This window comes from Centropristis striata, chromosome 11, assembly GCF_030273125.1.
Source record: "Centropristis striata isolate RG_2023a ecotype Rhode Island chromosome 11, C.striata_1.0, whole genome shotgun sequence".
Classification (NCBI taxonomy): domain Eukaryota; kingdom Metazoa; phylum Chordata; class Actinopteri; order Perciformes; family Serranidae; genus Centropristis; species Centropristis striata.
The window spans coordinates 11210219-11785540 of NC_081527.1; the positions used below are offsets into that span (position 1 = coordinate 11210219).

The 575322-nt window shown below is 38.3% G+C and overlaps 34 protein-coding genes and 1 non-coding gene across 55 annotated transcripts; 19 read left to right on the forward strand and 16 right to left on the reverse strand.

Moving 5' to 3' along the window:
* Positions 1-41733: 41733 nt before the first annotated feature.
* cldn1 (claudin 1) lies at positions 41734-46358 on the reverse strand. Of its 2 annotated transcripts, XM_059345009.1 has the most exons (5): positions 45979-46358; positions 45623-45857; positions 43568-43732; positions 43305-43389; positions 41734-41981 (listed from the first exon to the last, which is right to left on the reverse strand). In XM_059345009.1, exons 2-5 carry the CDS (start codon positions 45843-45845, stop codon positions 41819-41821), a joined length of 636 nt encoding a protein of 211 aa, XP_059200992.1. In that variant the 5' UTR covers positions 45846-45857; positions 45979-46358; the 3' UTR covers positions 41734-41818. The 2 variants fall into 2 exon arrangements, with proteins under 2 accessions (XP_059200992.1, XP_059200993.1); XM_059345010.1 differs by lacking the exon at positions 45979-46358 and having other exon boundaries at positions 45623-45880.
* A 2109-nt stretch (positions 46359-48467) lies between these two features.
* zgc:153913 (carboxypeptidase N subunit 2) lies at positions 48468-50751 on the forward strand. The gene is made up of 2 exons (XM_059344867.1): positions 48468-48591; positions 48717-50751. The coding sequence occupies exon 2, from the start codon at positions 48722-48724 to the stop codon at positions 50285-50287; it is 1566 nt and encodes a 521-aa protein (XP_059200850.1). The 5' UTR covers positions 48468-48591; positions 48717-48721; the 3' UTR covers positions 50288-50751.
* An 11711-nt stretch (positions 50752-62462) lies between these two features.
* Positions 62463-64877, reverse strand: LOC131980629 (transcription factor HES-1-like). The gene is made up of 4 exons (XM_059344884.1): positions 64484-64877; positions 64155-64250; positions 63979-64066; positions 62463-63178 (listed from the first exon to the last, which is right to left on the reverse strand). Exons 1-4 carry the CDS (start codon positions 64592-64594, stop codon positions 62724-62726), a joined length of 750 nt encoding a protein of 249 aa, XP_059200867.1. The 5' UTR covers positions 64595-64877; the 3' UTR covers positions 62463-62723.
* An 11857-nt stretch (positions 64878-76734) lies between these two features.
* Positions 76735-112865, reverse strand: LOC131980300 (polyamine-transporting ATPase 13A3-like). 3 transcript variants are annotated; one of them, XM_059344509.1, is made up of 33 exons: positions 112512-112864; positions 109043-109112; positions 106891-107064; positions 105392-105553; positions 104796-104866; positions 104592-104675; positions 104420-104489; positions 103302-103436; positions 103152-103224; positions 102252-102383; positions 100106-100273; positions 99867-100024; positions 97389-97577; positions 97241-97302; positions 95696-95846; positions 95296-95418; positions 95167-95184; positions 94163-94313; positions 93005-93125; positions 91417-91541; positions 91122-91285; positions 89129-89260; positions 87667-87746; positions 87513-87555; positions 85589-85698; positions 85330-85426; positions 84432-84504; positions 83194-83371; positions 82042-82223; positions 81575-81663; positions 80988-81068; positions 80656-80751; positions 76735-79655 (listed from the first exon to the last, which is right to left on the reverse strand). In XM_059344509.1, the coding sequence occupies exons 2-33, from the start codon at positions 109091-109093 to the stop codon at positions 79473-79475; spliced, it is 3726 nt and encodes a 1241-aa protein (XP_059200492.1). In that variant the 5' UTR covers positions 109094-109112; positions 112512-112864; the 3' UTR covers positions 76735-79472. The 3 variants fall into 3 exon arrangements, with proteins under 3 accessions (XP_059200492.1, XP_059200493.1, XP_059200494.1); XM_059344510.1 differs by lacking the exon at positions 80656-80751 and having other exon boundaries at positions 112512-112865; XM_059344511.1 differs by lacking the exons at positions 106891-107064; positions 109043-109112; positions 112512-112864 and having other exon boundaries at positions 104796-104886; positions 105392-105498.
* Positions 112866-113081: 216 nt separating this feature from the next.
* On the reverse strand, positions 113082-125282 carry LOC131979934 (nucleolin-like). Of its 2 annotated transcripts, XM_059344015.1 has the most exons (15): positions 125142-125282; positions 123985-124054; positions 122900-123010; positions 122695-122826; positions 121857-121922; positions 118852-118923; positions 118645-118768; positions 118243-118394; positions 117929-118058; positions 116074-116231; positions 115858-115990; positions 115642-115769; positions 115004-115130; positions 114667-114893; positions 113082-113428 (listed from the first exon to the last, which is right to left on the reverse strand). In XM_059344015.1, the coding sequence occupies exons 1-15, from the start codon at positions 125154-125156 to the stop codon at positions 113364-113366; spliced, it is 1710 nt and encodes a 569-aa protein (XP_059199998.1). In that variant the 5' UTR covers positions 125157-125282; the 3' UTR covers positions 113082-113363. The 2 variants fall into 2 exon arrangements, with proteins under 2 accessions (XP_059199998.1, XP_059199999.1); XM_059344016.1 differs by lacking the exon at positions 123985-124054 and having other exon boundaries at positions 125142-125164.
* On the forward strand, positions 125178-142482 carry gk5 (glycerol kinase 5). 2 transcript variants are annotated; one of them, XM_059344019.1, is made up of 17 exons: positions 125282-125414; positions 125839-126159; positions 126256-126349; positions 126695-126770; positions 126919-127012; positions 127502-127633; positions 127757-127832; positions 128076-128137; positions 128233-128306; positions 130010-130070; positions 131322-131448; positions 131531-131635; positions 133431-133525; positions 135005-135108; positions 135188-135247; positions 137834-137967; positions 139265-142482. In XM_059344019.1, the coding sequence occupies exons 2-17, from the start codon at positions 126034-126036 to the stop codon at positions 139429-139431; spliced, it is 1587 nt and encodes a 528-aa protein (XP_059200002.1). In that variant the 5' UTR covers positions 125282-125414; positions 125839-126033; the 3' UTR covers positions 139432-142482. The 2 variants fall into 2 exon arrangements, with proteins under 2 accessions (XP_059200001.1, XP_059200002.1); XM_059344018.1 differs by having other exon boundaries at positions 125178-126159.
* A 1929-nt stretch (positions 142483-144411) lies between these two features.
* atp1b3a (ATPase Na+/K+ transporting subunit beta 3a) lies at positions 144412-149183 on the forward strand. Its single transcript, XM_059344034.1, has 7 exons — positions 144412-144637; positions 145800-145928; positions 146219-146317; positions 146446-146639; positions 146837-146887; positions 147426-147512; positions 147601-149183. The coding sequence occupies exons 1-7, from the start codon at positions 144526-144528 to the stop codon at positions 147766-147768; spliced, it is 840 nt and encodes a 279-aa protein (XP_059200017.1). The 5' UTR covers positions 144412-144525; the 3' UTR covers positions 147769-149183.
* Positions 149184-154376: 5193 nt separating this feature from the next.
* On the reverse strand, positions 154377-160042 carry grk7a (G protein-coupled receptor kinase 7a). Its single transcript, XM_059344017.1, has 4 exons — positions 159446-160042; positions 157839-158294; positions 155299-155579; positions 154377-154797 (listed from the first exon to the last, which is right to left on the reverse strand). Exons 1-4 carry the CDS (start codon positions 160040-160042, stop codon positions 154455-154457), a joined length of 1677 nt encoding a protein of 558 aa, XP_059200000.1. The 3' UTR covers positions 154377-154454.
* Positions 160043-167050: 7008 nt separating this feature from the next.
* On the reverse strand, positions 167051-171165 carry fbxo36b (F-box protein 36b). Its single transcript, XM_059344031.1, has 4 exons — positions 170910-171165; positions 169090-169198; positions 168023-168195; positions 167051-167871 (listed from the first exon to the last, which is right to left on the reverse strand). Exons 1-4 carry the CDS (start codon positions 171006-171008, stop codon positions 167356-167358), a joined length of 897 nt encoding a protein of 298 aa, XP_059200014.1. The 5' UTR covers positions 171009-171165; the 3' UTR covers positions 167051-167355.
* Positions 171166-171582: 417 nt separating this feature from the next.
* Positions 171583-183071, reverse strand: agfg1b (ArfGAP with FG repeats 1b). 2 transcript variants are annotated; one of them, XM_059344021.1, is made up of 12 exons: positions 182715-183071; positions 178569-178662; positions 178171-178286; positions 177523-177661; positions 176807-176963; positions 176522-176629; positions 175949-176090; positions 175476-175555; positions 174701-174793; positions 174330-174488; positions 173679-173773; positions 171583-173489 (listed from the first exon to the last, which is right to left on the reverse strand). In XM_059344021.1, the coding sequence occupies exons 1-12, from the start codon at positions 182879-182881 to the stop codon at positions 173433-173435; spliced, it is 1407 nt and encodes a 468-aa protein (XP_059200004.1). In that variant the 5' UTR covers positions 182882-183071; the 3' UTR covers positions 171583-173432. The 2 variants fall into 2 exon arrangements, with proteins under 2 accessions (XP_059200004.1, XP_059200005.1); XM_059344022.1 differs by lacking the exon at positions 176522-176629.
* Positions 183072-184087: 1016 nt separating this feature from the next.
* zgc:110269 (probable flap endonuclease 1 homolog) lies at positions 184088-191241 on the reverse strand. Its single transcript, XM_059344029.1, has 11 exons — positions 190954-191241; positions 190092-190158; positions 189011-189113; positions 188698-188752; positions 187521-187582; positions 187245-187381; positions 186385-186445; positions 186144-186275; positions 185909-186054; positions 185684-185828; positions 184088-184993 (listed from the first exon to the last, which is right to left on the reverse strand). Exons 1-11 carry the CDS (start codon positions 191033-191035, stop codon positions 184937-184939), a joined length of 1047 nt encoding a protein of 348 aa, XP_059200012.1. The 5' UTR covers positions 191036-191241; the 3' UTR covers positions 184088-184936.
* A 46-nt stretch (positions 191242-191287) lies between these two features.
* LOC131979946 (mitochondrial fission factor homolog A-like) lies at positions 191288-196854 on the reverse strand. The gene is made up of 7 exons (XM_059344033.1): positions 196652-196854; positions 195278-195496; positions 194989-195167; positions 194750-194841; positions 194421-194591; positions 193817-193892; positions 191288-193097 (listed from the first exon to the last, which is right to left on the reverse strand). The coding sequence occupies exons 2-7, from the start codon at positions 195489-195491 to the stop codon at positions 192966-192968; spliced, it is 864 nt and encodes a 287-aa protein (XP_059200016.1). The 5' UTR covers positions 195492-195496; positions 196652-196854; the 3' UTR covers positions 191288-192965.
* Positions 196855-200741: 3887 nt separating this feature from the next.
* On the forward strand, positions 200742-207820 carry stk25b (serine/threonine kinase 25b). Its single transcript, XM_059344023.1, has 11 exons — positions 200742-201152; positions 201953-202183; positions 202330-202386; positions 202529-202637; positions 204154-204311; positions 204882-205067; positions 205473-205618; positions 206329-206434; positions 206515-206586; positions 207243-207379; positions 207473-207820. Exons 1-11 carry the CDS (start codon positions 201123-201125, stop codon positions 207510-207512), a joined length of 1272 nt encoding a protein of 423 aa, XP_059200006.1. The 5' UTR covers positions 200742-201122; the 3' UTR covers positions 207513-207820.
* Positions 207821-209814: 1994 nt separating this feature from the next.
* Positions 209815-222431, reverse strand: septin2 (septin 2). Of its 4 annotated transcripts, none has more exons than XM_059344027.1 (13): positions 222316-222431; positions 221246-221287; positions 220159-220273; positions 218220-218306; positions 216931-217054; positions 216526-216660; positions 216256-216373; positions 215725-215826; positions 215312-215457; positions 214811-214894; positions 212636-212696; positions 211354-211447; positions 209815-211030 (listed from the first exon to the last, which is right to left on the reverse strand). In XM_059344027.1, exons 2-12 carry the CDS (start codon positions 221267-221269, stop codon positions 211364-211366), a joined length of 1080 nt encoding a protein of 359 aa, XP_059200010.1. In that variant the 5' UTR covers positions 221270-221287; positions 222316-222431; the 3' UTR covers positions 209815-211030; positions 211354-211363. The 4 variants fall into 4 exon arrangements, with proteins under 4 accessions (XP_059200010.1, XP_059200009.1, XP_059200007.1 ...); XM_059344026.1 differs by having other exon boundaries at positions 209815-211027; positions 214772-214894; XM_059344024.1 differs by having other exon boundaries at positions 214772-214894.
* Positions 222432-225878: 3447 nt separating this feature from the next.
* cldn18 (claudin 18) lies at positions 225879-243942 on the forward strand. The gene is made up of 7 exons (XM_059344035.1): positions 225879-225990; positions 226726-226833; positions 238761-238993; positions 240314-240478; positions 242180-242339; positions 242419-242532; positions 243532-243942. Exons 3-7 carry the CDS (start codon positions 238774-238776, stop codon positions 243626-243628), a joined length of 756 nt encoding a protein of 251 aa, XP_059200018.1. The 5' UTR covers positions 225879-225990; positions 226726-226833; positions 238761-238773; the 3' UTR covers positions 243629-243942.
* Positions 226100-226171, forward strand: trnap-ugg (transfer RNA proline (anticodon UGG)). Its single transcript has one exon. It is a non-coding gene; the product is annotated as a tRNA-Pro (tRNA).
* Positions 234772-235677, forward strand: LOC131979949 (transcription factor Sox-14). Its single transcript, XM_059344036.1, has one exon. It carries the CDS (start codon positions 234772-234774, stop codon positions 235495-235497), a length of 726 nt encoding a protein of 241 aa, XP_059200019.1. The 3' UTR covers positions 235498-235677.
* Positions 243943-244916: 974 nt separating the features above from the next.
* Positions 244917-253817, reverse strand: selenof (selenoprotein F). The gene is made up of 5 exons (XM_059344037.1): positions 253733-253817; positions 251628-251795; positions 247870-247933; positions 246641-246690; positions 244917-246444 (listed from the first exon to the last, which is right to left on the reverse strand). The coding sequence occupies exons 1-5, from the start codon at positions 253778-253780 to the stop codon at positions 246313-246315; spliced, it is 462 nt and encodes a 153-aa protein (XP_059200020.1). The 5' UTR covers positions 253781-253817; the 3' UTR covers positions 244917-246312.
* A 528-nt stretch (positions 253818-254345) lies between these two features.
* Positions 254346-288164, forward strand: hs2st1a (heparan sulfate 2-O-sulfotransferase 1a). Its single transcript, XM_059344028.1, has 8 exons — positions 254346-254826; positions 254974-255147; positions 278990-279243; positions 279348-279433; positions 280182-280320; positions 281305-281402; positions 283605-283762; positions 285687-288164. The coding sequence occupies exons 2-8, from the start codon at positions 255024-255026 to the stop codon at positions 285908-285910; spliced, it is 1083 nt and encodes a 360-aa protein (XP_059200011.1). The 5' UTR covers positions 254346-254826; positions 254974-255023; the 3' UTR covers positions 285911-288164.
* A 6819-nt stretch (positions 288165-294983) lies between these two features.
* Positions 294984-327264, forward strand: pkn2a (protein kinase N2a). The gene is made up of 23 exons (XM_059344014.1): positions 294984-295399; positions 304196-304360; positions 304545-304680; positions 309031-309185; positions 312541-312670; positions 312787-312932; positions 313619-313832; positions 314069-314254; positions 314743-314852; positions 315053-315196; positions 315681-315756; positions 316175-316331; positions 317748-317874; positions 318482-318618; positions 319542-319617; positions 320430-320521; positions 320667-320843; positions 322311-322373; positions 322468-322544; positions 323301-323443; positions 323628-323735; positions 324703-324783; positions 325535-327264. Exons 1-23 carry the CDS (start codon positions 295379-295381, stop codon positions 325736-325738), a joined length of 2925 nt encoding a protein of 974 aa, XP_059199997.1. The 5' UTR covers positions 294984-295378; the 3' UTR covers positions 325739-327264.
* Positions 327265-328111: 847 nt separating this feature from the next.
* Positions 328112-337477, reverse strand: gtf2b (general transcription factor IIB). Its single transcript, XM_059344030.1, has 7 exons — positions 337416-337477; positions 335076-335188; positions 333273-333406; positions 331820-331966; positions 330812-330941; positions 329983-330264; positions 328112-328630 (listed from the first exon to the last, which is right to left on the reverse strand). The coding sequence occupies exons 1-7, from the start codon at positions 337430-337432 to the stop codon at positions 328497-328499; spliced, it is 957 nt and encodes a 318-aa protein (XP_059200013.1). The 5' UTR covers positions 337433-337477; the 3' UTR covers positions 328112-328496.
* A 5484-nt stretch (positions 337478-342961) lies between these two features.
* On the forward strand, positions 342962-350561 carry lrrc8da (leucine rich repeat containing 8 VRAC subunit Da). The gene is made up of 2 exons (XM_059344959.1): positions 342962-343274; positions 347001-350561. Coding segments are annotated over exons 1-2 (2568 nt in total). The 5' UTR covers positions 342962-343273; the 3' UTR covers positions 349568-350561.
* Positions 350562-354918: 4357 nt separating this feature from the next.
* Positions 354919-364298, forward strand: LOC131979829 (uncharacterized). The gene is made up of 11 exons (XM_059343879.1): positions 354919-355123; positions 356031-356137; positions 358489-358579; positions 358995-359448; positions 360181-360256; positions 360420-360486; positions 361612-361759; positions 361852-361912; positions 362017-362147; positions 362247-362336; positions 363253-364298. The coding sequence occupies exons 1-11, from the start codon at positions 355032-355034 to the stop codon at positions 363271-363273; spliced, it is 1338 nt and encodes a 445-aa protein (XP_059199862.1). The 5' UTR covers positions 354919-355031; the 3' UTR covers positions 363274-364298.
* Positions 364299-364388: 90 nt separating this feature from the next.
* Positions 364389-382618, reverse strand: znf644a (zinc finger protein 644a). 4 transcript variants are annotated; one of them, XM_059343876.1, is made up of 6 exons: positions 382495-382618; positions 376095-378561; positions 373278-373868; positions 372298-372423; positions 367014-367116; positions 364389-364667 (listed from the first exon to the last, which is right to left on the reverse strand). In XM_059343876.1, exons 2-6 carry the CDS (start codon positions 378556-378558, stop codon positions 364472-364474), a joined length of 3480 nt encoding a protein of 1159 aa, XP_059199859.1. In that variant the 5' UTR covers positions 378559-378561; positions 382495-382618; the 3' UTR covers positions 364389-364471. The 4 variants fall into 4 exon arrangements, with proteins under 4 accessions (XP_059199859.1, XP_059199861.1, XP_059199858.1 ...); XM_059343878.1 differs by lacking the exon at positions 382495-382618 and adding an exon at positions 382046-382266 and having other exon boundaries at positions 373278-373436; XM_059343875.1 differs by lacking the exon at positions 382495-382618 and adding an exon at positions 382046-382260.
* Positions 365315-407402, forward strand: hfm1 (helicase for meiosis 1). Of its 3 annotated transcripts, none has more exons than XM_059343874.1 (40): positions 365315-365334; positions 385486-385645; positions 385737-385852; positions 386200-386515; positions 387043-387374; positions 387813-387854; positions 387966-388036; positions 388800-388932; positions 390028-390179; positions 390282-390359; positions 391533-391688; positions 392442-392642; positions 392758-392846; positions 392949-392992; positions 393120-393221; positions 393977-394122; positions 394325-394419; positions 394530-394663; positions 394764-394811; positions 395035-395115; positions 395788-395879; positions 396029-396135; positions 396252-396299; positions 397016-397113; positions 397200-397334; positions 397483-397568; positions 397647-397730; positions 397953-398110; positions 398806-398909; positions 399951-400136; positions 400272-400337; positions 400652-400776; positions 401802-401884; positions 402889-402992; positions 403075-403152; positions 404243-404542; positions 405206-405287; positions 405460-405559; positions 406240-406391; positions 407128-407402. In XM_059343874.1, exons 2-40 carry the CDS (start codon positions 385575-385577, stop codon positions 407180-407182), a joined length of 4650 nt encoding a protein of 1549 aa, XP_059199857.1. In that variant the 5' UTR covers positions 365315-365334; positions 385486-385574; the 3' UTR covers positions 407183-407402. The 3 variants fall into 3 exon arrangements, with proteins under 3 accessions (XP_059199857.1, XP_059199856.1, XP_059199855.1); XM_059343873.1 differs by lacking the exon at positions 365315-365334 and adding an exon at positions 366962-367019; XM_059343872.1 differs by lacking the exon at positions 365315-365334 and adding an exon at positions 384496-384633.
* Positions 407403-407849: 447 nt separating this feature from the next.
* cdc7 (cell division cycle 7 homolog (S. cerevisiae)) lies at positions 407850-418663 on the forward strand. Its single transcript, XM_059343880.1, has 12 exons — positions 407850-408046; positions 409457-409547; positions 410200-410286; positions 410791-410926; positions 412093-412186; positions 412366-412508; positions 413901-414246; positions 414457-414560; positions 415631-415810; positions 416483-416565; positions 416719-416868; positions 418120-418663. The coding sequence occupies exons 2-12, from the start codon at positions 409457-409459 to the stop codon at positions 418572-418574; spliced, it is 1869 nt and encodes a 622-aa protein (XP_059199863.1). The 5' UTR covers positions 407850-408046; the 3' UTR covers positions 418575-418663.
* Positions 418664-420471: 1808 nt separating this feature from the next.
* Positions 420472-430034, reverse strand: glmna (glomulin, FKBP associated protein a). 4 transcript variants are annotated; one of them, XM_059344963.1, is made up of 19 exons: positions 429928-430034; positions 429486-429563; positions 428458-428583; positions 428259-428372; positions 427989-428097; positions 426950-427238; positions 426761-426860; positions 425914-426095; positions 425684-425737; positions 424874-424904; positions 424631-424720; positions 424497-424538; positions 423889-423962; positions 423716-423800; positions 423491-423600; positions 421954-422017; positions 421659-421797; positions 420905-420975; positions 420472-420806 (listed from the first exon to the last, which is right to left on the reverse strand). In XM_059344963.1, the coding sequence occupies exons 2-19, from the start codon at positions 429522-429524 to the stop codon at positions 420717-420719; spliced, it is 1809 nt and encodes a 602-aa protein (XP_059200946.1). In that variant the 5' UTR covers positions 429525-429563; positions 429928-430034; the 3' UTR covers positions 420472-420716. The 4 variants fall into 4 exon arrangements, with proteins under 4 accessions (XP_059200946.1, XP_059200945.1, XP_059200947.1 ...); XM_059344962.1 differs by having other exon boundaries at positions 429822-429988; XM_059344964.1 differs by lacking the exon at positions 429928-430034 and having other exon boundaries at positions 429486-429788.
* An 11-nt stretch (positions 430035-430045) lies between these two features.
* Positions 430046-444810, forward strand: rpap2 (RNA polymerase II associated protein 2). Of its 2 annotated transcripts, none has more exons than XM_059344966.1 (12): positions 430046-430116; positions 431633-431678; positions 432524-432638; positions 433334-433432; positions 433544-433609; positions 434067-434155; positions 434251-434286; positions 435306-436431; positions 436744-436853; positions 437998-438078; positions 440282-440350; positions 444510-444810. In XM_059344966.1, exons 1-12 carry the CDS (start codon positions 430074-430076, stop codon positions 444652-444654), a joined length of 2025 nt encoding a protein of 674 aa, XP_059200949.1. In that variant the 5' UTR covers positions 430046-430073; the 3' UTR covers positions 444655-444810. The 2 variants fall into 2 exon arrangements, with proteins under 2 accessions (XP_059200949.1, XP_059200950.1); XM_059344967.1 differs by having other exon boundaries at positions 436747-436853.
* Positions 444811-446094: 1284 nt separating this feature from the next.
* Positions 446095-448858, reverse strand: gfi1aa (growth factor independent 1A transcription repressor a). Its single transcript, XM_059345049.1, has 6 exons — positions 448590-448858; positions 448235-448432; positions 447355-447758; positions 447018-447155; positions 446692-446857; positions 446095-446579 (listed from the first exon to the last, which is right to left on the reverse strand). Exons 1-6 carry the CDS (start codon positions 448699-448701, stop codon positions 446401-446403), a joined length of 1197 nt encoding a protein of 398 aa, XP_059201032.1. The 5' UTR covers positions 448702-448858; the 3' UTR covers positions 446095-446400.
* A 12653-nt stretch (positions 448859-461511) lies between these two features.
* Positions 461512-464924, forward strand: rpl5a (ribosomal protein L5a). Its single transcript, XM_059344524.1, has 8 exons — positions 461512-461599; positions 461949-462018; positions 462125-462240; positions 462324-462458; positions 462635-462837; positions 463473-463650; positions 464398-464486; positions 464763-464924. Exons 1-8 carry the CDS (start codon positions 461597-461599, stop codon positions 464863-464865), a joined length of 897 nt encoding a protein of 298 aa, XP_059200507.1. The 5' UTR covers positions 461512-461596; the 3' UTR covers positions 464866-464924.
* A 1605-nt stretch (positions 464925-466529) lies between these two features.
* On the reverse strand, positions 466530-481805 carry dipk1aa (divergent protein kinase domain 1Aa). Its single transcript, XM_059345070.1, has 6 exons — positions 481285-481805; positions 474719-474853; positions 472415-472522; positions 472145-472321; positions 470217-470348; positions 466530-470090 (listed from the first exon to the last, which is right to left on the reverse strand). The coding sequence occupies exons 1-6, from the start codon at positions 481336-481338 to the stop codon at positions 469410-469412; spliced, it is 1287 nt and encodes a 428-aa protein (XP_059201053.1). The 5' UTR covers positions 481339-481805; the 3' UTR covers positions 466530-469409.
* Positions 481806-483200: 1395 nt separating this feature from the next.
* mtf2 (metal response element binding transcription factor 2) lies at positions 483201-495960 on the forward strand. Its single transcript, XM_059344674.1, has 15 exons — positions 483201-483421; positions 485469-485670; positions 485945-486026; positions 488340-488450; positions 488664-488764; positions 489003-489178; positions 489298-489393; positions 489861-489929; positions 490215-490338; positions 491322-491389; positions 491482-491652; positions 491857-491968; positions 492181-492239; positions 492394-492486; positions 493546-495960. The coding sequence occupies exons 1-15, from the start codon at positions 483417-483419 to the stop codon at positions 493919-493921; spliced, it is 1845 nt and encodes a 614-aa protein (XP_059200657.1). The 5' UTR covers positions 483201-483416; the 3' UTR covers positions 493922-495960.
* Positions 495961-496554: 594 nt separating this feature from the next.
* Positions 496555-520714, forward strand: ccdc18 (coiled-coil domain containing 18). Its single transcript, XM_059345429.1, has 26 exons — positions 496555-497128; positions 497306-497498; positions 498122-498283; positions 498741-498847; positions 499146-499274; positions 499559-499655; positions 500075-500196; positions 500359-500638; positions 500857-500944; positions 501879-502096; positions 502832-502942; positions 503113-503244; positions 503937-504071; positions 504219-504296; positions 504409-504525; positions 504653-504820; positions 509836-509978; positions 511900-512063; positions 512565-512778; positions 514161-514260; positions 514388-514525; positions 515583-515699; positions 515828-515965; positions 517729-518130; positions 518729-519517; positions 520270-520714. The coding sequence occupies exons 1-26, from the start codon at positions 497028-497030 to the stop codon at positions 520288-520290; spliced, it is 4464 nt and encodes a 1487-aa protein (XP_059201412.1). The 5' UTR covers positions 496555-497027; the 3' UTR covers positions 520291-520714.
* Positions 520715-532254: 11540 nt separating this feature from the next.
* scinlb (scinderin like b) lies at positions 532255-553673 on the forward strand. Of its 2 annotated transcripts, none has more exons than XM_059344086.1 (17): positions 532255-532361; positions 534940-535127; positions 536669-536823; positions 539029-539190; positions 540864-541013; positions 541490-541579; positions 543235-543367; positions 543598-543686; positions 544764-544979; positions 545460-545590; positions 545752-545842; positions 548104-548274; positions 549497-549671; positions 550012-550127; positions 550267-550344; positions 550471-550531; positions 551520-553673. In XM_059344086.1, exons 2-17 carry the CDS (start codon positions 534947-534949, stop codon positions 551684-551686), a joined length of 2166 nt encoding a protein of 721 aa, XP_059200069.1. In that variant the 5' UTR covers positions 532255-532361; positions 534940-534946; the 3' UTR covers positions 551687-553673. The 2 variants fall into 2 exon arrangements, with proteins under 2 accessions (XP_059200069.1, XP_059200068.1); XM_059344085.1 differs by having other exon boundaries at positions 541490-541588; positions 551520-553672.
* A 1639-nt stretch (positions 553674-555312) lies between these two features.
* On the forward strand, positions 555313-574488 carry wls (Wnt ligand secretion mediator). 2 transcript variants are annotated; one of them, XM_059344088.1, is made up of 12 exons: positions 555313-555602; positions 560247-560519; positions 565530-565654; positions 566158-566319; positions 566464-566600; positions 568988-569156; positions 569686-569783; positions 569979-570042; positions 570647-570790; positions 570884-570967; positions 571282-571435; positions 572896-574488. In XM_059344088.1, the coding sequence occupies exons 1-12, from the start codon at positions 555497-555499 to the stop codon at positions 573003-573005; spliced, it is 1626 nt and encodes a 541-aa protein (XP_059200071.1). In that variant the 5' UTR covers positions 555313-555496; the 3' UTR covers positions 573006-574488. The 2 variants fall into 2 exon arrangements, with proteins under 2 accessions (XP_059200071.1, XP_059200070.1); XM_059344087.1 differs by having other exon boundaries at positions 555314-555602; positions 571282-571450; positions 572896-574487.
* Positions 574489-575322: the final 834 nt, after the last annotated feature.

The following is a 575322-nucleotide window of genomic DNA, read 5'->3' on the forward strand; positions in this document are numbered from 1 at the left end:
TAATAATTTGAAATGTAATACCTCCGTTTTATTTTTCCCTTCTTTAACATCTCCCCACCACATACTTTAGCCATGTGTTTTTATATGTTGCTCACTCTGACTAGCTGCATTTTAGCTGCCAGATATAGTTGCAGTGCAGTGCTTTTACTGTTTCTTCTTTTAAGTATATGACACAATATTTAATGTATCTGTAAATATTAAATCATATATATTATTATACATTTATAATATATATTTATAAAAAAATATTTATTTATTAAAAATAAAAAATTTCCAGCCAGGGAGTTATTTATAACATTTAAAATATATATATATATATATATATATATATATATATATATATATACAGTCGCCCCATAAAGTTGGAATAATTTTGTTTTCAGACACAATTGTTGTTTCATTTTTATTGTGATATATTTGGAAGAGATTCATTAATAAAGTTTTTATAAGATATACACTTTATCTGTCAAGAATAAATCACATTGTCACAATCTTTTCATGTAAAAAGGCAACTGTGTATATATATATATATATATATATATATATATATATATATATATATATATATATATATAATTAAGCTTGTTTTATTAAACAAATTTATTAGATCAATTGTCATAAAAATGAGAAATCATAAATATGTCTTTCAAAAGCGTGTTTAAAACTAAAATGCTATTGGTAATTATTTGGCAAATAATAAACTGAATTCATCCCAAATTTTTGCCTGCTCACTGGGCTTCAGAAATTGATCAAGCATAACTTTCAACCACTAAAACTAATTTTTCTGTTCAGGGATGCAAGTAAATAACTATATTTTGACATCTTAATCAGGAAAAAAATAACGTGCTTTACTATTTCTACAGTTTTTTGTAAAACAGTAAATGTGAAAATTCATGGATAACAATAATAATTATATTTTAGCATTAAAAATATAATTTTGGTTAAAGAGCTTCTACATACAGAAGCTCTTTAACGAAGCTCGTGTGTGTGAATAATTTCTCTTGGTTGGTTATGTATACATTTGCTGTGATCATTTCATTGGCCTTCTGGGAACTAACTGTTTGTCAAAATTGATCTCATCTCTAGTCCGTGCTTCCTTTCATGCCACCACTGTGACGTCCTGTTTTAATGCCACACAGGTTATAGAAAGCAGTTTGTGTGTGTGTGTGTGTGTGTGTGTGTGCGTGCATGCGTGTGTCTGTAAAGTCCTCAACTCCCCAGAAGGCACACTTGCACTCGTCTGTGTTCCCACCACTTCCTGTCTCACCATCACAGCTGTATATTCATGAGTAACACAGAACTCTGAGTACTTACCGATGAATGAGTCAACAAATAAGGAACTAACCTTTTTATTGAATAACTAACAAGAAGTTTCTGAATAACCCAGAATGAAGAACTGATGTATATAAGATGTATGTAAGACATTGCTTCATAGTATTCTTGTTAATGAAGAAGTGTGTAATATGTTGCTATAGCTGACCTCTTTCTTAAAGGGATAGTTTGGATTTATTGAAGTGGTGTTGTATGTGTTATATGAGGTATTTATCGATGGCAGTTGATGTCAGTTGGAACGCCACACTTGACTACAGGCAAGAGTGCCGTCATAGAAGCTAAGCAATGTACAGCTGGGGCCAAATATATTTTAGCCATCTAGAAAAGTCCCACCTAAATTAAAATCTATGTACACTATATTCAGAATATTTTACCTTACCAATATTTACCATACCATCAGACAACCCTGTTTAAGTTTATTTGGGGGGGATGTTCAGCTGTTCCAGCTGTCTTCAAAGTCACCAGACTCAACTGAGAAAAACAGTAATTATTCCTCAGAGAACATCGGAGTTGCCGGTCGACCACTGCCTTCATCGGTTAGTGTGTTTGTTTTATTGTGCGACTTTGGTTTTTTAAAGGGTTGCTTTGGATTCACGAAAGTCACAATAGCACAAACAAACTAAATGATTGAGGCAGCGCTAGACAAGCAACTCCCGTGTCCTGAGAGGTAAAATGACATGACTACATGTTTTCGTCATTGTAGTCTGGTGGCTTTGACAAGAGCATGAAACAGCTTCATTTCAGCCCATTTAAACTTATACACGGCTGTCTGACAGCAAGGTAAAGCAGTGAAAATGTTCTAAATATAGCGCACACTTAAAGTGATACTGATTCTTTATAAGTGGATTATTTTTAGGTGGGTAAAAAAGTTGGGATACTATGTAAATTTAACAGCAGAATGCATCATATTCAGTGTTTAATTGCAAAAAAAAAAAGTTTGAATATAAACTATACTGTCTTTGTGCAGTTTTGAGATGAATGTATGACACAAATGGATTTGCAAATTTCTGATTTATGTTTACATTTTATGCCACATCACAACTTTTTTGGAATAGGGTTCAATGTTTTGCTTCTGTCCCCGTCCACAGCACAATGGTGGAAAAAGATATCAGATCATTTACTTAAGTACTAGAAGTACTAATACCACACTGTGAAATTATTCCACCACAAGTAAAAGTCCTGCATTCAAAACTTACTTCAGTAAAAGTACAAAAGTATCAGCATCAAAATGTACTTAAAGTATCAAAAGTAAAAGTATCGTTATGCAGAATGGATCCACTCAGATTGTTAAATATATTTAAATCTATTATTGGATTATTAGTTTTTATGTTTTTATGTAAACAGTGTTTTAATTTTTCTCAAGGTAGGGCTCTTTTTAACTACTTAATATACTGTTATGAGGTTTAATTAAAACATGTCTAATCACTTTAGATTGATCATGATTTTCACGTTAAATCTTAAAAAGTAACTAAAGCTGGCAGCTAAATGTAGTGGAGTAAAAAGTACAATATTTCCCTCTAAATGTAGAGTGAATGAGTAGAAGTATAAAGTTACATCAAATGGAAATACTTAAGTAGTAGCACAAGTACCTCAACATTTTACCTAAGTACTTGAGTAAATGTACTTAGTTACATTCCACCACTGCCACAGCAGTGTATTACTTATCTTAATCCTAACTACCCCTTTAATATCTACTTCTAAATAACATAGAGACAGTACACATTTTTTTTTTATTATTATTTTTGTTTTAAGAATAGTGTTGTGTTCCTTACTCGTTCCTTGGTAACTACACCAGATTTTGTGTGCCTTATGCAAAGTGTTACTTTAATCTATTCTGCAACCTGCTCATATGTACATATTCTCAGCTTCCCTGCACAGTATGCTAAACTGGAATACAGCTGGCTGGCACATGTGGTCTTACAGTATATGAAGTATCAGTCATTACGTTTAAATGAACTTATCTTAATGAAATACTGCAATGTTGAATTATGGCAAGTTATCTCAAACACATAACATGATCATTTTTCCCTATTTCACTTCTTTTTTTCATGAATCAGTCAAATCTAATGGTGAAAAAACAAAACAGGGTTTTCTGTGTTTTCTGGCTGTTTCTGAATATATAGAATTACCATCTGTTGGCATCACCTTTCACTCTCACAGTAAGCTGCAGTGAGGCTTTGCTAAACAAACACTCGGAGAGGTTAGATGATTCAGTGGGAGGAAAAAACAAAACCACAGTCACTTAGAGCCACAGAGCTGGGAGCTGTGACTTTTCTGAGGACCGCATGTTCGTTACTGAAAGAAAATATTTAGACATTTTTGCATATATTTAGTAAATATTACCTTATGCCTATTGTTAACAGTGGTCTTGAGCATGCAAGGGTTTTTGCAGGGAACGTCATTTCAAAACTGGGTAGAGACACATGACATGTGTGGGTCATATTTAGTGACATTTAACACAAATGACAGTTAAAATAACATTTATTTATTGATTACAGAAGTCTGATACACACAATATATTGCTGCTAGAATTATCACCAGCACATAAACAGTGTAAAATGAGAAGAAAAACATCAAAGTCATCTACCATTATGATATGTTTCAGAAAATATTTTTCCCCCTCTGCAATGGATGTGCAGTGCAACTCAACAGGTCTAAATTACAGCTGTTCAGGTGGCTATGGCAACAAAGAGGTCTATTTCTAGTTAATGTTTTCGCTCGAGATGTTTTTCCCCTGCGGTTGTGTTTAGTGGCCCAAGTTTCTGTGGGTTCATCTTCACATCCTTTCAAAAGAACGAGACTTTCTGGTCTGAATGAGAAGAAAGAACGTTTTCAGTCAGTTGGAGACCGTGGCAGAAAATTAAGGTCTGATTTCCTGGTTTGGTTGTTTATTTGCAGGCAAGAGGATGCATAGATTTGATCAGTCAGCCTTTCCCTTGCTCATATCGCCGCAGCATCTTAAATGTCATATTAAAGGGTTGTCTGCAGTGCAATGGCAGATAAGCAAGAGCAAATGTGAAACACACAAACTGCTCCGTGATAAATATCTATACATTCAGAGTCTAATCTACACAAACATGCTGCTTCTGCTTGGACTTCAGAATACATACCTGCTAGTTTTTCTCCCTGAAAAGGAATATTTTTTCTTATTCTTTCTACAAGACAAAATGTATATATATATATATATATATGGAATCCATATGGGTTGTAATAAACTGCACCACTTGGTTTAAGATTACATAGTTATATAATTTTAAGTGCATTGCTTTTGAGAATGACAACAACCTGTTATATAACTTTTAGTATGTATGTATATATATATTTACTTAGTATATATGTGGCTATCAACTCAATCTGCTGTAAGTAGAAGGAAATAAGTTTGTCATATGTTCACAGACATTGTTCAAAGAGTTCATTTAAAGGCAATTTAATGCAAATACACTCCAGTTCATTATTGCACCTCAAACTGTTGTGGTGCTTCAGGTTGCTCTCATTCTCAAAAGCAATGCACTAAAAATTATATAACTATGTAATCTTAAGCCAAGAGGTGCAGTTTATTACAACCAATATAGATTTCTTTAAATATATATATATATATATATATATATATATATATATATATAGCATATTAGAGGTGGGGGAAAAAATAGATACAGCATAGTATTGCGATATTTTGCGTCACAATATTATATTGAATCAAGTATCGATATTTAGTGTTCCGACAGACCGCCGTTTTCAGCGTTATAGAGGCCGTATTGGTCTCACTTTTAGGAATATTCTAGAGACACTGGTATCATATGAAACTAGAAAATCTAAGGAATCTCTAGGCACCATGTGTCAGGATATCGTGTTGGGAAGTTAACGAAATAGCGCTGCAAAGTTAGGCTATTTTTTAATGTGTCATGGTGATTTTCAAAGCGGCCATGTGACCTCTGATGTCATACTACCTCAATGACCTCTCACAAGTCTCCTCTTTACAAACATTGCTTGCCTCCCAACTCAGAACTGAGAATTTTCTTATTTGACAAAACAATTCTTGATTGAATTTAATTTTGGGGACGCAAAATGCAGTTAAACAGTTAAATATATTGTATCAAAATACTCACCATATCGCAAAATGCTTAAAATCGCAATAATAACGTATCGTGACTCAAGTATCGGGATAAAATCGTGTCGTGGGGCCTCTGGGGATTCACACACCTCTCTCTCTCTCTCTCTCTCTCTCTCTCTCTCTCTCTATATATATATATATATATATATATATATATAACCACCAGTCTCCTGGTGTTCACATTCTCATCCTACACGTCAGATATAAGTCTTCGTCATGACGCAAACATCACACCTTAATAAATTGCAATAACTTACAACAACTTACCATACCTACAAATTCCAGCGTATCACTTTTTTTAGGACACCTGTTCGTCTCACCTGTGAAACTAAAAGCCAAACATTGTTGGTTTCAAGAGACTGTAAAAATGAAAGCAAAAGAGGCTGAGATAGCCAGACTTTTAGTCCTTAGTAAGGCTCAGGTTACAAAAATGAAACATTTCCCCCAATGCAACTTGATCGTGCCTGTCCTTAAACCCTGCTTGGCAGGTAAAATCTCACTTCTTTCAAAGTCAACTATTAGTTTATTTTAAATATATAGTCTCCAAGCCAACTCAGAAATAAAACTGATGACATCACTATGACATCATCAGTGTTATTTTATTCAAAAGCTCCTCCAAAGAGACAGAAGATACTAAAAATAACAGGTAAACTAATATCAGTCAATTTGGTGGAGTGCCCCTTTAAAAATTGTTTTTAAAAATCACAAAAGTAGCAGAAAGATCAAGTTTCTGATAAGGTGTGTCTGTGCTCTGAGAGCCAAACACACATCCTTTTTTTTGTTTTTTCGAGGGCACATCTGAAGAATGCGTCCAGCCAACCCTGGAACAGATTTGAGCTGTTCCCCACTCCTTCTTGGTCGTGAAAGAGGCCGTGCTATGTGTTAACAAGCACTCCCCCACCCCCTCTCATGAACTCTGCTGACCCGGGACCCAGACGCAGACAGATATCAACGTGCCTGTCCCAAAACATGGCCCAGGCACATGGTTACCTGACAGGGATCAAAGGTCACGTCAGTAAAATATGACTCTAAAACTAGTTCAGTCTTTGCAGACACGCAGCCTGAGGGGGGGGACTGGGGAAGTATTCATTTCAGTTGAACCAGAAGTGTGCACTTGAATTTGGAGAGCAGTGTGCATGCTTTTTTTTTTCTTTTTTTTGCAAGGTTATGTTATGTTATATTACATACATATCACAAAAGCCCCAGAAAGGTAATAAATAATATTAAGAACCCTGCTTGTGATCAAAATGTACAAGGGTTTACGAAGAAGCATGAAAAAATACCTGACTCATTTATTTATAGCTCAGAGTTTAGTGTCATTTTTCAGCAGCTGCATGAAGTATACACGAAACATGAAACACTCAATACGGAACATGTGAGCTCAACAAAGTGAACTTTGAACCGCTTTCTGCATTGGACTTAGTGAGAAGTATATGTTTAAACTGCTGCTGTTATGTGGTTTTTACATAATAACCTGTGAACTTCAGTTGAACCAGATGTGTCAAACACACTGTGGTGTCAAACTGCCAATAAAGTGTTGACCTGCACAGATAAGAAGGTCAACTCTTTTAGCACATACCATCGTTTACAATAAGTGTCAATAACCTAAAGTGTTATTGTTGTCAGGTCTAATCTAAATCTCAGTGAGACTAGCTGATTAAATAAATTGTGAATCACCTGATGTGAAGCACAATATGAGACACCGGAGAGCTGAAAGAGTCTGTTTACAGATACTTCATTTGCAAAAATTGTAATTATATTCATGCATTTTTATTGGACAAAATAAGCTCTTTTTTATAACATCACTGTTGGAAATTGTAACTGTCATTTTATTTCATTTTATTGTATCCAGTGAAACAAGACACCTGAGGATAAACCAAAAAACTCAATTTAAAAAAAAACAAAGTTTTCCTGGCAGCGGTGGTTAGTAATATCCCATATCCAGGTATTTTTTGGTCTTTATTTTTACTTTTTTAAATGCAGTATTGTTTATTATTATTATTATTATTATTATTATTATTATAAATAATAATTCATTCATTCATTTGTTAAATTATTTTTTATTTTTTATTAGGACATCAGCCAAGAAATAGATAAAAGAGGAAAAAATAATCATGATAATAACAACAATAACAATAAAAATGTAATAAATATATTTAAGTTATACCTATGGTTATATATGCATGTGTATGTAATGAAAATGAAAATTATTTGAAAAATTGATTTAAAAAAATAAATAAAAAGAGAACTGTCAATTTCAACACTCCCTGACATTTTATGATTAAAAAAAAAGAAAAAAAACATTGATTAATCATTAAAAATAATTGGCGAACGAAAATGTAGGCCTTATTAAAATAGTTTTTAGTTCCAGTCTTAGACACTGTATCATGTCAGTCCCAAAACCTGAAGATATCTGGCTCTGAAAAGGTGCCGTTTTTAAGGGTCACCTGTTTAATGTGAATATGAGCAGAGACCATTCTGACATGTACATCTTTTTGAACATTAACATCATTTAAATGACTCTATCTCTATTTGTATTATTTCATATTTCACCTGTTATCTGCATTTCTTCTGATATTGGGGCTGAAGAGAAGTTTGTCGAGAAGTACAGTTTTCTCCTTCAACATCAAACAGGAACCCTGCTTTTCATTACTCTCATATCTGTGGTTTTCACAGCCTGGCTCGACACCAGAGACAGGAACGTGTTTCTGCTAAGATTCATATTAGACCATTGAGTTTCCTCTTGGCTCTTGAGATGCAAACCCTGTGTTACTTTATATTGGTATGTTTTTTTATTGCTTAGAGAGTCCATCACATTTTACTTTTGTCAAAGCTGCAGATTCTGTTGTTGTGACAGGTGCACAGAGAATTCCAGCAAAGGAATTCAGTGCATCTCCGTTGCACTGAGATCATATCAGCAATGAATTACCAAGAGCAAAAGTTAGTGGATGTTCTTACATTAACCGTGCTTATTTACAGTGGCCACACATTAACATTTAAAGCATTCGTTTAAACTTTCCTCTATGCAGTGATTTCCTGAGAGCGTCTGCTGAAGCGAAAACAAGGCCAGTTTGTAGGGTTCCTCAACTCTGCCCAAAAGATAAATCACAATATTTGGATCAACTCATCGGTGTCAGGTCACATGAGGACAAGAACTTGTGTCCTCGTGGTCTAACCTCAAATAAAACGCTCAGAGGGGAGACATGAATGGTGACTTTGTTGCACCTCAAAGAATGCATCCACAGTTACATAAATGGCTAAATGGATTGTACATGTGGGGAAAAGGTCACGTCTGTACGTTATGACATATAGAAAGTGATGCGTCACACACACACTTCTCAGTAAAATATATTAATGGGCAGACAGAGATTTATCACCCTATGGCTCGTCTCTTACAAGTTCTGTTTTAATTTTTAATTTCTCTCATTTCCCCAGTTTATCCTGAAGAGAGAATAGCACATACTTTATCTTGAATACATGGAATGTGAGGCAATAAGTGTGCAAAGTCAATATAACACATATTGCAACACCTCTCACTACATGTTGTCTGTGGAAAAGTACCAGGGGACGCCGTGTCACCATGGTGGATTCCCCTGTTGTTTTACAGCTAAGCCTCAGGGAGGAGGATGAGGAGGGGGCAGGGCCGCACAGAAACAAGAGGTGTGGTGTGTGTGAGGGTATGTTTCTGTGTGTATGGCTGTGAGAGAATGAGCAAAGTTATTGATGCGATTGTATTTGCCCCTCCGGTGGTTTTAGCTTTGGAAATTTACCTTCAGGATGGACGTGCTGGGAAAGTTTGGATGAGGAAAATGAACGAGGAACGACATCTTTCACCTCAACAACTACCTTTACACTGTTGACCCAGACATGTTGACTTTGCAGAAATTGAATGGTGAAACTAAATCAGCAATTCAGTTCATTCACTTAAATGTCAGAATTGACTGGAAGCAATAAATTCAGCAGTAGACATATTGAGCGATGTTGGATTAAAATCACAGATTCTACCTTTAAGTCTGTTCAACTCAATTTATTCAAAGATATTAGTGAAAACAATTATCCATTCACAGTGTAATCTGCCATAATTGGTATAATTTTTTTTTCAAGGAACAGTAATTGTATCCATAGAAATTCAGGTCAACTGTGCAGAGATCCTGACAGGGCAACAGGAGAAGACTTTTGCAGCTCTATGGTCAATAATAGGCTGCGTAAAACATGAACTTTTTCTCCATGATGTCACCAACAGGGTTTCTAAGAGCGTTTGTGAAGCTCAGTGAGATCAATCAAATTTCAAGGGGGCGTTGACCCTGGGGTGGGAGGAGCTGAGGCGGGACGAATGAAGCCCGGATGCTGAAATAAATAATATGTGACCCAAAACGGCCACAGCCAAGACTTATTATAATTTAGAGCTGAATGACTAACCATAAAATGGTTGTATAAGAATGTAAAAATCCCCCTTAGCCCGGCTGTATACTTGTCATGGACAGGGAATTTAGCGACAAAAAAATACCAGACTGTTAATTTCTGGTGTAAATTTGGACATTTTGACATAGGGGTGGATGGAGATTGACTCGCTTTTTGAGCAAGCTTCAAGTGGTCGATCGAGGAACTGCAGGTTTTTTGGCATTGGCTTCACTTTCAAGGTTGCCGCTTGGCTTTCTGCAGTGGTGGAAGAAGTATTCAGCTCATTTAACTAAGTAAAAGGACTATACCACACTGTGAAATTACTCCACTACAAGTAAAAGTCCTGCATTCAAAACTTACTTAAGTAAAAGTACAAAAGTATCAGCATCAAAATGTACTTAAACTTATCAAAAATAAAAGTACTCGTTAGGCAGAATGGACCCACTTAGATTGTTTTATATATTCCAAGTATATTATTAGATTAGTTGTACTGATGCATTTATGTAAGCAGTGTTTTCATTTCCACAAGATAGGGCTCATTTTAACTACTTAATATACTGATATGATGTTTAATCTAAAAAAAAGAAATCATCTTATCACTTTAAATTTATCTTTATTTTTCATGTCAAAAGTAACTAAAGTTGTTGGTTAAATATAGTGGAGTAAAAAGTACAATATTTGCCTCTAAATGTAGTGAAGTAGAAGTATAAAGTTACATAAAATTATTATATTCAAGTAAATATACTCAAGTAAAGTACAAGTACCTCAAAATCATACATAAGTACAGTACTTGTAAGTACTAAATGTACTTAGTTAGTTAGTTACTTAGTTACATTCCACCACTGGCTGGATCCCACTTAATGATTATAATTTCTAATTAGAAACGTGTGTCTTGCCTCATTGCAGTGAGTTGTTTTTATCAACAGTGTGCTGTTTTGTCAATTGACGTGGCAAAAACCTGTTTGGTTTGTCCCCTTCTCCCCAGAGATACTGGGGACTAAAAACACAACACAAACCGAAGTGGGCAGTCATATGAACGTCATTGAACTACAAACAGTGACTCTGGATGATGTTGGAAGGCAGCCTGCTGGGTTTTGTGCACAACATTTTGTAAACAATGTTGGAGACAGACTAATGTGGGACTGCAGGGGCAAACAAACTAAGTTAAGAGAGCGAAAATTCAAGTTTCACTTTGAATTTGAGGGCAGGAGGTCATTAGTTAATGTGCAACCTTACGGTCAAAATTTATATGAATTTCTGATTGAATTAATCATTTTTCATTATAACTGATCGAATAATGAAAAGGACACAGGAACACATAATATGAGATAACGTTACTGATGACAAAACAGGTCAAAAAGCAGAGCTTAAACATGTTTCGGTGTATAGGAGCTGCATAATATGAGGCTATAGTTTGTGATGCTATATTGGATTTTATTATATTCTAGTGCAAACAAGATGCAATTTCATTACATGATATGATCTTGAATGAGCAATAACTCAACAATGGCATTAAAAACTCCCGTAGCGTTGAATCACTTGCACTCTGACAGAACACAAAGTGGATGTTAGAAGCTTCACAAACGAGGGATTGTACTGTGTTCTCTGCATCATATTGTTGAAATGTGTTGTGCACACTCTCTAACAGTTCACCACATGCAAATGAGCACGCCCTGTTATGTGTGTAACTGTAGTCAAGTGTCCTCCTTTGAGACTTGTGAGACAGTGATTCATTCCTATAAAATATTTACACCCATTAAGATTTTAAATTCACCATAAATATTTTGATTTAATGGACTAACTGCATGGAATAGTTACATTACTTTGACATCATATTCACATTGTATAAATATGTCACCCTTTTTTTTTTACCCAGAGAATCCAGTGTATCCACAGCGAGCACACTCAAACCTGCAGAAGCCAGAGAAAAGTTGCTGGTTGTACCTTTGAGGTTAGTTGTTAACGCTCATAGTGAGCAGGCAGCTAATGATATTAGCTGTAGTCTAGGCTACTAGATGCAGACAGCAAGGGAACTGTCACAAGACCAAAACAATGATTAGCGGCTAATTCCGGATGTGATGGGTGAATTAGATAATTCGGTGACCTCTGAAGGTTCATCTCGTCCCATGGCCAGAAGTCTGCTGACTTAAGAAGAGGGAAAGTGGGAACATGCAGCTGTAAGGACAAACAAACATTGTGGAAGGTTATACAACAGATATTTGAACATCTATTTTTGATTTTATTATGTTACTGCAGGCAATTTCAGCAAAGGGACTGTATGAAAATTACTGTGGTTAATAAGAGAAACAGTGCAACAATACCCACAATATCTCAAAGTAATACAGGAGATATTCCAGCCGTTACATGTTTATGGTAATAATTTTCACATAGCTATAAAACATATGAAGCCAGGGCAGTGACTTTAAATTTAGGCATTGAAAATACAGTACTTAAAAACAAAACCTAGAGTGAAAGAGAATACATTTGCATTGAAACTTGTAATAGAAACAAAAACGTTCCACTGAAAAATAAAACAGGCATAAAAAGAATCCAAGCTTTCAATAAATAAATAACATCACACTTTCACTTTCTTACCATGCAATTACAGTCTATAAATGGTATTTATCATATTTATATTTTTTGGATTGTGATGTGTTTTTTGGCGACAATCAGATATTTTCTCTTCACACTACATACTTAATTTTTACTAATATGGTCATTTCTGGCTCCAAAGATGCCCTCAAAATGGTCCACGGACCGATAAGTAACACATGAACGTATTTTAGGAATCATGAATGTGATAACTGTAAGAACTAAGTATTGATCAGCTTCTTCTCTGAAATGCTGAGCAGTGAAAAAACTAACAATTAAATAACACTGCAGCCATAGTAACCAGTGCCTCCTCTGCTTGATGTCACATTTCCACTTTCAATCTTTTATCCCAGTGACAACATGTCTCTTGTTCTTGTCTATGGAAATCACTGCCGGGTTCAGCTGCCCGCCAGCAGGAAAAGCATTCCATGCATGTTCATGCCACAGATCCACCCTCGACCTTAAGCGGGGCTTTGCATTTGAAGCATGAAGCACACAACATCACTGCATGCTGTTAATATGCAAGCTATCCAGTGACCGTCATTGCATGTCTCCAGGAGATCAGCCAGCGGCATGCTAATGGTGGACAAGTGCATCATAAAGGCGGTCTCTTAGTTACCCCTGTTGAGATCTATTACTGTGTAACCTGAGTGTTGGGTACAGATGTGATTCACTAAGCCCCAGCTGGTGCAAAATGACCCATTTATGTTTATACAGTCATGGAAAAAAATATTAGATCATTGTTTTCTTCAATTTCTTGTTCATTTTAATGCCTGGTACAACTAAAGGTACATTTTTTTGTAAACAAATATAATGATAGCAACATAAATAGCTCATAAGAGTTTAACTTAAGAGATGATATCTAGCCAATTTCCAAGGTCTTCTTGATAACGAGGTTGGTTATTTTCAAGAAAAACATGGATGGAAATGGCAAGATATCAGCTCTTAAATGAAACTCTTATGAGCTATTTTTGTTGGTATTATTATATTTGTCCAAACAAATGTACCTTTAGTTGTACCAGACATTAAAATGAACAAGACATCAGAGAAAACAAGGGTGGTCTGATCATTTTTTACATGACTGTATATGCTTTTGAGTCTAAAACATCTATTATTTTCTTTACTGCAGCTTAATACAAGCAAAGATGTTGTTGAATTCTTGTTTCCCCCCTTTCAGTTTGCAGTGCCAGCACCTGAGAGAAGAGCTGGATAGTCAATAAACAAGACAGAGCCTTATCCTCTCACTAAAGCACGCTTGGATTATGAGTGCTGAACATTTTTGGTCTCTCCAGCAACTTATGATTTACAACAAGTTCTAAAAGTGAAACATCTGCACTGGATAAACAGGTGAGGGAACAAACACAGCACTATGTTGGTTCTGCAGTGGAGGTATTTAAAATCACAGGTTAATGTATAACTGTGTAAATGTCAGGCAGATGGGTATTTTAAACTTTTCAACTGCAGCTCAGAATATATGTCTGCCCTTCTCTGCAGGGTTGTGTGGGAGATACACGTGTCTTGTTTCTTTGTCTGACAGTTAAAATATATGTGCTGTTAGTTTCAGGAATGCTGCTGGAACATGGAAAGAGGGAGTGTCACTCACAGAGCAGATGGTATGCTTTTAATCATCCATATTGCACTGCAGCTTTTGATGTTTTAGTACTTGGATTCTTCCTCACACACACCAAATGCCATTGTATTCTCAACGTCCAACATGTTTTAAAGAAACGGACTACAGAGGAAACTGAGTGCAGTTCAAATAGATACACTTCATTTATCAATGACATTTTAAGTTACTATGGTTGTGAAGGTAAATCCACTCTGTTGTGTTATAATGAAGGCTTTGTAGGATGTAGGCTTCTTCTTTTTTTTTACCACAGGCATTTTCTTTTTTTGTACAAGCCTTTTAATGTACTGTGTTCGTATTACTAAAATACTAGTATAAAAATAAAATACTGAAATAGTCCAGAAGTCCATCTACTCTTTTTTTCCTCATTGCAAAATTCTGGTTTCGTGACCTCCACCCTACCCACCACACTGCTCGAGCTAGGTCTACCAATGAAAGAGTTGTGGCACCAAGAGTGTTAGCTTGTTAGCATGTTAGCTTGTTAGCTTGTTAGCATGTTAGCTTGTTAGCGTTGGCTTGTAACTGGCAATGGCTGAAGCAGCGTAGTGGTTGTGAACACTGTTGGGGAAAGTTACTTTTAAGGCCAACTAGTTACTTTAAAAAGTTACTCCCTGAAATAGTAACTACTTACTTTACTAAGTTATTTTTAATTGAAAGTAACTTTCAAAGTTACCCACACTACCAACTCACATGGAAAATCCATAACATCTTCATTTAATTAATTTAAATGAATGGGTGATTGGGCGCTTTATTTACACCTTTGCAAGTTTTCCTTAAGCACTCCTCTCTCCTTCTTGTAGCGACTTTATCGCTAATCCCATCTGTTTATATGTCATTCGGTTCTGTTAGCTACTAGCTTAGCAGCTAGCGATAGCTTCTCTCTCTCCTGCTTTGTGTGTCAAATGTAACAAGCTCTCCAGCCTAAACGGCAGAAGTGGTCGAGTGTCGGCTCGCGGTACAGCAGCATGTTCAGAAAATCACGCACAAGTACAGTGCATAGTTGTAAAAAGGCTGCAGTTTCTGTCGTATTATGTTGTAGAACCAGTGACCTAGGTTAAGGGCAAAAAAGTTCATGGTAAGGTGTTTTAAAAGACAGATTAAAAAGTAAATAAATGTATGCAAATGCAAGAAGCGAAGTAGTTACAAGGGTCGTGTGACTACCGTAAGTTACGTAAAAAACATATGTTTACTGTGGCTGCTCCTCAGCCTCTTTTACTGATAATGTTGTATGTAATAAGTGCAGCATATAAGTTGTGCTGGAGGCGAAGCTTACTGAATTGGAACATGCAGGCTGTCCGAAGCTAGTTGCGTTGGTGAAGTAGAGCTCAATGTAAAAATAAGATCACTGGCTTTGGGTTTCACTGGGACTCAAACAGCATCTTCTGGGTGAATCCTGTGGTCGTTTGGCCCATTTGCCTGCCCCCCTAAAACGAGCCTTGTTGTTCTTTATACTCCTTAACCTCCCTTCCAGCTTGACTTTCATCATAATTACTACGTCCACGAGAGAACACTGCCTAACAATAAACTTAATATGGGTCATAATAAGCTGCTGCACAACTGATGGGGTCGTTTTCTGAGGGAAGGACAGTCCTGACAATCAATATACTATAATATATATATATAACTATATAATATAATATCAATATACTCACCCTAAAATTGGTCAACAAGCAATTTCTATATTCACTATTCCATTCATCAGCATTGTGGATCCATTAACTTTCAGCAAACTATCATCAGGCTTGCAGTTTGCAGTTCCCAGTGTGCTGAGTCTGCTGTTTCTGAAAACCAAAATAACAATCATGTCAGCATGAAGTTAGTGAGGTTCATAAGATTCATGGAAATCTGAAAAAGAATGAAGCCATGGAAAACAACTAGCACTTTGAGGAATTGGATCCCAGCGACTGAAAACCTCAACCAACCAAAAACCAAAAAAATGCAACTTGTGCAGCTTGCAGGCTGCGGTCCGGTGTTGTGGATTGGGAGGCACAGCCCATTAACTTATTGTTTAGTGTGACGTGACATTTACTTGAAGCTGAACTCAAATCTTTAACAGGCTGTTGTTAATAATCAAATATTTATTGTTGCATCAATGCTGTCTGGCAGTGAGGAAGCTTGACCTAGTGTCCTTAACCGTTTTGCTCAGCTCGCTCTGTCCTGAATGGCTTCTGCACACACTGATATCAACAAAACGACAGGCCTAATTTTATTCCTCTGTGAAGTAACTGCAAGGTGCTATGGTCATCACTCTTCATGTTGTACTCATAATGATTAAAAAAATGTTGTCTTGTGTTGCTCAGTTATCTGCAGCTGCTGTGCACTCTCTTAATGCAGCAGGTTGTTTATGGGGCTGTAAACAGGCTTTTTACGTAACCGAAATAACCCTTTGCTCCGAGGCCACCATGTTTTTGAACGACGTGCGCTCTGTGTTTGCCTGGTGTGAACTACAGCTCACATTTCCACCATTCAAGGTCGGGCTATACACTGAGATGGGAAATCCAGTTTGAGGAGTATAGCCTGAAATATGATATAGCTGTGTTTTCCCCCAAAGAGTTAAATGGAGGATTTCTGTATTAGAAATGTTATGAATATTCTAGGTGTGGTTTTATTTTGTAGATGTTGCATGCATGTCTTTCTTTCCAATAAATGGTTTGAGGGATTTTTAAAAAGAAAGAAAGAAAGAACGCAATCATGTGAGTGCAGCCTCGTCACACTTTACACACAGGGGTCAAAGGATAGAATTCCAGGTCATCGCTTTGGTTTCACAAGACTCGCCAAGGCACAACCACAAGTGTAACCCGAGCTGGAGGTAAACAACTGCTCCACACGGGAGTGACAGGAAGGTGTGAAAGAGGGCAGCAGCGTACATGAGACAAATCATCAGGGGTTATTTGGGTACCGGCTATGTCGTAGGGAGGGCCCTGCTGTCTGGGCCCTTGCATTTGACACCTGCAGGTGACAGATTTCCAGGACTAGGCAGTGTTCGCTGTCTCGGATCAGTTTGCTCCGAGGTGCGGTAACAAGGACGAGAGACAAGAGGGAGGAAACATAATAACATCTGTACTCTGTAAATTGTAATCAACTTTGTTCACTACTATATCCACGTGTACTGATTAATCCATTTATTCAAATATGAATCTGCAAAAACACCTACAGGTGCATCTCAATAAATTAGATTATGATGGAAAAGTCCATTTCCAGTAGTTGAAGTCAAATAGCTCCAACCAAGTATTGAGTCATATAGATGGACATACTTTTCAGAGGGCAACATTTCTATATTAAACATACTTTTTAAAATTGGTCTTTTGTAATATTAAATTTTTTTAAGACACTGAATTTTAGGTCATCATCAAATGTAAGCCATAATCATTTTAATTAGAAAAAATTAAATATATTAAGACATGAAATGTTTCATTCTGTGTGTAATGGATCTATATAATGTGTTATTTTTTAATTGAATTACTGACATAAATAAACTTTATATGAAATTCTAATTTATTGAGATGTACCTGTATAAGGCATTCTTAAAATGAATTAACATACAACATTTTGATGAGTGCACAATAAAATGCATGATCTTCAAAATAAATACATTCTGAGGTATCTCATTGAAAGCTTGAAAGCAGTTTTGATAGATATTACCTTAACTGCAAAACTATTCCCTAATGTTGGGGTGACATAACTAATTTTATCTTTACAACAGGTATGGTTTACAACACATGCTTTGAGTCTGTTGTGTACATGTAATCTCCAACTTTTGCTTGGATTTAGGAACTTTACTTGAAGGTTCATACTTGATCCGTGTCCTACGAGACCTGTGAGAGCAGATGATACTCGTCCAGGTCAAACAGTTCGCACACAGTTCACAGTCTGCCACAGGAGATTCGGGTGGATTGAGAGATCACATTCTTCCGCCAGGACACAGGAGAGGATGGAAACACATCACATATAGCCCAGCTGCTGAAAAAACACCTTAATTATACTGGCATTTATTCTGGTTGTATGTAATCTATATCTCAGGGCTATGTTACAACAAGAAAGGTATTGCAATATTGCTTCAATGTGGAGAATGTGGAGTAGAGAGAGAAAGTATGAGGCAAGAAAGAGCAAAAAAAAAAAGGCATGAGGGAAAAATAAACTTTTACAAGCCCACCCTAAAGGCTGGAGCCTTAATACACTAAATGTGCAGGTTTTCTATCTGAGAAAAGATCTCATTAATCAGTTTGGGTTCACGCTGCCATTAAAAACATGACTTGGGTGTGAGATTTAAAGAAAACATCCCTGGCTGCATGTATATAATTCTGTACAGGTTCCGTGTATTTACAGCTCAGAAAGTAATAAGAAAAGGTGATTGAACCAGAGTAATGTGGAGTATGGGAACTACAGTGACCTGTTTATTTGCTTTGATGTTACAGTCAGTGGTCACCACTGGCGCAAACTGTGATGTGAAGATAAGGTGCGAACTGCAGGAACCTGGCAGACATCATGAAAGGATCACAGCAGCATGTCAGATAGGTACATAGAGTTCAGTGTACGACTAAAAACACATACTGCAGAAACCCTGAAATCAATTCATTTCCACTTTTCCCAAAACATGATACTATAAACCCACTTGAACATCACAACTAGAGACAGAGAAAATGCAGTTTACATTAAAATCACTGATGCAACATTCATTAAAGGTAACACTTTCTGGTGAAATGTATCCATCTCACGACTACCCTATTATTAGAGAAAATATATTTTAGTTTACCTGACTGCTAAATCTGGCTTGAGACAGGTGTACAAACACAATGTGTATTACTCAGTGGTTGAAAGTCAATAAGTACATTTACTTGAGTACTGCACTTAAGTATAATTTTGAGGTACATATACATTACTTGAGTATTTCTATTTTATGTAACTTGTTACTTCTACTCCACTACATTTTGAGGCAAATATTGTACTTTTTACTCCACTAGTTACTTTTCAAGTTGAGATTTAGCATGAATTTATATTTTAAAATGATTACACAGGTTTATACATTAAACCACATAACAGTGTATTAAGTAGTTAAATGAGCCCTAAAGGAAAGTACAAGTACCTCCAAATTATACTTACCGGTAAGTACAGTACTTGAGTAAATGTACTTAGTTACATTCCACCACTGACAACAGTCAGATCACCCCTTTAATGTCTTTATTTAATCCATTCAGATGTAAAATTATTAATTATAGCAGCTTTAAGAGGCAGCAGATGAGAAAATTCAACTTTTATTGACGTATTTTGGAAAATCGTTTTTGTCAAATAAGAATACGGACATGTGTCCAATTAAAATAACTGTAAACAGCATAATAGTTTACATAAACAGTATGCTGTTGACCTTTTCTTTCTGTCTTCAGGATAAAACTACGAATAAATGTAGTGTCTCCCTTTTTAAAAAATATTAATAGGCATGACACATCCAATCTGTATTTTTTTTCACTAAAAAACAAAAATAAAAGGTTTCTGGGAACATTCACCACAGAGGAACAGCCTCAAGAAGAGTTATTGAACTGAAATAGACTCAACAAACTGTGAGCATTTATCAAAGAAGCCTTTATCCATGTGTGTTTCCACAGAGATAGCCAGACAGCGTTTCGATGTTGGAATAACTTTATTTAGAGTGTGTGAGTCGAGTCTCACTGACACCATCACATCTCAACAGGAGCACAGATTTTCATTAATCTCCCCTCGCAGTGATGCGTTTGGCTTCGTGTCCTCAAATGGCTGCTGGTGTTGCTTTACACAAGTTCCATCCCCGACTAGTCAGTGTGTCATGCTGCATGTGTGTGGTCTCCTAATGCGATATCTCCACTGGCTCTGCAGAACGAAAGCCTGTCAGCACAGCAGCATCCACTCTGATTTTTCCACAGAAGGCTGAATCGCTTGTGAATGAACACTTAGTGACCCGTGGCTTAAAGGCCAAGATTAGCCTTAGCAACCGGTGCTCTCTGGGGTCTATAATCGATGCTGGGGACTGAACACCCTGCTGTTACCCTGAGCTCTCTCTCCCCTCTGGTCGTCTCAGACGCAGCATGGAAGAAGCAGCCAGTAGCTTTGGAGAGCTCACAAAGAAGACAACTCCACATTAAAGGAATAATGAGACACTTTGGGAAATAAGGAAATACACTTATTACACTTTCTTGCTGAGAGTTTAATGAGAAGATCAGGATACACTCTTATCTCTGCATGCTAAGCTTGAAGCCAACACCGGTTAACACAGTTGCTTGTTAGCTTAGCTTAGCATTAAAAAACAGGGGAGGAATAAAAGTGTATATTAGAATGCAAGTGTAAAAAGGTCTTTCTGCACCTGGCAAATAGTTATGCAAGCACATTAAACCTTTTTCTCCTATTTCAGGGTTTATGCTAAGCTAAGTTAAGCTAACCAGCTGCTGAAGGTCCTTCTAACCTCTCACAAAACCAATGCCACCACACGAAGAGGCACAAATTTACGATGTGTGATGCGAAATACGGAAATACATTCACATAGTCGCATGACATCAAACTTTTGCAACTCAAACAAGAAATGTGTGCTATATCGTGCCGTAAAAGCCAGTGGTGGAAAAAGTATTCAGAAGTTGTCTTATTTAAGGATTTTCAGTCATTAAGGAGCCTTTTTATAAAGTTTTCACACATATTAATGGAGTACCAAAAACAGTGCCTGCAGTATGTGTGGGTGCATGTGTAAATATCTGTTTTTCCTCAAACCACACTCTTCAACGAAGAATTGAACTGTTCAATGCGTAACATCTTGCTTGATTTGACTACAATTTTACAAAGCTGGATCCAGTGGTGGAAAAAGTATTTAGATCCCTTAAGTAAAAGTACTAATAGGCCTACCGCACTGTGAAATTACTCCACTACAAGTAAAAGTCCTGCATTCAAAACTTACTGAAGTAAAAGTACAAAAGTATCAGCATCAAAAAGTACCTAAGGTATCAAAAGTAAAAGTACTTGTTATGCAGAATGAACCCACTCAGATAGTTTTATATATTTTAAATAGATTATTCGATTATTTGTATAGATGCATTTATGTAAGCAGTGTTTTAATAGTTAAAATGGCTCATTTGACTACCATATATACTGTTATGAGGTAACATTCAAAAACAAATGTCTAATCACTTTAAACGTATCATGTTTTTTATGTTAAATCTTGACCCAAAACGTAAAGCTGTTAGCTAAATGTAGTGGAGTAAAAAGTACAATATTTGCTTCAAAATGTATGAATCAAAATCATCAAAATGTGTAGAAGTATAAAGTTACAGAAAATGGAAATACTCAATAGAAGTGCAAGTACCTCAAAATGATAATTGAGTACAGTGCTTGAGTAAATGTACTTAGTTACATTCGACCACTGCCTCTAAGTGGCACAAATTCACACTGTGTAATGCGAATTACGGAATACGCAACATTTGCATCATTCATGTGTTTGTAGGACATGAAACTTTTGCAACCCGAACAGAAATGTGTGCGATACTGTGCTTTAAAAGCCTCTCAGCATTGAGAGGCTCCTGCTTAGCGTAGCCCTGATAAATCAAACTACATTACAAATTGATGTCATGTTGTTGTTTTTTCAGCAGTTTTTGTATATTTTATATTCTGTAAGAGCAGTTATCCAGACGCAGATCCTGGAGCTGTGTGCACCTCTGGATGATGTTATGAACACACAGGCGTGATAACGACGGTCCTTCCTTCCTGCTGCAGTCAGACTTTACAATCACTAGCCAGTAGATCACACAATCCAGACACTGACACTGCACTATGAACACTACTTTTAAATCTAATTTAATGTACAATATTCTCAGTGCAATGGTCTGTATCCAACTGCTGACTTTGTCTACATTGATATAATGTTCCTAAAGTCTTTATTTTGTTTTGTTTTAATTGTTAATACGTTTTATATTTCTACTTGTTTAAATTATAAATTGTTAATATTTTTAAAAATAGTTTTTACTTGTTTATTTGCACATACCTTTGTTATATTTCTAGTTTATACTGCTTTTTACTATTTATTGGGTTTTTTTTTGCTATCCACTTTCCTGCTGTAACTCTGGAAATTTCCCCATTGTGGGACTAATAAAGGAAATCTTAATCTTAAGACTTTTAGATACGTATCTCAGACTAACACAACAGTTACAAAGCAGCAGCAGAGTGGCTGTATCAGCCACAGCTGAAACATTGGTTTTGTTAGATATTATTCTGTATTCTGCATTGAAGAGACATGCAGTTTAAAGTGACTCTCTCCCCGAGGTACACTGGAGTTGGGTCGAGTCCAATCAAAGCATCAGGTACAGACAGAGCATTTTGGCCATTTTCAGACTGAAATAACTGCAGCGGAGCACTCACAGCTTCCTGTTATCATCTTCCTGTATTTTTCTGTTTGTCCTCTGAGTGACACTCACATGTTCCCTGGTAAATTGAATCAGACGGGGAACAGCATGTACACACTGTGCTGTTTGCTTCCCGTGACTCGTTCAGAACTAATTGCAATTGATGGTTTTGTGTGTAGAGTTCTTTTCATTAGCAGCTTTGTTGAAGCCGGTGTGTCCACAGACCACTGTCAATTCCTTTTTTTAATGCATTACTTCATAAACAGGATTGATTTTGACATTTGCTTATGCAACATTATACATTTATGTAAGCTTTACCGAGTAATTTTCTTCAATTTTCCATGGAATGCAAGCTGAATCTCATTATCTGTGTTATGTAACATTCTTCTAATCTCTCAGCAGCCTCAACATGACTATTTCAACATGCAGCTCTCTGGTGTGGCTGCAGAAATCTCACCATTGTGATTTTTATGACTGACAAGATATGAAAATTTCACACTCAATGTGCTTAAACAACAGAAACTGCATTTTTTTTAAATGTATTAAACATGGGAAAGGTCACTGAACTGCTTTCTGGCTCTTTCCCTTCAACAAATTATCACACATTTTAAACAGTATTAAAACAAGTAGTAGAACTTTTTTTTTTTTAAATGCTGAATGTGTAATTTTCTGCAGAAGAGGATTAGGAGAAGAAATAATGACAGGAGGGAAAACTGTTCGTTATGCACTTTGATTAAAAAAAAAAGCTGAAATGTCGAGAATAAAGTTAAAATTCAATGCCAAAAAACTCTTTTTGAGTTTGGTAAAGTAGACTGAAAGCTATGACCTCATTTTCCACAATACATCTAATATATCAAATCAATCAATCAAATCAAAATTACTTTATTCATCCTCGAGGGGAAATTCAGTTAGTCTGGTAGAATCTCTTGAATATATATATATATATATATAAATATGTGTGTGTGTGTGTGTGTGTGTGTGCCGGTATGTGTTTTTAAAAAATCACATTCATTACATAAAAGCAGATTTTCCCAAAACAATAGTTGTATAAAACAGTTGAAATGTTGAAAATAAAATTCATAAATAACTTTGCTGCTACTTCTTAGGTTTACACTGTGAACTGTTATTCTCTTATTGTTTATTTTAGTATCAGTAAATGTCTTCATCTACTGTGCACTTTATTTATTGTCCACTTTAATGTTAGAATAGTTTGTCTCTATTTGTTGAGCCTGTGCACTTTACAGTTTACTTTAGTGTTAGAAATGTCTTGTCTTCACTGTGGGAAAGTTACGAAATGTCATTTCAGTTCCTGTGTATGTCTGCTACATTTGAAGAATTGACAGTAAAGCTGACTTTCACTTTGAATTTGACTGTTTAGATAGACGTGACGTTCCTGATGACTTCTTGATACAGGAACAACCAATCTGTGAATATCTTTCCAACTTCACCGAACTCTTACATTTTTTTCTGGAACTGCATAATGAAAAAAAAAGCACTCTTCTCATTATTTTTTTCTAATTCTCTTCCGCAATTTTCTGCAACTAGGGGTCTCTTGATCCAACCTGTTCTCCATTCAAAAACATTAATTATAGGTCGTGTGCACAGGCAGCATAAATAATCTATTTCTCCGTATTTCACCGTCCGCTGTAATGCATCCGCCGCAATGCGTCCGCCGCCATCTTGCTGACGTAGTAGTTGAAAAGGGCGGATTCCCTCGTTCGGTTGGAGGTTGGTGTGGTGGATGGGTCCAACAAGTCGTGGACTTTCACCCAGTAGCAGGGTTGGACTGGGACAAAAAAATCAGCCCTGGCATTTTTGCCCCGACCGGTCCACCACAACTGATAACTCACCAAGTATCTTAGTGCTCTCCTAACCATGTAGATATCTGAACTATATCACTCCACACTACACTACATTTAGGCTACACAAGATGGCCCTCATCCTAGAGTGTCAAAACACAGAAAGTCAGAATGGATCATTTTCATTTTTTAATATAAATGCAATAACATGCAGCACAACAAAGCAAGATAATAGGCCTGCAGGGAAAAAATGAAAGAACACACAGTACTGTATGAGTACAGTGGAAACTCCATGCTCACTTTAAAATGGTGTTCTACTAATGCTCAAGAAACAAATGTTTATATATCTAAAAAGATCCCTTTGGGTCTACCTGATTTTTATTGCCCATTGGGCCATTTTTAGAACCATTGTTGTACCGCGGGCCGCGATACGTACCTACGTGTCGTAATTCGTGGTACTGATAGACAACCTCTTCTGCCGTTTATGTTAGAGAACTTGTTGCAGCATCAAAATAATTTCAAAAGATGGAGTTCCTAGATGTCATGAATTAGTGTGAGATCATGGGAGTTGTTCTCCTCACCATCATTTCTATCCATGTGTTCTGCTTCTCTCATTAGGATTCTGTCAGTGTTCATCGTTCACGAGGTTTTCATAGGGAGCTGAATTATTTTCCTATTCTCTAAAACGAATCAACCAGGCGATTAGAAAATCCTAAAAACAGTGAATAAAGCAGTTGTTATGTGAAACTTTAATGTGTTTCTCCAATGCTCTTAGGCATCCACAATCAATGTCCAAAAAGTGTATTGTAAAAATGTGTCTTAAAACTGGATTTAAAAAAAAATCTATTGGTGACAGCGTCTGGCAGAAAACTACAACACTGATCCTGTCAGTCGTGAAAATTAAAAACTTTCTTCTAATAAGGACTTGGTATTGCAAAATAAAGAATTTCTTATAATATGTAGTTTATATCTCAATATAACGAGAAACTTTCTTATAATATGTAGTTTATATCTCAAAATAATGAAAAACTCTCATATAATAAGTAGTTTATGTCTCAAAATAATGAGACACTTTCTTATAATAATGACTTACTTATCTTAAAATAATGATTAAGTTGGATGTTTTCTGGTAATGTAATAAACAAACGGCCTATATTGAATAACCACAGGGTAAAGCTTATTTTTGTAAGCAAAATGAGCACCTCTCCGGTTCATTAGTAACACAAGTAATATTATAATGCCATTTTGGTTTTTATATATTATCATATCGCCCACCTGGAAAGAATGAAATTCTCGTTATCTTTCCAATGCTAATTTAATATTCTCTCATTATAATGACATACAGGATGTTTGTTTTTTTCATAATCTTGGTAGAATTGGGTTTCTGTAGAATTGTACTCAGTGCAGTACTAATAGTAATAGTACTACTAGTATTAATAAATGCAAAATAGCAGAAATGTAAGTATATAATGTGTATAGATTGTATGTATATGTCTTATTTTTTATATTCTTATTGTGTCTTCTATATCTATGTGTCTGTATTTTAAGCTGCTGTGATCGTATATTATCTTATCTTTACTTTCTACCAGTGATACTAAGGAGATTCTCAGGATATGACCCAAACAGCACAACAGCTGATACACTGGAGGTTTATTACCTTTTTTAAATGCCTCAGACTCCAAGGTGCAGCTCTCATCACACAGAGCAAACCTGGTGAAGGTCAGTTACCACTAATGATGAACTCAGCAGCCCTCAGCAGCACCTTTATCATATTTTAGTGCAGAAAGATAATGGAACTTGCCCAAGGCAGAGCAAAAGCACTTCATACACTGAAGATGAAAATTCCTTTTTATCTCTGAATGCAACTAATGTGATTTTTGACTTGTTAAACAAAGAAATCCTTTATTTGAGCGTTATTTGATCGTTATGTAACACACTAATGTAGTATCGTTTCATCTATTCAGCTCATGAGAGTTTGCCTCCGAGTGTCTTCACACTGTCCAGGGGGAGGACACTGGATCTGTACACAGATAGCAGAAGGCGATGCTATTGGTCAGGCCCAGGATGACATCACTGTTTGGTAAACAGTTTGCAAGAAGCAAATTACAAGTTTCTTTTAAAGAATATATATTTGAGACAACTAAGTGAATATGGTCACGATTTTTGTTTTATTATTTAAACTTTTTTATATTTTATTGTTAATTTTGTGTGTGTGTGTGTGTGTGTGTGTGTGTGTTTGTGAGTGAGTGAGTGAATAATTTCTGTTGTTTGGTTATGTATACATTTACTGTGATCATTTCATTGGCCTTCTGGGAAATTCTGCCATACCTATAACTAACTGTTTGTCAAAATTGACCTGTGTAGCTATATGTAAAAATTAAAAAAATGTAATATATATAATTTAATATTTTCCATATTTTATAACAATACAATATAAAAAAATAAAAATATATGTATATATATTTCACTTTTTATATTTTATAGTTAATTATAGTTAATTTATAGTTTTTTTTTTTTTTTTTTTTTCAAAACCAGTATCTAGGAGGACTGTCATCATACTTGCATATTTGCATCCTGTTTTAGTGCTTATTTATTGACACAAACTGTGCTTACACATGTCAAATTGCATGTAAAATACCATGCTTATATGATGTCATCATATCTGTCATAATTTGAGCTATAGGCTTTGCCTTTGTCAGATGAAATGCATACTTATTTTGTGGTTTAAAAAAAAGAGTTGGATTTCATAACATTTCAGAGACAAGAGAACAAATGCCTAAAACTAAAAGTAGGTCTTCAGTAATTGAGAGACTTACTGAATAAATTCCCATCGTTGCTGGTGCCAGGTCTAGTAGACCAAATTAATCATTGGGATGAATGAATGAAATTCATATGACTGTACAGAAAAATAAATCTGATTATGAGCCTGTTTTGGAGGACTGCACTTTTCTTGAGAAATGGATGATTCCCCACTGCTACCATCCATGTAACTCGTCACTCCCTCTGTTGGCCTGCTCACACACTCTGCTTCCTCTCATACACACTATTGTTTTTTCAGTTTCCTTTCATGGTGAGCTCTCCAATGTCTCAAGTTGAGCGTCTTGTTTTCAGTTTACCCAGTCTTGTTAAAATTTCTCGACCTTAATGTGGCGTAAAAGCAGCAGTTTAATGTACCTAAGTACTCAAGTTCTGTACTTAAGTACAAATTTGAGGTACTTGTACTTTATTATTTATACAATCCTACAATTCTACAATGTCATTTAGCAGACGCTTTTATCCAAAGCGACATACAAATGAGAGTAATACAACACAAGCAAGGATGAAGTCAAGAAACATAGCAAGAGTAAGAGCCATGGGTAAAGTTTGAGTCCATTAGGACACAAGTGCTTTATAGGTCCCAAGAGCGGTCGGTGCGATACTTGTTGTAGTCGTCAGTGTAGATCGAGAGTGAAGGTGTTCAGTAAAGAGTTGGTCTTCAGTCTCTTCTTAAAGATTGATAAGCACTCAGCAGAACGGTTGGATTTGGAAGTTCGTTCCACCACCGGGGCTCTACAGAGGAGAAGAGTCTGGTTTGAGATGCAGAGACCTTTAGCATCGGAGGAGCCAGACGTCTTTCAATCGAGGAGCCTACTGGACAAGAATCTGAACAACGGAGTTCAGATAAGAAGAGGCTGTGCCTGTTGCTATTTAGCAGGCAAGAGACAAGGCTTTGAATTTGATGCTGCTGTGACCAGGAGCCAGTGCAGAGAGATGAGTAGTGGAGTGACATGTTGCTCTCCTGGGCTGGTTGAAGACGTGCAGCCACATTCTGGATCATCTGCAGATGCTTGGTGGTGCATATTTCCATTTTATGTAACTTTATACTTCTACTCCACTACGTTTAGAGGCAAATATTGTACTTTTTACTCCACTACCTTTATCTGATAGCTTTAGTTACTTTACAGGTTGAGATTTAATATGAAAACATGATAAACTAAAAGTGATTAGACTTTTTTTTATTTTTATAAATTAAACCATTTCACAATATATTAAGTAGTTAAAATGAGCCATACCTTGAGAAAATTAAAACACTGCTTACATAAAAGCATCAATAACAGTTTACTTGTCATACTTTAAGTACATTTTGATGCTGATACTTTTGTACTTTTTTACTTCAGTAAGTTTTGAATGCAGGACTTTTACTTGTAGTGGAGTAATTTCACTTTTTTTTTTAAAATAAACCTCATACCTCATAAGTAGTTAAAATGAGCCCTTTTTAACTTTTATTAACTTTAATTAACTTTTATTATATTCTTTTCTATTCTATTGGTGTTGTTGTGCTCCCGCTGGAAGTGCAATTTCCTGAGGGATTAATAAAGTTCCTATCTATCTATCTATCTATCTATCTATCTATCTATCTATCTATCTATCTATCTATCTATCTATCTATCTATCTATCTATCTATCTATCTATCTATCTATCTGTCTATCTGTCTGTCTATTTGTCTGTCTGTCTGTCTATCTATCTGGATCAGCGGTGAAAAGTTGAAAAGTTTCCATCCACACAGTAACATTTTTCATAATGATCTAAAGTGACATTGCAGTTCCAGAGTGTACCTCACTGTTTGTTATTTTTATTATTTTCCCTATTAATTTGCTCCATAATTTATGATTTATTTTTTTGAAACCTAAAACTATTTGAGAAACCATTATCGCTCACTGAGGAGAAAACACCAATAAAAAGGAGGAGGGGGAAAAAGTTTTTTTTTAAATCGAGCAGCTCACAAAAGCGAGAGTGGTAAAGTCAGCGTGTGTTTGGAACAGAGATATCATTTCTGGCTTTCCATGTCTTATGATTAAAACCATGTGTCCGCCACGTGGAGGGTTTGCTGTATTTGTTTAAGGCTCAAAGAGAAACATCTCAAAGGCTGTCTGAGGACAAAAGACGAAGGGACGAGCTTATTCTGACTTAAACTCCATATCAAATTAGTTAAGAAATGCCGGATTTTAAATACATTTTAATGCTAAAACTTTTGTAATTTTACTTCAGTTAGTTTTGAATGCAGGACTTTTACTTGAAGTGGAGTAATTTCACAGTGTGTTATAAGTACTTCTAATTAAGTAAGGGATCTGAATACTTCTTCCAACATTGATTTTTGATACCGATACAACCGTACTATTCAGCATGCCAAAATAACATTTAATATGTGCCAAAACATAGTAGGCCAAATTCAGTATGCCAAAAAAACAGGATGTCCTTTTGCATCAGATCATATTGCAGTATGCAAGCCAGCCTGCACTGACTATTATGACCCACAATGCAAGTTAATGGTGCAATTTCAAAAAAGTATGTCCTAATTGTTTGTATACAGCATGCAACAGTTTTAACTTCGTCAGAGCAACGTCAGTACTTAATGAAAGTATAAAAAATAAATTTAAAAAAGGCATTTGTAATGCAGCCCATGAGATAGGCGGAAGCAGGAAGCTGGAGCAGCGATGATGCCTGGGAGTGTCTCAGTTTACATCACTTTCACTTGCCACTGTGGAGATTTTGGGGACTCCTGCCCGGGCTTCAGAATTTGCATCTGCAATAGTTAGGAAGAATGTGGAAACACCAGTTGTGGAATGTAACTAAGTACATTTACTCAAGTACTGTACTTATGTCAAATTTTGAGGTATTTCCATTTTATGTAACTTTATTCTTCTTACTGTTCTTTTTACTCCATTTTAAAGTGATTAGACAGTTCAAATCAGCCCTGTCTTTAAAACACTGCTTACATGAATGCATCAGTACAAATAATCTAATAATATATTTGGAATATATATAGGAATTGAAGTTGGTCCTTAACAAGTTATTTTACTTTTCATACTTAAAGTACATTTTGATGCTGATACTTTTGTACTTTTACTATAGTATGGTTTTGTATTCAGGACTTTTACTTGTAGTGGAGTATTAGTACTTTTCAGTAGTGGAAAGTACATTTACTCAATTACTGTACTTCATCATTTTTAGGTACTTTTTACTTTTTACTACTACTTTTATTTTACTTGAGTATTTCCATTTTATATAATTGTACTCCAAACGCTTCTACTTCACTACATTTTGAGGTCAATATTGTACTTTTTACTCCACTATATTTAGCTGACAGCTTTAGTTACTTTTCAGGTCGAGATTTGAAATAAAAAAACACAATAAATTTAAAGTGTTTTTTGGGGGGGGAGTTTAAAATAAACCTCATAACAGTATATTACGTAAGTAGTATTTAGAATATATTTAACAATCAGAGTGGGGCTATTCTGCATATTTGAGTAGTTTTCCTTCAGTAAGTTTTGAATGCAGGACTTTTACTTGTAGTGGAGTAATTTCACAGTGTGGTATTAGTACTTTTACTTAAGTAAGGGATCTGAATACTTTTTCCCCCACTGAAAAATACTCACAAGATGTGAAGAAAAGGGGGAGCTGGGAAAATGTTCTTTTTGTCTTGCAGATTCGAAAATAATTCAGTAAATGTTGGACTTTTACAGGGGAATGTCAACTAGAGAGGCCTTTAGTTTGTTGCTGCTGAGACAAAAGAAGTTAATGTGAAAACTGCACATGAATCTGTGTATCTCTTTTGAGCTTTGTTATATCTAATTGTACTGTATTATATCATATTAGGGTTAGGGGCAGTTAGCTAATTCCTGTCATTATGTATTAATTCCATCACAACATAAAACATGTGACATTAAATAAGTTTCTCTTCAAAAAGCTCAATTTTAATCACATACGTGCATCACATACATGTGTATCCATCTTCTTGTACTTTATGTGGAGCAGCGGATGGAGACATTAACAGCACTGTTTGCTCCTGACAAATATGGAGGAGGGGACACTGGTTCCCATGGACACGCTCATCTGTTTTGTGCAGACAGCGGTCCAGGTGTTGGAGGAGGTCAGCGGACTCTGAATGAAAGTGTTAATGAACTGCGAGCCACACTGCTATGAGTTGCAGTGAGAGTTGATTACGTTGATATGACACACATGCATGCATAATAATCAGCTCTCTCACACACACACACACACGCACGAAAGACTCGGACTTCCTGCTAAGTTTAATGAAAAATCTTGAGTTGAGCTGATTTGGTTAGTTAAGCTTCAAGTATCATCTGTGTGTGTGTGTGTGTGTGTGTGTGTGTGTGTATGTGTGTGTGTGTTTGTGTGTGTGTGTGCGTGTGTGTGTGTGTGTGTGTGCGTGCGTGCGTGCGTGTGTGTGTGTGTGTGTGTGTGTGTGTGTGTGTGTGTGTGTTCTTGTACTTCATACATAGTGAGGACCGGAACACGTTTTTAACCAACAGAGTGAGGACATTTTCGTGAAATGAGGACATTTTGGCCGGTCCTCACTTCTTTCAAGGATTGTTTAAGAGTTCAGACTTTGTTTTAGGATTAACGTTACAATTAGTTTCATGTTAGGGTTAGGGATGGTGAAGGTTAGGTTAAGGGTTAGGGTAAGGGGCTAGGAAATTCACTATTCCAATGAGGGTCCTCGCAAAGATAGAAGTACAAGGATGTGTGTGTGTGTGTGTGTGTGTGTGTGTGTGTGTGTGTGTACCTTTATGTTAATGTTCTCTATCAAATTTCACTGCACATCGTGCTTTTTATTCTTATAAAGTGCCTAATTTCACCAATAAGACTTGGACACTGAGAGGAGAAGGAGTCTGATCAGGACAATTCATGCACACACCAAACCGCAGCAGCAGGTCAGACTCATATGTAACAAAGTGCAATAATAATCCTAACAGATGAGCCAGCAGGTGGGTTGTTTTTCTGTACGTCTACTGCATCCAGCAGGGAGACCCCTGAGGTGAACCCCCATAAATTACATCAGTGTGAGAGAGGCCGTTTTTATAGTATATTTAATATGTCAGAGACAGGTGGAAAGTCTGGGAAATACTGTACAGCTTAAGTCAATATCATGATATGGATTTTTTTTTAACAATATATATCATAATAAAGCAAATGTACACATATGGTCGATCACACTGGTGGCCACTGCAATAACCTGTGCTCCACATTCCACCCTGTATAAACACACACAGGTCGTCTCTGTGTGACAGGCAGCTCTTCTGCTGCAGAGAGGATCAATCGATCAGGTTATTTTGATCGGGGAGGTGCAGCTGTGCAGCCTCCACTGGAGGATTTCTGCCCAGACTGAGGCTCAGGATGTTTTGAGTTTAAAACCAGGTTAGTGGGGACCTCTGCTGGTTGGCCCCAAGAAACCTTTGATGTATGAAAAGGAAATAGTTCTGATTTTTTGACGTGGGGTTGTATGAGGTACTTACCAGAGCTCTCAGATCAGCTGGGACAGGTCTGCTCTGTGTTCCCAGAGTCAGAACTAAATATGCAGAGGCAGCGTTCAGTTCATATGCACCACACATCTGGAACAAACTCTTAGAAAACTGCAGGTCTGCTGCAACTCTCAAGTCTTTTAAATCAAGACTAAAGACTTTTGCCACTGCCTTTCAGTTATTGATAACCTTTCAGTTATTTACAGCACTGTAAATTCTATTCCTTTGATATTTGATTTTATTTATATCCTTGTTTTAATTTTTATTAAAAAATTTTAAAAATTGAAAAATTAAAAAAAGAATTTATTGTTTAATTTATATCCAATTTTAAAAATGTATACTTGAATATCATTTTATATACAGCCATGGAAAAAAATTATTAGACCACCCTTGTTTTCTTCAATTTGTTTTGTTCATTTTAATGCCTGGTACAAGTAAAGTTACATTTGTTTGGACAAATATAATGATAACAACAAAAAATAGCTCATAAGAGTTTCATTAAAGAGTTGATATCTATACATTTTCCATGGTTTTCTTGATATTGATTTTGGTTATTATCAAGAAAACATTTCAGACGGCTGTGGCTCAGTCGGTAGACTGGTCCTTCGCTGATCGGAAGGATGGCGGTTCAATCCCTGACCATGGCATCTCCTGATACTGCGTTCGTCGATACTGAACCATGGCAGCCTACATCCGCTCAAAAAGAAGTCAACCTATGTATGTTGATGTATGTCAGAATAGGTCAAATTTAAAAAGGCTAATAATGGGTGTATTATAGTCTTTTGATACATGTTAGAGCATAATATGGCCAGAAATTACAGAAAAACACCATATTGTGGGATGTCAAAAAAAGACCCTCTCAAAAAAAGTAATACTATAGTAGTCGATTTTTGTCAAAAATGGTAAAATTTTAAAATGCCTAAAAATGCTAGAAATGGGTCTATGATAGTCTGTTGATACATGTAGTAGTAAAGTTTGTCCAAAAATAGCAAAGAAAAACACCATATTACGGGATGTCCAAAGATAACCCCCTCACAAAAAAATCATATAGTTTGTCAGGCAACTGTGACTCAGTCGGTAGATCGGTTACCCACTGGTCGGAAAGTCTGTGGTAAATTGATTAAAACTATCCAAGTGTTTAGAGTTTCAAATAATGTTCTCACTACAATTAAATGGTTACAATGGGGACAAACATGATTACACATGAATACAGTTGGGCTCATTGAATCTACAAGAGTGGCAGTTTTCCAGTCATACCCGATCTATGCAATTCCCAAACTCCAGTTTAGGGACTCCAGTATGCATGCAGAAATATTCAAAGACAATAGGTGAAAATGAAGTGGGTATGTCTGTGAAGAGGAGACTCGTGGCTACCCATAGAACGAATTATCATTCAGATATCTTGATGTCAGCGGTCAAGGGAACCCTATTGAAAACGGACATGTCTGTTTTTCCCTTGCAAACATTTTGCGTCACTTTGGAGCACTATTTTCACCTCCTTCCCACCAAGATACTTGGTACATTATATAACATGGTACATTATATACTGCCGTTGTTTTCATTTGAAACAATATATCATACATGTGTCATCTGTAGTAATTGTAATTTGAGCTGTCAAATAAACGGAGTGGAGTGCTGTGCAGTATTTCACTCTGAAATGAAGTGGCAAGTAGGAAAGTAGCAGAAAATTGATGTCCTCAAAGTTCAGTTAATGTAGCTCAAGGTTTTACTTAAGTACTTAAGTGTGAGTGAATGTACTAATAACATACATTCTATTAATAATGCTCTCCAAAAAATCACAACAATGGAGCAAAACACATGTGGTTTATACATTAAAGAACCCGAAAGTAGATGAATTGTAGTGTTTATCCTCAAGCCTCCACTATTATATAAACGTATAGCAAAGACACAAGAAAACAACAAGGAACTTCACCTGTTGTTTGAATATCTACATACTAATCTACAATATTTAGAATGTGTTTCAAAGTAAGGTAGTAGTAATTACATTTCAGGGACATTTCTTCCATCGTCAGCATGTCTGTGTAATCCTGCTGATGCTGCCAAATCTTCAAGAAGTCATTATATCCCTTTCTAAGATGATTATTTTAACAAGGACACAGTGTTACTTAAGTTCTAGTCAGTCATTAGTCAGTCATTGTTTTCAGAACTATTTCTACTGTCATGGAAAAAATGATTAGACCACCCTTGTTTTCTTCAATTTATTGTTCATTTTAATGCCTGGTACAACTAAAGGTATGTTTGTTTGGACAAATATGATAACAACAAAAATAGCTAATAAGAGTTTCATTTAAGAGGTGATATCTAGTCATTTTCCATGGTTTTCAGGATAATTATTTTGGTTATTATCAAGAAAACCATGGGAAAATGGCTAGAAATTAAACTCTTATGAGCTATTTTTTGTTGTTATCATCATATTTGTCCAAACAAATGTACCTTGTACCTTAATTGTACCAGGCATGAAAATGAACAATAAATTGAAGAAAAAGGGTGGTCTAATATTTTTTTCCATGACTGTATACCCTTTATAGTATATTTATAATGATATGATTCTTGATATAAAGAGAAGCTGATCTGTAGCTGTACCACACTTTATTCTGCACTATATTCTTTACACATAGGATACTGGAAGACAAAAATCATTTTAGCAGCTGCAGTTTAGTTTTCTGTTTGATTCTGTTCCCGCTCATTGGTCGCTCTGTGATGTCTGGCAGTTCCACTCTGCTGATTACAGCACTTTGAGTTAGACTTTGGTCCAGATCCAGATCCGATACTGGGCTGAGGAGGGAGGAAGCCCTCCAGTTAAGTGCTGCTCTGTTGATGCACTTCATCAGTCTGAGCGTCCACTTGTTTTACATAGATCATAAAAATGTCTCGCTGAATGGATTTTTATTGCAGCATATCCTCATATTTCACGGCTCATTTGCTGGAATGCAAATAAAGCATAAAAGCATTTGTGTTGAGGATTACCACACACACATGCCTTCAGTGGGATTTTCTGCATGGAGCAGTTGTGCATATAGTCATTTTGGGGAAATAGGATTTGCCTAATAAGATTATATTCATTTAAGACTGTAAAAGACCTGATAATCTGTGGAGATGAGCTGAGTTCAAATCTGAGTCCATGTTGTAGGTCACTGTGTTTGTTTACTTTGAACCGTTTGACCTCTAGCCTCCTACTACAAGATTCTCAAATATTTATTTTTAAGCTTTTAAACAACAGAAAAGACCAGCAAATCTTAAAGATATGAAGTATGAGTTGAGTACAGCAAGAACCTTATAAAAAGTGTAAATAATGCATCAAATTCAAATCTCTAATGCTGGCCTACAAAGTTGTCTCCGGTACTGCTCCTACCTACCTGAACGCCCTAATTCAGACATATGCTACCTCACGACCGTTGCGCTCTTCCAATGAACGGCGCCTGGCTCTGCCCCCAATCCAGACTCTTTGCACTTCTTGTTCCCCGCTGGTGGAACACACTACCAGTTCCTACCAGAGCAGCTCTCTACCTTTAAAAAACTCCTGAAGACCCAGCTCTTCAGAGAGCATCTTCTCTCCTAGACCACATGATAGCTCTACTCCTCAAAGAATTGTCACTAGCACTAATAGCTCTTACTGCACTATACCTTGATTGTTTGCTTTTACTCTTCCTGTAAGTCGCTTTGGATAAAAGCGTCTGCTAAATGACTAAATGTAAATGTAAATGTAATGTCATGAAGTGTAAGTTCAGAATAATATAAATCAAAGAAAATTGTTTCTTTTCTTTCTTTCTTTTTGTTGCAAATTTTACATTTTTACATTAGAAATGCTTTATGGTTGTAGAAAAGTGAAGTTCATAAAAGTCACCGTCATAGAAGTATATATATATATATATATATATATATATATATATATATATATATATATATATATATATATATATATATAATATTTTATATTATTATATTATTTTCCACTTTCACTAAAATATTTAAATGCAGTCAGTCAACATGAGTCTTGATTATCAACACCAAATATAAAAAAATAATAATAAAAATTCAAACATTCATAAAGAACCTGGATTTGAATTCAATTTTTAAGAAATAAATAAATAAACAGTCAAAGACTCAGGCTGGTTTTATGTCAGGTGTTGGGAATCTGATCCGAAACATGTCCTCTGTTGTCCTCTAGTGGACAAACGTCATCACTTTAATTTGTCTAAAACGGTTTAAGCCATAACACTGTTTGACTTTGCACTTTGATTCCTGTCTATACATTATAGCATGTTCAAATATTGTGAAATGCAAATCATTTGAACAGTTAAGAATGGAATTCACACTCCCCATCACCGACTTTTTCAGGTATTTACAAATAAGGGACTTTGTAACAAAACATAGAGAATCGGTTAAAATCTTAGAGTCCACCCCAATTGAAGAATTCTTGATAAAATTACAAATTGGTAATGGAAATAAGAAACGTATTGGCCATTTTTATAAAACATTTTTAGATATGAATTCCAGTGAAAGTCTTCAGATTAAATAAAAATGGGGAAATGAAATGAACATAGGTATACAGCAAGATGGATGGGAGGAAATATGTACAGAAGCACACAAAGGAACACATGGCAGGAATTCAGGTGGAAGGTAATAGTCAGATTCTTTAGGACACCAGCAATCATATTTAAAATGGGGCTCACACGCTCAGATAAATGCTGGAGAAGTTGTGGGACACACATTGGTAACCATATTCATATATTTTGGATATGCCCTAAACTGAAGAAAAAAAATCTGGGGTGAGGTTTTTGATGTACTTGGAAAAGTTTTCCAGAAAAATTTTAATAAAGATCCCAAGATGGTAATATTTGGACAAATACCAAATTACATAACTGGAAGGGGGAAAAATATATTTTACAGATATTACTGATTTCAGCTCTTAAATGTATTACTATTAAATGGTTAAAACCGGACCCCCCAACATACAATATGTGGATTGAGAAGGTCTGAGAAATCTATCACATGGAACAAATAACTTCAAAAATAATTATTTGTTAACAGATGGAGACCTGCCATGACCATACTAATGCAATAAGACATGTTATCTTTATTTTATTTTACTTAATTTCACTACATATAATTTTATTTCCATTTACACAGTTTATTATTTTATTACTTATTGTTTGTTGTGTTACTTTTGTTTAACCATGTAATTTATACACATTTGACCTGATGCATATACTTTAATGCTGTGTTAAGCAGATCACAAATGAAAAACAGCAGACTAAATGTGAATTTGTGTATGTATATATATATATATATATATATATATATATATATATATATATATGTATATATATATATGTATATATATATACATATATATATATATATATATATATATATATATATATATATATATATATATATATATATATGTATATATATATATGTCTGTATAAGCTGCAAAAATTGAAATAAAATTTAAGTTAAAAAAATATACTGTGAAATGTGTTTATATTTTGCTCTTTATGAATAACTTGTATACATCTGTCCCGTCATCATTAACTGTAACTGTGGACGTCAAAAAGACAAAGCCGTGTCACTGACAGTAATATGAGCCCACGTTAGTTCCCGGAGTTAAAGTGGGAAAGAATGAATGATCATCTTCCCACCACTGCACCACAACCACATGATCTGAACTTTAAATGCACTTTCTCTTCTCAGATTTGATTTCCTCATTTAAGGAAGTTGGACAGTAAACGGCTGCTGCAACACTGTGTGTACGTCAGCAGAAAAACGGTCTTTATGATTCATTCATACTTGTATTTTTGTGACTCTCGGGAAGTGAACTGAGCATTCATTCATGTGTTACCATAGACTGTATAAGTGTGTTACACAGTGAACAAGAGACTTGTTTGTTGTTAACTTCTTTTAAATCACTTTTTAAATTTATTTTTTTTTTACTCCTTTTACCTTTTATTTTCTGTGTATCTGAGAATGTCTTGTAATTATTCCTGCTCTGTCTTTTATTGTTGTTTTTTTAAAATATATGAATTGTTTTTAGCCTTATGGCATCATTCTTTTTGTAATTAATGGCTCTCTGTCGAAGCACTTTGTAAGCTGCTGTTTTTAAAAGGTGTTGTATAGATGAAGTTATTATTATTATTATTATTATTATTATTATTATTATTAAGTCAATGGGATCAACTCTTGGAATCACACTGAAGTGCATTTAGAAAAAAGCCTCTTGAATTATAATTGTGTTTTGTATTGTCTTGTGGTTTTTGATTTTTGTATGAACAATTTGAACATAAACCTTTTTTTTCATTGTCAGACATCCAGGGTTTCACACATTACTTGTTGTGAGTACAGCTCGCTGATGTTTAGCAGCAGACTTGTGGACAGTGGTGGAAGAAGTATTCAGGTCCCTTACTTAAATAATATTACTAATACTACACTGTGAAATTACTCCACTACAAGTAAAAGTCCTGTATTCAAAACTTACTGAAGTAAAAGTACAAAAGTATCAGCATCAAAATGTACTTAAAGTATCAAAAGTAAAAGTCCTTGTTAAGCAGAATGGACCCACTCAGATTGTGAAATTGTTAAATATTCCAAATGTATAATTGTATTATTATCATTGACGCATTATGTAAGCAGCATTTTACATTTTACTTTAATTTTAACATCTCAATATACTTTTATGCAGTGGTGGAAAAAGTATTCAGATCCCTTACTTAAATAAAAGTACTAATACTACACTGCAGAATTACTCCACTACAAGTTAAAGTCCCGCATTCAAAATTTACTGAAGTAAAAGTACAAAAGTATCAATATCAAAATATACTTAAAGTATCAAAAGTAAAAGAACTCGTTATGTAAAAAGAACCCACTCAGATATATATTCTAAATATAATATTAGATTATTCAATTATTAAATTATATAACAAAATAAGAATTCAGTGCTAAAACGTGTCCTCAGTTTTGTATGTAAATTTAAATTTAATTTAATTTAATCCAAGTAATATTTACTAAACCAGTTAATTGTCTTAATTAGTTGATATTTCCAAGTAAAATGTAAATGAGGGACATCAGTGAGTCTGCATTTTTCTTGTGTATTTTCATTTTTTTTAAAAGTGGTTCTATTAAATAAATATTACTTAGAAACAGCCTGAGTAAAGATGACAAACGCTTTCTGTGTAGAAAAACTTGCCTAACTTTTTTAAAGTAAATGTCACTCCAATTTTTTTCAGTGTAGAAGTAAAAAGTTACATAAAATGGAAATACTCAAGTAAAGTACAAGCATCTCAAAATTGCACTTAAGTACAGTACTTGAGTAAATGTACTTAGTAACATTGCACCACTGCTCCTGGATGACCAGATGGTGGCGCTCTCTGCTGCAGAATTTCTGCAAAGTGTGTGTTCAAAGAGACACAATGGAGATAAACTGTGTTCATACAGAAGATTAAACAGAAGATAAAATCATGTTGTTAGTAAGCGAACTGGTGGCAAAAAATTCTTCCATACAGAGAAAACCACACAGTGTGAGTTAATGTGCTAAATGTATGTAGGTGGGTGTAAATGAACTGGAATCTGGCTTTCAGAAACTCTGATGCCTGCAGAGGCATGTTGAGACAGGAGTCAGTGGTTTGAGGTATTCCTGTCAGGAGCCGCTCCCCGGCCTCCTTTATCCCTGTTTGCTTTAGTTTTACCTTCCCCGAGGCAACACATTTCTGCAGCACTCACTGCTATGAAATCTCTGTGTATAAACATGTTGAACAGATTATTTTAGGTTTAATGCTGCATTCTCTTTTCTCTATATTTTCCTTCCTAAAATGCTAATTCTAAAGTCCTTTTTCACCTTTTTTAAGTAATATTGAATGGTTAAATTGAAGCTTTAAACAGCCACACTACATAATGGATACAGAAGTAGTCATTTTTGTGTTTCTTCATGCTCACACAAGTGCTAAAGAAACATTTTAGAAACCGTTCATTTGTCTCCGCCTTCCTTGTAAGATGCTGTCACACTGTTTCTTGGCCCTTGCGGTGGGGGCTGTGCTGTAATCTGCATCACTTCTGAGGGCATGGGGGGAAGTGGTTCTACACACATGTACACACAGGTCTCACATAAGCCCTGACTCCTTTGTTATTTGTTATCATGTCCCTATTTCCAGTAGACCGTCATACTTCTGCTAACTTACTGTCCAGATATCGTATGCATAAGTGTAAAGCAAAAGATAATTCTAAATTTCTCTTGCTGTTCCATGAAAAAAAACAAAAAAAACATCGAACAGTTTTTTGCCCTGTTGCCAAATCTTTATGAAGTTTATTCTTCAACATTTTCTGCTACAGTGCACAGCCAATTCAATGAGCTGTTTGTTAAATTAGTCTATATATTTGTGTTCGGTTTAACCCTCCTCTTATGTTGCGGGTCAGCCTGACCCATTCAAAGTTTAAAAATCTAAAAAAAATTTTTTTTTTTTAAAGTTTTTTTTTTTTAAATCAATGCCATGTAAAATCATGTAAAACTATTGTGTAGGTATTTCCAATGTACATAGAAAAAAGTTAGAACAGTCATTTTTTATGTAAAACGAGTGAATTATTCCCACTGAACCATGATATGTGAGAGGTAAAGAACACCACTGCACTAAATATAGATTGAAATGGTTAGTAATGGAGTTATTAATGAAATATAATCAATGTTTATTGGGATTTTTTTGTTTCTGAATCTTTTGGATAATTAAACATGCCCCGGGTTATTGCTGTTCCTGAGAAACAAACATAACAGGAGGGTTAAAAGCTTGGTAGGAATGAGTTGGCTTGTGGTTCAGAGATACTAACTGCTTGTTGGTTTTGGGCTTACGAGGGATTTAACCAGACTTGTGTTACACATCAACAAAACCAACCCCGAGTACTATAAACACATACCAAACTAGGGAAGTAATGAGGATTTTATTTGACATGATATGAAAGATTAATGGCAAGATTCCAAACAAAGCAAATAACAAAAATAAAGCTGTTACACCCTCAGCAGGTTTATATTAAATGGGTAAAAGTTGTTGATATCTTCAATATTAATGCCCATTGCTAATCTGTGGAACTGAGGGAGCCCAAACAGTTTTATTTGGGGCTCTATGGATTACCAAAGATTGTATAAAGAGTGTATTTTCCAACAACTATATATATAAAAAACACCAAATATAAGACATTGCGTATGCACATTGCAAAACATTTAAAAAAATCACAAACAGAAGACAATTCTCTGCAATAATAGCATGGTTCTCTGATGAAGGCTGGACAGGCTGTCTCAGACGTAGTCCCTGCCCGGCTGGCCTGCAGAGCGGGACGGAGGGTAGCGTGGAGATTTCCCTGAGTCCTGGCTGGAGCAGTTACAGCACAGGAAGCCTCCTCCTATGATGGTGAGACAGGCAGCTCCCCATCCAACATACAGGGCATTCCCAAACTCATACCTGTCAATAATTCACACAGCACATTGATATTTAAATGGATGTTCAGACAAGATGCATATTGTTCAAGTCAAGTCAAGTCAACTTTATTATCAATGCTGCCATATGTACAGGATATACAGAGACTTGAAATTGCATTTCCCTCTTATCCCCGGTGCAAACAGCAATAAACATGAAATATAAAAAATAAGCAAAAGATATAAAATATAAATGTAAAAAAATATACATTGAAGAAGAGACAGAGGCAAATCTGGAAGATATAAATAGTATAACTATGGCGGTATGAACAGATTAACATATAAATAGTTCTTCACAAATAGTTATATAGTTTTAATTACATTTAATAACATTAAGGTAATTTGTAGGAGCACTTACTTAGGAGATACTCTTGTGTAAAGTGAATTATAGTCATTAGTAAAGACGTGATGTCATTGACCAAATGAAACAGACTGTTAGCTTGATTAAAAAGACAGATTTCTCAAATTGTTGGAAACATTTGGGATAATGTAAGTACACAACTCTGTTTGTTCTCTATAAGGTCTATTTGTTTTAAGATATTTTAATACAAACCTTTACGCAAAACCTTTGGTTCTTCCCGTCCAGATGGATTCTAAATTGTGTATATGTATGTATGTATGTATGTATGTGTATATACATATATAGACCTATATGTATATACACATACATATATAGACATATGTATGTGTATATATATATACAGTCATGGAAAAAATGATAAGACCATCCTTGTTTTCTTAAATTTTATTGTTCAATTAATGCCTGGTTTTCTATGTAATGATTTTGGTTATTATCAAGAAAACCATAGAAAATGGCTTAATATCAGCTCTTAAATTAAACTCTTGTGAGCTATTTTTGTTGTTATCATTATGTTTGTCCAAACAATGTACCTTTAGTTGTACCAGGCATTAAAAGAACATGAAAGCAAGGAGAAAACAAGGGTGGTCTCATATTTATTTATCATGACTGTATATACATGTATGTATTCTTTTTCTTCTGTTTTTAGCTGTTTTTATCCTTTGTATAATTAGAATGTTACGTTTTTAACCTGTAGAACTTTAAGATTTCCTTTAATTTAAAGTGCATTATAAATAAAATGTATTATTATTATTAAACACATTCCACCCCTGAAAATATCAAACTATAATTTAAATATGTAAAACTAAATGATAACTTGGACTGGAAAGAGAACAACAGTGTAATAAAAGACAGTTTGATTGGCGTGTCTGTGTCATGACACTCAGCCACAGTGATACCTGATATTTAGTGTGAATTCCAGGCTGAAGTCACAGAGAATGACGAGCTCACCTTGAGTTAGTGGGAGTGAATGGGTTGTAGAAGTCCCTGGCTATTCTGTTGCCATACCAAGATGTTCCAGCCAGAGCAACCACACCTGAAAAAACACAAGCAGAAAAACATTATTATACAGGTTAAAACATGCAGGACTGTATCATCTGTCATGTATGAATTCATTAACCAACAAACACTACAAGTCAAAAGAGAAATATCCCATCAAACAAGTCTGGTGATGTTCTATCGGTGTGTGTCCGTTGCACGTGTGTGACTCTGACCAGCGATAATGAAGATAACTCCTCCGGCTAGAGCCACTTTGTCCTTCTGCTCTGGTTGCTCTGCCATACAGGTGGTGCACCTCATGCCCACCATGCACACCATCATTGCAATAAAGCTCAGAAGGATGGAGGCCAGCATCAGCCCTCGTGTGCCCGTCACAATCCCTGGAGACAAAGAAGTGGCCACAGGAGCGCTTGATTTAAACAGGTTTCATTCAATTTTACGGCTTTCCAAATCTATTTTTTTTGGCTTCGACCTCTGACCTTTAAGTATACTTCCTGTAGTGTTTATTGCAAACATGGATGGATTACTGAATGGGCCTATTTGGTCCAGGGTCCCTCCCAACCCGCCCCACCAACCCTTTACCTACTTGTACAAAGTGTCACACATCACAAACCAATCAGAAAAAGACTCCAAATCACCAGTAAGCAGCGGTGGAATGAAACTAAGTATATTTACTCAAGTACGGTACTTAAGTACAATTTTGAGGTACTTGAACTTTACGTGAGAATTTCCATTTTATGTAACTTTATACTTCTACTTCACTACATTTAGGGGCAAATCTTGTACTTTTTACTCCATTACATTTAGCTGACAGCTTTAGTTACTTTTAGGTTGAGATTTTTACATGGAAAACATGATAAAAATATATTTTTTAAATTAAACCTCATTACAGTATTTTAAGTAGTTAAAATGAGCCCTCTGGACAAAATAAAAATGCTGCTTTCATAAATGCATCAGTAGAAATAATCCAATAATATATTTGGAATATATAAAACAATCTGAGTGGGGTTGCTGTTCTGCATAACGAGTACTTTTACTTTTGATATTTTTAGTACATTTTGATGCTGAAACTTTGGTACTTTTACTTCAGTAAGTTTTGAATGCAGGACTTTTACTTGTAGTGGAGTAATTTCACAGTGTGGTATTACTAATTTTACTTAAGTAAGGGATCTGAATACTTTTTAAGAAACATAAGATTACTTCAAAGAGACAAAAAGAGACCAAAACCATTTCAAAGAGATACAAAAAAAAGCTGCAAAGACACAAACCAACTACAAAGAGACACTAAATGACTACAAAGACACAAACAATGACCAAAAAGAGACACAAAACAACTACAAAGAGACATAAAAGACTACAAATAAGGGGCTGAATGACCGACAAAAATTACTAAATAAAGTAGCATTATTACAAAAGACCTAAAACAATCACATAGACACAAAACCAAGAAGAGATGCAGAACAACTACAAAGAAACACATAACAATAATAACAACAAAAAGAGGCTAAACAATAGTAAAGTCTGTGTCTAATGATGGGGCCTTCTGCTTGTCTGTGCCCGGGGGCCTGCTGTCCTATAATCAGCCCCTGAGTACATGTAAATACTTGCTTCTGTTTGCAATGTATCAGGGGGAAAAATAGCTTAAACAAATCCTAAAGTTAAAAAATGTCTTTGCCAAATCTCTGTGTTCTTGTTAACAACGGGCACAAAAGGCGGGAGTGCCGGCGACATGAGTCACCTCCAAACATTCCTATCTGATGAAGCTCAGATTGACCTTTAAAAATTGTTTTTTTTTCACAGGTACATTCATGTTTAAAATTGAATCCTATTCATAAATTCTCATTCTTCTTAATTGATTTGATTTGATTCTATGTGAAGAGCCAGCTGTTGGTATTTGGCTGACATGTCTCCGCACGTTAAAGCGGCCTTGCAGGGATAGAGGAGGGTTTCTTTAGAGGAGGACACTTTCTTTAACCTCCAGGAAGGTTTGAATGACCAAAGAGACTTAAACATTCCTGTTTAACAGCATACAGACCTGTGCATCTAAAACATATGAAACTAAATAAATGAATACATTCATAACAATTTTTTTACATTGTATGAGATTGTTCCATGAGCCATTTTCTTCCCACACCCACATTGTTTTTTAGCAGAAGTAGAAATTGATTTTTTTTAAAACACAGCAAGCTGTAATGACTTAATGGTCACTATGCTGGGTTTAACAATCTAATCAGTGGTATACTGAAACCCTGATGTGTAAACAACATTACCTGGCAGCTGGAGAAGTGAGTCGTACACTTTACACTGAACCTGACCGGTGCTCTGTGATACACAGCTCTTCCACAGGCCCTCAAACATCGCCTGAGCTGTGATGATGTTGTCTCCTGCGTACGATGAAGCTTTCCATTCCACCATGGCCGTGGATGCTATGGAGCCAATGAAGCCCAGGAAGGCCAGCACAAAGCCGAGAAGCTGTATTCCTGCGTTGGCCATCGCTTACAGAGCCTAAAAAAAATTGGGGAGAAAGTGTAAAAAGTTCCAAAATATTGACAAGTTCCAAAAACTTTCTTGATGTAGTTCCTGGAGGTTTGGGCTGGTGGAGTGGTGGATCTGATCTGTTGTCTACCTGTGCATCCTCAGGGAACACCTCAGAGGAGAGGGAGGGTCCAGGCATGCCATCAACCCTGACTGAGGTTCAGAGGAACAGGGGGACACCTGGTGGAGGGGACGGGCTCCTGCAAAGACTGAAACTGCTCCTAAATCTCTTACAGGTGCATCTCAATCCATTAGAATATGATGGAAAAGTCCATTTCCAGTAGTTCAAGTCAAATAGTCAAAACCAAGTATTGAGTCATATAGATGGACATACTTTTCAGAGGCCAACATTTCCATATTAAACATACTTTTTTTAAAATTGGTCTTTTGTCAAACGTACAGGAAAGACCAACGGCTATGGTTTCGTCATCTTCAAAGATCCAAATGACTACGTTAGAGCCATGAGGGAGATAAACGGGAAATATGTTGGCAGTCGTCCTATCAAACTGAGGAAGAGCATGTGGAAGGACCGCAACATGGAAGTGGTACGCAAGAAACAGAAGGAGAAGAAGAAACTGGGCCTCAGATAATTGGACTGTGTGTGTTTTTAGCTCCCCAGTGGATAGACAACAAAATGATGTGTCTGATTTTGGTTTGTCCAATCAGGAGTTGTACTGATATTCTACAGGTGTTAATATTTTTTTTTCTTTCTTAAATAAAACCACGACTTCCTCTCAGTGTCAAAAAAATAAATTAATAAAATTTAAAAAGAAAATTGGTCTTTTGCAGTATTACTTTTTTTTGAGACACTGAATTTTAGGTCTTCATTAAATGTAAGCCATAATCATTATAATTAGAAGAAATTAAACAAATTGAGACATGAAATGTTTCATGCTTACATGTTAACACTTTATTATTGTTTTAGTTATTTATTTGCTTATATTCCTAGTTTATACTGCTGTTTACTATTCTAAATCTTAATCTCTTAATCTTAACACAAAATATGTGATTTTATAAATTATATTAAAACATGTCTTGGTTTATCTAATATGAAATAAGATGCATGCAGCTTAGGCATGGAGAGTTTCATAAGACAGACTTTGTAATCGTGTAATTTTTCCTGCAAATTGTAAATGCAGAAAAGAAAATGACTTCCTTTTGTTTATTACAAGCAAAACATTTGCCTCCACAGTTTTGGATCTTAATAATAAAAAGGAAAAAAACTAATTTACCTTTGAGAAGATATGATTTTTTTTTACAGAGTTACAGAGGGTGAGAAATCTGCACACGCCTGCGTACCTGATGTTATTATTTATGTGTATTATATATTAATTTTATTATTATATATGTAGTATTTCCTTTTTTTCTTCTTTGTACTTAGAAATGTTTTTGCTCCATCATAGCACCGTATAGTAAGATGGTGCCTTGTTATTAATGTATAAAGACTTTTTTTAAAATCACTACTCTGACACGAGGCTTCAAACGCCACACAAAAACATATATTTATGTATATTTATTTATGTATGTTTTATTACCCTGTACAGTAGTCGTAGTGAATATGACATTTTTTAATGTTTTTTTAATGCATGTTTACTTGCCTGCTGTTTTTGCCAGGTCTCTATTTTATTTATTTTACCTGAAAGTCTTTTGAAACACATTACCTTGTGAGAAATGTAATTACATATAGTGGTAGCCAGTGGGGGGGAAAGTATTCAGATGCTTTACTTGAGTAAAAGTACTAATACCACACTATGAAATTACTCCACTACAAGTAAAAGTCCTGCATTCAAAACTTACTGAAGTAAAACTGCAAAAGTATCAGCATCAAAAAGTACTTAAAGTATCAAAAGTAAAAGTAGTCGTTATGCAGAATGAACCCACTCAGATTGTTTTAAATATTCTAAATATATTATTATTCATGCACTTATATAAGCAGCCTTTATATTTTCTCAAGGTAAGGCTGATTTTAACTACTTAATATACTGCTATGTGCTTAAATAAAAATAAAAAAAAGTTGAAAAGTAACTAAAGCTGTCAGCTAAATGTAGTGGAGTAAAAAGTACAATATTTGCCTCAAAAGTATAAAGTTACATAAAATAGAAATACTCAAGTAAAGTACAAGTAGCTCAAAATTGTACTTAAGTAGAGTATTTTTTTTTAAATACACCCTTTTCTTAATGTATAAAATACGTTGTGTTCTGATTTCAGTTTGTCTCTGTGCAGTTTTTTTTTTACAGGATTAGCAAATGATCACATTCTGTTTTATTTATGTTTTAGACAATGTCCCAGCCAACATCCAATGTTTTCTTGGAAGTAAGAGTAGTAGTCACAGAAAAAAAAACAAATAACTGAAAAGAGTGATGAAAGCAAACTTCCTGTCGGATCTATTTGTTTAGTTTTGGTAAAGAGTGACTCATCTCTAATAGAGTTTTACTGAAACTAACATTTAAAAAAGACAAACATTCTTTATAGGATTAATTGTAGCAACATATAAAACTCAATTATTTTCTTCTCTCTGAGCTGATTTGCTGAATTATTGGACCAGGATTGTCCACTTTTTTTTTCCGTGAACAAATGAAAGCTGCTGACCAAAGGTTTTCGTATTACCTAATTCAGACTTGTTGTCATTTGCACTTTGTGTCGGCTGGCTTGTAGATCCACAGGGAAATTTGCTTCAATGCTACGGGATCTCTGTAACACAGAGGTATGTTGGATTTGATTTATTTAAACAGAAAAACACACATTTTTCTCTCAGTGGACCAACCAAGCTATATATATACATTCTGCAACATTGACTGTGTGTTAATTCACATCTTCATGTTTTGACAGTGAAAATGGACAAAGAGTCAGGCCTGTTTCTGTTCCTGGTGCTGCTTCTCTCTCACAAAGGCAGCACACAGTTACAAACCTCTTGTCCGTACACCTGCCAGTGTTTCACTTCAGTCCAAATACTGTGTGCTGACGAACGGATGACATCTTTACCCAAGAACACGTCCAAGCAGGTCAAAGACTTTATTGTAATCAGAACATCTGTATCGTACCTCTTCACTCACACTTTAGGGGAAAGCCCCCAACTCACCAAGCTCGTCTTCCTGAGTAACGCCCTGCGGAGCGTTCACTCTCAGGCTTTTGAGCATCTGACTGAGCTGCAGGAGCTGGAAATCAGTGGGAACCCATGGCTGGAGTATTTGTATCTGGGGACTTTTTCGAAGCAGGGAAACTTAACCAAACTGCTGCTTAACTTCAACAGATTTAAGACGGTGCTTCCTGGCATGTTTGACTCTCTCGTGCAGCTTGAATCTCTGCAGATGAAAGGAAACATGATATCAGATCTGCCTGCATCTCTTCTCCTGAACCTCCACAACCTGCGTGTCCTGGATTTGTCTCAGAATAAGCTCGAAGACATAAGAAACGGAACTTTCTCTAGCCTGGCAAAACTCGAGATCCTGAAATTGAACAACAACCTCATGAGTAATGTCACATCTGACATGTTCCACAACATTTATCAGCTGGTAGAGCTTCACTTGGAGGGGAATAAGATATCAGAGCTTTCGGATGATATTTTCTTTGTGTTAACCGAACTGAAAGCGCTGAACCTCCGTGGAAACCTTCTAACAACCTTCAGCGACAAAGTGTTTGGATTCGAGACCTCAAATTTAAAAGAGCTGAATCTAAAAGGCAACAGATTGACTCAGCTGTCCTCTATAAGCACTTTGACATCTCTTACAGACCTTATCTTGTCCTCTAACCAGCTTTCTGTCCTTCCTGAGGACATTTTTATTAATGTTACTGCCCTGGAGAATCTGGACCTGTCTGAAAATCAGCTTACCCTGCTGCCAGAGATGATCTTCAGTGATCTATTTAGCATCAAATCGATCCACCTGCACCAGAACAACCTGAGCACGTTGGACGCCAAACTGTTTAAGGACCAGTTGCTTATTCAGCAGCTCTATCTGTCTGACAACCAGCTGGAAACTCTCCCACTGGGCCTTTTAGACCCTTTGGTCCACCAGCACACAGTGAGACTGCACGGGAACCCCTGGAAATGTGACTGCCGCATGTGGTATCTGCATGATTGGTTGCAGATACACTACCAAGACGTAGAGATGCTTGACAGGATGCTCTGCGCAAGCCCACAGTTATTGAGCAGACGGGCAGTCTTCTCCATCGACAAGGACCAGCTGGTGTGTCCCGTGTCTAGAGATGATAGTCTCAATCTGAGAGGTTGCAGGCTCCAATCTTCAGGAGACACAGTGATCATCAGTTGTAAAGTGGATAAATGCTCTCCACTGACAGTGAAGGTGCAGTTTCAAGAGGATGATGGCAGCGTTAAGGAGCATATTTTGAAAAATGAGCTTCAATGTAGCAACGAAACAGTGATTGAGATCCCCGTCGAGTAGTATTTTTCCTTTTATCAGACTTTGTTCTCTGTGCAAATACATCTCAACGCCTCTTTCTTTAGGCACATTATATGTTCTAAATGTTACAGTCAATACTGTAAACAAACATCTGACTCAGCAGCAGATAACCAGCAAACATGCTGCTGAATGATAAGAGGGGTGGATGAACCCTTTTCTTGTAAAGTTCAAAATACAACCCATTTACTTTCTAAGATCACTGTGAGCAACGTGTTAATGTTAATCATCTGCTATAACATCTCCAGTTGATGCTTCTGTCTCACTGGTTTATTAACACTGATACTTTCAAACTGTATAGTCATCAGGGTGTGCAGAATACTTGTTTGAATATGTCCTGTTATGATCACATCATGTATTTTGCTGTTTTCACAATGTTTTGGAACAGTTGCCAGTGCAAACTATAAATAAAAAATAATATTTGCCCCAACAACAAATGATTTTATTCTTCAGTGAAAGAATTAAAATGCTCAATCTACAGAGAAATACACACATCCTGTATTCAGACGATGTGCCTTTAAATGAGCCGTCAGGACTTCTGTAACATTGTGATGTCACAGATATACTAAATATAAGTAGAAAGTGCCACAACAGTGCAGTTACAGTCATTCCCTGGCTGCAATGATGGCGCAGAGACACAGAGAGTGTAGATGCCAAACACCTAGGAAACTGAACAATCACAGCATACTGTTTTGTTTTTTTTGGGGTTTTTTTGTTTTTTTGAGTAGGGGGTTTTAAGAGACAGGCGCAACAAAATGGAGCAAATATCTTCAGAGGGACAGTATGGGAAAAATAATGTGTATTTTGAATATTAAAGCATGTAAACATGTTCTAGTAGAAACCCAAAATACAATTATGCACCTGAAAATGAGGAAAATATGTCTCCTTTAAGTAAAAGTAGTAATGTAACTGTAAAAATTCTCAAATTCAATTCAAAATGTAATTTGAGTTGAAAATGTGGAATCACTATCAGCAAAATATACTTAAAGTAAGAATTTGAACAACACATCCTGCATTCAGACACTGTGCCTTTAAATGAGCCGTCAGGACTTCTGTAACATTGTGATGTCACAGATATACTTTATATAGACTATATATAGGTAGAAAGTGCCACAACAGTGCAGTAACTGTGTAATCCCCGGCTGCAATGATGGCGCAGAGACACAGAGAGTGTAGATGCCAAACACCCAGAAAACTGAACAATCACACCATACTGGGTTTTTTTCTTTTTTGGGTGGGGGGATTTAAAGACACAGGTGCAACAAAATGGAGCATTTCAGACAAAGTGAACACAAGTATATTCAGAAGGACAGTAGGAGAAAAATAATGTCTATTTTGAATATCAAAGCATGTAAACATGTTCTAGTAGAAACCCAAAATACAAATGAACCTGAAAATGAGCAAAAATGTCTCCTTTAAGTAAATGTAATTTGAGTTAAGAATGTGGAATCACTATCAGCAAAATGTGCCTAAAGTAAGAAGTAGAACAGCTTTTGTCCTTGTTGTATTATCATAAATTATGTATGTGTATTATTATTACAAATGGATTAATGTGTCAAGTCAAGTTTATTTATATAGCACATTTCACACAAACAAGCGTAGACTCAATGTGCTGCAATAAATGGAAAACAAAGCAAACAAAAGAAAAAAGGCAAATATCATATATGTCAAAGGAAACAAAAATGCAAATATAAAAGCATACAGTAAAGTTAGATAAGATGAAGTAGGTTATTACAGATATAAAAAATTAAAATGAACAAACATTTATGATGCAAATGTATTAACATTAAAAAAAGATATACAATTTATATAAAAGGGAAATTAAAAACCTGTTTAAAAGCTGAAATGAAAACATATTTTTTTAGTCTGCTTTTAAAAGAAGACACAAATAAAGAGAGTCGGGCCATAATGACTGAAAGCACCATGAGCTGATTTTGAATTGATTTTTGGTATAGTGAAGAGACCTTTACTTTATGATCTAAGGGTGTATGTAGGATATTCGTTTCGTTTCGTATCTGTTTATCTCGGTCAATACATGACATCAAAACAGAAGCAGCAAACCAGAAAAAAAAAAGTAATCAACATGTAAACAGAGAGAAAAAAAATGATAATAGACATCTGGACCGAAAAGGCGAAGCATAGCTTATTACGCCTAACCTGCTACAACTCAAGTAAATTTAATAATTAGAAATGTACAATCTGTTATTTATCAACAAAATAAATAAGCAGTCACAAAAAAGAGAAAAGAAAGAAGCTTATTACTCATTACTCTGACTTATATAAATTAATCATCCTATTTTTGAGTAATTTTTTGAATAAGTTAATGGTATTGCAAGTTTTCAAGTCTTTCTCCAATTTGTTCCATAAATTAACAGCTGTTACCGTGGTGCAACGTGATTTGGTGTTGGTTCTGGTTTTTAACTTTATAAATATACACACCCCTCTGAATTATAATGGCTTCGTCTTAGATTGAACATTTTCTGAATACAGTCAGGCAGCATGTTGTTGTTAATTTTGAACATAAACTTTGCTGTTTTGAAATCCACCAGTTCTTTGAATTTGAGTTCATTTAAATTAATAAATAATTGATTTGTTGTAGTTGGAAAGTGAAGCTAATTTTGTCTATTTTTTATACTGTTGGGCAGTTTAACTTATAGCAATACATCATATGAGCTCAACATTGCTTTAGTACCTAATATTTTTACTTTTTAGTCACATTTCACCACTGCTTTTGTAAACGTAAAATATATATTTAAAAAATGTATACAGCTTTGCAGAAGTGACCCATCCTGTCATGTCGTTGTTTGGAGACCCTGTGATCAGTCCACTGCTCCTGAACACTGGGAGGGATGATAAAGAGGGAGGGAGGAGGGCAGCCTGGACACAACAAGGCACACAGATGGCTACACCTTGAATACAGCACTCTAGCTCAGGGTTAATAAGGGTCAAAGGCCAGGGGGTCGATTGGGTCCTCTGTCCGAGTTGAATGACATCACAATTCACCGGACAAAAAGTGGTGGCTCTCCTACTGCTAAAGTTTGGAGGGATGGCATTAAGGTGGGGGGTAATCCTCACTTGGGCAAAACTATGGTTTAAACAGGACATTTAACATTTAGAGTACAGGGTCGTTAGCTAATGAGAGACGAGACAAGTGGAAGTCGTTAAATGCATATCTTTATTCAGTGAGGGTGCCGAGGTTCATATGGATCATTCAGAACAGCTAGTAGAGGAAAATAATAGTCACAAAATAGACAAAATATGGTGAAATTATACAGGACGATTAGTGACATTAGTCTGTTTCTGTACTAAATATATTGTGTCGTGATTTTTAATAGTAGCTCTAAATCACTTGATAGTTTTTTGTAGACCAGAGCAACTCTAATCAATACAAATAAAGATTTGCAGTGTAATTGCTCTTGGAGATTTCTAAGTTTGCATTTAAGCCTCAAAACAATCTTAATCTCGAGGTCATTTGTTACATCAGGGTTAACTTTTTCAAACCTACTTGATGGTTAATTACTTTATGAATTACTGAAAAAAAATGTAATGTGAAAATTGTAAGTCGTAACCACAAAGAATTATGACCTCAGCTCTCTAAAATGTCTAACTCTTTGGTTTTTATGGATCACAATTTAACTATATTAGCTCACAAAGTTAGCGACTAGCTTGTAAACCGAGTAAAAACTTTAGTAGCTACAGACAGATATTTTTCTGTGTTGGTGAAAGCAAAACAGAGCTTAAAGAAAAGTGACAACTGGATCTATATTCATGAGGTTAAGTAAAATTTGACTCCAAATCAATGCTAATGTTTAGTGACTGTTTACTAAATGTCATGCTGCCCCCTAGTGGCCAAAAAATCAACTGATGCAGGTTTAACTTTTTTAGATTTTAGATACAAGAAAACTCTTTGAAATTTTTTATGATAATATTGCATACAGGACAGTACTGTATACTATCTTAAAGGGAAAGTTAAAACAAACAGTGCTGTTCATCAATGCAGATTGATATACAGCACTGCAGGTAAGAGAAGAAAAAAAACATGTATTTTTGATTTGGGGTTGAACTGTCCTTACTTACTAATAATAAGCATTAATTTTGAGGTTACAGAGGGAAAACTCTTATTTTATGGCTTACTGATTGTAGAATAAGGCCATGCAGAATAAGGCATTAATAAGTACTTAAAAATGACTAATTGAGAGCCAATAATGTACTAATTTGCATACTGAAAAGCAACTAATTAATGTTGAATACATGTAGCCTAATATAAAGTGTTACCCTTTATTTTGTTGTGAAATTACATTAGGTCTTCCGGGTGAGAGGTGATGTTCTTCTTCTTGGGCATGTGTCTTGTAGTTGTTCTTGCCTGCACACCAGAGAGTAAACGGTGGAATAATTAACTGATCCTCGTGTTTTACTGTTTTCCCACCACGCAATACATTTGTTAACATACTGAAAGGCATGCGTTACAGTAATTTAGCCAGAATTGTGATCGATATATTTGGCGTCTTTGGAAATTTTACATCACTGGTAGAACTGAAGTTCTGTTGAGCAACACGCGTCACACAACATGCATCTTCAATACCACGACACCTGCCAGCATCCATCACTGCCTGGCAAACTTACAGCAGCAGAGTGTGAGTGGCGTCCTGAGGCACGCTGAAAAGCAGCTCTGAACCCCCGCGGTCAGATCCCAGCTCTCTGCCCTGCTTAGTGGGCAGTTAGTGCCGGACACCACGCTCCACACAGCAGCACTTCAGACAGGAGAGGAAAGAACCAGAGGGGTGGAGACATTATCTGGTGAGACACACAATGACCAAAACAACACAAAGCACTGGGGGGTTTCCCACAGAGTTTAGAGCGGCCTGTGAGGAGGGAGGTGGTGAGTTCAGGGCACAGTCCTTGGGACAAAGAGTAGAGGTCATCTCAGACTCAGGGCCCGGGGCGAGAATTCAAGAGCAGAGGTTTTGATGTGAAAATGTACACTGATATCAGATCAGATTAGTGTGTATATTTGTCTGTATCATCAGTTTTATCAGTAATAATACCCTAGCATTGACAACACAGATCAGAGGGTGAACATGATGTAACATTAATGGCACATTTATCACTACTTTGATTATCATGTTCATTGTTTTGTTCAGTTTTCAGCTTCACCTAAATGAGCTCGGTCAATCGTGAAATAATAACCATCACCAGTTGCTATTATGAGGGCAGGTGTCTATTAGATCAGCTCTCTCAGCCTATGAGATTGTGATACACATCCTCCATGACACCATGACCTAAACATCTCAAGGACACAAATAGTCCATTTTGCACACTCAAAATGTGAGCCTTGCTTACAAACAAGGGTCAATATTTACCCCTCAGTGCACCCAGACCCCCGGGCGGAGGCCAAATTGGTGTTGCTGACCAAATTAAGAACAGCTGACCTGACGTGGGTGTTAAGTGGACGCAAAGATGTCTCCAGAATGGTGATCTTTTTACGCATACTAGTACACTGTCTTTTGTCTTGACTGGTCCCTATAGGAGGATAACAAGAGGCTATAAGCTCCTTATCATCACATTACACTTATGGAGGAAGAATCAGGAACTATGGCCCTGCGGACCTGCTCTTATACGCCTATATGTTGTTTTGTTTCCAGCTGCCCAGATAGAGAGGTTTTTATTATGCATGCATGCAGCCAGTCTTTGTATATTGAAGAGTTACCCCAAAACCGTGCATTTTGTTGCTGCAAAACAATTGGAAAATATACCTCCCACACTTCAACTTCCAGCTGCTGGAGTAATTTTTTGGAGAGGCCATTGTTTGAAGATAGAAAGACATGCTAAAATCATTGTTGGAAAAAGTATTCAGATCTCTTACTTAAGTAAAAGTACTGACACCTCACTGTAGAATTACTCAAATACAAGTAAAGGTCCTGCATTCAAAAAAGTAAAAGTACAAAAGTATCAGCATGTCAAAATGTACTTAAAGTATAAAAAGTAAAAGTGCTCATTATGCAGAATGAACCCACTCAGATTGTTTTATATATTCCAAATATTATTTGATTAAATGCATGAAAAGCAGCGTTTTACTGTTGTTAAGTTAGGGCTCATTTTAACTACTTAATATAGCCTACTGTTATGTGGTTTAATTCATTAACTTGTGTAATAATTTTAAATTGAATAAATCTTGACCTGAAAAGTAACTAGTAAGCTGTCAGCTAATGTAAGAAGAAGTACAAAGTTTGTCCCTAAAATGTAGTGAAATAGAAATATAAAGTTACATGAGTGGAAATACTTAAGTAAAGGACAAGTACCTCAAAATTATACTTAAGTACAGTACTTGAGTAAATGTACTTAGTTACATTCCATCACTGGCTAAAATGTTGCTTGACTGCACTTCAGTTCATGGTCCAATAAAAGCAGCTGATAAGCAGCATCAATTGTGTCACATTTTATGAGTGCAGTACGATCAGGTCCAAAGCTAGTCACGTCCTGGTTATACGTTTGAAGAGAACAGCCTTAACTTTCAATGAAGTTTAAAACTGAGAGGCATCCTCTCCCAGCAGTGCTGCACAAAACCATCATCTGCAGTAGGAACAGTTGACCAAGCCCAGAGTTTGGCCCACAGGTTTTTAAAGACATTCTCAAACAGCAGAGCCTTCCTGCCAAATCTAACTTCATACACACTATATACACTATCAACCATCAATCCTCTGTGTCATTGTGTCATTTGGGCTTGTTATTGTTTGTTGTTTGTTTGACATCTGGTAATCTGAACTGTAAAGGTTCCAGGTTTGTTTATTGGAAGCCCAAGAGTAAACACAACCGGAGAAAAAAGTCTGGTCTCAATGGAGACTTTAGTTATGCAGCGCTGGACTCAGACTGACATCACTCTCACAGGATCCTAGTCAGAATGAGCCCCGATTTCTGTAATAATTCACATTTCATCATCTTTGGGCTGGACCCGCCCCGTACAGAAACTGGACTTACTGGACCGAGTTCTATTGGCCAGTTACCTAGGACAACAGCTGTTCATGCCATACGAAGTTTGATTTACACAATGTGTGTGTGTGTGTGTGTGTGTGTGTGTGTGTGTGTGTGTGTGTGTGTGTGTGTGTGTGTGTGTGTTGTTCTTACAGGCACGTATCTATGCGTTACAAAGCCTAAACATGATAAAATACAGTTTGTAGTCACATCTTACTTCTGCTAGAACACAAACTGTGCTGTCTCAAGCCTGTGGGAAAGAGGAAAGCTACAGTTGAGCCAATTCTCTGAGCTATCAGCCTTCATATAATTATCCAAATATAACAGTTGTAACTCTTAAGAACACCAAAGTCCCACAATAACACAAACAAATGAACCAAAGGAGGAAGTGGCAGATCAGCAACAAACAATGTTCTGCAAGGTAAAATATCTGTTTTTGTCCAGGGAGTCAGGTCAAAGAAGAGAACATACAGTCATGGAAAAAATTATTAGACCAGCCTTGTTTTCTTCAATTTCTTGTTCATTTAATGCCAACAAAAATAGCTCATAAGAGTTTCATTTAAGAGCTGATATCTAGCCATTTTCCATGGTTTTATTGATAATGATTTTGGTTAAAAAGAAATTTTAAGAAAACAAGGCTGGTCTAAAAAAATTTGTCCATGACTGTAGATGGTGTTCAAGGTAAAGCAGTGAATATTTTTTAGATCTAGCATACATTTAAACTGGTATAGATTATTTTTAGGCGGCTAAAATACATCTTGCTACTGCTCCTATCCACAGTAGCACACTGATCAGCTTTTGTGCTGGTACTCCTGTCTGCTTCTCCAAACTGCCGGTGTGCTGAACTCCCTCAGCTGCAGGTGATTCACTGACTATGGATAAGTACCTTACACAAACCCACGTCAAAAAAATCCAAACTATAGCTTTAAGGCTGTAATTGGAGCATCTATATCATGTGATGTCTCACTCTGAAGGGACACCTGCTGTGTAAGTGTATCTTATGTTCTTCTTCATGGAAAGAAAAAACAAGCCCTCCTCTCCCCCTCCCCGACGTCCAACACAACATCTTCTTTGAAGATGCAGTGACTTGTGATGCAAAACCAGAGTTACTCGGTTTTAATAGTCACACTACTTTCACTCTGTGTGGTGATAAATTTCACACTTCCAGTGTTATCGTGTCACGCTGATACTAAATCCCCCTCCCGGAAGCTGCACTTCCACCAGTATGTTGTTGAGTTTTTCAAAAACAAGCAGCTAAATCAAAAAGGGATGAATTGGAGTGAAGGGACAAAGAGCATTGTTCATTCACCATTTATATCGAGTGCATAATCTATTCATTAGCCCTGATGTGAACCACCGCTGACTACTTCGACCCCCATCAAGCACCATAACAACCTTAAGAACAATACTACGCCAATTCACCCACAGAGGCGGAGGCAGTGAGGGGTTTCCGGTGAGTGTCAGGAGGAGACGGTCTGTACGAGCAGGGAACCAGCCACTGCTGTCACTGTGTTTGTGAGGGGAGGCCATCAATCAGGGCCGACCCTGCTGCATGTTTACCATTCTCTGGTTCGCATGGTTTGGGAAAATACTGCACCAAACTGGGGTTTTGATCAGGGAGGGCTTGGACTATTTGACAAAGAAAGAAGGAGGAGACAAACACCGGTTAACCCTTAATAGGGCACTCATTAAAATACTTCAACCCTAGAGAATATTGTAGGATATTACATACAGCCAGAATGTGTAAAAAAACAACAACATACGGACCCAGGGGGAGGGGGGTAATATTTTGAGAAAAAAGTTTACAAGATTAAAGTCGCAAATCTACGAGAAAAAATGCGCAGATTTATGAGATTTAAAGTGGTGAATCTGAAAAAAGTTGTTTTTTTCCCCACTTTTTTGTTTTAAATCTGTGACTTTTTCCGCACAGATTTGCCACTTTAAATCTAGTAAATTTGCAACTTTTTTCTTGAAATATTCTCAAATGTCATGGTGTCATCGTCTGTGACGTAGTCTGATCTTTGCTGATTAGCTGGAAGAAATCCATGTGGTTCTACTACCAAACAGAGAGACATGGGGACCCCATTTTGATATCCACTGAAGTTACCAAATACGGTTCTTCGCCCGATAAAGGGTTAGCAGCGCATATTTTCTCAACAGTGGCTGTCGTCCATTGGAGCTCTTTCATTAAAACCACTCCTGGTTCTCCATCACATGTAGGTACGGATCGAAGCGACCTGTCAGCACTTCACTGCTCCTCCTATCTGAACAGCCTGGCCTGAGGAGTTCTCAAAAAGCATTTAAGAGCAGGACCTTTGGGAGCGGGCAACAATAAGCCTTCTTTAGCACGGTGAAAGTGACAGCATGGTCCTCTCCCCCCCTCCCAGCCATTAAACCTCTTCCTGGATAAACAAGGGGAAGGCCCTTTATGAAGATGGAGAGGGTCACAAAGAGAGGAGCCATTGAGCCACTGAGGGGCCCGTCTTTGTTTTTGTGTTCGGGGTCTTCTCAAAGGATACTCTGATAGGAGGGGGAGCTCTTATTTTTGTCTTTTAGTCCTTCTTAATGCCAGCCTTCTCTCAGCTGTGCCAAAACAGAGATGTAAACTTAATTGACTGTATCATTTGCACAAAGTGAGGAGTTTTAATAACTTTTAAAGTGACCCAGAGATTATTTGAATCACATTTACATGTTTTATCAGAGGTGGAAGAAGTACTCAAAGCTTTTACTTAAGCAGAAGTAGTAAGAAATACTCTGTTACAATTAACACTTACTTAAAGGGACAGTTCACCCCAAAGGAAAAAAAAAAAACAAACAAAAAAACTGTAGTTCTATTTATCAATCTAGATTGTTTTGATATGAGTTTTCAAGTGTTGGATGTCTTCTTTCTCTCAAATATAATGGAACACTGGTTCTCAAAGGGCCAAAAAATGCATTTGAAAAAGTTAAAAGCACTGTGTCTTTGCAGAAATCATGACCCAGGGGACTATTTTCTTTGTACCAAACTACACGTTATTTCCTCCCTAGTATAGTTTCTACAAACAAAAAAATTGCTCACAACAAGGTCTGTGGATTCTCTCGAGGAACCGGGTCATGATTGTTAAAAAGAGACACGAGTTGCCATTTAGTTCCATTAAAAGAAGCTAGATATTTCTAAAGCCAATATCTCCAACACTCAACAACTCACTCCAAAACAAGCTATACTGATAAATAGCACTACAGGTAGGAGGTAAAATATGTATTTTTGATTTTGGTGTGAACTGTCCTTTTAAGTAAAAGTATATAAGCATTAAAAGTACCAAAAGTGCAAGTACTCATAATGCACAAGGGCATATTTGAGAATAATAAATTGCTGTATATTATTAAATTCTAATTATTGATGTATTCATGTGTAGCCATCACTGTGTTGCAGCTGGCAAAGAGTAAAATGATTAGTTTATATACTGCCAGCAATGGTGGAATGTAACAAAGTACATTTAATAGTACTGTACTTAAGTACAATTTGGAGGTATTTTACTTGAGTATTTCCATTTTATGTAACTTTACACTTCTACTCCACTACATTTTAGAGCCAAATATGGTACTTTTTACTCCACTACATTTAGCTGACAGCTTTAGTTACTTTTCAGGTCAAGATTTAACATAAAAAAACATGATGAATTCAAAGTGATTTTAAACTTTTTTTTTTTATTTCAACCTCATAACAGTATATTAAGTAGTTAAAATGAGCCCTACCTTGAGGGCCTTGCTTACATACATGTATCGATAAGGATAATCCTATAATACATTTGGAATATATATAACAATCTGAGTGGGTTTTGATACTTTAAGTACATTTTGATGCTAATATTTTTGTAGTTATACTTAAGTAAGTTTTGAATGCAGGACTTTTAGTTGTCGTGGAGTAATTTCACAGTGTGGTATTAGTACTTTTACTTGAGTAAGAGATCTGAATATTTTTTCCACCACTGACTGCCGGGTAGCTTAATCAGTTAACGATTTCAACATTAAAAAAGTAGACCAAACTAATTAAAGCTATCAGATAAACGTAGCAGTAAATGTTCAATATGTTCCTCCAAGATGCAGTGGAGTATACAGAAGAATAAAATAGCTTATGCACTTTCCACCACTTATTCCATATGTTAAAATGCACAATTTAAAACATCTTTTATTTTTGCTCTTTAATATGTTGCCACGTATAAACATTATTTACCCATGAGTGCAGAATATTTTGCAACTGCTATTCAGATCTTTGCGAAACAAAGTCATTCTCGTTATGACCTAATCCTTAAAATTCCATGAATATCAAATCAGGAACGACCAAACGGTCAGGGATTGTGTGAGTGTCTTTGCCTCTGGAGGTGCCACCGTTTGATGCTGTCAAAGGGAGGCCCTGTCCCTCTGGTGATGGGCTGCCAGGTCTGTTGATGGGTTGCCAGATTTAGGGCAACATGCTGACGGAGCTGCGTTGTCTTTGGAGTGTGAATGAGGGGCACCTGTGACCTCTGGTCACGCTCTGCTTGTGGCCCGCTGTGTGAGCACCACGCTCTGGACACACGCTGGGACATGTCATCTCTTCAACTGTCCGCTAAAGGGACAACGATTGGACTGGCTCTGCAGGGAAGATGCTGATAAACTATTGTGCAAACACACACACACATAAAGCCACTTATACAATGGAATCAAATCAGATTTTTTATACAAATATCAGTTATTGCAGAATCAAAAAGTAACATAATCCTTGATTAAAACCAGTGTTTTTAGTCTTGTCTTCATTTAGCCACATCTCTAGCTTCACAGTCAAACCCTATGATTGCTTCTGCATGATTTCCCATCTAGCAGGAGCAGAGACGGGCCTGCATGTGCCAACAGACCCGGCCCCACCCTCCTCCCTGCACTGACAGCACGCCACTTGGGCTCAACACGACCTCTCAGGTTCCTTACGTCATTAGAGAGGTATTTACTTCCAGCCAGAAAGCAGCTTTCCGTGGCACTGCAAAAGGGATGATCAGGTGCGGACAAGAAGGGGGGCTATATTTAAACGGCTGCTGTATGTGGTGGGGTGTTAATTGAAAAGACTTTCTGCACGTCTGACATGAAGTCAAAGTGTTACCTATGTAGCATTGTTCAGAGGCAGCGACCTGGGGAAGTTTTTTTGAGGAAGGAGAAATGACAAGTATTGCAGTAAACATCATAGAAACATTTTATTAATCTCAAAAAATACAGTGCTTTTCAAGAATCTTCTTGACCTCTTGAGGCAAATATGCCGTATCAAAAACAGAGAAAATCACAGCAAGCATAGAGGCCAAGAATATCTCCTAATGTCCTTATAAAAAACACAAATGTGCGTAAACATCCCTCTCATGTAGGTTTTGAAAACATTTACAAAATGTACAAAAATATGTTTTTATATCGTTTGATAGTCCCCCGAAGAACCAGCCGAGCTGATTTCCTACCACGGCCTCCACACAGAGTCTGAGGTGAGCGGAGCTGCGACAGGTGACATGTGGTGACTGTTTTGTGCACCAAGAGGCACAAGAGCCGCGTTGGGGACGAGAAAAGCGAATTGTCCATCCGGTGTCGGCACAACCTGGAAGCCACCGTACAGCTTCATCGCTTCTGGTGAGGCGTGCATCGCGGAGACACTTTTACAAGGCATCTGTGGAGTGGAGGCAGTAGGAGGAATCTGTGTACCGGTCTGCCCGAGTCCCAGCGCACCTGGGTGAGGTGTGTAGAAGTTCACAGCGTTGATTTGGGTCACGCAGGCTGCCAGGTGGCTGAGGAGACGAGTCCTCGCCTCTGTGTTCACCCCTTCACACGTGGACAGGAAACGGGTGACCTCTCCGACACACTCGCTGAACCCGGCTCGGTATTTACCCAGGACAGACGGGTCTGTGTTCACAGCAGCTGGAGAGGAAAATACAAATACATGGGTTAATATTAATGCACAGACATGCAGATGTGCAAAAAAAGAGGAGACACTCAAAATGACAAAGAGATGGCAAACAACTACAAAGAGACTAAAAATGACTACAAAGAGACACAAGTAGACGAAAAAGCTACAGAGAAAAACAATTACAGACAAAAATAACAACAAAACAGCCACAACAAATACAAAGAGACTCAAGATGACTACAGAGACCAAAGAAATACTACAAAGAGACGCACAACTACAGACAAAAATAATAAAAAGACCAAAACAATTATAAAGCGACATGAAACAACTACAAAGAGACACAAAGCAACTTCAAAGAGTTGCAAGAAAAGCTACATAGACAAAAAATGACAACAAAAAGACCAAAACAATTACCAAGAGACATGGAAAAATAACTACATAAGGACCAAAATAATTACAAAGAGATACAAAATAACCACAAAGAGATATAAAACCAAAGAAAGAGCTAGATAGATAGATAGATAGATAGATAGATAGATAGATAGATAGATAGATAGATAGATATAGATAGATAAGCTACACTGATAAGGGTATATTAAGAGATATCAATAATATTATCTGTTAATTAATTAAGTGGTTTACTTAAAAAACAGATTTCATTCAGTTGAGGCTTGTGAAATCAAATCTTAAGGGCAAGAGCCTCAGCTGTGGCTGGGCAATAAATCTTGTGCACCGTGAGAACATGTTGACTATCTAAAGTTAGACATCCAACAACATCAACATGGTCAATCCAGAAAGGGCAGCAACATACCAGTCATCTGAAGTCTCTGCAGGTTCCTGAGGTGCTTCACAGTCATCTCAAGGATGTCCGCCTTCTCCAGTTTGGAGTGTCTGGAGCTCTAAATTAACACACAAAAAGAGTTATTTAGTGCTGAATTTTTCACGTTTTTTAAACCTGAAAGAGGGATGTGGTGCTCAGCTCCTTACATCTTTCTTGAGAGCGTCCAGGATGAGGGTCTTCAGCTGGCCAAGGCTCTCATTGATGCGCGCACGTCTCCGCTTTTCCATGATTGGTTTGGAGGACTTTGGAGGAAATAGAAAAAATAACGTTTCAAAATAAAATAGCAGATGGCAAACAGGTGCTTAAAAAACAACAACAACAACAACTTCATTGCAGGAGTTAAAAACAACTTTGCATTTGATTACATATCATGTTCTTCATACTTGTAGCATTCCTGCAGGTTTATATATAGTTTATATATTTTTTATAGTGAGTAACAGTTGAATATTTGCAGCAAAACAAACAGTTGTGATACCTTTCTGCTCTCGGTCAGACTCCGGGGTTTCTCGGGTGTGGAGTCCCCACTTGTTGTCGGTGTGGCAGCCACACTGGACGGAGATGTCCGCTCGAAATTACCGGCTGGCATCTTCAGGTTAAAACAATGTCCAAATTAAAAAACTTTATGAATAAACGATTAAAAAAGTGAGTCCCGTGCAGTGAGTCCCGCCTTCCCCTGGCACACCGCGGAGCAGTTTACTGATGACAAATGTCACAAGTGACTTCTGTCTCCTCGCCAAGCTGACACCAGTCCGCTCCTGTTTCCAGCGCCTCCGGGTTTATTTATAGAGCCCGAGCCTGCACGCGAGCGGCTCGTGTGCGAGTTGCCCGGGTTTCATCAGTCCGACCAATGGGCGGAGGGACACGGTGCCGGGAGGCGGCGGGCTCCCATTGGCTACCTGTCAGGATGCTCAGGGACTACTTTACTCTGCTGCTATCAGAGGAGGAAAGTAGCTAAGTCCGTTTACTCAAGTACTGTACTTTAGTATAATTTTGAGCTACTTATACGTTACTTGAGTATTACAAAAAAGATCATAGTTCATTGGTATACTTCGCAACAGAATAAACATGATTTTTTATATTTTCACACTGTTTAAATAACTTATCAGAACACATTTAAACTATAATTTAAACTATAATATTCAGGTTTTGGGGTTTTTCTTGCTTTTGCTTTCTTCAAAATAACCTCATCTGGCTTTAACAACAGCATGACATATAGGAGGCATTCGTTTATATTTATAGGCAAACTCTCAAAAGCCAAAGAGCTAAAGTAAATAATGCAAACTGTTTGTTTGTTTGTTTGTTTTTCTTCCACTTTTGCACTGAAGTTGTGACTCTTGCAAATCTGCTTAACCCTAAAACTAAGCCCTTCTTCTCTTTTGTTTACATGTATTCAATAATGGTCTGGTAACATCATTGTATACCTAAAGGTAAATTGAGGAAAATGTCTGATTGATCTGATACTGATCTGATCATGCAGTAAATACATCCAAAAATCCATAGAATTCATACTGTTTTAAAAAAAAAAAAAGTCATTGTGAAAAGAAAATTGAAGATTTTTGGCCTGTAGTGTACATTTCGAGGCAAATATTTTACTTTTTACTTTTCCAAAAACATGACACTTTAAACCACTGGAACATTAAAACTAGAGAGAGAGAGAAAATGCAGTTTACATTAAAATTGATGAAACATTTATTTAGGTAACACTTTCTGGTGAAATGTATCCATCTCACGACTTCCCTATTAATAGAGAATTATTTTTTTAGTTTACCTGACTGCTAAATCTGCCTTTAGAGAGCAGTATTGCCATTTTATGTAACTTTATACTTCTACTCCACTAAATTTTAGGGACAAATATTGTACTTTATACTCCTCTACATTCAGCTGACAGCTTTAGGTCCTTTAATTTTGAGATTTAACATGAAAAACATAATACATTGAAAGTGATTAGACTTTTTTTTTTTTTTCAATAAACCTCTACCAATTGATAAATCTTCTGACAGTAAACTGGCAAATGAAATATTCCCTATAAATAACTACCTTCTTGCAAAACTTTCCCCAAACTTTCCCTCAAAAAATGTAACATAAAACAAAAAAATCTATTTTGTTTTTTTGTCAAATGAACCTAAAGTGATCTACCCAATTGTACCCAGTTGTACAGGTTCTTTATCTGTCAACGTGTCTCTCTTTTGAACACACACACACACAGTTTTTCGGGGGTCACTGAGTGCTTCAGACTTTGAGGTGAAGACCTGATCCTCTGACACACTCCAGGCCTGATGTCCAGTGAAGAAGAAAATCTCTGACACACTCAGGCGTCCTCTCACCGCCGTGAACTCTGACACCTCCGGTCTGTTATCACAGGTCAGCCAGGAAACAAAGCTGGAGAGTTACTTCAAACCCTCTGAAGAACTTAGTGAAAGGATATGAGAAGAGTCTTTAAGGCCACTGCGTTTGTTTTTAGAATATCAGAATCAGTTTGTTGTTAAAGTTGTATTTTTTTTCTTTTGTCCATAAAGGACTGAATGTATTTCTTGACTTTTATGAAATCGGTTACATTTCTATAACAGTAAATTTCATTTAAACTTTTAAGGACATGCCATTAATAAAGATATCTATAGTGCATATTCTCTGGGATAGAGTCTAATATTAAACCAAAATTATTCTTTTTTATTTTTGTCTTAGGGTAACAATGGCACCGTTTCGACTCAACTCAACTTTGTACTTTAATAGATTTTTTTCCACTATTTACTGTCCAAAAACAGCCTCCAGATTTGTATTAATGCGCTGCTTTTTATTGTATAGTATTGCTTGGAAAGGGAAAAATAGTTGAAAAATCGTATGCCAATATTACAAAGAGTCTAAAATTTTGCACATTGCAGTGATTTAAATTATTTTTAATTATCATATAGATTCCTTTGCCAGACTAAATTTACAGATAAAATAAAATTTTTGTTACATGCAAGAATTTGTTTTAAGACACACACACACAGAACCCGAGGAAAATTTTGTGTTTTTTTAGGATGCTCATTTGCACTAAGATTTTGGGATTTTTATTTATTTATTTTATTATCTTTTTTTAGTGTTTTTTATATTTTCTCCTATCCTTTCTGATCTTAAAGCTTTTTATTCTGTGGTGAGACTCATTGTAAGTAATCAAATTAATTATTATTATTAGATGTGATTGTGTGACAATTTAATGTTAAAAAAACCTCCTCTGGTCTAATAGTATCTCCATCATTTATATAAATATATATATTTAAATACACCCTTCCCACTGTTATCATGTTCAACATCATAATAATCCAGTCAAATGGGATATGTGCTTCATGCTGATATATGTACTGACATTGGTTGAATGCAACTAAGTACATTTACTCAAGTACTCTACTTAAGTGCAATTATGAAATATTTGTAATTTGTTTGAGTATTTCCATCTTATGTAACTTTATACTTCTACTTCACTACATTTTGAGGCAAATATTGTATGTTTTACTCCACTACATTTTGCTGACAGCTTTAATTACTTTTCAGGTCAAGATTTAACATGAAAAACATGATTAATTAATAGTGATTGGACATTTTTTTTAATTAAACCTCATAACAGTATATTAAGTAGATAAAATTAGTCCCATCTTTACAAAATGAAACACCTTACATAAATGCATCAATACAAATAATCTAATAATATATTGGAATATATATAACAATCAGAGTGGAGTGGATCTGCATAACGAGTACTTTCACTTTTGATACTTTAAGTACATCTTGATGCTGATACTTTTGTACTTTTACTTCAGTAAGTTTCTAATGCAGGACTTTTACTTGTGGAGTAATTTCACAGTGTGGTATTAGTATTTCTACTGAAGTAAGGGATCTGGATACTTTTTCTACCACTGGTACTGACAGACATGTCGGTGTGCAGGTTTATCATGAGACGTCTCCATCCTCTCTGATAGACTTCAAACGCTCTCTGTGAAGCTCCTAAATCCTCAGAGGTGAAATGACCCTAAAAGCCAGGTCAGTGTCTGCACCCACCACTTCCTCTCTGAGAGCGAGACGACTTCAGGCACCACTGGCTTCCTGACCTGAGGCAATATAAAAATTAAATCAAGTTAGACTTCAAGCTTTAATAGGTTCTACCTGTTACATAACTAATGATAACATTGGTCAAAAATCAACAGTTTGTATATTTTCTTTACTAAAGAACAAGAACAAGGCGTGCCAGGGCTTTTTTTTTATCCCTGTGGTCAGTGAGAAGCTTAATTTACTTCACTAACTTGCTTGCTTTTATGTGTATCCTTCTTAGATATCTTGGATTAGCCTGTAATGAATATTAATTTTGTTTCCATTTAATTTCTTATAACTCTGTACAGCACTGAACTTAACATGTATTATGTCATTTGATGTTTATAAGGTTTGTAGCTTGTTTTTTAGCTACAGGTTTAGTGTGGCAGGTGTACCTTCACTGCAAAACTGACCAAAAATGAAACTAGAATTAAGCCAATACATGCTTGAAACAAGTACAATTATCTGCCAGTGCAGTAAGTACATTTTTCTTTGTAAGAATTCTTTAAGTAAGTAAAAAATATCTAGGCACTGAAAAACAATCACTTAAAATAAGTCCAAAAATACTTATTTTGAGCAATTGTGGCTTGAAAAGCCCAACTGTAGTAACATTAAAATAAGCCAGCAATACTTGAAACTAGCGTGTTTTTTTCTCAATTCAGTAGCTGTGGGTAAATGCTTTAGAAATAGCATTCAAACTCCATGCAGCTAAAACTGTCAATTGAAACCAATATTTTAGGTAACAACTATTCAACAGTTGAATAGATTGAAAAGCATGAAAAAGCTAACAATGTCAATCCCAAAAAGAAGTCTTTACACTAGACTGAAATCCCTGTGAAGAGGGGTTATTCACTCATTTTTGTTACAAAAAGACATGTTCTTAAATTATACTCAAAACAAGATAATCAAGATACTATTGCTAAATGTAAGAAGAAAATAATTGGTAAGCTTAATGTTTTTTGCAGTGTTGCTCTCATTTGTGGTGTGGAAATTTGTTTTTTTGTTTACTGTTGTCAATATTTCATGTTTGTCATGGTCCTTGATGTCAAATTTGCTTTGGGATAAAAAAGTGAAAAGTTGAAGTTAAACTCAAAATATCTTATTGGACTTTCCAAAGTTTCAGTAGCAGAGGAGGAGACATGCAGTGGGAAAGTGATGTACCTCCGGCCCTCCGCTCTCCTGGGACCACATAAAGTTAATCTTCTGACTGGATGTTTTAACAAGATGCTCCTTTGAAACAGCCCCGAGGTTCTGCTCGCAGCAGATGAGAGGGTTTGTGGAGAAGAGGCCACGCAACAATAAATTACATCCTATCAGTGGTGTTTTCAGCGAGCCTGCTGCTCTGCCACAAACAGCCCTTTATTGTGCCGATGGTGATGTGGACATGAGGTTTATAGTGCAGCTCTGATCTGTATCAGTGTGGGAACCACAGCGATGGGAGGCTCCAGAGAGAGCAGGACGGGTTAGAGAGCTATCAGGGTCCAGCATGGGACTGATAAGCACAAGCTGACATCAATTATTCTGGGTTTGGATATAAACATCCTAAACTTTGATCCAAATAAGTTGGACTCCGTTTTATAAGTGTAAAAGAAGCCAAGCTCCTTATTCTTTTTTTTTTTCTTTTAATATTTTTTAATATTATTATAATTTTATTTTATTTATTTTTTTTTTGTTTTGCTCCTTATTCTATTTATTATTACTATTCTATTTTCTATTTAACTTTTATCAACTTCTAACTCCAGGATCATCTGCATTTTTTTAATTTAACTTTTATTTTTGAACATTTTTATAAATATATTTATTTATTTAACTTTTATTTTGAACTTTTATTTATTTTTTATTATTATTTTGAACGTTTATTTTGAACATTTATTTTCTTTTATTTTTAACTTTCATTTTATTTTTTATTATTATTTTGAACATATTTATAAATATTTTTCCATTATTTTATTTCTTTTTTACATTGTGCTGGTTTAATTCTATTGTTTGTTTGTTTTTTTAATTCCAAACATGTGTTTAAATAAAAATTCAATAAACTACTAATTACAAAAACAGAGAGAGATAGAGAGAACTTGAGCCAGATTCTTCATGTTATTAGTATAAAGTAATTTTTGGGTGTGGATAAATTGAGCCCTTATACCTGCCAAGGACTTGAGTTTATGTAGCAGGTTGCGAAGAGGAAAATAAAGTTGTTGTTTTCACTCATCAGACTAAGTGGCCGTCTCAGAGAGGCATTCTAACGAGGTGTTTAATTTATATGTTTCATATCATCATCATAATTTCCTGATTATATGAGTTTATACAGCCATTAAAAATATTCAAATATAATAATGTTTTTTTTAAAGATGTATGTAATGTTTGGTTGAAAATGTAGTGCTCTTTATATAAGGTTTTATTTGATTGTGCAGTGTAGTGGGTCATATGACCAGTAAAGACATAATTCAAGCATTATGAGAACACGGAGGAAAGATATGCGGCGCCGAAATAATGTTATTCTGCACATGATTGATTATTTGTGTAAAATATTTGTTGATGTGCATTTCATATGGACAGTGGTCCTCATGCAAGAACTTCTCATACACAGAGATTCCAATTCACAAAGTGTCTCATATTTTGAATTTTCCATAGGCACAAACACAATTTATGAGTGGTCCAAACCTGCTGTAGGAGTCATGTGCACTTATTCACAAATGTATTTTATATTTCATGACATGGAAGTGATTTTGAGTTCAAATATTCTATATCCATTATAATGTAAGAGAAAGTTAAGGTAAGAATAATGAAAATGTCCTTGCACGAGGCCCAGTGTTATTTGTTGTCAGTAATTTAATTTGATCACATTGCTGTTGTGTTTGAGAGACTTTTTAATGTCTCAGGGAACTTTTTTCTGCAGTTTTTCAGAAGAGATGGTATAAATCATCAAGACATCTGTCTGATGTGGAACCATTATGTTATTGGATCACTTGCCACACTCTTTTCCATCTTCACCTGGTCTGAGAGCTGTGGCCCTGCTTTCTCCTCCAGCCAGCATCAGGCACGGCAGCGGCAGTGAAATGACCATCCTCATCATCAAATACAGCGAAGGTTCTCCTTTCAACTGCTGGTATGAAAACATCTCAGGCCAGGAGGGGAGGGCACAGACAGAGGGGATCACTTAAACATCTCATCCAGCGCTCCGCTCGCTCTCCGTCCCTCCTTCTCCCTTTGAATTCCCCCTTAAAGAGAGAAGGGGGGCCCTCCCTTAGCAACTCCCAGCCCCCGGCTCTGCCCGCCTTTTGTCCCCCTCCCCAACAGCAGTTTCTGCTCCAGAAGCCTTAGACAAGGCCTCCATTAATTGCGGGCCTGTGTGGAATACACGTGGGACAATGGACCCAACAGAGTGTCCGGCCCCCAGACAAGGCTGGAAACAAGTGGTACAGGAATCCGGCAGAATAGACTCGTCCTGGCTGATGTCACTGAATACATTTACCTACCTCAGAGCGCATTCACTCTGTGCTTTGTTTTATTTGGACAAAAAAAAGAAGGGGAAAGGGGGAGGCAGCGGTATCAATGGAGAAGAGGAGCTGGAGGGGGGGCTCGAGGATGGGAAATAACTGGTTGTCATGGTGACGTGCTGAATCAAAAATATGGTCGAATTTAGCGGAGGCAGAGATGTAAAAAGGGTAGAGGGCGTTAGATTAAACCCTGCGTGAGATAAGAGAAGGCTGAAAACAGAGGTTTAGTTTTTTTAGCGTATTCAGGCCTGTTTATACGGCAATAAAGAGCGGATAAAGGAGCGGGAGATTAGGAGACTCATCTAGGCTCATGTTTGTCAACAACAACCTCAAGTCAGCTTATTCCAAGTCAGTACACCAGCAGAGAGGATGCTTAGCTGTTGCAAGTGAAGCTGCGGAGGAGAAGGGGACCATAGCAACTGGTATTTCAGCATAACAACCTGCCATCTGTCACCTAACGTGGTGGGTTCTTAAAAAAAAAGCCAGCATTTAGATCTTCAACTTGGAGGCAAAGGCAATGAGACTGAAGTCTTATTGAACTCTGGGTCTCCCCCTTTGAAAAGGGAGCCCAGTCATCGCCTTATCCCTCATCAAATTGAAAAACGCTTTTAGAGATTCTAAGAGAGGCCTCACATTTAATTTTTAAAACCCAGACATGAAAGTGTTCCCAAACCACATTCAGCAGTGGAAAGTCTTTAAAGGACTAGTTAGCATGTAGATTATATGCATTTCAGTGCATTGTCAAAGTATCTAAGTGTATTTACATGTTAATATGTTCAGGGATACTATCGTCTTGAAAAGGTGTTGGGGGGAGGTTGGTTAACCGTGTATTTTCTCTCTGTGGACCATGGGAATGTGATTCCTTTGTGCCATCAAGGTTCAAACACATTCCTGTAAGGCCATGGATATTATGAGGGTTGATTCCCTGCAGCAAAACAACCTCTGAACCTGTTGATCCTGGGTATAAAACCAGGCCGTGAATATACTGTAAAGTTAACTTAGCGAGTGCTTAAAGGGACACCCAAAATTTAAAGAAAAAGCAAACATTTTTTCAGAAATCATGACCAGGTTACTCAAGATGATCCAAAAACCTTGATGTAAGCAGAACTACACTAGAAAGAAAATAGTTCCTACATGAAACTGCTGACATCAAAGTCTGAGGATTATCTTGAGTAACAGGGTCATGATTTTCTATAAGGAAACATGTTTTTTAAGTTATTTTGGCGCTTTGAGCATCTCAAGCAAAATGCCATATGGTCCCATTATATCTGAGAGAATGTGGATGTCTCAGACCCTCTGCAAGTCACACTAAAACAATCCAGATTGATAAATAGCCCTACAGAGAAAAAAAAAGTAATTTAAGGATGAACTGTGTCTTTAAATTTTGTTTCTGATGGATAAAAGATCGTAAAATGGGCCGTTTTATATCAGCGCCAAGTCTAAAAGCTTCAACAAGAGCCCTGCTGATGCACTGCCATGTGGTGCTTATCCTCATCCAAGATTAGTCCATATCCATGAGTGTGTTTGCATTGGGATTTATGAATGTGAAGATGGCCCATTCTTGCCACTCAAGATGACTCACAAGACCAGCGTTTTGGCCACTTACGCTGTGAAAGCAGCCTGGGGGATGCCCTTTCAGCACTCGAGGACCTCTGGCTGAGTCCCCTTCACACGGGAGATCAGCCTCACTTGGGAAAAAAAAAAGTTCCTGCTCCTTACAGGGGGAGCTGTCCTGAGGGATGGCGCGCTCCTTGTCCCAGGGCCTCCCTTCTTCACCTGCCGGCTTAGTGCTCATCACTTATGCACATAATCCCTGGTTAGTGCATGTGATCCACCAGCCTGGGCCCAGACCCCCGAGCCCCCCGTGCCTCCCCTGCTCACATGCTTGCTGGGTGGCTCCTGGGTGGCCATGGCAACTCTCATCTTCTCATGACAGTTAGGCTTCAGTCATGGCTCTAAGTCCCTCTTCAGTCTCTGTGCGTCTTTTTCTGTCCGCTGCTTTCTGTCTCCTAAAGCCCTCCTCTGTTTGTGTGTTGCTCTATCTATGGCTCTCTGTCTCTTTTCTCCCAGTGTGGCTGTTCCCATGCTTCGGCCCAGCTGAGCCTGAGAAAACGGCCATAACTCAGCAACACTGTGGCACCTTCGGGGGCCACAAAGTGCATTAATGCTATTCTGGTATATATTTAAACTACAGATTGTGCACCAAATGAAGGCTTGACCTCGTTTTTATTGTGAGTCTGATCTGTAAACTGAGATGGTAAGATACACTTGTGTACTTCTTTTCAGCGCGGTCACTCCAGGACTCTGAGTGCAGATCGTCTTACCCCGACGCAACTCTGCAGCCTCACCCATTAGCTTGTTTAAAGCGCTGGATATCGCACGGGCCCTCGAGGGACAGCGAGAGAGGCGACCCGGGGAATGTTGTGTGGCCCCACGCTAACAAGTGTCACAGTGATCCGGGCCGGTCCTCCCCCTGTGTGAACGCCATGTGAGAGGCGGCTCCATCCATGCCCCTGCCACCTCCGCACAAGGCCCTCCATTGACTTCTAACCTGTTGAGGGACCACGGGAGACAAAGAGCCGCGGGGCGGGGCCCGTCCCTCCGACAAGCCTGTGAACAAACGTTAACACGGCTGCAACTGTCCACCCCCTGAATCACTGAATTTATTGACCAACCACAGAGCCCATTCAGGCCTGGGAGGACTGATAAAGGAAGGGGGACAGGGACGCCATGAAGGGCCCGGGGAAGGAGCCCATGCCTAGGGGACAGGAGGGAGGAGAAGGGCTTTGTGACCGTCTGGTGGGTCACAGACCTTTTAGCAGACGTGGGTGCCTTTGTGTCATCTGTAAAATGAGGCGAACCGTAAGTGAGCATCAGGTCGGCCTTGTGTCCCGACTATAAATCAAGACCAGCGGCCGGTCGCATAAAACAACTTAAGCTTTTTCCTTTAGTATGACACAGGCTTCAGTGGTCCGAGCTGAGGGACAGACCGGCAAAGAATCCCTGAAGAGGTTTCTCTTGGTAAGGAAAAACGTTAAAGGGATAATTCCTATTTTTTGTGGTGAGGTTGTATGAGGTACCTACCTACAGTTAGTGTATTACTGCAGTAGATGTGAAAACCAGATGTGTGAACCAGCCAGCAAACAGACTGCTGATGGGGCCTTTCTCAAAACGTATTCAACCACCTAAACAAAGGCCCACCCAAAAAATGTTACACCCATTGATGTGTACGCTATATTAACAGTATGTCCACTGATTTTATTTGCTATCCACAGAAGTTTCTTTTGGCACTACTTTTTGTCATCCATAGAATTTCCATGTTCCTACGCAAGTGAAACGGCTGACTGTGGGTAAGTACCTCATACAACCCCACTTCAAAAAGTCAGAACTATCCCTTTAAGGCATTTAGTGCATTGAAAGAGATTTTACAGCTGTAAAAGTTAGTTTCCATGTGATACTGTGATCACTCCACAAATTGGCTTATAGACAGTAAAAAGATGGCGAAAGAAAGAAGTCAAGAAAATCAAATTGTTCTGAGGAGAAAAAGCTTTTACTCCTTTAGGAATACAATACAAGAAAGCAGGCTCCCACTACCAACCCGACAGGAAGTTGCAACATTAAAGAATAGCGCCACTTACTCATCCTTCTCTTGTTTAACTTCAGCAGCAGACAGTTACGGTTGTTTAAAACTCAGTTAATGACAAGGTACACCGAATATTCTGTGGACATTAAATACCTCAACTATTACTATTATTACTATTTCTGACTGGAAAGATCCTGCAGCATAAAACCATAAAGCAATCATTAAGTGCAAAGTGGCTGGAAGTGCACAGCTGTAAAACAAAGTGATCCAACTCTAGACAGTCGGACAGATCATGAATTTATTCCCGCTCAAATCTATAGTGTAAAATGAATTGCTCAGCGTTAAGGACATATATTCAGTTTTCCCAGTTGTGCACCACTGTCCTCGAGATGCCTTTATTTTCTTCATTTATCACTATAAACTTGGCCATCTTGAGGTCAAGATAGAGTCAGAAGAACCTCGAGTTGTTATCTTTACTTTGGCACCTAAGGTCTTTTGTGCAACAGTTTAACTAACTGTAAGGGATATTGTTAAATCTTAAATATTTATGTGGACATTTTTAGGAAACCTTAAGGAGGAGACTTCTGGGTAGTTAGTGCAACCCATTTTATTTTAACAATACCTTAACACCGACTTTAAGTAAAGTTTTAACCAGAGTCTTATTAGCTCCCACAAGATCAAGAGAAGCAGCAGCAGATTGTAGTATTTTGCAGACTTTATGAAGAATAAGTGAAAGCATGCGAGGCGCGCTGAGAAAGCACCTGAAATGATAACTGTCGGTGCACAAAAGTGTGCAACAGTGGCCGTTACTCGACAATTTATTCTGAGCAGGTCTGATCACTCTGTGGGTTCTGCTGTGAGGAAAGAAACAGTAAACAAAGACTGTGTGCTCAGGCCCAAATCTTGAAAGTACACGACTCAGACAAAAAAACGTATGGGGTAAAAGAGAAAGGAGATGAAGTCCGAAAAGTTTGAAATAGCACACGTCTGAGCACAAGCTTGAGAAAATCTTTCAGAGCGAGTAGCTGGCTGTGAGGAAGAAAGGCTGTGTGTTTTAGCTTCTTTATGTGTCTCCACCACTCTCCATCTGTTGCTCTACTGATACAAAAGGAATACAGCAGAGAGTACACAAAAACCCATATTGCTTTGTGGAGAGGCAACACTATCCACCAAACTGCATCGCAAACATCGAAAGCAAGACGTCCGAAGCGGCTCTGCACACATCGGTGTTTACTGAAAAGATGATCCGTGCAAGTCAGGGAGACACACATGAATTCATGATGCCTCCTCATCCTCATCATGAATATTCCCAAAAAGGCTCTTCCCTGATCTGTGGGAGATTCTTTTCTTTTTGGTACAAGCGAGGACCCCCTTCCCTTATTCACAGTCCCCCCTAAATCCACCCATTCACTGCCTATAGGCCCTGATCTCCACATGAAATGATACCCCTCTTTCTCCTCCACTCTCGCGCCTTTAAGCGCCCATATGCCAGGCAGCGAGGAGGCTGGGAAAGCCCATAATTGATCAGTAAGTCTTGGCTGAAAAAGTGTGACCAAGGTCAGCCCCCCACGAAGCACGCAAGAGTGGCTTAATATACAGATTTATTGGGAAATGTAATGGGACTTCTGCTGAGCAAACACAGGGATATTTGTTGACAGACACTGAAACATTTTACTGAAATAAGAAAACAAGTACAAATACTGGATTACAGTTTGTTTGTTTTTAATTATCTTTAAAAAATGCTATTTCTGTGGCAATAAAGGAGAAATTTAGGTGACTAATTCTAATCTTTTTTCCCATTTATTTCATTTTTAACTAGAAAAATACATCAGCTGTAAACAGTTACATAAAAATATATAAAAATCAAAAGTTAAAATCAACTGTTACACAATTGTCACAGCAGCAAGTGTCTCTGATTCATTTTGATTAATTCATTAATCATTTAAAACATTATCAGTAATGTACAGTACCTTAGTGATGTTAAACGGTGTCATTATTTTTACTTGCAAACGTTTCATTGACATAGAAAGTTTGAGAAGCAGAACGTAAAGATTTTAGAACGCAATCAATGGAAATTATTTAGTTCTCTTGTTAACTAACAAATTTCTTGCTCTCTCTCTCACACACACACACACACACACACACACACACACACACACACACACACACACCGGCAATAAACATTTTTAAAAAGGGACATAGAAATTTCTGCTTCTCTCTTCCACAGGAAGAATTTCAACCGAAAGCAACTCTGAGACTGAAATGCAGCAAAGGAATGTTTTTTGTACCAGATGTGTTCATAAAATTGCAAAAAAAAAAAAGCCCTTAAGTGTGTCCTGTGTTTCTTTGAATCCATATGACCTAACACTGTTTTACAACTTTTAGGTTTTAGCAGCTAGTGGAAGGCTCTATTATTTTATTCACAGTGAAGCAGAAAGATTCATGGACAGCAGCTGAACAAAATGGATCTGGATGATGCCAGAATGGGGAAAATACAACTTTTTCAAATATTGGCTCAGATAATAAAAGAAAAAAAAAAAGACTTGTCTGACACACATGTCAAGTGTTGTAGTTAGGTTGCCATCGGTAGTGAAGAACAATGTAGCGAGTTAAGACCTCCACTCATCTTAAAAGAATAGTTTGACATTTTAGGAAATATGCTCATTTGTTAGATGAGAAGATTGATACCGTAGATATGAGAGTGGAATCAATCATCTTATCTAATGTTGCAAGGGAGCGAACATTTCCCAAAAAGTTGAACTACTCCTTAAAGTCTGGGTAAAGCAAAAATATGTACAGTACTGTGCAAAAGTCTGAGGCAAGTGTGGAAAAAATGCCTTGAAGAATTGATGCTGGTTTGGGCAAAGGGTGGTCACACCAAATATTAATTTGATTTAAATCGATCGTCTGTTCAATCACTTTGCATAATATTAGTTGATAAAAATAAATGATTAACATTTCTATTTTTAAAAGCATTCTTATTTTGCACAGTACTGTTTGTGATCTGAGTTTTTCAAACCATAGAAAAATGTGTTATTAAACATCCAGCCAAATTTGATTCAGAAAAAAAAACGCAATGGGTAAAAAATTTGGTTATAAAATAGTGAAAACATAAGCCGTATTCTCTGCACTGAAACGCTGGGGGCGTGTCTGCTGAAGGCGCTGAAACCTGATATTTGATATCTGACTTCTCCGGTGACTCTCTGCTGCTTTCAAACTGGCTCTCTGCATCTCTCAAAATGTTCGTGCCAAACAAACCACAGAGAGTAAATCTTGTGTTTCTGTTCGGGTGAGCTGCAGTGCAGAGATCTGAGGTCCTCGCGACCACCCGTAGACAATAACGGTTCATAAAATGCTCCAGTATTAGTGCGTACACTACAGGCCAAAAGTTTGCAAGCAAGATTAAATTTGTACAACAATTTTGGGGTTTTTCTTGCTTAGACTTTGCTTTCAAAGTAACCTCCTCTGGCTTTAACAACAGCATGGCATATACGAGGCATTCGTTTATATTCATAGGCAAACTCTCAAAAGCCAAAGAGCTAAAGTGAATAATGCATACAGTTCGTTAATTGAATTTGTTTTTTCACTTTTGCACTGAAGTTGTGACTCTTGCAAATCTTCTTAACCTTAAAACTAAGCCCTTCTTCTCTTTTGTTTACATTTATTCAGTAATAGTCTGGTAACATCAATGTATACCTAAAGGTAAATTGGGGAAATGGTTCAATTGAATTAAACTAGTCTGATCGTGCTGTAAATACATCCAAAAATCCACAGAATTCATACTGTTTCTTAAAAAAGATTTTTGGCCTGTATTGTCCTTCATTCCAAACTTTTGGCCTGTAGTGTATGTAGGATATTAATTCAACATTGTAACCTCTGTTGCTATGACCGCTGATACAAATTAAATGTAGCAACGTTAGCCACCATTGATACTTATATAGTGTTGGGGGCGGAGTTATGATAAGGAAGCTCCAGTGTGTCATCGTGCCGTGATTTTAGACACGCCCAACAGTTTTATGGTCTAACTCCAAAATTCAGTCATGTATGGTTTTAAGTCTTTTTTACATGTTTTCAGCTATGATTCTGTACCTGTACAAATTGATTTTATTTTACCCAGACTTTAAACAGAGGCCTGTGGCTCAGCGGTATGACACAACAGTACAGCTAAAATCCAAGTGCAGAGTGTTTGTCTATTGGGACGAGGTGTGAGCAGCTCACAGTAAGAGGAGCTGCAAACACCATCCATCACATCTCTGAGCTCAGCTCCAGCTCAGGTTTAAGGTTCAGTCTGTGCAGTAGTTTACTTGTCAGCCGTGTTGGTGTCAGAGAGGGGCAGATAGTGGGGATTGTGGATCGCTGGCGTAGGTGACGGCGGAGGGTCTGGGGGGCCACTCGGCATCATCCTGCAGCTCCAGAGCCAGGTGCATGTAGCGAACCCTTGGTGGCTTGTTTTTCCGACAGAACAACCAGGAGAGAAAGGCTGGGCTCCAGCGGTCGTTAGTCATCTGGGAACACGTTAATTATGAACATTAGAAACTTGAAATCATCTCTGCTAAATGCATGAATGAGCCTCTTCAGGAGGTTTTGTCACCAAAACATCTTATTCATTTAGATTTAATCAGTGGTGGAAAAAAAAAGTACTCAGATTTCTTACTTCAGTAAAAGTACCAATACTACACTGCAGAATTACTCCACTACAAGTAAAAGTCCTGCATTCAAAACTTACTGAAGTAAAAGTTTCAGCATCAAAATGTACTTAAAGTATCAAAAGTAAAAGTACTCGTTATGCAGAATGAACCCATTCAGATTGCTTTATATATTCCAAATATAATATAGGATTATCCATATTGATACATTTATGTAAGCAACATTTTAATTTTAATTATTTTCTCAAGGTAAGGCTCATTTTAACTACTTAATATACTGTTATGAGGTTTAAATAGAATAAAACAGTTTCATCAAAGTTTCAGCATCAAAATGTACTTAAAGTATCAAAAGTAAAAGTATTCGCTATGCAGAATGGACCCACTCAGATTGTCCAAATATATAATTGTTCTATTATTTTTGATGCATTTATGTAAACTTTAATTTACTTTCATCAGGGGTGGGGCTAATTTTAACTACTTAATATACTTTTATGTGGTTTAAATGCATAATCATTTTAAATTTCTTATGTCAATATGGTAAATCTCAACCTAAAAAGTAACTGTTAGCTGTCGGCTAAATTCAGTGGAGTAAAAAGTACAATATTTGCCTCAAAATGAAGTAGAGTAGAAGTATACAAGAAGATACATAAAATGAAAATTTTCAAGTAAAGTACAAGTATCTCAAAATTGTACATTATTTGAGTTAATGTACTTGGTTAGATTCCACCACTGGATTTAATTCATATTGCAAGATGATGCACATAATTTTCTTTTTATTAGCAGGAAAGAGTACATAAGCATAATTTTTTCTATAAAGTGAAACCACACAAAGCAAAAGAAAAGTCAAAAGCTTCCCAACCTGAGGTGTGTCAGCAGAGGGCGGCTCTGTGGGGCGATTTACCCCCTGATTGCATCTGAAAACTAGCCTCCGCAAGATGATGTCAAGGATCAAAATCTACAGGAGATTTCAGCGGAAACTTGAGAATAAGCTGGTGATGAAGATTGGGTTACAGCCACAAGAGAAATAACTCAAAAGGAAACTTTGAAAAAACACGATTCACTTGATTTAATTCATTCGGCAGTGATGCATTCAGCAGGAAAAATCAATGCATGCAAATCACAGCTTTCTAATTTAAAAAAAAGGAGATCAGTCACAGAGAGCTTGTAGGGTGTGATGTCTCTAAAGCGTACCTCCAGCATGAAAGACACAGCCGCATTCACTATGACAATGATGACCAGTGTAACGCGCCAGTCATGGGGAACACACACGATCTGAACAGAGGCAGAGCAGCACACCACACACACACAACATCAACTTCATGCAGCTTCCATCTCACCGTTACTCTCTTCTTTCAAATGTAACAACTCTTGTGTTCTATAATTTAAAATAGGGATGGGTGTTTAGAAGAAACCTGCCAACTCGAGCATCTATAACGTTAACGATCAATTAATGCATTAATCGCAATGTTTTACACATACTCCAGTAATCACTGAACTGGAACGTGGCCGCGAATAAGCCAATGAGCTGAGAATTAAGTTGGATAAAGCTACAGTTTGCAAACTGAAAGTTGCAATAACAATTATAAAACACACAGAAATGCAAGAGTTTTTTATATATACTCCAGTATGTATAAAAACATGCATACATGGGCAAAATAAAAGATCGGTTAAAAATTCCACGTGATCGACCAATATTTAACGACCATTAATCGATAATGAATTAATCCCTAGTTTAAAATCTACAGCCAGGACCTTTATTAAAGCTTAGAAAAGTTTACCTCCAGGAAGCTGTCGATGGCAGGGACAGGATACAGCATGATGAGGAGGAGGAAAGTATAGAGGCCGATACAGGACAGCATGAAGGGCCCTGATGAAACAAAAACACAGAAGAAAGTTATTTTCAACTTGCAAGTAACATTATGATTAGAGTTTGTTTGTTTCCTGAAAGTACTTCACATTTTTACAGATATTCAACATTGGAGAAAATATATTTTAGCATGGTAAGTAGGTTAAATAGGTTGTTGCATGGAGTAGCATGAACATCAAAGAAGAAATATATTTAAAAGTGGTAAATGTACATATATAATGTATAAAATAATATAGAAGGCCTAATAAAGGCCTAATGTGGTCGGATGTAAACAGAGAGTGCAAACAAACCAGTAAAGTGACCTGGTGAAAATTGTTCTGTGTTGAAAATAATCCACACAATAATTCATCACTTCAACAGGGACTGAATGACTCTCACAGTTTTTGTAGCTCGGCTGTCTGAAGGGCTTCCCCTTGGAGAAAATAATGGCCACAGCCAAATACTGGAAGGAGGAAACGTAGAAGAGGGTGGTGTTCTCGTAGTTCCTGATGTTTTTGTGGTCGTGAGGGCTCGTTACATTCGGATTGTGAACGACGCTGGAGCCAGAGACGTTACAGGCACTGCAGGAGGAGACAATACAAACCTCTGAAAACATTTTAAATTTGTTAATCTTCTCAGTCTTTTTTTGCACTCTAGTGTATAAAATATGTTACTGTATATATCAATTTGCCAGGCAGATAATATGTGAATAAAAACAAGTGTACAACTAATTTGATGGAGGCAAACTACAAACACAGTTTCATTTTCACATCAATTATTTGGGGAAAACGTACATGTTACAATTAAAGGCATTCCGTCATGTGCAAAGATATATACCTTGGAAATATAAATGATTGTGTCATTGATAATGATAGATATTTGACAAGCTTAAAATGAGAAAAATTGTTTTTTGTTAATTAAAGAATTGGATGATTTATGGCACATTGGAAAATGCTTATGGACTAACTGATATGCAAATTTTATGCATAGACTGGATTTGTATAAATTCTTCTTAGATATTGAACTCTTGAAACTCTAACTCTAACTGAGAGCTGTTTTGCTTGAAGTTTTTTTTCTTCTTTTTTTTTTGTAGAAAAAAAAAGTCATAAATGAATAATATAAACAATACTTTTGGATTTATGTACAAACAAAAACAAAAATGATCGGATGGACAAACAAGAAATATTTTTTCCTTTATCTGTTTTTTTTCTTTGGCCAAATTAACCACCCAAAGCAAAAAAATAACCACAATGTGAACAAAGCCTGACCATCCACCTGAAATGTCAGTTTGTTTCACATTAGATTCATTTTTGTTCAGTTGGAGATGTGGGCAGCACTGCAAAGATTTGAAACCAGGGAGAAGTGTACAGAGAGCATAATGTGTAGCCGTTGTTTTATTCAGATGTTCTCCCTGTGAGAGTGAACAGAGGTCAGCAGAGCTGGACAGCAGGCCGAGACAAAAGACTGTATATATTAACATTTACATGTATTTACCAACCAGTGATTTACTGATTGGTCGTGTGGTAGGAGCTGATTTCAGACGTTACTCACTCTGACTGAGGCGTCCACGTCTCATACCAGCTCTGCTGTCGCACTAAGAGGAAGGCCAGGACCTGGAAGGTGAGGCAGGTGAGGATCTGGGTCAGAACTGAGAAGAGCAGCGGGCCGGAGATCAGACTGGACGGCGGGCGGCGCCACACCAGCTCCTTCCACGCCGGGTTCAGACTCACTGAAGACAGAAGTTACTGTGTGTCAGTAGAAGTTATCATTAGAGGTGGGACTCACCAGAGGCCCCACGATACGATTTTATCCTGATACTTGAGTCACGATACGATATTATTGAGATTTCAAGCATTTTGCGATATGGTGAGTATTGCGATACAATATATTGCAATTTTAACTGCGCTTGTGTCCACAAAATTAAATTCAATCAAGGATTGTTTTGTCAAATAAGAGATAATTCTCAGTCTATTCATCTCACTTCAGTCTTTTTATTTCTCAACAATGAGAGTCAAACCCACAGACTGACCAACAAAGTATTCAGTCAAACTGAACTTAACTGATATCAAACATGTATGGACGACAACAACTGCAGCATTTTATCAAACTTTCCTCAACTTTAAGCTTCACTGCTCTGAATTTTTTTGAATGAAACATTAAAAAAGCCTAAATTTACAGCAATATTTCAACAACTTTGAAGTACGACATCCTGACGCACATGGTGCCTTTAGATTCCGCAGATATTCTAGCTTCATATTATACCAGAATCTCCAGTATATACCTAAAAATGAGCCTCGCAAAATATTGCAATACTATGCTGTATCGACTTTTTCCCCAACCTGTATGGACAACAACAACTGCAGCATTTTCTCAAACTTTAAGCTTCACTGCTCTGAATAGCTTTGATACGACTGTGTCTGTGAAATAACGTCATGACGGAGACACATACCTGGTTCCAGTGGCTCAAGCACGTAGCTAAAACCATCATTACTTTGCAGTGTTATTTCGACAACAATTCCTTAGATCTTCTAGTTTCACGTGATACCAGTGTCTCCAGTATATTCCTAAAAGTGAGCCCCAACCTAAATGGCGAAAATACTGTCGGAACGCTAAATATGGATACTTGGCGGCCATGAATCGATACAATATTGCCACGCAAAATATAGCAATACTATACTGTATGGACTTTTACCCCACCTCTAGTTATCATATGTGATTGCTTTCATCCAACACCTCTTGAACTCAATCATTGATTAAAAGTATTCATTGGTGTTGTTCGTGCTGCTCACTTGTGAAGGCGATGATGAGAATGATGGCGATGTCGATGAAAAGGAACTGGAAGTCTCCCAAGTTGCTGAGAATCTACAATATCCGAAAGAGAAATAAACATAATTACAGAGCAGCAGAATTAATTGACATGAATTTCATTCGTGACACTGAACCACAGAAATTGAACAGACTTGAAGTTCCAGTTTCACTCCACATCGTACGGTAGAGAAGCGTGAGGATTAAACATTATTTCACCATTTCAATACAATTCTCCAGTCATGTATTTTGTATACATGTAATCAGTGGTGGAAGAAGTAGAGATCAGTAGAGTATAGATCCATTTCTTCAGTAAAAGTACTAATACCACACTGTGAAATTACTCCACTACACATAAAAGTCCAGCATTTAAAACATACTGAAGTAAAAGAACAAAAGTATCAGGATCAAAAGTATCAAAAATAATGTTGTATGGTATGGCTATTGTTGACGACTTAATTTACTGTTTTGTGGTTTCATTTATGAAAGTTTGTAATCACTTTAAATGCATCATGTTTTTTATGTTAAATCTCGACCTGAAAAGTAACTAAAGCTGTCAGCTAAATGTAGCTGAGCAGAAGTATAAAGTTGCATACTCAAGTAAAGTACAAGTAGCTCAAAATTGTACTTAAGTAAAGTACATGAGTAAATGTTCTTAGTTACATTCCACCACTGTATGTAATTATAGATGTGTAAACTTGTTATGTTACACAGGTCCAAACTAAAAAAAATGTAACTACATAGATAAAAGTAGAACTAAACTTAGACTAAACTCTGAAAACCAACTTAAAGTAACTCAAATTAAACTCAAATACTAAAATAAAAAGTAGTTCAAACTCAAGACTGTTATAACCTTGATTATAAAGTCAGCAGTGTGTTTACCGAGTAGAGCAGAGTGACGCTGAGGTACTGGATGATGCTGTAGAGAGCCATGAACTTGAAAACACAGAATGACGTGATGAGGGCGGCTCGACCCTCCCTGATCGATTCCAGCAAGAAAATTAAAGATTATCAGAGTCAGAACTGATGTGGAAAAGTCTGAAAACATGCAAAACAATTTGTAATTTTTTTTATTTTAGCACATTTCTGAAGTGTCAAACTCTCTATTCTGAATGATTTTCCACCAGTAGTGAGTTTGTACCTGATGAGGTTGGGGACGCAGGAGATGTTGGAGGTGGAGGAGGTGAAGGGTGAAGCAACAGAAGCCTCCAGCTCCGACAGAGAGATCCCACTGTGAGCTCTCTTCAAAGCCTGACGAAGTGAGATGCTGAATTAATATGAATCATGTTGCATTCCTATATTATCAATAAGAAGACCCGGTAACTCTTTATATTAAGGCCCTTGTAATAACCATTAATTAACAAGTAATAAGGCCCTTGTAAGTCCTTACAAGATGCTTATTAACATTATTGTGTGTTTATAAGCTCATATAAGTGTTAATAATGGCATTACAAACACCCATGACCCACCCATTATGTCTTTGCCATGCCTTTATTAATCTTATTTTGTTTGCTTATTGATATTAAAATATACTTTATTACTCATCTATTATAAGTTAACTATAAGTTCACTATGCATTTTGCAACTACCGGATCTAAAGCGAGAACAATGCCTTATTACTTGTTAATTAATGGTTTGGCTTTATATTATAAAGCGTTACCGAAGACCCTTACTTACTGCATAATTTGCTAATGTCATATGCACAAGGAAATTCGGATGATAAACGGATGGGATGGAGAGAGGATTTGGGAATAGAGATCTCCCCAGGAGACTGGAAATATATTTCTAGTAAAGCTCACACTCAGACAATCAACTCAAGATTAAGATTATTACAATGTAAATGGACAATGCAAACTTAAATCACACCAGTGAACATAAATAAATATGATAGTAGTGTCCCAGACTGGTGCACAAAATGTAGGGGAGAAAAGGAGACATTATTTCATTGCATGTGGCAATGTCGGAAAATCAATTTTTTTTGGGAGGAAAAGGCAATTGAAAAAGGTTATCTCAAAAGATTGCTTGATGAACCCTGCCCTTTCTATGTTAGGATCCTATCCCACAGGTCACACATATACACTGAATGGACAGATATTGATAGATTTGTGCCTTTTACATGCTAAAAAAATCAATTGCCTTATTTTTGGAAGAAGATGAGTAGACCAAATGTGACTTTTTGGATTAGGTAGATGTTGACACCTTTGGAAAAAATCACATACATACAGACAGGGAAACCTTGATTTAGTAGAAGAAGAAGAAGCCTGCACTAACTGTTTTAATCCTCTCATGGTGGCTAACATTTTTGGATGTGTTTACTGCATGATCATACTTTACCTTTATTGAATTTAACCATTTTCCTCAATTTACCTTTAGGTATACATTGATGTTACCAGACCATTGCTGAATAAATGTTACCAAAAGAAAAGAAGGGCTTAGTTTTAGGGTTGAGAAGATTTGGAAGAGTCACAACTTCAGTGCAAAAGTAAAAAACAAATCACAGTTTGCATTATTCGCATTAGCTCTTTGGCTGTTGAGAGATTGGATACAAAAATCCCAATAAATCTCAACTGTGTTCGTATCTATGACAAACTACCACAGAAATGGCTAAATATGAAGTAGATGAGTAAAGAAACAAGAGTTCAGATATATACATTAAGGACAGAAGGATACACAAAGTCTAAGCAATAAAAACCCAAAGACCTGATAACCATAGTAAAAATGTGTTCTAATAAATGACTCTTTATATAATAATCACGTTTATTTTGTTGCAAAGTATAGCAATGAAACTATGATTTTTTTTTTGTACAAATTTGATCTTGCTTCCAAACTTTTGGCCTGTAGTGTATATATATTACAGTACAGTTACAGTTCTATTTAATCTGATATTCTGTTTATTGATCCATCTACCAGATATTCCTCTAACCGCTGCCTTAGGGTGGAACTGGACTGTTGCACTGCTGTAATCGTTTTCTATTTATGAAAACATGCTGAATTGTAATGGTGGTGCATATGAGTATAATCTGAACAGTGTTAAAAAAAAAAAAAAAAAGACGGCCCTTACTTACTCCACAGTCATTGGCACCATCACCACACATCCCAACAGTGTAGCTGGAAAAACAACAGTGAGTGAACGCATCACATCTGTCTCTGATGAATCTTTATAATCACATGATCTCAAACAGATTTCAAACTGAAGCCACAAACAAATGAGAGACTCACTCGATGCTCTGCAGGACTTCCACCAGCTGAGTCTTCTGGTCTGGAGCCATGCGGGCAAACACGGAGGCTCTCAGCGCGATCTGCAGCGCCCCCAAGTGGACACACAAAGATTTACAGCAACATCCAAAACAGCATGATGCCAGTGAGGTAATACTGAAACCTAAAGGACAACTACTAATCTGTGTAACTGCCAGCAGAAGCAGTTTTATAAATAATAAATAATTTTAGTTCATTTAATAGCTTCATAATAATAAATAAGTTAATACAGGCACATGTCAGTTTTTTCAGAAGGTGAAACTTGTATATTATATAGATTCATTACACATAAAGTGAAATAGGATGGATGTATTTCTTGTAATTTTGATGATTCTGGTTTACAGAAAATGAAAACACAAAACTCAGTGTGTCAGAAAATTAGAATATTATATAATATCACTAAAGAAAAAGGATATTTTAAACACAAATGTCAGGTTTCTGAAAAGTATCTTCATTTCTATACACTCAATACTTGGTTGGGCTCCTTTTGCATGAATTACTGTATTAATACTTGGTGGCATGGAGGAGATCAGCCTACAGCGCCATGTTGCTTTTATAGCATCCTTCAGGTCATCTGGTGTCTCTCACCTTCCTCTTGACAACAGCCCATAGACTCCTATGGGGTGCAGGTCAGCTGAGTAGGTCAGCATCTCCAAAGAGCTTGTGGAAGCATGAAGACTCTAAAATGTCCTGCTAGATGGCTGCTATGTTGACTGTGGACTTCAGAAAACACAGTGGACCAACACCAGCAGAGGACATGGCCCCAAGTCACCACTGACTGTGGACTCCAGTATTGAACTCTTTCACAATATTCTAATTTTCTGAGACACTGAGTTTTGGGTTTTCATTATCTCTAAGTCAGAATCATCAAAATTACAAGAAAAACAGGTTTGAAATATTTCACTCTGTGTAATGTGTAAATGATTGACAAAAAATATTGAATTTTTTCATAATATTCTAATTTTTTGAGATGTACCTGTACATTTAAGGAAATAAATAAATAGTTAAGTTCATATTTGTAGAATTAATTAATTAATTAGTTATGGCAATAGCTGAACTGTTGTTCGCCGCTTCTAGGAGGGTTGTTTTTGTTGACGTACGCACATGAAGAAGAGCCAGAGTGACAGAGAAATAAGGAGTATTTCTATGTTTTGCAAGTTATTTTTGTTGTTTGTTTCCTAATGGTGCAGAGTTTTTGTTTGTCTTTGTTGTATAATGTCGTTATTATTGTTTTATTTATGCTCACGTGATAAGGACATGCTTGCCATTGTCGGCCATATTTCCTTAAGCTGCAAGCATTTGTATCATCTACGTTTTATTGTAATTGTTATGAGAATGTTTTGTATTTATTTGTGCTTTTTGTGCTTTAATGTAGTTTATTCTGTAAAATAATGAGCCGAACATGTGTCTAAAGATGAGCTTGTACCTTTGGGACGAGTTCAGGGAAGTGCTCGGTGATAACAGCGAAGGCTCTGCCCGTCACAGCAAAGTGATAGCTCTGTTCCTGCTGAGTTACTTGCTTGTCATAAATCCCGTCCTCCAGGTTTATCTCCACAGTCTGAAAGAGAGAAGAAGATGAGCCAGTATCACTACAGGCTAGAAAACTACCGCACTGTATTATCTTGCATGAATTTTAGAAGATTTAATCATAAGATAAGACAAGATAAGATAGAACTTTATTATAAATTCTGGTTCCAGATTGCTCCAAAGCCTCCAAAACATATATAGGATACATAATATAGGATAATATAAGAAAAGCAAAGAACAAAATAGGTAACAATAACAATATATAATATAAATAAACCAATATAACAATATAAAAATTAAAAATAAAGTGTCTAAGGAGTAAAGTGAGTGAAGTTGAAATGACATGGCAGGATGTAATATAAAGTTATATTAAAATATTATATAATATATTAAAAATTATATTGCACATAATGTTAATATTAATCAGTGTGATATCTCTGTGATCTTATTAGATTAGATTCGATTATTGTCCCAAGGGAGAAATTCATCTTCACAGCACTGTAAATGTGAACATCAACAAATAACACAGACGATCAGCAGCAACATCACACAACTCATGACAAATAAACATTACATTAAAATCAACTTTACACTCTGTGCTCATGGCGCCCTTTTGTTTAGAGCAGCAATGGCTGCAGGGATCAGGCTTTTTCCAAGGCGATCCTTTTACAGCTTATAGTTCGGTACCTCCGACCGAAGGCAGTGGGGTGAGGTCCTGGTTGAAGTGGGTGTGTAAAGTCCTCTTCTATTGTGGTTCCAATGCGTGAGATGGTCCTGTTGTTCAGTTCTGTGAGACTGGGTGTTGGGAGTCGGATTATTTTGTCAGCAGTGTCGGTGATGCATATGAGAAACAAAAAGGGGCAGAGCCGCCTCTTTTTCTTCTTGAAGCTCAGATCTCTGGACATGTGTAGTAAGATGCTGCAGATGTTTTATCAGTCTGTGGTGGTAGTGTGTTGTTTTATGCTGCAGTCTGCTGGGGAGGCAGCATCAGACACAGAGATGAAGGCGGTTGGACAGACTGGTCTAAAGAGCTGGTTCTGTGGTCGGAACCAGGTTGGACACACTGGAGGAGGTGGTGGAGAGATGACCTGTCAACATGTTCAAGGCCATCTTGAAATACCCAGATCATCCGCTACACAAAACCTTTATGGACCAAAAAAACAGCAGTGGACGGCTCCTCTCTCTCTGTTGCAGGACGGAGAGATTCAAAAGATCCTTCGCTCCTTCAGCCATCAGGCTGTCTCATTCTTCAAGAGATTCTACCAGACTAACTGAATTTCCTCTCAGGGATAAATAAAGTCATTTAGATTTTTTTCTGGGTTGGTGACAGTAGCGGTTGGGGAAAAAGTCAATACAGCATAGTATTGCGATATTTTGTGTGGCAATATTATATCGATACGTGGCCGCCAAGTATCAATATTTAGCATTTATTTAGTGTCAGTATTTTCACTGTTTTTTTGTTGTTTTTTTAGGCCGTAGCGGCCTCACTTTTAGGAATATACTGGAGATAATATGAAACTAGAAGATCTAAGGAATCTATAGGCACCATATGCGTTAGGATGTCGTATTTTGAAGTTGTCGACATAACGCTGCAAAGTTAGGCTTTTTATAATGTTTCATTAAAAAAAATCAGAGCAGTGAAGCTTAAAGTTGAGGAAAGTTTGAGAAAATGCTGCATTTGTTGTCGTCCATACATGTTTGATATCAGTTCAGTTCAGTTTGACTGAATACTTTGTTGGTCAGTTTGTGGGTTTGACTCTCATTGTTGAGAAATAAAAAGACTGAAGTGAGATGAATAGACTGAGAATTTTCTCTTATTTGACAAAGTAAATATATTTAGTTACATTCCACCACTGGTGTATAGTATTTTATTCCATTACTCTGTGTCTCACCTCATTGTCCTTGTTGGTCTGAGCAGGGTTTTCAGTGTAATGCCATGTGATGGTAGCAGGGTGGAAATCCTTGGGAGGCGCAGCATCAGCAATAATGACCCTCTCATGTGCACGCACCATCCCACAGTCCCGAGCCACGGATATCGCCGTCAACATGTTGTCACCTAACGGAAGATACAAGAGAGAACGTGCTGATGTGGAATGTCCCGATTGTATTCGGTACACAGCAAATTAGCCATCACTGTAATGGTAACAACATCAAAACAAGTGGAATAAAGTCACTAAACTGATTTACCCGTGACCATCAAAGTGCGGATGTTAGCTTGTCGTAATTCACATAAAACTCCAGCCGTCTCCTCTTTTATTTTGTTCTGCATGATGATCAAACCAAGAAAATCCATGTTGGTTTCAATCAGGTCCCTAAAAGCAACAAATCACACATTTTACCATCATTAAAATAATTTTATTGTCGCTAATATCGTTCCTACCTTATCTGCTTCTGCTCTATTTAACTATTTTCTACATTTATCATGATGACAGCAAACATCCACAAACAGGAAGGAATTTGTGGCTTTCAATAAAGGGGTCATGAGGGCTTGTAAATCCAGCAAGATTACCAAATAGTTCATTAATATCGAGGCCCTGAACACAGTTACACCCTTTAACTTAACATTTTTGCACTATGTTTTGGTCATCTTTGCAAATGTATAATTTATCTGCACATTATTTAATTGAATTTCCTGCAAATGATTAATTTCACAGTAATGTCCAATTTCTCTGCAAATGTTTAAATATTGTAGCAAAGGTTTTCATGTAAATTCTGATTTATCAGAGGTTAATTATTTATAGGTTTAGTTTATTTTTAATGTATGTACAGTGTCTGTTCAATGTATATTTGAATGCTGCTGGACGCTTGAATTTCAGTCCAGCCAACAGTTTGCAGTGTGATTCTGAGGAAGCTAAACTGACGTTTACTCGTGTCCTCAAAAACTGGAACATTTTCTGCTCTGCTGTAGCAGCAATGTAAATATTTGGATGTTACGTAATTTGATCTATGTGTGTCCAGTTATCAGTAGAGCAAGTCCTCCAGACATTGCAATGGAAAGAAAAATCTGCATCAGCAAAAAACAGATTAATCTGTTGATTATTTTCTTTATTAATCATTTGGTCTATAAACGGGATGTGGTAAAAACTGGAATTAAACTTAGTACATTTACTTAATACTGTACTTAAGTATGATTTTGAGCTACTTGTACATTACTTATTTCCATTCCATGTAACTTTATACTTCTCGTCTGCTACATTTAGCTGCCAGCTTTAGTTACTCTTCAGGTTGAGATTTAACATGAAAAACATGATCCATTTAAAGCAATTACACTTTTTATTTTTTTTATTAAACCTCATAACAGTATATTAAGTAGTTAAAATGAGCCCTACCTTGAGAAAGTAAAATGCTGCTTACATAAATGCATCAATACAAACAATGTAATATATTTAGAAAATATATAACAATCTGAGTGAGACCATTCTGCATAACAAGTACTTTTACTTTTGATGCTTTAAGTACATTTTGATGCTGATACTTTTGTACTTTTACTTCAGTAAGTTTTGAAAGCAGGACTTTTTACTTAATTAAGGGATCTGAATACTTCTTCCACCACTGCTCAAAGTCCAAAGAGAGGACTTCAAGGGTTTCATTTTGTCTGTTTTTATGGTATAAAAAAGAGAAAAGTACGATATCTTCTTATTTAAGAGGCTGAAAATACAAATTTACTTCAACAACTATTCACTTATCAGAATCTGTTTTAAAATGAATTAGTCAACTGCTCTATCTGTCAGTAGCTACATTTACTCTAGAGTGTTATCTGTGTAGGGAGAGGTACCTGCTGAGGCTCTGGACTTTGTGCCAGGAGAGTTTGGACTCCAGCTGTCGATGTGCCAGAGCAATAACCCTGAAGCCCTGCCTGGTGTACGTCTCCAGAGTCTCTGTGAAGCTCTCTGGGACTGAAGAGAAACACAGAGCTGTCAGTCTGGTCTGTAGTAGATGAGTGTATTTGTTTCATAGTCAGGGAAGAAACACAGAAAAAACTTTTCTTCATCTATTTGCATAATACAGCACTGTTTGTTCCACCAGGTCACTTTACTGGTTTATTTATTTGCAATATCTCTGTTTACATCCGACCACATTAGGCCTTCTGTATTTTTTCGATATTATCTATGACATACCACTTACTCTATACTGTATATGTTTCTGCATATATTTAAATATAATTATTCATTGATGTCCCTACCATTACATGCAACAACCTATTTAACATGCTAAAATATTTTTCTCTGTAAATGCAAAGTACTTTCAAGGAACCAAACAAACACAAAAACTATATATTAACCCATTTAAGCTGGGAAAGCATTATCACATTTCTACCATTAAAACCGAGGGCGCTGTTGCATTATTCTACCATTAAAGTTGGGAAAGCGAATAAGTCGTTTTGTAGTATTTGTAGTTTTTTCCACCTATTTTCGGTCTCTTGGCCAATGAAATGCATCAGAATACATGTGGTTGCAATGCAACATGGAACTTTTCCAGAACTTTGAAATCGTGGCGGAAGACGACTATAGCGGAGGGAGCTCAAATATAACAGAGGCTAATGAGTGCTACAGAGGCTGAAATGTGCTACAGAGGCTGAAAAATCGATTATTTAGTAGCCGTTGACACTTCTGTTAAATTTCCAGAAAAACTTCAGGTTTTAGGGGGTTATTTTAAAATCGCCCAGAGGTTTTACAGGTATTTTTTCCAGGCATTTAGGCCTAAATTGGTTAATAATGCCAAATACCAGAAATGTATGTATATAATGTGTATAGAATGTATATATATGTCTTATTCTTTTGTTCTTTATTCTGTCTTCTCTATCTTGAGCTGCTGTGACAACTAAATTTCCCCACTGCGAGTTAAGTCATATCTTATTTTATCTTATCTTACTTGGCGATTAAAGGAGGAAATCTCCCCCTCAAACCGTCAGCATACAGGAGAGGTGTCAGACCTGTGTGCTGTTTGCAGAGACTGGCCACAACCTCCGGAGCTCCTTTCATGTAGGCGTTCATGTGTCTCTCCCCCAGCCTCCTGACCACCACACTCATCCTCTGCAAGGCCGAGGAGAAAGGGAACTGACGCACAATACCGATCTCACAGGCCTGAGAAGCAAAAGACACATTAAGAGTTGAAAAACTAATTCCAAAGCAACAGTCAGGAGATGGCTTAAGTTGTTAAATAGAAAAGTGACAGTTGGCATCTATAAGTGTTGCATTACCGCCCTGGGCTGGGCTCCATCTATTCCAGCATTGCCACGGCACGTGTGAAAAGGTAAAAGATGGAAATGTTCCTGAATGTAATGCATGTTCCTGAATGGTTATCCCAGTATTTTACCTAGAACTTAAAAGGACTTAACTCTCGGCAACTCTCGTATTTGTGTCAAAGCATTTACTGAGCCCGACAGATATATCTGTTGACAGATATTCTCGGCCGATAATGGTAAAGGACGGTCAGTATCGGTGTATGTGCCGTTATGGAATATATAATGCAGGAAATGTCGCTTGACATTATTTATAAATCCTATCAGCTATTCATCTTTTTCTTCTTCTTCTTTTTTTAAGTAGTCGTCAATTACCTGAAACTGAACAGTAATGATGTTTACTGAGGTATTCATTTTATTCCTATGTATTCTCTTTTTTTGAGTCATAATTTATAGAATTGGCATACATTGTTTGTATAATATATAATAATGTATAACAATGTTAAATATGATTTAATAAAGTTTTATGTTTGCCATTGTACCAAGAGAGCTATTATTACTCCAAGTGGTGAGGAATTGGTGCACAATCCACATAGAAAAGGTTTATTTTCATTCCAGCTCAAAAAATTACTTTATCAGCCACCATATCAGTTAATGATGAATTTCTCGCTCTAAAATCAGTATCTGCATCAGTCTCAAAAATCCCATATCGTTCGGGCTCTAGTTTTAATGGAAAAAAAAAAAAGACAACTTACTGATATTTCAGACAGCTCCTGGTGAAAAAAATCAAATTAAATGATGGTGAGAATCTGAGATCAAGCAAGAACTTCCAAATATATTTATTTACAGACATAAACAAAAGCACTGATCTGGAGTCACTGTACCATGTTCTGAGTTAGTGGATTGTTCTGATTGGCTTCAGGGACAGAGTGCTTTGGAGGTCGTACCACTGTGGGCATTATGGGATTGTGAAGCGCGGTCTCTTCCTCTGTGGGCTCCTCCAGGATCTAAACAAAAACAAGATCATATAATATCTTAATTAAGTTTATACACCCCATTACACTAAGTCTAACCTTAGTCCCAGCCTGCTCATAAAAGATCGTGGCATTGTCTACTGTTTGTGCAGGAGTTTCCACGGCACCAGACTTTAACATTTTAGCCAAGAAGAGCTCGCTCTGCCAAGGAGACGAGCGTGGTGCTGCATAATTCATGCACAGATCGGTATCCAGGCTAGCCGCGGTGCCAGTGACTAAGCACGTTGGGTGTAAACATTATCAGTCTCACCCAGCCTGTAGCGTTGAACATCTTGAGGTCTAAAGGGTCTCCGGAGAGCTCGCCCTCTATTTTAGTCAGAGAGTGGCAGGTCGCCATGCAGGCCACAAACGTAGAGTTAACCAGACTTTCTTTAGCTGCATCAGACTCCGGGGGAGAGAAGCTGAACACAGAAGAAGGAGAAAAACACAAACCGACATACAATTATGATACTACACAAATAAGTTACACAGTGAATACCTGTGGGGTGAACACTGAGGTGGTGCCAAGTTATAAGTATCTAGGTGTATACCTGGATAATAAGTTGGACTGGTCCCTAAACACAGACTCTCTCTACAAAAAGGGGAAGAGCCCCCTCTTTTTCTTAAGGAAGCTCAGATCTCTGGACATCTGTAGTAAGATGCTGCAGATGTTTTATCAGTCTGTGGTGGTAGTGTGTTGACACAGAGATGAAGGCGGTTGGACAGACTGGTCTAAAGAGCTGGTTCTGTGGTTGGAGCCAGGTTGGACACACTGTGGAGGTCATCTTGAAATACCCAGATCATCCGCTACACAAAACCTTTATGCACCAAAAATAACAGCAGTGGACAGCTCCTCTCTCTCCGTTGCAGGATGGAGAGATACAAAAGATCCTCCTCTCCTACAGCCATCAGACTGTCTCATTCTTCCAGAGCTAACAGACTAACTGATTTTCCCCTCGGGGATAAACAAAGTAATTTTGAATTGAATTTTGAATTTGAATATTGTGCAGCTCAATTTTAAGATCATTTCCTGATTAGGTTTCACAAGCAGTTGATTGATTTATTATAGCTTGTGATTTATTGCACTTTCATATCTGCTATCTTAAAATCATGTGGATGGCTCACCTCAAGCACAGAGAGTCCACCAGAAAGCAGACTGAGACTGACCATTTCAAGTGGTCTCAGTTCAGTTGTTTGGTCTGCGATCAGGGTTTGATTGACAGTTTTCACAGCAGGCCAAATTAACCGCAGGAACAGGTCAAACTGACCTTAGCTCATTTTAACTGAACCAAGCAGGTTAGTTGTGAAAGCACCCTAAGTAAACAAAGTCCTTGGGTTTTAGTTCAGGCCTCAGTGAAAATGTTTCTTCCTCCAGTGTATATAAGAGCTGATATCTAGACATTTTCCATGGTTTTCTTGATAATAACCAAAATCATTATCAAGAAAACCATGAAAAATGTCTAGATATCAGCTATTAAATTAAACTCTTATCAGCTATTTTTGTTGTTGTCATTATATTTGTCCAAACAAATGTACCTTTAGTTGTACCAGGCATTAAAATGAACAAGGAATTGAAGAAAATAATGCACTACTATTTTTTCCATGACTGTAGAAACACAATATTGCCATACAGCAGTTCTGCTTTGTGATTTTAAAAATGGTCAAACTAAACCAGAGACCTGGAAGGGATATGGAAATGCCAGTGAGATAATTACCATTATCAGTAAAAGAGCTTTACAACAATATTTGCTACAGTCACATTTATCTGGACTTTTGATTCTCGTCTGTTTTGAGGTTACTCTCAGGAAACTGTTACCTGCCATCTTCAGCGGTCTGAACACCCCACAGGTCCAAACCATCTTCAGTCAGAGTTCCAGTCTGAAGGAAATCAAAATACAGACTGTTAATGATAAAAAATGACACTCAGAAAGAAATACCGGAAACACCAGAATGGTTTAGACTACCTTGTCAAAGCAGACCAGGTTCAGCTGGCCACACATGTTGATCCTCTGAGGACTGATGCAGAAGATGCCGACGCGCTTCAGACGGCGCTGCGCGTACACGATACCGGCTGTCATGGCTGCCGGTAAGGCCGGGGGCACAGTGATGGTGATGATGTCCAGAGATTCAATGATGATGGTTTTAGCTGGAACCTGGATGAGATCGGAGCAGAACCCATCAATGACAAACAAAGAATGATTTCTATAGGACGATAGAATCCTAAAATCTCTGTGTGAAACTGTCTTTTCTACTCCTTTTCTATGTAATGGTGTGAATCCAGTTGGAAGAATATTGTCCGTTTTAGTATCACTCCTAAAATGAAGACATATCTATCTTCATCAGACCACACGTGTTGGAGGGATTGTGGAGATGGGGAGGCGATTCACCACCACTGCCAGCTGCCCAAAGTTACATCAGTTTTGTGATAGTATTTGGAAAATTATGCAGCAGATTTTTGAACAGCAAAATCCATTTACATGTACAGCTCTACAGTCATGGAAAAAAATATTAGACAACCCTTGTTTTCTTTAATTTCTTGTTCATTTTAATGCCTGATACAACTAAAGGTACATTTGTTTGGACAAATATAATGATAATAAAAAAAATAGCTCATAATTTTAATAGCTTTTTTATTGCTACAGTCGGTGTTTTTTAATTTCAGAGCTGATATCTAGCCATTTTCAATGGTTTTCTTGATGGTGATTTTGGTTATTATCAAGAAAACCATGGGAAATGGCTGGATATCAGCTCTTAAATTAAAAAATACTGACTGTAGCAATAAAAAAAAGCAATCACTCATAAGTGGTTACAAACCGATCCACCCACAGTGGACAATTGGCTAGAAATCGTCATGGAGATTCATAAGTTAGAGAGACTGACTTTCCTTCTGAGACGGAAAAAAGATTTACGTATATATCACCAGATGGGCCAAATGGACATCATACTGGAAGGAATAAAGGACATGGCTGGTGATTTCACCTCCTCATTTTACCTTTTTTTTTTTTTTTTTTTTTAAAGCAACTTATGTTTTATAATTGTAAGAAAACATGCTCTGTATTTCCTGACTTGAGAACTCTGGATGTCAGGCAGAGGTGCTTGTTGGACTGTGTGTTTGTATTATATTTCTTGCTGTTGTCAAAATGAAAATAGAATGTAAGTGATAAAAAGAGAATCCTAAGATACATTTAGCAGAAATAAAACATTTAAATCTGAGCTTCTCCTTTAATGTCTGATGGGAAAATATGTATGCACGCCACTCTGGAGTCCAATCAGAACACCCTCAGCCACAGACTGAGGCGACCAAAGATCACCACAGAACACAACAGGAGGTCTTTCCTACCTGAGGCCATCAAACTGTATAACTCCTCCTCTTTCTGCAGGGAGGAACGCTAATACATCAGACTGACTATTGAACATCATATGCAATACCATTTTCAACACCACGGACATAATATGGTCAATCATGTACAAAATATATCTGTATTTATTACATGCCATGTCATCTGCACCTTACTCCTCTGACACTTTATTTTTAATTTTTGTATTGTTATATTAATAGTCATATTTATATTATATATTGTTATTGTTGCCTATTTGTGTTCATAGTTTTTCTTATATTATCCTATATTGTGGTTGTTTTTGTAATTGTTTTTTGTAACTTTGGAGGAATCTGGAACCAGAATTTCCTTCGGGATTAATAAAGTTCTGTCTTATCTTATCTTTTTTTTTTTTCATTTTTTATTTTTATTTTGTGATAGCATTATCATACAGTGCTTACTTTCAGACAATATACAATAGTATTTCTGCCACTCACAATCAAGGTTTTTTCTTTACAAAACAAAAACAAGATACAGAAAGTTAAACGTATTACATTTGAGAAATTTGAACAAACTGGGAAAGGTAGACATATGTAAAAGAGCAAATAGAAAAAAGAAAAAGAAATTATCCACCATGGAGTTTCAAAATGAAATATAAGTAATACAAACTAATCATTAGACCCAATAAAACATAGTACGTTACAGTACAAAACAGCATTACAGGGTCATCCTTACAGTACTTCTGTCTGTTCCACATTAACATATTCAACCCACTTCGACCACAGTTTAACACATTTATCTTTCTGAAGGCGAAGGGAGAAGGTAATCCTCTCCATAAGATAAATGTCATTTACTATACCGATCCACTCCTGCACCGTAGGTGGCTCAGGGAGCAACCAACGCCTTGTGAGTGCTTTTTTACCAGCAGTTATCAAAATACCAAATAAATATTCATCAGCTTGCCTGACCTGTAAATCTAAATTTCCTAAAAATAATATAGAAAACTGCATGGGTAGGTTAGTGTTAAATATGCCACTTAATACTTTATGAAGCTCTATCCAGAAGGATTTAACCATTGGGCACTCCCAAAAGACCGTCTTATCTTATCTTATCTTAAAATGTTACCTTGTTCATGATACTGAGGACGATGGTGTAGATGAAGCCGATCCCCGCCACCCCGACTAGACACAACAAGAAAAGGTAGGCGTCGCGGTACAGCTTGAAGTCTGTTGGTTTGGGGTAGAGGATGGAGCGCACCAGTTGGCCTTTCTCTGTACTGAAGCCTGCAGGGACGCAGAGGTAATGATTACTTTCATATTTATCAGTCTGTATGGAATTTTGAATCTGTTTTTCCTCCCTCTCACCTGTTCTGACCACAACAGCCTTGACCAGTTCTCCAGCGTAGAAGCGGGTCTGGATAACGTGGGTCCCACAGAACAGGGTGTGTCTCTTGTGCTCCTCCATATCGTAGCTCCAGGCCGCGTCCTCGCCTGAACTTGGCAGACTCGTCTTGGTAACTGGTACGCTCTCTCCTGAAGACGAACGGAGAGTTAACATGTAATAAAAATCACACATCAAGCAGAAAAATAGTGGGTTTTTTTTACTGATTTAAGTGAAAAAAAGTCCTTCGATTTTAGGCCTCTGCGAATACTTTTTGCATTGCTCAAGGAAGGTAGGTTTACTGTAGGTCGAAGAAGGCACAGTTAATTTATTCATATCACACAGGTGCAGTGGTGGAAAAAGTATTCAGATCCCCTCCTTAAGTAAAAGTACTAAAACCATGCTACTACTCTGACACCAGGCTTCAAACGCCACAAAAAAACATATATTATTATTATTATTATTATTATTATTATTATTATTATTATTATTAACAGTAGCAGCAGTAGAACTGGATATGTCAGTGATGGGTATGTCTATAGTAAAATCTGATAATCATATAATATTTCAAGAATAGTGGTAAATAATTATAATAATTTTGCAATTATGTGTTCTGTGTACATGATAATAAAAAAGAGCAATGTGAAGGATCGAGTTAGACATAATATTCTGAATTATGTTTTCATTTGTGCAAAATAATGTGAAACAAAGAATCATGTTTTCACTTTGAATGAGAGCTTCATACAGCGAGCAGCGTCAGTGCCTGATCCGTCTGCACATGTGCAACTCTCAACAGAGATCAGAGACAATAAATGATATGTTTATTTATTTGATTAAGTCGAAGATTAAAGTTCGCAACATCTTCTGGCTACAGTCTGATTAGCTAAGGAATCTTTAATGACTTACTAAAACTTTGGCAGCACTTTAGTTAATGTTATCTGAGTCATGACACACCACTTTACCGTAACAAGTTCAGCTCGATGCCAGAAAGTGGCGTGATGACTGATGATAATGTGTGATTGTCAGTACAGGGCTAATGTCTGGGTGAATTACATTCCCAAAAACATTAACTCAAACTCTCATAAAAGGCATCATGATGCCAAAAAGCGTATAAAGTGTCTCTTGAGCTTTACCAAACCAATCCAATGTTGGCTACTTAACGCCAAATAGACGTTAAAACATTCTGAATATACCCTTAAAAATGTTAAGACCATTTCAGGGGTGCCTGACTGTCCTGTATTTATCTAGTAATTCCGACTTTATAGCATTCAGTGTCTAGTGCAATACATCATTTTAATCAGGAGAATCTTAAATTTTACTCTGGCTCGTTTAAAATCCCAATTTTACATTTGCTTTGTCTGATATTAGATGAATATACAAGATATTTTTAAAACAAGTTTTTTACTGTGAACTCAAACATACGACGGCGTATTAGGGCCAAGTATAAATTAAAAATTAAAAAAATACGGACCTGGGGGAGGAAGGTTATATTTTGAGAAAAAAGTTGCAAATTTACAAGAGTAAAAGTCTGTGAGAAAAAAGTTGCAGATTAATGAGAAAAGTGGCAAATCTGCGTAGATTATAGATATTTTACACCGTTTCAGAATTCTTGTTACAGCCAAATTTTATATTATAAACCAACTCCGTTTTTTCACTAAAATCAGGTGCATTTCTTTATTTTATTTACTAACCAAGTAGATGTGTGAAAACTAACCTCATGCCTCTTCGGGGGCTAAAACATGAAACACTGAACTCCTTGACGTTATCTTTACAGTTTAATCTCACTTAAATTAGTTTTACAATCCACAGGAAGTCTCTTTTCATCCTTTCAAAATGAAAACAGGCTTTTATTTATCTTTTATTTTGCCCATGTATGCATACAGCAATTAATCAATTAATTCATTGTTAACATTACAGATGCTCAAGTTCACAGGTTTCTTCCAATCTCCCTATTCTTGAGGTGTTTTTTTTTTCTTTTTACATTTCCTGAAAGCCACTATAGGTTCTCTGACATGCTTGAAAAAGGGAGGGGTATTCAGTTGGCTGCGTTCTACAACCTCACCACTGGATGACACTAAATGCTACACACTGCTACTTCTAGATGAAGCTCGGAGTGTCGGGATACACCACCTGTCAGCATGCTCTCATTTACGATGCAGGTCCCATGGGTGAGGGCAGCGTCACAGGGCATGATCATCCCATTCGCTGGAATAATGATGACATCACCGGGTACAAGATCTGTTGACATGGCCTGATCGATATCTGGGAACATTAAGAAAGAGAACATTTTAAATGAGATCATAAAGTCTCTAGCTGCAGGCCTCATGAGGAGGCTATCAGACATTAATACTGAGATTGACGTAAAACTCCAATTCCGAACAAGTTTACTGATCCTTATTTGATATGTATAGAATTAAAAACTGTATAATGACCATATATTTGATGTTCAAACTGCTAGACTTAGAATTTGAAGCATTCTGTTTTTATTTATGTTTTACGAAGCATACAAACTATTTTGGAATTGGGTTTGTATTACAGAATAACAGAAAAAATTATGGGTAACGCTTTATAATAAGGTCCTTAATAACCATTAATTAACAAGTAATAAGGCATTGTTCTCGCTTTAGATCCGGTAGTTTCAAAAAGCATAGTTAACTTATAGTTAACTTATAATAGATGAGCAATAAAGTATATTTTAATATCAATAAGCAAACAAAATAAGATTAATAAAGGCATGGCAAAGACATAATGGGTGGGTTATGGGTGTTTGTAATGCCATTATTAACACTTATATAAGCTTATAAACACACAATAATGTTAATAAGCATCTTGTAAGGACTTACAAGGGCCTTATTACTTGTTAATTAATGGTTATTACAAGGACCTTAATATAAAGGGTTACCAAATTATGGGGCTTATCCATAATGTAAACACTATAACACCATCAACACATGATGGCATCAACATCAGACATTCCTAAATGACGACTGACAGCCTTGTTTGCACTAATACTCTAATATTAAAACATGCCTTTATCTCCTCGGCACACTGAAACACGGACCACGCTGTGTGTTGCCACCATGTCATGCAGCATCACATATTGCTGCAATAAGAGAGACACTGTATCAATAAAAGTCTGGAAGGATTATTGTGGAATAGAGTTGTTACTGTGTGACTCACCTTTTTAATGGTATACAGTGAGGTAGCTATTGAGATCACAGACATGAAAACTATGGCTGTAGCATAATAGTAGTAGTCCTCAGCACTCCACAGAATAACACTGAAGAGCTGGAAGATGTAGAAAGGATTCAACACCTGAGGGAGGAACAGAAAGTATTGACATCAGCATCTTAAATAAGCAATAATAATAATGTTGCTATACAAATAAAGACATTACAGACACTAAGTGCTTCACACTGAAGCACTTAAAATCAAAAATTAGAAGATATTAAAAATTAACATATTAAAACACATTAAAAGCTTTAAATTCATAAAAGGAAGGAAAAATATAGATAATAAAAAGTGCAGCAAAGCAACTTAATAAGTACTTTACAGTCGTGTGTTTTAGGTCTGAACCATCTGACTAGAAGAGTATTACTGCCCCGACAAACACAAATTCACAAAATGGTCTTGCCTGATCGAAATTAATTAAAAAAATAGACTAAATATATAATATTAGCTCGAACCCTAACAGCCCAACAGTGGTGGAAGTATTAAAATCCCTTACTTAAGTAAAAGTACTAATACCACACTGCAGAATTACTCCACTACAAGTAAAAGTCCTGCATTCAAATCTGCATCAAAATGTATTTAAAGTATCAAAAGTAAAAGTACTTGTTATGCAGAATGAACCCACTCCCATACACACCATATTATTAGATATTTTTTTTATGATGCATTTATTTAAGCAGCATTTTAATGTTGTCAAGGTAGGGCTAATTTTAACTACCTGTTATTTAATTTAAAGTCTAATCACTTTAAATTACTCATTTCATGTTTTTCATATTAAATCTTGACCTGAAAAGTAACTAAAGCTGTCAGCTAAATGTAGTGGAGTAAAAAGTACAATATCTGCCTTAAAATGTAGTGAAGTAGAAGTATAAAGTTACACAAAATGGAAATACTCAAGTAAAGTACAAGTACCTCAAAACTGTACTGAAGTACAGTGTTTAAGTAAATGTACGTTGCAGCCCAACCCCACCAACTGCAAGTTGGTGCAATAATTATGCAATCAGTATCACATAAAAGTGTAAAACGATTACATTAAATGCATATTATGCAAAGAGCTGTAAACTCACCTCTTTTATGAGGAGCTTGAATAAAGACGGCACTCTTACAGCAATCTCATTCTCCCCGAAGAACAACCTCCTGCAAAGCAGTTTGTAATTTTAATGTAATCACAGGCCTGCTACAAAATGCAATTATAATGCTTTAAATACTAAATAACATTAGAGAACAATCCGTGTGTACCTGTAGTCCTGCAGTGTTTTTGACAGTCCAGAGCCGTGGTCAGAGTGGATGTTTGCACAGCTCACCTTCACATCCTCCAAGCCTCTAGAAAAGTCACACACATTCATTTCTACTGTGCAGAGCAACACACATTTAGTGTATCTAGCTAAGAAATAATAACATTTCCAAATAAAAACACAAATTTTTCTTTAGTGGGACTCTTACTTATAGAATTCAAAGTTCTGTATCATGTCGTTCCAGTAGTATTTGGTGCTGTGGTGGGTGAAGAAGTGGATCTAGGAGGGTTGGAAAGAGACTAACAAACATCAAAACCAATCAGATCAAGACTCTAATCCTACATTCATGTATTTAAAACCAATCAATAACTTACAGTCATGGAAACAAATATTAGACCACCCTTGTTTTCTTCAATTTCTTGTTCATTTTAATGCCTGGTACAACTAAAGATACATTTGTTTGGACAAATATAATGATAACAACAAAAATAGCTGATAAGAGTTTAATTTAAGTGCTGATATCTAGACATTTTCCATGGTTTTCTTGATAATGATTTTGGTTATTTATCAAGAAAACCATGGAAAATGTCTAGATATCAGCTATTGTTGTTATCATCATATTTGTCCAAACAAATGTACCTTTAGTTGTACCAGGCATTAAAATTAACAAAAAATTGAAGAAAACAATGGTCTAATATTTTTTCCATGACTGTAGATCAGTGTTAATATAAACCCAAAATGAGCTTCAGGTGAACAACAAATGATTTTTTCAAAAAAAGCAGAAATCGTTTCCCGCTGAGGCACCTGACAAGATTTCCCATGATGCTCCTCGTGCACAGCACTGATGCCGTCTCCGTCTCCGTTCGGCAGCTGAGCCGTGGACTGCAGATCCAAGCTGTCGAATGGTTTCCTCCCTGGAGCCGACATCACGTGTACTTTGGCTCGAAACCACTGCCTGAACTCGTCCTGTTGGAGAGCAGAAGGAATTCCCCTCAGCTGTGGGACGACACTGAATTCATCACATGCAGCGTAATAAAGTGTTTGTGCCAGAGAATGTGACACATGTCGGGATGATTTATGAGCTGCAGCACAAGAATGAACTTATTACTCTGTGGAAGAAGAAATATTTCCTCAGACACATAAATCTGTAATAATCGACAATAAGGATAATCTTCGTTTTAGAAAAAAGCAATCCGTTTTTTTTTTATTATTTTACTAGTATGAAAACAACCAGTGGTCGAAAAAGTATTCAGATCTAAAAGTAAAAGTACTAATACCACAATGTGAAATTACTCCACTACGAGTAAAAGCCCTGCATTCAAAACTTCCTGAAGTAAAAGTACAGAAGTACCAGCATCAAAATATACTTAATCGTACTCGTTATGCAGAATGGACCCACTCTGACTGTTTTGTATATTCAAAATATATTATTACATTATTTGTGTTGATGCATTTATGTAAGCAGCATTTTAATTTCCTCAAGATAGGGCTCATTTTAACGACTTAATATACTGTTGATGTTTAATTTAAAAAAAAAAAACATCTTATCACTTTAAATTTATCATGAATTTCATGTCAAAGGTAACTAAAGCTGTCAGCTAAATGTAGTGGAGTAAAAAGTACAATACTCACCTCAAAATGTAGTGGAGTAGAATATATAAAGTCACATAAAATGGAAATACTCAAGAAAAATACAAGGGTAACGCTTTATATTAAGGTCCTTGTAATAACCATTAATTAACAAGTAATAAGGCATTGTTCTCGCTTTAGATCCCTTTAGCTGCAAAAGCATAGTTAACTGTTAACAAGTGCATAGTTAACTTATAATAGATGAGCAATAAAGTATATTTTCATATCACTAAGCAAACAAAAGATTAATAAAGGCATGGCAAAGACATAATGGGTGGGTTATGGGTGTTTGTAATGCTATTATGAAGAATTATAAGATACTCATGAGGCTTTTATTAATGTTCTTATTATACATCTCTTATAGCTTGTTATTTGCTGTATTATAATGCCATTATTAACACTTATATAGGCTTATAAACACACAGTAATGTTAATAAGCATCTTGTAAGGACTTACAAGGGCCTTATTACTTGTTAATTAATGGTTATTACAAGGACCTTAATATAAAGCGTTACCAGTACAAGTACATCAAAGCTTTACTTAAGTACAGTACTTACTAGTAGAGTAAATGTACTTAGTTACATTCCACCACTGAAAACAACGTACATAGAATAAATAAAACTTTATAAAGTCAATTGTGTAAAAAAAGAAAGAAACTTCTGCTGTTGTCCTACCGTGGTCCTGAGCAGCAGTGTGTGTGCGTCCCTCAGCGAGGTGTGTGTGCAGGTTCCCTTGACGCCCCACTCAGGCAGCCAGTAGAGCAGCAGCAGCAGGAGACCGCCGGAGCACACAGCACCCACACCCACCAGGATCCTCTTCCACAGACAGGGCTGGTAACCCCACACCTCCTGCACCAGCATAAAACCATATTAAACACACTGATGAGTTTGTCTTTTTAACAGAATAGTAGAAAAAAAGCACAGGTGTTACTAAAAACAAAAGCACACACCAGAAACTGCAGCAGCTGAATTTCAGCCAGAAATCATTCATTTCATTATTAACACATTTGCTTTTCCTATTATGTCAAAATGTCTTCTGTGAACAAGTGTTCACAAAACATTACTCGAACAGGAGTAACTACTTCATTTGTTGGGGACTATTTTAAGCAGCGGATTAATACACAAGTAAAACTACTCGTTATTCAGAATGACTCCACTCAAGACTGTTTTATATATTCCAAATATATTATAACATTATTTGTATTGATGCATTTATGTAAGCATAATTATAATTTTCTCAAGATATGGCTCATTTTAACGACTTAATATACTGTTGATGTTTAATTTACAAAAAAACATCTTATCACTTTAAATTTATCAGGAATTTCATGTCAAAAGTAACTGAAGCTGTCAGCTAAATGTAGTGGAGTAAAAAGTACAATATTTACCTCAAAATGTCGTGGAGTAGAAGTATAAAGTCACATTTAGTCATTGGACTAAATTAATGAAAAAATATTATTTTTTTGCATGTATTTATATGTGTATATATATATATATATATATATATATATATTTTTTTTTTTTATTATTATTATTATTATTATTATTATTATTTATTTATTTTATTATTATTATTTTTGTTTTTGTTTTTATTCATTCATTCATTTCTACTTATGTCATTTTCCATCCTCCATAGATAGAGGCTCCTGTGTTCTGTAAGATAAAAATGGTGTTTTTGTGACTGGAGTCTGGTAGCTAACGGATATTAAAACATGCTTATCTTCTGCGTGGGACCTCCAACACGTCACACTGTAATTTATGAGAACAGAAAATATTCCACGAGGAACTCATCTTACTTAGCATGTAAACCCAAGCGGCCAATAATCCAATGATGTCATTAACGTTTTCAAGGGCTACCTTTGTTGGATGCAGACAGTGTGAAGGTGTGGCTAGCTGTGCTACAAATAGATCCTAACTCATTGGACACTTTCAGACCATCAGCTCTGCAGTGACTATTTGGACCAGGATGTGAACAACCAGCCAAAGAGGAGAAGAAATCCTCTACTAAAGCACTTTTTCCTACAAAAAAAAATGCTGTTCCAAGAGCAGAGAGAACCTCTGCAGACTAGGGTTGTCAAAAGTATCGATACTCAAAAAAGTATCAATATTAAAACGTTGTATCCAGATACGATACTCATTTTCAAAAGTATCAATACCTAGCCAAGGAATGAACACTTCATCAAGCTTGCCAGATATTGTGCACAGCAAACAACCTCAAAATATTGTTCTAATTGTTATTGTTTATTGTATTTATTTTTTGCACTACCTCAGACCTGAGGTATTTTAACCCTGTTTTTAACCTTGTGGTATCGAAAATGGTATTGAGTATTGAATATTTCAGTATCGTGACAACCCTACTGCAGACACAGCAAATGTAAAGTCATTGTGTTAACCTGGCAGACCAACCAGCAGTTTTTTATTGAAAAGTCATAAAGTGATATCAGTCTTCTTATGTAACCCTTGGCATGAAAGCGAAAAAGCTTATTTCTCAAAATGTCAAATTATTGCTATAAGCACTGTAGCATCCTGTCACTATGTTACATATTTTAACTCTCCAAATTACTTCTGTATGTGATTTCAGTGGCCTACAATGAAAATCGAATAAAAATCCAATCTGATGCAAGTTATTTTCTTTAAACTTAAGATACTACAAATCTCGAGTTGTGTAATATTTGTGATTGACGCCCTCCATTTCCCTGCAAACATGTCATTATGTTTACTATACACCAGACTCATGATCACTTTATAAAAAGTAAGCGTTTTATGGCACATTGCTCAATAGAAGAGACAATTTTATGGCTACATTAAAATAGGAAGTGATATTTACCATTTCATCCTCCAGACCCTGGTTTAGAATCTTCCCCTCTCTCGTCTTCATCCTGTCAGAAGTGCAGCAGCTGCAAAGAAAAAGCCATTAAAAAAAACACTTTATTTACTTTATTTCCAACAGGCGCTTTACTCGCCGAAGCTTCCCTGTCATAGAAGTCTTCGACTCTGTCTGGTCGGCAAAGGTGTCGCAACTTTAAACTCGGTCAAGGGCAGGAGAAGATTGAGTTTTATTACTTCTAAAGGAAGTGAGTAAATCATTAATTTATATTAGATCAATTGGTATTCCTGCAGTGGAGACAGAGGAAGGGGAATGTGTTTGTATGGGGTTAAATATAGAAACATAAATTAGGGAAAATCCTTATCTACTTTTGTAGATAATGACACAGTTTCTGCAAGTTCTAACCTGACTGAACTGCAACACCGGTGAGAATAAGAACAGTTACTATGGTTTTCTGTTTTTGAGATTTAAATTCTGCTTCATTGACAAAAGGATGATTAGATGTGATTTATTGTTACGATGTTAAACAATGATGTACAGAATAGATTGTAATGAAACCTTTGAACCACACATGTTTGTGTTCAGTCACACCTACAGTAATGTTTGACTCAGAGTCTATAGGATCTGACCTCTCAATAAGCACTATCATGAGTAAGGTTATTTTGTTGGAAAGATTAATATTTTTGACATTAACATCAGCGGCCGATATTAGCCTATCACATACATGTTTTCTAGAGGTGTGAATCAGCAGAGGCCCCACAATACGATTTTATCCTGATACTTGAGTCACAATACCATATTATTGTGATTTTAAGCATCTTGCGATATGGTGAGGATTGTGAAACAATATATTGCGATTTAACTGTTTAACTACATTTTGTGGCCATAAAATTAAATTTAATTAATTAAAGTTTTGTCAAATTAGAGAAAATTCTGTTTATCTCACTTCAGTCTTTTTATTTCTCCAGGATGAGAGTCAAACCCACAGACTGACCAACAAAGTATTCAGTCAAAATGAACTGAACTGATATCAAACATGTATGGACGAACTGTATGAACAACTGCAGCATTTTATCAAACTTTCCTCAACTTTAATTTTTTTGAACATAAAAAAAGCCTAACTAATCTTCTAGTATCATATGATACCAGTATCTCCAGTATATTCCTAAAAGTGAGCTCGCTACAGCCCCCGGCTAAATATCCATACTTGGCGGCCATGAATCAACATAATATTGCCACGCAAATCAATCAATTTTTTCCCCACCTCTAATGTTTTGAATATGAAAACCTTTTTCACAGACCAATGCGATGCAAAAAACAATGCTCGGGGTGATTTAGAAATAGTTTTCTCCATCATGCTAAAACTATGGAGCCTGGTCGTGGCAGCAGCATCATACAGTGGTGATGCTTCTCTGCAGAAGGTCCTGGAAGGTTCGAGGTCCTGGAGGCACCAAAAATAAAAGAGAAATCCTGTTCGAAACACTGCTGCTGTCTGCAAGCCAACCAGGACTTTGGATAAGATTTATTTTCCAGGCAGACAAAGACCCCAAACATAAAGCCAAAGCTACACAGGGCTGGCTTCAAAACAACTATGTTGCAGTCCTAGAGCAGCCAAAGGGGAGTCAAGATTTCAGTCAAAAAAAAAACAGAAATTGTGACAGGGTACCCAATGCAATTTGACTAGACTTTACACATAAATATATTTAACAAAACGCTGATTCCGAATGTATCCATGTAACGGATTTGCTGTTTACCTCAAAATCTAAAATGCATAATTTTCCTCTTACCTGTAGTGTTTTTTAAACTATGTCGCTTCGATTGTGGTGCTCAAAGTGCAAAAAAATACAACCAACAACAACCAATTCCAATAGCAGCAAAAAGTAAAAATAATAACTAATAATAAGCTGACAGCTTTAGTTACTTGCCAGGTGGAGATTTAACATGAAAAACATGAAAAATTTAAAATAATTACACATTTATATGAATTAAACCAAATAAAAGTATATTAAGTAGTTAAAATTAGCCCTACATTGACAACAGTAAAGTAAAGCTTACATAAATGCATCACAAATAATAATACTATATTTAATAATTTAATAATATATTTAACAATCTGAGTGGGGCCATTCTGCATAGCGAATATTTTTAATTTTGATACTTTAAGTTAATTCTTATGTTGATACTTTTGTACTTTTGATTAAGTACGTTTTGAACGCAGGACTTTAACTTGTAGTGGAGTAATTCTGCAGTTTGGTATTAGTACTTTTACTTAAGTAAGGGATCTGAATATTTCTTCCACCACTGGTAATCACAAGGAGTGCATATCTCTATGGTCAGTATCTCCAACACTCTGCAACGCAAAGACAATCTAGATTGATTAATAGAACTACAGGTAAGAGGAAATAACTGTTTTTTTATTAGGGGCTGAACTGTCCCTTTAAGGTTCAAGGGTCTTTTCTTATCTTACAACACAGGAAAGCACAACAACATGCAGCCGTTGTCCATTTTTAACCACACAAAACTGTAGTTTAGTTTCTGTTCCTGTAGTGCCTTTTTCCCCAGGAGGTTCGTACAATTACACATTTCAGACTGACATGATATTTGAAATTGTCCACAAATCCCAATCAGCCCAGCACATTAAGTTGTAAGCAGAGGTGCTACAATTAGTCGATCAACATGAAAATAACTGCTTAATATTTTATTTTTTATTTTAATATTAAAGTAATTTTTTATGCCAAAAAAATGCAGAAAATGCTGCTGTACGCTTCTCAGATAAATAGATTTCTTCCTTAATGCTTATGATTTTGCATGTTATATTAAGCTGAACAAGCTATCGTTAGGCTTTGGCCCTAAATAAAAATAAAATAAATAAATATTATCGGCAGTCTCCGTTATCCAGACACCTATGTCTATTTTCTGTTTACTACTTTATGGGCGTAATAACATGCATGAAATCTGAATCTGACTTTTCAGACCTATCTTCTTTCTAATTTCATTCTACTAATTGTATTATATTTTTATTGTGATTGTTGACTACTATTATTACTTAACATGTATTTATTTTTAATATAATTTTTCTATTTTTTAGTTATTTATTTTTCTATTTTCTTTGAGACACTTTTTGACAGTTTTTTTTTTAAAAGAATAAAATATATATTTAAAAAGATATATTATCGGCAGTTTAGTACCACGTCCGGTAATGTGGACATGGACAAGCTCTCGTGCTATTTCCATGGTAGCAACACGTTTTAAATGATCAAACTCAAGTTGAAGAGTCAAAACCATTACAACACTGGACCTTACAGCACCAAACAGTGCCTGAGGAGCCATTTTCAGTCGCTGTTTTAACCAGTTGTTACAGTCTTATAGCTGTTTTATAAGTAGCTGTGAAGTAACTTTACCTTCACACAACACAACTCGGAGTATAAAACGGTGCAAAAGCATTTCTCATTGCGCATTAAAAACTTACCTCTCCTCTTCTCTATCAATGCACGAGACGATGCATCAACAGGTGACTAAATCGTTGCATTAAAAGTTTGCCCGCGTGCCCCGTGCAGCCTCGCGACACTGCGGATCTAACATGTGTGTGGATCTTATTGATACAGTCTACGGTGTGGAGACGACACGCGCCGACACCACACTGACCCACGCTGCGCTGGGACCGGACCGTCCCAAACCGGTCCATTCAGAAGGAAGTGGGCAAAACAGGATGTGAGGTCACTGAAGGACAGCGTGTTTTGGGGCAGAATTTCTGCAAGTTGCAACAAATCGGTGAAGTGCAGCGACGTGTGCAGTGCCGAGCGGTGAGCAGAGCGGGACGCATCCTGCAGTCTCCTCCTCTATCTCTGCACTAATGCAACTTTTAGCAATGCTCGGCCCACTGGGTGGAGAATATGGCATGCTTAGCTGTGACACTGGTGTTATTTCAGGTCAGTGGTAAAGAAGAAATAGGCTGTGACTTGGCTGAGATCTCGCCAAGTCCTTGGATAACCTTTCTCCATCACAGATGTTAGAACAAAAAACTCAAAGACACAGCTGCTGTGGTTTTAAAATATATTTATCCTCACATTAGGATTAGGTCCTTAATCATTTTCACTTTTCATCATATGTTTTCCATAACAATTATGGAATCAATGGTTTAAAGTACAAAACATGACAGCTAAAATCACAGTGTCACATCCTGCAAGCAGACAGTAATGAACACATGTTCACACCCTTGCACAGTCATCCAAACCCAACTTGTTAAGCTCATACATTTCAGCTCATTTTTGTTTTGTTTTTTTTTAAAAAGTGAGAAAAATCTCTATAACTTTTTCGCAGCTCAGTCTTTATTTTCCACTTCTTTAACAGCCTCCTGTGGTGTTGCTGCAGGGCCTTTACCTTTACCTAAAAAATAATAATAAAAGGAGAGGGAAAAAAGAAAGAAAATTAATAACAGTACAGTCAAAAGAAAATAGTATCTTAGAAATGGAGAGAATAACCTATAGAATCAGAATTTGAAAAATAATATTTGAAGCCATGGAATAAACGGATTTCATACGAGAATCACAATTAAATAATATTACACTATTTAGCCCTGAAATGTTTGTTTTTTTAGATGCAGTGTGCAGATATAGAAGTAGATTTATGTAGGTATGTATATATGGGATAGTCCTGTCTATGTACAATAAGTGCATATATTTACATGCGCCATCATATTAGTCTTTTTTTCTCCACCTTACCATTATTTTCTTTATTCATTTATCTACTTATGTACATTATTGTTTACTTTAATTTTACATGTGTAATTACTCACTATAAAAATATATAAACTTCCAAATGCTATGAGTATGAAGAACATGATATGTAAACAAATGCGTACATATTTGGTTTGCATTCGGTTCCACGTTTCTTTGTTTACATTTTTCACCGGCAACTTTTCAACCAATAATAAATAATAGAGTCAGTGGCGGTTCTACACAGGGGCCTCTAGGGGCCACTGCCCCTGTGAAGAGGCCCTTGGCCCCTGCTGTGGCACCTGCGTCAAATTAATAAAAAATAAAAAATCAATATATAACGATGAATGATGGTACAATTCTTACCTATTTCTTGTTCAAACAATATCTCATTGTACACAAATGAATGTGTATATAAATGTATAATAGTTTATTTATGCAATAAAAGCGTGTGTAAATAAAAAAAGATCATTCTCACTGTACAGCACTTTCAAATAAAAATAAAAAGTAATTGTGCACAAAAATGAGAAATGTCATTGTCGTACAAAAATAATTGTTATTGTTGGTAAGTCTCATTGTTTCATTCAATGTATTTGTATCTTTCAAATATACTTAAATGAGAATTGGAAATAAGCTAAAATAAAGGTTTTCATCTTTGTCGTTTTTTAATGTGCCCCTCTGATTAAACACTGGCCCCTCCTCGGCCCCCACAGTGAAACTGGTCTAGAACCGCCACTCGTGTGAGTAAATTTCCAGCCCTCCGCCTTTGTACACGCCCCTCTTCAAATCTTCAAACCAGACTAAATACAAATCGAACAAAATGTATCAAATTCACACAGATTCGGACTAACCAAACGGACTTGGGTTGTGAAAGCGCCCTTTAACATGCCAGTTAAACTCGAATGTTACCTTTCCTGTTGCGTTTCCTTCCTTTCCGTTTGCCTCCTCCGGCCGCCTCACCTGCCGGCTGTGCAGCAACAGGTGCCGGAGGTGTCTTGGTCGGACTTCCTGGACTTTTTTCGCTCTTGGCTTTTGCAAAAGCCACGGTCACCTGGCTGCCATCGATCTCACTGTCCTCCATGGCTTCTTTAGCAGCTTTGCAGTCGTCTTCACTCTCAAAGTCAACAAAACCATACCTGCGAACAATGTTAGACAAGTCAGTGTAAATCAGACCTCCAGAAAAACATCAAACACTTATATTAATTTTATAATTATGACGAGAAAAAGCAAGTTTTAGGCTAGCCACCCTTTTGAAACGCCGGTCTCTTTATTCACAATGACTCTGGCACTGGAAGCCCCCTCAAAAGCACTTTGGAGAGTTTCCACCGTCGTCTTCTCCGCGAGGCCCATCACGATCAGTGAGTTTGATAGGACTGAAGAAGGAAAAAGCAACCGAGTTATCACCATTTTTATTACTCATGACAAACCAACGTTAGAAAACACTTCAAATTTATGTTTTATCTACCAAATATCATGTTATACAGGTGCATTTCAAATTAGAATATCCTAGAAAAGTTTATTTATGTCAGTAACTAATTCAAAAAGTGGAAATAACACATTACATAGATCCATTACACACGGAATGAAACATGTCATGTATTAATTAATTTCATTTCTTCTACTTATGATTATGGCTTACATTTAATGAAGACCTAAAATTCAGTGTCTCAAAAAATTTTTATATTACAAAAGAACATTTTTAAAAATATGGAAATGTTGGCCTCTGGAAGTATGTCCATCTATATGACTCAATACTTGGTTGGGGCTATTTGACTTGAACTACTGGAAATGGACTTTTCCATCATATTCTGATGTATTGAGATGCACCTGTACATCATGACACCTAGATAACATAAACAATAGGACATAAACTATCTCACGTACATGTTGCAGACTCTGATTTTGCTTCACAGAATTGCACTCTGACCGGTTTGCTGCAGATTTTGATGTTTTTCGATGACTGCAGGGCCTTTTCAGCCTCTGCCACGGTTGCAAACTCGACAAAAGCAAACCTGCAGAGGATTAAAAATGTTTTCTCTGAGCATATTAAAATACTTTATTCTTCAGAAAAACAGATGAGGCCAGTGAAGATGTACGTACCCTCTTGATTTGCCTTGACTCTGAGGCACAGTGACACTAACAGCTTTCTGAAAGGCTTTCTTGATGTTTTCTTCTTTCACGCTGAAAGGTAATTTGCTCACAAATAAGATGTTATTTGGAGGCAACACCGCATCTGTGAGACAGAAGAGAGACCATCTGTCAACACACTAAGTCCACATTTAATGACAGTACATTTCTAATTGTGCAGTAATTTACCTTTTTTGTTATCCTTGTCCTCGTTTTTTTTGGTGACTATGGGCACATGTTTTGCTCCGACGTGGTCCACAATCAGAACACGGCCTTGGATTTTCACTTCTTGACGCTTCCTTACTTTTTCGGCAGCCTCTTTAGATTTAAACTCCACAAAGGCAATGCTGATAAAAAAATAAGGACATTTTATTCAGTATATATTAGATCCAAAAAAAAAAAAAATGCAATTTCTACTTTAATCAGAATGAGAGAAACTTTATTTCTCCCTGGGGGGAAATTCACGTAAGCCAGAGCAGCAGTTTACATGAAAGAACAGAACAGTAGAGGTGGGGGAAAAAATCGATACAGCATAATATCACGATATCTTGCGTGGCAATATTTTATCGATTCATGGCCGCCAAGTATCGTTATTTAGCGTTCCAGCAATATTTTCACTGTTTTTTTTTCGGAGGCCGTAGCTGGCTCACCTTTAGGAATATACTGGAGACACTGGTATCATATGAAACTAGAAGATCTAAGGAATCTATAGGCACCATGTCAGGATATCGTGTCAGGAAGCTGTCGAAGTAATGCTACAAAGCTTGGCTTTTTTTATGTTTCATTCAAAAAAATTCACAGCAGTGAAGCTTAAAGTTGAGGAAAGTATGAGAAAATGCTGCCGTTGTTGTCGTCCATACTTGTGCATCTCAATAAATTAGAATATCATAGAGAGTTTATTTATGTCAGTAATTCAATTCAAAATTATCTGTTATATAGATCCATTACACACAGAATGAAACATTTCATGTCTTAATTTATTTAATTTCTTGTAATTATAATGATTATGGCTTTCATTTAATGGAGACCTAAAATTCAATGTCTCAAAAAAAATAATAATATTACAAAAGACCAATTTTAAAAAGTATGTTTAATATGGAAATGTTGGCCCCTGAAAAGTATGTCCATCTATATGACTCAATACTTGGTTGGGGCTATTTGACGAACTACTGGAAATACACTTTTCCATCATATTCTAATGTACTGAGATGCACCCATACATGTTTGATATCAGTTCAGTTCAGTTTGACTGAATACTTTGTTGGTCAGTCTGTGGGTTTGACTCTCATTGTGGAGAAATAAAAAGAATGAAGTGAGATGAATAGACTGAGTTTTCACATATTTGACAAAACAATTCTTGATTGAATTTAATTCTGGGGACAGAAAATGCAATTAAACAGTTAAATCGCAATATATTGTATCCCAATACTCACCATATCGCAAAATGCTTAAAAATCACAATAATATCGTATCGTGACTCAAGTATCCTCAGTCCTTTTTTTTGAGAATTGGTGGTTGTGGGCAGTGGATGTTTAGGGGGAGATAGCAGGTCAACAATAAATGCTACATGGTGAACATCATCTGAAAGCTGTGAACCTGAAGATTAATTTGAGATGCAGCTCAGCACTGTGTGTCAAGTTGTTCTGGTCAAAAATATCTAATAAAAAATGACTTAATTAATTAATTAATTATTTACCCAGTTTATGTCATTTAAAGCCTGTTTAGGGACCCCAGTATGCAAAAATAATGAAAGTTGGTACATGAGAAAAACGATGTGATTTTCGCCTTAAACTGCATGTTATCAGCATAAAAGTAGGAATGTGTGTGAAGAGGAGATTTGTGGGAACACAGAGCCTGTTTTACTTCAGATAGCATGATGCTTTGGGTCCATAGAATCCTTAGATCGCATAGTTTCATATAATATCAGTACCTTCAGTATACTCCTAAAATTGAGCCCACTGCGCCCTCCAGAAGTATAAAAGACGGGTTCACCAGCGGGACCTCTGACATTAAGTAGTTAATGCAGGGTTTTTTAAACTCTCACCCTTTCTCCGGGCCTTCAGTTCCTCCAGGGAACCGAACGTTGACGGCCTTGGCGAAGATTTTCAAAATGTCTTGTTTAGTTGCGTTGTACGGGACGTTCTTCAGGAACAAGCATTTTTCATCTTTGGCAGCTAAACACAGGACAGTACTCACATCAGACACTCAATTTATATCAACCTCCTTGGACTTTATGTTTCACATCCCCAGATCATCACATCATAAATCCATTATTTTAGCAGGTAATGAAGAACAACCAAACTTCACTCCACTATCTCAAATGGCAAGTAAAGTGTGATAAAGCTTATATTTAGTTACCTTTTTTGTTCTTTGCTGAAACTTTCACCGTTTCCTCGCTTTTGACCTTTGCCTTGGCGATCTTCATCGGCTTATCATGGATCATTCCTCCATTTAACGTCAAGCCTTTGGTCAGGTCCATCTCTGAGGCCAAATCTATAAAGGCGTGTTTTCTACAGCAGCAAAACATTTCTTTTGAGTTAATTTACCACCAATACTAATCCCGTGGATGAAACAAACAATATCTAATGTTCCTACTAAAGCAACCCGACAGTGAGAGATGAGATATAACTTTATTTATCCCGAAGGAAATTCTAGTTCCAGATTGCTTCAAAGCCTCCAAAACAATTACAAAAACAATCACAATATAGGATATTATAAGAAAAACAATGAACAAAAATGTCCGTTTTACAGCATACTCACTTGGACCGGGCCAATCTGATGTCCTGAAACAGCAGACTTTGTTTCATGAAGTAATTTGCCAATGACTCTTTGACTTCATCAGATTTTTTTGAGTTGTTCAGGTTGCCAACAAAAAGACAAAAACCTGAAACAAAATGAGTGAGTATGATGTGTGAGGGCGAGAATATTTAGCACCTTAAAGAAAAAAAACGTATATATATTTCTTACCATCATTGATGAGTTTAGTTTTCTTTGCTGGGCTGGTCTCGGCAGCAGAGATCGCCTTTCTTTTCCCTTTCACTGCAAACAAAAGATGAGATACAGTGAGAAAAAGCAGCGGACTCTGTAGGATCTGTGGTCTCTCCTAAGAGTTTTTGGTCCTACATAGTTAAAGCTTTTTCAAGATTTTAATAAATCATTAGTCATCTACCACATTGATCCCTTTGCCCCTGAAATTACTTTTACAAAAAACTCAGGTAAATACTGCCTCACATAGGATGAAACATATTTACAGCAGCATTTACAGTAATATTAACAATAATAATAACAATAATGATAATAATAATTCATTTTATTTATAATGTACTTTACATTAAAGGAAATATCAAAGTGCTACAGTTTAAAAGTACAACGGTCTAATTACAAAAAGGATAAAAACAGCTAAAAACAGAAAAATAGAATACATATAAACATACATAAACACCTAAACAACATCTAAAAACCCATCTGGGTGGGAAGAACCAAAGGTTTTGCTGAGAAGGAAAGTTTTTAGACCTTTGTGCTTCAAAGATTGTGATAGTTTTTAGGCAAATTGGTTGAAATAACTTGTTTAGGTCTAAATATATATAAATAAAGCAGTGTGGATGAAGTTTCAACGGTTATAGGAGGAGAAAACTATTAAAAGTCAGTGACTTTGGCTCCAAAAGCCATCTTGTTTTTTTAAAGATATTTTTTGGGCATTTTCAACGATGCCTCTATGGTACGCACTCTACCAGGTGTGCCACCCCAAAAGCCATCATTAATAAAAGAATTATTTCTGGTACAGTTTGGTAAAACATTGTAAGCAGTAGAAAGATACTACAATCACCCCAGAAAAAAGCACTACAGCTCTACAGGAGAGGACACAATTTGTTGGAGACTTTGTGGAAGCCAGGATGCCGATCATTGGCATATATTCTGCGAAAGTCCAGTCATTTCTGGTTAGACATTCACAAAACAGGCATTTTTCATATGAAAGTACCCCTTCAGTTTTATGGCACTTTTACGGTGGAATTTCATCCACGTTACTTCAATGAATATTTATTTGGAGTCCTGATATCAGCCTGAAAACAGCCCATTCACTCATTCATTCATTCTGAACCCCCACAAAAGAGAAACAGACAGATACAGGGAACGAGATTTAGGAAATGGGGAAACAAAATTCCTTTTCACTCAGCCTACAAACGAACAGGTTTACTGAGTTATGGTCACAATGGGTTTCTTATATATGGCAGACACAGATCCTTAACAGATCCTTTTTTGTTGCTGTTTATAATATGAAAATATATAGAAAAGGGATCTCCTAACCCCCTTTTGTTTGTGTTTTTCTTGAGAATTATAGTTTGATAACCAGCTGGACTGTCTCCCAACAAGTTTATGTACTTCTTTGTTACGATACATCCCTTTTCAAGTCATGCTGTTAATTTACTGTCCCTCTCTAATGCTCTATGTAACCGTAAAGCTATTTCTGTGTGGCTGGTGAAATATTCTCGACTATCCTCTAAATAAAAAAATAAAAAAAGAATTATACTAAAATGTTTAGGTTCCAATTTTAAATGTGTTGCTATAGTGCCACAGGGAGGAGATTCATCCCCATTACACATCATTTGAGTCCAAAACAGACCACTGTGAAGAAGAAGAATAGAACAGCAGTAAAAAGAGAAAAGAACTACAGGCAATCATCTGTTCACCGCCGTCAGTTTCATTTTTTTTTTTTAAGATTATTTTTTAGGCATTTTTATGCTTTATTGAAGGTGACAGAGTGAAAGGGGGTGACAGAGGGGAAGACATGCGGCAAAGGGAGCTCAGGCCGGATTCGAACCCGGCTCAGTTTCATTTTTAACATCATGATTCACGTCTTCCTCATTCTTCTTCTCTGAGGTCACTGTTACAGTGGCTTCATCTTCAGCGTCATTCTCAGACTCTAAAGAGGAAGCCCCATTACTGGCACCGCTTTGAATTTCACAGAAACTCAACTTTAGCCCTGATTTTCCATTTGCCAACAGCTTTAGGAGCTCCTCTAGAGAAGCCCCAGATCAGAGGCGAATCAGCGTTGGCTCAGTGCTCACAAATCAGATCGATCGATATTTTTGAACTGTTCAAAAACACGAGCCAAGAGGCCAGCAGGCTCCGGACCTGCCAGGAAGTCGGCAGGGAGTTACAGACGATGAGAGCGTAACACACAGGTTCAGGGGGAAACCTTAAATGAGGAGTCACTTGTTACAACAGGACCTTTACTGTATGTGTTGCATTTGCAACGCGAACAAAGTTGTTGTTGTTGCATCTACAAGAAACAGGCAACAGTAAAGGCGTGTCAACGTTTTGTGGCAAGAGTGCCAATGAAAACATTAACAAGCATGACTACAAGGGAAGTTCCACATATTACTTGAACAAAAAATGCTGTCTTGTGCACGGCATTACATCGAGGAGACGAGTGAGAGGAGGATGTTAGCCAACTCAAATCCATCATGGACAACACCTCTCACCCCCTCCATGATAAATATAATTATTCAATTAAACAAATTATAATTAAATAGGACATAAATGTATCAGGAATTCATTTCATTAATTTTACTGTAAAATAGAAAAACAGAAACCCCTTTTCAGCTTTGTGAGGGGGCATTTTGTGGCGTCTTCTCTTCTTTTTGTTGTTGTTTTTTCAACACAAACCTCTGCACACACTAGAGCAGCTGTAGCCAAAAGCTGCTTCTCCTTCATTTTGTAAGTTTTTACTAAGAGCACGATGGGGGGAAAATTGCACGGTAGGAGAAAAATGCTAAAAGAATCTAGTTGTAGTTTCGTAAATAGTTACCCTGCAAGATTCACAGTCTGTCTAAAATCTCAGTCTGAGACTCTAAACTCTTGTCTTTAGATGTGAGCAGGTGTGAGCTGATAGTTTTCCGGGAGTATTTTCCAAATCTTTTCAAAGTCTTCTGATGTATAGGTAGCATAAGACAGATTTGTATTCGCAGTACCTCCAGATTCCTGAATGTCTTGCTTCATCTTTGTCTCCGCTCCCTCACTGGTGTCGTCTGCATCAGCTGAGGAGATGATGAAGAGAAAAAAGTAAATGATTAGATTTAACGACTAAAAGTCAGTAACAACACTTTTATTGCCTGCTCCATTCAAGCTCAAAGAGTGTTTCCCACTTAAGACAGATGTTTAGGTGGAGAATCACTTTAAAATTGGCCTCTTTGGTCCACACACACAAAAAACAAACATATATACTAGTTATTGTGAAGATATGGTATTTTTTACAAAACTAGAAGCATCTTTAAGATACAAAACAAAGATTAGAGCTTTAATCAGGCTCTCTGCAGGTTTCAACAAGTCAAATTTAAGACTTTAAGATCATAATGAATACAAGTTAAGACCCATTTCACATCCATACTGGCAAAAAAGTACAAAAGACATGAAGGAAAATCGGAGGATCGGAATTACTTGCAAAGTATATGAATTTATTCACAGCTCAAATTCTGACCGGGCTGCACAGGTACTTAGTTCTGATTTTTTTGTTATGTTATTGAGTCCTCAAAATTTAAAACATTTAAAAGTGATACTAAGGTTTATGCATTTGATTTAAATAAAATGTAATGTTAATACATTTTTAAGTCCTTTCAAAATCATACTTAAAACTTTTTATGAAATTGTAAGAGATTTTAAGCATTTTAAGGCCTTAAATTAAAACCTTAAATTGAAAAGACTTTTGAAGACCCCGTTGATACCCTGTGAAAAGTTAATGATGTTTCAATGGAGGACAAATGTCTAAAAAGTGATGCAACAGTAACGTAGGATTCTTGCAAACATCCTCACCGGTATCAATCATCTGATCATTTGCGTTTGTCCCATTTTCTGAATCATCAACTTCCTCATTCTTCTTGTCCCAAGACACAGTCACAGTGGTTGTACTTCCCTTCACTTCAATGACAGCGTCCATCTGAGAATCTAAGGATGTAGCTTTGTTATGGCACAGCTCAGAAGCTTCAATTAGACATCATGTTTCATGCATCTGCAGTACCTTCTTCATCTGGGTTCTCCTTGAGAGCTTCCTCCTCCTGTTTCATCTCTGTGCTCTCAGAGGGAGAATCCTCCTCTGTTCCGGCTATTTGTTTGCTTGAAGAGACAGCCTCTGAAATAATCAATACTTGTGTTTTAATATACCATATACTAATTATTTCATGTTACTGTCATTATTAAGTCAGTCATGTTGTAATCCAAGTCTAAAGTAGCTATTAGGAACTTTAATTTTGTGTTGACTTTGGCGTCTGAGGACAAGAATTAGTGTGTCCATGAGCACCAGAATGCTCAAAATTCTCATTTTACTGCCGCAAGTTCCAACAGTCTGCCCTACTCAGTCCTGGTTCTGATTCTTCTGTATCCCTTTGTGCAGCAGGAAACAGCTTGGGCCTCCAGCAGCGTGCGGTCAGTGCTGGCTCCCACTTAAGTCCTTTACATACTCCACAAGAACAGAAAAATGTGTTCTTGTTCTTGAGAACAAGAATGAGAAAAAAGTTATTTCTGGTCAGGACATTTCATAGTTCACGAGAAACTCCACCACAGAACTCCTGGGAAGTCGTCACAGGGCCCTCCCACTGCAGCACACGTCTCGTTCAAATTCAAATTTCTGACCAATCACACAATAGTTCTTGGACACCACACAAGAACAATCTTCTGCCCAGATGTGTCAAGAACGGAGAAATGTGTTCTCTCTCCCAGGGCTTCAAGAACAAAATGACATCATTTTGTTCTTGAAGCCCTGGAAGAGAGAACAAATGTATCCGTTCTTGCAGAGTATGTTTTAGCCTTAACTGTGCAAAGCAGCGGGGCGAAGCTCTGAAGATGAAGCTCTCCACCTCCTGCAACAGCTCCAATGCCTTGCAACAGAGCTCAGACTGCAGTGGTCGCTGCCAGAGGCCCCTAGGGACTGTGAGCTTAAAAAGGTTCTGGTGAAACCTGCATGATTTCGTCAGAATCCGAAAAGCCAATATTCTCGCTAATGGTCTTGCTTGCTTATGAAAGTCACATATAGACTTTAATATTAAATTGAGTGTTTGATAACCAGTTAGTAGTTCCTTGTAGTGCCTCTTAAATTACATGACTTGCCAATTTTGTCCTCTTCTTCTAAAACTTCATTGGGGACAACTTTGCTCTGTCTTTTACTCCGTCTTGCAGCCTGAAAAAACACCAAAAAACATTAAATTACGATCCTGTGTAACTGCATGTACTGCATGTAAAACTGGAACCACAATTATTTCTAATGTTGATTACTTTTGACAACTGTAAAGATTTATTATAAACATTATGCTTTACATCATTTCATACATGTCCATAACCATCTCCATAATCTAAATGTGATATCTTCCAAAAGCTGGTGTTCAAATTACGCTTCTGTAGTAAAGCCTAGGGCTTGGCAATATCTTTTTAAATGTGATATGGAATTAGACCATATCACATATACTGATATAGTTCCTTTTTGTATTATTTCTTTATATAAATATATATATATATATATATATATATATATATATATATATATATATATAAATGCTGCCCTTACTAGGGTTTGTCATATTTAGTTATTTTGTAATGTTCATTATTCTTTTCTCATAAATATATTAATTTCAGAAAAAGATTGGCCTATTTTTAAACAGTTGTTATACTCCTGTTGTTATATAGTATTTATGTTAATTTTAAAAAACGGTTTCAATAAAAGTACTTGTGACATGTCCTATTTAACTTTGACTAAACATTTGCTCTCAGTTTGCGATAAAAATATGGGAATATATATATATCGTATATTCTGCCTAAATATATCAGGATATGATCGGGATATTTAAACCAGTAAAACCCTTGATAACTAACTAAAATATTTAATTGCTAGTCAGATCTGATGCCAATTTGTCATGCATGTCAACCGACAAATGAAGTATCAGAATCAGAAATACTTTATTTATCCCTGGGGGGAGGGGGGGCTTTTTGTAGTCAATAATACCAATAATTCGCCCCTTCGAGACAGTTAAATGTCATAACCTAACTAATTGTAATACATGACTAAGCTCCCATTTTAAAAAACGAACTGACAGGCAGTCCAGCTTGTGTTAACTTGAAACAGCGCTTGTAGGTCTGTGGTCATTCCAGCTAACCAACTGTTAGCTTGTTGGTCTGCAGCTAATAAGAACAAACATCGGATAGCTTGACACGATGTACTTAATGCACGCTGAAGCATGATAAATATCAATGTAAAGTAGTGTAACTCTTACGTCCGTCTTCGCCATGTTTTGTCACAACTCCGCAGATCACAGTCTGATACAGCTATCTGTTGCAGGTGAGTACACGTGTGTTGGGCTAAAAACACAGCGACACATGCGACTGATTCAAACTACACACTGCGCATGCGTGTCCTGTACTACGGGTGCCCACAGGAACTCCAGTTGTTTTGCGTTTCGAAGACAACAACTTTCTACAGCAAGACTTTCCCCGCCTGACTACACTCCAGTCAGTGTATGGACTTCACTGATATGAGCACATATTGGGTAATACTGAACAACACTAAACTTAAATAACATAAAAGCATGTTTGGGAATGTTTTTTCGAAGCAACTAACCGCTCAAATATTATTTCTGACAGCTAGCTAAGTAACGTTAGCTAATTAGCTTAACTAACGTTAGACTCTTGAGTAGGGGAACTCCTACTGCAGCTATGATATGTATTTCTCCCTGAAGGCATAGAAACTTACTTGAATATATGCCAATATGGTTCCCAGATGAACTGATTCTCCTTAACGTTGTGTGTTTTGCTACTTGGATTACTTTCTCTTTCTTTTTCCTTGTTATACGTATTTAATCTGCATTGTAGAAGGAAACCTGAGAGATAAGACGTCCATGCCAACACTGTTTCTCTGTGATTATTGTACACATGACCTCACGTAACCTGAAACTTGGGTCATGATTCAAACAGGTAGAACTGGAACTGGATTTAGACGAACCCGCGACGGTCCGAAGGTTGTGTTTCAGCCTCAACACGAAAACTCACCCGGTGCAGATAAGGTATCAGGTCAGGTGATGTATGCTGGCTATACACAAGACCTATATAAGTTGACCATGCAGGACGTGGTGGGACTGATTTGAGCAACAGCAGGACAAGCTTAATATAATGGGGAGTCAGAGGAATGGGTTCAAGAAAGAAAGCTTTATTCTGTCGGTGGATGTCGGGACAACATCAATCAGATGCCACGTTTATGACAAGGAGGCAAAAATCCGAGGAGCATGCACCACCAAGGTATTCATCTCCCCCTCGCTGCCCTTTTTGGCTCTAATGCAACAAATACTAAATTATTAATTTGGCTGATCATTTTGTTTCTCTTTCTGTTGTCAGGTTGTTCCCTTGTATCCAGAGACAGGACATGTGGAGATTGACCCAGATGCATTATGGAAAGGGTTTATCAGTGTGGTCAAAGGAGCTGTGGAAGGTATAGTTGCATCATAACTTGTTGCTACACAAATTCCAGGAATTTAGAGTGGCTATGACTCATTTTACATAGTTATATGCACACCGTTTGACTTGTGCATGTTTGATGTGACACATCAATTATTAATGCTATAAGTGTTTGTTGGGTTTTGCGAGTTCATGATAAGAAACATTTTTTGTTTGTTTGTTTTTAATGTTACTTGGATAACACCATTTGAAACCCTACTTTGGGCTCTGGAAAATTACACAGAGCATGTTTTATCATTTTCTGACTCTTTTTTATTTAACAGAACAACAAATCGATTGACTGTGTGCATGTGCCTGTTCTGCTTTACTCATAATATAGATGCAGGAGTGCAAATGTGTCAGATAGAAGGCCTGGGCATCTCCACACAACGAGGCACCTTTACTACATGGGACAGGTAAAATTATAATTAATCAAATTGCTTTAAAAAAATGTTTATTAAAAAATCATGAAGAGGACAGCTGTAACAAACCTGTATACTGTTGTACAGTTCTTTACCATCCTGGCTCCATCTCAGGTTTGCTTCCTCTCTTTCACTTCGGCAGGAAAACTGGGGTTCCTTTCCACAACTTCATTAGCTGGCAGGATCAGAGGGCTGCAGACCTGGTGAAGTCCTGGAACAGTTCCTGCACAATGAAGGTGAGCTCTACTGCCTCTTTTGTACTTTTAGTAAATGTGTTTGTAAAGTACAGGTGCATTTCAATAAATAGAATATGATGGAAAAGTCAATTTCCAGTAGTTCAAGTCAAATAGACCCAACCAAGTATTGAGTCCATAAAGATGGATAAACTTTTCAGAGGCCAACAATTCCATATTAAACATATATTTTAAAATCGGTCTTTTGTAATATTAAACTTAAAAAAAAAAATTAAGACATGGAATGTTTCATTCTGTGTGTAATGTATCTATATAATGTGTAATTTCCACTTTTTTAAATTTAATTACTGACATAAATAAACTTTTCTATGATATTCTAATTGATTAAGATGCACCTGTAAAGACAAGAGATTATAATATACTAGAACTTTTAAATTATTTCAGTGCAGCCTTCTTAAAAAATATAGTTTGACAATGACTGCTGGATATTGTGTTACTTCATACTATATTACTTTTGTTTTTTTACTATAGGCGATGCGTGGCGTGACGAAGGTTCTCTACTTCATGACCCGGCAGAAGCGGTTTCTTGCAGCAAGTCTTATTGTCCTTTCCACGCAACATGTCTCAATACGCCTCTCATGGGCCTTATCGCACTATAAACAGGTTTGTTTGCATGTGTGTGTAGGCTGACAGCAAACAGGAAGAGGCTGTATTAAATTACAATCACATTCCTCACTTGTTTAATTCCTCTTTTCAGCCCCAACATGGTTTGGTTTTGTTTTTCAGGTTCAACAAGCAATAGCTGAAGATAATTGCTGCTTTGGAACTATTGACACCTGGCTCCTTTTCAATCTCACGAAAGGTGGGTGTGGTGTCTTTATGAACAGTAAAGGTATTGTATAATTTTTTCAGTGGAATGCATCTCGTATTCTCTAACAAAATGTTAAGCTTTGAGAGAATGTTGCGTTTTAATCCAATTGCATCACTGATTAATGTTTGAGCTAACTCCTGTGGGACAGGAGGAGTTGGAAAAATGAAAAGTTTTTTTATAGACCTTTTGGAAAGGGATATTCCTGATTCATTCTTGTCACCAAATCTGTTTCAGGTCAGGTCCATGTCACAGACTACTCTAATGCCAGTTCAACGGGATTGTTCGACTCCTATCAGGTCTGGTGTATTCCATGTTTATTTACAGTTAATTTCGTGAGGTTTGTTTTCTTAGTTTTTTTTAATATCACTGTAATATTCTTCTTCTTTCACAGATGTGCTGGAGTGGGTTAATCGGCAAGCTCTTATCTCTGCCTCTCTCTATTTTACCCAAAGTGGAAAACACAGGGTGAGTCAATCTTTTCCTGCAAATTGACACTTGTCCTGTCAGTAAAGTATTTTAAAGGTGGAGTCGGCAATTCTAATCCTTTAATTACTCTTTTGATCAAATTCAGTGAATATTGCCTCACAGTCTGCTTGCTGTTTATTCTGTGTACACACTGAAAAGCAATTTCATACACAAGCCTGGATCAATAGATGGGCAACAACCAAAATGGCTCAGAGTGAACCACAAAATACTGTTGTTGTTTTCAGGTCTTTTTCTGCTATTTCTCTGAAACACTTTAAACTTTGACCTTTTAAGGCCTCTAATGCGAAATCCCCCTCATTTGAACTGCTCATAACTCTACATGCGTCTTGTGACAAGAGCTCCTAAATTAAGATTTCCTTTATTATTCCCACAGCAGGGAAATTTCAAGAGTCAACAGCAGCAAAGTGGATAGAAAAAAACAATAAATAGTTAACAGCAGTATAAACTAGAAATAAAAGAGAGGTATTAGTAAATAAACAAGTACAAATTTAATAAAGTGTTAAAAAATGTACAATACAAACAAGTAGAAATATAAAAAGTATTAACAATTAAAACAAAAATAAAATAAAAACATTAGGAACATTATATACACTGTAGACAGAGTCAGCAGTTGGATATGGGCCGTTTTACAGAGAATATTGCACATATATATAAATGAATTATATAAATACATACTTTTGTATTATCAGAGTATCCACAGGGTTTTAAAAATTCTAAAATCCAATAATTTGAATATGTCTAAAATTTTCTTAAAATGTCTTAAATACGATTTTGAAAGTTTTTGTTTTTCTTGCTTTTATTTAAAAACAAACGCATAAACTGTCTCACTTTGAATTGTTTCGATTTTTGAGGACGCTATAACATAACTACAAAACAGAACTAAGTACCTGTGCAGCCCGGTAACAATTTGAGCTGTGAATAAATTAATGTACTTTGCAAGTAATTCCCGTCCTCCGTTTTTCCTTCATGTCTTTGGTACTTTTTTGCCAGTATGGATGTGAAATGGGTCTTAAATTGTAAATCTTCATTGTGGTCTTAAAAAAGTCTTTAAAAGTCTCAAATTTGACTTGTTGAAAGCTGCAGAGACCCTGATTTCAGCTGTAATCTTAGTCTTTATGTTTTGTATCTTAAAGATGCTTCTAGTTCTGTAAATAGTAGTTATTGTATGTGTTGCTGCAGGCCATACCTTCACAATAACTATTATAGACGTTTGTTTTTTGGAAATGGGTCTTAAATTGTATTTATTATGGTCTTAAAAAAGTCTTAAAACGTCTTAAATTTGACTTGTTGAAACCTGCAGAGACCCTGATTAAGATCTCACAAGCACAAGAATATGTAACTTTTTAAAAATTCCATCATATGCCCTTTGCACATGTACCAGCGTTGTGGTTGTCTGCCAGACGCTGTCATTAATTTACTTTTCATCCAATTTTTTTTTATCAGTTTTTATCCTGCTTCTCTGAGCAGAGAATATGTGTACTTTAAAAGTGGTTGTAGTTAGTAGTAGTACCCTCTAAATGTTTCTCCTACTGTCTGCTGTCCTGTAATCCCACTAACTTGAAAAATGCAACCAAAAAAACAAAGGAATGCATTTACTAAAAACACTGAATATAAGTATTATTATTGTGTTATGATTATGGTTGAAGAGTGTGAGATGATGCTTTGCCTCTGGTTTCTCCCAGCCATTACTTTGGATCCACTGACCCGTCCATCTTCGGAGTCTCCATCCCCATCCTGTCAGTGGTGAGTTGTCAACATCTGTGGTGCCACACATTGATCGCAACCTTTCGATTCCATTTATGGCAGCTTGTCCATGTCACCACTATTATGTTGTAAAAACTCAATTGAGCTAATTAATGTTGTCAATCATCAGCTAGGAACATATCAGGAGGATAACGTAATAGATACGTGGAATTCCTGGTAGAGAGATTCCCTGATTTGAATTATAAGGTATTGAAACTTAAACCTTTTTATAAACTTTGACTCCTAAACGCCAAGTTAGGTCCCCTCATGTTTTATTCATTGTGGACCTCATTTTCACTTCAATCTACAGGTACATGTCAAAAAATTAGAATATTGGGAAAAAGTTCAATGTTTTTTGTCAATTATTTCAGAAAGTGAAACTCGTATATTATATAGATTCATTACACATAGAGTGAAATATTTCAAGCCTGTATTTCTTGTAATTTTGATGATTCTGGCTTACTGATAATGAAAACACAAAACTCAGTGTCTCAGAAAATTAGAATATTACATAAGATCAATTTAAAAATATATATATATTTTAAACACAAATGTCATGCTTCAGTTTTAAAAATCAGTTTTAAAACGTTTATTCACTGAAAATAAAATATAAAAGCTGAAAGAAGACAGTAACATTGTAGTTACCGCACTCTGTTTTGAGAGTGCAGTAACTACATTTTGGGGTTCAAAGGTCAAATAAATCGTCATGATTTTTTAGCATATAAATTTCATCATCAATTCATGTAGAAATAAGTGTCTTATCACTTACTTACCTAAAACCCATTTGGCTGGCCACTTAAAAAACTTGCTTAGTTACTGTAGTCAGGCTTTGTAGGGCAGAATAAGTCCTGCACCTTACATAAAACAGCACAGTCATGGCTAGAAGTACAGAGAACTCAAAAGTGTCTTTTGTGCAGTATTACACAGTTATAAGGTCCCAAATCATCAAAAATAAAAGAAAAAAACAAGTTGAATTTCGTTGACAATTTATTGGGCGGGAAGTAGCAAACTTGTTTTCGAGCAACAACAAAAAAGAAATGTGACGATCCAACAGTTATTTTCGTTTTTACACTCTCTTGTTATTTATGTTCAATCTTGCTGGTGGGTTGGCACAGAGTCTTCTTCTTGGATTGTCCCTTATTGCACACTGTAGGTCTTCGAGACATTTCCAGTGTTGCTCAGGTGAGAGTAAACCTGTTTAGGTTTTGTTTCCACAACATACAAATGGCTTCATCTTTCCCACTGCCATAGATGGCGGACCAGCAGGCAGCCATGTTTGGAGAGTGCTGCTTTGGTGTTGGCGATGTCAAGGTCACCATGGGAACGGGCACCTTCATGGACATCAACACCGGGAACAAACCACATACGTCCCTATCAGGTAAATCAAAAATTACACATATTAAGATTCTTTTATCCACATTTATCCAATCAGACATGTTACAAGCCCTTCCTCTCTGTAGGTCTGTATCCTCTGGTGGGTTGGAAGATCGGCTCAGACGTGGTGTACCTGGCGGAGGGCAATTCAGCGGACACAGGCACAGCCATCAAATGGGCACAGGCGCTGGGTGAGTGATGATGAGGATGCAATAACTCTGATGATTATTTTCACAAGAAATTGGGGCTTTTATAGGGCTATATAAGGAACAATTTGAAGTTATCAATGTTTAAAGGTAAAATTCACCACCTTTTTATGTTGATTTCCAATCAGTGTTGATGGTAAATGTAATCCACTAAAGCACAAATTCCTCAGTATTCGCTATATTGACCAGAAAAGGTAAGGTCTCTGCTTGTAAAGCTGTGCTGGCTGTGCCTAAATGTACCAGGATTCATTCCATAATCATTGACAAATCAAATCAAATAAAAATCAAAATTCCTTTTTCCCCGAGGTGAAATTCAGTTAGCTGTTAGCTGTTCTGTAAATTATTGAAGAATGAGACAGCCTGATGGCTGTAGGAGCAAAGGATCTTTTAAATCTCTCCGTCCTGCAACGGAGAGAGAGAGGAGCCGTCCACTGCTGGGTTTTTTTGGTCCATAAAGGTTTTGTGTAGCGGATGATCCGAGTATTTCAGGATGGCCTGGAACATCTTGACAGGTCATCTCTCCACCACCTCCTCCAGTGTGTCCAACCTGGCTCCAACCACAGAACCAGCTCTTTAGACCAGTCTGTCCAACCGCCTTCATCTCTGTGTGTGATGCTGCCTCCCCAGCAGACTGCAGCATAAAACAACACACTACCACCACAGACTGATAAAACATCTGCAGCATCTTACTACACATGTCCAGAGATCTGAGCTTCCTTAAGAAAAAGAGGGGGCTCTTCCCCTTTTTGTAGAGAGTGTCTGTGTTTAGGGACCAGTCCAACTTATGATCCAGGTATACACCTAGATACTTATAACTTGGCACCACCTCCATGTCCGCCCCACAGGTATTCATTCGCTGAAGGGGGCTTGAACCTGTGGAAATCTATGATCATTTCCTTCGTCTTTGAGGTGTTCAGTAGGAGATAGTTCTTGTGACTCCAGTCACTGAAGGCTTTTATCAGATCCCTATATTCAGATTCCTGTCCATTCCTGATACACGCCACAATAGCAGTGTCCTCCAAGTACTTCTGGATGTGGCAGGACTCAGAGTTGTATCTGAAGTCTGCTGTGTACAGTGTGAACAGGAATGGAGCCAGACCAGTCCCTTGTGGAGCCCCTGTGTTGCTCATTAATGTTCCAGAAACACAGTTCCCCAACCTGACAGACTGTGGCCTTCCTGTCAGGTAATCTGTGATCTGTGAGGTAAAGGAAAGATCCACTCCCATGTCTGTGAGCTCGTTGTATTTATTTTTGCCCAGCCAAAACAAAGTCTATCCAAGGGGTAGAAGTTGCGCTGGCAGAGTGTCCATAGTCTGAACCAGCGTGCACCAAGACGCCAACAACTTATTGATTATTTTCCACTTTGTTAATTGCCTTACAGCTTCTCTCCTTAAATATTTACCTTTCACAATAAAAGCCCAACTTCAATTTGCTAAGCACTTTGCTCAGAGGGAACTCAACTGAATAGCTTGAAACAGCATTAGGTGTCCAGAATACTGACTCATCATCCGTCATCTTCTGCCCTAGGGCTTAAAGTTCTCGGTCACCAGGGCTCATTTCAGGCAGAGCAGTTTTAAATTCATATAAAGCTTAAGTCATTACTTCATGGTCAGTATATAAAGCACACTCTGAGAAACATATTGCTTCAATTGACCACATTTTACATCAATACTGATTGGACCTCATCTTAAAAGGCGGGAAGTTTTTATTTTTTAGAGATAATGTTGTTTACACTGAATATATTAACGATTAACAGATTGAGACGTGTGTGTTTTTGCAGAGCTATTCTCAGACGTTAAGGAGACCAGCGACATGGCTTACAGCGTCAGTAACTCTGACGGAGTGTGTTTCGTTCCTTCCTTCAGCGGCCTGCAGGTAGATGTTTACGATGTGCATGTCAGTGCGTCTGTGTCAAAGAAAAGTTAGTTGTGTACAAAACCATATCCACCCAAAACAGTTTGTGTGATCACTATAGAACATATAGGCCCGCATTTATCAAACGAACGTAGAAACCAGCGAACCTACTCGTTCAGAGGCCTCACCCCAAGAGTTTTCCCTTTTCTTTTTTTAAGTCACCTTTATTAGCAAAACGCACCGTTACAAATAACAACACAGAAGAGAGGATTAAACATTACAAGCAGGTACAGAAATACGCAGCATATAAAAGTATTTATAGTTATATACTCAAACACTTCAGTGAATATTTTAAATTTGGAGCACAGACTTAAAGTTTTCACAGCTTTTTGGTTGCATGAGGTAAGCAATGTTTGAAAGTAAGTTTAAATTCCAAAAGAAAAGGAATATCTCATCCAACAGGTGAGACTGAACCAACTGGTTTGGTCCCAGTGAGGTTGGAATATGTCATTTATACATCTGTGATATATATAGCCTATAGCCTATATAATATGCAAATATTATTATTATAATGGAGAGATATTATTAGAAAGTTAACATTAAAACTTATATTCACTTCTTTACATTAATTAAGAATTCTGTCCCAGTCAGAGGCAGCGCTTATTGGAAATGTTTCTATTTGGGCAGAACGGGTGGTGAAGGAGAAACTTACGGACCCCTGTTTTCCGAGCTGCATGACTGTGTTGCATTAGATGTTTATCTGATAACAAAAGACAACAACATTTAATAGCCTCGGCTAGTAGCCTCTTTAAATCATTTTATGGTTGCAGGGTTTATTTATTTTTAATGATGTTTTAGTGATAAATTATATAGCCTAAACATGCTTTGATTTGTCACCATTAAAAAAAAACACAGCAGAGTTTTATCAGCTCCAAGCATCAATACAACAGTCTAATAACAATTCTCCGACTCTTGACTTCACGCTGACTCATATTTGCGTACACGAACTGAGAGCAGATGTGAGATCTGATCGTACCCTCCGCTCACGTCCAAATTGATAAATGCCGAGCCTTGCGTAGAAATGACCGTACGGCCACTTTATGCTCACTTTCTGTTTTACGCTCGTTTGATAAATTAGGACCATAGTGTTTCACTAATACAAGCATGGATTTACTTTTTATATTTATTATTATTATTTACATTTTGTCTCTATGTAACATGGTAATGTGTCTCTTTTTTCCCTCTGCCCTCCATTGTGAACTGGCCTTTGTAAGTGTGTGTCCTGCATGTTGATGTGATGTTTTTTTAATGGATGTGTAATCGAGACCTATAAAACCATAACAGTGCATAGTGCCATAGAGCTGCACTCTTGCTAGCCACTCTGTGACTGTTTCACTTACAATAAATAATACATAACAATAATTTCAGTCATGTTTTAAACTTTCTTCTTTTTTTACGAGGTTTCTGAAACATTTGTGTTTATACTTTATGCATTCAAAGGCTCCTCTGAATGACCCTAAAGCTTGTGCCTCCTTCATGGGCCTCAAACCTTCCACGACTAAAGCTCATCTTGTCCGTGCCATTATGGAGTCTGTCGCCTTCAGGTGAGTCATTTTAAAGTGACTTTTCAGTTTCTTGTCTCAGTCATGACTGATATCATCTCCTTGTACTTATTTTTTGCAGAAACAAGCAGCTGTATGAGATTATGCTGAGAGAAACAAACATTCCCATCACCAAGATCAGGTGCAGTTTTTTCTCTTCCACTATGTCAACTAAACTGTACATTTCAAAAAATTTGAATATCGTGAAAAAGTTCAATATTTTTTGTCAATTATTTCAGAAAGTGAAACTCGTATATTATATAGATTCATTACACATAGAGTGAAATATTTCAAGCCTGTATTTCTTGTAATTCTGATGATTATGGCTTACAGATAATGAAAACCCATAATTCAGTGTCTCAGAGGGCTTCTGAAAGTATGTTCATTTCTATACACTCAATACTTGGTTGGCCTCCTTTTGCAGGAATTACTGCATTAATACTTGCTTTTATAGCAGCCTTTGTTGCTATAAAAGCACCTTCCTCTTGACAACAGCCCATAGGCTCCTATGGGGTTCAGGTCAGCGGAGTAGGTTTGCCAGTCCAGCCCAGTAACACCATGGTCACTGAACCAGCTTTTGGTACATTTGCCAGTGTGGGCAGGTGCCAAGTCCTGCTGGAAAATGAAATCCGCATCTCCAAAGAGCTTGTGGAAGCATGAAGAGCTCTAAAATGTCCTGCTAGATGGCTGCTGTGTTGACTGTGGACTTCAGAAAACACAGTGGACCAACAGCAGCAGAGGACATGGCCCCAAATTATCACTGACCCAGGACTCGCATATTGAACTTTTTCACAATGTTCTAATTTTCTGAGACACTGAGCTTTGTGTTTTCATTATCTCTAAGACAGAATCATCAAAATTACAATAAAAACAGCCTTGAAATATTTCACTCTATGTGCACTTTCTGAAATGATTGACAAAAAGTATTGAACTTTTTCATGAAATTCTAATTTTTTGAGATGTACCTGTAAAACAATCTGAGTGGGGCCATTCTGTGTTATGAGTACTTTTACTTCTGATACTTTAAGTACATTGTAGTGCTGATACCTTCTGTAACTTTACTTCAGTAAGTTTTGAATGCAGGACTTTTACTTTAAAGTCATTTCACAGTGTGGTATTGGTACTTTTACTTAACTAAAGGATCTGAATGCTTTTTCCACCACTGACTGTGGTAGCCCATGTCAGCGTGATGGGGGGGGGGGATGATCCTTCAAGTCATTATATTAAGAAGCTCTCTCTTATTAATGAATTTGTATCTGAAAGTAATCTTTTTTTTGTTAATTAAATAGTGTATAAAATGAGACTCTTCAAAATAATTTCTCAAGGCCCATCCACACCAAGAATCACAGCTATAATGATGACTATAACGATCCACACTGATGAACAATAATTATCTGTAAACAGCGGCACAAAGCACACGCTGCGTGCTCCAGCTGTGGTGGAGCCCCACACGTCCTTCATCTTCTGCATTATTGTTTCTCCTTTATACCACCAATTAGCTTACATGAAAGATATGGCAGCTACAAGGTACTTGTTTTAGACTTTATTTATCATTTATTCTTAAGAATGCGAATGATAAGATTAACAAAAAAATTGAAGTTGGAGTAGGAGTTGCTGTGTCTGTGTGTCTTTCAGCACCACAGCGCCGAGGAGAGAGTAAGAACACTTTATTATTATGTAGACCTTCAATGTAACACACTGTAAATTCAGATTGATTTTGAATGGCTGTCAGTGTTTCTATCCTCAAATCGCTGTCAAAGTGATTTGTTTAATATCATTCGCCACTGTTGCGTTCATTGTTAGGGTGTTGCCAGCCAGGTTTTAAAACTACATAGTTATATTTATCTTTATAGATAAGATATGACTTTATTTATCCCCCAGTTGGTAAATATTAATATTTATATTTTTTTTGTTTGTTTTCCTGAAAGTACTTTTTAGCATGTTAAATAGGTTAAATGAGTTGTTGCATGTAGTGGTATGAACATCAATGAATAAATATATTTAAATATATGCAGCTATATACACAGTACAGTATAAGTGATATATGACATATATATTATAGAAAAGATACAGAAGGACTATTATAGGCCTAATGAGGTCCCATATAAAGGGAGATGGTGCAAATAAAGCAGTAAAGTGACCTGGTGGAGAAAACAGTGCTGTATTTTGTGGTGCTGCTGTTAAACAGTCTGATTTCAGCCGGTATGAATTATATAGTTGTGAATAAATTATTATAGCAATCGTCTTTGGTGTGAACGGCCGTTTTCTTATCTTAAGAAATGATTAAAAACTCAAAATAATACGATAATTTGACGTTGTCAAAAGATACAAGCTCATTATTTGCAATATTATGTCATGATTTTGAGAAAGGTTGTCATTATAATGTCATACAGGATCTTCTTTTCATCCCATTTGCATAAATGGGCTTCCAAAAGCATCTGATTGTAGTAACGTGAGCTTGCTGCACAGGTGAAAAAGCCTCCACGTCGGCATTTGGCTCTAGGAGCTAGTCCCACAACCTTTTGATACCCCAGCTTACAGTGCAATATCTGATTGTAGGATTTGGATTATAGCCAGCAAACAGGGCGTAACAGAGTGGACTCCTGTGCCTCCACTAATGCAGTTCAGCTTTTATTGCCAATGCATTAGGGGTGTATATTTTTCTGATACTGTTACAGTAAAGTGAGTTCCCATGTAATTGAGTGCGCTATCGTTCTTTCTGTCTCAGGGTGGACGGCGGCGTTTCCTCCAACGATTTCATCATGCAGCTGACTGCAGACCTGATTGGCAGAAAGTTAGGCAGACCCCAACACTATGAAATGTCTTGTTTAGGGGCGGCTTTTGTCGCTGGACTCGGATCGGGTACGCACAGACCCACACTCACACACAACATATACTTTATGCTTTACAATTTGGAAACATTTGCTTTTAGGTTACAGCAGCCAGCTGTGTCTTTCAGAGAGGCAAAAAGAAGAAGAGAAGCAGCTCTGTCAAACAGTTAGACAAAGACGCTTCAATGTTACTCTTTACTTTCAAAATGGTTCTTTGTTTTCCCCTAAAAATATCACAATTCATGGTCATGACATTGAGTTGCATTTGAAAAGTTCTGATCAAAAGTCCTATTTTTATTCCAAGCAGTGGCAACTGAAATGCTGCTCTTAGTTATGTAACCTGTTTTGCATTTAATTTTTCACGTTATGTAATTAGATTGTTATACATTAGTCAGTGCTTAATCAAATCAAACACAGAAGATGAATGTGTTCTTGTTGTTTTATAACCAGAAGACAGAAGCAGGTGGTGCTGATGACTGAATATTTATAATATTAACAATAATAATGTGAATCATGTGTTTGAGAAACATTCATTCTCAGTGGATCAGTAGCCAATAGTGCACCACCGCTTACAGCTGTTGATTAGCTGTGTGTTTGAGGGCAAAGACTCATTTATATCCCTCACAGTGCCATGTTCTGCATTCATAGGACATCTTGTGTTTAAATGGTTTGTGCTAATTAGAGGTGGGGGAAAATAATCGATACAACATAGCAGGCCTGGAATTTCGTCATGTTAGGGGCAAGGCCATTTGGCCATAAAATAAAACAATGATTTTAAGTCCATGTTCATATTGAAACTAATTTAAGGACTAGTAATGACACTTCTGAGGAAGATTGGAGTCTTGAAACTGTCAAGCAGGTAAAGAAACATCTCCTTGTAAAGTAAAATGCATCAATCTCATGCTCTTTGAGAGCTAAATGAGAGCAAACACCTCACATTACATTATTCACAGTCGGGAGATACCGTATTATAGAATCTTTGTTATCCTATACTGTGTCATTTTTAATTGCTGTCAACATGCTTTCCACTAAGACATGGAGCAGCTAGCCAGTGTGGAAAAATATAATTTTTTCCATAAAATTCAGCTTTTTTTATGTTTTCATTCAAAAAAATTCAGAGCAGTGAAGCTTAAAGTTGAAAACAATTCTTGATTTCGTTAAATTTTGTGTACACAAAATGCAGTTAAATAGCAATGTATTGTATCGCAATACTCACTATATCGTGACTCAAGGAGTCAGGATCGGGATAAAATCGTATGGTGGGGCCTTTGGTGATTCACACCTCTAGTGTTAACGTTGTCTCCCTCTGTCCTCCACTGGCCCTGCAGGCTTCTGGAAGACCAAGGAAGAGCTGAAGAAGCTGCAGAGCACCGACAAGATATTCCTGCCCAAAGGAGCACCAAAGGGCGATATCCCAAATCAGGAATACATCCCCATTCTGCAGAGCTGGGAGAGAGCTATGCGACGATCCATGAATTGGTACAACAAGCCTTGAAACCGGAGGGAGGTCCAGGGTTTTGGGTTTCGAAAGGAGATGGTCCTTTTTAAACAAAATCACAGTTTAAGATGTAACAGCTATTAGCTCAGTTAGTTAGTGTCTAGTTAAGGGTAAATTTTATATGATACATAAATGATTTGGCAATGATGCTTTGCTGTGTAACATTTAAAGGGATAGTTTAAATGTATTTTTGTCAGCACCCCAGTTTGGAGAAGCAGGCTGTCAGGCTGACGGAAGCTAAGCTAGATCTTTGCTTGTGTTGTTGAAGTGCCAGTATATTCGGGATATTTTCAATAATTTATCGTGCGTCAGACGACCCTGAACTGAAGCGGTTATTGACACTATTTTGAAAGCCACCAGACTCTGTTGGCATAAACAATGTTTTTTTTTCCCTCACAGAACATTGGGGTAGTTGGCCTCGATCCGTTTGATTAAGTGGGTTAGTTCGCAGTCGCCAAGGTCATGATGACCACAATGACACAAACAAACTAATCAGTAGAGGCAGCAGTAAACCAGCAACTCACATAGTCTGGTGGCTTTGATGAGCACATGTAACAGCTTCACTCCCTGTCCCAGAAAGGGCCGTCTGAAAGTGGAAATATTCTATAAATTAGGGTTGTCACAATACTAAAATTTCGATACCGATACTCAGGAAAATATTCGATACTCGATACCACCAGGATAAAAACAAAGACCCCAAAATTTAACGGAAATATTTTTATTAATAAGAAAAATGCAACATGTAAAAATTAACAGAACCACAGGTTAAGTATTTATAATAAAAAACAGTTGTGCAAAAAGAAACTGCAACTATGATAACAAGCTTCAGATACTCGATACTTTTGAAAATGAGTATTGTATCCGGATACAACATTTTAGTATCGATACTTTTTTGAGTATCAATACTTTTGACAACCCTACTATAAATCAATTCTTCTTTATTTTTTTACAGGCTAAAGTATGTTTTGTTGCTGCCCCGTCCACAGCAGTACATTGTTTAGCTTCTGTGCATGTCCTCCTACCTGCTTTTCCAAACTTGTGGTGTGCCAACAGCCATCTACTGAAGGTAATACATGACTATGGATAATACCTCATACAAGTCCTCTTCAAACGGTTCAAACTGTCCCTTTAACAGCAGCCACTTAGTCTCTCTGGGGGGTAAATGCCAGCAGAAAACACGGCTAAAGGTCATACTCTCACCTAGTGAAATAGCACTGATAACCATGGTTGAAAGGTCCAGCCCACGTCTGATCCAGGTCACAGTGCCGTCAGACACCTGCACAGCTTAATCTTGTACTTGATTTATTTACACCACAGCTACCTTATACTTTATCCACATGTCACGCCACTGGTGCCTCCTCATATTACAATATTTTGGGATACTATTTATATATCTTCCCACATGGGGGCGCTAACGGCTGGCCTTACAGCTTTTTCAGTTCTGAACCATCATCGCAGCCACATGATAGTAAGGATTAAAGTCCTTGATCTCAGATTGACACTTGATTATCTGTGAGCAGCACTTGAGTCTTGTGTTCATTATGCCTCAGGATGTAAAGGATGTAAAATAAGATGCAGAATTCCAATATTTTTTTAGACATTTAACAACACCTAACAAACACAGTTTACTGTTTTCCTCTTAAACATACCTGTTTCTTCTTTATTTAACAGAAATGTCTCTATCATTTCAAGGAAATGTTAGTCCTCGGAAGAAAACATCCAGCCTCACAAGTTGCCTTTTGGAAATCTGGGGCAGCTTCATGTTTAAAATCATAAATGTTAGCTACATGCTCTCCACAGTATTTATGTTCAAACTATAAACAATTATTAAATATAATGTTGAGTAGGGTTGCAAAGGGGTGGAACATTTCTGGTAAATTTCCAGAAACTTCACATAGGAAGTTTTTGAAATATTCCAAATTGGAAACAATCCATGGGAATTATGGCAATTTATGGGAATTAACTGGAAATTGGGGGTAATTCAAATGAATTGTATCATATCCAAACATAGATATAAACATTTTGTTTTGTCGTAAGCAGACATCCATGCAAATAATACAATTAAAAACATGACATTTCAACAGATTTATTTCTAAGTAGGACTTTATCAAGTTTTAATTATTTTATTGAAAAAAGAGCCCCTCTCCCTCCATGTGATGGAGAAATGCACAGTGCATGTAGGGAGCGTGGTCTCGGTAGGGGGCGTGGCCTCCGCAGCCCTGCAGTAAGCTGTGTGCATGTGATTGAGGAATTGCAGATATTCATGAGTGTTTGCATGAACTCTGGTTCAAGTTCCCTGTAAGTGTTTTGCTCTGTGTGAAAGAATCCAGATGGATTTTGGTATTTTCGATGTCAGAGTTACTCGCTTTTCCGATGCAAAAAAAACATCTCCATTGGAAATTAATTAGAAAAGTTTGTTCAAGCTGACAGTGAGTGGGATTTTTTTATAGGTATGTGGGGGGATTAGAACATGAATGAATATAATAATTAATAGCAGTCATTAATCTCAAATTTTGCTATGGTTGTTTATGGATCTTTCAGGAATTTAAATAGGAACTGAAATTGCTCAAAACAGAATTATGATACATATAAATGTGTTCATTGCCCATCTATGTTGTGTTTCTGTCATTTCAGTTATTAGTTAATGTTGAATTGTTCCTTGGCTGGCAGCCATGGTGATGTCATATGATAAAGTTTTGACTCAAGTCTTTGACCTGATGAACTCTGATGACAAATGTTACAAATTGTGATGATAAATGCTAACAAATGACTAAGTAAACATAGACTGTGAATCTCTCTATGTATTCCGTTTACACTGTGTTGTTAAATGTTTTTACTGCAATGTCATTTTTTTAAAGGTTTGTTATACAAAGGGACACTATGCAAGAATTAACAGCTCAGATTGAATAGGACATTCCATTTCTAACACTCAGCCCTGTTATTGAAGGACAGGTGTCATCACAAGCTGCTGCAAAACAACAAATGATACATTTGTGTGATCAAACATTTTGTTACCAAATTGCATAGTATTAAAGAAATGTAAACGATCATCCGTTTCTTGTGGTGTTTGGAGTGTGTGGCGTGTGTACAGTGGGTGTCACCGACATGGTGAGTGAGCAGCTGCTGCCTAAAGGGTTTTGACTTCACATGGACTCTGGGGAAATGCCGTTGTCTTGTCCCTGGGGATTTATCAGAAATGCAGGCTGTTGGATGAGTGTAGGGATTGTTTCCCATTGATGTGACCAACCTCGCTGTGAGGGGTTGCTATGGTAGCTTGCGGATGGAGTGACTGAGAACAAATGGGGTGTGTTTTCCTGCTCATGGTGCTGGTATGGTGAAGGGGGTGCTAATTGAGTGCACAGAAAGGGGGTTTCCTAAACAATGGGAGGATTGTGTGCATGTCCGCTCAGAGGAAGAGCAGAAGTTCTGTGTACATCACAGAGCTCCATACTGTACTATCTTTTCTGTATCAACCCCCCCTCATTCCTGTAACCAAACGCTTCCTCTAGCTGAGCTGTCAATCTTGGCTTTCTCACTCTAACATGATCAGTTTTTCTGTGCCAGTGGGCTTGGCTTGCAGTGGGATGCCTTCACAGAGAAAAATGTGCTAGAGTGAGTGAGACAGGCAGGACTAGCCCATGAATCAGTGCTGCCGGCTCTCACACTAATCAGTAAAATGGGGGTGTGTGCGTGCCGGTTTTGTGCCTGGTGCCGCATTGTATGAGTTGTGGTGGACCCTGCCTTGCAACAAATTCAATCTGACAGCAGGAACTGGATGCAATGCGACCACTACTCCAGTCCCCCTCCCCCCATACGAGCTGAACCCTGCATCAAGGGTCATTATATAACTCCCTCCTCTCTTTCCTCACTCTCTCTGACACACTGTGATTGTTCTCTGGAGTGTCAGGGGGTTGGAAGTTAAGCTTTTGTCTTTTTTTTTCTTTCTGTCAGCCCCCTGCTACCTAACCCCTCCACTCTCCATCAGTACAGTTAATTTCCATCACTGGCAAGACATGCATGTGTGCAGACACTATATATAAGATGTGCAGGTGATGCTTAATTATTAGATATGAAACAGTGTTTGAATGAAATGCCATTCTTTCTTTTATCCCCAGGAAAAATGTTCTGTTAACTGTGACACATCTGTTTTCTCTCATGCACTCTATGTACTCTCTCACTCTCGGCGCGCACACGCATTTACACACATTTCAGTAGTGCTCAATTGCCATAGCAACAAGGATTGGCAAATGCTCCAAATATCTATGCTCAACCAGTCAGTCACAAATAGCATCCTCATGGGCTTCAAATGTGCTGATCACTGGCATTTATGCACTTAAATAAGTGTGTGTGTGTGTGTGTGTCTGTCTGTCTCTGTGTCTGTGTGCGCACTAAACATGAGCTTTCTGCAGAGTGATTAGCAGAGCATGCAATGCTGTCGAAACACACTCTAGCCTATGGGATTGGTTATTGGTTTGGTGACTCAACGCACAAGACTGGTGCGCAGAGGAGCTGTAGTGTAGTGAAGGGCTGTGATAAGTCAGGATGACATGTAATACTAGTGTGATTCAATAGAAGGTAAGGATACATTCATTCTTAGCATGGTTTACTGTTGACGAGCCGAAATTGGCACATTTTTTGCGTTATTCTTTCTAAGGGATCCAAACACTATCTATAATATGGAGATCCTTGCCTGTTCCCGTGTAGCCATTATAATATAATTGATGATAAGAAAGATAGAGTGCGCTCTATTTATAATTTCTGCGCGTAACGGTGCGTCTCCGTGCGTCTCTCCGTCATTAACCAATGTACATCCATCTGGTCGCACCGCATCCGCTGCCACGACGGGGTTTGTGTGGACGTCACTGATTTTTTTTCTTCTTCTCTTTCCTCACCTTCCCCCTTTTTTTTTTTTTTTTTTGTTCCACCACAGCATCTCTCTCCTTCGGCTCTCCCTCTCTCTCTACACCGCCCACTCCACTCACCGCCGCCTCGCCGGCTTCTTCGCCTCATTACATCGCCCGCTGCCCTTTTTCTGCATTTTTTTAGGAAGAAGAAACCGCGCATTTTGGACCAAATCAAGAAACCATCACCATGGCGAGCACCGAGGACAAACCGGCCAACAAGGAGAACACATCCAGCTGGAAGGACTCCTTCTACAACCCGAGGACCGGGGAGGTGCTGGGTCGCACCGCCAGCAGCTGGGGTAAGGATCCCCGTTCTACAGCAGCCAATTAGGGGATGTGCTTTGACATTCACGGGGCTTTAACCTAATCTCGTGTCTCATTCACATTTCCAAAGCATTTAAAGATGTGCGCCTCTTGAATATATAGCCATCTGTACATTTCTGTGCATGGATGAAATAAAATGACTGCCATATAGATATTGGATTAGCGGAGGAGCCATCATAGGCCTACATGAAGGTGTAAAGGAGAAGCCTGTACCAAGACAAATGATGCTATCAAAGGTGTGCAGCAGTCTCTTTTTGCTGCACAAATAACCAACCAGGTGATGATCAATCACAACAACAGAGATTTTTTTATTTTAATATTTATTATTTCCATTAATAGGATTAAATTGTGTTCACAGTGCAGAGCCCAGCTGTTAAACCCCCCCTGATTACCTAATCATATCTGAGGAGTGTGCTACAGCATTCCTGAGCAGTATCCATAGCTGATCATTCCCATACATTTTATGTAATGATTCCCCAGTTATTTCCAGAGTGAGGTAGTAACACGGCACCCTCCCTCCAGCAGCCAGGCTCCTATAGGCTCGCGCGGGCTGTCAGGCTGCCTGGGCCCCTGTGCTGCTGTGCAGTGGGATGCTCCATTGCAGTTGCATGGCCGCCCACATTAGCATGCCTGTCAAGGTCAAATGGGATTCCCTCTCTCCTCTTTCTCTCCCTTTCACGCACTAGGCAGGTGCATTGTGGGATACTGTTGGAGAGGAATGAGAGAAAGGGGGGATGTACAGCAGGAAGCTGAGGGGTCCATCCTTTTTTTTCTCTCTTTTTTTGTGGCAACTTTAGAGGGCATCCGTGCTGAGCAAGCTGGATGGTGATGAACCATTTTCATGTTTCCACAACTGTGGCTCCTTTTCTTTTTCTCTGCATTGTGCATAAACGAGGCTCTCGGCACTCTCTAGATTCTGTGAAACTGAGGGATCTCCAGTTAAAAAATGGCCTCAGATTTGTTAGCAGCACGTAGCATTCCCCCCCTTCATCCAAAATGGTTTCTCTCAAAGGGACTGTGCATTCAAATCAGCCAGATTTGTCCGAGCTTGTGTAGTTAAAGCCCGTTGTTAATTATAAATGACCCCCTCATTATGTCTCCTTTCTATTCCATTTCTGTTTCTCTGACTTCCTCCAGCCCTCATCCTGCTATTCTACCTGGTTTTCTACTGCTTCTTGGCTGGGATGTTCGCCCTGACCATGTGGGTGATGCTGCTCACTTTGGACGATTATGTGCCGAAGTACCGAGACCGCGTTCCCTACCCAGGTTCGTGTCTCTCAACAGGACCGGAGCTCTTAGCTACTGTACCTGGCAGCATGGCTCTTTGAAGCATTCATTATTCATACTCGCATCAATGAGATGCTGTCACAATAATGTGCTACATTACAGCTGCTTCTTGTATCGATCTATTTTGAAGTCTCTTCCTGTGTCATACCAGCAGTAAATGCTTTCTGTCCATTTGTAATTCAAGACCGACCCAAGTGATGACTGTGCATTCGTTTCTCCTGTTAGGGATCATTTTACTCTGTTTGTTTTGCTTTACGTCTTTGTTGCAGGGTTGGCCATTCAGCCAAATTCACTTGATATAACATTCAGTAAATCTGACCCGACCAAGTATTCATCGTATGTTCAGCTCCTGGAAAACTACCTGCAGAGTAAGTGCACTTCTCCCTCATTGAAATTAATATTAAAGCTGACTAAAAGATGGGGTAATGAAACAAATTCCTCTGTCCTTTTCCCGGATCTCTTTCCATACCACTGTGTCTACCTCTCTGTCTCTCAGACTATAACGACTCAGTGCAGGAGTTGAACCAGGACTGTGTCCAAGGAAAGTATTATCTGCAGGACGATTCCGAAGGGATGACAAAGAAAGCTTGCCGCTTCAAGAGGGGCTCCCTGAGTCTCTGCTCCGGCCTCTCTGACACCACCTTTGGATATTCTGAGGGACAACCCTGCGTGGTGCTGAAAATGAACAGGGTAACAACCGCTTTCAGTGACCGGAAAATCACTACAAATCTTTTCATCTTATCTGTCTTTCAACATTTTCTTCCCTTTTCCAGACAGCTTCTGCTCAACATTTGTTTACTTGCTTGCTGACAGTTCCCAAAATAAATGAGATTACATTCTAATTTTAGTTGCATAGTCTCAACATCTCCTGTTTCCTCTCCTCACAGATCATTGGCCTGAAGCCTCTCGGGGATCCCTACATCAACTGCACAATAAAAGTAAACATCTCTCTCCACATTATACTCTACATGTTGCTCGTATGTGTATTTTTTTTAATTTCTTTCATAAAAAAGTGACCATAACAGTGTCAATATTTTTTCTTTCTGTTTCATTTTTTCCTTCTTTTTGTTTGTTTTGTGTCCGATTTCTTTCTGCATGCTGTCTCTGACGGCTTTAGGGTAAGATAATATGCAAATTATCAGGATAAGGCCAGTAGGGGTGTTAACACATTTTTATTATGTAACAAGTCATTATGCAAGTGCCTCTAAACCCATCTTAATGCCATTTTCAAGTCATTTTGATCTAATAGGCGCAATTTTCTGCCACAAATGTCCTTTTGCAGATTAATGCAGAGCACATCATGTTGTCCGCTTCATTTTAAATCTCTTCACTAACAAACCGAGGGCCCATTGCTTTTCCTTTTTTTCAAGTCCTGTCTCGTGATCTTGGAAAAATGTCTCATTTGCTATTAATTTAACATAATATGCATTTCATTTGATGTAAAAAAAAATAACTAACACATGTTCCTCTGTGCAGAAAGACACCCCGATTCAAATGCAGTATTTCCCCCCTGAGGGGCGCTTTGATCTGATGTATTTCCCCTACTACGGCAAGAAAGCCCATGTAAGTATTGATCCCCTATCAGATCAAATCCGCTAACATCCTCACGTTGACGTGTTATTGACAGACAGCTGTCTCTGTCCTGATGCAGGAGACTTATGTGCAGCCCCTGGTGGCTGTGAAGCTGCTGCTCACCAAGGAGGACTACAACAAGGAGCTGTCGGTGGAGTGCAGGGTAGAGGGCTCCAACCTCCGCAACAACGACGAGAGGGATAAGTTCCTGGGCCGCATCAACTTCAGGATCAAGGTGCTCGAGTAAAAGAGAAGACGGCCCGTATATAAAAAGGAAAAACCGAAGCAGAGGCTGCCTACATTTGCTAAGGATTTATGTTTAAAAATAAATATAAAAAAAGGAAGGAAGTGTCAAATACGTCAGAAAAAGACGGCATTTTTGGGATGTGGCCAAATAGTTAGATACAGATATTGAATGTTGTTTTGCTGACATTTCTGACCCTTCTTTCCTTCGTGATCTCCTCGAAGATCAAAGACACAGGTTGCTCTGCTCCTGACCCCACCCGTCCATCCATCCATCCCTTCATTCACCTGTTGCACTGCTCATTCTTCACTCAGTTTATTATCATTATTGTTTTTTTTTTTTTAGTATTGATGTGATTAGATAACTTATAGCCATTGCAACCAAGCCATTTGGAGCTGTTGTGTAATTGCTGATACAATTTTTTTAAATGTTTTTTAGATCTTTCTGCTGTCAGGAAGAGAGTGTTGTTTATCATCTCTCCAAACTATGAACGACTGTATTATCGCCAGTGTTGAGGGGATTTTTATCTTGCTGTATAGTATAACTGAGAAAGTAGATCATCTTTCCAAACACATCTTCAGAGTATTTCACATTATCACATCACAAAGACTTCATAGGATCGTACCTTGATAATCAAGTATAGCCACTGTATCCCTGTATATGAAATGCCAATTACAAAGTCCCTTTCTACATATAAATACATTGTGATCCTTACAATATTTAGGGAATTATAGATCTTCGTGTTGTGGCCTGCGTAGCCACAACCCAGTCTTGTGCCGTCTGTCTGTCCGTCTGTCTGCATGTCTGTCTGTATGTCTGTCTGTCTGCCCGTCTTCCTGTTTACTCACCTCTCCACTGCAATAGCCAACATGTGGGTGAGCCCTCCAGGACTAGAAGCGTGTCTCGCTCCACCTCGGGGTGCTGCGTAGTGATGGTGGCTGAGGAGACACACACACACACAAACACAAACGCACACAAGAAGGTACAGTGTAAAAAAAATATTTGCTTTTAACACGGGAAAGCATTGCAAAAATAAAAAGTTCACTGTAACTATGTACTGTATATCTTCACGTGATCTGTATATCTATCTGGGTCTCAAAGATTGTTTGTTAGTTTTCTCTCTTCTTCAGCCTGTTGATCTGATTGTCTGCCAATCTATTACTCTTCAATGTATATATATATACACTATCTACCATATTTACTTAATTCACATTGTATTTTTGTCACAAAACACAATGTCTGTGCACTGTAAAGAAATAATTTAAGCAAAGATTTACAGGAAATTATCTTATTCAAAGCTATGTTTACACAGTCTTAAAAGGAACCCGTATTTGAAAGACCAACTTGTAACATCTCTTCAGGGTGCCTTAAGACCTGATGAAATAAATTGTGGAATAAAAGTGATTTTGAAGAAAAAAGTTTTTCTTTTTTTTCTTGATTTGTTTAAATTATTTCTTAATTTGCATTTTTTTTTCTCAGTGGTGAAAGAAATATTCAGTTCTTTCACTGAAGGCAAGACAAAATGCTGAGATTTGGGTCTTTTTGTTCTTTCAGATGAGCGGAAAGAGAGAATCCATAATAAACATTAAGTGTTCATTTTGCTACACTTTGTCAGTTTGTTAGTGTTAGCATTAGATAATGCCTCGTTTGCATATTTAATCATAACAAAATCCTTTGCCCTATTCGCCTGTAAGGTTTCCCAATAAGTAAAAAATACAACACATTTATAAAATAAAAGCCTTGCATTCAAAATTCTACTTCAAAATAAAAGTATTTAAGTATTTCCAGCAAAACAGACTTAAAGTGTCACAAGTTAAAGTGCTGGATTTAAAGACAGAAACTGTTACTGATACATTATTGGTTTAATAATAGTAAATAGTTGCAAAGTATTACTACTAGGTATAACTAGGTTTAAGTACTTTACATATAGTTAGGTAGCTTAGTTCAGGTGTTTCCGTTTTCAGTATTTTCTCTCACTTGCTTTCTTGTGAATTATCATAAATCTCTTAGGGCACTAAACAGTTATCTATTTCAAACCATATGAGAATTTTAGAGGGGAAGTAATTTTTTGGTCAAATTGATAACAGATCATCTGAAATGTGACATGAGGTCCTATTAGATACTGCTTTTTGTAAGGAGACGCAAGTGAATAATGCAAAAGACCTGAGAGGCATATGAGAAAAACATTCTGGTGATCCAAAATTAATATTTGAATGTAGAATGTAATTATACACAATAATTCTAATTCAAAATTGTTCATGTGTTCATTAGAGAGAGACCAGACAGATTGAGTGTGTTTTGGTAATCAAGCATTCAATCACATTCTCAGCATCACTGTAGCACTAATGTGCAGCCACAGGAGGGAGGCAGAAACAACACAGACAGAACAAGCACTTAGTGAAAGTATGTCTCCATCATGAGGCTGTGGAGGGACGGGGCAGCAGCAGAGACACTGAGGAGGTAAGTGAGGTATTTTACATTTTACATTTTCTGCATGACAAATCCACATTATTAAATGTTGCATTGGTTTCCACAATGACAGCCACTGCCAAATGAGCTATGTGAGTATTTTCTATTATTTATTTATTTTATTTTCACCTAGACACCTGTATACTTGCCTGCATGTCCAGTTCATGGACAGAATTTGAGACAATAGGCCCCTGGGCACGGACACACATAGGGCCCCACCACCTCTACTGAGTGGTGAAATGTTACTAAGTACATTTACTCAAGTACTGTACTTAAGTACAATTTTGAGGTACTTTTACTTTATTTGAGTATTTCCATTTTATGTAACTTTATACTTCTACTTCACTACATTTTTGAGGCAAGTATTGTACTTTTTACTCCATTATATTTAGCTGACAGCATAAGTTACTTTTCGGGTCGAGATTTAACATCAAAACATGTTCAATTTAAAGTGATTAGACATTGCATAATATCAAACATCAATACAAATAATCTCATAATATATTTGAAATATAAAATTTCCAGTGGTGGAATGTAAGTAAGTACATTTACTTAAGTACTTTACTTAAGTACAATTTTGAGGTACTTGTACTTTACTTAAGTATTTCTATTTAATGTATCCAGTTTTTTTACTCCACTACATTTAGCTGACAGCTTTAGTTACTTTTCAGGTCAAGATTTAACATGAAAAACATGATCAATTTACAGTGATTAGATGTTGTTTTTTTAATCAAACCTCATGTCATTATATTAAGGAGTTAAAATTAGCCATATCTTGAGGAAATTAAATGCTGCTTACATAAATGCATCAATACAAATAATTTCATAATCTGTTAGGAATGTGTGTGTGTGTGTGTGTGTGTGTGTGTGTGTGTGTGTGTGTGTGTGTGTGTGTGTGTGTGTGTGTGTGTGTGTGTGTGTGCTTTACTAGTAATGTTATGTAAATTTTCCCAGTTCGAAATGTATTTTCCGGATTATTTTGACACCACATGTGTTCATTCTGCAAAGTTCTTTAACTTTTGATACTTTAAGTAAATTTGATGTTGATACTTTTGTACTTTTACTTCAGTACGTTTTAAAGGCAGGACTTTACTTGTAGTTGAGTAATTTCACAGTGTGGTATTAGTACTTTTTCTTAAGTAAGAGATCTGAATAATTTTTCTACCGCTGCCTCAATTACAAAAGAGCAAGACACGCGGACTTTATAGTTCTTTAGTCTCTTTTAGTTTTTCTTTTGGGCATCTTTGCAGTCCTTACACATCCCTTTGTGGTCATTTTGTGTCTTGTTGTATTTTATTTAGTGTCTTTTTGTGGTTGTTTCACCACTTTTCATTGTGTTTTAGTCTCTTTGTTGTCATTTAATTTTTCTTTGTGGTCATTTTGAGTCCCCTCCTGGTTGGTATCTGTCTCCTCAAGTGTTATTTTGTGAGTGAAGGCCAGGGGTGCAGCTGGCCTTTTGGGCCTCGGGCCTGATCTGTAATACATCTGTGGTTATATATATATGCTACAGTCCCATCACTGTGCAGATGGCTGTGTCCCCAGAGACTTAATATGCTGTAAAAGTCAGAACAGGTCAGTATAAAAATGATTCTGATCACACCTGTCTGCTTGAATTTCGCAGCACACCCGTCCATCCAGCTCCCTTGGTGCCCTGAGGCAGCAGCAGCTCCTTCCTTCACTGTCAACAGCAGTCTGAACCAAAGTCCTTCTGCTACATCTGAGATAATCTCTCGGGATTTAGCTGCAGCTCGAATCCACCTTAGTGTGTCCTAAACTCCTACTGTCCTTGAGTTAGAACGCTATAAACAAGTGGTGACAGAAGAAAATACTGAACAGATATTTTCATCAGTCCTATTAGAACTATCTCAACAGAGATTTATCAGCAGGGAAAATCAATCAGTAACTTGTTTTAAATAATTCTTAAAACCCACTATTATAGACTTGCTTTTATGTAATGCTTTCTATTTTATTACTCCTTCTTATTTCTTCACTTTTTATTTTTTACTCCTTTTACCTTTTATTTTCTGTGTATCTGAGAATGTCTTGTGATTGTTCCTGCTCTGTGTCTCTTTTTGTTTTTCTTTTAATGTAAGAATTGTTTTTAGCCTTATGGCGTTATTCTAATTAACTGCTCTCTGTTGAAGCACCTTGTAAGCTGCTGTTTTTAAAATAAAATAAACTAGGAATTGTTGTAAATGATGTAGCTACTTAGAATCTGAGCCAGACAGATCTTTAATAGATGAGTGTATCTGCATTTCATGTACTAGTGCTCAAAATGTATCCACTATTATATTGAAAATATAAATAAATAAGAATTAGTTTGCTCACTTTTTCACTTTTCAGTACTCACAATTCATTGGCTTATTTAAAATATATATATAGTTTAATTTAAACAGAATTATTTCTTTAAAAAACACACACAAAATGTCAAAATGTAATGAAATAACGTTTCTAAGCTCAGCACTGTGGCTCTGGTTTTCACTTAGACCCTGAGGGGATTTGAAGCTGATTTAAGCAAAGAAGGCACAAGGATAACACTGGTTATCGCCTTATCAGCTAAGGGTTGAACTTGCCATTTGTGGTCACCTGGAGTAAAGCCTGGCCGTAGTCAGCATCCTCAAAGAGATTTATGCAGCTGATATTTTTAGGTTTTACTCCAGAGCCCTAAGCAGCATTTTCTCTGTGGTTATATATAGCACAACATGCGTAACATGGCACAGTTTTGGTTTGTTCTCTGACGACGGTGAGAGATAGATGTCCTCTTAAAGTCTTTCTAAGTCTCAAGACCACAACAAACATGTTGAGACAAACATTAATATTGATAATCACAGAAAAAGACACGTTTTAAAAGACATATTTTTAATTCATTCACGATTCAAAGAGATTTCTGCTTTACATCTGACAAATCTATAGTAGCAATTCCTCTCATGTTATATTTACATGTATCATATATATATATATATATATATCTTATTAACATTACCTGTAAAAACTCAACTCTCTCCTGTCCCCGATCTGGACATTTAAAAACTTAAGCAAATAAATTACCCTGAGACAAGTCAACAAGAATAACAAGGATTTATTTTTTCACACTAACCCAAGTCTCTATCCTCAGCTTAATGACCACAAACAGTGGAGTTTTTTATTCAGGATCTGTCTAGTTTGAGTGATTCACACTCATCTCAAACTAAGAAAAGAGCCCTGAAGTATCACAGTGTTTCAGGGCTGTGCACAGGGCAACCTGCACTTATTGTCCAACTCTTCTAAATTTTCCTCCTTCATACACAGCAGTTAACCTGCTGTTTCTGCACTCATCTTCCTCCCAGAATCCCCAGGCTAAACAGTCTCCATTTCTCACTAAGTTGAGCCTCGTAGCACCAACAGTAAAGGACTCAGCGACTCATCTTCTTACATCACCTTTCTCTCTGTGCATAGATAGACTCTTTTCTTTATATACAATACATACAATTGCTTTTTTATAGTTTTTATAAAACTAAAATGTTGGGCGGAGGAAGAAAAACCACCCGGATGTAAATGTAGTGATCTGATTTATGATCACAACATGTTTTATTAAACACTAGAACTATCTCTGCCACATGTGCTTAAAAAGCACTTTTCACTGTAGAAAGTGAATCATAAGAAGGTGAGGGCAAGCTAAAAAAATGCTGTAACTTTTACACAATTTACAAAGATACTAAAGGATATTATTTGTGTTTGTTCCAACCTGTTTAAAGCTTCATGGTTAATGCAATAGAACTGCTTCATATGGTATTTCTCCTGCAAGAACTGTTAGAAAACGTTCTAACAGTCTGGATATTTACAGTTTTTTTCATAAAGTAATATAATATTAATGGCATGAAGGCCTTTAACCTACTAATGTAATACTGGTGTCCTTTATAAAAGAAGGTTTTAAAATGACTCCTAGCTATGAATGTGCTTGTAAGTCTACATTATTAATTTTCAAAAAAAGCTGTGAACCTGAGAGATGATGCAAACACATCATCATATTCTCCGTATTGTACCGAACCATGCCTCGAAAGAAGTGCATCTCTCTTGAGCATCCTTAGAAGAGAGGATTGGTACATCTTTTTTAACAAAGACCCTCACGCTCGCCTCTTTTGTGATCTGTCTTTTACATCAATGTCGGTGTGCAACTGACTGAGAAAACAAACAAATGATTGAATATTATTATGGGTATATGGTATCAAACGTGCGGCTTCTCACAGCATAATACACGTGCCGGACTTTTTCTCCCCGTCGTCATCTCCTCCACCACCCTCTTTCCTGTTGGGATCGTTCAGCTCGTCAAACAGTCCGCTGTCAATCATCTCGTGCTGCCACTGAATGGGTACAGCACCTGTGCTAAATTCAGTGAAGAATTTATTGTCATTGGCGTCAAACTCGATGCCCTTGATCTCGGAGAACTCTGCAATGTCGTCGGTGTCTTTGGCGTAGACAACGTTGGGCTTGGGCACCCATGGGGGGTCCACGAGCCCCGCCTCCAGACGGGGGAAGTTGACTGACTTGAACCACTCGTGCTTCCTGGGATCCTCCTTGTTGTTCCTATTGAGGAGGTAAAAACAAACAACATTGAATTCAATTCAAATTCAATGAAACAAGAACAAAGTGGTTGCACGGGTTCACGCTACATGAACCAAAAAAATAGCAGTGGACGGCTCCTCTCTCACAAAAGATCCTTCGCTCCTACAGCCATCAGGATGTGTCATTCTTCAAGAGATTCTACCAGACTAACTGAATTTCCCCTTGGGGATAAACAAAGTAATTTTGATTGTTTTGATTTATTTGATTGATTTTGATTTTGATTACATTCTGGTCACAGTTAAGGTTTTACTGTTGCTCTTACTCAACCAAATTCCATTAAATAACTATAATAATTTTAGATTTTCAGATCAAATTTAGAAAAATGCATCATCTCAAAAATTCCGATCGAGGCAAAAACTGACATTGCACGTTGCAAAAATTCTGATTAACTCAGCGACTGCCACGCACACATAAAACAAAACATGGCTTGCTTGTAACGTTGAAGATTGGAGAAGCTCTTACTTCATGCCCAGGCGCTCTTCAATTTTCTTCTTGAGGAACTGCTGGATGATGTCCTTGGTGGGGGCATCAAAGCACCTGTGCTCCCACTTTGGTTCCTCGTTGATAATGCGGCGCTGTACCTCCTCCTTTTCCACCTTCTCCTTCTTGCTCTCAGGGCCTTTGAAAGGTGTGTAGCCAGCCACCATCTCGTAGATACTGCAGCCCAGGGCCCACCAGTCTACTGATGTCCTGTATGGAGTTTTGGTCAGGAGCTCAGGGGCCATGTACGCTCCAGTACCAGCCTGGAGACGAGAGAGAAAAGTAAAGGGGTGAGATTGAATATAATCTATAAATACTATGGATACATGTTTTACTTGTTAGAATGAAAAGTGTTTTATATGACATCTCTACTCTTTTATAATTGAGTTCTGTAAATGAGTTCATAACCTTGTTCCCGAGAGGCCACAGAGAACATAAAGACTTTAAAACTGGGGCACATAACCTTTAGATGTCTCCATTAAGTGTTTTAAAGTTCAGCTGCCTTAGTTATAAAAACCTTTACTCTAGTCGTTTCTTTCTGTCTTATCTTTATAACTTTCCCCTTTCTCTCTCCATCCCTTCCCCCTCTCTCTGGATGACCTCACCTGCAGCCCTAATCCTAATGCTAAGCCTACTACCTGTGAAGAGCCATGTGTGTCTACACGCTGACAGAGGTCTCCAGCCTCTTATATAAAGGCTGGGACATCTCTGGATGCTATATTCACCTGAGGGAATACGTAACATCCAGACAACAGGTAGCCATGCCTCTAATGTATAATTAATGCACACAGAAACCACAAACTGGCATAGAGCCAGGAGATCCCCCTCAGTAAGTCCAGAGAAACGCAAAATCTTTTATAATAGATTCATAGGTTAAAAGTCAAGGGTTATCAAGGCATCATTTTCAACAAACTCTTCTTTTTTTATTTTTAATGACAGATTGTGATCACTTAACACTCATGGCACCTAAAGATGTGTTCTTTACTTGACCCTTCTGACTGATTAGTTAAGGTCTGATAGTACAACTCCATTGACACAACTTAAGCAGGTTTGCATGCAAAAACCTCATTGTCCTTCTATATTATGTTGATCTATTAAACTCCTGCAGTATTCTCAACCTTTCCTGGTGGCTTTTTGTAACTATGTTCTATTTTCTAAAATATGTGGACCTGCACTCTCTGGTCAGTCAAAGGGGCAAAACTCTTTGATGTTACAGGTTGCAGAATAATCAGCTAAATGAATTGATCTTTATTGAAGCTACATTCAACTTGTTTGCAAACTAACATGTCACTAATATGTCTAAACATATTCAGCAAAGGTTTTTACCTGGATCTGTCAATCTAATCAGGGACAGACTTGTGTAATGCCCACTAAGAAGATTAGGGGACCAAAGCCAGCCTTGTCTGTAGGAGGTTAGCCCAGTCACTTTGGCTGGCTGAGGAGCATCAGAGTACTGGATAATGAGCTTACTGGACTTTCATGGAGCCGAGAGCTTACTCTTTGCTACCACAAGTAAGTCCTGTAGAAACCCTGTTGCAGAATTCTTCATCTTTCATCAGGTCACCCAAAGGTGTGTGGAGGTGGGGTGTATTATACTGTATGATATGTATGATTTTTTTTTAAAGTATACACTAGGTCATTCTATTTGTAATTGTGTTAGCGTGTGATTATGCTCCATTTGTGTAATACATTTTTGTTAGCATCTGACTAATGTTGCAGTGACTGATCTGACAGGCAATCATTATGTTCTTTCACTGGACAATCTTTCTTTTGCATCATCATCATCAGTTAGATGCAAGAACCCCCCTATATGGTATAGCATCAAATTTGAACGAATTGATGACATATCTGTATTATTCCTTCTCAACACAAGAAGAAGACTTAGAGGCTACACGCTTTTCTAAAGTGTCATAGGAGGAAACTGCAGAAATAACTAAATCTCTGCAACCAGGTTGCTAAGAGAAAACGTCTTGCATTTATTGACTGCTATTTTAACAAGCACTTGACCTCTGAGGTCTCCGACCTAGCCCCTACACAAAACGCTGGCCTATAAATGGCCAGGCTATAATCTGCCTGCCAAAGGATCAAATTAGTTATATAATGGATTCAGAGACTCATTGTACAGATCTTCAAGCAATCCAGTAATCCCTGTCCGGATTTAAAGCAAAAATCTCTCCAAGATGGACAGCCTGTCCAAGTCTGAGTTCAGTTTATGAGAAGGCTTCACAAAGCTCTCTTTGTTTTAAAGATCAGAAACAAATCACAGAATCAGGGGATGGTCCTTGACTCTGAATAATAGATGAAACGTCTCTTTAGGACAGGCATTTTTTTTTACCATGTAAAATCTAACAATGATTCCCATTATCATTGATGACATCATTGTGTTATGTCCTCTTATTAAAAGCCCCCTAATGTCTTTGGGAGTGGCTCATGGTGTACTAAGTGTGCTGCTTTATAGGGCTTTCCTGACTGGAATTTGCTTTTTCAACCAGAATATCATTGTTTTGTGGACATCTACTAACCATCTGGGTGGTGGTCTTCGTCGGAACCATCTCTACAGCCAGACCCAAATCTGAAAGTCGGCACTGGCCTTGGCTATCCAGCAACACGTTCTCCGGCTTCATGTCACGATATACGATATCCATCTCGTGCAGATGCAGAATGCCGGTGGTGATCTGCGCCGTGTAGTGGATGATGCGCTTCATCTCGATGCCCTTGTCCACACCCTTGCCATCATAGCCCATGTTGTAAATGTGGTACTTGAGATCTCCTCCATTCATCAGGGTCATGACAAGGCACAGGTGGGTCTTGGTGTCATAAGCGTAACCCAAGTTGACCAGAAACAGGCTGTTAACCTTTTCCAAGATCTTCTTCTCCAACAGGGCCATCTTTTCACCACCCTTCTTCTTCAGTCGCTTTTTACACAACTTCTTGCAGGCATACATCTGGCCTGTGTTCTTCACCTGAACAGCGCACACCTGGAGCAAAAACAATTATTTATTTAAAAAATGTCCGATCAGTTTTCTTTTAATAAGTTAGGATCCATTTTTTCAGAAACAAAGCATGGTCTATTGGTATTAGGCTGATAGACAGCACAAACTGTGTCCTCTATTTGAAAGTGTAATGGAAATAAAAGGTCCCTTGTGGACAAAAAAATTAAATCAAGAATCTATGGCATTATAGAATCACTGGTAGGGCTAAAGGCAAGAAACTTGGTCCAAGAAACCAACTAAGCTTGACCCTTGTCAGCTGTGTCTTGGAATCCTAGGATCAGGTCCATCCACTGAATTATACTGTTGAGTTACATGAGTAGTTTAAAGTGATTGACCAGTATCAAAGCTACTTTGTCAAGCAAAGCTTTTTGATTCACTCCTGCATATACATGTTATAGCATTTATCTCAATAAGTTGCTTTATTTTAGGCTGTATACTTAAGCTTGTTGCTAAGAGCCTGACTCAAAAAAGAGGTTCCTCAAGGGTCAATCATGGGCCCTCTGTTGCATGATGAGATAATAATTGTTTGATAATAAAAAATAATCTTAAATCTTTTAAATAATTAATATTAAAGACCAAATTACCACATTTAAAAGCTTGAGTCGTTTTCTATTGAATGGTGTTCCAGTAAGAGCTTCTTAATCAGTATAATATTGATGCTAGTTCTAACAATCAACTTCCTGCAATGTGGCTTTGCTTGGTTACCTTATGAAACATAATCTATCACTTTCTAAAATTCAAGAGGTATGGCCGTATGTCACATGACTTCATGGTCACCTTGAGAGAAGGTAAATCCTTGTTATTATGTAAGGTATGATCTCTTGCCCTACAATATCCTTTCTTGTGCTTCAAAGCCAATGCAGCTCTACAGCTTGGGGAAACATACTGACACTGCATACTGACATACTGTAGCAAAATCAGTACAACTAAAAAATATGTTGAATACAGATGACCCTTTTTGTCATTTTGCTTGCTTCACTTTTGTTTTATATATTATAAAAAAAATACCATCATAGAAAATAAGCCTGGGAAAGTCCTGCAACTAAAAGCATGTTAAAATATGAAATATTTGCCAAAACACATATTTCAACATACTTAAAAAAAAGAAAGATATGTAGATGTCTTTGCATGCTTACCTCTCCGAAGCCTCCTTTTCCAAGAGTTCGGAACTCATAGAAGTATTTGTCACTGATGGGCTGTTTCTCATACTCTTTCCACTGGAGGAATTTATCAAAGAGAGGGCTGGCCTGGAAATCTGTGAAGGGTTTTGCTTTCAGATATTCTCTTACACCCTCCTGGACACTGGTTTTCATCACATCGGAAAAGTTGGCATCTGTCACACCTTTCAATTTTTCCGCAGGATCCCCAGTAAGAAAGGTCAGGAAGTTCTTGGAGGTAGACTTGCAATACTTGTTGATGATGTTTGTTCGTGCCTTATCTTTTGCTGCACCCTCACTCAGATCCCAGTCATACAGCTCATCTAGGAAATCCGCGGCAAGCTTAAACTCGGGGTGATTCGCCAAGAAGCTACGGAAAAGCTTTTTGCCAACAGGCTGCTTTTCACAAATCGATGTATAGTCCTTTTCAACGGCAGATCGTATTGCAGCACATTGCTCAGGCTTGGGGAGAGACAAGCTGCGACGACGCCTCTTCATCTCCTTTTCATCACCACCCTGGGCTTTTAGGTAGGCCGTGTTGGCCACCAGGTTGTCCAGTCCCCCCATGTCACACATCTTGGCGGCTGTTTGTGGTCTGTCCCCCCTAAGTGACTGGGTTCTTCAGTGGCTTCCCACAGATACCTCAGCGTCTTTCAGAATGTGGGTGTCTGTGTGATCGTGCAATTCGCTCAAAAGCCAGCGCGCAAATGAGCTCCTTCACCCAGCCTACCTGCAAACCAAAGACACACTGACACACCCAGTAATTACTCATTTAGAATTAAATACCAGGGAGGGATTTTGGCTTAAGGATCTTTGAGTGGACTATTCCAAGGATGCTGTGCACGGAAAGGGAATCGTAAGCGGACTCTGTCCTAAGAGGCTTTGTAGCCCTCTATATTTGTTCACAGTGTTCAGTTGTGTCTAACAGTGGTCCTATGGGTTCTTTATGGCTACTATGCATGTAATGATGAGACACAGTAAAAGATGGAAGAAGCAGAAAATGTTCTGGAAAGAGCAAAGCGCCTTAAAAAGTCAGAAAAGTCAGTAGTTTTTGGAAGGTTGACCTATAAATATTGTGAGATATTACATATGATATTGTACCATATGAACAGATAAGATTGAATTTGGAGCCCTTAGCATAATACTGATTAAATATTTTTCACTAAGACAGGCAATATGGTAAACCATGGGTCTACAATATGGTGTCCACTTCATCTTCTCTTTCCTTCTCCCATTTTAAACAGAGCAGGTACTTCAGAGAGCTTACTCCTAATCTGTCTGCTTTTTCATTCTCATTTACACTCATTCATGAGCGACCACCACCTTACCATAACTACCTTTAACATTTCAAAAATTCTACCAAATATTATCACTATTTTTACTATGTCCTGTTATAACAAAATTTGCATGTGCATGCAATGTAAAGGCCATTGCTGCAGAGTGAACTGTAAGTCAAAGTCATTTGTATGCATACAGATGAAAACTTAAAGAGTATTCAAGTCTATTTATAATGTATTACAAAATAGCAAGTTTATTCAGGCCGATTGGATGTAAATGTTTCATTTTAGTTTTTTCACAGAGCAACTGGTACTTTTTCCCTATCCTCAGGCAATGGTTTTGTTGACTAAACCTATCCAAACGATCCAAACCCCTTTTAAACATCTTTGACAAGTTGCTTAAATGGGGATCAGTATTTTTAGGTTCGATGATGGGTTGATTTTCTGCCATTGGTACTGACTGTGGGTCGTATTTTAAGGTTGGAAACATATGACACATGGTTAAAAGGTTTGGAGAACTTCTTGACTAATGTTCACCCAAAAATTCTCTGACACAATTTACACTTTAGACAATATTTAATTTCTTCTCCCTGCTCCTTTTCATCCATGTAATGTGTATTTTGTAGTTTCAGATTGTAGTTTATATTCAGTGTCATATGTTTTGACGTGTAGGCTGAAGTCTAAAAAATTATATAAATTATGAAATCAAATGGTTCTCAAAGTGATCAAATTACTGATGCAATGTTCTGTAAGTACAAACCCACAATAGCTGTTTCCCTATATCAGTAACACTTGCTTTTGTTAAAAAAAGAAAAAAAAGAAAGAAACTTAGCATACCAAAGAAATAAGAAGTTGAACATGTTCCTTTTCCAATGGTATACATCTTGCCATGTTACACTGGAGCACTGAGTGTTAAAATAAAGCCTGAACAGAGACTCAGAGGATCTGATAAACGTGGCACCAGAGCTTCTTTCTACTAGTTGGTTTATAAAAAGCCTGAGGAGTATGACCTTAATCATGTGACAGAACTGAGGTTAAACCTGCGAGACACCTGATACCTAACAGTGATACCACACACAAAGGAGGAAAGCCAGAAGATTTCAGACAGACACAAGTATTATTCTTATTGAGCCAAAACATACTTCCCCTCTGTAGTCTTTGCCAATAACAACTCTGATATTAGATTGCGTAATTATACTGCATTGTACTGAATATGATATATACATTAATTTAATACTGGCATTTCACTGATGCAGCACTTTAATTGAACCAGACAGGTGGTCTTAATTTACACACATGTAATATGATATATTGGCACTTTCCTTCCTTTGTTGCTGTTGGCAGTAACTCTACGCTACAGCTACGGTGATGTACAACAAACCTCAGATAATATTAGCTAATCTTTTGTCAAATGGTCTCAAGCTGTCAGTGCCCTGTACCAGATCAAGGGCTTTGCTTGCCGTCAGAGAGCTCCAGATTCAGACCTTTTGACTTAACATACAGAAAGACACACACACACACACACACACACACACACACACACACACAGTACAGACGTGGATACATGTTTTTTGAATAGAAAAGGTAACACTTTACAATAACCAACTAAGTTATGTTTATAGACCAATTATTAACCATTTACAAAGTGCTATACATATTTAATCTTTAAATGTTTTCAACCAATTTCTTAAAGGTATATGAATCATTTCAAAATCATTAACATACTTAAAATGGTGTTAAAAATGTTAAAATGAGTGCCACTAAAACTATTATTAAACTATTAATTATAATTTAATTGTTTGTTATTGGTAAATTAACTATAAACTTACATTAATATACCATTGATTTGTCATTTATAAATGATGTAGTTAGTTTAACATGAATAAATTATGTATTTACCATTCTAAATGGCCTATATATGGTTTATAAATGATGATTAAACATTAATAAACTATCTGTTTACCATTTATAAATTATAGTTATTTTAAAGTGTGACCAAAGAAAATCACAGTAATCAATAAAATCACAATTTCCTCAGTTAAATGGTGGTTTTGGTTGGATTGTTCCCAAAATGAAAACAAAATAATGACTGGTTACATGGATGAAGGACTGAATAGATCTTAACATATATCTTATTTACAAATATTTTACAAAACTATAATTTGAGATTCAAAACTTTAGAGAAAGAGTTGCCCTGCCAGTAAAAAGACCTGCCATAAATACCAAATATGTCAAATGTCATTCATGTTGTAAATGGATCATAGTGTCAGTAAAGCACTTAAGCCTCCTGAGGGGATATAAAGAGGTCAAAGGTGTCATCTTTACCAGGTCAGGGAAAGTAAAGAGGGGTAAAAGTAGAGCACACACATCACTCCACGGGATTCCTGCTGACCTGTGTAACTGTCAATGACGTACTACAAATGAATGCTTTTATTCAAGAAGTGTGCTCTGCACCAGCCTTAAACAAACTGTTGTAGAAAGCAATGTGGGATTAAGTGATACAGTGGCGACAAGGGAGTTTAAGACAGTTTTTGAAAAGTTGAGCAGTGGTACATACATATATACATACGTGCATACATACATAAGAGGAAATTGAATTACTGTTCTGCTCTACTCTGTGTTAGAAGTTCTATCTTTTCTGATTTAGATCTTTGCTCCTGTAGCAGCCTGTTTCTTTAACCTTGGGGGGGATTAGCCTGGCCTGAGGAGGGAGTAAAGGCTAAGATGGGCAAAGCATACTCATCCCATCTCGCACATGGTTCACTACTTGGTCTTTACGTGGTCTGACTCCATCCTATTACAGCCTCTCGCAAGCTTTGCATAAAATCAGGCAATGGATGTTAAGTATTCCCAGCAGAGCAGTGGGAAATAAAATAGAAAAAGGTGGGAATACAGTAGATAGGGTTTTTCTAGGTGTGCTTATAATAAGCATCGAACCAACTAAAATAAAAAAAATAGTCTGGTGTAGTACCTACACCACTGCAATGTGTCTTGAGGTTTCTGTTCTCTCGCAATCAGTGTAAAGAGAGGTACTTTTGATAAGTCACTTTAAGTAATCAAGGACGAAAGTCAAGTCAGCAGCCAGCTTGTTTGTAGACTCAAAAAGTAACTCTTATAAAGGTTCAAACAGGACAGGATTGTGGAAAACTGCTCGTAAATTGCAACTATCCTGAATTTTTCAGGAGAGCTGGTCACCCTAAAGTTCACATAGGTACCAAATACAGAGAGAGGACTGGGAGCTGGAGAGTGCTGCTGAGGAACCCCTGAGCAAGACACCGAACCCCCAAGAGCTTGGTGTGCCTGTCTATGGGCAGTCTGTGACATCTCTCAATTCTATAGGTCCTGTTTGTACAGTCCTGTTTGCATGTATGTGTATATCAGGCCTGTGTGTATGTAATATGTATGGTTGCAAAGTGAAAAACTTTAATTTCCCCTCTGGGATTTATGAAGAATGTCCTCTCTCTTACTCTTTCCTCGCTGAGCTGTGTGAGCCTTGTTACCAAACGAACTCTGGCAGCTGAAATAGACACAGGCCAAACACATAACGCACAGCCTCTACCTTATTATCTCACTCAGGGTGAAGGGTAGGGAGGAATGAGAAGGACTAGCAGATAAAAAAGGTCTCTTTGATGGACCTGCTTCTCATAGAGAGGGAGACTGACTAACTGTTTGACCATTAGAGCAAAGCAGGGTCGGTTCCTGAGGATGGCTCGATTAGGTGACTTTACAGTGAAAGGACTGGAACAACTGGAGCGTGATTTGAAATTAAAAGGGGCCTTCATGACCTTACAGAGGATGGTGAGTGAGTAGCGGTCAGTGAGTGACTTTGTCGATCTTTTATTACATCAGAGGTTCTGATCCTTGGGGAATTGAGGTCACCTCTGTCATTAAGTTAGATCAGATAGCAGGTGAGGCTCCCATATAGAGCAGGACCCAAAGTGAGTAATGCCTGACTTATGGGGCCTTGTCCATAATGGTTTCAACCATCATGTCTCAAAAAATATGCAAAGGTTTGTGGACTTGGATCTTGTTCAATCATACATTGTGTCAAATCTCTCGGGACTCTTTGGAGCAGGGAGGTACTGACAGGCCAGAAAATTAATTCACTGAAGTTGCTGCAGATTTGAAAGCTTAGGTGCAGAGAGAGGCAATGGAAGATGACTTCTAGGTGGCCTTCTGTAGCTGTTTATTCTACTGGCAAGACCCAGCTATTTTTCCAAAAGGAAAGTGGATTGCTCCCCCTATCAGGGGATTTTTTTTCAGGGTAGCAGATGCACGTCAAGAAGCCCCTACACTTTACACATATGCTGTGTGGACACAAGGTAAAGCTGAAAGAAGTCTGGGAGTCACCAGCACAGACTACATTCAAACTGAATTAGTGCTGAAATGTCCCTTTAAGGAGATACAGTGCAGGCCAGTAGCACAGGTGGCTGCTACTCACGTCTGGCTAATCCCTGCTCAAAATGTCTCAAGCTGGCAGCGTTCTGGCTAAAACCATCTGAGTTTCAGTTGCTAGCTACAGTCTATGGTTGCAAGCCAGAGATATTGCTGGGGAAACTGTTGTTATTTGTTTTTGATTTTGGTTTTTAACAGAAAATTAAAATGAAGAAAAGAAAATAAGGCTTCCATTTAACATGATTACAGAGCATTCAAACACAAAGTATAGCAAAACACATGAAGACAGAGGGAAAGACACTTTATGTGTCAGTATGAGCTGAGCATGATGGACCATTAGTACTAGCAGCTTGTGTCCTCTAGGGGACTTCTTTTTCTTTGTACACTGCACTCTTAATCCTATCAAACTCACAGACATTATCTGTGTCTTCTAAGAATCCAGATCATGATAGAACTAACTGACCTATTTGAACTCTTTAAATAGATAGCATGGATCCAAATAGAAATTGCAGGTCTGTGTTTTTTCTTTTTTCACAGAGCACAATTTCGGGGTGTTTTTGTTGAGTTCGGAAGTTCTGACAATTGTGTTTATCTGAACTAGTTTCAGTTTAAACAACTGAAAACCTAAAAGTGTAACTTCTTTTAATGTATTGTCTGTTTTAATCTGCTACTTCTCTAAACTAAAGGCAGCTGGATGCAGGAGCTTGGGTGCCTGAGGATGACATCGAACAGTGTTATGGGCACTGGTTGATGGGAGAAGGGAATACAACATATCTTGACTCGGCTGATTTCACGTCACAATTTCACAGGAGCTGAAGCAGCTCCTCTTTACTTAAATACAACTCTGACCTGATAAACATTTTAATGGTAAGGTGTATCAATAAAAGGGTCAAACTTAACTAGAAGGGCACTCTGAGAGCACAGACCAATACCATGGCCTTGCCCAATCTCATAATGTTATCAAGATGACAAATAATGAGTTTATTTATTTGTGATTTGGATTAGATCCAGAGGCTAACAGCAAGTAGCTCAACAGTTGGGCTGTGATCACCCCCTGGTGGATATTTTGAGTTATCTACTGACTGCCTGGGAGCCTACAGACCTATGGTTTGGACTCATCTGCTGCAGCATATATATGAAGAAATAACTAACATTATTTCCAGATTCAGGTATTAGTGTTGCATTGATAGGATTAATCTTACTGTATGAGCTCTGCCTGCTCCTGTTGTTCCACCACTACAGACTACACTGAGCAGCATTTCAAAGAGGACTGTGTATTAAAATAATATTTTTAGTTTATCTGAAGTAGCCTGTAGTAACTTCCTTGTCTCGTCCACAGACAGTACACTGTGTGTCCATCTTTTATACTTTGTGAAATCTCACTCATATCTTATATTTTCAGAGCTTAAAAACAAACTTCAGATAAACTCAAAAAATTAACAACCCTTACTTGATCCAACTTTTTCTTTACATTACCGGCATAACTAAACTCAGGCACATAGAACAGCTGTTGCAGACATTGTGAATGAACATTAATAATGTCCTGTCTGTGTTCTGAAGGTCTTGAATCCTGCATTCCTCCAGCATTCACACCAATAATAAACACAAAATCTGTCTAGATCTGACTAATTGCTAACGAATGAGTAATGAACAAATAATAAAGTGACTGCTTATGAATAAAAAGCAGCTCCTTAATAACAATGTTATATTATTTGACTGCTAGATAGCATCGATCCAGTATTAAGCCACCCAATTAGAGTAAGTTATCATACTGATTTGTCTCTGAGCATGCATTATAATACAAATAAATTACTATATATATGTGTCCCTTAAACTAAAGTAGAGTCTCATCCCAAACTTGTATGCATTTACTGAAGTTTTACTCAGATATAGTTAATAAATGACACACCGCAGAATTGCATATTGTATATTTCAGTTCAAAAATTTAAATCCATAACGATCAATATTGTACATAACAACTTGTATATTACAAGGAACAATTAATATAATCAACAAGCTCTTGTTTTTCTGCTGGTGTCAATGTATGTGAAGTCAGAAAAGTCATGGCACAATGGACATACTAATGAAAATGAGATGGCAAAAAAAAGATGCTATTCTTCTTATAGTCAAGACACAACTGTGCAAATGCGTACAAATGTCATATCAATATAACAGGCGGTCTGAAACACAAGACTTCTGCAGTACTTCACTAAAGGATTAACTCATTGTCTCGTCTAGCTCTGCAAGGCAGTCTCCTCTACTATTGCTCGGTGCACTACTCTGCACCGCTGTTTCCACCACACACTTCTTTATATCCACAAACAGTTGGCAGGGTACAGGCACGCTGGAATTAGAGCCGGCCTCTGGTTCAGGGTTAGGGCGAGGGTCAACATCACAGCATGTGCCAGAGTCTGAGCCAGGACCAGGATCAATGCCCAGACTTAGATCTTGGATAATGTCAAGCTGAGATTCCCCCTCAGAACTGGATGTCTGGTCTGTGTCTGAGCTTTCATCAAGAGATTCCTCTGTCTTTGTATCTGAGTCAGAGGCCTGTCCTTCGTGATACTCATCAGTCTTCAGCCTCCTGCGGCTGATCAACTTCTGCAGCTGTAGCTTGCTGGTAAAGAAGATGCTGCGCCAGCCCACCTCAAGCGCCAGAGATGCCAACTCAGCTGACACTGTGTTGCAGCGTCGCTTTACTGCCTGCTCCCAAAACTCCTCTGACCCACATAGCTGAGGAGCAGAAATGAGTGAAAGTGTAAGCAATATTATAATAAACATAAAGATGATTTTGTTGCACTGATATGATAGAAGATAAAAATGTGCAACAGTGAAATCTTAATTATTATTATTTTTTGCAGCATGCACTCTTTGTGTGTCTCACCTGTCTGAACCTGCGTGACGTTCTTCCAAGCTGACCTACATCTTCTAGTTCTAGATAATTTATTATCTTCAGAAGTAGGGAATCAGACAGGTGGTCCAGATAATCATAATGGCCTTGGCACAAAGCCTTGGTGTACTGCAAGATTCGAGGACCGAAAACCATACTGACCTCACCTGGAAAGGAGCCCATTATTTTACCTGTCATCTATATTTCAAACATTCACTTTGTTCTCATATACAATACTCACAAGACACAGAATTTAAAATGATAAATACTTAAAGAACTGTAAGATGTATTACTGTACAGGTCTACAGTAGACAGAGGATACAAAAAATATGCCATAAGTAATCTTCCAGGCTTATCAAAGCCGAAGCTTATCAAGCCTTGATGATCAGTACCTACAAACAAGAGCTAGAGAGTAAGTATTAAAAAATAATTCATGTACTGAAGCAAAATGGACAAAATACATGTCCTCTTTCTAGCATCACTTACAAAGATACGCAAACCAGTAAATATTACTTTATACTGTATATAAGCCCTTGTTAACTAAAAGGTTTCACCTGTGCTTTTCCTCCTATGAAAAGCAAAAACAACTGCAGTGAAAAATAGTTTACTCACTGTTTTTGCCTTGCCTACATCGAACTTATGATTGATGAGAAGCAGCAGAATTCAGTCATATGCATTTTTCCCACAGCTGCTATTTTGACTTTTCACAAAAGGAAAAGCACGGGAGATTATAATATTATTAAAGATCTATTGGTGTTCCAGTAAGCCATGACAGCGTAATAGTTAGCCATCACCATTACTAAAAGTAAATGTAATTTAGCCTTCAATTGCTTAATTTCATTATTTACAAATGTGCTTTTACTGCTACAACATTTCAAATCCACATCAATGAGATGTGGCCTATTGCCCTTTTAAAAAGTTGCATCAAAACCTGTTCATTGTACCTCCTTCCCTCAAGTATGATGGACACAAACGGCAAACCAACCACTTGAGAGGTTAACATGCTAAGACTTTGGTAAGGAGTTCAGCTCTGGAACCAGTTCTGAATATGAAGTCCTTACTGTGCAGTGAAGTGTCATCCAAGAAGTCCTGGTGAGACTCCTTCAGCTCCCCAGGCTTGGAGTACCTGTCTACGGCTCTTGGAGATATCTTCCACCATCTCCAGATTGCCTGGAAGTGACCGAATAACTGGTGTTAGATGTTTTACCAATAAGCTATGAAAACGCAAAATTTTCTTCTCGTATGTTTTCTTGTTTGTTTCACTTTCCTAACCATAATATAGTTATTTAAGTATAATAATAGAAATGTAACCTGTGATAGTCAGACAGTTATAATTCTCATTTTAATGAGGACCAGCAGGGGAAAAAATGATAAAGCTACATACGTTAATACTCTGGAGTCCACAAAAGCACCAGCACATTACTTCTTCATGACGTCACGATTGCAAGGATTGGCTTAAACTACAATCTTGTTTTTGATTGATGGTGACAGTAAAAAAGAAGATATTTAATATAAAAAAGTTTTTTAAAAATAGATGTTGTCCTCCTGTTACCTTTTTATATACTATATTTGCAACCAATTTCAACATTTAGAAACTTTAACTCACATGTGATCTATGCACTTTATTCCTATGACTAAAACTAATTTGCACATGTATTCCAGGCACTTTATGTATTTGCACTCAGCAGTTTTTTGTCTCCATGTGAAGTAATCTTTCATATTTGACTTGATTTAAAATTCTTCATTGAGGATGAACGTGATATATATATATATATATATATATATATATATATATATATAATTCTTTTAATCTGATTTTATATTGGAGGGTTTTTTTGTTTCTTTTCGGCTCAAAATGTTGTCAAAGTGAAAAAATAACTTGATTTAAAATTCTTCATTGAGGATGAACGTGATATATATATATATATATATATACATATATATATATACATATATATATATATATACATACATATATATATATACATACATATATATATATATATACACATATATATACATATATATATATATATATATATATACATATATATACACACATATATACACATATATATACATATATACATATATATATATATATACACATATATATACATATATATATATACATACATATATATACATACATATATATATATATATATATATATACATACATATATATACATACATATATATACATACATATATATACATATATATATATATATATATATATATATACATACATATATATATATACATATATATATACATACATATATACATATATATATATATATATATATATATATATATATATATATATATATATATATAATTCTTTTAATCTGATTTTATATTGGAGGTTTTTTTTGTTTCTTTTCGGCTCAAAATGTTGTCAAAGTGAAAAAATAACTATCAGGTCATAAAGGCGAGGTTGTCCTGAAAAAAATATACCAACACCACAGCATGGTAAACATTTGTTTAAGTGGCAGAATGAAAAGTATTCAACAACCGACAAAATATCCCAAAGGGCTAACATTACAACATTGTGGCTAAGCTTCCTCTATTCTGTCAGTTAACTTAACGTTACATTTATTGTCAGCTTATTTGGTTCATTTCAACTACCTATAGTTATTTATATAAAGCCTCGTTGAAGTTTTTTTTCTGAATTACAAGAGCAAAACCACGTCAAAGTTAATATTAGCTAGCTAACATAAACTGCAGTGTTCGCTTGGCAGGTGAACTACTGTTAATGTAACGTTAGGTATAGGTCATTCAAGCTAGCAACGACGGAAGAAATTATGACTACTAAACAGCACCGTGGGGTTTTTTTTACCCAGAGTGATGGCAGTTCAAAAACATAAATACTTACCTCTGACTTGGTGACAGCGAAATGATAAAAGTTATTATTAGGAGGAGGACCGCGCCCAGAAGTTTCAAACAGCAGGTCTGCTAGGAGCGACGCCATCATGTCAAAGTTTCTGTGTTGTCATGGTAACGTCGCCTTGAAGAAGACGGCTTGAGGCCAAAGTAGCGACTTGGGTAAAAAGTTAAAAATGACCTTCAAAATAAAGTCTTACCATATCTTGCTTAAGTCACAAAGGCATGTTCAAAAATTGCCTAAGTCACATTTTATTTTGACTAAGGCATAATAAATCCGATTAAGTCACACACTTGACATATGCCATTATCTTAAAGGAGTAAAATCACATGATCTGATCAACTGAGGATGTAGGTGATTTTACCATAGGTGGCCGGCGCCATGAGGAGATGATTTAGGCAAAAAAAAAAAAACAATTTTGACAAAAATGCCATAGGCGATTATTTTAACAGTGTGACGATATTGAATGTGTGAATGAATTGAAATGCCATTTGATTTATGCTTTGTCTATTGCTAATATCACTTTGCCTACAAACTGAATTTCCGCCATCTTTTGAATGTAATTATTCTGTTCATTTGCCACTATTACTTATTATTATTGCCATTATTATTACTGTCGACCGGGTGCTAGAGAGGGATAATGGAAGGCACATTATGGGGCACTGTTTGTTCGAGTTCTGTACGCTTGTACATGTGTAGGTAGGTTTGTATGTGTATATGAATGCGAAACAAGTTTTTTTTTTTTAAACAAAATATGTACATAAAACTGTTTGTAACACAAAAGGTGAAAGGGCATGCGTCTTATTTAAAATGATACACATACAATTTGAATGTACTTGTACATTGGCTCATACTTAAAGTTTAACAGCCCTACAACAAATTCTACCTCCATTAAAACTATAGTACTTACTTCGTACTATAGTGCCTTGTGCTTATTTTCAAGGCTTAGTTTGTATATGCTGAGACGTAATGTCTAATAATCATCTATGGGCTTTTAAGATAAAAATTATCATTAAAACCTTCACAAAAGTAGCATTAATTGCATGACTGTTGTATTCATCTCCAATTAGTTTTAGCTGAGTTTATTTATTCAACTCTCTGATGGATTAATCAAAACATATAGTTGCACAACTTCAAAAATGTAGTTAAAAATCTTTTAATTTATTTATACATATATTTATATATGTACACATTTACTTACCTATTCTTGTAAAGACAAGAAACACACTGTCAAATTCATTGTTAGTTATTGGTGGCACAATTGAGACACTAGTTCACCAGAGTCCCCAGGCTGATCCAGTAATGTAATAATCCCCAAATTAATCTGTTCTTTTCCCTTGCCTTAATTGTAAAGCAAACTGAAGAGAGATCAATATTTCACTCTATTAGCTTTTAAATCTGGAGGCAAAGGAGAAGACAGATGTCAGGGAGTGTAGTGAATACAACATAACTAACATTTCATAAATATTTTTGTTTTAAAATGTAGTACATTTGTTTTGTCTCGACGGGGTCTGGTAAACCTGTCATTCCCTGTCAAAGTCACCTGCAACCATGTGAATAACCATTTCACTTGTTTTGATGCAACCCAATTTGGGTCACACCCACAAGCCTGAGGCTCTCTTAAGAGCCTTTCCTGTCGTCTTTTCCATATTCATAAAATATAGTGAATATTAGAAAGCGGAGTATATTTAACATTTTTACCAGTATTTATATATTAGGTAGTGTGACCAGACATAGAAACACTCATCTTACAGCCTGCATTTCTTGCATCTTATCCCTCTTGTGCTCTAGCAGACGTGCTTGTGTCTTTACCCAGTGGGCTAAAACATCTGAAGTCTATGTTGGTTTCATATTCAAGGAGTCCATGGTTTCAAACCAAATCCCTGGCCCTTTGTTACTCTAATTTAAAAAAAGACATTGGTTGGTTGGCTGGTTGCTTTGGATTATAGGCAACTTGTAAGTTAATAAAAGACATTTTGCACCATGGTGCTAGTATAGTTGCAATTACACTAAAATAAGAAAAAGAAATCCCTTTTGAAAATGAAATACCTGCATCATCATGGTTGCTTCAAACCAGAGATCATGAATTTGGATGGAACCCTGTTAATAGTCTTAAAGTCTATAACCCTTACCTACGTAGAAAGTTTGAAGTGGGTTTTTTTTTCCACAAGGTATGTGTATACTCACCCTTGTTAACTCAGTCCTTGTTATACATAACATGTACTTAATTGTGATTACAAATGATGATATGCACATAGCTTACAGTCATAAACAAAAAATAAAAAGCATATAATGCATTGTATATAGTCCAAACAGTACATTCCCCCCCCCATAACAGTCCCTTAGTCTTCAACTTAGTCCTTTGTACTCCTTCATAGTGTTGTAAACTTTTTTTATGAAAAAACAAAAACTTAAGTCTTTTTAAAAAAATGTACTGCCACTAATTGCATGACGGATCGGTGCGTTGGGTATGTGCTGCATGCTGGCCTCTAGTGGCAAAGACTGGGAGTTGTGCTACAGGAAAGGGTTGGTTGAACCACCTGCAGGGAATGACCCGGCTGGAGCTCCCGCCTGAAATTGAGAACAAGTCAGACTTTAGACGCCAACAGACAACAATATCCTCATAATTAGCTATTTTTGCACTAAAATCGATGATTACATTTGTTTTGTTAAACTGATAAAACCACCATACTTAATCCGTTATTTCCCTTTTTTTTTTAACCCAAAATGTTGGGAAAACAAAAGGTAATGCATGCTCACCATGAATGGGTTATTGGACATGCCCGGGCCAGCCATGGGCTGCCCAAAAGGCGTCATGGAGGGCTTGTTTTGAGCGTAGACTGGGAATGCAGGGCCTAGGAGTGATACAGAGAAAGGGTTTTACAACAGGTTGAGTCTTCTTTCTACAGCAGTTAAGCAATTTAATAATATTTCATTGCAACTGTTATATCAAGAGGCAATAAAGAGCAGGCTATAAAGAGTGAAAATATAAGCATCTTTTTATACTACGAGTTAATTTTTAAAAGCTCTAAGGGACTAAAACTGTAAGAGGAGAAAAAATAACAAACGAGCCAAGCCCAGCATGCCAGATTGCATTCAGGTACTAAACAGAGCCTTATGAGTGATGTCAGATTTCTTCATTGTGCGTGAGCTTTGCAATATGTTGAACCCTAAAACTTTGTACCCTAAATGCAACCTTTTGTCACTGTGCAGTAGCTGCCACTGACACTGCCTTTTAATTTGCTGCAGCAAGACAAACACAATTCCCAATGCAGATGGCCATCATAAAGATAAGGCCATCATTAAGAGAAAGATGACATAAGGAAAATGCTGCATGTGACTCAAATCAGTGACAGGTACTGCACAGGTGGAACAGGGTGAGAGGACAGAGGGATGTGGGAGGCCACTAACCATTAGACTGAGGGTGGTAGGCCCCAGGTTGAGAGTAAGGGATGGGAGCCTGGCCAGGGAATTGCTGCTGGAAGTTTCCGCTGAAACTGGTCGGGAGGCAGTAGGAAGACGCATTCCCAAAGCCGGCAGGCATGCTCATAGAGCCAGTACCAAAGGAGGCTACGAGACACACGTGGCATGTGTGTACACAAATGCACACGCACACCCACAACAAACAAATACACACACACACACACACAAGGAGGAGTAAATTCTAGATACTGGCAAATCACAAAGCTACTTGGCAACGTAACTGGGTTACATCAAAGTAAAACAAATGCTAAAAAAATGTGTCTTATTATATATGCTACACTTTAAATGCACACACACACCTGCAGCTGGAGCTCTGCCATTGGTCTGGAACGGGTTGGTGGCCATCTCCGGGGCAACAGCTGCAGCGACGAAGGGATTTGTAGATGGGACGGCTACATGAAATGCAGATGGTAGTTGCAAAATGAGTCTTCCAAGCCTCATGAAAATATAAAACTGTGTAAATGCATTCTCATTCTGTATGCATCACTAGCCGTGTTTCCAAGCGAAATTTTGAAATATCACATTACAGAAAATGCGAATTAGGGACATTTTCCATCAACTGGTTTAGAGCGAATAAACAAAGTTGCATAAATGTACTTCGGTTAGAAGATGGCAGTGTAGTTTTTTTTTTTGTAATTTTTGATTGTAATGCATTGTTGTAGGCTAATCCGTCAGTAAGCAGTAGAAGAAGAGATTGTGCGAGCAAGAAAAATTAACAACAAAAAAAGAGGTTGCTAATTGGACAACTTTGGCCACCCATGAGAGAAAATGGAGAGAAGTCTTCAGGAATTGGATTCAACTCAGCAACTTATATTTGTTCTTTCATGTCAGCTCGTCTTGACCTCCAGAGAGAAAACAGCTGATCAGTCATGTGAGTTAAATGTTCGCTACGTCAGAAGTGTTTCCATCTCCCATTTAGCGCATTAACTCATTTTTGAAAAAGACAAAAAAACTTTTATGCGCATTTTCGAAAATTTTATCAAATTTGGGTGTTTCCATCAAGCTTTTCTCATGCGAATCTTCAAAATTTGCTGATGGAAACACGACTACTGTAGTAGCAATCACTATAACCACCTCCAAAGCCAGGCTGCATGCTGGGTAACACAGGTGGATTCTGGGCTGGCGATGAACCAAGCACGGGTCCATATAAGTTCCTGTAAAGAAGACAAGATTAAATGTTTGTGCAGTCGCATGACAAGAATTATTTAACCTTTAGATCTCATTCAGTGATACTGTAATCATTTCCAGCTTTTTTTAAAGCAGTTAGCTGTGAAATTAGTACTTCGGAGTGAAAAATGTTGACTTGATTTGAAAATTTTAGCTGGGACTTAAATATATGCATTGTCCTATTGCCTACGCAAATCAATCAGGTTCAAAAGTTTGGGGGTATTCCGATGAAAAGTAATGAAGTGGAATTTGAAGCTCAATCTTAAAACAGCAAAACTTGTTTTTTTCTGGTGAACATTTATTAGTAGTGCGTGTGCGTGTTTGTGTGTGTGTGTGTGTGTGTGTGTGTGTGTGTGTGTGTGTGTCTGCCAGTCTCTCACCCTGGCACACTGCTGCCTGAGGTAACAGAGGAGCTGAGCTCGTTATCCAGCTCAGCCAGAGCAGCATAGCGGTCCTCTCTGCTCCCTGGGTGGGACTGGGTGGGGATGGCACTTGAAACAGTTGGTATAGGCACACCTCCCCCTTTGGGCAAATTTTGGAGAGAAAAAAAAAGATAATAAAAAATCAAGTGACACCTGCATGTGCACACACACATACTCAAATAATAAACAGACAAATAATACACTCCATCATTTGGGGATAAACGTGGTATTTTGTGTCAGGTTTAAGGCTAAATGTCCACTGGGTGTCTCCCTTCATAAACCATCTGAGATCTCTTAAATTAATGCCTTAAATTAATTCAGATTGAAAGGATGTAATAATGTGCTCGCTGCATTAGTGAGAGAATTAGATTTAAATGTGATGCCATCAAAGTTTTTTTAACAGTAGTGATGACGACCTGCTCTTAGCTTCTACAGTGTATTGCTGAATACAGAAAGGCCTTACCCAGTGGACACCTAGGGTGAGTGTGTGGTGACAGGGTGGAGGAGAGATGATGGTGGGGAGGGGGGTACCTGATGAATAGGACTTTGAGGGGGGTGACGTGCTCGGATGGGATGGAATTGCAGTGTTTCCAAATGCCTCAAAGTTGGCAAAGTTGGTATCTGAATTACCCTGAGGTGCTGCAGCCATACACAAGGAAAAATGAACACATACAATGAATGTGGAAATAAAAAACAATGGTAGGGCAAATGTATGGGATGATGACAAACCAAACGCTACACACTGCTAAATATCTGTATTAATCTGTCTGAGTGAAAGTTGGACCTTTTGGGAGCTTTGACAGAAATCGCTCTTACCCGACTGGCTTGGAAAATGTGCAAAATTGGCAAAGTTGGCAGAGTTGGAAGTTTGAGAAGGTGGAGCAGCAAAGATGTCCCCTCCCAGATCAGAGAGCAAGTCAAATTTCTTCTCCTGAGCAGCGCTGTGAGCCTGGGCACGACCTAGCGCTGGAGACTGGGCAGGAGCAGAAAAAAAACAGAGTTAAATCTCCAACCAGATTCCATGAGACGTTCAATCATTCATATTTATGAAGGGTTCATACAACTTTTTAAGATCTTTTTAAGTTATTTCAAGGTAATAAGCCACCAAAAATGAAATCTCTCAAAGCCTTTATCATCACATCAAAAAGTGACAGCCTTTATCTGTTAATATGTCTGCATATAACAGAAAGTATCTCATCATCAAATAGGTCTTTTCTGTTTAAACAACAAAAAGAAATTATGATTTTACCACAAAAGAATGTTTACATGAAAATATATCAACATATTTACAGTGCTCATTAAACTATTTTAATTTCTCATTGAGACTTAGGTTACTTAGGTATGTAGTGATTGATTGCTTTAAACACCAGATTATGTTAAAAAAAAAAAAAAAAAGAAGCATTTTAAGGAGTATGTTCACGACTATTCCCAACTTTGAAAACAAAGGTTTAAATTGAGAATTTTCCAAACTTTCAAGACTTTGTATGAATTTTGTAATGGGCAAACCAAGCCTCTTTGTACATTTCTGTTACCTGGCGCAGTGGGGTCTTGTTGAGCTGCAGGGTCTTGAGGGGTTGGACTTCTGGGGTACTGCCAGTGCTGCTGGCTGAGGAGCCAGACACAGAGGCCTGGACGCTTGCTACTGCCCTGGCCTGGTCTGGAGGAACATACCTAAACCGCAACAAATGAGTAATTATTTATTTGATTGAGCTCATTGGGATAAAGGTAAGTATTTAAATTAAAAAGGACATTCCTCCATTAAGCTCAGGATTTAAAGTTGCTCTCTTTCCACCATCACTACAGTAAAAGAAGAGAGAGACATGTAGACATAGAAACTGTAGACAATGAAGAGCATGCTATCAAGCTCAAACATATGATTAACTAAATCCATCCCTGCAGTGTTTTGGGTTTTTTTTTCCTACAGAGTCACTCAGCACTTTTTTCCTTCACATCACAGCTTATAGTAACAAGCCAGAATTACTGAATGACCCACTGAACTTTTACTCCCTTTTCCAGCTACATTTTTTAAAGCTGTATGCACCCAAATATAAAATACTACATATATTTTTTTAATACAATGTGCATCCAAATGGTAAGGAACTAAATTAAGAATGGCAATGACGATTTTGGTCTTTTAACAACATAACAAACAAATAAAAACAACAATAAGTTTATGTTACCATCTTTTCTTTTCATATTTTTCCTGAAGGAACTCTTTTACTTTCTGTGGTTCTCGGAAATCTGGAACAACTAATGTCCTGTCGTCATAGAGGCCCAACCAGATGTGTTTACAGACCTACAGGGGGGGCAGAGGAATGAGGAGAGTGGGAGGTAAGGAGGGGGTTGGGGTGGGGGTAGTGGCAGAGCCGGGAGAGAGGTGAGAGAAAGTAAGGGGAAGGGGGAGGGGATGACGAGAAATGGGAGAAAAAAGTGGGGAGAGAGGAATGCCAATAAAGTTGACTATGCAGAGTTCAGAAATGCCAAGATGCTATGAATCAAAGAAAGAATGACTATAAAAATACTGTTTAACAATGTGAATAATGGTGCCGAGTCCATTGACGTAAAGTGTGCACGATACCTCATTGCTGTGTTTCTGTAAGAACTCAATTTCCTGATGTGTGAATGTGGTCATAGAGATGGACTTCACTCTGTGTGGGGGGTTCAGTCCTCGCCTGTGGATGGAGGAGATATATGTTAGCTTAAGAACAAGAGGAGCAGGACACAACCCAGCGCTGTTCATGTGAAAAAGACCCAAACACAGAAACATTTATATATTTTCTTTTTACATGCATGTGATTGGAGCCCATATCAACTGTTGCCATGTAATTTTGTTGTATTGGTATTTCTCTATTTAGTAAAACTTATTTATTATTTTAAATAATTAATAGTAAATAAATATTCCCCACAAGTTGATTCAGGAATATCTATTTAAATTGATTTAATTTGATTAGAAATTATATTTGATATATAATTGCAATTATTTTGACTTTCATTGTGATATGATTCAAAAGATTGGAGAGAATTTTTATTTTTGCCCCATTATTCTCATTTTCACATTTAAATGTATTCAGATGCACACATTTACTGCATTTAATGTATATATTTAGTCATTTACAGAGGTGTTAAACATATTAATATTCAATATGTGTATATTCAAAATGCACTTTTTCATTGTTCATTATTTTAAAACAATAAATCACAGTTTTTTCACATGATCTACAGAAAGCATACTTGAGCCTTAAAGTCAAAACACAAAATAATTAAGTATTTTGGGTTCGTGACATAAAGAAAATTACACCATAACATCAGCAAAAGTTTGTAAGAAGTAAAAAAAAAAAAAAGAGTCAAATTGAAATCACATGCATGTAAACGCGTTGTGTAAAGTGACACCAGGATAAACACTTTAAATAGGTGGAAGGTGCATCAGTGTCATAAAGACAAATGACCTTAAACAAATCTGTGAAAAGATTACAGAATCACTGGTTGTTGTTTTTGCCAAAGCGGCCTTAATCCTTAGACTCAACACTGATAATAGGGAAAAGAATCAACCAAAACTTCAGAGTATAGTAAGGTCAATCATAAATCTTTTTTAACCCATTTAAGCCGGGAAAGCGGATACGTCGTTTTGTAGTATTTTTAGTTTTTTCCACCTATTTTCGGTCTCTTGGCAAATGAAATGCATCAGAATACATGTGGGAGTGTCGCAATGCAACACGTTGATTTAAAAAAAAAAAAAACTTTATTGAAGCTTTGGACAAATAAACTCAACTTCTTATAAAAGCCACATGTATAAGCTCTCAAATATAGGTTTTAGAGGCATTTTTTCCAGGCGTTTTAGGCCTAAATGGGTTAAATGGCTGTACATTTGCCTCAAGCAGCCAGTTCTCAACATATGAGGGTCTGTGTGAGAGGGACCAAGAGCCTTAAGGCAACTCCGGTCCGGATGAGCTTTTATTGCGGGGATGGGAGACACAGTGCAGTCAACAACTGTTGCTTCACCAGTTGTGGGCAGCTTTATGGCAGATTGGCAATGACAAAACCACTATAAAAGAAATAAACACACTTTTCATCTCTGGACTAGTGTTTGCCAGAAGGGGTGTGGGTATGATGAGACCAAAACAAATCCAACCATCCCCATCCCAAAGGGCTGTGATGGCAGCATCGTGCTCTGGGGACGCTGCTGCAGGCCATGGAAGGCTTGTGGGGGTTGAGGATAAAACGGAGTCAAGACATATCCTGAAGGAAAAGCTGATGCAACCTTTAACAGGAATGTCTGAAAACCAACAATGCAATGTCCCGGTGTGGCCAAGTCAGAGTCCACACCTCCATCCAAACCAGAATTTATGGCAGGATTTGAAGATTGCTGTTCACAGCAGCTTGACAGAGCTTTCATAGTTTTGCAAAGAAGAATAAAGGAAAACTGCAATCCACATGTGAAAAGCTGATACAGGCTCACCCACATAGACTCCAGACTCTAACTGTTGCCAAAGGTGCTTCTAATAATGCTGACTTCAAGAGAAAGAATAATACTTGTGTAATCAATTATGTTGTGTGCATATTGGTACTTAATTTAGATAATATGGTAGAAGTTTGCATATTTAAGTCTCACTTTTTGTTGCTCAGTTAAGCAGCTGTTACTTAATTATGCTTATATTCACCCCGAAAATCAGAAATACATAAACCTAGACTCATTTTTTAATCTTGATCTTTTTTGAAAAACTCAAAAAGCAATGTCTCTTTCCAGAAATCATGAGCCAGTTACTCAAGCAGGGCTCAACTTTTAAAACACTAACTTTTAAAAATGATGATTAATATAGTACCCAAACAAAATTCTTTGTTGTTTTAATCTGAATTTCAATCATGAGTGTTATTAGTCAACGTGTCCACCCTTAATTCCTTGTATAGCAGCTGTTGCACACGCATTCCTTAAAAATGAATCCAGCAAGCTACTGGTTGCTTTTTCAAGGTTAGTTCTGTCTTTGTAGCATAATTTTCCGTCCTAGATGCTGGGATACTATATATATATATATATATATATATATATATATATATATATATATATATATATATATATTAGTTAGTTCCATTATATCTGAGAGAAAGACAGACATCTCTACGGCCACACCAAAACAATCCAGGCTGATAAACAGCACTACAGATAAAAAAAAGTATGTTATTTATCTTATTGGTGTAATTTGGTTTAAGAGTACTAACTTTAACACAGTTCACAAACTAGCCCCTTACTCTAAACTGAACTTGATTAGAACCTAAACCTTTTAACCAAGTCTTAACCCTCAAACAAGCCTTTGAAAAATAAGATGTACAAATAATCTTCTCACTCTTGAGGTCTAAAAACAAATTTGTCCTCACACAGAACATAACTTGTTGACAAATACACTGCAACACCGTCACTTACGAGAAAACACATGCAACATACATGCAGCAAGACAAACACCAAGTGTTTTCCTCTTTAGCAACTAAATGGGTGTGGGAAATAAAGATATTGCCTAAATCTGGTTCATTGCTAAATCCCGGTTCTGATTTCATAACTACTTAAGCTTTTGAGGAACAAGAAGTGGTGAATCAAACATCAGCTGAGGACGATTTCATGCCAACTAACCTACTTCCCAAGTTGGGAGACCCACCCTGCTCCTGCTTATCTCGAGGTGTGTGTGCGTTTGCGACATGTCGTGTCGGGATCCAGCTAAAGTTCAACGAGAGGAGGTCCCCTGTGACGTGCTGTTTTTAAACAAAGTGGTCAAATATTTGACTGTGAGGTGTATCGTCACCCTGTTAAAATAATCGCCTAAGTCATTTTTTCAAGTTTTGCAGGAAACACAAAAAACTGTAACACCAAAAGTTTAACACATTTATTGATCATTTCAATAAAAAAGGATGTAACAAAGGATGGCTATTGACATAGTAATAAATGACTTATGCAATTTTTGAACATGCCTTTGTGACTTAAGCAATATATGGTAACACTTTATTTTGAAGGGGTCTACATAAGAGTCACACAAGCCTGTCAGAAGCATGACATGACAAAGTATCATGAACATTAATGTTACCTCAAAGTGTCATTAATGTTCATGACACATCCCATGTCATGTTTATGACACGCTCATGTCACTCTTATGTAGACACCTTAGAGTAAAGTGTTATCAATATTAGTGTCAACTATAAAACACTTAAAACTAAACTGATAACTAAACAACTTCCCTCTAGCTCTTCTTTGCTGGGTTCTTATCTGATGCCTATGAATGTGGCAAATTGTCAAAGAAGTGATGATCTTAAAGGGGTAAAATCACATGATCTGATCAACTGAGGATGTAGGCGATTTTACCATAGGTGACCGGCGTCATGAGGAGATGATTTAGGCAAAAAAAAACAATTTTGACAAAAAATTAGGCGATTATTTAAACAGTGTGACGAGATGAACCTTTACGTTTGACGTGCTAACCCTGACCACACAGCAATAAGTCACTGACACCACCCCTCACACTAACTAAATGTATGTGTAAAACACTTCTTATCACACAGAAGTAAAGCTGTAAGCAAACCGACACTGAAAGCCCAGAACCGACGTTACCTGTCCTGGTTCTAACGCAAGCTAACGAGCTAACGGTACCACCGGACACTTCCAAGACAGACAGCGGTGTTTTATCCTCTACCGGGGGACATTGTAAACAAAAAAGATGACACTTTGGCCCAAAAGGAGACTCACAGGATCCCGGAGCAGGTGGTACAGACGAAGGAGCCCACTGTCATGTTGACATAGGTCGGGCCGCGCTGGTCGCAGTCGAAGCATTTCCTATTCGCGGGCAGGCTAGTCATTTCCCGGAGCATCTTCAAATGAGTCTCCTCCTGCTTTCGCTTCGCACTCGTCGCCATGGCCGAAAACAGCGGGCTGGAAACACCGGGGAGGAAGTTTGGTCAGGGGACTGGGGACAGGGCGGGTGCCTTCAGGGTAGACTTACCGCGGCGACCGGGCGAACACCTTTCTGAGGTCTAGCGGGGAGACTGGGCAACTGACTAACTACTTCTTCTACACGGAGGAAAAGTGAAGCAGACAGGAGGAACAAGCACCAGCGCCACCTGTCGACTCGGAATCATGCCTCGTATTTTCATTACCGGTAACCATGGAGTCTTGGGCTATTTTGTCCATTTTTTAATCCCTTTCGTGTCTTTGTAAGTCATTTTGTGTCTTTTTTTGGTCATTTGTGTCTTTTTGTGCCTTTTTTTGGTAATTTTGTGTCAGTTGTGTCTTTATAAGTCATTTTGTGTCTTCTGTGGGGGTTTTTGGTCATTCTGTCTTCTCATTTTGTGTCTTTTTTGGTCATTTTGTGTCTTTTTTAATCATTTTTTTGTCTTTTTTTGGTCATTTTTTTGTCATTTTGTGTCTTTTTTTGGTCATTTTGTGTCTTTTTCATTCCTTTAGTCCAACATAAAATGTTATTTTGAATCTTTTTACTTTCAAAACACTATCATGCTCGTCATTTTGTGTCTTTTTTTGGTATTTTTTGTCTTTTTGTGTTTTTTTGTGTCCTCTGTTTTTTTTGGTCATTCTGTCTTCTCCTTTTGTGTCTTTTATGGTCTTTTTGGTCATTTTGTGTCTTTTTTAAGTCATTTTGTATCTTTTTTTGGTCATTTTGTGTCTTTTTTTGGTAATTTGAATCTTTTTGTTACTTTCAAAACACTATCATGCTCAATAAAGAATTTTAAATGTTTGAAATGTGAACAAAGTTTGCACATATAACATAAGAGGGTTACATCCAGTTCTATAATTGTATACAAAATATATTTGACCTTGTCTCCAGTTTTACTTGGTATATCATCATCAAACTGAAACTGGCCTCATGGAGTTTACAGCCAGAACTTTAAATTTACAGTAGGGCTCCATGCTGCTTTGTTTTTACGTCTGGATGTGATGAAGAAGTCATGCTTTGGCGCTTTTGGAGACTCCAGAGGGTTAAAAAATAACATTGTTATTCAGAAACATTTTGGATTTTTTTTTTAAATGGTGCTTTGAAAACACTATCAAACTTTCCATAATGATACCACACAAAAATACACTTAAACCTTTTTTTAATTAAAAAAAAAACACAACAGTATTACATATAAAACAAAAATATAAAACATATTCTGTATTTTCAAAATACAAAGTTTTTTTTTCATATGGATTTAAACATCTCACTTTCTCTTTTTCACATGATTGCACTTTGTGGTGCATGTTTTAAAATTCAAGTCTTTGGTCGCTGACTTGGCACCATTTACACAACAGGTGCTCATTGAATATCTAGTGATGAGACATCCCCTGTCTGCAGTTCTGGCTTGGGGGAAGGCCACCCTGACAGTGATCACACTGTTCTCTTTCATAGCCGTCCAACGCCTGCTTTTTTCTTGGTAGCTCTGCGGGAAACTGCTGGATAAACTGTAGAACTGCTCAGTGAACTGCATTGTTGCAGACACTGCTGCTAAGACGAGATCAGATTATTGCATTGTTAGTGAGAGCTCCCAAGCAAAGACAAAGACTTGAAGTCAGTGTCTTGCAAGACGCTTGTTTTGTCTTTTTCTAAATTGAGCGGTGACTAGAAGGCACTTGGAAAAGACCCATCTTTTACCAATGCAAAGCCATGATTCAACATGTAAATCTGCTGCCTCTGAAATGTGTTGATTATTGGTATTACAGAAAATAAAATAAAAACACATGGAATACCATCGACAATCACTGACATGGTTGTTGATGATTTGATCTTGATGTTGATGATCTAGACTTTCTCATCATCACAGACTTGTTAAAAAAATATTCTCATGTCAGAAATCCAAGATTACTATGACAGATTTGTCTGGGTTTTTTTTTTCATAATTGTTTGAGATGACTTGACAGGCAGACAATGTTGACAACAACTTCCAACTTTGACGGTGAAGGGAGAGATGGTGGCGGCCTTATTTTGACTTTGGTCTCTTTCTGTCACTGCTTGAAGAGTCTGCAGCTTCCACAGGCTGGGGGAAGAAAGAGAGAACTATTTAGAATAATCAACATACCATACAGGATCCGATTAGTGCAAATGCTTAATTTTTGTCAAAGTTTTTAATGAGACGTGCAAAATCAAGTGATTTTAATGAAATGTCGTTATTTTAAGCTTGGATTTGTTTTGTTGTTTTTTAACATCTTTATTCATGAAGTTCATATTATACAAACAGCACAAAACATGGAACAAGGCAGAAATTTTTAAAAGTTACAAAAATATGCAGCGCCAGGGGTTTATGTTGGTTGAGCCAAGATTGATAAAGAATGTAAAAAACATCTGTAAAAAATAAATAAAAGTATATATATATATATATATATGCATTTATATATTATATACTCAGATTCAGTAAGAATGTTAAATTTGGAGCACAGAATTCCAGTTTTTACAGCTTTTTGGTACTTAGATTTGGTTATTTTTCCAGACAAAGGCTCATACATGAGTCACATGATACATTCAAGGACCATCGGACATGTGAAAATCTGATGATAATTCCTGTTTATACAGTTTTTGGCTATGATAAAAGGTGTAATTTTGAGGAATTTTAAAAGAACCCATGCCTTTAAAACCGGCCGAAAGGATGTGGGATACAAAGAGTTTTAAAAAAAGGCCCTAAATTAAAAAAAAAAGTACATATTTTAATAGAGAATTATGTTTTACTCACCTTCTCCCTCTTTCTGGTAACTCTAAAGAAGTCCTCCATGCGAGTCTGCCTGGAACGTCCTGCTGCCGTCTCCTTTTCCCGCTCCTCTCGCCTACTTTCCCGCATCTGACGGAACTTTTCCATCCGTCGACGGACCCTGTCCTCCCTAAAAACACATCAACACGTGTACATTTAGAGACAAGAAAAACGTGAAATGAAGGCTGGACTTAAGAAAAGAGTACATACTTGACATATTTGACGTGACAGAGGAGCTTAACCAAGGCTTCTTCATCGGGCTCAGACCAGGTGAGTTCAGGAGCTTCTGTATGTGGTGGATCCAAGAATATCTTCCGTGCTTCTTTGTATTTCCAGAAATGTGGCATAGGATGGGTCTGAAGGGTAGCAGATACTGCTGTGTTATCAGATCTTACACTTTTTTGTAAAGCGATGTACATAAGGACACCGGTTCTCCATCTAGTACCTGTCTGTTGATATGCAAAACCACATCCTCAATAGTACGGTGCTTCTGGATCAGTGCCAGAGCTCTCTTTGGACCCAAACCGGGAATCTTGTCACAGTAGTCACAGCCCAACAGAATACACAGGTCAACAAACTAGTGGAGGAAAACGGCAAAGGAAGATAAGTTTGAGTATTTCCGCAAAGTGGTATTAGGTATTGTAAAATAATAGAATATCATAGACAGTTTAAAGTTTCAGGCTCACCTCCTTGTGACTAATTTGGAGTTTCTCTAACAACTTGGGTAAAGAATATTCAACAACTTCACTGTGAAGAAGAAGAAGAACAGCATAGATTAACATGAGATCAGCTTGGTAACATCTCACCAGCCCCAGAAAACTTAGGAAGAAAAGAGGAACTTTACATCTGAGCATACAAACCATGTAAGGTAAATGCTTTTTACAAAGTAAATATATTTGATACACTGGAGCCCTGATCATTTGAGCTTTTTTTTCAGTGTATGTCTTACAGGTGCATCTCAATAAATTAGAATATCATAGAAAAGTTTATTTATGTCAGTAATTCAATTCAAAAAGTTGAAATTACACATTATATCGATCCATTACACACTGAATTAAACATTTCATGTCTTAATTTATTTAATTTATTCTAATTATAATGATTATGGCTTACATTTAATGAAGACCTAAAATTCAGTGTCTCAAAAAAATGTTAATATTACAAAAGACCAATTTTAAAAAGTATGTTTAATATGGAAATGTTGCCCTCTGAAAAGTATGTCCGTCTATATGACTCAATACTTGGTTGGGGCTATTTGACTTGAACTACTGGAAATGGACTTTTCCATCATATTCCAATTTATTAAAATGCACCAATAGAAAATATTCCAATCTTAAAATATGACAATTTCATTTAGTTTTCATCACAGAAATCCTTTAAATGCCATGATACAGGCCAACTGTATTAATTATTATTGTTATGGTTAGTTGTCGTACACTACTTAAAAATCAATGAGGCTTTGGCAATCTCGACGTGATTTTTAGGCGATCCCTAGTGGAGGTCGGGGACTCGGGTTAGGAGCTGGAATGCATTGCAAAGCTCTTACCTGTCCCTCTTTGCATTCAGCTGGCGAATGAGAATATTGGCCCCAAATGGCAGAGTGTCCATGTCCTCTGACGCCACAGCGTCCACAGTCCCCTCTCTCACCAGGCAGGCACACAGTGCCTCAGCATCCCCTGGAGCCTGAAACACAAGACAGAGAGGCAGAGATAATAATGAAAATGCATGAAGTGAATGAAGGAAGGAAAGAGACAGCGAGAGAAATATAAAGAAATAACAAAAAAATACATATATGTATGTATATATATATATAGATGTTTACCTGGATGACAGGTACACCCAGCAGCTTCAGCAGCTGGAGACAATCTCTGGTCTGGGATGATGCTGCATGAGTACAAATAGAGTTCACTTGAGAAGACTTGACAAATTAAAATATTATTACCAGTGTAAAGCTACATCTCAAAAAAAATAAAATACCGTGGAAAAAGTTCAATATTTTTTGTCAATTATTTCAGAAAGTGAAACTCATATATTATATAGTTTTATTACACAGAGTGAAAAATATCAAGCATGTATTTCTTGTATTTTTGATGATTATGGCTTACAGATAATGAAAACCTATAATTCAGTGTTTCCGAAAATTAGAATATTACATAAGATCAATAAAAAAATATTATATTTTAAACACAAATGTCAGGCTTCTGACAAGTATATTTCTATATATTAATAATTGGTTGGGCTCCTTTTGCATGAATTACTGCATTAATATGGTGTGGCATGGAGGTGATCAGGCTACGGCACCATGTTGCTTTTATAGCAGCCTTCAGGTCATCTGACTCTGGTGTCTCTTATCTTCCTCTTGACAACAGCCCATAGACTCCTATGGGGTTCACGTTAGCTGAGTATTTTTGCCAGTCCAGCCCAGTAACACCATGGTCACTTAACCAGATTTTAGTACCTTTGCCAGTGTGGGCAGGTGCCAAGTCCTGCTGGAAAATGAAACCAGCATCTCCAAAGAGCTTGTGGAAGCATGAAGAGCTCTAAAATGTCCTGCTAGATGGCTGCTATGTTGACTGTGGACTTCAGAAAACACAGTGGACCAACACCAGCAGAGGACATGGCCCCAAACCACCACTGACTATGGACTCCAATATTGAACTTCACAATATTCTAATTTTCTGAGACGCTGAGTTTTGGCGGTGCATCTGTCTCTAATTGGAGGTCTTTGTGGCTGGTGTATTGTTTCTTCATTCTGATCATAATGCCAGAGGCTAGGGTATCAATAGTTCTGGTAGCAGTAACCATTAACATACAGTAGTTGTGTTTTCAAGTTGATGTGACATCCTCATTACTTTCCACTATTTGATCAATGTCAAGGCCGTTGTACCCACATCACCTGGGTACATGTGATTTGGGCTAATGCTGATTTTCGAAAAAATTTACCATAAATCCTACAACAAATACCTCCAAAACCTGTGCTTGTGGTTATTAATCTGTACCTGTGCCTGTGCGGTTTGGAGACCTCCAACCAGCTGCCTCAGCTCGCTTCTCCAGCTGCATGAAAAACAGAAGAAATCATTTGTATCACACTACAGGTGTTAGCTGTATCTGTTATATTGCACTGACCCATTGAATTCACTTCCAACTATTTATTTAGGATATTTCCTTCAATCAACACATGTAAGGAGAGCATTTCTACCAGCACCAGGGAAGCACTCAGCTCATCCCTCTCTGACCTGTGACTGTCTCACACACACCAGGAGGATATGTTCAGTATCAGGTTGAGTCAAAAGATACAAAGGTGTCACTTACAACAGGCGTCTTCTCCCCGGGAGGCTTCCCATCAAACACAAAGACTGGCTTTATGTCATGTTCCAGGAAGGTGAGCGTGCGGAAGAAGAGACCAGTCAGTGGGCTACAGAGAGCAAATAAAGGACACAAACACACTGGTAAAAGGACAGAAAGGCCTCTGCATTGATTCAGTTTGTGGTGACGTTCTGTTGGATTGTATATTTTTGATCATATGCAAATGAGTTGATAAAGATATTAGAAGCATTGTATAATACCGAATTTCCCTTCGGGGATGAATGAAGTAATCTATCTATCTATCTAATATAATGCAGTGATATACAGTGGTTGAAAGTAACTAAGTACATTTACTAACTAAGTACATTACTGTACTTAAGTACAATTTTGAGGTACGTGTACTTGTACTTGTACTTAAATATTTCACTTTTTTTGTAACTTTTTACTTCTACTCCACTACATTTAGCTGACAGCTTCAGTTACTTTTCAGGTCTAGATTTAAAATGAAAAACATAATCAATTTAAAGTGATTAGACTTTTTTTATTTTATTAAATCATCTTATAACAGTATAATGTAATGCAATGTAATGCAATTTAATGTAATTAAATGAGCCCTGTCTTTACAAAATTAAAACACTGCCTACATAAAAGCATCAATACAATATGTAATAATATATTTGGAATATATAACACAATCTGAGTGTGGCCATTCTGCATAACAAGTACTTTTACTTTTGATACTTCAAGTAAATTTTGATGCTGATACTTTTGTACTTTTACTTCAGCAAGTTTTGAATGCAGGACTTTTACTTGTAGTGGAGTAATTTCACAGTGTGGTATTAATACATTTCCCGGTAAGGGATCTGAATACTTCTTCCACCACTGTTGACATAGAACACCAGCAAGTACACGTTAAGTCAGCACACAAGCAACTGAAACAGTAATCAGAGTATTTTAAGCAAAGTCATTGGAGGCCTTGCATCTTACAGGTGTTTCTAATTTTCTGAAAGGGAAATTAACTGGGATGGAAATGGGTTTGTATATTTGTATATTGACAGAATGAGTCATCGGCCATTGAGAAGCTCACCTTAGTGAAGGCGTCGCTGCACGGAACTGGTTCACAACAATAGAGGTATCGAGTGCGATTACTTTTCCTGCAGGGTGTAAAACAGCACCAGCATCACATCATCAACATCATACAATACAATTTCCATGTAGTCATTTTTGGCTTTTCTTTTAAATCCACTTTTACCCAGAGGTCAACTTTTACTGCTTAAGTAGAGTCTTGAAAATATTTCTAATAAATTTCTTTGTATTACTTCAACAGAAAGTATTTAAAGACCTTGTATCTCTAATATGTAGTACTAATATGCTGGCACTGTTGGGGCTTCAAAGGTCTTGGTGTGTTTATGTAGTATCCTTTAAGATAATGGCCTATGTCAAGTGTGTGACTTAAGGGGATTTATTATGTCTAAGTCAAAATAAAATGTGACTTAGGCAATTTTTTTTTGAACATGCCTTTGTGACTTAAGCAAGATATGGTAACACTTTATTTTGAAGGTGTCTACATAAGAGTGACATGAGCGTGTCATAAACATGACATGGGATGTGTCGTGAACATTAATGACACTTTGAAGTAACATTAATGCTCATGATACTTGTCATGTCATGTTTCTGACAGGCTTGTGTGACTCTTATGTAGACACTTTCAAAATAAAGTGTTGAGTGAAATGATCAATACATGTCATATGTTACACTTTTGGTGATGTTTTTTGTTTCCTGCAAAAATTATTTTAACAGGGTGACGGTATGTTAACATCAAAGTTAGCTAGGCTAACTAGCAGTCAGGTGAATGTATGCTAACGTTAGCCATTAGCAGTTGCTGTTTGAGCTGAAAAATATGAACCGTGCTAGTAGAAAAGAGATTAATGTAATGTCAGATATATCACCTGTGTAGTCACTGATGTCCTTATGAGAAATAGCACAGGGAGACGCTAGCCGGATCAAATCTGCCAGCTTGGTGATCCCCATTGTGTTACTGCCAGCTGCTGCGCTTCTGTTTATCAATACTTTCGGGGAAAAGATGGAAAACCTGCTCAAGATGGATTTGGTGAAAGTTATCTGCCGTTTGTGGTGGGTCTCTGGGTGTACAAATGGAGTTTAGTTTCACTTAAACCAGCTCTAACTACAATGATGCCCATTTAAAACCCCTGAACATCTTCCTGGTGTGTACAGCAGCTACTGCAGCAGCAGGGGTCAGCACTGCACAGAAACTGGAGGAAATTAACATCCATCATCATTTATTACAGCAAAAATATTAACAATGAATGTATTCATATATTTACAAAAAGTAAAACACTTAATTTAAAGCTCCCAGTAATAGGTACAGTGTCTAACAGAAAAAAATGGTTACTGCAACATTTTCTTGGTGCTTCTGCATTGCATGTGATAAATAAACCTCCATGAAATTCACACTCATTTCATTATTGAAAAATAATGACAGCAATATTTTATATACATAGCCATCTATTACATATGATCACACAGATAGTAGCTCTAAGATGTGTATTACATTGTATGATGAATAAAACCACAGCCCATGCTTTTATTCTTGTAGTGGGAAAACAGGAATTTTCAAATTTGGTGGAAAAACAAGCTTTAACTGTAGAAACGGCATGAGAAAACATTATCACTGCACAGATAATACCCTTAGTACCCTTAGTATTTTTGTTGACACTTCATCAAGCTTATAACAGAATCCGTAGGCATGTGACTGCCAACGAGAGGGGAAAACAGCATTAAAGACAAATTACAACATTTACAACAATAGGCTATTCAAGTACTGTATACAGATGTTTTGGGTGATGCAGAACTCAAAGAACATTCAGGGTAAATGTTATGGCATCTCGAGATTTTTTCATCCTCTTTTGACACTTAGTACCCCCGTTTTCAGGTAGTTTTTCAGAAAACTGATGAACCTCGATGTCAAACAGGCAGGTCAGGTTTGAGGTTTTGTCCTGTAACGAAAGTTCTGGGATCGGTTCCCAAAACATTTGTCGCTCAAGTAAATCCTTGTGTCCCCTAAAATTATTTTTCTACTGAATCCGAGAAGACTAATTTATAAATTTAACTTACTCTCACAAAGATGAATGATGGAAAACACCCCTTTCACATTTGTTGTTGCTGTGCAAAGGTTTTATCAAGCTTTAAAGGAGCAATCAGTAATATCTGCACAAAATAACCACAAATATCAGTGAGGCTTTGCTGATCAATACCAGCCACTCCTTAGCTACTTCAAATTGGTCCCCATAATCCAAATAATCGGACCCACAGATAGTTTCTCCTAAGCATAGGTGAGCATCAGTGCAGTTTCAGGGTCTGCATTATATCTGTCAGACAGCAGTTTATGTTGTAGCTAGTTTTAGCCAAATAAGGTAAGTTGTTGTCTCTGCAACAAAGCAAATTTCAGCTTTCCACATTGAAGCAGTTGCTATAATTTGGCAAACATCCAGTTGTAGTGTCATTGTGCTTTGTCTTGTTTGCATGTTTACACATGAATGAAAATACATGGATGAATTGTTAAAAGTAAGATACGCTAACTTTACCCTGCGAGAGCCAGTTTGTAGTCAGATGTGAAGGTGTGAATACTAGCCAATGTGAAATTTAGTAATGTTGGGTGGATGAACCAAACATAAGTACGTCACTGGTTTTGTAAAATTTGGTTATGTTTTACTGCCTCGGGTCGTATCTTGACAGCACTAAGTCTGAAATTTAAAGTGCAATCCAGATGTAGAATTTGCAATAGAAACACAGAGGATTGTGGTGGAGAACATTTTCCAGTGTTGTTGTAGCTTCCTGTGGTTGCCCTTAGATGTAGTAACAACTGTATATTAATGGCTGCACCTTAAACAAGGAATTGCTTTGGCTTCCAGTGTTTTGGGAGACTCAGTCTTGTCCGATCTTAACGACGGAACCAAATCCAGGTGTTAATAAGCCAGAATGCCACCGTAGCAGAATACAGGATCACCTCTCGCTTGGAGCGCTCTTTGTTTTCTTCCTCCAGCAGCTGCAGACGCCGGTTCAACTTCACAATCTGAATGACCAAAAGAAAAATTTTCTCCACTTTAAAAACGGTGTGTGACTACAGATTTCCCAAAGTCACACTAGAATACAAACTAACCACTTGAGACAGTGGAGGAGCAGCAACACCTGTGTACTGCTGGGTAAAGAAAGAATATACAGTATAATGGCTTCAGTTCCCTCTGCGTAAACTTAAACAAAGCTGTCTGACAGCAATATAAAGCTATATATAGCTTACATCTAAACTGATAGATTTCTTTGGTTTTACAGCAGCACATTACTTAGCTTCCATTTTGGTACTACTGCCAGCTTCTCCAAAGTGAGGACGTGCCACACCATCTACTGTAGACTGACTATGGATAAGTACCTCATACAAGCCCACTTCAAAGTTTGCAGACTATCCCTTTAAGGAACATTCTTAAGTACTTTCTTACATGCCTGTGATGTGATTATTACTTGTATTTGTAATGCATTTGTTTTTGTTTGGTAAAATCAGAGTATCTAAGAATGTCAGTTGTATTTGGCTGCTCTGTCAGCATCTTTTGGTAGCAGACTGTTATGAGATACATAAGCTTGTTGTGTCAGCATGCCTGCACCGTACCGTATCAGTTGTAAATTACAAACCTAAAAATAGAAGCAAATACTCAAAACAGACACAATATGCACATCAGAGCAGTGGAGAATCACTTATCAGTTACAGAGGCAATCATTTAGGCGTGTGAGACATATTACCTGTCGTCGTAGCGAGGAGGCGTCCACTAAGCCAGACTCATCTGGGTTTATATCCAGGGCCAGGTCAAGGTGTGTCCTGTGAAAAACAACAGATCTCAATTTAGAATGATGACAGCAGTGACATGACTAAAATTAGTCTAGCTCTGAGATACTCTGAAAAGCTACAGACACTATTCTGAAAGGGAACTTTCTACAACATACATTTCATAAAACCAAATAAATTGCTGGATAAGAGCATTATATTAAGTGTACCATTCATGACACTGACAACTTCAGATACCTTCACAGTAACAGGGTTTTTGGCTCACACAGATCACAGGGAGATGGTGTAAGTTGAGGCTTGCTTTGTTTAGTGAAAAAAGCCAACAGGCCCCAAAATAGATCAAACAAACAAACCAATCACCCAAGGACAATTTACTTGTGCATCACTTTACTTCTATAATTCATCAAGAATTTTTTGTCCTGTTATGCAGCCTTACTTCAAAACTTCCATAACTTCCTCCTCAATTACAGCTTCTTACCTGAATCTAAGGGTTACAATATTATGAGAAGGGCCTTTTTTCCATTAAATGCCCTAAATTACTTCCTCAGAAATCCAAGTCACCTGCGGTGGCCGTCATCCAGCGCTTCGAGGACCTGCTGGTAAGCTCGTCGTGTTGTAGACTGAATATAAGACAGGAATCCCGCAGCTGTAAACAGGTTGATGTTTGCATCCTCAGGGGAACAGAGGGGGGGACACAACCGGACTGGGGGGGCAGAAGGGGAAGGGGTTACACTGGCAGAGAGGTAAAATGGGGAGAAACAGTAAAGAAATAAGATATTTTAAACAAACCAAGAGTAAAATAAGAACACCAGATAACAAATTCAGAATGAAAAGGCACCAGCAGTGAAGCAGTGTTGTAATACAAATATCAGCTGTGGATGTGTGCTTACCTTATATCACTTCTAACAATCTGACTGCTGTGACGGCCAGTTATGTGCTCACTCGCACTGCGTTCCCTTCGAGACCGACCATGCAAGTGGGCCTGTGAATGATACCAAGATTTAAAATTGTGCAATACTCCCATGAAAAGTTTAAGGTTGAAATCAAACATTGTGCCTTATTTTTCCTTTAAGGAAGACTTCAACAAATGATGACAGCGTGAATTTCCGAAAAAAAATTTGACCATTACCGCATGGCTGGGATGGCTCTGTGAAGAGGCAGATTGTTCCGTTTCAAGGGAGTCCAGTGGTTGGTCTGTAAGAGTGAGAACACGCGGTGGGGCCTTCATGTTCAGGAGGTCCATGGGAGGGACGGACTGAATCAAGTCCAGGTCTCGAGGACGAGAAAATTCAGGGTCCCCCTCATCACCTGGGAAGGAAGTGAGGAGGAGAGGGTTACATGAAAATTGATCATGGAAAGTGTCCTCTATTTCAGCTTTCCATGCACAGTTTTTCTGGATATGTAGGATTTTTCCTTACCAGCTACAATGATCCTCTCTGGCACATGCATCATAGTTGTGGGAATGGGCAGGGGCTCCTGAAGTGACAGAGACCCTGACTGGTTCCCTGAGGCCACCTTGAGGGTCTCTGGGATTCGCATGCGCTGGCTGATGCCCTCCGTGTACTCCAGCTCATAATGGATGCGGTTCATCTCAGCCACCTCTGCAGAGGGGGAGGTGAATGGCCCACTCATTCAGCCTGTAGACACAACAAATGGACAGAATTGGAGAAAAAAAAAACTTAACAAACAAATAAGGAGCTGTAAGACTGGAGAAAAAGTCAAACTGTGAACATTTGAGGTACCCTTCAGTGAGTGCACTACTACAGAGACAGGAGTGTCATATTTAATAATCAAGCTCATATCTGAGTCCTGGATGTTTGCCATTACTCTAATGGGAATGTAAGTGGTTTGCCTGCAACCCCATCCTGATCAGGATATTCTTATTATAGCATTAAGCAACCTTATAATTGTATAACCCAAATTTATTTAACCCTTTATCAGGTAAAGAACCATATTTGGTAACTTGAGCAGACATCTATAACAGGTCTCCTCGCTCTCTGTGAGGTCAAGGAATCACATGGATTTCTACATCACAGATATTGACACTGTGGCATCTGACCAATCAGTAAATCATACAAGATTCAAGCTTTACTTTATTGTCATTGTATTAAAAAAAGTATACAACTAAACTTACGTGTGCTTCTCATATATAAGATGCTTTAAAAAACACATGCAGACATTACGCATATGTAATAAGTAGTCTAAAAAGATAATAAATAGTTTAAAGGTAAAGTGGTGATGGATGCAAATGATGTGTTATTGTCTATTTAGGGTTGCTGTGGGAAAGAGACTATCTTGTAATATCCTCCAATAACACTTCAGGGTTGACATCTTCAATTTCCAGGAGTGCCCTATAAAGGGTTAACCTAATTTAAAATTGAGTCCCTCCTAACTGGCTGAGTGGCAAAGAGCACTGGCCAAAACATGCTCTCTCAGCCCGTGTGAAGGATCATGCTAAAGCTAATAAATCATGTATAAATAATAAGTGTTTACGTTGTGTTGCATGAAATTACATAACGCTGACATGAGGTGTAGCTGTTGTCTGAAACATGGCTTCAATGTCACTGAATGAAAATCCCCATAAGCCGCCATGTCTAGCACGTAGCTAATATCTGGCTAATATAACTAGTATGCACATACTAGCTGAGCTAGTATGTTTAGCATTAGCTAACGCTCGTGTTATCTTTATCACAACACGTTAGCTTAACAGTGCGCTGACAGTTGGGAGTAAAAAGCTGGCTAACCACAGTTATTACTGTCTATTGCTTCACTAAGCTTCAATGACTACTCACCGTTATTCTTTTACCAACGAGGTTTATACGGTCATGTGTCAAAATGCCTCTCGGTCGGTAAAATATTAACAGCAACAACCGGAACAGACGACGTGCGAAACCGAAAGACACACCGCTTCAAGCCAGTGTGTTTTTGTGTGTAGCCAACAGCTCTACCCGGTGTGTCCGCGGGGGCGGAGCTTATCAGGTACACTGTCAGAACAACAGAGTCTGAGCAGCAGGCGGCGCCCAGGTCACAAAACGAGCGCTCACAATTATCACACTCAAGTTAGTTGGTTAATTCAGACATGGCCTTTTCTCATGATCATGTTCAGTGGCGGTTCTAGACCAGTGTCGTTGTGGGGGCCAAGGAGGGGCCAGTGTTTAACCCTAAGGAGACTTGGGCTGTTCAGTCAGTTTTTGAATATTTTTCATTCTGCCACTTTACTAATGTTTACCATGCCATGTTGGTATCATTTTTTCAAAACAACCTCACCTATATGACCTGATAACTATTCTTTTTTACTTAAATTTACTGGATCAACATTTGGAAACCCAAAAGAAACACAAAAATGAACATCAAATCGGATATCTTAAATGTTTTTTTTTTTTTAACTTTCAAAACATAATTACTTTCAATTAAGATTTTTTAATGTTGCAAATGTGAACGCTGGTTGCAAATATAACATATAAGAGATAAAATAAGCATAATATCTAGTTGTTTTTATACTAAATATGTTTGACATTATCTCAGTTTTTACTTATTATCATCAAACAAAAACTGGCATTTAGTTTCAAGCCAGGACTTTCAAGGGAAGTTGACGACAGGGCACAACACTGCTTCGTTTTTAAGTTGTGACATCATGAAGAAATTATGCTCCACTGATTTTGTGAACTCCAGAGGGTTAATCAGAGGGGCACATTAAAAAACCACAAAGATGATATTTAAGCATTCAAAATCTTTATTTTGGATTATTTAAAAGGGTTAGGAAGGTACAAATAAATTGATTGAAACAATGACACTTAACAATAACAATTATTTTTGTGCGGCAATTACATTTCTCAATTTTGTGCACAATTACTTTTTTTTATTTTGAAAGTGCAGCACAGTGAGAATGATCTTTTTCTCATATACACAAGCTTTTTTTTCACAATTAAACTATTCTACAATGTACACATTATGGGTTCCTTTTGTGTACAATGAGATATTGTTTGAATAGAAAATAGGTAAGAATTGTTCCATTGTTCATTGTTATAAATTGATCATTTTATTATGAATTTGACACAGGGGCCACAGCAGGGACCAAGGGCTTCTTCACAGGGGCAGTGGCCCCTGTGTGGAACTGCCACTGATCATGTTGTTACAGAAAAATAAAAACTACACACATTTCAACTGCCACCCTGTGATTCACACCATAAATAAAATTAAAAAAGGTTTGTATAGTCTGCAAAAATTGAGGCAATGCATGGCATTCATTGTTGTGCAGGTTTTTCTCAAATTTTGGGATTTTCATTTCCCACTAAAAGACAAAACGTAAAATCAGGTTTTATAAAGAACAGACCATAGACTATATGAAAAAAATAAAAAAATTGGGAACAGACCCAACTTTATGCTTATTTACATCCACAACACAGACCATTTGTTTATATGATTTGACACTACATAGCTTAATTTGAACTCATCTGATTCAAAAGCAACAAGAAAAAAACTTTTTTGAATTTCCAACTTTTTCTATATTAATAGCTCAGTTATAGTAGTTCCTCTGTGAATCCTGAATTAAAAATTACAGTTATGTAATTGCTCTAATTATTGCAAAATAAAACAAAGAACAGATGGTTTAGTTGTTGTATAGAAATTGGTGTGTTTTTGAAAGGTGTATAAAGTGAATTTAGCTATTTTATTTTTGACTTGTCTTTATCTTATTTTATTGTTATTTATCAATCACTCACTTTTTTTCCTTTGTTTTTTTGACAATTGAGCTGCTCCCCCGGTCTTCTATGTGGGATCAATACATTTTATCTTATATCATGTATTCCAGCTGTAATTTTAATAATTTACTCATTAAAATCAAATTAATGGCACCTTTCAATACTGCTTTACTTACAGAGAGAACACTGGTTCAATAATTATTTTCCTGACATTCAGACATAAAAACAATTCAATAAGAAGCAACATAATTGACAATGATTAAAAAAAATACTTTTAACACAAATGGGAGTCAGTTTCAGAGAAAGGATCTCTAAGGAAATGGTAACAAACTTGGACTTTCTCTATTAGCACCAATTAAAGTACTGTACATACGTCAGTTTTAATCTGTATCCATTATGGTGGTGTATAACCATGCATAAGCTTACAAAAAAAATACCATGAAAAAAACATGAATATAATGTAGAGTAACAGGATTTGGTCAGAGGAGTAAAACTATTACCTCACTTGTTAAGATTTTGTGTAGTTAATAAGTCACTCTTTCACAGTTCAACAATGTGCATCCACATGAATCACTTGTAAATTTACACACTGCCAGAGTAAAAGGAAATCTGAATCTAAACCTGTGCTGAGGTTGACCTTTGAATCCTGGATGATGACAGACACTCCCGGTATGTCTACCAGTGACATCTCATTATGCTCTATTTCTTGTTTTTTACTATATGCATACACAAAAACAGCAACATATGAAAATTATAGACACGTCGACACATTTCTTTTTAATATTTGTATTGTAATTTTTCTTTTCAATACTTGTGTTCTTGACTGAAGCACTACTTGGATTTTATTTTTATTTCCTCTTAATATGTTAACTGTACACCAAGGTCACCAAGGCAAATTCCTTGTAGGTGACATCGTACTAGGCAATAAACTTAGAACATATTATCAAATCGCAATTCCCTAAAAGTTTGGATGTTGTGTAAAATATAAATAAAACAGAGTGCAATAATTTGCTAATCCTTTGTGACATGTATTCAATTGCAAACTGTACGTATGTACAGTATGTTACGTATATTATATGTTCAAACTGATTAACCTTTTTTTGTAGCCTTCATATATCCTGACTTCTTAATTTAAAGCATCCTCGTTTTTATTTACGTTTTACATAATTTCTCAACTTTTTTGGAACCGGATTATATGTCTGGTGACACTATGCAATGAGTTTAAATGTATAATTGTAACGTACTTAATCCAATTAAAAAAGTGGAAATAACACATTTTATAGATCCATTACACACAGAATGAAGCATTTCACGTCTTATTTTTTTTTTTTACATTTCTTTTAATTATAATGATTATGGCTTACATTTAACGAAGACCTAAAATTCATTGTCTCAAAAAAATGAATATAACAAAAGACCAATTTTAAAAAAGTATGTTTAATATGGAAATGTTGGCCTCTGAAAAGTATGTCCATCTATATGCACTCAGTACTGGAAATGGACTTTTCCATGATATTCTAATTTATTGAGATGCACCTTTTTTTTAAATTTATTTTTTAACTTTTTTAAAAACTTTAAAAAAATGATTTAGAAGAAGAAACGAGTTACAGAAAGATAAACAATGCAAAAAAATTAAATAGAAGTAAATAATATTTAAAAAATAAAATAGAAGAATAATTCAATGGAAAAGAATGAAACAAAAACAAACAAATAAATAATAATAATAAACAGACGCAAGATTACATGTTAAAGACATTAAACGCAGTGCATATGTTGGCAGTCTTCACAGCTTTTTTGTTTTGTAGATAGGAGAGAGTTGAGATATACTGTTCAAACTCTGACTTCAACAAAAAGAAATTTATTTTTTTACTTGAAAACTTAAATTTGTGTATGTGGTATTTGGCAAAAAGAAAAATTTAATTATGAAAATAGAAAATATGCATCATCATCCTTCTTTTTGTGATCAAAACAGCCAAATATGACATATTTAAAATGCAAAGTAAAACCAGTGAAAATATTTGTGTTAACAAACGAGGCAATGTCCTTCCTTGAGATGCACCTGTATATATTGGTCATAAAGCCAACGCATCAACATAAAAGAGATTTTCAGGTGATTCAGCCCAACAGAGCTTAAAAATACAACTCCCACAAATCCACCCTCTTCAGAACCAATGCGCATGCGTCCTCCGGCTGGGCCATTATTTTGTCCTCCTCAAGCTTCAAATGAACAACAGGCTAAGCGTTCCTTGAAATGAATTAAATATTAATAGACGGAGGAAGCATTTCATCTTCGTGTTCATCACTGCCGACATCAATGGAGTCTCTCGGCCACTAGCTTGTTGTCTCGCCGGGCTCTTCAGTCCTCCGTTGGAGTTGGAGGCCGAAAACAGCGCGGAGTGACAGCCCCGTTAAAGCCAGCAGATTGGGTGTTTATCTAGCTGGCTAGCCACCTAGCTAGCTTCCTAGACAGCTAAGAGGGGAGGAAAACCCCGAAAGGACCATTTGATAACCTCGAGAAAGAGAGAGCTGTGGCTGTCCGTGTCCCGTCCAACCTGCAGAGGGGATGGCACATCTTCAAAACATGCAAAACCAGGTACAGAAATCATCTTTTCACCCACTGTCACCTCCCTTCTTCTTGTCCAAGACAAGGCGAACCCCCATGACTGGTCAGGCTTTCCATGAATAGGTGGGTGGGGGTCTAAGACATCAAGGCATGGTGATAAAACCTACTAAATGCACAAATATAGATGTATTTATGTTTCGATTTTATTTTTCATCTCGTTGCCATTGTCAGAATCAGTTGAAATAATGCCATAGCAACCAACAAGCTGTCAAAAACATGCACGTAAAAACTTTACATTTCATGACAGTTTTCAGCAATATTATAAAACTCTCTATTGTTTTAAGACTTCCAGTTGTCACGTACTATACATACTGAAATATTTTGAATGTAATGACTTCCTCACTCAGGCAAATCATTACTCATTTCCTGCTGTTTTGGAGAGAGAAAACCACTGAACTTTCAAGTGTCATGCCTCTTGAATTACATACTGGCACAAAGTTCGATCTAGAGTACAGGTAGTTATATGGGCTGTGACTGAATAGATAGGTATTGGCACAGATAAGAAATGTTAATCATCCATTGTGTTTTTTATATTGGAGCAGTGCATGAGAATATTATTATATAGGCCAACAGATAGATGTAACTCCTCCTGTCACGTCTAATTAACCTAATAAAAGAGCATTCATATGTGAAACAAGTCGTTTGCTGATCAAGTGCTCGGCCAGACACACACACACACACACACACACACACACACACTCACTCCTATACACATAAATAAGCCTGTACTGTTATCATAAAATATGCTTTCTTCGCTGTCGATGGAGCAGAATACCCGGTTGGACCCTGAGGAGTACTTCACCAAGCAGGAGCGGATTGGGAAGGGATCCTTCGGAGAGGTCTACAAAGGCATCAATAACCGCACAAAGGAGGTGGTGGCGATTAAAATTATAGATCTGGAGGAAGCAGAGGATGAGATAGAAGACATTCAACAGGAGATCACAGTGCTGAGCCAGTGTGATAGCCCTTTTGTTACCAAGTATTATGGATCATACCTTAAGGTGAGACAATAACAAAGCGATACATACACAGATTATGTCTAACATAAAGATGTGTAGAGAAACAGACCCAGGCAGGCAGACAGACAAAGCCATATGTATACATCTTAAACTTTAAATGACTTTTATCTGGTATTTTTTCCTCTCAGGGGACCAAGCTGTGGATTATCATGGAGTATTTAGGTGGAGGATCTGCCCTGGATCTGGTAAGAAGTTATGTATTTTCATGCAGCTTACACAAAGTTTAACACAAAGTGGCACTTTTTACACAAGAGAAGCTAAACTTGACCTGTTGTTGGCTCCCTCTTCCAACTTCCAGCTTTCTGATTTACTTGTTCCTCTTCCTAGCTCCGTCCAGGGACTCTGGAAGAGACTTACATTGCTACTATACTGAGGGAAATACTGAAGGGGCTGGAGTATCTGCACTCTGAAAGGAAGATCCACAGAGACATTAAAGGTAATAACATATTAATTAATGCATTAAAGGGAAAAAAATCCTGCTTTTTCCCTTAGCTGTCCTGAATTTTAAGATTACGATTCAGTTTTACACACACACACTGAAACAGGGAGCAGTAAATTTGTCCTCTGCATTTAACCAATCCTTGACACACCAGTGACCACACCATGCTAGGAGCAGTGGGCAGCACATTTCTGCAGGGAGCAGTGGTAGGGTCTTGCTCAAGGACACATCAGTCCTTAAATTGTCAGTCCTGGGAATCAAACCGGCGACCCTCAAGTCCAATTCCTAACTTCTCTCATTTAAATGGGCCACCAGTGATGTGCATTATCCACTGTGTATACATTCTTAAATCCATGTTATTATTCATTTTTCATATTTGCATTGTATTTTTATTTTCTATACTTGTGTTCTTGACTGTTCCGGTACTTGTATTTTATTTTTATTTCCTCTTAGTATGTTAATTGTACACCAAGATCACCAAGGCAGTTTCCTTGTAGGTGACACCCTACTAGGCAATAAACTTTATCCTGCTTCTGAATATAGTTTGTTTACACAGCAATTGCCTCATATATAATATTTCCTCATTAGAAGTTAGGAGGGGAAATTCTTGAACTTTTTATAAAGTTCAACAAATTTTCAAGGGGACATACAAGTCTGATTGGGATATTGCATATTTAAAGCCCAAAAGCAATCACTTAATACATAAAATGTCATAAGTGTTCATGAGAACCTAAATGATGGTCCACTGATGTCCCGGATACTTTTAAAAGTTTAAAAGTAATGGTACTCTGTTGCACTGTGTATGGGACTATCCAAAATGTAAAAATACTGGAAACAGTTTTTCAAACTATATCTGAGATTGTTGGAGTGAAGGTGCTACGCAAAGCTAATATTTGGGTACTAGGTATATATCCAAATAGCTTTATTAGTTAGTTAGTTTTAGGACTTCAGCAGGTCGCAATGACTGCTTTATCTTGCAGAGCAATGAATATACCTTTCATATGTTTATGGATGTGGCAGACTGACTTGCATAACCAAAGCAAGGGCAGGAGAATTTGAAAAATAGTGGAAACCTTTTATTGGAGTTTCTCAGTACACAGTCATTATAAAATGATAGCACAGGTGCATCTCAATAAATTAGAATATCATGGAAAAGTCCATTTCAAGTCAAATAGCCCCAACCAAGTATTGCGTGCAGATAGATGGACATACTTTCAGAGGGCAACATTTCCATATTAAACATACTTTTTAAAATTGGACTTTTGTAATATTAAAAAAAATTTTGAGACACTGAATTTTAGGTCTTCATTCAATGTAAGCCATAAGACATTAAATGTTTCATTCTGTGTGTAATGGATCTATATAATGTGTTATTTCCACTCTTTGAATTGAATTACTGACATATATAAACTTTTCTACGATATTCTGATTTATTGAGATGCACCTGTATGTTGCTGAGTGTTTTTGTGTCTTGTATTTTTAACATTACACTACTCTCTCTTCTTCTCCCTAGCTGCCAATGTGCTCTTGTCGGAGCAGGGCGACGTGAAGCTGGCAGATTTCGGGGTGGCGGGACAGCTGACAGATACCCAGATTAAGAGGAACACATTTGTCGGCACACCTTTCTGGATGGCTCCAGAGGTTATCAAACAGTCTGCCTACGACTTCAAGGTGAGGCCAGAGTCTGTGGAGCGGACAAGAGACATCCTGTGTTACTGCTTTGAGTGAAAGCTCTATTTAGGTTTGTTTGCTTGTTTTTTTTCTCACTTTTGGGTGAAAAGAGGTTTCACTTTGGTAGACCATTGAGCTCGGGAAGAGATAATGTTTTGTTAATGGTGGAGGCACTGACAAATAGACACTACCTTAAATTTTCAGCATGGAAAGAATTATTTGATTCACAATATATGGAAGCCCATTTCCCCCAATGTGTTTGGGAAAAAATGATAATGAATAATATCAAAATAATGACTTATTACCGTAATATAATGTGTATCTTTTGACCAAATGTCTCATTATTTTAAACAAGTTTTTTCTGTTAAAGATATGTTGAAAAATATATTTTTTTAAAGGATCTTTTGTTTTTCTAAGGCTAAGTTTACATCTTTTTTTCTTTTACTGGTCGAAATGGGCTTCCATAGCATTATTCTTGTTAAAGAACTATATTTCTATTCCTTACACATTCTCCAGTGTCTGTATGTGAACTTAACACACCTTGCTTACACATCTCACGCTCCTCTTCAGGCTGATATTTGGTCCCTGGGAATCACCGCCATTGAGCTGGCAAAAGGGGAACCTCCCAACTCTGACCTGCACCCCATGAGGGTCCTTTTCCTCATCCCGAAAAACACTCCGCCCACACTTGAGGGACCTTACAGCAAGCCCTTCAAAGAGTTTGTGGAGGCTTGTTTAAATAAAGACCCTCGTTTTGTAAGTAATACACCTGCATCCATCTGCATTGAAACAGAACTAAAATGTGATCAGACATGTTTGTGTTGTTGTGGCTAAATAAGATCAGAAATTTGGAAAAGAAACACAGATTGGTGCTATTCTGAGAGACAGACTTTGATCATTTATCCTACCAAATATTTTTCAAATGGATTAGCATGCCTTGTTCTTAATAGGAATTATAACTTGTGTTGTGCTTTCTGAAATATTCAAATCCAATCCACATTTTTGTTATGCACCTAAAATCTGTTAAGTCTCAATAATGCGATGGTGGACTCATTATAGAGCTAAACAACCTGATCCCTACTGTGTGATTCTTCTTCCAGCTTCAGGGTCACTGCATGTTAATCCTTTTTCTCCTTCTGTCTTTGCCATATATCTGCACAGAGGCCAACAGCCAAAGAGCTCCTAAAGCACAAGTTCATCACACGCTACACCAAGAAGACGGCTTATCTGACAGAACTGATTGACCGCTACCGCCGCTGGAAGTCAGAGGGGCACGGGGAGGAATCCAGCTCTGACGACTCAGATATGTGAGTCTCAAGAAGGACTGTTTCCAAAGGATCTATTCCTCTAAATTAGGGATGGGAATAATTAATCGATGATCGATTAATGGTCGTTAAGAATTTGGTCGATCACATGGAATTTTGAATCGATCTGTGTATTTTTTAATTTTAATTTTATCTCTGACTGCATATCAGTATTACTGAACTGAAACACGGCCGAGCGTTCAGTTCTGCGACTGTACGTCAATAAGCCAATGAGCTGAGAATTAAGTTGGATAAAGCTACAGTTTGCAAACTGAAAGTTGCAATAACAATTATAAAATACACAGAAATACAAGAGTATTAATCTGAGCAAAACTAGCTTACTGTATCAAACCTTGCTAGCATGAATTACTGGGTTATAGTTTATCCAAAACATATTTCAAACACAAAACACACTTAACGATCGACAGGAAATCTCTTTTCGTCCTTTCAAAATAAAAGCAGCAGTTTACAAAACAGGCTCTTGCATAGTACTGTATATATATCTTTTATGTTGCCCATGTATGCATGCAGCCATTAATCAATTAATTGATCGTTCAAAAGCTCATCCCTAGTCTAAATCCTCTTCAATAATAACATGTTGTCTGGATGTAAATCTAGGTTAAAATGTATGAATGTTGAATCACGTTTGTGCCCCTCACATTATTAAATCTGTCCTTTTTTTCTCTTTTCTTCTCTTTCCGTCCTTTCTCCAGGGACGCTGATGGCGATGTTGACACATGTCCCATGTGGACCTTCCCGACAGTCAGACCTACCTCTATGAACAAGTTACAGAAAGGCTACACACACACAGATTCAGAGGTAAGACACATGCAGGACAGATATACAGAGTCCAATCTTTTTTGGTTTTTCCCCTCTCACACTGTTTTTCCTTTTCTCAGTCAGGGGATTCGGTGAAAAGGCAACCCAAGTCACAATGCTTGTCTGCTTTGGTAACACCTATCTTCAGAGAGGTAGGCCCAACTGTGGTGGATGGGGATTGTATCACTTTGAGCACAGCACAACAAGAGCTGGCTTTAATCTAGAGCAGTTAACCTGTTGGTTTTTCTTAGAAACACCTTCTGTTTGGATATTTCTTGACATGTTGAGCTCTGAACAAGGTTCCTTCATTAGTAATTGTAGCACTGGCCTGAAGTTGTTTATAACAACTGCACTGGATCACCAAAAGCACTTCTAGAAATTGATTTCCTCCTTTTTTATTAGTTGCATAGATAAAACTGGAAGTCTGAGCTGCAGAAGTGAAATGGCCTGCACTGTTAGAGTGAACTAGATTTGTTGCTATTAATGGGCTGCTCCTGTCAGTACAAAAATGAGTGGAAAGTGAAGCCAGTGCGGAAGTGTGTTAAACAGATCAGATAGAATTCTGTGACTAAAGGACCCTACTTTTCTATATTTTTCCCAATAAGTTTATTGTCTAAATCGCTGGATTCAAGCATTTAGCTCCATCCATAAATACAAAAGCCAACCAAACATGACCAATATATGCTTGTTATGTTGTTATAAGTGCAGACATTACAGTTTAAATTAGGTTTTGAATAATAAGTTTGGTCAAAGCATTCCTTTGTGCAAAATACAGAATTCTTTCTAACTGATTTTTACCTCCAAACAGTTGAAGGAGAAGCGGCGGGCGAGTGGCGGGGGCGTGGGGGCCATCGAGGAGCTGGAAAACGCCTTCAACCTTGCTGAGGAGTCCTGTCCGGGCATCTCCGACCGCCTTGTCACACACATGATGGAGAGAGTGTGCAGGTGAGATACCGTCCAGTATCACGTCTGCTGGGATGTTCATTATGCAGCAGAAAATATTTACAGAAATCAATTCATTTTACGTTTTTCTTCCAGGTTTTCTTTAAACGGTAACACCACCCCGTCTTCGCGGTGAAACCCCAGCTGGATGTAACTTAACCCTGCTCCCTTTTCTGTCCCCTACACCCACCCAACGCCTCAGATAAGGACCACAGAAGACCCTTCCCCCCCTTCACCACCACCACCCCTCGTATCTTTGCACCCTTCCCAGTTCTGTCCCCCAAGAGATCTTTTAATTAGTTATAATTAAATATTTTTACAGTTTTTCTTTAAGAGCGGAGAGTATTTAAAACAAAAAAGCCATGACATTTAGAGCGTTGTGTATACCTGTTAGATTGAGAAGAAAAAACTATAATAAAGTCTATGGAAAATCTCCTGTTGTCTTTAGTGTCTCGTTTTGTGTCACATTTTCACAAGCAGGAATTCAGCAACGTTGGCACTAATAGTGTTTGGGGTGCAAATATTTTTAAAGAGCATTTGTTGCAGAAATACGACGGCATATTAGGGCCAAGTATGATAAAAGAAATAATAACGCAGACCCAGGGAGGGGGTAATATTTTGAGAAAAAAAGTCGCAAATTTATGAGTTTATTTTAAGTGGCAAATCTACAAGAGAAAAGAAGCAGATTTGAGAAAAAAGTCGAAAAAATAGGCTAGTGTTTTGTTTTTCAAGGTACTACCTAACTACATTTCATAGATTCACTCTCGCAAATTTGCCACTTTATATCTCGTTAATCTGTGATTTTTTTTCTTGCACATTTGCCACTTTAAATCTCGTAAATCTGCAACTTGTTTTCTCTTAAATTTGCGACTTTTTTCTCAAAATACCCCCCTCCACCGGTTCCATATTTTTTTTTTCATACTTGGCCCTTATACGCCTTCATACAGAAAGGATCTAAATTACCTGAAACCACAAACCGATATGAAAGGATGGCTTACTGTAATATCCATCATATCAAATGTATTAAAAAAATATTAAATTAAAAATTAATTAATTAAAAATATTTTAATAACTTTTTGTTATTAGGCTCCATAGATGCTGTTTGCAAAGTTTGGTGCAAAACGATGAAATTGAGTTCGAAAAAGTAGGTTGATGACATTTCGCGAATTTGCGGGAAAAAAAAAAATTCTTGGCGAAAATGGGCGTGGCCTATATCACGAGATTCAGCACAACTCAGTGAACCATAGATATAAGGCTTTTGAATGTGTGATAAAGTTTGTGGGAGTTATTAGCCAAAACGCACTTTCCTTTATTATAGCGCCACCTAGTGGTGGAAATTCAGGATGACAATAGATTTTAACATTTTTAGCCAGGTGTGACTTATATTTAAAGTTTCATGAGTTTTGGGGGATGTTCAGGCAGTGAAAAATGCGATCATTTGGGAGGAAGAAAAAAAATAATAATTCGAAATACAATAGGGACCTTGAAGGTCGTTGCCTCCTCGGGCCCTAAATATAGGAGCTATGCAGATAGAAACAAATGTTTCACCATATATATAGGCATAGACATAATTAATAAGCCAAATTAATCTCTTGATGTGAATGTGGTGAGTTAGCGACCTAGCAAATTTAGTAGTAAGAAAATGTACTTTGAAATTTCGGGTTGATGGCTTGGATTGTGTTTAAACTTTGAACTCTTATAAAATAAATAAAATTGTATACCTCACGTGGTAACAGCTAGCTAGCAAACTGAAGGGTGTTAAGTTATAAACACTTTTTTTTTTACTACCTGCTGGTTTACTGATATATCACCAAAGTATCAAATATAGCCATTCCAGCAATGCAGTATAAACAACACTTCCTGTAGTCCTTTGGCTCAGATGGTGCAAAATTTGGGTGTACGTGCAATAGGAGAATACACTGTGGATGTGGAGGGTTTACTGAATTCATCATATGTAATGGGGTGCTGACAAATTATCTAATTATCTGTACATGTGATGGAAGAATGAAGTACATGGTTTCAATTTAATTAAATATGAATACTTTTTTATCAAAGCATGCCATAGGACCATGTATTGCTCCTGTATGTGTACCCCTCTCCAAATACATATACATTATAAAAAGGTACGCTTTTTAAATTGAAATTGTGCAAAAAAGTACCCTTCACAACCCACTGTATTACAATTTTCCCTTCTCTTTCTAAAAGAAAAAGATTATAGGCTGCAGGTCTGGAGTAATTAACCTCTCCTTATACTGTACTGTAATTACAGACGCCCGGTTAGTCAGGGCAGGTTCATGGTGGTTTTGCCTGTCGGAGGCAATTAATCTCACTGAAATTAAACACAAAGGGAGCAGAAAGCGTAAGATGGTGAGACACTAAAGGCTGTAACTCAGAGGTGGAAGGTAGATAAACAAAAAAGAAGGGGAAAAAAGGCTCAATTCACAGAGATTAATAAAGTTTAATAAAACTTATTACAATATATGCATCGAGAACATTATTTGGTGCTTTAATATTGGCTAAAACAGCACAAAGAGGAATGTCAAGAACTCACATCTTGGCTGGTGAGGGAAATGTTGGCTACACTGACCTCATCGGGTCATTTTTTTTTTTAAATCTCTGTGGTCACGGAAACCACAAAGTACTCAGCAGTTGGGACAGGTAAAAGAGTATACCTCTGAAATCTCACTGCATCAATGAAAACACACAACAGTTAATGCTCCCTGGCATATGACTTCACTTTACAGTGTGGAGGAAACATGGAGTAACCATTACTTCTAGTTGATTGAAAGCACCAAACAGAGGCATCGCACCTCATTTGCACGTCCTTCATTTGTCAGGTCTACAGGAAGACTGTAAGAGGTCAAGGGTCACAGTTTATTTATTCAATATCAAACTCAAAAGGAGCTTAACGACACTTGAATGCCATTAAAGACACTGATCTGAGAACTGCACTAATGGATAAGACTTGGGCAGTAAAGGGAGAAGCCGATCCAAACACAGCACCAGAGGGAAATTTCACCTGAAAATTTGACCAGATGGGGTCAAGAGTTGCATGCAGATGAGGAGGGTAACATGATTAACACTGAGCTAATTAATGGGGATCTTGTGTGGTCATTTCCTAACCAGAGGGAATATGGAATTGTGTTTCCTCTTGACAAAAAGAATACAGAGATTATGGCATAACTATGGCAGAAAAAGCTACTTCTGCTACTGGTTTTCACCATAGCCGACTCTCCCAATGAAGCTCTTTCACAGAGCGATGTTAGCACGTACTCTAAAAGATGTTTTTAGAAATAACAGCACTGAATACAGGCAGCAGTACTTTGGTTTTCTAAATAGCAAAAAAAAGGGGGAACAAAAAATGGAGTTTGTATCAAAGATATATGCCATCGTTTTTAAAAAGATGGGTCACGTGACTTCATTTAAAATAAAAACAAAGAAATAGAACCGTGTGAAAATATATAAACATAACACTGTTTGAATATACTTTACTGTATTTATAAAAAAAAATATCTCCAGATCCCATGATGGATTGGAGAAAAAAAAAAAGATAGTGGCAAGCAGTATGAGTCAATAACCAGATCGCCTTTACACGTTCACTGCCATCGTCCGTCTCTCTATCCGGTCAAACTCGAGCAGTGGCTCAAATATCTGCTGGAGAAAAGAAATGAAAAAAATTATTAAAAACAAGCCTGGCCTCACAGACTACCAGCATCTACAGATTACCAGGTTTCATTGATTATTTAACTTACGAAAGCAGGAAATTACACAGTCTGCAGTATGTCTGCATCAAGGCTGTTACACAACATGGGTGTTTTTTTTATTAGATTAATTCACACTTCCATATATTGCTTTCAAACTGTTGTTCAACAGAATGCGATTACACGGTGAAAAGGCGTCATTATTTTTTCTCGGCTGAAGGTCAATTCTTCTGAACTTTTGTCACACTCAGGACCTTGCATGGGTTTTGCTCTTACCTCAGGCTTTTCACACATGTGGGCCGTCTCCTTCGTCTCCCTGCTTCTGCATCTGGGCCTGCATCTTAGCAATCATCTCCTGCATACGTCTCAACTGTGTGACAGAAAAAAGATCAACATGTATGACAACTGCACAAAAGCACATACACTTAAACAGATGAGATACTGAGGGGTCTGGCTAAACATTACCGTTAATATCTTTCTTTCAGTTAGAAACAATTGATGAGAAACAACTGGTTACACATTGACTGACTCAACAGAAATCAGTTATGAAACATATTTACTATATTGCCAGGAGTTGGATAAGAAAGTTTATACCAACGCACATGTGTATGCTAAATATGAAGCCACAGCCAGCAGGTGGTAAGTGTAACTTAGCACAGAGACTGGATAGAGGGGGAAAGATCTAGCCTGACTCTGTTCCACAGACTGTATAAAAGGAGTGGATGCAGTGAAGCCCTACAGTCAGAACCACAGACTGTATCCAGGTCTGAAAAGTGATGCAAGTGCAGGAGTATCTTAAACCTGAATTATTTGGAATGGCCTGCAGGGGGCGACTCCACTAGTTGCAAAAAAAAAAAAACACTGTATAGAAGTCTATAAGAAAATTAATACTCCTCATTTTTCTAATGAGTTTATGGTCACTAGTTTCAAATCTTCTTCAATACAGCATGTAAGCACACATTTTTTTAAATTATGGCCACATTTCAAATAATAAAAGATAAAGCAAGGTATGCTTTAGGGCATGGGTTACCTCATGATTGACACATCGCTGTCTCAGCAACCTTTCAATCAGGAAAAATGTGCAACCCAATTGATATCGCAGTGTGGATGGATTACGGATGCACCTTGCTAACCCAAGTCAGCTGGTGTTGGCTAGTTGGTGTCTTAGCATTTGCTATGCTAACCTTACCTGGCCCTGTTGGGTGGTAACCAACCTCTTGTCTAAATATGTTCACTTCAGGCTCCAAAAAAAAGATGGCGCCACTCAAAATTTCAAACTTTAGGCTCCAAAATGGTAGTCCATAAACCAATGGGTGACGTCAAATTATTTTCTAATGTCTATGCTATGTCCAACACTTCCATTAACCAAAGAAAATCCACTAACCAACTCACCAAAAGCTTACTGAAATAGTTCCCTTTGCCTCCAGCCTTTATGCTAAGCTAACTGTCCACTGGCTCTAGGCATACAGCCATGAAAGTGGTATCAACCTTCCCATCTAACTATTGGCAAGAGAGCAAATTAAGTGTATAACCTGTTCAATAGGTGGAAATAACTCACCTCAGCCTCCTTCTCCTGCAGGATCATATCCTTGTCCATTTCCTCCGGCTCCGGTCCTTTTCTGCATCAACACAACTAGAGTTACTTTTGATGAAGCTACAGAATCAACCTGTAATATTTCTGCAGAATATATGCCAATCCAAAAAGAACCATCAAGTTAAATGCAGATTCAGAGGTTATAAATGTAAAAAAAACACTTTGTGTGAGGATTTAGAAAGCATTGCAATGACTGAGTCAGTGGAGAATTTTGAGTATGTGTGCATGCCTGAAAGTGCATGTTGAACCATTTTAAGTAGCATTAGGCAAACATGACAAAAGCCACACTGAGAAGGTGAAGAGAGGGTCAGTGGGTTAGTTTTTCTTGGCAGAAGAGAAAAGTGGGCAGCTAGAACAAATAACTACAAAGAGATGAGAGCAGAAGATTCAAGAGAGAAGCAGCAAGTGCGAGAGTCAGGGGAACAGCGTTACCTCCCCCAAAATTAAAAAAAAACACGGTACCTCCAACAGTCCACTCATGGGATTGGACAAACCAAGACCAGACAGCCATCTTTGGACAGATGGCGAGGCAATGTGAAGACAGTAAAACCACTGCCTTATCCGGGGTTGGCTATGAAGAAAGTCTAAAAGGATCCTTTTGGTCTACATTGAGGGTTAAATGATGATATGTCCACACTATGTTAAATGACACACAGTAATCCTGTTTATGACCGCTACAGATACTCAAACTACACATGCCATTTAGCTACCAACTAACCATGTAGAACCACAGCCCACATCATTGAATTCACTTATGCCTCGCTACCACGGCCTAGCTGATGTAGGGAGCATGCAGAATGATGAGTTAGCGCTACTGACCTACAGAATGATACCAGTTTGAATCTACAACAAAAGAATAAGTCTAAGTACATGATCCATTATACAGAAATTAAGCCAGACACATCTACAGGTGCATCTCAATAAATTAGAATATCATGGAAAAGTCCATTTCCAGTAGTTCAAGTCAAATAGCCCCAACCAAGTATTGAGTGCAGATAGATGGACATACTTTTCAGAGGCCAACAATTCCATATTAAACATACTTAAAAAAAAAAAAAAATTAAAAAAAAAAATTAAAATGAAATAAATTAAGACATGAAATGTTTCATTATGTGTGTAGTGGATATATATGTGTTATTTCCACTTTTTGAATTGAATTACTGACATAAATTAACTTTTCTATGATATTCTAATTTATTTAGATGCACCTACACAGTCCATCTGACTCCGGTTGGGAGAAAAAAGTTATATTTGTGCTGCTGGCAGCCATGTTTCTGTTGCACACAAGTATGTAACATCCAGCTGGTGATGCTTTCTGGTCAGCTCAAGATCCTGTCGCTGTTCTTTTCACGTTACAGGATTTAAAGTTGTAAATATCAAAAAGTCCGAATTGGGGAGAGTCCGATCTGGTCGGTAATATTAAAGAGGAAGGACGTCTTTTTCACAATTCAGACATTGATTCCTATGGTCTAAGACAGTCCAATAGTATTGGTAAATATGAAGTTTCTCTTATCCAAAAACAAGAGTGCTTAAACTCAAATTTGTGATTTCATCAAGTATAAAGTGTGGAATTGCTCCATTGAAAATTAATAGGGAAATATGTTATAGATGATACAGAGCACCCGGAGGAACATTTTCTGTTTCGCAACACTACCATAGAAAAAAGCTTAAACATTCTGTGGGACTACAAAAACAGGCTCCCACTCATTGTCTATGACAGCTTTTGACATCACTAGTTTCAGACCTACTTCTCGCTGGTTTCTGGCTTTGAGACAGTGTAGCTCATGTTCACAAATATCGAATGAACCTTCCTATGCCACAGAAATAACATATTGAAATGCAGATTAAGCAGATATTTTGCTCAGACCAGCCTCTGCAATTGCTGACCCAAAAATCTGCCCAATTATCCTCTAGTGTGGAGCCAGAATATACTTTTACTGTTAAATTACAGCAACATCTATGAAGTGTGCATGTGCCTGACTTTGGCATTTCTGTGTTGTTGTGTTTTTTGAAACACTTTAATTATATACATCTTATCAAAGGTTTTGCTGTTTGAGGTGGGGGAGGTGCAGGAAAGCAAGCTGACAGACAAGTACGTACGCAGGAGACAGAGGCAGAATGTAACCATGGGAGGACAACCTGCCACCCCGTTTGAGGCGGTCCGAGCGGAAGTTCTCGTAGTGAAGGTCCTGAGTCACTTCCTGTAGATCCTGCATGTGGGTTCTGTGGGGTTGTGGAAAAGTCACAAACCAATAAATACTCTTGCATGGACATTTTGAAAACTACAGATGTAACGTTGGCAGAAGGTGTCGAGTTATAAAGTGCACAGTCTTTATTATAACCAAACTTGTCTGAGCCACATAACACTGCTTGTGTTGTTGGTATCTATCTTTTCTCTCATTTCCTGCCTTGGCTACATCCCTTTTCCAATTAGCTACACCTTAACAAAAAGCTATTGGCAGGGGTAGACTTGCTCTCATTGTGTTTGAAGGCACCCTGCCAAACTAACAACTTTTCCAGGCCAGCTATGGTTTCTTTCCACAGCTTTGTACCCAGTTTGGTATGGCAGAAAATCTCAATATCATCTTACTCTTTAAGGGAAAATGCAAGCAGAGGGTTGTAGCCTCCTGCACAACTCACATCAGCATGATCCGCAGCTTGAGGAAGTCGTTGTGTTCTGGATTCTCCACCTCCACCACCCCCCAGGGGTACAGGCGGCCCCTCACCTTCTTCCCTTTGGCCTCAATCTGCTGGTTGGATCCAACCACTGCGAATGGGATGCTTGCCTGGAAAAGAGGAGTAGTTCATGTGTCTGTGGTTACGGTTCAACCACTCTCATAAATAATCACAACACTTAAAACACATCTCTAGAGTAATGGGATGACTTAAATGGAAATTTATTAGAGGATATATTAGAGGCTATAAAGCTGACTGCTTTTATCCGTGATAAATTTACAATCCTGTGGTGAAAGAAAAACGCCAACTCGTCTTTGGCAAGAGGGAATTCATATTCATCCAGGGATGAAAGGTTTTGCAGGGAGTGGAAAGCTTACCTTGAGGATCCTGGTCTGCTCTTTGAAGTCCTCATCCTCATCCGACTCAGCGTCAGGAAGGTGGTAAATCTTGATGCCATGTTCATCGATCTCATCCAGAATCTTACCAAGGAGGCAGGGACAAAACACGGCTTATTATCATCTTTCATTATGCACATACCTGAAATGTCATTATTTCTCCTTCAGTCAGGACAATAGACTTGAGAATAACAAGTTGCTATCAGGGCCAAAATGCAAAATTTGGGGCTTCAAAATGGGAGTTCACAACAGTCTGTGGTCAGGATTTAATGTGAGCTAACAACACATTTGTTAATCAAAATCACTTTTGACACTGCCTGTCTCACTATGGTTTATCTATCTTTTGGTTTTATAAATTCAATATTAAGTCCAGTTTCAATATAGTACTGTAGTTGCAAGCAGTATTTACATACACAGGATGGCTAAAGCAGTTGACCACAAGCACATGACAGCTACTGTTTATTTCAGGAACTGGAAGAGATCCTGAACAATGGGTAACTCTGTTATCCTCACCCTGCGCTTGAGCCTCTCCCTCTCTCTGAGGGTGAGCGTGTCTGCCTTGGCGATGACAGGAACCACGTTGACCTTATTGTGGATGGCCTTCATAAACTGAACATCCAGGGGTTTCAGGCTGGTGGGACAGGAAACACACATGCACGAGGTCAAAGAGAGACAGAAAATCAAGTAGTTATGAAAAGAAAAGAGTGAAGGGGGCATGACAAATATGGTTAGTAAAATAGAACTTAAGTGTATTTTTGTGCAGGCATGTGAAGCAGGACTCACCCATGGCCGAGTGGGGAAATGAAATAGAAGCAGCAGTGAACTCTATTGTCAACAATATGTCTTCGATTTAGACCACTCTCATCATGGAGGTAGCGCTCAAACTGGTCATCAATGTAGCTGATGATGGTGCTGAAACTGGATTAGAAAAATATACATCACATTAAACTTACCTTATGTGTCACAGTATTATTATATCATGCTTGTAGCACACCCATTAAATGCTAAAATCAAAAGCCAGGATGAATAAACTCTCCTTACAGCTTAAAACAGTGAAAGTAGCATATATTTTAACTGTCCAAAGTTAGTGGCTCATCACTGTTCAAGATCACAGGAATGAAACCGGGTAATTTAAACTTAATAATATCTCATCTTCTCATCAGCATACGCCCTAAAAAGATCTCATACCAGTCTTGGCTGTTGATGGCGTCTCCGTATCCTGGTGTGTCTACCACAGTGAGACGGAGCTTTACTCCTCGCTCCTCAATTTCTACGGTCGACGCCTCAATCTGAACCGTCCTTTCTATCTTTTCTGTAAGAAGAAGAAAAAGTGCAAGAAATTAAAACAACATGTAAAAAGTCAGTCCCCGATTACACGCCTTTAATACATACATACATTTGACAAAGTGCTTTTTAGGGATGCCACAAAAAACGATATTTTCGCTGCCAAGTCCGTGCCTAAATGCTGAAAACGTTTCTACAGTCCTGCAGGTACCGTACAGAACCTGGGATGCTCAGTGTGCCTACATGCCACAGTGAACTGAGCTGCGAGCTTCGTGCAGTGCAACAACATAAGTTTTCCAGAAAACTAAAGTTGAATTTCAGGGGTGGGCGATATGGGCAAAAAAAAAAAAAAAAAAAAAATCTTGATTATTATTTTTTTTATTTTCTGATAACGATAATCTGACAATATTCTTTGAAATGTTATTTCTTTACCAAAAAAAAAGCTATTAAAGTCTCTTATGGCTTACCAGGACATCTATGGATGGACACAATGTTTCAGTACAACAGCTCTGGTGTATTTTCTTTGAACTTTAGCACTCCCAGTTAAACTTCAATGTAGAGACATGAAATGAGTAAACATCAGTTTGTTTTCTTTGAGATATTATAAATACTGGATAATGTAAAATTGCATATTGTCAAAACAACATTAACAATATTATCATAGACGATATATATTGCCCACCTCTACCTACATGTAAAAAAAAATTCTGCCAAACATGGTTAAAACAGAGCAGCTGACATTGGTAATAAGAGCAACAAATAAGTGGACTGCCGAGTTGTCGGTGCACCTTTCTCTTCACTCCGCACCAGGTGAAGAGAAGAAAAAGGAAAAAAATTAGAGTAACAGACAGCAAAACGAGAGTTATATAACTAGGTTTTAATGAATTCTTCCTGATATGTTATGAAATCAAATTTGGCAATAACAGAGAAAGTGTAGCAGATCTTACTACGGTTCTATAAATTCTGAATGACTGCCATGAGTAATTTGTCATCCAGGTTTTTTTTTCCAGTTTCTGGCGGTCAGGAAGAATTAAACGGGATTCATTGTTTTGTTCTTGTTTTTGACCATAGTATCGCATTTTGTACAGAAAATCATATATTTTCACTGGTATTGGTATAGACTATGAAATATTTGGAATTGGGACATCCCTATTGCTCTAAAACAAGCATTTTTACATGCATGTGTGGTTTACCTGCAGCTCCAGGGATGACTCTCTCGGGGTAAAGGTCAGTGAGGAACAGGCTGTTGATCAAGGTGGATTTTCCAAGTCCAGATTCACCTTTTAACAACAGAGAACAATGAAAGAATTAGCGTGCAGTCAGCATGAGATGCTTAGTGAATAAATATTACATAGTTGATTAAAATGGCTAAAGCAAAGTCAGGCTTCTTTTCTGGCGCCGATCTCTTCACTTTCAATGAATAGAACAAAAGAGATCCTGACTGTGCTACAGGAAACAAGACATCTGCCTGTGACGCACAGTAGGCCCCGCACCAAACGGAAATACATGACACTAAATGTGACTTCAGCATTAATCTTTCCCAGAACTGCGTCAGGTGGCTGATTAAACAATCCTAGTGCCCTGGCTGGAAACAGTGCAAGTGTTCATAATCAGTCAGCTGCACTCAGGGGCTACGAGTCAAGAAGAACACTGGACAGTTTCAATCAAAGAACCTGGATGTTGTCTTGTAACTCGACTCCATCTTTACATATGAACCTGCACTGAAATGAGAAAACACTCACAACAACAAGACCCACTGCAGACTTTGATATTATTTGAAAGTCTCTTTATTATTTAGGAACTAAACTATACAACATTAAGAAACAAAATCTTGACTGGCTGCCTCTGAAACTTTCATATACCAGCAATAGGTGTAAAGTTACTCTCAACACAAGACAGTTGGACAGACAATTTAACATCCGCACCGAGTGATTAGGTTTTAAATAAAAGCTGATGGCCTGATTCCAAGATGAGGCCTGTTCCTTATACCCGACTAAAAATAACTTTCTACTGATTTTTGAAGACCCACTGAGCATCGTTCTAATTTCTGTCTGGGAAATGCATCAAAACTTCAGCAGCAGCTAAGCAGAGAGCAACATATCAGAAACAGTATGTAAGAAACTATGATCTCATGGCCACAAAGTTACAAATGTTGTGACATGGGAATGTTTGTTGCTGTGGTTCCCACCGAGTAGCCGTAACAAAGGATTTATAGAAGTCTCTGCTATACCCTAAACTGGCAATTTGCCAGAATGTCTTGTATGGAAAATCAGCACATCATACACATCACAGTTTCAGGTGTATGAGGAAGACGGGCTTTAGAGGAAATAGTATTTCTGTGCAAGCATAAAAAGTGATGCATCCTGAGAAATCATGACATTTTATAGCAAGTTAACTGTTTTTGTGGGGGAGAACTGCAGCTATCTAAAAATACAGGAAACACAGATGTATTGAATAACCTGAGTCACACAGAAGGTTAAATAAGCACTCATTGAGTGTTCTTGCAGTAGAGGGTCCAGCAGGCCCTGTCCACTGTGTGAATCAATCCCTCGAGGCACACTGGCTACATTCCTCTCTGGTTTATTTTAAAGCAAAAGGATGAGCAGCGTTCAGGGGAGCTTCTACCCTCCCCCCTTACTAACAAGCAGGGAGGTTCACACAGTCACAGTGTTCACATCAAGAGTTTACACTGCAGCTGATGCCAGCTGAGCAACTACACTGATGTGACATCTGCCATTTTCTACGCAGCAAAAGCATTCATGCAAACTGAAATGCACCTATGCATTACTGAAGACGACTAGCTTACTCTCAGCATTCAAACAAAAGGATCCACAGAGTTGAAAGAGTTTTAAAGCGGTTATTTAGAAAGGCCATGATGTAAAAGGCAGCAACAACTGTATATCATACAGGCTCAGAGCCAAGATCCCATCGTACATTTATTACAGAAACAAACTCATGTGAGCCAAAACACATTCCTTAAATGTCTATGTTTACTAAAGAAGTCTAGCATAAACCTTTTTATCTGTGGGATACACTACTATTTTCCAAACTAAATAAAATCAGTGTTGCATGATGACAAGAAGATGTGGACGAAATGAGAAAAGGCTTGAAAAACCGAGATGATTTACTCACCTACTACCATCAATGTAAACTCAAATCCTTTTTTTACGGACTTGCGGTGAACCTGATTAGGCAGGTTGGCAAATCCAACGTACCCTGGGGTCTCAGGGTTGGTGAACTGGCCCTGCTGTAAGAAAAAAAACAAAGACAGGAGGGTCAAACTTTAACTCAAACTTCAGTGACATTTAAACTGAAAATGAAATAACATACCTTCGCACACAATTATTACTTCAGTTAACTCGTTTTTTCAAACGTCCAAATCCAATATAGGTCAAACATGTTTTGGCTAAATTTATAGCAATAACATGACAGCTGATTATTAGTGCTCAAGTAGAAACAACTGAGACATCTGTTCACTAACAGCCGGGTATTTAGGAGGGAGAGTCCTCTGAAGACTATTTGCAAAAGACCTTCCACCCATCATTCCTGTGTTTACAGCTCTTTCCTACACAGGGTTAGTCAGACCATTATGAAGCAGGCCAAGAGGACAGCTTTTAGACCCCACTGTAGTAATGCTACAAAGTGAATGTCAAATCAAACACAAAAAGTTATGTTCTTTTTTTAGTTTGCTCTTTTTGGCCACACAGTCTTGCAAGATTTATGAACCTCTCTTCCTCGTCCTTTCAACAAAGGTCATGGCTGATAAGCTTGATAAACAGTGTGTTGTGGCTATGCCTTTGGGCCTTTCAACTCGCATAAAGCTACAACAGTGAGTCATGTGGATGGTGAGCAGCACAATGAGCATATGTCTCAGTGACCCACCCAGCATTCAATGGGTAATATTTGTGCTTTAAACAACAGCTAAATGCAGAAAATAATATGAGAAAAAGCAGGAAAGCACAAAATTTTCCACTGAAATGACACATGAAAATGAATTAAAAGACGCATCAGAATTTTGCTTATATTTATAACAGCACAAAACTGGCTAAGATGATGGTTTTAAGGGCATATTACACAAACACAGCTTACGTTCTCATCACTAATACTGCTTAGCCATTGGCCTAACAAAACAATCACTTAAGCAGAAGTAGGAATCTGGTATAACTGCATGCTGTACCAGTACATAAGCAATATCTGGTTTCGGGTTTCCGAGACTTACCTTCATTTTGTCGGCCTGAGACATTTTTCCTCTTTGCTTAACCTGAAACAAAAGACAGGCTGTATAACACACTAAGTCACTTAGCAAAACAACTTAAAGATTACTCATGATGCTTTAACTCTTCTGGGCTCTGTGGACCATTTCTGAAATGGAGATAATTCATATAAGCGCATACTTACAGGCCTGACTGAGTGTGTGAGAGACAGGAAGTCTGGTTTGTGCTCTAAAAGGTTTGTGAGAGAGATCTGTCTCACCACAAAAAAAAAACTGCTTTTCCTGTTAAGATAGCTGCATTACAGCTGCGTCCTACTACAATGATATAATCTGAGCAAAAGCGATTAAGCCATGCTTATGCTATTAATCCCAACTGGTATCATATGTTTACCACCCTAGTGCTGGCTGTTGTGTTGTGTTGTAGTTAAGTCTGTGTGTTATATTCAAAATGATGTGAAACAGTCAGGAACACACCCACTGCACTCTGCGCCTCCACACACACTGACTCGGCTCAAACTTATACTTTTAATCGTATATTTTTACCATCTGATTGGACAAACGAGTGTGTCCAAGCTAGTTTAGAAGCTAATATAAGAAGCTTCACCCCTTTTGAAGTTAAATAAATATGGAATGCTAACTAAAACGAACATTAGTAACAGCTAGCTCATTTTCTCAAACCAAACGTTAGCTCCGTTATTAGAATGGGTATTAGCCGGTTAATTAGCATTAGCAACGCCTATCATAACGGTAATGGGAGTGAAATGTGCTGAAGCCGACATCTTCCACAAAACCCCATATTTTAATGGTAATTCTTGTTATTGTAAACAAGTCCAAGTCAGAGCTATTCACCAAGCTATGGTTTCTCGCTAGCTGTTCAGTAAACTGTGGTACAAGACATGCTTAGCATAGCGTCAACTACTAACTTTAGCCTCAGACTAGCTTCTCCTGCAGGATGTTCACTTAAACAGCTAATGTTAGCGTCGTCGGTTTAACTGCGGTTCCGCCATTAACACAGCACTGAGATAACTTAGTGATTAATAAATAATGAATTGGAGTAATAAGGAGTGTCACCTTACAGCGTGTCCGCAGAGTTTCGTGCAGCTGGAGACACAGAGAGCCGATGAGCAGCAGACTTGGCGGACACCTCAAATTCTTCAGATTCCGGTGCAGCAGCTTCCTGTAGCACACAGACCACAATGCACTGGGCGAGAGCAGCAGGCCAGCACCACACAACCATAGATATATATAAAAACACCTTTCTTATATATGGGTCAATGACGTGATCTAACACAGTGTCAGTTGGTGTAACCAGTCATTTTTTCCCCATAAAAATCTGATTATATACAGGGAAATAAATGTGAACTAAAATGTGAAAAAATACAATCCACGTTTACATTGCAACACTATGGTACATAACACATTTTTACATAATTTGTCAAAACTTTTGAAAAAAATGGCTGTATTTAGAATATGTTTTGCTCAATGTTGACGAAATGTATAAATGTAGAAATACTAAAAAAAAAAAAAATAATTTGATGGTTTTTAAAATGAAGTAATTATATGTATAAGTCCACTTAAATACAATGTAGGTGGATGAAGTATTCATATTTATCATTTTTTGTGGTTACACCATATGACATCTTGCCAACCCTTATTTGTCATTGACCCATATATCTATGTGCACACCAAGGCTACTCATGTGTTCTCTGGAAACTTTGCTTTTGAACATGTTTAGGGCTCGTCATGGGTAATGGGAATGGTGACTCCCTGCTAGCATACATATTATTGTATACATTTTATACATAAATATATACATTTTATTATATGAATTATATGTATCATTAACTCTTTGCATTTCTTTAAAAAACTCCTGAAGACCCATCTTCTCTCCTAGAACTACACAACAGTTCTACTCCTTAATGAATTGTCACAAGCACTTATTGCTGCACTAATGGCTCTTATTGCACTATTCCTTGATCCCTTTCTTTCTGTAAGTAGCTTTGGATAAAAGCATCTGCTAAATGACTAAATGTAAATGTATCGTCCCATGCAACAATCTATTTTTCACTAATGTGCAATATCTGTGCAATACACAATACTCTCAGGAATAACCCTATGTCCAATAATAATAATGTTAAATAAAAGTGTGTTTATGTATGTATGTATGTATGTATGTACAGACATGGAAAAAAATATTAGACCACCCTTGTTAAAGGTACATTTGTTTTTATTGTTTTCTTGATAATCGTTTTTATTATTATCAAGAAAACTATGGAAAATGGCTAGATATCAGCTCTTAAATTAAGCTATTATTAGCTATTTTTTTTTGTCATCATCATATTTGTCCAAACAAATGTATCTTTAGTTGTACCAGGCATTAAAAAAAACAATAAATTGAAGAAAACAATGGTCAAATAATTATTTCCATGACTGTATGTATGTGTATAACGTCTTATCTTTTAAGTATGTCTTCATATCTTTGTGACAACTGAATTTCCCTGCTACTGAATAAATCTTATCTTATCTTAAGAATATAAAAAGTGAAAGTTATGTTCAGTGTGTTTCTTGTGAGCTACTTTCTTATATAATATAAGCGTGAACATATTGGGTTTTTTATATATATATTTTAAAGCCCTAGCCCTTGATATAATCAAATTATTTATTTTCCTATATTTTTGTATGCACCTGTTTGTTTTTGTCAAATGCTCAATCTTAAACCCATGGTGTTTGTACGGGAGAAATGTTTCAATATAGACATATAATAAATTGTCCTTATTTTATTTGTTTCTTATTTTTACATTGAAAGACTGCTTACACATTTTGTAACAGCTATTTTAAGCTTATAATTAAAGATTAAAAAAACATAACATAGATATATAAAATCTACTGATGTAATGGTGTTATCCAGGGGAGCAGTAAGAACTCTAGGGCCAAAGACAGAATATTACATTTATTATTATAATATAATATTACAATTTCAATATAATCTTTCGGTAGTATTGATACCTGGGCACATCGAGTTGCCTTCCTGTAACCTGTTTCATTTGCTGTTGAATATAATAATTCAAGGTTTTGTTATGTTGTTAGCTCATGAAAGGTGATGTTACATTATGTCCAAATTTTCCCGGTATGGGAAATGGAATTGAATATCGATAGATTTCATAATATTGTATTGAAGTCAGAAATTCCAGTATGGTGAAAATACTATGCTACGGCCTAACTGGAGCATTTGTGTACCTTCACTATCTGAATCGTCACCACTTTTCATCCTGCTACTAGCATCGTGGTTGGAGTACTAAACAGACCTGCTGGCCCCAGGCCCAGGGGCCCAGAACCTCTGAGTGGCGTCCAAGTCACTCCTCTTCACTCCTCTTCACTTTGCATTACTTGTCGCATTGTCAAAGGCCTTAGTAATTCATGTAATTCAGTAGTTCACAGAGCCCACTGAAAAACTAAAGGAATAGCCCAAGCATTCATCTTAAATATTTCACAGGAAAGAGACCATCATGATACACTTTAAGTGAGTGTTTATCCTCTCAGCTTAACAATAGGACTTTACGATACCCTTTCACTCTGTGGGGTCAGGTTCAGTTGTTTCTTAATTCCTTTTTGTTTAAATTCAGGTGTTGCAGCTATACAAGTACAGTGTAAACAGATTAGAACATAGAATAGAATAATAACATGAAATAGAATATAGTAGAATGAAGGTGAAATAGAAATAAATAGTATAAAATAAAAAATACAAATGACCAAGACCCTACATCCAATAGTGGTATGCCAAAAACTTAAACTAATAGTGCAAGCATATGGAAGTGTTGGAATAACCTATGTGCAATGAGTGCAATGTTTCACTTAAGTCCAGTGCAGGAGAAAGTGGGGGAAAGTGAGGGGTGGGAATAAACATCTTATTTATTTATTTTTTAATTTTATTGTGAAAGGAGGGGGGCTGGTCAGTTGCCAGAGTTCCTCACGGAGAGGGTGAGAGCATCAAGTCAGTGCTGTGTTGTTAAGGTTGAATGCACTTATTGTAAGTCGCTTTGGACAAAAGCGTCTGCTAAATGACATGTAGTGTAATATAATGTAAAAAAAGGTATAGGTGTATTTATTTATATTTTATTTCTACTTCTAACATTTAAGACTTAAACTTAAATAGAAATAACCCAGTGAATAACAGTGAGGCCACTGGGGTAACACAGACAGCTCAAACCCAAGTTTGGCACACACAGTAATCCTGATTATTGCCTTGTCAATATGATGCTGTAGTCCAATATTTGATATATATTGTAGTGCCATAAAATGTTTGTTTTAAATTATTTTTTCTTGCATTAATGGTAGCTGGCCAAAAGGAGTGTAAATGATATTTGGTACCTGGCAAGTTTAATGTTTAATTGATTAATTTTACATTTAAAAAAAATAATAAACATTATGGTAGATAAAATACATTGGTAAAAAGAGTGTTGGCATTAAATCCAAGTTAAGAGTGAAATGCATCTTCCTCTTTGTGCTAAGCTAACCTTACTAATCTGAACATGCTATGTTATCTGAAGTTAATAACGAATTTGTTTGCTGTTAGTATGCTTGTTTACTTTTACAAAGGGATATTTGCCATTTTAAACTAAAGTTGTCAGGAACTTTTTCCTCATGCAGTTGAGTTAGCTAACGTTAGCTAGCTAGCTCTTACAGTTAGCTACTGTTTGCAAGCTAGGTTTACTAGCTAGATATAACCGTTAACTAGCGTTAGCTCTTTGTAGGTAAGTTAATGTTTTAAAATTGCAACAGTATGTCAAAGCCGTATCAAAAAATATATATGAACGCCTGGCTGTGACTATATAAGACATGCAGTCTTCAATAAAGGCATGTGGCTCGTTGGTCTAGGGGTATGATTCTCGCTTTGGGTGCGAGAGGTCCCGGGTTCAAATCCCGGACGAGCCCAGGTTTTGCCTTTTATGTTGTTTCATTATATGTAATAATTTATTTCACTCTTGTCGTACGTTTACACTTGTATTGTGAAAGAAAATAGACTTGCGGATGTGACTGATCAACTGGCTATGATCATGATTTATAGAGCATTGTTGTACTGGTCTCTAGTGGACTTTGGCAGTACTACAACTATGCTTCTCTGTTCATTTTTTCTTTGTTTTTCATCTAAATTGAAGAGATAATTTAGTCTCATGTACCGTACATACTATGGTTTATCTAAATACAAGATGTTAGTAGGCTAGTTTAAAAAAAGGCGGATGCACAGAAGTTCTTTGGGTCTGAAGCTTCTTTCAGTTCCTCTCTCTTATGACACATGTCACCTGTTCATGGGGAAACTTATTGGAGCCAAAAAAAAAAAACATGCTCACAAATGAACATAGTCATATCCACCGGGTCTAAATCACCTGCCTGTACTTATTTTGTGCACAGCCTCACTCCAGCGGTGCAGGAGGAGCATCAGACTACCTAAAGATATGCTCACTTAATGCTTTTCTGTCTTCTCACAGTTGGAGCTTATCTGAGCTTGCTGTTGTGACAGCATCTCTGCTCCCCTCCCTCCAGTCTGGCTCAGGACAGCCAGAGCTCTGCTTCACACGAGTCCAGGAGATATCTCGGTAAATACCACTCTTTCCTTTTCTGTTACAGCAAGCATATCATCGCCACAGGAGCTACACTATTTCCATTATTTCCATAAGCCTCTTAGTGGCGCCATGCTCTGCCCTTTGCAGAGTTGCTTCATACTATGAAGTGTGTGAGTTTCTATATATTTTAAGTGCCTATTTTCTGTTAATATGGCAAAGGGTTTTTTGTTCTGCTTTGAATATGAATGGGTCATTCTCAGTTTTTAAATGGATACTGTAATCCGTAATCCCATTGCTCAGAGCAAGGAATCAAAAGGACCTCGCAATGCAATTTCTTAGCAACCACATGTTTCCTTTAATTTCTCAAGCTACATTATGAAATAAATGCAAGAAACTTGATGACAAAAACTGGTGGGTTAATAGACAACATACTCTACTTCAGTTTCATTTTTTATTACAATGCCATTTTTTATAATGGTGTATTTTTTATGCAAAACACTTAATGGTTCCAGCTTTAAATCATGATGTTCTGTTTGTTTGTTAATGTTTTTAATTTATCTGTAATAATGTTAACAAAGTTGTTAAAGTTGTTGACAAAGCAAACACCATGAAGGCCTCACGCTGGACTCTGATTAATTGTGTCTGCATTTATCACTTTTTTCAGAATTTTTACAAACCAAACAATCAGGTGATTACTGGAGAAAATAATCATTGATAGTTCAAAATGAGTTCCATCTCAATCAAGTAATAATAATCTAAATATTTAAAATTATATCATTTAGTATTAGTACTGTTACTCTAGTAAAGGATCTGAATACTTCCTACACCACTGATTGTTGATCAGATCATAATAAAACTTGGTTTTCATTTAATAAAACTACTCCTTCAGAGGATCTGGGCTATAAAACATTTATTTATACAAAAAATGTGTAGTTGCAAGTGTGTGTGGAATGTTTTATGAAATACCTACATAGTTTAAAAGACACCTAAAAATAAATTGATTCCTGAATATAATTAATCCTAAAGTCATCAGTATACCTGAAGGTGTTATTAGATTTTTCTTAACGTCTCACTAAATCACAACAAATCTCTCTGTGATTTACTTTCTGTGCTTTTTAATTATTGGCAAGGTGATTAACTTTAGGTAGCATCTTTTAACTCTATAATTGATTCAAATACATACTTAAATTCTCTTCTGAGCTTGATTCTTGTCCACATCACATCACTTTAGTGTCAGTAAAAAGGCAGACTACAGTTTGTACACAACAACACGGTCATCCATCTATATCCACAACATTCATTTCAAATGTCACGACTTCAGAGATAGCTATTTCAGTCTCTTAAGGCAGATATTTTTACATTTTTAAAAATGCATTCGTGCCGTAATCAGAAGAAAACTTCTCGCCCCTGGTTCAGTTTCCTCCTCTCTGCATCACCGCACCATCATCACCCCCTTAACCAGTCTGTCATTTAAAGTAAGCAGCCGCCTGCTTAGCCGGCACCTTTCACTTTTCAAGCAGGACTTAATTTACTGCAGGACATTTTAAATCTCCTGCCTCTGTGGCTCTGAGTCGCTGACAAATGCCTGGTTGCAAATGTATCTCATTGACTGCTGACTCGGTTGTATTACAAGCCGGCTGATAGGGGCTGCCACAGTAATGTGGCCCTCAGGTTTATCCTCAGATGTTGGAGGAAGTGTATTAATTTAGTTTAGATGGGGCCTTATGAAAAGTGTACAGGCAGGCAGCAGATCTCTCTTCCTCTCTCTCTCTCTCTCTCTCTCTCTCTCTCTCTCTCTCTCTCTCTCTCTCTCAACCTCTCGGGATTGAAGCTATCTGCCACAGAGCCAAAGCATATTCCACCATCAATGTGTCAGGGGGAAAGCTATTAAACCCGCTTTACTTTTCCTAAGTATCATGAGAATAAGCACAAGATTTAGTGAAATCCCCCCCCCCCAGAGCACTGGAAATCTTTGGGATTTTCCCCCTGAAATGTTTCCTAATGGGCTGCTCAGAAGTGTCAGAAACTCTTGTTAGACTTCAATGTAGTTTTGGATTTCAGTCTATTTATTTTGGGCTGAAATGACAGAATTTGAAGTATGAGTGCATCTGAACTTTCCCCATAATCAGATGAAAACCCATTCACCAGCCCACTAGTGTATAATAGTAATAGTAAATCCAGTGTGCATGCAGTGTAGGTTAAGTTTGTGTGTGTGTGTGTGTGTGTGTGTGTGTGTGTGTGTGTGTGTGTGTGTGTGTGTGTGTGTGTGTTTTATATCCCTCTATTCAGATAACAGATTTCCATGTAATAAATGTGTGTATTCATATAGAGAACATTTGAATAAACCACACTGATGTGCAGCAAAACACAACAAACAAACAAACAAACAGACAGACAGGATTTAATCCTGTGCAGTGCAACACATTCCCACATAGGTACTTTGGCCTTTATTTTATCAAATCTGTTTTTATATTAAGTTTTTATATAAGTAAATACATTATAATGTTTACAATGACAGAGGACGGCAACCAATGATCATTTTAATGTCAATTAATCTGTTAATTATTTCTCATTTTTGTATGAAATGTCACAGAATAATGTAGAAAAATATTTTAGGCGTAACAGAAATCACGTATCTTATTTATTTCTGGAGTTTTGTGGTTAACTGACCCGGTCATTTTTATTACTGTGACCAGTGTTAGGGATCGGATTAAAGAACTGGTTCCAAATTGTCCAAATCATTGATATCGGCATGTTTTTCTGACAGTTGTACACTGCAAGATAGTGAGGTCAAATATGTCAAATGTGGCTTCATTTAATAAAGAAACATGAGTGCAGCTGTAATGGTTAGACACACCAACATGCTGAAACATCTTTCTACAACCCTGATTCCAAAAAAACTTCAGACGTTGTGTAAAATGTTTAGAGTTTAATTTAAGAGCTGATATCTACCCATTTTCCATGGTTTTCTTGATAATGATTTTGGTTATTATCAAGAAAACCATGGAAAATGTCTAGATATCAGCTCTTAAATTAAACTCTTAAGAGCTATTTTAGTTGTTATCATTATATTTGCCCAAACAAATGTACCTTTAGTTGTACCAGGCATTAAAATGAACAAGAAGTTGATGAAAACAAAGGTCTAATAATTAAAAATCAAAAGTTTCCAATTTGGAGCATTAGACATCTTTCCTGTCTATTGTATTCAACTGAATGTAGGTCACAAAGTAAATCTTATTTGCTTCCCAACTGAGCAGCACGTCCTTTAGGTATCTTGTTATAATAACATTAGCACCATGCAGCCAGGCTCAGCAGACTTTTTCCTTGACTAAGAAAACCATCACTGATTTCTTTGTTTTGTTTAACTAGCAGTCCGAATCCCAAATATATACTGTTCACGTCACAAAGAAAAACAGAAAATCTAGAGAAAATAATCGTTAATAGTTTAAAATGACCTCCACCTCAATCAAGTAATAATAATCTAATGATATAATATAATTTAGTATTAGTACTGTTATTCTAGTAAAGGATCTAAATACTTTGTACAACACTGATTGTAGATCAGATCATAATAATACTTGGTTTTAAGGTTCAGAGGATTTGTGCTATAGATTATTTTAGGTATAACATAAATAATGTATTTTATGTACTTCTGCATTTTTGTGGTTAACTGACCAGTGTTAGGGATGGGAATAAAGACCTGGTTCCAAATTGTCCACAATGAAAAACAGAAAAATCCTTACAGTTGACAAGCTGCAACCAGGTAATGGTGAGATCTGTGCCTAAAAGATTGTGATTAAACTATTATAACCGGTTCATTTTCTCTTAATGGACTAATCATCCGGCAATGTCAAAAATGACATATCCTGCAGCTTCTTCTCCTTCTAAGAAAAGCCGTTCGTTCAGGTCTTTTCAACAATGGAAGAGGATATGCATATAAAATCCATCCAGAATGTAATCTGCTCTAATAGTATTATTGGACTCTCCCGAGGAGCTGCCATTAAACCCAGTATAACCTCTATCAGATAATGCAGCAGCATCAGTCAAACATTCAGAGAAAGAAATTTACAAGATACATAATCAGCTCTGCCACTAATTATTCACTTAATCAGTACAGTCAATTAGCAGGAAAGCAGCATTTTTTTCCCTCTCCGGCATGAACTTGACTCGATAGATTCTTTTCTTGTCACACGCTGGCACGCTCCCCTGGCCCGGGCGCCCGGCCTGCCTCTCTCTGTCTTCTTTCATTCCCTTTTCACCCCCAGGTCTTTCTGTACCTGTCAATTTCTTTCTACAGTGTGACTCCTTAATCCACCTGAGTGCATGGAGGACAGTTTTGACATAAGAAGAAAAGATAGACTCCTAAGGAGAGGACCAGTATCTTTAGAGCCCGGGGGATAACCGGATTACCACAGCCATTTTGTGCTGCTGGCAGTTTTTCTTATTACCCTTTTTTTTCTCCCCCCCCCCTCATCTCTCCAGAGTTGAAATGCTGCCCTTTCTTAGAAGTCACAGCAAACACCGAATCGTACACAAAACACATACTCTCTGTGTTTTTCCAGCTTTGAGCAGAATAAAAGAAGGAAATCTTTGAGATGATGAATTCTCCATACTGCCCTTCAGGTATGTTGTTGTTCTTCTTCTCACTGTGGAAAAAACTCCAAAAACATGGTTCCTCCGTGGAAGCAATCATTGTCTCTGTGTGGCGGTGGGTGCCTCCTGTGTGTGGAGGCCTGAACCTACAGCACAGTAGATAACAGCACAGCCATGAGGAGACAGATCAACTGTCTGACCCCTGCTGCCAATCACTTTATCCCTCCAGCCTTTATGCTCTGAGGAAACCTGGAGAAAAACACTCTCCGAAAACGACTTATCATCTCCACCAGTGATGTGGCGTGCACCACTGGATCCTTTATGTCCATTTATTTTGCCTCTGAAGAGGCCAGCGGTGCCTTTGATTGTAGGAGGTAAATGAAATAAAGGCCTCCTCCTCGCTGGTACCCTGATATCGAAGTTTATCGCTGCTACCAAAAAAGCCTAAACCCAGAGCCTCAGCGAAGCGCCACAGGCCTGTCTACCAGCAAACACATCATGCTCCTGTCATGGTAATAATCCTTTTTACAGACGCCATTTTGGCCTGGAAGCTTCCACTTAGACGCCCAGAAAGACGGTATTGAATTCCTCCTTGTGAAATGAGCTTCCTGAGTCCACACAGTAATCCTGTGTTGTTACCTATAAGCTCCAGTGTACACATGCACAACTCTGTATATGATTTATATTTAAGTTATTGCCCAGACTTTTCCCCATCAATGTCATTTCAATAACAGACGAGATGGCTATATTTGATCAGATAAGGTGGAGTAATTATGAAAACTGTAACAAGCAACGAGTCACCCAGGGCCAGTGAATTATATCTGTGATTAATATTGATTTTGTAGAGTATGGAGGAGGGAGAGGTGAGCCGCTGCTTGTGCACATATTGATACATAAGAAGCCTGAATGGCATCATGGGAAAGAATTTAATGAATGTTTTTGTGCCCATTTTGAGGACAACGTTTTAAAAAGTAAGAGTACAAATTGAGAGAGTTTTTGCAACAAAGATAGAGGCCGGTTTGGAGTACAGCCTCCATCCTCTAACTTTTTTAATATTACATTTTGTTAACAGCAGGGTCATGTCCTCTGTTTTTTGAGTGGAATTTGGGAGTTTTAACAACTTTGGGGAGGCGAGGGGAAGGGGGTGTACACGGCAGGATTTTCAAAAGAAAATAATATATAAACTCATAATTATGAGCCATGAGAAGTGTGTGGAGGCTGCAGAGACCTTGCCCTCTGCCTGTATTTCAGCCTTTGCTTTTAATTTTGATGCATTCGGGAAGTTTCTGGGCATGAGCCTTTGTGCAAGAAGCTTTGAAAAACACAACAAAACTTGTTACAAAACAAGAGTGAATCTGGGTTTGCTTTGAGAGGAGGGACCGAGTTTTAATCTTGTCTTAACTAACATTCATTCATTCATTATCCTTAACCGCTTATCCATACTCAGGTCGTGGGGGGCTGGAGCCGGTCCCAGCTGACATTGGGCGAGAGGCGGGGTACACCCTGGACAGGTCTCCAGACTATCACAGGGCAGACACATAGAGACAGACAATCACGCTCTCATTCACTCCTACGGACAATTTAGAGTAAACCTATGTAAATGCATGTTTTTTGGACTGTGGGCCCGGCTAGAACCCAGGCTGACATGGGGAGAACATGCAAACTCCACACAGAAGATACACAGGCCTGAACCCTCTTTACTAACAGTAATTAATAATTCCTGTAAATGTAGATTTCAGCCTTACACTTACACTTTTTGACCTCTTTTTCCACCCGGATTCAGTATTTCTCCCCCAGAATTTTATGTCTGGTAGATTAGAGAGGAATTAGACTTTCATATTGGAATGTAAACCAGTTACACTTTATTTTGTATGTCTGTAATTTTTATAATGAAGAGAAAAAAATGAAACATGGTACTAATAGGATGGCCTGCTCTGTGGTTCAGCACTTACACCTCACAGCAAGAGTGTCATGGGTATGAATCTTCTATGTTCTCCCAGTGTCAGCGTGGGTTCTCTTTGGGTCCTCCGGCTTCTTCTCACAGTCCAAAGACATGCAGCTTAGGTTTTATTGTTGACTCTAAATTGCCCGTAGGTGTGAAAGATGCGCAACCCTCGACAGGCCACCAATGTCGCTGGACAGCTGCGATTCGGTCCAGGTCAATTTGGTTCGCAACCATAATAGTTCTCCCACTGGCAAGCTAATTTCGCCTCTCTGCACTGTGCACTGCTTGGGCAGGGCTTCCATGGGATATTGGTGCTCATACCAATATTATATGAATAGCAGAGGGTGGACCAAAGCCATGTACCGCCACGTGCCATACAGCACCTGTAACTGTGTTAGGGCAATATCTACGTCATTTGATGTACAAAACTTTAATTTTTGCATGTGGTAGTTAAGCTGGAGCAAACCATTGAGGTGCTGTTTTGTTGAAATGGAGTATGGAGTACACAAAAATAGGCTTTATCATGTGGTTATTTTATTTTAACTGTATTGTGATACTGTAGGGACAGAGAGATGACCTACACGGTGGCCCTTAAAGTTGGAATAAAACATGTTTTACCTCTTTCCATGAAATGATTGTGACAATGTGATTAACAAGTGTATATCTTCTCTGAACTGTATTAATCAATATCTTCCAAACATATCACAATTAACAGAGGATTGTGTCTGAAAACCAAATTACTCCAACTTTATGGGTGGCCATGTATTTGGGGGTAGAAAGTTTTGGTCCTACCGCCCAGCCCTATTTTCTGATGACTCAAGTATGCTGCAGTTTACTTAGATCTTAAAATAAACTTGTAAAGTTCATTACCGAGCAAATGAAACACATGGGTCATTATAGGTGCTGCAGGGCAAAAAAAACGTACTTCTTTAACCCTTACTAAATCTTCTGATTTCTACTTCTCTGTGTGTATTTGCAGCAGATTACTCTGGTTTCCTGCCTGTCTGCACTTGCCTCAGGAGATATTTAGAGAGACTAAAAGAGGGAGAAGGAGGGAGTCCCTCAGAAATGTTGTACAGTCACTTTTTGTGAAGGGATTACAGTGCTCTCTCTCATTCCCATTGGCTTGGCCCGCCGTGACAGTGGCGTGGTGATGATGGGCTGACATGCCCGGCATCATCCATAACAAGCTTCCAACTTGGTCCTGTGTGACTCCCATTCATGCACCCAGGCTTTGCGTTTTATGTACTTTTCCGTTCCATTTTGTGCAAATGCTTCAGTCAAGTTGGAATTACAGTTTCTAATATTTTCTTACCAAAGAGACAGAAAACATTTCTACTTTTTTTCTCATTTTTACGCACGACAGGAGCATGAGCTTCTTGGAGAGGTGACTTCATTTAAAAGTAGGAGTGATTAATGTGGCAGCTTCTGAGATGGCAAAACCTTTAGATCACATCAAAAGACCCATGAACGCTTTCATGGTGTGGTCCAGAGGCCAGAGGAGGAAGATGGCCCAGGAGAACCCAAAGATGCACAACTCTGAAATCAGCAAGAGACTCGGCGCGGAGTGGAAGCTGCTGTCCGACTCTGAGAAGCGTCCGTACATCGACGAGGCCAAGAGGCTGCGGGCTCAGCACATGAAGGAGCACCCGGACTACAAGTACAGACCCCGGCGCAAACCCAAGAGTCTCCTGAAGAGGGACCGCTTCGTGTTCCCGCTGCCGTCTCTACTCGGGGACTCTGAGCATTTGAAGGGATTTTCCATGGACTCCTTCCTCGTCCCCGGGGATAAAGCCCGAGCTTTCCTCGCTCCCGTCTCCTCCTCCCCCTCTTCCTTCTCGCTGTTGGAGCCGGTGGCGCAGTTCAGCACCGGAGCTGTCCAGCGGATGGCGGAGATCCCGCACGCTCTGGCCGCCGGCGCTCTGCCCTACAGCGCGCACACGTTCGGGTACCAGACCGGAGGGATCGGGGGGCTGGCATGCCACGGACAGCACACCCACACCCACCCGTCTCCCTCCGGCCCCGGGTACGTGGTGCCGTGTAACTGTAGCGCCTGGTCAGCTGCCAGTCTACAGCCTCAGGTAGCTTATATCCTCTTCCCTGGAGGGATGAGCAAGAGCGGCGTGGACTCGTACACTTCACCCAGCTCAAGTGTGTGACACGCTGGACACACTGAGAAAAAGTTTGCGCACAGGACCTCCCCAAAAAGAACTGGGCTCAGTACACGTTTTATTCTACACATATCATAGAAAAACTAAATACAGTCATGGGAAAAAAATATTAGACCATTGTTTTCTACAATTTCTTGTTAATTTTAATGCCTGGTACATATAAAGGTACATTTGTTTGGACGAATATAATGATAACAACAAAAATAGCTCACAAGAGTTTCATTTAAGAGCTGATATTTTTCATAGTTTTCTTGATAATAACCAAAATTATTATCAAGAAAACCATAGAAAATGGCAGCTCTTAAATTAAACTCTTATGAGCTATTTTTGTTGTTATCATTATATTTGTCCAAACAAATGTACATTTAGTGTTTCTGCAGATATTAAATACATTTAAAAATACCATGAATTGCCAACAAAACACACCACAAGTCTCTATATTAGTCGTTATTTCTTGTAAAAGCAGAGTAAAGATTTGGTAAAATTGTTATTTTGTTTGACAAAGACATAAGCTACATGCAGACCAGTTTAGTTTGATAAAAAGCAGGAGACCCAATGTTATTCTTCTAAATAACGATGTGATCTGACCTCTGTGTCCACATTACTACCAGTCAGATAAACATAAAGCTGCTGTGAGTGTAAGCCTGTTAGAGCCAATGTACAGTATGTCTTCACATGTTTATTTATGCAGTTTTTATAAATTAAGTTTAATTTTTAACTTTTTATTCACAGTGAACAGTAACACCTTTTTTTTGTCCCCCCGTATATCTGTTTCAGCATGTAGGCATTTTTATTATAATTATCATTTTTGAAGTGGAAATAATAAATGTTTCCATGAAGCATTGTGTAATAACTGGAGTTTAATATTTGTCTGTCTTTTATTTTCTATAAGAATGTCGAAACATAAGCAGCTACAGCATTTTTAGATAAGTCAGTTGCTGTTCAGTAAACAATATTAGTGTGACGTTGAGTCAAGTTATTGAAATTTGAAAAAAAAATTGTCAAAAAATCTTTCAGTTTGTTTATTGTGCATTTTGCCTCCTTTTTTAGCAAATTATTTAATTCAAAATATGAGTGCAGGTGGAGAGAGTCTGTAGCTGTAACTGTATGAAAACATATTTAGAAAAAAAATGATTATTAAACTCAATGAATAATGAAAAGGCAACCAGATAAACAAAACAAAAAAATCACAATTCCTAACATCTGCCAACTGAAATGATTACTTGATTATATTCACAATATTATCATACTTGTATTATAAATATGATATAAATATTTCAGTTTTAAACATGGCAGTTATATCAATACCTATATTGAGTTGATTTTTGGGATTATCCACATGACTCCTTTTTTTGTTGCATTTGACTTTTAACCTCATTTGATTATCAATGTGTTATTTCTAACTGTTTTCATTTGTAATAGTAACTGGAGGAAGTATGAAATATTTCCGTGTTCCTGACCACCTGAGCGCTCTTATTTAAACAGGCTGACCGATAAGGTGCACAACAAAGGCTCAAAGAAACATATTAATATAAAGCAAAAAAACAGAAGTCAGTTAAGATAAAATGAAACTGTCCAGTCCCATCATGTTTCTTGACACTTGTATGAGTTTCGTTGTGTGTCTCTGTGTGTTTGTGAGCGAGAGCGAGTCTCCTGATAAGAGAAGAATAGAAACTTCTCTCCTCCCCAGTTGTTGACAGAGCGATAAGGTGATAAGTTGAATCATGGAAATTGCATGAGGTGCTGTTTGTTTCAAAGTTAGTAAGAAGGAATGAGTCCTCACACTGAAACTGTTGAGATTGAATCTCTGTGTGTGACGACTCATAATGCATCTATGATGTAGAGTTATCAAACAGGAAGGATGATGCTGCATTAGTATATTTGGGTCGGAGGGGAGTTTGGGGGTATTTTTGAGCTGTTTAGACAGTATAAATGTAACAAATGTCCTTGGCTGGACTTAAATCTGAGATGTTGTAATTAGCAGTGGTGGAATGTAACTTTACATTCAGTGGTGGAAGAAGTATTCAGATCCCTTACTTGAGTAAAAGTACTAATACCACACTGCAAATAACTCCACTCCAAGTAAAAGTCCTGCATTCAAAACTTACTGAATCAAAATGTACTTAAAGTATCAAAAGTAAAAGTACTCGTTATGCAGAATGGACTCACTCAGGTATATAGTTTAAATATATTATGAGATCATTTGTTGTGATGTATTTACGTAAGCAGTGTTTTAATTTTGTAAAGGTTGGGCTCCTTTTAACTATATATACTGTTATGAGATTTAAGTTATAAAAATGTGTAATCATTTTAAATTGATCATGTTTTTTTTTTGTTAAATCTCGACCTGAAAAATAACTAAAGCTGTCAGATAAATGTAGTGGAGTAAAAAGTACAATATAAGTATAAGTATAAAGAAACATAAAATGGAAATACTCAAGTAAACTACAAGTATGTCAAAATTGTACTTAAGTACAGTAGAGAAAAGAAAGGAGAAAGTATTGGATTTAAAGATTTCATCCTACTGAAGTGCCCTCAAGCACAACACCAAATCTTTATCAATTCAATTCAAAGAGTGCAGCTCTGTCAACAAGCTTGACCTCTGACCTCCCTGTGGATGTGAAAAGAGTTTTACTTTCCTGGTTTCTCTTGTTCTTTTATCGACACACCCTGAACCCTGACATGAACTTTTCTCCTTCGCTCCAGGATGATGTCATAATTGAGAACCTCCACTTGTTAAGTGTGTTATTTTTTCTTGCTGGATCTGATTGACTCAGTCTTGCCTGTGTGTTTGAACGTTCTGCATCATGTGTCAGTGTGTGAGGGCGTTGGCATGGCTGCATCATTTACACACTCGCCAACGGTTCACCTGAAGCCCTGCGCAGTCAGTGATTCAGTTTTCCGTATTTACATTTAAACAGTTAGTTCTCGTTTAGGTGCCAGGTGCTCCTATCACCACTGTGTCCACACCTCTCAGCACAAGGTGGCCCAACCCAAGCTGCTGTGTCACCCACTGGGCGAAACCCAACCGCCTCCATCCAACGCCACCATCACTACAAAGTGCCACAGTGCCCATTTCCGCACACCACACCTGCTCACCTTTGGCACCTTTACTCATTTACATGCAGCTTTAGTTCAGGTCTCTTTATCTGTTTAAACTGGGCACAGGAGATCCTGTACACACACACACACACACACACACACACACACACACACTGTGCCTCCTGGTATATTCTTTAAACTTCTGAAAGGAGGAAATCGACGATGGCGCCTCCAATTCTGCAGAACGGTGGATTCGTTTTGGGCTTGATCGGTGCGATAGCCCTCATCGCAGCTACTGCCATGAACAACTGGAGTGTGAAGGACAGGCAGGGGGACGTGGTGACATCTGTGTACACCTACAAGGGTCTGTGGCGGGACTGTGAGACGGCTTCGTCAGGATTCACCGAGTGTCGTCCGCTCTATGGCCTCCTGGGCTTCTCAGGTAGGACAGAACTCTTCATTTTTTTATATCAGTGTCCAACGACTGATTACCTCCAAATAAGTTTAAGTCTGTTGATGTTCTAATAATTAGACTGTGGCTAGAAGGAGTCACATTTCCTGTTGAGGCCACAGGTTCATGAGTGTTTCTTTTGAGGAAATTAAAACAATCTCTCCCATTTCTACTCTTTAAAAGAGATGCTGAGCTTTCTCTGATTACAGGACAAATGATGGAGTAAGTAACAAGTTAGCAAGTATAAGTTGTAAATAAACTAGTACTTTCCAGTTACAAAGAGGTTTTCTCACTACTTATCCAACTAGTTCTTCTCAAATGACAAGGAGGTTTTTCTGACTCTCAGTTGCATGACGTGTGTAAGTTTTTCAACCCCATGACACGACATATCTGTAAAATACCATGTTAAACATAAAAGATGATGAGAAGAGCAGTCAATTCCTGTTGGTTTTTGACAAAGCTACCACATCTAATTCGAACTAGGGGACCACTTGTGTCGACTGACAATTTTTGCCAAGAGCATGCCCTTTCCCGAATCTTAACGAAAGTGAAAAATAATTTTTGTTTCCACCCTGTTACTGGGATCAACTCGAAAATGTCCTGGGTTCTCCTTTGGCCCATGCTTCACTTTAACACCAAAGTTCATGAAAATCAGGCCGATAGTTTTTCTGTAACGCTGCTGACAAACAGACAAGCTGAATCAGAATACTGAAAAAAATAAATTAAAGCATGATGGGTTCCTTGGTTCAAAAGTGTCACTCAAAACTGTATTATACTTCCAATGAAGGTCTGGAACAAACAAATGTGTCACATAGTTTAGAAAAACCTATTTAAGATGAAATTGTGAGGGAAAACGAGGAATGTAATGGTGTAATAAAAAGAGGTGAAAAACCTTTTTTGATTCTCACTAAGGTGCTAAGGTGAAAAATCAAATAACTTCAAGCTTCTACTTATAACTAATAACTATAAATGTGTTTCTGACGTCCTTATACGAACTCTTGTTGAGCTTGTTCCTATCAGTGTTTGCATTAGCACCAGTACATTCTGGTCACAATAATGGACAGGCTTGGTCAACACAGTTATCAGAAACAGAACAAACAACAAGCAAAGGGCAGGTTCCTACAGCACACCTACTGTGAAAATAAAGCAGCTCATATTATTACATTAAATGCATCTGTTACATCATCTGGAAAATGATGAGGAAGTATTATTTATGTTGTTTGTGATGCAGATTATAAAAGCACTGAGGAGCTTCTTGGTAGAGTAAGATGCAATAAACGAATCAGTAATTTGTGTTTTTTTGTCCTCTAGGTTCTTTCCAGGCTGTGCGAGCCCTGATGATAGTGGGTGTGGTGCTGGGTGTTATCGGGGCGGTGATATCACTGTTCTCCCTGTCCTGCCTCACAATGAACAGCATGCCAGAGACCACCAAGGCCAAGATGAGCCTCACCGCCGGCCTCATGTTCATCGTCGGCGGTATGGTTATAAAAAAAACAGAAATATGAGAAATGAGGGTAACGCTTTATAATAAGGTCCTTAATAACCATTAATTAACAAGTAATAAGGCATTGTTCTCGCTTTAGATCCGGTAGCTGCAAAAAGCATAGTTAACTTATAGTTAACTTATAATAGATGAGTAATAAAGTATATTTTAATATCAATAAGCAAACAAAATAAGATTAATAAAGGCATGGCAAAGACATAATGGGTGGGTCATGGGTGTTTGTAATGCCATTATTTACACTTATATAAGCTTATAAACACACAATAATGTTAATAAGCATCTTGTAAGGACTTACAAGGGCCTTATTACTTGTTAATTAATGGTTATTACAAGGACCTTAATATAAAGTGTTACCGAAATGAGTGGTTGTTTGACATCTGTGGTTCTTAAAGGTATACTATGCAGGATTTTCTGAAAGAAATACAATGTATGGATTCATCTAAAAATGGTCCTTCTCAATCTTACCGATGACCCACTAAAAGTGTGTAGAGGTGTCTGTATCTGCAGAGACTCTGTCGTCTGCCTGTATTTTGACTTTTCTTTTCACTTTGGCTGTGTTCGGGTTGTTTCTGGGCGTCGACCTTTTGGCACAAACCTACCACCTGAAAATAGCAGACACAGTACGGAAAAAAGAAAAAATATAGAAAGGGGAAATAAAAATCTGACAAATTTTGTTCCAAAACAAGACTTAATCTTTTGTTGAGCAGAGAAGTAGCCAAGTTTGTCAGTTTTTTACAAGCAGTCAGCAACAATTCCTGCATAGCACGCCTTTAAGATTAAGGTTAAGATTAAGATTTCCTTTACTAGTCCCACAACAGGTAAATTTCAAGTGTTACAGCAGCAAAGTGGATAGCAAAAAACAACAACAATAAATAGTAAACATCAGTATAAACTAGAAATAAAAGCAAATAAACAACAAAAAATATAATAAAGTATTGACAATTTACGATATAAACAAGTAGAAATATAAAATATAGGAACATACTATACAAACAAAAATTAACCCTCCTGTCATGTTGCGAGTCAAATCGACCCATTTAAAAGTTTAAAAATCTAAAAAAAGTAAAAAGTAAAAAGTTAAAAGTACTTTTTAGGGATGAAACTTCTTTTGCTTGGCTAAATAAATGTAATCAACATATAAAATCAAAATGGTTCATTTCAAATATTTGCATGTTTATATTACATAGATACTGTTCAATGGTCAATCTGACCCTGAACAGAAGCGGTGACTCGTGTTAATTTATCAACTCACTCCAGAAAAGAAAAAAAGAAAAAATGTAAAAAAAAATGTTTTTCAATAACTCAATGTCATGTAAAACCATTGTATTTTATATGTAGGTTTTTCTGATGTACATAAAAAAAGTTTTAACATGTATTTTTTATGTAAAAAAAGAGTGAATTATCCTCATTGAACCATAATCTGTGAGAGGTAAAGAGCACCAATGCAGTAAAATTTTGATTAAGATAAATATATATAAACAACGTTTATTAGGATTTTTTGGTTTCTAACCCTTTTGGGTAAATAAACATGCCATGAGTCAAATTGACCCACAAACATTATTGCTGTTCCTGAAAAACGAACATAACAGGAGGGTTAGGGAGATGAATCTATTAATAGATTCTTTATGTAAAAAAAAAATCACCGTCTATGTTACTTTACACTCTTCTCTCAGGTGTGTGTGGCATCGCAGGAGCTTCCATCTACGCCAATCAGATTGTGGCCAGTTTCAGGATGTCCACCTACAACTATGGAGGAGGATACAACAACATGGAGGGAGGGATGGGAGGAGGAATGGGAGGAGGAATGGGTGGAGGAATGGGAGGAATGCCCAGGTAGGAAATAAAGATGAATATGATGCTTGTTTTTTCATTTTGTCCGTACAGCCACATGATGTCTTGTTTGTCTTCACAGATACACATTTGGCCCGGCTCTGTTTGTAGCCTGGATCGGAGGCGGCGTGCTACTGATTGGCGGCATCCTGAAGTCAGTGGCTTTCAAGGAAATGGTGAAAAATGAAAAACCAACGTGAGTCTCCTCATACTGTAGATTTTAAGTCTGTGGATTTGGACTGAATGTTTTTTTTTTAAAACCCCTTTGCATTCCAGTGTACCACCCTTGGGAGATTGGGCTCTCAAGAATATAGCAGGCTTCCTTTTTTCATACAGAGAAGATATTGATATCCTATGAAACATACAGTCATGGAACAATTATTAGACAATTGTTTTCTTCAATTTCTTGTTCATTGTAATGCCTGGTACAACTAAAGATACATTTTTTTGGACAAATATAATGAAAACAACAAAAAAAGTTCTTAAGAGTTTAATTCAAGAGCTGATATCTAGATATTTTCCATGGTTTTCTTGATAATAACCAGTATCATTATCTAGAAAACCATGGAAAATGTCTAGACATCAGCTCCTAAATTAAAGTGTTATGAGCTATATTTGTAGTTATCATTATATTTGTCCAAAAAAATGTACCTTTAGCTGACCCCAATAGTTTTTTCCATGACTGTAAGAGGTACCCAGCATGTCAGGATGCTTTATCCGGAAGTTGGAAAGTTGGCGAAACGCTGCAAAGTTAGGCTTTTTTTCACTAGGCAATTTTCAAAGCGATCCTCTGACTTCTGATGTCATATATTATTCATGAAAACTGGTTTTATGGGTTCCGACAAGTGTCCTCTTTATATATTTCTACATACTGGGGTCCCTAAACAGGCTTCAGAAAAGCACAACATTAATGTTCCATTAATTAATTAAGTCAATTTATTAGTGATTTATGACCAGAAAAACTTGACACACAGTGCTGAACTGCATCCTTTAACTTAATTTAATTTAATTTAATCTTCAGGTTCACAGCTTTCAGATGATTTACACCACTTCTATGTGGCATTTATTGTTGACCTGCTATCTCCCCCTAAAAATCCACTGCCCACAAACCCAAATTCTCAATAAAAGGGGACTGAATCATACGGGGCTTTAAACTTGTATTTATCTCCAATAATTGTTGCCTCTTGCTTTTCAGTTACCCGGGGATTGCTTACAAACGACAGGACCACGCCAAGAGTGAGCTGAGCGATCACCACTCAGTTGGCGCCAAGAAAGAGCAGCAATATGTGTAACTTCAGCTCCGGCACTGACAGTGTGTGTGTGTTATGGCTTGTGCTTTCAGCTGTTCACATGCAGCATGCTTTGAGAAAAGATGTTTTTTAGTTGCTTCATTTTCATTACTAAATCTTAACTATCTGATAATGCCTCATATGTCTAACAGCAGCCCAAAATGTGTAATAAGAAAGGAAGTTGTGGCAAAATAAGTAGTTTTAACATCCACATCTTCATATTAAGTACAAATTTACAATGCTGTATGTAACTGAACTTTTTTTTACTTGTTTTGTTTGATCATTTTATTTCTATGTTAATAAAACGGTGATTTGTTCATTATGTGGTTTGTTTTAGAATATAAAAGAGAAGATTTACAGACATGATTGATGTGAAACTTTAAGTTTTATATCACTATAAGCACATTTTTTTAAACAGCATTTTTTGGAAATAATTCTGTCCTGAGCTTTGTGATCCATATTAGCAGTTAATCACAGGAACCATTTTTTAAATACACACAAATGTAAATACTGGTGCATTAAGATGTAGATATATACTTATATAGGGCAAAACATTTTCTCAATATAAGGCTACATTACAAGTTTGAACCCACTTACTGAGCATGTTTTACAACTTCTTTAGCAGTGGTGGAAGAAGTATTCAGATGCCTTACTTAAAGAAAAGTACTAATACCACACTGAAATTATTCCACTACAAGTAAAAGTCCTGCATTCAAAACTCACCTTAGTTAAAGTACAAAAGTACCAACATCAAAATGAACTTAAAGTATCAAAAGTAGAAATACAGAATTGCCCGACTCAGATGGTCTTATATATTCCAAATATATTATTGGATTATTTGTATTGATGCATTTATGTTAACAATGTATTAATTTTGTAAAGACATGGTTCATTTGAATTACTTAATATACTGTTATAAACTTAAAGTAAAATAAAAAAGTCTAATCATTTTAAATTGATCATGTTTTTATGTTTAATCTCAACCTGAAAGGTAACTAAAGCCGTCAGCTAAAAGTAGTGGAGTAAAAAGTACAATATATGCCTCTAAATGTAGTGGAGTATAAGTATAAAGTTAGATAAAGTAAAATAAATAAAATGGTAATACTAAAGTAAAGTACAAAAGTACTTACTTAGTACCTGTCCACCTGTCGCTGCACTGAGCTGAAATTCTGTTTCTCACCACTAGATGTCAGCAGATTCACGTTTTAAAACAGTACAGATGATCGTGTCATCATACACTTCAATTTACCCTTTAAAAAAAAAAAACAATAAATACAAATTGACAGAAAAAACCCATCAGAGACTTTGTTTATTGTTGCATATTTAAACTGTCACCTCACTCGCTCAAAAACAAGCATCCAAAAATAAATCCAGTTTCTCTTCAAAGCAGAAGACGCTAAAAAAACACAAACATACATCAGACCTCACATCCCAACAACTGGTTTACTGTGAGGTCTTCACTGACGTGTGCTTCAGCAAAGACGTCTGCATTCGGAGAGCAACTAGGATTCATTCTTACTACAAATCTCCATCAGTCACAATTTTGAGCGTTGTAAAAAAATAATCATACAAGAATATCAGACAGAAGGGGGAACGTAAACTCCCACAGGTAGACAACAAAACACTTCATGATGTGCATTTTTCGAGTTTCAAACCTTATGTTGGTCATTATTTAATGGTGTGCTGCCCAGCTGGGCTCTGTGATTATGTCTTTTTCATACTCTCACATAAGTTATTTGGTCAAATCCGGACAAGAAATTCAGGATTTTTCAGATACAAAACAGTCATATAGTGATGTAACAACCATGTATCAAGGCCGAGTTGTGTACAAATTGGTAAATAACTAAAAGGTCAGTTCACCCAAATTACAAAAAAAAATAAAAATATCAGCAGCCCATAGCAGTTTTTTGCCATGCACATAGTTTTAATTTGCTTTAAAAGTGCTGTCTTGTGAGACAATGGAGGGGAGGTTTTTTTTTGTTTGTGGTGCTCAGAACATTAAAAGTTAGATTTACAGCTCAAGTCTTTCTACGAAGACTTTTTTAAGGAACTTTTTCTTCAGTAGAAAGCAATTCCTATGAAAAGTGTTGAAAAAGCAGTCGATCTACAGTAACCAGGACACAGATTCTGGCAGGACAAGCTTCTGTTAAATATTTTAAATATACAGTCATGGAAAAAAATAATTAGACCACCCTTGTTTTCTTCAATTTCTTGTTCATTTCAATGCCTGGTACAACTAAAGATACATTTGTTTGGACAAATATAATGACAACAACAAAAATAGCTGATAAGAGTTTAATCTAAGAGCTGATATCTAGACATTTTTCTGGTTTTCTTGAAAATGATTTTGGCTATTATCAAGCAAAAGAAAATGTCTAGATATCAGCTCTTATATTAAACTCTTATGAGCTATATTTCTTGTTATCGTTATATTTGTCCAAACAAATGTACCTTTAGTTGTACCAGGCAATAAAATTAAGAAATTGAAGAAAAAGGGTGGTCTGATCATTTTTTCCATGTCTGTAATTTTTCAGTGCTGTGAACACCACAAAAAAACAAAACTCCATTTACCTGAAGGTGGACGCAGAAATATCAGGCACATAAAACAGTATATCTGCACGGCGTTTTGTAATTTGAGTGAATCGACCCTTTAACTAAAGACTAACAAACAAAAATCATACACGTGTCTATATCCGTTCTAATTTCTCACTCAGAAACTCCTCCACGCTGTCTGTGTTCCACTTGAGGATGCTGAGTTCTTCAGCGATGTTCCCGTTATCGTCCAAAAGCTTGAGTACAGGATCTGAGCCTCTCACGTACTGCAGTGTGGGAGGGGGTGAGTGGGAAAGAGAGAAAAAGAGGAGGGGTGTTAGGAAGACAGGTTTGCCCTCATTACTTCTGAACGATATTCAGAGAAATGTTTATGAGTCATCCGATTGACATATTCTGATTTGAAATTGCAATATTTTGTGTGTAATTGAGAGAATATCCTCAATTCGTCATCATCAATCCCACCTTGATCTGAAGACCCTTGAACGTCTTTGGCTTGTCACCCCTGACAAAAGCTGAGGAGAAAAAACAAACAAAAAACAACAACAGTGAGACAAAAGTCAAGCCATGAATCAGTCAATTAGCCTTTCTATTTTAGTACTGAGCTCTGTAATTAGTGACAACTGCTACACCTCCTGGGAATGCAGCGTTAACAGCGGCGGAGACAGTTGAGAACACAGGACGGCCGCAGCTGAAGTAAACAAACGGCAGCCATATGGCACAGACAGGGCTCCAGACGTCTAGCCCCATACTGAGTGGAGCTGCAGGAACTCCATCAACGTAACCCGACACCGAATTAACCAAATGTTACGCCGAGCGGAGATGGGAGGTCTGCTCCCGAGACACACACGGTGAGAAACTTCAAAAGCTTGTTTGAAAACCGGCCCTCGGGCGTTTCAGACCACCTACTGCAAAAAGTGATTTGGAGAGGATATTTTATTTCACACTCATTTGCACTGATCAAGAATCACACAAAGCACAAGCTCAGCTGCAGCAGAGAGCTGTTACTATGAAAACATGGTTATAAATATCAGACTATAATCATGACTCAATTAGGGCTGACTCAATCTTTTGCAGTCTTTCTATATAACATGCATGTAGTGGCGTGTAACAGAGCAGCGAAGAACTGCCCGTCGTGCTGTTTCTCGCTGTTGAGATTCTACAGACTCAAACAAAGTTGTTCTGCATTTTGCTGAACATGATTCGATTACTGTCGGACTTAAGTGGGAGACGTGTTTCTCACAGTCCCGCCAATTTACTACCTCTATTTACCTACCTCCGAAGGCGGTACAGAGCCGAGATTACTTTGTCCCATTATTACGCCTCTGGGACGTCCAAACTGAAGGCGAAACGTCACAGAGGCGTAAATATCGCGGCTTATCACAGCAGTCTGAAAGGGGCTAATAAGAAAGCCTCCATTCTCCTGTGTGAATACTTGATAAATACTTGAAACAAAGAAAAGCAAAAACTCCTCAAAAAACCCTTTTAACGGGAAAGAAAAAAGAAGAAGAAACCTCTGGGAGAGCGACAGAGGAGGGATCCTCCTCCCAGGACGGACAGACGTGCAATCGATGTCGTTGTACAGGACAGATCAATAGAGTAGAATAGAGTAGATAGAGGTTGAGGGGGGAGAGGGAGGGAGGATTCAGTCGAAAAGATTCAATACTCAGCAGTATTCCAAATAAAATACTGACCTTGGACTTGAGGGAACCTCCCCAATTTTCATCCACACACCTCGAGGATGGCTCCAGCGTAGAGCTGCGTGCAGAGAGACACAGTGTCAGATAAAGAGTTTCTTTCCACCACACACACACACACACACACACAGACACACAGACACACAGACACACACACACACACACACACACACACACACACACACACACACACACACACACACACACACACACACACACACACACACACACAGGTGCCCTGCTGGCGGTTGGACGCCCAGCCTGCAGGAGTAATTTGATTCAGGCGGACTGATTCATAAACGTGTCCGGCGACTCCTTGGGGGTCATTAAACTGTGAGCCTGTGCATATGGAGCAAGGCTGATGGATGGCGGTTTGCGCAGGCCTCCCTTGTAATCAAACCTCCGGTACCAATATACGATAAGTTAGAGGAAATTGGAGTGTCACAGCAGTATTTCAAGACCATGCTCTGCTTTCAGGGAGGAGAGTGGTAAATGGCCGGGTTTGCTGGTTCACGCAGCAAATTAAATTACGCATGCAAAGCTAAGATCCTCTCCTCTTCCTGCCTTCCTTCCCATGTCTTTCTGTAAACAGTCCGGCACTGCTGAAAATTAAATTTCCGTGCTTTTCATTTCACCACACATCACAGATCAGAGACAAGGCACGGCTCTGTTGGGAGCAGCAAACCAGGAAACAAATGATAGGCCGCTCCCACTGGACTCATTGGAGCATTTGAACATTTCAAAATGCTCTAATTAGCCAGTCACCCTGTCTTATCAGGGAGCATGAAAACTATTATTACTTTCTCAATAACTTCATCAATGTTCTCATTATCTCACTTCTAAGCACTCAAATCACTACAGCCCTCAGAATTAAAAGCATGGTGATATTTATAAATGATGCAGTACTATCTGATCTAGCCCAGATCAAAGATAACTCCTTTTCCTCCATTTAAGTTTAACAAGAGATATGATATTTAAAACCACAATGAAGACTTTCAACGCCAAAAGATTGATGAATGTCCCTTTTTTAATTGGGGATTATTCTGGATCATTCAACCCTTTTTATTCAAAAAAAGACCACATAATTATTCCGTAAGCCTCTTAAATCATAAAACAACATTTCTGAGTCAAGATTAAAGGATAAAGTTGGCGATATAATACAGCACCATAAAAAAGTGTTTGCCCGCTCCTGACTTTTCTAACTTTCCATATTTGTCACACTTAACTGTCTCAGATCTTTAAATTAAGTTTACCTAAGTAAACACAAAATTAAACAAATTATAATTTTTTCTATTAATTGGAGGAAAGAAAGTTGTCAGAGACCAACTGGCCATGTGTGACAAGTAATTGAAATTGTGACAAGTAATTGTAATTGTCAAGTAATTGCCGTTCAGCTACAAGGACTCTCTAAGAGAAGAGATGAGAAAGAAAGTTACTGAAATCAATCAGTCTGGAAGTGTATAAAACGGTTTCTAAGGCCCTGGGATTAAATTGAACCACAGAAGGAGCCATTATCTCCAAATGGATGAATCTTGGAAGAGTTCAATTTTATTCAAAGCCTAAAATCACCTCAGAGGGCTTGATAATCTTTACAACATGTGACACCCACTGTCCTTTGACCCTCGCGTGGTGAATCTTCCCAGAAGTGGTCAGAAATGTACATCAAGGACTCAAACAGGAAGCCGCTAAAAAACCCAGACAAAAAAGTGCAGGAATCGACTGCCTCAGTTTGTCAGTGCTCATGGTTCCATGAAGCGAAAGAAACTGGGCAAAAATGGTATCAATAGACACGTTTCCATTAGGTATTTTTCCCTCTAGTGAGCCGCTATGGGTGTGACTTGGGAGAGAGGATCCGCCCAAGATTTCACCGAACTTCACCGGTTAGCGGATCAGAAAGTACCTGCCTCAGGTAGGTACTTTCTGATCCGCTACTAACTAGTCGCTGCTGATTACAGTTGAGGCGGTGACTTCGCACATGCATGACTCATTTGCAGACTGGTGCAAACTGGACACTGAGGGGTTAACATCTCCTGCTCTGACTGCAGCTGGGAGAGACAAGGACTGGGCCGCTTGTGAGTGCTTTGGGACGGCACCTGCTACTCGTTGAGGAGAATAGGAACAAGTCTCCAATAACACCAGAAAAAGTCGCTACATTTGTCGCTAGTCGCTTTTTTGAAAAAGAGTCAACAAAGTAGCTATAAAGTCGGTCTGTTGTCACATTCGAACTCCGTTGGTTAGCCGCTACAAAAGTACCTGTATGGGAACAGAGGCAGAGGGGAACTAACTAGTGGGCGGAGCCAAAACACTAGACCGCTTTCCAAAAAGTACTCAATGGAAACACGCCTATTGGGAGAGATGCAAAGGCGAAAACCACTGGACCACGAGGAATATAAAGGCCTGTCTCACATTTGATAAATGAGCTGAAGCTAACACAGCATCCAACAGGCTATCACAAAACAAGTCATCCATGGCTAAAAATGCCTGAAATGAAAGCTTCTCATCTGTACACTGTGTTGGCGCCAGAGACTCTCAGGAAGGTTTTCCTGCTCTGCAGAGACATGCTGTACAGTGGCACCCAGGGGAGCTGAGGTGCTGCTGAGTGCAGGGTGCTCTGCAGAGAAGCACACATTAAAAAATGAGAACCCGAAATGCCCTCCATGCTTAGTGAATCTTACTAATCGACAAGGCTGCGCAATAAGCCATTTCTCAGAGGGTGTAATGACACGGCACTGATGTCAATTGCAAGTCTGAAAGAATTCTTAAGGCAGATAATTGTTGCTGTCTGAGGAGAAAATGTGCTTAGTGACACTGCCGTTTCCGCGGGTACCCTCAGAGTGCAGCTGGAGACAGCCAATTGCTCTTCCAAGTGACATTTTCACTCAAACCATGAGGAGGAAGAGGAGTAATCATTCCTCTAAGTGTCTGTCTGAAACAGAGTTATCGTCAAGAGGTGTAATGAGGTGTGCACTGCACTTTCCCAAGGTGCCGTTGCTAGGATACCACACACGCTCTCGGGGCTTTGCTTAATCAAAGAAGAATTACTTTGTTTTTCCACCATCACTTGACTCCGTGTTTATCCGTCAGAGCCCAGCAGGGACTCCTTTTGAATTTGCTGTAATCACCGGAGCAATGAGCACACAGTAACACCTCCTCGCCGCTTACAGAGAGGTTGTTACAGCAAAACTTGATATTTCGACCCCATGGGGAGTGTCAGGCTGGGGTTAAGGAGTCTCAGCTGAGAACATCAGAGAGGAAGATCGAGACAGACAGCTAGTGACAGAGTCGGTGTGTGGCAGCGCAGATCTGATGCACAGCTGCAAACAGCGTCAACAGACACAGTGACAGGGAGGCTCAAACTAGGCTGTTTTTAGTAGCTGGAGGTTGTGATCCTGTCAATAAATGTGACACATTGTGACACAGCGGTCCTCTGGGTGCTGCTACTATCCACTGAGGAGCGTGTCATCTGCACAGCTCATGACCACAGACAGAATGTAGCAGCTCAAAAGCCCACAATTAATAACTATCTGTTGCGCATCATTCAATTTGTCAACTCTCCGTCCTGCAGCATAAACAACACTTTCATTTGATCATTTAAAGCTGCTCATTCTGTAAAACTTGTTTCTAGTTACACCTCCTCCATTCTCACTGAATCGCCAGTTATAAGGTCTTTGTAACAAGCTCCCCGCTGCGCCTGAATCTAGACAGCCAATTACTTTCTGTTTGACTGTTCCCCGGAGCTCTGTTGTTCCCTTTACCTTGCGAGCTTCCATCTGGGCCTCCTGCTGGCAGCACTGCCCGCAGTCGGGCTGCAGCTTGGTGAGGCTGAACTCCCCGAGCAGGTCACAGGAGCTGCACAGCAGGTTGCTAGAGAAGCCCAGCTCCCTGCATGCCTCAGACGACAGATCGGCTCCGTACGCCGACAGCTGGAGAGAGGTAGAAAGAGATAACAGTCACACAGAGAGGAAATATAGGCCAAGTTTAATGAAGTAATTATTTTTCATTTGCAGATGTGTGAGGGTAAAAATGTGTTATATGACATGCTTTTTAAAAAGCCTCAAATTAGGAATTGAGATACTTTAAAATGTGCTAAAATCCTGAAACGAATACAGATGAGAACTACGAGATTTGAATTGTATGAGGTGGTGAGACGACTTCTAAGTAAGTTCAGTTTACTGTTGAACCAATGAATGAAATGTCTATAGGACAGTAGTGAAAAATCTACAATATCATCATCAATGATTTACAAAGGTTGTGTTCAGTTGTTCAAAAATGTAAGCCCTCAGTGACTTCTCAAGGGTTCCTATTTAGAGTGATCAACAAAACAAAGAATTGCAAACAAATTGATTTGATTTGTGATATGGAAAGAAAAGCAAATGTTTGGCACATTTACTGAAGGCGGACTGCAATTATTATTCATGTAATTAACTGGTACAAAAGATTGGATTGTCAGGAATGTGAATAAACAGGCAGGCTAATTCAAAGGATGTAACAGTCTGAGGTGTGTTCATCCTCTTTACTGCTAAAGAACAAATGCAAAACTAGGGCTAGGCGATTTGGAGAAAGTAAAATATAAAGATATTTTGGCCAAACACTGACTTAATATTGCAAAGATGGCAGGGTTGACTATTGTTGCTATTAAGAAATATTTACGCAATGATATTTAACATAATCATCAGTACTGTGGATGTATAACATGAAGTGGGTAAAGGCAACTAGTCAGGCGGCTTAGCAAAATAAAGGGGACACGCTGGACAAAAGCAACAATTTTTTTCCCCACATGTTCTCCCTCACCATAAGTTTCAATTTTTGATGGTAGCCACTTCATCAAGATTGTGGATCAAAGATGGCAACCATATGAAATCAATTAGAACCAACTTATCTTCCAAGCCACTTAGAAAGTCAATCTTGGTATCAAAATATACATTTTCTGGGTCAAGGAATGCATTAAAGCTATTGAGAATATCATAATAATAATAATAATGATAATAATAATAATAATAATAATAATATATGTGGTGCTTTTGTCAGATGTGTCCCCATTCTTCTCAAATCTGGTCCTAAGCCGCCTGACTAAAATAAAAAAAAACAGCTAGAACAGTATGGTAAATTCAGACAATCACATCACTTTACTGCAATCAATGCAGCCTTTAAAACCGGAAAAGAAAACACGTGTCATTTTACAATATGACGATATACAAAATCAAAGATGACACCTGGTATCAATTGATATATTGCCCAGGTCAGACCAAAAATGCAAAATGCCCTGGCGTCACAGAGCAATCAGCTCATGATGCAGGCTGCTGGTTTTTTTTTTTTTTAGTTTTCCATGACAGGCAAGTTTTGTTTTTCGCTTTCAGGATTCAGGACACCAACGTCCTCTTAAGTGTGATTAACCCATGAAAAGGTCCAATATATATCATTTTGCTTCGCTGCATCATGCACTCTCTCATTGTTATTACGGTTCCCATATAATTTTAGATGAAATCAATAAAAACCTTTTGGCTATTTACGCGCGTATAGGTCTCATTTAACTCAGCGGGGAACAGATTTCGACGGGGACGGGTACATTTATAACACCGGAAGTATTCGTTTGCAATTCCTTGGCTACCATTTCGACTATAATTCGGTTTACAAATTGTAAAAACCACATTTAGCATATATATAGACAGTGAGGATGCTTCACTTCCCGATCAGGTTTGGAGGATAAGCCACGTCATTTTGAAGCTCCGGGTTCAGCAGGATCCGGCTGACCAAACTAACCATAACGTGACGGTTGACAGCTCCACCAACCGTTTGTGTGAACTATAAAGACCTACTAGAAGCGGCGACAACTGCTCTTTTTCGCTGTAAATAAACTCACCGTTTGTATAAGCGAGAGGAGCCACAGGAGATACACCTCTCCCGACATTTTAGAGCCTGCTTTGTTAGCGAAAACCACTCCGAGGACCCCTGTATTTACTGTAGGGCTGCCCCCTCCGCGCCTGGCTATTAAACTTTATATATCTGACGCTTATCTTTTCTAAAACTGTTCCACGCTTGCTCACAACACCATGCATGTAAGTTATGTGATTTATTTTTTTAAATAAATATATGAGAAATTAATAAGAACTTGATGTAATTCGCCACCCTGTTAAAATAACTCAGTTTTGCAGGAAACACAAGAAACTTCACCAAAAGTGTAACATATGACATTTATTGATCATTTCACTCAAAAAGGATGTAACAAAGGATGGCTACTGGCATAGTAATAACACTGTGTGTAAATTAGGTATCTTAAGAGAAATAAATCACTTAGGCAATTTTTTTGAACATGCCTTTGTGACTTAAGCAAGATATGGTAACACTTTATTTTGAAGGTGTCTACATAAGAGTCACACAAGCCTGTCAGAAACATGACATAACAAGTATCATGAGCATTAATGTTACTTCAAAGTGTCATTAATGCTCATGACACACCCCATGTCATGTTTATGACGATTATTTTTTATAAATATACGAGTAATTAATAAGAACTTGATGTAATCGTATGTGTCTTGAGTTCAGGCGTATTCCAAAGTCGACTCAAATGTTCTTCTTCGTCTGTTTTATTATCGGGGTTCAAAAATAACCGCGACACCTGCCGTTGGAGCTCAGGCCCGTTTGTGAGAATTGTCCAATCCGGTTTGAACAGACAGAGATTTTGGACGAATTGAAAGACTTAGCTGCGTGGTGGACTGTCGAGACATCCAATGGCCTGAGTGGTAGTAATAGTGTGTCCGCGGTGCGGTGGTGGTGGACTCACACTGGATGGGACAGGACAGCGCTACATGGGGGACACAGGCGACAGCAGCTGGTACACCCGCTCCTACACCCCGGAGAGACATATTCGCACTGTGGAGAAACCCCACGACGCTCCGTTATTGGGAACTGACTTGATGAAATCACCGAGCCGAGCATGAACACGTCGCATTTGAGGTAACCAGAGGATTTGAACACTGGGAGCTCTCCACACACAAACACAGAGGGGGGAGAGAGAGAGAGAGAGAGAGAGGGAGAGAGAGGGCCATGCTCAGACTCTCAGCCGCTTTGTAATCACCGTCGTCGCTCTGTGTGTGTTTTCAGTGTCTCCTCCACTGAGCATGGACTGACCAAATCCCTCTCTGGATGATTTGATGGGGCTGCTCAGAGTCATGATGCCGCCCAAGTTGCAGCTTCTGGCGCTGCTGGCGTTCGCAGTGGCCATGTTCTTCCTGGAGAACCAGATCCAGAAGCTGGAGGAGTCCCGGGGGAAGCTCGGTAAGTTGAAGGGGCTGCAGCCCGTTAAAATCCCGTCACAACAGTCCAGGAACACCGCAGGCTGGTTGTGAGGTCCCTCTCTTGGGTCACTGTATATTTATATTTATATATAAATGCAGATATGTGCTGCGAGACTTAATCCAGCACGACAATGGCACACAGTCATGAAATGTGTCATGATCTGCGAGCTGTCCTGCTGAACTTTGCATAACCATTCTGAGTATTTGTAGTCATTTACTGCCGCCAGATAGTGTTTTACCTCTCATCCTAATCTGTGCAATGCAGTGAGAGACTGAGGAGGTGCTGCTATTTCAGCCTGTTGCCCTGTGATAGTGAGCGAGAGTGTGTTTGTATACTCCACAGCTGCAGCCAACAGTTATTTTTGGTTAAATCTCTAAATCTCTAAAGTATTCTCAGGATGTGATCAATTATTTGGTTCATGAACTGTCAGAAAACACTGGAAATTTCCCATCACAGCATGAGATGACTGCTTTGTGTCTGTTTTGCACAACAAAATATATTCACTTGATTTAAAAAAAGACAGAAAATCAGTAAATGCATTACACTTGAGAAGCTGGAACTGGAGTTTGTAATTTCTGCTTATAAAAAAACAACTGCTTTTCAAAACTTTGATGATTATAGATTAGGAACAGCTAATTCTGAAGTATATTACATGCAGTGTTGGAGCTGGTGGTTCTGGACTCAGACTGAAAGTTTGGATGGTCAGTGATGAGTGTACAGTATATTGCAGTGCTTTAGGTACCAACATGAAACCTCTTTTTGCCTTTAGTCATTTTCTGCCTGCATGGGGATGCCACCCTGCTGCAAATCCTCCTCCTGCCCCTTTACCAAACTCTCTCCTCTAAATAAAACGTGGCCGCGCTGTGTTCAAATCTCATTGCGAGCTCCCATCAGGGGCTCACACCCAATAAAGATCTGGGACATTGCAGGATTATCTCTCTGGTGCTTCCACTGTGGGGATTTTTTAAGGAACAGTAGAGCAGTGCAGACAAATGTGAGGGTGCAGCCAGCGTGCCTCAGGGGTTCAAACACCACCTCTTGTATTATTTGATGAGAGCGGGAGCCGGGGGTACAGAAGACAGGCAGCCAGCAGACCATTTCCTTGCCACGGCAGACATTTTGACACATTATAGCAGGAAAAGCACAGGTGTGATCAATAACATTAAAAAGGGCTGCAGAATTCCATTTAGGTGAAGCACTTCCAGGGTTTTGCGCATGCTGCTTCATTCAGACGGCTTGCAGGGACAGTTAATGGAACAGAGAAGTAGTTAATTTTATTAGTAACACCTGTGCTATGACAAGTGAAGATGTCTGCTGTGAGGAAGGCCTGTTACATTTCAGCTATTGTGTGTTTTAAAGGCCCTGCACGCCCCCACAGTCATTCTTCATGAATAGACCTGTGCTCAGTGTGGGTCTATCTATCTTTAAATATGAGGTATTTATAAGGTGCAACAAAACTGACAGGGAGCTGTCAGTCAAGCATGGACCCACACAGTCATGAGTAAAGGTTTAACTGGCCAAATTAAGTGTGTGTGTGTGTGTATGTGTGGCGACTGTCATCTACTGTAGGTAATACACTGACTACAGATTAGTACCTCATACAACACCACTCCAAGAAATCTGACATAATCCCTTTGAATAACAGTTGTAACAACTGAATAACAGATTCAAAGAAAACCTGACATTTGTTGACTTTACCCTGGCTGATGTTTTGTGGACCAAATGCTTCATCGAGAATATAACTGGCAGTTTAATCTGGAAGGAAATAACCATTAGTTGCAGCCTTGATTTAATTTATGGTAATGTATATTAGAGTAAGTGATAATTGTTGATGATCAAAAGTGTTCCTGATTAGGATCATTTTCTGTGAATTGACTCGATGTCAGGTTTGTTGGTGATTCATTTTATGTTGACTCACTAACTGATTATTCAACTAACCAGCTTTAGAGCTCTTGTTAGGGCGTTGGATAGGTGATGTCATGCCACTTTAACTGGAATTATAGCTGACACCTGGGTCGGTCTATGAAAATGGCATACACAGTGAAATACTGTGATTAGACAATGATATTATTGTTTCTTTTCTTCCTGTATGTATTAGGGCTCCAATCCAATCCAATCCCCTTTATTTATATAGCACAATTTTAGCAAACACAAGGTTTCCAAAGTGCTGCACAAACAATAAATACATAACACAATACAAAGAGATGTAGTAAACAATAGATCAGTAAGATGCAATAAATTAAAAATGGGATAAAAATAAATAAAATAAAATATAAAATGTACTGCCCGCACAAAATAAAATATGCATGAATACAATAAAAACAAAAAATCATAAAATCAACATAAAATCAACACTCTACGTGGTGTTAAAAGCCAACGAGAAGAGGTGGGTTTTAAGAAGAGATTTAAAATGAGACAGTGAGGAGGCCTGTCTGAGGGGCTGGGCGATATGTCCCGATATATTAAGGCTGAATATCTATATACCATATATATACCGATATTTTTATCGCTAAGTAAGATTAAATGTTCAGTCAAGTCAAATATGACATGTCAAAAGTAGTTTTATTGAAACCGTTTATTTAAGTGAACATAAATACTGTATAACAACAGGAGTACTTTTTTTAAAGCTCTATAAAGTGCACATTTAAATAAAAAAAATATAAAAAATATTCTAAATAAAGATAGCCTATGACATAAAATAGGCCAATCTTTTTCTGAAATAAATATATTTATATGAGAGAAGAATAATGAACATTACAAAAGAACCAAATATGACAAACCCTAGTAAGGGCAGCATTTATATATAAAGAAATATTTTTTTAACTATATCGATAAATGCAATATGGTCTAATTCCATATAACATTTAAAAATATATCAATATATTTTTTATATCGCCCAGCCCTAGTATGTATGTTGGATGTTGATTACCATTAACAGTACATTCTCACCTACTTAGCTGATCTTTTTGGCTAATTCTACTCCATATGAGTGATGCATGGATCAGGGTTTGCTAGTACACATCCACTTGTTACGAAAAATCTGCATTTATCAACCAGCAGATCTGAACCACAGGCCGCCAACTATATGACTAATAGTAGCACAATTGTCAGGACTGAAGACTGCAACTATCGGGACTTTTGTTTGGCTCAGTGACTGACACTCATCGGCAACAGTTAATTCAATGATTAGTTGAATGGGAGAAAATGAATTAGCAACAAGCAAAAACCACAACAAATTCCATGTTCAAGCTTTTTTTTTTTAAAATCTGTTTTTCTGTTTTCCGTGTTTGTTGGGGCTTAAAGGTAGGCACGCAGACAGACTTTGTGAGATGAGTCAAAGATGAGGCAGCGTTGGAAAGTTCCAGGCCAGATTGTGAATAAAATAGTTAACAGTTCTCTTAATTGAATAAAGTATCCCAGCTGAGTTTTCACATGTTGGAACAATCAGGAGCCCTGGGGGTATAGATGGCTATATTGGCCTGTGACATGGTTAACTGCTGCTGTAAAGGGCTATACTTTACACCAAGTGAAAAGCCAAACTCTCCTGGGCTGCACACACACACACACACACACACACACACACACACACACACTCCCGATGCTGAAACAGAACCTGAGAGGCCTTTCCCCCGACTGCCCACCACCACGAGAATCTGTTGACTTGGCAAAAAGCGCTCTGATGGATGACTGGACTGAGCAGACGTCTGTACACTGGAGCTCTGAATTATGTGCTGCATAGCCAAATAGTTGTGACGGAGGCTTTCACAGGCACGATGCTGACAGACCGCCACAGGGCCGGTCACGTTCCCAGGTACGCCTGCTGCAGGTCCATCTGTGCAACAATAAAAACCAAACGAGGACAGGTGGCGTCCACGCCCGAGTCACGTCTCCATGAATGACTCTTGTGTGATAAAAAACGGAAGATCTTCCCGCATCACGTTTTCACATGATCACAATTAACTTCATGTGGGTCGGACTGACCGGAGCCTCTTCTCACAGTATGGGACCCTACTGCCTGACACGCAGGTTGAATCATTTCCCCCATTAGACACCTCCCGCAGGGCAGACAAGCTGTGATTTGCTTCCAAGCTAATCGTCGTCGCAAGGTTTCTCCGAGAAGTCTCCTGCATTACAATCACGCCGCGATGCAGCTGTGTGTCCTGCTGTGGGCCTAATCCATTATTCTGACAGTATTTCTCTCCGGCTGCTCACCGGCGCTGCTGCCGGCTGGGTCAACAGTAACGCAGACTGGCTGTGCAGAGATAGATGGATGGAAACAATAAAGTTTCTTTAATAAAGTGCCGTGAACAGGGATTCAGGGCCACTTACCCTGTCAGGGTTGCCATTAACTCCCTCCCAGTTCAGGCAATTTCAGAAGCTCACCTTGAAAAAAATTCATGCTATTATTCTGAAGTCTAAGGCTGACATTCCTGCGTAATGTTCGCTGACGTCAAACAGGAGGCAAATACTTAAATTTGATTCAACAGTGATTAGATCTTCTCAAATGGTCGGAAATTTGATCAGTCAGTCTGGGCTTTTCATACGGAGCCAAAAAAGCCCTCACCAGAAGGATTTTTGGAGAATAATTGTCATGTCAAAGTAAAAGTATTTATATTATCTTTGAATTGTGGCTTACTTCAATTATTTGAACAAAAATCTTCATGCAGGGCGTCATGTGGACATCTGCATGACTGAAATATATTCAAATGATACGATTTTCTCTCTTTAATCTCTTGTATGTGCGGATTAAATTGGCACTGATTTGTTTTTTAATTGCAAAGCTGACACTTAAGGCTGTAGGATGAGACACTGTATTACTTCACAATAAGCTCAGTGAAGACAATAATACAAAGCGTCAGTGTGGCGTAGGGCTGTGTGTTGGCAAGAGTGTGGTGATGTGATACGCATCTTGATCATCCGGGTCGGATATTATCACATTATTGAATGGACGTTATCCGTCTCATAGGTATGATTTAGAAGAAGCCTGCTCCATCTTCTAGTAGGTTCAGAAGGCCGTTATCAGCCCATTAAATAGGCTGCTATATTAAAAGTTTTTTGTTGGGTGGCGACCTCTAATGAATGAAAAGTTACTTCATAAGTCTTTTTTATTTGAAGCGTCCTTATATGTTTATAAACATACTAAACTTAACCAGGTAGTTGGGTGTGAAACAGCAGAGACCCCACAATATTATTTTATCCCGATACTTGAGTCACAATACGATATTATTGCGATTTTAAGCATTTTGCAATATGGTGAGGATTGTGATACAATCTATTGCTATTTAACTGCTTAACTCCATTTGGTGTCCACAAAATTAAATTCAATCAAGACTTGTTTTGTCAAGTAAGAGATAATTCTCAGTCTGTTCATCTCACTTCAGTCTTTTTATTTCTCCACAATGAGAGTCAAACCCACAGACTGACCAACAAAGTATTCAGTCAAATTGAACTGAACTGATATCAAACATGTGTGGACGACAGCAATTGCAGAATTTTCTCAAACTTTCCTCAACTTAAAGCTTGCCTCTGAATTTTTTTTGAATGAAACAAAAAAAGCCTACCTTTGCAGTGTTATTTAGACAATTTCTGAACACGATGTCCTGATGCACATGGTGCCTATAGATTCCTTAGATCTTCTAGTTTCATGATACCAGTATCTCCAGTATATTCCTAAAAAAGAACCCAACACAACGGCTGTTGGAACACTAAATATCGATACTTGGTGGCCATCATTCGATATATATTATTGCCATGCAAAATACCACGATACTTTGCTCCCCACCTCTAGTAGTTTTGGCGCCTAAACCTAATAAAACTGCCACCAGCCATTTCATGGTGTGATAGCGACCTTCTGCACACAAAGTAGGTGGAGCAGGCACCTTCTAACCCATATTTGTGATATCAGCCATTTAATGGGATGAAAAAACCTCAAACAGATGTCATGATACAAGGATTACACTTCAATGTATTACGAAACTCGAAGCAAGGCAGTATATTGCACATTTTAGTCAAACTGTCATCCTATAAAGTACACATCACCGTATGAATAATATGAATCTGAGAAAGAAATGGCCTGAAAAAAATTGACTTTTTATGCAACGAGAACAGTGGGACCTGCATTTGCATTTATCCCTGTGAAATCCAATATCGGCTCTTTTTTGTGCCATCTGTTTGATTGTAATCTATTAATTAAAAATCTATACAGTGCTTTTCAGAATTAACACAATATCACAAAATAGTACTAGTAGTAGTATCCTGATACTCAATTTTATAAATATAATATTACACCTAGTGTGGTGTATAATGGGTGATTAATTGAAGCCCAGGGCTTTCAGTATGGCTGCTGAAACATTTCTTTTTATTATTCCTGTGTTTTCTCACTGAAAGCATGTTTATTACACAGTTGAGTGCATCATTATTTGTGTAACATCTGTCCCTGCTACCTGCTTTTATAGATTCAAGCCATGCTCAACTTATTTCCTCAGGGAGAATATTCATAAAGACGAAGAAAACCTGTTTTTATTCTAGGAATCCTAGCTTTTCAGCAGCTTTTTTTGCTCTTTTTCTTTTCCTTTTTTGGTTGTTATAAAAACCAGTTGGTAGTAAAACATGGAGCCATAGTTGGCAGGTTAATTCTGTAGGGCATCTATGGCATGTTAAAAGCCGTGTAAATAGAAGCGTTGTGAATAAAACTGTCACCTTGTGACCTTTGTAACTGTAGCAGACCACCTTTCCACCTCTGTGGCCCTGCAGGCCGTGTGAGGGCCATGTGTCAGCCTGCAGGACAGATATTCAAAGACTCTCTCTTCTTCTCAGCATCATCGCCTTTTAGCTGCTGGCCGTTATTCAGCCTGATTAAAGGAATTCAATTTCCATCTGTTGCATGGTGATATTTAGTCCCAGACACAAGCGGCTCTGTGATGAGCTCTGAGAGAGAAGAGAGACGCTGTTGAATGCAGAAGAAGGAAGGAGATGCATGCGCTCATTGTCAAAGTGTTTGCAGAGCTGACGCAAGACTTTTAAGCATTCATTTGTCGCTGCAGCCCGTCGCTGCTGGGCTTGGGTTTGCATTTGACTTTGATTGTCATGCCAGGCACTCGCAGCCTCGAGCGTACCCTCGCACCACTCCGCCGCCAAGGGACCTGGGGATCCGGTCTGGAGTTTGCTCTTGAAAGGACGTTGGTCAGGCATCGCTGGTCTCTCCTCATGCTCGCACCGCTTGGACTTTGATTGGGCGACTTTACACCTCAGAGCTGCCTCGCTGCCGCTCAGACCCCCCGCTGCACATCATTCATCCTGTCGCCGATAAGACCTTGAGCTGTTTGAAATTTGACTTTATTGATGATCCAAGCATCTACCTTACTCCTTACTCTCCTACACATTTGTCAAGTGTGTGTCAACTGGTTTTCGGTGACTCGCTCAAAGGGCTGCTACACCAAACGGTGGCTTTTCTTTTGAAGCTAATTGGTGACACATCGGTGGCACTCAACCAGCCCGAGCCTCGCGTCTTCTCTCGCAGCTGCAGGTGCAAACCTCAGCCTCTTAAATGTGTAACCTTGAGCATTTCTTCCTCTCCTTCTCTTATCCTTCCTGTGGACACGGCACTCACATTCCCTTTGAACTCTTCCTGACACCCCACATCTCTGTTTTTAGCTTCCCTGAGGGGTATAAAGGGTGCATGAGTCATTTGCTTTCACTCTGCACGTTGGCATCTGCTACCATGAGCAGTCGGTAGCGTCTATCGCCTGAACCTGCCTGCTCAGTCACTCTCTGAAACATGCCGTTTGAGCGGCTAATGGAGGAGAGCCCACAGCGGAGATGGGCGTAGGTGTCAGGGATGGATGTGTTGTGGGAGGAAGGGAGGCTGAGTGCTAATGGTCATACTGGGCTTTTGCTGTATTGTTAGAAGCAGGCTTTGATTGGGGCTGAGGATTTATGGGCCCTAGCGCGCACTTTGTCTGACAGGGAATGTGTTCCCCCTGCAAAGTGGCGCGCACGGCAGCAACCGGAGCCAGCACGGTGCTCGCTGCTGCAGCAGCAGCATGACAGACAGGCTAATCGGGGTGTTATGGACGGTTTCACACCCTGGATGTAATTGGAGGCCGTTCTCGGAGAACACCCCGCTCCAACACCCACCCATCACTCCCCTCAGTTGGCCTCTCCCCAATGTTTCCTCCCCACCTCTTAACACAGACACACTTTCTCCTCCTCGCAGTGGCCCGTCCGTCTTCATTTCTCCCCGTGTCACTGTGGGGCAGAGGTGTCAGTTCACTCAACTCGAAGAAATGGCCTTCAAATATCGCGCGGCAAAACGCTGCAGGTCAGATTATATTGAGTGAACTCCAGGGGACAAGTGGAGCTCTGACTGATGGCTGACGAGTTATTATTTAGTTGAAGCAATAAATCAGATGAGTGTCAACAAACAGTCCTGCAGAGATGCTGAGAAGCTGCATTTCCACTGCATGGTACAGCACGGTTTACTCAACTCACTCTTCTTTGGGTTTCCATCAGCAAAAGTTGTAGATAGTTAGGGCCCACTATAATATATTTATCACCATGGACGGACTGGGACTAAAAAAAGTCCCTGGACTTTTTCAAAAATTTAGGCCCACAACCCACTATGCAATTACACATTTAGATAACCACTTGCCAGTGTGGCAAGATACTATACCACAAACCTGCTAGATGAGTAAGCAAGGGCGAGTGCAATTTATCACAATTTACTACCTTTTTCAACTGTATATTATGCCCCCAAAGGAAAACTTTTTTTTAATCTAGTAAGTTAAAATGTGTTTTTCTCACTTCAGTTATTTCTGTTGCAGAGAAATGGTATTAAACAGACAGACTGACCAACACTGTTAAATAAATGCTGCATGCACCTGACAAACTTAACTGTTTGTATTACAGTCCATGTAATCCAACGTAACTAGATGCAAATATGTGTGGACGACTTTACAGGCATTTTGAACAATGTCATATACAAAAAAAAGTCAAGCAGCCCCTTCAGAAACTAGGGCATTTTAAAGTCAGTACTGGTCAATCAAAATGAAATAAAACAACATTTCACCTCAGCACCATCTAGTGTTTGTTTATTTATTATATTATTTTTGTACCCAAAGGTTAGTATTTACAGTATTGTTAATCTATATAATAAAATCTATATAATAGATCGATACTTTGTCCGCGTGTCTATATACATTATTGGCATGCAAAATATCCTGATACTATGCTGTATCAATTGGAATTTATTTTTCCCCAACCCCGAGTGGATAACATACTTTTTTTTTTTGTACCACCTTGGTTGAGATTCCAAGAGAGCCAGGCCAATACTAGAAGGTGGAGTTAAAACCACAGATTAGTCAGAGAGAATGGGGAATAGAAAAATGCCAGCTTGCAAAAACTACACCATATACTAACTGTACAAATCACAAAGAGGACATTGTTCTGTTTGGTTTAGTGATAAAAAGATCCCACTAGTGTCGTGTTAAAGAAGATGTCATGGTAGTATCATGTCGGGAGAATCCCACTCTATCGCTGAGGGGATGCTATCTGCAGTGGAAAGTGAAATAAAGGAGGACCTGCTACCAAAATTGAGTCGCGGCCGAACCATGCAGTGGAAACACGGCAAGAGTGGACACTGATCCTGAGTGCTGCTCTGATGGGACTCTTCCTTCTGTGTGGTCTCAGAAATAATCAGTTTTTCACTCTCCACACTCTATTTTAATGATGCTAAAAGCAACAAGATCAAATTTAAACTCTTTTGGGCACTCGCACCTTGGCTAAAGCTTTGGGTTTGTGATAGATAATGGATCCTGTGGTTGTAAACACGTGACAGCAGTCAGTTCCCTTTCCAACTCTTCTGCTCTGAGCAGTGTTTCTTCTCCTCCTCTGACAGGAGAACAGGCGAGCAGCTAATAAACCTCTCTCATGATTACAACTTATAATGACCGTACAGCTCATCCAGCCGCTTCTGGATCAATACTTGTAAACAACTTCTTTATTCGCGCGCTGAGCCTCTTCTTGTGATAGTCAAATCCCTCTTGTGTTTTACTAACCTCATTGGATGAGCGCCTGAAAGGAGAATATCCGCCGCTGGCTTCGGAAATAAGGTGCTATCAAAAGAGGGAGGGGGGGAGGGAGGGTGAAATGAAAGAGATGATTTAATTTTCATTGCGACACAGAAATATTTAAAGCCCCGGCTTGTGGAAATCATAAGCCCCTACAAAAAAAAAGAACGAAGAAAGCAGGCCTGCAGCATTTTTACAAGCAGTTTCATCAGAGAAAATGAGGTGGTCGAGCGGCGATGCCCTTCTCCTTCCTCAGCCCCTGGTTCAACTTCACTCCTGTTAGTTTTCGAGTCGGCTTAAAGCTGACTCTGTCTTGTTTTCCTGTAACACGGGGCGTCCTCGGGGACCAACTGTTAATGGGGTGCTACTACACTGTTACCCCTCCTCCCTTTCCCAGACTTCTCCACCTCTTTCCTCTTTCTCTCTCTCTTTGCATGTCTCCTTCCCTCTCCTCGCCGTGCTGAATGGTGTTGCCAAACGGCCTGAAATTCAACTTGAAGTTCATTAGACAGAATACAAATAAGTACACGGCAAACAGCTGTGCCGTGTGTGTGCGGGACCTTATTAATGAAATATCTGGGTTGCTGAATATTCAGCTCATACGCTCAGACCGTCCCCCCGCTGAGTGAGGATCAGTAGATTTATGTGTCTGCTTCTCTTTCTCTTTTTCTCCGGTGTTCATTTTTTTTTCTCAAACACTTTCGGTAATGCTGCACACAGGGTTGATTGATTAAGCTTTTTTTTTTATTAGACTCGTGTCTGTATCTATCCTATCCTGCCTCTCACTGTTATTAACAGCACACCAATCCAGTACACTGGATTAGTATTGCTTCTTATTCTGACCTTATTAAACAGATTGGATGTCAGTCAGACATGAATGATGGCACAATGAAATACTGTCTCTTGTCACTGTTGTTAAAAAAATGTAAATGCAGTTTTATGAGCCTCCTAGAAAAACATAATTAAAATTTCTCACAAGCATCAAAATAACGTTTCTCTATTAATGTCTTTACTCATTAGGATTGCAACTAACAATTATTTTCATCATTAATTAGTCAGCCAATTACTTTCAGAGTGACACCATTTATCTTTTGGCCCATTAAATGTTTATGGAAAATAATGAAAAAGCCTTCCAAAATTTCTAGAAGCTCATGGTGATGCCTTTTCATTGCTTGTTTATTTAATTTACAGTGATTGAGTGCTATATATTTACATACTTACATACATATTAAGCTAATAAATGGGTCTTTGTGTGGCCTAGACTGTAATTTAGTTGAACAAATTTTAATACAGCCACTAAAATCATCAAATTATTTTAACTCGTATGTAGCTTTGATTGATATTGTAACATTAAATGGTGTCTAGGCCAAAATAAAAATAAAAAATAAAAAAAAGGAAAATAATAAGCTCCACTAACCGCAGTTAGGGCAGCCTCCATGTGGCCTTCAAAACCTACATTATGAATTAGTCGGTAGAGTTTCGGGTGTGTTATGCTAGTAGTGGCTAATAGCTTTGAGCTGCTAGCATCAAGCAGAGAGGAGGAGCAGGGTACGGTGGTCTGCTAAGCTCACATTTTATTAACTCCACACACATAGACTGTATAAAAAGATTGATGGCATGACAGCACGCAAAAGTGAAGCCAAAAACCTCAGACGCCTCCTGGTGGTTGGCTGCAGTATAGGTCATAAACAGCATACAGGATATATAGGCTTAAAGTACCCATCAAATGTTTATTCCCAAACATGGTTTCTGTCATTTTCTTTAGTTCTTGTCACAATGATGTGTATACAACATACTTTATTTAAACTCGTAAAGCACGGAAGTTTCCCTCATTCACAGTGACGACGAGTACATTTACAAACAGTACAGAAATACAAATTCAAAATACAGATAACAGACAAAATGCTATTTAACATTACCAAAGCTAAAACAGTTGCAGGAAAGCCCGCAATCAAGCTTCGAAATTGAAAAAAAATTCTGGGCGTATTGATCCTCAGTGTGCGTTGAAGATCATTCCAGGCCGCGGGGCATTAAAACAAAAGGCTGACTTCCCAAGTTCAGTCTGCACATGGGAAACTGTCAGAGTGTACCAATTAATTGATCGTGTCAAATACCGTCCATGATTCCAATGAAGAAGTCTTGTTATGGATGGAGGTACTTTTTCGGTTGTGGCTTTAAAGATAAACAGGTACCAATGATTCTTTCGCCTGTATGCTCTATTGGTTTTAATTAGCTCTTTAATGTTATTAAAAAGGAGTGTAACTTCACTATAGACAGCCATGATACTCACGATTTGTCTGGCAGGAATATATACTGTAGCTCCAGCTGGGCGATATGGACAAAAACTCATATCCCGGTATTTTTAGGCCAAATGACGATATACGGTATATATTGGTATTTTAAACAAAACATGCAAAGTGTTTAGTTTTAACTCAACGTCACAAGTAGTCATCATCAACCTGTTTTATTTAAAGACTTTATCACATGTTGAGCCAAAGAGTATGAGCAGCAGAGAATGCTTTGTGTCTGTCGGGCACAGAGAGAAGCCAACAGCCGTAACAAGTACTGGTCATAAGTTAAGATAACATCAAAAGATATTATACATCAGTATGGCAGTACTGTCTCAACTACATGTTGATTTCTAAAATGTATCGGTATAACTCGTAATTAAGCCCTAGCTCCACTGTCCAGTCACTACTGCATAGGCTCCAGACGACGTCACCAGTGCGAGATGACGGTGCCTGTTTCTGAAATATTTTGGCTTCGTGTTTGTAGAGTTGCGAAAAGTGGATGCATCATCCACTTTTTTATAGAGTTTATGCCCCACACTTCTTGCTTAGTCTTCAGACCCAGCTGATGCTGACTCAAGTGACATTACTTCTTTCCTTCCTCTGTGAAAATTGTTAGAGTTTGCCTTTTAATATTGCTGCGAGTGTCGAGCATTGATCATTTTAGAGATTATCTTAGACAGTGACAGAAATTTCAGTGAGTAAGTCAAACTGAAACTAAAAGTCAAAAATAAGATTTTGAAAGTAAGGGGATCGTTTTAGCAGCATCTTGAGAAGTGATGTGTATTTACAGCCTCGTGTGACTGTACACACAGAGGAAAAATTTGAATCAGCTCCACATGGTGATATCAGAACCGGTATCTGGAGAGTGAAAGCGGGGCCTGCTCATCCGACCACAGTGATCCACTGATGGCGAACATGGTACAACATCCTCACTGGATAGATGGCCTGCAGATGCTAAATATAATGAGAAGAAAGAACGGAAGCGGAGAGATGAAAGACGCACTGATAAGCCTGCAGAGATGAAGTGATAACAAGTTGAACTGGGGTCGTCGCAGAGATGTTCTGCAGAACGCCGCTCTCACTCTGTAGCACGTTTCTGTGTGGGACGGATCCTCTGCGGTGTTCACCTGTCCCTCCCACTCATCATTAAAACTATGAATAGCTGTCGTCTGCTCTGTCTTAATAGAGTGTGGAGTTTTCCCCGGACTCCCATACATGCATTATTAATTATCTGTTGCAGGGCCGAGAGACGGAGAGGGGAAAGGGAACATCACATATCTGGGTTGTAGCTTGCAACCAGATCTGCACTGTTATGCAAACATTGTTTGTTGTTATATTCGGATATGAGGTCTCTGAGCAAAGACTTTCTGGATCCATATTCATTCAATAATCTGTGTGAGTTTCTGCCACTTTAGGCATTTGACTGCGGCGTTTGCGAGGCTGTGAACGTTTAGCGGAGACAGAGACATTCCTGCTGCGGTTTCTTCTCCTCTAACAGCATTTCATGGCTGTTCTCTTGACACGAGTTACCCAGATATTTTCTCCTTCCTTTGAAGCGCAAATGCCTCTAAAATGTAGGCTAATTCCCACTGCTTAGTCATTGACAATCTGTGCCAAGATGAGATCTGTTCCAATCAATCGCTTCCCCCCCTCCCCCCCCTCCCTCCCCCTCCGCAACCTGTCAGACCCGCCTTTACTTAACAAGGCAGGGGAATGATGGGATCTGCCATCTGTGTAAATTGCTCCATAATCTCATCTGACTGGCTGTTTCTGACGAAGCGCACAGCAGAATGTGGCCCTCTTTACTCTTTCTGTTTTCCCAGACATTATTGGCTCACCTGTCAGACGCCACTACCGGCTTCGATCGCGCAAAAGAGATATTAGAGGAGAAAGTGGCAGGTTGAACCATGACGATTATCATCTCCATCTATTCCGGATTGTTATCATTAGTGGGGGGACATGGCTTGCATTTAGACTAGGAATTATAAATGGGCCACATGTGGCTCAAGCTTATTTAGTGTACCCTGGAGTTTAGTCGAACAGCTTGTTTTTCAGCTGCAGTTCGTGAACTCTACGGAGCAATAAGCACGCCATCCTTAGCTGCTACACTTCCACAGTCTGCTCTTCGGGAAAAAAAGGTCATTTCTGAAGTTTCTAGTGTTAACATCTTCCTCCTCAACAACACTCAATGGAGTAATTATGGTCTCGAGACCCATACCCCGAACCACTTAACCACTTTGAACTGTCTGCACAGTGTTGTCTGTCAGCGCTGACAAGGCCGAGTTCTGTCTCTTCTCTATATGTGTGGAATGCTTTGTCGGCATTCTTGGACAAAAACACTCTTGTTTTCGACATGTCGCCTGGGAGTAAAAAAAAAAACCCCAAACATGTCCAAGCTTTTCTGGATACACATCCTTAACGTTGAATGTTTGTGCTGAGTTGAACTCGTTGGCGGCGGCATCTCTCTGGAGGATGGAGCGCCTCCATCGTGCACCTGCCTTTTTAGGCGGAAATCCAGCTCATGACCTTAGCAGCACGCTGCCCCCACCACCACCGTGTTCTCCTCACCTTTCCTGCTCTCCTCTGTGCCTTCTAGTAAAAGCAGAACTAGCGTGAAAGTCACAACAATGAAAAAGTCTTCAGGCTGTATTTATGGAGCCTCACAAAGCAGCAGTGCCAAAGCCCAGGACAGGAAATATCACGTCACTGTGAACACTTGTTATTTATGAGAATCTGCAATGTAGCCAGACATTTTATTTCACTACTTCACCTCACTGGGAGCAGCTGTTGATTTGAATTTCAATAGTGGAGCCTTTCTGTTGCTTATATTGCAGTCGGACTTTAATACATTGCTCGGCACCGTTTCTAGCATTCACAATCAGACCTTCCTCCGTTTATGATGAATCTACAGGACCAAAGAAATAGAAGGTCTTCCTGTAGACTAGATATTTTTGTATGTTTCTTTTCTTTGCTGTTTGACAGTGCTTGCCATTCGTTCAGTAACTCTCATGGCTGGATTACCAACAGGCCCCAAAAAATCCCAGTTTCTTTGTATTTGATCTTTTAATTGGAGAAAATTATGGACATTGAAGCGATTGTAGTCATTACTAATGAATCTGTCATTTTTTTAAAGATAAATCGATACATTAATATTAGAGGTGTGAATCAGAAGAGGCCCCAAGATAAGATTTTATCCCGATACTTTAGTCACAATACAATATTGTTGCGATTTTTAGCATTCTGCGAAATGTTAGGTATTGCGATACACTTATTGCAATTTAACTGTTTGACTACATTGTGTGATCACAAAATTAAATTAAATCAAGTATTGTTTTGTCAAATAAGATAAAATTCTCAGTCTACTCATCTCACTTTAGTCTTTTTATTTCTCAAACCCACCGACTGACCAACAAAGTTTTTCAGTCAAATTGAACTTAACTGATTTGAACTTTAAACTTCACTGCTCTGAATTTTTTTCATCAACAAACTGCTTGTTTTGTCCAAAACTCAATTAATAGTTCCTTTGAAATTCATACAACAGAATAATTCCATGTGTGTAGCTGGAACCAGAAAATATTTTTGTTTGAGTTGTTGATTTAATGTTTGTAAACATTTATTTTCAGACAGTTGATTAGTCGTGAATTGTAAAGTCACCTTGTCACTTGGTCTTTTTGGTTCCCTGTTTCAAAACTAAGTTTTAAGATTTTTATGTAAGTTTATATTGGGGAATAATTGAGGCTTGGGGATCTGAAACACCATATTCAAATACTACTGACTTTACTGAGTGGACTGTTACTCTTTGTAAAAGGATGTCTGCATTCCTAATGCAGACATGTGTTGGCAACTGGACAAGAACTTGATATTGGAATTTTTTCTGTTTTCTGTTTGCAGTTCGTTTGGTATTGACCAATACTGTTAATGTTATTTTAATAATAAAATAATATAATAGATAATGATTATCTCAGTGCAATGTTTTGTTAACAGAGCCTGAAAATCTATTCTATTTTTTTGGTTGTAGTTTACTTATGTTTTATTTATCTAGGATGTTTTAATATTTATTTTCCACATTTCTCTTCCAATGTTTAATATTCTCGAGATTTAAAAATTCATTGCTGTGGAAAAGGATGAACTTATTATGCTTGAATATTGTTGTAAAACTAAAACAACATCAAAACAGCAATACTATCGTTTATTGGGATCATTTCTGGGACCTAAAAAATGTGTTATCGTGACAGGCCTGGAAACACAATCTCAGAACCCACTGGCTATCTTCTGAAAACAATTGAGCCTTTTGTGAACTTTAAAGAATATATATTATGTAGATGTTTTATAGAGATTAGACGAAATGTCATCTGGAGCTACAACACCTAGTAACTCAAGTTATTAAACAGACTTTGAACAATAACAGGTGCACAGAAGATTAAATTTTGGCCCAAATAACCATTATTTTGATATGCACTGATTACACTGGAACTCCCAAAATATCTGCAGTTGCCGAAGAGGCTAAATCTTTGTTAGACTGATAGCTAATGGGTTCTGAGATTGACTGTACTGTCTCATGACCAATCCACATTAAATACAATATTTTTTACATTTGAAATTTCAGTTTTTCCTATATCAGCTACATCCATTTAGACAGTTAGTGCCCCAGCACCAGTTTTAAATGTAGGAAGAAGTGATCACTAGTATGGAATCGGTGCCATAGGTCACAGTAGATATTCAGTATCAAGAGAGAAAAAGTTGGATCGGTGCTTCTATAGTTCATATTGTGCTTTCATGGCGCGTTTTATCAACAAAGTTTAAAATAGAAGAGCACCCAGACCGCTCAGAACTCTGCCATGCCCGATCTTGTGAAGTGAAAATGAATTTATCATGCATCTGTCCCATGATCTGTATCCACTCCAGCTTTGAATGGGTTCTTGCTACACACTTCCACCAAGTTTCATGAAAATCCAGCCAGTAGTTTTTCCATAATCCTGCTTGCAAACAGAACCAAAACTGAACATAATAAAGAGGCCATGAGGTGTTATTCCATCATCAGGGCACTCACTCGTTTGTGTCTGAGTCTCCAGATGTTTAAATAATGAAGCCGCCACATACATTCTGCAGTGTGCACTGTACTTAATGTGAACTTGGAGGCGAGAGGTGCACAGAGGGGTCAACTGCAAACTTTTACCTTGTGCCTCCATATTGGTTAATCCCAGCCTGCCTCAGCTGTTTGAAACAGTGATCAAATAATCTGCCACCTTTTTGCCTCTCCTTCTTTCTTGTCTCCCCCTACACTCCCAGCTCTCCTCTCCCCCAGCTGTACTGCTCAGAGACACAGCAGAGTGAATGAGACCTTTCATTGAGTGTCAATGTCATACTTGTGTGTCACAGCCAGAGGGAAAAATGCCCCCAGCTTCTGCAATTGACCCTTTCTTTTCTTTTTATTCTAAAAACAATTGCACATTGACTCAAATGTGTCTTATCATTGAAATTCAGCCTGTAGCTTAAAAAAGTTTTGCTGTCTAGTTCAAAGTTTAAAGGAAGTTTTGTGTTTCACTGTGCGTGGTTGTGTCTCTGTTCTCGCTCTCATACTGAGCTTGTTTGAAAGCTCTGAAGGCGTTTTTTCGAATGTGCCGAACACCTTCACAATCACTTAATGAAAGCACTCGTTTATCCGTCTCCTTTTTTTTCAGTTCGCTGCAGCTGCCAGCAGCGTTGCAAAGCTGCACGGCAGAATCCTTTCCCAGCATGTTTCATATTCCTCATCATCACTTAAATACAATGGTAATGCAGGATCTGCTCTGTTGAGTCAGGCCTGAATCTCCACCAACGGTCTGACTTCATTCCTGTTTCCTCTGATAATCCACTCTGCTAAACGGATCTGAAGACTGAATTAGAATAATTAGAAATTTGGAAGTGCACTGTTTATCCAAATGTTCTGAGTGCTGCAGTGGTGACATAACTGTCCCCCCTAAACCTGGCACTGCAAAAACAGCAGCGTGCAATCCAAGTCTATATAGAGAGAAGAGGGAGAAACAGCACCAGCAGCAGCAGCAGACTAACTCGATTTTTATACAGCAGCAACCTAGATCTCCTCCCTGTCATCCTTCATTGATTTTGCAATCCAGTGGCATCCGAGCAGAACCATACAAGCCGTACACCTCAGTCTGCCGCTGATAGCCAATCTCTATTACCCACCTAGCCCAAGGCTCCGGTTCGAAGGGCTAACCCTCTCAGGGGAGGCAAACAGAGGGAGAGAGCTCCGACTGGCGGATCGGAGCGATGATAGATTTATGTGCCGCTTGGAGAAAGGATCATCTTCTCTCCCCCACTTTTATTATCCCATCAGATCTGACGTGATGGCAATAATACACGACGGCCTGTCACATTTTGCAGATCTGCTGGCGAATATGAATGATGATTTCAAATGCTTGCGTCTAATCAGCCGCGAAATTGCTTCAGTAAATATGTTCAACTACCAGCGCTCTGTCTTCCTCCTGTCTCTCACTTTGAATGAAACTCAGAGTAATAGGCTTGTAGTTGTCACAATGTTTAAGACCCGTGTTGGCTTCACGGTTCATAATTAGCTTTTAATGCACAGAGACGGCTTCAGGGGAAGAAACTGACGGAAATGTGGAAAGAAAAGGGGCCCGCTGTGTGGCCATAGTAATTCGGGCTTTTGTTCTCTAATTAAATGACCTCAGAAGGGAACGTTAAGCTTAAGTTTGTGTGTGTGTGTGGCGCCCTCTGATATGGAGGTCCGTGCCAAGTGTATTCAGCCTAGCAATGAATAGGGCGTCTACTACAAAGCCTAAGAAGCCCTCTTCGTGCCCGCTTCGCCTCCTTGTTGGTTGTTGGAAATTTGCCACAAAACACCATGTCTTTAACAAGTGGTTTCTGGGCCCCTTCGCATAGTTCAGGACGTTGTAGTTGGGGACACAGTGGCCCTCGGTCTTTCTCACTCTCCTGTGGAAGAGAAAGAGAAAACCTGAGACACTGCCAGCCCTCCTTGCAAATTTGAGCTACACAAAAGCTTAAATTTGCGGCATTATGCTACAGCAAAGCAAAAGGAAAGCTTACATGATGATGCATGTTCTCCTGTTTGGCCCTCAGCAGTTTATAATATGGTTCGAGTCTTCATCAACAGCGTCAGGTCTCTCGATTAAACAAGTTCTCTCATTTACCTCTAATGGTATCTACTCACAATGCAGCTAGCATTTGTCTTATTTCTCAATTTTCTTTATGAGAGTTCTTGCTGTGAGTCTGTCGCCACCACAGTGGAGGTGTTTAATTTGTGCTGCTCACAGCTTTAAATCATTACATTTAAAATACTCACCAGTGAGATCTTTCATAATCAGTGTCTCTGTTCCTCTTGATAGTTCACACACCTCACTGCCGATAGTTTTCATGAAGTATTTCTTCAAAGGAAAGTAGTTCCGGTGAAGACTGTTGACAGCGGTGACACTCCCTGAAAAAAAAAAAATGCTGTTGATTATTTTTCTTTACGGTTTGCTCACAGCAGTGAAAAGATGTCAAACACTATTCCATTCACCGCAGATGTCTCTACACCTGAGCAAAGAATTATTGGAAAGTGAGAAAGTATTGCACCAGGCGTTTGTTTGTTTTTTTCATACCATTAAAAGCACTTGAAACTTTCAAATCCTCACTATTTATTTTATAAAACATGATCCATGATTAGTCACAGACCATTTATGTGCAGATCCAGCAAACAGTGCAATGTTCATTTTTTTTGAAGTAACTTAATTTTGAAGTTTCTCTGTTTATCTTTTTGTTCTGTTTTTGGTCTCCTCCATCTCCTGAGGGAAATATCTGGCTCTTCAGCTGCTAAGTGCTCTATCTACAGTCATGGAAAAAAAGTATTAGACCACCCTTATTTTCTCTAATTTATTGTTTATTTTAATGCCTGGTACAACTAAAGGTACATTTGTTTGGACAAATATAATGATAACAACAAAAATAGCTGATAAGAGTTTAATTTAAGAGCTGATATCTAGACATTTTCCATGGTTTTCTTGATAATAACCAAAAATCATTATCAAGAAAACCATGGAAAATGTCAAGATATCAGGTGTTAAATTAAACTCTTATCAGCTATTTTTGTTGTTATTATATTTGTCCAAACAAATGTACCTTTAGTTCTACCAGACATTAAAATGAACAAGAAATTGAAGAAAAACGGTTTTCTAATCATTTTTTTCATGACTGTATGTAATCGATTTTGGAATCTAGTCAATTCAATTCCAATTCACGTCAAGATTCGTTTTGATTTCCAAATTGATTTGATGAAGGAGATTTTAGTCACAATACCTATTTGGCTTGGCTATGAAAGAGATTCCCAGAGAAGGAAACCTCTAACCTGGTGCTTTATTAAAAATATTAACGTTTACATTCACAACTCCAAAGCAGTTACATTAATGTATTTTTACTTAACATGAACACACTGCAGCAGTCAAGTCGAGCTCAAATGCCTTCTCCGGGTGTTAAATCATTAAATCGTCATTTTTGCACTTCATCTTACATATTGCTTTGTTTTTGTCCAACTCTTCTCTGTCTTCATAGTGTTTATATCTGAAATCCAGACATCTGCCTGTAGTCTTGGCGGTGCCTTCAGTGGAGCAGCTCCCGGCATATTTCTCTCACAAGGCCAGTACCAAAGGCTGGACACACACGACCAACTGGGTTAAAGCTTTGCACATCAATGAGAAAAGGCATATATGAAAAGACAGAAAGTCAGGTTTTTTTCTTAACCCAGCTCTAGTTTTCAGTAAAGCAGACACCTGGTACGACACATCAGCCTTAAGGCAGCTAATATTTATGACTTGTATTGTCACGAGTTGCTCTCTGACTCTATTTTTTGTCGCTTGTCTTCCTCTGTCTCCCTTCACCGTGCACCATCGTAAAAATAATCCTAAAAGGACATTTGAGCCCAGGCGATAAAGTTCCAGCATAGCAACTGTTATTGCTGTTGTTGTTGGCTAATGCGTGTTCTTTTGGAAGGACATGTGAATGAATGTCTCCATTACAGTTGTTCTGCGTGCTGACAGCCTACAGCCATTTCGGCCACCTGGCACGTCTCCACGACCACCGGCCCCCCGAAGCAGCAGTTGCGAGCGTGCGGAAGTGGCTCGGCTCCGTCCGTAACCAGATCCAGCTTTGATGAGTGGAACATTAACAGCTGCTCAGGAGGGTGTAAGAGAGGGGGCAGTGACAGCATTTCTGTGCAAGTGTGTGTGTGTGTGTGTGTGTGTGTGTGTGTGTTATGTCCACAGCCACGTGTGTTCGCACTGATGAAGGAGAGGGCGGCAGAATCACAGTTGACATCTTAATTGGCCACCGGTGCCAGATGCCAGCCTTTAAAGCCGGCCAGTCCAGTCGGTAACAGTGTCTCAGCAGCCAGGCAGAGCTTTAGGCAGGGCTTTAGGAGACCGCTGGCTCCACTGAGTGCTCCCACGGGTATTAGGTGCTCCAGTGCTGCCTCGCCTCCACACACACACACACACATAAACACCCTTCTGCTTCTTCTCCCTCTATCCTTCCTGTGGAGCACTCTGGGGCATTGTCAACACCAGTCAATCTGAGGCGAATTCAGACGAAGAAAAGCCAGAGGGTAACAAAGGCCTGTGCTTCTTTGTGTTGAGTCTATTCACACTGGGGCACTGAGGTCTGGCTTTTCTGCCGCTTGCACATGCAGTGTTCAGATTGAGATTCCCCCCCGCCCTCATCATTTAAAGTGTATTGATGTCCTGTAAACGTTCAGTTAGCGATCAAATAACAGTAGCCTTACCGTCTAACTACCAACCTCTAACCCTCAGCCCGTCACCTCTCGCTCTTCACCCTTTCACCCCTCGTTTCAAGACGCTCTCTCGAGAAGAAGTGGAAACTAGGTCGAGAGAAATCAATTCACACCGTCTGTCTGAAGCGCACAAAGACGTAGTCGGCCATATGACGGCACATTTACTTGATCTAAAACAGGAGGACACAGACGGTCTGCACGGCGGTTAAATAAGGAGAGTGAAAGTTAAGGTAGGAGACTGATATAAAAGTGGAATCTGATTAGCGAACAAGAGAGGTGGTACCGCAGCGTGAAATAGGCTTCTCACAAAATGATTAACTAATATTCCTGTTTGACATTCTTCTTGATCCTTGGTGCGAAGCAGGAAAGTGGGTTCTTAGCTGCCTGCGCTCCAAAAGAGACTGCGTTCGAAAGAAATGGAAATCCATTTTAATGAAGTTACAGTTTAGTCTCTCACACGGCGGTTTTATACTGACAAGGACAGAATAAGATATTTAAGGGGTTGCTCATGTTAAGTAGAACAGGTTTACATTCAAGTCTAGATTTTTAGCAGAGATGTCAAACATGAATCAGCTGAGTGCTGTTTGAGCTCAGTTATTAGACGTGTCAAACTTTAACCAGTATGTCAACAAAGGTCTTGTGATTCGGGAGTTGGAGGTGGTTGTGCTTTTTGCTTGTAACACTGTCCGTCAGTTGGTGACATCTGGCCCAAAAATAACTTTTCCCTTAACCTAATGAAGGCCCCTGATGTCTTCATTCATTCATTCATTATCCTTAACCGCTTATCCGCACTCGGGTCGTGGGGGGCTGGAGCCGATCCCAGCTGACATTGGGCAAGAGGCGGGTACACCCTGGACAGGTCGGCAGACTATCACAGGACTGACACATAAAGACAGACAATCATTCATGCTCTCATACACATCTACCCGACAATTTAGAGTCACCAATTAAACCTAATCTGCATGATTTTGGACTCTGGGAGGAAGCCATAGGACCCGGTGAGAACCCACGCTGACACGGGGAGAACATGCAAACTCCACACAGAAGAGCCACAGGACGGAGTCGAACCTGCGACCCTCGTGCTGTCTGCTAACTGCAGTGGGAATAAAATAGTGAAAGGCAGATCCTGGATGTATATAATGGCAAAGATAAGCACCCAGGTGTCTGTAGCCAACAAGTAATAAGTTATTACTTTTTAAGTGAATAATAGGGGAAAAGCGCCTCAACACTGTATCCACTGTATCGTCTTTATACATCCACGAAACATCCACTTGGATTCTGAACCTCACTGGTTAGAGTTTGGTGGTCAAGGTCGCAGTGACATCACATTACACATTTTTGACTGGATTCCATACAAATGTCTAATATGAGAAAATTATGGAGTGATATTTTATGTTCAAAAGGTTCAGTTCTTCCTTGCTGCCCGTCTACACCATGTGGTTTTAACAAGTATATAATTCTTCCTCCTGCTTATTATAGAGAGGTTTTTATTGACTTATTCTGCTCCACAGAGAGGTCAGAGGTCAAGCTCAGCTCAGCAGCACTCCTGGATCTGGTTTGATAATGAGGAACTCACTGAAGGACATTTTTTGCTCGCTGCTCCTATTCCGCAGTATTTAAGTTGAACTCAACTGTATCCAACTCTCCTGTCACCCCTTCAGAACGAGCAATCGCCAGACACGAGGTACGTGAGATCGAGCAGCGGCACACGCAGGACGGCCTGAGGGAACGAGACTCGTCCACCACGTCGGTGTCCGAGGGCGACGACGACATCGTCATCATCTACAACCGCGTGCCCAAGACGGCCAGCACCTCCTTCACAAACATCGCCTACGACCTGTGCGGGAAAAACCACTACCACGTCCTGCACATCAACACCACCAAGAACAACCCGGTCATGTCCATACAGGACCAGGTCAGACACTTTTTACTTGTAATAAAGGCCCGTTTTCTTCATATTCCTACATTAACCGTGAGCAAAAGGCATCCACTGTAATAACAATCATGATTTGGTTTCAGGTACGGTTTGTAAAGAATGTGACCGAGTGGAGGGAAATGAAGCCGGCTTTTTACCACGGACACGTCTCCTTCCTGGACTTCACCAAGTAAATATGTTGTCTTGCATTAACACTGAAAAAAAAAAACCTGTTTATTCACCCTGCTGTGGCTTTGTGCAGGTGACTCCACCTTGTGGTCATTTACAGCTTTTCACTTGCACAGTGCAGTGTAATGATCTACATGCAGTGGTGGAAAAAGTATTCAGATCCCTTACTTTAGCAAAAGTACTAATACCACACTGTGAAATTACTCCACTACAAGAAAAAGTCCTGTGTTCAAGACTTACTCAAGTAAAAATACAAAAGTATACAAAGTAAAAGAACTCTAGTACTATGCAGAATGAACCCACTCAAGAGCGTTTTCTATAATCTAAATATATTATTAGATTATTTGTATTGATGCATTTATGTAAGCAGTGTTTTAATTATGAAAAGATAGGGCTCATTTAACTACTTAATATACTTTTATGTGGTTTAATTTTAAAAAATCACTTTAAATTGATCATGTTTTTCATGTTAAATCTGGACCTGAAAAGTAACTTAAGCTGGGAGCTTAATGTAGTTGAGTAAAATGGTAATTGTTTGCCTCAAAATGTAGTGGAGTAGAAGTATACTATATATAATATATATTTAAGTATCTCAAAATTGTACTCAAGTACAATACTTGAGCAATGTTACAAAGTAAAACACTTTTTTTAGCTTGAATTTTGACTCTGTGTCTGAATGTTTAGAATGTATCTTAGTGTGAATGAAGTCTGGTTCAGTACTTCAACCTAATGACTGTCATTTCTGCCAGGTTTGGGGTGAAGAGGAAGCCCATCTACATAAACGTGATCCGGGACCCCATTGAAAGGCTGGTGTCCTATTATTACTTCCTGCGTTTCGGGGATGACTACCGGCCCGGCTTGAGACGCAGGAAACAAGGAGACAAGAAGGTTAAAATCCATCTCATTTCTGTTGTTCACGGGATAGGTTAACTGCTTTTCAAGTCTGTCTTCAAACAGTCAGGTGCCCATATGAACACTGCTAAAATCATCCCTTCATAGTGGCTGTAGCATCCCTGGCTGAATGACAGTCGACTCTTTAACTGATCGTTCACAAGATTTATTCACAACCGTAGCTCCATGAAAATAAAAGTAAGACATTCTTGGGGGCGTTCCCGGTGGCACACCTGGTAGAGCGCGTACCACAGAGGCCCAGTCCTCGTAAGCAGGCGGCCCGGGTTCGAATCCCCTCTGTCTCCCCCTTTCACTCTCAATATCTCTCTCTCTCTCAATAAAGCTACAAAATGCCCCAAAAATATCTTTAAAAAAAAAAAAAAAAGTAAGACATTCTTGACCACCTTGTGAATTCACCTTAAGAGCTACGAGGTGGGGAAAACAATAGAAAACATTAGCATTAGCGCTTTAGCAAATAAACACTTTAACAGTAGTTAAGGCAACAAAAAAAGCCACTAATATATATGACAGAAGAAAATAAACTTTTACAAACCTTGTGCCCCCGTCAGCCAGGCGCTATTGATGCCTTTTTGATACTTTATATCAACTTTATATGAATTAAGAAGCACTCATTATTTACTGTTCGTTTTTTATTTTACCGTTACACTTATTTCCTGTCACTACCTTTCAAAATAAAAGCACCCGTTTCACACTGGACGGCACTTTTTCAAAAATAAAAACATTGTAAAACACCTAGAAAATATACTAACATGAACGACAAGCTATACATTATAAATTGGCCAAAAAGAACCTTGCTAAAGATAATTTAAAGTGGCCATTACAAGATTTTTTTTTAATGCATTTAAAACGTGCACTTATATAATGTGTGGGGGAAATGTAAAGTGTTCCAAGCATTGTGAAAGACTTAAATCCTTGGACCTTTAAACTAATTTGTAAAGTGTTTTTTTCATTGTGTTGCAGACATTTGATGAATGTGTATCAGCCGGCGGCTCAGACTGTGCCCCTGAGAAGCTCTGGCTCCAGATTCCCTTTTTCTGTGGTCACTACTCTGAATGCTGGTAAGTGTTCAAACACCTGACGATGCACCGTTTTTCAGCCAACGCTCGTTGAAACGACAGAAGGAAAGCTTGATTTAGCTCTTCTTTAGTCAGATTTTACACTTCTCTGTTCATATGGCTGGTGATCGTTTTCTTACTGTCATATTGTCAATAAATCCCATGAAAAGATAAAAATCAACAATGAGCTGATCCCACAAACAAGTATTGTCTGTGTAGCCAAAGACTCATAGCTTATTTGTCTGTGTCTTAGAGCTCCATTGTTAACTAAAAAAAATAAACGCACATCATGCCCCTTTTAAGACTGAACATTGATGCTCTGATTTTTTCAGAAGTTATTGCTGGTGGGTTTTGAAAATGTAAAAAGTCAGACACCAGTGACTGCTGTCTGTGGACTTTTGGCCCCACTTGTGTCTCTGTTGTTTCATGTAATGGCATCAACCAACCATATTGTGTGATAACACATCAACATAGAGGCTGCACCAAGATGGCAAACTTTATTACTTCTTCCAATCTTGACAAAGGCAGCTCCTTCAGTTTTTACCTTTCACAATAAAAGCCCTATACACCGTGCCCCACAATACGATTTTATCCCGATACTTGAGTCAAGATACAATATTATTGTGATTTTAAGTATTTTGCGATACAGTAAATATTGTGATGTAATATATTGCATTTTAGCTGCATTTTCTGTCCACAAAATTCAATTCAATCAAGAATTGTTTTATGAAATAAGAGAAAATTTTCAGTCTATTCATCTTACTTAAGTCTTTTGACAATGAGGGTAAAACCCACAGACTGACCAAAGTATTCAGTAAAACTGAACTGAATTGATATCAAACATGTATGGACGACAACAACTGCAACTTTCTTAAACTTTCTGCTTAAAGCTTCACTGCTCTGATTTTTTTTTGAATGAAACATAAAAATAGCTTAACTTTGCAGCGTTATTTCGACAATTTCTGGGCACAATATCCTGAGCCTATAGTTTCCTTAGATCTTCTAGTTTCATATGATACCAGTATCTCCAACGCTAAATATTGATACTTGGCGGCCATGAATCGATATAATATTGCCACGCAAAATATCACAATACTATACTGTATCAATTTATTCCCCCGTCTCTACTATACACATATGCACGGTGCTACCAGGGAAAACAAATTCACTCATTGCATTTTGCTAAAAGGAAACTCAATAAAATATCTTACAGTAGCTCAGGCTACACAACAACTGACCTCAGACAGACTGCCAGAAGCTGTTCTGGGTCAATGGGATCCTTGGTCCTAAAGAATGAGAAGGTGCTAATCAGTTTGAACCCTTTACTGAACAATCCCTGCCAGCACAAATGGTTTTGATGCAAAATATCTGCTGAAAGGAATTTTGATTTTTTTCCATCATTTATTCATCACACCCCCAGTGTGTACAGACCTCGGCTTATTATTGGTTTTGGTCTTTCCAGTGGGATTTGTTTTTTTCAAATAACTCCCCTGAGGCCGTTCAGGTAGTTCAGGAGGGCTGTGTCAGTTTTGTTTCATAATGCAGCACATTAAACTTCATAGTCCTTTTCTATCACTTCTCGTCAAGGCCTTTGATAGCTCTCTCAGCCTTGATCCGTTCTCTCTCCATGATGATCTGTATCAATCTCTCTCCCTGCCCTCACTTATCCCTCTTACCCTCCTGTAATCTCTCCTTCACTCCGCCCTCCATCTTTTAACCATGTACCCTCTTGAAACGGGTTACCGACTCGACGTCTGAGCTCCCTATGCTGCACCAGCAGCATATTACAGCAGTGGAAAGCACCTTGGAAACATTAAATAAATACGGAAGACAAAAAGGGTGAAGTCGCTGCCAGTCCTCTAATGCTTTGTTTAGGAAGGCTTTGCCAAAAAGTTACTTTATAGGTTTAAACAATCGACTTCCTGTCTTATTATTAAATTTCCTGACCATGACAGCACCTGCCACTGACTTCACTTTATTTTCCGCTCCTTCCTGCCTTTCTCCTCTGGTCCTCCCGTTGTCTCAACCCTCTCTGGACTCTGTTCACATCTCCACTTAATCATGTTCGCTGTCACTGTCTTTGTACCTTTCAGCTCCCTCGCTTCCTCCCCCTCATTTCTGTCCTCCTTGTGATCGTTTTGCGTCCAGCAGAACTGTCACTATTAAAGCAAAATAAGGAAAAAAAACACAATGATCTCTGTGCAGGAACGTGGGCAGCCAATGGGCTCTGGAGCAGGCCAAGTACAACCTGGTGAATGAGTACATGCTGGTCGGAGTAACAGAAGAGCTGGAGGACTTCGTCATGATGCTGGAGGCCGCACTGCCACGCTTCTTCAAAGGAGCCACCGAGCTGTACAAAACAGGTCCGCAAAACACTCTGAAACCATTTGCTGCTCCCTTGCATATTTTTGTTTCCCTCACCAATTTTATAAAATACATTGGAGAAAAGAAAGCTCCTAAATGGCTCACTCACATTGCATCGCTAAAGTGTCTCAGTGCTGCGGTTGCATATTAGCAGTCTGAATCGCTCCCCTGAGAATTGAATTGTGATCAATATGCACTCATGCCTCTCGCTGATGTAGTTACAGATTAGTTACAACGAGTGCAGCCAGAATGAATAATGGACAGCGCAGAAGGATTAAATCTGACAGTGATGTAGATGTACAATGACTCAAGTATGACGTCCATCACTTTTAGCAGCAGATACACCCAAGTACTCAAGTTAATCACATATTTATTTAATGCATTTGAAGACTGAGCCTCGTCATGCAGTCTCTCTTCAAAACCCGGCCGAAAACAGAAAAATACACCACAAGACAGGATTTAAATATTTGCCATATTTCCACAATATTCATCACAGACTTTTTAAGAAAATATACATATTCTATTTGTTTGTGAGAATTAGATGAGAAATTGATACCACTCTCTAGTCTGTATTTTAAATATGAAGCTCAAACCAGCAGCTGGTTTAGCTAGCTTAGCTTAGCTTAGCTTAGCATAGAGACTGGAAACAGATAGCCTGGCTCTGTCCAAAATAACAAAGTCTTTCTTCCAGCACCTCTAAAGCTCACTGACTTTATCATGGGGCAACTATAACAGACACGTACTAAGAGTATGGCAGTACCATACATATCATGATATATATGGTCCAATAAATTCAATTCAGCAGTATTCAATACATTGTGTAAATAAGGCAATAAATATATGACAAGTTTTTTTTAATCTAATTTCCCAGAAAACTGTCATAGTACAAAGAACAAACCACCAAATGCAGAAAATATGTGTTAAATATTTACTTTTTAATGCAATCACAACAGTGTGATCTGCATTTATTGCAGTCCCCTGTAACATAAATGTTTTGTGGAATATGTCTCCTATGAATCTTTGCATATAAACTAAACAATTTAACACAAAACATAATATTGCCATACTTCAGTGTATCAGTGCTTTCCTCATCTCTAGTTGAGGCCCCCATTATTATCATCAGGATAACCTGATTATGATTTACTGTTTAGTATTCAGATCTCTTGCTTGAGTAAAAGTACTAATACCACACTGTGAAATTACTCCACTATAAGTTAAAGTCTTGCATTCAAAACTTAGTGAAGTTAAAGTACAAAAGTATCGGCAGTAAAAGATATTTAAAGAATCAAAAGTAAAAGTAATGGTTATGGACACACTTTGAATATTATTATTGATGTATTTTTGTAGGAAGTGTTTTAATTTTGCAAAGATACGGCTCATATTGGGTACTTAATATACTATAATAATAATATGTATATATAAGAAGAAGAATACATTTTATTTATAGAGCTCTTTACATGGTACTCAGATGATTTACAGTTAAAACACAGTGAAAATGCAGTTACAAAAAAAACAAACAGAGTTTTAATTTAAAGAAATGTGTAATCACTTTAAAATCATCATGATTTTCATGTTAAATCTCGACCTGAAAAGTAACTAAAGCTGTCAGCTAAATGTAGAAGTACTGTAAAAAGTACAATATTTGCCTCAAAATGTAGTGAAGTAGAAGTATAAAATTACATAAAATGCAAATACGCAAGTAAAGGAGTAGTTACATTCTACCACTGACTGTTTCCGGCTCCATGTTTAGTTGCATCATGTGTAAAAGAGATAGTTTTCTGTCTTGTAAATGAAATGCACCAAATAAACTACAACAAAATCAGGCTGTAGTAATGCTTATATTAGAATGAAATGTAATAGACCGAGCGCATGTTCATGTTGAGTCACTGACCCCTTTCTAATCCTTCTCTCCTTTCATCACAGGGAAAAAATCCCACCTGAGGAAGACCAGCGAGAAGAAGCCGCCCACAAAAGAGTCCATCGCCAAGCTGCAGCAGTCGGCCATCTGGAAGATGGAGAACGAATTCTACGAGTTTGCACTGGAGCAGTTCCAGTTCGTCAGGGCGCATGCTGTCAGAGAAAAGGACGGGGAGCTCTACCTGCTGGCACAAAACTTCTTCTATGAGAAAATCTACCCCAAAAACTAAAGGAGGCAGAAGGAGGACTCTTGGTACAGGCTCAGATGTGCAGTCTGAGAGACGGAAAGTGAGACTTAAGAGACGGCAGGTGACTGTGCGGCTGCTCTGTGCATGTGGACGGGAACATAACGTGGAGCTGCAGAACAAATCCGCCTCTGATGACAGCTCTGTTAGAGAGCAACTGGACAAGGAGCTCGTGTTTCGTCAGCAGGTTGTGTTCCCAGCAGGCCTCCTTCACGTCCATGTCAAAGGTTGTCTGCACAGAGGACCTCTGCTGGAGACAGCCTGTCCAACAGCCGGACTGGACAGACCTCGACTCCTGTTCAACTTTTTCTGTTCTCGGACCCAGACGAAACATTTTCATCGGCTCTGTACTGTTTGGTTGTGTTTGGTTGTATTTTAACTCTTTACTATGGTTGTCTTTTGTATGTAAAGACGGTGACATGCCCACGCCTCACCACTACTACTAACTTAAAGAGATTTTAAGTGTAAGAAACTGACTACTGTGCTGTATTATTGGACTTGAATGAGGTTTTTACAAAATAAAAATCCTGTGACCACGGACTATCTACTGGGACAAGTGAGTATGTTTTATACTGTACTTGATGTGTTTTGTTGGATGTTAATGTGCAGCTTTGCCCAGAGGCTTTTCCTCCGTGATGAAAGAACACGTGGTATTAATGAAGGTGAAGATGCTGCTGCTGTAAATATCTACTACTTTTTTCAGTCCGATTCGTTAACGGACAGTTTGCTACAGTATAAAATAAGCCCATTTATACTGTTGAAGGAAAACTTCACCTATAAGATGACCCTTTGTATATTAATTATTCATCCCCCATTATTCATATCTTGGTTGCATTCATTGTGAATGAAGAATTTAAGTTGACGATGGTTGAGTTATTGATTCTCAAATGGTAATTTTGTTGGTGATATATCACTTTAACAACCTTTTAAAGTTAAAGTCTGTGCATTTGATCAGTTTGTACATTCATTTCATGTCCTACATTTAACTTTTTAGTCCACATTTTCATTTTTTTGTCATTTTCTTTTAATTGTAAAACCAGTTATGTGAAGACATTTTGGGAAATGTCAAGAATTCAATCAGTCACTTTAATACAAGGCTACCACCAGCAGCAGGTTAGCTTAGCTTAGCATGAAGACTGGAAACAGGGGGAAACAGCTAGCCTGTCACTGACCCGTAACCCCCACAAGAACCCTGCAAACATGTTGTTTTTATACATATTAAAATTAGCAAGATAGAACCTGGTAATTAAAGAGCCTTCAGTCTTTATGCTAAGCTAACCTGGCTGCAGCATTATATTTAACAAACTGATGACAGGGTGGTATTGATCCAACTTGTTGAACTCAAGAAAACTAATATTTCCTCAGAATGTCAAACTGTTCCTCTAAAGGCACAATGAGTAGGATTTGTCTGTTGTGTTTGTAAACCGCATTTAAAGTTGGCCCCTCCTCTCCAGCCACCATCTAATTAGCCAGCGAGTTTAGAAATCTTCTGTCTCGCTCGCTTCTCAGCATTGTATTTGTGTCTACTGATTTCAATGACACAGATTATAAAGTCAGCCGGGCCACAGACCACGCCCACAAACATCCTGGACAACAGACAAATTAAAATAATGCAGAAAAAGCAGGCAGAGGACAGGATCTCTGACACCAACACACACTTCTAGTGGTTCATAACTGATGACAGAGGTATTTTTTTTTTTGTACAAACCCATACATTGTTTTTGAGATAAATCCTACACATTGTGCCTTTAAATCTTGTCCATTTTTTTCTTTGCAATTCTAGTAAAAGATGCTGGAGAGCTTGGTAATAACTCTGCTTGTGTCATATTCATCTCTCGTTTTCTTAAAGGTTTGGTTTATTTTATTGGTTTTAATTGCTTTTTATTGGCCAATTAAAGTTCTTGTCTACCCTTTATAAATTGCTAACTAACAGCTGGTAAAGAGACATAATGTTGCCCCCAACAACTAATTCACCTGGAAGAGCTGCACAGACTTTTTTCTACTGGATGTACTGCCACATTACAGTTCCTTAAGTATTTAAATACACAGATCAAGAGGTACTCATGTTTATCTGAGGACATACTGTAGTCTGCCACTCAGTTTTTGTGTGCCTTCTCTACGCCCAGCTCTACTTGTGTTGCAGCTTTGTCAGATGGAACGTAAAAGCAACGATCTTTGTGTTTGTTTTCATCTTTTTTTGATTGCCAAAAGAAATACACACATTTTTAAAAACTACCAACGATGTGTGTGTGTGTGTGTGTTCTTTAATTGAATATAAATGTTTGTGCATCACCACTGTCATCAGGTACAACAGAGCCGGGAGTGGTAAAGACAGATAAAGCTGCTGCTGTGAAAATTAAAGCTGGATTATATCAGCGTCGGTATCCTGCAGAGGGAGATAAAGAGCTGCCAGGTCTGCTCCTGCCTCCAACTGTGTGTGTGTGTGTTTATCCATTTTACCGTCCTTTCCATTTCCTCTGAGAGTAATTCTTCACTATTTGATATGGTGATTGCAGTGGGAGAAATATGTTGGCGCTAAATTATACTTTAAGTTCTTATTATAAAAGCACAGAATGTAGTCTTATCAACCTGAATGTATGTATACAGCAGTGGTGGAAAGTAACTAAGTACATTTATTCAAGTACTGTACTTATGTACAATTTTGAAGTACTTACATTACTTGAGTGCTTCCATTTTATGTAACTATGTGAAACTACATTTCTAAGGCAAATATTGTACTTTTTACTTACTACATTTAGCTGACAGCTTTAGTACTTTACAGTTCAAGATTTAACATTAAATATATGATCAATTTAAAGTGATTAGACTTATTTTTAATTAAATCTTATAACAGTAAATTAATTATTTAAATGAGAAAATTAAAAGGCAGTTTACACAAAAGCATCAATACAAATAATGTAATAATATATTTAGAATATATAAAACAATCTGAGTGGGTCCATTCTGCATAACGAGTACTTTTACTTTTAATACTTTAAGTACATTTTGATGTTGATACGTTTGTACTTTTACTGAAGTAAGTTTTGAATGCAGGACTTTTACTTGTAGTGGAGTAATTTCACACTGTGGTGTTAGAACTTTTACTTAAGTAAGGAATCTGAATACTTCTTCCACCACTGGTACACATTTATTTTATCTGGTTGTGGAAGTCCTATGTTGCTGCTGCTGAAAAAGAAAAAAAACTGAAAGCATTGAAACAATAAGGTGAAGTGAGGGGAGTCACGGAGGACAGAGAAAGTTGGTATGACCCAGTGCTGCCGCTCTGTGTTAGTCATCCTGCACTCACATAATCCCTGCTGGACAGTCATCAGTTATTGGACTCATCCCCATTAATCTCAGATCATTTTCCAGGTACAGCTTCCTGGTTTTGGCCCCCTGACCCAGATAAACACATGCACTGCAGTTTGACAGAAGGAGGCTGTTGTCACATTTATCAGCTGGAGGGGGGACAAGGGTAGGAACAGATGCTCTTTTAAGAATTTCTGAAGAGGTTATTTATTTTTTTGTTAGAAAAAAAAAATCTGACAGAAAATACTTTGCTTTGAATAATAATTTATTTCATCAAAATGTTCCGAGTAGATCCCGAGTTTTTCAGTCCTTTGAGACATTATTAGATACTGCAGTGCATCAGAGACCTTACAAAAAACAAATGCACCAGCTGGTATTGCAGGAAATTATGTGATTTTTTGTGGTGGAATGTAACTAAGTACATTTAGTCAAGTACTGTACTTAAGTGCAATTTGAGGTACTTGCACTTTACTTGAGTATTTCCATTTTACGTAACTTTATACTTCTACTAAACTACATTTTAGGCAAAAATTTTACTTTTTACTCCATTACATTTAGCATACGACTTTAGCTACTTTACAAGTCAAGATTGAACATGTGATCAATTTAAAGTGATTAGACTTTTTTAAATTAAATCTTGTAATAGTATATTAAGTGATTAAATGAGCCCTGTCTACACAAAATTAAAACACTGCTTACATAAAAGCATCAATACAAGTAATGTGATAATATATTTAGAATATATAATTCTGCAAGTACAGTGCATAATAAATATAAAAATTTCAAAATACTATAAATATTTTTCATCATTGTATATATATATATATATATATAATTTATAAAACAGTCTGGGTCCATTCTGCATAACGAGTACTTTTACTTTTGATAATTTAAGTACATTTTGAAGCTGATACTTTTGCTGATAAGCTTTTGAATATGTATATATATATATATATATATATATATATATATATATATATATATATATACACACACACATATATATATATATATATATATATATATATACATACAATCATAGTCAGGATGACAGGGTTCATGCTCTGGTTTTTTTTCCACCCTTGTGGGACAACTGTTAATACCTGTCTGCCTAAATACATAAAACGTAGTCATCATCCTATTAATCAGAGAAATAATCACCATGTTTATGGTGGGTAATAACACGCCCACAGATAAGTAAAGTGTTCATTGAATTGTAAAAACAGAGCTGCAGAAGCAGCTGCAGACCTGTGTCTTTGTGATAAAGGCAGATATTAATTAACCCGATGGTACAGAAACAGCAATACATCTCCAGTTTTCCTCCCACGCCAAACACTGCACCCATTACGTGTGGGTTGAGGATATTACTGATATTGATCCATACAGGCAAGACAAAACCATCATCCCATCTGAAGCAGCTGTCCTCAGTCAGCCTCAGACGAGTGTCACTGTAGAGGGGTTTTAACGGGATCACATAATTCATAAGTCAACCCAACAAGGCCTCTGCCATTTTTATGACGTGGACAATGCTCAGTTTATGAGTGAGGAACCTGCGTTGTTGTCCACACCAATAAATATTGAGACACTGCGCCATAAGCACAGAGAGTGCCCAGTCTGTGAGACGTATGGCTTGTGATGACTGTGTCCCTGAGGGTTATGTAATGCAGCAGTAAGTCTTCTCACTGAGGTGTGACATGTCATGCAGCGGCCCTGGCGGAGAGGAGCTCAGTGTTTGTCCTGTGCTTTCTTCAAAGCAGCTCCTCCTCATCTATCTGGCTTGGCAACTCCAAAGTAAACTGTGACTCTTACAGTATTTAATATAGCAGCTTTTGTTTGCACTGCAGCTCTGGCAAGTTTGTACAACATCTGCATGATCCTTTTGATTTAAACTATGGCTTGATGATTAGTATTAAACAGGTGAACGTCTTCCATGCGTGCAAATTTCTGCAAAGTAACTGCTTATATATACCCAGGCACTACTTTATTTGAGTACAGTATTTCTATTTTATACAACTTTATACTTCTACTTCATTACATTTCAGAGGGAAATGTTGTACTTGTTAAAGTTTTTGAAAATTAACTCACACTGTTTTTACTACTGGCAGTCATCACTAGTTGTTTCTTTGCAAATTAAGATTTCACATATTTGCAAAATATGATGCACTGTTATACAATAAACTCTACAAACAGTTAGCAGTTACAGAAGTTATATTCACCTCGATCACCTGTAATTCTGCTGTCAACGTGTTAATGCATTATAAACAAAATACTATATTTATAATAATAGCATTTTGAGTCATACTTTTAGTAATAAGTAAAAGTGCTTTTCCCTCCATCTCTGTTGGAGCCATTCAGCATAAAAAGGATTTTTTTTTTGTTAGAGCAGTGTTGGGTAATAGCAGTGGTGGAATGAAACTAAGTACATTCACTCAAGTACTGTACTTAAGTACAATTTTGAGGTACTTGCACTTTACTTGAGTATTTCTATTTTATGTAACTTTATATTTTAAGTCCACTACATTTAGCTGACAGCTTTAGTTACTTTTCAGGTCAAGATTTAATACAAAAAACATCATAAATTTAAAGTGATTAGACATTTTCTTAAAATTCACCTCATAACAGTATATTAAGTAGTTAAAATAAACCATACCTTTAGAAAAAAAATGAAAGGATGCATACATAAATGCATCAATACAAATATTCTAATAATATTTTTGGATGACAATAAGAGTGGGTCCTTTCTACTTAATGATTACTGAAGTAAGTTTTGAATGCAGGACTTTTACTTGTAGTGGAGTAATTTCACAGTGTGGTATTAGTAAGGGATCTGAATATTTTTTTCCACCACTGATTGTTATACAATAAACTCTACCAACAGTTAGCAGTTCTAGAAGTTATATCCACCTCAATCAACTATAATTCTGCTGTCAATGTGTTAATGCATTAAAAACAAAATAGACGGGTGCATAAATGAAAAAACTCCACCGAACCCTAATAAAATTCTAACAAAAGGTTTCTCAGCTGTTTTTGTAGTATTAGATGTCCTTAATAACATAATAAAAGTTTACCAAAATCTGACCACTAGAAAGGTGTCATTTTCAAGATGGGCAGGAAGTGGCCAACACTAGGCAAAGCCATATGAGAAAGGAGAAATATACAATTACTGAAGGGAAACTATAAAATGTATGTGGTGAAAGGTGCTCATGCAGGAAGGCTCACTGGAACTACACTGGTTGTAAATGTGATAAATAATATGAGTGAAGCTAATAAAGTTCAATTAAATGTATGCATGGGTTGGAATTTTTCAGAATATATGTACTATATATGACTTATATTAATGAGTTGGAAATTACGGAAATACATGGGCAATATGAACATATCTTTTTGATTAAATAATAATCTAGTGATATTCTCAATAGCTTTAAATTATTCTTTGACCCAGAAAATGTACATTTTGACACCAAGATTGACCTTCTAAGTGGCTTGGAAGATATATTGGTTCTCATAGATTTTATATGGCTGCCATCTCCGATCCGCAATCTTGATGAAGTGACTTCCATCAAAAATTGAAACCTATGATGATAGAGAGCACGTGGGAAAAAATGTGGAGCTTTTGTCCAACGTGTCCCTCCTTTTTTTTTTAGCTCAGCCTCCTGACTAAAAGGAGTAATGGTCACTTTAAAGACCTTGTGGCCACTATTTTGAAAATGGGGCATTTCTTTGAGTCAAAAATTGGTAAACTTAGTATGTTTTTAAGTACATCTGATACTACACCACTGAGAAACGTTTTGTTAGATTTCTTTTAGGGTTAAACCATATTTGCACCTGACTAAAATACAATATTTATAATAATAGCATTTTGAGTTCAGTAAAAGTGCTTTTCCCTCCATCACTGCTGGAGTCATTCAGCATAAAAATTAATTTTGTTTTTGTTCTTAGAATTTACAGCTCTAGTAATACCTCTGAACTTCTACCTGAGTACCTAAAAGTATGAGCAAAGTTATGAGTAAAATTAGAGCAATGTTGGGAAGGAGTGAACTACATGTAATTAAACTAGTCCTTTAAGTAAATGTTGCTGTAGCTTGCTGGGAGTTCACCTGCCACATATGTTCATTTTAAAATTTGGTGTTCTAGTTATATTTTCAGCATTTTTGTGGCATTAACTAATGAAACTACAAACTATTTTTGGCTATTAAAAAAAAAAAGATTTTTTAAATTTGACCTCTTCTCATGTGTTTTTAAGGAAGCGTATCAGCTCACCTGTGAAAACTGATTCGGCTACATTGAATCTGGATTTTGTAAAACCCAACTTGAATATATTTCGGGTCAATAAGTCCTAAGTATTAATTATTGCTATGTATTTTCTAATGTTCAGAAAAATTGTTGCATTCTGCTTGGAGCAATACCCCAAACTGTAGGCCAATGTTGACATTCCTTGCACTTTTCCATGACTAGTGGGGTATTTCTATTACTTTTTTTGTTTGTTTGTTTGTTTGTTTGTGTAGGCTATGACCTGAGTACAACTGGACACTTTTTGCAATAACCTAAATTGAGTGGCCTTTTTTTTGGTGGCATGTGACTTTTTGTGTTAGCCTATATTTTGTTAGAATTTCGTACATGTTCGTCATCAATTGGTTTTTTTTTATGTTTTTTTTTTAATCATTATTATTTTGGGGGAGTTTGCATGCCTTGAACTACTACCTAAAAAGGATAAAGCTTACATAAATGCATAAATAATAATAATACGCCAATTTATTAGGAATTTATAAAACAGTCTAAGTGGGTCCATTCTGCATAACGAGTACTTTTACTTTTGATAATTGAAGTACATTTTGAAGCTGATACTTTTGCTGATAAGCTTTGAATTCAGTACTTTTACTTAAATAAGGGACCTGAATTTTGAATTAATTAATAATAATTTATTGTCACCTGTTACCAGTGGTGGAAAAAGTATTCAGATCCTTTACTTAAGTAAAAGTACTAATACCACGCTGTGAAATTACTCCACTACAAGTAAAAGTCCTTCATTCAAAACTTACTCAAGTAAAAGTACCAAAGCATCAGCATTAATATGTACTTAAAGTATCAAAAGTAAAAGTATTTGTTATGCAGAATGGACCCACTCAGATTGTTTAACATATCCCAAATATATTATTGTATTATTATTGATGCAGTTATGTAAGCAGCGTTTTAATTTTCTCAAGGTAGAGCTCATTTTAAATACTATATAAGAGGTTTAATTTAAAAAATAAAAAATAAACTTTTTTTCTAATCAATGTAAATGTATACAATTTAAATGTATCATGTTTTTCATAAAAAATCTGAAAAGTAACTAAAGGTGTCAGCTAAATGTAGTGCAGTAAAAAGTACAATATTTGCCTCAACATAGTGAAGTAGAAGTATAGTTACATAATCACTGTACCTTAATTAATATTAATGTATTGCCACCTGTTACCTGCTTACTTGTCTAATAATAGTTTTTTTTAAGTCTGTATAATTTAATAAGTCTGTATATGCCATATTTTTACTATAGTCATGGAAAAAAAATATTAAACCGCCCTTTTTCTTCAATTTCTTGTTCGTTTCTTCATGGTTTTCTTGATAATAACCAAAATCGTTATCAAGAAAACCATGGAAAATGGCTGGATATCAGCTCTTAAATTAAACTCTGGCCCTGAGATACATAGGTACATGTTATCCATCTGTGTGTGTTTACCCCGGGATGATTTTAGGTTATTAGCATGAGGTAAGGGGCAGTCTGTGTGAAGTTTTTGGATCACGTGTGTAACTGTCCGGGCAGAGAGCAGCCCAGCAGCAGCAGCAGCAGCAGCAGCTCCTCTGGGCGGACGCTTCCACTCTAACCACCGCCTCTTTCTCCAACTGCTCCGGGACAGATTTATGCTTCAGCTTTTTCATTTATGAGCACCAGGCCACCCTGCGGGACCCCTCTAGGACGGTGCGACCGCGTCAATGAAGTGTGAAGACGGCATGGGAAGGCCCGTGTGCCCGAGATGACCGAAGATTTGGTCCGAATTACCACTTCTTTCTGTCGCCAGAGAGGGAAACTTAAAACAAGGCTTGTTTTTGGAGTTCCACCTCCCCTCCTCTCTCCCCGTAGGATTTGATTCAAAGGCGAAAACCAAGATGGCCGCCGATTCCGTGCAGGTAGGAAAAGTTGACAACTGTTGCGAAAAGTGCGCAAACTTTCTCCAGGGGCTCAACTGAAAGTTAGCAAAAAGTTTTATCTCATTAAAGCTGAGTCGCTGTGAGGCGCTGGGGTTTTATATGAGTTAAGGGCCTCTGCTGGACCCCAAAGGGTTGTCTGGGAATTATCCATGGATTGAGGCCTGGGAAACAATTATCCCAAAGTAACTTCTCCTGAAATTCCCAACTTTTAACCGGCGTTTTTGTGCGGAAGCTGTTGTGTTAATTAATGTAACGGCCGTTGTTGTAAAAAGTTTAAACCTAAACGTTACTGTATTTCACGTCAAATAATGTCTGTTGTACGTTAACTAACAGCTATATAGCCTAACGTAACGTTAACCTGCGTTACTTTGGGAAATAAACAGTGTCACTGTGTGTTCATGTACCGGTAACGACATATTTTTCCGTTATAAAACGTTTTTGCGTAATTTGAATAACAGCGAAACTTGTCCCATCTTTAGTAAAGGACAAGTGTTTGCTTGACAACACTTTTTTTCCAAACTCGTTATAGACCGGATGAATATAAAACATTAGCATTGTAAAATAAGTCCAGGAACTAACTGTTCTAACGTGCAAATGCACCTTTCTTTTTCTATTTCGTCACCCTGTTAAAGTAATCGCTAACTCATTTTTTCAAGTTTTGCAGGAAACACAAAAAACTTCACCAAAAGTGTAACATATGATTTTTATTGATCATTTCACTCAAAAAGGATGTAACAAAGGATGGCTACTGGCATAGTAATAACACTGTGTGCAAATTATGTAACTTAAGAGAAATAAATGACTTTGTGACTTAAGCAATATATGGTAACACTTTATTTTGAAGGTGTCTACATAAGAGTCACACAAGCCTGTCAGAAACATGACATGACAAGTATCATGAGCATTAATGTTACTTAAAAGTGTCATTAATGTTCATGACTCATCCCATGTCATGTTTATGACACGCTCATGTCACTCTTATGTGGACACCTTCAAAATAAAGTGTTATCATATCTTGCTTAAGTCACAAAGGCATGTTCAAAAAATTGCCTAAGTCACATTTTATTTTGACTAAGGCATAATAAATCTGCTTAAGTCACTCACTTGACATAGGCCATTATCTAAAAGGGGTAAAATCACATGATCTGATCAACTGAGGATGTAGGCGATTTTACGAAAGGTGGTCGGCGTCATGAGGAGATGATTTAGGCAAAAAAAAAAGTTTTGACAAAAAATGACTTTCTTTTAACAGTGTGACGATTTGAAAAGGGAGTAAGTGCATGTAAGCATTACAGCCATGTCTCCTTATTCACTAAGAACAGTCATGACTCACTGATTAATGTGGTTTCACTTGAGTGACGTCATACCTGGAATAACTCTTTCTGACAAAAAACATTGTCCAAAAGACCTGCAACTCATCCACAACTTTATCTAATCACGTTTGAAGTGCAGTCAAGCATCAGCTTTAGGCATATCCTCCAGAAACTGTGTGCTCATGTCAAAGCTAAGACCAGTCTGATTACTCACACACACTATTATTCATCTTCACAGGGAGTATTGGAGGGAAATGAGTACAGCAGAAAGTAAAGCTAGTATGAAGTATTAGTTCAAATGTTTCCTCAGAGCTGCTGCAGACTGAGGCAACAGGTGGTAATGAACTGTTGCCAGCTCAATCTTAAAAAACGTATTATACTTAATGTAAAAAAGAAGACTTAATGCTTGAAATTATGGCTCTACTCGCCCTGTGTAACCATGAATTCTTAAACAAAACTCGATATAGTAAATGTTGTTAAGAGCTGTGAATGTAGCTGCAAGCAGCAGTGCAGAGCAAAAAAATCCATACTGTCACAGCCCTAGCCTTGTTTCACAACAGCAAAACTATAAAAAAAGATATCTTTACTAACTCTCACACAGCTTGTGCAGTATAATTTAGGTCTCATTTATCCAGGCATATGCTCAGTACTTCTCAAAGACATATATGTTCACTAAAGTCTATTTTAAATACATTCACCACTACCGTCTCATGCTTTGACACTTGGATTATGCATGTTGTAAACAGTAACTGTTGAATGTGAGCCTGATTCACTTCAATTCATCAAGGATTTTCTCATTTTGTTTGTTTTTCTCACCTGCCTCCATGGTGAATGAAAAAAAAAAGAATTAAAGGTGAGTTATTGATATACAAATGGTCATTTTAAGGGTGAAGTATTCCTTTTGATTTTAAATGGCCTATTATATCTAGTATTAGCATTTATTTAAGCCACTCAGCAAAGGCGTTTGCTAAAATGCTTTATCAGTGACATGCATGAAAGACACAGCCGGATGAACAATACTTTCTACCGTGGGTTGATACAATTTAAACTGTTAAAAGTAGCCCATATTAAAGTCTGAAAAGAGTAAACTGATGGCAAAACAGCTTGAGGAGAGACCACCTGTTCTGTTGAGTATGAGGACATAAATGGATAAAGATATCCTTTATTTTATGCTTTATAATGAGAGTTGGGATTTAGACTTGATAAGGGCTGGGTCTCGGTACTTGATACCTTTTTAAGGTATTGACCGAATAACCCAGTACCAATAGTATCAGTCTTCGCTGAGTGAAAAAAAAAAAACACTTTCTGTTGATCCTTTTTGAACCCAGGTCTAGACAAAAATAATTTATTTGTTCACAGTCAATCGCCACAAGCATTCTTCGAAGCATGGTGTATTTGTTGGCAGTTCAACGTATAATGTATTTGTGTATAATTAATTTGAATGTGGAGGATTGGTGGAGGCATTTTTCCGTAACTGAATGCTTCCATTCACATGATGGGTATCAAATGAAGTACTCTTTTGGTATCTGTATCACTTTAAGGATACTAGTATTGCCATTTTTTGAATGATACCCACGCCAAGAGTTAATAAAAGATGATACAGAATTATTGCTAAGCCCTGATAACAATAACCTTCCAACAATAGTATAATGTTTATAGATACATTTAAATATCTCTTTAGGTGCAAAAAGTGCAGATTTATTACTATAATTTATTTCAAAATGCTATACAATTCACTGAATAGACTAATATTACACTTAGCACTTCTAGTATGAACTAATCTGCTATACTTGTCTCCAGATGGGCTTTTGTTTAAAGTGTGTATGTAGGCAACACCCATCCATTTGGACTGGATAGAATTGGAAAGTTTACTGACCTGCCAATGACCAATGACAGATGATAAGTAACAATAACACAAACCCAGTCCTATGTTGTATTCCTCAATGAGATCACAGTGCATTTTGCATGTTAGAACTTTAAAAATACTAACTGGACATCATGCTCTCTCTATGTTTAGCTCAGGACGCCCGAGCCAGCTAAACTTTAACATATATCACCATGGTGGTTTATATGGGGTGGAACCAGATCAACTCAGCAGAGCAACAGGTGCTTCGGTGCACTTTATTGCTCGTTCTCCTTTGTGACATTGCAGCGTCTATTTTCTGGACACACAATAAATCTACTGTCTTTCCAGCTCAGAAATGTCCATTAACATTGACCTGGAGTGCAAGACTTTACCTACAGTTTGACTTGACATGGGATATGTCTAAGGCTCGTGTGAAGGCTGCGTTTGTGGGATCTGCGTTTATTAGCCTCTGTTGCTATTTCTGGTTGCAGCAGGGCTCCAGGCTGTGGCCCATGCTCTGCAGCCAGCTGTGGGGTAATACGGCCGGGTGTCAGGTTGTAGGTTGAGATAGGCCTCTCACAGAAATGGCAAGGGCTTGGCTTTTTAAGCGTGAGCCTGGGATAGTGGCCTCAACTTTTCCATTGTCCTATTGTCTGAATGGAGCTCTTGTTGTTGGACTTGGAGCTTTCAGGCTTAAAGAGCAAGTTAACCTGCTTACACTTGAGGCTCAGACCTAATGTTTGCTTTTGCCTCACAGTTTCCTTTCATGTCTTAGGCCCTAAAAGTGCTCTTCAACAAGTTCAACATGTCAAGGTAACAGCTGCCTTACTCGTTGCATGAATATATTTAATTCTTAATACAGTTCCTAGCTATAGTTATATATTTTTGTATTTCTATTTTGTGGGGATGAACAGTTTCCTTTTTATCTACCTTTATAAATTAAACACCTCCTTGCTAAAATGTCTTTCATTGAGCCTTGAACATGTCACAGAGCAGCTAGCAGAGCCACATTGACAAGAACAAGTTCCCTCCATCCATCACAAACTGTATGCATTGTGCTATGAGTGGAAACATTTGCTTACAGTTCCTGCTTCACTCGTCTTTGAACCTAATAAGTCTCGAGTTCTCTGTGTGGCGTCATTCCCCTGACAGAGCAATACGTTTACGCAGCAAGAAATGATAAGAGCCAAACAGGTAAAAGAGCAACTCAAGGAAGTATTGCAGTTTCAGAGAAACAAGAGGTGAAACCAATCCTGCAAATGAGCTCCTGCTCTCTTTTTTTTGGATATACTTTCTTTGTTTGATCTCAATTTAAAACGCAGACCTTGTGGGTCTACTAGCTGATTTATTTCCACCTTATCTGATCGGCCTTTCATGGATTTCCTTGCATTGTTGAGCAGTAAAATAGGCCCTTTCGGTTGTCCTCATGCTGTCCTCATACCGCGTTTGGGCAAACACGGCTACAGTGCAAACAAGTTTTGCAGGGCAGTGAGCTGAAGAAGAGAGCTGCCCCCCCCCCACACACACACACACACTATTCTTCCACTTCCAGGAGTTGTGACCTCCATTTTACCTATGAGTCATCAAGGAGCTGCAGGACCAGGATACATGCAAACTATAGTTTCCTCTGAATTGAGCACCTATAGAGGAGAGGGGAGGTTTCACAATGGCCCGGTGAGGGAATGACTGGGCCCATGGAAAACCCTTATTGTTCCAAACATGATTTTTCCCCCCTCCAACTTAAATCTGTCAGTCAGGAAGGAATATAGTAGCGTTTACTCCAGGTAACCACTCAGCTGAGGCAACAATTCATTTGATCAACTGAGTTAAAAGATGACGGCCTAGGTGATATCTACTAAATATGGAGGCTTTTGCTCTGTGATGCAACATCTGATTGTCCCACTACTGCAGCAGTTTCAGTCTGTGGTATGATGAAATCAAGTGTGCTGGCAGTTCAGTGTGTAATGTATTGGTGTATAATTCACTTGGGTGGGGAGGAGTTTTACACAACTCGATACCTCCATTCACCGGATGGGTATTGAATGAATTGGAGAGAGAAAAGGTATAAAATGAAGTACTCATTGGGGGCTGCTGATTTTTCCGGGGGAAATATCTGTTATTAACCATCGTTATCAACACACCCGGTCCGGTTCCATATTCATTCAGTCCTTCACAATAAGTCACAGTACAGTAAAATACAGATGTAGCCTACAACACATGCTACATCAGTCTGTGCTATGGGTGATTTACCATCTGGGCACCAGTGACATCTTATTTTACATGTTTTCTAGATTGTTGCCTACAGATGACGTGTTTGTAACTATAGTTACATACCAATGATAAATATTTTGGGGATTGTGCTACAAAACTATCAACCTCTGTAGCACCAGTGCTACAAGCCAAAAAAAAGTTAATATACAGCCCTGTAATATATATATCAATGTTGAACATAACGTCCCAACAGGCCAACATGAACCTATTTTAGTCTTTGTAGCATTTTGTGAATGGGCAGCCTACCTTGTGGACGTATTACTCCAAAAACACTAGGTAAAACATCACCGGTCCGCTCCATGGCTGCTGACGGTCTTGGAAGCTTGCAGTGCATAGCAACAGTAACTAAGGGGGCAGCGCTTTTGTGAATGGTCAATTGGGATTGGTTTCACTGTAAATGTATTGGTACAGGTATTGTAATTTTCTTAACAAAACCCAGGTCTAATTCCTAATGAGCTGTTTGAAGCTTGAACCTTATTACAGTTGTAGGAGTGTCAAAGCTTCACCTCCTCCTCCACACTAGTTGATTTGCTGTGGGGAGGCCACAATGGACAGCCAGTGTTATGTTTTTAACTTGGGTTAATTTTAGACACAGTCCTCTCCCCGGAGTGAGATTAGGTCCCATTCTGGGCTGCTGTGACCTCACAGAGTTAGAAGCTAAGAGGGATTTGGCTGTTGCTGCTCAGACGGTTTATCTTCCCTGTTGATGTCAGTGGTCTGTGTGAGAAAGAGAGTGTAGAAAATCGGATACCGGCAGAGTGAATGAGTGTGGCTTTGGACGCAGGCTCTGCCAGCTATCCTTTGTGGTGGAGGATATCATTGCTCCGGACAGAACTTTAGTTCATGTAATGATAGTTGGAGCTTGTCAGCAGAACATGCGGGGACGGGTCGGTTCCTTTGATCTAGAGATGGAGTTGGCTGAAACTGATGAAGTTCAGGTAAGGCAGAAAGATTAATCACCCAGAGAGGTTGTTTTTAAGTCATTGACTTATTCCATCCTGTCCTCAGGCACTTGTACTTCTAACAGTAGGCCAGAAAGTTCAGTCAAATTGCATTAAAAGTGTTGTTTGACTGCTTCCTTTTATAGTAAAGTCATTATGGAATATGCAGATCTTGTAGTCACAGAGTGGTGATGTTCTGTTTTTTTATGTCTCATTTGGCCCTCATTTTATGAACTGAAAAGGTTAATTTCCACACACTTAAACTCTGGCACAGCTTCAGAGGCTTCCAGCTAGTTCTGGTTCACCTTTTATATGTCACACATTTAGTTGGTTCTGTTATCCGGAGTCAAACACAAAGTTTGCTTTGAGTGAGCGCACTTTACGCTGATGATTTTTCCAAAACATCAAAGGTCACAGATGTTGAATAATAATGCGTATGCATAGCTAATTGAGCAGTTATTAGTTCCAGAGTGAGGTCAGGCTTTATGTTTTGGTTTGCATTTTTCTCTGATGACTCATAGGTTGAAATGTTGTGGTTTCATAGTTGTATAGTAACCATGTAACACTATTTAAAAGTTATATTGACCTACAACAAAATTAAGGATTAGAAGATATTTTCAAGCCCAAAAATCTTAGATCGATGAGCTGTGTAATGACATTGAATAAGCCGATTATTCACAGTCATCCGATAACCACTGATGTATTCTGTGATCAACTGGTGTAACGTAACCAGTGCACCACTGCATTCACGGTGAACTTCAGAGCTGAAGCCATTCAGGAAGTGAGCGCTAATCCGTCTTTAGTTAAGGTGACGGCTTTAAGGATGCAAGTAAATGGTTACTGACAGCAGCAGTGAAAACACTACGCACAGAGGCAAGCTCAAGTTCAAAACACACTACGACACTGCGTTGACCTCCCAAAATCTCAGGTTGGGCTGGTCACTGCATTTAAGCCATTATAATTTGATTCATAAAAAATAACAATCACTTGAGGCTCAAGATCAGATAACTCCTATTTCCCACACATTTTTGAAGTTATGAGAAATATGTGCATGTTTAGTCCACTTACAAGGTTGGTTAAACTTTTTATTTTTTATTAATCTACATATTTAAGTTGCATATCAAATGTCATGTCTTCCTAGTCAAATGTTGCTTTATAAAAAAACGAGCATCCGTTAGCTACTACTGTTAACAACTTAAAGATTTACTTTTGTTAAATATTATTGGTGTCAATAAATGCTATTTGTTAACTTTTATTTAGCTGGTTGTAGTCATATTTCCTAGGATAGTATACAATGTTCAAATATGCACAGCGCAAAATAACAAATATTTCGGCAGCATTTAAAATACAATTTGGTTGTAGAGAAATGTGATTAACGATTTCAAATGGCTCTCATAATGTACACAATTTTGTTTTCTTAGTTTTATACTTGACTAGTAGTCTAAGCTTAAACGCCTGATATATTTTCCCAGAAACTATCACGATAAACAATAGTATTGTTGTATCGATGTTGTTTTAGTTTTATAATGATATTAGAGCATAATAAGTACATCCTTTTCCACAACAATGCCTTTTTTATTGTCGAGAATATTAATCATTGAAATGTGGAAAAGAAATATAAAATATCCAAGATGAATAAAACAAATAAATAAACTACAACCAAAGCAAATAAAATAGACTTTCAAGCTCTGTTAACAGAACATTGCAATGAGATAATCATTATGTATTATATTGTTTTATTATTAAAATAACATATAAACGGCTGGAATGGCTGTTTGGGAAAGATTGTTATTTTTCTTACTGCCTGTCAAACATTTGCAGCATTACTTTAAACACAACACAAAAAGTCACGCATGTAAACGACAATATATTGAGTCCAGAAAAAAACTATCATGTCCACTTTTATATATCAAACGATAAGTCGATATAGTAATTATCGTGAAAGGCCTAGTTGTGTGTGAATGTGTTTGTAAGTCTGTTTTAATTTGTGATGAAGCAGTGTCAAAGATAAATTTCTGTAATAATAAAGTTATATCTATCGATCTATGACAAACTCACTGGGATGAACCTGTCTGGAGCTGTTTTTATCATTTTTTTACTGCTGTCAAGAGTTGCTGCTCTTATCAAAACAAAATTACATTTGTTCTATTGGGCAATAGCTTTAGCTGTTTCATAACATTGTAAGTTGGTGCTGCTTTCTGTTTATATTGATGAGTCCTGTTGGTTTAATGCTGCTCAAATAATCCCAGTCCATTAGTTGACTGAGTCACTGACCTCTGAATGTCCTCTCCTCCTCCTCCTCCTCCTCCTCCTCCTCCTCCTCCTCCTTCCTGACCTCTAAATTACATTCCGTATCTTCTCTTTTTCCTCCTCCTCCTCTTCATCCTGCTCTGCTGTCGTTCAGGGGGATGCCAGGGGCCAGCAGGTGGCGGAGCGACTGGGTCTGGGACACAACCTGGACCTATCCGACACCATGGTTCAGCAGAAGCTGGACGAGATCAAGGAGCAGATCCGCCGCGAGATCCGCAAAGAGCTGAAGATCAAAGAAGGTGCCGAGAACCTACGCAAGGTAAAGTCATTGAGTGTGATGGAGGACATTTCTCTCAAAGGCATAGTTACACTTCCATATTGCTGAGTTAGTCATAAGAGGCATTCATGATTAAAATTGGTGAATTTCCATAATGGCTGGCTAATCTTTGCTATGAGATAAATTGTCAAATGTCCTAAAGTCTACTATGCTCTTCTCTCTTTAGGTCACCACAGACAAGAAGAGCCTGGCTTACGTTGACAACATGCTGAAGAAATCTAACAAGAAAGTTGAGGAGCTTCACCAGGAGCTGCAAGAGCTTAACGCCCACATTGTGGTCAAAGACCCTGAAGAGCTGCTAGGTAACAACAGCACCAGTTGTTTGCCCAACAGTTGAACTAGGCCGGTTATCAGTTTTTCTTTTATTTATTTATTTGCAATTTTATTTTTATTGACGTTTTCCAAACACAATGAGTGGGTTAATACAGAATATCTAACGCCCTTCTCCATCCATATTATCAAATGGAAATGGTATTTGGCCTTCACAGAAAGCATGGATGTAGGTTACCCCAGTAAGCTTATCATTAAGGTTATGAATAGTTTGAATGCTGGCACAAGCTGAGTTCATATCGCTCTCTTCAAAGCCACCAGACTCCATTGACAAAAACAGTAAGTTTACCTTGAAGAAAGCAGGAGTAGCTTATTGTGTGACTTTTCTGAACTGATGCAGTGTCCACAGCCATACATTGCTTAGCTGCCATGATGGTTTTCTGCTTCTTGAAACCAGGAGCATGCTGACCGCTGTCTGCAATAGTCTGCCTGTGTATGAGGACGTAGGTAGCAACACCATCACCTACAGGTGCATCTCAATAAATTAGAATATCATAGAAAAGTTTGTCAGTAATTCAATTCAAAAAGTGGAAATAACACATATAGATCCATTACACACGGAATGAAACATTTAATGTTTCAATTTATTTAATTTCTTCTAATTATAATGATTATGGCTTACATTTAATGAATACATACAATTCAGTGTCTCAAAAATATTAATATTACAAAAGACCAATTTTAAAAAGTATGTTTAGTATGGAAATGTTGCCCTCTGAAAAGTATGTCCATCTATCTGCACTCAATACTTTGTTGGGGCTGTTTGACTTGAACTACTGGAAATGGACTTTTCCACGATATTCTAATGTATTGAGATGCACCTTTATAAGGACATATGTAGCAACACCATCACCTATAAACCTACGTCAGGAAAAAGTTGTCATGGAGCTTGATAAGAAGCATTTTGGCGCTAAAACATACTTGCATATATAAACCTCAAAAACAACTTTTAACTAACATTTGTATTCCAGAGTCGTTGTTGGTTGGAGGATTTTCCTCCCGTCATTTCTGTGTGACGCTTATGGATCAGAATGAATCTCTCTTTACAACAGCATAAGTTTTTCTGAGAATTTTCCAGGTGTCCTTTCACAAAACAGCAACTCCTAGTTTTTTGGCATTATCTCTTTATCATTCTCTCCAAGTTACTGGCTTACTGCAAATACAAACTCTGGCTGAGTAAATACTTTTGCCAGTGTTGTGTCAGAACAACACCTATATGAGCACACAGAGCTCACTGAGTGTTTGGAGGTGACTCACTCTCCAGAGGCTGACATTGTTGCATTCCACATTCCACCGACAGTTACAATGAGCTGTCGATTGTTCCCCTCCGAGGCTGTTGAAAGCCTGCTCCTGTGCGTTTCGTCGACAACAATGGAATTTGGAGAGAGTTACCCACAGCATAATGTAGTTTTGTTACAGTAGTTGCCTTATGCAGCATTTGTTGGTGGCGAATGTCCGGGTGAATTCAGGAAGAGAAGGAATGGTATTTGTCTGCCTGTTACCATCACATCCCCCTGCTTCAGTTGACATTAGGAAGTAGACGAGGAGGGGGAGGGAAGGGAGGTCATCTTGGTAAATGGTTATCTTAAGTGGGAACAAATTTAGCCTGACTCGGTGACTCTCAATCTGATGAACGAGGTCTTTCTTTTTAAGTGACGCGACGCCAGAGGAATGTCGCTGGCTATCGCAAAATGATGGAAAGGGACCGAGGGCAGCTCAGCTCCACGGTCATGAGACAACTCGTTGAAATGCGTTTAGCTCTCCGCAAAAGACAGCACTTGTCTCCTGAATTAGTAAAAAGGAGTTGCCCTGCCTCTGCAAGCAGCCAGAAACTGTTTTTGTTCTAGGAGAAAGTTGAGGGGGTCTGGTTATTCTCCGCCACTCTGCTGAGGCCAGAAATGGACTGACTCGCCTTCAGCAGCAGCAGCAACAGCAACTCTGATACAGGGTCACCAGTCAGGTCTCCTGTCACATATGATCTCATTCATAAAGAAACTTGCCCCGAGATCAGCAGTTTCCTCCCTGAATACAAGTCCAGTCTGTTTTCCTTCCAGTCATCAAGTGACAAAGCGCCCACGCTAGTTTTATGTCCAGTTCTCTTCATGATGTAACTGTTAACAGAGTATTGTTAGCATGTTCCTCGTTGCCTTCTCGTCACGTACAGATGTGGATAATCTGAGGGAGGGTTCCCCTTGTCAGCTGTCCAGCAGTGACATCAGCCCTGCAGCTATTCAGTAGCTCGGTGTCTCGTTCTCCGGCCCAGCGTGGGCTGAACTGTGCTGAGAAGGAGGGGCGGGGGTCCTTGAATTCTTGGCTCGATGTGACCTTGTCCAAACCGCACCCCCCCACACGCGGAGAGGAAAGCCTCGAATGCAGACTGGATGATACAAGCTGCACTTTTGCACGTGTGTTTCTCTGCGTGCCTCATGACACTGACTTAACTCGATTTTAATGTAATCACTGTGACGCTACAACGTCTTATTATGCAATGTGGATTTTATGAAATGTCAGTTTTGCCCCAAGCCCCTTGGTAAATCCTCACCTTGCTCCACAGGCTTTTCCACATGTGTGGTTTTGGATGAGAATCTGCAAGTGCCCACTCAGTTTTCCCGTCTAGCCCTGCCTCTCAGTGTGTGTTTGTACGAGAGGGTTGCCCCGGGAAGGCTAACATCCTCCCCTCCTGCAAAGAAACCTCAGCAGCGATGCTCTCTCAGCCTATTAAGGGTCATTAGATGAATCATTAAGACTTTCATTTCAAGGAGTCACATGCTTCCTTTTTGCCCAGATCCCGCAGGTGTTCAAAGGGATCTTTTAGACACTGTTTTGGTGAAACATTCAGAGTGAGTGAATCACCGACCCGCCTGCTGGTTATTGTTATCTGTGTTTGGCAGCATCTGATTTTACTCACCAGTGTTATTTCAACTAATGGCAGTTGGGGTCACTTGGATAAACTCAAGACACCTTAAGGGTATTCAAAATTTGTATCTATTTTTTTATGGTTTAATCTCATGGGACTTGTTTTTTCTCATTGGACTTAAACATCTAAAAGTGTAGAATTGAGCTTAAATACTGTTATCTTATACAAATTTCTCGGGCCTTGTGACATTTCTTGTGTTTTGCATGTGGCACCTTGTTAAGTGGACTCTTTGGGTCCTTTCTCAGAGAAGTTGCTTCAAGAAACCACAGACACTGAAACTGAACTTGCAAGTCAAGTCAGGAGAAGTCAGGCAGGTTTTTTTGCCCACCTCACCTGTGTGTGTGAGAATGTGTGTGGTGTGTGTGTGTGTAAGTGTGTTCAGCCCTGTGCTGCACTGATCAGGCTGGGGAGGGGTTTTCTTTTTCGAGTTCAGACATGACTTAAAAAACACTACAAAACAGTGAGCTCATCGGCCAGAACTGTGGTCCAGCTCGGGGGATAGAAAACAGTTGTTTTCGTTTTCACGTTATCCGTCTACGTGGTTTGTTTGTGTAAATGCAGAAATACATATATGCTCAGCGGCACTCTGTTGTCCCAGCTGCTATTAGGGTTCTGGATAAATAGCAATGTAAAAAAAAATATTTTGAAATTGAAAGTGTTTACACCACATTTGCATATACAGTAATGTCCCTGTAGTATTGGTAGTTGTCTGCAAGTTTACACTTGTTTTTGTTTTGTTTTGTTTTCAGTCTCAGGATAGAAATGGCTGCAGGGTTTCCCTCTGCTGTTGGAGTTTGAACAGCCTTCAGGAGAGAGCCAATGAAATGACAGAAAAATCTTTTGAATTAGCAGTGATTGTCTTTCAACTGTAGTCCCTGATTATGAAAGACCCATAACAAATCAAACTGAACAACTGTGTGTTTGTGTTGTAATCATGTTTCTATTTTCCCTGTCTGATTTGGATTGGATGTGTCTTTTACACAACGCTCAATTATTCAAAGTCAACCTCTGACACCATTTATTGATCTGATTCTACTCTATGTCAGACTCCTGATACCAGTCCTAATGTTGTTGGCTTGTGTAGTTATTTTTGTTTCGAGAGTGTTGAGTCAGTTAGAGTCTTGTATTAACAAACCATATCAAATTATAAACAGCAGATCTCTCTGGATACATTATGCGACTACTGAAGTTGCAACCTGACATGTTTTTGTAAGCAAAGTTCGTGCTGCAGGAAGGTTTAGCTAACTTCACAATGGCTGGCTGCCAAAAATAGCACTTGCATGCTGAGTTTCTATTCACAGTCGGTGTATATTTGTGACAAATGCCAGTTGCACGTACTGAGCCATATATACGTTTCCAAAGTGCCATAAGGTTGTAACTTGTACTTTTTTTTGTCTCTACCCAGAATGCCCTTTGACCCCAGACACCCCCAACAGTGAAGCGAGAATGTGCACCAGCAGCAGCCGCCTGGCCGCCCTGAAAAGACAGAACGACATCGAGCTCAAGGTCAAACAGGGCGCCGAGAACATGATTCTGATGTACTCCAACGGGCCGTCCAAGGTGAGATTCAGCAGGATATTCAGGTCTGAGCTGCTTCATGTCAGGCTGCCAAAGCAGACTCATCCGTTGTGCTGTATGGTGAGGATAATCCCAGTTTCACACAAGCTGGGTAGGTTATATATTTTGGCAGTAGCAACATTGTGACCTCACCACTGAAATAAAGTTGGGTAAGAAACACAAGCAGTCAGAAAACCATAAAGGTTTTGAACAAACCCTCGTTTTAGCTAAAAAAAAATATTTGGAAGAAAGAGCTTTGAAACAGTTACAGTATAAAAATCAGCTTCCACAAAGAATTTTCCAGACTGATATTGGCAACATTTCTCTGATTTCTGATGATAAATGTGTGGTAATTTTTCATTCTAAGGCACATGTCTACTTAACCCACGACAAATAATGGAATAATGTATTTAGACTATATATCAGAGTGGTTCCATTTTGCATTACAATTACTTTTACTTTTGATACTTTAAGTATATTTTGATGCTGATACTTTTGTACTTTTACTTCAGTAAGTTTTGAATGCAGGACTTTTACTTATAGTGGAGTAATTTCACAGTTTGATATTAGTACTTTTACTTAAGTAAGGAATCTCAATACTTTTTTCCACCACTGATCTAAACACTAATTCAACCAAACTTTTTAATTTCTCTTGTTTGATTTGAATATTTTCAGGGGCCTAATAATATGGGGAATTATCCACACAATTTTTTTGATTAAATCATACAGTAAAATGAAAGTCTGAAGTAAAAGGCTTTCCATGTCCTGTTAATCATCTCCTCACCTGATAAGTTTATCTTGCAACCTCTGGACCCCCACGTTGGAAACCACAAATAGTTTTTGATCTATTATTCACAAATTGCCCAAATCTCTGACCGCTTGTGTTTTTGGTTTCATGTTGTGTTCACGGATCTTAGCTATTAATTCAGTGGATGCAATTTTAACATAAGTGATTATGGCTCAAAATACATGACCAAAACTAGGAAAATAAGACCCAAGTTTAAATGTGCCTTAATGATCTTTTTGCAGTTCAAGAGGAACATTAATTGATTTTATTCACAATCATCAAATTGTAAAGGGTTTCCAGACTTATAATCACAAGTGTTTATGTATTTATTTTTAACTTAAAAATAAGGGTGACATGCTCTGTGGTCATGATTATATTAAAACTGGAGTGAGCAGGCTCCTTCCCCGTTTGAAAACCAGTCTGCAGGCAGGTGGTAGAATGATACATGTTGGCTTTGCTTTTACAGCCCCACTGCAGGGGAGGAGGAAACATGAGAAGCTGCTGACACATACTGTGTGTCATATTCACTGCTGTTTGTTCACAAAGCTCTTTGTGGCTCCTCTAATGCTCAGAGTGAGGACAGCTATCATTTAGTTTCAAGGTGTGTGTGTGTGTGTCTGTGTGTGTGTGTGTCTGTGTGTCTCTGTGTGTGTGTGTGTGTGTGTGTGTGTGTGTGTGTGTGTGTGTGTGTGTGTGTGTGTGTGTGTGTAAGTTACCAGAACTGATAACAGCTGGAGCACTGAGAGCAGCTCAGACTCATCTTGGCTCTTGTGCCCGTCAGTAGTAATTGAAGCCACTTTGTAGTAGACGGTGCAGTACAGTGTAGGGTTTCAGTAGTGAGTCTTTACTTTGCCTGTGATGCAATTCTGCTTCTCATATGTTTCTGTGGATATTTCAGCTGTTATTTAATGTAGCATGGCTTGATTGTAATTTCTCATGCTTGAGAATAATTTTAAAGGAGTAGCGTAACATTTCAGGAGATTTGCTTATTCAATGTCTTGACGTTAATTAGATGAGAAGATTGATGTCACTTGTATGTCTGTATGTGCGGTAAATATGGAGCTGCAGATGCTAAGCTTAGCATAAAGATTGTCAGTATTACATTTTGAGAACTTTGGGATGTCTAACTTGTAGAGGTGGGGGAACAAATTGATACAGCATAGTATCGCGATATTTTGTGTAGCAATATTATGTTGATTCATGGTGGCCAAGTATATTTGGTGTTGTGACGGCCAGTGGGCCGTCAGTATTTTTCGCTGTTTTTCAAGATATTAGTATCATATGAAACTAGAAGATCTAAGGAATCTATATGCGTAGGTTTCAGTATTTTGTGGTGGGAAGTTGTCGAAATAATGCTGCAAAGTGAGGCTTTTTTTATGTTTCATTAAAAAAAAATTCAGAGCAGTGAAGCTAAAAGTTGAGGAAAGTTTGAGAAAATGCTGCAGTTTTTGTCGTCCATACGTGTTTGATATCAGTTCGGTTCAGTTTGACTGAATACTGAATTTGTTGGTCAGTCTGTGGGTTTGACTCTCATTGTAGAGAAATAAAAAGACTGAAGTGAGATAAATAGACTGAGAATTTTCTCTTTTTTGACAAAACAATTCTCGATTGAATTTAATTTTGTGAACACAAAATGCAGTTAAACAGTTCAATCGCAATAATCACCATATCGCAAAATGGTTAATATGGCAATAATATCGTATTGTGACTCAGGTATCAGGATAAAATCGTATCGTGGGGCCTCTGCTGATTCACACCTCTACTAACTTGTGTGTAGTCATTCCTGGTTTTAATCAGACACAAGCCCTTGGTTTTTACTCAGTAGTGCAAGTTCTTCTGATTTTGAACTTGAATCTGGGAAGGAAACAAGATGTTCTTGCAGAGCTTTAGTGTGTAAATGTAGTACAGTAAACAGGACTTTAAGCAGCCACATGATCTCCTCTGTCTGACCGGGGAAGGTCACAGCGTTTTGTCAACGACCTCCCCCTGACAGACAGACAGACAGACAGACAGACAGAGGCACCTTCCAGCTGGAAATAGTCCTGTCCTGATGTCAGAGAGGAAATGCCTGCTGGACAGAGGTCTTTCCTGCATGTGGCGCCGTCAACAACCAGAATTTAAACTTCAGAGGAACTCTGGGTGGAGTTTGCTTACTTCACTCTGTGTGTTTGTGTGAGTGTGTGCATGTAGTGGCAAGTATGAGAGGGTCAGCAATTACAACACAATGAGATTCCGCTTTCATTTTTGACGAATAAGATTTTCCATGTGGTCACTCGTTCTTTGGCTCCTATTAAGGGCATGAACTGGCGTCCTGGCTGTTTGTGTTACATGCTCACAACAACAAAACACAAAGCGATGAAGCATGATGTGCAATTAAGGTCATCTATGAAGTCCTGATGACAAGTTATTTTACCCAGAAGACAAAACATTATTAAAGGAATACTTCACCCTTTAAATGATCACTTGCATATCACTTGGATTCAAACGTTATTGTTGATCAGAGTGTGTTAACACAATATTTGTTTGCCTACCAACAGACAGTGAATGTTTAATTTGTAATTTTGTTCTCAGGACCGTAAGTTGCTAGCGACAGCCCAACAGATGCTTCAGGACAGCAAGACGAAGATAGAGTTCATCAGGATGCAGATCCTCAAGGCCAGCCAGGCCACCGAGATGAGCTTCGAGAGCAACGATGTGATGGGTGAGCCTCCACTCGCACTCAGTGATTGATTTTAGAATTAGGAGAAATGCCTCTGTGAATGCTCACAAGGTCTTCTGAACAATTATAAAAGAACCATGTCCTTCCTCGTCCTCCAGACAAACCCATCATCAGCCCGTTGGACCTTCGGGTGGAGGAGCTGTGTCACCACGCCAAGATAGAGTCTGCAGTGGCAGAGGGAGCCAAGAATGTCATGAAACTCCTGGGCACGGGAAAAGTCACAGAAAAGAGAGCACATTCAGAGGTAGATGTTTGTGTTTACACGTGTGTGGCTTTTTGTCAGGAACAGATTTTCTTCCATGCATAGTTGCTGCTTTCTATTAAAGTAAAATCTAATATATGCCTGGGCAATTATGTGATCGCGATACATTTCAGGTCGATTACGGTGATCAGCTGTGAGCATATTTACTCGATCAAATATGTCGGAAATGTGCGTGACAACAGCCAATCAGAGTCGACCTTTTCCTGCTCCACTACTGTTTGTCAGTTGCCAGAGAAGTGAGCAAAGAGAAAACAATGGCAAAGAGATTACAATCTATCCTCAGCTGTATAATGAGAAAACGAACATTCACAGCACGGCAATTCACACACAGGTATGGTGCATTCACTAGCGTTGGAACGGCTATGTAGCATTAGCCTTTCAGCTACTACTAGCGGAACTAATCTGTAGTTTCTTTAGTGTTCAGTACAGATACTTTAAAACTGGAAGTTTAGAAATAATGTGAAAAAATTGTGATAATAATCGAGATTGGACAATATGAAAAAATATATTGTGATCCCTTTTTTTTGCCATATCGCCCAGCCCTAATCTAATGTGTAATTGATGTCTTTCTCTCTTCCATTCTTCTTCAACCCTTTTCCACCTTTATTTCATTTCCTATCACCCTCCTTTGCTTCCTCTGTCCTTCCTTCCCTCCTTCCTTTCTTCAGGCTCAGGCTCGGTTTAATGAGTCCAGTCAAAAGCTCGACCTCCTGAGATATTCCTTGGAGCAACGGCTCAACGAGTTGCCGAAAAACCACCCCCGCAGCAGCAGCATCGTGGAGGAATTGTCCCTGATTTCCTCACCAGCCCTTAGTCCCAGATCCAGCATCATCTCCACACAGAACCAGTACAGCACCGTGACCAAGCCCGCCGCACTCACAGGTAACAACAGGACACAGTGTTGTTTATTGACTGTTTGATAAGTATTTAAGATGATTAAAAACACTAAAATCCCTCAATTACTATTATTGTTATTTTATCATTATTGCTCAAAGTAATAACCTTACCTAATACATTTTGAAGACCAGCTGTAATGTGAAAAATGGGATAACTAAATAACTTTGCACAAGACAGCCTGTGTGATAAATGGATGTCTTGTCGTCCCACCTCACTTCCAGGCACGTTAGACGTCAGGCTCATGGGCTGTCAGGACCTTCTGGAAAATGTCCCTGGTCGTTCCAAAGCTGCGTCTGTCCCGCTGCCCGGCTGGAGCCCCAGCGAGACAAGGTCATCCTTCATCAGCCGAGCAAACCGAAACCGCAGCGTGAGCTCACGGAACATGACAAAGAGCGAGGAGCTCTCCAGTGAGTAGATCTGACCTAATACACTGCATTATTATTAATACTTAACTAACCTCATGCCTCTTTGGGGGCTAAAACATAACAGCGTCCGTTATCAAAACAGGCGTTTGCATAGTACTGTATATATGTCTTTTTTTTGCCAATGTATGCATGTTTTTATCCATACTGGAGTATGGATAAAAACATAACAATCGATTAATTGATTGTTAACGTTATAGATGCTTGAGTTTGCAGGTTTCTTCCAAACGCCCTATTTTATATTATATTATATTATATTATATTATATTATATTATATTATATTATATTATATTATATTATATTATAAATATTGATAAAAAGATTCAAAAGTCGTTCTACAGTTGCACCGACCTTTAATGGACCTGCCCAATGAAACGACCTTGTCTGTAATACCAACTGAATGACACATTCCCACATTAAGGGCATTGTACTTGATAAATAAATAACGTGTGTATGTGTGTATGTTTCCCAGATGAGATCAGCGCAGTGTTAAAGCTGGACAACACAGTAGTCGGCCAAACAAGCTGGAGGTCGGTCAGCAACCAGGCCTGGGATCAGAAGTTTACACTGGAGCTGGACCGGGTAATACACACACACACACACACACACACACACACATACACATTTCTGCCCTTGACCTATATCTCTGCTGTTGACTCAGCGTTGTGTTTGAGCAACACAGTCCGTGTTTCTCACATCTGTTTGTTGTGTATCTGTGGGTGGGTGTGTGTGTGTGTGGGTGTGTGTGTGTGTGTGTGTGTGTGTGTTGCTCTGTCCCGTAGTCTCGTGAGCTGGAGATCTCAGTCTACTGGCGTGACTGGCGTTCGCTCTGCGCTGTCAAGTTTCTGCGGCTGGAGGACTTCCTGGACAACCAGCGTCATGGGATGTGTCTGTATCTGGAGCCACAGGGGATGCTGTTTGCTGAGGTACACACACACACACTCACAGACACACACACTTAAACTCACACAAGCACACACACACACTCACAGACACACACACTTAAACTTACACAAACACACACACACAGCGTACACACGCACACACACACACTTAAACTCACACAAACACACGCGCACACACAATCAGAGACACACACATTCACATGCACACAGTCACACGCACAGACACACACACACAAACACACTTACAAACACTTGCACACTTGCGCGCGCACACACACACACACACACACACACACATTAAAGTCACATTGAAACAGCTCCTGGTGACCATAAAGGACAGAAATATAAATATAAAATTGGCAAGCTTGAAAACCAACTGAAATATTGATTAATTTTCTTCTCATCGTTTGGGTACATCCTGTAATATCTGGAGGTGTTTCCTGTCATACATACAGTTCTACAAGCTGTTTTCTTTGTTGTCTTCATTTTTATGTCTCTTGTTCAGGTTACATTTTTCAATCCTGTCATCGAGAGACGACCAAAGCTACAAAGACAAAAGAAGATTTTCTCGAAGCAGCAGGGTGAGTCAGCATTACCTCACACTTTTGTGATTCTCAGACATAGAAACACACAGAACAGGTTTGTACCTGAATGTGTAAATATTCAAAAATTGCTCAATTTCTCTCTCCAATATGGGTTAGTTGTCCAAGGCGACTGTTTTATTTCAGTTCATAACCTCTACAATTGTACAATGTAATTTATAAGCACTTTTCCTAAGGATTATATGGTGAAACTCCCCCTCCCCTTTAAACCAGTCGATGGAAATGTTCATAGATAGATAGATAGATAGATATACGGTACTTTATTTATCCCAAGCTGGGAAATTACATTACATTTCATAACTTGCATTTCCTGTTTTGCTAAATTACAAAAGCCTGCTTGACAAATGAATGGGAACACGACTGCTGTCCTTTAACCTCATCCTCTCTCTGTTATCAGGTAAAACCTTCCTGCGAGCCCCTCAGATGAACATCAACATCGCCACTTGGGGCCGCCTGGTGAGACGAGCCATACCCACCGTCAGCACCAACTCCTTCAGCCCGCAGGCGGCTGAGACCGGGCCCAGCAGCCTGCCTGGTTCACCCACACCTACCGGGTATATAAACACTCATACATGCATTCATGGACTGAGAATATTCACAAGTGGTCAACAACTGATACTAAGGGAGCTTTCACAACCCAAAGGTTTGTCCATTTCAGTGGAACTGTAGTGCTGTTAAATCCTTGTGAACACTCTGATCGTACTCTGATGCCGACCAAAACAACCAGTCCAAACCACTTGTGAGAGGGGCTCTCATTCTGTTTCCAAATTAACTCTAGTACGGTTGGATTGCACTTACAGGAAATTAACCAAAGCAATAGATCAATAAAATAAATAACTTTATATGTATAGCACCTTTCAAAACAAAGTTACAAGGTGCTTGACAATAAAACAAAATGCAATCAAGTATTATTGACACATGAATAAAACAAACAATTTATAAAACAATGTAAAAGAAGGAAAAGGTCAATAAAAGGCAATACGATAAAAGTGAGTTTTAAGAAGAGATTTAAAAGATGACGCAGAGTTTGCAGAGAGATCCAGAGCTTAGAGGCCCATACAGCAAAGGCTCAGTCACCTTTTGTAACCAGTCTCAGGGCAGGTTGAGCACATTTTACACATTTTCTCATTTTCTCATTCTTAATTTGTTAATAGTTTTGGCTGTTTTTATGCATTCAGCATGAATTTTGTCAGGATTGTGTATTTATTTGATCTTGTTATTTCAAGCTCAGCTCCTCAGTAAGGCTAAAATACACTGTGTACAAACAGTAGTTACACTCTTAAGGTTGAGCGTGTTAAATGTGCCATTGAAACCAATTCAAAATGCAATTTTTGATCTTACTTACGTTAAAGTTTAATACATGCATTTTATTAAGAACCACTAGTAGAGGATCTTTGGATGATCTGGATGATGTACACAAAGCCACAGATGCAACATGACCGGTAGAGGACTGACTCTGCTTAAGTCCAACATCTGGGCTGAAGAACACATGCAGGAGATGCTGAATAAAGTCCACAAAAACAATGATGTTTATAAAATCTTTTGAGATCAACTGGAGGAGAAAGGATTTGTGTGCATGATAGATCAGTGCAGGGTCGAGTGAAAACGCTTCGACAGCAATATTTTCATGGTGCGTTCGGCTCAGTGTTGCTGTTTATTTCCGTGTTTACATTTCCACCACCAACTTTCCAACCAATTAGAAATAATACTGTGAGTATATTTCCAGCCCTCTGCCTTCATACACACCCCTCTGTAAATCTTTTTTTAATTTGGTCTGCTTTCATTTATGCACTGTGAAAGCCAACCAGACTAAATACAAAACGAACCAAAAGTATCAATTTCACTCTGATTTGGACAAACCAAACCAACCTGGGTTGTGAAAGCAATCTAAAACTACTCTAACAAATCAAAAAGGAGTTAACAAGTTAACAAGGTGTTAAAATCAGTTGTGTACCTTTGCTTACAAACAGCGACCCTCTGGTGACCAAGCTGGACTTTGACAAAGAGCCCACCCCAGGGCCCAAACACTACCCAGCACCTGATGACATCAGAGAACCACTGGTGCAGGACAAGATGCCCGACAAGGAGGAAGTACAGGTACAGTGGTCTGGGAATTACTGATGTTGTTGACTGATGTGAGTCATTCATAAATCATTATGTTGAGAGCTAAACTAAATAACACACTTTTTTTTTTTTTTTTTACCACTGATGCTATCATGTATTGACTAATTTTCACTGTGTTTACTCACTAAAAAAATTCTTCCATCATTATTGAATACAGTCATGCAGATCTTATAATGAAGTGATTATTTGTAAATATTAAGACAGATATAGACAACTTCGGACTTGTTTAAAACTACCAAACATTCAATCATTTTCAGAATGTTAACCCTTTATATGCCAGTTTATATAGTTGAATTATTTCATAATTTTATTTTTTTTAAACACAAAAAATTAGTTATTTTCCATATAATTAATAGTAGGGGGCTCTTGGATATGTCAAAGATTAGCAACAAAATGTATTTGATAGCATTAGTATTTTTTTATGTTATGTCACAAGAGGGTAGTTAATTTGAGGAGCACATAAGGGTTAAACAGAAGTAAAGACTAGTACTAAAAGCGGCTTAAAGCTTATTTTCAGGTGACCAAAACTATTCTAAATGTATTCACTTTTCTAACCTGCTCCTGTGTTCCTTCTCTGCAGGATGCACTCGCCTCTTTTGACTTTTTGAACAAGAGGAACAGCATGGCACTGAAGCCGGACCTGGACAGAGTGGCGGAGCACGAGATGCAGCATCCAGACCTGGAGCTCATCGCCCTCCAGAAAGACACAGAGCTAAGGTAAGAGAGCCGTGGGCTTGCCTTGTTTGTGTTGCTTTTAAAGCTTCAATTACATTTCAAATGAAAGATGAAGATCATGACTTTTTATTTAACCCCTGAGTTGACTTAGGGGTCAAAAATGACCCGCCACGATGTTTAACAGCAGAGGAAACCCCCATAATGATCTTTTTTCAACTTGAAATTTGATGACTTTTCCTACATGAGAGAGTAAAACATTGCCTTTGTTCTTATTTCCATGAAAGCTGTTGACCAGCAAGGTACAAATCTTCATTTAGGGGTCGAACCGGCAGCTATAAAATAATTTCATACCAGAAAAACCAAGCATTCATGCACGCACGTACACATGCACGCTTGCTAAAGAATTATGTTTATACCTATGCTGTACCTTTAGCACTAAAAATAAACGAAATAAACCTACTTTAGTAAAACAGTAAACCAATTATGAAAGGTGTGCTGAAATAAAACTGAGTGGATCCCAGTGATTTAAATCCAGTTTTTCTGCACTGTCAAGAGAGAAAAACCCGATATTCACAAAGTTTTCCTTCATCCAAGATAGATTTGGGTTTTAAAATTCAATCAAGCTGCTTTATTTAAGGGGTTTAGTGAAGGTGGGTGATTTTTGACACCCTTATGTTAAGACAACATAAGGGTTAAGAAGGGTGACTGAAAGAATAAGATGATTTGTGGTCACATTTTGCAGTTCTTGGTATCTTCTGTTCAGTCTTTAATGTTCTGACATACAAGTGGAGCTGAAATAGTAACATGGTGTAAACACTGCCCCCTGCCTTTGAATCTTCACGCTATTGATGCTGAAAAGTGAACACACTGCCTGCTGCAGGTTCTGTGTTCAAACCACCAGCTTTATGCAAGTCTCTCTACATTTAATTCATAATGAATACTCATTTAAACACTGATCTTTACAGGGAAGAAGAGCAGTTCCACTTCAGTCTCCAAGACTTCAAATGTGTGGCAGTTCTTGGACGCGGCCACTTTGGAAAGGTGCGTTTTATTTCATTATCCAACAAAGTGCTCCAACTCTGCAACAACTCTTATTATCCTCACTTGATTGTTTTGTCTAAAACGTGCCTGAAAATAGTAAAAGTTTATAAGAGCCAGAGCTGAAGGTGATGTATTCAAATTACTTGTTGTATATGACAAACAGTCCCAAACCCAAATATATTAAGTTTACTATGAAATGTTCATTAAAAAAAGCATCAAATGCTCACATTTCAGAAGGTGGAACTTGGGCATTTCTGGCTTTTTTTGCTTGTAAAATTCCATAACCCTCCTGTTATGTTGTGGGTTGACCCATTTCAAAGTTTAAAATTAAATAATGTTAAAAGTATTTTTTCATAAAAAGAAAAAACATTTAAATGTTAAATAACATTTTAAAAGTCTTTCCAATATGCATAAAAAGTTTTAACATGCATTTTTTTTTTATGAAAAACTGGTGAATTATCCTCATTGATCTGTGAGAGGTAAAGAACACCATTGCACTAAATATTGATTGAGATGGTTAGTAATGGAGTTAGTAATTAAATACGAACAATGTTAATTGGGATTTTTTAGTTTCTGACACTTTTGGATAATTAAACATGCCCTGGGTCAAACTGACCCATGAACTCTATTTCTGTTCTTCAGAAACGAACATAACAGGAGGGTTAAACAACGTATTCATTCTAAAACAAGTTTGTGATTTACTCTCCATCAGTTGCATAAATGGTAAATCAACTAACTGTCTCAGATGTAGTCCAACAGAACAAAGCAGACAGAAAGCTGACAGGTGTCTCTCCTCTGCTTCCCCTCCTCAGGTGTTGTTAGCAGAATACAAAAGCACAGGAGAGATGTTTGCAATCAAAGCGCTGAAGAAAGGAGACATCGTGGCTCGCGATGAGGTGGACAGGTAAACGTTTAAAGTTTCTGCTCAGGCTAGTGACTTGGAAATGTGAAGAAAATTAAAGTTTCTCAGTGGTGTGTCCTATTGTTGATGTGGACATTTCAGCGACTGGTGCTGCTGTCACTCACAGTCTCCCTCCTTTCTTCTCCAGCTTAATGTGTGAGAAGAGGATTTTCGAAACGGTCAACAGCGTCCGCCACCCGTTCCTCGTCAACCTGTTTGCGTGTTTCCAGACACAGGAGCACGTTTGTTTTGTCATGGAGTACGCAGCGGGAGGCGACCTGATGATGCACATCCATGCCGATGTTTTCTCAGAGCCCAGGGCCATGTGAGTGTCTCGCTGTCTTAACCTGATAACACACTGTCACTTTAATTGTGAGGGCCATTTAGATTTCATGCTTCTCTCAGGCTGATTCTGAATGTCTGGACTTTAATGCACAAGCAGAACTTTTCCACAATAACACCTGAAACAAGCTTAAAGACTGTCTAAATGAGCCCGACCGATATTACATTTTTAAGACCAATGCTGATGATTGATATGGTGGCCAATATATAGTAAATTTTTGAGCTGGAATGAAAAAAAAACTTTTTTTATGTGGATTGTGCACCGATTCCTCACCCCTCTGCAAATGTACCCAGGGAGCTACTTTCTCAAACATAAAACTTTATTTAATAAAATGTAACATTATTATACATTATACAAACAAATTACATTGTCAGCCAATTCTACAAATGATAACTGAAAAAATAAAGAATAAATAGGAAAGAAATAAACATAATTATTGTTCAGTTTCAGTCAATTTCTGACTATTTAAAAGCTAACACCATTTGTAAATCACACCAAGCTACTTTTTTTTGCATTATATATTGTGTAAGAAAAGTTTTCATAACAGCACATATCAGACAGCAGAAAGACTGATACTGATAGGTCTTTGATAGGCCAATATCGGTCAGCTGGTATATCAGTCAGGCTCTACTGTCTATCAGCAGCTTTTATTGGTTTTGCACCCTCGCACTTGACCTGATGATTAACACGCCACATTATGTATGACTGAAGTCTGCAGGGCTTCACAAGTCTACAGGGTGGACATTTGTCATGTGTCTAAATTTCAATAGCAAAGCTGTATTTTCTCCTGGATTTTGCAGGAATTCATTAGGAATTCTGAAAGAACTGACTTTAGTCCTCTAAACCAGGTTTGGGCAATTAATTTTTCCAAGAGGCCACATGAGATACTGTGAAGGTTGCGAAGGGCCGGACCAAAACTCTGAACTTAATTCTGCTCAATGTTTCATCGCTTTATAAAATGCAGTAAATTATCTGGTTTTGCTAAGAATACATGTTATGATAAGACTTAATGTTAATGTGGATTAAGTCAAATATAACTGTAAAAAAATAGTCAAAACTCCTGTCACTATCTCACTTATCTATAAATTTTAAACACAACATACATTCCAACCATGAAAACAATATAGAGCGTGTATGTTATGCAGTAAACCAGCAATTTATTAACCTTAGGCAGAAGCAATAAGTGTTTTTCATAAGGTAACAGGGTAACTCAGTGTTTCTGTGCAGGTGCGTCTGCATGCACGCACAAATGTAAATCGCCTTCAAAATAAAAGCACTGTGGTATTGATTTCTAATTTCCCGGTAACCTCATGCGGGCAGGACAGAGACAGCCAACGGGCCGGATGTGGCCCCCGGGCCGCCTGATGCCCAGGTCTGCTCTTAACCATCTCTGTGTTCTTCAGTAAAACTCATGTAGCCTAATGCAGTGGGTGTTTTGTTCCCTTGCAGATTTTATGCAGCCTGCGTCGTATTGGGATTACAGTTCTTACACGACCATAGGATTGTGTACAGGTAAGAAGTTTTAAATCATGTTGAGCGATTATTTTCAATCCCACATCTGTCAGAAGCATGAAGTCTTCAAACAAACATCTGTTTTAATTTGCAGAGATTTGAAGCTGGATAACCTGCTGCTGGATACAGAGGGCTATGTAAAGATTGCTGACTTTGGGCTTTGCAAAGAAGGTAAAATGGAGAATACCATACTGAGGCGTTAGATTATGTAAGATTAAACAAGAGAATTGCAATAGGATCTCAAGACCCATACCAAGTAGCTTCAAGAAGACTGAGGATTATTAACCCTCCTGTTATGTTCCTTTCTCAGGAACAGCAATAATGTTTGTGGGTCAATTTGACCCGGGGCATGTTTAATTATCCAAAAGTGTCAGAAACAACAAAATCCCAATGAACATTGTTTATATTTCATGATTAACTCCATTACTAACCATCTCAATCAATATTTAGTGCAATGGTGTTCTTTACCTCTCACAGATTATGGTTCAATGAGGATCATTCACTCGTTTTTCATAAAAAATGCATGTTTAAACTTTTTTTATATGTAAAATACAATGGTTTTACATGACATTGAGTTATTGAAAACATTTTTTTTACATTTTAATTTTTTTCTTGTGGAGTGATGGTGATAAATTAACACGAGTCACCTGTTCTGTTCAATGGTCAGATTGACCATTGAACAGTATCTATGTAATATAAACATGCAAATATGTGAAATTAACCATTTTTATTTTATATGTTGATTTACATTAATTAAGCCAAGCAGAAGAAGTTTCATCCTGAAAAAATACATTTAACTTTTTTTTTTTTTTTTTTTAACTTTAAAAGGGGTCATTTTGACCTGCAACCTAACAGGAGGGTTAAGAGAGATGGTGCTAGCTTTAGAAGGATTGGTCTTTTATTAAAGTGTCTCCGTGTTGCTTTCAGGAATGGGTTTCAGGGACCGCACCAGCACGTTTTGTGGCACACCAGAGTTTTTAGCTCCCGAGGTTTTGACTGAAACGTCTTACACTCGTGCTGTGGACTGGTGGGGGCTGGGCGTCCTCATCTTTGAGATGCTGGTCGGGGAGGTGAGCGCACATTCAGTGTGATTGAGGATCTAAAACTGATTTTACAAAACCTTGTGCGAACATTCAGTAACGTTGACATCTTTGCATATTATTTGATTCATGCTGAATATCAGTGATTCATCTTCAGCAGCAGATATCAGTTATTACATCTTCATCTTTTTTATCTTGGCTCGTCTCTCTGCAGTCTCCTTTCCCCGGCGACGATGAGGAGGAGGTGTTTGACAGCATCGTCAACGATGAAGTCCGCTACCCAAGGTTCCTCTCGACCGAGGCCATCTCCATCATGAGGAGGGTGTGTAGAGATAGACGGAGGAAAAAATCTGTCTCCCGCTGAATAATCATAAATACGTATAAACTCTGGTTGTATTCCCCCGTCTGTGTCGAGAATCAGAGGATTTTATGCAGGAAATTGTGCATCATTGGGGACATTTTTGTCCTCAAAGCAAACAAATCTGACACTGCACAAAAAAAACACAACATTATCATTATATTGACATATATCAGAGTGAGAATTAAAAAAAAATCACCCTTCGCATTTAGTAAACAAAACATTCATTTTTTTTCTGTTTTTTTTTTTAAAGAAAACAACAACTGTGCCATTATATGTAAACAAATTGGCATTTAAAGGTTAAAATCCTGGAAATTAATATATATTTGGTAGTTATGATCAAATTCAGAAAATAATATTAATGTGGAGTAATTTTTTTGCACTTTTTTTAACAAGACATTTTGTCCTTTAAAGTGAACAAAATCTGACAGTGTGATTTAAAAAAAAAAATGTTTGTTTTTGTTTTTTGTTAAATCAACAACAAAAACTGTGGCATTATATGTAAACAAACTGTATTTTAAAGGTTAAAATTCTGAAAATAAATGTAATTTGGGGAAAGTGTAAAATAATATTAATATGTAGTATTCTTTTGGCACATTTTTGTCCTGGATAGACATTAGAGTAATTTTTCTTTAAATGGTTACACAAGAGTTAAAGAAATGAATCAAAGCCCAATACTTTTGGATTTCTTCAAAATAAAACATTTAAGATATCTTATACTAAAAAATAAACAATTTTGAATTTTGCAATTTTGCAATTTGCTTATTCGTCTTTTGCAATTGGTTGAATCAAATTACCCATTCAAAAACATTTTTGCAGCATATTCTAAAGAAATAAAAGTCAAGTAACCCTTGATCAAGTAACTGTAATTTGATTGCACATTTTTTTTGTTATCCTAAATATAAACTGTTGTTGTCGTCCTCATGCTCAGCTTTTGAGGAGGAGTCCAGAGCGACGACTGGGAGCAGGAGAAAGGGACGCAGAGGAGGTTAAGAAACATCTATTCTTCAGGGTAAGGAACAAAAATGGCAAATCCCACAATCATATTGTCATTTAAAACCAACAAACACTAATGTGACACCTCTCTCACACACATACTTTTTTTTCTCTTTCCCCTCTCTCTTTTACTATTATTTATGTATTTCATCTGTTGTGTTTATGTGGTCAGTTAAATAATTTTATACAGACAATATCTAAATATTGTATAGTTTATTTGGTTTCAATTTTTGTAACCGTTGTTTGTTCTTAATAGTATTCAAAGCTAAATCTAAAGGTGTATACAAACATGTTTAATGTCGACACCAATGTACCCTGATATACAGTCATGGAAAAAAATATTAGACCACCCTTGTTTTCTTCAATGTCTTGTAAATTTTAATGCCTGGTACAACTAAAGGTACATTCGTTTGGACAAATATAATGATAACAACAAAATAGCTCATAAGAGTTTAATTTAAGAGCTGCTATCTAGACATTTTCCATGTTTTTTTCAGTAATAACTAAAATCATCAAGAAAAACCATGGAAAATGGCTGGATATCAGCTCTTAAATTAAACTCTTATGAGCTATTTTTGTTATCATTATAACTCTCCAAACAAATGTACCTTTAGTTGTACCAGGCATTAAAATGAACAAGGAATTGAAGAAAACAAGGGTCTAATATTTTTTTTCTATGACTGTAGGTATGTGCCTCTGTTATTTTTGTATACACATCAATAAAAATATGAAACAGAGACTAATGTGACCTCTCTGTTTCTCGGCAGAACATGGATTGGAACGGACTGTTGTCTAAGAAGGTGAAGCCGCCTTTCGTGCCGACCATTCAGGGCGCCAACGACGTCAGCAACTTCGACGATGAATTTACCTCAGAGGCTCCGATCTTAACCCCGCCCCGGGAACCCCGAGCGCTGAACTCCGAGGAGCAGAACATGTTCTCTGACTTTGATTACATCGCTGACTGGTGTTAGCTTCACCTGACCTCCCCTCTACACACACACACACACACATACACACATACGCACTGTGAACCAACCAACACAGCAAAGACTGTAGCTCACATCGTTTTTAAAACTTTCTCTCTTCCTTGCCCAAAATGTTGAGCAACGAAGCCTTCGGGCAAGACTCTGTGCCATTGAGAAGAAAGTCCAGAAGCCTCCCGAGGACCCCCCACTTATTTTTTTAAATCACATGAAGAACGTTTTTTTTTTTTTTTAAGAAAACAAATGAAACTCTGTTGTTGGAGAGTGAAGGAGGAGGGATGCTTTGTCCTCCTGCACACGTCGTCGTCGTGTCCATTGTCTGACCACTGAGAATGTTTTTCATATGAACTCTGAGAAGACGGCAGCATCACAATCATGTTATTCAGCGTCACCGTCTCCAGTTTTTTTTGATCTGTACAGATTATATTCAGTCGTATATTTTATTGTTGTTTTTTTCCTCCCCTTTCTTCAATTGCAAAGCCCTCGCCGGAGCTTTAGGACATTTTTTATCTCATTGAAAAGTTTGACATTTCTGCCAGGTGTTCAGTGAATCCGAAGTGCTCAAAGCATTTATCACTGAGCAGTCGACGACAACAAACATCTTGACTACTACTGCTGCTGCTGCTTCACTTGAAATCAAACATTTCTTTTTGTCAAGGGGCTCGCTCTTTGTCCACAATCTGCTTTAACACTTTTCTCGTCACTCACACAACTGCATACAAGAACCCACATCATTATAATACATTTTAGTATTAAAAAAGCAGTTAATTCAGTGTTAAATGCTACTTAAAGTGTTCTATTCACTACCATCAATTAGGAAATTAGTATTGGAGATGAGTTGATAATTAAAAATGCCTTTAGGCCAGAAAATGTTTAGTATTCTTTGCCGTCTGACGCCCTCTAGTGGCTGTGAGGAGAATCAGCTGAATTCAGATCAAAGTGCCGCTTGGTATTGCAGTATCTTAATAAAATCAAACATTTAGTAATTTTATCATAGCCTAGTTCAGTTGGATTTAATGGAAGCAAAGAAAACGCTGTTCTATGTTTCATTAATTCAAGCAACAAGCAAATATCTTTTCTCTAAAGTGAATGCTTATGCTCCCGAAGGATTTTTTTTTAATTTAATCTTTTTATTCTTCAGTGAACAGCTGGTTGTGGTGAACCTGACCACATGTCTCTTGTTACCTCAGTCAAAGTGAAAACACTAAAGTGATTCACAGTTAAAAGCTACCAAAACCAAATTCATCCTGTCCCTCTTGAAGCAGCAGACAAACAAACTCCTCGTGGTTGAACTGATTGATGGACTGACAGATGAAGCAAAGATGTGTTGTGCAGAAATCCATAAAATGAATGCTGAGCTGTATTTTGGGGGAACAAAGGAAACTCAGTTGTTCTGTCTAAAACGCAGTTTAAATGCTTCCCACACTGTTCTGTGATCTGTTATTTTTCAGTGGAACCAGCTGACGACTTTCTCTCAATTTGCATGTCATTATCTATAAACGGACTCAAATGTTGGAGACCTGTTGATATGAATCACTACAGGTGAGGGCAGGGTATATTATATATACATACTGTATGTACACAGTTAAGCTGAAAGCACTAATTTTATCAATAGTTTTTAATTATCTACGTTTCTTAATGATGAAAATAGATTGTACAAAGTTGTTTTTTTATCCTTTGCTTGTGCATGTTGTTGCCCGAACAGATGAAAACTTTATGGATGGTACACCAACACTCAAGTCACAGAACTGTTGCAGTTTCACCCTGGTGTAAAAAAAAAAAGGCATTGCTGCAGTCGTTGCCCATCATGAATGCACAAATTAAACATTTGTAATAGTGGCTTTGCTTTAATTTTATTTTTTCCCTCTGACATCCTAGTGGTTTATTCTGGATTTGATCTGATTCTGTTCACTCTGGAAACCAATTTAAAGTAAGTTTTGTTATATTTAAAGGGCCAGCGTGTAAAAAAAAAATGGAATACAAGTCAACAGTGAATAATCACCTAAAACCAATTGTTTTTTCATTAGCTTAGAATCAGTCTTTTCTTTCTAGTCGTCCTTCGTGCGGTCTGCCATTTTTCTACAGTAGCCCAGAATGAGGTCTTTTGTATTTTTACTTTTCCCGAAAGCCACTGTAGGTTCTCCTACACCCTTGGAAAGGGAGGGGTGAGGAGAAGAGTATTCAGTGTGCTGTAATATGTGACTTCAGAATAGATGAATCTCTCCCACTGCTCCTTTAGATGCTCACAAAGCAGCAGTTTTCCTGCTTTTGAAGACATTCAATCTATAAATGACCGGAATAGTAGAACAAGATTTATGTAAACAAATGTTTAATGTTATTTAAACCAGCGGATTACCATGCTTTAAAGAAAAACTTTTTATTTGTTTAAATTACTTAGAACAATTCAAACTAACTAACAAAATAGAACCAGGTCATTTTTCTACAAAAACAAAGTTTTATGTATACAATATGAAACCAGCCTAAAATTGCAAGCATCAATTACATTTTCCCACTTGGACATATATACATGATACAGTATATACACTCAAATGAAATACTGTAAGTACAGTCTGCAAGCTGTTTAATTAAGCACTGGAATGTGTCCGTTTTATTCCTGTGAGAGCGCCTCGACAAAGGCCAGAAGTCTCAGGAGGGACTAGAGAAATCTTCCAAATCCAACACAAATATGATTTTAAAGAAAGAATATCAGCAGAAAAATATCGTCACTGTGCAGGGGGCATCGTCTTCACAGTTGGGGCAGCTTGTCGACGGGTGTGTCGAATTTGAAGTCTGGAGGGAAGAGTTCTGCAGCGCGTGGGTAGATGAGTCTGTAGGACTGTCTGATCGTAACATCTGCAACACCGGCAATATCCCCGATTTCTGTGGAAGCATCAGAGACGAGGTTCAACTAAAGTCTAAAACCCACTGCATTTTCAAAACACAGTACAAGAGCTACAACCTTCCTGTAACTCAAATATGCAAAGTGGTGCAAAAAGTGGAAAATCTTTTTAACCACTCAAGAATTGATTAAATCCCTGCAAAACTAGACATTTAGGACGCTTTCAAAACCCAAGGTTTAGCCTGTTTCAATGGAGCTCTGGTGCAGTTAAATCCTTGTTACGGTTTGTTTGATTCCTTGTGAATGCACCAATCGTGCTCTAGTGCGGACCCAAACAACCATTTCCAAATCAACCCTAGTGTGGTTTGATTGCACTGTGAACGTAATCTGACAGGATACCTGTGCAAGGCATTTTGTGAGATGTACACAGAGTGACAGATGCAACATGACAGGGAGAGGATTGACTTGGACTTCTGCCGAAGTCAGATGTTTGCTTGAAACCTGGGCCGTCATTTAGTAGAAACGCCAGAGCCAGAAAACAGCCAGTACAATGAAAGGCAACTGGGGTGCGTTCGGTTGCATTAAGCACTGTGAAAGCAGTGAAACCAGACAAATTAAAAAATGAACCAAAAGTATAAATTTCACTCTGATTCGGACAAACCAAATGGACTTGGATTGTGAAACAACCTAAGAGACCAAGACCTTGTGTAGAAAACCCATGCTCTGATTTGGTATATTTTGTTTCATTCAAGCAGTGAAGCTTAAAGTTGAAGAAAGTTTTATAAAATGCTGCAGTTGTTGTCGTCCATACATGTTTGATATCAGTTCAGTTCAGTTTGACTGAATACTTTGTGGGTCAGTCTGTGGGTTTGACTCTCATTGTGGAGAAATAAAAAGACTAGTGAGATGAATAGACTGAGAATTTTCTCTTATTTTACAAAACAATTCTTGATTTAATTTAATTTTGTGGACACATAATGCAGTTAAACGGTTAAATCGCAATACTTTGTATCGCAATACTCACCATATCGCAAAATGCTTGAAATTGCGATAATATTGTATCGTGACTTAAGTATTGGGATAAAATCGTATCGTGGGGCCTCTGCTCATTCACACCTCTAATGGTTAGTAACTTGGCTGTGAAACCCCCTTCATGTCAATATACTTAGGAAAGCTACAAAAACTGCGGGCCCAGACGCCTGAGTCTGAGGGAAGTTGAAGAAGATAGTTACTTGATAATTATAACAGATGAAGATGATTGCAAACAATTCATACTGCAATCCAACAAAACACATTGTGGATGTTAAATGAGCAGTGGTTTAAGGAAGTTATTAATACATTACATATATTCCCCTCTCGTCTCAACACGACATTTATGGGTTTCATCACTCACCTTTCTGGGTCTTCTTCTCTGCGGAGGCCTGGGAGGCCATGTAGATGGCTGCTGCTGCCACTGAGATGGGGCTCCTGCCGGGCACCAGGTCGAGCTCCACCGCCTTCCTGGCGATGAAGGTGGCCGCCATCTGCACCTGTTTGGGCAAACCGAGGTTTGAGCAGAAGCGGGACATGAAGTCTCCGGTGGTGATGAGGTCCACGCTGGTCTCCAGCGCCTTCAGGATCAGCTTAAAGCATCTGCCGATCTCCTTCTTGGAGATCCTGGATACGGCGCAGATCTCTGTGGAGGGACGGAGAGATGGAGTGACGTCAGAGAAATCTTTCTTCTATAAATAGGATGTTTTCGTCTTCAAGGCCACGGGGACAGGAGGCACACGGTCTTCAGTTAATGGTGACAAATCACACACTGCAGATTAAATCCCATTAAGAGACACTTAAGGGGTTTTGTGTGTGTGTCTTTTCCAGGACAGCGTTGGTACAATACTTAAATATATATCCACAGTTTCATTCTGTGCTGTCTAAAGATCAAGATGCTGTATGTAATTAAGTGTTTATACCAGTCAGACAATAAATCACACGTGGTTTGAGAGGATAATTGTAAATAATTCAGCTAACTTTAATTTCCTATCCTATGTAACATGCAAGATTAAAAATAAACATGAATTAAGACTGAATATGCACAAGATTTCATAGTACTATCGTTACTTGTTACCACATTAGAATTATCCCTTCTTTTGATTTGGTTCCGTCAATCAATCATCAAAAGCAATCCTGACCAATATGGCAGATAGCTCAAAATAAAAGAAAATAAAAGAGCTTATTCTGACCTTTAAATGTTCGTGGTACACCTTCTTGTCTGCAGGCGATGTAGAGACAGGCTGAAGCGATGGCATCGTTGGCTCGCCCCTTCAGGCTCTTCTGTTCATACACCTGCTTGAATAGGTTGTTTGTTCTGTCCTGCAGAGCAAAAAAAAAACATTCATTACAGAAAACTAATTATTTGCATCCTCTTGATATTGAGAGGTCCCGTTAGCTGTTCCTAAGGCAAATTCAAGCCCATTTCAAGCATCATCAAGCTTTTCCAGCACCTTCCAAGTTGAGATACAGTACATACAGCGTTTACAATAAACTGATTATTGCACTTCTTCATCACATTCAATTAGATTTTATTGTGCTATAAATAACCCCAGTTATGTTTGTTGCAGTATTCTACAAAAGGTGACAAATGATTGTAAGCCCTTTGCAACCCCAAATAGTTGGGAATTCTCTGAAAAAGGATGGTGAAGCTTTTTAAACAGTATTAACCAAATGTTATTTACCTAAAATAAGTATAATAACTTATTGTGGCAATTGAGTAAAAATGAGTCTTTCATGCAGCCCTTCTATTGACATTTTTCACTCCATTTCTGTTCCGTTTCTGTTTTTACAAAACTGCAGACCCTGTACCCCCCTTCTATACATGAGACATGCATATGAACATATCAACTTCTGCGGGGACTTCAGTCTGCACTTTAGTTTCTTTAGTGGGTTACACAGGCGCTCCATGTGCAGAGGCTACAGTCCTCGACCCGGCAGAGCCGGGTTCGAATCCGGCCTAAGCTCCCTTTGCCGCATGTCCTCCCCTCTGTCACCCCCTTTCTATCTGTCTCACTATCAATAAAAGCCTTGAAAAATGGCCAAAAAAATATCTTAAAAAAACAAAAATGATGAACCAAAGAATGACACAGAATCAGTTTCATTTCCCTACTACACTTGCTCACTATGTTTTGCCCACACATGCATGGTTTCCATTCCTCTCTCTCCTGTGGGTGTGTTGATCTTTTTATTTTACTTACTATGATATTCCTCGGCAGGTTGATGCGATCTGCCATGGTGCTGATTTCCTTAAAGGCGTTGAGCATGGCCCGGTCGGAGCTGCTCATGGTCCGCCGGTTCTGGTACTTGGAGTTGCCGAATTCATCGTAGCTAGCTGCGCCAGTTCCCTATGGTGGAAATAGAGGATGTTTATCAGGAAAATTCACTGTAGTTGTATTTCACGCCATAGTAACTTTGAGGAAGTGGTTTATTGTGATTGCAGGTGCTCTGGTTCAACAGACAGAAAGAGACATTCGTGTTTCTGCATCACTTTTGGACCCAAACTCACCACAGAAAACTGTACCGCATGGTATCTATCTGTGTGTGTGTGTGTGTGTGTGTGTGTGTGTGTGTGTGTGTGTGTGTGTGTGTCTAGGGCATATCTCGCTGACCGTTAGTCAGACTGACCTCAGATTTAGTTTGTGCCTTGCGCATGGCACGAAGGTGTGCATCCTCAATTTGAAGATTTATGAATTAATTTTTCAAAATATCATTATTTACGTAGGATGTGTTGCGGCATTGCACTGTCAGACGCCTTTTGGGGGAGCTCCGCCCCATTGTGTGATAGGCCTACACCTGGTCAGTAACACAATTCACTCTGGATTTCCACACCTGACTCATCTCATCTGTAAGTCTATTTAGCCTACCTATCTTTCAGAGCTTTAAAGTGCGCTGCACGGTTCGATTTTCCAAGAATAATCAAATAGTTTCCAGCGAATATCAATGTTCAATGTGTATGTGCTGGATGGTGTGGTACCTTATGAAAAGTAAGTGTTTTATGGAGTTGCAGACGTTGCAGTGTGGCATGTAATGTGCAAATTCTGTTATTTGTGATTAGCATGCTAAGCGGAGATTTAGCTTTATTCACTTCTTATGTTGCATTACTATGTAATTCAGGGATGACATTCATGTTGCTTAGCATAATGCCCATAATCATTTGATATGAGATACTTACAGTATACAATAGTATATCAGCTAATTGGGTTCATATTAATGTACTTTTATTGCAGCATACTACGTAATGTGCTATCTCACGATTAGCATGCTAAGCGGAGATTTAAACCCTTTCTTACGCATCAGTTTGATCCATTGAAAACAGTAAAAACACTTTCACACACAACCTTATTTGGCCATAATTGAAAAATCTACTTAATCTCCCACAGTACATACTCCCAACAGGCACTGCACTAGTGGTATTTATATAATGCTGCAAATGCTGATATACAATTAAAACTTGTTGAGTGTTCCAGATGTTATAACCTGTACATTTACATCAGAGCATGAGTCAAATATCCCAAAAAGTATTCTCATCACTGGACATTTGTGTTGCTTTATTATCTTTTTAAAACCTTCATATCATTTGAACTGAAAATACCAACATCTTGGAAATGGACTGCACACGACACGGCACATTTTTAACAATGGGAACCTCACCTTGCTGATCATGGTGGTTAAGTCACCTCCGTTGAGCAGTGGGTTCTGGGCGTCTCCCACTCTGGATGGATCTTTGAGAGCTTTCTCATTGGAGAATGTCCTCCATTCTGAGCCGACATCGATTACACGGTCACCTGAGGAGAAACAGTTCGGCCAATTTAAAATAAATAACCTATATAAAAAAATTAAACCTCAAACTGGTACAAGATAAAATACATAAAATCGTATAATACAATTTGTATTGTAATGTGTAATATACCTTTAATGGCTAAATTTACTGGACAAATATAACAATTTAAGCTTAGCGCTAACTTTCTTAACTTTATTTGACCAAGTACCAACACAAGACATAATAAATTAGTTAGTATTAAATGTATCCAAACTTAATTGAGCTCGTTTTCCGACCAACAACATCTTTGGATAAATAAATGCTGCCTTTGTTTACCAACAATATCCGTAAAACAATTTTTAATACACACTTTTTCAGACTGAACTAGAAGCTGAAGATTTAATTTCAGAAGCGGGACTTGACAGTTTGATAAATGTGACCGTTTTTGTTAAAGTTTTGTGAGTCATCTGCACATACAAAGAGTGAATGCATTTTGTTTGCATGCACTTTCTGTGTTCTGTCGCCTGTCTGGCTGCATCTCATCCCTCTGGAACAATTAAGCTGAAGATGGTTAACACTCAGCTCAATTCCCTCAACAAAATGTATCTTCAGAGACTGAAATTCAGAAAATGTTGTCGTAATCCTTCCGTTTTGTTTCCACAACCCGTTAGAGCCCACAGTTTACTATATTGTATTCTGAATCTAGCTCCAAACATTTTACACATCATCTGTTCCATCTCTTTTGTATTTTCTTATCAATGTGTGTTGTGAGGCAGAAATTCCGAACAAAATACTATCTAAACAAATGTTCAGTCATTAGATTGCATTAAATCGGACATGTACAAAAGGATAAAAGGTGCAACAAAGGCAGGGCATATTAGTTATCATGACTGTTCTTGGAACTGTGTAGCAGGGTCGGGGATTAGATTTGTGATATTTTAATCCTGTTAGGCATTTTTTTTTTTACTGTCCATAAGTCTTTCTAACATCTCAAGGCAAAGTGACATTCATCTCCTTAGAGGTTGGGCGAAGCTACGAGAGCAGGAACAGAGGGCCCTTTGGCTTGCCTCACAGAGCGGATGGCGTCTCTCGTCTCCCACCTGACCCGCTCTCTGCTCAGGGGGCTCATTAGAGGAGAACTGTGTGTTCTCTACAGCTTTGTGTCACAGACTGCATCACATGTTATGCATGTGTGTGCTTTAACAATAACTGACAGATTGATTAAAACACTAGACAAGGCTGAAATTGCACAAATAACAGTTAGCCCTTGTTTTAAATAAACAAAAAACAAACAGAATACATTAGACTTATCATATAGTCGCAGTTCTTTGACAAACAAAATCCTCCTGTAAAAACATTAAATTCGGCGTGCATTGCTGCTAGATCCTGCAGATTTATATCTACAAACAAGTTCTAGAGTAATACATTTGTGACTAGATTTTCCTGAAATTAGCTTCACGCTTTGAATACTGTGTCCTTGTGTTGCCCGTCAACTCAGCTGATGTTCACATGGAGAATCATTTCAAATATGGTGACCTCAAAACCAAACGAACAGGTTCATGGAGACGTGTACTGGGAAAGCTTTGTGTGTGCTGAGGACTTTGATTAGAGGTCAAATGAGTAAAGTTAATATAAAAAAACAAGCACACTATGATTCAAAAGGAAAAGCGCATGTTTGAAGTGTGTATACTGACCTACTACAAGGCCGCATTCGGGGCAAATCATGTCCCCTGCTCTGTAGTCCTCCACCAGTATGGCATCAGGGTGGTTGGGACACTGAACTCTGGGAAGGGCGAGAGCATCTCCGCTACAAAAGCAGAAAAACACTTAGATAACCAAACACCTCAAAAGGCAAAAGAAGATGGGAAAGGGAGGAAAATGAAGAAGGACAAACATTGGGTGGGGTAGAGAGAGAGAGACAGAGTTCATGCTGAGGTCAGGACACAAAACTAAATTTACAGCTACAATGTCTCATTTTCAAGAGCTGGAAAACATAAACAATAATAAAGATAAAAACTGCAGCAAAGTGTGACTTGTGAGAGATCACTCATAAGGGGAACAAACTAAAATAAAGGCGAGGCTAATTTCCATTTCAGATACATTGAGGAAGAAGATTGTATTACATAATGTTACAATCCTGATGTGCCATTTTAAATTTACTTTGCCCATTTTGTTGCTGAGAGAAAATACCAGAGCAAAACAGGCTGAAGCTGGCTTGGTCAATGTCAACATGTGACTCGAGACAATAATCAGAGATCAAAACAGGTCAAAGTAGTACTAATCTCAACAGCACATAGACAACAACAAACAACCTGAAAGCCAGATGTATAATAACTTTTGATATTGCCTTAACTTATGACCAGTATTTGTTACGGCCATTTGCTCCTCACTGCGCCTGACAGACAAAGCATTCTCTGCTGCTCATACTCCTTGACTAAACATGTGATAAAGTCTTTAAATAAAACAGGTTGATGATGATTATGTGTGACGCTGACATAAAAAACTAAACACTTTGCATGTTTATATTGCCATTCGGCCTAAAAATACCGGGATATGAGTTTTGGTTTATATCGCCCAGCCCTAAATGAAACTATTAACTATTCTTATTATATATATATATATATATATATAATCAAAAGCATAATTGGGCATTCAATTGTATGATGAAATAAGCCATTGTTGTGTTTTACATTTAAAATAAAAGAAATGAAAATTGACCATTACTAGTAACGTCTTGATAGTCTAAGGATGGCATAAACTTTAGTGCTTGGGGCAAGAAAAAGAAGGAAAAAGGTTTAAATAGAAATTGAATCGAATCGTGACATTAAAATCAAAACTCAATTTAAATGGCGGATTTGGGGAATCTTTTTATTTTTTAAAACTTTATTAATGCAACGTGGTGCAATGCAAGAAAATACACCAACAAAGCGAAAACTTTAACTTTAACAAAAAAACTTTAGATGGGTAAATTCTGTGAATTATCTTAAAAGATACTTCTTTAAGATTCTTTGAATTTATATAGCAGGTAAATTCCAGATAAGGTTATTAATAAGGTTATTCCATATGGAGTTGATACGACTTCTTTCTGAAATAAAGAGCGTATATGACTATTACTATCGCGTGTAGAGGAGAAACAAATTTGGCCGATTTCAAGTTTTGTTGGATCAAAGGGCAATAATGGATTTTGTATTAATGTACTTTTAAATGACATAATTACACCTAGAGGGATTGCAGTTAGGATTTGGGGAATCGTGACCACATCGTAATTACATGTAGGGTGACCCCTGGAATAAACCCAAAAACCCAAACGTCACGATGATGTGGCGAAAGCAAAACAGATGATCTAACGGGGAAATGCAAACATTATTCTGCAGACTTTCGATTTTCTCCTTTACATACTGATTAACGTACATGTCCCTGACAGTGAGTTAGCTGTAACAAAACACCAGATGAGAGGAAAGTGAAGTAAACAGTCAGTTAACGTTGGTGTGTCCAACAAAAGCCACTGACTCGCTCAGTGTACGAACTACAAACAAGCTGCAGCTAACTAGCGTTGCCTAAGAGCTAAATGTAGGCGGGCTGCAAGGAAAACATTCGATGTTTTTTTGTGTTTACAAACGATCGGAATCTGGTGCTGCTCGCACATATGTTAGCGCAAGTTTGATCGCCAAACTTCTCTAGCTGTTGTTAACCGCAAACTGCCTCAGGTGGAGGAAAAACGAGCCGAATCCCAGATGTTAAGCGACGATAACTAGATAATAAAGTGTAGCTATTGAAGGGCAGCAGTGAGACTGTAACGGCGACACAGAAAGTGACTTCTGGCAGCATCTAACCAGTTAACGTTAGCTAGCGGAGTAGCCGTTACCTAGCATAACACATCGTACACCTAACGTTACGTACAAAGACGTGATGTAAGTTGGACTAACACTAGCGTCTTTCGCCATGTCTAACTCGGTAACTTTTACAAAAATACACCCAGAGAGACACAAATTAAGAAGGATGAGATATTATATTTGGTTAAAAGCGCTACGCACCGGCTTGTCGACGCCATGTCACTGCTTTCTCCGCCCGTGTGTCAAAGAAACAATTGAATACACCACCTCTATATATAACTTTTTCTGATCACGTGCCCGTAGGAGTACGGAGACCTATGAGGCTCAAACCAGTCTAAATCGCCTTTCAGTACAGTATCACCGTTTTTTTTTGTTGAATGTCAGGGTATCAAATTAATTCGGAATGGGCAACTTAAATGCTGGAGGGGGCCACAATTTTTTCATGGACACTACCACAGGGCCACATATAGGACCGGGCACTTAACCAGATATGATGAAACTGTAATTTTAAATATGTTAACAGTGCAGTAACTTAACATATTCCCTGCTCAAATGCATGTATAACAGTATAAATAGGACTACAAGAGGTTTGAAGCAAATAAAAAATAACCAATTACTGTAATTTATTTTTTATCAGTGCAAGAACAGCAGACCAACATTAATTGCAAGAAGTATTTTTTTGCATTTTTACACTGCACTTTTACGATTTCATGCTCAAATGCACGTAGTTGTACTGAGGGCCACTTCAAGTGAAGGTGCCGGCCGTATGCGGCCCCCGGGCCTCCAGTTTCCCATACCTGATTTAAACTGATTTAAACCTAGCAATCCCGATGTATTTGATTCTAAAGTTGGGTCTTATATATGCCAATATTCAGTTATAGTTTGTATGGTTTGATATTGAGTTGAAATCGTTTTTGCAATGTGCCTACAGAAATCAGACAACACCCAAGACTCCTAAAAAAGATAAGATAACGTTAAGATATAAGATAAGATATAACTTTATTTATGCTGCAGTGGGGAAATTAAGTTGTCACAGCAGCTCAAGATACAGACACATAGATATAGAAGACAGAATAAGAATATGAAAAATAAGATATATACATACATTCTATACACATTATATACATACATTTCTGCTATTTGGCATTTATTATAAATACATGCTTTTGTGTGTGTTTGTTTTCCTAAAACCACTCTGCATTTTACAACTATTTCACATTAGAGAAAATATATTTTAGTATGTTAAATAGGTTAAATAAGTTGTTGCATGTAGTAGTATAAAAATCTATTAAAAAAGCAAACAATTCAGGTAGGGATGGAAAAAGTTGTTTCCCCACTTCACTAAAGATACATTTATGAATAAGTCATATAAAAGGCCATTTAAAAAAGTATACTGTAAGAATGAATTTCTAAACTGTCCTGATTTCTCCTAAGGAGCCTGCAGATAGAAAAGGCCTGTGATACTGCTGCCTGACAGTGCCAGCCTGTGTGTCTGACTTTGTACCAATCTGTGACTGCTCCTTTGCATCATACTTCCCAGGCCTGTGAAGGAAACCACACAGTTCCACAAAGAGTCACTTGATTTGGTCAAGTTCTGTGGCAACAGAATGACAAATCTACATCCACCCACAATTTCAAAATCAGTGCTAAACTATTATACAAACATACATTACCCACTACATAGTATGTGTTTTTATGTGTTGTCAAACTGAAATTAACTGCAAATGTTTGTAATGCATTATCATTACGTCAACAGTATCAGTCAAGAATGAAAGTGTGCATCCAGACAACAGCAGGTGGAGCTAGATAAAAGAGTGTCAGGTTGCCCCACTTAGTTTTTATGGACACATCATTCGGTACTGATCTCTCTCTGTGGTCAACCGTATTAGACATCTTACCATTCAGATTGCATTTGTTTGGATAATTAAATTATGCTAAGCCTTCCACGGAGCATAGTCACATTTTGCTGAGTAAGCATGATCTGTACAATATAATCGAACATCAGAAAATAGTTGGAGGCATGGGTGCATTATGAGATGATGCACCCCTGGGGTCCCCTGCCTGCAACAGGCCCCACCATATTTCCTGCATGGAGCAAGTCATAGACTGTATAGTTGTTTAACCTCATATTTTAATCGTTTTGTTCATTTATAGTCATTTTAAAACAGCCCTTTTTGTGACTCCTTTCACCTTCACTTTACTTCATACTCATTTCATGTCTCTTTGTAGTTGTTTTATGTTTCTTTGTGGTCATTTTGAGTCTCTTCCTGTTACAGTGTCTCTCTGAATGGCATTTTGTAGATAAAGGCCAGGGGGGTCCTTGGCCTGTGCCTGCTAACCATTCAGTTATTGATCGATGTTGGCAGCCGGTAGTGATGTGGATGTCTGAGTCCAATGTGAGGGATTATAATTTGGTGAAAAACTGCCATTTCACCAGGACTGTATATGATAAGCAACAACCAAATGTATTTGTTTACAGCTGCTGATTAGGAATCAATGATAATAAAATGTGTTCACCACAAGCTATCTTTCTATCTTTTAGCACACTGTGGCAACTGATTCTTGTCTTAAAATTGTCATTGAGAAGCATTTACGTCTTTTTCCCATCTCTTTATTAACCCATGTTTTCTAATAGCACTGCCGATGCAAAAAACCTCTGCAGGACTGAGGGCAACTGTGGAAACTAAACTTGCATAAATGGTTTTAAGTCACAGCATGACGGATATCACAGGTACACCAAACAAAATAAGATCAAGTAGAGGGCAGTATGCTGGCGTCAGAGCAGAGGAAAAAGTAGCATGTGTTCCCAGTCTCTTTCTTTGTCTTTGTCTCAAACACACATACAATTACACACAGTACTAACTACCTCAATTCCTCAGCAGCTGTAATATCATATCAAACCATCATCATCCTGCATTACTCTTACTGTATGTCAAGTAATAACAAAGGATCCACATGAAAGCAAACATCCTGTGTGCACATGGCTGGAGCAGTGTGTGTAATTTGACACACACACACACACACACACACACACACACACACACACACTCACACACACTCTCTCTCTTTCTTGTCTAACTATAGTGGAGAAACCTTTGTTGACTGCATTCATACCCAAATCCCTAACCCTGAACTCTTACCTTAACTCCAAATTTCTTCCCCACTGTGTGTGGGGGGGAAAACCCTGTGCTTAACGTGCTTACAGGAAATTAATTACCATAGAAACTGGTTTGTTTGGGTTTGTTGTTGGTCTGTGGCTTTGGTCTAAAGTTGAAAGACTGTGAGGTTTTTTTTGCAACATAGACCTCACATTTGTTCATCTATAGTGCAGTTAAACCACCAGTTTGTGCAATACTACCTGGTTTGTTCTTTACAAATCAGAGAGGGAGGTCCACGCTGAATTATTTATTTCTCATTGAGCCAATTCTCAACACACTGAGCTGGTTGCCAAGGGTATCTGGGGTCCTCAGCTGTTGGCCCCATCACCCCCACAGACAGGAAACCCCATACTGTCTAACCACTGATCCCACTGCCACCCAGTGTGACAACAAACCAAACCATTAAATCTTTATACCTTTTTTTCTCTTCCTTTCACCACACCAACCATATGTCTCACCACAGTAAGAGAAATATCTGGGCCCAGCTGTTCAGCAGAGATCTGATCAGATTTCCGCCATAACGGATCAAATCAAATCTTAAAAACATGTTGTTCAAAAGAGAGAAAAAAAGATTTTGTGCCCATAAATGAATCTCTCTTATAGTTGAAATATTGTTTAGTTTCACTACATATTAATTACAGTGACACACTCAAAAGTAGTTTCTAACAATTGTTTCCTTAAGCTTTATTCTACCTGTTGTTCTTTAGTCCACGCTGCGGTGTGTAGTCCCGTTTGTGTGGTTGTGTGGTTGTGTGGTTGTGTGGTTATCTGAATTTGGTAATCTTGAAGTTTGTAACTGATCAGGGTGATCCAATCCAATGTTACTTAAAAAAAAACGGCACAAAGGTAAAATTGGATTAGCTGATCCTGGAAAGCAAAAACATGGGATTTTAAAATCCAGTTATTCTGTTATAGATTAAACTTTTCAACCTGCTGGTTCGGTAAGGAATAAGAATCAGTTTTTATTTTTTTAACAGTATAACTCAGGATAAGCCAAGACCATAGCAATTACCAGCATTTATATCATGTAAAAACTTTATTTCAAATCAAGTTTTGGCAATAGGTTGTGCATGAGACTCATTGATAGCTGTCTAAAAAGAATTCATGTGGTCAGAAGTCAGAAAGTCAAGTGGACCTACATCCACTAAATCACCACTTTTCTCATTCACTCTGTCCACCCTGTCTTTGTTTGCGAGCCACTATAAACTCAGCTATCACAAGACTGCCTCACTCAACTTTAAGTAAACATTTAGCCCTATTGCAAAAACATTTCTGTAGCGCCTGTACAGAACACAGACAAAATGATCGGTGTAATCATTCTGCATGTGTTTATGTACAGTCACGCACCACCTCCACATCTGATCTTGTAACCTGACTGGCAGACTATCGCACTACACGCCCCAGTGGCTGCTTTTCTTTCTTTCTTTTTTTCTCTCCCCCTCTTCCTCTCAAAGTACAAGGGTAGCGTGAGTGAGAACAGAGTGCCAGCAGCTCAGGACCGGTTGAAACCTGTATGGGTTGCAACTGAGGAGACACTTCCTCCACTCAGTGCATCATCAACCAAATCCAGAAAGAGCTGGAAATGATGCATGACTTCAGCACTCAGGGTCCTATTGACTGTTGAGTTTGTCAATACCATTAATACAGCTAGATAGATGGATAGATGGATAGATGGATAGATAGATAGATAGATAGATAGATAGATAGATAGATAAAACAATGTTGCATTATCTGTGTATGTACACAACAGTTTAGTTTAACTTAAGTTGATCACGTCAACACGTGTCGTGCACAAAAGGCACATGTCAGAAATCCTAATTAGTCAGCTAAGTTAGGCTATTTCAACACCATGAAGCACTTTGTGGTGTCTGGTACTCTGAAACAAAGAGGGGGAAGCTGGTGCGTTCACGACACGCTGGGAAGACGGTAGACTGGAGGGCTCAGTGTTCAATTTTCAGCATTCACTTCAGGTTTTTGGTCTGTAATAAGGTTCAATTGTGCGACTTGCTTGCCGAATACTTACTATATTTAGTATAGGCCAGGCATATATATTTTTAGACTTGCTACAGTACTTTGCTTGCTATCGTTACTTATTGTAAATGTAATCCTAGCAGTCAAAACAAAAGCAGTAGAAAGCAGTTTCTTCACAACAATTTAGTGGTTCCAAAAATATAATAAAAGTATATTTGCCTATGTAAAAACTAATATTTAAAGCCAACATTTCCTCAAATGTTTTGCAGTTACGTACGTTAAATTGGCTGTGTTAAAGCAGCTTCTGTATTCCCAGCATGCAACATTTTTCCGAGAATTGATTTTTTTCCTCTTTGTTTGCATGGGTGAGCATTTGACCGAGTCACGGAACAACGTGCTGAGAGCTGGGGTCACAGTGAGGCTAATATTAAGGTAAATGCAAACTTTAAGTTATTGTCAGCCCCGGTGTTGACTGTCTCGCCCCTGTGCGCGTTCCTTTTCCCCACAAGCCATGAACGCAGCACCAGATAAACTAGCAGGCGGTGTCTTCGGGAAGTTGCCGTAATGTCATCCTCCAATGAGAAGCGCCCCTAACACCCTCAGCAGCGGTCTGTGCGGCTCCATATTGGATCTGCCTTTGCTTAGAAATACATTGCACTGGGCTGGAGGTCTGTCTGCGCATATTGTCTAACGCTACGGCCCGGCAGCCGGCTCTGCTCCCCGGGGCTCAGGTATGAGGGATGTAGCCGACTAAACCGCGCTGTCACGAACAAATGTTCCTCGCAGCTTTGTTCCACGCACCGGCGTCATTCCCGTAGTTTTTTTTAACGGGGCTGAGAAATTAGGTTAGAGGCGCACCTGAACAACGGAGCGAAAAGTGGCATGCAGGCTGAGGAAGAAATAATTGGATTGAGATAACGCCGCACAGGCAGTAAGTATATTTCCCTTTGCTGTGTTTTTAAATATACTTTAAACTATTATTTGTCTATAATCAATAACCTCACGGATATCGTTTCTCCCCGCGTGTCCGTGTCAGATAATGGTTTCCAGATAAGAAACAGGTTACCTGGTGTGAATGTTTAACGCCGGGACACATGCTGATGCTCAATTTCACATGTTTCAACAAGTCACCTGACTGTTACACCAACACACAACTTACTGCGCAAGAACTCCTCGCGTGAGGGGAAAAAGTCAGTGTTTCATCATGCGTATTTCCTCTTGGTGGTGAATTAGTCTACATAAACAATAAATAAATAAAAATGAGGAAAAAATTCATACAGACTGTTTTCCACATGGCCAGTCTGCGACCTATTTACAAAATGTCAGACCTGGTTTTAACTTAGTTTACCGCGACATTACACCAACAGATAACTTACTGCACAAAAACTATTCTCATGGGGGGGAAATTGACTGAACAGGACATTGTGGTGGCCAGTCAGTGACCTATTTCCTTGCTGTCTGGAGTCATGAGCCAGACCTGACTTTAACTTAGTTTAAACTAAATTGTAGCCATCATTAAACTCATATCTATCTTAATGAAATTACACTTTAACATTCAGTATAGTTTCTACTATCATATGCTGGGTTGTGTCAGAGGAGGGGTACTGCTGCCGGGGCCCCATCCTTTGGGGGGAGGGGGTGCATTAACACTAATCTAAAGCTTTATGCTGCTTAGATGTGTTACCTCTGTGAAGTGTGAAGACACTGGGGGAGCACTTTAATTGTGAACCACTCTGGAGTCCCAGCTCTGTCACATATTTCTTTCATGTCACAGTGAGAAAAAAACATGACTTTCAGGTTCCTCAAAACAAGAAGTTAACTTGGTACAATCCAGCAGTCATAGCCTAAAGTGGGACAAACTGTACTAACCCGGTTTATGCAGATATTTGAGCATTTACAAAATTGATTTCAACACCACATGGATGTAGCAGAAATAATCTATCTTGCAATTCTGAAAAAAGAGTGAAGTAAATTTTATTATACACATTTCGTGAAATCCCACCAGTGTTTTTTCCATAATCCGTCTGACCAAAATATGAATATACCAACATACTGAACTGTAATCTCTGTGCTCTTTTCTGGATGAATTATGTGATGGAAACATGAATTCTAACTTCACGCATTTCTATGCATTTTTGGTATTTTTCACTGCAATTTCTTACCTGTATGTATGTATGTATGTATGTATGTATGTATGTATGTATGTATATATATATATATATATATATATATAAGGATGTGGTATATATTTAATAAACCCATATTGACTGATTGATCAGTCAGGCTCAATTGAAGAACCACTGAAATAGAAACAAATGGCACCACACCACTACTTCAACAAATAGTAAAGCTGCTTTGACAAAATGGCAAAAAAATATTCTTAGACTCTTGGTTTGCAGGACAAAAATTGCATTGCAAGACAATCAAAGTTATTTTTGTCTGTGAGAAAAGATTAAGATATTAAAATGTTATGGCTTATACACAGGCAACCTATCAGCCATACCTTTTCAATTTCTTCCTGCTGGCATTTGAAGATAACACCCCTGGGCGTCAACACATTTCAGCAACTCCCATAATATGCAACTGTATCACCCTAAAACTAGAGACCAATTTCTGCATAGTATAACGTGAGAAATTGGATCAAAACGGTCACCGTAACTGACATTTTCACTACAAAATGCACTATAAGAAATATTAAGTTTGAAGGTTTTCTCATTTTGACACATGAGCAAATAATCTTCTACATTTAAAATATATACAGTCGTGGAAAAAAATATTAGACCACCCTTGTTTTCTTCGATTTCTTGTTCATTTTAATGCCTGGTACAGCTAAAGGTACATTTGTTTGGGCAAATATAATGATAACAACAAAAATATCTCATAAGAGTTTAATTTAAGAGCTGATATCTAGCCATTTTCCTTGCTTTTGTTGTTAATGATTTAGGTTATTATCAAGAAAACCATGGAAAATGGCTCAATGTCAGCTCTTAAATTAAACTCTTATGAGCTATTTTTGTTGTTATTATTATAACAAATGTACCTTTAGTTGTACCAGGCATTAAAATGAACAAGAAATTGAAGAAAACAAGGGTCTAATATTTTTTCCATGACTGTATATATAGCAGGGTAGAGTCAAATATAGATGTCCACATCTGCCCTTCTTACTTTCAAGAAATGCCTCTTTCTTTGAGTGCAGTTCAGTGGGTTATCTGCCTGCAGTGTGCAGTATGAAATATTCAGATTGTGTCACTTCAGCGTGTCTGCTCAGTGCAGATCCACTGAGGGACTTAAAGGAACAACAACTTATCAAGATGGACAGATAATGGTTTATTTATTTATTCTTAGAAACACATGGATCTTTTCAATTGTGTTTGTGCGGATAGGAAACAGGAAATGGATGAGAGTTTAATGCCACATGCACTAAATAAGAAAACACAGTGATTCATAAAGTGAAACACATGTGTGCCGTGAGTCAGAACAGTTGGTGGACTTACGGCTGGATCAAAGCACCCTGCACTGTTCCAGTAACGGCATACCATAGTAAGTCTGGATTTAGAAACAATCTTGACTCTGTACTTAAACGTCATTAAAGCACTACTGAATGAAACGAGACGGCAGAGTGAGAGTTGAATTTAGCACCCTAACACTCGGCGCTGCCTTCACAGTTACACGTTCACACCTTGTACAGCTGGGGGGGTTCAGAGCGTTACTCCAGCTCTCTGCACATAGCAACCTGCGATGGATTTGACCCAGAAAGCTTTAACATCCTGTTGTAGGTTTGTGCTTAAGAAACTCAAGTCCAATGTTGTTTAAAAAAAATTGTCTCCTAAAAGCACATTGTTAAAAGCAATCATAAGGGCCTGTTTATATTCAGACTAAACAAAGGAAGTAGGGCAGCAGTTTGCAGTTATTTTCATTATAGAAGAATCTGTCATTTATTTTCATTGCACATGTTGGTAACAATATGTATCACAATGCAATAATAACCAAAATCATTATCAAGAAAACCATGAAACGTGGCTAGATATCAGCTCTTAAATTAAACCCTTATCAGCTATTTTTGTTGTTATCATTATATTTGTATAAACAAATATACCTTTAGTTGTACCAGGCAATAAAATTAACAAGAAATTGAAGAAAACAATGTTCTAATAATTTTTTTCCATGACTGTATAATGCTGATCCATTGTTGTTTTTTCGTGTGCAACCGATAAAATGAAATAATAACGAATGTGAGACATACATTTTCTGAGCATAAACATTTTCTAACACGTGTCTCTATTCTCTCTGTTTGCTTAAGTACATCTGCTCTTTCACTGCTGCACACTGAAATAAAAAAATGTCCCCAATTGATCAAAAACCTAAACTTTGTAAAAAAAAAAAAAATTAAGTTGTTGCATCTAGTGGTATGAACATCAATAATGAATAGATTTAAATATATGCAGAGATATATACAGTATAGTATAAGTGGTATATGACAAATGAAATTATATAGAAAAAATATGGAAGGCCTAATATAGGCCTAATGTGGTTGGATGTAAACAGATAGTGAGTATTTAATTAATTGACTGTTTCATCTTAATGTTGTTAGTCTTGTTTATACATACTAATGGTTAATGCTAGAGCAGATGAACTGACCCTCTTGTCTTTGTTACAGTGATGTTCACACTCACCGAGGTTGCGTCCCTGAATGACATCCAGCCGACGTACCGCATCCTAAAGCCATGGTGGGACGTCTTCATGGACTACCTGGGGCTGGTCATGCTCATGCTGGCCATATTCGCCATGACCATGCAGATCACCAAGGACCAGGTGGCTTGTCTTCCGTGTCTGGAGGAGCCGGAGGCGGTCTCTGGAGCCAAGCCCACCTCCTTCACCCAGCAGCAGAGCACGCAGAAAGCAGCCTCGTCAGCAGCCACCGGAGCTCCCGTGGCAACCACCATCCCTCTGGTCACCAAGGACTTACCGGACGAAGTTGTCCGCGAGATCCACGTCACGCACCAACACACTGCTGTGGTGTCAGAACAATATGTCAATCAACCTCAACCGACGGGCGTCCGGACCAACCTAGACTATCAACAGTATATCTTCATCAACCAAATATGTTACCATGTTGCCTTGCCCTGGTATTCCAAGTACTTTCCTTACCTCACCCTCATCCACACCATTGTTCTCATGGTCAGTAGCAACTTCTGGTTCAAGTACCCCAAAACCAGCTCAAAGATTGAGCATTTTGTGTCAATTCTAGGCAGATGTTTCGAGTCTCCCTGGACTACCAAGGCTTTGTCTGAAACTGCTTGCGAGGACTCTGAGGAGAACAAACAGAGGTTGACCGGCACCTCCGCAGCACCAAACCAGGTGTCTTTAGAGGGGAAGGAAGATGGCACAAACGTCAACTCCTCCACGCCCATGCTCGGAGTGAAGTTCTCTGCAGACAAGCCGATCGCAGAAGTCCCAAGCAGTATGACAATCCTGGACAAAAAGGACGGAGAGCAGGCCAAAGCCCTGTTCGAGAAAGTGAGGAAATTCCGAGCTCACGTGGAGGACAGTGATTTCATCTATAAGCTTTATGTAGCGCAGACTGTTGTCAAAACTGTTAAATTTATTTTGATTTTATCCTACACTTCGACCTTCTTGGCTAAAATAAACTTTAAGCACGATTGTGAGCCTGATATTAAACAGCTGACAGGATACAAGACTTTCTTCTGTACGCACAACATGGCTTTCATGCTGAACAAGCTGCTCATTAGCTACATGGCTTTGATTTTGATCTACGGGATGGCTTGCTTGTACTCTCTCTTCTGGGTGTTTCGGAGGCCTCTGAAAGAGTACTCATTCGAGAAAGTCCGCGAAGAGAGCAGCTTCAGTGACATTCCTGACGTCAAAAATGACTTTGCATTCCTCTTACACATGGTTGACCAGTATGACCAACTCTACTCCAAACGCTTTGGTGTCTTCTTGTCCGAGGTCAGTGAAAACAAGCTTAGGGAGATCAGCCTCAATCACGAGTGGACCTTTGAAAAACTGAGGCAGCTTGTGACCCGTAACGCACTGGACCAGCAGGAGCTGCACCTTTTCATGCTCTCCGGTCTGCCGAACGCAGTCTTTGACCTCACAGACTTGGAAGTGCTGAAGCTGGAGCTGATTCCTGAGGTGAGGTTTTCTGCAAAGGTCTCCCAAATGACCAGCCTGCAGGAGCTGCATCTCTGCCACTGCCCGGCCAAAGTGGAGCAGACGGGGTTCGCTTTCCTCCGTGACCATCTTCGCTGCCTTCACATCAAGTTCACGGACGTTGCCGAGATCCCATCGTGGGTGTATTTGCTGAGGAGTTTGAGGGAGCTTAACCTAATCGGAAACCTGAGCTCAGAAAATAACAAAATGATCGGCCTGGAGTCCATGAGAGATTTGAGGCATTTAAAGACCTTGTGCCTGAAGAGCAACCTCACAAAAATGCCCACAAACATCACAGAGCTCTCACCACATCTGATTAAGCTAGTGGTGCACAATGACGGTACGAAACTGATGGTACTGAACAGTCTGAAAAAAATGGCAAGTCTGATTGAACTGGAGCTGCACACCTGCGAACTGGAGAGGATTCCCCACGCTATTTTCAGCTTGATCAACTTACAGGAGCTCGACCTGAAATCTAACAACATCCGAACCATAGAGGAGATCATCAGCTTCCAGCACCTCAAGAGGCTGACGTGCCTCAAACTGTGGCACAACAAAATTATCACCATCCCATCCTCCATCGGCCAGATCAAGTCTCTGGAGGCTCTCCACCTGTCTCACAATAAACTGGAGTCCCTGCCCCCGGCCTTGTTCACGCTACCCAAACTGCGGCACTTGGACGTGGGCCACAACTCCATCATGGTGCTGCCTCCGGATGTGGGTCTCCTCCACAGTCTCCAGCACTTAGCCATCAACTCCAACAAGCTTGAGGCGCTGCCCAAGCCTCTGTTCAGATGCACCAAGCTCAAGGTGCTGTGTCTGGGGAACAATGCGCTCACCGTGCTGCCAGAGACCGTGGGTCAACTGGTGCAGCTCACTCAGCTCGAGCTGAGGGGAAACTGTCTGGACAGACTGCCCGCCCAGCTAGGAAACTGCCGCCTGCTGCGCAAAAGCGGCTTGGTTGTGGAGGACCATCTCTTTGATGCACTGCCCGTGGAAGTGAAGGAGAACATCAGCCGAGAGACCAACGCGTCCTTCACAGGCGGCTTATAGCACAAAAACCACGACTCACGGTTCATGACGAGCCTGCATAATGGATGTAAGAGTAGACTTATTGTAACATCCACAAAAATGAATGCATTTTCTTGATTATTTTAATGAGTTGTCTTAGTTGCGTACGTATTCAAAATGGTACAGATTGCTTTTTATGTTGCTCAACTTTTTTGGCATTTAGCTTTTTCATAGCTTTGAGAAATAAAACATTAGACATTTAGCTTCTCTATGTAACACTCTGTAGACCAAAACTGTTTGCTCCAATGACACAGTATGTAGATGTATTGTTTTAGGTACTCAGGTATAATTGTAACCATGGGGAACAATCTTTTTGCCTTAACTGCTGCTATTTTTTTACAGTGAGGGCTTTTACAAACAAAAGGCCAAAAATGAATATTTCATGTTTTCTCGTCAGTTTTTCATACAGACACTACCCACAGAGCAATTTCTATATATGTTATGGAAGAGGACACAATGCAGCCCTTTTTTTTCCTTTTTAAATAGTTTTGTTGAAATAATGTAACCTTTTTATTTTCGTCAATGTCTTGTAGTGAACAGAATTAGTTTAGAGTTGTAAAGCTCAGGTGGAGACTAAGCACCAGAAATGAACCTTTACTGTTGTAGAGATTGTATACTAAGGCCTAAAGTAACTCATTTGCACACTGAAAACCTAATGATTTAAAGATCGTTGAATGTCCTTTGTGATAACATGTCCCGAGACCAACGTGAGCTGATAAAAGGGAACTCTGTTGACTATCTTTTTAATCATGCTTTGAAATCTGAAATGTGTAATAAAACTGGTCACATGTAGGACAGATTATTTAACATGTCAGAATCGTGTAATGACGACAAACGTGTCTGCCTTCTTAATGTATTTCTGTGTAGGCCTATATATATATACAGTATGTGTTCTTCAGAGCTGCTGTACCACCTTTGTGATCCTATGCTCAAAGTTCACAATTTTATGGCCCAATAAAACCAGATTTTAGATGAATGTCTAATCATTATTCATCTACTTCTACTCCTCTGTGCACTCTTCTGCAAGTTCAATCACATTCATTCATTCGTTTTTGACTTATCATAGCAGGAAATACACACCAATAACAATAATGAGGCCTCTGTGTAATCAATGCATTCTCTTATTTGATTAGTCAAATGCTGCGTTCAAAATCACATACTTATTACTTTTATTACGTACAGCTATGCTGGAAAAACACATACTGTTGCATGCAGTATGCATACAATTAGGACATACTAATTCATAACATTGCACCTTGAACTTTGAGGCTTTTGCTCTCATATATGCTGTGCAGAAGATTGTGGTCGTAAAGGGAATGCAACCAGATACAGTTGAACATCTTGGTCAGTTGAACATCTTGGTATTTTTGGCATCCCTCTTTTGACACACTAGCTGCATTCCAAATCAAATACTTCTTACTTTTAGCACATACTGCAGCTGTCTTTACAAACCATGTACTGTTGCATTGAGTATGCATACAGTTGGAACATACTACATCATTATAACATGGCGCCTTGAACTTTGACCCTCTGGCTCATATATATGCTGTGCAGAGGATTGTCAGAAAACCATGTTTGCTTGCATACTGCAAAAAGTGATTTAATGCATGAGGGTATCCTGGTATTTTTATTTTAGCATATTGCATTTAACATACTATGTTAAAAGGATATACTTAATATTTTTCTGACACACTTATTTGTATGATCGTATGATTATTAGAATACACTCCATATCCCCCCCTGGAAAAACCCAACAAGAGATTCCTTTGTTTCCTGTTTGCAAAATAAAAGCTCATATGCCCTTGGGGATTTCATAGAAAGACTCTAGAGCCAACAATAATTTGTCACGAAGTTAGATCAAGATAGAACATTTACAGGTTGTAAAAAACTCCTGAAACATGATTTCCACTTCACTGATCTTTATGAGGCTTAACTCACATAATCCATAATCTTCTTCACCTGGTGTCTTGTGTTAATATGATAAAGATAGATGTCTTGTGTTCATCCATCCATATGATCCTACAGAAGATAGTGTGTCTGCCAAAATCATAATTCCCATCAAACCAGCCAGTTCTCCAGTTGGCTTTTACTGGGAGCCTAATGATCCTCTGAAAACCAGTGACACTGTGTGAGCGAGCGAGTCATGGCGAGGAGGAAACAATAGGTCCACTGTTTGTGTGTTCATCTTGTCCAGGTCATAGAGGTCATGCGTGTTGTGCATGTATGTAGCCTTCTGTTCAACGGTCTAATTGATGGCCTTGCAGTAATAAGGAGACTTATCTAAGAATTTACATCACGATGTACCTGTCCTTGAGATATCCTACCCTGGGTTTAAAGGCGTCAGCACACACTGCTGCTCATTCTGTTACGCTGGTTCACTCATTTAAAAAAAGATTAAATCAGCTTTGGGCAAATGCTTCTCTCATTTTCAGAATTAAATTACAGATTGAAGAGTTTTTCAATCATTGCAACAGAGGGTTCATTCTTTCTACTTTATGAAGTCACTATAAACACTACTAAAGTATAACTGAACATGTATGATGCTTGCAATCTCTTCCAGGGAAAACAGAATTATTGCAACTTTTATGTTTCCATGACAATAATAATTCACTGGGTTGATTAAAAATGGGCCCGTGCTGACCCCCTGTTTATGCTCATTTAATTAACCACCTTTGGGGTTTGATTATTTAATTAGATATTGTACTTAAGTGGTACAGAATTTCAAACATTCGTAATTAATACCTTTAACAAACCAACAGACACACTTCATATTTCCTTCAGGAACCTGGAAAGCCTTATTTGTGTCAACTCGTTCATGCTTTTTTAATTGAAAAATTAGATTTAAATGAAGTACAAACACCAGTAAGAGTCATACTTTATTACTTAAAGTTAAGGCTCTTTCTTGTAGAGGGACTATGTCTTATTATAATGAAAAAACTTCATTGATTTACGACTTTTACATGTGAAGTATAGAAAAAATGTAATAATGCATAGAGTGGCGGGGGAATAGGGTTAAACATGCATGGGTGGAAAAGTACTGAGCTCAGTCCTCTATGACTTTTACTTAAGTAGTAATTACTTGAAGTAAACGTAGAAACACCATAGTCTAATACTACTAATAATAATACTCAATTTCAAGATCAAGTCCTGAGTTAAAAATGTTAGTGATTCCTTCTACACCTCTTTCCATGAAATGATTGTGACAATGTGATTTATCATTGACGTATAAAGTGTATATCTTCTCAAAGCTCTATTAATCAATCTCTTCCAAACATATCTCAATGAAAATGAAACCACAATTAACAGACGATTGTGTCTGTAAACAAAATTATTCCAACTTTATGGGCGACCGTGAATTAAATAGCATAATATTGAAATACTCAGGTAAAGTGCAATGACCTCAAAAATATACTAAATGTACTGAGGTTTATTCCACCACTGTTGACAGCGGCCCAGAGCTAATTTTGGCCGTCTGACATGTTTATCTAACCTTGCCTGCCTGGAGTGTAGCCCTGCTATTCATTTTGTTGTGACACTTAAATTACTACAAACTACAAAATCATGAAGAAAATTAACAAATTCATTTGGGGATCTATTTGACACTCCTATTAATGGCATTCAGTGATGGGATGTATTTAAGTATATTTACTCAACTACTGTACTTAAGTACAATTTTAAGGTACATGTTCTTAACTTTAGTATTTCCATTTTATGTAACTTTATACTTCCACTCCACTACATTTAGAGGCAAATATTGTACATCCTACTTCACTACATTTACCCTCCAGCTTTAGTTACTTTTCAGGTCAAGATTAAAATGAAAATGATAAATATAAAATGATAAAACTTTTTTAAATTAAGCCTTAATTAAGTAGTTAAAATGAGCCCTATCTTTAAAAACATTAAAACGCTGCTTACAAAAATGCATCAATAATAATAATCAATATACACTGTTGCTCTTAAAGTTGGAATACTTGACGGATAAAGGGTAAATCTTCTCAAAACTTTATTAATCAGTCTCTTGATTGTGATTACTGATGCATCTACATAGGAATAAACTGAGGATTGTGTCGGAAAACAAAATTATTCCAACTTTATAGGCAACAGTGTATTTAGAATATACATACAATCTGAGTGGTCCATTTCGCATAATGAGTGCTTTTACTTTTTATGCTCAAGTACATTTTTATGCTGATACTTTTGTACTTTTACTTAAGATAGTTTTGAATGCAGGGCTTTTACTTGTAGTGGGGTAATTTCACAGTATGGTATTATTACTTTTACTTAAATAAAGGATCTAAATACTTTTTTCCACCACTGATGGCACCACCATACTGGTCAACGCCCTTGTCACATCCCGACTAGATTACTGTAATGCTCTTCTACATGGTCTGCCACAGAAATCCCTCAACAAACTGCAGCTAGTCCAAAATTCATTTCCAGAAGTCCATCCACACAGCACATCACTCCTGTCCTCAAACAGCTTCATTGGCTCCCGATCTCTGGAACAAACTCCCTCAGTACATCCGCCCTCTACCAACACTGCCAACCTTCAACTCACATCTCAAAACACACCTGTTCAGACTGGCCTATACGCCTAATATATTCACAAATGTATTAATGTTGCCAATTTTTGTCTGTACTGTTTTAATGTTGTTTATTATTTCTGCCATTGTTGTTTTGATTATTGTTCTTATTTGTAATTGTTTTATTGTTGTTTATTATTACTGCCATTGCTGTTTTATTATCATTGTTTTATTTTTAGGGCGTCACCACACAACACCAATCACAACATGGCTGCTGTATACACTTGCACTATCTATCTATCTATCTATCTATCTATCTATCTATCTATCTATCTATCTATCTATCTATCTATCTATCTACCTACCTACCTACCTACCTACCTACCTATCTATCTATCTATCTATCTATCTATCTATCTATCTGCCTACCTACCTACCTACCTACCTACCTACCTACCTACCTATCTATCTATCTATCTATCTACCTACCTACCTACCTATCTATCTATCTATCTATCTATCTATCTATCTATCTATCTATCTATCTATCTATCTATCTATCTATCTATCTATCTATCTATTTAATCTATCTATCTATCTACCTACCTACCTACCTATCTATCTATCTATCTATCTATCTATCTATCTATCTATCTATCTATCTATCTATCTATCTATCTATCTATCTATCTATCTACAAATAAAATCATTTATTTATTCATTTACAGGCTTTTAGACTTGGACCCCTCTGGTCACGTGGTTCATACAGGTGTGGTGATCATGTTGCCCATCATGTGTTGCGTCATGCTGCCATCTGTCGGCAGGTGGCAGTAACTGACCGTTAGCCAGGAGTTTGCAGGTGAACTAGCCTCACTACTGAACGCTTGCTAACTTATCTGCTGCCGTAAGATAACCAAATAATGATGCGCCAAAACTATGCCCCGTTCAACCCTTCAGTCCCAACTCAAAGACCAGCAGCTCCTCCTGTAGCCAAACCGCAGCACCCTGGAAGGTAACTTTGTCTGAGCACCAACCGTTAGCTCGTTAGCTTGTTTTGTGTTCATTTACTCGACAACGTGTTGGGTTAACGGCGTTGTGCAAGGTTCCCCCATTGGTTACTGACACTATGTTTTCATTGACTAGATACTGAGAGTGGACTAACAGCTAAAACATTATTAGCAATAAGCTAAAGCAGCACAACATGCTAATCTAGCTAGCGTTAAGTTAGCCTGCCTGTTCTGTTGATGTTGATATCCGTCACACTTAAAATATTCGCCTAAGTTTTTTGTCAATTTTTTTTTTTTTTGCCTAAATCATCTCCTCATGACGCCGGCTACCTATAGTAAAATCACCTACATCCTCAGTTAAAGAAGAGCTAGAGGGATATTGTTTAGTTATCAGTTTAGTTTATCAGTGTTTTATTGTTGACACTAATATTGGTAACACTTTACTCTAAGGTGTCTACATTAGAGTGACATGAGCGTGTCATAAACATGACATGGGATGTGTCATGAACATTAATGACACTTTGAATGCTCATCATACTTGTCATGTCATGTTTCTGACAGGCTTGTGTGACTCTTATGTAGACACCTTCAAAATAAAGTGTTACCATATCTTAAGTCACAAAGGCATGTTCAAAAAATTGCCTAAGTCGTTTAATTCTCTTAAGTTACATAATTCACACTCAGTGTTATTACTATGCCAATAACCATCCTTTGTTACATCCTTTTTGAGTGAAATGATCAATAAATGTCATATGTTACACTTTTGGTGAAGTTTTTGTGTTTCCTGCAAAACTTGAAAAAATGAGTTTGGCGATTATTTTAACAGGGTGACAGTGCTGTTTTCTTGTAAACGCTTGGCCTGTAGTAGCGTACTGGACTCATTTTTTAAAAATGTTTTCATCATCATAATAGAATACCCCGTGACTTCAAAGAAGCTATGCTGCACATCCCAGTGAAGACAGCAGGCAATGTAAACACCGGGGCAGCAGCCAAGTCAAGAGAAGACAAGAAACGTGCAGGTAACCTCTGTAGACATGAAATACAAACAGTAACGTACACCAGCGGTTCCCAAACTTTTTTAGCTGTGCACCTCCTTCTATGTCCCAACCGGGCTGACGCACCCCCAATCCCCCACACCTTCAAAAAAACAAAAACATGCATAAGCTTCTTTATAGCCATATTAAAGCCAGCATGTTTAATCATGCTCAAATGACCAGAACACACACATAATAAAATAATCACGATGACAACAATGGGCTCTCGCATTTGAATTAATCTGAAACACAGTATCAGTATAATGTAACTAAATTATGCGCAAGCTTCCACTTTTAAGAGCAAAGAGGATGATAACAGGCTCAGGGTCAGAGGCAGAAAGCAGATAAGTTGGAGAAAATGTTATATTTTGAGCTGCATTGAACAAAAATTGCAGTAAAGTTTAAATGAGCGTGGAGGTTACACAACCCCGTCATGATGGCACAGGTTGGAAAAATGGAAGAAGATAACTTCTACGCTTCATTTTAAGATTAAGATGAATGGCCTGCATTTATTAATTAATTAATATTACAGTTTTTGATTTTACATTTTACAAAGGAAATGTTTATTTACAGGTCTTTATTGTGTGGGGGGGGGAAATGTAATTGTGTAATTATCAGACCACCATTACATTTTTCACCTCGCGCACCCCCTAGAGGCAGGCCGTGCACCCCCAGGGGCCCATGCACCACACTTTGGGAATCCCTGACATACACCAACATCTCTAAACTAATTTACTTTACCTGGATTATACATCACAACCATTCAGTCTATGATCACAACTAACCAGAGGTGGCATCAAGGCATTGTTTTGCAAGTAAGTATGCTAACTTCTTTTAAATCAGTTCTTAAAACACACTTTTATAGACTTGCTTTAATGAATGTTTTCTATTTTACTACTCCTTTTTACTTCTTTTTTTCACTCCTTTTACCTTTTATCCTCTGTGTATTTGAGAATGTCTTGTGATTGTTCCTCTGTCTTTTATAGTTTTTCTTTTAATGTAAGAATTGTTTTAGCCTTATGGCATCATTCTGTTGTGATTAACTGCTCTCTGTCTAAGCACTTTGTAAGCAGCTGTTTTAAAAGTTGCTATATAAATAAAGTTATTATTATTATTACAAGTATTTGTGCTCCTCAGCAAATTAAATGCCATTTCAAAAACAGAGCAATAGTATAGTAGAGTAACAAAAATCATGGATTTTTTTTACATTTTGTATTAAGTCTTTTTGAAAGTGTGAATGAACTTAAAAAAAAAATAAATAAAAAAAAAAAAAAAATAAAATATATATATATATATATATATATATATATATATATATATATATATATATATATATATATATATATATATAGATGACATTTACCTATATCAGTGTCAATTGACTGCTAATAAACATGGGAAATCCATAATAATAAATAGAGACTTAATGATTCTGCGAGCTGGGCTGGAAACTTTGGTGGCCGGATGTGGCCCACGGGCATATGACACGGCTTGGGGGAAGGTATACATTTTCAAGTACAAAGGCTTAAGTCCAAATAAAGTCACAAGTCCCTGGTGTTAAAGTCCAAGTTGAATTGTTGTTCTTTTTTTATTTTAGCAAGTTTAATCTCATCAAATTTGTGACACAAATCTGAGTCGAGTCCCAATCATATGACTTGCGGCCACACTTCTGCAATTAACCATTTAGCAAGTCATGCTGCTGTATTTATTTAATGTTATAGGCATTCCCTGATTTGATTTTATTTCTGTGTTATTTTCTTTCAGAATGTATTTTGTTTGAAATAATTTATCTTTTATAATTTTATGCTTTTATTAGAGAGTTAGAAGAACTTTATTAGAGAGACAAGAGATGGGGAGCGACATGCAACAAAGGTCTCCAAATGGACTTTAACAGTCGCACCTTAAGCCCAAGACCCTGGTTTGCCCCGGACTGTATTATCTTTTGTCAGAGTGACATAGATTTTGAAAGATTATGCAGTGAAGGTTGTTTTTTTTAAATTAGTTTGCAGGCTTTGCATTTAAACTGCATAAACATGCGACAACAATGGAACACTGCACCAAGTTAATTCAGATTTCACTTTGAGGGATTTCATAATCGTGGCAAGTTTCATGAGGCTGCTGATAGATTTTGATTCCATATGGAAATCAACGGAAACCAATCTGTGCCTGTAGCTCTTTGGGTCCCATTTCCAACTGATACTTGGGGATTATTCTGTTCATTTTTATCCTAAAAGAACACAGTACCACACAGCTGTGGGTAAATATTACATGTCTAAATGCATCCAGTCTGTCAAAACAAGTTGTCCTAATTGTAATGCACCTTTTGTGTGATACAGAGAAATCTGCTGCTGCAAAATGGAAGTCTTCATTCAAACCATTAGGTGACGAAGATGACTCTCCGGAGCCAAGCACTGGCAAATCAGACGGGTAAGCCAGTCAGGGATGTGTGCAGTATATTGACAAGTTTCAGGTAATGTCTCCTGTAGTTATAAACCAGGATGTCCCACATTTGAGCCTCCAACTTTGTCTTGTGATGACTTTTAGTTTTGAAATATGGGCTGTCAGAAGGTGACCTCGTTATGTATTATTCCAGGTGGCCCCTTGAGGTAAAAGTGCAAGTGGCAGTGAAGATGCTTACTGAGTGCTTAAACAAATGGACAAATTTAATTAAATGTCCACAGCCTCTTATTAATTTTATCTCATTCTCAGTTTATATAGTTGCACATTTATAGTGCGTGTGAACATTCAGTGGGCAATGGTACCATTACCTTGCAGAGGATCTATATAATAGTAAATTCTGGATAACACGCACACATAATAATCCCACTTCTGTCTCCTTCAGGTTTGAGATTTATGATCCTTACGATCCCCTCTCATCAGACTCTGAGGAAGAGATGCCACAGGCTGAAGACCTCAACCACTGCCCGCCCGATCAGGAGAATATCCCAGGACATCAGCGTTTGTCTCAGAGTGACGGCGGCCGTAAAAAAAGCCTCTGGGATGTGCCACCTGGCCAACTTCTTGAAAGGCGTGAAACCAAACCCTCCGAGAGTCGAAGTCTCAGTCCTGGTCACAGGCTGCCTGAACGACAGGCTTATAGAACAGACACTGAATTACTTGACCGGCCGGGTTACGACTCCATAAGCGCACCTCTGGACCACAGGGCGTGCAGCTCTGACAGGCTTATTCCCAGCTCCTCCACACAGCGCTTTCCTGATTCATATGGAGGACAGAGGACAGACGAGGAGGAGGAGGAGAGAATAATAATCCCAGAATACAGGAAAGAGGTTTCATCAGTAAGACTAAAAGTTTATTTTCTGAAATTAAATATTAATATATTAAACCTTGTAGCACCCTATAATGTAATAATTTCCTGATGTATTAACGAAAATGTAATACAATTTGCACTTAACTCAATCGAAAATGTAATTAAACCCAATAATGTAATAACTTCACCAATAATGTAATAAAATATCCTGACTGATATTTGGTTATTATATCACTTTCAATGTCAAATTGACATCTTACTCTATGTCAAGTGACATACTGGTCAGCTGACATACTGTCATTAAAGATTAAATAAAAATGTCAGCATCAAAATGACAACTTGATGACAACTGACATGGTTATTTTTCAAACTCCTTATTGGGGTTTATACAGGGTTTCTGAAGTTGTATGTTGTTTCTAAGATTAAAGATTTGAAACCCGTGTTATTGACATGACATAAATTCTGCAACACTATCTGCTGGTGATGACCGATTTTTCATTATACAGTCACTAGTTTCGTTATAAAATTTATACTTTTGATATGTTAATTTATTTTAATACATTATTGGTGAAGTTATTACATTATTGGGTTTTATTACATTTTCAATTGAGTTAAGTGCAAATTTTATTACATTATCAGGAAATTATTACATTATAGGATGCTACGGAGCTAAACAATAGGGTTTATAATATATAGGGTCTTTTTGTTGAACTCTTCTTTTTGATTTGTTAACAATTGGAGCCCATTCTCTTCTCTGTAGATGACCACTACTGTTAGATTATCCCCACCCAGGATACAGCAGGACTATCAACATCAGATGGAATACATGGAAAAAGGTAAATTGGCGTTATGTCCCACCATTTCAAATTAAACATAGGATTAATGAATATGCATATAGGAGAAACATGATTGCATTGATTGAAGGTTTTTTTTTGCCATATGTACATGTATTTCCTCTATAAACCTGATAATATTTCTGTGGAAAATGTTGTTTTTCAGGACTGGACGAAATCACACCTTCCACCGATGTGCCAGTAAACAGGAGTTCAAAAGTAATCTTGGACAAGTAAGAACCAAGGACACTGTTCCCTTGTGTAAAGATGCTGCATACAGATTATTCACATTCCACTCACCGTCCATGGCAATGCAAACAACACACACATTTTCTTAGTTTTCATGTTGTCCTCTGATTGTTTGGCTAGAATTGTGCAGGATTAATTTCTGTTGCTGGAGTTTTTATCTCTCCAGACTAGTTGCTATTATCCGTCATCAGCTAAGATGTTAATCTTATTGTCCAAGTTGAATAAACTCCACACTTCTTGTGCAAAGCTGCTTGAATAGCTCAGTCTAGTTTTAGCAAATAATGTGTCAGCAAAAAATGTGGGCATGCATATATCAGCCACTGCAGTTATAAACACATTGCGATGCAGTATAAACACTGGGTGCATGACCAAGGTGAGAGACAGAACATAGTTAGGATAGTGCAGACTGATAACATTTCATACCGATTGCTTTAAAACTTTACAAACCTTATTGTTTTGGTGCTACACATGTTAAAAAACCTAATGGGAGTCTTTCAAATTCAGATTTTGTTTTAATTCTTGGGACACTAATTTCCAAATCTATTTGTAGTTAGTCTGTTCTGATTTTTTTATTTTAACTTGGGTTTTTATAAGGTCTCATCAATAGTCAGTGTATTAACTACAGTAGATGGAATTTGGCACACCCAGTTTGGAGAAGCAGGCAGGAGTACTGGCAGGGAACCGAAGCATTATAATGCTGCAGAAAAAGTGTATTTTAGCCACCTGAGAGGGTCCATCAAAATAAAATCTAATCGTGCTAAGCTATGCTCTCTTCGAAGCCACCAGACTCCTGTGACGAAACAGCAATTTTACCCTACAGAACAGGAGTAACTGGCCTACCACTACCTCTATCGGTTGGTTTGTTTGTGTTAATGCGTGACTTTAAAAGTACACCAAAGTACTTCTGCCTGCTTCGGTGGGGTGCCCACCACCATCTACTGTAGGTAAAACAATGACTGGATATTTATTTCATACAACTCCACTTCAAAATATCAGATGTATATTTTTAAACCTGTGTGAGGACCTTTAGATTGTTTAAAAGTCTGCCTTTTTAGATGTTTAATAGTTAATATTTCACAACACTGAATGACTTTATATTTTTCTTTTAGGAACCCCATCACCTGTGACCTTTGTGATGTTGAGTTATCTAGCAGTCGGGAACTGGAGGATCACTTGGACTGCAAGAGTCACTGGGACACCCTGGAGTACATCCAGCAGCAGAATAACTACGATGATCTGGCTATAGCCTTTTTACAGGTAAGATTATAATACTGCAGTAGTGTCCTACTTCTCCCAAACAGTTTCCCTTTTTCAACAACTGGTGTGTCTGGTTGTTTTTCTGTCTGTAGGAAGTTATGATGTATAAAAGCCAACGCTGCAGCAGAGTCATAGAGGACAGTGCACTTCAAGGTAAGTAGCTTTGCCAAAAACTCTTAAACAAGCATGCACTGTCTTATTACAGTATCTTCTATTTCAGACAAAGCCTAAATACATCCTTATCTTTGTTTTGTCAGCTCTGCAGGAAAATGACTACATGACTAAGGTTGAAATGTTCCACTGCGTGGCTTGCAGTGTCTTCGTATCCACATCTGCATCTTCAGTTCACGCTCACATTACCTCCCAGGAACACCTCTCAAACACAAAGGTAACACTGCCGTAAAGTAAACCAACATTCAACATTGGTCCTAGAAGGGATCATTTAAAGTGGTAATGATTATTATGGGGGTTGATTGATTTCCTGAAGGAGTTCCAAGTGCAGCAGAGACGTCCTTGCCTTGAAACAGCAGATGCTATAATGAAGGAGCTGAAAGCTGAGTTTGAACACTTCCTGAAGGTATTTTGCAAGTTAACATTCAAAAGTAATCAAACACAATTTATGGTGTTGAGAAGAACTATGTTAAGAGGAAAGAACAAGAACCCAGAAATGCTATTTTTTTTTTGGTAAATATTCCTTTAACCCTCCTGTTATGTTGCAGGTCAAGTTGACCCATTTCAAAGTTTAAAAATCTCTTAAAAAATAGTTAAAAGTATGAAAAAGTTTTAACATGCATTTTTAAAATAAAAAACGAGTGAATTATCCTCATTTAACCATGATCTGTGAGAGGTAAAGTACACTATTGCACTAAATATTGATTAAAATGGTTTGCTATGAAGTTATTAATGAAATATAAACAATATTTTGGGGAATTTTTTGGTTTCTGACACTTTTGGATAATTAAACATGCCCCGGGTCAAATTGACCCACGAACATTATTGCTGTTCCTGAAAAACGAACATAACAGGAGGGTTAAATTAATAATTTGCACACTCTGTATACCCTTATTTACAACACTGATTACAAGAAAATTGGGATGTTGTCTCAAAGACTGAATGATAATGATAATGATAATTTGCTTAATTATTTGTGACATATACTCAATTGAAAACTGTACAGTGAATATATGTTATGTTTAAACTGAGAAACTTGTTTTCATAAATATACACTGAATTCTGAATTTGATTCATTCTGTTTTTATTTACACAGTCCCAACTTTTTTTTGGAATTGTAGTTCCTTCAGTAGCAGTAGTGAACTCTTCCATGTAATGTTTCTTGAACTACATAATTCCCTCAGGTTAAGAGCAGTATCACTTTCATCTCATTTTCATACATGACACTTGAAACTGCTTCAGTTTCTGTCATGTATACTTCAAGTTGTTGCTGTTAAGCACAATACAGCGCTCAGATTACTTAATGGTTTCTTTTCTTTCAGGGTGGCAAGCCGTTTGAATAATGAAAATCATCTGACAGGCTGTTTCAAATGAGGAACTATGAACTTTAAATCACAACCACAACCGCAATCACAACCACACTTAACTGCTGTGGCACCATTCTTGTACAATATATTGCCTAGAGAGCATACTGTTGGTGTCATCTTGAATCAAGGTTTGTTCACACAATATGGATTTTCTTGCATCTTTGTTCACACATGGTTTTTCATCACATATTGTCCATATTAACGTTAGATACAGTACTCCCACGTCAGGATCAATTGGCCACATAAAGAAGATAGTGTTATTTTATAGATTTACAAATTCAATGGTTTCTATAATTTGTGTGGGGGGGAAATGATTGGAAAAAGTCAACCTGTTTCTTGTTTTTTTTTATTTAGAACAACACAAATGTTTTAAGCATTGTATCTGTGTGATATAGTACATTTAAAATTAAATTATTTCAAAACAGTATATTTAAACATTAAATATAGGTGACATGTCTGAAGGGCGTTGTCAGCACTGGCTGTGCCTGTTAGGTCTTTTTTCTTAACCACCTTCAGTTTTAATTTTGTATTTGTGTTAGAAACAATGCAGTTACTGAAATACTATAAAACACTTTCTATGCATAACAAGTTTGCAGACATTTTTCTTTTAGTTCTCGTATAGGAGCTCACTTCTCCACCTGCGATTTCCTGGAAATGTTTATCATGAGCTTGTGAGGTGAATGTCATTTTCAGTCAGAATATTCATCTCACTAACTCTGTGGCCTGAAAACAGAGACTGTGGGCTTGGATTTGAACATGTTGCAATACAAAAGAAACATGGATTTATGCATCTTTTAAATATGGATATTGATACAGAAGAGAGGTGCTCCCAAATTTTGACAAAAACGGACTGAAACCATGAGAAATCTGAGGTAAAAGTTGTCTTCATTAGAAATGGATTCCACACTACATTACTGCATAAAACAAGAAAAACAGTCTGTCCATTTGGAATTGTATTTCCAAAGAATGGACCATGTTAAAACAGAAAAAAGGTAACAATATCCAAAATAATTAACTTTTTTTATCTGTCCGAATGTCCAAACATGTACAACATCTCCCGTCATTGAGCAATATTGTACTTTTGGCCAGTATTTAATTGACAAAAAAAAGTGAAAGAACATCCAATGTACATACACATACAGTCTAGTGAAATCTAAAAAGGTCCCCGTTGGCTTCATGAGGCAGCATGTGTGGCTGTCAGAGAGCTGTCTTGGTCAGTCTTGAGGGTCGGGGGGTCTGTGGGCAGTGAGGTGATCTCTACCATACCTAGCCCAGTGTGAGGAACACCAGTGTTCATAATGTGTCTCTGTAAATGTTTAATCCAGTCCTCCTGGACCGACAAGGGACCCTGGAAGACGAGGTCACAGAACCTGTTAAAAGAAGAAGAGATTGATGATGATAATAGTATACCAACAGTGTTTTTTTTACCCATGCTAGCATAAATACAGGTGCATCTCAATACATTAGAATATCATAGGAAGTTTATGTCAGTAATTCAATTCAGACAGTGGAAATAACACATTATAAAGATCCATAACCAAGAATGAAACATTTCATGTCTTACTTTATTTCATTTCTTCTATTTATAATGATTATGGCTTACATTTAATGAAGACTTAAAATTCAGTGTCTATTCAATATTCTAAAAAAAATTATTTTAATACTTGGTTGGGGCTATTTGACTTTAACTACTGGAAATGGACTTTTCCATCATATTCTATCTACTGAGATGCACCTGTAAATGTCTGTTAAGTCACCATCTGTTGCCATGTGACGTATTACAATGATTAAAGTCCTTCCATTTGTATGGATGGACGGGCAACATGACAAAATAATGCCTCTGGCAACAGCTGTTGTAGCAACAGAAATACACCGACAATGAACTGAATTCACTTCCTATTGATAGAATTTTAATGTTTTCATTGGTGCACTACACATCGTTGCAGGAATGAGTCATAAAACCCAGAAATGTGTTCCCCTTCTACTTCCTCGCCTCAAAGTCAATTGGGGTTTTTCAATGGTTGGTCCTGATTTAAGGTCAGTGATTAACATAATTCTGTGGTTTTCATGTTTTCGTCAATATCAAATATGTCAGCAAATACCCCACTGGTGAATTTTAAAGCTCGTAAATGTATAAAAAAAAAAAGTTGCTGACAGTTGGCTAAATGAGACTACAGGCACTGCTGCTAACACTACCATCACCATCAGGTCAGCGTTGGTGATGACAAATTAACGAAGCCGTGATGTTGTTCGTTTATAGCCTAATGTTAGTGTTTAATTAATGTTAGCGATTGTATTTATGCTTAAAAAAAATCATAAAATTTGTTCATTTTTGATCATCTTGCTGAAGAAAATGTATCATAAACTTTGGTTTTCCAAAGAGCTTGTTTTCTGCAATAATCCAGTCCAATGGAAAGGGAACCATGACATTTTTGGGACCACCTACAAGAATACATTATCCCTGAAGCACTACAGGAAAGTTTAAAGAGTTTCACACATGGCTTTAAGATTTAACAGTTTTACTTAAACTGTATAAAATAAATTATATTTATTGATACTTATAAAGACAACCAGTTTGACGGTCACAAGTCACATCACCCCTGTCCTGAAATCTCTTCACTGGCTCTCTGTTGCATACAGGATTAAGTTTAAAATCCTTACTCTCACATACAGAGCATTGCATGGTCAGGCTGCCCTATATACTGTTGAACTACTTCACCCATATCTGTCAACTCAGTCTCTTAGGTCAAACACGTACTGTTCCATGTACCCGTCTTAAAACACATGGTGAACGGGTGGTCTGTAGCGTAGTGGGTTACACAGGCGCCCCATGTGCAGAGGCTACAGTCCTCGCTGCGGCGGAGCCGGGTTCGAATCCGGCCTGAGCTCCCTTTGCCGCATGTCCTCCCCTCTGTCACCCCCTTTCTATCTGTCTCACTATCAATAAAGCCTTGAAAAATGGCCAAAAAAATATCTTTAAAAAAAAAAAAACACGTGGTGATCAATCATTTCAATATGTGGCACCCAAACTTTGGAACTCTCTGCCTCTCCCCCTTCGGTCTGCTATTTCTGTGGACTCTTTTAAAAATCACCTTAAGACCTATCTTTTTAGACAGGCATTTGGATGACCACCATGCATTGTACATATTATTTTATACATTTTATGTTTCATTGTGTTTTAATTGTCTTATGTTCCCCCATCTTATTTATTTCTTTTTATCTTCTGTAAAGCACTTTGTGATTTTATCTGTGAAAAGTGCTATATAAATAAACTTTACTTAATAACATGCCTTGTCCATGTTGCGAACTTTGTGGTTCATTGTCCACTTTCTATAACAGTATGTGCAGCCAATGTTTAACATGGCCTCTGCTGTTTTGCTGCCTTTGTTATATTTAGTTGCCCCAGTACTAGTTCAGTTGTTATTTTACACCCCAAGATCATCACATGCTTGTTTGTAACATGTAATTCCACCCCCAGTTTCACCATTTTTGGAGTGCATCCATGACAATAGGTCTCTCAGTCATCTAGGCAGTTTTTGTTTTATAAATAAAAGAAAAAAAGGTTGGCAGGAAGCAAATAGACCACAACAAACATTTGAAAGCATTCCAAATCTTGTTGCTCAGGGCAACAATTACTGTTGAAGTCTGTTGGACAGCAGAGGCAATATTCTCCACCATTACAAAAGAGTATGCTATAAACAGAATAGAAGCATTACCTGCAGGTGAGTCTGTACATTTCCTCTGGAGTTTGTGGTAAGGGCAGTGTCTTCTTCTTTGGGCCGGGCCTTGAGCGGTGCCTTCTTGCTTTACAGTCAAATGCTGGAACGCAGAATTTACATTAATTTACAGCACTACTTTCCGGGTTATAGTACAGCCTTCCTAATTTAATATTTTAACTAGACACAAAGTCTCATATACCAGTGCATGGTTTGGATGTTGTTACATGATGTTCCAATGATTGTACATTTTAGTTAGTTTATTGAATCAGTCAGTTGAGATGTCTAATCATGATAAACCATCGCTCTATTCATACTCATGTTTTGGCCTTGTGCCATTATGGTGAATGGTCTGGCTCTGTCTCGTCTGCAATGGCCAATCCAGTATAGCTAAGACTCAAGGCCCAATATATGTGATAATCTGTGCCTGCAAGTAGAGTAAACCCTTAAGGCTTCCTGCCAGAGGTCGTTCCTCCCACAGATGCCCCCTCCGAGCTCTAAAATTAAAATCTCTGCAATCTCACTTACTGACACCCTTCTGGATCCTTACCTTGGGGAGGACACAAATAACCACCGGTACACTAATTATAACTATGATTCGGGCTTCACAACCTCTTGTGGTATCTGGCACTCCAGACAGTTTTGGCTTTATCTGCGGAGATTTTGAGGTATCGCTCTCAGATGTCTGCTGCCATACCTATAAAGTGGGGGTGAATTGATTTAATCTGTCAAAAACAAACAGTGAGCAGCTCACTCAGGTACAGGTGGGAAGGTACAATTTGCCTCCAGAACTTTCCAATGTGGAAGCATGAGCTAGTTAGCCAACTAATCAGCTGCCCACCATTTAGCTAGCTTGTCAATTCGATCATGCTTTCATGCCTTACTGGTTACAAAACAAAATGAGCCAAACAGCAGGCTGATGAGCAGCACTAGTGCTGGGTCTAGCGGTCCATCTGCCCCACTCTCCACTACTAGGAGACCATGTTGCTGGAAGTAGAGCACACAGTTAGAGAGACTGGCAAGCTAGCTAGCTAACTAGCCAGCCATGTACACTGCCTATAAAAAGTATTCACCCCCCTTGGATGTTTTATCATTTTGTTGCTTTTACACATGAAATCATGGTCAATATAATTTGGCTTTTTTGACAAGAATTTGCAAACTTTTTTTTTTTTTTTTAAATAATGTACATTAGTATAGAATATAAAAGGTAAAGTAAATAACTGCATAAGTATTCATCCCCTTTAAAGTAACTGACCTAATTCAACAGATTTCCAGCTAGTTGATGGCAGCAGTGTCACAGTTAGTGAAGTAGAGATCACCTGAGTGCAGTTGATGTGTGTCAAGTGATTGTAGTATAAAAACATCTGTGTCTGAGAGCTCCAGCCTCTGGTTCATCACTATTCCTGCTACAACTGCAACATGAAGACAAAAGAACACTCCAAGCAACTCAGAGAAAAGATCAATAAAAAGTATAAGTCAGGAGATAGTCCAACTCACTGGACATCTCACAGAGGACAGTTCAATCCATCATTAAGAAATAATCTGAGTGACCGGACAAGAAGAAGACTGGCCCTGCAGCCTTCCAGGGCCTCCTGCTGAGGAGCATCCCCAGAGCATGATGCTGCCACCACCATGCTTCACGCTGGAGATGGTGCGTTTGTGGTGATGTGCAGTGTTTGGTGTTCGCCAAACATAGTGTCTAGTCCGATAGCCAGAAAAGATACATTTTTGACTCACCGGACCAAAGAACCTTCTTCCAATTGGCCCTGGAGTCTCCCACATGCATTTGGTCGAATTCCAGGCGAGATTTGATGAGCTTTCTTTCTCTCTCGTACAGCTCCGACTGGTGAAGAACCCGGGCAACAGTTGTTGTATGTACAGTCTCTCCCATCTGAGCCACTGAAGCTTGTAACTCCTTCAGAGTGGCCGTAGGTGTCTTGGTGGCCTCCTTCTCCAGTCTTCTTCTTGCCTGGTCACTAAGTTTGTGAGGACGGCCAGCTCTAGGCAGATTTAAACAAGTGCCATACTCCTTCCATTTCTTAATGATGGATTTAACTGAACTCTGTGGGATGTCCAGTGAGCTAGAAATCTTTTTGTAGCCATCTCCTGACTTATACCTTTCAATGATCTTTTCTCTGAGTTGCTTGGAGTGTTCTTTTGTCTTCATGTTGCAGTTGTAGCAGGAATAGTGATGAACCAGAGACTGGACCTCCCAGACACAGATGTTTTTATACTACAATCACTTGACACACATCAACTGCACTCAAGTGATCTCCATTTCACTAACTGTGACACTGCTGGCCACAACTAGCTGGAACTCTGTTGAATTAGGTCAGTTACTTAAAGGGGGTGAATACACTGCCTATAAAAAGTATTCATCCCCCTTGGATGTTTCACACTTTTGTTGCTTTTACACATGAAATCATGGTCAATATAATTTGGCCTTTTAAAAAAGAATTTGCAAAAAAACCCTCTTTGATATCAAAGTGAAAACAGTTTTTTACAAAATAGTATCAGTAAATTAAAAATACATAAGGTAAAATAAATGATTGCAAAAGTATCCATCCCCTTTAAAATCACTGACCTAATTCAACAGAGTTCCAGCTAGTTGATGGCAACAGTGTGTCAGTAAGTGAAATGGAGATCACTTGAGTGCAGTTGATGTGTGTCAAGTGATTGTAGTATAAAAACATCTGTGTTTGGGAGGTCCAGTCTCTGGTTCATCACTATTCCTGCTACAATTGCAATACAAAGACAAAAGAACAGTCCTAGTAACTCCGATAAAAGATAATTGAAAAGCACAAGTCAGGAGATGGCTACAAAATTTTTTTAACTCTCTGGACATCCCACAGAGTTCAGTTAAACCATCATTAAGAAATGGAAGGAGTATGGCACTTGTTTAAATCTGCCTAGAGCTGGCCGTCCTCACAAACTGAGTGACCGGGCAAGAAGAAGACTGGCCCTGCAGCCTTCCAGGGCCTCCTGCTGAGGAGCATCCCCAGAGCATGATGCTGCCACCACCATGCTTCACGCTGGAGATGGTGTGTTTGTCTCTAGGCAGATTTAAACAAGTGCCATACTCCTTCCATTTCTTAATGATGGATTAAACTGTCCTCTGTGGGATGTCCAGTGATTTAATTTTTTTTTGTAGCCATCTCCCGACTTATACTTTTCAATGATCTTTCATCTGAGTTGCTCGGAGTGTTCTTTTGTCTTCGTATTGCAATTGTAGCAGGAATAGTGATGAACCAGAGACTGGACCTCCCAGACACAGATGTTTTTATACTACAATCACTTGACACACATCAACTGCACTCAGGTGATCTCCATTTCACTAACTGTGATACTGGATGCAAATTTGCAAAACTGGATTGGATCTCCAGAGCTGCCGCAGTTCTGAATGCTGAGACATTTGATAGCGACAGGTATGATTCTTGTGTTGGTCTTTGGGTATTCATCCATGAAAAGTTTATGTTGATACTGTGTTGTCAATTAACTTGGAATATGTAACTGTTCATGATATTATGCCAAACATTCTTGTATTCTTCTATCAGCAAAGGAACAATGAGTAGGATTTTTCAGCTGTGGTTTGTGGACACAACATTTTAACAGCACCATTCTAGCTAGGTAATAGACACTGTAGCTGTATCCCAATGTCAAGGAAGGATCCTCAAACTGAATTTGAAGGATACTACGTCATCAACATCTGCCGAAGGACTGTCCGAAAGTCCAGGATCCTCCAGAGTCCTTCTTTTGCCCAAATTACAAGGCGTCCTCCGTGCGCCCCGCGTACCCATAATGCCTTGCGCACACCGGTCTAACGGGAGATTTAAAAATGGCGAGCGAAGAAACAGCGACACCGGCTGTGCAATATGAATTTAAATATAGAAGTATTTTTGGTTTACACTAAATATTTGTTATCACATAACTTACAAAACTTGTGTTCAAAGTCGAGCAAATCATATGCACAAACAGACGACAGTATATTTAGCTAAAAGATGATAAACGTCACCATGATACATTGCCGGTTCAGTTAATTGATGCCGTCTCAGTTGCTACAGTTATTAATTGTTAATTCATATATATGCGTCAGATGATGTACTACGTGCAAAGTATACTCATTTCCATGCAGAAAGTGATACATTTGTATATTGTGTTAACAGGGATGACAGTTCGCTATTATCCTTTATTTATATTTATAAATAACTGTTATTATACTCTACTGTAAAAAAAAATTAAAAAAAATAAAAAAATCACAGAACACAACTCCATGGTGAGTTATGGCCGCTGCTTTCATGAAACTTAGTAGCAGCCAAATTCAGCCAGGATCAATGAAATATTCAGGTTTAATCCACTTTGTGGCTTTTACTTGCTAAATCGTGGAGATTCAACCTTAAAGCATCTTCTTCCATTTCCACAAATACGTGTCAGAGTGCTGATGCCAAAGCCACATCCATGTCGTGAACTGGTTTTTAAATTGCAGCGCTGAATTTAAGCAGGACGTGAAATTACGCAATGACGCACAGCTGCACACTCGGAAAGCTGTTCCATTTGTGCGTTACACCAGTGATAGGAAGGATTCTGGCCTCGCCTCTGGAGGACTGGACTATGAAGGAAGGATCCTACCAAGGAAGGATCCTTGACATTGGGATGCAGCCAGTATTTGTGTCTCAGAGAATTCAGTGGAGCTTCCCTAGCTTCCACCTCATATGACACTGGTTACAGTGTTTAGAACAATCCTACTCATGGTGCCTTAAAGAACTTAGATATTCCATTTACTTCTGTGCCAAAGGGCAGACCCATTTATATTGTCACACTGACAATTTTGGGCCAATCTTGACAAATTTTAGAATTTGGGCTGAGGGGCTGTTCTGAAAACTCTAGACTGCTAGAGTGCTCAAATACTTGGATCCTGCTGAATGCAAGGAGGTATCATCCAGGTTGAGTTGCTGGTACAGCAACAAGGATGAATCTTCACTGGTTTTCCTACCTCCCAAATACTGCCAATTGATTTCATTGGAACGCATCACCAAGCCAGAGAAACCACTATCAGGTCTCTGCGGAGATTAACTTAAACGTCACAAGACACAAGCCACAAGACGAAAGTTTTAATTTCCTGGGCAATGGTCACATCTTCACTCAGGCACAGTTTGAAAAAATAAATCTGACTCGCTGAAAATAATTAACACATCAAAACAGTGCTTGCGGGTAATTAGACTGCTACTGTGTTCTTGCAGTGAATGTTTGATTTCTGTCTTCGACTTCAACTGTTACTGGCACTTACTTGTTCCCTCAATTAAGGCATTCCTTTTTCGTTTTGCATATGCCCGGAGGTGATTAGATAAGCTAACTCCACTGTGGAAAGTTGCATTGCAATGGACGCACACCTTCCTGTTGAATTCACCTTTCTCTGTAAATAGACAAAAATACAAAGACAAAGAAATTGGTAAAAACATGATATGGTCATGCCTATTTGTTAGCGTTAGTGTGGTGTTGAATTCTAGTTATGACAGGCTCGTTTTTCCCCTTTGTGTGGCACTTTTATGATGTGTGAAAGTTCCTCAGTGTAAGATTAAGAAATGTATAGACATGTTCATTTCTTTGCTCTATCTTATAGTCTCTATGAACAATTTCTACTATTCTGCTATTAGACAAAATGATTTTCTTATGCATTATTATGTGCACATAATTGGACACATCAGAGGTCAATGTCATTCTATGCCTTTATGCAGATGACACCTCACTTTAACAACACAATGGTTATCCAGATTTCTGCTTCAAAACTGCTGCTGTAGATGTTAATGTCTCAATGGGAGTTTTAGAGTGTAATTTTTAACTCTTAAAAGCTTTGAAAGGCTGAAGAAGGACATTTGTCCACTTTTTTGTGTACAGGTGAGGTTATGCACTTGTCTTATATTTATTTTTTTACTTAACCCGTAACCTGGTTTATATTCCCTCAATCTTCCCTCAACACAAACATGATAATAGCGTCAGACCAATATTGTATTGCAGAACAACTGAATCAGCAAACATGTTGACATGGAAATATGAAGTATAAAGAAGTAACAAAATGCACCTTTTTTATCTATACTATTTTCTTATATAAAAACTACATGTATTTTTGAATAGTAAGTTGTCTATAACATTATAACATGGATTACAGGATTCTGCATCCTGTATGAAATTAAAACACTTCTGGAGAATTCCACTTCCACCAGTCTACCTAACATATCTACTGGTTACTACTATGAGGATGTTACTTACCGCATGTTGACTTTGGCAGTGACGATGTAATTCTTGATCCCGAACTGTGCTCACTGTATGAAGAAACTGCTATGTTTCTTGACAGCTGAGAGGATCCTCTTAGTTTGCCGTCTTCCTGACACTTCCTCTTCTTCAGAATTCCTATCAAGGCAGTTGTGCCTGAGAGTGAATTTTTAACATCAAATTTAGTCTCGAGTTGCCTTTTTTCAGATTCCATTTCCACTAAAGAAAATGTGGGCATCAATGGTCGGTCATCAGTGCAAACACTTGAAATAGAATTAATTTTAGGGATTCCAACGGGTGATGGCGTGAAACGATCAACACTGGACAGCTTTGGTGAAGCACCGTACTGAAAATGGTTCCGTCTCTTTCCCAGAATTTGAAGTGCTCGTTGGAACTCCTTCTTGTCGCGCATCAACTCTCTCAGTAAAAATAATGGGGATTTGTTTTTTGTTGCAAAGCTTTTACCAAGTTTTTTGAGGTGGCCTCGTATGTGGTTGGACTGCCCAGTCCTGTTATCAAATGAGTCCCCACATAATGGACAGGAGTGAATGCTCTTCACAGTCTCAGATTCTGACTCCAGCTGTAACGCTGAAAAAACCATACAGAAAATCAGAAACATAAACCTTGTACAATAAAAGTATGAATTTTAAATTCAAGTGCATATGATGGAAAATTACAGTTTTAACTCAGTTGGGTTTTAATTTTACTGATCTGTCCACTGGTTTTATTGGTTATTAGAACCTTGAGCTCACCAGAAAAAAATGCTGAGGTCTAAAACGTGCCTACATGGCTAAAAAGAGGTCCAATGCGGCAACATACAATCATACAGGTTACCAACAAGGTGAGTTTTTCCAGAATAGGAATAATAGATAACCTTATTTGGAGGTAGTAATTTATTAATCTTTAATTTCATAGAAAGAACTAAGTGAGCAAAACTATGCCAAGTACATAAGGTAATAATTGACTTAGAAAGTCAGTTAAGATTTCACTGTTGCTCTTATTTATTCATCTGAACAGATCTGACCATTGAATTAGAATATTGTAGAAGGGACATTGCACCGTTGGCTGTGGCCCGTTTGTTGGTCCAAAACAAAACGTCAATTACTGTTAGCTGTTCTGGTGACAACACATGTCAGTGAGGTCCTAAAGTGTGTCGGCAGATTCTGAGACAGAGACAGCAAAATAAAATTCTGTGAAGACAGTTCTTTGTTTTCTAATGTCTATGTAACTGGCTGCTCTGCCTGGACTCTTCGTGTTTGACAAAGTTTCCTGATGGACAGAAAGCTTGTTCTTGTCAAAATAAAACTAACCCCTAACTGCTGCTAACTGCAGCTGCAGTCAGTTAGCTCAGTGAGTTGTGTTGCTAGGGATTGCTCAGAGCATCGGGGAGGGTCCATGTTTACGCGTCCAGCAAAGCAAGGAGCTTTGGACAGAGGGGAGGAGGAGATTTTCAGCAAGATGCTAGGGACAATAATAAATCTCGGACTGGCTTTTAGGAGCATTTCCCAGAATAAAAGTTTGTAGACAGATGCTAAATTGGTTTTCTTGCTGTTAGACACAGTGGTCGCGTTAACCTAATATTTTCCATCATTGACAGATTTTTTTTAAATTAATAAAAAATTCTGAATGCCTTCCAGCATTTTGATGGATTAGAAAACTGAGGTGATCTACCCCAATTTATATAATTCACACCCGTCCAGCAGGTGGTGTGTGCATATTAATTATCTATAACGTTGTATAGTCTTGTCTGGCTCACAAGCAAAACCTTGTTGTCCAGTTGGCTTCAGCTAACACATTGGTCGGCTCTGTACGCTCTTAAATATCAGCTCTGAGTGATGGAGCGCTGTTGGAATACGCAGTTCTGATATTCAAAGCTCCACAGTGTTTATGTTACTGTGAGCTCTCTGTCTGAGGAGCTGGAGCAGCGATAATCAACAGCTGAATCTACAGCTAACTACGGTTAATTAGTAGCAAAAATGTCACGGCAGCTGAGTGTACGAGGTTTCTTTAAAAGCACAGTAATGGTGATGGTGTTGATAAACAAGGGGAAAAAGAGGGATTGGTGCAGTGGATGATGAAGGAGGAGCTTGTTTCACCTTTTTTCTGTTTATTGTGATATTGACATTAAAAAAGTGATGGCGTGGTAAAAGTCTAATGCAGCCTCTAGTTGGAGGAGTAAGTAATATTTGCTGGCTTGCCATGTCTTGTGTTGCTGCACTTGCTGGATGTTTGGCTATGCTAGCAAAGTTGTCCACTCGCTAGTTTTTGATCGTAAGTAATCATAACAAATGCACACGTCCAGCTGTTCACATTTATGTAGGTAAGTTGTAGACGTGACTTGTACTGTAGGTTCGCTAAATGAAAAACAAAACCCACCCAATTATTTGTAATGTTGCATTAATTAATGTAATTTGATAACTTGCCAATAGATATATTAAGCAATTATATCCCAAAATTACTCTTTAGCGGCACGTTTGATCATTCACTGCTGCTCACCTTAGCGTGTTTGTTACTTCCTGCAAGTCTGTTTATATGATCGGTAGATGCTACAACAGTCAGAGTTCTTTTCATTGGCATAGGTACAAATAAAAATTGCTGCCACTCTAACCATTCTGCTATGTTGATTGAAATTGATATGTCCCTTCTATCCATAATTCTAATCCTATGGATCTGACTAATCTGGGTATTGTTTACCAACCTGACTGTCTGACCCCCAAATTTTGTTGCCTCAGTTGACCAATTTTTAGAGATGATGCCATGTTCAAAAATCTTATTACATAAGATAAACCAAAGTTGTAATAAAGTTTCTCTTACCTTTTTTCAATCTCCGCAGGGCTGATATCTTCCGTCGAATTCGTGGCCTCCTGTCTTGAGAAGCCACTTGCTCAGGAGGCACTACATGGCGTGCGTTGTAGCTCAGTCCGACCCTATGAAGATGCCCTCGGACATGATTGGACAATCCAACACCCGACTCAAAGACGGCTGGGCAGTATGGACAGTTCTTGCGGTCCGATTCCAACTCTGATAAATCCTCTGTGAAGTCTTCACTCAATGGTATTTGGTGGGAGTCAAAGGTTTCTTGAAAGACTTCTGTTTCTATGCATTCTTCTTTGATTTCAGGGTCAGACTGCTCTTGCTCTTCAGTCTTTATTTTCTCAAAAAGCCTTTTAGACGCCTGCAGAGCACCCCTCATAGACATTCTTCTACTATAGGTATAAATGATGTTCTGTTTTTCTTTCTTGATACCATCGTCGAAAAGGTTAGTGTTGGCATCTGTATCGTCAAACTGAAAAATGTCTTTTTCTTCATAGTCTGACATCTCTTCTTCTTGGTTAATTTTCTTGGGACTTGGCAGAGGTTTTGGTAAGATGAAGCATGAGTCTTGGTCTGAGGTGTTCCGATATGGGATGGACATCTTCCTTTTGGACGGTGACTTTCTGAAAGTTGTCTGATCTCCTTCAGCTGCACTCGATGGCATCTTATGGCCATTAGGAGCCAAAGCTGAATCTTCAACCTTTACTGTGAATGTTCCTGGCAACTGATCAAAGTCATCTTTGTCTCCTTCGGAATCCTGCACAGATGTGCTGCAATTATTGCTTTCCTTCCTCTCTTCTGCAGTTTTCTTTCCATGTCTTTGTCGGGACAGAAGAACATTAATGGATTTGTCAAGCTTTGATTCTGTTGATTGAGACTTGAGACCCCTCTTGAGCTTGCTATTTTTGAATAGGTCTGAAATGTCATTTGACTCAGTAGGTGAACAGGCTCCTTTAGAAGAAATCAGATTCTTTATTGAGATTTTAGACGTAAACTCTGCATCTTCTTCAGGAGTTTTTCTAATAGGCACATGCTGCTCCTTAGATGGTTGTGCATTTTGCTCACTACGCTGTGCAGCCTCGTATTCCTCAATAGTTTGCTGATGGCGCCGGAGAAGGTGATTCTTAAAAACAGTTTTGCTAAAAGCTCTATAAGAACAACTGTTGCAGGAGTATATTTCAGAGTCCTCATTCTGGATCTGCTTTCGAACAGTAATAACAGTATGCTGCATAATGTTATGTCTCCTAAGATCACTCTCACTCAGAGTCCTGAAGCTACATTTGTCACATCTAAACTTTCTCTTGTCCTTCTCGTGTGTTTTCGCATGTTGAACAAACGTGTTTGGGCAGTTTGTCACAAATGGGCACTGAGGGCAGAAAAGCTTCTTTTTCTGATCTTTCTTCTTGTCATTCATGCCTTTGATCTCTTCAGTGAGTCTTGTGGTTTTCTCCTTGTGCATGGACATGTGCTCAATAAGAGAAGCACTTTGTCTGAAGGACTGTCCACATTCTCGGCATATAAAAGGCTTTGGCGAAATATTCGGAGAGTCAACATGAGACTTCATATGACGATGCAAATGATGCTCTTTTTTGAAAATGAGCTTACATTTGGAACAAGGGTAACATGATGGCTTCTCCTCCGAATGAGAATTTATGGTGAGCCTCCCCTTCAATGGTGAAAGTCCATGACCTATACTGTTTTCATGGGAATTTCTTGAAGGTGCATTGTAAAGAATTTCCTTGATGGCCTTTACAGTTCCATTGGGATACTTTGAAACTTTCCCTGTTGGTGGTGACTGGGAACGGGAGAACTTTCTTGAATTTCTGACTTTTCTGAGAGCAATGGAGTCTACTTGGTCTTCAGCATCAGACAAGTCCTCAGATGACTTGTGGCTCAGATCAGGGTAAAGGTCTTCTGAGGGGTCCACCATGACAACCATGTCCATTTTCCGTTTCCTTCTCCTTTGGCTGTTGGCAGCAGGGGCTTCATCTTTAGGCTCCTCACCAGGGGAATCGCCATGGTTGTCCCACAGAAACTGCATAAACTCTTTGTGAGGGTCCCAATGAAGCTCACTGGAACTACTAAAATTATCCAATGAGTTCTCAGGTGAATCTACATCAAAGCCCCAAATTCCTCCAGTGTCAAGTTCCTGCACAGTTTTTAGAGGGGTGATGCTCTTTGCCTCCTCTTTCTCTGTAGAGATGCTGTTGAGTTCATGGGCTTGTGTAGCCTGATGTGAAGAAGGTCCATTTCCCAGGCCAACCGGAGACAACATATCTGTGTTTGACAGAACATCGAGGACACTGTTTTGTTTCAGAGAAGTCTTGCCAAAAGAATCAGTGCAAGATGATGATTCTTGTGCCATTCTCACTGGCTCTTGCAGGAGTGTGAGGGCATTGATCTCAGGATCTGCATCTTTGTCATCTTCATCAACACCTGTCAGACATGACATTTCAGCTGCCATGACCTGAAAAAAGAAAAGGAAAGCCTTCTTAGATATTCCTCAACCACAAGCATCCCAAGGGTTAAATTTAAGCCTTTGTTACTTCAAGCATAGGCTTGTCTAACCCTGCGCAATAACTGATCTTGGTAGAGTTGTTGCTTTTCGATGTTTTTTCATTTTGTAAAGATAACACTTTAAAACATAATTGCGGCTTTTGCCATGCCTTTGTGGCCATGGGGTTTGGCCTTGATAGCTTTATAATGTAAACTGACATTCAGATTGAAAACAGACACCCCATAATATCTCTATTGCCACAGTCAGGCAAAAATGTCAACTTTGCAAACCTACTGTGCAATAATTGAATTACAATTTAGTTTTTTGTTTACCATTTACAATGGCAAAAGATTTGCACCTAAAATGGCTTTGCTAACAAAATACCCATTCACTAACATGGAAAAGGTGGGATTATGACCCATACTGCCGCAAGCCACTAGCCTGGCTAACACCAGACCAAATCTCATTTGAGATTAGGTCTGGACATCTGCCGTTCATTTCTCCGTAGAGGAGGTGTGGTTTACGATCCTCCGGAGCCGTTTATTGGGCTGTCAATAGCAATAACAAATGTCTATCAAAAGCGTCTGTAGGTAGCTCTTAGCCAGAGATCAGATCAGTTATACCAGATGACGTAGTAGAGCAACAGAAATGGATGTTTGTTTTGGGTGTGTCTGTGAGAGAGTGTTGTTTGCTGCTTTGCTTCTCCAGTTCTCGCTTTCTGAAAGATTATTTATTTTCACGCTTTATTCCCCCTCATGTCATTCTGCCACACACATCCACTGATTTTATGGGCAACAAACAAGCTGCTGCGGGTCTCTCGGTGGCCCCGCTGTCCCCCGGCTCGGAGCGAGATCACCGGCGGTGACCGACGGTCTCGCCGGCTTGGCGCAACGAGCCGCCGAGACCGCCGGTGCGGCGCTAATAGCCCCGCTACTGGTGATCTCGCTACCAGTCGGGGAACACCAGAGCCGCCGAGAGACCTTTCGCCTTTCAACTTTCGCTCTAAACTATTTAAAACACCATCTACAGCTAAAGAGAGTTTCGCGTCTGCAGCAGCCATGTTGGATCCGGAAAGCTTCCAAGTGCCGAGTAGTACGCGTCATCGCCTCACCGTCCCTCCCCGCTCTGTGATTGGATCCCCAAAACAGGGCTAAGAAACTGCCGTGGTTTCCAGACCGCCTGGAGGCTCGAAATTAAATTCTAGCGCGCAAGGCAGTCTGGGTATACCCAGGCTAGCAAGCCACCAGGGGGCAATTGAGATGCTTTGGCTTCAATTTTGGGAGCCGTCAGAGGTGTTGCTACCAGTTTATGGTAGCTGGCTGTAGTCTTTAACCCCTTTTCGACCAAGGCCGTTCAAGGGCCAGGAAACTGATTCCAGAGCGGCACCGACTCTTTGCTGATCTCGAACCATGTACCGCTTATGCAAGGGGCTGGGGGTGGGATTATTGTGACCAACAAGACCAATGAAAACGTTGTGATCACCATCTTTAAGCTTCACCATGGACGCGAAATCAAAGCAGTGGCCCGTGGAGGACACAAATACCCCTTTCCAACCAAGGCAGTTCCAGGGACCAGTTTGGAGCTGATGCCTAATCTTGAACCAGTTCTTTGCTTTTCGACTGCCAAAGAACCAACTCTCACACAGGAAAACTGGTTCCAGAGCGGCACCAACTCTTTGCTTGTCTTGAACCACGAACCACTTACGTCAGGGGCTGGGATTAGCATGACCAGCGAGACCAACTAAATGTGTATCATTAACTTTATTGCATTTGTTTAACTGAAATGTGATTAATACGGACTAGCGCTAGCAGGCTACCGTCAGTGGGCTAACATTAGCTCACAACAATGTCTAACATCAACACCTTATGTTCCGTGTTAATAAGAACGTAATCGCAGTTCCTATCGATCAAGAATAAAACAAAGAACAAAGGTGTACACGGTGTGCTTGGATGTCAACGTAGGCTCACAAAGCCAGGAGGAACATTTAAAGAGACGATGTAGTCCGCTATTGTTGTTATTACGCTTGCAGAGAGAGCAGAGACTTACGCAGAGACGTAATGACATGTTTTGAGAAGGTTAGCAAGTTGAACCAACTGCGAACCAGCACAGGCACTAGAACAAGGGCTTTGGCATGGTCAAAAAGGGGTATTTGTGGTGAATTCAAGTGCAACTTTTGGCCAGACGCAATCAGAGCTGCAGTCTGCCTTTGGTGCTATAGTTCTTTTATGTCAGTTCGGTCCGGAACAGCAAAATTATCCTAAGATTGTTTGCACTGTATAAGCACTTTTGTATTCTAAGGTGTAATGACTCTTGCCTCCACTAGAAGTTGCTAGAATGGCTTAAAAATTTAGCCTGGTTTAAAATGCAAATAGAGCTTGAACGATTACTTGTGACTGACTGTTGTGACTGTCTTTGTCTTATGTGATTGTAAATTCAGCTTGGTTATTAGGAAACTATAAAATATATTTTTCACGGTTCCCTGACACATTAGCATCCGAGCGATAAAGCAAAGAATTGGGTATTTGCTCCCGTGTGCAAAGATCAGAACGCAAAGCTAATGTCTAAATGTAGTAAATATTGCCTGCTGGTTTTTCAACATTGCAATAAAAAAATAATATAGAACAATTTAGGCTACTCTATAGAAATTTGAGCAATATATATCGTCAAAATTGCGTGTAAATTGGAAAAAGTACAACTTTAAGCATGCTTTAGCAAATTTCAGTGGCAATTTAGGCTTTGACAAGTCCAATTTTGAATCTCACCTATTGTTTAAGTGCTATTTTTCAATAGATAGCTCTTGGTTATTAGAATTTGTTTGTTTGATGGTTCAAGTAAACAGTTCAGTTACTTACAATGTCACCAGAGTTAGCTTTTTTGAATCAATCAGAAATCATTGACTACAAAATGAATAGCCAAATACAATATAAACTTGACACATTGCTTAGATGATTAATTGTGGCCATTTATAACGCTACAAGGTCGCAGGAGTAAGAGGTCTGGGATTTGAAGGGCAATAAAAGTATCATACCAAACGAAAGCTCTTGTGGCAGAAAGACGTGTTTCTAACATCTACATAGCAGCACCGAAACTGCAAAGAGATGGACCTCGTAAATGGCTTTTGATGAGCGGTTGTGGATTTTGCACAGAGCTGAAACTTTCAACACAGTAGTTCAGTTATCTGCTAACCCACAGTAGTTGAGATATGTTTTCAAAGGTATCAGCATGCAGAGCAAATTGGATTATTAATACGATGTCCTGAAATGGTATCATTGCATTTCTTTTGCGTTTATATCACGCTGTGTTGTTGGATGCTGCTTGCTGGAGCTGCAGACCATTCCATTAAGGCTGTTCCATACCAAAACCTATTCCTCAGGCTAAACTACAGCTAATGACAATCGTCCCTTGCTACTCATTATACACGTCAATAAAATGATCAAAAACAAACAAACGTTACCTCCGAGCGGTGCGGATGGAGACAGGGCACAATTTAAACGCTGCATTGAATAATTTCTTACTTTCGTCTTCCATCTATTTCACAGTCGCCATTTTCCGTGGTGGTCTGGTGTGGGACAGATCATTTCTTTTGTAAGGGTAACAGTACATAAAATTGGCTCCACGGTAAAATAACAATTACATGCTCCAGTGACTACGTTTAATTGTGCGCCTCTTTAAAAAACAGCTTCAAAAGAAAAAGTTACGCTAGTTAGCGTCTCGCATCATTTCGTCGCGAAATGATACGAGTCGCCGCCATACCCCCCCCGAAAGATTCGTAATGGTTCATTCCAGATAGGAGGCATAAAAAAACCGAGTTAATGACCATCTCCTTTGAGTAGCAGATTTTTTCTAGGTTGATGGCGGTTAATCGCCGTTTTAATTGATAAAATAAATTGAAACTTCACTTACTGTTTGTTTTTCTTTCTTTCAGGGAGCACACTTAGTTTTGCTATGTTAACTTGTCATTGACGCACAGACAAGAATTGTATGCCAACACATGAGAGATGTTACCATTATCCCCCATGGTTGTCTTCTCGCAGGTCTTTGTTGCTTTGGTGATCAGCCTCGGCAGTTATTCACAGCCTCGGGAATAAACTCAGGGTTCATACGGATGCTTGAAATCCTTGAAAATGCTTAAATTTTAATGTTGTATTTTCAAGGTTTGAAAAGTGCTTGGATTTTGGATAAAGTGCTTGAAAATGCTTGAAATTCTTACTGTTTTTCTCGTGCAATCTGACTATAGATTATCACATTTTCAATTCAACTTAAACTTACTAAATTGAATATTGAGAGTAGCAAACTGTACTTTTGGTTGTTAAAAGCGTAAGACCATCACTGTTGGTATGGTTGAGTGAAATTACCCCTTTTAGCATGTAAGTACTCATCTAAAACATGCAACTAACAACCGTTTAAGGTACTGGAAAAGCTTAAAAATGGACCTTGAAAGTCCTTAAAAAGTGCTTGAATTTGACAAAAATTTTAACACACGCTCCACAAACACTGACATTTATTCCACAGTGAACATCTAGCTGGCCTACTTATAAATGTTGATTGGAACATTTAGCTACAGCTCATATTTTAATAATAAAATCTAGCTACAGTACTTTTAGGTGAAATGTCGTCACACTGTTAAAATAATCAGTTTTTGTCAAATTATAATTTTTTTTGCCTAAATCATCTCCTCATGACACCGGTCACCTATGGTAAAATCACCTACATCCTCAGTTGATCAGATCATGTGATTTTACCCCTTTAACATCATCACTTCTTTGACAATTTGCCACATTCATAGGCATCAGATAAGAACCCAGCAAAGAAGAGCTAGAGGGAGATTGTTTAGTTATCAGTTTAGTTTATCAGTGTTTTATCGTTGACACTAATATTGGTAACACTTTGCTCTAAGGTGTCTACGTAAGAGTGACATGAGCGTGTCATCAACATGACACGAGATGTGTCATGAACATTAATGACACTTTGAAGTAACATTAATGCTCATCATACTTGTCATGTCATGTTTCTGACAGGCTTATGTGACTCTTATGTAGACACCTTCAAAATAAATTGTTACCATATCTTGCTTAAGTCACAAAGGCATGTTCATGTTGCCATCATTTAGTCATTTATTTCTCTTAAGTTACATAATTTACACACAGTGTTATTACTATGCCAATAGCCATCCTTTGTTATATCCTTTTTGCGTGAAATGATATATAATATGATATGTAAATAAATGTCATATGTTACACTTTTGGTGAAGTTTCCTGCAAAACTTGAAAAATGAGTTTGGCGATTATTTTAACAGGGTGACGATCTGTTATAGCTGGCCTACTTATAAATGTTGATGGGAACATTTAGCTACAGCTCATATTTTACTAATAAAATATAGGTACAGTACATTAAGGTGAAATGTGCTAATCACTAATGTTGTTAACTCTATGGTGTCTTTTTTTTAATCTTTTTTGGTCATCTGTGTCTTTTTGTATCTTTTTTGGTCATTTTGTGTCTGTTGTGTCTTTTTTTGGTCATTTTGTGTCTTTTCTTGTCATTTTTGTCTCTTTTTGTTGTTTTTTAGTCATTTTGTTTCTTTTTTGGTCCTTTTGTGTCATTTTTTGTCTTTTTGTTGTTGTTTTTTAGTCCTTTTGTGTCTTTTTGTTGTTGTTTTTTTAGTCATTTTGTGTCTTTTTTGGACATTCTGTGTCTTTTTTTGGTCATTTTGTGTTCTTTTTTGGTCATTTAGTCCAACATAAAATGTGATTTTATTATTATTTTTTATTTTATTTTATTTTTTACTTTCAGAACACTACCATGCTCAATATAGAATTTTAAATGTTGCAAATGTGAACACAGGTTGCAAATATAACATATAAGAGGTTTACATCCAGTTCTTTAATTTTATACAAAACATATTTGACCTTGTCTCCAGTTTCACTTGGTATATCATCATCAAACTGAAACTGGCCTCGTGGAGTTTACAGCCAGAACATTAGAGGTAAATTTACAGTAGGGCTCCACGCTGTAACTCTGGAGGGAGTTTAATCATTATCACAGGTAGGTACCGCGTGATAATTAGTATTTAACTGCCACGCAGGCCCTTGTGAAACTGTTTAACTGCTTAGTTAACACACTAACTGACTAACTGACAGCTGTTAGCTAACCGTTAGTCTTCATATTTGAATTGAATGCTGCTAGTTGGTTGTTCAAAAGCTAACTCTTTAGCTAAAGCTAGCAAAGCCCGAAAATATTGCTACAAAAAATGTGTTTTATAGTGAAATACTTACCAATATCACTTATAATGCGAAAGTTTTTTTCAAATATCTTATTTCACCATCTTGGCTACTCATAAATTATTCAGTTCTTACATATCTATAGGAAGCTATATTAGATGCTAAAGCTAACATTAAATGTGTCATGTCAAACGTCCAAAAATGTATTCTAGTGATGATTTTCTCTAATAGTTTCAATCAATACACTGCTTAATTATTATGTAATTGACATTTCTTTTTTTTTTTTGAAGGCCTGGTGTTTGTGTCCTGGTATATTTCATGATAGAAAAATTAAAATATGGTAAACTATTTTTCGTGTTTGTCTTGTTGCAGCAGACCGAAACAAAGGTTAAAAAAAGCTTTCAAGCCTGCAGCAACAATAGCTTCTCTCAGCCACATAAATACATTTTGCTAGTGTTTAAGTTTTCATTAGCTGTCATCCTTGTTTTTATCCCATGTTTTCATTGTTGTTTTTTTGTTTTTTTTTCACTCTTGACACTGTAGCAGTTTGAGATTTTGTAAATGTATGATGTAAAGTGCATTACAAATAACATGTATTAGTATCATTATTATTACATAGGCAAAAAAAATATGTATTAGTGCACCAATATAAGTATCTCTTGTTTTCTTCATTTAGGCCTGATGTCTTCAAACAAGGCCCATATCAACTGACTGATATTGCCCCACTTTGCATTGAAATGTGTGTGTGCCTACATATCTGATCAAATGTTGGACTCTGATGACTGCACCTTGTCCCTGGACAATCTGTTTTTTGAGAAACCCATTGTCCACAAAGTGTGAGTATAGAGAGATGTCCCAAGTTGTCCCTCTCTGTTCTTCCTCTGATAGCTGAATATTTTTTTTCCCCCTCTGGCTTTCACTGGACAGAAAACCACTGCACCAGGAGGTCAGCCCATGGCAGCTGGAAGTGCCTCCATCTCTTTCTCAGGTTCCAGCCACTCAGGATATGCAGAAGGAGGCAGAGTCTCTCTCTACCCTATACAGTATGTTGTGCTCTGGATTAGGGTGAATTCCTTTTCACTTGACTTGAGTAAACTGCTCAGTTTCTGGCCTATTGAAGCCCTACTAAATTTAACAGTGTGACTCACTGACACGATAGCTTGAATAGGCTTGAAAGCTTGCCCAATTTTCCTAGGCTGGCATTAAAAAACGGATCAGTGTCGTATGATATATTCTCACAATAATTAGTACAACTGGAATGGTATACGGTATATATATTTGCCAAATTATCATCCTTCATTTTGTGAATCACGTCAGAAAAAGGCACGAAATTACAGCGGTCAACAACTTTGTTTGATGAAACATTCTCCCTCTTCAATATTACTCACAGGTTTCTCACAGAGACCCAAGACACTACTGCCTTCTTTTAAAGGATCAGCTGACCTTAAGCTTTTACCATCTAAAATCAACAGCCCTTACAGTTATTACAATGATGAGAAAGAGATTGAGGAAACCCTGGGTGGCAGCAGTAGCACCAGCAGATGTGATGGCCTTTGGAGAGGTGAAGGGTTCAGGGATTACTCTCAGGGTGCCTCCTGTCAGAGTGGCAGAAGTGGGGATGAAACCCCACAGGACTCTGCTCATGCAGCCATCGGCAAGAGGTTTTTGTCTCTGGACTGCAGCAAAGGCCCACCTCTACGAAGAAGGCAAGTGTCAGTTATTTTTTCAAAATTACATCTGCGTTGTGAATTAATATGCATGTACACCTTGTCTCCCCGTCGTGCATTTTTCTCCTCATCTCTTGAGGGCATTAAGTTTTCTAATTTCAAAGCATTTAACAGCCACAGATTGATATGTGGCCTTGAGACTGTAAAAAGTAAAAAAAAAAACACCAGTCCTGCTCAAATTAGCAGGATTGATATGATTCATAATGTTAAAGCCAATGTTTCCAGTTTTTGCTCCTGAAAATTCTAATGTAGTGCTGATTCACTCTTAAATCCCTCAAATTGCTGTGGTCTATTAAATGCTTATCAGTATATCATGAAGAGGCTTAATTTTACGCATCAGTGGACATAAGAAACACGTGAAAAGATGCTAAACCATCCTCCTGTTGTTTCTTCAAATCAGCCTTCAAGCTTGCAGCACCAACAATAGTTTTTTCCCTCTTTCGTTCTACATTCCTCCTCTATCAATTCTTTATGCCCTCTGTATCCTCCCCTCCCTCCCACAACAGCTTGTTCAAGGTTCAGGTGTTGAACAGTGGAGGTGACTCGTCACACACAGATGACCTCAGAGGCAGCGGCAGCCAGACAGCATCCAGACCTCAAACTTTTCTCAGTCCGGTTACCATGGCGACAGTGCCTCCTCCTCTTCAGCCGCCGCGAGCGACAGTTAGCCAGGCAGCTCCTCCTTTCTCCCCCAAGCCCCCCTTCTCACCCCCTTCTCTGGGCTCATCTGCAGCGAGTGGCCGACCCCCGCAGCAGGCGGCACATGCTGAGATGCAGGACAAGGGCACAAAGAGAGCTTTCGTTCCGCCCATGACGCCTCAGCCGCTTCGCATACAAGGTGCTGCACTGCACTGACACAATCACAGGCAGCCGCTGTGCTCACAGTCTATGACTGGTTTACCAAATAACACTCATATAGCTTCTGTAACGTGCTGCAGCTAATGAGCATGCCCCTGTCTTGCCATGGCAGCAGCTGCCACATTGTGTTTGGGTGTGATGAGGTGAAATGAGGTGAGCTCCCCTCATTGACCGCTCCATTGTAATGCAACGTGCTGGTCACTAGGTGGTGAATTGTGAAACAGTAGAAGCTCTAAACAATAACAGCATAAACCTTTGGAGTCTACAGTAATTTCAGTTTTACCTTACATGCACTACAACATAAAATGCCCTATAAAATGTGAAACATTTCATATAAATATCAAAGTGGAATGAGTGGATTCAGTGAGAGTGTGACTAAAAATGAAAGTATTTTTTTTTTTCATTGTGATCATTTTAGGTTCCTCAGAGTCCGGAGTTTTACGACCTGTTTCTGAAATTTGTATCCTTTTGTTGTTGTGTAAGTTAACACAATATTAGACAGTGTTTGAATTCTGCCAGAATGGAATTTCATAAGTGATGTGGTCTGATTTCCTGAACCGCGCTAACACAGCAGCCAAGTTCAGATCTGTCTTCAACGAGTTCCCCTATTTCAACTACGTTCAATCCAAGGCACTTGATGACGTAAGCATTTTTGAAAGCCGTTTTAAACAGAATGCTGAGAATTATGAATAACATGAAAGTTTTCATCATCTTATTATAACCAGTGGTGGAAGAAGTATTCCGATCCCTTAAGTAAAAGTACTAATATCACACTGAAATTACTCCACTACAATTAAAAGAGCTCCATTCAAAACTTACTTACCTCAGTAAAAGTTCAAAAGTATCAGCATCAAAAGGTACTTAAAGTATCAAAAGTAAAAGTACTCCCTTTGCAGAATGGCCCCACTCAGATTGTATTATACAAAAGTTGGGATAATTTTGTTTTCAGACACACATAGTCACAATCACTTCATGGAAAGAGGTAAAAAAATATATATATATATTCCAACTGTATAGGCGACAGTGTATATTCCAAATATATTTTTGTAATATTATTTTTTATTTTTTTACTCTTGTCCAGGTATGGGTAATTTTAACTACTTAATATATGTTTATGTGGTTTAATTTATAAACATGCATAATCATTTTAATTTGATCAATTTTTTATTTCTTTATTTTTTTCTTTTTATGTTAAATCTTGACCTGAAAAGTAACTTATAACTAACGCTGGCAGCTAAATGCAGTGCAAGTATTTGCCCTTAAGTGTAGTGGAGTAGAAGTATAAAGTGTGTGGAAATGGTACTTAAGTACAGTACTTGAGTAAATGTACTTAGTTGCATTCTGCCACTGCCTGTAAGATGTGAACTGTGATTCCTGGAGTGCATTTTGTTTGTTTTGTCCTCAGGTTCTTTACACGGGTAAGAACTTTGTGGCCTGTGCTCCTACTGGATCTGGTAAAACAGTGCTGTTTGAGCTGGCCATCATCCGTCTGTTAATGGAGACCTCAGAGCCCTGGAGCAATGTCAAAGCAGTCTACAGTGAGCATAATGTTGTGTTGACCCTATTATTATACCAATTAGAAGGGCAGACCTCCGCTAAGGCCATGCCATATCTTGCAGTGGTGATAAAAGTTAGAATTAATACATGTATCTGCTCTGTGATTGAGATCAGCTCCATAACTTAGTAGGTTCTTTAATAGGTTATTTCGTTCCTCTGAGTAGATTTGTCCTTGTGTAATTCTTAAGAATCACAATATATGTGTCTTTCAATCTAAAAAAAAGTTTTATTTCTAGTCTCAGTATTAGGGGAAGTTATTCATACTCAAAGGTTTAGAAGAATTCCTGAAACAGTGTTATATTTTCTTTACTCCCAAGACATGAAAAACAGAACAGGATTTTTTTTTTGCATCATTTATAACTGATACAAAACTAAAAATGCACATCTGGTGTTACTTTTCTGTTTATACCAGTGCCAATGTGAACAAAGTCTGTGCTGTATCAAAATTCAGGCAGGAGAAAGAAATCCTTGTACCAAATGAAATGCATAAAGTTGTAGTAAGGATGTTTTGAAGTGGGGTTATACAAGGTTCTTACCCACAGCGTGTTACGTACAGTAGATAGTGATTGGCATGCCCCCAGTTTAGATAAGCAGACACGGATGCTAAGCAATGTGCTGCTGTGGGGAAGCAGCTAAACATATTTTAGCCATGTAAAAAAAGGCCCACCTAAAATAATCATTATCATGTTAAGTGTATGGTATATTTAGAATATTTTTACTGCTTCACCAGACAGCCCTTTTCTGACGATGAAACTAAGCAGTCCTGTCCATCTTTGCTCTTGTCAATGCCACCAAAATCCTTTGACAAAAACAGTATTTTTACCTCACAGAACACAGGAGTTGCTGGTCTAATGCTGCCTTGATCGGTTAGCTTGTTTGTGTTGTTGTGTGACTTTGGTGATTTAAAGGGGTTAGTTTGGATTCACCAAAGTCACACAACAACATGCTTTGAACATTTTCCTTCTGGCTTGCCTGGTGAATTCTTATTTGGTGAATATTTTCAGATTGTTTTGATATTTTTCTCTGAGGTGCAGAGATCTGTCTTGTAAAAAATATGCTCTGTTTGATCTTGCCAGTGGCCCCGATCAAAGCTCTCTGCAGTCAGTGCTTTGAGAGCTGGAAGAAGAAGTTTGGTCCTCTGGGTCTGAACTGTAAAGAGCTGACGGGCGACACAGAGATCGATGACTTCTTTGAGATTCAGGACTCCCACATCATCCTCACCACACCTGTGTGTGACACTTAATTACACAAATGCATCAAAGAATGAAACATAAAATTGTGATCTGAAGTTTCACTTGAATACAAAATGTTTTATTTAACTTTTTTACAGGAAAAATGGGACAGCATGACAAGAAAATGGAAGGACAACTGTCTGCTGCAGCTAGTCAGGCTCTTCCTTATCGATGAGGTCAGATGTTTTGTTCACAGGCTCATGTTTCAGTCTTCATATTGTCTCATCTGCCTGCATAATGGTGGATGCTCACTGTGCACTCATGTACCAGAAGATCTACTGTCTACAGTGTGTTTTATTATGCCACATTGCGTAATGGTACATCATTAGCCTCTGCCCTCAGCACTTTGTTTCACTCAAGGTCAGCCATTTAAAAATTATAGTACATCATGTTCTGCTACTATATATTATTAGCATGCACACAACCTGTCTATTTAGTTTCGGTAACACTTTACTTGAAGGTATTGTCATAATAGTGACATGATACTGTCATAACTGTGACATGACACAGTCATAAACATGTCATAAACATGTCAATGTCATAAATGTTTATGACTGCTGTCATTAAGTGTCATTCGGTTTTTGTCATGACAAGTTGACATTCCTTGGGTTGTCTTGATTATGACAACTTGACTTTAATCAAAGTGACATTACCACAAAATGTCTTTGTCATGGCAACTTGACATAAACAAAATATGTTTCTATATTTGTGTTTATGGCGAGTTGGCATAATGATTATTATAATTAGATGTGCAAAGTTACAGACCAATTCTAGATGTTTGACAGAATACCGACAAGATACCCAAAACTGACTGTCATGACACCATTATGACGCTGTAATGAAGATATTCTTTGACCTCAAGTTAAGTGATAACATTTTGATTTGTCATTAACATATCATGAAGTATAAACTGACAGATACAATTACATATGACAATATTTTCTTTTTTTTTGTTTTCACTACTATTTACAGTACACTAAATTGGAGGAAGGGTTCAGGAGCAGCAATCCAGTACACAAGTTGTCATAATCAAGACAACCCAAGGAATGTCAACTTGTCATGACAAAAACCGAATGACACTTAATGACAGCAGTCATAAACGTTTATGACATCGACATAATGTTTATGACACGTTTATGACTGTGTCATGTCACAGTTATGACATTATCATGTCACTATTATGACGATACCTTCAAGTAAAGTGTTACCTTAGTTTCTTTCCAAACTGAGATGCACCCCCTCATGTTAATGATGGAAAACATTGATAAAGGACAACTTAATTGAATCTCTGTTGAACCTAAAAGATGTTTCTTAAGCCAACTCTGAGATGACACATTTGGTTCTTGCAGGTTCACGTGGTGAAGGATGCGACCCGTGGTGCCACGCTGGAAGTTGTTGTGAGCAGGATGAAGGCCGTTAATGCTTTCAGAACGGCACAGGATCCAGGGACAAGCCTCTCTATGAGGTTTGTGGCTGTGTCAGCCACTATACCCAACATCTCTGATGTAAGTGGCTCAGAGAGAGACATTTGTTTAGGACAAAGTAATTCAAAAGGCAATGTGGACATATCTCTTGCAATGATCTTTTTGTCGTTAAGCCCCTCCCATCAGACACGCATGCAGATACAGTAACCTGAATAATTACAATTAATTAATTTCAGTCTTCTCGATTGTGACTGTGATCCTTATGTCGGCATTTCTGTGAGAATCGCTGTCCTGTGTTTTTTGCAGACTTCTCTGTCTCTGTAACGCCCTTTGAGGTGACATACTGTGATTTGAGGATCTAGCTAGCTACATAAACATGATTTTGAATTAGCTGCACCCTTGAGCCTTTGGCTTCGGTTAGCTGAAGGGAAATGCACGCGCATCTGTATTTGCAGAGCAGCCAATAGGAACACTCTCTCTCTAAATGGACCTGTGACTGGCAGAGGTCTCCCATAATAAACTACAATTTTTTAGGCTTAAAATAGAGCCAAGCGAAGGTTTAGGAGTCTAATTTTCTCTCAGCTTGAATTACAATATTCTAAAAGGTTCATACTAATTTTTTTTCCTCATGACGCCTAAAAGAATGCCTATCTCAGCTTTAATTTGAGTCATATGCTATTTGATTAAGTAAGAACATAGCTTAAATATAGCAACAAATTGAGAACAGCACTACACTGAGTCACTGCACTGTAATGCATAGCCACTGTCTGTGTTTGTACTATTGCTCAGTGTCAATCAGTAATCAGATCTGTCTTTTGTCTGCTATGTTATTAGATAGCAGACTGGCTGTCTAATGAGAGTGGTCCAGCCACATATCTGCACATGGACGAGAGCCACCGTCCTGTCAAGCTGAGGAAGGTGGTACTGGGATTCCCCTGCAGCCCGAACCAAACAGAGTTCAAGTTTGACCTCTCGCTCAACTACAAGATGGCCAACATCTTACAAACGTACTCTGACCAGAAGCCAGCACTGGTGGTGGGTGGAGAAATTGAGTCACTTATGTGTTTGCTTTCATTCATGTTTTTGTTATTTCATTGAATAAGATTGTAGTTCATTTTTTTCATAATGTAATAATGATGATATTCTGTAGTTTTGCTCTACAAGGAAAGGAGTCCAGCAGTCAGCTGCAGTTCTAGCCAAGGATGCTAGGTTCATTATGAGCATTGAGCACAAGCAAAGGTACGTTTCTTATGTGTTCTCACATGTGTAATCAAAACATACTGTTGTTTTGTTTAGTTGAGAGCTTGAGCTTGACTTTTTATTACTTTGTCATTGGTTTAGGTTGATGAAATATGCAAACTGTGTTTTGGATTCAAAACTGAGAGGTGAGTTCCCTTTTTAAACCTAAATGTCATGGCCCATCAGATGCAGACCCCAGAGACAAAGTACATTTGATTTGGTTGTGGTTGTAATTATCAGTTATATAAGAGTTGTGTTGTATTTGTGGTTCAGATCTGGTGATATTAGGAGTTGGTTACCACCACGCAGGAGTTGACCTGTCTGACAGGAAGTTGATAGAAGAGGCCTTCACTCAAGGAGACCTGCCTGTCCTCTGTGAGACTTCACTTGTCACTTGTCGAGTTTTCTCCTGTCCTAAAAATGGATTCTAGATATTATGTTATCCTCCAGCTCTCCAGCTATCCCTTTGATGTCTTTGTAAGACTGATTGTATCCAGACATGATAAATTAGGAGAGTGCGATATTTCACAACTCTACCTGTAGTTACAGCAGGTATTGTTTACATTACATCAAACCGATAATATTACACTCAAAAACCACAGACTGTACAAACTGAAGTAAAGGATTTAAAAAAACAAAAACAAACTAAAAGGTAAGACTGTTTGAAGTGTTCCTTTGTTTTTATTGTTTTTGTTAGGCTGCAGAAAGGAGAAACAGGAAAGACAAGTGTTGCAGGTTATAACAAATGAGTCACTAAAATATTGCCCAAGAAAGAGAATATGACTAAAATTACCTATGCTAGTACGTTTTTATGCCAATAGAAATATACAGTATTTTCCTACCCATACTGACTGATATGCAACAGTTGTATAAATCTCAACAAAGATATAAGGCTATGAAACCTTTATTCTGTTAAGAATAATTAAGAGAATAAGAAAATATACTGAAAGCAGCAGAAAGGCAAAATTGAACACACTTTAATATATTTTTCTTTATTGCGAGTAATTTTTGCCTCGTATCTTGCCTCACTGACTATACAGTAATAGTGCTGTTTAAAGCTGATAATCCACTGATACTGATTATATGCTAATTAGGTGTTGTTATAGAGTTCTGATTTTTTAATATCCTAGTTACCACCAGGACTCTGGCCATGGGGGTGAACCTGCCAGCTCATCTGGTGGTGATCAAGTCTACCATGCAGTATGTGGCAGGCTCCTGTGAGGAGTACAGCGAGGCAGACTTGCTGCAGATGATAGGCCGAGCTGGAAGACCACAAGTAATGACAGATAATAAAACACTTTTTAGTTTTAACACAATTTTCATTTCTGTAAATTGATTTGTGAAATCAACCATTAACTTGCAGGTTTCTGCAGCTGTTATGGAAATAGCATTTGCTTAAATACACTAAATTAACTAAGAAAGATAGTTTTAATACGATGCACAAATTAAATACAAACTTATGTCTTTTCTTCCTTTAGTTTGACACATCAGCGACTGCAGTGATCATGACCAAGATCCAAACCAAAGACAAGTATATGAACCTTATGAATGGGATGGAAATCATTGAGAGCAGGTATCACAGCTCTCTCTCTCTCTCACTCACTCGGTCTAACTCTTTGTTTCTCATCAGAGAGATTCTACTGTAGTACATGAGGTAACAATATCCTTCCTTCCTTTCCCCAGCTTACACAGTCACCTGGTGGAGCACCTGAATGCTGAGATTGTTCTCCAAACCATCAGTGATGTCAACATGGCTCTGGACTGGATACGCTCCACCTTCCTCTACATCAGAGCCCTCAAGAACCCCGCACACTACGGTTAGGGATGAAAACACACAAAAAATGATATTTATTATAGATAGTGTCCATTGTTACCGTATGTAAAGTCAGTCAGTGAAGTGTGCCTCGACAATTTCAGGTTTCTCTGCTGACTTAGACAGATATGGAATCGAAGCAAAACTGCAAGGTGGGCCACAACTGTTTTTACTCTGTTTGAAGTCACTTAAGTAGCATGTTGCTATTAGGAGGACACTCTATTGAAACACTTGAAAGGCTGTTACTGAAGCCATTTATCATCCAAGCTGTTCTACTGTCTGTACTTTGACTTTTTTGGTTAATCGTGCACACTAATGACACTGCCACACTATTGTAGTCAAGTAATTGCTGTTTGATTGATGTTCCTCTCAAAGAACTCTGTCTGAAAACCCTCAACGCTCTGTCCTCCATTGGTCTGATCAACATGGATGAGGATATCAACATCAAACCAACAGGTAGAGAGGAAATCAGTTGAAATGCTTAATGTCGCAAACGCGGCAAACGGAAAAGATAAGACAAAATACAAGGCGACGCCATGATTAATATTGTGATGTCATTTTGGTTATAGAGCATCATTTTTAATTATACAGTGCTGTCAGCAGGTTATAACGCATTGTAATTATAATGCATTATAGACATGGGCTTTATATAAAGTATTACAAAGTCTTAATATAATTACTTCCATCTCACGTGCATAGTGAGTCTGGACGAGTGAAGAAGGTAGTGACAAAAGTGTTGTTTTTTAAGAAGTAGTGAGCTTGCGACTGGATAAATAAAACTTAGAGTATACCGCATGAGTTGTGTGAGAGTTTGCTGTCGTGTAATGCAACCACCAATTTACAATTCTTAAAAAATTTACTCAGTTTTTGGGATAGTTTGTTGACAGAGGAGCCATGCAAGAAAAACGTTATGTTGTCTTTAAGACTGTAAATAATTGATTTGCAAATAATGATTGAGAGGGATTATTTTGGTGTGAGTCGAGGAAGTCCTACTTCTTGTGCTTTTTAACTAATGAGGCAGTGAGGATAGGACATTTTCACCTTTACTGTAACTGCTCTATCTCTTCCCCTGAGCCTTATATTCACAAAAGGAAGCTATTACATGTTTGTTTGTTTTGCTCCTCACAGAGAGCGGCAGGTTGATGGCCCGGTACTGTGTTGCCTTTGACACCATGAAGCAGTTCAGCAAAGTGGCTGGCACTGAGAACCTACCTGACCTGGTAGGTTTCATGATAAGACTGCACAGCAATCATTAAAATGCAGATAAAGTGACATTTTTATGTAAGGCTGGGCTCCTGCAAAAGGGAAATCATTTTACATTTTATGATAAAGAAAATAAAATCCAGATAAAAAGTGTCTGTTTGTACAGATTGAGTTGGTGTCGAAGAGCAGAGAGTTCAGCGACATTCAGTTGAGAATGAATGAGAAGAGGCCTTTAAACACCTTGAATAGGGACAAAAACAGGATCACCATCAGGTCAGGCACATATATAGGATTTACAATTGCTTATACGGTATAATAACCCCTTGTATTAAATGTATTGTAGTGGTAGACACAAGCATTGCAAATTAGATGATTCTATTTTTTTCCAGGTTTCCCCTTGAGGGAAAGATCAAAACCAGTGAGATGAAAGTGAACTGGTAGGTTTATTTATTCAGTGTGTTCTCTGTGGAAAAGCAGGGTTGAATAAAAAAGGAATACTGGTTTATGGATTGTATTGCAAAATGTATGTATAATGGGTTTCTTATGGACTGTCCACTATGATTATTATATGTTTATTTCCAAAAACTCAAGATAATGACAATTTTTCAGATCAATATATACCAAATATGCATTTATATCTCTAAGTATATGTGTGGTCCTAATTCCATTCCTAAAGCTTTCAGTGAATATTTTCATGTCAACTCACAATTACATAAGTATAATACTAGACAACTGACATATTTCACCTGCCTCACTCCTCGTACTACCCTTGGACAGTTTTCCTTAAAATACAGAGGTACAATACTTTGGAATGATCAGTTTAATAGTTCAATACAGTTTTCCTCTCTGAACACATACAAGAGCAGTTTAGTGGCTCTGATTGCTCAGGTCACTAAGTAGTACACACACACACTTATACACTTTTATTTTATTTTACTTTTTAATATTATTATAATTTTTATGGTAATTATTTCTTTTCTATTTCATAGTTACTTGTTTTTAACTTGTGAATTTTAATATAGGTAGAGGCCCTGTATAAGCCCTTTTGGGTTTTCATTTTGGGTTGTTATTTCTTTATCCTTTTCTTTTTTGTCTTATTATTGTGCAAAATGAAAAAACTTCAAAACTTCAAACTTCTTTTTCTTGTATGTAGCTTGATTCAGGCTCAGTTGGGTTCCATTTCAATTCAAGAGTTTGGACTGACACAAGACACAGCGAGGATCTTCAAAAATGGGATGCGCATCAGCAAATGTATGTTCTGTGAATCAGGAAAATCAAGTACTCTATGTTTGATTTGATATTTTTTAAACTTTGATTGCATTTTGATCCCGTGCCAGGCCTGTCAGAGTTTCTGAGTCACCAATCCAAAACTGGTTTCTCTGCTCTGCTCAACTCCCTGATCCTGGCCAAGTGCTTCAGAGCCAAGCTTTGGGAAAACTCGCCCTATGTTTCCAAACAGCTGGAGAAGATAGGTGGATTCACGTAGCATAGTATAGCATATTTTGTTGAAGCAATGTAAATATAGCACTAAAATGAGGATGGAAATCTCCATGCATATTAAATTAAACCAAACATTCTTCCTAAATATCAACATTTGATAATAAACTCTGTGTGTTTCAGGCCAGACCCTTTCGACTGCCATGGTGAATGCTGGACTCACCACTTTCAGCAAAATAGAGCAAACCCATGCCAGAGAGATTGAGCTGGTCAGTCTGCATCATACTTAAACACAAAACATAGTATGAAGCACTTGGATATGATTTCTGACCATTTATTTAATTCAGATTCTCAACAGACATCCACCATTTGGCAACCAAATCAGAGAATCTGTCATACATCTCCCGACATATGAAGTCACTTTGGAGCAGGTAAAAGATGTTGCAGTTTTGTATTAGTAGTATTTTTATAAATACTTAATATGATGCTTTATGAGATGAGATGAGATTCCATTTTATTGTCATTGAACAGAGTAACAAGTACTAGGACAACGAAATGAGCCATATTATATCATATATTATCATTGATCTATTGAGTTTTGTTAGAAAGAGTTACTACTGCGAGTGAGATTTCTTTTTCTCTGTATTTTAAAGCTTCCCAGGTATAGCTGTGCTGCGGCAGAGATCGTGCTAAAGGTGAACCTTAAAAACCAAGCACAGCTGCTGTCCAGGAGAACAGCTCCAGACCACCACTATGTCACTCTGATAATCGGAAACTCTGACAACGCCGTGGTCTTCCTACACAAACTCACGTGAGAAAAAAAACAACCTGGGGGCTGTTGTCTTTTGTGTTGTCTTTGATTTCTTTCACGTAACCTCCCTTCTCTATATTTCTTTCACTAATATATATATTGTGTCAGTGGTGGAAGTATCCAGTAAAAGTACTAATAACACACTGTGAAATTACTCCACTACTAGTAAAAGTCCTGCTTTCAAAACTTACTTAAGTAAAAGTACAAAAGTATCAGCCTCAAAATGTACTTAAAGTGTCAAAAGTAAAATTACTCATTATGCAGAATGGACCCACCCAGACTGTTTTATATATTCCAAACATAATAATATTATTATTGATGTATTATATAAGCAAAATTTAAATATTGTCAGGTTAGCATTGCTGGTTTCACTACTTAATATACTGTTATGTTGCTTGAATGATAAAAATGTGTCATTATTTTAAATTGATCATATTTTTTATATTAAATCTCGACCTGAATAGTAACTAAAGCTGTCAGCTAAATGTAGTGGAGTAAAAAGTACAATATTTGCCTCAGAATGTAGTGGAGTAGAAATATAAAGTTAAATAAATGGAAATACTCAAGTAAAGTAAAAGTTCATTAAAATTGTACTTGAGTACAGCACTTGAGTAAATATACTTAGTTACTTTCCCCCACTGTATTGTGTATTATGTAAAAGACCGATAATATATTGTAAACTGATTGTTTTCCAGGGACTTGGTACTGCTAAAGTGTGGTAGTTGGTCGAAGAAGATCGAAGTGGCAAAGGCCTCAAAAGGAGAGGAGATCAGTGTCAATCTCATCAGCTCACAATATGGTAAACCATTGAAATACCTTTGTATTTAACATACAAATATCCACAATATGCATATAATGGAGGGGAATAACAGCATGTTGTGTTCTTCAGTGGAAGGTTCTTTATTTATAAATTGAACAGTGGCTTTGGTTCAACAATTGTTGTGTGTATAAATTGCTGTTATTGAGCTTATCTGTCTCTATTTTTTTGTAAAACATTGTTATTTTCACTGAATGTGTCAAGCCTAAATGGGGCGATTATATAATCATTATATTTCTTTAAAGCTTGATTTTATGATACATTTTAAAATGGAAAAAAAATGGCTATTTTCAGGTATTTGTCATTTTTGCTGTAAGCTAATTGTGAAAAATTGATGAAGTAAAAATATATATATACGTATATAGTTTTTACAATTAGATATAAAGTATAATTTACAGCTTGTGTTGTATAAAAGAAGTACACATTATCATTTTAAACAGCTGACTCCTGAGAGTGTCTTTAGTACAACCAAATGCTCAACAAGATATGTTTAGGAGACTAAAGTGTTACATTTAACATTCATAAACTGAAGACCAAACATGGACAACACCCAAAAACAAGTTCCCAGGTATTTAAATCTACATAGTGTCATGTATATGCATGTAGTTGAAAGCACTTATTGTAAGTCGCTTTGGACAAAAGCGTCTGCTAAATGACATGTAATGTAATGTAATGTGACGCTTCTATCCTGATTAACAGGTCAATGACAAGGTTGCCACGCCCTAAAGCATATCCTGCTTAATCGTCTATTTACTCTAAACACAAGCTCCATTTACAGAATAAACATCATGCTGTATTGTAGGAGACCTGACACTAGTAATTGAAACCTATTAAATGTTTACAGGTAATAAATCAAGTCAGCAGTAGTGTCAATTTCTCATAGACTTCAACACAATCTAACTTGTTTTAGTTGCCCCCTGCTGGCCAAGCAAATAAATGCAGTTCTAAAGCACTTTTGGACTGCCTGTCAGTGCTATGCAAGGAGTGCATTTACTGTACATTTGCCCTTTTTCTCTCATTAAGTGGGCCTGGATATCCAACAGAAGTTCAACATATACTACTCTGGAGCAAGGAGGTTTGGAACTGATAATCCATACAAGATACAATATGATCCCCCTGCACAGAGACTGCAGCTCTCTGCACTGAAACCGCAGACTGCCGATCAAGCTGCTACTCAGAGGGAAAACACCACATCTGCTACCGACCAAGGTACTACACTATTACTGATGAATGAATGAAAATGAAATATGAATTTTGTATATCGATATGGTATGTCTTCAAAGGCAGGTTGTTATTTCCAATGCTTTTACCCCCTCTATTCAAATGTGGCAACTTTACAATCAGATGTAGGCAATAAACGACAGTGCAACCACTTCTGCAAGAATAAGGATCTCTGTGGCCACGACTGCTGTGAGTATAATCACTTGTCTTTCACTGTGTACTTTTGTTCACCTGTGCTTCACTTTGTGCCTAAAGTATATATATATATATATATATATATATATATATATAAAAGCTCAATTGGATTTTGTGATTGCACTGTGTAATCATGTAATCCACCTCTTGTGTTTGACGTAACCATTTTGCTTTTATGCTGCTGTCTTGGCCAGGTCACTCTTGGAAAATAAGTTTTAAATCTCATTGATATTTCTACCTAGTTAAGTAAAGGATATTGATTGATTGATTGATTGATAGATAGAGGTCTTCTTCTCTCCACCCCTAAGGTAAAGTAGGTGTAACTGTGGCACGGAAGAGATCAGCAACTCAAGAATCCGGTTTCTCTTCCTATTTGAAGGACCTGAGGAGCAGGTGTGACACACTTGCAGAGACTCCAGTCAAACGACTCAAGGTCAGGATAACCAATTTTTTTTAAGGCTGTCCAAGCCTGCATCATATACTCTAGAAAAACAGTTTTTGAAGTTAAATGATTAACATTATTCAATGTGCTGTTATCTGTGATTATTATAAGATTGAAACCTAAGGCTGTGCTGTCCTCACAAACCACATCTGGGAAAGAATGCAAAGTGCATTTATGCAATTTTTTCACCCCCAAAAAAAGAAGAAGCTGATGAGTCATTGCCAAGTCAACACTGGTTAGGATAAAATTGAAAGAAATGTTGGGGAAGTTACATTTTTGCAAAGAAATATAAGAAATGAACCAGCCACAAAGGAAAAGCCCAATATACTGTATGTGAAATTAAACCTATGTTGAACAGCTATTATACTGTCAAGCATTTACACATGAAAAAACTATTAAAATGCATGTGCATCAAGTATGTGCATAACATAAATACCAGAGTGTCTAGGCATGTAGATGTGCACTTTAGAAAAGCTATTTATAGAAATATTTTGCTAACAGGTGCAGAATTATGCAGATTAAATAAAATATGTGTGATTCTGTGCTCATTTTATCCAAAACTCCAGAGGAGGAATATGCAGGCATGTGCATTATTGTGTGTTTCTATACGATTGTGAGAAATATAATGATTGTTAACAATATAACTATACTTACTATACTATACAGCAAGAGGGTCGCCTGTTCGACTCCGGCCTCGGCTCTTCTGTGTGGAGTTTGCTGTTCTCTCCGGGTCCTCCAGCTTCCTCCCACAGTCCTGAGGTTTAATTGGTGACTCTAAATTGCCCGTAGGACTGAACGAGAGCGTGAATGTTTGTCTGTCTCTATGTGTCTGCCCTGCGATAGTCTCCCCCAATGTCAGCTGGGATCGGCCCCCCCGTGACCAGAGTTTGGATACACTGTTAAGGATAATACATGGATAACCATACTCTGACAAACAATAAAAATGTCTTTCTTATTTGTGACTTAATTTTTATTACAAACTGAATAAGTCTGTGTTTGCTGTTTTGTTTCCTCAGATGAAAATGAGCCAGGAATCTGTTTCTGACAACATGCAGCAGTTTTCTTACAAACCAAAAGAGAGGCTACCTTCTGTTAACTGGTAATCACAGTCACACTGATGGGGTTTTTAAAAAAAAATATTTTTTCTTGTTATTGAAGAAGGGGGTCAGGGGAATAAAGTTACAGATAAATCACATTGTTAGTAACAACAAAACAGTGTCAAAACAGTGTCTATCTATCTATCTATCTATCTATCTATCTATCTATCTATCTATCTATCTATCTATCTATCTATCTATCTATCTATCTATATATCTATCTATATATATATATATGAGTTGGTAAGGATTTGAAATAGACTATGAAAGAGCCTCATTTCTGATCAAATTTAACATAATTGCCTTTCGCTGCAAAACATATCTTTTCCATCTTGAGAAAAGACACGACATCTTTGAGCCACAGAGAAATAGATGGAGCTTTAGAAGACATCCAAAGGAGTATGATACGGCGTCTTGCCAGAAGAGAAGGGAAAGCCAATATGTCTAATTGTAAAGAGTTAACCATAGGATACACTGATGTTTTTGAATGGGCAGGGACAAAGCCAATAAATACCATTATCTTTAGAAAACCAGAGATTGTGTAATAATAAATGACTTAAATCCTTATTACTAAGCACTGCACATTAATTAAAACATTTCTTTTTAAATACAGTATTGTTCCTTGAATTATATGAAGTTTTTGAAAAGGGAGGTTTTCCTGTTACAAGTCAAATCTACACTGCATTGAGTTTTAGCACACAAACATTCATGTTGGATCTTTTGGTTTACCCTTTTTCCGACTGATTGAATTGAGCAGTTGTGTGTCTGTGTGTGCATGCGTGCGAGCATGTGCGTTTTCTCCTCTGAACTTACTCTACATATTTATTGTTTGGAAACTTACATGAGGTGAAACTTATATCAGAATAAGTCCCTTTACAACTACTGCAAAGTAAATTCTGACAAAGTGAGACAGTAAAATAAGCTTAGTGTCAATAAAATCAGATGTCCTGATGCTGAATTATATAAACATATATATATATTATATGTCCTATTTTAATCAATGCAGGTATGGAGGCAGTAGTCACTATGAAGCTTCAGTGAGACCTCACACTGAGACTGTGGATCTGACTGGAGACATAGACATAGTTCAGCTGGATGATGCTGACAGTGGTAAACAGCACTTTCCCTAACATAGCAGTGTTTAACAATCACTCAATCAGTGACTCAGTATTTCTCTGTCTCTCATATTCAGATTATGATGACTATATGGAGGACATGATGACAGATGAGCCTGCTCACACACCTGCAGCATCTCACGCTTACCATCAAAGTATTGTTAAAGCGCTTACCTCAATCTCATTACAATGCAGAACATACTGATGCCTATTTTTCCTCACATTGGCAGAAATGTTGATATTCATATGACCATATGGAAGTAGGAGGCACATAGAGTCTAACTCTGTTGGAATACTGAATGTGACACACAGTTTGGAGAATTAAAGCTCAGCAAGATAAGACTATACATAATTTAGTAGACCAAATTTAACAAGCAATTTTTGTAGACATAATTCATGTAGACACAATTTAATTTGACAATAAATGTAAAAAGCCCCCACTGATTTGAACGAGGAAGATTTGCAACTTCATAATAGCAGAAGGAAGATAAAGCAAAATGAACTTGGCAGAAATAGAAGAATTTATGTTTCTACACTGTTTGTTTATGTAACTTCACTTATCATCTGGATAATACTTTGTTGTTGTTTGTATTGTGGAAAGTAACTAAGTACATTTACTCAAGTACTGTACTTAAGTACAGTTTTGAGATACTTTACTTGAGTATTTCCATTTTATCTAACTTTATTCTTCTATTTCACTACATTTTGAGGCAGATGTTGTACTTTTTACTCAATTACATTTAGCTGACGGCTTTAGTTACTTTACATGTCACGATTGAACATGTGATCAATTTAAAGTGATTAGGCTTTTTTAAATTAAATGTTATAATAGTATATATAGTGATTAAATGAGCCCTGTCTTTACAAAATTAAAACACTGCTTACATAAAAGTATCAATACAAATAATCTAATAATATATTTAGAATTTATAAAACAATCTGAGTGAGGTCATTCTGCATAACGAGTACTTTTACTTTTGATACTTTTAAGTACATTTTGGTGCTGATACTTTTGTACTTTTAACTTAAGTTTTGAATGCAGGATTTTTACTTGTAGTGGAGTCATTTCACAGTGTTGTATTCATACTTTTACTTAAGTAATGGATCTGAATACTTTTTCCACCACTGGTAGTGAATGATAGAAAATTGCAAAGTCAACAATTATAGTTCTAACAAACACTTCTTCATATTAAAGCCAAGAAAGCTCGGTAACATTTGATGTGCTATTCATCCTGTTGTGTTTAGGCTCCTCAGTGTGGGTGAACCCAGGAGTCAGTGTTGGTGTGCGTCAGATCCATAAACCACTTCAAAACCAGATCAATACAGCCAGCTCAGCTTATTCAAAGAGGTCCACTGCGGTGTCGAAGCACGGTGTTCACGGCGAAAATGCTTCATGTTCACAAATACCAACTGTGACCTTTGATCTTGGAAATGATTGGGACGACTGGGGCGACTTTGATGACGAGAACTTGGTGCACGCCAGCGAGATGTCATCAACTAATGCTAAACCTCAAGTCCAGCAGTCTGTTGACTACAACACGCCAGGTAGAGCCAATTTGAGTTCAATTTAATTGAGAAGACAGAGGATGGAAGCAAGGTTGTTATAGTTAACAAAAAATAACGAAATAACGAAAAACTGAAATAAAAAAAAAAATTTTTTCGTTAACTGAAATGAAAATAAAAACGATAACTAACTGAAACTGTATTGTGTGGTTACAAAATGAACTAAAATGAACTAAAATTATAGTGAAAATATGCTTCTTTTTTGTCTTTGTCAACTTTTTTCATACATAAGCCTTTTGGTTGATATGAAATCAATTTATCTCGTTTTAAGAGTTAATAACCTTATTGGGGCTGAGATAGATAAGTCAAAGGAAATAAAGGCAAAATGTATTGTGACCTTTTTGAATCTCGCACCCACAATTACCCCATTACAAAAAACTAAAACCAATAAAAACTAAACAAAAATTAAGCATTTTCAAGAAAAAAACTAATTAAAACGAACTAATTTTGAAAACAAAAATTCACAACAAAATTAAAACTAATAAATAACTATTAACTAACAAATAAAGTCATATCATATCATATCATCACCATCATATCATAATGAAAAATCCCAAACAGGTATATCCTTGGGTGGAAGTCAATTTGCCATCTTTATATACATCTTGTTAAGACTTCATTGTAACTGTTGTGTTTTATGTGTAGGGTTTGCTGGGACATCTGCACCTGGATCCCTCAGTCACTCACAGGTCAAACCCTGTACAACCACTGCGAGAACACCACTCAGGTAAGGTCACAAATTATCCTCAATTAGGTGTAATTGTTCGTTTCAAACACCAGAAATCAAATAATGTCTCAAATGTTTATAAAATCTCCTCACAGAAAATACAGAATCTGCAATCAAGGTTATATAATGTAGTAAAGACAGTAAAAACATTTATCATATTTTTGTGTTTTAGGTTGATTCCTCCCATTTTAAACCCATTAATCAGAGATCCAGGACCCTCTCTGCTCACAGTCAGACCACAAAACAGAATCACACTCGACTGGAATAAAAAGGTGAGAGATGTGTGTGTGTGTGTGTGTGTGTGTGTGTGTGTGTGTGTTTGTGTTTGTACAGTACCTGTCAAAAGTTTGGACACACTTTTTCATTAAATTCTTCATTTTTTATTTTATTTTCAACATTGTAGATTATTACTGAAGATGTCAAAACTATCAAAGAACACAAATGGAATTATGTAGTAAAAAAAACCCTGTTAAACTAGCCAGAATATGTTTTATATTATAGATTCTTAGACGTAGCCACCTCTTGTTTGGTTACAGCTTTGAACACTGTTATTCTCTCAGTCAGATTCATGAGGTGATCATCTGGAATGGTTTTCAGTTAACAGGTGCTCCTTGTCAAAAGTTAATTTGTGGAATTTATTGCCTTAAAAATTCCAAAAATTAAGTTAGTTTTGCACACGTCTGAAGTTGTTTAAGAGATTTATTCAATAACAGAGCATAAAAAAATATTGATGTATGGTGATTTAATAGCTGTTTTTATGTGCATGGCCATTTTTGCCACAAAGGTCGCGAGAGAGTAGTCAATTTGAAGAGGACTAAATGTCCATGAAGACATAGCAGACTGCACAATTCCTAACTACTGTTTCTGTTTTTCTGATGGGATTTCCTTTCTCTGGGCAGGAGCATTTTGTTGAGCTCTCTTAATGTATTTGCCTCCCTTCTTCCGTTTGCAGAGGCCGAGCATCTTCAGCGAAGAGTTCCAAGTAAAAACACCAGAAACTCTCCCAAAGCAGACTGAGACCCACTTGGCCCCGTTAACCAAAAGGTTTGATTTCTTCTCAAGAGTGAGTGAACCATCCAACACCAGCTCATCTGTCAACAGAAGGTAGGGGAAAATATAATGAGAAGGCTTTTATTTTGACTCATTACAAGTGGTGTAAAAATTATTCAGACCCATTATTTAAGTAAAAGTTTTAACACCACACTGCATAATTACTCCACTACAAGAAAAAGTCCTGCATTCCAAACTTACTTAAGTAAAAGTACAAAAGCATCAGCATCAAAATGTACTTAACGTATCAAAGTCAAAATACTTGTTATGCAGAATGGACCCAATCAGATTGATATATTCCAAAAACATTATTGGATTATTATTTTTGATGCATTTAAGTAAGCAGCATTTAACGGTTGCCCAGGTAGGACTTCTACTTAATATACTTTTATGTGCTTTAATTTAATTTAACTTCCTATTTAATAATTAATTTAAACATCCGCAGTCATTTTAAATTTATCATATTTTTTCATGTTAAATCTTGACCTGAAAAGTACCAGTAAGTAGTAACTAAAGCTGGCAGCTTTAAAAATTATTATTATTTTTTTTAATATTTGGCCCCATAAAGTAGTTAAGTATACAGTTACATATGTGGAAATACTCAGGTAAAGAACAAGTACCTCAACATTGCACTTAAGTACAGTACTTGAGTAAATGTACTCAGTTACATTCCACCACTGCTCATTACATTATAATTTCCTTAGTACATCATGAAAAGTATTCTTTGACTAAAGTACATCTTTTCACCTGATTTACCCCTTCCCTCCTTTTTTACACACTGTATTTTCAGCACTGCCTGCAGAGAGGAAGAAGCTTTCATTGGGATATTTGATGGTATAATGTAGAAGTACTGTTTGTCTAACTTTGTCATGAATATGAAGTTAACTTAAAGTGTTTTCTTTATTGTTTTCATGTTTTGTTAACCAATGAACTTTAGAGTTGTAGGATGTTTTAAAGTCACTTTATTTTATGTTCACATTGTAAATGAAACTCATTGTTTCTAATGTTCTAATTGTTACTAATGCATTGTTTATTTATTGAATAAAGTATTTATTTATTGGACAATCCAGTGTGGTTTTTGAAGAGTAAGTAGCTTTGAGTCTGCCTTTTTTCACATCTTCATTCACCTGGTTCCTCCCTCTAATTTTATAATTCATCTCATTTTGCACATATTTTTTCAGGTAAAATAAAAAGTAACTCTATGTACTTATTTAATTTGGTTATCATTTTATGCACATTTAATGATATATCAAACAAATGCGGTATGTGTGGACAAATGTGCAGGGGATAATATACAAATAGATCAATAACGAAAGGGTCGGGGTAAATCATAATAAAGAAAAACATGATGAAACATACAGTTATTATCTTAAAGGCCTTTTTGTGCGCGCTATTAAAATGAAGTTTCAGGAGTTGCTCACCAAATTCTCCTATAATAACTATAATAATGTAGTCTTCTTCCTCTTGTATATGATCTCGCGTGATTTGTGCCGTTGTCCCGCGATATTACAGTGACGTCACTTTTAGCGCGGAGTTTGTTGGCGGAAAAGCTTCAAATAAATTCAGAAGAAACTATTAAATTCAGCTGCGGATATTTATACATGTTAATGTTTCCGCTGACTGAACATTAGCTCAGGACTGTATGGTATTTTCACGAAATGTTCATTTGAAGAAACTATTGCATTTTGAAGACCAACGTACGTTAAGCGGTGAGTTTCTTTCTGTTTATCTCAACAGGCTGTAGCTTACAGTAGCATGCTAGTTTTGTTGTAATGAGGAAGACAAATAAAATCAGCTGTACACAATATCTATCCATCTGCCATCTAACTTCATCAAGTGAACACGGCTTAACATTCCCCGTCCTACTTAACATTACTTCCTGATGTTAATATGACACTTTCTTATCGTTTGTTAACGTTCATTTTGGTGGAAAAATCACACAGATCTTCACTTTAGTAAAAATAGCAGACCTAAAACAGTGTACACATTGTCTGTTAAACTAAAAAGCCATGCGTTCAAATTACAACTGCTATCATTAAAATACATTTAGAGTTCATAAAATGTTAAAATAATCGCCTAACATTTTTCAAGTTTTGCAGGAAACAAAAAACTTCATCAAAAGTGTAACATATGACATTTATTGATCATTTCAAAAAGGATGTGACAAAGGATGACTGTTGGCATAGTAATAACACTGTGTGTAAATTATGTAACTTAAGAGAAATAAATGACTCGGCAATTTTTTGAACATGCCTTTGTGACTTAAGCAAGATATGGTAACACTTTATTTTGAAGGTGTCTACATAAGAGTCACACAAGCCTGTCAGAAACATGACATGACAAGTATCATGAGCATTAATGTTACTTCAAAGTGTCATTAATGTTCATGACACATCCCATGTCATGTTTATGACATGCTCATGTCACTCCTATGTAGACACCTTAGAGTAAAGTGTTACCAATATTAGTGTCAACAATAAAACATTTTTTTCTTATCTGATGTCTATGAATGTGGCAAATTTTCAAAGATGTGACGATCTTAAAGGGGTAAAATCACATGATCTGATCAACTGAAGATGGTAGGTGATTTTACCATAGGTGGCCGGCGTCATGATTTTGTAGGAGATGATTTAGCCAAAAAAAAATAATTTTTGACAAAAAATGACTTAGACGATTAAAATGTGAGAATCAATGTTGCAGCTGGCAAAAGTGGGACTTTTACTATATACACTGCTAATAATACAAATAATCATTATTTATACATTGTTAATTTTAATAATATGCAGTGGTGGGAAAAGTATTCATATCCCTTACTTAAGTAAAAGTAGTAATACCACACTGAATTGACTCCACTACAAGTTAAAGTCCTGCGTTAAAAACTGAATTTGGTAAAATTACAAAAGTATCAGCATCCAAAGACACTTATAGTATCAAAAGTAAAAGTAGTCGTTATGCAGATTGTTGTTAAAGTACAAGAAACTCAATAATGTATATTGCATGAGTAAATGTACTTAGTTACTTTTCACCAGTGCACTTGGATATTATTTCTATGTCCTAAGGTGATCATTGTATGTTACTGTTGCAGTTACCAGCCTCTTAAGTTTCTTTTTCTGTCTTAGATGGAGTTGTCTCCTGCCTGCACTGATGGCATCAGCACAGACGGCTGTATCATCAAACCTGCCAGAAGTCACAGGAAAGGCAAAGTCTCAAGTGAGTTGGATGCTTTGTGGCAAAAACACACAGTTTAGATTGAAGAAGCAATATTTGCAGCTACCTAATTTTATAGATACTGTCAATATACTGTCTGGATTTTCCTTTTATTTTAGGCATATGTCACTTTGTAGAAATATTACCTTAGGAATAATCATTGTCTTAAATGAGAGCCAGTAACATTAGCATGCCTATTAGAGGGGTGGCATAGCTAACTTATTGTTCATTTTGTGATAAAAACACCAGATTTGATACATATATAGCTTAATATATTTAGGGTTATAGGATCTAGATTATGTCCATTATTGCACCTGGGTCCAATGGGAAAGGAAAATTTAACCAACTGTTTGTAGCCATTTTGAAAAAAGGCAGCCACGGCAACTAGGGTCTGAGTTTGTGATTGCCCAAAAGCCGGTTTTGTTCCCAATATATTTATCAACACATCTGCCAAATTGGGTGCTTTTATTATAAAATTAACAATTGCTATGATATATTTAGCTATGCCATCCCACGATATAAAGCCTTGTCATTGTCGTTGTGTTCATTGCACAATAGCATCTGATACATTTCTTATTAGTTGATCTTAGTGAGTGAAAACAGATGGTGTTGGATTGAATATAACGATGTGCATCTATACATTTTTTTCTTCCAGGGGATGTGGAAGTAGACATTGAGATCCTCTACAAAGCTGTCCCTCAGCTGGCCAAGGTTTTCCGCATCATAGACAAAATAGGAGAAGGTACATGATCATACCTGTGAAGTTTTCAGCTATATACAGGTGCATCTAAATAAATTAGAATATCATAGAAAAGTTTATTTATGTCATTAATTCAATTCAAAATAGGATATAACACATTATATAGATCCATTACACACAGAATGAAACATTTCATGTCTTAATGTATTTAATTTCTTCTAATTATAATGACTATGATTATGGCTTACATTTAATGAAGACCTACAATTCAGTGTCTCAAATGTTTAACATTACAAAAGACCAATTTTAAAAAGTATGTTTAATATGGAAATGTTGCCCTCTGAAAAGTATGTCCATCTTTTTGACTCAATACTTGTTTGGGGCTATTTGACTTGAAATACTGGGAATGGACTTTTCCATCATATTCTAAATTTATTGAGATGCAACTGTACTGTTTGATTCGGTCTCGTTCACCTCATTCCTTTTTTTTTCTGAAGCAGTAGAAGGTGATCATGGTGATGTTCATGACGTGTTTCTTTGCACCAGGTACGTTCAGTTCAGTGTATCTGGGTGAGGCTCAGATGCGGGATGGGAAGAGAGAGATGTTCGCCCTGAAGCACCTCATCCCAACAAGTCATCCTACACGCATCGCTGCAGAGCTTCAGTGTCTCACTGTCGCTGGGTGAGTCTCATTTTGTTGTGTGTTTATTAGGGCTGTCATGATTCTCCTAATCCACATTTCAAAATGACTGTTGATTTTACTATCACAATTGAAATAAATGTTTTCCTTTGAATTGTAAAGAGTAACAGATCATAGGGTTTATGCCCTGTTTTACTTAAAATGTAACAACAATAAGTTATTTAACCAGTCAATTGAACAATCTACTGTATAAACGCGAGCAAGACCCACTCGCTGGCAGAAGGGTACTTTACAACAAAAGCCTGACTTTCCTAATCTGCAAAAAGCCATAGAACCCAGTAAAATCCAGTTATTAATGATGCATGTAAATATGTCCTACCATCGTTGTTGTGTTGCCATATCATTGCCACATGCAGCACAGTTTGGTTTTTATATTACTCAGGCTGCCATTGAGCTACGCTCTGTTGTCTTTAAAAAAAAAAAGTCTTATGACTTCTGTCGCCTCATATATGCAACTATTTCTGGTTTTTTTTGTTGTAAATATTTTAGCCAAGATTTTAATTTTAATTCAGATTTATCATAGCTTAATTATTTATAGGTGAAGTTAAATTTTAATGTATTTATAGTGTATGTTCAATCTATGTTTGAATGCTGCTACTGGATCCTATCTATCTATCTATCTATCTATCTATCTATCTATCTATCTATCTATCTATCTATCTATCTATCTATCTATCTATCTATCTATCTATCTATCTATCTATCTATCTATCTATCATTTTCATTAGATGGTTCAGATTTCCTATAATTTTGGAGTTGGAGGCTTAGATTTGTATACTTGCTACAGAGATATGTAAGAGTTGTGTGCTCAAAAAAATCTAAAATAGAGACTCAAAGAGCTCTTTTGTATCGTTACTGTTTCATCTCTATCCTAAAAGGTTATTTTTATGCCGTAGAAAATCGGTGTGTGGGCTCCTTGTTTGTCTAACGTTGTGTGATTCAGCTGAACCTACACAGCTCAATACACTGATGGCTGGTTTGGCACGACACTCATTTGACTAAATTAATGTGCATTTTTGTGTTTTGTGATCTGATTCTTGGAAGCCAAGCTTGATGTCACCAGAGAGAAATCACACAACACAGTGAAAGTAGTTCTGTCGTCTCACTGCGTCATTTTTAGATTATTTTTTTTTGCTTTCACTGTGCAGAGGCAGGGAGTGTGTGATGGGGGTGACATATTGCTTCAGGAAGGAGGACCACGTGGTGATTGTCATGCCCTATATGGAGCATCAAGCTATTGTGGTAAGTGCATCGTCAAGAATGTGGATGATGTTTTTCAGTCAATTATTGATTTTTGCATCGATGCAATTTGTAATGTAAAGCACAAATCACTTCCTAGTGTTTTTCTGATGCAGTTCTTGTATCTGCGTTTGCTGATAAGTAATTTAAAATATCTGATCCTATCAAAATGTTTTCATCAGGACATCATTGGCTCGTTGAGCTTTGAAGAGGTCCGTCTGTACATCTATCACCTGCTGAAGGCCCTGAGACACATCCACCAGTTTGGGATCATTCACAGAGACATCAAACCAAACAACTTCCTCTACAACAGGAGCAAAAAAATGTGAGTACTCACATCCCTCTGCAATAAATGCGGCTGCATAATTTCATCTGATTGTTTTAGTTTTATTTATTTTTTTTTTCTAAAATGGAGCGCTGATGATTTAGTGAACAAATGTGTTTTGGTCTCTCAGTTGGCATTTTATCAGTTAATGGGGAAAGTTTCAACACACTGTGTAGTTCAGGTGCAGATGAGGTTTCTGAAGCAGCAAAAAAAATCCTTGAAAATGCTTGAATTTAAATGTTGTATTTTCAAGGTTTTGAAAGTGTTTGGATAAAGTGCTTGTAAATGCTTGAAATTCTTACTGTATTTCTCTTGCAATCTGACTATATCCATCTATAGACTATAGATAATCACATGTTCAATGTAAAAAATAATGAGTAGCCTATCTGAAATGAAGACCGTTCCTCCTTAAAGTGTAACACCATCACTGTTGGTGTGGTTAAGTTAAATCTCCCCCTTTTAGTATGTAAGTATTCATCTAAAACATGCAATTTACAACAGCAGTAAGATACTGGAAAAGCTTGAAAATTTACCTTCAAAGTCCTTGAAAAATGCTTGAATTTGACCACTGCTAAAGTGTACGAACCCTGTATAAAGTGCCTTTCATAATGGGGGTTTAACTCAAAGTGCTTTACAATAAATGAGAGAAACAAGAATAAATAAAACAAGCTAATTAAATGAATGACAAACAAATAGCACGAGTATCAAAACTTCATATATTTGGTAGAGGTGGTGGAAAAAACCGCATAGTATCTCAATATTTAGTTTTTTTTTCGAAGGCCATCGTGGGCTCACTGGAGACACTGGTATCATATGAAACTAGAAGATCTAAGGAATCTATAGGCACCATGTGCCTCAGGATATCGTGTCAGGAAGTTGTCAAAAATAATGCTGCAAAGTTAAGATGGTTTTAGCTACATGTTATAGACACTGGAAACCACATATTTGACTCCTTCACGACTTTATTTCATGGACACAGTCATATCAAAGCTATGCAGAGCAGTGAAGCTTAAAGTTGAGAAAAGTTCGATAAAATGCTGCAGCATGCTGGCAGTGTCGTCCATACATGTTTGATATCAGTTCAGTTCAGTTTGACTGAATACTTTGTTGTTTTTAAAAAGACTGAAGTGAGATGAATAGACTGAATTTAATTTTGTGGATACAAAATGCAGTTAAACAGTTAAATCGCAATATATTGTATCACAATACTCACCATATCGCAATATCGTATCGTGACTCAAGTATCTGGATAAAATTGTATCATTGGGCCTCTGCTGAGCCCCACCTCTAATTTTTGGTGCCTAGCTTAAAAAAAAGTCTAAGCTGCCAGTTTCTTAATTGTGTGCTAGTTTGTATTATTGATTCATTTCCCTGTGTAAAATGTGTGTGTAGGTATTCGCTGGTGGACTTCGGCCTGGCTCAGGGGACAGCAGACACCCAGATCGAGCTGCTGAAGGTGGTGAGGCAGAGGTCGTCACAAAAAGGTGGCGGGTCTGTAGGGAAGCAAGACACCACGCAGCGGAACAAAGCACCACCTAGACTCCCTCCCAAAACCACCACCACTACAGCCTCCACCTCTCTACCTCCGCCTCCACAGCCGTCTACCACCTTGCCACCTTCCTCCTCCTCTTCCACCACCACCACGTCCTCCTCAGCCTCTCGGAAAGCACTGGTTAAAAAAGCACGCACTGTCACCACCACCCTCACCACCTCCACCTCTCGCACAAAGCACACAAAGGTGTCTCCACTGTTTTATCTTTGCTGGTGTTCGATTTTTTTCTTTGTCTAGTAAAAGCAGAGTGGTGAATTAGTGGTTTATTGGGTATAACTGGACTGAATTCCCTGTATTGATACATCTGTGTTTGTCTGTGAATCTGTTTATCTTCTTCTCTCTGCACTAATGTGTCTGCTTTTGCTAAATTCTGCCATCCATGTTTGTTTTCTTTAGGATTTGACAGGACAACGCAAAGTGCCTCGACCTGTGTTTGGAGAGAGGAACCTGAACAGCTGCACTCCAGCTCCATCCACCACCAAACAAGCTGCTGTAAAGACGAAAAGTCACATTTTACCAAAATGAAAATTGTTCTTTTGAACCTATTAAATCCAACAACCATAATAATGAAGAATAGATCAGTTATTTTTCATTCACTTTAAACACAGACCTTATAGATACAGCATAGTAATCGCGATAATTTTGCGTGGCGATATTATATAATTTCATGGCCGCCAAGTATAGATTTTTTTTTTTTTTTCCACAATATTTTTATTGAATTTTACACATTTATAGACAGCAGTGGAACATGATCACCAAGTTACATTTCTCATAAAAAAGATACATCACATTTCACATATTCCACATAACACAAGTAAATTGACAAACAAAACCAGACTAAACAAAACAAAAGAGAGAAAAACAACAACAACAACAACCAAAAAAAAACAAAACTCAGCAACAACTCAGCACCTCACAACCGAGTCAAGGTGAATGCGCACCCTGATTTGCAAGTATAGATATTTAACGTTCTGATGGGCCGTCAGTATTTCCGTCATATTTGTTTTCTGAAGGCTGTAGCAGGTTCAAATTTAGGAATATACTGGACTGGAGGTATATGAAACTAGAAGATCTAAGGAATCTATAGGCACCATTTGCATATCGTGTCGGAAAGTTGTGGAAATAACGCTGCAAAGTTAGGCTTTTTTTAATGTTTCATACAAAAAAATTCAGAGCAGTGAAGTTTAAAGTTTGATAAAATGCTGCAGTTTTTGTCGCCCATACATGTTTGATATCAGTTCAGTTCAGTTTGACTGAATACTTTGTTGGTCAGTCTGTGGGTTTGACTCTCATTGTGGAGAAATAAAAAGACTGAAGTGAGATGAATAGACTGAGAATTTTCTCTTATTTGACAAAGTAATTCTTGATTTGAATTTAATACTGTGGACATAAAATTAAGTTAAACAGTTAAATCGCAATATTTTGTTTTTCGCATTACTCACCATATCACAAAATGCTTAAAAATCGCAATAAATTGTATCGTGACTCAAGTATCAGGATATAATCATATTGAGGAGCCTCTGGTGATTAATCTAATAGTTATTGTATTTTTCTTCGTAAAATCTCTTATTCAGCTGGTAAAGCCCGGCAAAACAGAGGACCCCGCCAACCGAAGGTACTCTTCAGCCAGCCGGGCTCCGCTGCCTGGCCGGACTCAGAGCAGCAGTCAGAAAGCTCAGAGGAGCGTTCAGCCGAGCCTCACCTGTAACTGCTACCAGACTGACCGTGTCTGCAACATCTGCATGTCCAGGTAACAAACAAAAGAGAAGAAGAATAAAAGACGAATTAATAAAAAGTCATTTTTACACCCCATGTGTAGGGCTGGGCAATATGGACCAAAAGTCATATCCTGATATATTTAGGCTGAATATCAATATATGATATATTCCAATATTTTTTATCAAAAAGTTAGAGCAAATGTTCAGTCAAAGTCAAAGCCAAATATGACATGTCACAAGTAGTTTTATTGAAAACGTTTATTTAAGTGAACAGAAATACTATATAACAGGAGTACCTTTTTTTTTCAAATCAAAGCTCCATAAAGTGCACATTTAAATAAAAAAATATCTAAAATAAAAATAGCCTATGAAATAAAATAGGCTAATCTTTTTCTGAAATAAATATGTTGATGAGAAAAGAATAATGAACATTACAAGAGAACCTAATATGACAAACCCTTGTAAGGGCAGCATTTATATATAAAGAAAGAAAAAAAATTGAACTATATCGATATATGCGATATGGTCTAATTCCATATCACATTTAAAAATATATCGATATATTTTTTATACCGCCCAGCCCTACCAATGTGTAAAAGAAGTTGTCATTATAAAAGTAAACCTGAGGCATTTAAGTTTTGTTTTTCTTTTTTCTCATTGATTTGTGTTCAAACTTCTGCTTCATGTTGTTTTTATTAATAAAGGAAGCAGCAGGTGGCTCCCAGGGCTGGCACCCCGGGCTTCAGAGCACCAGAAGTCCTCACAAAGTGTCCCAACCAAGGAACAGGTAGCACTTTCAAAACATGATTGATTAATAGCTTATTATAGCTGATTAATAAATATGATGATGGCTGTAAAAAAAAGCTGACTGTTGAACTCCAACTTACTCTTCTTCCCCTCTCTAACTGTTACTAATGTTGTCTTATCTCCATCACTGTAGCCATAGACGTGTGGTCAGCTGGTGTGATCCTGCTCTCGCTGCTCAGTGGTCGTTACCCGTTCTTCAAAGCCAGCGATGACCTCATCGCCCTCACACAGATCATGACCATACGAGGCTCCAGAGAGACCGTCCAGGCTGCCAAGGCATTCGGTGTGTATCAATATGTTTTACTACACAAAAGCCATCATAATGCCGCTGCTTTGGGAATAATCCAGCAGAACACCCAACGTTTGCTACATTTACATGCACATAATATTCCGGGTTTTGCGATTCTTCTAACAGACGATATTTTCCCCAGCTGTTTGATTTGATGGCTAATCAAAACACATTCCACTAATATTTTCATTTACAGCCGCAGCAACATTACATGTGGTTTCATCACGTAAAAATTTATTTTCTGCCTCCCTCTTTCATTCTTTCAACCACCTTTTTGAAAAGGTTTACATTGTAATATTTGCACATATGACAAACCGGTTTATTTACCTTCCTTTTATATTGTTTAAAAGTAGGTGTATTTCTCTCTCTGCTTTTGTTTTGGCCATACACCTCTACCTCAGCCCTGCAAACTGTTGACATTGTATATAATGTTCAAACGTTTTTAATTTATCTTTGTCTTAATTGTTAATACTTTTTATATTTCTACTTGTTTATACTGTAAATTGTTAATACTTTATATTTTTTACTTGTTTATTTGCTAATACCTCTTAAATTTCTAGTTCATACTGCTGTTTACTATTTATTGTTTTTTATTATATCCACTTTGCTGATGTAACTCTGGAAACTTCCCCGTTGTGGGACTAATAAAGGAAATCTTAATCTTAGTTAGTTTATGCACTTTAATCATAGCAACACACAGAGCTGAACGTAAACAGGTGCAGTAAAAACCCAAATTGCACCTTGATATATTCCACGTCTTAATCAATGCAAGAAAATGCTACATTGAAAATAAGGCTTAATTCAGAAAATATCCAAACAGAATAAGTTGTTTCCATGACCCATATTAAATTCAGAATATTAATGTTATATTAGGGGTAATGTTACTTACTTGTAAACTTAGGGGTAATGTTACTTTCTTTACTTTTTTTTTTTAACCTTACTTTTTAACTACGCAATGTTTGACTTGTGCTTTTTATTATTTTCTTATCCTGCTGTATCTTATTTTATCTTGTTTGTATGTTATTTCCATTTCCCTGTTTTAATTGACTGTTTTTACTGTTTCAATTGTGTCTTGCTGTTTTTAATGTTTATGTAAAGCACTTTGAATTACCTTGTGTTGAATTGTGCTGTACAAATAAACTTGCCTTGCCTTGCCTAATGTATGAATACTGAACTCAACCTCACTGTGGTGAATGGAAAGCTCTGTGTAATAATGAACTTGTTTTTCTGTTTAAATTAATTCAGGCAAGGCAGTGGTGTGCAGCCGGGAGCTGCCTCGCCAGGACCTCAGGACGCTGTGTGAGACGCTGAGAGGACGGAGGCCATCGCCAGACGATGAAGTCACACCACTTCCCGTAAACAACAACAACAAAGACTCTACTGTCACCCGACATCACAAGATCCAGGACGATACTCCCACACATCGTCCCACTGGAGGAACGTTAAAGCAACACAAAGCTGGAGCAGGTGGAAGTCCTTCATCTCTCCCAAACCTCCAGGAACATTCTGCAAACACAGAAACCTCTCACCTTGCCAAACAGAGCTCAGAGACAGACCGCAAGGTGGAGGAGGATGAGCGGGGCTGGGACAGAGTTCCTGACGAGGCCTACAACCTGCTGGACCGACTGCTGGACCTGAACCCTGCCACCAGGATCACAGCTGCTCAGGCTCTGCAGCACCCGCTGTTCAAAGACCTTTGACACCACAGACAGTCCCCAGACCGTAACATCACATTAAGGCCAGCTTCCTCAGCTTTAGTTCAGGTTTTTAAAAAATGGATGATGCATAGATAAAGATAATTTACCTCACATAATAAGTCTGACCCCCTTGACAAAACATTCTGCTGCAAAGTGAAGAAGAGTTTACATTCCTGTATCAGAACAAGAGTTTTAGGACATTTCAGCAGGGTGAAAAAGTTATTCTGTGAAACCCTGTTAAATACATAGATTTTAACCTTAGCATCCATTCAGGACAGGTTTGACTTACTGGTTCTGCAGGTCACAACAGCTTTGGCTGAGTCCAGAGAGAGCATTTTAAAGTGATCCACCATTGGCAATAACCAAGATCGGAAGAGTATTGACTTTGAGGATTATATTGACAGACTATTGTTGTGTCACTGGTTGGACAGTTTTATCACTGAAGGAACCTGATTTGCTCTGGGAAGACATGCAGTCAGCCAGTTAGAGCTGCACACTGTCTTATATTGTGACAACCAAAAGAGAGAAATACAGGTGCATCTCAAAAAATTAGAATATCATAGAAAAGTTTATGTCAGTAATAAAATTCAAAAGGCAGAAATAATACATCATATAGATGCATTACATACAGAATGAAACATTTTATGCCTTCATTTATTTGATTTCTTCTAATTATGATTATGGCTTACATTTAATGACCTAATTTCAGTGTCTCAAAATTTAAATATTACAAAAGACCAATTTTAAAAAGTGTGTTTAATGTGGAAATGTTGGCCTCTGAAAAGTATGTCCATCTATATGACTCAATACTTGGTTGGAGCTATTTGACTTGAAATACTGGAAATGGACTTTTCCATGATATTCTAATGTGTTGAGGTGCACCTGTACAAAGCTTGAGTTGTTATTACTATAGGCTACCTACAGAAAAATGTGTTTATAATTGTATAATTTATATGATGTTGTTAGTGATCTGAACTGGGTTTTTTTTCAAAAGGGAACAGTCTGTGTTGATTACTATTGTCACTGTGTCATAAACCCATATCACAGCTATATGAAGCGACAATGTACATATCTAAAGTATGAAAGTTTTAAAGGTTTGTTCAAATTCCATCTATATTTTGTGAATTTCAGTATGACTGCTGCTTCATGATATGTCTGTTTCAACTGTGTTCATTTATAACACTGTAAATGTACACTCTGCCTCACTAATAAGGATTTTCTAATAAAGGGGAAAACAAAACGTGGCTTCCATTTTTACTGTAGCGTCTTACATGTGTGGAACATATAATGTACACAAAGTAAAATAAAGTTATTCATAATCACTGTAATTACACAGTTGATGAGATTGTTTCTGTAGCCTTGTAAAGAATTGGTTTCAAAATACTATTGTCGGTCTACAAAGCACTAAATGGTCTTGGGCCGAAATACATTTCTGATCTTCTGTTTATAGCTACGAACCACCCAGAACTCTCATATCATCTGGGACTGGTCTGCTCTGTGTTCCCAGAGTCAGAACTAAACATGGAGAGGCAGCGTTCAGTTTTTATGCTCCACACATCTGGAACAAACTCTGAAACTGCAGATCTGCTGCAACTCTCAACTCTTTTAAATCAAGAGTGAAGACTTTTGTTTGCCTCTGCCTTTCAGTAATGCTGCACTGTAACTTCTATTCCCTAAAAAAAAAAAATTATCAGCTCGCTTTCAAGAATTTTAACGTACTTTTATATTTTTTCCTCAATATTTTATCTGCTCGTTTTCAGTCTTACATTTTTATATTTGAATGTCATTTTATATCTCTAATGCTTTTAACGTTTTGCGTAAAGCACTTTGAATTGCCCTGTTGTTTAAAAGTGCTATACAAATAAACTTGCGTTGTCTTACGACAAAATACCAGTTTATGGAAAAAAAACTTTATTTAACACGTGTATAGAAGTGATACAAACTTATTTGTATTATCATTATTGGCCATTATTTAGATGTTTTATAAACATTGTATGCAGCATTTTAAAGCACTCAAAACCTGCTGAAAAGAACTTGAAATATGAAAACAAAGTTTTTTTAATAAAACACATCAACAGAACAGTTGAAGGCTTTTTTGTTTGCTCGGCCCTGAGACGATGACGACCTCTGGTAGTAAAACTCGGTCTACAGATTCTCCTTCACCTCGGTGAGCTCCTCTATCCGCACCAACACGCTCTCGATCATGTCGAACGTGTGCAGGGCCGAGTGCAGACCCTGAAAGGACACATTAAAATGCAGTCAGGTTGTTGCTCTTCTTCCGTGCTTCATAAATACACAATCAAGACTGTCATAGGGACATGAAGGTTACTGACCTGAATCTGTGACTCTGATGTCATGTTTGGCAGCGTCTCGTCGCCAACGGAGACAGAAAGTACAGACTCTTCTGTGGTAAAAACACATTTATGAATTTTTATTTTATGGACTTACATTTACATTTAGTCATTAACCCTTAATAGGGCACTCATTGAAACAATTGCAAATTCCAAATTTCAACCCTAGAGAATGTTGGAGGATATTACATACAGCCAGAATGTGTAAAAAAACATACAGACCCGGGGGAGGAGGATTATATTTTGAGAAAAAAGTTAACGAGATTTAAGTGGCAAATCTACAAGAAAAAAATGTGCAGATTTATGAGATTTAAAGTGGTGAATCTGCAAGAAAAAAGTTGCTTTTCCCCCCCGATTTTTCTCGTAAATCTGCGACTTTTTCGCGCAGGTTTGCCACTTTAAATCTCTTAAATCTGCAACTTTTTTTTCTTGTAGATTTGCCATTTTAATCTAGTAAATTTTCAACTTTCTTCTCGAAATATTTATATTTTTTATTTTGGATATCCGCTGAAGTTACCAAATATGGTTCTTCGCCCGATAAAGGGTTAAGCAGACGCTTTTATCCAAAGCGACTTACAGGAAGAATAAAAGCAAACAATCAAGGTATAGTGCAAAAAGAGCCATTAGTGCATCAAGAAGTGCTAGTGACAATTCTTTAAGGAGTAGAATTACTTCTCACAGGCTTCTGTAGAAAATGTTATTGTGATAACGTTTTAGTTTGGTTGTGGTGACTCACCTTTGGCTTTGCCCTTCTTCTTGCTCTCCAAGGTGTTTTGGAGCTCCCTCTCGTAGTGAGCTCTCGACATGTTCACTCCAACACGTAGCGGCTTCAGGAACGTATCTTCTATTTTATACAGCTCTGTCCAGATCCCTGTCTGCAAGACCAAAACAGCAGCAGAGAAACGTGTGTACTGTCATCAACTGATGCACTATGGGAATCAGAAATATATGGGTGGATCTTTTGTTGTCTGGCAGGTAACTTTATTGGAGAAAAATCTGACAAAACATTTACTGGACCTGATAAAACTCACCTGGTTCTCTGTCACTTTGTCTCTGATGATGAGGTAACGCAGCAGGTTCAGAGACTCCATGATTCTGTTAAAAACAACACAAAAACTACTTTTACAAAACAATCCAGATACTTTTTCAAATTTTTCTAGTTAAGATTGTGTAATATGACTGAAAGCTCTTGACAGTGGGGAGAAAAGTTTAAGTCCATTTTAGTTTATGTAAATAGTAGTATGTATATATCTATATATATATTCACACAACATTAGATGCCAATACGGGAAAAATATTTAGCTAAAATCAATTTTTGCTCAAGGAAGAAGTGCTTAACTCTTATATATTGTTTAAATCCTAGGCTGGCTTGTGGTATTGTTTCTTTATGTAGCACAGCAATGCTTCATATAACATGACATTTTAGCTTTATTTATTTAATTAAACCTACTTGGGTTCCTACTTCGGATATCAAAACGGCAATAAATGTTTTTTTTGCTTTGATTTATCATGATGAACTAAAGGTTGATTGTTCAAAGTAATAGCTATAGAATAGTCACAACATCGGTGATTTGACTGTTTCACTATAAGCCTCGCTTTCACTGTGCATTTCTGTTGGCCACCGGGTCCAATCTCCCAGGATAATGAAGGCTCAGTTACAGTACAGAGGAAGTGTGTCTATAATGTTGCGACCAAAACAGGAAGAGGAAATTACTATTGTTTTGTAGCTATTTGAGCCTGACAGATACATCTGTTGACAGATATTATTGGCCGATATAGGCCTATAAAAGGCATATTGTATCGGTGTATGTGCTGTCTGATATGTGCCGTTATGAAAACTTTTTTACATAATATACAATGCAGAAAATGTAGTATTTTTAGTGTTTTTTAAGATAGTCATTAATTGACTGAAACTGAACAGTAATGATGTTTATTTAGTTATTTATTTTATTCTTTATTTTCTCAGTTATTATTTATAGAATTGCCTGACAGTGTACTACATTGTATTATGTATAACAATGTTAATAAAGTTTTATGTTTGCGAAAGTAGCTCTCTGGGTGGTGAAAATCTGTGCACAATCCACATAAAAAAGGTCTATTTTCAACTCAAAAAATGACTATATCAGCCACCATATCGGTTATATAAGAATTTCCCCTCATTAAAATCAGTATCAGCATCAGTCTCAAAAATCGGTCTGGCCTAGTGGCTATCGGTAGCTATCCCCAGTTAGTGGAAAGAATGGTGAAAGTTGCAGCAACTGCAGTAACATAAAACTACCAAAAGAAAAGAGTCCTGTTGGCTGAGAAGGCGAAGAGTGAGAGTGAAAGAAATGGAAGTAAAACAAGAGAGAACCTCCGACTAGTTATCTATGTGACTGTGACATTAATACATTTGGAAACGCTCGACGGGAAATTACGCATTGCACTTTAACTTTACTGTGCTTTATTCTGTGTTAACGGCTAGTACTCTGAGACTAGACTTGTTTGGATGCCCAGTTTTGCCCTAATGCATGCTGGGATAGGTTTCAGTCCCCTGAGCAAGACAGGTTGTGTGTTGTGTGTGCAGACCTGTCCAGGTACTGCAGGAGGTCGGTCTCTGGGCCGTCTGGCAGAACAAGAACTTTACGTAGCAGAGGCAGCAGTTCAGCTCCTTCAAACCAGGTGTTACCGTTTCCTGGCTGAGGACAGACGGAGACAAAGACAGAATAAATAATATAATAAAATAATGACCTGTACTTCTACTTTAGCTACCAGAGCAAACAGCCACCGTGAAATTTAAAATGCCACCCTTACCCGCAGGGCAGCGTCTATCTGATTCTTGATGTTTTTGATGACGTAGCCTTCGACTCCTGAGTGTTTACTGGTTTTCAGCATGTACCTGAAACAAGACGACCAGGAAAAGTCCATAGACTGGGTGGAGGGTGCAACTGAGAAAGACATTTCTGGAGGAAAGTTCAGTAACTTACTGAAATAAATGATACTTTGCTTCAGTTTCGAACTTATCAATGCTCAGCTGCAACACCTTCAGACCTCTGGTTCTCTGTTGACAAAGAAGTAAATATCGAAATATCTATTTTAAAATGCTTTCATTGAGAGAATAATAGAAGCAAATAAAACGTGAATTAATTTCAAAAAAGAAAAAAAATGCAAAAGAAGAGAAAAAAGTTGTTAATACCATTGCAATTACATACACACTTGACACTTTTTCCATGTCATGCTATATATATGTACAGTAGTGTTCAATATAATAGCAGTCCAGTGTGACTGTCCAGATTAATCCAGGTTTTTAGTATATTTTTATTGCTACATGGCAAACAAGGTACCAGTAGGTGCACTAGATTCTCAGAAAACCAACAAGACCCAGCATTCGTGATATGCACGCTATTAAGGCTGTGCAACTGGGCAATTATTACCTTGTTTGCCATGTAGCAATAAAAATATATTAAAAACCTGGATTAATCTGGTTAGTCACATTGGACTGCTATTATTTTGAACACTACTGTAAACGTCAGTTTTGTTTGACATTTAGTTTTTGCATTGCACAAGTATAAAGCAAGAAAAAATTACGACTTACCAAATCATGTCTCTGACACATGGTCATGACCTTCACCAAGTTCTGTAAACAGAAGGTGAAATCAGCAACAATGCGTGAGTAAAGCATCACAGCCAGCAGAGTGGAGGCAGAGGTTTGTGATTAACTGTGTTCACCTGAGGGACTGTGAGGAAGGACCTGATCTCCAGCAGATCTGCAGGCAGACTGCCATCCTCCACCCGCACCAAACTCTTCTCATACAGCTCCTGTGTGACAGGAAACACACAGACTGTATGTCAAACTATGAAAGCTCTAAAATAAACGGGCACAGTGCAAAACCACAATACAAATCTCCAGCATGTTGCAAAAATGAGAAGAAATCAATCTTATCATTAGTTCAATGTTTCAGTTGGACTTACCAGTCCTTTCTGAATCCTGAACTCCTCAGTTCTGGCAAAAAAAAAAACAGAATTTACTATAAGTAATGAGGGGTTCAGCTCAAACACACAACAAACATTAACTAATGGATCCAAGTCTGCATTTACTCTGTATGGTAGTTATACAGATGGGGGGCAAATTAAAGGAAAAAACTGACTTAAAGAGTAGAGGAGTGAACTTTGGCAGCAAACTTTCTACCTATATACAGTCATGGAAAAACTATTAGACCATTGTTTTCTTCAATTATTTGTTCATTTTAATGCCTGGTACAAGTTCAACTAAAGGTACATTTGTTTGGACAAATATAATGATAACAACAAAAATAGTTTGTAAGAGTTTAATTAAAGAGCTGATATCTAGCCATTTTCCATGGTTTCCTTGATAATAACCAAAATCATTATCAAGAAAACCATGGAAAATGTCTAGATAACAGCTCTTAAATTAAACTCTTATGGGCTATTTTTTGTTGTTATTATTATATTTGTCCAAACAAATGTACCTTTAGTTGTACCAGGCATTAAAATGAACAAGAAATTGAAGAAAACAATTGTCTAATAGTTTTTTAATTATTTTTTACTGTATATATAGTATAGATGTGACATCCCCACCTGACAGAAGACCTGACGGCTCATTTAAAGGCATAGTTTCTGAATACAGGCTGAGTGCATTTCTACGTGGAGTGTTTTGATGTTTCCTCAGTATTATATAGCACCAAGACCTGCCTTAAACCAGCTGACATCAACATTGCCAATGGTCAACAGCACAGAACAGATACAAGATCAAGTATTCACCTGGACAAGAGGAGGCAAATGTGCTCCATATTACAACGAAGACCAAACACAGGACTGTAAACACAGAGAGAGTGAGGGGAATTAACAATGCATTTAATATTGTATGTATTCAAACTGTAGAAACCATCATCAGTGTTATCCAGTGTTAATTTCTAGCCATGTTTGATGAACTCATATTGTTTATCAGTGTCTATATGCTTTATGATAATATATTTATTTTTCTATCTTACCTGAAAACACTGGGGAATGTATCTGCAGCCAGGTGACTGACAAACACCAGGTGAGCCAGGCTGGCCAAAGACTCTTTAGGGTAACGAACCTCCTCCTCCAGAAAGCCTGGAACCTGTTTTCTCTTCAGCAGAGGCTGGAACACGAGACTGGGGACGGGCTCTCCGATAGCACTCAGGGTGTTCTGTACAACACACACACACACACACACACACACACACACACACACACACACACACACACACACACACACACACACACACACACACACACACACACACACACAGAAACACACACACAGAAACACACACTAATTACAGTAACTTTTCTGCCTTTAATGTCTAAAACAGATTCATAGATTTAATGGAGTTGTGTACTTAGATTACCCCAACAATTAAAAAAAACATAATTTTTATCAAGGTAAGAATCATTTTTTTAACCTATATATTTTAACGGTAAGAAGGATCTTAAGTTACCAGAGAAACAAACTAAGTAAACGTTAGCAGCAGCTTGGCTCACAGACCCTCCTGGACATCTGTGTCCACCAAACAGCATCAGAGAAACACTGTTTTTAATGAGAAACAGCGTTATTCTGTATTTTTACCAGTTTTAATCACCTGGTTGGTTTGTTTTGGAGAGCAGAAGACCTCTGCAGAAAATTTGGCTCCCTATAAAAGCCTCCTGAACGAACACTGAAGGAAATTCTAACCGGGAGAAGCTGACTGCGATGACAGGATGGTGGTGAGACAGCTGATTTTATTAACTGTACTATTACACCCATCACAACATTTACACTAAATAACAGCATCGGCTCTTTCCAAAATATTGTGGTGAATTAATTTGCTGTACCAAAATCTCAGTGGCAAAATTCCTGAGGGGAGACTCAGCCAGAGTGTCTGGATCCTTGAGTTGTACCTCCAGCAGAGGGTGACTCAGAGTCTTCATACAGCTGCAGAACAAAAAAAAAACAAGCTTGGCGTCAGTGCTGTGGTTCAAACTGCAGGTGTTTTGTATGCAAGTTGTAAATTTCTCACTCACAACTTTAGCAGTTCTGTCCGCAGCTCGTCCTCTTTATCTCTCCCCTGCTCACCCGCATTCTTGTTTGTGTTCTCATCTTGTGTCTCGCTGTTCAGGAGGTTTTGCCTGGCCTCGTGGACAAAAGGCTTAACAAAGTCTATCAGATCGGTGCAGCAGCGGCAAAGCGAGAAGACGTCGTCCTCCTCTTGCTCCTTGGTGTAAGGTATTGGCAGTTTGACCACCTGGTCCAGCACAGAGGACAGGGTCATGCCCAGGGAAGACGCCTTGCGGCTGCCCAGACACAGCAACACTGAGAGGAAGACACAGGTGAAATGGCTCTATTTGATTTGATATGTGATTTTACTTAAGTACATATTCATTAGAGGTGGGGGAAAAAATCAATACAGCATAGTATCGCAATATTTTGCGTGGTTATATTATATCGATTCATGGCTGCCAAGTATCGATATTTAGCGCCGGCGGGACGTCTTTTTTTTCTTTTCCTGATACTGTAGTGGGCTCACTTTAAGGAATATACTGGAGATACTGGTACCATATAAAACTAGAAGATCTAAGGAATCTATAGGCATATCGCGTTGGGAAGTTGTCGAAATAACGCTGCAAAGTTTGGCTTTTTTTAATGTTTCATTCAAAAAAATTCTGAGCAGTGAAGCTTAAAGTTGAGGAAAGTTTGAGAAAATGTTGCAGTTTTTGTTGCCCATACATGTTTGATATCAGTTCAGTTCAGTTTGACTGAATACTTTGTTGGTCAGTCTGTGGGTTTGACTGTCATTGTGGAGAAATAAAAAGACTGAAGTGAAATGAATAGACTGAAGAATTTTAACTTATCTGATAAAACCATTCTTGATTGAATTTAATTTTGTGGACACAAAATGCAGTTAAACAGTTAAATGGCAATTTATTGTATCACAATACTCACCATATCGCAAAATTCTTAAAATCGCAATAATATTGTATTATGACTCAAGTATCGGGATAAAATTGTATCGTGGGGCTTCTGGTGATTCCCACCTCTAATATTCATAGACATATTCTGTACCTTTCTGTAGAGGGTTTAAGAGTAGATGGAGGCTCTCTGCTATGGTGTCAGGGTCGTCCTGCTCCAGCTGCTCCAACAAGCCAATCAGCAGCTCTTTGGGTCTGCAGGTCTGGAAAACCAAAACTGATCCTTATAGGAACGATTACATCCAAACACTCAAGACACCAGGCATCTCCTCACTGCTCGCTGTGTCAGTGGACCATATAAAAATGTAACTAATGTTTCATGTTGTATATTCTAACTCAATCTTGTGATTTTGGTTGAACAGACCTTTAACAGGTGGTTGAAAATGGCGAGGCATTGTGAAAGCTTCCCTTCTTCTCTCTTCAGCAGAACCTTGATCAGGGGAGGCAGCAGATTCCAACCCATACATCTCACTATGTCCTGCAGGGAGAGGGGTAGAGGAGTGTTTATACAGTACAAATTATGAACAAGTCTACTTGCTAAAACAAAGGTCAGCTTTAAATACCTGATTCTTTTCATCCAGGATAATACTGAGGACCTGCGCACCGTTTCCCTCCTCGATGCAGGTCCGCCCAGCAATCGTGAATACGTCATGATCCTCGCTGGTGTAGCTGTCTTCAGGGAGGGCTTGCTGTGTGAAAGAGAGACAAAGAGATTAATTAAGAAAGAAACTTTTACTGCAACAATTGATGATGAAGTCATTCTCATGGTAAAAATGTCTGTTCACAGCTTCTCAATGTGAGGATTTGCTGCTTTTATGTCACTGTAAAATACAAATACAAACCCCAAATACATTCAGGGTTTTGGACAGTTTTTTTAGATATAGACAAGCTGAAGATGTCACTTCAGGATCTGGGAAATGATGACCAATTTCTGACTTTTAATAGAAATACAGTTTATCAAGAAATAATCAAGAAGTCAATCCTTGAAGGACATAATCGTAGTTGCAGCCCCAGAGTCCTTTTACCATTATTGAAGTATAATTTGGGATATTTAAGGCTCTCTTAATTTATTGCACCATTCACAGTAGCAACACAGTGTCCTGTAAAAGCAGACAAAGAGCAGTGCTGTGTGTGAACGTGCGTCCAAAACAGGGCTGCATGAATCAAGTAAAGAGGCACCACTATTGCTCACCATTTAGATACATTTAGATTACTTGCACCAAGTAAATTAAGATTAAGATTAATTATTTTTATTAATCCCACAATGGGGAAATTCAACCTCTGCATTTAACCCATCCTTTTTTACACACAAGTGAACACACCATGCAGTGCAGGAGCAGTGTATAGCACATTACTGCGCCCGGGGAGCTGTGCAGGGGGGTTGGGTGCCTTGCTCAAGGGCACTTCAGTCCTTGACCTGTCAGTACTGGGATTCGGACCGGCGACTCTCCAGTTACAAGCCCGATTCCTCCACGGACTGCCCCTTTAATTAAGCCAATGCACTTAATGAAATGTTTGTGGAGATCCCAGCTATTATGCTGAAATGTTGAAGGTATGAATGTGAGTGTGTGGTGTCCCCTGGGTGACTCACACATCTCTGGACCACATCACTGAGCTGCTCCAGAGCCATCCCTGCTGTCTTCAGGTGGTTTATCTTCACACAGAAGTCCTCCAAAACAAACACGACACTTCACGTCAAAATTTGATAATGAACTGGCTCTTAAATTCAGAAGTCTACTCCACAGCTGTACATAAATTAATTATATGGACGAGCATCCTGGTTATGTTAAGGTTAAAGTCATGAGCCCTGTGGCTGTGTGTGGGCAGTAACAACTGGACAGTCTGCTATAATAAACAGAATAGGGTACAATGGATGCTAATGTTTAATTAACTCTGAATTAGCTTAGCCGTTAGCCTGAAAACAAACCTTTTTACTGAGCTGCCCTGGTGGTACAAACACTGCCAGAAACAGAACGCACTGTTGCCGACAATAAACGTGATAAAGAAGTCGAAACGGAGGTGGCTATACACACCTTAGCTCACTACATGTCCCACACAGCCCGGTGTTAGCAACCACGCTAACGCGAACTACTGAACTCACCAACAGATTGTCCGTTTGGACTTGCCGTAGAATGAATGACGTCACGGGTCAGAGTTGAGTTGAGACAGCAGAAACAGCATGGAGGCCGAGGAGAGAAGGAGCGGCAAAACCGCTAAAAAAGGTCAGTTTCCGAGAATAAATTGTTCTCTCATATAGATATCAGGCTCTCTAAATGTTTATACAGCCTTACAGACGTCAGGAAGAGGTTTAGACCTGTTTTAATGGTATACACAGGTGGTATTTGGTGTAGTTGCTGTTTGAGTGGTTTACTACAGCACAGTGACTTAACTTTTTTAACCATGCTAGCTTTTTTTGAACAAGGTTTCACTATTTGCAAAATACAAAAAAAACATAATACAGACCGTAACATACCTGGTCACCACCCTCCCACCCACCAGAACTGTGCCGCTAAATCAAATATTGTCATTTTATGTAGTTGTTGATAAGGTGAGTCACGTAAACAAATATAGCAGAGACAGAAAAAACATATTTGACAGTACAAGTAAGGGGTAAACATGTATTACAGGGTCACATTTTCTGCTTCCAATTGATCCATAAAAGCTAAAAAAGGCTGCCAGGTTGAATAGAATTTCAAAACAGACCCTTGGAGAGAGTATTTTAGTTTTTCTAGCTTCAGATGTTGCATAGTCTATCTAATCCAGTGGGAATATAACGAGGGAAGAGGATCTTTCCACTAATGTACAAAAGGCTACCACATTGGACTTACAATTACTTAAATCCACAGCCTGTGGAGTGACACCAAATAAAGCAATGAAAGGAGATGGATCTATCTGTTCTAGTAATATTGTAGAGAGAGTATTGAAATTTAACTGACAGAAGTGATGTAGTTTTGGACATGTCCAAAACATGATTAATAGAGTTGCATGAGCTTGCTTGCATCTATTGCAGGTAGAGTTTAACTCCGGTCTAATTTTGGACAGCAATGAAGCCGTAACCATGTAACTTTTTTTCCCCTCCAAGTCTTACAAACATCATGTATATAAATAAGTCTACAATTACAAGCACACCAGAGGTACTAAAGGATGTGAAACAAAGAAAATACGATGACCATTTTTAGAAACATTGTAAAGCTGACAGAGGTTATAACAGCTTTTTTTGTTATTACAGTCACAAAAAGATTTAATGTACTGATTGATAAAAAAACAACTGTGAGCAAAGTTTTTTTATATTCAGTGAATCCAAACAATACATTTTTCTAGAGTAATATGAAGTTGGGGTAGATATGATCACTAACAAATCAAGACTCCACAGATGTTATGTACGTGGACATTTAAAAAAGTAAAGGTACTAGTGTTTCTCTGAGCTCTCCTAAAAGGTGTATCAAATATCCTTCTTGAGTTTCTGCAAATATGGATTAGTCGAATAAAACCTGTGTATCATCTTAAAGGATGTCTTTTTGACTTTTTTAGTAAGGGGAAACTTTCTCCCAACAAATATCTACAACAAAAGTAGACCAATATGATCAGGCAGGAGTGCTTATGATGTTGAAGGATTGCCTCATTTTTGTCCTCGTTCTGCCAACAGTTTTTTCAGAAGCATCCATCAGTATAGGTTGATTTCTGTTTTTCCTTAAGTCCTTAAAAAGCTTAACTATGTAACTTTTGTTTGTGTGACAGGTGGGAAACGTGTCAAAGCAATGACAGCTGAAGAAGAAGCAAGAAGGTGTGAAATTATATCAAATTAGTTGCATCACTGCTAAAGCACCATTTCATACACTAATCCTTAGCAAAGTTTGTAGTACAGTTACACAACAGCTCATACTGTACACACTGACATATAGAGTATTTATATTAATAACATTGTCTCTATTATACATACATGCCAGATCTATACAGTATACACCTACTCATATCATACCTCCAGCTGTTTTATCTGTACATATTATTATAATGTTCTTACTGTGTATATCTGTGTACCTCTTAGTGTTTATTACACATTAAGTTCTGTTAATTGCAATTTGGCACCTCTGGCTGAACTGTGTTTTGTTTGTTTAGTTCCTGTGCAATGACAATGAAGTCTAATCTAACCCAAAACATCTTCTAATCAGTGGTGGAAGAAGTATTGAGATCCTTTACTTAAGTAAAAGTACTAATACCACACTGCAAATTAAAAGTAAAAGTACTCATTATGCAGAATCGACCCACTCAGATTGTTTTATATATTGTAAATATATCTTTACACTATTATTATTGATGCATTTATGTAAGCAGCGTTTTACTCCTTTTTATCGGTTTAATTTATAAACGTGTTATCACTTTAAATTGATCATGTTTTTTATGTAAAATCTTGACTTGAAAAGTAGCTAAAGCTCTCACCTAAATGTAGTTGAGTAAAAAGTACAATATTTGCCTCTTAATGTAGTGAAGTAGAAGTATAATGTTACAAATGTTGAAATTATTAAAGTAAAGTACAAGTACCTCAAAATCGTACTTAAGTACAGTACTTGAGTAAATGTACTTAGTAACATTCCACCACTGCTTCTAATGTGTGTGTTTATCTTCTGTCAGGAGAGAGGTGGTGAAGGAGACGTTAAGGGAGAAGTTTGACCTGGAGAAAAGAGCCCTGAAGATAGTGGAGCGTCTCCTGGAGGACAGCGTGGCTGAAGACTTTTTGGTTGACTGTGTACGTATCATCTGAGTTCACTTTTGCAGCAGACCAACAAAAGCATCAGCTCACAGCTCGCCAACAGAATTGTCAAACAGAAATGGGACAAGTTTTCAGATTGTCAATGGTTTGAACACTTCCAGATGCACATTCTCCTGTGTTATTTCTTGTCTCTCACCTAGATATGTTGCAAAAAATTACAGTCATGGAAAAAATTCTTAGACCTCCCTTGTTTTCTTCAATTTCTTGTTCATTTTAATGCCTGGTACAACTACAGGTACATTTGTTTTCTTGATAATGATTTTGGTTATTATCAAGAAAAACATGGAAAATGGCTAGATATCAGCTCTTAAATTAAACTCTTATGAGCTATTTCTTGTTATTATCATTATATTTGTCCAAACAAATGTACCTTTAGTTGTAATAAAATGAACAAGAAATTGGAGAAAAAGGGTGGTCTAATATTTTTTTCCATGACTGTATATTAAGGATCATTTAGTTGTCAGCCTACAAGTAATTTCCCCTGTCAAATACTTCTATGTAATGTTTTTTTCTCACTTAGTGACAGTCATGAATTGGAAGATATGCAGTATATTTGTTCTGTTATGGTGGAAGCAGTAAATTATCACAGTTGTGTCGTTTATTTCACCAAGCATTAGAACACCATGGAGATAAATAAACTGAGAATCTTATTTCTCCTCTTTTCTTCACAGGCAAAGTTCATTGCTCCTGCTAATTACAAAGACACTGTAGAGGAGAGATCCATTGCTAAACTGTGCGGTTATCCCATATGTTCAAATAAAATGGGCAAGGTAAGAGCCTGTTTAATGTTGATCTTAAGAGTCCTCTGCAAGTAATAAATGTCATTGTTTCTTATGTATTTTATGCTTCTAATCTAACTCGGTGCTACTTTTCATTTATAGGTCCCAAAGCAGCAATATAAAATATGTACTAAGACCAATAAGGTGTATGACATCACAGAGCGCAAGGTAAGTGCTTCTACAGTCATGGAAAAAAATATTAGATTATTGTTTTCTGTAGTTTCTTGTCCATTTTAATGCCTGGTACAACTAAAGGTACTATTTGTTTCGACAAGTATAATGATAACAAAAATAAGAGCTGATATCCAGCCATATTCCCTGGTTTTCTTGATAATGATTTTGGTTATTATCAAGAAAATCATGGGAAATGTCTAGATATCAGCTCTTAAATTAAACTCTTATGAGCTATTTTTTGTTGTTATCATTATATTTGTCCAAACAAATGTACCTTTAGTTGTACCAGTCATTAAAATGAACAAGAAACTGAAGAAAACAAAGGTGGTCTAATCATTTTTTTCATGACTGTATGTGTGGCTGTGGATAAAAAGGGAAATACTTACTTACATTTATTTTTGTGGAGACAGTCAAAATAATGATTGTTTTCTGGTCTGTCTCTTGTGATAAGAGTTTTTGTAGTAACTTCTGCTACAAAGCGTCCAAAGAGTTTGAGCTTCAAATCTCGACTACGCCACTGTGGCTCAGGCAGCACGAGAGGTACGTCTGCTCTTATTCACTACTATGAACTGATCATTATTATAATCTATTTATTGTTAAAAATATTGTTTTTCTCTTTTTTTTCTCACGAACAGTCCTCCAGAAGTTAAATTAATGAAGAAAGGAGATGGGTATGTATTTGCTCCAGAGTTATTGTATGCTAATATTTTAGATATTTACATGTCTTATAACTTTTTTCTGAGCTGATTCAGCTACGAAATGGATACATCTTTTTTTCTATTATAATTATTATTATTTATTTTTTTAAACTGTATTTATTGTCTCTTTTAAAAACGAATTACAATGATACAGCACAATAAAACTCAACAAACATACACACACATATATGTACACTACAATAATTTCACTACTCACTATAGCTTTTATTGAAGTATTTATATTTTTCATTCAAACTACTACTTTTTTTTCCCACCCTGTAATTTACATTCACACTTTTTGCTTCTGTTTTTGCTGCTGAGACAAGTGAATTTCCCCATTGTGGGATCAATAAAGTATAATCTAATCTATTCTAAAATAAAATACTAAAATACACAAACACCTTTCTATACTATATACATTGTGTCGAAAATATTACCAGTTTAATTTTACTAATTTTTTTTAGATGTTTGATGTTATAAATGTAATATACAGGTTTCCTCTGGGTGCTGGGAATCCAAGCAATTTTTCAAACCTTGAAAACACCACAAATTCAAGTATATTCAAGGCTTGAAAAGTACTTGGAATAAAGTGCTTAAAACGGCATAAAATGTAGGTTATATTGGTAGGTTTTTTTTAATTTCCCTCAGGATAAATAAAGCATCTATCTACCTATCTATCTATCTATTTATCTATCTATGACACCAAATCTACTTTAATAAAACTGAAAACTTTGTTTTCATTCAATTTGTCACCTTTCTGTAGAATGTCCCAAAACATAATTTTAATTGTTTATAGCACTTTAACGCGATGAAGTGAAATAATCCGTATCCTGTACAAACTCTGTACACATATGTAACTTGTCAGAGCTACAAGGGGCTGGAGAAGCTTGAAATTTCTTTAAAAGGGCTTGAATTTGACTTTGGAAATGGTGAAAGAACCTTGAATATAGGTTTTGTAATAGACTAATTCTGTGTAATCCGTATGTGTCTAGTGGGAGTTCTGGTGAGGAGGTGCTGCTGACGACGAGGCGTCTCGAAGAGGAGGACATTGAGAACCCGCTCGCTGCTCAACCCGAGGATGCTCGCAGCTCTCAGGACGCTGCAGTCGGCCTCGGCCACAGTGACGGCAGCGACATCGAACAAGAGCAGGACTTTGTCTCCAGCGTGGTTTCCCAGCGGCAGGGTCCCAGGGTGCACTGGGGCGACCTTCCTAAACGTACAGATGAGGACAAGAAAGGTGATCGAGGGAAGGTGGAGAGGCAAAAAAAACAGAGGAGAGAGGGAGGTGAAGAGGAGGCCGAGGGTCATCGAAAACAGGGTGCGGAGAGGGAGGGGAACATGAGAGAAGATGAAAACGGAAAGGAGTCTCGTTCATGTAAAACAGAAGTTGGAACTGATGCTGAAAACTCATTAAACACACACAGACCTAACGGAGGCCTGCCTGACGAAGCCAGCGTGGAAGAAGCTACTGCTAAGCTGAATTGTTGCAATTTATCTGAAGGAGTCACTCCTGCTGCTCCTCCACCTGTTGAATCAACAGATAACACAACTCTCGCCAGCTCTTCACCGTGTAAAGACTCAAACAGCTCAACAGAAAGCAAACGGCTCCCTCCTTCACCCCTGATCAACACGAATCAGCACAGCAGCAACACGGCTTCAATCAGCCAGCCAGACCTCAACATCACACAGGTGGGAATGAGCAGGAGAGGCGCCGCGGGGCTACGAGATCTACTCAAGAACCACACTGCTGGAGCCAAACCCGACAACATCCGTCTGAACCTCCTCGAGTGCCTGAGAAGAACGTTAAAGGAGTGGAGCACCGATGAGACCCTGAAGTTCCTGTATGGCGCCGAGCATTCACTAGGCTCGCCTTTCGCCGATGTTAAAGAGGAAAAAGAGGTGGAGGAGGAGCTGGACGAAGACGACCTGGAGGATGAGGTGACAGATGAGGGTGCAGACGGGGTTGAGGCAGGGCCGCAGAAGAGACCATCTGCCGCTGCGCCGGACTACGGGGCGCTGCGGCAGGAGACCCAGCAGCTGGAGCTCAGAGTCAAGGAGTTTTATAAGGGGACCTGGGTTTTACCTGAGGAGGCAGAGGGGAACAAGCTTGGAAACAAGGTGAGTGAAGGGAAAAGAGAAGAGAGGAGGCTTGAATAGAGGGGCCTTGTTGTAAGAATCAGTGGCCACATGGAGGCACTATATAATAATAATAATAATAACAATAATAATGCATTCCACTTATAAAGCGCTTTTGGGACTGATGATGATGATTTGTCACTGTTGAGTTTGAGAAGGTTGGTTTGGAGCCAGGATTTTTTTTCAGTAATTCAGTTAGTGAGGGTAGAGCGAGTATTTAGAACATGTATTTAAATAAATGTGAAAGCATCAAGGTTTGCTTTCCAGCACTCACACATCTTGTTTGTTCCCCAGCAGGTGACAGTCCAGGACCAGAGCACGAAGGATCCAGCTCTGCCGCTTGTCGACTCTCACGCACAGCACCTCATCCAGAAACGAATCACAGTGGAGAGGCTCACCAGCTGGTGTGTGTCCTTTAAGTTGTGTGTCTCTTTCACCTGTTTGCATTAATTGCGTGTGCCTATTAACATGTGCGGGACAGCTACATGCAGGGCAGGAATTTCACGAGGCCCACGAGCCATGGCCCTCGTGCCCTAGCAATTTGGCCTCGTGCCCTTAAAAAACATAACTGCCCTGAGGCCACGGTGGCCTTGATGCCCCGCCCGCACTGCCCCAGTTGGTTTAGCGGTTTTCTAGTCTGCCTCTTTCCTGTCAACACAGCTTTGACACCTGCGACTTTTGAGAAAAAAAGCATCTTTTGATTGAGAGATCCATGATCAGCGGTGGGTTTGATTCGAGCCTGGCATGAACTACATGCGCTAACGCCACATTTCAAGCTACTGAAAGTATTTTTATATGATTGATAAAATAAAGTTATTTAGCGTTGTGTTCTGCTCAGCAGAGTGTCTGTCGACCCACCTCTCCGTCCTCTTCCGAGACATGCGAGCATTCACACACGCGCGCGCGCACTCGTCCCCACATGATCGCTCCGTGTCTCACCGTCTGCGTGTGCGCGCGCTGAACTAAATACTATCAACCTGTCCGGGCTGTCAGAGGCCCAAATGCACCGTTGCATACGCCGTTCGTTAGCCGCGAGCTAATATTAGCTAACAGTTCAAATTGTTTTAATCACACTAAACTGTGAATTACTGTTTTTAGTAACTTCCTGTCGCTAAACACATGCAGCTTTCAAAATAAGAGCGCAATGTATTAACAGAATCGACCACAGAATTTACAAGAAGACTGTCAAAATAAGATGCCTCATTAAAATATACAAGAACCTTTATTCTCCTTTAAAATATGCAATGATTAAGATCAGTTTATATGATGGAATAGTTGCATTAGAATGTGTGAGAGGCAACAAATTTGGGCTTTTATCGAAGAAAATTCTAGCCAGCTATTTTTTCACACTGGCTGGCTGCTCCATGTCCTAGTGGGAAGCATGTTGACAGCAATTAAACATGACACAGTAGGATAACAAAGATGCTATAATACAGTCTTATTATTATTAGTTTGGATTTATTGAAGTGGGGTTGTGTGAGGTTTTTAATCCATAGTCCATTTGTCTATTTTCATCCCTCATCTTTTTCTCTCTGCGTTGTGTTGCAGTCTCAGAAACATTGTGGGTCCTCTGCGCCTCACCATGAGTGACATCTCCACTGATTTGAACAACCTGGTCCGGACATTCAGGTCAGTTCAGCACACGCAAGTACACACTCTCCTCTGCAAGTCTGTTTGCATAAGTCACACAGTTTCACCACAGTTTCACGCACATGTTTTTTTTTTGGTCCGATCATTTCAGCACACTGACGAGGCCTAAAATGTGTCACACAAAATGTAGCTGTCTATCTGTAAATTTTAATGTAAAGAGTAGAAAAATCAAAAACAAGTTGATAATGGTTTCATCGACACATTTAAAGGTGCAATACTAGAGCCAATATTGAGCATGAATCAGGATGATGGTATGCTGCTTTACTGCAGCAACATGTCTGCTGTGTGTAGAGAAATCCTGCAAATTTGTACACATCAATATTAGATTTGTTTTGCTTTTTCAAGAGTTATTTGGGGATTCTGCCATGTCCTATTATAAACAGTATATCTGTTCTGTATATCTATCTGCGGAAACAAATCTGTTATCCAGTATGATCTGTAAACTCTGCTAGCAACAACAAAAACGTATATTCTCAGAGGAATCAGATCTTTAAACTTGTGATTAACAAAAGGCTTTTATTTTAAATTCCACAACATTGTAGAAAGATTTGATGCAGGACTCTGGTGCCTCCTACAGGTAGACAGGAAGCATGACAACAACAGAGTTTCATCAACCCTCCATAGACTCTTTTTCACAGCAGACATTTTGACTCGTCACAGCAGATAAAGCACAGCTGGTACTTATAATAATATTAATACTTGGGTTGGTCGTTTTCTGAGGGGAAAAAAGCAGAATTTGAAAATACGGCCCTCCTCTTGCAGCTCTGCCCTCTCTGTCCTAAGCCCCGGCCACCAGACGTTTGTGAGAATTCCCGTTTTCTTTGCAGATTTGTCAGCCTCTGAGATGACATATTGGTCCGATGCTCTAGTTTGCTACATAAGAGCTGCAGGATACAGTTAGCAGAGAGCTAAAATATGACCAACATTTTCTCTTCCTCTCTGAAATGATTTGTAGATATATTTTTGCATTTATTGTCAGACTCTCTGGTAGGTGGTTTTTTTCTTCTATTTTTTTAAGAAGCCCATCTTCCTCTTTTTGGGTTGCTCTGCAGTGGAGGCAGTTGTTTCCAATGCTGCAAAAGAAACTTTTTCTTCAGGAATTGCCATTGAATAAAGCTTTCACCATTTGAAGGGTGGATGTGCCTGTGCCTGTGACCTGCATTTGTAAAACAGCCAAAGGGCCTGTGATTGACCATAGTTTCCTGTCATGGGTTAGATTTTCTAAAGCCTGAAAACAGAGCAAAGAGGAGGTGCAGAACTTAACCTTATCTCAGACTTATGAATTACAACATGCTGAAAAGTTGAATTAAAATGTTGAATGAAACATTAAAAAAAGCAGAACTTTGCAGCGTTATTTTTACAACTTCCCGATACGATATCCTGATGCATCCTTAGATCTTCCAGTTTCATATGATACCAGTATTCCCAGTATGTTCCTAAAAGTGAGCCCTCTACGGCCTTCAGAAAAAAAACTGCCCGCCGTCTCTAAATATCAATCCTTGGCAGCCATGAATTGATATAATATTGCCGCACAAAACATAGCAATATGCTGTATCGATTTTTTCCCCCCACCTCTACTGAAAAGCTATAGAGTTTCTGTCCAATGACGATTACAAAATAACCTGACCACGAACAACAATGGCTCCATTAAATTTGAATAAGTGAACCGGCATGTAAAATAGCAGAACCCTGAAATTGAAGCAGAAGTTCAGCTTGTAATAATTATTTTCTTTTCCCAGTAGTAGTCAGTATAGCGGTTATTAAACAATCTTCTACCAGAATTGAACATTTCCTGCCATAGAAGCGTTCTCTGTTCCCATTGGCTGGTGACGATGTTTTTTTAACAGGAGTGCTATTAAATCACTGTGTGGTGAGTAACACCTCTAGAGTCCTGCTTCCAGGAATTCTGCTGTCAGAAGCCCCGCTCACATGAGGCTTCAACCACAGAAAATACGCAGCAGCGCTGTCACACACACATACATCACTGCACTATTGCAGCCAGTGTTTGTGTTGGTCGGTCCGGCCTTGTGCACTTTTTGTTTTCTTAGTTCACTTATCATCAGAATCAGGTGGTTTCTGACACCTGCCTATAGAAAGTGGGTTATATGTAGAATTATGTGTATGTTCACATGTTTTGTGCAACACACAGACATGCCCTGACATGATTTTTTTTTTTTTACAGCTTCACCAACACAAACATCATCCACAAAGCTCCAGAGTGGACCCTGATAGCCGTCGTGCTCCTCCATCTGTAAGTAAACAGTGTGTCTGTGTGTGAATGTGTTACTGCAGTGTTAAGAGAATGCACAGTGACAGCTGGACAGTCTGCTCCTCAGAAAATATTCCAAGGAAATCAAGGGCCATTGTTCCCAGGAAAGCAAGCTTGACACCACTGTTAGTCACTACCTGGTGTGTGCAACTGTTTGTGTGCGAGTTATGAATGAAGTGAGTTTTTATATTCAGTTGTAGCTTATTAAGAGTAAACTAAACTCAAGTAAATTTAGATTTGATTAGTTTTGTTTATTTGTCATTGTATATCACTCATAGACTGTATATAAATAATGGACGTAGTCACCGTGACGTCGCCCGTTGGAAGCATCAAGTTCAGCGTTACACAGCGACTCCTTGTTAGTCCAACCAAACGCTGAACAAGACATTTTTACTGAACAAAACTTTCAAATAAACTGTCATTAAGTGAAAATACAGTGAAAGGGGCAAAGTTATGATACCAACCCGGTAAACGTCCTTTTTTACATCTATATAACTAATTTATTGACACGTTGCCGTGTTCTGCTTCTCTCCTTATGACGGCTCGCCTTGTTAGTGACCTGTCAATCAAAGTTAGCCACGCCCCAATTCATACGATTCTTTATCTTCTATTTTCTTCTAAATTGGGCCATTTTTTGAACTATTAACATGAAGTTGTCTTGAAGAAGTGTTGTCCTAAAAAAAAATTTCTGACGTAATAAATCAAGTGAGAAGTTTTCTCATTTTGCATTGAAATGAATGGACAGAAATGTTTTTGCAGCCGGAGGTTGCCACCTGATATCACTACACAACGAAATTAAGATAATCAATGACTCACTTAGCAGCATAAGAAAGGAAGAATGTGAAAGGGTCAGTATTAATAAATACATGGATGGTGTAAAATACAAAAATCATGACAAATTATATTACACATTCTTTATCTTATATGATGAAGTGATGACATTTTATATTCAAAAGGTCAAAGGCCATCTTTAATGTGAAATCAAAACATTCTGCAAAAACACTTTTCTGGCCATTTTTCAGCACCATAACTCAGGAACAGAAGGGCAGAATGTGACCATATTTCACTTTTGGCCAGACTTTGGAAACTGTGGTGACTGTGGAGATCCTCTGTGCTGCTGGGTTGAAGATGTGTGTGAAACAGCCCGGTTTTAGAATGCAAACTTCTTTGCAGCAACATCCATATTTCAAGACTTGTCTACTGTCTTTGTGTTCTCTCCTGTTCTTCTGTTCATCCACTAAAAGCTCAGGTGATTATCGTTGCACCATGTGACGAAGCTCTCTATCAGTTCTCTGTAAAAATAGTTTCTAAGACAGCAAATTTCTCACTGGAAATTTTTCACTGGACTCATACACAACATACGACATTGATTAGTCATTGTTTTATGCAATTTTCAGGCTGAATCACTTTCTAAGGAAGTTATGAGCACATCTCTGGTTCATACATGTAGCGTATAAAGACCAAGCTACACTTGAATTGATATAAATAAAGCTGAATAAACAGCTGCCAAATATATATTCAGTTTATTATTTATCAGGTGGAAAAAATCCATATGTATATAGCTATATTAAGACTAAAGCTGACATTATATTAGTGACAGCTGACTGTAACTTGCTGTTGCATGAAGAGGTTGATGCTCAAATCAAAGCAACAACTTTTGTTCTTCATCCAAACAAGCAAACTGTCCAAACTTTCAGCTTCAAAAGCTTCATGGTGCTTTGACAAGACGCTATATGGTGTGGCATTGTTACCAGCACATGCCATATGGTCTGTGTGCATGCATGCATGTGTGTGTGCATGTGCGTGTGTGTGTTGCTGGCAGTTCATGGACAGTTCCGTGCTGCTCCCGCCTAAGTACACAAAGACGCCTCATGGCCTTATCTCCACCTGATTGCCCCTCTCTAGATCCGTGATCCAGGACAGAAAGCACACACAGGCAGCCCAGTACACATTCAAGTTAAACACACACACACACACACACACACACACACACACAGTTCCTCTGTATACATCCAAGCAAAATGAGCACTTTAAATTGGCCCGGCTGGGAAAACTTTCACCTGATGCCCGGCTGAATCTGATTTACGACTCCTTCAGTGGCCCCCAGGTCGGTTTGCATCAGTATCATAACTTACATTGTGAGCTCTCTCGAGGTGAACAAAAGAATACAGTAAGTGTTGTGACACAAATCTATAACTCTTAAAGCAGGAGAGCCTTGTGACTGCAGACTCAACATGTAATTTTCTGCTGCTCTGGGTCTCTCAATCAAGAAGGAGTTTGGTGATGTTGGGAAGTGGGATCATGCTAAATGATGATGTGAAGAGTAGATTAGTTTGGGTTTTATTAAATACATTTTAAATAATTATCCTCAACAAAAGCTCAGTAATCTTTGGGGATGTGATCAGAACACTGTTTTTTGATCAGAGGTATGTGAAGTAAAAAAAAAAAAAGGCAAGATTTGTTATCTGTGCACTGCGGCTTCGACCTGATTGTAGGTGTCTTGTGATGTTGATTTAAAACAACTGATTTTATCTCAGTGATGAACCACATAATAAGTAAGTTGCATGACAGTGAGTCCACGTGATGATTCCTCATCACCACTCCGTCTCTGATAATCAGCCCTTCCACAAACATTTATTCTCTTTGTCTCGTGTCCCACTGGCACTCTATGATTTCATTTGTTCCCGTTTTAACTTCGAGCTTCTCCGTCCTTCCATTCCTCCATCATGAATAATTTGGTGTGCTGTCTTATCTATCTGCTGCATGGCAGCTGTGGAGCTAGTCTGGCCTCTATTGTTCACGCTAGCTGAATAATGGATGCCCCCCCTGCAACACTAGACCCTGGGGTGAGCCGGAGATTAACCAGCAGTGCACCTCCACACAGGTAGACGGGACAGGTAGAGGGGGAGGAGAGGGGTGACGGGGATCAGGTGGAAGGTTGCAAAGAGTGGATTTAGAGCTGAGGGTAAACTCTCTGTATGTAGTTGGTCTTTTCTGATTTAATAGATCATGACACACACTGTAACAGATTGCTGTAAGAAAACAGCCAAATTGTGACAGTAACATACTGTTTTCTATTAAAAAGGTATTATACTGTAGAAAACAATGCATTCTGGGCAATATTTGTTGGTAGCTTGCCGTTTCCCATAAAATATATGATGAATGAATATATGATATATATATATGATATTTTCTATGTCTCTTCTTGTCCACATTTTTAATGGCTGTATTTTACTTTACTAACTCATTCAGTATATGGAATATTAAAATTGCTGAGGTTGCAGTGAAGACAGCGCTTAATTCATAGTAATTGGCTTTCAGACAGTAATATGCTCTATTTATAAAAAATGACTGCATTGTATACTGCAACAATATTGCAACTAGCTTCAGCACTATACTGTGTTTTAGTCTACTGTAAAAATCAATGAAATGCAGGATTTTACTCTAATTCAGTATGTGGTTTTATCACAGTAACATACTGTAAAGTAAATAACAGTAGATGAACTGTAAAATTAACAGTAGAATGCTGGCAACCCTGCTGCCAGTATTTTACTGTTAATTTACAAGACAATTGTTGACAGTGCACCTTCTTAAAAAAATCCACCATTTATATGGATTTAGATCAGGTTATGACATGTCACATTACCTGATGGTTCGAGTCATCATGGAGTGTGTTTGCATTTCCATAAGTATCCTGGTTTTGAGTGCACATGTAAATATTATATCCTGGGTTCAGTTCAGAAAGAATCTGATTGGATTTCACGCTATGGGATTTGGGAATGGGTCAAATCTTGCAAATGGGTTATTCAAAAGAAAAATGGATTCTCAGATTGAATTAGATCACATAATCCGGTTTTGGGTTTGATCTGGATTCTGTATGTGCTACTGTATTGAGATGCCTTTGATTAAACATGAATCTGAGATATCCTGATTAGGGCTGGACGATATGGACCAACAATATTTTTAGGGCGAATGGCGATATACGATATATATTGGTATTTTAAAGAAAACGTGCGAAGTGTTTAGTTTGAACTCGATGTCACAATTAATCATCACTAACCTGTTTCCTTTAAAGACTAAATTTTCTTTTGGTGCCTACTATCTATGCGTGTGTATAATTGTTTTTCATTTTGTGTTTCAGGTTGTCTGCAGTGTCTCCGGTGGTGCGAGACGCCTTGGAGACGGCAGCATCAGTGGAGTATCTGAACACGCTGATGGAGGAGCTCGGTCTGCAGGAGCAGGACCTTCTGAACTTAGTGCGGCTGTTTAAAAGCCCGGCACACTGACACACACACACACACACACACACAGACGTGGACATATGAATTATACATACACACTCAGGATCACTGACTGGATTAAATAACTGTGTGGGTATCCCACATTTTCTATAATGTTTGTTTTCCAAAATAAAATTGGTTATAATAACTTTTGAAACGAAATCTCATGTCCTTTTTATATTTACTCCTTGATGCATGAGTCAAGTGTAACAAAGTACATTAACTTACAACTTACATTAACATTAAGTACTTAACTTGAGTATTTTCTTCTTGTGCTACTTTCTGCTTCTACTCCACTACAATCCAGAGGGACATCGTGTACTTTTTGCTCCACTACAATTTGACAGCGAAACACTTCATGGATCCAGGTTGTCAAATGTTAGGATTTGCTGCTTTTTTCCTTTAAATCATTTTAATTCATTGGTAATAATGTTGAGGTTTGGACAAAACAAACTTTGTGAAGGTGTCTCTTTGGGCTCTGGGTAAGTGTGACGGCATTATAATGATCAGCCATTCACAATAAAAATTATTATTAGTTCCAGTTCAATACAAAATTAGTTAAAAAAACTGCAACTGCAGCAACAAAATCCTTCCTAAAAGCTTTAATATGAATGCATGAGTAATAATATAATAGTATAAAAGCCACATGGAACACTTTGCATGCCACTGCAGTTGCATTGACAGTTTTTTTCTGACTGCAATTACAAACTTTTACTTAAGGATCTGGACACTTCCTCTCCCGCTGGCCTGCCGGCTGTTTCGCTGCATTACTGCAGTGTGTACACAACTCTGTGGTGAGATATGTGCAAATCAGATCCTTGAAGTTTTAGAGCAGTGGGGTGTTGAACCTCTGCAGGGCCAAATAAATCACACCCAGCTCTTCCCAGTGAAAACGCCATGTGGACACACTGCTCATTTCTGCTGTCATAAAAGTGACGCTATTCCTCCAGACTTCCTTCACATGGAGCTTTATGGCACCATAATGACATTTGTTATATGGGTATGTTAACAATGTGTTTGTCTGGAAATATTTGGTTTTGACCAGGTGGCGCATGCTACAAAACGTTTTTCTATTGAATAGTTGAGATAGAAGTTTGACCTCCTGTCATGCAGATTGGAGACGTGATTGATGGCCTGCATGGTTTAACACAGCTTCTCTTTTTATACAACGTATACCTGCAATCAGTGGACTCAGATGAAGGATTATTTAGGGGGAAAATAGTGTTACTGTACATTAAAATATTTTTTTAAATCACAGTTATGATAAATGTCATAATTTAGAAATGATCCCAGTTAAATGTAGAAGGACTGAAGTAAAGGCTTGTTAATTTCTAACTGAAAAAAACGGACAACTGAGCTCCAAAAGTTAATGTTTAATCCTTGAATAGACGCAACTGAAAAAGCAGCATTTTTCAGAATTCGATAAAAAGTGATAAAAAAAAATGATAAAAGTGATAATTAATTTGAGAAATTATTTTTAAAATATTCAGCCACATTGATTCACTATTTACAGCCTACATTTTCTTCTCACATTAATAATAATATATTTTTTTTCACAACAATAATAATAATAAAAACATACTCGATAAATAAACGTTTATTCCCATAAATTCAACCAGAATATCTCAGGCTAAATAATTAACTACATTCAACAATAGGAAAAAAAATAAGGCAATGCAACAAACAATAGAATAAAATAAAACGCGACCGTATGAATAGTCAGAATACATTAAAAGTGCAGGATTTCATGCTCTATTTGAGTCCGTGCTGCGTCTCCTTGTGTCTCCTCAGGTCCACCTTCCTCTGGAAACCTTTCCCGCAGAGGTCGCAGCCGAAAGGTTTGAATCCCGTGTGTTTCCTGCTGTGCGTGATGAGGTTGGAGCTCTGACTGAAGGCCTTACCGCACACCTGACACTTGTGCGGCTTCTCACCTGCAGCAGCAACGAGATAAACGTCAGCCTTGCGCCATTTTTACGCATTACGCACGGTGAAACGTTAAACAGTGGTTTGTTTTGGGGGCTTTTTATTTGTGCAGTGTCTCACCTGTGTGGATGAAAGTGTGCTTTTTCATATCTGACTTTTGGTGGAACCTCTTCCCGCAGTACTGGCACGGATAAGGCCGCGTGTCCGAGTGGATGAGCAGGTGCGTGGACAGCGTAGAGGAGCGCTTGAAGCTTTTGCCGCAGATTTTACAGCTGAAACTCCTCTCCTGTAAAACGTGTAAAACATCAGTGTGGAAGGCCTCAAAACAGTAGATCTAATTGCAGAAATACAGCAAGGCTCAGGCTGCTTTGGCCTTTCCGTCCAGGATGTGGGCCTTTAAGGATATATAAACTTGTGCAACAGTGTAGTCTCAGTTCGAGGCCTACCTGCGAGTGCACCGCTCTGTGCTGATCCAGGCTCACTGCGTGTCCGAAAGTTTTCCCGCAGATCCCGCACTCAAACGGCCGCGTCCCGCTATGCGACCGGCGCACGTGAACCTCCAACCCGTGAGGCGTGGAGAACACCTTTGGGAAAAATAGACGGATGACATTTTTACTTCCACATTAAACTAAAACAAATGAATTTACATTATACTTCATCATCAAAATATAAAGAGTCATACTCTGATCAATAATAAAACATCACCAAACTCTAACAATATTCATAAGAAACATTATTCACAACTATTGTGCTTTCTGTAACGTAACGCTTTAGTAAACGTACCTTGCAACATTTAATGCACTTATAGGATCCACTTGACTCCATTTTAGAGCAAATAAAATCATTCTCAGACTTGATCTCCGCCCCGCGGGGCTTCTGCTTTACATCCACATACAACTCGTCTCCATCCCGCATCCTGCAGATTTGGTGGCCCGTTGAAGAAAAGTCCTGGTAGCACCCAGTCACCGGGCCCCGCTGTGCGTAAAGCGGCTCGGTGCCGCTGTCCTCTGCACCGTACAAGCTGACGGGTGAGTGAGGCTCCCTGTGACCCTGCGTGTGGCGGTGATACGGCCCCTGAACCAGATGCCTCAGCTCGGAGCCGGAGTACGCCGTCCAGGAGTAAGGGAAGAGCGGGATGTTGAAGTGGTGGGAGTCCTCCGCTGCAGGAGTGGAGCAGTTCTCTGAATCTGAAAGGTAATTTTGATTTAATGTGAGTGAATATTCTCAGTGACGAGTGCAGCTCATGTTGTTTCAAAGTTTGATCATTTGGAAAATGCACGGTGCTCTACTGGAAACGTTTTACATTTTACATTTATCATATAGAATGTTGTATGCAAGAAGATGACTGATGACACAAAATATTTGAAAACATTATTGTAATGAAATCGATTATTAAATGCAGATAAAACAGTAGACTTATCAATGAACAGTAACGCATACTCCTGGATGCCACTATTTTGGCTCTAAACTTCAGGATATAAGTGGCAACAGTGCTGAAAATGTTCAAACGATATTACCCACTCATAATGCTGATATGGATTTATGGGAGCAGCCATAAAGTTTAAAGCTCACCTTCACAGTTCAAATAGGCCTGACATCAACACATTTTGCTGTAACTTTTTATACTCTTCTAAACACAAGTGAAGTCTGGATGAAAACAGACCTGGTGAGGAGGAGGGAGACGGGGGACGCCAGAAATCACAGTCGGAGGATCTGTCACACACGCTGCCTCCGCAGCTCAGCGGGGAGCTGGAGGACAGCGACCCCGGGGACAGCAGCCTGGACCCGGGGGACAGTCTGTCAGCGCCGGCGCTCACATCCTGCTGCGGCTCCAAACTGAACTCCGCCTGAGATTTGGTCTCTAATGCAAGCAGAGGAGAGCAGAGGAACTGAGAGACTGTGCAAATTGTGCCTAGTTGTAGATAGAGGAAATTTATTCTAATTGAATGAAGAAAATAATGTCTCTTACAGGCGTTATTCAACCATTTTCGTGCGTAATTACGCACAAACGAACATACCTGCGCACACGTGTGCCAGAATAGTGTCCAGTCTGCTGTAGTCATCTTCCAGGTAGCGGGGCTGGTGGTAGCTGTGGGCCCGTTTACTCTTCACCAGGAAAGACCTCGGCATGTTTTTGTGTTTTAACTGTCCTTCAGTTGGTGTTTCGGTGCTGCTCAGGTCTGAAATCCTCCACTTCACTTCACTTCACTTCACTTCACTCCTCTCCAGCTGCTCTGACTTTATCTCTGGACAGATTGGAACACTATTGGTTGACAGGCGAGACTGCGTTGGGATTTTTGGCAGGCTATTACGCATGCGCACAGAGGCCGTATCGTTTACCAGGTGTCGCGGGGCAGGTGGCCAAAAGCGGGACCACCGTTCCCCCCAAAGGATCCCGGTAGATATGGGACTGGAGAGGACGTATTATATGTCCGTATAGCTGTTAACGTGACGGAGACTGAATCACACAAGAGGAAGTTTACAGGGATGTTTCATAAAGTTTATTACAGGCTTATCTTGGCTTAGTCTAAACACTTATGGCCTAAATTGATTGTGTGATATTAATTAAATGATTATATTATCACGATGTAGGCTGTTTTTAAAATAAAGAAAGCTGAGATCATTTTAGAAATTCTATTTTTTTAATGCAGATAAGCTTTACTGTTTCGTACCGTTTTGCAGTTGGAAAAGCTGTTTAAACATCACAAGAAATTAAATCAAAACTGAGATTGGATTTGTGCGTTTGCGAGTAATGCTTGGAATTTCAAAATAAAAGCACCAGCTCTCTAAATTAATTGAAAATATCTTTAAATAAATACATAAAAGATAATTTTGAGTCTCATCAAGCCAAATGTTTCAAAGACCAGTAACGATATAATTTGTGATTATATACTAAATGTGTGTGTTTGCAGGCAGGGCAGGCTGTGATGGATAATGACCTATTTGTTTGACTGGTTGTAAAGTGATCCTGTTAATGAGACGCGCACAGCCGCTCCGCACAACAGCCTGCTGGTGGGGAGCCGCAGTATCCCTTTACAGTTACACTGCTTCAGCTTACCCGCACTGACTCCAGCCTTATTGTTTTACATCATTAAAACCCCCCTCGCGACCCAATTAGGTTGTCCACTGAAAGAAATGCAGGATAGGATACACACATGCCAATTTGAATATTAAAAATAAGTTACATTTAACCAGCACAACACAAAAAGTTTTAGAAAAGTTGTAGAAAATCAGTCAGGCTCAAATCATAGCGAAGATTTGGGCTGTGTTCAAGGTCAAAGCAAAGCGGTATCGATTTTTTTTTGTCCGATGTGGGAACCGAGTTTGTTTGATGCAGCTGCAACAAGTTAGAGACCTGCAAGCAGAGCGCAGATAGCCGAGCCATAAAGCTGTAACACATGTCCCCATACTCACACACTGCACGTCCCAGCTCTGAGGACACACACTGTCCTCCACAGTGTCTAAATATCAGTCACAAGCTGCACCAGAGAGACACCACAAAACCTCTCTGCTCCTCACACATACATACTCTCTCACACTCTCTCCTTCCTCTCCTCCCTCCCTCCCTCAGAAATTAATTTTAATGTTAGTCAGCCATGACAGTCAAACAAAAACACTGATTCATGTTTTGAGATATGAGTCCACAGGTGCCATAATCTCTGGACATTTGCATTGTACAAAAATAAATCACTTAAGTAGCTTTTTCTTTCACTATTACACTAGAGGGGTTAAAAATGACTCTTTCCTTTCATTTTGGACCAGAGCTGCAACTAGAGATTATTTTCATCATAGATTAGTCTGCCGATTATTTTCTTGATTGGTTAACTAATAGTTTAGTCATGACATTGTCAGAAACTAGTGAAAATTATCCATCTCAGTAACTGAAAATACAAAGTGTCTTTAAATATCTTGTTCTGTCGGTCCAAACTGAAATATATTCAGTTTAATATGATATAAAACAGAGACAAGCAGAAATCTCTATCTCAGAGGCTGAAAACAGCATTTTTATTTGCTATTTCTAAATATAATTGATAATCAAAATAGCTAGAGATAATTTTTCTGTCATTTTAACTAATCATTTAGTTGACTGTGGACCATGTTTTATTATAATTCTTATCATACCAGAAGTTTCCTTTTTTTTTAGAAAGCTTAATTTTGAAATATTTCACTCACATAAATGGGCCAAAAAGTGCAATTAAGGTCATAAATTTGTGTTTAAGCTCTAATTCTCACCTCTCCTCCCACCAATGAGCAAACAGCAATGGTTTCTCCCTCAGTAAGAGCAAAGACAAAATATCAGACTTCAATTTTCAGCTTGTGTTTTGTAAAATGAACTGACTTTCAGACTTATCAACCTACACGGACAGATAACAAGTGCAGCATTTATCCGAGATCATCATTATTGCTCAATAGCATTTCCTTTTAAGATATTAAACCACGTATTTAGATAAATGGTTTCAGTTTAAAAAAATATATTTAATAAAAAAATTACAGCTGCTGATTGACATTGACCGCATTCTGATTATTCTCATCAGAAAAAAATGAGAGAGACGCAGAGAAGGACCATGTGGATGTGACAACGTTCAGAGTTACACACTCAGAACAGGAAACCAAAGGCAGAGTCGAGAAGACGCTATCAGTGTTGCCACAGACTCTTGTCTCTCTGTAACTCCCCCTCACCCCACCACCTCTCCCCCCACAGGCCTTGATTCTCGCTCTTTTACTCTTACAGCAAGTATGTGATTGAAATAGAAGCCCAATCGCAGCGATCACAGCCAGGGGACAGGAGGAGGAGGAAGAGGGGGGAGGAGGGGGGTTTCTTGCACTTTTGCTTTGCTTTTCGCAGCAGCACTTGTCTACCTTTGTCAAAGGTGCGGATCACAGCCGTGGGGTTAAATAAAGACTTGTGCTGGTGAGCCATGAGGTTATTTTCTCGAGCTCAACCTCGGGCCCTTTCTGCCCTCATGAGGAAAGAGAGACACTGTGGGGACTCCTCGCAGTTTTAAATATGTCTGAGGCTGATTGCTCTCATACCACATGTATGTGAATGTTGACTAGAGGAGCAGAGTGCACTGCAGCGTGTCAGAATGTCCTGAATCTGACTCAGTGCAACTCAGGTTAAAGCAACACTGTGTAACATTTGTTAAAAAAGTGACCACTGTGGCCGCATGCAGGCTGTTCTCATTCACTGTTTGTAGTTATACCTTTGAACAGGAATGCACTCTGATTCGTAGATAACCCACGCATTGAGAGCCAGGGTCAAGCCTTGCTGGGAAGAGCACCGAGCTTTGAAGCCAATAAGACATACAGGTGCATCTCAATAAATTAGAATATCAGAGAAAAAGTTTTTTATGTCGGTAATTCAATTCAAAGAGTGGAAATAACACATTATATAGATCCATTACACACAAAATGAAACATTTCATGTCTCAACTTATTTAATTTCTTCTAATTATAATGATTATGGCTTATATTTAATTAAGACCTAAAATTCAGCGTCTCAAAAAAAAAAGTATATTACAAAAGACCAAGTATGTTTGATATGGAAATGCTGGCCTATGAAAAGTATGTCCATCTATATGACTCAATACTTGGTTGTGGCTATTTGACTTGAACTACTGGAAATGGACTTTTCCATGCACCTGTATACCCGATCCATCTCAGAACCTGTTTGCTTTTCCACAGGCTCTAGAGCCTCGTCGTTACGTCACTGTATACGTCTGGAAACGTCTCCGCTCTCTGCAGCTGTAATAACAACATTTGTGGTATTCATCACCTCTTTACAAATGTTGCTCCTAGCTTAGCAAGCCTACATCACTGTTTGCCAATGCAACGGAATTTCGTTCAATGTGCATATTTTTATTTATAAATGAATGACAATAAAGTCTGTCTAAGTCTAAGTCTACATTGGCATCCAAACAGGACATGTACAACACATTTGTTCTGCTCGTCTTGAATGCTATGGAAGGCGATTACGTTCTTATTAACACTGAACATGTTGGTGTTAGACTTTGTTGTAAGCTAACGCTAGCCCGCTAACACTTGCCCGCTAACACTTGCCCGCTAACACTTGCTCGCATCAATCACATTGCAGTTAAACAAATACAATAATGATACATGTTTTAGTTGGTCTTGTTGGTGACGATAATCCCGCCCCCAGCCCCTGACTTAAGTTGTTGGTGGTACGAGACCAGCAAAGGCTTTTCCTGGCCGAGAGCTGGTTCTTTGGCAGTTGAAAAGCAAGGAACTGGTTCAAGATTAGGCACCGGCTGTTAGCGGACCACACAAAGTTGCTGATGGTTTAAAATGTGACCTTGCGGTAATAAAGACTTTGGTGATAACAGCCGCCCGATTGATTCTTAGGCCATGTGGCTGGATGTTATGTCAGAGATACTGTCTTAACCCATTGAGGCCTGAAAAAACGCTGGGCGATTTTAAAATAAGCCTCTAATTTTCTGGAAATTCTGGAAAAATTCTGGAAAAAAAAGTGTCAACTCTTCTACTAAATAATAGATTTTTCAGCCTCTGTAGCAGATAGAAATGAAATTCAAAAAGGTATTTGAGAGCCTATACTACAAAACGACGTATCCGCTTTCCAGGCTTCAGTGGGTTAAGAGCACATGTTAGCCACAGTTAATAATGAAAATGAGAACTTTAAAAAGTCATGGGATCATTTTTTTTGCCTATGGTAATGTGAATGTATTGTGATGAGCCAAATATCCTGCCGTGGTGTATTATCCTATTCTGGTCTTGTATTTCCTTGTTTTCTTTTCCTTTTTCTTAAATTTATTTTTTGGTTGGAAACTAACTTCTGATAAATCTGGGGACATATTACTGTACTGTATAATATCAATGTTGTCTTCTCTATTCTTGTTGTTGTTGTTGTTTGAACTGCCTTGGTTGAAAAGGGGTAAAAGTGGCCGAACCGTGGAATTACAACCTCTGGATCTGTCATGTGATGCCCTGGGACCCAAAAAGACTTTTCCCATAGTCATACATTGGGAACACTGGGCATTTTTAAAACCAGTGGATACATGTCTTTGAGCACCATGAACCCCTGTGAAATGAATTTGATCCATTTGGTCCCATTAAAATTTGGAAAGTCTAGAAGAGCTGCATTTTCAGAAGGTTTTATTTAGTTCAAGTAAGCTGAGGGCTAAACCAAAAGTGAGCCAGCTCGGCCAGTGGAAGTCTGGTGTGCATGGGCTCCACAGTGGGACAAGATCAAGGTAATTTCAGAAAGAAGTTGAATATTTTTGGCTTGAAGCGCCTACTGAGCGCCTACTGTTCATTCATAGGAATGAACAGGGCCCCGTCTCACGCACTGTATGCTGAGCTATGTGAATCTCAAAATAGTATGCAAATTATTGCTGCAGTTTTTGCGTTGAACTGGAAACAGTGTGAAACCCGCTTTTTCTGATTTGATATGTGTGTCAGAGGTGTTACCCAGACACCAGCAAGTGTGTGTGTACTTCAATACTCTGCAAACTGTTGAGACATTGCATGTATGCATTTATTAACCAGCTTAGTGACTTGTGACCTAGTGAAAAATGAATTGTCCTGGGCTTATCAAACATATGTTTTGATGAATTTTGATGATGTGATTGTGTAGCACAACAGGGTGTTAAACGCACCGCAGCATTCATTTAAATGAACGTTAAGCTGCGTTTTGTGTGGGCTGAAGTCACCATACATACTTATGGCCTGTATCAGTAGAATGGCTGGGTGTATTTAATTCAGAAAAGGTGCATTTTAATCCTCATGAAATCAGCTTTTCAGCTTTGTGTTATTTCTTCCTCATAGCGTTTCACTTTTAGTCAGACTGCTGACAAATGGAACTAAAATACATTTTGTTCTTGTGGATGAAAATAGAAAGTATTAAAGTAACTCAGCTGACTTTTCTGCAGTTTCTTTTACTTCCAGGAATTCAGACTTTAGAGAAGAATCTAAACTGGTGACTTTTTTTCTCGTTAATAATCACAAAAAGTAGATTTTACTCTGCTTTATAGTACGTGCAATGGATTCATGCCATGATAGCTTATTGTGGCTAAACTGACTTTCACTGGTTCATGTCTCTGTTTAGTCCCAGGCACTCAGTGTGAGCGTTCACCTCCGCACCTCCACTCTCAATGAAAACCACATCATGCTATCTCATCCCCTCACAGGTTCCTTTGGCTCCAGACTCTAACCGCAGCGTAACAACCCACTCCCTCCCTCTCTCTTTCAAACTATCTCCGTCCCTTTTCCCCTCCAGCTACAATCTGATTTTACTCCTTTTCCTGAGGTTCAACTGCACGCAGCCCTGTCCGAAATTCACCGAGCTCTCAGCTGGCCCCAACTGCAGCCACCAGATAGGGACAGAGTGTGAACACAATGAATGATTTACTGGACGCTTCTGCCCGCAAGACAGTTCTTCTTTCACACAGGAGGTCCACAAAAGCCTTGTTTTTCTCGCCTGTTCTCACTTCAAATCTTTTTTTCCTGCAGCAGTAGAGGAGCTTATATTTGCATTACTGTACATTGGTACAATGTACAATGTTTATTCTGATTTAACTTGCTGTATGATCATATAGTTCCCAGGCTCAGAATGGGCACAATTTCTAGGAAACAAAACTAGAAAGTCTGGCTAAAAAACTCCCAGAAGAAACACTGAAAAGAAACTCATGTTAAACTAAACAGATGTTTGGATTTATGCTGTAAACACTCCACAAATCACCTCCCTCATCCATCACTGTGATCAGCAGCTCCCCTTGTTTGCAACCAGGCCGCTTCTGGCCGTAAATTTCACCCTCCAAATTCTGAGAATCTCATCGGGGGGACGTTGGTGCGGGGATGTGAAGAAACCTGCTTGGTGCTTCCTGGTCATTGTGTCTCTGTGCATGTCTGTGGGGGTGAGGCGACCGTTTGAAAGGTCAGAGTTCAGCAGGGTAAATCAGCCTGCAGGTCATGTGTGTGTCGATGCATTTGTTTCTCTTCTGTGTTGGGTGTTTTTAAGCACTTTTCATAGCTTTTTCGCTGCTTTCAACTGTAGATATGCACCTATTTCCCTCCCTGAACCCTATTTCTGTCATATTTCTGCTCTGTTACAAGTGTCAGTCTCTTTTAGCTGACTGACTGTCTGTGGTCTGTCTCTTGGGTGTATTTTTACACAATAAACATCGCTCTGTCTGTTTATGCATGGGGTGTCAATCACACTGTCGGGTGGAAAGAAAAAGGCAGGGTTTTCACATGAAGACTTAATCTATGCAGCATCTCTGCTGTTCCTGAAATATTCTGTCTGCTCTTAAACTTAGCAGAACTCAGTTTAGTTTCAGCAGAACTGATTTGTTGTTGTTTTTTGCTGAGTACTCGGTGTGAATTATTCACATATTGCACATGTAATTACACCTGTTTCTCTTATTCGTTATGGATTCAGAGATACTGACTTTCACTTCGTGCAATCAGCAGTGAGAAAAGGAGGCAGGAAAGACAACAGTGTGTTGCTTGTCAACAAAGTGCAGTGTTCTTATCTGTGGCGTGCCTCCTAAAACATCTGTTGAAGTGTGACTTTCTGCAAGTCATTTCTGGTGAACCTCAAAGTTGCTTCTTTCAGTTTTATATTCTGACTTTAAGAATGAAGATGTAAGTGTGCGGCACGCAAAATAATTTTTGTTGATATTACAGGACGCAGAAAGCAAAAATGTCAAAATGTACGATGGGAATTGTGTGATGAACACATCGGATCTATTTACTACCTGATATTATATTTTCAATGACTTTTTAATGTATTGAAACATGTATTATATACATATTGTACTGTATTCTCCACTCTCACTGGCACATTCCCACCTTTTAGCACCACTGGCTGCACATGTGGATGTATAGGGACCTACTTGTTAGAGCATTGTTGCTCTACAGTGCAACATGGAAAGTGGAAATATTAAGTGTTACCACCAAAGAAATGTATTATTTTGTATTATTATGCAGAGGTTAACAACAGGATTTGCAAATTGAAGGATGTATATACAGTCTTGGAAAAAAAATATTAGACCACTGTTTTTCTTCAATTTCTTGTTGATTTTAATGCCCGGTACAACTAAAGGTACATTTGTTTGGACAAATATAATGATAACAACAAAAATAGCTCATAAGGGTTGAATTAAAATGCTGATATCTAGCCATTTCCAATGTCTGTTTGTTTTTTTATCATGATTTTGGTTATTATCAAGAAAATCATGGAATGTGGCTAGATATCAGCTCTTAAATTAAACTCTTATGAGCTATTTTTATCATTATATTTCTCCAAACAAATGTACCTTTAGTTGTACCAGGCATTAAAATCAACAAGAAATTGAAGAAAACAAGGGTGGTCTGATCATTTTTTTCCATGACTGTATTTTTTATTGATGACTTGAATTTATCTTGTTGCTGACTGAAACTTAAAATTATCTCAGGGAATGACCATTTAAACTACATACATGTACTTTAGTTTAGACCTCCATCCACCCACCACACCCTCCACCCCCAGTGTGAACCTTTATTAACCGCTGACCGCTGCTGCAGAGAGATGACTGGACAGTTGTTTCTCAGCATTGTGAAATCAGTTCTGAAGAAACGGAGCTTGAGCGAGAAAAAAGCCGTCCACAAGAGTGACTTTGACTTTTCTTATCTAACGCTGAGAACATCTGCACCGAGAGTGATGGTGATGGATATTATCTGTATCGGCTCGAACGGAAAAGCAGAAGATCCTGGTTCCTTTTTTTCAGCACTTGTCAATAAATGATAGACTCACATGACACTGGTTCATCATTTGACAAAGTTGTCTGTAAAGGATTTACAACAAAACACGTCAAATGGAAATTTGATCATTTTATTCATAAGAAATGGAAGTGTTTATATATAAATATAATGCAGATCAGTTAGTACGACACAAATAAAAGACATAACATGCATCACACAATATTTCAAACCTAAACTCCTGACTATCTGTTATGCTGAAATGACTGAGTGAATAACCAATGGTGCATTCAAGTGCTCCTCAGATCGTCCCATTTCCAGGGTTGGGAAGTCATTCTGCAGACTGCTGTGTGTTTAAGAGCTTTAAGTTGCATCTGGAAACAAACATGGACACCACAAAGAAGATGTGTTGTATTTTATTGCTCAGAGCATTTACAGCTGCATCTCAATATTAGAATACGTAACTGTAACAGTAACTGTCCAAAACAAGTTGCCATATTTATCACTGATCTTGTGCAGGCTATGAAGTGTCATATGTTGTTTTTATTTTAAAAAAATTCAGGGTGCTGTGGGGGCGCTGTGTGTCAGGCCTTGCATGTTTCCTCCAGTGGACTATTCAGGAACTGCACACCTACTGAAACCAAAGCCAGGTGTGCTGACAAACCCCTTGTGTACTTAATGGTGCATCTCAATAAATCAGAATTTGATGGAAAAGTCCATTTCCAGTAGTTCAAGTCAAATAGCCCCAACCAAGTATTGAGTCATATATGGGCGTACTTTTCAGAGGCCGACATTTCCATATTAAGCATACTTTTTAAAATTGGTCTTTTGTAATAAAAAACTAAGACACTGAATTTTTGGTCTTCATTAAATGTAAGCCATAATCATCATCATAATAATAATAATAATAATAATAATAATAATAAATTAAATAAATTAAGACATGAAATGTTTCATTCTGTGTGCAATGGATCTATATGTGTTATTTCGACTTTTTGAATTTAATTATTGACATAAATAAACTTTTCTATGATATTCTAATTTATTGAAATGCACCTGTGAACCAAACGTTGAAAATGTGCTATCATGTTGCTACCCAAAAAGCAGTCTAAAGCTTTACTAGTAATATTGTCCCAGATTTGTTTCACAAACACAACTAATATACTGCTTTATCAGACTTTGAATCTGGGTTAAAGCTAATAAAATTTGTTTTATTATTAATCTAGGTCACTCTATGTGCACACTCACACACTCACAGTGAATAAATGAAAAGTTTTTCTAACTTTCCAAGTTGCTGTTCTGACTTGTGGGGGTGGGGGGTGGGTCAAACCATTACTGTAATTATGAAGCAGCCTTTATGTGACATTGTTGATGGGGCTATTATTATAAAAAATAAACATTTTATTTATAAGGCATTTTTCAAGGTGTTTTATAATGAAACTAAAACAAATATGTTAAGATAATGACACAAGGCCAGAACAGAATAATAATGGAGATTTTCAGAAAAGGCAGAAAATCCATTTCCTTTGCTTTGATTTTGTCTCATGTGGCTCCTGCTGTCAGCTGTTGAGTTTGTGGAAATTCTCTCGGCCTGTCCCTGATATCAGTCTTATCTGTGCAGTCCTGCATATCTATCTGTCCATTAACACTGCGGGGGACCTGTGCACCAACACTGAGACCTTTAAATGACACACTGCTCATATTATTCAATGGGTTGAGTTCAGTGGGTGGATCAGCAGCAACACCAGTCTGGTGTTTGGAAATAGGAGGCTCCATAACGTGAGAAAAATATTCCCTTTTACTCTTGTGACTCATATCACTCTTACTAACTGTTGCTTCAGTTGGGATGTGTAACAGTTGGGATGTGCCGTCATCATCAAGTTTAATCATAAATGGAATGTAGATTGATGACGTTGTCACTGTAAATCTCACAAACAGACTTAAACAGATTTAAACAAGTGCACCATAAAGATCCTGAGTGATACTTTACACTAAGTTATGATTTAAACAAGGTACAAATATGAGAACGTTCACAACTTTTGAGTGTCGGCTGGCACCTCGCTCAGACAAACATCTGTCTCAGATTCTGATTCAGTGGTCAAACTCTGTGACCTCTCTATAAAGGTCAATATCCACCCAAGCTTAGGAGATTTCATCATTCATTTCCAGACCAAATCATCATTTTCTCAAGTAATTTGATTTCTCAACAGTGACACATCATTGGAGCAGTGTAGCTGATGTAGCATCATCACTCTGTGTCAAATGGCATGTTTGAAATTAGAGATATCTTCACACCATCTATTATTATTTCTTTCTCAAATTTCTATTCTATTCTGTTGATTTTATACTAGCATTGTGAGGGATAAACAGTTACACATCTAAGATGTCTGAATCAACTATCTGAATGAAAGACAAAACAAGAACCACACCTTGAATTAAACCTAATTTCTATCGACTCTTATCTAACCCTCACATACGCAAGAAATCCTCCCACCTACATTAAACTACTCCAGCTAGTTTAAAATGTATTTGAATTCTTCCTCATATATTTATGAACTTGCCATAAACTGGTTGATATAATGCAAATGGGAGTAGTTATAGTAATGATAATTTACTTTATTTTAGTTATTATTATTATTATTATTATTATTTTGTTTTAAATGTATTCACTTATTTTATATTTTATTATACATTTTTATAGTTTTTATTATTTTTTTTATTTTTTTTTACAAAGATTGAGAATAAGATTTCCTTTATAAGTCCCACAACGGGGACATTTCAAGAATTACAGCAACAAAGTGGATAGCAAAAAAATACAATAAATAGTAAACAGCAGTATAAACTAGAAATACAAGAGGTATTAGAAAATGAACAAGTAAAAAATATAGAATATTAACAATTTACAGTATAAACAAGTAGAAATATAAAAAGTATTAACAATTTTAAAATAAAATAAAATAAAAACTTATAAACATGATATAGGCTTAAATGTAGACAGAGTCAGCAGTTGGATATGGCAAATTAACAACAAGGTGTTACTTACTTAATTCTCAGCAATAACAAAAAATTAAATAACAATACAATAATAAAAAATAATAACTATAAATTTAAAAAAAAAAGCCACCACTCACAGTCATGGAACATATTTTTTTTTTTTTTACAAATATCTGATATCTAGCCAATTGTCATGGTTTCCTTGATAATAACCAAAATCATTATCAAGAAAATCATGGAAAATGGCTAGATATCAGCTCTTCAGTTAAACTCTTATGAGCTATTTTTGTTGTTATCATTATATTTGTCCAAACAAATGTACCTTCAGTTGTACCAGGCATTAAAATCAACAAGAAATTAGAGTGTTGTGAAATTGTCTGCTCTTATTTGTGTTTGTTTCTTTATGAAGTACTTGGGGCTGCATTTGTTGTATAAAAAGTACTAAATAGAATATTATATCGTCACACTGTTAAAATAATCGCCTAAGTCATTTTTTTTTCAAAATTGTTTTTTTTTTTGCCTAAATCATCTCCTCATGACGCCGCCACCTATGGTAAAATCGCCTACATCCTCAGTTGATCAGATCATGTGATTTTACCCCTTTAAGATAATGGCCTATGTCAAGTGTGTGACTTAAGCGGATTTATTATGCCTAAATCAAAATAAAATGTGACTTAGGCAATTTTTTGAACATGCCTTTGTGACCTAAGCAAGATATGGTAACACTCTATTTTGAAGGTGTCTACATAAGAGTGACACATCCCATGTCATGAACATTAATGACACTACATTAACATTAATGCTCATCATACTTGTCATGTCATGTTTCTGACAGGCTTGTGTGACTCTTATGTAGACACCTTCAAAATAAAGTGTTACCATATCTTGCTTAAGTCACAAAGGCATGTTCAAAAAGATTGCCTAAGTAATTTATTTCTCTTAAGTTACATAATTTACACACAGTGGTATTACTATGCTAATAGCCATCCTTTGTTACATCCTTTTTGAGTGAAATGATCAATAAATGTCATATGTTACACTTTTGGTGAAGTTTTTTGTGTTTCCTGCAAAAGGTGACGACATTGCTATAATGTTCACTAAAGATAAATATTAAATCTCTGTCGCAGAAGAAGAGAAAGCCCCGCTGTGTCCGTGTCGCTGCTGCCCCCTGTCGGCTCCTGTGTGTGGTCCTCCGGGGCGGCAGGGGGCGCTGCTGCTCACGACACCTCCGGCTGATGAAAGGTTACTAAGTCAACCTTCCGCTGCCTAGAGACAGATCCAGTCCAGCAGGAAGAGGAGCGAAGTCTGCCCAAAAATGGTGAGTTAAATATATCGATTCTCGTCAATTGAAGGCGGTAAGTGTGTGTAGAGACGTGTTTGATGGTGGAAAGGTGTTTCCAGTAGTTTGCGGGCCAGATGTTCGTGGATGTTTGCGGCTTTTCGGTGGCGCCGGCCCGGTGAGCTGCTGGGCTCCAGCGTGGCGCCTCCGAGGCTGACGACACCTCAGCTGACCTACATTGCACATCAAACTTTTCCTAACTTATTTAAATGTTTTCATCTGACATTGTCAACACCGCGAAGCTTTAAAGAGCTAACATATTTATAACGATTGCTTGCTACTAGTCCGCTTCTAGCTAGCATGCTAACATCTTGCTTCTTCTGCTCAGGGTTTCGTCAAAGTGGTGAAGAGCAAGGCCTACTTCAAGAGATATGAAGTCAAATTCAGGAGAAGGAGAGGTAAGACAGCAGTCTGCATACACCGACTTCATAGCTTTGATTGTGATTATTCATAATAAGCTAACTACTTTTCACATGTATTAAAAATTCATTGTTATCTTTACAGAGGGGAAAACTGACTTCTTCGCACGCAAGCGCCTGGTTGTGCAGGACAAGAACAAGTACAACACACCCAAGTACCGAATGATCGTCAGGTTCTCTAACAGGGACATCTGTTGCCAGGTCAGTGACAGACTGAGTGAATCTCATGTGCTCATGTACTGAAAAACGACCTGACTCACCCTGTACTGTCTTGTCTTGTGCAGATTGCCTATGCAAAGATCGAAGGAGACCAGATTGTGTGTGCTGCTTACTCCCACGAGTTGCCCAAATATGGCATCGCTGTAGGCCTTACTAACTACGCTGCGGCCTACTGCACTGGGCTGTTGCTGGCTCGTAGGGTAAGAGAGCACACACACTCAAACACACACTGAAAGTTGCTGGTGTCAGCATGTGCATTTTTTGCCAATGCAGACATAAGCAAGTTCTGAGTATCAGAGTTCTTATGTCGTACACAATACTAGTGAAATCATGAAATCATAATCTCTTTTGTACCTTTCCACTGTACCTGTCTTAGCTGCTGCAAAAGTTCGGCATGGACCAGGTGTACGAGGGCCAGGTGGAGGTAACGGGAGATGAGTTCAACGTGGAGAGTGTGGATGGACAGCCAAGTGCCTTCACCTGTTACCTGGATGCAGGGCTGGCCAGGACCACCACAGGGAACAAGGTGTTTGGAGCGCTGAAGGGGGCCGTTGATGGAGGGCTGGCTATTCCTCACAGGTCAGTAAGATATGAGAATAGAACCCACTGGTTTTTCACCTCTGCGGCAGATGTGTGGTTTCAAAAGAGGATTCAAAATGCACAACCTAGGTTATTTTAAACTCTCCCATCTACATCTGATATTACACAAAATACTCGCTGAACTTAAAAGTCTGAAAACTTAAGTGGGCCGTGTGCTGGTTCTCCTCTGCTTCTTGATGATGTTAAAAAGCATGCTGAGCAAAATGTAGTTGGTCCTTCATTTGCATTAGCTGATGTTTACTGTCCTTTCAAGACGGGGCTGAGAGAAGCAAGACGAATCAAAGCAAACATCAGTGATTTTATCACAGGGTGATTGTTAACCCGAGCACTGCAGAAGGAAGGTTAATTACTAGAAATTATAACTTCTGTGGGGAATAAAGGATAAAAAGTGCAAAGTCTTGTTACATGAGTTGGAATGCATCATATGTTGTATTTACAAACAAAACGCAAAATAAAAAAAAGAGAAAATGAAGTGCATACTACCAAGGCTGAGTCTTTGACGTGGTTCGAATTTGACCCATTTCTGCCAATAAAGCAAAAATGCCCCTACATTTTTTATTTTTTTTTAAAAGTTTATCTCACTAACTCTTATCTCTGCTCTTCCCTGTTTCTAGTCTAAAGCGATTCCCTGGTTACGACACAGAGAGCAAAGAGTTTAATGCAGAGGTGCACAGGAAACACATCATGGGCATGAACGTGGCCGACTACATGTCGTACCTGATGGAGGAGGACGAGGACGCATACAAAAAACAGTTCTCACGCTTCATCAAGAATGGAGTCCAGCCAGACACAGTAAGATGAAACCTCTTCACTCACAAATATAGAAGACGCATAACAGTTTGAGGTGCAGTAAAGTTTCTCGTGGCCGCAGTTGCACATGCAATCTCATCATCCAATATGTCAGCCACATCTGCTTGATATTAAATTTGGACCAATATTATCTTGTTGCAGATATATCAATGAACAAATGGCTGTACAGAAATGCCTACATGTTTGGTAGACACTGTGCTTCAGTTACATCATTTGTCCACCAGAGAGCACTGAGAAGTTTATTTTAAAACTCTAAAAAATATTTTGGCCATGCATATCTTTATTACAAGTCCTAGTAAAGTATCAAGCTGAAGTGAGCCTTGTTAACCAAAAAAAATCTGATTATGTTAATGGATTTATTTCCCAGCATGTCTAAGAAACTTGCAACACTAAAGGTTAAATCTGTGGAGTGCCCAGTCCAGAAAACCTCCCTGAAGCCCAGCGCTCAGATTTCACTTCCCCACTGTGGCTTCATCATTGGTGCACATTTGAATGAGCTTTACCACAGCTGTTAGTTTGTTTGTGTTTTGACTGCTGTGTTTGCTGGTTTCTCCTCTGCTTCTTGATGATGTTAAAAAGCACGCTGAGCAAAATGTAGTTGGTCCTTCATTTGCATTAGCTGATGTTTACTGTCCTTTCAAGACGGGGCTGAGAGAAGCAAGATGAGCCATCACACACACAGTGAAGTGCCTCAGATGTAGTGTATTAACACATTTTTGTTCTTTTCAGGTTGAAGAAATGTACAAAAAAGCACACACCGCCATCAGAGCAAACCCTGTCCACGAAAAGAAGCCCACAAAAGACGTCAAGAAGAAGAGGTGGGTTTTATTTCCATGTATTGTTTTCCTTGAAGTCAGTTTTGTTAATGCAATAACTCGTGACTAAATTTATGGGTGAGTTTTCTGTTTTTGAAGCTAAATTTTGATGATTTAACTCATAAAATACCCCCGTCACATAATTGAAAACCCGGAAAAATAACTATTTAAAGCAAGTATTGAGTTTCTGCACTGGGAAGATCGGCGTGCTGAGCGAACAAACGTTTCCCTCTGGTGCGCTGAATGTTAATGGAGCTGCTGTTGTTTCTTTCTTGGCAGGTGGAATCGCGCCAAGTTATCTCTGGCACAGAGGAAGGACCGCGTCGCCCAGAAAAAGGCCAGCTTCTTACGAGCACAAGAACAAGAAGAAGGGGACGGTTAGGGGCTCCGCGGCAAAAACACTACACACATCACAGACAAATAAATTTATTGCAAACTCAAGCTATTGTCTCGCCAATCATTTTTTTTCTAAAGAGTTGTGTGTTGGGGAGTCGTTATGTAGCTGTTTTTGAAGGAACATTATGGCCCTCTTTGCTTTTGACTGAAAGAAATGAGAGCAACATGCTCAACTCGCGGTTAGGCTTTAAAAAATGGGTGCTAAACTCTTAACCTCTTCAACTCCATGTGGATGCCGGCACCCTCGGCTGACAAAATGTCTAAGTTTAAAGCTATATGAAGATACTGGCATCATGAAACTAGACCAGGTCATGGTGTCTTGTTGGGAAGGTGACTTAAAACTGCTCCAAAGTGACTCAATTTTAAAGGGGAGAAACTGGCCATTTTCAAAAGGGTCCCTTTACATCTGATTTAAAGATGCCTGAATGAAAATGGCTTCTATGGTACCCACATGTCTCCCCTTTACAGACATGCACACTGGAGGGACTTGTGACCCTTTTTCAAAAATAAATTCTGGAGTGGTAAATAGTTGACTTTAGCACCAAATCTTTGTTACAAATGGTAACAAACCAAAAATTGCTGCAACAACTAATGAGAAATAATTATGCATGAGACTGGCCATCATACAGTCTTTATGTACCGTGCCCTTCAATACTCTTTAGCTTTCAGAATTAGAACCAAAACAGCTTATTACAAAGCTGCATTTCAAATTAATCTTCCATGTTCTCAGCCTTTAGAATAGTTGGGGTTAGGGAACCTGCGGCTCTGGAGCCATGTGTGGCTCTTCAGGTCGTCTGCAGTGGCTGTGACAAAAGTCTACAAAATGAAACGATTGTCTTTACATTTTAATTTATCATTGATGCAGGCCAAAAACTATTAACTTCAATTGTAAAAGATGTGTCTCATACATGGCATTAAATAAAATGTTTTAACATCTATGTCAACTAAAATGTACATAATGGCGAGAAAGTCTACTGGCCGGTGCCTTAACCTCCGAATTTTGTCAAACTCATCTAGTTTTCAGTTTCTTAAGCTAGACTAGCATCGGATATTTCTTTAGCCTCCTATTTGTACTTGGGTCTTTGCTGCATTCTGACAAAAAAAAAATACTAATATGCTCATCAAGACCTAATTTTAATAAGTAAGACTTAGTTGGCTGTTTTATTTTCATTACAAGACTAAAAGTGCCTCTATTCCAACATTTTTTTTGTTCGTAAAGGTTGCCGACCCTTGCTTTAGATGATACATGCAACTTCTGGGGCATATTCTGTTGACCCATCTCCCCCTAAAGACCCCCTGCCCAGCCTAAAATGGATCTGTTGCAGAGGTTAATATGGATAATAAACACAAGACAGCACTCAAGTTCACTCAAGACTGTTCAATAATGCCACACAGATATTTCAGGCAAAACGCCCTTCAATGTGTATTGTGGCAGTTTCACAATCGACACAGGTGTTAGTTATAGGTGGCCGCACCCAGCACAGCAAGACAGTGCTGGTTGTGGCCGCCTCCAATATAATAAACCTTAAGTGTTTGTCAATATTTACCAGTCTAATTTAAATGCTAGCCTAGTCTTGCCTTGTTTAAATTACACCCATGACTAATATTTATTGTGGTCACTGTAGAACAGATGGGAACAGGCACAACAAGTTACAGTGAAGTGGTATGTAGTTTAATTGTGCAAAATCATGCTGGTCTCTTCAATAAGTAAACTTTTTTTTTTTTTTTTTTTTTTTGACATTTTCAAAATTCAAACAGCAGCATTGACCACAAGCTTGACATGCTTTACAGGTCATGTCTGTTCTAAAATGCATTTAAAGTGGTTCAACAAGTCAGGATGTCAACTCAGTCACAGCAACTTCACAACATCAATGTCTGGAAGGGATCATGAAAAATACTCTTTATACAGCATTCAAATGTTGATAAGATCTCCACCTTGACTGGTGGTAAACATTCACAAATGATTTCAGCATGATCTTTATGGCACTGAGACAAAACCCCAACAAATAATGTGATACAGCACATTACCACAAATACTCTGTTCAGTGAAAATACAAGTAGAGAACATTCACAAACCAAATTAAATACATTAATATTCCTTGTGTCATTGATGCAGCATTGATGATGTCACTAGCGTCACAGGTGGAGGATGTACAGCAGATTGAAGTACACTGACACAACATGATCCCTGCTGTCCAACACTGACAAATACCATCACGTTGTCCACTTTGAAGCCAATGAACTGCCTCGCTTTGTTATGCAGACGAGTGACAACTAAAGGAAAAGTTACAGCTCCTTGGCATAGACTCTCAAAGTCTCTGGATCCTGTATGAAAAACGGTATTTCTTAAATTTCTCCGCTAATTTCTTCAAGTTTTTCCTTTAATGTGTCACTAATCTGTGCTTGTTAAAAGGTTAAGTCTTGTGATATTCTATGTTTTCATCATTCTGTTCCGATAAAATAAACTAAAATCTGTTATTGCTCATGATGTTGCACTGGGTGACATGTTCGCGTATTATGGTGAACATTAGGTGGGCACTGCAGTTTATTTTGAGTTAATAGTGCATACACTGTCATGCTGCAAGCCGCAACAACCAGATCTTAGGAGTGAAGCCAATGTGGACGTGATTTAAACCTGTAATCTTTCTAATGGCCAGCAGGGGGCGACTCCATCAGTCGTAAAAAGAAGTCAGATTGTATAGAAGTCCATAAGAAAATAAGCCTACTTCTCACTTGATTTATTACCTCAGTAGAAATATATTGTTTTATGTGTTCATGTGTTATATATATGGTTTCAGGTCTTAAATAAAGCATGATAGCTTTGTAAATGATCATCCCATTTAGAATAAAATAGACATTAAAGCAGGATATACTTTAGGGTGGGGTGCATTGTGTGTTACAACTGTGACTCTGTTGGTGTTTTCAGTTCATCAGAGTTAATTGTTACATTTGGTCGCTTATTTATCACTTATCAGTGTTCCGTTGTAGTGAAGTACAATCTTAAGAAGTTGGCCGTTCCTTTTGAATTACTAGGGCTAGCTGGTAACTTAGTGTCTGCCTCGGCCGACTTCACCCTCCTGTCCAAATATGGTCCCCAAGGTGTTGATAGCCACAATGCTAAACTTGTGGCTTTAAAACAGCCATTATTGGCCAAAAAAAGAGAAAAAAATCTTTTAATTGAGCCGCAAATGCTTTTTCCGAGCCCTATAATGAAGATAAAACAGCCTTAATTGAAGGCTAATTAGCCTACCAACATTACTAATAGGTCACAATGAACAGTTATTAATATGGTTTTGTCAGAATGCGGAGAGGATCCAAGTGCAAATAAAAGGATAGACTCCTGAGAAATATCTTAAGAAAGCTAGCCTGGCGAGGGAAACGCAAAACTAGACTTGAATTTTGCAAAATTTAGAGGTTAATGTGCCGGGCCGTAGACTTTCATGAGCTATGATCTACATTTTAGTTGACTAAAATGTTAAAAGAAAATGTTTTACTGCCGTTTATAAACCACACATTTTTACAATTGAAGAATACAAATTGATTTGGGCCCACACCAATGATAAATTAAGATTAAAATGTAATGAAATTACTGTTATTATTTCATATAATTATTTGGTCACAGCCACAGGGAGCCGCTGTAGATGGCCAGAAGAACCACATGTGGCTCCGGAGCCGCAGGTTGCCTACTACTGGTCTATGTTAAATACTCACTACTGCACCAACACATGTAATCTGAAGCTGAACTTCTTTTTTTAGGCCGGAAAAAAACTGCAGTGCCAAGCTGTTTTAGGAAGTTGATTCACTTGCTTTTGAAAAAAGAAGAAAGTGCTGCATGAGTTTGTGAACACCAAAGGACTTTGGACTCAGACATGCATCAGACAGTGTAGAAAAACGTTACTAATGTATTGGGAAATTAAGTTGTTTTTGGTGTTTCGAAATGTTTGCCAGTTACAAAAACATAGAGTATCACTAGCCTTAAAGGTACACTCCCTGATTATGTTAAAGTTAACATAACATAATCAAGGAGCCTATCTGAAAATAGTGCAATTTCATTACACTTTCATCTGCAGCTCTGTACAATAATTCATTTCTTTTTCAGCCCATACATATCTGCAAGATTTTGTGGCAAAAACAGCAATTTGGTCTCTCAGCTCTTGAGACTAACAGGATAATCTGTTTACGAGCCTGTTTTTCCAGCGTTGCCCCGAAACATTCCACTGTGGTGAACAATACAATACAATATGATGTGACTGCATGAGCAGTTTTCAGAGTGACTGATGGTAACATGCAACAAATTCAGTTTATGTAAGTCTGATATTCGAAAGTACTCGGACGTGTTTTCCAGGCCCCAAATTTCTGAAACTGAGATAGAGGAGGTAGGGTCTCCATCACTCTGACCATTCATAAGTGTTAAGTGTTGATAAAAACTACTTCATTAAATTTGCTATTCCTAAATCACAGCATCTTTAATACTCAGCTCCAGTTTTGTGGAACTGACTGGCACGATATCAGAAGGACTTCCTCCCCTCGTCACGAGTCCTTGGTGTGTGAGATCTGTCTCCACAGCAGAGCTTTCAGGTTGTTCAGAATAAGCGAGTGCTCCATGTTCATCTGTCCAGCGTTCCCCTTGAGAGCCATGCAGGCGTACAGCTGCCTCTCCAGCTCCTCGCTCAGCCCTGACGGCGCCCCACGCAGGAGGTAGTCCTTCAGTGTGCTGCACGCCTTTGCCAAGTTTGGCTGAACCGGCTCCTCCCTGCAGCGTTTCTCTGCCACGTCACACGACGTCTGGCAGTCCACCCCGTACACACAGTCAGCATCCGTCTCGCACTTCTGCACCCGCATGGTGCGCCTGAACTCGTCCTCGGGCACCACGGCTCGGGTGTTAGTCAGACGGAGCTCGTGGCGGTCGGTGTAACCAAAGTGCGCCGCGGCGAGATCACAGATCAGAAAGCTGCCGTAGGTGCCGTGGAAGATGTCCTCCACCAGCTCCAGGAGACCCATGGAGATTTTAGCTTTGCGAGGCCACGAGGGGGTGAACCACTGGTCCATGGTGCGCTGCACACCGCTGGGCACCCAGGAGACAAACGGCCAGGGCAGAGACAAACCATACAGGGGCCCGTAGGGGACCCGCTCCGTCATGTACAGGTCCCCGCAGTAGCCGAGGAGGCGAGGAGTGTGTCCGCGGTCCTGGAGCAGCAGGCCCAGCAGCACCTCCAAAAACAAAACACAAATCTGTCTCAACAAAGAGCTTTTCCACACTGAGACATCCAATACAAAAACAACCACATATGGTGTGCCACAGATAACAGTTTGGTACTAAGCGGCTTGTTATTATACCTCATCCATCTGCAGGAGGGCCCATGTAGAGCGGGCTTCTGGCAGTGACACCCGTCCATCTTTGTTGCCATCAGCCACAGAGAGGATCTGGCTGACAAGGCTGGCGAGGTTAGCCTGCTCTCCCAGCTTGGACTGATGGAAAGAGAGGGACAGAGAGTTGAAGAAGGCATTTTGTGTCCACAAAATTAAATTTGATCAAGAATTGTTTTGTCAAATAAGTGAAAATTCTCAGTCTATTCATCTCACTTTTTATTTCTCCACAGTGAGAGTCAAACCCACAGACTGACCAACAAGGTATTCAGTCAAACTGAACTGAACTGATATCAAACATGTATGGACAACATCAACAACTGCAGTATTTTCTCAAAAACTTTCCTCAACTTTAAGCTTCTCTGCTCTCATTTAAAAAAAATGAAATATAAAAAATGCAGCGTTTCTTCGACAACTTCCAGACACGATATCCTGACGCCTATAGATTCCTTGGATCTTCTAGTTTCATATGATACCAGTATCTCCAGTATGTTCCTAAAAGTGAGCTCGCTATGGCCTCAGAAAATAAAATAAAAAATGGCGAAAAATACTGTCGTTCAATAAACGCTAAATATCGATACTTGGCGGTCATGAATCGATATAATATTGCCACCCAACATATCGTGATAGTATGCTGTACCAATTTTCCCCCTGACCTCCCCCTCACAGACTAAAATAACTGGTTCAATATGAACCTTTTTTTTTTTTTAAATTCACTTTTTATTGAGGAATTTTTTAAACATTTTATACAGAACAAAGAACAGGAACAGTTGGGGTGGGGGGTACCTATATCACACAGCATCCTCATTTACTCCTAGCATCATTATTTGCAGCAGTCGTTGTTAGTTAAACGTAAGTTAAACTACAGTTTGACATAAAGTCAGAACTTGTAGGCTTAACATATTCTGTCCATTTTGACCAAGTTTTGTAAAATAAGTCCATTTGCAATTTTAATATGAACCTTTTTAACCCAGTCCGGTAACACTTTACTTGAAGGTATCTTCATAATAGTGACATGATACTGTCATAACTGTGACATGACACCGTCATAAATGTGTCATAAACATTATGTCAATGTCATAAACGTTTATGACTGCTGTCATTAAGTGTCATTCGGTTTTTGTCATGACAAGTTGACATTCCTTGGGTTGTCTTGATTATGACAACTTGACTTTAATCAAAGTGACATTACCACAAAATGTCTTTGTCATGGCAACTTGACATAAACAAAATATGTTTCTATATTTGTGTTTATGGCAAGTTGGCATAATGATTATTATAATCCAACATCCCAAAAACCCAGTTGTCAGTTTATACTTCATGATATGTTAATGACAAATCAAAATGTTACCACTTTACTTGAGGTCAGAGAATATCTTCATTCCACTGTCATAATGGTGTCATGACAGTCAGTTTTGGGTATCCTGTCAGTATCCTGTCAAACATCTATGACCAAGTGCTAGAATTGGTCTGTAACCTTGCACATCTAATTATAATAATCATTATGTCAACTTGCCATAAACACAAATATAGAAACATATTTTGTTTATGTCAAGTTGCCATGACAAAGACATTTTGTGGTAATGTCACTTTGATTAAAGTCAAGTTGTCACAATAAGGACATCCCAAACAAATTTAATGTCAAGTTGTCATGACAAAGATATTTTGTGGTAATGTCACTTTGATTAAAGTCAAGTTGTCATAATCAAGACAACCCAAGGAATGTCAACTTGTCATGACAAAAACCGAATGACACTTAATGACAGCAGTCATAAACGTTTATGACATTGACATAATGTTTATGACACGTTTATGACGGTGTCATGTCACAGTTATGACAGTATCATGTCACTATTATGACGATACCTTCAAGTAAAGTGTTACCCAAAGGGCTTTACCTTGAGGTGATTAAAGACCATCTCTTTGAACTTCTCCACCGACGTGCCTCTGGTGGGCTTGTCGAACACGGGGGCTTCCCTCCGTGGCTCCGGCTCCTCGCCCAGCTCGTAGTGCACCACCTCCCCCAGCTTACAGCGGATCGTCCCATCGTGGTCTCCCCAGCTTCCTGTGTACACCTGGCAAACACAATGCCAAATAAACAGTAAACAGGCTGAACACTCAGAGAAGTAGAGTAAGAATGTTAACAGACAGTAAAATATGTCTCCTACCTGGTTATTTGGCAGCGTGGACAGACACCTGCTCATGTAGAGCGTTTCTTTATCACACAGACTGCTGCAGGCAGAGCCGTCGATGATTCCCTTCCTGTATTTATCACACTGGGAGACAGACGGAAAAGGTGTGATTTAATCTTACATCCATCCATTATATTAGTTGTCCATGTCTGATAATCAGAAAGCAGCAATATATGATTATTCTTTATATTGTATTATCTTTATATTATTTTTCTAGATCTTAAGCCATTTGTGTTCCCTGGGCTCGCCTACTTACAAATCTGAAGAAAACGTTCAAACTATTTGGCTGTAAAGAAAGTTTTTCTTATCATACTATAGACAGTCTATAGGTGAGATCAAAGATATGCATGCACATGTGTAAAAATATATATATTTCATTTTTTATTTCATAACATTTATTAATCACAATAAGGGCTGTTCTCCACAAAAGAAATTCTAAGCCATATAACGCTCATACAATTTTGTCAACTAATCGACTGGTTGATTTAAAGGTGCAGTGTGTGACCCATCAATGGGCTGGTGTATCATGATGTAGCATCATGGTATACCAACCCAAATCACCACACCCTCAGACAGGAATTCTGTCTGATGCCCTCAGGGGGCGTTACCGTGTCCTCCCAAGGAAGACAAACAGATACGCATATTAATTTATTCCCTTGGCCATCGGGCTCCTAAATGCTGCTGACAGTTAAATGAACACAGTCCAGTCATTGTAAACCCGAGAGCCTTAACGGCTATATTTATTCATTATTTATTTCCATCTTTTCTTTCTTGCTGCTAGCTGCAGGTTTCCATGCCAATCTGTGGTACTGACAGAGTGGATGTTGTATGTGTTGGAATTGTGTTATTGTTGTATTATATGTCTATGTGACTAGAGGCTGCAAACTGAATTGCCCTGCAGGGACAAATAAAGTTGTTTGAATTGAAATCGTCAGTATTTGACAAACTCGGAATGAGATTCAGAAATCAAATATCTTTCTCCAGGATCACACTGCACCTTCAATCGACAGATCTGCAAAACTAAGTTTCTTCACGAAATACCATTAAATCTTAAAAAATGACTTACAGACTAAAAAAATCTTCTTTAACTAACACCAATATGAACAATAAGTTGACTTATCCTTTATGAAGGGGCAGCCCTAAAAACAATGTTAGTGTTGATTCGCCTTATACAACATTAGGAAAATCAGACGCTACCTGACCGAGCAATCAACAACCAACTTCCAAACTCCATCTAATCTGCTGACTCCTTATCAATCTTTAGGAAGAGACTGAAGAACAGACTCTTTACTGAACACTTTCACACCTGCAACCTTTACTAACTAAAGAGCCATTGTTGGACAAAAAAAGAGAAACAATGCGGGAACGGAGCCGCAAACCTTATTTTGAGCCTCACAATGAAAAGATGTAACAGCCTACTCAGTCTAAATTATAATACTATATGTAATAATGAGCATTTATTAATATGATTTTGTCAGAATGCAGCGAGGAGCCAGGTGCAAATGAGAGACTGCACACCAAAGAAATATCTCAGGAGATTTGGAATCGAAAGCTAGTCTAGCTAGAGAAACTCAAAACCAGACTTAAAGTTGGCAAAATGTAGATGTTAAGGTGCCGGGCTGCCGATGTTTTAACACCGTTTATAGGGAAAATAGAAATAACTGTTCATGTTGTATGATTTTTTTGTCACAGCCACAGGGAGCCACTGCAGATGGCCTAAAGAGCCACATGACTGCACTGACTGGTCACGCGACATAAAAGAACTTACGTCTTAATGAACTCAAACTTTACCCACGGCACTGACTCTTGTTAAATTTCTTGACTTTATCTTTGCTTGTGTTGTATTAACTCCCAATTGTACGTCTCTTTGGATAAAAAGGTCTGTTAAATGACATTGTAGAATTTGACCAAATTCTTAAAAATCCTGACTTTGACTTTTCATTTAGTGTGTTTTTTTTCTTGTGATCTAATTGCCCAAAGTATGTCCATACCAGATTTTGAGCCTTTAGACCAATCACAAAAAATGTTATATGCTAAATATAGTATTTGGGCACAAATGGATGAAACAAAGAACACAAACTATTTTCACCTGGTTTAAGTTGCCACACAGAAGCCAAATTAAATCTTGAGGCTGACTTGTGCAATTTTTAACCAACAAACACTCCTTAATAATTGATGTGATGAAACCTCAAGACTTGTTGTGCCTCCTGCAGTGGTTATTGCAAAACATAAGGTTGATTAGGAAATGTATTTAAAAATAACACCAATGCTGTTACTCACAATGGCGTTCTTGCACTCGTGTCCTCTGCACAGCTCTGTGTAGGCGGAGTATTGCACATAGAGCACCCAGCTCCCCACCAGCACAGTCAGCCATGTCAGGAACAGGTACTTCACCCGCACAAAGGAGATCCGAGCCTATGGAGGGGGAGCAGAAACAGACATTTTAAGATTGATCCAAAGCCGGAAAATATAGCTGGCTTACTGTCAGAAAGAGATTAGTCTCATAATATTCATAAAATGTTCACCCGACTCGTGAAAATGTTCATGTCAGTTTTTCTGTGTCCATGTGCTCAGACTGAGCCGCGCTGACAGTATTAACTTGTTTTCAGGCACATTACGCCCGAAAGGGATGTCGATCCGAGCCAGACATTTGCACTCCCTAATCAAACCTGATCACATAATGGGTTACCATGGTGACAGCATGGGGTGTCCCATGACAAGGCCCCGGCTGGCTGTTTGTCGCCATGTGCAACAATAGCTCATTAAGCTGGAAAATGGTTTAGGAGGTGCGGATCCAGTTGTCCCAGAGTCACATGCCATTCTGATTATGGCTGTTAAAATAAGCAAAATAAATCAGATTTCGGCCCGTGTCACAGGATGCACACATCACATGTCCCACAATGCCTCTGCGGACAGAGGTGCTGTTGTTGCTGTCACATTGTGTACGCAAATGCACTGTGACAATGATATAAGCACAGAACTCTTCTCTCCGAAAGAAGAAAACTGTAAAGGTGACAATAAAAAAACACAGACATTTACACAAGATTTAGAGGCAAGACAACACAACTGAAAAGAACAAAAATACACATTAAATTATGTATTCTCTTTACTTTTGTTTTCAAATGAACTTAAAAGACATTAATGATAAGAAAATGCCAAAAAATGAAAAGTGAAAAGTTGGTAAAGTGAAATTGCTACATTTGATTTTGAACAAGGGCTACAAATTCCAATGTTGCATTTACTTCGTAAAATACATCGAAAAAACAAAAATCAAAATGTTTATTTGCAAATATAGATATTTTCTCTCTTTTTTTATTTCATATCCTAAATCATGTTTTTTGTGCAAGCCAGCATATACAGTCATGGAAAAAACCATCAAAACCACCCAAAAAAAAAGACCATTGTTTTCTTCAATTTCTTGTTCATTTTAATGCCTGGTACAACTAAAGGTACATTTGTTTGGATAATGATAACAACACAAATAACTTATCAGAGTTTAATTTAAGACCTGATATCTAGCCATTTTCCATGGTTGGTTATTTTCCATGGAAAATAACCAATATCATTATCAAGAAAACCATGGAAAGTGTCTAGATATCAGCTCTTAAATTAAACTCTTATGATCTATTTTTGTTGTTATCATTATATTTGTCCAAACAAAAGTACCTTTAGTTGTACCTGGCATTAAATTAACGAGAAAGCAAGGAGAAAACAAGGGTGGTCTAATAATTTTTCCATGACTGTATATAAAGTTGAACTGAGTTGTTTTGATAGGATCTCTCTTCTTTTTAAATTTTCATAAATCATGTTTTTTTAATTGTGCACTTAAAGGAATATCAATAAAACAGATGTTGGTTTATTCATTTTATGAATGGCTTTTATCTAATTTTTACAATTTAACTCCTTGTTTGTTTAAATTGGCATCAATATCCCTTCGATGCTCATTGTAGCAGTTAGTGACTGCTGCATTGCGAGCAAGTAAAGAAGAAGAAAAAAAAAAAGGAAAGTAAGTTGTTGGAAGGCGCAGTGGAGCATTGTGGAAAAGAATTTAGGTCAGGTTTGCTGTCAGACACAGTATGTGACTTTTACTGAAACAAAACTGCAGTGAGTTTTCCCTCCAAGGACTGTAACTGCACTTGGGAGGATAAAGTGATTTTGATTCTCACTCTGATCGCATGGCAGGAACAGCTTATGTTGTGTATATTTTGGCAGCGTGCTGTTCCTCTCAATTCAGCTCCGCCACAGTTTCTAAACCCCGACAAAATATGCACCCATAGAGGCTGCGACCAAGAAAAATACTTTTTTTTTTTCTTCTAATCTTTGATGTGATTACTGCACTTGGTAAACAGCTCTGGCCTGTACAGAAGATCTGTTTTCCTGTTTTGTGTCCATACAAACTGCAGCACACATTAAAACATCAGAGCCAGATTCACATCCACACACTAATTACTGCCATAAACTCTTAAGGTTAAGGCAGAGTACTTCTTTGTGGGCTTTGAGCTTACACCTAACAAGGTCCTGGGCTTTTTCGTGGAAGTTGTCCCCACAAAATATGCCACACAGACTTCAAACAAAGGCACAGGGAGGATACAGGAAAACCAGAATCTTCCTGCCTCCCATTCCCTTTGGTGCTATCACCAAGTAGTCCGCTGGCAGAGCTTTAACAGCAGCTTCGTGTTAGAGCTTTTTTTTTTTTTAAACGCTCTGTGTCTTGAAGCGATGAACAAACAGATAGTAGGCCTCCAGGGAGGGAACAGGAGTTATCAGGGGAGTACAAATCAACTACATACCACTATCAGATCATTTTGTATGCATGTGGGTGCTGTAAATAGAAAATGTACGTATGTGCGTGAAGCACATGGACAATATGATGGGAAAAAAGTCATGTGTGCACATTGTTTGTGCCTCTGTATGCCTGTGTGAACACATGATAAAGCCCATGAGTTAAAGAAGTGAAACCGGAGCAACAAAGAGCTGTATCCTTCACTGACTCCCCGTGGTCAGATACACTGTCTCCTCTTCATGGAACCCAATATGTCGTGTAAGATAACATTAGATAAACTTAATTGATCCCGCTCAGGGGATTGACGTGTCAAAACAACAGATGAATACTATGCATACTACAAGGCAGGATATAGAGGTATGATATACAATGTACTGGAGTAACAATACTGTAAAACTACAATGTAAATGTAAAATGATGCAGAAGTTGAATTAGGGCTGGGTGATTTATTTTTAAAACGTGATTTGGAATTAGACCATATCACATATATCGATATAGTTCAATTTTTCTTTCTTTTATATATAAATGCTGCCCTTACTAGGGTTTGTCATATTTAGTTATTTTGTAATGTTCATTATTCTTTTCTCATAGAAATATATTTATTTCAGAAAAAGATTGGCCTATTTTATTTCATAGGCTATTTTTATTTAAGATATTTTTTTTATGTAAATGTGCACTTTATGAAGCTTTGATTTAAAAAAAAAAAAAAAGATACTCCTGTTGTTATACAGTATTTATGTTCACTTAAATAAACAGTTTCAATAAAACTACTTGTGATATGTCATATTTGGCTTTGACTTTGACTGAACATTTGCTCTCACGTTGTGATAAAAATATCAGGATATATCGTATATCAATATTCAGCCTAAATATATCGGGATATGACTTTTGTTCCATATTGCCCAGCCCAAAGTTGAACTGAGTAAGAAACGTTAAGTAAATATCAAAAGGAAAACAAATATACTTGAAGATCAGCGGAATAATGTAAAATATAAAAGCCTTTTACACTTAAATGAAAAGGCAAAATGTCATTAAAAGGGACAGTTTGGACATATTGAAGTGGGGCTGTATAATATACTTGTCCATAGTGTGTAGTGGTTGAAGCCCAGAAGACCTTGGTTTTACACGTGTAGAAACGATAACAAAATCTTTATTCCACAGTTCTGCTCTTACAACAGTGTTAAATGTTGATTTCCCCTTTCAATAACTATAACTGCGGTATGGAAACCATGTAGCTCGCTCCCTTCGCGAGCCTCAACTATTGGAACTTACTTCAAAGCCATTGGCCCAAAAACACAACAAACAAAAAACAAACCTTTTCTCTTAAAGTTACAGTAACCTGCCTTACTGCCCATAACAAAGGTTACAAAAATAACATATTTATACAAATATTATTCTTATATGAACATGAATTACATCTAATTATGTTTATGTGACTGATCTTAATCTGAACTTAACATAAAACAGACTGAAATTGTTCCTATTTATTAACTTATACTTCTGTAAATGTAACTTGGCCCCCACACAGTGTATTACCTATTTTATACAGTCTATGTGTATTACCTACACTAGATGGTGGTCAACACGCCACAAGTTTAGAGAAGCAGTCAGGAATACTGGAACAGAATCTAAACGATGTGCTGCTGTGGACAGGGGCAGCAGCAAAACGTTGCTGTTTGTAGTAATTGTAGTAATATATGTAATATAAGTTTAAGTGTACACTATATTTAGTATACTTTACCTTGCTGTCAGACAGCCCTTTCTTACAGGGAAATTAAGGGACAGGGCACTCTTATATCCATCTATGTTCTCTTCAAAGCCACCAGACTCCTTTGACAAAAAACTAATTTTACCTGACAGAATACAGAAGTTGCTTTCAACTGCTGCCTCAATCGGTTTGTTTATTTGTGTTACTGTGTGACTTTGGGGAATCTGAACTAAGCCTTTAAAACACCAAAGTCACACAATAAAACAAACAAAGCCTCTGATTGAGGCAGTAGGCCAACGACTCCTGTGTTCTGTGAGGTAAAATTACTGTTTTTTTTAAAATGGAGTCTGGTGGCTTTGAAGACTGCTTAATGGCTTCAGTTCCTTGTTGGAAATGGCTGTCTGACAGCAAGGTAAAGCAGGATAAATAATGTAAATATAGCTTGCAATTAAACAGATGATGATTTTTTTAGGTGGGCCTTTTTAAGCGCGACCACCATCTACTGTAGGTTACACACTGACTACAGTGCGTCATACTACCCAACTATCCAAAGTTAATGTGGCAGCAGATAGTGTAACATACTGATGATAATGGAAGCTGGATTTGAATAGTTGAGGCAGGAAGACTGACACAGTTAAGTTCAAATGCGACGTCCACATATCATAGAACAAAGCCTGTAGTCTGAACTGTAGGGTTACTTACCAGCTGTCAACAGCTTAGATTCAGTTACCGCGCGTTAACCCTCATGAAGTATTGACTTCTTATAGTCTGGTTAGTACAGGAGGGACAAAAGACCTGCAGTATCACACCTTCATATACTGTGCTGTTGTGAATGATTATTGATATGGAGTGATAGTTTCATCATCATAGCACTTCCTCTATGGAGTGTCAATGGGTCACTACCCCAGCAGATCACTGCATGGAAGAAGAAATAACATTTTGACAGACTTTTTCTGATGTACGTCCCTGAAAACAGGGCAAAGGTTACAACAACTCCAGGTTTGATATCAAAGAAACCCAACAGGAAAGACACAACCATAACGTGTTTTCATGTGGTTTCCTGAACTTGAGTACTTGTTGTGTGATACACGTGAGGGAAACTGGTTTACCGAGATGAATGGATAACTTTACTTCAAGTATAACAAGTTTTCTTGATCCAGATAACTGTGTTGGTTGCTTCTTGGAGCCTAAATGCAAACCAGACACCATGTCCCTGTAAAGGACCTGGATACCCTGCCTCTCTGCCAACACATTTTGGTGTGTCGCCATAAACCCCTGAACAAGACTTCTTTTAGATTTGGTACCAGCCAGAGTTTGGATTATGTTCTTGTGTCTGCCTTTTACCTACCGGTAAATATAAAGGCACTCATTGATTTAAAAGTAACCTCAGTAGGCTTCAAAATGCTAACAAAATGCACAAATCTGCTAAAATACCTTCCCAAACATTGATACTGCCAATCTTCTTCTCCTTACAAACGCTGCACCAAAACAGGAGCAGAAGCAACCCTAATTCTGCAATAAAGTATACAAACACAGAATCTGTGTGGCCAGAAATGTAAGTTTACACAGTGTGATAGTGTGTGTACAGTAGGGATGTTGCATTGGGGCTATTTGAACAAGTAGAAGGATGAATTGGGACTAATCTTGTTAAATTAACCAGCCCATGAGACTACAAGAAGCACTGGCACTGCCATCATGTCTCATCCTCTGAACTTGACTGTAGTCCATGCACTGAAGTCTGCAGATACAGTCTGTACTGTACGCTGTAATGTAGCAATATGTTTACTCTTCCCTACAGCAAATGCAACCCTGTATTCGCTTCCCCTTTCATAAGCTCCTTACTGTAGTTGCTGGCAGCAAACCACTAGTGAGAAGGTTCAACCTTATTATCCTACCAAAAGGATTACTGCTGCTCTGGCACTATTGGATCTAATGAAAAGAACTGTTTGCTGTGAATGAATGTCTGGGCATCTTTTCAGTCAAATGTGAGGAGAAAAAAAAAGTTGAGATGAAATGATCCAAACAGAGATCCCTCCCCGGCCTGGGTAATAAGTCCTGGCATGGATTACCCATTTCTCCTCACATGTACACTCTCTCAGCGGTAGGCCTGCTCTGCAATAACCATTCTGGATCAGCAGAAAGACTGTCAACTGAATCTTTTATCAGCGGTCACATTCCTCAGGTATGTTCAGACAGCCCATGATGCCCATCAGAGCAGCCTGAGGAGGTGCTGCCAGCTGTCAGGCTGATGTGACACCACGTCGACCCCATTATACACAGTTCACAGCCAATTCAACCACATCCCGCTGCATACGACTGTGTATTTACATAGCAATTGTCGAACAGTGATTTTACCTGAAAGTAGAAAGACTTTTTCACCCAGGCCCGTGGAAACAGACCCTTCGCCATCACAAAAATAGATCATCTCTCAATACGTGGACCTGGCTGTGGGAGATCATCCACGAGAGAGAGCGTCCTCCTCATAAAACGGCTCGTCTCGCCTACAGAGCAGACAGAGATGACTGCATGTGATCTGATGTGAGCTCCGTTATGATCCACAGCCCTGGACTGTCGTTTTGTCTTGTCAGTGTGAGTCGATCTGATATTGCACTTTGCCTGTGCCTCTGCTCTTTGCAGCAGCTGCTGGTTTTCAAGCAAAGCAACATACCTCAAGCTGGAGGGGGAAAAAAACGTAGGATCACGGCGCAGGCGCAACTTGTCCGTCTACAAATAAAACGTTTTTAAGTTTTCAGGTTGTCAAGAAAACCGACGACATGCGTGTCAGCGGGGAATCACCATGGCGCTGCTATCAACGAGTCATTATGAGTTATCGTGTGGTGGCTGTTAAAACTCTGAAGCCATGACCGGATCAAGCTTGCAAGCGTGAGTGTATCTAACTTCCGTTATACCTTTCACAATTAAAGCTTTAAATAGTACTTCCGGTCATAACATCCAAAATAAAATATGTCTGGTCGTTAATTATTATTGCTGGTCAATGTTTGTTTTTAATTTCATCCACACTTTATCTTTGTGTGACTTGTTTTACAATGTACTGTGTATATCCTTTACGTATATACATGCAGTCATGGAAACAATTATTAGACCACCCTTGTTTTCTGCAATTTCTTGTTCATTTTAATGCCTGGTACAACTAAAGGTACATTTGTTTGGACATAATGATAACAACAAACATAGCTCATAAGAGTTTAATTTAAGAGCTGATATCTAAACATTTTCCATGGTTTTCTTGATGATGACTTTGGCTATTGTCAAGAAAACCATGGGAAATGTCTAAATATCTAGATAGATATAGGTCATATACAGTACAGTTATTCTGAAAAATGGATAAATTGACTGACACTGATTCTATTTTGACTGTTAAAGATGAGGAGGAGCATGCCGGAGCCAATGGACCTCAGAGATGGAAACCACAGCTGGTCCCTCAATCACAACCACCAAGAAAACCATGGAGAAAAAATATATATATATAATGTCTTTTTTCAGTTACAAATGAATATTTGAATAAGTCAACATCTTAAATAAATATATTCCTTGTTTAATCAAAATAAATATTGTGAATACAGAATTTTCCATATAAAATATGGAAATGTCCATATAAAATAAAAAAAAGTTCAACATAAGGGCCACATTTAAATCTTAAAAAATAAGTACGAGATTATAGTCGTAAATATTGAATTAATTACGAGAATTAAAAAAACACTTTTTCTAAATGTGGGCCTAGTACTCCGTGTATATAGGCCTATATATAATCTTAAATAAATATTCAATGTTTAATAATTAATAATAAAAATAATTTAATATAGGCATTTATGGTTTAAGTTCCTCCACGTCTTTCACAATAAAAGCCTTATTTTATTAAATGGTAGCCTAACTTCCGGTCATAACATCCCAAAATAAATAAATGACCTGTCAACGTTACATGATGTTGTAGCGCCAGCGAGTGGCTATAAATGTATTAAACACTGTCTAACTGAACTGTGGAATATATTATAACACATTATGTAAAGTTTAATCTGCAATGTGTAATATCTGATCGTTAACTAATAATGTTAGTTTGTATTTTTTATCGATACCTACAGAAGAAATTCCGCAATAAATGCCATGGTTAAGAAAGATCCAAAAAAACAAACAAAAAACTACTACTTTAAGGGGCGGTTATGTCCTGTATAGTAAATGCCCTGCCTACATTTTCAAATGTTTGAAAAAAAAAAAAAGGTGAGCGGAGCAGCAGCAGTTTAAACGCTTCTTCCCACAATGCACTCCCCGATCATCAGCGGGAAACCAAAATGGCGAACGTGCTGGGGGAAAATGAGCCGTTTGTTATCTTCTGAAGAAGACACGAGCCCCGCAAGTTTCCGCGATATCCCTTGGAGATAATTTCAACTACAGACAAAGAAGGATACCAGCGGCCGTTAATATCGAGTTATTTTGTTATATGAGGCATTTGTAGACGCGGAGGTGACCGAATGAGGTATTGTTGTCATCATGTTTTCTTCCTGTGGGGGGTGTGGGTCCGACCGGTCCGACGGTCAGCGACCTCTCCGGGGTTACCGCTCTGCATGTGGGTTATTAACGCTAATAATCAGGCCTGGCTGCTAGTTATTGTCATTTAACAAGACATTTCTGTTTGTAGCGCTACATCAAGCTGGCTCTTTATCCTCGCTAGTGGCTGATATTGACCCTGTTCAATCACTATCCGAACAAAGGGAGTCACGGTTTGAAGTACAGTGGCTGAAGAGAAACAGCAAATTAAACCCACAGCTTAACTTAACCCTCTAGAGCAGGGGTCCCAAACTCAAATTACCTGAGGGCCGCTGAGGCAGTATCAAAATGACAAAAAAGACACAAAATTACTATTAAAAAGAAAAGATACAAAATGACTGAAAAAAACTAAATTACTTTAAAAAAAACAATGAACAATAAAAGACAGAATTACCGAAAAAGACACATTATTAAAATAAAAAAGACCTTCCACACACAACACGGTAAAGTGCCATTCATATAAGACTTACATTAAACTTTCATATCAAGGTGGGGACCACAAAATATCGTCACAAGTTTAATTTAAGAGCTGATATCAGGCCATTTTCCATGGTTTTCTCGATAATGATTTTGGTTAATATCAAGAAAACCATGGAAAATGGCTACATATCAGCTCTTAAATTAAACTCTTATGAGCTATTTTTTTTTGTTATCATTATATTTGTCAAACCAAATGTACCTTTAGTTGTACCAGGCATCAAAATGAACAAGAAATTGAAGAAAACAATGGTTTAGTAATTTTTTCCGTGACTTTAAATGTTTCACAGCAGAAGATGATAATTAAGCGCTAATAATTTAATTATCATATTTAATTTATCATATGTATTAATAGCTGTGTGTTCAAAATTAATAACATTTATTGTCGTTTTTTTTACTTTTAATAAGCTAAAGAGATACTCAGCATCACCCTACAGCCAACTTTCTGACTGCATGGCTGAGGTTAATTACCAATTAGCACTAATTATGAGTATAATCACCTGTTGTTTGAATCCACTGGAGGGTAAATGGCATGCGTTTAATTTTCAGGGCCATTGTTTTGTAAGATCTTTGTAACCACACAATATATCCTTGTATTTCCCATTGCCATTACACATATGACACAGGACAGTATTTCAGTAGAGTTTCACAATTATATATGCACATAATTCCTATTGGCTGTTATCTGTTAGACAGGAATTTCACTGATGGTACAAATTATAGTGTTAAAGTCAGGGTGTGGTATGCTGCTCAGATTGTAAAGCACCTTCAGGCAACACTGATTTGTTGGATAAATGCAAAAGCCTTGGGTCTGTGTACAAAAAGCTTAGCCTGTCTTGTACTGGAAATTTTACCCTGACTCCCAATGAAATATTGTTATTATGCATGTTACATCTACAATTGCGTAAAAAATAAAAGTCACTGCTCAGTATTTGCCTGTGTTTAGGAGTAATTGCACGGTGCAAGTTGGTACAGTGGAAATTAACACCCACATTTTTAAATATATATTTTGAGTAACATTTCACATACTTTGTCAAAAGGCAACAGGTCACAATGGACTGTTTATCAGTTTCACAGCATTAGATGGGCTTTCTGCTTTACAAATACAATTCTACAATACAGTTCTACCTTGCTTATGTTTAAACATTCAAAACATCCAATCACTCATCTGGGAGGCATGCTGTTGAATGTTTGTTAGCATGGTCCACGTGTTTCCATTCACATCACCTGCAGCGATGTAACCGCACAGACACACCCTCTGTGCCTGATTTACAACTCTCACTGTTATTACTGTAGCTGTTTGATTTGCTGTCACCATAGTGTGGCTGACTCATGCAAAATCTCTTGTCATGCTTATCTCATCATATTTGCGAACAGAGTACAGCTAAAAGTGTCTGGGTGGAACTTGTACATGCACTGGAAATTGCAAATTAATACACCGATATTGACCCATTGCCTTTAAAATATCATTAATCTCATTCATCTCTTGTCTCTTTCAGAGACTCGGGGGTTGTGGACCACCTGTCTGTCCACCACAGAGCTGTCCCCCAGCGGCAGCAGCAGGCTGTGTCCTTGTCCCCCACAAGCCTCTCTGCTCGGGGAGAGTATGGAGAGGACAGCATGTCTGACAGGTTTACAGAGGGACAGGACGTCTTGGCCCGGTGGTCAGATGGCTTGTTCTACTTGGGGACAATCACCAAGGTTGGTGTGAGGGGAAACACTCCAGATACACAAAACAAGAAACAAACATACATTTGACACTTTTCTAGCCATTTTATTTCAGCTAATTTTACAAAACCTCAGCTCTTACTTTGATTATGCTCAGCCAATTTGGTCTAAATTAGAAAACAATTGAAGTGACCTTATCCTGGACTTAAAGATGTGAAATGCTTGGACAGCATACTGTATTTACCTTTAAGAACAGTCTGTGTAGGGAAACAAACCCTTTTTTCTTTTCTTTTCTTTGGTCCTTCAGATCGATCGGGACAAACAGAGATGCTTTGTAGTTTTTGAGGATCGGTCAAAGTCTTGGGTTCTGTGGAAGGATATTCAGACTGGTAAGTTCCTTCAACTTTTTGATTTACATACTTGCATTTAAATAAATATCAATGCATCATTAATCATTTACAGATAATCTAAAATACATGTATGTTAATTTATTGCCTGGCTGCATCTGAACTTTGGTTTAATAGTGACTTTGCTCAAACTCTTGAATTAGTATTGTCGATGTCCACACCCCTTTCTGCTCTCTTCTTCTTTACTTATCTTCCCACCCCTGGTTGCTGACAGTTAACTGCCCACATTGTCTTACGTCAGTCAGTACAGCACAATCCCACATGATCATAGGGGAGATGCACAGAGGGTGGTGTCTCCAGATTAGTCAGTTTAAATACAAATATGACACAGATGTGCTATTAAGTATATTGACCATGTATAACAATTCCACAATGTCATTTGTGACATACATTTGAGAGTTAATGCAACACAAGCAAAGATAAAGTCAAGAAACATAGCAAGAGTACGTGCTGTGGGCTAAAATTGAGTTCATTAGGATGTAATTGCTTTTAGGTCGCGCGAGCGGTCAGTGAGATATTTATCGTTGTCATCAGTGTAGTTCAAGAGTGAAGGTGTTCAGTAAAGAGTCGGGTCTTCAGTAAAGAGTCGGGTCTTCAGTCTCTTTTTAAAGATTGATAAGGACTCAGCAGATTAGATGGAGTTTGGAAGTTTGCTCCACCACCAGGGCTCTACAGAGGAGAAGAGTCTGGTTTGAGACGTAGAGCCCTTCAGGAGCCAGACGTCTTTCACTTGAAGAGCCTAGTGGGCAGGAGGGTTTGTGGACCTGAACAAAGGAGGTCAGATATGTAAGAGCTGAGCCCGTTGCTATTTTGTAGGCAAAAGACAAGGCTTTGAATTTGATGCATGCTGCGACCGGGAGCCAGTGCAGAGAGATGAGTAGTGGAGTGACATGTGCTCTCCTGGGCTGGTTGAAGACCAGACGCACCGCCGCATTCTGGATCATCTGCAGAACATTTGCCCAACATCTACAATTTGATCTTATATATTCTTTTTTTTGGTCTTGACTAATTTCAGATCGGGCAGATCCACATGTTGCTGTATAGCGGAAGTTAACAGTGTTGTAGTGCTCATTAAAAAGTTAAGAGCAGTTAAGGCTTGTTTTCTGCTGACCTCCAGTGGTTGAATTTCTCACTTTGCTGCAGTGCATATCAACAGCCTGGTGTTTGGGTTACTTTTGAGATCTACAGCTCTCATTTCTTTTTTTTAAATAAAGTGTTTTTTAAAACCATGCCCTGATTAATCAGGATGCTGCAGACATAAAATACTATTTGAGGTGCTTGGCCAGTAAAGGTTGGATGATATGTTAAAATTTTTCCAAACCACCACAGCAACTGGTGATTGCCAGTAGGGATCCTCCAATCAGCATTTTTGGGGGCCGATCCGATCACAGGAATCATAAATCTGCCGATCACAAAATCGATGGGAGATCAATAATAATCCTTAATGTCCTGTAATTACAATCTAGCCTTGTGCACCACCTAAAGTGTTAAAACCATAATTGTTCTAAAATAAATACAATACAGATCTTTATGTACCACAATCAGCTTTTTATTTGTGTAAACATTACATGCCCTGTCAAGAGCAATAGATGAAATAAAATAAAAATAAATAAGATTTAGTTAATTTACTTGCCACCACAGAAAGAGGCTGTTCATCAAGTCCAATGAATTCCAGAAGCTTTGTTGTTATATCCCTCCACCTTTTACTGTCCCTGCTGTAAGGCTCCTGCCGTCTAAACGTTTAATTTACGGTGAGCTGAGTGACGGGTGTCTTTGGGATTTGTTTTGCCCGGGCTTGTTTCTCATACTCGCCGTATTTTGTTGTGTGGCACGTTCTCAAATGTCAGATGTTAGTTGTATTAAATTGTTGTTGTTGGATACCACCTCTTGGAATTTCGGCATCGCATGTCTTGCAAACAGCAAGTTTTACATCTCTTTTGGAAACTGTGAAAATATTCCAGACCAGAGATGCTGCCAGCTTCATTCATTATGAGAGCATTAAAACAGTCGCAGGTAATTTACGTCACGCGCGGAAAACAAAACGGTCTCATATAATTTACGTCACAGAAAAAAACAGTCCCGTGTAAACAAATAAATATATATTAATATGCAATCGGCTTTTCTGATCGACACTTTGAGAGCCCACCGGTCAACCAGTTTAGGGTCCATATCGGCCGATAACGATCGGCGGCCGATCGATCGGAGCATCCCTAATTGCCAGTATATTCTTGTTCTTCATTGTCATTTTACATGTACAAATATATTCTATTCTAACTAGCCTATGGTCCATTTCAGGGGATGAAGATGATGACGATGATGAGGACGATGACATTGTGTGCTCTATATGCCAGGATGAAACTTCAGACGAACCCAATGAAATAGTCATTTGTGACAAGTGTGGTCAAGGTATGGCTCTTTGTCTCTTTGGCTGTGATCAAAAATAAAGATAACATAAAAGAAATGCACTGACTGCTTTGTTTAATGTTCTGTATAAAGGCATCAGCGTTTTCTTACTTATCCATTCTTTCCTCGTCTACCTTTTGAAGTCTAATCTCTGGTCATCAAGGGCACTTTTACTTCAGAGTGAGCTGCATGTAAACATGTCCATTGTCTGTTTAGGCTACCATCAGCTGTGCCACACCCCCGTCATTGATGCTTCTCTCATTGACTCGGACGACAAGTGGCTCTGCTCAGAGTGCGAGCTTGCTTCCATGCCTAAGGTAGGGTAAAGCTTTTGTTTAGAGTATAAATGCATGAACACTTTATTTGAATGTACGAGTTGATTAATTAGATGAGCCTGTAATTACATCATTGCAGTCTTGTAAAACTTTATTTGCTCTGCTCTGTAAACCAGCATGAAGATAAGAGACACTATAGAGTATGAGATAAACTATGGAGTTAATTATGTACATAATTTAATGTACGGGTAAACATGGGTTTGATCGGTGTGTTTTACAGAGGGGGGGTTCACATATGAGGGGAGCTTCTGCTAAAGGCTTTCTGCAACACGAGCAGCAGCAGCAACATATGGGGCTGCACCTGTCCTTCCCATACATTCTGGACGACCTGGTTTGGGACCAGGGCCACAAGACGAACCTCGAGCAGTGCTACTGCTACTGTGGGGGTCCAGGAGAGTGAGTAACACATTACATACTTTAAAGAACACTTAAGACTATGACGAAACAATTTCTTACAAGTTAAAAAATATGTCTTGGCACAACTAACCACTCTGTCTCTTTCTGTTTCTCTAAAGTTGGTACCTGAAGATGCTGCAGTGTAACGGGTGTCAGCAGTGGTTCCATGAGGCGTGTCTCCATTGCTTACAGATGCCCATGCTCTACGGAGACAGGTATAAATAAAGCTATGTATATGTCCATATTGTATATTTAGACTTCTGTTTTAGACAGCTTTAACTTCCATTCAAACCACAATTTGAGATGAGTCTCCAGCACTATCAGTACTTGTGCTTCTTGCTATGATTCCAGTTTTAACTGGTGAAACAAACCTTATTAAAGTTAAAATGACTCCAAACAACCTTGAAAAAAAGAGCCTAGGTGGTTATTTCATGTTCACTCCGAGCTGTACTTCCAAAGGAAATTAATTCAGTAGTGGAAATGATGCTACGTTGGTTTTTTCCTGTCATAACCTCCACTTTGTGTTTTCATATATCAGGACACATTATTCACATGCTTTCATGTCCACACATTTACCTTTTGTAAACCATAAAGTACCAGGCCCTAAAAATATGTCCTGTGGCCACCAAATAATTCTGCAGCATCATAAGCTGATGTTTTTTTGCGTTTTTTTTATCTTTAGGTTTTATCTGTTTATTTGTTCCGTTTGCAATGGAGGACCAGAGTACCTCAGCCGACTGCCTCTCAGATGGTAAGTGCATCTCAACATGTATGTCCAGCTTCGACACAGCCTTACTTTATAATATATTAGTATATTATTTGATAAAATAAAGCAGGATGTGTTTGCCCTTCTTCCCAAATACTAGAGACCTATAAGTTCCGCTCCTACATGTATCTTGTTTTTACACGTTGCCACTGTGCCTTACCACCTTTCTCACTTCTGCGTTTTGTAAACATTTGTTTTTCTTCCATGGTATTCGGAATATTTGAACCAGGCTTGAGTATAGCAAACACAGCTTTTACTAAAATGTTTCAGGGAGGATGTGACGCACCTGAGCCTCTACAACTTGAGTGTGATCCATAAGAAGAAGTACTTTGACTCTGAGATGGACCTGATGACTTACATCAATGATAACTGGGAGCTGCTGCAGCTGGGAGAGGTAACAACACCACTTATGTTACTATTCACTAACTACTTTTGTTACACATCAGTGGCCTATTCTGGCCTGTAGACTAGAGATTTATGGCCCTACAGCCTCTCAAAAGCCAAGCTGAAACATCTGGATGGCCCCTGGTGGCATGCTGCAGTATAGGTCATAAACACCATCCCCTCCATATTAGCATATTGAAAATGGGTCAAACTAAAAAAAAATCAAAATGTACACATCAAATAAACTTTCCCCAAATATTGTTTCTATCATTTTTAGGTAGTTCTTTTCATGCTGACTTATGTTCAATTGTTCATTCTGCCAAGATTGCTTTTCATTTTTATTTAATTGATGCTATAAACTGGTGGTGTAACATCGTGATTGACAGCTGTAATTGACCCATGATTGAGTTGGGCTGGACCTCAATATAGCACCTCCACCACCTGATTACTATTGTGCAGATACTGGCCACAAATGGTGTCACCAGTACAAACTGGCAGCACACATATCTGGAATATTTTTGCTTTTATTTTATTTTTTACAGTAGAACAAAGCGTAGACTTGTCATTCTTCGTTATAAACCGTTAATGCTGTAAAAACCTGCACACTCATGGAAGTTTTTATTTTATTTTTTAGATTTTTTTTCATTGAACATGAAGACCCATTGTATATTTGTAGCTTGGTAGTTAATTTAATATCAAAGTGTGTATGTCTTTAATTTGGCACAGGATGTAAAGAATTGGGAGCCTGTTACACGTTTGCGGTTTCCATACGATGTAGCTGCTTAATACACCAATAAATTTAACGTTGGGTGCAGACTAGAAAACCACATTGTTAGCTTGTCCTAGAGGGTTAATTATTTTTAAATTATCCTCCTGGCTGCCAAATTAGGTTTTGAACCCATATGGTGTTGATTTTCTGAAATGTTTACCTTTTTTTCTTTTCATGCGCCCTGTCTTTCCTGTTCGGCGAACTCCCCTCCCCCGTGTCTGCAGCTCGCCAACACTCCCAGATCAGTGCGATATGAACGTGTTCTGGAGGCGTTAAACAACAACAGCAGCATGTGAGTAATTCCTTCACTTAATTATTTTTGTTGAAGAAAATGTCCTATCACTTTTCCTTTACTCTTATGTGTCACTACCCTTTCTCTTCCAGGTTCATGTCGGGGAAGGAGGTCAAGAAAAAGAAGCACTTGTTTGGGCTAAGGATCCGTTTCCCTCCTGCCCCTCCAAACACTGATGAACCAACCAGCAGAGTGATGGAGAGGGCTTCACATGAGATCACTATCAAGGGATGCAAGTCTGCCAAGGCCCTGTCTGGCACCAGGTAAGATGTGAAACCTACATTTTAAAGTTCTGAAGTTAAATGTTGACCTTTGTGGCTGTGATAAATCCTTCATTACATTTGACCTGCTTATGGTGAACGGATGCCAGAAATGCAGTGTGCGTTCATGCACTTTGTAGTTTGTATCATCATTGTTTTTGATGTTGCTTGTGAAACTGTTGTGAAATGTTGTTGTTATTGCTCCAGAGCTTGCAGTACTTTAACCAATGGCACAGAGAAGAAGAAGAAAAAGAAGAAAAAGAGGAAGCAAGCAGCTCGCGCTCTGGCTAAAACACAACGTAGTGAACTCTTATCCCAGGTGTGTATGTGTTTGTAGATTCTAGTGGGCGTGAGTTGGGGCGTGTACATAGTTGTAGAAAGAGGTGGGTATTTTTGCATTACTATGTATAGGTCCGAGCTTCACACACAAAAGCACACTGTAACTCCCAGTTGGGATATTGAGAAACTGTTAAATTAAACGGAAACCCACTGAGAAATTGTGACTTTTTTCTTCTTTCTTGTCTTTGATAGAATGTAAGAAAGCCTCTACCACTAGAGCCCCACACATTGGATCACTTAACCTCCATCAAGTAAGTCAGCAATTGTGACATACCTTCCTGTCCGAGTAACTTGACTAATGGCTCTATGTACAGTAACTGCAACTTTTCAGCAGCATTTTTCTTTTCTGCATTAAACGTTTTATTTTCCTGTTTACTCTCTATGTTGCTGTCCCCACAACACCAGGACTGAGAGGTCTCTGCTGTCTTCAGATGTGGAATCTATAGGAGCCCTGAGCACCACAGAAACTACCTCAACTAGCATTTCAAGACAGTCCAGGTATGTCTGCTATGCAACATTTAGCCCTTTCTCACTCTGACGTCTGTGGAGGGCACACATCCACAACTTTAGTCGAGACTGACATTTACTCCATCGCTATTGGATGGTTTAGCACAGGGCTGTCAAACTGATCCAAGAACGGACCACGTGGCTGCACGTGCTGCCTGAGACAACAAGAGTGAAGACAGTTCATGTGATAGAATTAGTCAGGTCAGGTGTGCTCATGCTTGGTTGTTAAGAAAACCTGCAGCCGCACCAGCTCCTAAATGGATCAGTGTGACAGCCCTGCTTTAGCATGACATGTCTAAATATGTGGATATTGTATTGGGATATTAAAGATGATGTGATGTTGTGGCACAGAGCACAGACGAGTGGACTTTCAGAAGTATAGAAATCAAAAAAATGTACATATACATTGCTATTAAATACTGTCATGGAAAAAATATTAGACCACCTTTTTCTGCAATTTCTTGTTCATTTTAATGTCTGGTACAACTAAAGTTTCATTTGTTTGGACAAATATGATGACAACAACAATAGCTCATAAGAGTTTAATTTATAATTTTTGAGCTGATATCTAGACATTTTCCATGGTTTTCTTGTAAATTATTTTGGTTATTATAAAAAAAAAAACACGGAAAATGTCTAGATATCAGCTCTTAAATTAAACTCTTGCAAGCTATTTTTGTTATCCTTATATTTGTCCCAACAAATTTACCTTTAGTTGTACCAGGCATTAAAATGAACAAGAAATTTAAGAAAAAGGGTGGTCGTATAATTTTTTCCATGACTGTAGATTTTTGTTCAAATATTTAAAATTAAATGTTCACCCTTTTTTGTGTTTAGTAACTAATAATAAGCAAATGTAAGCATGCTAAACTAAGACTTTGAACATTGCCTGCTTGACAGCAGCATGCTGGCTATGCTGATGTTAGCATTTATTTTTCAAAGCGCTGCTGTACTGACAGCTGCTGTAGCCTCTTTGTCTTGTTTTGTTATGGCCTTCAAAACAAAATTCAGTTTTCTTGACTTCCTCTTTTCATATCAAACACCCTCCAGCCTCTGCAGCTCCAGCAAGACGCGCACCACAGCCTGCACCATGCCTGTTTCCGCTCCCCCCTTAAAAAGGAAACGTGGGCGACCGCGACGGGCCCTGCAGCCCCCCAACCCAGAGATCCCCCCTCCCAGCCACGCAGACCCAAACCCCTCTGCCATGGAGCCGCTGAGCCCGCTCCCAGGGCTTCACTCCACAGACATAGTGCACGGCATGGACCCCAACAGCCAGCTCTCCCACCTCAAGAGCTCCATCAGCAGCTATTTCGGAGCAGCTGGGCGGCTGGCCTGCGGGGAAAAGTACAAAGTCCTGGCACGACGGGTCACCCTTGACGGCAAGGTGCAGTACCTGGTGGAGTGGGAAGGAGTCACCGCCTCCTAGACCTGTCATTGTTGTCATCATCACTTCTAACTTTTAACCAGCGCCTGAAGAGGTTTCTGGCTGTGCCGAGGACGTGTACACAGCCTGTATTCACAGCATTAATTGTTATATGCCTTTTGTTAAGCGTACTGCAAAGCCTACGGGTTCAGTGCACATTTAAACATGTTCTCCACGTGTGTCAAAAGGTTACAGTTCATTGATGAACAAGACGGGGCATTGTCATTATACCACAACCGATTTGTGTTCTTTCATTTGTTTTAAATGTTTACAGCAAACCCCATTTATTCAGGGGGAAATAACAGTGCACTGTACCTGTAGGCTTTCAGTAAATTGTTATTGTACTTCATTTTTAATCCAGTGATATGCTTTTCATTTCCAGACCAGTAATTAAGAATTTTTTATTTTATTTTTTATTTTTTTTAAAGAATGTAGTTGGTCACGCATTAAATGGTTAATCTCAGAAGATAAGCGTGAAAAGGGGAAACGTGTTTAAAGATTTTTCATAAATTTCACTCCAATCATGCAGTGAACTATTGCATATGTTTAGTTAACATGCATACCAGTTTGATGGTGAAATAACTGTCCCTCTACAACAGTGCCCCCTTCTCTAGTCCCATTGATGAGTACCTCTTGGGCAGACATATCCTTCGGTTGTGTTTTGGAAAGTGTTCTCGTTTGTTAGCAGTTCAGGAGGAACTCGATACAAAAGTGATGTGCTGCTGCAAATGTTTTATTTTATAAAGAATTATACTACGTTTATTATTACCTTTAACACTTGTACTTTTTTTCTTTTCTTGTTGAGCATTTTTTTTGTCCTTTTTTAATCATGAATTGCACAAATCAGATTATATCTGTTTGGCCTTCTTCTAATTTGCAACAGATAAATTGAGCTTTTCATCTCCTACAAGGCAGCATTTTCACCCAATCCTAAAGGAATTCTTTAAATCCCTTTTTATGTTGGTCATACTTATAACATTCTCAAATTAAGTGTAATTTCAGTGTGTAAATGTTCAAAAGCAGAAACCTAAAAGGACTTCTAGTAAATTGTGTCCAGATTTTCTAAAGAAGCTCCCCTGCCTTAGTCTGAATGCATAATCTTTGAAACATTTTGATTTAAAGTTGATTAAAATGTCTGTTAACTGTTGACTGAAATCTTTAAGGACCTATTTAGTTTTAGTTTGTCTGGTAGCTATAAAAAAGTGCTACATACATTGTTGTATACCCAGTTTCGAAGAAGGAATTTTTGCTTTTTTTGTGCTGCCTATGCAAGTTACTCCTGGATAAACGTGTTATTCAGACATATATAATTGGATTGTGCGACTTGAAAAAGGGGAGCTTCAGCATTATTATTGTGGTGATTTGTTTTCCTTTATAACCCCCCTTTTGGTCTAAACACTCAGGATTTGCCCCCAAAACGTCACTGTATTACAAAGGCCCACATTTGCAGCAGACAGGAGGTTAAGATATAAGTTATTCACTCAGTGTTGTTCGTCAGTATTTTTATATCATGCCACATTACTTTGGACCATGTGTATGTATGTAAACTTTTTGTTTTCTATGAGCAAAATAATTTGTAGTCCATTTTTACTGCTACACTTGCTTGTTTAATCTGAGTTCGAAAACAATCACTGGAAAACTAATATGCTGTATTTCATTGCATGAGGTAAATATTCAGTCGGCTGTCTCTTATTTGAGATGTTTCTATTTTTTTGTTAAAATGGACAGAGCTTTTTGACATTGATACCTCTTTATTGTATAGATGTAGTCAGTGGATTTGAAGCTCCTCTCTTCTGTTCAGCCAGTGTCTCAGCCCTAGACTTTACATGGAGAGTTTATATAATCTCTACGTGCAGTCTAAGGCCTCAGCCTACATGTTGCTGACACTGGCTTCCAGCAGGCTTCTGTAGCCAAAGAACATACATGTAACGTCTGCTTTGTCTCTTGAGATTCTTCTTATTACATTTTTATACGCCATTATATTGGTTGACGTGTTTCTTCTGAACCTCTTTAGTTAAATAAATAAAAGCTGATATTTTGAACCATTGTGTTGCTGTTTAATGTTTCCTGCCTGTAGTTGACGTTCATTGTGTTTTGTACATGTTTTCAAATGACCTTTCATGCTTTAATTTTTGTATTTTTTAATTTATTCTTGTTAAGTCTAGTTTAAACCATAGCCTGATTCTTTTTTCTATTTTTTTTAAACATGTATTTCTACAACAGAGTATTAGGGCCACATTTCCCATTCCACAAAAGCAGCGATTTCCTCCAAGTCTGCCTGGTTCCTTCTGTGGAAAAGCTGCAATTTCTTGCATATTCTTTTTAAACTCTTTATACTTGTGATAATGTGATGCTGATGTGCCAAAAGATTTAGTATCTCCTTGTTTGTGAAACCTATCTTAAAGTACATTTCTACGAACTGCTCCACGGGCTTCATTTGAAAAACTCATTTATTAAATATTTTCGACTTTATTCTCGTAATGAATTCAATATTTATGACTTTAATCTCTGGGGTTTAAACTGGAGCTTCCAGAAAAGCTACCGTTTAATTTGACAGTTCCAGTGCACGCGCCAGTGTTCGCGGCCTCTGCCATTGACAACGCTCTCCACCAATCACATCACACACATCTTATTTTCAACCAATCACAAAACGCGTTGTTAGATTTTGGGCGGAGACTTTAAAATACAAAATTTTCCGGCTACCCTTCCTTCAACAGCATCTACACCGAGTAGTTTGTGAAGTTTTGTTTAACTAGCAGTTTAAATATGTGTTTTTATGATTTGAAAGTACCAGTACGAAAGAGTTTAACCTTTCATTTGAGACGTAAATGCTGTCTGCCCGGTCGTTTGATAGCTTGTTTGGCTTTTATCAGAACGTAAACTAGCTAGCCACTTGTTGATATCGCGAACATATTTGTTTACATTTAGCGTAGCTAGGCTAACTGCTAGTTTCCCCTGCATCACTTCTAGTTCAAAACGTGTTGATGAGCGAGTGGTTGGTGCTGTTTATCTTTACAAACATTCACACAAGTCGGAAATGTCGCTTGATCCGCAAGTCAAGACAAGTTGTTAATTAGCTGTTAATAAACATGTACTCATCATTATTCTAATGTTTGAGGACGAGAGAAGTTTAATCGAAGATGTGGTCAATTTGACGAATCTGCTTCGACTGACGGAGCTCAGTCTGCAAAGTGTGGGACAGAAACTAAGGTGAGCTAACCGGATGACCCACAGTCACACAGTGAACCAGCTGTTCTTCGCTACAACACAACTTCTTAACTGAACCAGTTAAGGATATTACAGAGAGTTAGTATGATGCTGTATATGACCCCATATCCTCCTGTTTTGATTGTTCTTCACTGATTTTTCTGTGTACACCATCTGCAGTCAGTCAGAAGGACATGATGGTAGAGAGGTGTCTGAGCAGGAGAGTCCTGATCTTCTGAGTGTACAAGACCTGCAGACACCTGATGTTCCTCCATCCCCGTCAGGCAGTGTTTGCCAAGAGAGGCCTCTCAGTGGGACAACTGAGAGACGAGCCCTTGCTGGCAGTCTCAGCCCACCTTCCGCCAACTCTAAGGTGAGAAAGAGAATATTTCAGAGTGAAACAATAAGAGACCACCATCTAGATATACTTTACATCACCTATCACATTGGACCTCATGCCACCAGAACAGATTTGTTCCTAAGTGTCTTATACAAGTCATTTAGGAGAACTTTTAAATTTTTATCTTGGGTACAAACATGATTTGCGAGTGTTGTATGAGTCATGTGCAGTTTTTCTCTAATAGATTGCACATTTTATTTCTTTAAAGTGATTTTGAGTTTAAAAATCTGATATAGATTATAAATGATAAAGACAGGGAATGTTAAGATAAGAGTGCAAAAATGTCACGTTACATACCAGATGTGTGCAAGCCTATAACAATGGTAACTGCTTCCTTTACCGAATACATTGTGGTGTTGATAATAGAAACCACCTCTTTTGTATAGAGTGCATTTACATAGGGTAATTGCATCAGTAGCAATAGTCCGAGTAGTGATACAATTAGAGATGGTTTTAAAGGTTGTACATTTTATGAGGCAATGTGTCTGTGCAGCAATATGGATCTAATATCCAAAAGATAAATAAACAAACCACTATACACCCTTCCCCTAAACAAACACCTCTGATCTACATCTGTATTCTTCCTTCCTATACAGTATTCCTCATTCAAGGCCAGCTCAGTAGAGATGGAGGCTTTCTCTACAAGGAAGAAGGGGGGCTGTGTGCGTCAGGAGAATGCCTGTCTGTCCATGCAGGATGAGCAGCTCATCAGCAACCTTGATGCAATGCAGTATGAACTGGCCACTTCCAAGTCACAGGTAAGATGCTCAACTCTACATGTATGATTTATGTAAATAAAGGTGCTCTAATCTTTATTCATCTGCTTCATCTTTGTGTGCTGCAAATAAGTAAAGCAAGAAGTTCTTTGTTTCATTGTTTTGTTAAGACATTGGAAAAAGATCTTGCTTTGGTTTGTTGTTTCTTCGCTCAACACAGAACAACAAAATAATATAATAGAGATATTATATCTAGGACTGAAGTGCCCTTGAGCAAGGCACCTAACCCCCCTGCACAGCTCCCCAGGCGCAGTAATGTGCTGCCCACTGCTCCTTGCATGGTGTGTTCACTTGTGTGTAAAAAAAGGATGGGTTAAATGCAGAGGTTGAATTTCCCCATTGTGGGATTAATAAAGTAATCTTCTTCTTCTTCTTCTAGAACTATAAATAAACAGAAATTGTAGTGGTTACATAATACTGTATGTGTTTTCTTTTTTAGATACGCCTCAGAGGCCCCAGGGCGGGGGTCAATAACAGTGTGGCAATCATGAGTGAACAGATCCGTCAGCTTCAAGCAGAGCTGGAGACTCGAGCCACAGAACAAAAGTAACCCCAATGACCTCAACATAGAATACCCTAGTTGTTATGTATATAATTACATGGCTATTTATACAACACAGGATAATGAATTGGTGTTTAGATTGTGTAATGTGCTATGGGGTACAGTCAACCAATTATAATACTAGAATTTTCTACAGACCTTTTGACACCTGTTAATACTCCTACAGGGGAATGTCTGATTGTGGCTTTTATTTATTGCCTTTTACCTTCACCTTGAAACTGTGGCACTAACCTCTGATTAACCCTGTGGCTTGAATATCCTAACAACCTGTCTGTTTCCCAGGGCAGCAGAGCTTAGGGCAGAGTGCAGTCAGGAAGCAGCAGCTCACAGTGACATTTTGGTGGCGACTCTCACCGAAGAGCTGAATGAGCTCAGAGAAGAGCTGGACAACGAGACAGCGCTCGGCAAACGGTGATGCTTTATCTTAGTTTGAGTTCTTCCCACAATTTAATTTGATTAGAATATAGATTACACTTCTTCTAACATTTTTGGTAACACTGCCTCTACCATATGATTTTTTTTCTCAAAATTGCTCCTGATACCTGTCATATTTAAATATTTTAAATTGAACTAAATTAAGGGATTGATTTTGACCTCAGGTTGAGAAACCTTATCAGATATTTTATGTCTTATTTGCTTTCACAACATGATGGAGTTTTTGTTCAAGTACTTATTTTCTACCTCATCTCTTACAGGGCTGAGCAACAAAGAAACCAAGCACTTGAAAATGCAGAGAAACTCAAAGAAGCCTTCAAAGATTACAAGGCTACAATTACAATTAAACTTAAGAGGGTAAATTTGATCATTATTTAAGTATATATTTGTTAGGGGTGTCACAATTTCAATTCTAAATCGATCAAAATGAGCTTTTAATTTGAACCTTCAAAAGTTAGTAAAAGTAAACTTAATAAAATATCACCATATGGCTGGTGGTGCCTTATAAAATCATATGGAAGTTGTGTTCCTAAAGATATATATTTTTAAATGAATGACAGTAAAACCAATGATCTGTTGTTGAGCTTAATGAATCAAGACTCAATAGTATAATTTAACAATGAAAATGTTCAATTGAAAATAAATTTCAACCTTAAATCAAAATCAGATGAAATCACAGATTTGAAGAGTGGTGACACCCCCAGTATGAATAAATTTTTTGGAATATACATAGTTGCATGTTGATACCAAAAATATGTTTTTATTATGTTTTTCAGGTGACGGAGAGTGAGAGCAAACTAAAAGAGAGTCTTATTGAATGTGACCGAGAAAAAGAGGAGTTGGAAATGAAGTGCACCTTGCTGGAGAGAGAAAAGGTAGAACAGAGCCAAACAATCAGGTATGTGAGATTCGTTGTCTCATTCCATTGTATCTGTGCATCATTTTCTTCATTTTTATGTTGAAATGAATTGGAGGATTCCTGATTTATCATATCAAACAAAGTTTTCGGAGGAAATAGCTTTGATTTGGTGGTTAAAACATTTTATCGTCTGCCTCCCAGCCAGCTGAAGGAGGAGGGGAGGCAGGCCAAGTCTGCAGCTGCCAGCCTTCAGGCTCAGCTGGAGGAGGCCGGACGAAAAGCCTTACACCTTGAACGGCATCTGACAGAGCGAGGGGCGGAGTTCAGGGAGCTGGCCTCTCTGCGGAAGGAGCTGGAAAACCTGCGGAGCATGACCCAGAGCCAGGAGCAGAGGGTGACCCAGAGCCACAGAGAGGCTGAGCAGAGCCAGGCGGAGCTGGCCAGTCTGGAGGCCATCCTAGTCCTGCTGCACCTACGAGAGGTGGAGATATATATTTATATACACACAGTCACACAATTTGTGCTTTCATGTCACCTGATTTTGTTATGTCTCCCACAGTGCTTGACGTAAGGCATTGTTACATCATCAGTTTTGCTTTTTGCACCACAGTAACTGTCCAAAACAAGTTGCCATATTTATCACTGATCTTGTGCAGGCTATAAAGTGTCATATGTTGTTTTTATTTTAAAAAATTTCAGGGTGCTGTGGGGGCGCTGTGTGTCAGGCCTTGCATGTTTCCTCCAGTGGACTATTCAGGAACTGCACACCTACTGAAACCAAAGCCAGGTCTGCTGACAAACCCCTTGTGTACTTAATGGTGCATCTCAATAAATCAGAATTTGATGGAAAAGTCCATTTCCAGTAGTTCAAGTCAAATTGCCCCAACCAAGTATTGAGTACATATTCATGGACATACTTTTCAGAGGCCAACATTTCCATATTAAACATACTTTTAAAAATTGGTCTTTTGTAATATTCACATTTTTTGAGACACTGAATTTTAGGTCTTCTTTAAATGTAAGCCATAATCATTATAATTAGAAGAAATTAAATAAATTAAAGGCATGAAAAGTTTAATGTGTTATTTCCACTTTTTAAATTGAATTACTGACATCAATAAACTTTTCTATTATATTCTAATTTATTGAGATGCACCTGTACATTACATTTAGTGTTATGTAAACAAAATAAACAGGTGTGAGTTGTTGATTTTCTTAATTCAGTTTTGTCCCATTTATATGCATCTAAAGTGTCTACCTCTTCTACAATTTCTTTTTAATCATATTGTATATGTGGTGAAATAATTTTTGGATTATTGGAATTTAATATATATACAACCCCGATTCCATACCAAGAGTTGGATGCTGTGGAAAATGTAATAAAAACAGAATGCAGTGATTTGCAAATACTTTGCCACCTACATTCAGTTGAATACAATAGAAAGACGAGATATCTCATGCTTTTTGGAAATATATACCCTCATTCTGAATTTGATTGTTTAATTTGAATGGTTTATAAGTAGAAAAGCTGCAAAGCCGTGCACACTGCCTAATTTGCAAAAATAAATTTATTTGCAACTAGTTTAAACAACCTGTTGATGGTGCGGAAATTAGTTTGAAGCTCTCAATCCACTCATCCCTCTCCAGATATGTTGTTGTGATTAAATGGAAGGTTGTTGTAATACATGAAATGATGATATTTTGTGACTCAATCCCTGCAGGTGAAGGCTACCAGCAGCTGCTGCGAGCGTTACAGTCGATAGAGGCTGAGCGGAGCAAACAGAACAACCTGGTCGATCGGCTTCAGGAGCGTCTGAGCCGGGCCCAGGAGGAGATCTCCACCCTGCAGAGCTCCATGGCCCAGAGAGCCTCGCACTACCAGAGCCTCCACACGGAGCTGCTGGACAAAGTCAGCCAAGCCACTGACACAGAGAAGGAGGTAACTGTCTGATCTTCTCTTCCTTCAGCCCCTTTCATAGTCTCTTTTCTTTGTATTCTTTTTTTCTTTACTTTTTACCCAGCCTGATTTCCTGCTTGATATAGACAGTTTGTTAACATTGTGAAGGCTGCTGTGATACAGATTGACTCCAAGCAGGAATTAAAACTAACAAAGAAGCAGATTTATGTTATTAAGGGCACTCTTTCACTACCTTCGGTTATACGGCAAGGCTCTCAAGTGCAGGGGTAGGATGCAGCAGGAAATCACTATCTGTTGGTCCAGACAGTGTGAGATGCTCGACTGTAACACGTCACGAGTTAGTAGCACCAGGTTCCAGTTTTGTCAGTTGTGTGTTCACTCATTTGGATGTTTCTCTGTGAGGAAACAAATAACAAAGAGTACTATTACAAGAGCTCTTATACATAAGAGCTGATCATGTTTTAACTGCCCAATAATGGATAAGTCTGTCTAATCTTGGTAAATGGCCCTTTTGATGGACATCCCTCCTTTGTACTCAACTGTGTCACAGTTATTTTTTTAGAGCATTGATAATTTAATATCAGTTTCATGGTCATGGGTTTGTTATTTTCATGTGTTTTGCAACAACCTTCTCATTCATAAATAATACAATTAAATCATTTTTTTAATGAATACTCATTTATATTTTATTAAGCTTTGGAACTAATTATTGGTTCTTACTTTTTTAAAAGTCTTTTAATCTCTTTTTCACTTTAGTTGAAAAGAAAAAGTGCACGTGTGGCTTCACTGGAGAAACAGTTACAGGAGAAAACCTCGGCCTACAGTCAGGCTGCACTGACCAACACTGATCTGGAGAAACAGCTACTGGTACGACAAGCTCACACCAACATGTTTTGTTTTGTTTTGATCACCTTCTGTATCCTTTCCGTGATAACTTCATCAAGAAGCCAGTTGTCTTTGAATCTAACTGGACTTCTGCCCTTTGTGATATGTGTCAAGGATCATAATTTGTACATGCACATTTTTTTTAATTCCAGGAAAAAACCAGCAGCCTTCATCATTACCAGTCACTGCTGACCAAAAAGCAAAAAGAGTATCAGCAGTCCTTGGAGAAGTGTAAAAAATCTCAGTCTCAACAATCCACGGAGCAACAGCACACAATAGAAATGGTGATCTCCAACACTGTCTGTCCACTGAACCTTGTTTTGTTAATACTTTTATATTTCTACTTGTTTAAATTGTAAATGGTTAACACTTTTTTATATTTTTTACTTGTTGATTTGCTAATAGTTTTCTTATATTTCTAGTTTATACTGCTGTTTACTATTTATTGTTATTTTGCTATCCACTTTGCTGCTGTAACTCTTAGTGGGACTAATAAAGGAAATCTTAATCTCCTCACTAATGCATCACAGAATGACTTAAAGCAACTACAAATAATTTTGTATTGTTATGAAACAGTCTTAATGTAATATTGGTGCCTCTTCATGACCTACATAAGAAAACAAGACCATCAACAATGTTTGATTTTAATCTGGTTTCTTTAAAACAGCAAAAGTGCTATTATCTGTAGTAAGTAATACAGTGTTCTATTTCATTCTTACTGACCACCAGAGGCGGTGCTTTAAGCCCTGGATATTCCATCCCGGGCATGCGTAGGTCGAGTAGTTATACCAACAAAGTCACCTGTGACCCCTGGATGACCCGGGAACATCTATAAGTTCCTGTGTCACCAGAGGATCTGTCCCAACTGGATCTTCTCGCGAAACTGAGAGATCCAAGTGACAGAGAACTCTGGCGGTCACCCAGAATTCATAGAACCGTAGGTATATACATAACTCTCGTTTTCTCTCCTCTGCAGCTGCAGAAATCGCTGAAGGAGACTCAGTGTCGGGTGTTGGAGATGGAACAGGAGCTTGGCTCCCTTCAGAGGGAGCGAGATGAAGTTCAGGAAGAAGCTCTCCTGCTGCAGAGCTCCTTGGACCAGCTGACACAGGTCAGGACACGTCTTACCCTATGTAGGCTCATGTTGGTATATCTTTCTATCTTCTCTGGGTAAAGCACAGGAACCATTTGGGGTAAAGGGCACAAAATGTATAATTAAACCCAGGAGTATACTGTTTTTATTTTGATTTAATTACAGCAGAGAGAGGTTGAAATGAGAAACCACGAAGAGTTGCTGCAGAGTTTCAAAGAGCAGACGTCACAGTCTGCAAACAAGGTTTGTGCAAAGACCTTTCCACAGATGAACACAGAAAACATAGATTTAAGTCTCCAAAAACATCTGAAAGAAAGCATTACCTCCACCATCCATAACTTCTGTTCATCATCAGGTGTGTGAACTGCAGTCATCTCTGTCAGCCTGCAGAGATGAGCTGAACTTATACCTGCAGCAGATGGAGGATGTAAAGAAGAACTATGACAGTGAGCTGCAGAAGAGTAAAGACAAGGTACAGTGTTGCATACGGCAACCACTAGTGTTAGCACTCATTCACATCTTTGATCTCACCTGTCTTGGGTTGTTTATGCAAAGCCTCCTTCTCAGGCTCATCCTCTCGTCTGCTCCTCCCTCTTCAGGTGTCGTCTCTGCAGGAGAAGCTCCACGCTGCCAGTCTGGTCTGTCAGGGCTCCAGTGAGCAGAACCTGCAGCTGCAGCTTTCTCTCCAGCAGCAGCAGACCATGCTGACTGAGAGCTCTGCTCGCATCTCTGAACTGGAGGAGCATCAGAGCCAGCTGCAAGAACAGGTCAGTTCGAGGCTTTTAAAAACTTTCTCAAGTAATAATTCTGACCCTACCTTCTGAATGTTGCAGCAGAAATTGGGACCAGGCAACGTTTTTTCAATTTTCTATTGTCCAATTCTGGTGAGCTGTCCAAATTGTAGCCTCAGTTTCCTGTTCATAGCTTACAGGAGAGGCACCCGCTGTGTTCTTCTGCTGCTGTAGTCCATCTGCTTCAAGGTTGGACGTGTTGTGTGCTCAGGAATGCTCTTCTGCAGACCTTGGTTGTTATACGTGGTTATCTGAGTGTTAGAAAAATTGCATGAGTAAACCTTGAAAATTGAATTATCTGACACCAACAGGAAAATACCTCACCAATTATTTCTGCGCAGTCTTTGATGGGGAAAGGATGAGCTGGAGACGTCCGAGTTCTCAGTTTAACATAGTTTTATTACAATACGTCAAGAAATGTGAATTACAGAGCTCTGGGATTCACTTTAGGAATCAGTTTAACTGTCCCTGATACACACAGACAGGTTTCAGGTCATGAAGTCTGAAAACCTCGTCTCTACTCCTGCAAAAAAACCCAGTTTTACACTAACATAGTTTAATTATATCATGAAGGTAGATTTCTTCCAGGAAGTCCAGCCTTCCCCCTCCGCTGATTCGCCAGTCTTCTTTCATACCGTCACACGTCAGGCCACCTGTGCAACACAATCACTGCTGCCCAGGACAAGGCCTTGTGACCTGCTAACAAACTTGTTATGACGAACATACTGCCTTGTTATGACCTACAGAAATATAACAAGAGCCCAACTATTCTTCAATATCTACATGTTCTTTTAAAGGTTAAAAAATATAAGACAGACAATACTATTTTTTGTGATTATAGAATCTTAATTAGTTTAAGCAAATGGAATATATGTAATTAAAGTAATCATAGTTTTCTACATCAATATTAACACACAAACACAATCAATGTATCAAAATCATATTACCTGATTAATATAAATGCATAGAGATAGACATTATCAAGGTTTAGTGAATTACGCATGCATAGTGACCTGTGATGACTGTTGGGAGAAAAATCACAAAGAGGAAAAAGAGAGGAAGACAGTAACATTTCATTTTCAACAAGTATAATATTCAAATTATTCTAACAATTGTCCAAATTTTAGCCTCAGTTTCCTGTTCATAGCTTACAGGAGAGGCACCCGCTGTGTTCTTCTGCTGCTGTTGTCCATCTGCTTCAAGGTTGGACGTGTTGTGTGCTCAGGGATGCTCTTCTGCAGACCTTGGTTGTTATACGTGGTTATCTGAGTTACTGTTGAACCAGTCTGGCCATTTTCCTGTGACCTCTGGCATGAACAAGGCATCTTGTCTCACTGGATATTTCCTCTTTTTTGGACCATTCTCTGTAAACCCGAGAGATGGTTGTCAGTTTGTGAAATACTCAGACCAGTCCGTCTGGTACCAACAACCATGCCACGTTCAAAGTCACTTAAATCACCTTTCTTCCCCATTCTGATGTTCGCTTTGAACTTCAGCTTCAAACATCAGTTAACGAGCAGTTGTAATGCTGTCTAATAAAGTGGCCAGTGAGTGTAAAAATACCATGGGGTAAGCTGTAATGTTTAATAGCACTAGCAGGAATCCATTGTTTTTTTAATTTCAACTAAGAAAAATCAACGCATTAAAGGGATAGTTTGGATTTTTATTGTATGACTTTTGTGTTTTAATGGGTGAGTTCAGATTGACCCAAATTACTGTTTTTGTCAATTGAGTCTGGTGGCTTTTAAGAGAGCATCAAAAATGGCATCTGTTCCCAGTGTATGAACATGGATGTCTGATGGTGAGGCTTTAACAGCACATGGCTTTGGTTTTGGTTTGGTAATAATGCAACTGTCACCCTAAGGCCCCTATCGTTTCTCTTCATGTTGTGTTTCATTGGTGTGCACAGTGTTAACAAACACATTTTCGGTTAATCAGGCATCACAAAAGAGTTTGTGGTGATTTTATGGCCTTTTCGGTGCCCAGGGGACAATTTCTGTTAAATTTAGAGAGCTGGTGCGTCTTCCCTGTTCACGGCATCAATAGTTCTCTCTATCTCTGTTGGTCACACAGTGTTGCATAATAAACAGCCGTGAAGCACACTACCTTTTAATAAAACTTTTATAATAATAAGTTATGTGTTCTAAAATGTTCCAAAAACTTTTTATTTGGAAAACATGTTTTGTAACATTTTGTATTATAATAATATTATGATAATAAGAATTAAAACTGTTTTGAGTGTAGAGGGAAGTTTATCAGTGTCTCCAGCTCTCTCTGGCAGCAGTAGGTCTCATTAAGTTGGACACAATGCTAAATTATATTCACGGAGCAGCACAGTATCTCGCCAAGGTTTTTCTGAGTTTTTGGCTCAGTCACAATGTTGGCATAATCCATTTTCACTTTGTTAGCTTCAAGGCAAGCTTTGTTAATTGTCCTCTCTTGGCTTTGGAACATCTAACGATGGTGAAGTGAGGTTTACTGGGTTTTATGTGGCAATGAAAACTTATTTTAAAATGTTTTTACACCCTCAATTCCAAAACAGCTGGGAGGATATATAAAATGTAAATAAAAACACAATGCATCAAATTCAAAATTCAGTGTGTATATTTACAAAAACAAAAGTTTATCATGTTGAACATTAAATAGTAGAGGTGGGGGAAATAATCGATTTAAGCATAGTATCACGATATTTTGCGTGGCAATATTATATCGATTCATGGCCGCCAAGTATCGATATTTATTGTTCGAATTTTCACCGTTTCCAGAGGCCGCAGCGGGCTTACTTTTAGGAATATACTGCCGACACTGGAATCATAGGACACTAAAAGATCTAAGGAATCTATAGGCACCATGTGCGCCAAGATATTGTGTTGAGAAGTTGTCAAAATAACGCTGCAAAATTACGATGGTTTTATCTGCATGCTAAAGACACTGGAACCTACATAAACAGCAAAAGATAAACCTAAAGCAACAACATGCAGATATATAAACTTACTGGAACAACCTAAGGCTGGGCGATATGGACCAAAAGTCATATCCCAATAAATTTAGGCTGAATATCTATGTACGATATATATCCAGATATTTTTAGTGAGAGCAAATGTTCAGTCAAAGAAAAACGTTTATTTAAATGAACATAAATATTGTATAACAACAGGAGAACCTTTTTTCAAATCAAAGCTCCATAAAGTGCACATTTAAATAAAAAAATATATCATGAATAAAAATATATCTTAAATAAAAATAGCCTATGAAATAAAATAGGCCAATCCTTTTCTGAAATAAATGTATTTATATGAGAAAAGTATAACGAACATTACAAAAGAACTGAATATGACAAACCCTAGTTAGGGCAGCATTTATACCAATAACAACCAACATATATCACAAACTCGAAAGAAAATGTTCTCACCGCTTGAAGGGGAAACTCCCGTTCGAGCTTGTGATTTATTTTATAGTTCAGCACATTTTAGCAGCTGGTTGTACTTTCTGTCCTTCACAACAAACGGAGCACAACGGGCTCCTTTCAGCAAGCCGAGCCGCACAGGGAGAGAAACGTGGAGCGTCTCTGTGCATGAAGGTCTGATCATCTGAGTACAGATAGGGGAATAGATTGCCTTTAGGGAGGAACTGTATATTTATTTTTACTGTCTTATAGTAGTAGGTCAGGTCTACCCTACAAGATGAATTTCTTTTCTGGGTCAGGGTTTTTATTTACTGTTTTCCTGTATTCCATGTGGTCTTTAGTTGTTTTACAAAAGAACAGAAAAATGTAATGTTTGTTTACCTCCAGAGGCTTCATGTTATTTGTGATATCTTAGGATCGTCTGGAGGGAAATTCCTCAAATGTGCTCTTGCACTCTAAGATCAGATGTCAGAGGCCAAAGGTCAAAGTCCCTGTTACATCACAAAATATGTTTTAGGCATATGTGAACATTCATTGCATGCTTAAAAAGTAACAAATGTGATTGCTGTGCAGTCGATTTTTCAAATTGCAACTGAAGGTGGACACTAGAACTTTTTACTTTATCTGAAAAATCAAGTTCAAACTAATCCAAAGTAAAAGAGAATTTGTTCAAGCTAACCTAAACTTTCATCTAATCAGAATTCTCTATTCAGTTTGAGCAGTCAAAATGATGGTAGCCTTACAGATTAGCCCAGAAGACAACTACTAACCCTGAAACTTTGTGTTCTGTCCTGTTCCGCTCGTCATCCACCACAAGCTCACTGATTTTGCAGATTGGGTTTCAGTTGATTGTCATTGCACCATGTGAGGAAGTTCTCTATCAGTCCTCTGTACTCCTCTGTGAAAATAGTCTCTAACTGACTGGACTCTCACTGGAAATTATACCCTGGAAATGTCAATAAAGGGATAATTTCCATAAGGACGCTCGGTACATTTTTACTAAATTCCTTCAAAGTCTTCTCTGCATATTGATATTCAGGGTTCATATGGGTGCTTGAAATCCTTGAAAATGCTTGAATTTTAATGTTCTATTTTCAAGGTTTGAAAATTGCTTGGATTTTGGATGAAGTGCTTATAAATGCTTGAAGTTCTTTATGTGTTTCTCTTGCAATCTGATATATCCATCTAATTTATAGATAATCTCATGTTTAATGTAAGTACTCATTTAAAACATGCCATTTACAGCAGTTGTAAAGTACTGGAAAAGCTCGAAAATGGACCTTGAAAGTTCTTGAAAAGTGCTTGAATTTGACCACTGAAAAAGTATTTATATTATAATATTAAAATATTTTTTTATGTTGAATTGAAAAAATTTGATTTTATTATTAAACAAATTAACATTTATTACCACATAAACAAACTCAAAAGTACCGAAAATTGGTACCGTTGAGTACTGGTACCGATTCCCAGGTACCGGGTATCGGTACCGTATCGGTTCAAATGTGAAAGGTACCCATCCCTATCAGGCAGTGATTCTAGTTTTGTCAAAAATGAAGGTGGATGCTCATGTTGTGTCTGTCCGCAGGTGTCCAGTCTGGAGCAGCAGCTGGAACGAGCACGGGCCTCTCTGCAGGCTGAGGTGAGCAACAGAAAGCAGGAAACACAGGGGAAAGAAAAGGACCTGCAGGAGATGAATGAGCAGAACGCACAACTGTCACAGTCTGTCAGGTAAGAACACCTGTACACAGCAGAGACACTCACATTAGACTCTGAAGAACAAAGCAAACTGGATTTAAGATGCATCATTTTTTTAGTAAGGGCAAATTTTGAGTGTTTTGATTTTAGGACCATAGTTGTGGACTAACCAATATTTTGAGTCATTAACTATGTCATCTGCTACTGCCCTAATTAAAAAAAACTTGGTATGTTGAATGAAATGTAAGTACCACAGAATACGATAGTTTGCTAACTCTGCAACACACTTTATTTTATGTTGAAACTGATTAGCTTTATTTTTTTATTTATTTAATATACACTAGTGATGTGCGTTTGGAAGAAACCTGCCAACTCGAGCATCTATAACGTTAACAATCAGTTTATCGACTCCGGTATGTATGAAAACATGCATACATGGGCAAAATAAAATATATATATACAGTACTATGCAAAAGGCTGTTTTGATAACGGACACTTTTATTTTGAAAGGACGAAAAGAGACTTCCTGTCGATCGTACAACTAATTTAAGTGAGATTAAAGTGTAAAGATAAAGTCAAGGAGTTCAGTGTTTTATGTTTTAGCCCCCGAAGAGGCATGAAGTTAGTTTTCACAGTAATCTTCATATTTAAGTATTTTTTGTGTTTTAAAAAGGTTTTGGATAAAATTAAAGATAGTAATTTATGCTAGCAATTTGCAAACTGTAGCTTTATCCAACTTAATTCTCAGCTCATTGGCTTATTGACGTACGGCCGCAGAACTGAACGCTCAGTTGGTTTCAGCTCAGTGAGTACTGATACACAGTCAAAGATAAAATAAAAATATACACAGATCGATTAACAATTCCACGTGATCGACCAAATTCTTAACGACCATTGATCGATCATCGATTAATTATTCCCATCCCTAAAATACACACTGCATTCTGAATTGAATACATTTAGTTTTTTATGCTTTACACAATATCCCACCTTCTTTGGAGTCAGGGTTATATTACTGAATCATTTCAACTATTACATTCAGTACATTGGTTCACATTTGAGTCATTTTTTTGTTTGATTGTAATTCAATATTTTTCCACAGAAACAAAAGCACCATTTACAGGACTTATTTCTAGAATTATTTCAGATGGTTATCCGACACTGAAGGGCCACTGTGTAAAATGTGAATAATAATTTACAAAAACAACTTAACAAAGACTAAATATTTAATGTTCAAACTAATCCTGTTTTATAAAACAGGATTATAAATCATCGCAATCTGTTTTATTTATGTGTCCTGACAATTTCCTGACCTTTTTTGGAGTTGGGGTTGTACACTAATTAAAATAAAATATACATATTATATTACCTTACATTACTGCCTGTAAATCCTAAACACTGCTCCTTTTGACGCAGTTTGTATGGGGCTTTTGTTAATGATTATTTTCTGAAAGAACATTTTTCACAAGCATGCTCTTCTTCTTGACCTGCAGCAAAGACAAACGTCTCAGCAGTCTGTGAGACAGTCTTATGATTACACCACATCCAATTTGTCTGCAGGCATGAACCAGCCCTCCCCTCCCCGTCCCCAAGGCTCATGAATATGTGTATATAAACGGAGATCTTACTAGTTTGAGACTGGGAGATGGAAGCAGGACGGCTGGTTAGTCTGATTTTTGTAACATGTTAAAAAGCTCCAAATCTGAACTATGCTGGTTGTTGTAACGTGCCATGTAAAGGCAAGTCTGCTGAGCTCAGTTAGGCGACTTTAATAACAGTCCTGAAAGGATTTCCTTCTCTCTAAATCCACGATGGGAGCCGTGCTCACATTGAGGTGAGGACATGGAGATGCTGCATGCCCCCAGCTGCGACAACTCTACAATGTGCTTTTTTTTACCCCTTCTAATGTACTGATTATTGTTTAATGTGTTTTTTCTCTTTCTGCTTTCTGCAGCCATCTGACATCAGAGATGACAAAGTGTCGTGGGGAGCTGGTGTCTAAAGACTCGGAGGTGGAGCGTCTGAGGAGGGATGTCAACGTCAAGACTTGTCAGATCAGCCGCATGGATGAAAGCCTCCAACACACCAGGAGGCAGCTCGACATTAAGAGTGACATGGGTAAGTTGATAAGTTTCATTGCAATGCTTCTGTTATTTTGCAGAGAAAAGACAATTGAAGCCAGAACTATACAACTTTAAAATCAGTCAAACTAAGATTAGGGTTGTCACGATACTAAAATGTTCAACTCGATACCGATACTCAGGAAAATATTCGATACTCGATACCATTTTCGATACCACAAGGATCAAAACAAAGACCCCAAAATTTAACAGAAATGTTTTTATTAACAAGAAAAATGCAACATGTAAAAATTAACAGAACCACAGGTTAAATATTTATAATAAAAAACAGTTGTGCAAAAAGAAACTGCAGCTATGATAACAAGCTTCAGATACTCGATACTTTTGAAAATGAGTATTGTATCCAGATACAACGTTTTAGTATCGATACTTTTTTGAGAATCGATACTTTTGACAACCCTAACTAAGATCATACATATCTAAATTGCCACTCTCTATGTGTACTTACTCTCTTTCTTTCCCTTCTTGCCCCTCCCAGTGATAGATCTAGAGGAGAAACTCCACCGCTGTGAGGCCGACAGGCTCCTCTGTGTCCAGCGGGTCCAGATCGTGGAGGGACAGCTCCAGGTTGTGCAGGGAGAGTTGGCTGAGACTCTGGAGCAACTACGGCAACTCCGAGACGTCTTACAAAGAACCCAGACTACTGCAGACGAGCGGCAAGCCGAGGTGGAAAAACTGACTGTCCAACTTAGGTGAGGTTACGCCCTCATGTGAAATTTCCTTCTGCACACAGAGGCAAAGGACGAGTCTCAGATGGAGACGACGTCCCTGTGCTGTTGCTCAGATAAGATCCTCTGCTGGATCGTCACTGTACATGTGTATCACATTCCCCCCAACACACACAGTCACGGAGCTTGTTATTGTCCCAGTGTTCCACTTAAAGACACAATGAGCAGGATTGTAGACTCATACAAAAACGCTCCCTCTCAGTCATCACTTCTGACCCACTATAAGTGTGAGCTGGTGTGTGTATCTGCAGAGAACCTGCCTTCTGCCTGTTTTTTCTGTTTTCTTTTCATTCTGCTGAGTTTTGGATGTTTTTAGGTGTGGCCCGACTGACTCAAAGCTTCATTGAATTCTCCTGTCAGGACAGAAATACTGTGTCTGTTTTTTAAGTCTCACACTTTGATTGTATATCTTGTGCATCATTTGGTGGCGATTGTTTTCTTCTCAGACGAAGTAATGACATTGTGTTTACTGAAGGAATTATTATAAGTTATTACCCAAGTTGGAACTTTTGTAATGTTATGACATTTGTTGTGATGGATTTACACACATGCTCTGGTTTGTGATGTAATGGTTTTCTATTTAAAACACACCATTGACACAGAAAAAAAGTGTGACACGCTGTGTGCAGCTATTGTGCGTCAAGCACTCAACTGGATGTACACTCATGAATGTGTGAATCATTTTCTTATGTAAAAGAAAAAAACGTGATGCTACATGTTTGAGTTCATTCTTCATTAGTCACTCATTCAGTTAGGACAAGTAGATTTCTTTATTGTTACTGTTTTGTTAAAGCACAGTGAGCAAAAACATTCAGATAGACCCTTTAACCCATTGAGGCCTGAAACGCCTGTAAAACCTCTGGGCGATTTTAAAATAAGCCCCTAAAACCTGAAGTTTTTCTGGAAATTCAACAGAAGTGTCAACGCTTCTACTAAATAATAGATTTTTCAGCCTCTGTAGCAGATAGAAATGAAATTCTAAAAGTATTTGAGAGCTTATACAAATACTATAAAACGACGTATCCGCTGTCCAGGCTTCAATGGGTTAAAGAAGAACATAACAGTGGTCATGATCTAGTGCACAGTCACAAGCCCTTTTGACACACAATACAGCACTAAAAATACGCTCAAGTCAGTCCTTTGTCACATTGTGAGTACTCAAAGCAAAGGTCAAACCAACAACATGTTCAACAATAAAAAAATAGAAAGTCCTTAAATCATGTTCCCTCTGCAAGAATAACACCCAGTTAAATCTGTAATTCAGACAATACTCCCAGTTGCTCAGTGTGGTAACAAATGTCTGTGTGTGTGTGTGTGTGTGTGTGTGTGTGTGTGTGGTTTAACAGTGAGACCCAGAGGGAGTTGGAGGAGAGAACTCATGAGATCTTAGATATGGACAGTGCACTGAAGGAGAGACAGGGGGAGCTCCAACAGAGAGCACAGCTGGTACAACACACACACTAACATATAAACAGTATATTTCATTTCATTTCATTTGTACAATATGTTTTGCTGCTTCATTTTTCTTTTCATTTTGTGTTTTTGATTTCCTTTCCCACATCTTTGTCCTCAGCTGGGTCAGCTGGAAGTGGCCATCAGAGAGCACAAGCAGGAGATGGAGAGGAAGGTGGAGTCCCTGCAGCAGAGCCTGGAGGCCAGAGAGCGAGAGCTGAGAGACGCACAGAGGGAGCTCACTGACAGGAACATGAAGGTCAGAATGAGAGGGTAAAACACATGAGGGATGTGAGAAAGTTTTTCACTTACTGAAAGTTTAGTGCAATGACTTTACATGAGAATAGGAGGAGAGAATAGATTGTTTGGCAGCCAGCAGCAATGTGCAATAAATGATATAGGTGTCAATGTTTTCTGTACTGTATTTTTGTTTTATTTTTGATATGTAACCTTTGTTTTGCATCAAAAATGCAGTCAGTGTGTCCACGGCTATAAACTGATCATTCAACAACAAACCACTGAGAAAACAACTAACCAACACGATACAGTTTTGTCCGAAATCTTTACATCTTTGCATTGCACCAAAATGGCTTATATTGATTTTTTCATAATGGTATACAATTTAAATATTTTTGGCAAAACCTGAAGATTAGATGAAAAAAATATGTAGATTACATAACATGACATAACATAAAACTTAAAGCAGTTACATAAAGAACCTTTTTAAAAGCGCTATATAAATCAAATGTATTATTATTTATTATTACATTTATGAAATTATAATAAAATAAATAAATATAAAATCAGATAGATATAAACTAAGTAAATTATTTTAATTTACTTAGTTTATATATATATAAAACTGATAAATCATTAACAAATGTATTCAATAAATAAATACAAAAATAAATGATAAATTGAGTCACAGATTTTAGTGAATATGTCCTCTGGTTACCGTCAGCTGTAATATGAGATCTGGGCAGCATACAGTATGAAATGTTAATTAAACACACAGTCAAGCCCTGATTATACAAAGGCTGTGTAAATGTTTGCACATCTTATTTTTGCATTTATATTGCGTTCATAAAACTATAAATTAAACGTTTTTATGTTACAAAATAAAAGCTATTAGAAATCATTATCTGGTGTCGTATAATTCCGTAAATGTCGTAAAATTTAATTAATATAAATAAATAGTCAGAACAAGCACAGCAAATTGAGAATTCATAAATTAATTCAGACACTTAGCTTAAATTGTGTGTCATAATGCAGATCATCAAACTGTAGTTGATTTATGTGCGTATTTGTGGTGTTAGGAGTCCCAGGAGCTGCGTGTGTGTCAGCAAAAACTTCACACTTTACTGGAAGAACTTGAAGAAAGTCGGCGTCACTGTGAGGCTTTGACCAGAGAGCTGCACGCCACCAAAGAAAAGGTAAAGTCACAATATTATTATTTTAGGATTAAAGGGTAAAAATAAATAAAGGGATGACTTGTTGAGACAGACATTTTTCGCTCCGTATATCTGCTGCACTACTATTTTAGGCAATTTTGTGTTTGCAGGAGGTCCGGCTGTGTGGCGTGGAGGAGGAGCTGGCTCTGAAGGAGGCACGCTGGCTGCAGCTGGAGGCCGGGCTGCAGAGCACGGTCTCCTCTTTAGAGCAGGAGCTGGAGCTGGAGAAGGAGCAGCACAGCAAGGAGGTACAGTAGCTACTGAGGCTTCATGAAAGGTGTTGTCTTCCTCCTCCTGATGCATAAAATCAGAGAAGACTAAACAAGTCAAGTTTTGGCTGATACTTTAAAGACTTCTTCAGAGTCTTGAACTAGATTTTAATTGGAACTTTTTTTTTCCGGTTGCAAATAGAAAAGCGACTGGTGAGATGCTTTTGTGCAGGGTTCAGTTCTTACATCCAATTGATGATCTTTGTGTTAAGCTTATTATTTGACACTTAAATATATTTAATCTGATTTCACTTCTGCAGGAGAATTTCCTGTCAGTGTTGTCTCTCTCTGCATCTACGTGATAAAAGGATTTGTGGGTTTTTGTTTGTGGTCAACTTTTCTGGTCATCACTTTTGTAACCCGTTTGTGTCCATTTTCTTTTCCTCTTTCTTTCCTTTGCACACGTCACCCACACTCTGGAGTTCCTTAAATATTCCAGCTTTAGTTTCTTTTTTGGTTTCATTACTCCCACATACTGCTGAGAACATTATTTCTGCTGATAGTTTTAATGTGTTACTAAAATCCATAGACTGTATATAAATAATGGACGTAGCCACCGTGACGTCACCCATTGGTTTGTGGACTGCCCATCGGAAGCATCAAGTTCAGTGTTACACTCGTCGCCATCTTGCGTCGCTATCTTGTTTCCTATACGGCGAGCAGACCACACGCCTCTCTACTCCTCAACCTGACTTGAGAGAAATCGCTGCTAATTCATGTTAGCATTAACTGGAGCATTAACTGGGATCTTCATTTTGGCTAGCAAAAACCAAAAACCAAATGTTCGTTACTTACCTCAGAAAAATGAACAGCGACTCCTTGGAGTGTCTGTTAGTCCAACCAAACGCTGAACAAGACATTTTTACTGAACAAAACATCATTAAGTGAAAATACAGTGAAAGGGTCAAAGTTATGAGACCAAACCGCTAAACGTCCTTTTTTTTTATATCTATGTAGCGTTATATATAACTTTATTGACAAGTTGCTGTGGATACGCATTGTTCTGCTTCTCTCCTGATGACTGCTCGCCCTGTTAGCCACCTGTCAATCAAAAGTAGCCACGCTCCAAATCATATGATTTTTTTTAATCTTCTATTTTTATCTAAATGGGGCCATTATTTGAACTATTAACATAAAATTGTCTTGAAGAAGATTTTTACTTGCAATTGAGACCAAAGTGTTGTCCTAAAAAAATTTCTGAGGTAATAAATCAAGTGAGAAGTTTTCTCATTTTGCATTAAAATGAATGGACAGAAATGTTTTGCAGCTACACATAGCGCCCCCTGCTGGAATTTTTGGTTCCTAAAATGTCTGAATGGGAAGAATTTGTATTAATATTAATAACAACAATTCAAAACCAATAACCACCGGTGCACCCTAGTCAGCATTTATCGGGGCACATCCAGCTGGCATTGTGATGTGGTGTGTGGGCTAAATAGCATAAGAAAAATTTCTTCTTGAAATGGAAATAATACATTTAAATTCAATCTAATATAAGTAAGTGCAAATTCAACAAGATGTGACCTGCTGAAAATAGTTCTTTTGTACGCAGAGAGACATCGATTGATAACTTTTTTGCCAGTATGGACACAAAATATTAGTCTTAAAGTCTAAACTATTTGGGATTACCGGATTAAATTAAAGGGACATAGACTATATTCTCATCAGAGCAGCATATCAAGCTTCATATCAGCTTTTAAAACCAAACTTCTCATCTGTCTGTTTCCCCTCTCTCCCCCCAGCTGGAGTCCCTGCAGCAGACCCGAGGCCAGCTCCTCAAAGTCTCCGAGCAGATCTCCTCCACCATGCGCTCCTCCCAGGAGCAGCTCGCCGCTAAACTTCAGCTGAGCCAGAACCAACTGGAGGAAGCCAAAACCCAGCTTGACCAAACTAAAGCTGATTTGGATTACGCCCGGAACCAAGCCAGTCACCTCCAAACACAGAGGGACCAGACGCAGAACCAGCTGGAGCAGAGCAGGATTCTGTATGAGCAGACCAGAGCCCAGAATAGTCACCTCCATGCCCAACTGGAGCAGCTCAGCAACCAGTTTAATCAAGCCAGAGTCCAGGCCGCCCAGCTCCAGACTCAGCTCCAGGCCTCCAAGAAGTCCATGGAGACCTCCAGCGAGTCCCTGCTCATAAAGGTAGAATTATTTGTGATTAAAGTTAAATTTATTTTCTAGGCCTGTCATGATAATTAATATATCGACTTATCATTCAATATATAAAAATGGACACGATAGTTTTTTTCTGGACTCAATATATTGTCGTTTACAAGCGTGACGTTTTGTGTTTTGTTTAAAGTAATGCTGCAAATGTTTGACAGGCAGTACGATTTGCCAAAAAACTATATTTCCTAAGCAGCCATTTCAGCTGTTTATATGTTATTTCAATAATAAAGCAATGTAATACATATTGATTATCTCAGTGCAATGTTTTGTTAACAGAGCCTGAAAGTCTATTTTATTTGTTTTGGTTGTAGTTTATTTATTTGTTTTATTTATCTAAGATATTTTAATATTTCTTTCCCACATTTCAATTCCAATGTTTAATATTCTCGAGATTAGAAAATTCATTGTTGTGGCAAAGGATGCACTTATTATGGTCTCATATCGTTATAAAACTAAAACAACATCGATACAACGATACTATCGTTTATCGTGATTGTTTCTGGGAAAATATATCGTCCTAAAAAAATGTGTTTCCTGACAGGCCTATTTTTATGTTACTGTCTTCCTGCAGGAGTCGGAGGTGACTCGTCTCCAAGCCAGGATCTCCAGCCTGGAGCGATCCGCCGACCGCCAGCATCTGTACAGTCACACACTCTCCCTCCCTGCTCTGCACACAGAGAGCTCCTCCTCCTCTTACTCCCCTCCTTCCTCCCCCAAAAAACTCCAAAAACCTCTCCTCTCTTCTCAACACGCTCACTCGACTCGCCTCCTCTCCCCAACACACACAAGAACTTGCTCATCGCCTCCTGCTCACACTCAGCTTCCCCCCACCTCCGCCCCTCAAACTGAGAGCCACCAAATATGCGACTGGCTGCAGAGCACCAGCATCAACTCCTCTCTGGGTCTCCCTCCCAGTCTGAAGGCCTCACTGAGGAAGGCTCTGAACAAACATCCGTGGGAGTCCCCCTCCTCTTCCTCCTCCTCCTCCCCCCCCTCCATCTCCTCTTTCCCTGACACAGTGGACCACAGCTGGCAGGGCCTCAGCGCTGCCGAGGCCACGGCGACCTCTGACCTCTCCTTCAACCCCCTCACATACATGGTGGACAAGCCAGAGGACACACACCTCAATGTGGAAGCCAGCTCCATGCAAGAGGGAGACGAGGAGCAGACGAGTGAGTCGAGGAGAGACTCTGTGAGCACCCTGGTGGGTGAGGAGGTGGAGGAGGAGGAGGAGGTGGAGGATATGAGTTCACTGACAGGGATGCTGAGGTTTGTTAATCAGACGCTAGCAAAGCAGGAGGATCCTTCTTTATGGAGCTCCGCAGGGCTGTCGCAGACTGGACGCAGCATCACACTCCAGGTAACGACCTCACCTCTGTCTGAAATATACAGTCATGGAAAAAATATTAGACCACCCTTGTTTTCTTCAGTTTCTTGTTCATTTTAATGCCTGGTACAACTGAAGGTACATTTGTTTGTACAAATATAATGATAACGACAAAAATAGCTGAGAAAGAGTTTAATTTAAGAGCTGATATCTAGCCATTTTCCATGGTTTTTTTGATAATGATTTTGGTTATTATCAAGAAAACCATGGAAAATGTCTAGATATCAGCTCTTAAATTAAACTCTTATCAGCTATTTTTGTTATCATTATATTTAATAATATTAATAATATTTAATAATATTAATGTCTAGACAAAAAGTAAGATGTAACAGTAACTTGATAACACTGTTAAGAGTGCACGGGAAAGCCTCTTGTGGCCAAAATGAGTGTTACATCAATAAATGTACACAGTCTGTTTTCACAGATGGAAAAAACGAGTAATTTAGAAAAGTAATCCTGGAAAAATCTTTTTTTTTCACTTGTTTTTAAGTCATAAACACAGGAGAGAAAAAAAACTATAACTCAAACTTTGAAAATGGATTTATTACTTGCTCTCGTACCTCTTTGCTAATGTTTATAGACTAAATCAAGAGAATACTCACATATGCAGTGAAGTGCTTGCAGTGTAGAGCTGTATGTTCATCACTATGGTACATATATTTATAGCTTCCAGAGACTGTAGTGTGGGTGTGTCACTGATGCATGTTCCTTTTTTTCCCTTTCAGAGGGATGTCAAGGAGACATGAAGCTGTGTCGAAGAGCGTCAGAGAGAAGAAGAGCTGTTTACATTGGTGTCTAGTTGAATCTATCCTGCTTTTGTGTGTTATTGAAATCAAGCTGCAATATTTTGTCCGTCATGGAAATGATGCATTTATGTGACCACTACAGTCCAGTCTGTGACATTGTTTCATAAAGTGTAAATGTAGCATTTCACGTTGTATCTTTTCCTAATAGATATTTATATAATTTTGTACACAGTTTTAAATAAGCTATGTGAATAAAATATGTTTTTATAGAAGTATTTTTATTGGTCTGCCTCTGTGATTCTCCAGAGAAACGTAAAGCCTCTGTTTGGATGTTCCCATGCTGTTGTGACTGTGGGGTCGTGTTACCAGAACAACTGGCAGCTTCCCGACCAGGAGAAAAGTTCTTGGCTCAGGACCGACATGCTAAATCTAATACAGTCTCAAGCTGGTGAAATTGGATTTGGCACACTCTTGTTGGCTTATGTAACATGGACAGTGACCATGTTTGGGCTCTGGAATTCCATGATGAGCTTGATTTCTTTAGACTCTTTTTACTCTTTAGACTCTTTTTACTCATCAGATTAGAGGGAAAGTTCAGATTTTTAGTAGGGTTGTATGAGGTTTTCATAGTCAGTGTATTACCTTCAGTAGATGGTGGATTGGAGAACTAACTTTAGTGGATCCAAATTAACCCACTGAACACCAAAGTCACACAATAACACAACCGACTGAGGAAGCAGTAAACTAAAATTGAAGAAAACAATGGTCTAATCATTTTTTCCATGACTGTAGATGAATATAACAGGAGCTGTGGTCTGGACCCCTCCAGAATAACACAAATTAGCATTTTTACATTTATGCTTATGAACAGATTAAATAAATGCAATACAATGTGTTAATTAGTGAGCTATAGAGGTGGGGGAAGAAATCAATGCAGCATAGTATCGTGATATTTTATGGGGCAATATTATATTGATTTATGGCCGCCAAGTATCGATATTTAGCGTTTCATCTGTTTTGCCGTAGCAGGCTCAGGAATATACTGGAGTTACTGGTATCCTATGGAACCAGAAGATCTAAGGAAATCTTTTTTTATGTTTAATTAAAAAAAATTCAGAGCAGTGAAGTTTAAAGTTGAGGAAAGTTTGATAAAATGCTGCAGTTGTTGTCGTCCAACATGTTTGATATCAGTTCAGTTCAGTTTGACTGAATACTTTGTTGGTCAATCTGTGGGTTTGACTCTCATTGTGGAGAAATAAAAAGACTGAAGTGAGATGAACAGACTGAGAATTATTTATTTATTTGACAAAACAATTCTTGATTGAATTTCATTTTGTGGAAATAAAATGCAGTTAAACAGTTAAATCGCAATATATTGTTTTGCAATACTCATTGTAGTATCGTGGGGCCTCTGGGTATTCACACCTCTAGTGATGCTGCTCTTTGGACTTTTACCCTTCCAACTTTGCTGCTAAATAGAAGTGGAGGCTTTTATATTTCTGTGACCCCTTGTCTAATAATCAGTCAATGCTCTCTTAAGATCAGCACCTACAGCGTTAGTTGTATTACAGATAACAATAGTGAAATAACAAAAAATAATGTTTCCAGCCTCCAGTCCAGCCCTGAGCTTTAATCGCTGGCTGCAGGTCATATAAAGTGTTTGGTTTGGCAGGCGGACCACCAGCAGGCTGCTTCATCGCTATAAAAGACACAGTGAGTGATTTCCTGCCTGCATACGAGGGGAACTGTTCATATTTACATTACCTCACCACAGGCCTCGACAGCTATTGGAGGTTTTCTCTCTTTGTTTGTGCATGATAGAAAGTTTATGGGTGTGTGTGTCTGTGTGTGTGTATGTGTGTGTGTGTGTGTGTTTCCACTGGAGACAAATATAATCTTTGTCAAACCAACCTGCCTTACATATACACTCTCTTGTAGTGGGGGCTGGATGTTTAAAATAAAGGCTTGCATGCATTAACAGATCACTGCAAGGTTGCAGCTTTTCATTTATATTTTAGTTTTTATTGTTTCATTACTACCTCTGTCTTTCTGCGTTCAGTTTTTCGATGTTAACTTCACTGCAGAGGATGTGGTTCGCTCAGCGGTATATTGCGTGCTGAGAAGCTGTGCTCTAGTTCCCCCATGAAACTTCCTATAAGAGCAGCATGTCTCCACATCTGTCTGCAATCTATCGACAATTGTTTTTACGCAAAATATATCAGTTCTCACTTTTGTGGGGAAGTAGCTGAGGAGATTTCAGATGGATTAACCCACATTCCTGTGTGACTTTGCCTTTTTGTAGATAAATTCGTAGAACAGAAGAGGAAGCTCTCTGCTCTGTAGACAGTGATGCATACATTATTTTTTTAAAAAGATTGCAATTGATAGATAAATTCAGCAGTTTAAATCAAAATAATATAGACTCAACAGAGTGAACACGTTGAAAAAGTTTGATTCCAGGAAAACTCCAAACCAACAGAAAACATTAATCTTGGATCTTCTGGGCGCTGCGGTTGACTTTTCCTAATTCCGTATGAATTCTCCTTCACATCTTTCCTTGACCTCATGACATTTTCCCTGGAGGTCAAGGAAAAGTGGTAAGGGAAAGACAACAGAGAGTGTTTTGTTTTTTTTACTATTTGACCGCAGACAGTTTCAGCCTCCATTACAGCAGGTTTCCAAGCTAGACTAAGGCAATAGCTCTTTTTTTTTCTTTTAACACTGAACAAATTCTCTCCCGGCAGGGGCCGGATGGGATTTTTGAACTGGGGGGGACAACCAACATATTTACATAAAAGAAGTTTGTACATGAAATTCCCAGTGCAGCCAAACAAATTTACTGACTTGCAGCTGACTCAATGAAGGACCCAAAAACATTTCTCCTCCTTTCATTACCCTGAACATACTGCTGGGCAATTTCTGGTCTGTCAGGATTTTCTGAGACAATGATGGGGGGACCCAAACAAAATCCGGGAGCGTGAACATTTTTGTCCTAAAAGCCTAAATTTCGTGCCTCTCGCACATTCTAATGCCACTATACCATCTTAATCATTGCATATTTTTTATGAATTATTGTAAAGGAGAATAATGGTTCTTATATGTTTTATTTAAGGTGTCATATTTTGACAGTCTTTTTGCAAATTATGTGGTGGACTCTGCTAACACATCCATGTGCTCTTGTTTTGAAAGCTACATGTGTTTGCTTTTATTTTGAAGGCGGGTCTAACACGTTCTTACCATAACGGGCAAGACTTAACTTATGGTGTGTTATATTAACACTGAAAGTAGGAACTTGGAGTTCGAAACAACATTGAAAATACAGACATTCGTGTATCGGTGATCTGAACTCACCATTACCTGCCGACTCTCTATGTGTGCTGCAATGTACAGTAAATAGTCTAACTAACAGAACATTAATCCTCTGTTTTACCGGCGATGTTTGACGCTGAAAGTGGGGAGGACGGATCGGGATCACTATGAATCTGGGGGGGACATCCCCGTCCCTAGTGCCATCTCCGCACATGTCTCCCGGTAGTGGACAATATCTGAAAATATGTTTATTGCTTATATGTATATGTATTTTCTCAACATTTCGACTTTATTCTCAACATTGTGTTTCGACTTTTTTTTCTTGACGTTGTATTTCGACTTTATTCTCATCATTTTTACTTTTTTCTTGAATTTAATATTTCTTTTTTTTTTAATCCTACCTGGCCCTATTCCTCTCCCGTAACACAGCGTGTTGAAAACTTTACTACAAACTGTTTGTAATCTTGTTTGTGTGTTCTCATCACTCTTTAAGATATAAACAGATAAAAATAACAGCCGAGACATTTTATAATTTTCTTATTTTTAATGAAAAAGACGTGTTTTTTTTCCCAGGAAAAACACTCTTCTTAAAGTTTGGCATCAGCCCCCAAACTGAGGTATTAGGCGCGTTTCCATTAGGTACTTTTCCCTCTATGAAAAGCCGCTATGGGTGTGGCTTGGGAGAGGATCCGCCCAACTTCACTAGTGGACGCTGATTGGATACGGTTGAGGCGGGATATGACGTGAGTAGAACTCGACACAACCACAACATAACAGCACCATTTTTAAAAGAAATAAGTAGAGCAGACTGAGACGAGAGAATCTAGAACAAGAAACCAAAGAGAAGACGATGGAAAAGTACAAACACGACAAACAGTAACACAGAAACCATCCCCTCTCCTTCCATGTTGATGTCTCGACTGTTTGGTCTTGCCGCGTCGTTCTGTTGTCAGCGTCGCGTCACTGACGTCACGATCAAAACTGTCGCTGAATAATCACGTAAGTGTCGCAGAACTATTCACGTCACAATCAAACTCCGTTGGTTAGTCGCTACAATTGTACTATAGTGAAATTACTACCTCTCTTGAACGAGGAAAATAACATCAAAGAGCACGTTGATGTTCCTTTTCGTTTTCTTTATTATCAGACATCAAAATACACTGCCTAGGTACAGCGGGAGAACAATTTGTCAGATCTTAAGAAAAGGGTGCCATCTCCAATACAGCCCTGGGTTCTCTGTTTCTCTTTCTGTGTTGGAGCGTATCTCACCCCTCTGCAAACCAGAATTATGACGGCATACAGCTCAATGCATGGTGGATGTGTACGTACACATGAAAGCCTGTAGGTATACTTTTAAACCTTAAAAGGATACAACTCATACTGTTTATATTATGCTCCCAAACGCCTCCAATATCTGACATAATCTCAAAGTCCTATAGCAAGTTATTACCTTACAAGGAGCTTCTGGCTTGATGCTTTTATGCACTCGGTCAAAATGGGCCTAAACTTCAGCAAAAGTCTTATGATTAAAGTAACATAAAATATACCACATGTAACATAAAATATACTATAGTACCTGTATGTGAACAGAGGCCGAGGGGAACTAACTAGTGGGCGGAGCCAAAACCCTCAGCCGCTTTCCCAAAAGTACTGAATGGTAACACGCTAATAGATACTCGGCCCTTTGCACTAACATCGCTCTGGACAACCCAGCAGGTTTGTCCACCCTCGCTGTCATCTTTACTGTGGACACTTTCTACAATAAGTGGCAAGATAAGGGGGGGTGAGGGTCTCCAGACACACATGCCTCTAACCTTGGGTTGTCATAAAAACAGTAACTAGGATACCAGCTCCCACTGTTTCAGTATAAAGGTTCCGCTTACAGAGGGAAAGGTTAAAACCAGGGAGCTGCACCTTGGTGATTGTGGAGTTCTGTGGGAGGAGATAGCATTGACCTTTCATCAATGTCAACCACTAATGGCTGTTTTTCACCGTGCTGAGTCAGACTGCACGGCCGCTCCTTGTGAAACAACACAGAATATTTAACATCAACAGCTGTAGATCTCTTTCTTCTTCTCTGGACTAGGAGCATCATAAAATCTTCATCTTAATTTAAAAACATGTGCACAGACTTGAAGATTTTTCCATGTTAAATTTATCATTAACCTATTAGGTGTGTGGACAGTCAGATAAGACCTGCACAGCTCCTCCATGAATGGAAAGATAACCTGTTTTGTCCACCAGGCTGACCCCCAACACAAAGACATCTGAGACAGTTAAATACTTATTTCGCACCAAAATAGATCACAGTTTGTAGGAATTATTGCAGTGAAGCAGTGTAGTCTGTGAGCATCAAGGCACAGAATGAACAGGGAATCAAACTCTTTCTGCTTTGTTGCATTAACCCAGCGAAGCAGCACAACCCACAGAGCCAACATCCTGATGTTACCATGGGCAAACAAGGATCTTGCCGCTTTAATCGTATCATTATTACTTTATTGTACGGCACATCACCCGTGTCTTATACTCGATCAACAGTCTAGCCTGTGCAGTGCCAGCTGTGGTTAACTCGTGTGCCAGACCATGCTTTACCCCCCACAGTGCTGGTGTGTGTGTGTGTGTGTGTGTGTGTGTGTGTGTGTGTGTGTGTGTGTGCACACCAGTGTGGTTACCAGCTACCTGAAATAACCCCTCCAGCACACATGCCTGCCTCGAGTTTCTAGAACCGCAACTGTTCTGCTTTAAGTGCTCTGTTTTGTGCAAACCATGCAATCAGCATTCAAACGCCCTCTCACAGAGTCCATAGTCTTTAGTGTTGGAAGATAATTTACTTAAAAACAGTAATAACTAAAATTTCTGCAGTCCAACATAAGAGAATTGATACCACTTATATAGTGGGTTGTATCAGTCTTCTTAACTTGCTGTTGGGATGAAAGTGATGGATATTTCCCAGGATTTTGAACTATTCCTTTAAGTTATTCATTTAAGTTAAACACATCGGTGCTGTAGCAGAAAGACTTAAATCAAAATTAAAACACATTAAAATGTGTTGATTGGTCATTTAGGTTTTAGTAACACTATCTATGTCTTTCATGCATTATAAACATACTACACACACATAAAGTTGGAATATTTTTTTTTAAAGACACAATCCTTAGTAGTAGTAATATTATTATTATTATTATTATTATTATTATTATTATTATTATTATTATTATTATTAATAATAATAATAATAATAATAATAATAATAATAATCTTTTTTTATAGAGCACTTTCCAAAACACGTTACAAAGTGCTTTACAAAGACAAGTTTTAAACAACAGATAAAAGTAATGTTAGAGAATGACATCATTCTGTGCAATTAAAAGAGTTTTAGGGAAATGAAGAATAAATCACACTGTCACAATCATTTCATGGAAAGAGGTAAAAAATATTTTATTCCAACTTTATGGGCGACCATGTAATAATCTGCTTATAGCACTGTATCATTATAGTTATAAGCCCTCATAAATATTCATAATGCCTTGTAACAATAATCATATCACATTATAAAGCATTTTATAAGTCATATCATCAATGTTTCATGATGCATTACAAATTGCTGGTCACTCACTGACATTGTTTTTGCAAGCTTATGTGTTATAATCAGGGCAGGAATTTCACGAGGGCCACGAGGGCCATGGCGTTGTTGCCCCGCCGGCTCTGCCCCAGTTGGTTTTGCAGTTTTCTAGTCTGCCTCTTTCCTGTCAACACAGCTTTGACACCTGCGACTTTTGAGAAAAAAAGCACCTTTTGATGACATTCATCATCAGTGGTCGGTTTGATTCGAGCCTGGCATGAACCGCTCAGACGTCCTATAATGAGAGTTCGACACAAATCTATCACCGGCAAAGCAAGGAGACTTCATCAAACGCTCTAATCTGTCCCGCCATAGCCTCATGTGCTGCGCTAATGTCACATTTCAGGCTACAGAAAGTTTTTTTTACATGATCTATAATAAAAAAGTTATATGAATGTGGACTTAAAATCATTGTTTTATTTTGTGGCCTTGGTGCCCTGGCTTTTGGCCTTTTATGGCCTTAAAAAAATTGACAACACAAAAAGGCCAAGTGGCCTTGCCCCTAAAATGATGAAATTCCAGGCCTCGTTATAATGCATTGTAAACATGCTTATAATGTGTCACAGTGTGTGCCTCTACCCTAACCCTATAATCACATTTTTTAAAACAAATATTTATTGTTTTTTGTTTTAAAACATCCAATGCTTAAAACATCAGGAACATATGGCAGTAATGAAAATAATATTTAAAATATTATTAATAAGGACAAGACAAAAATAAATAAATAATTAAATAAATGTAGATGTCAAAAAATAAGCAATACAAATAAATAAATACAATTTGAAAAAAAAAGGAGAAATCAAATCAATACATAATATTCTTAGTGTATGTTACAGTGTACATTCCCAACAACAAATCAGACATTTTCTCATTTTCTTATTCTCCCACTGCATATCTGTGTCTTGCCCCCACCAGGGTGGTGAGAAACATAGGGGTGATGATTGACGACTAACTCTCCTTTTCCAGTCATGTTGCTTCAGTTGCCTGGACTTGCCGCTTTGCACTTTACAACATCAGAAGAATCAGGCCTTACCTAACTCAACATGCCACTCAACTCTTAACACAAGCTGTTGTCATCTCAAAACTTGACTACTGTAACGCCCTCCTGACGGCCTGCCAGCCTGCACAGTGAAACCCCTTCAGATGATCCAGAACGTGGCGGTGCGCCTGGTCTACAACCAGCCAAAAAGGTCACATGTCACACCGCTGCTCATCGAGCTCCACTGGCTACCTGTTGCAGCCCGTATCAATTTCAAATCTCTAATGCTGGCCTACAAAGTTGTCTCCGGTACTGCTCCTACCTACCTGAACGCCCTGATTCAGGCTTATGCTACCTCACGACCGTTGCGCTCTTCCAATGAACGGCTCTGCCACCAGTTCGTCCAAGGCAATCCAGACTCTTTGCATTTCTTGTTCCCCGTTGGTCGAACACACTACCAGTTCTCACCAGAGCAGGGGCGTCCCTCTCTACCTTTAAAAGGCTCCTGAAGACCCAGCTACAGTGGCCCTGAAGTGCAAACGACAACGGCAAATCAGAAAACACAACGACAAATCAAAAAACACAACGACAAATCAAAAAACACAACGACAAATCAAAAAACACAACCACAAATCAGAAAACGCAACGACAAATCAGAAAACACAACAGCAAATCAGAAACGACAACAACATTAACCAAACCGCAAAAGGTAGGTACCCTCGGGCGACATGAGTCGTCACTGATTGGACTGGTGACTACGGACCACCAGTGCAATCAGTGACGATGATTTGTCGTTGTGTTTTTTGATTTGCCGTTGTGTTTTCTTATTTGCAGCACTCGACAATTCTACTCCTTAATGAATTGTCACAAGCACTTATTGCTTAACTACTGGCTCTTATTGCACTATTCCTTGATTGTTCCCCTCTTTTCCTTTAAGTCGCTTTGGATAAAAGGGTCTGCGAAATGACTAAATGTAATGTAAATGTGAAGTAATCTCCACTCCTCAACAGTTCCAGAAATATCTTCCAAATGTTATAAAATTCAGAAGCCCTCTTTCTAACAATATAGGTCAGTATATCAAGAGCCACTATAATCACATTTATACAATACATTATAACACTGGATATGATGCATTATAAAATGTGACAATGTATTATAACTATGAGAATAATAATTCATTATGATCCTTGAAAAAAAAAAGTAAATGAAGAATTATGGTACTTGTTAGCCATTATAAAGTTTAAAATGTGTCATTCTGACAATTCACTGTAAATAGTAGAGGAACATTTGTGCTTCACTTGCCTCAGTGCCCCAGCGTCCCTTCTCCCAGTGTAAGCCTCTGACTATAAGAGTCTAATCCATTTTAGTTGGTTGCATTGTCACTGAGGATGTGCATCAGTCAGCTGTCAGTGTGTGGCACAATAGGACTGGGGTGGCGAGCCGTTCGGCCTACATGTCACATCCTGTTTCATGATAAGACTGGGCCGACCCCCAGTCTGGCACCAGCGCCGTTCCACTGCACGCAGATAAACAAATGTTTTCAGAGTGATGTTTTGAAAATATACAGCCAGAATAAGTTATGTTTTATGCAAAAATAATGAAATGGAGGAATAAACCTGGCTATTCAGAGTAATCGAAACAATGCACTTTCTATCATTCCCTTGGGTATAGAAAGCATAAAGACAGATGTTTCCTCTTTTTACTGAACCATTCAGCTACTGCATTTGAATCTTATTAGAATGTTTTGGTTACTATGAAACAAACACCCACACCCAACACCCACACACACACACACACAAACAGACCAAAAAAAGAAATGTCACATGTTTTTGGTTGTGATGTGTGATCGCATGATGACCAGCTGTTAGAATCATCTCCACCAAATGGATTACAAACAATGGGACCTGATCCGTTGTCTGTTGTTATTTTTTTGTTTTTGCTTTTTTTATTACAGTTTTTACAGTTGTTTCGCAAAACTGTAATGACGAAATGGTCTGTGTGAACATTTTATCATCCTAGCCGACTTCCCTTTAAAACTGTGAAAATGTGCATCATGATCAGCAGCATCAAGTTGTTCCCACGCCAAAACAGAAAGAAAAAGCTATTTATGTCCAACTGAATTCAAATGAAGTTTGATCTGAAGTAGTGGATCATCTGTGAACAAAAGCTGGCTCTGCTTAGTGTGAAAATTCACTGACGGCTGAACCAGATTTCCTGTGTAAATCTTCATTTAATTATCAGCTGGAGCATTAAGCATGTGACTTTAAGCTCCTGTCTATATATGGTTTATGGTTTCTGCAGGATGTTCTTGTGTGTGTGACATGCATAAATAAACAGCCATGTTTCTCATCACCTCCGAGGTGTGGAATCTATCAACAATAAACACACAGAGACAGAGTACAGTATAGGCACAGCAGCTGGGTGTGACCTGTACGAGCATGTTGCTGTGTTTGCAGCAGGTTGTGTGCAGAGTGCTATCAAAGGGCTGACATGTAGTAAATATACAGGTAGATTAGGAGACAATGACAATGGGCCCCTGGGCACAGACACACATCAGGCCCCTCCACCTCTCCTAAACAGGAGCAAGACACACAGACTTTCCAGTTTTTGTTGTCGTTTTGTGTCTCTTCGTAGCTGCTTTCGCTTGTTTGTAGTAATTTATTGTCTGTAGTCATTTTGCATCTTTTTCTAGTTGTTTTTGTCTCCTTGTAGTCATTTTTTTGTCTCTTTGTAGTTTTGTTAAGCTTATTTGTGTCTGTTTGCAGCTGCTTTGCATCTCCTTGTAGTTGTTTTGGTCTCTTTGTGGTTGTTTTGTGTCTCTTTGAGGCCACTGTATGTCCCTTTATAGTCACTTTATGTCTCTTCCTGGTTGTTATGTCCCCTTTCACAGTTTTTTGTTGTTGTTTTGTTTCTTCATAGCTGCTTTGGCTTATTTCTAGTCATTTATTGTCTTTGGTCGTTTTGCATGTCTTTTCATAGTTGTTTTTGTCTCTTTTTGTCTCATTGTGTTTCTCTTTGTAGTCATTTTGTGTCTATTTTGAGTTGTTTAGGCATTTTTGTTGCTGTTTGCCCCTTTTCATTGTCACTGTGAGTCTTTTTTTTGTCTTTTTTCAACTTTTATCATCTTTTTGTAGAAGTTCTTTGTCTCCTTGTAGTGAAGTTGTGTCTCTTTGTAGTTTTGTTAAGCTTCTTTGTGGTTGTTTACCCATTTTTATGGTCTTTATGAGTCTCTTTGTGTCTGTCTGCAGCTGTTTTGCATCTCCTTGTAGTCTCTTTGTAGTAGTTTAATGTTCTTTTGTGGTTATTTTGCATCTCTTCCTGGGTTCATATGTGTCTCTTTGAGCAACATTTGTAGGTGAAGGCCAGGAGGGGACCCAGGGTCTGTGTCTGGTGTGCCCTTCAGTAATCCATCCATGAGTAAATATGTGTTTGGTGTGAGTTTAATGAGACAGTGCTGATCTAAGTCAATATTTACCATCCTCTCTTAGTGGTGTTTGTGGTGTCTAATGACAGCAGAGAAGGTTTTTGAAGCTGCAGGGGGGGTTAAAAATCTTCCTTTGTCACTAAAACACATTCAACTCGACTCAACTAGTTTTCTATGAAGGCACTGTGCAACTGCTTCCTGGATTATTTTCCGTAGAAATCCTGTTGGCTCTGCATAACAGGAAATTAAAGGGAACACATTTTCCTCACTAATTATTTTTTATACAAAGTCACACGATTTCTTTGAGCCAAAGACAAACAGACACACTGTTGATTCAACTGCTGCGTCTTGAAGAAACCATAACACCATGGACTTTGTTCCTCCCTATCTGAGCAAAGTAAATAAAAGACTGCAGAGTCAAGTTCACACGACACTGAGAGGGAAAACTTTAAAAACCTAAAGTGTGCTGCTGAATGATCACAGCACAGTTTTTGAGGAAATCCTCTCTGAGTTCACACTGATAGAAGCATCTTTATCATCGCTGCTGCTGTCGACCAATCAGAGCTCTCTGTCCTCCTCAGACCCATGAACACTCCCTCCTCCTCCTCCTCCTCCACCTCCTCCTCCTCCTTTACTACACATTAAACCATAAAGACGCTCCACACTCTGTTCACTCCCTCATCTACAGCCTCCATCAGCGCTTCTGCTCCTCTCCTGTGTGATTCATCTCGCAAACTGTGAGTTCACTCCTTCCACTCGACATGAATGCACCCTTTGTGACTTTGTGGACTTTGATTCATTGAAAAGCTTTTATAAACCGTGCAGAAATCCTTACATCGAGGTCTGCACAACTCGCGTTGCTAACTGGTTTTATGACGATGTTGTTGTTGGTGGTTTTTTTGCTCGTATTTGACCATTTCAAGCCGCGGTTGTAAAGTTTTGAAAGTGATTTTCCAGATGTGGAAAGTCTCCGTTCATTTCGCTGTCATGAGTCACAGCAGCCAGCGAAAGCTGCCAGAAAACACAGGAACCAAACCGTCTCCATTTATTTATTATGGAAACACATGTTATTGCATGCTTATTATGGGGAAAACACTCTGTTTTTGTCTGTTATTGTCTTGTGAGTGAAACGGGGCGCAAAAATAATGCAATAAGAGTGCAGGAAGTAGTGGCTTGGATGTTATGTAATACTAAAAAAAAAAAAAAAAAAAAAAAAAAAAAAAAATGGAATTGAGCCAACTGTAAATAAATACACTTATGACTATTTTAGACTATAAATGGCTAATGTTTTATTTTATTTTATTTTTCTCTAAATTCAAACCAATCCCATCAGCCTCAGCTGCAATCTGCCCAGTCAGCAGAAGCAGCTGATTGGATGAAGTCACTCAGTAGGGATGCTCTTGCCAGCAGACACATCTTGATTTATCCCCACAGGCCTGCAGTATTATGATTAGTATCATCATAACACACCAACCAGTGTTATTAACGAGGCATCAGTAAACATCCATTAATCCTAAATGGTCTGAGGATTGGTCCATGATGCAGCATTTATTGATCAGGCACTTACAGGAAGCCCACTGGGTGTTTCCTCTGTGCACTGAAACCTGAGCCGCCACTCATTAAACACACAGCTAAACAAACTCCACCATAATATTACTCCTTGTTGGTGGTGGTGATGGTGTGTTTGGTTTGTGTCTGGTTGGTTGAATCTTTTAATATCTAACTGTAAATAATACACCATTGTGCACAATGAGCAGGTGTAGGACGTAGTTACAGTGCAGTATGTGGATCACAGGGCAAAGCAAAGCTGGAACACAAGTGAGGAAGTGGACTTTGCGAGTGTTGTGTCATCACGGTGGACGTCAGCCTCTCTGCAGCAGTAATCCTGCTGCCACCCCGACTTGTAATCTGGCTCTTGAGTAATCGGGGAAAACATAAATCTAAATAATCTCTCACTGTCATCATGATCTAAAGTTTATTCCTTTAAAAAAATCTCATTCCTTTTAATGCCAGATTCAGTTATAGGGTTTATGCCACAGTGGGCTCATGGGATTAATTTATTGAAGAGGTCTGCTGTCATATACACATAACACAATAACATTAAGTTTCATTTTGACTCCATATCAGCTATAAAAACTTAAGATATGAGAGTTAAGAAATTAGGTCATTGTTGTTGTGCTAGGTTGATATCTGGGTTTGAAGTCGTTATCTCCTATTGTTGGCACAAGTATGATTTACAGATTAAAAATCTACTGATAATGGTTCAAAGATCTGGCTTCAATCTGCTTTCAGTTATTCAAAACATGCTTAAGTTTAGACAAGGTTAGAGGTTTTATGTGTTTCATTTTCAGAGAAGGAAAACCTTTTTGTTCGTCTGACATGTGTGTGATTAATTCATACTGGTCTTTTAAATGTTCCATGATGTAAAAAGTGCAATTTCCATGTATTTTTACTTTATTATAAAGCAGGTCTAGGTGCTCTAAAAATAATGTGATAGTATCAAAACACTCTGTTATTGTTGCAGTCATTCCCCAGCTGCAATGATGGTGCACAGATGCATTTAAGTCTAATGTAATTAGCTTTGCCCTCTAGTGGTAGTAGTTATAATGAAGGGTCATATTGCACTATAGGACCAAACAACCTATGTGGTGTATGGTTTGGAGGACCGGTTGGACCAATCATAGAAGAATGGGCTTCTTTATGAGGGAAGCTTAAAGAGACGGGCATTAAAATGGAGCACTTTTTAAAATAAAAATCAGACTTGTTTTAGGCTTGTAGTGATGCATCCAGATTATGTGAAAAATAAATAAAGAACCAAATTATTTTCACCTGTCAGATTCAAATGTCAGAAGCAATTCATGTAAGAAAATGCCCACGACAACTTATGCGTGTGAGCAATTTACTGATGTGACAGCTGCAGCAATAATACATGACTAATAACAGGTTAAGGAACTAGTTTGTCTAGTCTAGTCTATACGCTGCAAGCCCAAATATGCCAAGAGGCCTTCTGTCAAGATAACGCATGTATTTATAACCACTGTGGGTTTGTCTCTCACAACTTTATTGAAGCATGAAGATTAAAAAAACACCTGATAGTTCCACAAAATAACTTCAGATTACGTCACAACTTCTTCTTTCACATTGTTCCTCTCATCTCTCGGTCTTCCTCTGGTCAGGATTTACAATTTGCAGAAAGGTTTTGCAAGGCAAAAGTATTAAAATCACTCCCTATCTGTCTCTTACTTCCTCTGCCCCCCTTGCATTTCCATATCTAATCTCTCCCTCCTTCTTTCCTTATCTCCATCCTCCTCTCAGAGCTATCATGGTTTCCCATAAGGAGTTTGTGGGTGCAGGAAAGCAGCCGGGGCTGCAGGTGTGGCGTATAGAGAACCTGGACCTGAAACCAGTTCCTAAAGCCCTGTATGGCAGCTTTTACACCGGGGACGCCTACCTGCTGCTCTTCACCACCTCAGCTCCTTCATACAACATACACATGTGGCTGGGTAAGATGTGGACACATGCAGAAATGTTTTGTATTTCATGTTTATTTGCAAAAGGACAGGTCCGTTGCATAAACCAACACAGCATTTCTAGCCTCAGCTAATCTGCAATGCCTGTCTCTAGATGGGCTTTTGAAATACATAAAACCCAACAAACAAAACACAAAAGACAATAAAACAACAAAAAACCTCAACCACATGTATGTGTATTCAAAACACAAAACTAAGAACTTAACAAGATATTAAAGACAAAACAATACAAGACAGAAATATAGTAAAAACCCATAAAACAAGAAAAAACAAATTACTATTTTTGTTGTCACTGATGTCCTGTGCATTTCATTGTTTTTTATTTATCATTAATAATACTATAAATATTAATAATATTACATTTTTTTTGATAGTTTGAATTTAAATTATTGTAACTTTTTCTGAACAGCATTCTACGAATCTTCCTGTTTTTCTTGCTTTATAAAAAAATGTTGTCATGCTTTTTTCAACACAGGAACAATGTTGTGTTGCACTTTGAGAAATAATCACTTGGAAGCAGAAGCCACTTTATTCCAAAACCTTCCCAAAGTGCCCCTTTTATTATTTTTTTTAATGCATTTATTATTTTATTGTATGAAAATGTTGTTTTTATGGTTATACTTCCTTGTTGAAGTCAGTTACCATAAAATATAAACAATTCAAAAAGGAACTACCTTCAACTGATAAATGGTGAGGTAAATTCACATGTATGGAACATCCATGCATTTTGATAAAGCCATAATACAGAGCAAGTAAAACATTTTCATGTACTTGTTGCACTGCAGTTGTGGCTTTAAAGTGACTATGAATCAGATTAGGCGTCTTAACTCAGGGGTGAAACATCTTTCATTTGAAAGTCAAACCAGTTTGTGAAATTCTTTCCCACCACACAGCTCCCCCTCTGCTCTCTTCGTTGGCTCATTTCAAGCCTGTACGAAGCGAACAATACAACTGTAAATCCTAAATTGAAAGCAGAGTCTTCTAATGCTCTCTAAATGTTCAGTTACATAACAATAACAGAGACACTTATGAACAAAACTGCTGCACAGCTCACTTCTGTACTACCCCTGTAGGCAGCAGGAGACCAGTCCCTGCATGTTTGTAGTGTTTCCTGCCAGTTCTCCTGCAGTGCCAGAACACAGACGGTGCATTCAGTTCTGCCTTGCAACTGTCGGTAAGACGTTGAAGTAGAAATAACATGAGAACATAATTAATCCCTCTGTCTGGGATAGATGTTAGTCATGTAGAATCATGGAGTCGATTTATCCATTCCTTGTGCCATCTGACAGTAATAGCAGGATACAAAGCCGCTCTGCTGCAGATGTGGTTTATGTGATTCAAAGCCTCCAGTCCTGACTCAGAGGCCCTGTAAGGCCACTGCAGAAACTTCAGTGCAACAGTTTGCTCTGCTAATGTAAAAACTGCTGATTGCTATCACTCTGTGTGATGCAATTAAAGTGTGAAGAGAACTAGGGGGGGAGGATGGTGTGACTGAAACGGTCTCTTTCTCGCAGGGGACGAGTGTTCGCAGGATGAGAGTGGAGCGGCGGCCATCTTTGCCACACAGCTGGATGACTTCCTGGGTGGTGGGCCTGTTCAGTACAGGGACGTGCAGAACTACGAATCCAATACCTTTCTGGGGTACTTCAGGTCTGGAATCAAGTACCAGGTAAGCTTCTGAGACATCTTCAGATGCTAGTGTTTGCCAACCTTGAAGATTGATTTCAAAAACCACAATTTCTTCCTCATCCTAAACAAGTAGGTTTTGTGCCGAAACCTGACCAAACTTGTTTTGAAAAGTGAAGCCAATCTGGAAGTGCCTTAAACTTGCATGCTCCACTGGTAGCAAAAAGAAGTCTAATCATATAGAAGTCTATGAGAAAATGACCCTACTTCTCACTTAATTTATTACCTCAGTAAACATTTACTTAAGGAGTTTATGGTCTTGATTGCTGGAATGAGTCAAGTCTTCTTCAGAACAGCATGATAGTTATTTAGTCTGTAAAACCGACAATAAAATAGGCCAAGCTTTAGGGTGTGGCTATCTTGTGATTGAGACTTGACACTTTCACAGTGTGTTTTCACTACATGAAAGTTAATTGGTCGGCTAAAAATGTCTTGTTCAGCTTTCAGTTGTATTAAAAGTCGCTGTAAGAAGTCGGCTGTTGAATTATAGATGCAACTTGCTCACCAAGCTAGCTAGCTAGTTAGCTCTTGCATTAACTGATAACTCAGTGTCCTCCTCCCACCCTCTCGTCCAAATAAGGCCACTTCTAGCTTCAAAAACCAAGATGGCAACAGCCAAAATACCAAACTAGACAGTAAACCGTCACAGTCCTCTTCTTTTATACAATTCTACAATGTCATTTACGGTCTATGTGTGCCTCACAGAGCTGCTAGCATAGCTCATCAAGTCTATCTATCTATCTATCTATCTATCTATCTATCTATCTATCTATCTATCTATCTATCTATCTATCTATCTATCTATCTATCTATCTATCTACCTATCTATCTACCTATCTATCTATCAAATAGAAAGTGAATAATGAAGAGGTTAGAGTATTTTCCTTACAGCATAAACAGATAAAGTTATGAAGGAGCAACAGTCTGTCTCAGGACTGTGTTTGACCTAAATCTATCCACAGGGTTTAATGATTGTCAGCATCCTATGAACTTTGCCACACGGTACTGATGAGTCTGAAGTTCAGAGGAAACATCTCATCCCACTTTGCCAGGGTGTGTCTGTAACCGAGGCAACCACCCTGTTCAAAGGGAGACATTTTGAAAGACACAAGCATGGCCACTTTTTAACCAGCCATCTGTTTCCCATTGCCATGAAAACCATTCAAACCTCCCTCAGGCTGTAGTTGGATGTAATTAACCCAAAGTCTTGTTTACTGCATTTTGCAAAGTTGGAGGATGGAAACTCTCCTCTGCACATGTGCACAAACACACAGCGTTCTTCATAAAAGAGCGAGAGACAGAACTAAACCTCATTATCTCTTCATAGTTTTGGTAACTCCACTGTTAGGAAACAATCCTGCCATTAGAATAAACAGAGCCTGCATTGTTGCCATGGAAAATTTTACCGCCTCTCTCTTGAGAAAGATGCATGCAGCATGAATGTGGTTTCCATTTTGAGTCCTAAATAGCCATTCCTCCAGATGCTCACAAGACTCTGTGCCTTTGTGGGTAAATGCTAAGAACTCAACAGACATTTTGAAAACAGGGAAGTCCCTCTTTGTGTTTGCTCTCATGAAGACACAGGGTTTGATGTCAGCGTTGGCTTCTACATGTTAAAAAAAGCCTTTTAAAAACCAAACTATTTATTCAGTCTTTTGCTTTTCCCCCATCAGACAGTGTATATGTTCTTCATTTGCATTGATTCATTTGCATGCCTTGTAAATACCTGTTTTGTTTACTGGCTTCACTAAGGACGGCACATTGCGAGGCAAACCTGCGTCCCAGGTACACCACTGTTGCACAGAACAGACATGATCCTCCTTTCCCCAAGCAGGCATCATGTTAATTTCATTTCCCCCATTCAATAAAGTTTATTGGCTCTGTGCGAACTGAGATTTATAGCACATGTTCATCTCATTATTTGGCACAGCACAATTTACAGCCTTTTGTCCTTTGAGGTTTTTACAGCGTCGTATAAACTAATTTCGCCCTCACTGTGCAGCAAATGTTGAGCTCTGTGTCTCATGAAATCATCCATCTCCTCACCTCCTGCATCAGACCTCTCAGTGGTGTATTTGTGACTAACATACAGTATGGTGACTGTTATGTACACATTTAAAATTAATCTGATGTTTTAGGAAAGTTTTCCCTACATATACTCACTGAAACTTTTATTCTTGTGTCACAGAAAGGGGGCGTGGCCTCAGGTTTTCAGCATGTGGTGACCAATGACATGAATGTGAAGCGCCTGCTGCATATTAAGGGTCGCCGGGCCATCAGAGCCACAGAGGTGGCAATGAACTGGAGCAGCTTCAACAAGGGAGACTGCTTCATTATTGACCTGGGCAAGGTGAGCTGGGTTTTATCTGCCTTTTTGTATGTAAGAGTATCTTTCTATGTGTGATTATTCTACATACTGTACCAGATCTTACTGTGTCTGTTATGATAGTAATTACATTTACTAAACTTTATATATCCACACTGTAATAGATTAGTTGGTAACGCTTTATAATAAGGTCCTTAATAACCATTAATTAACAAGTAATAAGGCATTGTTCTCGCGGTAGTTGCAAAAAGCACAGTTAACTTATAGTTCACTTATAATAGATGAGCAATAAAGTATATTTTAATATCAATAAGCAAACAAAATAAGATTAATAAAGGCATGGCAAAGACATAATGGGTGGGTCATGGGTGTTTGTAATGCTATTATTAACACTTATATAAGCTCATAAACACACAATAATGTTAATAAGCATCTTGTAAGGACTTACAAGGGCCTTATTACTTGTTAATTAATGGTTATTACAAGGACCTTAATATAAAGCGTTACCGATTAGTTTACTGTGAAGTTAAAGGGACACTATGCTCCGTGTTTACCCAGGAGCTTGCCACTCATTTAGCAGCAAAAAACAGCCAGAAGATGCTTTTAATGGTTGAATTTTTTTTAATACTATTTATGGTCTGCATTTTTTCAGCAGTAGCCATTCAGTGTGTTAACATCCTCTAACTACCTTTCTATGTAATAGTTTTCATAGTTAGTGGCGGAGTCCGCCATTCCCTTACTGAATTCCAAAGGCCTTCTGAAGCACAAGGGTGTCACAGGAAGTGATGCAGCGTATAATCTACAGTCATGGAAAAAAAATATTAGACCATTAACCAAAATCATTATGAAGAAAACCATGGAAAATGTCTAGATATCAGCTCTTAAATTAAACTCTTATAAGCCATTTGTTGTTATCATTATATTTGTCCAAACAAATGTACCTTTAGTTGTACCAGGCATTAAAATGAACAAGAAATTGAAGAAATCATTTTTTTCCATGACTGCATGTCGAAGTGAATTTTGAAACAAAATTTCAAAAAATGTTATTAAAGAAAGTGCGAATTAGGGATATTTCCATCAACTGGCTAAGAGCAAATAAGTAATGCTGCATAAAAACAGACTTTCATCAGAAGATGGCAGTGTAATGTATTGCTGTAGGCAAATCCAACATTTAACATCTCCCCACCCACGCGGGATGTCCGCTCATGTCAGCTCGTCTTGACCATCAGAGCAGAAACAGCTGATCAGTCATGTGAGTTAAATGTTCGCTACGACAGAACTCGGAAAAGTTTTTCTATGTCCTTTTTGTCTAAAAAGACAAAACCACCTCTGAGGGTTTTCTTTCATGTGCATTTTCAAGAGTTGTATCAAATTTTTGTGTTTCTATCAGACTTTGCTCATGCAAATCTTCCAAATGTGCATAGAAATTTGTTGATGGAAACACGATTTTAGTAAGAAGGAAAAAACACTCTTGGTTGTTTGTATTGCTTTAAACCAATCACAGTTGTCTTGGGCAGTGCTAAGTTTAGGATGCAGCGATGCTGCCCTTGCAAAATAGCGTCAGGAGAGAACTGGTTTGGTGGAACATTTACCAGTAGAAAACTTAGTTGTCACTGAATCACTGAATCAACCTGAGGTCTAAGTTTAATCAGAATTATAAGTTTCATATCCATTCTCTGTCTCTCCCTCTCCTGCAGGACGTCTATCAGTGGTGTGGCAGTGAGAGTAACCGTTTCGAGAGGCTGAAGGCCTCTGGTGTCAGCATTGACATCAGAGATAATGAGAGAAACGGCAGAGCCAAACTGCACATGGTGGAGGAGGGGGAAGAGCCGGCAGCAATCATAGAGGTGACACACACACACACACACACACACACACACACACACACACACACACACACACACACACACACATTCCTGTCCTGGTGAATCTCAGACACACACTGAAGTTTCACCCCAAAGGTGATCACTTGTTTGCAGAAGCTATAAGTGTTATTGATGCATTTCACGGCCAGTGATCAGACAGCGTGGGAACGAGCGGACACAATGCTGTCCTGTGTAACGCGCTGCTCATGTGCCAACTCTGTGCCAAGGCGGCATTGTAAACACTTCCTTTAAAACGAGAGATGAGGGTAAACTCCAGAGAGGCCCTAATGAGAGGGAGAGGAGGAGGAATGGTGGTTTACAGAAGATATTTTAAATAAATTTAGATTTTTTTAATCTGAGCTGCAGAACATAGTCTACTAAACATATCACTTTGTCTGTGTATAATAACATACTTGTAACTTGGAGCACAAGTGCTAATTATGATTATGGTTGTGTAGGCTCTGGGGGCCAAACCCGCCAGCATTGCCCCCAGTACGGATGATGAGAAGGTGGAGAGCTCCAACAGGAAGAAGGGTGCCCTCTACATGGTGAGTGACGTAAGTGACAGCCCCGCTGCATGTGACTTTGCATGCTTCGTTTGTGGTACTAATTTGAATTTGAAAAACAAAACCTTTGGCATGCTAATCATTCATCGCTGAATGTGATTTTCCAAAACCAGATTGTAAATCACAAGTTTGAGTCCTGCTTAAATAAATCTCTTTGTAGCTCATATTATAAAGTCCACACTACTCCATTCTACAGTTACAAAATCCTAGTAGATACAGTGCTGGTACTCTTACCTGCTTCTTCAAACTGGGGGCATGTCAACGGCCATCTACTGTAGGCAATGACTATAGATAAATATCTCATTCAAAAAGAATACAAACTATCCATTTTACCCTCTGGGCCCACTTTAATTTACGCTTTAATTTAAGTACGATAAAACCTGTACAGATTCATATTTTTTTCTACTTTTTTCTGCATAAATCTCTTGAACAACTCGCCCTGCTCAAAACTACCAAATGTTTAAAATGCCAAAAATGCCCTTTAAGGGCCCTTAAGGCTGAACATTTTCAAGTTTCCATTATTTAATTAGAAAACAAATTGCATGAAACTATCAAAAATGAAGGTTTACCCACCTATCAGTAGGAATGTATTTTTTTCCAGATGGAAAAGAGCCACGGAATTACGTTTTGACGTTTTGATTGCTTTTTTGTGGCGCAAAATGGCAAAGCTGTTTCCTTTGGAAAGTCTGCAAAAAAGTGTCAATATGGCCTCCTGTAGATCATGTGACAAATTAAAGCATTGCTAGTGGTTCCCTATACTCTTCCCTGTTTTTTAAAGTATCGCATCACTCAAAAACATGCATTGTAGAAATCTGACAGGCCAAAATGCCTCCATAGAGGGTTAAAACTGTAACTGTAACTTTAAAATGTCACTGTAAATATGCTACATACCAGAACTCCTCACATTTTATGACTTTATTAGACTATTTAATTATTCTGGCAGTTGATGATCGCTGCGGTACTGTATTCCAGTTGCCGACTGAAGCACGAGGGAACAATGCAGAATATAATACATGTTGCTTATAATGAAAAATTAGCTTTTCCTACTGGTGCAACATTATCTCTATATAATTTGTTTTGAAGCTATAAAAACACGTCCTTACTGAACTGTACATTCTGAGAACATAGTTGATGCTGTCCCGCTGCTTCGTAGATCTCTGATGCCTCTGGCACGATGAAGGTGCCAGAGGCATATTTTTTATAAACCCCCAAAATGACAATGCCTTATGTGCCTCTTATTTAAATGTAAAACTTCGGAAACTTATAAAAATATGATAGTCTAAATATAAGTAATCAAGTGGAGATGTTACATGGTGATATCTATGAGGTTTTTTTTTTTTACCAGTCACCTGTAGCGTCTTTCAAAGAGTATGGAACTTTAAGGTATATACATATCTTTAAACGTGATTTTCTGAATAGCTTTTTTTCTCACCAGAAATCTCCACTTCAGTAGCAGTTACATTGACCAAACTTTCCTGTTTCCTATCTATAGTCTGATGTTTTCACAGAGGGGTTTGTTCATCGACTAATTGATAGAACATTTTGAAAAACAAAAAAACACAAAAAATTATAAAAACACGTCCTTACTGAACTGTACATTCTGAGAACATAGTTGATGCTGTCCTGCTGCTTCGTAGATCTCTGATGCCTCTGGCACGATGAAGGTGACATCCGTGGCTCCGTCCAGTCCCTTCAAACAGGCCATGTTATCTCCTGAGGAGTGCTACATCCTGGACAACGGGGTGGACAGAAACATCTTTGTTTGGAAAGGTACCAACAACATTACAGACTCAATAATGTGGCAGGAAATAAGCATGAGCATTCCTCCCTGTCCTCACACACTGTTTTTTCTGCAGAAATTCTCAGCATGCTAGTTGAAAAAAAATGCCCACTAGGTAGTTTATTATCTCAAAGTAGGATAAGGGGGAATCAAATCGCACTGTGTTTTATTCAGAATTATGATCTTCTCTTAATATCATGTTGTGTCTGACTCCACCCAGGTCCCAAGGCCAACATGGCGGAGCGTAAAGCAGCCATGTCAGCAGGCCAGCAGTTCATCACAGACAAGGGATACAGCAAGGCCACACAGGTAAATCCAACGTGCAGAATTGCTCCTACAAACACAAGTTTCGCAGCAAAGCAGTCTTGTTATACACATAATTACTGGACATTTTTGTTGTCAAATTAAGAAACTATAGCAAAACCTTGTTTTTTATGCACTGGTAAAGTTTGTGATTTGGGCTTTTTTTGCTTCCATAACTTCCATAACCACGTTTAGGCATGCATTTTACTTAACTGTATATTTTTTATAAACCCCCAAAATGACAATGCCTTATGTGCCTCTTATTTAAATGTAAAACTTCGGAAACTTATAAAAATATGATAGTCTAAATATAAGTAATCAAGTGGAGATGTTACATGGTGATATCTATGAGGTTTTTTTTTTTACCAGTCACCTGTAGCGTCTTTCAAAGAGTATGGAACTTTAAGGTATATACATATCTTTAAACGTGATTTTCTGAATAGCTTTTTTTCTCACCAGAAATCTCCACTTCAGTAGCAGTTACATTGACCAAACTTTCCTGTTTCCTATCTATAGTCTGAAGTTTTCACAGAGGGGTTTGTTCCTCGACTAATTGATAGAACATTTTGAAAAACAAAAAAACACAAAAAATTATATGTTAATAATAATAATGCCAAATAGCAGAAATTTATGTATAGAATGTATGTATATGTGTCTGTATCTTGAGCTTCTGTGACAACTAAATTTCTCCACTGCAGGATAAATAAAGTCATATCTTATCTTATCTTATCTTATCTTATCTTATCTTATCCTATCTTATCTTATCTTATCTTATCTTATCTTATCTTATCTTATCTTATCTTATCTTATCTTATCTTATCTTATCTTATCCCTAAATACATGACAATACAATGAAGAAAATAGAATAGTATAAACTGTAATATATGCCAACAAAATGAAACTTTTGAACCTGGCTTTATCCAATGTTCAAATTTCTCTTCTGTAAATGTATGGAAATTAGTGCATATGTAACAAGATAATGCCAACTTGGATGTTTAAACACAACATTTCTGAAAATGTAAAACTGAAAAAATATTTTTTTCTCAATTAAAAACCCCTCTCCTCTTCTCTTCTTCCCTCCAGATCCAGGTACTTCCTGCCGGAGCTGAGACGATTCTGTTCAAGCAATTCTTCAGTGACTGGAGGGACAAAGACGAGACCACGGGCCCCAGTAAGGCCTACACCATTGGCAGAATCGCCAACGTTGCGAAGGTGCCCTTCGATGCGTCCAGCCTGCACACCAACAAGGCCATGGCAGCCCAGCACGGCATGGTGGATGATGGCAAGGGCAAGGTCCAGGTACGAGTGTGCTGAATTTTTTTTTTGAAAGGCCCTTTTAAATAATAATTCCGATATTCCGACTCTGGAACGAGCTGCAGAGTCAGTAAGTTCTTTTAAACCACTTCTTAAAACCCACTTTAATAGACTTGCTTTTATGTAATGCTGTCTATCTCACCACTCCTTTTTACTTCTTCACTTTTTACTTTTTTACTACTTTGACCTTTTATTTTCTGTGTATCTGAGAATGTCTTGTGATTGCTCCTCTCTGTCTCTTATTGTTTTTCTTTTAATGTAAGAATTGTTTTTAGCTTTATGACATCATTCTCATTGTGATGAACTGCTCTCTGTCCAAGCACTTTGTAAACTGCTGTTTTTAAAAGGTGCTATATAAATAAAGTTATTATTATTATTATTATTATTATTATAGAAAAGTGCACTGAGTAGAGTGCAAATCCGTGTGGTGAGGTTGAGAAAAATTGTCTGTGGTCTGGCTTTCAGATCTGGCGTGTTGAGGGTGAAAGGGTGCCGGTGGATCCCTCCACCTACGGCCACTTCTACGGTGGAGACTGTTACCTCATCCTCTACAGCTACAGGCTGGGAGGCAGGGAGCAACACATCATCTACACTTGGTGGGTAAAAATAAAAGATCCATACAAACACAAATGTACAGAGGAATGTGTCTAATACAGTTTAAATTAGAAGCTGTAAACACATTACTACACCACAACCAGTCTACAGCTGACCTGATTCTGGGAAAACCATTCAGACTGTGTGTGTGTTGCTGTGTCAGGCAGGGGCTGAAGTGCACACAGGATGAACTGGCAGGTTCGGCGTTCATGACAGTGAAGCTCGATGACTCAATGGGAGGATCCCCGGTTCAGGTGAGAGCTTAACTCAACCTCACATGTAAAAACAAGTTCAGATTCTGTAGCAATCCCCAATATTTGACAGAATAAACACCAGACTTATCTGTAACTCAACATTTTTAAAGGACTAATAGAAAATAATGTCTGTAGTTTTGGGAGATATTGTGTTTGTAGTTATTTTTCCTAGAAGAAGAATGAAATCAATACATGAAGATGTGGTTGGCGTTAAAATTGAGAACTGACCTGAAACTTTTAATTTTATCATATAACATTTTCCGTCTTATTAATTAGCTCATTGAACTATTACATAAGGTTGTGGAAAAACAAACTTTAAATGCTAATCAGGGCTCAGCTTCTCAAATCTATCAAACCTAATTATTACAGAGGATTAAGTGTAAATCTCACTGATAACTTCACTGTTCTGCCATGAAAAAAACCCACTGGCCTCTGACAACCAGCAGAGGGCAGTGCCGCTGTAGTGTCCTCTCTCCTCAAACTGCTGCTCTCCCATTAACGGTTTCATGCACCTTTAGTTGTACCAGACATTAAAATGAACAAGAAATTTGAAAAAAAGGGGGCTCTCATATTTTTCTTAATGACTGTATATGGTATAGCCTGCACTCAGCTACTTTTTTTTACTCTAAATTTATCCCAATATCAAAACTGAGTGTACAAATGTAATTGTAGATTTTGAAAATGGTATATTTAAACATTTGTTTTATTTATATACATACCTGCAAAATAGATAAAAAAAGTTATCACCAAGTTTACTAATTTACAGTGGTGGAAAAAGTTTTCAGACCTTTTACTTAAGTAAACGTACTAATATCACACTGTGAAATTACTCCACTACAAGTAAAAGTCCTGCATTAGAAACTTACTTAAGTAAAAGTACAAAAGTATCAGCATCAAAATGTACTTAAAGTATGAAAAGTAAAAGTACTCATTATGCAGAATGGACCCACTCAGATTGTTTTATATATTCTAAATATATTCGATTATTTGTATTGATGCATTTATGTAAGCAGCATTTTGGTGGTTTTTGGTCTGTGATTATAAAATGGGCAAACTCATACTGATTATGACGACATCAGACAGTTTCATACATGTCTTATTTAAATACATTTTTTCCTAATGGAATATTTTGGATTTTTTGAAGTGGGATTGTATGAAGTTTCTTATCCATAGTCAGTGTGTTACCTGCTGCCACCGTCCACAGCAGCACATTGCTTAGCTTCTGTGTCCTGTCTGCTTTTCCAAACTGGAGGCATGCCGACTGCCATCTGTCTTAGGTAATACACTGACTATGGATAAGTAACTCATAGGATCCATTGATTTCTGTTCTTCTTTCTATGTATGACACTGAGAATAAAAATGCAGTATAATCCTTCAAAGTGAACCACATTACTTTATGTCAAAGTTTAAATTTTTTTGACTTTTCAAATAAGTCTTAACTTAACTCTCCTGTTATATTGTGGGTCAAATTGACCCATTTCAAAGTATAAAAATCTGAAAGAAAATTGTTAAAAGTATTTTTTCATATAAAGACAAAAATTAAAAATGTAAAATAAAATGTAAAAATAAAAAATCAATGTCATGTAAAACCCATAGACTGGTAAAACCATTGTATTTCATATGTAGGTCTTTCCGATTTACATAAAAAAAGTTTTAACATGCATTTTTAATGAAAAACAAGTGAATTATCCTGATTGAACCATGATCTGTGAGAGGTAAAGGACATCACTGCACTAAATGTTGATTGAAATGGTTAGGTTAGGAATGGTGTTAATCCTGAAATAAAAAACAAAGTTTATTGTTTTTTTTGGTTTGTGAAATTTTTGGATAATTAAACATGCCCTGGGTCAAATTGATGATATTGCTGTTGCTGAGAAACGAACATAACAAGAGGGTTAAACTGCATTGGCACACAGCAATAATGTTATATTGCAAAAGTAATGTGGGTTACAAGAGTCTGCTGATTGATTTTCAGACCACAGAGAAAGTAATGGAAATCAATGGCTGCTGGGAAAGAAGCAAAAATACTTAGTATTTTAACTAAAATCTAAGTATTTCTAAACATATTAGCATGGTCCTTTAAATCATCATAAAGGCTTCCTACCACACATACAAACTAAAATAGTGACTATGTGCTAATTATTTTTTCTTCTCTTGATTTCTATTCTATTATACCATTTTCTGTGACCTATAGGCTGAACTGAAATAATCAAATAGCAACCAATCTTCCTGCTGAACTTTTCACATGACTTTATCCACAGGTGAGAGTGACTCAGGGCCAGGAGCCTCCTCACCTGATGAGCCTGTTCCAGGGCAAACCCATGATCATCCACCGCGGAGGAACGTCACGCAAAGGTGGACAGACCCAGAGCGGCAGCACTCGCCTCTTCCACATCCGACAGAGCTCCTCCTGCGCCACCCGAGCTGTGGAGGTGAGCTGATGTTAAGATTCTTTTACTGGTTTATAAATCTCTTAATCTAGGAACAAAGGATCTTTTGAATCTCTCCGTCCTGCAACACAGAGAGAGGAGCTGTCCACTGCTGCTTTTTTGGTCCATAAAGGTTTTGTGTAGTGGATGATCTGGGTATTTCAAGATGGCCTCCAACATCTTGACAGTTCATCTCCAGTGTGTCCAACCTGGTTCCAACCACAGAACCAGCTCTTTAGACCAGTCTGTCCAACCACCTTGCATCTCTGTGCCACAGACTGATAAAACATCTGCAGCATCTTACTACAGATGTCAAGAGATTAGAGCTTCCTTAAGAAAAAGAGGCGGCTCTGCCTAATGGTCTTAATCCAGCCTATTTATCTGATTTACTCTTATCCTATGAACCCTCGAGGACACTCAGGTCTTCTGGGAGTGGCCTTAATAAAACCAAAAGTTAGAACTAAAACCCACTGTGAGACGTTGCTTTCTCTCTGTGGTCCATGTTTGTGGAACAGCCTCCCTAAAGACCTGAGGGCATCAGAGTTCATATTTTTAAGAGCAAACTTAAGACTTATCTTTTTAATTTGGCTTTTACTTGAACCATTTTAAAATATTTTTCATGCATCTTAGTGTTACAACATGTTCTCTTTTATTTATTTATTTGCTATTATCTATTAGTCTATTTATATATATGTATATATATATATATATTACCATACTTTACTTTTTAATTATTTATTTTTGTATTATTGTTTTCATCTTTTTTTATCTAGCTTTATTACTTTTATTGTTACTATTTTTGACTTTTGTTTTTATTTTATTTTATCTTACCTTACTTTATTTTTTGTTTATTTTATCTAATTCATTTCTAGCCTGCCTCCAGTGTTTCCTCACTGCTCGACATTGAGATGGCGCTTCCTCAGTTTGTGGTTTGTTTTAATGGGATGGCTTAGGGTCAGAATTGGGGTTGGGCTGTAGGTGTTGGGGTGGAGGGTTGAGGATGGACGGTGGTCGTTTATTTGTTTTTATTATTATTATTATTATTATTATTATTATTATTATCTGTTTTTCCCTTTTTATGTAGAACACATTTATATTGTATGAAAAGTGCTTTACAAATTAGGTTTGATGGATTGATTGATTGATTTATAGTCCGTCAGCACACAAGCTTGTGTTGTCACATCTTTGATTTCCACCTCTGACCCGTCTTCGTGTCTTCTCTCAGGTCGAGCCCTCTGCTTCCAGTCTGAACACCAACGATGTGTTTGTGCTCAAGTCCCCGAGCGCCTTGTTTGTGTGGCGGGGCGTTGGGGCCAGTGACGAGGAGATGGAGGCTGCCAAGCACGTTGTGGGCTTCCTGGGTGGCAATCCCAGCTCTGTGTCAGAGGGCAAGGAGCCAGGTGGGTGTCCCCTGAGGATCAGTGTACTGTATGTAATAATGGTGACTTGATACTGATCCTCAATGAACAGAAACTGGGGGACGATCTGGCGAGATGTCTTTTGCTTTATTTATCTGTCATAGGAAGATATTGTATAATTGCACAACTACAAATGCTTCGGATGCTTCATCGCTTGGTGTAAACATTCTTTTGATTAGCCTAATGGCTGTGCAGAAGTAAAAATATATATTTAATAAAAATTAAGCAGCTAGAGTCTGTGATTGCTTTGGAATCAGCTAAAGCAATAAATGTGGGACAAACTACTTAAAGTTGACGGATGTTGTATTTTCTTCCCTCCCAGCTGATTTCTGGTCTGCTCTCGGTGGCAAGAAGGAATATCAGACCTCCAAGAGTCTGAGGAACATGGTCAAACCCCCACGTCTGTTTGGCTGCTCCAACAAAACTGGAAGACTTGTTGTAAGTCACTGTGATATAAGAGTACAATGACTTTTTATTAAAGCCTATATGCTTACAGGTGTGGAACATAATATGAAATAGTTAACATTCACAAATCCACACACAGCAAGTCTGAGTTTTCTACTGCTCCATCCATCAGGTTGAAGAAGTACCCGGGGACTTCACTCAGTCAGACCTAGCCACTGATGATGTCATGCTCCTGGATACCGGAGACCAGGTCAGATGAGATTTCAATGTGTAAAATGTCCTTATGGATTTCAGAGACTCCTCAGAGTGGGTAGAGGCATACTCTGCATAGCTATTTGACTATTTGAATGACTGAGCGTGTTTCTCTTCCCTGTAGATCTTCCTTTGGGTCGGCAATGACGCTAATGATGAGGAAAAGTCTGGAGCTCCCAAAATAGGTTTGTTGCATAAAAAAACCCTAAAGGAGAAAACAAATCTCCTTTTATGCTCACACAAATCATACTGTCTCGCTTTAGATCGAGCTGTCAGACAGCACTATAGAGTCACGTTGGGGTAAATTAATGGGTTTCAACTATCTTTTAAATGTGTTGAGAAAATGTCCTTTGTAAGATTTCTAAATTCATCCTTTCAGGGTGAGCAGACATATCAAGTCAATGATGTAATGTTGTGTATGTTTAATCCATAATCCAAAATAAGGCTTTCAAGGAAGGCACCTTTTTTCTTGTCTTGTTTGGTGTCATTTCACTGCAAATGATCATTGGAATATCAATTACTCAGCTCGTTAAACAGTACAGCAAGCAGCTATAAAATACTGTTCATTATGTACATAGTCACAGGATGCATTTGGTATTTACATAACAATTGATGGCTATTTGGCTAATTAAAGATTAATAATGGTACAAGCATGATTGTATGCATGATGGCTAGGTCATATAACATACAGCTATGACATCTTAAAGCTGCACTAATCAATACTTTTATATTAATCAAACAAAATTGCATTGTGTTAGGTGAAAATGCCTCCGCAGTTCCCCTCAGCTCTATTGAGCTTTTTAGCCTCTTTGAGTTAATTTCCTTTATTAAAAGTCTATTGTCTGCAAAGCTAGTCTGATAGACTTTTACATATTACCATACACTTTATTTTATTTAAACTCCTAAGGTACTGAGGTTTCCCACATTTACAGTGTTGACGAGTACATTTACAGACAGTACAGAAATACAAATTCAAAATACAGATAACAGACAACATAAATGAATAAGTAAAAATGCTGTTTAAAATGACCTAAGCTAAAAACAGTTGCAAACAGTTGCAGGAAAGACTGCAATCAAGCTACGAAATTGAAAATAAGTATAATATATGATATATTCTCACTCCCTCTTGTCTTTGTGTGTGTTTTTTCCATCCATCTACTACTTGTCACTCAGCAAAAGACTATGTGGACTCGGACCCGTCTGGCCGCAGAGGACAACCCATCGCCACCATCAAACAGGGAGCTGAGCCCCCGACCTTCACTGGCTGGTTCCAGGCCTGGGATCCCAAGATGTGGGAGGTGGATCCACTGGACAAAATCCGTGCCCGTTTCTCAAAATAAAACAAAATAAAAGCTCTCTCTACTAATCAGACTCCTCACCTGCCCACCTCCGCCATATTGCCATTTTTTTGTTTATCTTAACTCCAATCCCTAAGTGCCAAAAAAAACAAGTTATCATTGTTATCAGGTCGAATGGCTTCCTCTATGCCTTGGTCACGGTGCAGCGCATCGGACATGAAACAGGAATGCATCACATCAGTCGTCAAATGACTTCCTGTAGCAACATTATCTTTAATTGATAGAAGTGGTTTATTGATCTGTTGCATCCAACAGCTTGTCGCCTTCATGTTTATATGTCAGCTCCTTGTATGACTAGGAAACAGGAAAGAAAGCCATGTTAGACAGCTGCAGATATCCTCTTCTATTTCACTTCAGAAGACACAATCATGCTTTCTTTTGTCCTTTGCTTTTTTTCATATAAAGTAGTTTGTCATGAAAGAAAGAGTTTACTCCATTACTAAGCAGTGTCTAGTCAACATGTGTTGTTTTATCGTTGGTACTGGAATGTTGTACACTTACTAGAAGTTGCATGTTGCATTTTTTTCTATCATATTCTGTGCTTGTGAATGTAAAAGGCGTACAGCGGTATGTACGCGTGTCTGTTGTCTTTATTACTTGACCCTGAAATGCTCACATGGATGGCTTTTAAATAAAAACTCCCAGTATTTCAAACTTTTTTTTCTATTTCAACATTTTTTGCTAATGAGCAGAGAGATCCGTTAAATCTTAAATGTCCACATTCTGCACCTCCGACATGAACATACAGAAACTGTCAGAAGGTTTATCAGTCGGCTCTCACTAAGTTTATCTCTCGGGAAGAGAGAATGGGATCTTGTTGCAGCCCGCAGCATCTGTCTGAGTAGGAATAAGACATGAAAGCTCCCTTCACAGCTGTGCTGTCCTGCAGGATGTATGCAAACACAGGTTTCTTAGAGAGGAAACAGCAGCCAGCATTACAGCCTGGAAACTTCTATATCCTGCCATGATACCACAAATTTAGATATTTAGCATTGTGTAATTTGCAGTCTAAATACAATATGTGCATAATGTAATACGATCTCATTTGAAAGCCCATTAGTGCAACCCTTCCTCTAAGTGAATGATGGCTAGATGAGTATTTTAATCATTTACTTGATTTCATTTCAAAGGCTGTGTGATCGAATGCTCAGACAGAGTAAAAGTCTCTGAAACATTAATGCTGCAGCACAGTTTTATTTGAAAGATCCTAAAAAGACTCTGAGGACACAGATTTACCACACACAGACCGTCAGAAACCTATGAGTGATGTCACAGTGACCACGCCTTTATTTTATACAGACCACAGTAAGAAAACATCATCAAAACATGCCAATGTATTGCAATATTTAGTTCTTCAGTTATGATTTATAGGAAAGTTAAACTATTTTTATTGAAGTGAAACAACTCTTCTCCCAAGTGAGTTTTATTTAATCTTGGGAAATACATGATCATCAGATTAATTATTACAAAAAAAGGCCAAACTCTGCATTTACATGACAATTACGCAGAATCAGTCAGCTGATGATCAGCAATCCACAGGAATTACTAAATGGACATTGCTGAGAGGTAGTTTTGTAAACGGGTGTTTCCCAGATCAAGGCTGAATACTGAACTACAGCTTTTGAACCATGTGGTCAAGAAATCTTTAAAAATGGAATATACAATTCCATGATAACTGGGCAATCCCCATTTGATTAATTAAGTGATAGAAAGCTACAAAGCAGTTACTAAATAGACCTCGTAGTGAGACTGTTGAAGTAATCTTTTCCTCTGTGAACCTCAGCCTTGTGTTGTCTACAAGTTACACACAACCTGTGTTACCTTGATTTTATCCCATGTGTCTTGTTCCTGAACCCGTCATATGTTTTTTTTTCTTATGTTGATTACAAAGAAATGCAGTAAAATTAAAAAATGAATAAATAAAATCTTGGTTTGTTACATGAATGTGTTGTTGTTTCCAGTGGGGACTGAAAGTAAACACACCTTTTGGACCTCTTATCATCTCAAACCAACACTGCTGAATATTTTTCAAATTTTTCATCTAATTTTTTCTTTACTCTAAACAAAAAAAAAAACTTTTATACAAACATTGCAAACATGTAGGTGTTTAAATATTTGCATAAAGTAACAGAAATAATCAAAATTTGAGTCTGGATAAATAAATTGACTGTTCTAATACTAATTTAAGTGTTAGAAATTAGCAGTGGGTTTATTCTACTCCACTACATTTTAGAGGCAAATATTGTACTTTTTACTCCACTACATTTAGCTGCCAGCTTTAGTTACTATTCAGGTCAAGATTTAACATAAAGAACATGATCAATTTAAAATGATTACACATGTTTATAAATTAAACCACATAAACGTATATTAAGAAGTTAAAAATAGCTCTACCTGAACAAAAAATAAAATGATGCTTACATAAATGCATCAAAAATAATAATCCAAATATATATTTGGATTATATAAAACAACCTGAGTGGGAACTTTAAATAGATGCATTTTGATGCTGATAGTTTTCTACTTTTACTTAAGTAAGTTGTGAATGCAGAACTTTTACTTGTAGTGGAGTAATTCTGCAGTGTGGTTTTTAGTATTTTCGCTTAAGTAAAGGATCTGAATACTTCTTCCACCACTGTAAATTAGTAAACTTGGTGATAACTTTAGCTATTTTGCAGGTATGTATATAAATAAAACAAATGTTTAAATATACCATGTTCAAAATCTACAATTACATTTGTACACTCAGTTTTGATATTGGGATAAATTTAGAGTCGAAAAAGTAGCTGAGTGCAGGCTATACCATATACAGTCATTAAAAAAATATGAGACAAACCTTTTTCTCCAATTTCTTGTTAATTTTAATGTCTTTGGACAAATATAAGCATAAGAGTTTAACTTAAGAGCTGATATCTAGACATTTTCCATGGTTTTCATGATAATGATTTTGGTTATTATCAACAAAACCATGGAAAATGGCTAGATATCAGATATTTGTCCAAAAAAATGCACCTTTAGTTGTACCAGGCTTTAAAAATGAACAATATAGTGAAAAAACAAGAGTGGTCTAATATTTTTTCCATGACTGTTAGTGGTGGCTATTATAGTTATTATTTTTTAGTATTGTAGTTATTTTATTTTTTGTTATTGCTGAGAATGTAAGTAACACTTTGTTGTTAAATTGCCATATCCAACTGCTGACTCTGTCTACATTGTAGCCTATATAATGTTCATAACTTTTTATTTTATTTTTGTTTAAATTATTAATACTTTTTATATTTAAACTGAAGATAACAAGGGTGGTCTAAAATTTTTTTCCATGACTGTATCTTATTTAGCCAAAGCCACAAACATCAAATGTCTTAACACCAAGCATAGAAATTTGAGGGACAATGTGTTGATTGTTATTGAGGGCACTAAACATGAGACGGGACCTCTAAAACCTGTCTGTAAATAGCCGGACAGGCTGTAACACACAACAAGGGCGCTATTACAGGCATTCAATGACACGGTAACCTGCATTACCAGCCTCTATTGCAATGCGGTGGCGCTCCACACATCTCTCCCCGCTCTGGTGTTGGCTGTTCGGGGATAAAGCTGAGTGCTATTCGGTCATGTGATTCCTGTTTTTTTTTCCTCCTTCGAAGTTGAAAGGCAGGAGCAGAGAGCGGCGGAGGGGGCCCAGCTTTGCCTTCCTACTTGCCGTGGATGCAACGTTTTCCGTCCCCTTTTCCATTTCACATTTTTGTTTGTTTCTCGGTGTGATATTTTCACTCCAACCTTCCCTTCGCAATGGCGGGGGCTATTATTGAGAATATGAGCACCAAAAAGTTGGTGATAGTGGGAGTTATTCTGCTTTTGTTTCAGGCGTTTGCCTTCATGGTCGGCGGTTTAATTGGTAAGTTTTTCCTCTTTTTTTGTCTTACTTTTCTCTTTTGTGTAGCTTAACGTTTGTCTTTTGTGCGCGCGTGCATGCGAACATTTAAATGTTAACGTCTGTAAACGGTTGAAGCACAAAGTTTGAACTGTTCGTTACATGCCTTCATGCCAGCAACGCTTTTTACAAGAAACAAAAGACAGTAGGCGCTAACTTGTAGCTGTATTTGACCGAGTCGTGTTTTAACAATGCGGTACTTTGACACTAAAGCTGCCGAAGAGCACCTCAGTTAAATCACTGCTTTGTATCAAGGTGTTTGCTGCCTGCATGCCTCAGCCGCTGGCTTCATGTCTGCAGCTAAAAATAACGCAGGTTACCATATTTATTGGCGAATTTCTGTATTTTCTACACAGGATTTTTTTTTAATTTAACCTTTATTTTACCAGGAAGTCCCTTGAGATTGCAATCTCTTTTTCGAGGGACACCTGGCCAAGATTGGTTGCCAGTTAAAGATTAAAATGACAGTGACAAAACATGGGAACAAAGTAAAAACGGCAAAAAAAGAAAAATAGGCAATACACACATTATAGCCTACATACAGAAAGGTACTGAATCCAGCTCAGGTAAAATAATTGCACTTTTCAGTAACCTGGACCGTTTAAATTGCTTTAAATTTTCCCAGGGATACTAGGTTTGTAAAATGTAACACAGTTTGCAGATTATTCCAAGACCATGAGCTTTTTTGCCCCACTCAGTGAGAACTCTGGGAACATGGTAGGTGATCCATTTAGAGGAACTTACATAAGGAAGGCGGGAGGAGACCCAGTATGGCCTTGTAGATGAAGATGTGCAAATGGAGTTTTCTGCGTAGTTTTAGTTTAGGAATGCTCTCAAATACATCCAACCTTTTGTTTTTTTTCCACTTCTTTGATCAAAACTCGACAGCTCCCCCCTCCCTTTCTCTCCTCATACCTCCCCCTTCTTTTTTCCTCCTCCTCACCCCACCTCGCTCATATATAATGTCTGTCTGCTGTGTGGGGCCCCAGGCAGCATCTCTACCTTTCTTTCACTCCTTCCTCTCTCTCCCCCCTCCTGTGTGAAGTCTCCCCAAATCCCTATCGCCTCGCAGGCAGAACATTCATGTTTCCTCCTCTTCCCCCGCTAGTTTCATTTGCATTGAGACAGACAGTGGTACACAGAAAACACAAGTGCACACAGCTGTCAAAGTTGCGCTTTGCCTTGAGGACTGTATTGGAGTTGCTGTCAAGTTTCTTCAAATCCACCCACCACACACACACACACACACACCGTTTGCAAAATTGGCTCCATGTGAAAGATGCCTATTTTCCTGATGGTCTGAATTTAGAAAAACAGCCCCCGAACACCAGTCAACCTGTCTCCATGTCCCTGCAGTCTGTCTCACTCACTACATAGCTGGTGATAAATTAGCTTGTTCGGTTCTTTCCTGGCTGAGATGGTTTTAATGAAGCCAGATTCCTTTGTGTTTGCTCGGTGGCCGGGGGCGGCAGGGGTAATTGAGTAGAAAGGGGTTTTTCTCCCCTTGTTTCCCGACAAACCCGGCAACACGGCATGGGGTCAGCAGGCTGAGGGGACGCCCATTATTCTGGACACACTGCGATGGAGACTGGAGGAGCCAATGTGCTGCTGGACTCGCAGGGTCACTAGATAATTGAGCTCCAAGCGGTGACAGATAACTGGGTTTAATTCGGTCTGGTGTGTCTTTGTTGCTATGTGTGCTTTTTATTTTTATTTTACAGAGCTGTTAACACACTTACACAGTGGAAGGATCCTTGAAGATAGCCTTGGTTGAGTTTATGGAGCGTCTGTTAGCCAAAGGGTGTGTTTGTGGTGCCCACCCTTCAGCTCTCTGTTACAAGTGAATAGATATGGTTAGATGTTCAGATAAGTAACAGGCACAAACTAATCTGATTCATACCTTCTTTTAGTGTGTGCTAACTTTTACAGTTTTCCTGCAGATATGGATAGCACAATTTGAGAAATCAGGATGTTCTGAAGCACACAATCTGAAAGTATTACTCCACATGACTTTGTGCCTGCTGGAAGAACCTTTGACAGTGATAACAGCTTTGCGTCTGCTTAGATATGTCACTAATCTTTTTCGTGACCTGAATCTGAAAACTCTGGGCTTTCATGTTCCCCATCATGAGTCAGTATACTTCCCACAAGCACCCTCGACAGTAATTACAGCTTATGAAGTCTTCCTGGATACGTCACAAACAGCTTCAGGCCTGGAGTGTTTCTCCTCTTCTTTCTTGGAGATTTGCTCCAAACAAACTGGAAACATCTGCAAGTCATTCCACTGAGATTCAGGTAGACATAAGACTTTCATTAGGATATCTCAGAGTTATTTTGCTTGAATGATTAGGGTCACTGTCCTGTTGAAATAAATCATCATTCAATTAATTTTTTGGCACCCTCAGATCCTTTTACAAATCTGCTAAAGCCAGACTCGGACATTGTTAGGTTTTGATTTCTTTAAACCAGGTGATTATTTGATGTGGTTCTGAATCTTGAGAGAACTCACAGGTTCCTGTTAGCTGCTTTAACCCTTGCAGTAACAGCTTCTGTCCAGTTTCTGAGAATCGGTCAGGTTGGTCTGTTTCCATGTTGAGGTGACAGGGTTTGGGAAGATACTTCCTAAAACTTGTGCTGGTTCCAAATATTTCCATGTCCTAATTAAGTAGCTTTACCTGCTTTGCTGAACTAAAGGCACTCAAACTATCCATATCTTTGCTTTAGGGCTACAAATGAGGATTATTATCAATTAATCTGGTGATTATATTGTCGATTTTTAATTGTGTAGGGAAGAAATTATGATCACAATTTCCCTACCAACAGTCCGAAACCCCAAAAGAATTAATTCATATACAATATTAACATAATATTACACTTGAAGCAGCAAATTAAGTTTGAAAATAAGGGACTATAAAATGATTGATTTTTACAAAATAGTTGCAGTTCCTTTGAATCGTCTCCAATACACAGTTCTTTGGAATTAATGTTTGAAGAAGCTACTCTGCCAAAGATAAAAGGATCAAATTCAGTCATGTCAAAATCTTTCTGCATCTGTTGTAAATATTGGCGTTTACACTAGGGGGGTGCCATATCGTATTGTTCACAATAATATCGGTATATTTTTTTTATGGTTAAAAAAAATGCACATCATGATATTGGCAACGTTCTTACTTCTTGATGTAGTGGTTAAAGTTGTTTTAATCACAAAAAGCTACTTACTCCCTGTCGCTAAACCCATGCAGCTTTCAAAATAAGAGCACAGTTTGTTAAGAGAATCCACCACAGAATTTACAAGAAGACTGTCAAAATAAGATGCCTTAAATAAAACATACAAGAACCTTTATTCTCCTTTACTAAATTTCCTTAAAATAAGCCCCCAGAACCCCTAAATGGTTATTTTTATTATTTGCTCATACTCAAGAGTAATTTTTTTTTGTATTTTGCAACTGTTGAGATTTGCACTTCAAACTACATTTTAGATTTTTAATTATTTATACAGACTAAAAAAACAAACATATTTTCTCTATCTTTTTAAGTATTTCCTAATAGTCAAGAATATTGTTATCGCAAAAATAGCCTGCAATATCGTGATATTCTTTTAGGGCCATATCGCCCACCCCTAGTTTACACCACATAATTCAGACAGTTAAAGCGACAGTTCAGTCCAAATCCAAAAATAGCACTTTGACCAACCTGAACAAAGTCCAAAGAAGTCTCTATCTAGATATCTACAGCCAATATCTACAACATTCAGCAGCTTGTGCCAAAACGATCTAGATTGATAAATAGAACTACAGGTAAGTGAATATATATATATTTCTGGTTTTGGGGTAAACTGTTCCTCAAGTGGCTAAAATATTCTTTGAAGGCAGCAAGGGTTTTGTTCAATATGTGACTTCCTTTTAATAAAAAAGACTTGCCCTTATGTGGTTTGTTGTACCTGATACATAAGGGGGAATCCCAGCCCACAGTCAATCTCAGCTCACTGAACATGCTGATCCTATGACATCATCCTCGCTACATGATATTTTAAAGAAAACTGAGTTTAGCTTTTTACTTACTCACACCTTGACTTTCAAACCACCCGGATGTGGTCAACATCAGACCCCCAGCTTTTACAACAGGAGACCAAAGGTTTTTGTCCCTGCATGATAATGATAGATCTTTTCCCAAGCACTACTAAAATCCTGTGAGTAGAGACTACAAACACCAGTCTTGTCAAGCTCATGAATCTCAATGCGTAAACAGTGTAATCGGTGCCTGAGAGCTTTCGGGAATTTTCCCTCCCCTTCACTTCAGAGAGAGGGAGCCTCGCTACCAGGCATTTTCTAAACAGTGTTAAAAGTAATTGCCAAAGTGTTTGGAAAGGATTTGGCTCAATCCCAAACTGTTGACTGCTCCTAATGGTTGCTAAGATATTAATATAGTCCATGCACAGTTTAATCCAGGGTGCTCGAGTTTTATTTATTGATTTTTACTCCCAACTTTTTGTGTGATTTATTAGTTTAGGGGGAAATTTGGCTTGGCAGGACCTTGAAACACTTTGCTGCAGTATTTCAGTATGACATTGTGTTTTACATCTCTCCTACTTTGTATTTGTCTCACCAGCTCCCAGCCCCACCACACCGGTACACTACTTGGCCGCCAAGTGTGTGGACACAACCAAGCACCGACAGGAATCAAAATGGTTCATGCCTTGGGGTCCCAACCAATGCGACAGAATCCGGACCTTTGATGAAGCCATGGCCAAGAAGATTGAGGCCAACAACATTGTATTTGCTGTCCACATTCCTCTGCACAACAAGGAGATGAGCCCCTGGTTCCAGTTTATGCTGGTCATCCTGCAGTTTGACATCGCATTTAAGATGTACAACCAGATAGGTGAGAACCAAGGCTTTCATATAGGTTTTTTAAAAAAAGGGTGAGGACAACACGGCTCATGTTTCTCCCCCAGGACATGGATTTCAAGATGTGGGGAGAGAAGGAAGTCTAACTTAATCTGCACATGCTTGTAGCAGGTTGTGTTATCTGTGGAACCAAAAAGCTATTTAGTAGATAATAAATAATAATAATTACTTTTTAGTTGTATTTTAAATTTAGGTAATGGACAGTGTCCTGCAAGATTTTGTTCTGCATTTTTCAGTCTGTTTTTGTCCTGTTGGGTCAATATTTTATCTGTCTGTTATGTCTTAGTTTCACAATCTTAAGGCACATATTTGCAGAGGCTCAATGAAACCCAGCCAGCCTCTGAAATATTCACTTCCATTGTCACTTCAAATCACTCACGGCACAAATTGTGCAGAGTCGTTCCAACTTTACAAGCAATACTCATTCTGTTTCTCATATTACCTTCTCTGCAAGACATTGCGGTAGGATTTTGGCTTGTGTTGTGTTTCAGTCTATCATGGTGTTTGAGGAACTCACAGAAATGTCTTATTCAGTAGATTGGATTTCTTTTACGCTGAAAGGCAGCAAACAATGATGGATGCCCTGCTGTTTATTCTCTTTAGACCCTTGGGGGTTTTGTAGATGGACTTGTCAGGTAATCTGGACCCTTTTCCTGTTGGCTGTCTCAGAGCAATGAAATGTCTTATTATCCAGCCATGAGACCCACAACAACCAAAAGACTTATAGACTTTGAATATGAGATAATCCTAGTTTAGTGCATTTCACAAATTACATTTATGAATGCATGCATGCATTTTTTCATCCTTTTTTTTATCCTGATATAATAGTCAGAATAATATCTATATTTTTACATTTCTGCAGTAATTGGTAAAGCCAGAGTGCCTATGCTATCTTTAATGGAAGGAGTTTGTATGTATGTCTGTCCTTTGATTTTCTTGAACTATTCATCAAATTGTCTGAGGACCCAAGAAAGTGCAGTGACCAGTGCAAATTCTTGAGCTCTAAGGGACATGTGTATTAATAGTGTGTTATGTTCACATTAAGTAGTTTATTTAGAAGGGGCCCCTATTAACTGCTTTTGGTTGCTTGCTATAGTACATTCAAGAACAGATGAACAGGAGATGTTTGACTGTAGCAAACTCAAACAGTCTGGCAGTGACGTATGGTTTTCGATCGTCGCGTAATGGCTTAGCGACAGTTTCGACCGTGATCACATAAGCGATGGATTAAACACCGGAGAAGCAACTCTGGCCGCCGCCGCTAACTGTGCACAACATCAGCAGCTGATCAAAACAAAGCAGCATGGCAAATTATTATGAACAACATCTCCGCTGATCTTAAACGTAGAGATCTTTACCGGCATTGCTAACTGTGCACATCGTGTCCAGTGCTTGTTGTAAACAAACAGAGATCCCTAAGTGAACACCTCCTGCAGCAGCAGCACATACACACTGTACTGCTAAAGAGCTAACTGTTAGCCTATTAGCAAATTGCCGACTCCGGCTCTACAGCTGGGAGAGACTGCGACAGGAGGACTGTGGCGCTTCGATTCGTTCTTACTTTTTTTAATGAGCCCCTGCGACGCCATTCTGGCTGCTTGCTACTTCCCTCCTCCTCCTCTTCTTTTCTTTTTACTGCCCCCACAGGTCACAAATAGAAGTTTGGATAGCTCACAAATCTCGTGAGACAGATTTTTAATGCAATGAGAAATATCGTCGAGTTTAATCTTACGAGATCTCATGGCAAGAGATCTCGTCACACCCCTAATATTCTAGCATTGCAAGGGGACCCAACTATGTTATGGCAGGTGCATTGCTCCCAACTCAAGGAAGGGTGTAGAATGTAAAGTTGTTTGGATGAGTGATTCTTGAGAAAGCAGCAAAACCGACCAGGCCCGTTTTGAACAGACTGCTGTTGCACTACTTTTAATCAATGTCGTCTCATTTTGGGCCAAGTTCTGTCAAAAATTTAGTGTCTGTTATCATAAGGGAAACCTACCAGTGAGTATCAAAGGTTAAGACAGACATATAACATCAGCTCAGTGCTTACATGAGAGGAAAAGGGGGAAGGGAGGGGGGAGATAACTAGTATCTGGAAGAAGACAGGGTTTGGTATCCTGGTAGGGTGCTTGGGATCCTGAAAGAAGCCAGGGATTAGAGATGTCGATGAGAGAGTCGCAGTGACTGGATCACCTGGAGAGTGAGAGCCTGGGAAAGAAGTTTTGACTCTTAATCACATCTTTCGCTTCATGGCTTAGAATGCATAGCTATGCATGTTAATGTCAGCTTGAGCTCTATGGCAACATCTGATGCACATCGCACAGAGTCGTTATCCACACTGACAAATGTCTGTAAACCTTGATACATCCATGCTGTAATTAACAGAGAGGTAGTAGACTTAATTGTAGAGAACAATATGTTTGTGGTGTACTTTGATGTGATCCAGCCTTTCTGGTCTGGCTTGTCTAAACAGTCATGTTGCAATTGGGACCTAGTCATCAGCATCATTTGCTTGCTCACATTCTTGGCCTCAGTGGAAATGTGTTAGTGAGCTGCAAGTTGTTTACTGCCTGGCTGCCAGACAGAGGAGTCAGTGAATCAGCCTGGACCACAGACAGGTCTTTCCGCCAGATGCTACAGACTCGTTTTGATTTTTGAGCGCTACACGAGGTCCTGTAAGAACAAGTGGATGTAGAGTGAGTGGAGTCTTCTATTCTTTTGAACCCTTTCATCTTTGTACATTTTAGCAGTCTCTCCTTTCTACCACACCTCGTCTCAGGAGATAAAAAGTAAACTTACAAACTACTTTGTTTCAAGCATAACAAAGCCTTTACGCTGTTGTTTAGTAAGAATATAGTTCAAAGGCAAATAGCTTAATGCAATTAAGGTATCTGGTAACGTGTGCCATCTAATTTTGTGAAACTTGTACCTTTTTTGCTTTCCTCAAACACTGAGGCCTCAGAAGATAGCGAGATTATTCTTTCAATTTCAGACATTTTAAAAAAACAAACATTTTATGTCGGTAAACCATGGTAATGAAAATGTTAATCATAGAACAGTATTTTTTACTTTAAAACGTGTATGGAGGGTATTTTAAAAAAATCATTATAGCATGTAAAGCTTTTACTTATGAAATTTGTTGATAGCAAAGCCAATACACATTTAATAGGATTCCAAATCCCTAAACTGAGTAGATGCTGGGTTCAGATTAAATAAAATGCTAATGAACCCCAACAGAGCGAGGTCTTCCATTATTAACTGAATGCTGTAGGCTCATCTTGTCTGAATCCTGACCAGAACTCTCTGTGCTGCTAGGCGGATTCTGTTCTACAATTGTATGACAAATGAACACAAGGCCATCTCTTCCTTGACTACCTTATCTGTGTAACAATGTGTGCTGCGGAGAAGAGGTTCGCCCTTATTAACCACTCCACCCACCTGCCCCACTCCACCCGGCACCAAGCACCCCTTGGCCAGGGTCCAGCAATAACACAGCTGTTGAGGAGGCTTAGTTTCCGTGGCAATGGCCGCTGGACTGGAGTGGAATGTTTGCATGAAGCGAGCTGACATTCGAGGGCGCCTGTCTCGACCAATGGCAGAGTGGAGGGCATTGCAGAGACAGTCGGCTGCCAGTTCTCATCTGGTTCCCTCTCCCCCTTCCTCTACTTTTTTTTTCTCACAGCACAGGCCACTGAGTTTCTTTCTCTTCATTCCAGCTTGTTTCATAACGGCACAAGAGGCACTCTGGAGGGCTGGAGGAGAGAACACTTGGCTTTGTAATGTGATCTAAAGATGCAGTTTTAATAGCTTGGCTTTGGATGTTTTTGCTAGATTTACTGGGCTGGGCTGTTGGAGGCCAGCTCAAGGTCTTGTTGAAGTTATTGTCAAATAGGAAGTAACCTAGATTTGGGCCACCATGGAGAGCAGACTGAATCACTGAGTATGTTTACATGCTGAGAAATAATCCTGTTCATCTCTCTGATTCAGACTAATTCCAGGTGGCAGGACCACATATTAACTCTGAAAAGATTTAACCTTGTTCAAACATTTGTATTTAATATACCAATCCAAACCACGCTGAAAACGCACCCTTCTTAAATGAACATCACATCAGTTGGAAGTACAGCCATGAAGCTTCTCATTAAATAAATAAAAATGCCCACCCTCAACTATTTTACTGTACCAATTTGGAGTGGTATTCACACATGAAACACTGTTATGGTACATGGTAATAAAGAGTAACTTTTTCAGACCACAGTGGGGAATGTCTCCATGTCGGTGCGAGCAGTGTCGTCACTTTGCTGGTCTCATAGTGAAAAGGCCGTGGCTGTCTGTCATCAGGACTTCATTTTACCCCATCACTGAGTTAATTACAGCCAGCAGGGTTATGCAAGGAGGAGCTATAAAAGACCCAAATACAGTTGAACATTAATGTCTTGTGCCTTATTTCCCCTGCATGCCGTACTTGCACAGCTCCACTCAACTCTTTTAGAACTATTCTCCCCCCCCCCCCCCCCCCCCATTAGCCAAAATTTCCGATGATACCCGGTAAGTGCCCCCTCGTTCGAGGCTCCATGGGAGCTGATCCAATACTAGAAGTTGGAGTTAAATCACTGCAGACCACTGATCGATCAGAGAGAATTGTCACTTGTCGAACAAGGGAGAAATAAAACTTCAATAGGGGCAAATTTATATTTACTCTACCCAGATTTAAATTAATGGCAGGAAGTGGACGAGAAAGATAAAAAATACTGCTTTTTGCTTGCTGAAAAGGTGTATTGATTATTGGCTGTATTTGGGGCATTATTCAGTGCATTTTCCATTTCAGAAGAATCAAATTTCTTCTCCAAATCAAAGCACAATTACACAGGGCTTGCATATGTTTATTGACACGCTTGTATACTCAAATGTCCTAACAATGAAATGCCTTCTCAATGTTTGCACTGATCTGAAAGTGAATTGGTGTTGTGGTAATTCTTTCCAGAGGACGGAGCTATGGCCACCATTGACGTGGGCCTGGCCTACAGAGACGACACAGTCAGTGAGTGGACAGAGATGGCTCACTCCTTTGAACAAAGGAAGCTCAGCTGCAACTTCACTACTACCAAGGTGTGGAAATAACACTCTACACCATGATGCATCTTTAGACTACCAAGAAACCCTTATTCCACACATGTATTGTAATGTTACCTATACATGTGTTGGTTGTTCCATATATTCTGTTGCAGATGATAAATTAAATATTCATAAGCTTTCAAATCCAAGTAAGACCTTTTTTGTTTTTTATTTTTTATAAAGTTTTAGTAACTCTGTCTTTTTGTTGCAATTTCATGACATTACAAAATTTTTTTGACCCTCAAGTACTATAATTTAGTAATATTTCTCACTATTGGTACTGCTTATTATAACATTGATTTTGCCTAATAAACCCGATATCTATGGAAACTTTAAACAATCTAGCATGAGGTCACATTGGACACTTTAACCTGTTCCTCCAGCTGATATTGGTCTACATCTCAACTCACAGACTGAGACAATTTTACAGTAAAGTATCTGTTATCTTTAACTGTATGTGTTTAAAACCAGATATGGTGTACTGCTGTGTTTTCTAGACCATAGAGAACGAGGGACGTTACTATGAGTGTGACCTGTTGCCTTTCATGGAGGTTGGCAGTGTGGCCCACAAGTACTACCTTCTTAACATCCGCCTGCCTGTCAACGAGCGGAAGAAGATCAATGTGGGGATCGGAGAAATAAAAGACATTCGTCTTACTGTAAGTTGGAATTTGCTTGCGACCTGTATTAAGATATTTTCTAATACACAGCTTAATGATGACCCATAATTTGGCCATTGTGTCATATGGTGTTAGCCTTTGTTGGCCACTAAAATTACATCTACTTATTCTTTCTCCTCCAAGAGCATCCACCAGAATGGAGGCTTCACTAAAGTGTGGTTTGCCATGAAGACGTTCCTCACACCCAGCATCCTCATCATCATGATCTGGTACTGGAGACGGATCACCCTCATGAGCAGACCTCCTGTCCTGCTGGAGAAGTAAGGCAGCTCCCTCAGTGGTGTTCATTATATTGTTAACATCATATTTGTTGTTATTGGACAATTGTTTTTTGGCATTATAATTCCAGCTGAAACTATCATTTCAAGATTTGTTAGGCCTGCAAATATGAACTCCAGCTTTATATTTATGTTGAATGATGCTTGTTTGAAGAAACACAGCCAGTAACTACACTAATGGTTTCATTATACAGAGGCTCTGCTTCAGTGTGTCTACTAGGTAAAGGGAAAGATTAACTATGGATGAAATGTACAAGTAGGGCATGCTAACTGGAAATGAAGGTCACTGAAATCAGAAGGTGTTCATCAAGCGACTGAGGAGGAATCTTATCTAGGACCATCAGCAGGTCACTCTGTATTGTAAATGCATGTTAAACTGTAACTAAGGTGGTGTAATCAAACAAATCTGTCAAAATCAGGACATTGGCCACTTGGTTTCTGATTTCCCAACAAATGAAGATCTTTCTCTTGCCGGTTTTTATCTGAAAACCTATAAGGAAATAAATATTAGGCATCAGATATGTGTTCATTCCTTAATCAAGCTCCATGAAGTTTGGAGCAGCAAATGCAGGTAGTTCTGCCTGAAGCAGATGGTTTGAATGCCATGCTGTAGAAAGTTGAAGCTATGCTCAGAGCCCAGTGTTTGTCTAACACCCTGCTGTGCTGGGAAGACAGATCAGTAAGAGGGAGCGTTCCGCGCCACAGGAAGTGCCTGGCGAAGCGTGAAACACGTTACAAAATCTGCAAGCTAGCACTCAGCCGACACATGCTGCATACACACATTCAGGACATTCGCACCAGCTCGCTGAGACACACACACAGTCAATGTCTCTCTCCTTCCCTCTGTATTTTCCGGCTCAAGGCTCTTATTCCCAAATGACCAGCAGGCTCTCAGGAAGTGCGACTCGTACCCTATTTGTGGACGGTAGATGATTTTTTCATGCTGTAAAAGCTGTACTGTCGTGCTAGTCCCCAGAGGTGTCAGAACAGTACACCTCAGACTTTCCTCTAAACTTCCTCAATGTGGAAAATGGTCTAGGATGGGGAAACTCTGTTCTTACTTAAATATCTATCTTCTTTTTGTGTCAGACCTTTGGTGCTTGGAAAAACACAGATGCGATTAATACCATTAACCAGCTCTTTTCAGTTCAACATGTTAGTGAGTTAGCATGCACAACAGCAGACCACAGGAAGTGGCTCACCCAAAAGGAACACGGACATAACTAATGTTATTAGTTACACCTGTTCCCTTCCTGCTATCGCATGTCAAAATATTGTGTGTATTTAGGACATCTACCATATTCAATTTACAGATTTTTTTACCAAGCCCTATGTCTAATTCTTAAACACATTCACACAGATGGAAAGCAGCCCCTGCTCTGCAGTCTGTGTTGGTGGTGCTCAGGACACATTCCCTGCATACCAGTCAAATGTGGTTTCACTCGGTTTGCTCTGTAGAACATCGCTGACGAGCTGTCTGCAGTGGAACGGCTCAGAACCTGTGTTACATGACTTCTGTTACCCACAGCGTTTCCAAAAACTTTTGTACCCACATGTTTTCAGATCACCTATTTCTGCTGCTTACCCGACTCTCACTCACACTCACACACACACACACACACACACACACACACACAGTTACTGTTTTGCCCTTGTAACTATCTATTTACAATCATCCTTTCATCTACTGGCGGCATGCAGGGACCTGCTGCAGACACTCGGCAGACGAGCTCAATTTTGTCTCTCTGCCGGCCAAGCGTGCTCCATTCATTCACTTCTTTCTTGCTCAATATCTGGATTTCAAGGTTGAGGGAGGTTGGCTGTAATAATGAGGCTATTTGGAAAGCTAGTAAATTATGTGGAATTGGATAGGTCAGTGGGGACACTGTGCTTGTAGCTGAATAGATAATCTAATCAATAATGTCCCAAGATCTAATGAGCCTCCTTCAGCAGACGCAGATGTAGCCTTGCTCTGAAACAGTGATTGTGTCCGTGTTAAAGATGTAGCCCAGATTCAGGAGTTTAGACCGTCAATTAAAGTTGCCCTAATTTTAATCCAACACTGCAACAAAAAAAATGTTGTGTTTAACAAAGAACCGTTCCCTCAGGGTTTTTAGCTTAGTCTAATCCATTTCTTTCTTAATCACACCAGCATGGCTGCTCATGCTACAGGAATAGTACTGCTATTGATATGTATCTAAAATATAGATGCTTGTAATGATTAATTTGTTAAAAGTATATTCAATATATATTCAATATATGGCATTCATGATGGCACAAATTAATCGATAATAGTACAATCCTACTCCCCTCCTCTGCCAGTAGTGGAGAGAAAAAATGTAGGTTTTAACAGTTTTTTGCTCCCTCAGGGTAATCCTCGCTCTGGGTATCTCCATGACATTCATCAACATCCCAGTGGAGTGGTTTTCTATTGGCTTCAATTGGACCTGGATGCTGCTTTTCGGAGACATAAGACAGGGCATCTTCTATTCCATGCTGCTGTCCTTCTGGATCATCTTCTGCGGGGAGCACCTCATGGTACTGTACACGGCACTATTTTTTTTTTAAATGACACCGGGACGCCCCTAGCAATATTAAACTTTCATACTGACAGTAGCTTGCTTGCTAACTGTGATCATTTGTTGCTACGGGGGATTGAGTTCCAATACTAGCCATTTGAGGACAAGTTAATGGTGTGAATAAAAAAGAACAGAAAAATAGAAACCATGTTTCAGTTGACAACAAGGGTCCGTGTGCTTGCTCTGCAGTCTGTGCATTTTTTTTCTTTCCTTAATCCGGGTCGGAACCTCTCAATTCAATTTCGATTTTCAAGCGGTTATCAAATGAGCCACGAAATGTGACGTAGAACTGAGCGGCACATGCAAATTTGCTCAGTGCTTAGCTTTTCTCCCAGGCAGGAAAAAATGGCTCTGCAGATTCATCTGGTTCACAGGCTACACTGCTCTATCTTCTCTTAGCAAATATTTATTTGTGGTTATATTAATGTCTAAAATCTCAAATATAGAAACTTAAACAAACTTAAATCTGTTCTGTGCTTTTCTCTCAGGATCAGACGGAGAGGAACCGTTTCTCAGTCTACTGGAAGCAGGTCGGACCCATCGTCTTTGGCTCCTTCTGCCTTTTTATCTTTGACATGTGTGAGAGGTGAGACTAATAGTTTTTATTCACCGTTTAGAAGATCAGGATGCAACACATTTTGAGTCTCATGAAATTCTCTTTTTTATTTCTATTTTTGTGCTTCATATTTTTGTGCTGTGTATATTGTTTTATTTGGAAGGAAATGTTTTGACAAACTCAGAGGAGGTAACCCATAAATGTGTTTTTTGTTTTGGCCACCAGAGGGGTCCAGCTGACAAATCCTTTCTACAGCATCTGGGCTTCTGATGTAGGAACTGAGCTTGCTGTATCCTTTTAAAACTGACAACAGTGTCATAAAAAGAGCACTCTCCTGCAAACAGCTTGTCTGACAGCTGTGACTCTAATAAACATCCTTAAGAGTGTAAATGGCCAAATCATGTTTTTCACATCAGTCTCTTCTTGCTGGAACAAATGTATCTCTTTACCAATACTGTGAGAAGACTTTCTAGTTGGCTTTAGCATGAACTGGAAACCGTTCTCTAGACTAATGGCATGAGAAATAATTCAGGAAAGGCCATATGTGAAATCATTGCCCAGGGTCTTATGATGTGGTATGTGTGTGTAGTGTACCTGTTTGTTTGCTTTGCTGAGCAATGCAAGATTAATTTGCAGAGCTCCTCAAAAACAGCTGCTAAACACTCTGCTTTTTCTTTTGAGTTTCTTCAAAAGGAAAAAGCTGCTTACTGACTTCCAGTAGTTTAATGAAACAGTGGTTTGGTGGAGCATATAAGCCTATTCCAGTACACAAACTCTACTTGCTTTGTGAACAAACGATTTAAATAAAAAGATCTTTTCTATATCTGCAGTATGCACCGCTGCTCTCTAAGGAGTGTGTAATTTGGTTATTTCCTTGACTGGTGTTGCCACAGATGGCATTCATAATTGTTGCAGGGATCTGTGCCTGTCTCTACTTCCTCTTCCTCTGCTTCATGGTTTTTCAAGTCTTCCGCAACATTAGCGGTAAGAGGACGTCCCTGCCCGCCATGACCAAGGCCAGACGGCTGCACTATGAGGTGTGTTTTTGTTTGTCTAATAATGAATTCTCCCCAATTTAGAATAAATAAATAACTTTTTGTTTCTAACTCATCACCTTTGTTGCCCTTTAGGGTCTAATTTTCAGGTTCAAATTCCTCATGCTGGTCACTCTGACCTGTGCTGCCATGACTGTCATCTTCTTCATCATCAGTCAGGTGAGTGCCATAATATTAAAGTCAGTCATAGTGCCATCCACAGTTAGAACTAGTTATGGGATAGTTGGTGACACTTTTATATAACTTTACCATAAAAGTTGTTTTACTACTGTCGCAAAATCAGAAAGCCATTATTGTCATTGCACAGGGTAGTACATCGAAATTTTCCGCCAACCCGTCAAAAACGTATAAAAAACACACAAACAATATGACGGAGGTGAACAGGACAGGAAGACTGAGATGAAGAGAAAGAAATACAGCACACATATGTTCTGCCCTAAAAACTGTAACAAAAAAATTGTTTTTGTCCTCAGGTGAATGAGGGCCACTGGCATTGGGGAGAGCACACGGTGCAGGTGAACAGCGCCTTCTTCACCGGCATCTACGGCATGTGGAACCTGTACGTCTTCGCCATCATGTTCCTCTACGCACCGTCTCACAAACGCTATGGAGACGAGCAGTCAAGTGGTCAGTGCATTACTGGTAACTACATATTTTTACTAACTTTTGCCAAGAAATAACATGGAGAGCCAATTGTAAAGGCCTTTTAAAGTTACACTTACACAGTTAAACTTGAAGTTCCCCTTAAATTAAATAGATGTTAAAGTTTTGTTTAAACTCCAGTATCTGGCCTAACAATGACAAAACAGTAATTTTGTAGGTATTCTTAGTGGTATTTTAGAGTTTATAATTTCCTGGAAAACAATACAATAAATATTGGTGACTCATCCTGCACCCTGGGGCGTATACCAACTTTGCATCCAATAACTGGATAATAATACAGACACAAGCCTACCATTAGGATGTATCAGCTCAGTCTCAGGGATGAGCCTGCAACGCTGCTTCACCAGCAGCACTGCTGGCTTCAGAATCGCCTCGAATATGTAGGGCTTCAGTCCAAAAACAATGGAACAGTCAGCGCTTTTAGCTAATGTCAATCAATATCTGCAATAAGTCCCTCCCTAGCTTAAATATATAAAATAAAATCGTGTTCTGCCAACCTGTCCATGGGAACTTTAACACTTTCCTGCCATCGTAGCAGGTTTTCTTTTCACAACTACTTCACATTTGCATGAACTTGTCTTAAGGGAAAATGTTCTTTCATTGTTTGAATATATCAGTTGATTAGAGAATTCTGTTGGCACTCAAATTTAGTCCAGATTAACCCTGTTGATTCTTTTTCACTTAAAGTTCTGCGGTTGGAAAATGTACAAAGCAGCAGCATACTCTAGTGCCATACTTGCAAAAAGAAGAAGAAATGCAAACTAACAAATAATTAGTGAAATGTGAAGAAACCCTGAACATGTTATCTCGTCATTGTGCTAAAGTCATTGATTTATTTTATTTGCATCCTACTAGCTCACTTCATTCTGATGGGGAAGAAGTGTGTGTCCTCTGCTGTAAAGCTGCCTATTCATCCAGAGTTTGTTTTTGGAAGAGGGAAAGGGGGGGTTGGTGATTCAGAAGGACCCAGATTCCCAGGGGAAAGAAGGGTCTCTTTGGCCCGAGAGGGTGATTCTAATGGACACCAGGCTTCCTTCCAGACAGTGGAAGGGAACAGTGAGGGAGCGGTGGGGGCGGGGTGGAGAGCAGGGAAGTAATGAAAACCATCCATCCATCTCCTGACGTCAGTGACGCGAGGAGAGAAAAAGAGAGTTTGAAGTTCTGGAAGCTTTCCCTGAAGTGCGTCAACCAATCTCATGGGAGGGGCAGCTCTCGAGTTTCACTTCTGTTTTGAACAAGCTGAAAGTATTTGTATTGATAAAATTCAACTAAACCAATTATTATGCAACAGATCATTGCCCCTGGTAAAAGAAAGAAATGTGCACGACAACCCAAATAAACAAACGAAATGCTGTTGGAATGTTTTATATTAAGGTAAGGTTTTGGTGAGTTTGGTGCTGATTATGTGTCATGTTTGTGTGCAGGAGATAACGGAGCAAACAGCGGAGAAGACATCCAGCTGACGACTACCATCACACACGTTGACGGCCCCACTGAGATCTACAAGATGACTGGCAAAGAGGCCCAGGAGTAGATATCACACTGTAATTAAAACTCCCCTCTACTACCTACTGCTCCAACAACCCCCTCCCTCCTATATATGTAATCAAACTGGCTTTTCTCTTTACATCCCGACCCTAAAACACCATCAACAATCCAGCTTGCATGTAACCTACCAGTCCCACAGTTCTTGTCCTCCTCCGGAAGCAAACCCTCAGCTGTGTGACTTTTACGTGCCACCCTGTTCCCAATTGTATCTCTAAAGGCTGAATATTATCAACAGTCCTTTTCTTTTCACTGTGGAATTTTTTTCTTATGTTTCATACTTTATGTAAACTGTGTTGTGTTTGTAAATGTTGCACAACACTTTTGACACCAAAAAAAGAGATTAGAGTGTAAAGAGAAACATTTCTTGGTGGTCAGAAGTTGCATTTCGTCACACTCCTGTTTTAAAAGTAGTGTGGTTAGACTATATAAATTGTAAAGACCGGGACTTTTGACAAAAATGGACAGCAAGATTTATCGGATACAGTTACAGCTATTTGGTTTGATTTTCCGCTCAATTAGCTGTCCTACTCTCAGTCACAGCCTGTCAAATGCATATTCTTCCACAGAAAGTAGATCATGTTTAGTACTGCTGTCAGTCTCAAGTGGTGGAGATCTTTTTTTGAATTTTTTATTATATCACAGGGGGAAATGTACAGACCACATAGCCACTTTGGGAAATGCATACTGTATGTTCATTATGTTACAATGTAGATATCTATTTTTTATAAAGTGCTTATTTTCAACTTCACAAAATATATGCATCAAGCTCTATCAATGTTTTTGAAGTTGACTGTAGCCTATTATACATGTTTCTTAGTTTGTTTTTGCTTTTTATGCTAATTTAAATAAAATACTTTTACCTAATACCCTTGTGTATTGGCATACTGTTTGCACATATGTTTGGTTACTTGCCTTGTATGTCTGAATATGAACATGTAATCATATGGGGATAGTGCGCCTCTGCATGGCTCAAAGCGGAACAGCAACCTGCTTTCACTTTTCTCATCAGTAAAGTTAGACAAAAAACTAGTGTGAGACAGGAAGTAGTTATCGTTTACATTTCAATTAAGAATCTTGCTCTAAATGAGTGAGATTTGGGAGGTAAACTAGACTTGTTTTTGCATCTCTAGTGCTTCATCAGAAGTTGAAAAGCATTAATACTGTAAATGAAGTTTTTATGTACTTTTAGTTACTAATATTTTCTCTTTGGGAGACTGCTTTATTCTAACACACTTCAGAGGAAAATAAACTTTGCTGCAGTAAACAGTGAAGCTGCAAATGTAGCTTTTACCTTAGCTATGGAATATGCTCACAATATATCTGTATTATTGCTGATATTTGGTGAACAAAATCTCAATGTGATCTTTTCAGGAGCTTAGCATCATTTTGGATATTTTTTCCCTGCCATGTTTCAGCTAATTAAAATGCATACATAATTATTCTGAATATCTTAGACTAGTGTTATCAGTTTGTAGAGAAAAAGAGCAACCCTTAACGCTGCAATACAAATAAAGTAATGTTTAAATAATACATGACTCATGAGGATTTAATGCAGAATATATCATACATTTATGTTACTCACCATGAACAAATGACCCCTATGACTAATTTATGTAATTTGTGAATAAAATGTTTAATGTTTTATTCAAAATGAAACTACCCAATCGTAAGAAGTTCAGCTTTTACAATTAGTCATTTGACACACCATTAATTGGATACTATTGTGTTGACCCTAATATGAATACTCCTCCAGTGCTTATTTTAATTTGCACAGTCTTTTAAACCTCTTTCTTTCAGTCCAAGGTCTTTTTTTATTAATTTTCAATGATGAATAAAACAGTTAACAGTACAGAGACAAAAGAAATTTGTTTTACAGAACAGAACTACCAAAATGACAATGTTAATAAATTAATAATACAAAAAATAAAAATAAAAATAAAAAGCCAAACTAAATACATTGAACATAAATAGTAAGAGGAAGAAAAAATATACTAAGGATTAATACGTTGGTCGTTCAAATGTTATCAATATGCGATCTACAGAAGAGGATTAGGACCACACAAGAAAAAAATATTTGTTCTGACTTCAAACTCAGAATTCTGAGTTTAAAGTCAGAATTCTGACTTTATTCTCAGAATTCTGACTTTAAAATAAGTTTAAAGCCACAGAATGACTTTAAACTTTTAAATTTATTAAAGTCTTGTCATAAATAAAAATGTTTTTTCCTGTGTGGCCCTAATCCTCTTCCGTACTCTTCCGTAGCAATCAATGTTAATAATGTTAATAAATTAAGAATAAACAGC

Excerpts from the sequence above, each read along its gene's own strand:
- cldn1 (XM_059345009.1), bottom strand. The coding sequence starts at position 45,845 with ATGGCCAACGCAGGAATACAGCTTCTCGGCTTTGTGCTGGCCTTCCTG. Across the intron at positions 43,733-45,622 it reads CTCACTTCTCCAGCTGCCAG|GGATTGTGACGGGCACACGA; the intron begins GTAATGTTGTTT and ends CTTTGTCTCCAG. Across the intron at positions 41,982-43,304 it reads TTCACTCCCACTAACTCAAG|GTATGAGTTTGGGAATGCCC; the intron begins GTGAGCTCGTCA and ends AATTATTGACAG.
- zgc:153913 (XM_059344867.1), top strand. The coding sequence starts at position 48,722 with ATGGACAAAGAGTCAGGCCTGTTTCTGTTCCTGGTGCTGCTTCTCTCT.
- LOC131980629 (XM_059344884.1), bottom strand. The coding sequence starts at position 64,594 with ATGCCAGCCGGTAATTTCGAGCGGACATCTCCGTCCAGTGTGGCTGCC. Across the intron at positions 64,251-64,483 it reads GTCTGACCGAGAGCAGAAAG|TCCTCCAAACCAATCATGGA; the intron begins GTATCACAACTG and ends TTTCCTCCAAAG. Across the intron at positions 63,179-63,978 it reads GCAGAGACTTCAGATGACTG|CTGCTGTGAACACAGACCCG; the intron begins GTATGTTGCTGC and ends TTTCCTCTCCAG.
- LOC131980300 (XM_059344509.1), bottom strand. The coding sequence starts at position 109,093 with ATGAAGACGAGAGAGGGGAAGATTCTAAACCAGGGTCTGGAGGATGAA. Across the intron at positions 89,261-91,121 it reads AGACCAACAAGGACAATGAG|ACTGTGGAGATAAACCTGGA; the intron begins GTGAGACACAGA and ends TCTCTCTTTCAG. Across the intron at positions 80,752-80,987 it reads CTGTGTCTTTCATGCTGGAG|ATTTTGATCCTTGACATCAT; the intron begins GTACGCTTTAGA and ends AATCTCCTGTAG.
- LOC131979934 (XM_059344015.1), bottom strand. Across the intron at positions 118,395-118,644 it reads ATCAGATTGGCCCGGTCCAA|AAAACACGCCTTTATAGATT; the intron begins GTGAGTATGCTG and ends TTGCTGCTGTAG. Across the intron at positions 115,991-116,073 it reads GGACAAGGATAACAAAAAAG|ATGCGGTGTTGCCTCCAAAT; the intron begins GTAAATTACTGC and ends TCTGTCTCACAG.
- gk5 (XM_059344018.1), top strand. The coding sequence starts at position 126,034 with ATGGGGAGTCAGAGGAATGGGTTCAAGAAAGAAAGCTTTATTCTGTCG. Across the intron at positions 127,833-128,075 it reads CCTTTTCAATCTCACGAAAG|GTCAGGTCCATGTCACAGAC; the intron begins GTGGGTGTGGTG and ends AATCTGTTTCAG. Across the intron at positions 131,636-133,430 it reads CAAATGGGCACAGGCGCTGG|AGCTATTCTCAGACGTTAAG; the intron begins GTGAGTGATGAT and ends GTGTTTTTGCAG.
- atp1b3a (XM_059344034.1), top strand. The coding sequence starts at position 144,526 with ATGGCGAGCACCGAGGACAAACCGGCCAACAAGGAGAACACATCCAGC. Across the intron at positions 146,640-146,836 it reads TGGTGCTGAAAATGAACAGG|ATCATTGGCCTGAAGCCTCT; the intron begins GTAACAACCGCT and ends CTCTCCTCACAG. Across the intron at positions 146,888-147,425 it reads ACATCAACTGCACAATAAAA|AAAGACACCCCGATTCAAAT; the intron begins GTAAACATCTCT and ends TCCTCTGTGCAG.
- grk7a (XM_059344017.1), bottom strand. The coding sequence starts at position 160,042 with ATGTGTGACATGGGGGGACTGGACAACCTGGTGGCCAACACGGCCTAC. Across the intron at positions 158,295-159,445 it reads GAAAAGGAGGCTTCGGAGAG|GTGTGCGCTGTTCAGGTGAA; the intron begins GTAAGCATGCAA and ends TTTTTGCTCCAG. Across the intron at positions 155,580-157,838 it reads CGAAGACCACCACCCAGATG|GCTGGTACTGGAGCGTACAT; the intron begins GTTAGTAGATGT and ends TCTCGTCTCCAG.
- fbxo36b (XM_059344031.1), bottom strand. The coding sequence starts at position 171,008 with ATGATGGCGTCGCTCCTAGCAGACCTGCTGTTTGAAACTTCTGGGCGC. Across the intron at positions 168,196-169,089 it reads GGATGACACTTCACTGCACA|GTGAGGTCAGTATGGTTTTC; the intron begins GTAAGGACTTCA and ends GCTCCTTTCCAG. Across the intron at positions 167,872-168,022 it reads CGTCACGCAGGTTCAGACAG|CTATGTGGGTCAGAGGAGTT; the intron begins GTGAGACACACA and ends TCTGCTCCTCAG.
- agfg1b (XM_059344021.1), bottom strand. The coding sequence starts at position 182,881 with ATGGCGACGAGTGCGAAGCGAAAGCAGGAGGAGACTCATTTGAAGATG. Across the intron at positions 177,662-178,170 it reads AAATATGAAAAGAAAAGATG|GTATGTTCCTCCAGACCAGG; the intron begins GTAACATAAACT and ends GTTGCGGTTTAG. Across the intron at positions 174,489-174,700 it reads TGGCAGAGCTCCAGCTGCAG|CCTCCTTTGGTACTGGCTCT; the intron begins GTGTGTGTGTGC and ends TGTGTCTCGTAG.
- zgc:110269 (XM_059344029.1), bottom strand. The coding sequence starts at position 191,035 with ATGGGGATCACCAAGCTGGCAGATTTGATCCGGCTAGCGTCTCCCTGT. Across the intron at positions 186,276-186,384 it reads TCCAAATTAGTCACAAGGAG|TTTGTTGACCTGTGTATTCT; the intron begins GTGAGCCTGAAA and ends TTCCTCCACTAG. Across the intron at positions 184,994-185,683 it reads TTACCAGAAAGAGGGAGAAG|CCTGTGGAAGCTGCAGACTC; the intron begins GTGAGTAAAACA and ends TTCTTCCCCCAG.
- LOC131979946 (XM_059344033.1), bottom strand. The coding sequence starts at position 195,491 with ATGAGTGGGCCATTCACCTCCCCCTCTGCAGAGGTGGCTGAGATGAAC. Across the intron at positions 194,842-194,988 it reads AGAGCCATCCCAGCCATGCG|GCCCACTTGCATGGTCGGTC; the intron begins GTAATGGTCAAA and ends TATCATTCACAG. Across the intron at positions 194,592-194,749 it reads ATTGTTAGAAGTGATATAAG|TGTAACCCCTTCCCCTTCTG; the intron begins GTAAGCACACAT and ends CCTCTCTGCCAG.
- stk25b (XM_059344023.1), top strand. The coding sequence starts at position 201,123 with ATGGCACATCTTCAAAACATGCAAAACCAG. Across the intron at positions 204,312-204,881 it reads AGTCTGCCTACGACTTCAAG|GCTGATATTTGGTCCCTGGG; the intron begins GTGAGGCCAGAG and ends GCTCCTCTTCAG. Across the intron at positions 205,068-205,472 it reads TAAATAAAGACCCTCGTTTT|AGGCCAACAGCCAAAGAGCT; the intron begins GTAAGTAATACA and ends ATATCTGCACAG.
- septin2 (XM_059344026.1), bottom strand. The coding sequence starts at position 221,269 with ATGTCTCAGGCCGACAAAATGAAG. Across the intron at positions 216,374-216,525 it reads ATTTCCCCACTCGGCCATGG|CCTGAAACCCCTGGATGTTC; the intron begins GTGAGTCCTGCT and ends CTGTCCCACCAG. Across the intron at positions 214,895-215,311 it reads AAGCTGCGGATCATGCTGAT|AACCCACATGCAGGATCTAC; the intron begins GTGAGTTGTGCA and ends ACAACCCCACAG.
- LOC131979949 (XM_059344036.1), top strand. The coding sequence starts at position 234,772 with ATGGCAAAACCTTTAGATCACATCAAAAGACCCATGAACGCTTTCATG.
- cldn18 (XM_059344035.1), top strand. The coding sequence starts at position 238,774 with ATGGCGCCTCCAATTCTGCAGAACGGTGGATTCGTTTTGGGCTTGATC. Across the intron at positions 240,479-242,179 it reads CCTCATGTTCATCGTCGGCG|GTGTGTGTGGCATCGCAGGA; the intron begins GTATGGTTATAA and ends CTCTTCTCTCAG. Across the intron at positions 242,340-242,418 it reads GGAATGGGAGGAATGCCCAG|ATACACATTTGGCCCGGCTC; the intron begins GTAGGAAATAAA and ends TTGTCTTCACAG.
- hs2st1a (XM_059344028.1), top strand. The coding sequence starts at position 255,024 with ATGGGGCTGCTCAGAGTCATGATGCCGCCCAAGTTGCAGCTTCTGGCG. Across the intron at positions 255,148-278,989 it reads GGAGTCCCGGGGGAAGCTCG|AACGAGCAATCGCCAGACAC; the intron begins GTAAGTTGAAGG and ends TCACCCCTTCAG. Across the intron at positions 279,244-279,347 it reads TCATGTCCATACAGGACCAG|GTACGGTTTGTAAAGAATGT; the intron begins GTCAGACACTTT and ends ATTTGGTTTCAG.
- pkn2a (XM_059344014.1), top strand. The coding sequence starts at position 295,379 with ATGGCCGCCGATTCCGTGCAG. Across the intron at positions 319,618-320,429 it reads GACGCGGCCACTTTGGAAAG|GTGTTGTTAGCAGAATACAA; the intron begins GTGCGTTTTATT and ends TCCCCTCCTCAG. Across the intron at positions 322,374-322,467 it reads GACCATAGGATTGTGTACAG|AGATTTGAAGCTGGATAACC; the intron begins GTAAGAAGTTTT and ends TTTAATTTGCAG.
- gtf2b (XM_059344030.1), bottom strand. Across the intron at positions 330,942-331,819 it reads ACCTGCCGAGGAATATCATA|GACAGAACAAACAACCTATT; the intron begins GTAAGTAAAATA and ends TTTGCTCTGCAG. Across the intron at positions 328,631-329,982 it reads AGAGAAGAAGACCCAGAAAG|AAATCGGGGATATTGCCGGT; the intron begins GTGAGTGATGAA and ends ATGCTTCCACAG.
- LOC131979829 (XM_059343879.1), top strand. The coding sequence starts at position 355,032 with ATGATGCGCCAAAACTATGCCCCGTTCAACCCTTCAGTCCCAACTCAA. Across the intron at positions 356,138-358,488 it reads AGAAGACAAGAAACGTGCAG|AGAAATCTGCTGCTGCAAAA; the intron begins GTAACCTCTGTA and ends TGTGTGATACAG. Across the intron at positions 362,337-363,252 it reads AGTTTGAACACTTCCTGAAG|GGTGGCAAGCCGTTTGAATA; the intron begins GTATTTTGCAAG and ends CTTTTCTTTCAG.
- znf644a (XM_059343876.1), bottom strand. The coding sequence starts at position 378,558 with ATGGCAGCTGAAATGTCATGTCTGACAGGTGTTGATGAAGATGACAAA. Across the intron at positions 373,869-376,094 it reads CCTGCGGAGATTGAAAAAAG|CGTTACAGCTGGAGTCAGAA; the intron begins GTAAGAGAAACT and ends TGGTTTTTTCAG. Across the intron at positions 364,668-367,013 it reads ATGTACAGACTCACCTGCAG|GTTCTGTGACCTCGTCTTCC; the intron begins GTAATGCTTCTA and ends TTCTTTTAACAG.
- hfm1 (XM_059343874.1), top strand. The coding sequence starts at position 385,575 with ATGTTGGACTCTGATGACTGCACCTTGTCCCTGGACAATCTGTTTTTT. Across the intron at positions 388,037-388,799 it reads AATCCAAGGCACTTGATGAC|GTTCTTTACACGGGTAAGAA; the intron begins GTAAGCATTTTT and ends TTTTGTCCTCAG. Across the intron at positions 396,136-396,251 it reads AAAAACAGGATCACCATCAG|GTTTCCCCTTGAGGGAAAGA; the intron begins GTCAGGCACATA and ends ATTTTTTTCCAG.
- cdc7 (XM_059343880.1), top strand. The coding sequence starts at position 409,457 with ATGGAGTTGTCTCCTGCCTGCACTGATGGCATCAGCACAGACGGCTGT. Across the intron at positions 414,247-414,456 it reads CTCGCACAAAGCACACAAAG|GATTTGACAGGACAACGCAA; the intron begins GTGTCTCCACTG and ends TGTTTTCTTTAG. Across the intron at positions 416,869-418,119 it reads CCAGGCTGCCAAGGCATTCG|GCAAGGCAGTGGTGTGCAGC; the intron begins GTGTGTATCAAT and ends AAATTAATTCAG.
- glmna (XM_059344963.1), bottom strand. The coding sequence starts at position 429,524 with ATGGCTCTGGAGCAGCTCAGTGATGTGGTCCAGAGATGT. Across the intron at positions 426,096-426,760 it reads ATTTTGCCACTGAGATTTTG|AACACCCTGAGTGCTATCGG; the intron begins GTACAGCAAATT and ends TGTGTTGTACAG. Across the intron at positions 420,976-421,658 it reads GAAGAAGGGCAAAGCCAAAG|AAGAGTCTGTACTTTCTGTC; the intron begins GTGAGTCACCAC and ends TTTTTACCACAG.
- rpap2 (XM_059344966.1), top strand. The coding sequence starts at position 430,074 with ATGGAGGCCGAGGAGAGAAGGAGCGGCAAAACCGCTAAAAAAG. Across the intron at positions 433,610-434,066 it reads ATGACATCACAGAGCGCAAG|AGTTTTTGTAGTAACTTCTG; the intron begins GTAAGTGCTTCT and ends TCTTGTGATAAG. Across the intron at positions 434,287-435,305 it reads TTAATGAAGAAAGGAGATGG|TGGGAGTTCTGGTGAGGAGG; the intron begins GTATGTATTTGC and ends GTATGTGTCTAG.
- gfi1aa (XM_059345049.1), bottom strand. The coding sequence starts at position 448,701 with ATGCCGAGGTCTTTCCTGGTGAAGAGTAAACGGGCCCACAGCTACCAC. Across the intron at positions 448,433-448,589 it reads TCTGGCACACGTGTGCGCAG|AGACCAAATCTCAGGCGGAG; the intron begins GTATGTTCGTTT and ends TGCTTGCATTAG. Across the intron at positions 446,580-446,691 it reads GCACACTTTCATCCACACAG|GTGAGAAGCCGCACAAGTGT; the intron begins GTGAGACACTGC and ends TTGCTGCTGCAG.
- rpl5a (XM_059344524.1), top strand. Across the intron at positions 462,838-463,472 it reads GGGCTGGCTATTCCTCACAG|TCTAAAGCGATTCCCTGGTT; the intron begins GTCAGTAAGATA and ends CCCTGTTTCTAG. Across the intron at positions 463,651-464,397 it reads ATGGAGTCCAGCCAGACACA|GTTGAAGAAATGTACAAAAA; the intron begins GTAAGATGAAAC and ends TGTTCTTTTCAG.
- dipk1aa (XM_059345070.1), bottom strand. The coding sequence starts at position 481,338 with ATGGCGAAGGGTCTGTTTCCACGGGCCTGGGTGAAAAAGTCTTTCTAC. Across the intron at positions 472,322-472,414 it reads CCACGCTGCCAAATAACCAG|GTGTACACAGGAAGCTGGGG; the intron begins GTAGGAGACATA and ends TGTGTTTGCCAG. Across the intron at positions 470,349-472,144 it reads TGGTCTTTAATCACCTCAAG|TCCAAGCTGGGAGAGCAGGC; the intron begins GTAAAGCCCTTT and ends TCTTTCCATCAG.
- mtf2 (XM_059344674.1), top strand. Across the intron at positions 491,390-491,481 it reads TTAAACAACAACAGCAGCAT|GTTCATGTCGGGGAAGGAGG; the intron begins GTGAGTAATTCC and ends TTTCTCTTCCAG. Across the intron at positions 492,240-492,393 it reads GATCACTTAACCTCCATCAA|GACTGAGAGGTCTCTGCTGT; the intron begins GTAAGTCAGCAA and ends CCACAACACCAG.
- ccdc18 (XM_059345429.1), top strand. The coding sequence starts at position 497,028 with ATGTTTGAGGACGAGAGAAGTTTAATCGAAGATGTGGTCAATTTGACG. Across the intron at positions 500,197-500,358 it reads GAACAGAGCCAAACAATCAG|CCAGCTGAAGGAGGAGGGGA; the intron begins GTATGTGAGATT and ends TCTGCCTCCCAG. Across the intron at positions 514,261-514,387 it reads TCCAACAGAGAGCACAGCTG|CTGGGTCAGCTGGAAGTGGC; the intron begins GTACAACACACA and ends CTTTGTCCTCAG.
- scinlb (XM_059344085.1), top strand. The coding sequence starts at position 534,947 with ATGGTTTCCCATAAGGAGTTTGTGGGTGCAGGAAAGCAGCCGGGGCTG. Across the intron at positions 535,128-536,668 it reads CAACATACACATGTGGCTGG|GGGACGAGTGTTCGCAGGAT; the intron begins GTAAGATGTGGA and ends TCTTTCTCGCAG. Across the intron at positions 550,128-550,266 it reads ACAAAACTGGAAGACTTGTT|GTTGAAGAAGTACCCGGGGA; the intron begins GTAAGTCACTGT and ends TCCATCCATCAG.
- wls (XM_059344087.1), top strand. The coding sequence starts at position 555,497 with ATGGCGGGGGCTATTATTGAGAATATGAGCACCAAAAAGTTGGTGATA. Across the intron at positions 569,784-569,978 it reads ATCTTTGACATGTGTGAGAG|AGGGGTCCAGCTGACAAATC; the intron begins GTGAGACTAATA and ends TTTGGCCACCAG. Across the intron at positions 570,791-570,883 it reads CCAGACGGCTGCACTATGAG|GGTCTAATTTTCAGGTTCAA; the intron begins GTGTGTTTTTGT and ends GTTGCCCTTTAG.